We start from the raw sequence: 552500 nt of genomic DNA on the forward strand, positions 1-552500 counted from the left end.
ACACACACACACACCACATAAAACACACACACGCGCACACACAAACATCACACGGATAAACGTACATGTGCGTGCGCACACACACACACCCACACACACACACACACACACACACACACACACACACACACACACACACACACACACACACACACACACACACACACACACACATTTTAATTCTTTATTTGGATTGACAGATATACATTTATCATCCAAATAAATCCAATCCGTACAATCCAAATTTGGTTTAAAAGGAGTCCTATACAGCACTAGAATCTTCTGTTCATAAAGTCCTAAGGATAAAGGTGGCACCTGCGTTTCCATATGAAGAGGCTTACACAATCACACACACACACACACACACACACATACACACTCACACACACACACACACACACACACACATGAACCTCAACACCACAGCAGCGATTCTGAAAAATAATTTCAGCTTGTCATATTCAGTGTGAAGCAGAAACTCACTCCAACATGAGCTTGGCTAGAAGCTTCAGTTTAAATCTCCTTCCACACTCTCCGCGGTAGAGGAGGGATGTGTCAATCACGTTTGGGTGGATCAACTGGAGAAAAGAAGGACACTCACAGGATGACACAAGAAATTGTCATGTTTTTACTATTCACTACAAATCCTGATTTATTGGAATGGTTAAACTGTGCTGCTCATTGAAACTGTGATGTTTATTGCAAAATGTAGTCTTTTCATGAATGTTTTACAAAATAATGAACTACTAATGCTGCAAGAACTACTACCAACACCACTACTGGTACTGGACAAACAAAATGTCTGATTCTGTGTATTCGATGCATTAGCCTACTGTATGTCAGTCATTAAAACAAAACGATAATTGATATGGAAAACGTCCAGAAACAGGAACTGAAATATTTTTTCGAAGCAATTTTGATGCTTAAAAACATTTTTTTCCTTTAAATGTGGTATGAAAGCCCTCACCTGAAGGACTCTGAGGTCACAATCAAGGGAGTGGCCAACCAGGACTGCATCCTGCGGTAACAGTTGGATCAGTTTTGATTGGACGTCGCATAGGCGTGTGGTGATGGGCTGAAGCATATGTTTGGTGATCCCTGAGAACCTGGATGAGAAAGGGAAAATGGAAGAGAGGATAGGTTTTTAACCCTATCCAGACCGGATACCAACTTTGATGTCGTATAACTCCTGAATGACTAAAGCTATGACTACGAAACTTTGTGACTTTTCCTAAAATGAAGTTGGCTACAATGTGATACCAAAAAATTAGGTTTATCATTTTTGTTGTTGCCATGGCAATGGTTTTCTGACGGGTACGCCTGATCAAAAATCACAGATCTAAGTCTCATCATCATCACTTTTCATATTTTTTTACATTTTCATTAGCATCAGACACCCCTGTGACCATTTGAAGTGGGGTCAAAAGTGTCAAATGAGCATATACTGGGCCCATTTACAGAATTTTGTTCTGAAAAACCATCAAACCCACAAGACAAGAGCAAGACAAGACCTGGTCATGTAGTTGAGGATGGGGATATCTGGCTTGACGAGTTCGTCCATCATGCACTGGCCCTGTCCGTCCACCAAGGACACACGCGTCACCTCAAGCCCAGCCCTCGTGTAGCACTGTGATGCCACAAAAAATATGCAAACACATGAACACAACAGCACATGGTGTTTAGCAAGACACCACTGACAACAGTGTAAAAAAAAAAGATTTTCGGTAACACTTTAGAATAAGGTTCTTCTAATAAGCGCTGATAGTCACCAGTAAGCAGGTGGTAATACCCTTACAAGTGCCCGATAACATGCTTATTATTTTGTTAGCATGCTTATTACGTTGTTAATATCTGATGAGTAACTTTATTTGAGTAAAAGCATGAAAATCGGTACACATGGCAGCCATCTTGAAAATTCAGTTTTTTTGCGACGCCTCCATATCTAGTATTAGTCATCATATCAAGATGGATATGTGTACTGATTTAAATAATAAGACTAAAAAAATAAACCACTAAAAACACATAATAAGCAGCTTATAAGATGTTAACAAAGTTAATAAGCATGTTATTGGGCACTTGTAAGGGTATTACTACCTGCTTACTAGTGACTATAAACGCTTATTAGAAGAACTTTATTATAAAGTGTTACCAGATTTTCTCTTATTGCCTGAGACGGACTGCTTAGATTCGTGTTTCCTGCATTCGTGTAGCATCATTATAACGGCACACAAGACATGCAAATAATATGAACAAATAAGCCTTTCAGCGATGAGTAAAGTGTAGTGAAGTATAAGCTTGAAAACGAAAATCAAACCCACCATCTCACAGTCAATCCCATAGAGTGGGCTATTGTCAGTCACGGGACCATTCTTCTCAGTGCAGACAAATGATTTACAGCCAGGGGCACCTGCAAAGGGTAGATATTTAGATAAGACTCAATGGTTACACATTTACACATGTATAAATACCAAGAAGATTCAATAGTTACGCATTTACACATGTATAAATGTACAATAACAAAATGTGGTACATTAGATTGAACTCGTTGTCATTGTTCATGTATGTATACAACTTTCTCCCATGTTGTAAGTTAACAAAGGGTAACGACGCATGGCAGATATCAACAATGACATTTAAACGGATTACACCAAACTCACGATTAAAACCAAGCATAAACAATAACTGTAAAACAAGATATTAATGACATAAAAAAGTACACATTTTGTTTGCTATTTATTGTCTTCTTTTTTCATCGCTTATTTAAAAGCACGCTTTTTATTTCTTTACCTAGGAGGGGGAAGTTTTTCCTTGACATTTCATCTCTCGTAAGCACGTAAGCTGATAGTCCACGGGTCTCGCAACCGAACTTGCTAATCACAGGGTGCCACCGAAGATCATCTATGAGAATACAATACAGACGTTATCATAACAATGTTTAACAACAGCAGTAATAATGAATATTATACAATAGTTAGATCCGGTCAATTTATTTTGCGATATCTGATTGGATGAGACGCGTTCTACTGGCATTCTACGCGTCGGCGAGGAGGATGATGTCTAGGTGGACATCCTCCCCGGAGACTCATCACACCTAATAATCACTCAGCCGAACCACACCAGGGAGGATGTCAGTGCACATCATCCCTCCCACTCGGGTCATATGGCTTAAATAACCTGTATTTGTAGAGCACATGCAGTGTATAATACCAGGACATAATGACAACCCTATCATAATCCCAATCATCCTCATTGTCAAACAATAGATCTAGTTTAGGTTTACCATTAGCACTTTATTGCCACCCTGCTAACAAACACCTCCTACCACCTTGACAAGTCCCCGGAAAAGATGAAGATTTCCTGTTGTGAATGTTATTTCTTAAGTTTATTCACCAATAGTGTATAGCTTTGAGTGTTATGAAACTGCACAGTATAGTCTTTCCAACGATGATGGTTGTGTATCTCTGATTACCCCCACCAACAGCTCATGGGCTTCTCCACATAAATTATCAAAAAATGTGTTCATGTGCCTCAAACAGTTAAGACACTGCGTTGTTACCCCCGCAACCCAGGTTCAGTTCCAGCCTAAAGTCCTTGCCCAGTCCTCCCCCATCCCTCTCTCTCTCTTCCACTCGCTTCCTGTCTCCTCTCACACTGTCCTATCAAAAAAGGGTCCCAAAAGTCTCCCCCAAAAATTGCAACAAAAACAAACAAACAAACAAACAAAAAGCTAGCACATAACCATCACTTACTGTCCTTGAGGCGTGTTGGAGTCTTAGGGAGAGGAGTTGAAGAAGGCAGAGGTGTGCCTGAGGGCTCAGGGCCAGAGGGGGCAGCTGCAGTCCTTGATGACAACTTGGAGTTGAGAAGGAGAGTGGACACGTCCCCGTCGCAGGCCACGAGTGTACATCTCTGTTAACATAAAACACATGTACCTATAAATCATTCACTACACTTAAAACTTTTAAATAAACACACACACACACACACAAGTAAACACAAGGTTAATGCAGACAAGAATGGTTACGTTTTTTTTCTATATGAAGGAAAACTCTCGGAAGAGAGGAGTCTCCACAAGCTTCTTGAAAGTAGCTTAAAAAAATGAGCTTAGCTGTCAAGGAACCAAGAAATGCAAATGCATACCACTAGACAACAGACACTACCAACTAGGCAAGAAATGCACACCACAAACATGATGGTACTACGGAAAAGAAATATAAAAGAAGCACGGTGACGAGAATAATCCATCTTACTGTCTTGTACCTCCGCCGGAGGTTTTTGAATTGGGGGTAAAATCTATAGAAGTGGGCCAGAGTCACATCCTCCAGTACGGTGACATTGACACCAGACAGCTTCTGCTGGTGGTGCAGATGACTCCAGCTAGAGAGAGAGAGAGAGAGAGAGAGAGAGAGAGAGAGAGAGAGAGAGAGAGAGAGAGAGAGAGAGAGCGAGAGCATCAGGAGCACATCAGCCCAACTGAGATGTGCCTGTTGCGTTGCCCATAGGCTACTGACGGTGAGCAACCAGTTCAAGGACATATCAACAGGCAACTCCTCATCAACAAGTGAGATCAGTTAGCCACACACCAATAGACAGACAAAAACAAGCTCAGTTATCCAAGTGGTGACACCAAAGATTTTCTTAGTTCTCACAAAAGACCGCCTCTGGTTACACGTCAACATCAAATCAACATCAATACTAAGGACACAATTTAGTTCAGTCACCCATGAGTCAATGTGGCATGACTACCCGAATTAGACCTGTCATGCTCTAGAGATAAACACGACGTTTGTTACAGTGTTGAGCATCAACAATAACAAAAAATGAATATGCTTATTATTATAACAATGCTCTTACAACCAAAGACATTGAGTTGACACAGCCCACAGCGTGCCTGCACATAGGGTGAACTAAGTTATTTTATATAGACGACAGTAACCCAGGAAGGCTGACCTTGGTTGAGTGGTGACGCTTTTCCCAAAAGCCGCATACTGGAGTAAAGATGACAGGTCTGATAGGGAAATGGGTTCATGGAGACGTTCAAAACAGCGAGTAACACGTGGTGGACCCTGTTCAGAGAAGTTTATGGCAAGTTCAGTTAGACATAGTAATAGTCTGATAAAAAGCACCAACATCAATAGCAGGGCAACTTTACCTTGATTTTCAGAGAGTGGGTAGGCGACTCTGTCTTGCGTCTCTTCTCGGACTCTTCAGGATCTTGTGAAAGATCTCTCTTCTTTTTGTTGTTTTTACTGTCGCGCCCCATGACGGATTGAATGCTGTAGGTTATTGAGGAATGCAGCACTGAAGGATTTGGTCATTCATCACGTCTAGACCAAATGTCCAAAACTTGTATCCGATCTCACAGTTGGTATTATATCAATTTTCTGAGAGCCAGCATGATTACAACTCATGTTACAACCACACAGCTGATGTGCACACTCGACTCACTCTGACATGCCGCATCATCGACCTTTCTCTGACGATTGTTGTTCCTAGGAGACCATGCAGCCAGGCAGAAACTGAAGATGGCCGAATGATGATGTTGAGATTGATCGTCGTAATTTATCAGAATAAGGTTTTAATGGTTGTTTTCACCTAACGAACGTGTAAATGTATTTGGCTATTTGTAGACGTTTTTGAGCAGTTCTGCCCTGGAGTGCACCGGCGTTTAGATGTTAAAAATCTGTTTTTCTGTGACGATTACTTTGCCTCTCCCAGACCAATGTAAACACGCCCAGAGTAACGGATATGACGATTAAGCTGCTGTTTGAAAAAAACACCGCGAAGTGCTTGTTCGCCAGGCTCCTTCAGATCAGATGTTTTGTGTTAAGAAAAGAGCTATGTAACAATTGTGAAATACAGTGTCGTGGTAAAAACATTAAATGTATTTTAAACACCTTTTCAGAGCCGTTTAAGCTGTAAACAGCTTCTAGCGACCTTTGAGGATGTCGACAAAGAAACTCGCCAGGTTGGTTGGATGGTTCATTCCTGTGTTTTGATAGTAACTGGTAGCCGTAGAATTAGCTGTATTCTCGTGTGTGCTGTTGTTAAGATAATCCGTTTGCTATCCATTTTTCAGAGAACTTGGGATAATACGGAAGCGTAGACAGAGTAAAGAGTCTGGCCAAACAAAACGACCTGGATCAAGTAAGTTGTCGCCTCACCAGGGCATCTGACGAGGAATGTGTTCTAGATAAGTTCTTTGTAAATCCTCTGTGTGTCGAGTAAAAACCTGATTTATTGTGACTCGTCTTTTTGCAGAACAACACTTCTCCTACCTGATAATAATCGACTTTGAGTCTACTTGCTGGAGAGAGAAGAACAATTATGGACAAGAAATAAGTATGTGACCGATTGGTAGCTTATTTTCACAGGTCTGGTGTTGTGTAAATATCTGCATTTATTTTAGACCTACTCATCCTCTGGAATGTGTTGTGTGTTGTAGTTGAATTCCCAGCAGTTTTACTGAATACTTCAACTGGTGATGTAGAGTCTGAGTTCCACACGTATGTGCAACCGCAAGAGCACCCAGTTCTCTCTGAATTCTGCACTGAACTCACAGGAATCACTCAGGTACCGTTCCTTTAAATCCAGATCTCACTTCCTTGTCATGACATGCACACTGAAGATCTGTCACTCACTAATTCAAACCACCATGCCCCACATGCGCGATTGCACCAACACCATTCTGCATTTCTTTTAACTTTCCCCCCTAGTCATTTTCATAGGTGGAGGCTGTGAATATGTGATGTTGACATGTGACTTTCTGTACATGCCCCCTATTAAATGATCTGACTATGGTAATCATCTGACAATGATCTGACCATTCAAGTACGTTTTCCATGTTAATGTCCACAGACCCAGGTGGAGGCTGGGGTTCCACAGACCATGTACCTGTTACAGCAGTATGTGATCACACGTGTTACCAACATGATTATTTCACCTCAGCATGTTGTAATTTCCACAGGCCCAGGTGGAGGCTGGTGTTCCCCTGGGCATCTGCCTGTCCCGCTTCAGCCGCTGGCTGCAGGCCCTGCAGCAGGAGAGGGGGGTGGCCTTCCTCAGGGGGGGCAAAGCGCCACTAGCCACCGGCAGCCCCTGCGCCTTCGTCACCTGGTCAGGTAAGAGCTCCACTGGGGAAAGTCCCAAGGGGTTCTTTCTAATATGCGGGCTCCCTTGCTCTCTTGCATGCTTGTGGCCTCGCGGTGACTTCAATGATGACAGAAGTGTATTTCACTATCTCACAAACGCACAATTCTAATTTTATTTTTTTTTGTTTGCAATGGTATAGTGAAAGAGGAATAGAATAGTCCCCCAAAAGTTGTTGTGGCTAGGCTGGTTGCGGGGAAACGTTATTGTTTTCTCCACATCGGGGCATCGGCGGAACGCGAAGCTACAAGGAAGGTAGTCCGCATATGGGAAAGTCTCATTGTCATGTAAACACACAAAGCCAAACAAGCGTACATAACATGTAGCTTCCTAGGAAACTTGCACAAGGAAAGTCCCAAAAGTCTGGTGTGTGTGTGTGTGTGTGTGTGTGTGTGTGTGTGTGTGTGTGTGTGTGTGTGTGTGTGTGTGTGTGTGTGTGTGTGTGTGTGTGTGTGTGTGTGTGTGTGTGTGTGTGTGTGCGCGCCATGTAAAAAAAATGACATGGCACACACAAGAGCACACAATGAAAATCAAATTTTTGCCTCAACTATGTAATGGGTAGGCCAACAGGCATACCGTATGTTAAACTGTGAAGGACAAGGATCATGGGATGAGGAAATACAGTACTATACATACAGTGGCTATAAAAAATCTACATACCCCTTTTCAAATGCCAGGTTTTTGTGATTAAGACATTGCATTATGGATGCATATATTTATGCAACCATGCTGATTTAAGTTTTTTATTTTCTATATTTTCTCCTTTTAAAGTGTTCAATTGTTTATAGTTTATATTAAATGTTGGTAATGTGAAATGATTTGCCTTTCTGATTTTTTTAGTTCGTTTTACATCAGAAACGCAGACTTTTTATAATCACTGTATCTTCCTGCTACTTGCACCTCTGAGTAGATGCTGAGTCACATTTTGTCACCTTGCATTTATACATGTGAGAGTAATGACCATTTTTAATCCAATCCAATCTTCTCTTCTTTCTAGACTGGGATCTGGGAGTGTGTCTTCTGTATGAGTGCAAAAGGAAGCAGATCTGCAAACCAGAGGCTCTCAACAGCTGGATTGACCTGCGGGCGACCTACAAGGTACGTATGCAGCAAGACACACTATGGAATGTGTGTCTCTGTGACGGGAGGTCTTCTTGCACAGTCTGTCCCCTTCGGGGATGCAAACCTCGTCAACTACAACGGTCCGGCAATAGGAGCTCACAGTACGATACCGCTAGACTAAAGGACCAGTCCCTCAGCCCAACGGCATCGACACTGTATGAGGCTTTCGGGAGGGAGGTTTACTAACATTCCACGCCAACTCTGCTAGTTAGCCTCCGTTACACCTCCATTGGATTGAGAGAAAAAAACGCATTTGACTCAGGACGTTAGGGCTGCACAATATCAGGAAAAAAACGATACTCGATAACAGCATGCAATATCTCGATAACAATATTTAGAAATATAGCCAAGTGTTTTTCTTGTCACTAATTTGTGTGGGGGGCCTATGTGGGTGGCGTGGCTTTGGTTGTGGCGGGCTTCTTGCGCATTTGTTGACATCCAGCTAGTGATTGGACGGCACAGAACAGTTTACTTGTTATTAGAGATGCACAGGATCCAAGATCAGGTTCCGGATCCGGCAGGATAATAGGGTTTTTCACAGGATCCGGAAGGATCTTTAGCAGTGGATCCTAAAAGCAGTTGCCTAAAAATCAGGATCTGGTGCATCTCTAGCCTAGGTTTTTCAGTCAGTCTTTCACAACCCCAATTTCTGCATGGAGTGAAAGAACTTTGGAAGCGGCCAGTGCAGGCAGTGTGGCAGTAAACCAATGAGTTTTAAAAAAAGTTTGAGCCAAAGTAATAAAAAGGGCCCAGTGCGAGTAGGCTATGAGTTTCAACCCTTTCGTAGGATCCCGGTTCCGGATCCAGCAGGATCTTGAGCAGTGGATCCGGTATCCGGCAGGATCCTAAAAATCAGGATCCGGTGCATCTCTACTTGTTATCGATACATAAGTCATTTTCGCGATACACATGTTGGCACTCTTGATATTGCGTTTTTTATACATTTTCGATATATTGTGCAGCCCTTGAATGGAATGATGGATGAGTGGGAAGGAGAGTGAAATGAAGGCATCTAGTAGCTGTCAGCAGTGTGTCTGATCCAGTTATTTGCCTTTTGCAGTTATTCTACAGCAGGAAACCCAAGGGGCTGAATGGAGCACTGCAGGATCTGGGAATAGAGTTTGACGGACGAGAACATTCAGGTAGAGGGGGAATACCGACTATCAGTGCTGTTTAACACATTTTGTCCTCAGCCCTTTTTGGGTAAGGGTGCCATCTGCCTATCAAATCCTAAATATAGCACATACAAACATGAAATAAAATCTAGAATCTTCATTTTGCACTGGTATAGTGTTCATTCACCTCTAACATACCCACATCTTTAATAATAAAGCAGCTCAAATCTCAAGAACTTGAATGCAGCGTATATGTCGCTTCAGGACACAATGGGTTAAAACAATGAAGCATTGCTTTTAGTTTGTAAAACTCACTGTAAACTGTGTACGTGCGTGCGTGCGTACTTCATAAGTTAACATTTGGTGTGGGTGGGTGGGTGTAATGCACAAATGCTACTTCACAACCATTGTCAAAAGTCCTGATCACTGGAATGACTTCTGTGTGTGTATGTGTTTCTGAAGGTCTGGACGATGCGCGCAACACTGCTCGCCTGGCGTGGCGGATGATCACTGACGGCTGTTTCATGAAGATCACCAAGTCTCTGGATCGGGTGAGTGGGTTCCTCGCCGGTCTCCCCTCCTCCCCCCTTGACCCGCGAAGGTGAACAAAACACACATTCCGTTAATTACTCTGTGAAATACTTTTCTGCTGTCATATGTTGTCCTTTTTATGGCAAATATCCTCTTTTTTTCTTTCAAATGCCATTTTCTGTTAAATATTCTGTTTTCCAATCAGATGTTTTCCTTCTATTCTGTTTTATTATACCACCTTCTCAGTTGCCCTTTTTTATTTTATTCATCATCATTCTTATTTGTATTTTTACCAGGCACCGCTGAAGGCCAAGCCCTTGTTTCCAAACGGCTCCGTCCAGAAGGCTTCCAGTGACCAACAACAAGGGCCTGCAAGTAACATGGAGACAACAGACGGAGCGCCAGAGACTCTTACCGAGGGCAAAATCCCACAATCTACTGCCAAGCCTTCCCCTGACACCACCACCACGATTGCACACACCAGTCATAAAACTGCAATCACCAACTACCCACTGAACAACAATAACACCACCACCATGACCTACCCACTGAACACCAACGGCACCAACCATTCATCTACCATCAGCGTCATCACCAATCTGCCTACCTCCACGACCAGCACCAATAGCTATCGACTACCAACCACCACACACAATCCACTGCTCACAAACAACCGCAACTACCCAAACAGCATCAGCAGCAATCTACTTACCACCACTAGCACCACCAATAATTCCTTGACGACCACAACCGCCACCAACAACAACTGCCAGTTTCAGAGCCTGGTGACACCCAAGACTGTTCTGAATGGCTTATCCAGTCGTCGTCGCCATCTGTACGGCGCCAGCGGTGGTCTGATTGGATCTTTGACAAGACAATACTCTGCCATTGGTAGCAATAGAGGCAGGGGCCACAGCAGCCATCCATTTGTGCACACCAACACCACCAGCAGCCCTTCACCTCGTAGTGGAACCACCACTCCAGCAGGACTGGTTCTGGTGTCCACCGCCCTGGGCTCGCACACCGACCTGCAGCCCAAGCAGTTGAACTTTGACCTGGAGGCCTCGTCCTCATCCTGCGTGGCAGACTGGACGGATGGAGTGCTGCTGCCCGAGATCGAGGAGTCTGGTTCCTATGACGACGTGGTGCTAGAGGAGGAGTGTGACGCTGATTACGCCAGCAGTAGCTATGGCAACAACCACAGTAGCTATGGCAATGGCAGCAGTAGCTACGGAAGCAACAGTTGGCAGGTGACGGCCGGTCGCAGTGTTTCGTGGAGCGTGCCGGGAAGGATCATGCCATCGTCACGCGTGTATTCCGCCTGTGTGACTCCGACTCCCGAGATCCCAAAAGTCACGCCGGTGTCTATCACAAGCTCAAAATGGGTCACTGCTAGCGTGCACACGACATCCACCGTGAATCAGCCGCAAGCAGCAAGTGACGACGCCTGCTTCAAAAGGCCAAGGCCTGTCTCCGCTCCTTCTGGTGGTGTTAAGAATAGACCACTGTTGCGCCCATTTATTCACACAGCTACCACTACAAGTCCTGTAGTGTCCTCCATCCCTGTGCCTGCCACTCCCAGTTGTTCCTCTCTCTCTAAAACTACAACTCCCAGCAGTCTTTGCACAACTTCCTCTGGGCAGATGGCTCCCTGCATCTCCACCGCCGCAACCAACATTAGCAGTGTTTCTGCCACCAAGGGCAGCCTTCGCCAAACAGCGTCTGATATTTCAGCATCAAACCTTTCACGTCGTAGTATTGCCACGTCATGCAGTGCCGTCATAACGAATTGCTCAGTGAGTACAATTGCTGCCGTCTCGGCCTCCAACCACTCACGTGATGGCTCTGCAAATTCCAGCCTCCATTCTGTCAAAACAAGTTATACACTGAGTACTTCTGGCATCTCGACATCAAACCACTCACTTCATTCAACTTCCAGCAGCTCCACCACCACAAAGTATCCTTGTACAACTTCCGGCAACCCACTGCTGCAACAACAAAGTTTACTTCAACAAAACAAATCCTTCCACGGCCCTAATGTACAACAACAACAGCAGCATGCCTTGGAACTAAAAGCTCCCACCACCACAGGTCGCACCTTTAGCATATTCCAGGACGTCGAAGCGCACCTCTCCTCCACCACTTCCTCCAAGCGGTCATCAACTGGTGGTGGTGGTGTTGTTGTCTCCCCCTTCTCCACCCCTGCCACAGTCCTCTCCTCCAGGGTCAACAACCAATCGCAGCGAGGAGGTGGCGGTGCAGGTCTGAACCAATCACGAGCAGGAACGGGGCCGGGGCCAGGGCCAGCAGGGAAGGTGACGTCGCCGCTGTGTGGCTGCGGCAGGCGTGCAAAGCGGATGACTGTGGGCAACGGCGGCCCGAACCACGGTCGCGCGTTCTACTGCTGCCCCGTGCGGCGGTCGTCGGGCCCTGTTGATGGCAGCAACAACAAGAAGGGCAAAAGGGACGGGTGTGGCTTTTTCAAGTGGGAGTCCGCACTTTTGGTGTCTGTGACCCCTGGTTTGAGGAGGAAGACGCCTTTCTCGGGTGTTGCTGGTGATAGAACGCCACATTTTCTGTCTGGAAAGCTTCTTCGATAACTAGTGATAAATATCATCAGTGTCATCATCATTTTACCTGTACGGCAAGACTGGCTTCGATGTCAGAGAACAGAATGCTGTGGCGTTTCACAAGTAGAAATTCATGCTTTTTGGTGTCCTTGACTCCTGGTGGGGGATTTGGGTGCTGCGGGCAGTGATGGGAAAAATGTATTCATACAACAGTTCATATTCCATATGGCCTTGTTTTACTTGTCCAATTCAACCTGGTGATCATCGAACCAGACAATCACCTGGTTGAATTGGACTGCTAAAGCCAAGGCATTTGGAATATGTGGCAATTGTTTGTAAAACTAATAAATCCATTTCGCTGCCTGGGTGCAATGTCACATCTACTCTTTGCTAAGTCTAACTCCTGATGGTATCATTAAGACATGCTCTGGTGCTTGGCAAGCCCCTTCGCTGAGCTGAATGGCTGACGACCGTATTGTCGAATTGACTGTGATGTCAGAGATTAAGGTAGTGTAATGAGTTTTTCAAATAGGATTGATTTTTGTAACTCCTGGGGAGCGAAGAATGTGGCTAAGGTAGTTATCATTATAACTTAACCTTAAGGTATTGGTAAATATTCAAATACAAGAGCCTGGAGCCCTTTTTGCCTCAAAGAACATCTGTGGACCATTTATTGGCAGGTTTAAGTTAACATGGCCAGGTTTATTGCTTGACCATGTTTTTGTAATAACCCCCTGATGTTGTTATATTATGTATAAATGTTGTATATTATGTACGTGTTTTTCAGTCTTTGGATGTTTTGATAGAAAAATCTTATTTATTTTTCTCTCTGATATGATCAGATTTGAGAGAGAGAGAGAGAGAGAGAGGGAGAGAGAGAGAGAGAGAGAGAGAGAGAGAGAGAGAGAGAGAGAGAGAGAGAGAGAGAGAGAGAGAGAGAGAGAGAGAGAGAGAGAGAGAGAGAGAGAGAGAGAGAGAGAGAGAGAGAGGGAGAGAGAGAGAGAGAGATGATCTCACATGTCAAATTAACGTCAATGTATTTCTGTGACTGGTTGGACTTTTTAAAAAATGAATTGCAACATATTTTTTAATGTAAGTTTCTCAATGGGAAAAGAACAATAAACTTGATCATAATGTAAAACCTTGTGTTGTTTCATCACAGAAAAGGAAAATCAGAGGAAAATTACATACTTAATAGTATTAACCAGAGCCATCTAATAACAGAGTTACGTAACTCCCATAGACCTCTATGGTCCAATCTTTCCACAGCAATGGCGGCTCTCATGGAGCCTCACGGAGCGTTAACATGGAAATCCCCATTGACTTTAGTTCTATTAGAAGTTACTTAGTTCTAGGAGGTGGCCGTATAACACAGAAAATGTGGTAAAGGTACGGTAATGTAATTTGTTTGTACTTAATCTTTGCTTGGTATGTGATGGTTCTGTGTTAGTTTCCAACGAACAGAAGTTTACTGTTAAGAAACATTTTAATCTACGCGAATCACATCACCAACCGACTTCCTGGTCCCCGGTTTGCGCAACTCTTATTAGACGGCTCTGGTATTAACTATGCGTTTACTCTGGAAAAAGCATTATTATCTGTCCAAAGTACTTTATTTCCAAGTGTTTTGTCTTGTGTGAAGTGAAAGCCCAGCTGGGATACTCAAACTCCCATTCTCATTGTGACAGCACTCCCCAGCACACAAGTGAACACTGCACACAACGGAATTGCCATTATACCCCACCTGTTCAAGGGGGCAGCCCCAAATGGCGCCTGAAAGGCAGCAGTGCAGTGGTACGGTACCATGCTCAGGTTACCTCAGTCATGGAGGAGGATGGGAATTGTGTGTAGAGTTTTGACCTCACTAGTACTTTTTCCTAGTGTTTTGTCTTGAATTGTGTGTAGAGTTTTTATACTGGTGATAAATACGAGTTGGCAATATGCAAAAATATATATTTTTTATTGCAACAGGAAAGAATAGCGAGCGCTCTAGTCTTTTCTCCAGGTTGAAGGGGTGCATCTGGTTATTTCCTTTTAGAGCTTGACAGACTTTTGAACTGTATCCAAAGCACTCTCCTTTGAGTCAAGGTAGTTGAAGTATTAAAACCCTTTATTTTACATCAGAGTAAACATGTTAGAAACGCAGACCGGTTTCAGCCGTCTGGCCTTCATCAGGGCGTGGTTAGAAACTCAGGTACCTGGGTAACACAGGTAAGTAAACTTTCAGGTCACATGGGTCAGGTATAAACACATTCATATTACAATAATCACAAAAAAATGATAGAGGCATTGAAAGAGTGGTAAGAAAATGCTAAATAATAAAAATGTAATGAAATGAAATATAAAAAGCTGAATAGTAGGAAATACATGCCCTGATGAAAGCCAGACGGCTGAAACCGGTCGGCGTTTTTATCATGTTTACTCGATGTAAAATAAAGGGTTTTTAATACTTCAACTACCTTGACTCAAAGGAGAGTGCTTTTGATACAGTTCAAAAGTCTATATATATTTTTTATATTTTTGTAGAATCTTTCCAGAATGTTTGCGTCCATTCACAAATGTTATCTTTTTCATTAATACTAACCACCACCATTAGTTTCTCCACCAACAGACATTTATGGCTGCAAAATTTGTTCTTTGATCAAACCTAAATATTAGTTTATTAGTAAATATTAATGAAAAGATGAAATGTCGGAATGGGCAGCAGCAATACAGTACTTGCAATGAGCAACATACGTAGTTACAATGTGGCCTGGGAAATCCCATGTTACTTTGCACAATCCTTCTGATCATATCGCATTTGTCATATGGTCTGGTGTGAACCAGACAAGGTGAAATGCCTACTCTGGTTACAAGTTACAAACCTCTATCCCAGGGGTTCTCAACCTTTTCCAACTTGGGGCCCACTTTAAATTTTCACAAATGTTTGGGGCCCACCTCTGGCCCAATAAACAATAAAACTGTAAAAAAAAATAATACAGAAACACTCACAATTTATTTTAATTTTTATACAATTATTTAAGGCCCACTTGGATTACGCTCAGGGCCTGGCCCACAGTTTGAAAATCACTGCTCTACCCTTAACACAAAAATATGATGGTTAGGCGATTCTTGGTTGGGATCATACTGTAGATTTGCAGGTTCAAACCCTGTATCCGTAGAAAGAGTAGGCATGGTCATAGTCGTACCTTCAGCTAAGTGGTGATGTAATGTCCAGGTTAACCAAAAACCAATGGTTAGGCAGTTCTGGGGATCATAAGTTTGCAGGCTCATACCTTGTATCTGTAGGAAGAATAGGCATGGTGCAGGGGTTTCACTCACTAGGCTACCCCATGGATGCATTCTAATATGCGGACTCCCGTCCTCCCTTGCTCCCTTGGACCTTGCACACTTGTGGCCACGCAATGACGTCACTGACAACATAAGTGTATTTCAATCTCTCGCAAAAGCGCAATTCAAATGCCATTTTCTCATTTGCAATCAGTATATGGTGAATGAATAATAGTCCCCCAAAACTTGTTGTGGCTAGACAGGCAGCAGGAAAACTTTATTTTCTTTATGGAGGCGGGGCATCAGCGAAACGCAACTACGCCACAAGCACAGGTTGAGGACGGGAGTCTGCATATTGGAATCCACCCCACACCTTCAGATAACTGGCGATGTAATTTACAATGAAAGTTGAGATTACATAAAGAAATGGTTTTTTTTAATTGGATTAAAGATAAATGAACAATACAAAACCCAACAATCGACTTTCCTTCCATTTCTCTGTAATCGATCTCCATGAGATGAGTTGGCCAGGCTCCCTGTCCACTGTGCATGTGTGAGTGTCAGCTGCATCACCAGACCTTTTTTACAGGGACACATGCCTCTGTATTGATTTACTGTGCCTCGGTATGACCTTAAAACCTTGCTACCTTGGAATTTAGCTCAAGTCTAGCATACAGAGTAATCTACAGAATGTGCACAAAATAGCGCACATGCGCAACTTGCAATAATTTAATTAATTTACAAGCTTTTAAAAATAAATAACTGGAAAAAATTGTTTTTGTTGGCACGCGTCGCAAGCTTGCCTTATCTCTCGGTGCCCTACTGTGCCCCTGTATAGCATTAGGTCAGCTGACGCCCCTGGTGAGGGTGCAACATGGCATCATTGCAACTGCATAACATGCCGACTCGAATCATCATTCGCGTTTGTGCAGCAGGACTTTCCATATGTTAACTTGTGATTCACCATGCCCGATGACAGGTTACGGTTATTGGTCGTTTTGGTCAGGGCACAATTTTGCCATTTCCTTTGATTGTTCTGCTGTTGCTGGCAAAAGTAAAGCGGGAGAAAACATTGCTTTAATGACAGGTTAGGGTTGGTTTTGGCCCGAGGCACAGCAGATCATTTTCAGGTTTAACAACAGTAATTCACTGTCTGTGTCTGTGTGTGTGTTTGCCCAAAGAGTATATGGGTCAGTGATATTTCAGCAGTAGCACACGTCAGGGCTAGCCTGGGAAGTCCCACGCCGTCTTTAGTTCCACACAATCGTTCCGATCGAGGTCTGGTGGTAACAAGGCAACGTCAGGGCGGCGCAACGAAAGCATTGCCACTATTGTACGTGTTTTTTTGTTTGTTTTGCATATTCATTGCAGCATATCAACCTCCAATTACTAATTCATTTATGGGCATTAGATGATGTACCGCCACCTGACGTCTGAGCCCAAAAAAAAACATCTTTGACCCATAAGCATGAGGGCATAGATATGAAGACTAGATGGCGTGTTCAGTTTTTTCGTCAGGCCCAAACTCTTGGGCAGGTACATTGTGATTTTTAACCCCGCTAAGAAGGTTATTGATTCTTGGTCACGTTGTTTATTTTGACTGTTTATCAGCAGGATAGCTCAAAAAGTTATGAAGGGGTTTTGATGAAATGTTGTGGAGTTGTTGGAGATGACAAAAGGTGTGTAGTGCACACACGTGATAGTCAGTTCAAATCAGTGTGTCATCTTTACGATCTGTCATGATGCCAGGTTGCCCATTGTCATCCATTGAGGGCAGCAATATACCGGGTAAAAATGGCGCCGATCTCACTTGAGGCATTCCTTCACACAGGAGTCTATCTCGTGTTCATATCAATGGACTGAGTGTGTTTGGTGGTGCCGCTCTCCCCCAGAGTTGACAGAAACCCGGCAGGCAGACAAACGGGTGGACAGACAGACAGAGAGGGTCATAGCAATACCTAGCACAACCCCATCAGAGACACATCAGGCAAACATGTATCCTGCATATTTTCTGATATTTGACTTCATCTATTCATCTCAAGTTCATCGATTCATCTTCCATCTCCTTTACTGGTTGCGCTGTCCTCTGGTGCTCTTTGCCCCTCCCCATTTACTGGGGTGCTATTCACACCTGACCACTCGTGTTTTTTCAAAGCCCCAGCAGACTTAAAACTCTGCCTACACTGTTGACACGTGTAGAACTCAATGTTGTGCACATTTCTCTGGTGCGTCTGCAGAGCTTGTGGATAGGCGAATTTCTCCTCACAGACGGAGCACTGGTAGGGCTTCTCTCCAGTGTGAACTGTCTGGTGGGTCTTTAAAGTTTCCAGACAAGCAAAGGCAATTCCGCAGATAGAGCAAAGGTGATTCCGTTCCCCTGTGTGGCGACGTTTGTGGTAATTGAGATTACTCCAGGCAGTGAAACTCATGTCACAGTCCGAGCATTTGTACGGCTTCTCTCCCGTGTGACGCATAACATGCCTTTTCAGCTGCTGTTTATTCCTGAATGATTTGTCGCAGTGCGAACAGGGGAACGGCTTCATGCCAGAGTGCACCGTCTTGTGGTCATTCAGGGTACTTTTCAATCTGAAGCCCTTGCCGCAAAACGAACACAGGTAGGGTTTGTCATCGGAATGCGTTGTCTGGTGACCTTTCAGCTTGGCTATCGTAACAAATCGCTTAGGGCACTGGTCGCACGCGTGAGGCTTTTCCTTGCTATGTCTCATGGTGTGAATGTTAAATCTTCCCCGATGAAAGAACGATTTGGGGCATTCCGAGCACTGGTAGGGTTTTTGTCTCCTCGTATGCATAATTTTCTGGTGTTCGGCTAAATTGCCTTTTGTTTTAAAGGTTTTCCCACACTGCTCACAGATGTAGGGCTCTTCACCTGTGTGCTTTCTTTTGTGTATAGCCAATTGTGACGGTGAGGGAAATACTTTACCGCACACGTCACATGGTTGGGGAGTTTTTATTACTTTCGGTAGTTGTCCGTGAGATTTTCTTCTCTTGCCATGGCTCTGTAGTTTCTTCCTCTTCTCCTCAGGCCCAGAGGTGCACTCTTCATCCTCCTCCGCTTCAGCTTCTCCATCTGGACAAAAACATAACAATTGGTTTATAACAAGATGTCAAACACATTTTAGTTCAGGGGCCACATAAGGCCTATTTGATCTCAAGTGGGCTGGAACAGGAAAGTGCAGTAATTGTGAATTATCGTTCCTCATATGATTTAAATATACAGTAAATGAGCTGGGGATGTACTTTTCTTTTAACATTCTAAAAAAATACCTTTTCCTTTACAAGCCAGGGGGCAGAGCTAACCATTTGGTGGGCCGCATCTGGCCCCCGCGCCTTGTGTTTGACACCCCTGGTTTTCACATTTTAATTGTGTTAACTCTATTTTTTTTTAAATGTTTTAACTTTGATAGCACAAATCAGTGTTTACATAAAACATAGTTCTACTCTACTGTATGTCTACCAGTTTTTATTTAATTTAACATGCCGTGTGCACTCACTTGCTGGGTCATAATCACTGCCACCATTATCATCACATGGGCTGTGGTCATCGTTATCATCATCGGAAGATGGGTCGCCTCGAGTCGTCGCTCCTCTTTTGCCTCTGCTCCGGCTCTCCTTCACTCCCTCCGTTTGCACATGACTCCTCCGGTGGATGTATAAACCACTCGGAAATCTATAGCTGTTGCCACACTGATTGCAGACATATGGCTTTTCGCCAGTGTGTTTTCTTTTGTGTACAGCCAATAGGTACGTTTTTTTTTCTTTAGGCGGGGGCCCGTGATGTTTTTCTTGAGTAGAGTTTCCGCCTCTCTTGACTCCTCTGTTGTGTATCGTCTTCTCCTCATACTTGTGCTTAGCGATGCTCTTATCGGCTGCAGACAATATGTCCTCCTTTCTTCTTCTTCTAGTTTGCAAATGACTTTTCCGGTGGAGGTGTAAACCACTCGGATATCCATAGGCTTTGCCGCACTGATTGCAGATGTACGGCTTTTCGCCTGTGTGTTTTCTTTTGTGTACAGTCAATTGGTATGTTGTGGGAAACGCTTTCCTACACACGTCACATTCGTAACAAGGTTTTTTTTCTTTAGGCGGGGGCCCGTGATGTTTTTCTTGAGTAGAGTTTCCGCCTCTCTTTCCTCCTCTGCTGTGTATCGCCTTCTCCTCATACTTGGGCTCAGCGATGCTCTTTTCAGCTGCAGACAATATATTCTCCTCCGCTTCTTCATCTGGACAAAAACAAAACCAATCGAACGTCCTAGCATTAGTTCTGGCCAGGCCATGGTAGTCAAGAGCCGCTGCTCAGGGGACTCTGAACAGGGGGCCCTGAACAGAGCCATACCGCCCAATCTAATTCATAACTATTCCATAAAGAAATTGCATTCTGAATTTCTTGTCTTGTGTTTCTTAACTGTAATGGTCTAACAGAATAATATTTGGTTTTACATATGTCCATTATGTTTACACCAGTTATTGACATTAACCTTTTGTGTTGGGGTTTTGCACAAGTCAAAAGTCATTCAGCCAAGCTACATTTTTTTGTTCCTTAAAAGGTGCACTGTGTAATATATGTAATAATTATTCATATTTATAATGTTTTATTTCTGAAATTCATGCTTCACAATCACAAATACTAACTTTTTCACAAGTGCTTACCAGCACCATTAAATGAAATAATAAACACAAATAAACTCTTGCCTCTGCTCTGAAGTTTCTTGTTCTTCCCGTCAGGTTCAGCAACGCTCTTTTCCGCAGCAGACAACACGTCACATTCCTGAGGACTTTTTCCTTCAGCCAGTTGTCTGGGAGGTTTTCCTTGCTGTGTTTTTCCTCTGCTCTGTAGTCTCTTCTTCTTCTTCTCCTCCTTAGGCTCATCAATGAACTCTTTGGCTGCAGATAATATACAACATCACATTACATTTAGCATACGCTTTTAACCAAAGTGGCTTGCAAAGAGGACATTCAAGCAAGTACAGCGCGTGGGGTCAGAGTGTGGTGTGAGGTCAATACAGAGTGCAGCAGTATACAGTATTGTGTTCTTGTTTTTGCTTGTCTGTTAAAAAAAAAAAAAAACATTGCAATTTTTTCTAAGTAATTTTGTAACAGGTTGGACTGTTCGGGGTGGGTGCAATGACTGGGCCGGGACCATAGGGGAGCTGTGGCGCTGAGGGATAGGAAGTGCCCGGTCAGAAATGATGGCTTCCTTTAAAAACAGGAAGTTGGAGGTGCCGGGCCTCTTTGGTCTCCATTGTGAAGGGGGTAAGGTTGGTGGCGTGCAGCTTTATTTTCTTTTGAGTGCCTGTGTTGTGTGAAAGATATTGAGTGTGTTTATGTATTGAGACTGTGTAACTTACCTGGTTAACTTACCTTGGTGACTCACCTGACTCTCCTGTAGCTGGGTTCCGTTGGTGTTGTGTGAGTGCATGAGTGCAGTCTTAATGTGTGATTGAAGGTTTGTGTGTGTGTGTGTGTGTGTGTGTTTGATTCATTCTGTTTTGTTTGTCTCAGACAGGGTGGCCAACCTGTGCTGGGACACTGTGCGCCACCAATTACTCTAGCCAGCGGCCCAGTGAGATAGTTGTTATTGGTAATGTGTGTGTTGGTTTTATGCTTTTAGATATTATGTGTTAAACTTTAATAAAGATAATTATATTTAAAACATAGTCTATTTAATTAGTTGGGTTTTAAGCTTGTGCATCGTGGGCCACTGGCTGGGGTGAGGGGTTAGCTGCTCACCACAGTCTTATTTATTTAATGTTTGTTGGGGTTTTACTCTTAACAGTTTGCAGTGCCTTTAACCCTTTGCATGCTGATATATTGTGTGTCTTTAGTCATAGGATTTGTAGTGGTTATAGTATTGTAGTGTTTCCTGTTTGCATTGATACCCCTGTAGGTGAGCAGCTATTCCTCCGATCCTCCCATTTGTCTTCTGTGTCCCTTGTTTCAATAAACCCCCATATACATTTGATTTGTGTCTTTGGTCTTCTGTGGTGTCCACGACTTACTGGTGTCTGAACTTGTTACATCTTTGGCGTAGTCTGCAGCACCAGTAATTTTTTAAAGTCGTACACCATTGAAGATGTCTCAAAACGAAAATGAGGGAGTTGGGAGACCAAGAGCTTTGTCTATGCCATCTTTCTTTCCATACATGATGCCTTGTTCTAGATTCTCAGGGGGGAGAGGGGCAAATGACATTTCTTTTAAACAATGGAAAAGTGATTTGGAAATGTGGTTTCGAATGTGTGCTGTACCAGAAGAAAACCAAACTGATTGGGTTATTAACTGCTTAGATGGGGAAGCAAAGCGGGAGATAGCCATTTTACCTGACACTGACAAAGACACAGTAGCTAAAGTTTTCAAAAAGCTTAAAGATTTGTATGCTAGCCCTGCCTCTGCCTCAGTCACTCGCTCGCTCTTTTTCAATTGTAGGCAACACTCTGAAGAGGGTGTGAGAGGCTTTGCGCTCCGCCTACAGGAGTGTTGGCAAAAAATGATGGTGAAGGACGCTGCCAATATCCTGAACCCAGAGGTGCTGATGCGAGACCAGTTCATCTCTGGACTTTCGGATGAAGGGCTGAAGAGGGACCTGAGGCTAAAGGTAACATTGAATAATGACCTTAAATTTTCAGACGTGAAGACTGAGGCAGTGCTGCGTGCCGGGTTGGAGGAAGAGGGCCATGCCTATTGTGGAGCAGTGAGGAATGCCACACAAAAGCAACCTTGGGAGGACGATCTTAAGAAACTGAAAGTGGAACTGAAAGCAGAGCTGTCAAAGGAAGTCGAAGTCCAAGTGAACAATCTCCCCCAGACCCTCCTGCAGGGTATTAGAGAAGAGTTCCAGAAATCAAGACAGCAGGGGAGTTCCCAGAGCAATGGCTCGCTGCAGGCCCCCCAAAGGTCACGGAGCTATTCCCCAGCCCCGAGACACCAACGGGCAGGTCGACAGCCAAGGCCCCGTGAGTATGATGAACAAGGGCGCCCCATATGCTTTAACTGTGGAGCCCCTGGTCACATCGCCCGCAATTGCCCTAAGCAGAACCCACAGCCCACTTTAAACTAGTGCCCCCTGCTGTTGAGGATCAAACGGTAGGCCCACTTGTAAATGATCCACTACATGCACCTCCTAGGTCACAGGAAAAGTCATGCCCCACCCCTCACCAAGTAGTGTCTGCAGTAAACCCTACACATCTCAAACCAGTCTCTCATTCTGCTGTCACCCCTCCACCAACAAACCAGTCCCCCTCGACACTGCCCATGGCAAAACCTGACCCACCCCATACAAGTTCCCTGTCATTGCATGTAGCTAACTCCACAGCTGAAAATGCCCCTTCAAGCACAAGTCTGCCCTCTTGTGATCTTGTTGGGGAATGCCCCATGATACAGGTGTCCATGGATGGAGTTGCTGTCTCGTGCCTGCTGGATACTGGCTCCCAAGTATCCATGATGCGTCAGGACTGGTTTGAAGAGCATTTCGGAAAGAATGGTCAACGGCTAAAGGATCCAACCTCCTGGCTAAAGCTGAGAGCAGCCAATGGCAAAGAAATACCATATCTGGGGTATGTAACGCTTCAGGTGGACGTTGCTGGTGTAAGCCTAGAGAATGTGGGAGTAATCGTAGTCAAAAATTCATGTCTGACAGTGTCTGCACTAGTGGGGATGAATATCATCAAAGAAGTTTGGCAGATCTTGTTCCAGAACAGTGCCCCCTGTGATGTCAAAAGGCAACCACCATTGAACACCTTTGGAAAAGTCATGTGGCAGAAAGCTATGCACATCTGCCAAAAAGAACACCGCTTCACCTCACCAGAGGGGTTCGTGGGCTATGCCCGTCTGGCCAGTCGGCGCCCTGTAACAGTTCCAGGTAATCGTGAGGTGCTCTTGAACTGTAAAGCTCGAAAAGGACCTTGTGGTCGAAGTTACGAAGCTCTCATGGAGCCGCTGCCCACCAGAGACGGACTACTGGTGGCTCGCTCCCTGGTGAATGTGAACAATGGTCAAATGCAGGTGCGTGTCCGAAATATCAGTAATACACAAATGACCTTGTACCCATACCAAAGATTGGGAGAATTGGTGACATTAAATGTGTGTGAAGTGTTTGATGACTGTCCTGACTTGCAGTTGGTCCCCAATGAAGCCAGTGGGGTGCCAGTAAATGCAGTGGAAGCAGGTAGTGTGAACGCCAACCCACCACCTCAATTTGACCTAGAAGGGGTGCAATTGTCAGCTGAGCAAAAAGAAAAACTGGCCACACTGTTGACTACACATCAGTCTGTCTTTTCACAGCATGAGGAGGACTATGGCTGCACGGAGACCATCCTACATGAGATACCAACAGGGGATGCAGCCCCAATCAGACAGAGATATCGACAGATCCCTCCAAATCTGTACGGTGAGGTCAAGGCTTTGATTAAACGAATGTTGGATGCCGACATAATCAAACCCAGCTCAAGTCCATGGTCCTCTCCTATAGTCCTAGTACGGAAAAAGGATGGCTCCATTCGGTTTTGTGTAGACTATAGGCAGCTGAACCAAGTAACCCGAAAAGACTCATACCCCCTACCCCGGGTGGAAGAAGCACTAGCCAGCTTAAAGAAGGCCCGCTGGTACTCGACCCTTGATCTTGCGTCAGGTTACTGGCAAGTCAAAATGCACCAAAAAGATATGGACAAAACGGCTTTCACCACTCCTATGGGGCTATTTGAGTTCCAACGAATGCCATTCGGACTGTGCAATGCACCGGCAAGCTTCCAACGCCTAATGGAGAGCTGCTTGGGAGATCAAAACTATCAATCATTGTTGATTTACCTTGATGATGTGATTGTTTTTGCCCCAGACTTTAATAGCCACCTTGATCGCCTTGATTTTGTCTTCTCTCGCCTCTCCCAGCAGGGTCTAAAGTTGAAACCAGACAAATGCAAGCTCCTCCGAAGCAGTGTCCAGTATCTGGGTCACGTGGTATCTGATGCTGGAATAGCTCCAAACCCTGACAAGGTGGTGGCTGTTCAGGAATGGAAGGTACCAAAATCCACAACAGAGTTGCGAGCCTTCCTTGGCCTGGCTGGGTACTACCGCAGATTTGTTAAGGGGTTCTCACAAACAGCAGCACCACTGCATAAGCTACTGGAAGGGCACCCCACCAAGAAACCTAAGGCCAAAGCATCATGCCCCCCATGGAATTGGTCAGATGATTGTGAAGCAGCCTTTGAATCCCTAAAACAAGGCCTTGTGCAGGCACCACTCCTGGCATTTGCCGATTTCACATTACCCTTCCTGCTTTATACAGATGCAAGCCACAAAGGCTTAGGGGCTGTGCTCTCTCAAAAACAAGATGGACAGGAGAAGGTTATTGCTTATGCCAGTAGGGGTCTCCAGGGTGCAGAACGCAATGATGCGAATTATAGCTCTTTCAAATTGGAACTACTGGCTCTTAAGTGGGCAATCACTGAAAAGTTCCACGAGTACCTCCTTGGATCAGATTTCACTGTATACACTGACAACAATCCCCTTGCACATCTGGCCACAGCACGATTAGGGGCAGTGGAGCAACGGTGGGTGGCTCGGCTGGCCAGCTACAGATTCCAGGTCAAGCACCGCTCTGGCAAGTCAAATGTAAATGCTGATGTTCTGTCCCGTTACCCAGTAGGTGCTGCAGTGGTGCCAGAGGAAGACGATGGCATGGAAGTCCCCGGGTTCGAAGAGGTGACCGTTGAAGTGGTGCAAGCTTGCCTCTCAGGGTCCTGCTCAGCAGCCTCTACAGGACCAGTGTCAGACCAGCCACCGCCCGCTGGGGGCTCCAGAATAGGACAAGACTGGACAATGGAGAGGTGGGCAGAAATACAACAGCAAGATCCTGTAATCTCACGTGTATTGCATGTTTTCCAGACAAAGAGGCCTTTGCGGCGGGAGGAGCGAGAACGAGAGACCCCCAACGTGCTGAGGCTGTTGAAAGAGATGCCCCGTCTGCGGCTTCGAGAAGGGGTGCTGTATCGGTGCATTCAAGATCCAAACACCAACATGCTGCGCTACCAGCTCCTTCTCCCTCAAAGTCTCCAGAGGGAGGCATTCATCTGTTGCCATGACAAGATGGGACATTTTGGAACTGAAAAGACTCTGAAAACATTGCAGATAAACTACTATTGGCCACACATGGCTGCCGATGTCCAGAAATGGTACTCAGAATGCCCGCCATGCATCCTTAGGAAAAGACCTGGCACGTCAGCTGTTGGTTTGACCCCTATTGCTGCCTCCTACCCTCTCGAACTGGTCACCATGGACTTTCTGTCCCTCGAAGCAGCAGTGGGGGGCTTTCAAAACATCATGGTGCTGACTGACCACTTCACCAAGTTTGCCTGGGCAGCAGCCACCCGAGACCAAACAGCAGCCACCACAGTGAGAGTCATGTGGCAGCAGGTCATACAGTACTTTGGCTGTCCGTCCCGGTTCCACTCAGACCAGGGTCCAAATTTTGAGGCAGCAGTGGTGAAGCAGCTCTGTGAACTATACGGCTGTAAGAAGAGTCATACCACTCCTTACCATCCAGAGGGTAACGGCCTCACAGAACGTTTCAACCGGACCCTACTTGGAATGCTGGGAACTCTGGTGGATGAGAAGAAACAAAGGTGGGCCGACTACTTACCTGAAATGCTGCATGCCTATAATAACACTGTCCATAGCTCCACAGGGTATACCCCATCCTACCTCATGTTCGGCCGGCATGTCAGGACCCCCCTGGATGTGATGCTGGGGCACCCTGTGGATAAACAGAGTACCGTGGAGGAGTGGGTGAGAAGACACCATGAGTGCCTACACTACGCCTACCGGAGAGCGGGTGAGTTGACTGGCGGGGCAGGGCAGCATCAAAAGAAACAACACGACAATCAGGGTCTCCTTGGACCTTTAATGGTGGGAGAACGGGTGTTGGTTCGTAATGTTGGTCATAAGGGACATGGCAAACTTGCTAATTTTTGGAGTAGTATGCCCTACGTGGTGATTAAACAACCAAACCTTGACATACCTGTTTATGTTGTTAAGCCTGAAAAGGGGAGTGGGAAAGAAAGGGTTTTGCATAGGAAGTTGCTTCGGCCTTGTCCTCTGTCTTTACAGGCCCCTGGGGAAGAAACGGCGACGGTAGCAGATGGACCTGGACCCTCAACCCAAGCTGCAGACGTGGCTAGGCCCCCAACTCCTTGGCTGTTCCCACCAACCTGGTTCCTACCACCACTGACGACCTGCACTCCCGCTGCACGTCCGTCCACAGAGGACGGGACTGCCTCTGACGCTGAGGGGCCATGTCGGTCACTCCGTGCCACCAAAGGTGTCCCGCCAGAACGATACCGGGATGCTTGAGGTCTGCGTGAAAGCGGAGGGGGGTGTAACAGGTTGGACTGTTCGGGGTGGGTGCAATGACTGGGCCGGGACCATAGGGGAGCTGTGGCGCTGAGGGATAGGAAGTGCCGGGTCAGAAATGATGGCTTCCTTTAAAAACAGGAAGTTGGAGGTGCCGGGCCCACAGACATCATATATGAAGACTAGATACGTCATCGCGTATTTCAAGCACGTCCGCACAGGTCGGCCATATTAGAGCAGCCTAAACTCTCCACAGACCCTCCGTTACAGCTGAAGTAAAGTGAAGAGTTGAAACGTTGGGATACTTAAAAATGTATTCTGTTGCTTCGCTGAAATATTGACACGTGTTTATAAATGGTAGGGCTCCTTAAAACTTAAGTGTAGACTGGGGTAAAACGCCCAGGAGAGTAATAGGCCTATGCTTCCCACTTAACCTATTTGTCCAAAAAAATAGATAGACCTACAGCTAATACACATTTTAATAATTGCTGTGCATTACGTTGACGGCATGGATATATTCATTGCATCAAATCCGATCAAATTATAGACGACAGAGATGACGTACTGTAATGTAGCCTACAGCGCAACAGTCTATCTGGATGGCTTTAGCGTCACGACTCATTTTGAACACAAGGTGGAGCTGTCGAAACCAAAGTAGAATGTAGACTAAAGTGAACGTTTATTTGTTATTTTACTGAAAATATAAAAGATTACTTTGTGCATTTGTTTTTGGGGTCTATTTAATTACCTGAATAAGCCTACTGAATGATATTATACATGATTTTAGACCTATGAACATTATAATATAATGTAATATAATATAATAATAATGTGAATATGCATCCCTATGCAGTATCAACATATACTTTCGTTTGGAATTTTTTATACTGTGTAAAAAACCAACCCTTTCGAAAATCGAAATAAATTTGAGGGAATTATGACCATCTGAAGAGTATACAACACCAAAAACTCACTGCAACTGGTTGAGCCAGCAGGCTGCTATAACATGGCCGCCATGCGCGGACGTTCGGCTTGCATGACGGGAACGCGGACGACGCATCTAGTCTTCCTATATGATGTCTGTGGCCGGGCCTCTTTGGTCTCCATTGTGAAGGTGGTAAGGTTGGTGGCGTGCAGCTTTATTTTCTTTTGAGTGCCTGTGTTGTGTGAAAGATATTGAGTGTGTTTATGTATTGAGACTGTGTAACTTACCTGGTTAACTTACCTTGGTGACTCACCTGACTCTCCTGTAGCTGGGTTCCGTTGGTGTTGTGTGAGTGCATGAGTGCAGTCTTAATGTGTGATTGAAGGTTTGTGTGTGTGTGTGTGTGTGTGTGTGTGTGTTTGATTCATTCTGTTTTGTTTGTCTCAGACAGGGTGGCCAACCTGTGCTGGGACACTGTGCGCCACCAATTACTCTAGCCAGCGGCCCAGTGAGATAGTTGTTATTGGTAATGTGTGTGTTGGTTTTATGCTTTTAGATATTATGTGTTAAACTTTAATAAAGATAATTATATTTAAAACATAGTCTATTTAATTAGTTGGGTTTTAAGCTTGTGCATCGTGGGCCACTGGCTGGGGTGAGGGGTTAGCTGCTCACCACAGTCTTATTTATTTAATGTTTGTTGGGGTTTTACTCTTAACAGTTTGCAGTGCCTTTAACCCTTTGCATGCTGATATATTGTGTGTCTTTAGTCATAGGATTTGTAGTGGTTATAGTATTGTAGTGTTTCCTGTTTGCATTGATACCCCTGTAGGTGAGCAGCTATTCCTCCGATCCTCCCATTTGTCTTCTGTGTCCCTTGTTTCAATAAACCCCCATATACATTTGATTTGTGTCTTTGGTCTTCTGTGGTGTCCACGACTTACTGGTGTCTGAACTTGTTACAATTTTACATTTTTTTTTACTGCTTATGATTTTAATTGTGTTAACTTGTTAAAATTGCGTTGTGTTCAAATGTTTTAGCTTCGATAGAACAAATCAGTGTTTAATAACACAGTTCTACCAGAGATTCTTTAAGTATATAGAGATATGCCAACACAATAGGTTGCTATGGGCACCTAACATGACCAGGTTCCGGTCTGCCTAAAGGGGCGTGTCATAATGCTACTAGCATTGAATAGAACAGTCCTTAGGTCTGCCTAGGTCTGCCTAAAGGGGGATTTCCCCCCCTCCCCCTTGCAATAATAGAACCCGGAAACAATGGGCCAATGGAACCTCTCTCTCTCTACTCTCTCTGGTTCTACTGTATGTCTACCAGTGATGTTGTTTAACACCGCTGACCATTTTTTTTTTTACTTTGCGTGTGCACTCACTTGCTGGGTCATAGTCACTGTCATAAGGGTCGTCTTGAGTCGTAACTCCTCTCTTGCCTCTGCTCCGACTTTTCTTCTTCACTTCCTCGGTCTGCACATGACTTTTCCGGTGGAGGTGTAAACCACTCGGATATCCATAGGCTTTGCCGCACTGATTGCAGACGTACGGCTTTTCGCCTGTGTGTTTTCTTTTGTGTACAGCCATTTGGTATGTTGTGGGAAACGCTTTCCTACACACGTCACATTCGTAACAAGGTTTTTTTTCTTTAGGCGGGGGCCCGTGAAGTTTTTCTTGAGTGGAGTTTCCACCTCTCTTGCCTCCTCTGCTGTGTATCGTCTTCTCCTCATACTTGGGCTCAGCGATGCTCTTTTCAGCTGAAGACAATATGTCCTCCTCCACTTCTTCATCTGGACAAAACAAAACAATATTTGGTTTACATATTTCCATTGTGTTACTTACACCAAGGTTTGACATTAACTGTTGTGTGTTGGGGTTTTGCAGAGTCACTGGTCATTCATCCTACCCAAAGTTTTTGTCCCTTAAGGGTGCGCTGTAGTTTACCTCCCAAATGCATGTCCCCTAATCACAAATGTTAAATGTAATCACAAGTACTCATTATGACTGGGAAAATGGCACTTTTCATACATGAAAAGGTGGATCTTCTCCATGGCGGCCATTTTTTACACAGTGCACTTTTAAATATTCATTATAAAGTGTTCATTCTGAGGGCGGACGGTTACATTACATAGCTACTGTCTGGGGTGCTGTGTGGGTGTGGAAACTCAGGTTGGAGTTCGACTCGCAAGTGTTTATAAAGCTTTTTTGGGTAGTTATTCTAAAGTGTTACCAAATATATATTTGCCTTTAATATGACAGATTTTGAAGAATCGGTCAGGTCCCAACCCTACCCCATCTCTCTCACACCAGTTTCCTGCCCTCATTCTTCAAAATCTGTCATATTAAAGGCAAATATATTTGGTAACACTTTAGAATAACTACCCAAAAAAGCTATATAAACACTTTATTAACATTTAATAATAATTAACATTTAACAAGGCATGTACAATTGTTTGTAAATGAGTAAGAACCAAACTACGACTGCACAGTGGAATGGGAATCAACTTCTACTGTGTGAGTTTTATGTGACTTCATGCCCTCTGGTCTTTGGAGGAGAAACTTCCAGGACCGATGCGACTGCTGTGTCTGCTGTGTTAACATAGTATTTCTTGCCCATTTATAAACATTTGTAAACATTTTGTTGATAATTAGTTCACTATTTATAAGTTTCAAGTTTCAAGTTCAAGTTTCAAGTTTATTTAGCCATATCAACAGTATAAAAAATACAGTTGTTAGGAATGTTGCTTGGTGTGCTCACACAACAACACAAACAAAAGACACAAAACTGGGGAGGGGGGGGTATGAAAGAAAAACAGGGGGGTACACAAATAAATAAACAGGGAATGGCATACAAAACATTGGAGACATGGAAAAGTGCAATGGAATATTTAAAGTGCATGGTATGTACAGAAACAGTAGTAGCATTGTGCAAAGTAAAAAAGGAGGTAGGAAGGCCAGGTAGTGGAGTAGCTGTAAAGTGCTAGTGCGTATTTAAGTGTCGGATGGCTTGTGGGTAGCTACTGTCCCTAGATCGTGTGGTTTTGCTTGGGATACTGCGGTACCTTTTCCCTGAAGGCAATAGTGTGAATAAGTGGTGTGCTGGGTGCGTAGGGTCAGAGGTGATGTTATTGGCTTTCCTAGCAAGTCTGGTGTTGTAGAGTGAGGCTAAAGTGGGAAGACTGCGGCCAATGATTTTGGAGGCCCTGCGTACCACCCTCTCCAGATGTTGCTTTTCTTGGCTGGTGGAGCTATCATACCAGACCAAGATGGAGAAGGTGAGCACGCTTTCGATGGTGGCACTATAAAAGTGGATCATGCCTGCTTGGCTGACTCCAAATTTCCTCAGTTGTCGAAGGAAGTATAATCTTTGTTGGGCTTTTGAAATGATGAGACTGGTGTTCAGATTCCATGACAGGGACTGATGGATGGTGGTGCCTAGGAAACGGAAGGAGTCTACCCACTCCACTACCTGGCCATTAATGCAGATGGGGGTGTGTATAAAGCTGTGTATATGTAGTTATTCTTAACTGTTACCATATATGAAAAAAAAATTCTACTGTCACCAATAATGAGAGATTGAGTGTTACACTGAACATTATTTGACTTCACATGTATGTGAACTCACTTGTTGGATTGAAATCGCGGCCATCATCACCAACATCATCATCACCAACATCGTCATCTTCATGATATGGGTTGTCCTCAGTATCAATGCCATCACTGATGCCTTCCTGAGTCGAAGTCCTAACAACTCCACCAGTCTGGTCACTGATTGCTTCTTGCTCCTCAGTTGCAGCAATCCTAAAAACACCATCAGGCCCCAGCATTTTGCGGAAGTCTTGTAGCTTCACTGATAGCACAGGCAGTTTTTTCAGTTGCCGAGGTGACGACACCCGACCATCTCCTGGTGGATCGTCCTCAAGTTCCTGTGGTGAAAGTGTACCGAGTGTGCAATCTTCAGGAGACACTGGAACATCGTCTGCTGGGTCGTCCTTCAGTTGTTCTGGTGATGTCAGACAACTATCATTATCATCAGGAGGAGGAAATGGAACATCTGCCGAGCTGCCCTGCAGCTCCTGTGCCAGTGCAGCATCACCATCAGTAGGAGTTCTGTGATGCAACATCCTGTGATGTAAGATCCTGTGATCCTCTGTTGGGTCGTCTTCAGATGTACAGGACAGGAAGACGTTTGGTGGGATCCCAGAATTCTAAAAAATATAACAGAAGAATATGATACAAAACATATCAACTAATAATAAAGTTTAAAAAATTGCAATTGCAACTGAGGAGCACAATAAATTAAATATCCTTCTAAGAAAATAGAAAAGAATTATCGTTGAAATCTAGTGTTACATATGAATGACATGAAGCCTACCAGTACAGTGATGTCATTTCCTCTTCCACACTGACACAGCCAGCCACTCTGTCCACTCTGTCCATTCCTGTGGAGAGAGTCACGCTATCAATGACATTTCTTTTGGGTTTATACGTATGTCAAGTGGTACAATCACAGCTGATGCCCATTCATTAACTAGTAATTGGTGATTCATATACCGTATGCTTTTTAGATATTCCACTAAAATCAAACAAAAATAATTTAATTCATACAATGATGTTGTTAGATGGGGTTGCACCACCCTGACATGTGCTACTATTAAACGTCATTGAACAAATAACAGTGGAGACCGCTACAAGGTTAGTTTCAAATGCAGCATACAGATACAGCAACTAGTATAGTACCGCATGAAAAGAACAATTGAAGAGTTCAGATGCAAAACCCCCTAAGTGCCATATCAGAAAATAATCTTAATTCATTTTTATTTAATACAATGCTACCAAAATTGCATATTTTTAAATTTTATTTATGTAATATAACTATTTATATGTATTATCAAGTACATGAATGTAAACCAAACTAACAACGGGGTTCTCTAAAAATATAGAAGTGCAGGTCTTCAGAAATGGAGTTAGGGGGTTTTGCATCTGAACTCTTCAATTGCTGATCCCTAATCCCTTATCCTTAGTCAAGTATTCGTAGTACACAAATAAACATCTCAAGACAGGCGCGTGAGCAAATTTAAACACTGCAAACATGGAAGGCCCCCTTATGGGTCTGAGTTTCGGGTGGTGGATGTGAAGACTAGGATAGTGTCTGTGGGCTACTGACCGTCTGTGCTGCTCCAGCTGTTGCTGCAGTGTCTGCACCTCATCCCTCAGTGCTCTGATCACCTGTTTGGGGGAGATGAGATGATACCGGAAGTCAGGACTGGTGCGCAGAAGAACTAAAGGTCTAATTTTATGTGTGTACAATTTTGACTTTGTAAGCTTGTTCAATTCATCTTCATCTCCACATAATATACTATCAAAAGGTTTGACAAAATTGTCTATGACAGAGACGGACTGCCACGTATCCAAAAATACAGAAGAGCCAGATATTCAACCAATGATTCTTGAGGTACGTGATTTTCAAGTGGGCCTTGAAATCATTTAAAAAAAAAATCTAAATAGTGTGTGTGTGTGTGTGTGTGTGTGTGTGTGTGTGTGTGTGTGTGTGTGTGTGTGTGTGTGTGTGTGTGTGTGTGTGTGTGTGTGTGTGTGTGTGACAGAGCCTGGTTCCTCAGGTACAGGAACTTATTTATAATTTTTTATTGTCCTTAAATGTGTGTGTGTGTGTGTGTGTGTGCATATTTTTTCAGATCAGCAAACAGGTTTTACCTTGTTCGCCTCAGTGAGTTTGTTGTCCTTCTCCTCAAGTCTCTTCTGGAGATCTTCTACCTGCAGTCTCAGGGTCTGGCACGACCCTACTACACGATCCTGTGACTGCTCCAAATTAACTTCTTCCTCCTTTACCTTTAATAGTATAACTTCCATGTTTGTATGCTTGTCCTTTTAAACAAGCATACCAGACTATCCTGACATTCTTTCTTTCTTTTAAGACAGTAGGAATGACATGGGATGTGCGTAATTACGCACAACTTACATGTTTACAAGAAGGCGAGGAAGGCTCAGTGATTAAGCCGGCAGTGGGCTATGGGAATAATTCACAAAGCTGTATTTTGCTATGCACGATTAACGTGTCCCATAACATGAACCATGCATTTTATATTCCGAATGCCATGCTTCTAAATCTGTTTTCTGCACCGCACCATTACTCCAATGTTATTATTCTCGTTCCTACCCTAGCCTCAGCCTTTCTCCAATAAGTGTTTCAGTCATTGTACTAACACTCTCCGTGGCTACAGCTGCTTGCCATCGGCAAGCAATACGCAAGACCTACAATGCACATTCGCAACAATTATTTGGTTGCGATTGAAAGTCTGAAAGACACATATTGGGGAGAAAGCTGTGGCGAAAAACACTGTCTTGCGCTACCGATGCACAGCTACTGCCCCCATCTGGCTGGGAGCTGACACACATAACCGCATAGCCTACATGCAGGTAGTGCCTGGATTCACTATTCTTTTGCATATTAATGAGTAGCTGTTTCACTGGCCTGCTGGGCTCACTCATATTCCAGTGACAGTGAGCCTCAGTGGTTTTCAAAGTGGGGACCAGTGACCCCTGTGGGGTCGGTACCCCAGGTTAGCAGGAAAAATATAGCAAAATAAAATAAATCATTTAATAAATTGAATAACGTCAGAACAAAAAACCCCAAAAATAAGCTAAACTATCGTAGTGGAATCATTGTCTTCTTTACAATGTTTACATAATGTATTATGCTTTCTGTTGCACTTGAGTGGGTGTAAGGATACACCAACTTCGAGTTGTGAAAGCAGGTGCACAGAACACAAGAAGTGCTCAGACACAAGAAAACATGTCAGGGGTGCCTTGGCTGGAATGTACCAGTGTATGGGGGGCCTTGTCATGTTTAAGTTTGAACCTAGCTGCTCAACTCTCCTATAGAGCTTGAAAGTCCCGTCCCTTAGTTCCGCATTTCACGGGACCTAAGCTGACCATCTAACAACTTGTTAGAGAGTAAATATCTTCTGATCTCAGTCATTATATGCACTGGGCTAAAAAGATGCTGTTTAAGAGGCTAGATAAAGATTATGCAGAAGTATCAATGTTTTGTTCAGAGGCCGTCTGCATGAAAAATGTGAAGAAACATTGCTTTCTAAGAAGTTTTGGGGTTCGTATGAAAAATTGTGCAAAAATATCAGAAACAACATATATGGAGCTTGTGGCACAACTCGAAGGGGATCGAAATATAATTTAATACCTCCATTGGATTACATACTACGATTTTCGGCTAAAAACGCTGTTGAGGTCCCATGAAGTCGGGGTAAGTGACGTCACTTTCAAGCTCTATTAATTAGATGGTGGTACAGCCCCCAGGGGGCGTTAGGGAGACCTAAGAAGTGGAGGCAGAGATTAGTTCCCATTGGGGGGCATTAGACTATTCAGAGGTCAGGCAGGCGTTTGTTCATAAAAGATTGAGGACCACTGCTCCAGCTGCAAGAATACCGAACACTTCTGGTTCTCTATTACATCATCATATATTACATCACTGGCACAAAAATGGCACAAACATGAAGCAACAAGCATTTGCGTTCCAACCACCACAAAAAGTTTCAGAAAAAGGGGTTTTATTGACATCTGGAGTTCAAGGGGTTGATATGAACACAGATTTACGAGAAAAAAAAATCTTAATGACTACCAAATTACAGAACAAATGACAAAGTTACATGTAAGAAAAAATCCTTTATACCCCTGGAACGTTTCACTTTTCACTGTTTATATTGACATTTTCATGACCTTAAGGGAAATTTCTACAACCTCATGGTGGGTAAAAGTTGGCATACATTTAGGCCTGGATATGAAATGGTAATCCTGAAAATATGATGACCTCTGAAGCGCCAGACCCATGAGATGTTCCGATGTCTCCCAATGATGACGTACTGACATCACAGAAACCGCAGACATCCACACGCGAACCTTACCAATGTCCTTATTGCTTTGCAGGCATGCTGAGGCCCTTGTTGCATAACTTAAAGGAATAATTGACAACTTGAACTGAAGAGGAAGCTCGGTCATGACGCGTGATAAATGGACCAAACAGCGAAGGAAGGGAGGTGGTGGGTGTGAACAAGAAAGCAAATTTCTCACTGGAGACAGGTGGGCAGAGAATAAATGCTGGGTGGTTAATTAAGGGGCATTCCAACTTTCAGTGCACTGATATTACACAGAATGATGGCTGTGTGCAGAATGAGATTCAGGTGGGTGAATAGGTGTGCCCATCTTTCCGCGTTGAATTCCGATTTTTTGAAAAACGTGCATTAAAAGTGTACCCCCAACTACTGTGACACCAGTCAAGGTCTTAACCTAAATGACTTTTTTATAGAACGGTATATATAGCGGTATAGAACGTCTTTGAGCAGAGGACAAAAATAGGGCTTTTTCCTGAATGCTTATGTCTGGTGTGCCTTTTTAAATCCCAGGACATCTTGAATTCCATGGGGCAATCAGAAAGATTGTTTTGAAGACTGTTTTGAAAGATGCGTTTTCTGGTGAGCTCGTAAATTGCTTAAAACTTTGAATTCCTTGGGGCAATCCGAGCACTTGTATGGTGTTTCTTTTGAATGATGAATTCTATGATGCAGTTTTAAACTGCCTGAACTTATGAAAAAATTTTCACACAGGGAGCAGGCATAAGGCCTTTCACCTGTGTGAATTCTCTTGTGCTTGAGGAGATTTGACCTCTGGGAAATTAGCATACCACACACGTCACATTGAAAACCTCTACCTGTGTGCAGCCTTTTGTGAATGCGAAGAGTTTGCTTTGTGGCAAGGACTTTCCCACACACAATACAGGGAAACCTTTCCCTTTCAATATTAGCCATGCCGTTTGTCTGTTTTGAAAGATGCGTTTTCTGGTGAGCTCGTAGATTGCTTAAAACTTTGAATTCCTTGGGGCAATCCGAGCACTTGTATGGTGTTTCTTTTGAATGATGTATTATATGATGTTGTTTTAAGTTGCTTGAACATATGAACGTTTTTTCACACAAAGTGCAGCCATAAGGCTTTTCACCTGTGTGAATTCTCATGTGTTGGACGAGATTCGATGCAATTACCATGCCACACACATCACATTGAGAACCTGTACCAGTGTGCAGTCTTCTGTGCATGCGGAGAGTATGACTTCTGGAAAGAACTTTTCCACACACATCACAGGGAAACTTTTTCCTTTCAATATTAGGCACACCACCTGTCTGTCTTGAAATATGCATTTTCTGGTGACCTCGTAAATCGCTTGACGACCTGAATGTTTTGCCACACTGAGCGCATGCATAAGGCTTCTCCCCCGTGTGGCATCTCATGTGAAAAATCAAAGAATTTTTGTATTTAAACGTTCTGTCACACTGAGTGCAAGCATAAGGCATCTCTCCTGAATGTATTCTTTCATGTATGAGCAAAACCCTTTTCCTTGTGAACCTTTTGTCACACCGAGTACACACATACGGCCTCTCCCCTGTGTGTACAGTTAAATGTTCACGTAGACTTCCCATGCATCTAAATATTTTCCCACAGACATCACATTCATAGTGTTTTCTTCTTTCGGTTCCTTTTTTAGGCCTTCCAGGTTTCCCACGTGGGAGAGCTGTCTGGTACTGGATGACACCTCTTGATGACATTGAGGTTTGGCAGTGGATGTCCATTTGAGGCCTTTCTCCTGTGTGGGCACTGTGATTGTCATTGTATGGCTCAGATGTTGCATTGGCATGATCACCATCCTCCTTCTGAGGACTTCCAGTGTTGACAGAGTTACTGGGTGTGTTTTCATCACTGGGAAACTTTTTCCTCTCAATATTAGGCACACCACCTGTCTGTTTTGAAATATGCGTTTTCTGGTGAGATCGTAAATCGCTTGAAGACCTGAATGTTTTTCCACACTGAGTGCATGCATAAGGCTTCTCCCCTGTGTGGCATCTTATGTGAAGGATCAGAGAGTTTTTGTGTTTAAACGTTCTGTCACACTGAGTGCAAGCATAAGGCATCTCTCCTGAATGTATTCTTTCATGTATGAGCAAAACCCTTTTCCTTGTAAACCTTTTGTCACACTGAGTACACGCATACGGCCTCTCCCCTGTGTGTACAGTTACGTGTTCACGTAGACTTCTCATGCATCTAAATATTTTCCCACAGACATCACATTCATGGTATTCTTTTTTTTCAGTTCCTTTTTTTGGACCTTCAATGGGCTTTCCACGTTCCCTGTACTCGTGAGATTTGTCTAATTTTTGAGTTTTTGTCCTGATTCTCTTGCCTCCTCTGCTCTGCTTCCTCTGTTCCCCCTCTGACTCAGCGATGCCCTCTTCTGGTGGAGATAACACGTCTTTATTCTCAGAGCAGGGATAAAAACCGTCACCTGTACGAAAGACATAATTTTTTTTGACGTGTTACTGTGTAATCACTTAGCATCACATAATCACACCATCTAAAGTACATTTGTTTGTATCTTATCGAAACATGGTTCCAGTGATCCATATCCTTGGTCTGTTCATCTCTCTTGAGACCAAGATAAACAAATTTGCTTTAGATGGTGTCAAGCATGTGTGGTGGTAAACAAGTGAGTTTTACAAAAAAAGTGAATCCTCTCAATAGCCAAGCATGGTAGTGGGACTGACATGGTTTGGGGATGCATGAATGCTGTCAACATTGGCAATTTGAAATACACCTAAAAGAAACATGCATGTCAACATGCACTGTGACTACTGAAGCAGATCATGATATTCTCCATAGGATTGCATTCAAATCTCACACCAATCTATTTAAGACACGTGCACACTCAAAATGTAAAAGTTCAATGCAAAGAAAGATTGAAACACACACTGATGACCTCCCTTTTAATCCCTTTTCATTTCGAGACGATTCGAGCCAACACAGCCCCTTCTCTACCGGATTTTAATCTGGGGTGTATTCACTTTTGTGAGTACATGTTCAAACATTAATGGCTGTATTTAGTTTTTTTTCTGAGTGAACAAGACATTTAAGCGGTTAAATATGTTGATAAAAGGTCACTAATCATTGTGTCAAAGTGAAATTTCTGTAATGCTTTAATGATATACTCACAAATCTGCAAAAACTGTGAGGGGTGTACTCACTTTCGTGATATACTGTACATTTGAATAATTTCTTTAAAATGTGGCAACATGGAGCAGCAAGGACAAGCTGTGTGACCAACGGACCGTGGGACCAATGGGAACAAGTGGGAACATAGATGCACTTACGTTTTGGATCATAATCACTGTCGCCTTCATCATCTTCATAACAAAGAACGTCGCCATCGTCCTCATCCTCACCCTCTTCAGATTTCAGCTTTAAAACTCTGTCAGGCTCCAGCATTTCACGACAGTCTTCTAGCTTCACTGACAGCACAGGTAGTTTTAGCTCCTGTGATGATTTCATTCTAATGAGAGTACCATCAGCAAGGATCAGAGGAACATCTGCTGGGTCGTCCTCCAGTTCCTGTGGTGATGTCAGCGTGTCGTCATCAGGTGACATCGGAACATCTCCTGGATTGTCCTCAGCGGTACAGGACAGGAAGATGTTTGGCAGGATCCCGAAATCCTAAAATGTCGAAAAGCATTTTCAAGTTTTCAAGAAATAGATTACAAGAGTGTAAGCCTCCATAAATGTAGGCCTGATATAAACCAAGTCATACCTCAGTTTTAATAGCAAAGTTGGTTTCCAGTGGGTAAAATGGTGGAGGGTTCTGTGATGATGTAACATCCTGTGATGTAATATCCTGGTACTTATGTGACGTTCCTGCATGTGATGAAGTCTCTGGTTCAGTGGGATGACAGTCTAACAGGACAGTTGTTGTCTGCAAACACACGCACACACGCACACACGCGCACACGCGCACACGCGCACACACACACGCACACACACACACACACACACTTAAGGATAATGATAATGAAGTTCACACCTCTAAGGAACCAGACTCTGGCTGTGTCTCAAATCACGCACTTGTGCACTTCGGGCACTGTTTTTCAGTGCTTAGGGTGCTCACGCTGAAAATTTCAGTTGAGCCAGTGCACTGAAAGTGCCAGGATGATCCCCTAACAATGGCGGAAAAATGCAGTGCTTGACTGATGGACACTGCACGCACTAAACGGCGGCCATGTTGACAATGACACAGAGGAAATGTGGCATTCAGTTCAGTAGAAGAGTTTGGTCAACAGTCTCCTAATTCTGTAAGTAATGCTGATGGGACACCAACCTTTTCATGCCAACCAAAGTATTGTATGTGTGATTGTTGTCCTTTGGTGTGAAGGAAATGGAAATACAAGCACCAGACACTGTGCATTGTAAACAGTAGCCAACTTATATTTTGGCGAGCTAATGCCATGCTCAGCCATCACTTCCAGCGAGGGCACAGTGCATAGTGCTCAAATTTTTCCATGACACTAAGCACTAAAGACCTCAGTGCACTGTGTGCACTGTGCACTGGCTGTCAGTGCACTGACATAAGTGCGTGATTTGAGACATAGACTCTGTCTCACTGGGATGACAGGCTGATGAAACAATTCCTGTCTGCACACATGGCTGATGGCTGCACACGTATGGCCTGAACAAGAGCATAACAATTAACATTTCCCAAACAGCATGTTTAACCCACCTCCCTTAGTTTTCTTATGGTTGTTTGCTTCCCGACAAAGAGAAAGGAGTTCCCGTATTTATGGGTATTCAGAAAGTACTTGCATAGCTCTTGACCTGACTAGTTGCAATGCTGAAGGTGTTGCGTCACTAGGAGGGCGCGGCCTGGCTAGCACACATACCTTTTACCACATACAAATTTCCATCATGCGGAGTAATACACCTGCAATATTTCTAAAATTACAAGGTCATCTAGTCTCAGAGACTAACTAATGAGAACAGATTTACCTACATTACTCACATTTTTTTAAATCTTTTTGGTACCGCATGGTAATATTCCTTCCTTGTCACAATTGCGTACAGTGCCACAGTATGCTGAATCATATCATTCATCCTAAGACGGGGCGGGCATTTACTGTTAGGGGCAGAACCACTTGCAGAACACAGTTTGTCGTGTAGGTTTCGAAGTGTCCTCTTCATCTCATGTATGTTGGCAAAACTGAATGATAACTTAAAACAAGAATATGTGAACATAAGTGCGCAATAAGACACAAAAGATGAGAAGTCATCAGTGGCGCGACACTTCTATGAACTTAAGCATGATGTGAGTGACCTGAAATTCTGAACCGTGAAGACAGTAGCGATCCCAAGAAGGGTCATTTCACGTGAAATCAGACACTTTGGGACCCGACCGACCCGGATTTCAATCATACTTGGTGTGCCTTTTTAGTAGCAAGGTAGCACCCCAGAAATGCATTGGTTTGAATCTGACACTAATATTAATATAATATAAACAGACTAGGAAAGGTTCACATGTGAGGGTAGGACACTATACATTCAGCCTTGAATATATCAGTCAGTGTTAGTCACAAAAAGATGCCTGTGGTGTTGTTTGAAAGCTCTTTTCTGGCTCTACATATTACACAATCAGCTTGGAATACAACTCTCAGAATATGAATTATGATAAATTGAAAAATAAAAAAATTGAATATCTAAAAAAGCTATATTTTAAAATGGCCAGTTCCTTGTCCAAATGTAGCCGGCAATGTCATTAGCAACACCTTAAATGCTGGTGTTTGGTTCGTTATTCATTTCAGAGAGAATTTGACTCACAAATATGGCATCATACAGACCACTTACTAATAATATGGTAATACCATAGTAGCATCACATGACAAAACAAAAACAAAACGAAAATGGTCAGTGTCCATGGTCCCAGGTTTCAGAAACTAAGGCAGATGTCCATTTATACACACCAATGGCTACACTCTCATTTTGTACTCTACCAGTGCATTTGAAGCAGCAGCTGTGTCTTTTGTAGATAATGTATAAGTGCGTCCCGTTGCAGTTACAGGTTCCACTACCAGAAGCACATCTTGATGATCCATGACAAGTCTATCTGGTCTGGAGGGAAAAGTGAAGGATGGAGATGGTCCATGAGGATGCAGGAAGTTCAGTTTCACCTCTCCAGTGCTCGGCATACATTCCTCAACACATGCTAGCCACCAGTTGCCATCATATACAGCTACAACATACCCTTTGATGCTTGAAAATGTGACACATTCCTTTACTGAGCTCACTCTTTCAACTCTGCCTTCTCTGAATTGCCTTCTAAATATCGGCATCGGTTAGTATTGGTTATGGGCTTAAACTGCAATATTAATATCGGATATCGGTATCAGACGAAATATTTCACATCGTGCATCCCTGAGTTAAACCTACCAATGTTATATCATTTCCTCTTCCACACAGACACTGCTGGTCTCTCTGTCCAATTGCATCATCACAGTACTTCCTGTGGAAAAGTCACAAAAACAGCAGTAGGTGAAATGTTAGGACACACCACAAGCTAGTATTATTTTCACAGTTATTATGAACATATATTTTTTTAAACAAGTCACTTTTACAGCAAATTATGAACAAATCTGAAAAGCTCGGACTTGGAACGAGTAAACAGGGACGGACCCTAATGGGTTTGACTGTGGATGGTGGGGGTGAAGAGGTATGAGTGTCTCTACTGAGTCTGATGGTCTGTGCTGCTCCAGCTGTTGATGCAGTGTCTGCACCTCATCCCTCAGTGCTCTGATCACCTGTTGGGGGCGAAGAGACGGAACAGTGAGTCAGGACTGCAACTCAGGGGGGTACGTTCCAATATGCGACCTTGCTTCCTCCACTTGTGCTTGTAGCCTCATACCAGGAAGTAATATGTCATGATGACATCACTGACAACAGCATTATATTTCAATATCTTGTAAAAGCTCAATTGTAAAGTCTTTATCTCATTTGCAATTGGGATGGTGAACGAAAAACAATCCCCCAAAGTGACTAGGCTGACAGCTGGAAAACTGGGCCACAAGCACAAGTGGAGGAAGCAAGGTCGCATATTGGAAGGCACACAAGGTAACGGTCTACTTTTATGTCTGTGCACACAACTTTGATTAAGAAATATTTCAATGTTTACTATAGCACCACGTTTCAAACTGCTTACGTGCATGCTTCAATTCAAACAGGTTGACAGAACAGGACAGAATGTTTTTCAGATGAGCAGGCTACCTTGTTTGCATGGGCGAGTTTATTGTCCTTCTCCTCAAGTCTCCTCTGGAGATCTTCTACTTGCAGTCGCAGGGTCTGGCACAACTCTACTTCATCCTCTTGTGACTGCTGCCAATGTGCTTCCACCTCCTCTACCCTCAACTGTAACACGTCCACGTTTGTAAGCGGGTCCTTCAAAATGCAAACAAGTACATTAGTCTTCATTATGACTTTATACTGAGTGAGGATGTCCACGTTTGAATGCTGGTTCTTCAAAGTGCAAGCACGTTGGGAAATGCAAACAAGTTAGGCTACCCAATTCAGTCTTTGTTTGACTACAATGATTGACTACGCGCGTAATTACGCACAACTTTATAAGGTGTATTGCCATTACAAACACTGATGACGGAGGCTCAGAGATGAAGTAGTAGGCCTATTATTGGGCATGGTGTTTAGTGACTATGCACGACACAAAACATAAACTTACCATGTTTGCTGCATTAGTCTAAGTCCATTCTCTGCCCTGCACCATTAGCCATACTTCAATGTTGTGAAGTAGAACTCCATAGGCGCAGTCGGTGTCTTTCCTCCTTTCTCCACAAAGAGTTTCAGCCGTCGTTTTGGCACAGCCGAGCCTGCTGCCTGCGTCTAGGCTACAGCTACTTGCAAGTTGCAAAATAGTTTGAATTAGTAGCCTACTGATAAACCATGCACGGCACGAGATGCATAGGCCACATGCATTCAATGTGATTGAAGGAAAATAAATGAGAAAGCTTTCGCGAAACAGACCATGTACTACTGCATCATGCATGCCTATCCACTGCCCCCATGTGGCTGGGAGAAGACATACACAGGCTTCCTCATGTCTGAAGACCAATTAGGCTACATTTGTGAGTGATATTCAGTGGTGTAGTCTACTTTTTTGTGGTGGGTATACTGTATATTTGAGAATTTTTAGAAGTGGGTATACTGTACATATTTGTGCTATTCAAAATAATAGATGCATAGGGGCCAGGAACCCCCGGCCTCACCACTTGGGGGGGCTGCCAGTGGCTTTCGATTGCCAAACATCTTGTAGGGGCCCCATTCTACGATATTTCGTGGGCCCAACGCCTCTGACACATCTCCTGCCCCCCGTCCCAATACCAGTGCTCCGCCCCTGCTCAGGCTGCTTGGACACAAATTGGGATCTGATTATGCCCGGCTAGTTCGCCGAGGTGAGTGTGTCTGATGATCCAAGACCTGAAACACCCTGTGACCCTGGGTTCATCAGCACTGATATGTCCAAGCTACAGCACCAATGTTTTTTCTAATAACTTGTGTATAAACACTCACTGCCATATGGTATTACAAATGAGTCAGAATATTGTGTCAAAATCCCGGCCATTAAGCAAGCACATTGGATTGCGGTCAGGCTGTTTGGACTCAAGTTGGGGTCTGATTATCAGTGTTGAGCAGTAATGCATTACAAAGTAATGAATTACTGTAATGCATTACTTCATGCTGTAATGCAGTAATGTGAGGCGTTACAGGGCAAAAATCTGTAATATTTACTTAGTTACAATGCTAAATAACTTAAGTTACAATTGCATTACTATGACCTGGCTTTTAATGGTATACAGTGTGGTGGTGGGTCAGAAAGACGCTATTCCTGAACCTGGTAGTTTTTAGTCTGCATGATGCCTCATCCTAGATGGGAGGAGAAAAAGTCATGACTGAGCTTGATTTACTCTGTAATAAATTGCCAGTGGTGTAATGCCTTACATTTTAAATATAGTAATATTGTAGTGTAAGGGATCATTTTGAAAAGACAGTAACATGTCATCAGTAATGCATTACAGTTTTTGAGTAACTTCCCCAACACTGCTGATTATGCCCGGCGGGGTCGCCCAGGTAAGGGTGTCTGATGATCCAAGACCCGAAACACCCTGAGACCCCGGGTTCATCACTGAGGATGTGTCAAAGCTGCACCACCAAGGTGTTTCTAATAACTTGTGTATAATTCACAAACACTCACTGCCATATGGTATTACAAATGAGTCAGCATATGTGTCAAAAACAGCTTTTTTTTCATTCACCTTTGGGTAGGGTCAGTTATTTACAGTCTTAATTTCAATAATGATGTTTATCTTTCTTTCTCAAGCCAATTGACTGACAGTGTGGTCGAGTGTTAGATGCAGGAACGGCTTAGCTGGCCGCAATCTGATTCCTGCGATGCACTGTGTCCAAGTCATCTCACTACATCATAGTATATTGGCCAGCTGTGATACACATTTGTAATAACCATGGTGATGTGATACACGTAGATTAAAATATTTCTCAACAGCAATTTCTGTTCGCTGGAGACTAGACTTAGACTTCTTAATTGTCCATTAAACTTACATGAAATGGAAAATTTGCTTTGGTGGTGGCACAAGACACACAAGACAAACACACATTGCAGTCAACACAATAAAGAATAAATAAAAAATATATATCTATATATGCGTGGATAATAAGGGAAGGTAAAACCTGTGGAATAAATTAATCTCATTACTCTATCCATGTCACTCAGTTAAAATTAAAAAAAATATTTAAAATTGACCATATTACTGTTAAGAGGAGCACACAGAGCTTCTATGCTGAGTTACGAGTAACACAGAACCATTACAGACCAAACAAAGATTAAGTACAAACGAATTACATTTATCTTAACCACATTTTCTGTGTTTAACGGCCACCTCCTGGAACTAAGTAACTACTTCTCAAAAAAGTTTTAGAAATACCAAGGCACTCATCTTCTTTGTAATTAAAATGCCTTTATTTTGTTGGGCATAGCATGATTAAAATACTTCGACGCGTTTCGGCATGAAGCCTACGTCAGGAAGTGTGCAGTTTCTTCTGTGACAAACAGACATAGTTAAAAGACACCATGAGTGTAAGTAACTACTTCTATTGGAACTCAACTGAAAGTCAACGTTGATTTACACGTAAAACGCTCCATGAGAGCCGCCATTGGTGTAGAAAGATTGGACCATTGAGGTCTATGGGAGTGACGTAACTCTCTTATTACACGGCTCTGGTAATAACCACAGGGAACAGACATGGCTCCTGGGCCTGAGGTTGGCATCCCTGCCATACAGCAAGTGGGGGGCAATCGCTATTCCGACATGCCGCTATTCCGACACTTTTTAAGGGTTAGGGTTAGGGTTAAGGTTAGGGATGTCGGAATAGCGGCATGTAGGAATAGCGGCGGACGGTGGAAAACGTGTCGGTATTCCGACAATAGACATTAACGTCGGAATAGCGACATGTCGGAATAGCGCCACGTAACCCAGCAAGTACATTGGATTGTGGTAAGCACTGGCAGAGAACACCAAGAGAAGAACACAACCCTGACTGTGGGTTCAACACACGATAAAAATACCAGTGTTGTTAACGTACCTTAAATGTGCAATTAACAATTTTTGTATTCATTATGACTGGGACAATTGCACTTTTCACATATTGAAAAGTTTATCTTCTTAATGTTCATCATTTTGAATTTACAGAAACTGACATTTCAGCTGTAAAACTTACGGTACTTACTGTCATAGTAACTACAGTCTAGTTTATTACTTTGTAATATTCAAGGAAAGACCACATTTGGCAATAGGCATCCCATTTCCAGTGTACAGCATAGTTGCAATACCTGCTCTGGCCACATTCCCACATAGTGCACCTTAAAGATAACATCTGGTCTCATTTAAAAATACTAAATATTACTCTTCGGTCAGTGTGGCAATTAGTTTTTCTCAGCTAATTACACTCAGTAGCAGTAGAGTTGAATTACACTAGCCACCTTTTTTACACTGATTATTGACTCTGATGATTGAAACTGTATAGAGTATTTTGACACACTGCAGTGTTCCAAGTACTCTATCTTGACCTCTACCAGTTTAATTTGAAATATTGACACCCCATTGTTTAACTCTGCTGTAAGAATACGAACCGCTACTGCAACACAGATACTGCATCACTAGCACAAGCAGGCACTTGTTTGGTACAAAAGGACACATCACCAGTAAACATGAAGCATCAACAAGCACTTGTGTTCCCAGCACCATGTGGAGCTTCTGGAAAGGCTTTTATTAACAATTTCATTATCTTAAACCTTAAAAGATGATGAATTTTGTCGTACCAACCCCTTGAAGTTTGTTTTTTTTTAAATAATTTTTTTGGTCTTTATGACTTCATTTTTAGGAAGCGAGTGGGGAGAGAGAGACGGGAAAGGGCCGGCAAAGGACTCGGGCTGGGAATCGAACCCGATTCAGCCACAGCAAGGCCCAACCCCTTGAAGTTTAAGGGGTTGGTAAGACAGCAGATTTACAACAACACAAAAAACCTTAATGACTTACACATTTGAGCAGCCTACAAGTATCAGAGTGTCATTAAACAGATACAGTTTCTTGAATGTTTCACTTTTCACTGTTTACACTGTTTGCGACCCAATGCTTAATTACTCCCACTATCTTAGATACTACCATGAAAAATGTCTCAAAGAGCACACTAATGCACTTCAGGCATTGTGTTTGAATACGTAGGCCTCTCACATTGAATATTCAGTGAATTGAAAGTACCTGGATGCTGTCCTAATAACGATGACAAATGCAGTGACATGAACAATGGACACTGTGTGCACCAGGCTGTAACTACCATTAAGGACACAGAAGTCATGTCCTCTGTAACTTTTCAGAAATGTAAAATGTATCTATGATGAAAATCTATGAATGATCAACAGTGATACATTCAGTCTGTATATGCCACCCCCATTTATCCTCAAGGCAGTGATTTCATGATTATTACGCTCTGAAGTGGTATGAAAGCAGAGAGGACAAGAATACAGCTTTTGGCCGTGATCACATTGGACGCGGATTTTACAGTATCACCGTAGAAATACACCAGCGGCGATCTGAGCGAGTCGAGCGACGGAAGTAATTGACTTTGTATTGAGTTGCGCGACAAAAGCGATTCTGGAGACTAGAGCGATTTGCGCGACGAGCGCGAGAATTTGAAGTTGAAATCTTTTCAACGTTCTATGACGCGGTTCGGCGACAAGCTGCAACAGCCAATGACTGTATAGAGGTCAGTGACCACAGCCAATGGGAATTATTGAATGCTTTGCCTTCTGCCTGTACGGACATACTCTAGTCTCCTCAATCGCTCGTATCGCTTGCTGCTGCACTCTGTCGCTTGAATCGCATCGCCGCTGGTGTATTTCTGCGGTTAGGTGGATTGAGTTGTAAAAAGTTCAACTCGAGGCGGAAAATCCGCTCCACGTCAACTATCCGGATATCCAGATGTTCTATTACGACACTGTTACAGAAATTCAAATCAGATTCATGATCCAACTCCAGGAGAGTAAGAGAGCTCGTCTTATATCTAATTCACCTTGTACAAAGATCTATTTTGTACACCACCATATATTATGTTGTGAGTGACAGCTCAGCCATTACGGTGCCTGGTCACCGCATTCGAAGCTGTGCAGTGGATCTGTGCTCGGTCTGATCACTACTGATAAATCATCTGGACCCACATTGCGGATTGTAAGCAGAAATCAGTGTCCAGTGAAATTGCTGCCTTTCTCCTGTATATTTTCATTTTATGTTTCATGTATGACTTTTCATTTTCCTGATATATTGAATGCCATGGGGCACTTTTCGTTTAAATCATTGAAATATAATCGATTATAACAAACTTTTAACATGGCCACTTTTCTAGTTTAATCAGTTTATAATTCATATTCTAAACCACCTAATATCATTTTGCTAACATATTTAGACTGTACGTATTTAAGGAGATTATTTGACTGTGTATATGATGATTAATTAATTGGTTTATACATTTAAACAGATTACAAGTGGACCGCATGGCTATTGTCACCTCGGCCAACGTCTGAACCCAAATGACCTTTTTTATGACTTTTCAACTCGTGAGTGGTATGGAACGTCTTGGAGCAGAGAGGACAAGAAAAGGCCTTTTCTCCCGAATGTTTTTGTGTGACGTGCCTTTTTAAATCCTTGGTAATCTTGAATTCCATGGGGCAATTTGGGCACTTGTATGGCGTTTCTGTTGAATGATGACGTCTATGATGGATGTTTAAGGTGCCTGTGCATATGAAAGTTTTTTCACACACAGTGCAGGAATAAGGCCTTTCACCTGTGTGAATTCTCATGTGCTTGAGGAGATTTGACTGCTTGGAAATTAGCATACCACACATGTCACATTGAGTACCTGCACCTGTGTGCAGTCTTTTGTGAAGGACGAGATTTGGCCCTGAGGCTAGAACTTTACCACATACATCACAGGGAAACTTTTCCCTTTCAATATCAACATCTGTCGGTTCTGGGTGTTGTGTTTTCTGGTGAGCTTTTAAATTGGTCAAAACCCTGAATGTTTTTTCACACTTAGTACAGGTAAACGGCTTCTCTCCTGAATGTATTCTTTCATGTATGAGCAAAACGCCTTTCGTTTTGAACATTTTGTCACACTGAGTGCAAGCATATGGCCTGTCTTCTGAGTGACATTTTTCATGAGCGTGCAAATTCTCTTTCTTAATGAATGTTTTGCCACACTGAGCGCACGCATGTGGCTTTTCTCCTGAGTGTATTTTTAAGTGATTACGCAGACCGGTGGCATGTGCTAGTTTTTTCCCACACACATTACATACATAGTCTTTTCTTTTTTCAGTTCCTTTTATAAGCCTTCCAGGTTTCCCAAGTGGAAGAGCTGATTGGATCTGGAGATCACTTGATGATGTTGAGGTTTTGCCTGCATCCCGATCGCTTCTAGTGTTGGGTGAAACTGTGGATGCATTTTCATGTGGAGAGTCGGTGGGTGATGTGTTTTCATGTGGATCGTCAGTGGGGTGCTGGATGAGTCTACTTGACTGTGTAGAGGATTGGTCCACCTCTTGACAGCTTCCAATGTTGGTTTTCTGTGCATGATACGTTTTTTGGTGAGTTTTCAAATTGCTTGAAGTCGTGAATGTCTTTCCACACTGAGAGCAGGTATAAGGCTTCTCCCCTGTGTGGCTTTTTATGTGTCTGCGCAAACAAAAAATACGATTGAACGTTTTGTCACACTGAGTGCATGCATATGGCCTCACCTCTGTTTGCACTACTTTGGGAGAGAGAAACGTTTCTTTCATAGACCTTCCGGGTTTTCCAGGTAGAAGTCTCCCAGGTGGATGTTTCCCCAGGGTCTGGTGCTGGAGGAGACCACCCGATTGCATTGAGATATTGTCTACAGTCTGATCATTTCCATTGTCAGGTGAGGCAATGGATGCGTTTTCATGTGGGGAGTCAGTGGATAGTCTCTTGCCTCCTCTGCTCTGCATCCTCTGTTCCCCCTCAGGCTCGACGATGCCCTCTTCTGGTGGAAATAACACTTCTTTGTTCTCAGAGCGGAAATAGAACCCATCACCTGTACGAAAAACATACATTTTTGATCATGTTACTGTAATACAATTAAATAGCAGCGATTGGTTAAAAGAGTTGTTTTGTCCCCTCTGAAACAACTGAAAGATTGTTGAAGTCATGTCTATTGTTTACACTGCCAGTTTCCAGTTTCGTTAAAAAGTATTTTCCTGTTTGTTGACTAAGACCTCTTAGTTTGGTCATTAAAAGTTGAAAAATCTGTTTACTACTTTCATTCACTTTTGTTTCCTAAATGTGGAACCAAAAGACAAGTTTCAATACCCAGAAGAACCTGCACATTTCGGTCGGACGGAACATAATTTCAGTGCCCAGCCCTTGGTTCACCCTTTATTAACCACATTCATGGAATACTCCCCCTGTAGGTTAACTGGAGGCAGGCATACACTGTGCAATATTTTCATTATCATGGGCATTAAGCTCTTGCTCACACTGAACGAGGGAATTGCACGGTTTAAAAGTTCTCATCTCAAGCCCCCCACATTTGGGCTTGCATGCCCATGGGGACCCCGGTTCGAGTCCGGCCGGGGTCATTTCCCGATCCCACCCCAGCTCTCTGTCCCACTCACTTCCTTGTCACCATCTCAGACTGTCCTATCAAATAAAGGCATAAAAGCCCCTAAAATATATATATTTTAAAAAGTTCTCATCTCACGTCTCACATTCTCACATTGCCACCCCAGTCTACTCCCCTCCCTCCCAATTACATTTCAAATCTCTTTTCCTCCCATTTCCCCTGCATGTGCACTTACGTTTTGGATCATAATCACTGTCGTCATCATTATCCTGATAACATGGATCATTGCCATTGTCCTCATCGTCATTGTCTTCGTCACCTTCTTCGGATTCCATCTTTATAACTCTGTCAGGCCGCAACATTTCACGACGGTCTTGTAGCTTCACTGACCGCACAGGCCGCTTCAGCCGTCGTAGTGATTTCACTCTAATGAGTGTACCGTCACCGAGGATAAGAGGAATGTCTGCTGGGTCGTCCTCCACTCCCGCTGATGATGTCAGTGTGTCATCACCAGGAGACGTTGGAACATCTGCTGCGTCGTCCTCCACTTCCTGTGGTGACATTGGAACGTCTTCTGGGTCGTCCTCCGTTGTACAGGACAGGAAGGCATTTGGTTGGTCCCCACGACCCTAAAACAGCCGAAGCATTTTTAAGTTTTCTATAGACTAGACCAGGGGTTTCTCAATTAACGTCCCCGAGGGCCAGGCTTTCCAAATTCCTCCCAATAAAGGCCACAAAAGGCCTGCGGGCCGCTTGTTGAGTATGGGGGGACTAGACTCTATTGAAGACTCCAGTGGTTTCTCATTTTTTGAGATAGGAATTTGGGGTTTTCATGAGCTGTATGCCAAAATTATCAGTATTAAAACAATACAAGACCTGAAATATTTCAGTTGGTGTGCAATGAATCTAAAATATATGAAAGTTTATTTGTTATCATTACATTATGGGAAAAAATTAACTTTTACACAATATGCTATTTTTTTGTAAATAACAAATAACATGTAATGTTATGATATTATATCCTGTGATGTAATATCCTGGTCCTTATGTGATGTTCCTGCTTCTAAGGAAACAGGCTCTGGCTTACTGGGACGACAGTCTTGTCTGCAAACACGCACGCACGCACGCGCACACGCACACACGCACACACACACAGAACTGTAAGGACCATGATAATTAGGTTCCTGCATCTGCATCCGGGAAGAAGGGGTGTTATATCTCAATGGGACCTTCCTGGTTAAATAAAGGTCAAATGTTTTTTTGAAAAAAAATCTGAGGTACCAGGCTCTGGCTCACTGGGACGACAGTTCCTGTCTGCACACGTACAATTTTGTAGAATGTGGTTAAAAAATCCTATGAACACAATCCTCAACCTCGGGCATGAGAGGCACAGCAATATACTGCTGAGCTAAATGTTCAGCAGCTCACTGGGGTCATTGGCACTGCTCAGGGTTACAGCAGGCCTTAGGATCCCCCCCCGCTTGGGTACTTTTTTTTGCGAGGACAGAATAGTAAATCCACATGGAAAAAAAAACCTTGAAAAATGGTCCGAGACCCATGTTGTATTCATTGCAATTTTGTGAGACCAGAATGGAGAGACTGCCAAATAAACCTACCAATGTGATGTCATTTCCTCTTCCACACTGACACTGCTGGTCTCTCTGTCCAATTATGTCATCACGGTACTTCCTGTGGAGAGTCACAAAAACACAAGCAGCCGGAATGAACCTTGTTATTTTCAGAATTATTATGACTATACATTTTTAAACAGAAATGTTTTAAGCACTCATTTTGACTGCACTGTATGAACAAATCTGAAAAGCTCAGACTTGGAATGAGTGAACATGGAAGGACCCTGATGGGTCTGACTGTGGATGGTGGAGTGAAGAGGATGGAGTGTCTGTAGCCTACTGACCGTCTGTGCTGCTCCAGCTGTTGCTGCAGTGTCTGCACCTCATCCCTCAGTGCTCTGATCACCTGTTGGAGCGATGAGATGGGACAGGAAGTCAGGACTGCATCTCAGGGTACTCTACTTCTACTTGTGCATAGCTTATGCACATACATTTGGTGAAGAACATTTTTCATGTTTAACTATAGCTCCATGTTTCAATTCAGACACTGTGACAAAAAAGGACAGCATATTTTTCAGATAAGCAGACTTACCTTGTTCGCCTGAGTGAGTTTGTTGTCCTTCTCCTCAAGTCTCTTCTGGAGATCTTCTACCTGCAGTCTCAGGGTCTGGCACAACTCTACCTCATGATCCTGTGACTGCTGCAAATTAACTTCATTCTCCTCTGACCTCAATTGTAACACGTCCACGTTTGTATGCTGATCCTTCAAAGTGAATCACATTAGGAAATGGAACCAAGTTAGGCTACCCAGGCCTGTCAGTCTTTATTTGATTGAGCACGCACGTAAACACACAACTTTATAGCATGATGCCATCACATTCACAAAAGCAGGTTTGGGCAGTAATGCATTAAAATAGTAATTAATTACTGTAGTACATTACTTTTTGCGGTAAAACAGTAATGTAAGCCAGTGTTTCTCAACCTTTTTTAAAGGCGAGGCACCCTTTCAAAACGTGAACAATTTCAAGGCATTTTTATTTAATACAAAGCTATAAAAAATGGCATATTTTTGTATTGTATTTATGTAATATAACTATTTACATGTATTATCAAGTACATGAATGTAAACCAAACCAACAGCGGGGTTCTATAAAAATATAGAAGTGCAGGTCTTCAGAAATGGAGTTAGGGGGTTTTGCATCTGAACTCTTCAGTTCTTTTAACAAAAGAAACTAAAGTAATGCAAAAGTAGTGTGATGCCTTACATTTTACATATAGTAATATTGTAGTGTAAGGCATTATTTTGAAAAGACAGTAACATGTTATCAGTAATGCATTACAGTTTTTGAATAACTTGCACAACACTGCACAAAAGAGAGGGATGAAGGGTCGGTGGTAAGTGCTCTAGCCGTGCAAGGACGTGAAACACCCAGTGATTGGATACGCTTTGGTGAATTCCGCGGAGTATCCAATCACCAGGCGTTTCACGTCCTTGCAGGGCTAGAACACTTGACATTGCGAAACAGACAAAATATGAATAACCTTGTATGTGACTACGCACGTGTATTATATTTGCCACAAAACATAAACTTACCATGCTTGTAGCGTTAGGCTAATTCCATTCGCTGAGCTAGACCACAGCCTACTTCAATGTTGTCGAGTAGAATTATCTTCCCTCTGCCTTTCTCCACGACGTCTTTGGCCGTCGTATTGACACGGGCCACCGGAGTCCTGACTACAGATGCTTGAATATAGTTTGGTACCGATACAGAACATGCACAATGCACTAGAATTCATAACACTACATGCGATGCATACAAATGCAGGAGAGGGAAAGCTCTAGCGAAAAGGAGTGTAGTTCTAATGCTGGCTATGAACACCTACTGCCCTCATGTGGCTGGGAGATGACATACATTACACATACACAGGATACCTCAATAAGGTACAAGTCTGTTTTAATAGATGATATAGTTTCACAAACACTCATGTGGTATTACAAATGAGTCATATTGTCTTTAATAAAAAAGAAATAAAGAAAAAAATAAGATAAGAAAAGTTAAAAAAAAAACTTTATTTTCATCTGCCTTTGGTTAGGGTCAGTTACAGTCTTTCTATAATGATGTTCTCCTGCAAGCGATTGAATGACAGCTGTGTATGATGATGTCCTATAAAAATACCATTGATATGGTATTGGTATCGGTATAAGAGTCTTCGATGCAGTGGCAGAACAATTACACACAGGGCCCCAGGAAAAAAACACGGATAGGGGCCCATACGTCTGCCATGGTCATAATAGGGCCACCAACACCATTACAGGAGGACCCTGGGCCAAGGGGCAAATGGCCCCTGTACCAGAGTTTGGCATCCCTGACATACAGCAGAGAATCTGTAAGCTATGAGAATGAGCACTGGCTGGCGGTCAGGGGTAGTACTGGTGCTGGTTGGCTATTGCGGGCAAATTAAATATTGATATTCAATTCGAAGCTAGAACTAATAAGAACATGTTTGAGCATTGTTTAGAATTTTTGGCGCCATTGGCAGTAAACACCAAGAGAAGTTTGTCAGAGGACGTGCTCAACTTCTTGGAAAAAATGAATGTCTTTGGGTGTGCGATAAAAGGTATCAACTTACAGAAGAAAAATCCGCACTCACAAGCTACGTCTCATTATTTATTTATAGATTACCACCATGTCCATAAGCAAACCCGTTTTGGCTATCAAGCCTTCATTAGTGCGTGGTCCACCTCTCTCATACTTGTCACCACCATCAAATTCTAATTATGACTGAACTTACTGTATGTTGGGTATACTAGAAAATATTTCTTAATTTATAACTTTGTAAATATTCATGAAAAGATTAAATTGGACAATAAACATCCCAGCTTCAATGAGCAGCATATTTGCGATACCTGCTCTGGCCCAATCCTACATACATAACGGTTGGTCCAAAAAGAAATGTATATTATATTACTCTTTGGTCAGTAAGAAATTTCTTTTCTAAGTTAATTCTACCCAGTAAATGTGGAGTTGAATTACACTGATTCTTGACTGACACTAGACACTGGAGTAATGTGACTGTCTGCAGGGTTGTAGTACTCTTTCTGTATTTATAAAAGTTAAATCCGAACTATTGACACCTCATTGTTTAACACTCTGCAAACATACTGAATGCTATTGCATTGCTATTACATCACTAGCACAAGCAGGCACTTGTTTGGTACAAAAGGACACATCGCCACCAGTAAACATGAAGCATCAACAAGCACTCGTGTTCCCTGCACCATGAGGAGTTTCAAAAAAGGCTTTTATTGGCAATTCCTTCATCTTAAGCCTTACAGATTAGGATTTTTGTAGTACCAACCCCTTCAACTTTTAGGGGCTGATATGATAACAGATTTACAAAGAAGAAAAAAAACGTAATGACTTAGAAATCAAGAGTTACATGTGATTGAAAACTACTGCAAACAACATCCTTTATACAGTTTCTTGAATGTTTCACTTTTCACTTTTGCACAGTAAACGTTCAATTACTCCCACTATCTCAGATAGTACTCTGAAATAAAGGCAGGTAGGCCAGGCGAAGCGATGGAGTACAACCAGGGTTTCCCAAACTGTGGTGCGTGCATCCCTGGTGGTGCGCAGCCTGTCACAAGGTGCGTGAGCTGAATAGAGCAATGGTGGATTTGTGTGCTTTTTTTATCCAACATTAATAAATGTGGGGTAGTTTTAATTGTTTGGTGAATTGTATGCTGGGAGGATCCATCTGAAGCGTAATTTATAACTCCTAGACATGTCATGCAACTAGAGATGGGATTTATGGCTCTTTTTCGGGATCCCGATCTTAGTGACTCGTTCCTTTCAAAGAGCCGTTCAAAAAACTGGCTCTTTTGGCTCTTTTTTAAATTATTTATTCAGTGTTAAAGGATAGTTCCGGCGTAAAATGAAAGTTTCACCATCGCTTTCCCATGCCACATAATGTATCTAATTATGAGCCATTCCGGGCAATGCCGCGCCGTTATGGAGTTAGCTTATTTTAAGCTTTTAGGTGAAAAACGCAGCCAACGCATCACGGCGGGGCCAATTATAAACCTATTCTTTTCTGATGTTTCCCCGCTATAAACAACTTCAAAAACGCTACACACTTCATCACAAAGGTCTCGTCAATCAAACCGAGGCACAGAGAATGTCATCGGACCACACAATCTTTCACTGGCCAGTGTTTTCAGAGGTGTCTCACTGTTGCAACTCTCTGACCCGGATGCAGGCTACTCAATCAGGTGGCTAGGTAGGCTAAACATGGTCCGCGGTTCGCACCGGCTACGACCGTAAAATGAAAAGCTGGAACCCCGACCGTTTTCACCGACTGCCACTGTCTAAACCAGCCATATTACGGGAATGGCTAATAGCATTAGAAGTGGACGAAACTGGCGTAAAAACCCGGAGGGATCGCTACTACCGTGTGTGCAGGCAGCAGATTTGAAGAGTTGCATGGAGAGTACAGGTAGGCAGACTACTCTTACAAAGTAATTGCAACACGGTATAATATAATATGGATTCAACTTTGTAATAACACACCACTGGTGGTGTACTTACATCTGTAAGAGTACTTCTAGTACGACTTTATAAATTCCTCCAGCCCTCCTCCGTTGCGTAATGGTCCTTCTGACCTCGCGCGCCCTGGCATCCGGGTCAGAGAGTTGCAAGTTAGTGAGACACCTCTGAAAACACTGGCCAGTGAAAGATTGTGTGGTCCGATGACATTCTCTGTGCCTCGGTTTGATTGACGAGACCTTTGTGATGAAGTGTGTAGCGTTTTTGAAGTTGTTTATAGCGGGGAAACATCAGAAAAGAATAGGTTTATAATTGGCCCCGCCGTGATGCGTTGGCTGCGTTTTTCACCAAAAAGCTTAAAATTAGCTAACTCCATAACGGCGCGGCATTGCCCGGAATGGCTCATCATTAGATACATTATGTGGCATGGGAAAGCGATGGTGAAACTTTCATTTTACGCCGGAACTATCCTTTAAGAATGTAATATTTTGACTCCACCTCTAGGTAATTTTGTCCAAACAACTACTGATTATTCTCCTGCTTCTAAAGACCGTTTTTGCCTCTCTTTGAGGCAAACAATTGTGAGGTCACGTGCTTAAAATGAATGAGAAATGAACGAAATAACGGTCCAGTGGCTCCCCCAGCTGTGATCCGGTTCCCATCGTTCACTTCAGGGAGCCGTTCAAAAGAACCGGCTCGTTCTTGAACGACACACCTCTACATGCAACAAGTTCCATTGTAATGATGGCAGAAAAAAACGTCAGGTCAATTGGAAAAGAGGATTGTCCAAAATGTGAGGCTGTGCAACATGCGCTTAGGGCAGTGGTTCCCAACCTTTTTCTTCAGGGACCCATATTTTTCACCATTGTACGCTTTGGTGACCCAGTCACATGATACTCTGTTTCCTGCGAAAACTCGTTACTTATCATTTTATTCCTCAATTCGTCTTCAGTCAAATATAGAATAAATGTTTAATGTATCACTAACATGTTGTTGCTTCTGTGCATATTATATTAGTTTAAATGCTTTGTTATTTCTTCAACATGGGCTATACCGGTATATGGTATTAAAATGAAACCCCTTAAAATCAAGAGGGCTTCGCGACCCACTGTGGATCTTTGGTGACCCATAGGTTGGGAACCACTGGCTTAGGGGGTGCGCAAACCACATTGAAATGTAAAAGGGGGTACGCGCAGGGAAAAAAGTTTGGGAACCGCTACATCAGTGTTTCTCAACTGGTGGGTCGCAACCCAAAAGTGGGTCGCGGAGGGGTCATGGGTGGGTCGCGGAGCCTTGGTGTAAAAAAAAACGTAATTTAAAAAAAAAATTCCAACTTTTCCTGCAACAATTTACAACTTTTATTTTGATAGGCTAGTGAACTCTGTGTCATCTGTCGTCATAGATACAATCTGAATGTTTATGCGAGATCGAGTCTTGATTACATTTTGAGAATTGCATTGAATTGACTTGAACGCTAAAAAAATTGGGTCGCGACCGAATGAGAGTGGAAAATGATGGGTCCCAAGACTGTTCCAGTTGAGAACCACTGATCTAGATTACACTATCGTGATTGCCACGACCTTTTCATGACCTCAAGTGAATGTTCCATCAGCGTGTCTAAAATGACGAAATAAAAAATTCCAGTGCACTGAAAGTTTGTCTGCCCTAATAACGTTGCACGTAACAGACACAGTTTCTTGAATGATTTACAGCAAACCAATGCTCAATTGCTCCTACAATCTGAGACACTATTACCATGAAATATGTCTCAAATGGCACACTTGTGTAGCCTAGTGAGCCATCCTTCGTTCTTTCTCCAAAGGATTGGCTCCACTATGGTAGTCTGACCTTGCTCTTATGTGGAGTGTCCAGATCGGTGGGATTTTGATCCCCCCCACCCCCTCTAATCTAATCAGAAAACAGCCAAGAAGCGAATAAGTGCCCCACGTGGGGGAGAAAGAGGGAGGACACTCGAGACAATGACGAAAACGTCTGCGCCAATGGCTCTGGTCTGCGCTATGCTGTTGTTGAGTAACTGTCGGCATTGGGTGAGAGCTGTCCAATCATTTCAAATCATAACTGAGTGCAAACTTCCCGCTTCCTGCAACAGCGTAAGATCACACAACTTCCAGACCATAACACAAAATGAAATGGTAGTATTATGGGATGGTCAGGACCAGGCTAACACTTGTTCCCTTCAGACACTTTTGTCTCATCATCTTGAACACAGTGAAGCAAGAATTTCACTGAAACGTCAACTGCACTTAACACATTTTATAACCATCCAAATCCTCAATTAGTGAAATAAATGCAGGCCGTAACACGCCAGAACCAAGTAATAACAATGTACATCGCATCATGTGATATTTCTGGCAAAGTTTTTAGATTTGTGGCCAAGATGTGAGGTTTCGCCCACTAACTGAATTGAGAATGTAATCGCATCTCTTTTTCTTGCCACTCAATTTGCGGGGCATGCGCAAAAGTGGGCAAACAAGATTCTACAGGTGGCACTGAATATGCACCATGTGAACGATACAGCCGTCTCCAAAAGTATTGTCGCCTATCCATCTGTTTGGAATAACATCTAATAACCTGACTTTCAATTAATCACTTGGCTTCAGAAGTCACTCATGTGAAAGCTACAACCCTCCCGAATGAAAATATATGTACAAAAATAAATTTCATGCACCAAAGAAAGATTGACCCTTTGATGAACACAGACAGGGCAGATTTTCACAAGACAAAAGTTGTCGCCTATAGAACATAATGTGAAAATGAGCAGATAAGTCACATGAGCTATTTCGTGACTATTTCCGCTTTGAAGTGGAAAGAAAGGTATTGGAGCAGAGGCAACAAGAATACGACTTTCCTGCTGTATGTTTTCATTGTATGTATGACTTCTTAATTGTCTTGAACTGTTGAATGCCATGGAGCACTTTTCGTTTAAACTGTTGAAATATAATACAAAAAATGTTTACATGGGCACTTTTCTTGTTTAATAAGTTTTTAATTAACATCCAAACCACATAATATAAATCAATGAAAATATGTAGACCCTTTGTATACATTTAACAGATTATTTGAATGCTTACATGAGGCATTTTAACTGGTTGATACATTTAGTGGCCTAACAGTTAGGGAGTCAGTTTTCCAATATGTAAGGTTGTAAGCTTGAATTCCATAGCATCTACGGCTGAAGTGCCCTTGAGCAAGGCACCTAACCCCACATTGCTCCAGGGACTGTAACAAACACCATGTAATAACTGTAATCGCTTTGGATAAAAGCGTCAGCTAATGTTATGTATTTTAATCAGATTAAAAGTGTGCCGTGCGGCTATTGTCATCCTAATAAACACCCTAACCCAAGTGACTGATTTTAGGACTTTGCTCCAGAATGTTTTCGTCTGACATGCCTTTTTAATTGTGAGCCTGCTTTGAACGCCAGGGAGCACTCTGAGCATTTGTATGGTCTTTCATTTGTATGAACTCTATGATGCAGTATTAGGTCGGCTTTACGATGGAACGTTTTTTCACAAACAGTGCAGGCGTAAGGCCTTTCGCCAGTGTGAATTCTCTGGTGCTGCAGAAGATTCGACCGCTTGGTAATAAGTATACCACACACATCACATTGAATTCCTGTACCTGTGTGCAGTCTTTTGTGAAGGCAAAGATTTTCTCGTGAGGCAAGAACTTTTCCACACACATCACAGGGAAACTTCTCCCTTTCCCCACCACTTGTTGGATGTATTATCTCGTGACCTCGTAAGGTGCCTAAAGTCCTGAATGCTTTCCCACACTGAATGCAGACATAAGGCTTCTCCCCTGTGTGCACCGTTTTGTGAGAGCGCAAAGCAGATTTCTGTCTGAACGCTTTGCCACACTGAGTGCAAGCATATTTCCTCTCACCTGTGTGCACTGTTTTGTGATCGAGCAGAGTACATCTATATCTGAATGTTTTGTCACATTGAGTGCAAGCATATTTCCTCTCCCCTATGTGCACCGTTTTGTGAGCTAACAAATCACCTATCTGTTTGAACGTTTTGCTACATTGATTGCAAGGGTATGGCATATCTACAGAGTGTACTCTGAAGTGTACACGCAGACTTGCTGGGAACCTGAATGTCTTTCCACACACAGTGCAAACATAAGGCTTCACCCCTGTGTGAAATGGTTCATGTAGGCTCAAAGAAACTTTATGTCTGAATGTTTTGTCACACAGAGTACAAGCATACGGCCTCTCTCCTGTGTGTATTCTTGAGTGATTATGTAGACTTGCTCTGTGAGCTAGTATTTTCCCACACACATCACATTGATGGCCTTTTCCTTTTTCAGTTCCTTTTCTAGGCTTTCCACAACGTGGAAGTGTAAGAGCTGCCTGATGCTGGAGGAGACCACTTGATGGCGCTGAGGTTTTGTCTATATCCTGATGGCTTTTGGTGTTGGGTGAAACTGTGAATGCATTTTCATGTGGAAAGACGGCAGATGCATTTTCATGTGGATAGTCAATGGGGCGCTGGTTGAGACTACTTGCGTGTGTTGAGGTTTGACCCATCTCTTCACAGCTTCCAATGTTGGGGGATTCAGTGGATGGCCTATGCCGTGTATGAAGCATCATCTGGTGATCGTTTGAAGAGCTGAATGTTTTTCCACTTTTTCCAGTACAAGCATAAGGCCCCTTTTTGTGACCCAGCAGATTACTTATAGTTTTGAAAGCTTTATCACACAGAGTGCAAGCATATGGCCTCTCTCCCGTGTGTACTCTTAAGTGATTACGTAGACTTCCCCTGCTTGCTAGTGTTTTACCACAGACATCACATTCATGTTTTTTTCTTTTTTCAGTTCCTTTTATAGGCCTTCCAGGTTTTACAAGTGGAAGAGCTGTCTGGTACTGGAGATCATTTGATGGTACTGAGGTTGTGTCTAAATGCTGATTATTTCCATTGTTAACCGAGGCAATGGGTGTTTTTCTATGTGGAGAGTCAGTGGATAGTCTCTTGCATCCTCTGCTCTGCCTCTTCTGTTTCCCTCCAGGCTTGACGATGCTCTCTTCTGGTGGAGACAACACTTCTTTGCTTTTATTTCTGTTCTGAGGACAGTCACCTGTACGAAAAACATATACAGTATATTTTTGATCACGTTACTGTATTACTCACATAGCAGCAATTGAATAACACATTGAATACCAGCTGTATTTCAAGTCAAGTCAAGCTGACTTATTGTCAGTTTCTTCATATGCACAGGTCAATTGAAATTACGTTTTCTCTTTATGCCATGAAGGACATAGAAATACACAGCGCTGACATTTACACACTGACATCAAAATGCAAGACAGGACAAGTAACAGTGATGGTCCAATACCTGTAAAGTGATGAAGTAATAAATAATACTGAGCATTAACTATTTACAGAATTATGTCATAGAATACCACATTCTCCATCACTCCATGGACGTTTCAGAATGAAGTCCAGTTAGAGTGCTTCCTGAAACTGTCTAGTTTTTTAAGATGGTGCTCTTTGGTGACAGGCTTGGTTGATTTAAAAAAAAGTTTAGAAATACCAAGGCACTCATCTTCTTTGTAATTAAAATGCCTTTATATTGTTGGGCATAGCATGATTAAAATACTTCGACACGTTTCGGCATGAAGTTTTCGTCAGGAAGTGAGTTCCATGGACGTTGTTTGTAGAGTCTAAGCATATTATGTAGGGCTGGGACTCGATTAATTTTTTAAATCGAATTAATCTAATCGAATTGAAATTAATTAATCGAATTAATGGCATTTTAATCGCATTTAAATATCTGACTTGAGAACAGTGAAAAATGTTTTTTTCACATGGATTATGAATAATACAATAAATAAACTTAATCTAAAAATATTCATTTTTAAAAGAAGAGAGACGACTTCTCAATTTCAGCAGGCTGTTCACCACCAAGCATAGTACTGCCCTCCACTGGTCTAATCCAGAACCAAAAAGGAAAAGGAACTGGCCATTTTAAAATATAGCATTTTTAGATATTCAATTTTTAATTTTTCAATTTATCATAATTCATATTCTGAGAGTTGTTGTATTCCAAGCTGATTGTGTAATATGTGGAGCCAGAAAAGAGCTTTCAGACAACACCACAGACATCTTTTTGTGACTAACACTGACTGATATATTCAAGGCTGAATGTATAGTTGTATAGTGTCCTACCCTCACATGTGAACCTTTCCTAGTCTGTTTCTCCCTTAATATTAAAGTCAGATTCAAACCAATGCAGTCCTGAGGTGCTACCTTGCTACTAAAAAGGCACTCCAAGTATGATTGAAATCCGGGTCTGTCGGGTCCCAAAGTGTCTGATTTCACGTGAAATGACCCTAAAGTTATGTTAAGTTATGTACTGGAATAACTATACAATAAGTAGAATGTGGGGACATGGAGCAGCAGGAATATGCTGTCGGACCAATGGGCCTAAAAAATAATGTTAAAAGTCTTAATGATGTGGAACCAATGGACTGTGAGACCAATGGGCTGTGGGAACATAGACACGCTCCCGAATAAAAAGGTGTGTCCAAACTTTTAGCCTGTACTGTACATTACTGTACAGCATGTGCACTTACTTTTCGGGTCGTAATCACAGTCGTCCTCATCATCCTGATAACATAGGTCATCGCTGTCGCCATCATCACCGTCATCGCCACCCTCTTCGGATTCCATCTTAAAAACTCTGTCAGGCCCCAGCATTTCACGGCAGTCTTGTAGCTTCACTAACAGTGCAGGCAGTTTCAGTTGTTTCACTCTAATGAGTGTACCATCACCAAGAGCCAGCAGACAATCTGCTGGATCGTCCTCCATTTCCACTGATGATGTCAGTGTGTCATCACCAGGAGACATCGCAACGTCTTCTGGGTCGTCCTCTGTTGTACAGGACAGGAAGATGTTTGGAGGGATCCCGCTACCCTAAAAGGGCCAAAGCATTGTTAAGTTTTCAAGTAACAGACTGGATGATTATAAAGCTTAGACAGACTCAAAATACACCCCGCCATACCACAGGTTTAAGAGCCAAGTTGGTTTCCAGAAGGGAAAATTGTAGCGAGTTCTGTGACGCAACATCCTGTGATGCAACATCCTGGTCCTTGTGTGATGTTCCTGCATCTGATGAACCAGGTTCTGCCTCACAGGGGCGACAGTCTGACAGAACAGTCCTTGTCTGAGCGCGCACACACACACACACACACACACACACACACACACACACACACACACACACACACACACACACACACGGCTGTGACCCCCGGTTCTCTGAGGCTGATGAACGAGACATCTCACCATGGGTGATATTAAACGCCAGCTTTCAATCATGCCGCTAGGCCAATGAGCTGCACGACTCCGGGGCCAACCCCGGAGTATAAAACCGCCCTTGCCCTTACCCAAAGCTCATCTGAAGACAACCAACCGTCTGATCCCATGGGCAACAAGGGTTGTCTGGTAAAACGTTTTGTTCATCTTCCTCAGAGAAACAGGGTCACAGCTGTGACCTTTAGTTCGACCTCTGTCGGTCGACTCACCCTACATCTCACTATAGATGCGTTCCAATATGCGATCTTGCGTCCTCTACTTGTGCTTGTGGCCTCACCCCGCCTCCTGGCCCTGCCTCCGTGGAGAAAACAATTAAGTTTCCCTGCTGTCAGCCTAGCCAAAATAATTTTTGGGGGACTATTCTTCATTCACCATCCAGTTTGCAAATGGGAAAATGAGCTTTTGCGAGATATTGAAATATAACGCTGTTGTCAGTGATGCCATCACGACGCATTTCTTCCTGGTACGAGGCCACAAGCACAAGTGGAGGATGCAAGGTAGCATATTGGAACGCACTCTATGAGTGTATATAATACCTCCCGATTGCCATGCCAGAATTCAGGACAGGAGAGGGATCCACCCAGCCGGAGGCTTCTCCATTCCCGCGGAGACCATTGCTCGTTTACAAACCCCAATAGGAGGAGGTTGGATCAGGGGCCTTGGCCCTATGGCTGTACAACCTGACTGGCAGTGTATTCGGAGGGAGACGGGTAGCCCAAGGCTCCGAAGACCCTACACCAGGGGTGGGGAACCTATGTCTCGAGGGCCATTTGTGGCCCCTGAGGCAGCTGAATCCGGCCCCCCAGATAATTTTAATGTTATGCAGTTTCATATGAAATATGACATATTTTGTAAAGGAATTTTAGAAATTCCATTTGTAATACAATTAAGCTCATTCAGGGGACCTAGAGAAGGGGGATCTGTTGTAAAGGCCTAAAGTGCGGGGGGAAATCATGATTTGTGTTTGTAGTATGGCTCTTGGAGCAATTTGAAGTGGCCCTTCGAATGAAAAAGGTTCCCCACCACTTTTTACAGCATTTTGATTTTATTCACAGTTTACCGAGTGTCCTAACTTCATCGGAGTAGGGGTTTGTATTTGCATTTGCTCAGGCACAGAAAAAAAACTGAGTGAACATTATACTATTTATACTGACAGCAGGCCTTAGGATTGTTTTTTTGTCTGGGCATTTTTTTTGGCAGGGACAGCATGGCGTAAATAGCCACATTTAAAAAAAAAAAAAACAATGAAAATGGTCCAGGAGCCGTGTTGTATTCAGCACAATTTTGTGAGACCTGGGGCCTATACTACAAAGCTGGCTCAGGAGAAGTTAAGAGGTAAATCATCTGATAGAAGAGCCTGGAGTCCTCATTTTTTTTTTAAAAAAAGAAAAGCTCTTGTATTAGATGATTTACCGCTTAACTTAACCATAACTTATCCTGAACCAGCTTTGCAGTATAGGCCCCAAGCTGGAAGGACTGATAGTTAAACCTACCAATGTGATGCTATTTCCTATTCCACACTGACACTGCTGGTCTCTCTGTCCAATCATGTCATCACTGTACTTCCTGTGGAGAGAGTCACAATAACGGCAGTAGGTGAAATGTTAGGATTCACCAAAAACCAATATTTTCAGAGTTATTATCGATATACATTTTTAAACATGCCACTTTCACTGCAATGTACAAACAAATCTGAAAAGCTCTGACTTGGAACGAGTGAACATGGATGGATCCTACTGGATCTGACTTGTGGATGGTGGAGAGGATTGTGCGTCTGTACTCACCGTCTGTGCTGCTCCAGCTGTTGCTGCAGTGTCTGCACCTCATCCCTCAGTGCTCTGATCACCTGTTGGGGACGAAGAGACGGGACAGTCAGGACTGCAACTCAGTAACTGTCTACTTTTATGTGTGCACACAACTTTTATGGAAGAAATATTTCAATGTTTACTATAGCTTCAAATTCAAGGACAGCACATTTTTCAGATGAGCAGGTCTTACCTTGTTTGCCTGATTGAGTTTGTTGTCCTTCTCCTCAAGTCTCTTCTGGAGATCTTCTACCTGTAGTCTCAGGGTCTGGCAAAACTCTACTTCATGATCCTGTGACTGCTGCAAATGCGCTTCCTCCTCCTCTGTCCTCAGTTGTAACACGTCCATGTTTGTATGCTGGTCCTATAAAATGCATCCGAGTTACGTTGATGCTGGTCCTTCAAAGTGCAATTACATTAGGCATTGCAGCAGCCATGTTAGTCTAAGCAATTCTTTATTTGGATACAACCGTTGAAGACGCGCATAATTGCGCACAACTTTGTTGCATGTTTATTGCCATCGCCATCACAATGTGTGAGAGTGACGAAGGCTGCGTGATAGAATGGACACTGGGCTACTACTACATTAATAATTCCCCACGTTATATGTGAATGTGAATATGCACGTTTTTATACTTCTCAAAACATAAACTTACCATGCTTGTTGCAGCAGTTTACATTCACTGCGCTGCACTACTTCAACGGTGTTTGGTAGAATTCCATAGTGTCTGTGCAGAATTCTCTGTCCTCTGCCTTTCTCCACGAAGCCGTCTACCCTTCGTATTGACACGGTCTGCGTCCAGGCTACAGCTGCTTTGTTTGGTACCGATAAAGAACATGCAAAAGGCGCACGAATTCATAGCACTACATGCATACACGCTTTCGATGCGAAAAAGATGGTTTTGTGCTACCTATGTACACCTACTAGTCTGTCCCCATGTGGTTGGGAGAGGACATACACGGGCTTTCTCGAGTCTGTTTCAAGACCTACCGCAGTGATTCCCAACCTATGGGCCGGGGCCCACTGGTGGGCCCTGAAGGTATTCCAAGTGGGCCTTGAAATAATTTTCCAGAAATAATAATCATATTTTGGTGTGTGTTGTTGTTAATTTATTTGAGTTTTATTCTTAATTGGGTCAGAGGTGGGCCTTGAATATTTTTGACAATTTCAAGTGGGCCCCAAGTTGAAAAAGGTTGGGAACCCCTGCCGGTATTTACATTGTGAATGATACTAGGAAAGTACAATGCAATTATATAAATGCTGTGATTGACATTATATAACTTCACAAACACTCATGTGGTATTACAAATAAGTCAGCATATGCCTTTATCGTCATCTGCCTTTGGTTAGGGTCAGTTATTAACAGTCTTACTCTCTGATGATGTTCTCTCTTTCTCAAGCCAAAGGAATGACAGCTGTGTGTGATAACGTGCTACTAAAAAAAATCAATTGATATTGAGAGTCTGTCTAGGATGCAGTGGCAGAACAATTGCACACAGGGTCCCAGGGCAAAAACACTGAAAGGGCAACATACAGCTGCCATGGTCATAATAGGGCCACCAACACCATTGCAGGGGGGCCTTGGGCCCAGGGGCAAATGCGCTGCTCACCCCTCCTTATAGCTCCGCCCATGGTGAGAGATCTTACCCTGGCTAGGCTGGTCCCAATCCGATTCATCCTGATCAACACAGTGATGCACCATGTCCAAGTTAGGGTCCCCGACCAATATGTTTTTTTCAGGGCCGATACCGATATTTATGGAAATGGGAGGCCGATAACCGATATGTGCAACCGATATATAGAAATATTGTTCATAATAAAATGTAATGAAATATAAATTATTATTATTATATATACACATATATTTAGTTATAATAATGAACTCTCATGGACTCAAAGTGGGGAGAGCAGAATAGAAGATGCATTCAGAACGAAACGGCTGCAAAATTGGTTGTGAAAGTTATACAAACTTATCGGTGGAAATTTATTAAAAGTATGGCCGATACCGATATCCCAAAAATGCTAAATATCGGCCCGACATATCGGTGGGGCCGATATATTGGTCGTGCATTAGTCTAAGTCATCTTACTACGTAGCCTATGGGCTACAAATGTGATATTAAACATTTGTAATAACCACACAAGTCATACATGGCCCCTGGGCCTGAGGTTGGCATCCCTGACATACAGCAGGCACATTGCATTGTGGTAAGCACTGGCAGAGAACACCAATAGAAGAACACAACACTCACTGTGGGTTCCATCACCTAGGGAACCTTGGGGTCCTCAACAGACATTGTGGCATAGCTGCAAAAATACTAGTGCAAGAAGACTAGTGCAACACAAAATACATCACTTGCACAAGCAGGCACTTGTTTGGTACAAAAGGACTAGGCCTATAACAATATCGAACCAAACTGACGTACCGTATCGGAAAGACCTGTATCGAATCGAACAGTGCTGTATAAGGCTACTCTGTTCATGTTTTTATATTATGCTGCCACTACATGCTTTCCTGGTGAACCAGAAGCTATGTGTTGACGCCCAGGGGGCTGGGCTACACAAACCTTCTGGTGCACCTGTGATTCACTCTCCTCCTCCGTTTACGAAATAAACGGGGCAGCTCGACGAATCAGGATCGTAGGGAGGGATTTCAGTGGGTATGAAGTTTATCGAACGCAACACCCTCCCCCAGGGTAGTTCGGCTGTGCCCGCCCCCTCCCTGAATCACACCTCCCTGAATCACAACAGTAATGGCGGCGTGCGAGGAGTTATCATGCGTCGGGATGGAAGCAGCAATTTCAGCGGTGTTATCCAAAATACCTCAAGTTGATTTTCTAAAGGACTTTGATCTGTTGTGGTTCCCGACCTGGCGGCGCTGACGTGACGACACGTCCTACGTCACAAAGCTTCAACGTGAGTGGTCGAAGTGTCATGTCATTCATATGAGGTTGCTCCAACCGCGTGCAAGCATCTTTTGACTAAACCCCGCCTGCGGAGACGCGTGAAAGGGCAGTGTGCCAGTAGCCTGTTACTTACAGGCTACTGGTTCACCAGGAAAACTACATGCAGAGGCTCGTAGAAAACCCTGAGAGAGATTGCAAGAAAAAATAGGTGAAGAGGAGAAAAAGTGCTATTTCTTACACTGATGAAATCTCCGACCCAAAGTAGCAGGTTGAATGCGTTTCCTTTTTTTCGTTTGCATTTTGACAATATTTTGGTGAAATAAACAATGTGCTGAGGAAGAAAATGGTTTTCCATTTTGTTCCCATATACTGTACCGAAAATGTACCGAACCGTGATCCTAAAACCGAGGTATTTACCGACCCGTGAATTTTGTGTACCGTTACACCCCTAAAAAGGACACATCACCAGTAAACATGAAGCTTCAACAAGCACTTGTGGCTTCTAAGGCTTTTATTGATAATCTTATAATTAGGATTTTTGTCGTACCAACCCCTTCACTTTTAGGGACTAGTATGACAACAGATTTATAACAAAAAAACTTACAAATTAACAGTTGCATTGAAAGTTCCCGGAAAACCCCCACTATTTACAAAAACAAGACCTACAGATGATAAAAAGGTATTCTCAAAAGACCTAGGTATACTAATTTTAATGTTGTGTTATTCAGAAATCTGCCAAACATGAAACAATAAAGGACCTCTTGGATGTGGGGGTGAGGGAAGAATTTAGGATAGAAGTTTGCGAAAGTTGGTGAAAATAGTTGAAGAGGAAAAGTGGAAGTAGTGGAAGGTCAACTTTGAACAGTTTTGGATAGTTGTTTCAACAAGGTATCATGACAGGCATCACGGTACTTAATCATCATTTACATGTTATGTTTAACCCTGTGCAAGGACACTTAGTTTCATGTGCACTCCAGCAAGACAAAACCCCAAAAGCACACATCCAAAAGCACATTGGAATGGAGGTAAAATTGAAAAAAAAAACTGTTCTAAACTAGCAAGCAGATGTAAATTCCAGATGTAAATCCAATTGAAAATCTTGGGAGGGACTGTGAAATCTGAAGTAAAAGATATTAGTCCGAAAGACTGTAAATGCTCCCAGTAATTTATTTGCACAATAAATTATGCGCAAATAAATTACTGGGAGCATTAACAGTGTTGCATACTTCTATCATTTACTTCAGTTACTTTATTTTGTCCAGCAGCTGTGCAACTGAAGTGCGCGCATTCTCTACCTTCTTGGACTGTGAAATCTATCAATGGGAGGAAGAATCCTGTACATCTTCAAAAGTATGGGCATATTACATCTATAGGAAGAGTGGGGCTTCCAAGTAAAAGACCCTGGTGGTAAAAGTTGTGTATATTTAAATTTATTTCTGGATATATTGCACATTTTGCAAATAAAATGAAGGTGTGCCAATATTAGGCAGCGCTGTATATCCACCATGTGAACAATAGTCACTTGTATCACTTTGCACTAAAGGACATCTATACACAAAGATCAGGGTAGCATCATGCAAAGGTATATTTATTTCATTCATCGCGGCTGCAGGAAAACCATTTTCCTACTTGCAGAAGAGTCTGGTCACGTGACAGAACTACTCTTTGTCAAGTTGTCGTACCATGTAAAGTTGTCACACTAAAACGTGGGATATGACAGTGTTAAATAAAAAGCCTTTTCAGGATGCCAAGGTTTCATCAGGCCATCTGCATTATGAATTCTTAATACGTGAACTTTCACCTTTTTCAGGTACAGTGCACAGCAATGACTACAACCACTTGTTACTTTTCAATAGGGAGGTACTCATGATTGCTGTGCACTGTAAAGTAGCGTTGATGGGAATACAGCATCATACAGGGAATATAATATCATAGGAATACAGAGTGAATTGACAACTCAGATTTTGGAAGTCTAGCTAACAGTCAAATAACTCATTTTATGACTATTACGCTTTGAAGCGGTATGGATTATCTTGGAGCACAGAGGACAAGAACCGCAGATATACACCAGCGGCGATCTGAGCGAGGCGAGCAACGGAAGTAATTGACTTTGTATTGAGTCGCGCGACAAAAGCGATTCTGGAGACTAGAGCGATTTGCGAGACGAGCGCGACAGTTTGAAGTTGAAATATTTTCAACTTTCTATGACGCGGTTCGGCGACAAGCCGCGACAGCCAATGACTGTATAGAGGTCAGGTTGTAACGGACTGCCTCTGTCTCCTCTGGAGTGAGAGCGCAGCGTTACCGTTTTACGCACTACATCTCCCATGTCACCTTGCAGTCACCAATTATCCCCGTAGCCTATAAAGAGGCCAAGTTCAAATTCAATGGCGGCTGAGAGTTTGTGAGACAACTGCAGAGCGAGAGAGAGAACAACGCGGAGTGTGAACCTGGAAGATGTCCCTTTGAAGTATCGTTGACGTTCGTAACGGCAAAAGAGCCTTGTCTGTTCTAAGACTGTGACCAGGACGCATCGACAGAGTCGGACGTTGTCACGAAAGACTTGCGCAGACCAGGAGGTCTCACACAGCCAACAATCTTTGCTGTCTGTATCTCCAGACCAGGGCGAAGACTTCAGAACTCCAGGACGGTAAAAGGAATTCAATCTTCGTTCACCTGGCTCCACTATCCGTTCTCAAACCTCGCTACTGCTCAGCTCTCATCCGCTCAGACCCATCTCTCCCGTATGCACAAGCGCGCACACATTGCACACATTCACACACAAACATTTCATCAAGTAAGGACAATTTCTTTTGGGGGGTTTACTTTATTGTAATTTGAAAAATATTGTATTGTTTAATTCTATTTGAAGAGTGCACTAAAAATAACAAACGACTTTCTTGTGTGGAACTGAATTATTTCCAAGGTCATCACTGGTTATTTATTCATTGTGGGAGTGGTAACAGGTTAATCCGACGGCAGTGTTCGTGCTGCCTGGCGCCCAACTCAAAATAACTTTAAAAACTTAAAACATAGTCGGTTGCACCGTTACACAGTGACCACAGCCAATGGGAATGCTGGAATACTTTGCCTTCTGCCTGTACGGACATACTCTAGTCTCCTCAATCGCTCGTATCGCTTGATGCTGCACTCTGTCGCTTGAATCGCATCGTGCCTGGTCTATTCGCGCGGGAATAGGGCTATTCAGCAGTATGTTTGCGTCTGGCATGCCTTTTCAAATACCCGGGAGTCTTGAATTCCATTTGACAAGCAGAGCACTTGTATGGTCCTTCCGTTGCATAAACATGATGTTTCTGATGTCGTTCTAAACGGGGTTTATATCTGAACGTTTTTCCACACAAAGTGCAGGCATGAGGTTTTTCGCCTGTGTGAATTAGCTTGTGCCTGAGGAGACTCGATTGGTTGACAATTATCATACCACACACGTCACATTGACACCCTGTACCTGTGTGCATTCTTTTGTGAGCACTGAGACTTTCTTTTCGAAGAATTTTCCCGCACACATCACAGGCAGACTTATTGCTTTCAATATTAGGCATGCCATCTGCATTTTGTGCATGAAGCCTTTCCTGGTGAGCTCGTAGAGAGAATGAGGTCCTGAATGCCTTTCCACACTGAGTGCAGGGATAAGGTCTCTCCCCTGTGTGCAGCTTTTTGTGCATGGATAAGGCGGTTTTTTGTTTGAATGCCTTGTCACACTGAGTGCAGGCAAATGGCCTTTCACCTGTGTGTAGTCTCAAGTGGTTATCTAGACTCAATTTGCTTGATAGTATTTTCCCACATTCATGACATTCAAAGTTTTTTCTTTTTTCAGCATCAGATGGGTTTTCCTGTGTATGGTGTTTTTTCTGGTGAGCTCGTAAATTGCTTGAAGACCTAAATGTCATTCCACACTGAGCACAGGCATAAGGCTTCTCCCCTCTGTGCACGTTTTGGTGAGCAACAAAGGAAGACCTTTGTTTGAACGTTTTGTCACACTGAGTGCAAGTATATGGCCTTTCTCCTGTGTGTACTCTTAAGTGTTCACGTAGAGTTCCGATGTTTGCTAATATTTTCCCACACACAGCACATTCACATTCTTTTCTTTTTTCTGTACCAGATGGTTCTCCCTGTAATTGATTCAGTTGTCGTTGTGATTTCACTCTAATGAGTGTACCGTCAGCAAGGATCAAAGGAAAATCTACTGTCTCCTCCTCTTCATCTGATGATGTCAGTGTGTCATCACCAGGAGACGTTGGAACCTCTGCTGGGTCGTCCTCCACTTCCTGTGGTGACACCGGAACGTCTCCTGGGTCGTCCTCCGCCGCGGTATGGGACAGGAGGATGTTAGTTGGGATCCCGCTACCCTAAAACGGCCAAAGCATTTTTAAGTTTTTAAGTAATAGACTAGATCAGTAGTTCTCAAACTTTTTTAACCCCCCCACAATTCAAACTCATGACAATTAATAAAGCAATGTTGAAGAGGACTTTAAACGTATTGGCTTATTGGCGACACAGGAAATAATTTTCTTGTGGGAAAAAAAACAAAATCAGATGTCACACTAGATGATTATAAAGCTTAGGCAGACCTAAAATACAACCAGCCATACCTCAGGTTTAAGAGCAATGTTGGTTGCCAAAGGAGGACATAGTGGAGGGTTCTGTGATGCAATATCCTGTTCCTTATGTGATGTTCCTGCTTCTGAGGAACCAGACTCTGGCTCACTGGGACGACAGTCTGACAGGACAGTTCTTGTCTGTAAACACACAAACACGACTTTAAGGACAATAATATTTAAAGCTGCAAGTAGCCTTGACAGGTCCTTGCACCTAAGGTTTGAGGCAGGCATATCACCCTCATTGGCCTTTAAAAAAAAAAAGAAAAAAGACAGAGAGACCGCTTTACCAAGCTTCAGGCATGAAAGTGAAAGTATAGGGTCGGCCAACCCTGTCAAACAAACAATCTTCTCCAATGTGGTGATACTACCACATACTGACACTATAGAGTCTTAGTCTCCAAACAAAAGTATGTGGGGCTAATCCGGCCCGGGCATGGCAAACATTTGGCCCACCAGGGTGGTCAGAACAAATGAAAACATAGATGTGTGTAATTATCGATCTCTAAAACTTCAGTGGGTCATATCTCTCAAGAGCATTCACAGAGAGGTAGATGTCATGCTAACAGTCTCATAACAGACATTGACAAGAAGGGAACACCGGAAAACCAAAAATCTATTCTCTGTCCACATCTAACTTGTTTCTCATTGGGGTAGGGGTGTTGGTATGGCCCACAGCCTCACGCTGTACATAATTTGGCCCTTGGAGAAAAATAATGAGACCACTGCTATACCACCACACATACTTGACACAATCTAAAGCAAATTTGTTTATCTTGGTCTTTTCAGATCATACAACATGGTTCCAGTGATTCATATCCTTGATCTGTTCATCTCTCTTGAGACCAAGATAAACAAATTTGCTTTAGATGGTGTCAAACATGTGTGGTAGTAAACAAGTGAGTTTTTACAAAAAAGTTTATCCTCTCGATAGTCAAGCATGGTAGTGGTACTGACATGGTTTGGGGATGCATGAATGCGGTCAACATTGGAAATCTGATTTACACCTAATTTAAAGAAATATGCATGTCAACATGTACTGTGACTACTGATCATGAAGCAGACTTCCATAGGATTGCATTCAAATCTCACACCAATTTATTTAAGCCAGGTGCAGACTCAAAATGTAAAAGTTCAATGTAAAGAAAGGTTGAAATGCACATTGACGACCTCCCTTTTAATCCCTTTTCATTTCTAGACGATTCAAGCCAACATGGCCCCTTCTCTACCGGACTTTAATCTGGGGTGTACTCACTTTTGTGGGCAATGTTCAAACATTAATGGCTGTATTTAGATTTTTCTGAGTGAATAAGAAATTTAAGCTGTTATATAGTTGTTGAAAGGTCACTAATCCTTGCGTCAAAATGAAATTTCTTTAACCCTAAAGCGACCGACATGAGACACACACACACACACACACACACACACACACACACACACACACACACACACACACACACACACTCCTACAAGAATTTACATTCTCTCTCTGACACATTCAGTCACAACACACACTCACACAGGTGCAGTTTTCAAACACTAACATATTGACATAGACATACAACACGCACGCATGCACGCAGGGCTCACTGGGGTCATTGGCTTTGCTCACAGTGCATTTGATCAGGCACAGAAAAACCAGAGTAAACATTATACTATTTATACTGACAGCAGGCCACGACACCGGTCACGACAACATCAAGCGACAGAGAATCGCTGGACTGTGCAGCAAGAGCGATGCAAGCGATAGAAGTGTGCCCCTTAAAAGCAGAATGCAAGCATTCCAACGTTCCTATTGGCTGTCGACGAACCGCATCATAGCTAATTTGCTAAATATTCGCCCAAGTCCAACTACAAACTGTCGAATTGCTTTTGTCGCACAACTCAATACGCGACTCGTGTTGTATTCAACGCAATTTTGTGAGACCAGGGGCCTCATGTACAAAGAAGTGCGTGGATTTCCTACCAAGAAAGTGCGGGCGCGAAAATCTTGAAAGTTACTTACGGACAAAAATATCCGGATGTATCAATAAGTGCGTAACCAGTTTTTGCCGTGAAATCTTGCGCACATGCACGAGCACAAGCGGGCCCAAGTCTCCGCCTTGCCTCCTCCCTTAAATATTCTATATGAATATTCTAATTAGTATGAACAGACCCATTCACGTGCATTCATTGGTTGAAAGAACTGGAAAGGGAACGCGGGAAATCATGATGCGAGGTGAAGGCGCTGTTTCGGAGGTAGCCAATTTAAAAGGAAAAAGGCTGCGCGCAATAGCCTAACAAAATTACTTCGGCGTGTATAAAATCAGGCATTGGTAATACTTAAAGTGTTTATGAAACGAAAACAAACGGTCATTCCCATTAAAGCCTTGTTTTTTCTGATAGCATCGATGAGACTTTGAACCCAATCATCCTGGAGGAACTTGTGAAAATGGCAACTCAAAGTGTGAATTCTGTGAAATTTGGTGTGACTAATGAGCTGGGCTGTGACATCAAAGAGGGGAGTCCCTGGTTTGCTAGTATGGCGATGTGAGAAATGGACCCACATCTTATAAAGGAACCAAAATTCTGATACAAACATCAGCGTGTCGAAAAACCACACATCCAACCTCATGAGCAAAAAAAAACAGCAGCACAAATCTATTTCAGAGGCACTGATACATCTGCAGAAAGTGACATGTCTGACAGGTGAAAGGATGATTGTTGACATAGCCTGACAGTTCTTATGTTTATGGTTACGGTTGCTAAGGGCGCTTTGCCATGACCCAAAGATGACATGGCGTGTGTATTTGTTGACAAATGGGGGGCATTTTGATTCAATTGCGCGATATAGTGTGATGTGTCATGTAGGCTACATGCAAAAATATCATCAACTAGAGAAAAAACGGAGGTATTAGGCTGTTGGAAAAACACCCTATATAGCCTGAGTCCTCAGCATATTTTTAGTGTTTATCATTATTATTATTTTTTGTGCTCAAAGTCACAGGCGTTGCGTGTCCCTCAGCCTGACTCTGAGGACGAGGTGTGTCCAAACGTCAGCCACACATGCACCACAATACTAAAAACAAACAATCAACGCTTCAAAGTAGGCCTACGCTATGTGCATATGGGTCATTTCACGTGAAATCAGACACTTTGGGACCCGACCAACCCGGATTTCGATCATACTTGGTGTGCCTTTTCAGTAGCAAGGTAGCACCCCAGAACTGCATTGGTTTGAATCTGACACTAATATTAAAGGAGAATTCCGGCCAGTTTGGATTAATATCCCATCTTGGGTGGACCGAGGGAAAGGGATGAAAGGCAAAACCGCGAGAAATTTTCATGCCTGCTGCGCAAAGTTGTTCAATTGCGCTGTTTTCGGTTAAAACCTGACCCTTCGGGCACGTAATTGACCTGTTTTAAAGCTCCTAGCGTGCATTAAAACCCTTTTGAACGCTTTGGCCGTGGTGTGTGGGTCCATACAAGTCGATCTAGTGGTTCACATTTCCATTAGGTGGCATAGGTACGATACAACAGGAGTTTTCGAAAGTGGCGCACCTACCTCTTTCAGCTTCCGCCTTCCAACTACGTCCGCAAAATGGTTCGCCAAAGTGATACTTCATAGTAATCCATTTTATTTTTGTCCACCAAAGACGAGCCACAAGAAACATATTCACATGTTTTCATGCCCTGAGTTGTTATTGTCGCGCAGATTCACTTCTCTGTCACTGAACGCAGTGTAGTGACGTCACGGTGTCACATGACTCCTGGAAGGAACGCCATTCGCTCTTCCAGTTATTATACATAAGCGAGAAAGAGAGGCGCTGTCGTAATATACTGTTTGATATTTTTAGATGGATCCTCCGTTGGGGTAGTTCAATTGAAGAGTTTGGTGGCCATGGTTATCTTTTTCGAACCAGAATATTTGTTACAGATAAAGAATTATTCCTTCCAGGAGTCATGTGACACCGTGACGTCACTACACTGCGTTCAGTGACAGAGAAGTGAATCTGCGCGACAATAACAACTCAGGGCATGAAAACATGTGAATATGTTTCTTGTGGCTCGTCTTTGGTGGACAAAAATAAAATGGATTACTATGAAGTATCACTTTGGCGAACCATTTTGCGGACGTAGTTGGAAGGCGGAAGCTGAAAGAGGTAGGTGCGCCACTTTCGAAAACTCCTGTTGTATCGTACCTATGCCACCTAATGGAAATGTGAACCACTAGATCGACTTGTATGGACCCACACACCACGGCCAAAGCGTTCAAAAGGGTTTTAATGTACGCTAGGAGCTTTAAAACAGGTCAATTACGTGCCCGAAGGGTCAGGTTTTAACCGAAAACAGTGCAATTGAACAACTTTGCGCAGCAGGCATGAAAATTTCTCGCGGTTTTGCCTTTCATCCCTTTCCCTCGGTCCACCCAAGATGGGATATTAATCCAAACTGGCCGGAATTCTCCTTTAAGGGAGAAACAGACTAGGAAAGGTTCACATGTGAGGGTAGGACACTATACATTCAGCCTTGAATATATCAGTCAGTGTTAGTCACAAAAAGATGCCTGTGGTGTTGTTTGAAAGCTCTTTTCTGGCTCTACATATTACACAATCACCTTGGAATACAACTACTCTCAGAATATGAATTATGATAAATTGAAAAATTAAAAATTGAATATCTAAAAAACTTATATTTTAAAATGGCCAGTTCCTTGTCCAAACGTAGCCGGCAATGTCATGAGCAGCACCTAAAATGCTGGTGTTCGGTTTGTTATTCATTTCAGAGAGAATTTGACTCACAAATATGGCATCATACAGACCACTTACTAATAATATGGTAATACCATAGTAGCATCACATGACAAAACAAAAACAAAACAAAAATGGTCAGTGTCCATGGTCCCAGGTTTCAGAAACTAAGGCAGATGTCCATTTATACACACCAAATGATGATATGTGAATGTTTGAACATTCCTTCTCTGTGTATCTGTGCCATCTTCCCTTTACCGTACTTTAAAGAGATAATCAATGGCTACACTCTCATTTTGTACTCTACCAGTGCATTTGAAGCAGCAGCTGTGTCTTTTGTAGATAATGTATAAGTACGTCCCGTTGCAGTTACAGGTTCCACTACCAGAAGCACATCTTGATGATCCATGGCAAGTCTATCTGGTCTGAAGGGAAAAGTGAAGGATGGAGATGGTCCATGAGGATGCAGGAAGTTCAGTTTCACCTCTCCAGTGCTCGGCATACATTCCTCAACACATGCTAGCCACCAGTTGCCATCATATACAGCTACAACATACCCTTTGATGCTTGAAAATGTAACACATTCCTTTACTGAGCTCACTCTTTCAACTCTGCCTTCTCTGAATGCTGAAAATGGCCTAGCTTCCACTGTGTCCATTGACAATGGGCAGAAGCTGTGTAGTTTTTGAGTACCTGGAATAGTTCTTGCAGATTCCAACCTTTTCAACAGGTTCTCAGCTTCATGATGGTACATCTCTGTTGTGGCAAACTGGCAATGGATGTTCTTGACATTATCCTTGACTGACTCCCTTGAACCAGGAACGTTTTTAAAACTATAGTTTTGTAATTCAAGATGCTATTCAATCATTTCACTGGAACAACCAGTGCAGGCCACAATCCATCCATTTGTATGCTACTACCAAGATCAGTTGAAACTGGGAAACAAATCTGTTTTGTTGTTATTTCAGACTGCAACATTCATGATACAATTGCTGTACATCTGTTTCAGAAGCTCCTAATTCAGTTCCTCAGTGACACTTCATCAATGACAGAACGTCCAAAGAAGATCCTATATTTTTTCTGATGGCTGTGCTGCACAATATAAGAACCTTAAAAACACAACAAATTTGTGCCACCACGAGGCAGATTTTCACATACCTGCAGAGTGGCACTTTTTTGCCACATCACATGGCAAAGGTCCATGTGATGGCGTTGGAGGGACAGTTAAATGGCTTGCTGCACGAGCAAGTCTGCAACGTCCTATTGACAATTAAATTGTAACACCATACCAACTGTTTGAATTTGTCAAGGATAATGTCAAGGACATCCATTGCCAGTTTGCCACAACAGAGATGTACCATCATGAAGCTGAGAACCTGTTGAAAAGGTTGGAATCTGCAAGAACTATTCCAGGTACTCAAAAACTACACAGCTTCTGCCCATTGTCAATGGACACAGTGGAAGTTAGGCCATTTTCAGCATTCAGAGAAGGCAGAGTTGAAAGAGTGAGCTCAGTAAAGGAATGCGTTACATTTTCAAGCATCAAAGGGTATGTTGTAGCTGTATATGATGGCAACTGGTGGCTAGCATGTGCTGAGGAATGTATGCCGAGCACTGGAGAGGTGAAACTGAACTTCCTGCATCCTCATGGGCCATCTCCATCCTTCACTTTTCCCTTCAGACCAGATAGACTTGTCATGGATCATCAGGATGTGCTTCTGGTAGTGGAACCTGTAACTGCAACGGGACGTACTTATACATTATCTACAAAAGACACAGCTGCTGCTTCAAATGCACTGGTAGAGTACACAATGAGAGTGTAGCCATTGATTATCACTTTAAAGTACGGTAAAGGGAAGATGGCACAGGTACACAGAGAAGGAATGTTCAAACATTCACATATCATCATTTGGTGTGTATAAATGGACATCTGCCTTAGTTTCTGAAACCTGGGACCATGGACACTGACCATTTTTGTTTTGTTTTTGTTTTGTCATGTGATGCTACTATGGTATTACCATATCATTAGTAAGTGGTCTGTATGATGCCATATTTGTGAGTCAACTTCTCTCTGAAATGAATAACAAACCGAACACCAGCATTTTAGGTGCTGCTCATGACATTGCCGGCTACGTTTGGACAAGGAACTGGCCATTTTAAAATATAAGTTTTTTAGATATTCAATTTTTAATTTTTCAATTTATCATAATTCATATTCTGAGAGTAGTTGTATTCCAAGGTGATTGTGTAATATGTAGAGCCAGAAAAGAGCTTTCAAACAACACCACAGGCATCTTTTTGTGACTAACACTGACTGATATATTCAAGGCTGAATGTATAGTGTCCTACCCTCACATGTGAACCTTTCCTAGTCTGTTTCTCCCTTAATATTAGTGTCAGATTCAAACCAATGCAGTTCTGGGGTGCTACCTTGCTACTGAAAAGGCACACCAAGTATGATTGAAATCCGTGTCGGTCGGGTCCCAAAGTGTCTGATTTCACGTGAAATGACCCATATACGTTTATTCGCTAAGCAGTGTAGCCCAGTCTGTGAGTTGGCTGTCCTCGACCGAGAGCACCACGCTGATGCGCGGATATCCTCCCAAAACCAATATATTGACCAGTTGAATGGCAATCAACAAAAAGTGCATATTCCGAGAGCATTCGCAACGGTTTGGCATGTAATGTGCATTACCCTTTCCTGAAAACAACATACAAAGCAGATGGACAAGGTAAAACAGGGGCAGTTTCAGTCTGCACGCTGGCGATGTCAATTGTTGGAACTGCTTGAGGCAATAGCATTCTCTTCAGTCCAACCATGCCCGCGACCTCCACATTTGTGGTGAAGCACAAGGGGTGGAAATGTGCCGAGCACAACAGTGACCACAAGCTTGCTTCAAAACCACGCATTGGATCCACAGAGCCCTAGCTTGATTTAGCCTTCTCCTTGTTGGCCACAGTTCCATCATTCTTCACAGAAGGGAACTTGTGCAAAGAGATTCCTTCTGTCAAGTAGCCATTTTTGCAGCTGGCACCGTTCGGCCAAAGAAAGTAGATCTAACAAGAAGCGTCATTTTGTTTCTTTTCCGGTATCCACTTTATGTCGGGTGAACGCCCCTTTAGGAGACCTTCGGTTAGGAGACCTTCGGAGTCCTGAGGTTGAGAATCAATGAAGTCCCCTTAGCGCTGTAGATGGCGGTAGCACCCGTCGTGTGCAAACACCACGAAAAGAGAAGAAGAAGGAGGGACAACGCCCCCTTAGGAGACCGAATTTTGAGCACTCGCTTTTGCATTGAGTGGGCGTGTTTCGAGTCCTCTTTATTAAATATCCAACCTCTTTGGTTCAGCTCTCCAGCAACACACTGCTTGACACTGCGCTTTGTTTTGGTACTAGCTGCCATTGATCTGAACAAGGTGGAATGAGGTGAACTCACCCCTTCTATGTCACGCATATCATTTGCATAAAATTTGCATGTCACCAAAAAAACACTTTTTGGGAACGTTTTAACATGACTTTTAGGACAAAATATCACCCAGACAATATCCCATTTCATTCACAAGGCTTAGAACTTTCAGAATCTGTCCTGGAAATGGTCAAATTCCTTTACTTTGTTTTCGTTTCATAAACTCTTTAATGTGAGGACTGCAGAAAAAACTGTCATGTTATACTGCAGTACAATGCAGATTTCCCAACAATTCATATTTAAGGCATTACATCAAAACACATTGCGATGAGGCAGTCGCCAAGGCTTCCGAGAAATAAACATTTATGTCGGTTATAACTCTGAAAGATGACACATGTACTACAGAAAGGCTACGCCACGTGTATGAATAACTTGCAGCCAACTCAGTTAGCCTATAAAAATCACCTGTCAATTGATGGACTAATTTTACAGTAGCCCTATTAAAAGAGAAAGACAAGCGATGAGGACGTTCCCAACAAATGCGAGAAGACGCATCGCAGATCCAGAAAATAGGTTATTCAATTTTTAATAGTTGCCAAATAATGCTGTTGATGGGCAACCAATTTCGTTGTAATTCCAGGATAGTTTCATGAGTCAGCTTAATTTTAACCAGCTGCCTCAACAATAATATGGTTGAGGTGGTTTTCTTCATCTTTTTTTTTTTTTAATCACGCGCCTCAACATTAAAAATCCACGTTTACTGTAACTGGCTGCATCTCTGCAATATTTCCGACCGCGTACAACACGTAGTTGTGCTGCATGCCTCTGTGTGCCGCCAAAAAGACGCAAGGCACCACTTACGGCAACTTCCACGCTTACGGAAACTTCCACAGCAGCCCTGAAATTCGCGTGGAGATCCGCAGTTTTCTACGTCTAGTCTGTTTTAGTACATCTGACCGTGGCCGTGGAAAACAACTTAAGTAACTTTTTTGTCCGTAAGTGAGCTTCGTACATGAGGCCCCAGGCTGGAAGAAACGACTGATAGTTACACCTACCAATGTTATGCCATTTCCTCTTCCACACTGACACTGCTGGTCTCTCTTTCCAATTGCGTCATCACTGTACTTCCTGTGGAGAGAGTCACAATAATGGCAGAAGGTGAAATGTTAGGACACACCGCAAGCTAGTATTATTTCCATAGCTTTTATGAATATACCGTACATACATTTTCCAAGAAAAATGTTTCAAGCGTTTTTTTTTTTTACGTCAATGCATGAACAAATCGGCATGGGCGGACCTAGATAGGGGCCAGGGTGGGCCCTGTTGTGGCCCCTGTGCTGAACAGCCAATGAGTGCGTTCCAATATGCGACCTTGCCTCCTCCACTTGTGCTTGTGGCCTCGTACCAGGAAGTAATATGTCATGATGACATCACTGACAATAATAATTATAATAATAATAATAATAATTGTATTTGTATAGCACTGTGTCATACAAGGCATGTAACTCAAAGTGCTTAACAAATGGGAAAAAACATTGTTAGAGATAGATTTAAAAGGAGAGGTATAGAGGAGAGGCAGAAAAAGCAGGAAGGCAGAGGAAGAAGAGATAGACAGAGAATGTAGAGTCATAAGGTCAACGTAGGTTAGGACCAGGATTCTTAGATGTGTAAGGTCCATAGTGGCTGGGCCTATCATAAGTCATAGATAGTCACACAGAGATTGGGCGCTCAGGTGCGGCCCCTGGTGGCATCAGGGGTGAGGAAAAACTCCCTTTCACTTGATTCATAGTTTGTGAGGGGGAAAAAAAGCTCAGTGAGGTCTGAGAAAAAAGACCCCCTGTAGTCAGGAAGAAACCTCAGGCAGAGACCAGCGGCCACCTAGGGGAGCCCCCTGCCAGGGCTGGATTGCGAGTAGTAAGGGCGCTGCGGCGGCTGGGACACTATGACACCTTGGCAGCTAGGAGTTGGCAAGGATGAAGAGACAACAGCATTATATTTCAATATCTTGCAAAAGCTTGATTGTTAAGTCTTATCATTTGCAATTGGGATGGTGAATGAAAAACAGTCCCTCAAAAGTTGTTGTGGCTAGGCTGACAGCTGGGAAACTTTATCGGTTTCTCCACGGAAGAGGGGCCAGGAGGCGGGGCGAGGAAACAAGCACAAGTGGAGGAGGCAAGGCCGCATATTGGAATGCACCCAAATGACTGCGACATGGTATAAGTTTTTGTACAAACCCCAACTGCGGTGAAGTTGGGACACTTGGTAAAACTGTGAATAAAATCAATGAAAACTTTCAATCCGGTCATTAGATGGAGAATATTGTACAGACAACGTATTGACTGTTAAATCCGAGAAAAAAATATTGTTTTGGGGGACACATGTGCTCATAACTGCAACATGTTTCAAATGAGTTGGGACTTTTGAAGATGATGCAATAAACATCATAATCAGCTAAAATAACAAAAAGTAAAGTCTTCTTGCACCTGTTCGTCCCCCTCGGAGCTCGAATCTGCGACGTCATCAACTACATCGGTTCAGAAATGGGAGGCACAGCGCGATACCGCTGGACTAAAGGACCAGTTCCCCATCCCAACGGCATCGACACTGTATGAGGCTCAGGGAGGGAGGTTTACTAACGTTCTACGCCAACTCTGCTAGTTAGGCTTCGTTACAGAAGGTCTTCAATTATTGCTACATAAGGCCAATTTGCATGTTCTACTATGTTCTAACAGTTTAGCTTCACCATAGGGACAACCAGGTGATAAAATGACAGAGATCTCTCTCCTCTCTCCCATTGTAAGCACAATGAAAAGAAAGCACTACGGAACATAATGAAGAATACACCTACCATTTGAGCTGTTGAAATCATGTCCACGACAGGAATTAACATGGTTTTGATATTTAAAAAAATGGTCTCATCAGTTAACCCATTGACGCGGCGCCTAAGGCACCTGCAAAAAAGGGTCCTGAATGCCTGAGCCCTTGAAAAGCTGCCCTCAGCCTACAAAAACCTAAATATCTCAGCTTCTGACGCATATAAAAATGTGCACTGAGTTGCATTTAAACACTAAGACCCTCATCTTTCATTAGAATGTGTTCATTCATCTAAAACAAACAGATTTTTAATAAAGTTGTCTCAAATCTCATGAGCCTGAATGTTGCGTAATGCAGCTCCAGGCGCTAGGGCCAATGTTGCACAACGCAACATCAGGCATCAATGGGTTAATGTAATTAACTGTTAAGTGTTGTTCCTTGTTTTTTTTCTTCTTTCTTTTAAGTCTTCTTCAACATTAGCTTTACTGCCCCCATCCCAGCTCTTTTGAGACGTGTTGTTGTTTCATGTTCATTCTGAATTTTTGTCAGTTTTGACAGCGGATATGTTTTCTTTGTGCTGTTCTCGACATAATATCAGAATCAGATGTTTTGAAAGTGACAGTATTTTGTTATTGTTCACAATTTACCCACTATCCCAACTTCAGTGGAGTTGGGGTTTGTATGTAATATTCATGACATTAAAAATGTATCTCTTTTGGGAATTTATGTGCCCCACCTCGCCACCCCTCTGGTAATTTTGGTCCAGAAACGCCCCTGCAAATCGGAAAAGCTCAGATTTGGTACGAGTGAATATGGAAATACCCCAATGGGTCCGAGTGTGGGTATTGCATGTGAATGAAGAGGATAGTGTGTCTGTACTGACCGTCTGTGCTGCTCCAGTTGTTGCTGCAGTGTCTGCACCTCATCCCTCAGTGCTCTGATCACCTGTTGGGGACAATGAGATGGGACAGGAAGTCAGGACTGCATCTCAGAAAAACGTCCTACTCATACATGTGCAAACCTTTGGTGAAGAACTCTTTCAAAGTTTAGAATAGCATCATATTTAAATTCAGACACTGCAACAGAAAAAGACAGCATATTTTTCAGGTTAGCAAACATGGCTTACCTCGTTTGCCTGAGTGAGTTTGTTGTCTTTCTCCTCAAGTCTCTTCTGGAGATCTTCTACCTGTAGTCTCAGGGTCTGGCACAACTCAACTTCATGATCCTGTGACTGCTGCCAATAATTTTCCTCCTCTACCCTCAATTGTAACACGTCCACGTTTGTATGCGGGTCCTTCAAAGTGCAAGCACATTAGGAAATGCAACCAAGTTGGGCAACCCTGTCAGTCTTTAAATTTGGCTAAAATGATTGAGCATCAAGCGTGTAAACGCACAACTTTTGTGTTACCATCACATTCACAAGAGAGTGATGAAGGTTCAGTGCCAGGCTATGTGACTAGTGTGAAAACTTTAATATTTGTCACAAAACATGAACTTACCATATGTGTTGCTTTAGTCTAATTCCAAAAGTGTTGAGTAGAATTCCGCTTCCTTTATTCGCTTATTTGAAAGGGCCATGTAGTTCTAGGCCTGCCTCTACAACAAGACAGTTCTGACACCAGAGTTGCAAGAGCCAGAAAGCTAATTTGTTTACATCTGTGGTCCTCCCTGGGCACGACCACGGAGCAATGCAGTCTGTGTAGACTGCCTTTCTCCGCGCAAGCCGCCGTATTAACACGGACAACCGATACAGAACATGCACAGCACGCTATATTTCATAGCACTAGAACCTCCATGCTATTTGCAGTCAATGCGATTGAAGGAAAGTAAAGAGAAAGGCAGAGAGGTTTTCTGGATAGTTCTACACCGGCTGCCTGTGGGAAAAGGTCTGGCGGAAAAAGACGACGGTATAGTTCTAATGCTGCCTATGCACACCTGCTGCCCCCATGTGGTTGGGAGATGACATACACATACACAGGCTTCCTCGTGAAAGGCTTCCCACTTCAACCGATTGGCTGAAGACCAATCTTAGAAGGTAGGCCTACACCAGAGGTGGAAAGAGTACTAAAATATTGTACTCAAGTACAAGTACTGTTACTCTGTTCAAAATGTACTCAAGTACGAGTAAATTTACCACTCAAAAAATCTGAAAAGTAAAAAGCAATTAATTTAAAGGGACACTGTGAGATTTTTAGTTGTTTATTCCCAGAATTCATGCTGCCCATTCACTAATGTTACCTTTTTCATGAATAGCCGACTTACCACCACCAACACATTCTAAGTATTCATTTATGACTGGAAAAATTGCACTTTTCATACATGAAAAAGGGGATCCTCTCCATGGTCCGCCATTTTGAATTTCCAAAAATAGCCATTTTTAGCTGCAAAACTGATTGTACTTGGACCATCCTAGAAAATATTTGTTTTATTTGAGTGGGGAGAGAGAGAGAGAGAGAGAGGAAGGATCAGCAATAGACTTGGGTCGGACTCAAACCCGGGTCGCTGGCATAGCAACCCAGTGCCCTTCCGTTAGGGCAGGGCAGGGCCTTTTACCTTGATTTTTGACTCCACTGTAGAATAATATGACTCTCAGCAGTGTTATAAATACTCTCTCTAGATGTAAATTTACTCTGAAATATTGACAATGAATATTGATTGTTTGTAGAAGTTTGAGAAAAAGCTCAGTCACTCAATTTGTATTTGTATGATTTATTACCATGTAGAAAGCTGTGCACTCATCGTCTTGCTTTAGCACCTCATCTTCTGAAGTTAGAAAGCGTCATGATAAACAAATAAAAAAACAATATAAAATTTGTGGCTAGTAGAATAGCTGAATGTCTCAGGAAAACCACTAGCCACAATAGCCAGCAAGCAAAAAAGTTAATGTAAAGCCCTGCCACCTTATATGGCCCTTTACTCTTGTGGGAAGCTGTCCACGCTCCAGCATTCACCTCCAACGGTGTGTCCGGAGCTGTCCATGTGCTTGGTGCTGAAATCTGTGTGTGCTCCAAGTGACGCACGGAGAGATATATCCTGTGTCTATGAGAGGCTGGTGGAGCGAAGTCACCGATATTCAATTAAATATTTGCAATCACATATCAATATAGGCCTACTAAGCATGTTCATAAGCAACAACATGACAATGTGCACTGACTTTGCATCTCCACTCACTCAGGAATTGCTCATGACAGGCACAGCACAAACTTTCATTAACAGAGACCAACTGAAACCAACTCTTTCACGATCGCTGCGGCTTAAAATGATTAGGGAAGAGTCAATCACCAGGGCCGGCCCGAGGCATAAGCGTACTATGCGGTGTCTTAGGGCCCCCCAAGCCACAAATGGCCCCCGTGAGCAGCAAAGTTCCAGGAAGAAATTAATTGTCCTCTAGTTTCCCTAGCCATATTTTTTCTCATGTGCCATTTACTACGATGAATGCCAATCACTGTGCCTCAAGCCTATTCACACTGTTGTTATTGTTTATTACAGAGGGCTACATTAGGTGGAATGAAATACTCAGGAATTTATTTGACAATGTGTGTATTTGATTTTGAACATTGTGATTATAACGCCAAAAACATCATAAAAAAACAGGAAACGAGTGGGGAGAGAGAGAGAGAGAGAGAGGAAGGATCAGCAATAGACTTGGGTCGGACTCAAACCCGGGTCGCTGGCATAGCAACCCAGTGCCCTTCCGTTAGGGCAGGGCAGGGCCTTTTACCCTGATTCTTGACTCCACTGTAGAGTAATATGACACTCAGGAGTGTTGTAAATACTCTCTCTAGATGTAAATTTACTCTGAAATATTGACAACCAGCTGGGCTGGTGATCTGGCACACAGGGCATTTTCCAGGTGGGAAACTAGTCCAATGCAGGTTTCTTTTCTTAAGGGAGCTCTCAACTAATAGGGCTTTCAGGCTGACCAGAACGGAGCCGGTGCCGGCACCAGTTATGTCCGGCACTAAAGTGCTTACCTGCGAACCGCCCGTGTTCATACCGGGTTCTGAACTTTTCCCGCATGTGACTGTGTTACCTGGATGAACCTGCTGACGGCCACGGTGTTGTCATGCGGAGAAAACCTTAGTACTTTGCGGTTCGCATTGCGAACCAACTTTCCGGTTCGCGAACACTAAAATCTGTGGCGTGAACACAACGCCCGCTTCGCAATTAGGTGAAAAAAATATGAAATTAAATGACATTTTACTTACACACATACACAGCACAAGCTGTAGTTTGGTTTAGACTGATTTCTCAATAACTTTTTAGTAATTGTCATCCTTTTACTCAGGTCTCATTATTATACTAATTAATTTATGATCGAAATCGTGACTCTGTGACTTTGTCCCTTTGAGACTTGTTAAAGGGACACTGTGTGAGATTTTTAGTTGTTTATTTCAAGAATTCATGCTGCCCATTCACTAATGTTACCTTTTTCATGAATATTTACCACCACAATCAAATTCTAAGTATTCATTATGACTGGAAAAATTGCACTTTTCATACATGAAAAGGGGGATCTTCTCCATGGTCCGCCATTTTGAATTTCCAAAAATAGCCATTTTTAGCTGCAAAAATGACTGTACTTGGACCATACTAGGAAATATTTGTTTATTACTTAGTAAACTTTCATGTAAAGATCAAATTTGGGAATAGGCAGCCCAGTTTCAATGAGCAGCATATTTGCAGTACCTTTTTTGACCATTTCCTGCACAGTGTACCTTTAAGGACTTGAAAAAAAAAAGAGACTTTGAGTGCGTCTTAATATGTGACCTTGCCTCCTCCACTTGCGCTTGTCTCCTCGCCCCGCCTCCTGGCCCCTCCTCCGTGGAGAAAACGATAAAGTTTCCCAGCTGTCAGCCTAGCCACAACAACTTTTGAGGGACTGTTTTTCATTCACCATAACAATTGCAAACGAGAAAAAGACTCTACAATTGAGCTTTTGCAAGATATTGAAATATAATGCTGTTGTCAGTGATGTCATCATGACGAGAAGCGAGTGGAGGAGGCAAGGTCCCATATTAAGATGCACTCTTGGACTTGGCTGGGCTACGACTTGGACTTGACTTGGTCAGATGTGTCTTGACTTGTGACTTGACTCGGACTTGAGTGGAAAGACTTGAGACTTACTTGTGACTTGCACATTAGTGACTTGGTCCCACCTCTGGTGGCTAGTAATACTTTCAGTGTCACTATCCAATTTGGCTGACAGCTTATTCCTTTAGTATGACATATAGTAGCCTATACTGTTGTTTGACCCTTGCATATCAATTGTTCTTCAAGAAAAAGCGTAATAACTCAGTTTCTATTTGCTTGATATACAGTCAATCCAGAAAGTATTCACAGCGCTTCACTTTTTTCATATTTTATTATCTTACAGCCTTATTCCAAATGCTACAAATGAATCTCTGTTGTCAAAATCCTTTACAAATTATTCCATTATGACCACGTGAAAAACAAGTTGTCTTGACTGTTTTTTTATTTTTATAAATTTTCAAAACAAAGAAATCATTTTTACAAAAGTATTCACAGCCTTTGCTTAATACTTCGTACAACCACCTTTGGCAGCAACTACATTCATTTTTTCATTTCGAAATGAAAAGGGATTAAAAGGGAGGTCATCGGTGTGTGTTTCAACCTTTCAGTACATTGAAATTGTAAATTTTCAGTCTGCACCTGGCTAAAATAGATGGGTGTGAGTTTTGAATGAAATTCTATGGAGAGTATCATGGTCTGCCTCTGTAGTCACACAGTGCATGTTGACATGCATCCTTCTTTAGATGTAAATTCAGATTTCCAATGTTGACGGCATTCATACATCCCCAAAACGATGTCAGTCCCACTACCATGCTTGACAAGCCAGATGATGCACTTTTTTGGTAGAATTCACTTGTTTACCACCACACATGCTTAACACCATCTAAAGCAAATTTGTTTATCTTGGTCTGATCAGACCACACGACATGGTTACAGTGATCCATATCCTTGGTCTGTTCATCTCTCTTGAGAGCAAGATAAACAAATTTGCTTTAGATTAGCTGTTATTCACCGTCTACAGCCTTGGGGGGCCCACGCGGCTGCCTGCCTAGCCTGGCGACAAGATACGCCTCTGACCATCACCAGTAAACATGAAGCATCAACAAGCATTGTGCACCATAGAAGGCTTTTATTGACATCTGCTTTAGTTTAAGCCTTACAGATTAGGATATTTTTTGTCGTAACAACCCCTTGAACGTTAAGGGGTTGGTACAAGAACAGATTTACAGCAAAAAAAATCTTAACTTCGAAATTAAAGTAAAAAAAAAAAACAGAGTTGCATGTAACAGATAACGACAACATCTTTCATACAGTTTCTTCTTTTCGCTGTGAATATGTTTCACAGCAACCAAACGCTGAATTACACTACTATGAAAATCTCTCAAATGGCACGCCCTTGCTCTTTGAGCACTATGTTTGAGTACGTATAGGGCGCTCACACTGGATATAAAAACAAAAAAGTTAATGACTTACAAATTAAGAGTTGCATGTGACAGTTAACAACAGTAAAAAATCATCCTTTATACAGCTTCTTGAATGGTTCACTTTTCACGTTACACAGTGAACATTCAATTACTCCCACTACCTCAGATACTGCTCTGAAAATATAATGTGATTGACAGCTAGGTTAGGCAAAGCGACAAGAGTACACCACCATGATAGCCACGACTTTTTCATGACCTCAAGTTAATTTTCCATCAACCTCAAATGACTCAAATGACAAAAAAAGATCAGTGCACTGAAAGTCCCCAGATGCCAGCCTAATAATGGTGAAAAATGCCATGCGTGAACGATGGACACTGTGGGCACCAGGCTGTCACCTCCCTATTTGTCAGGTTCTTACATCCTACATTGTGAACAACAATCACTTGTGTCCCCTGCACTGAAGGACATCTGCTGTATCTTCACAAGGAGAGTTAAGTCAAGAGGCAAAAAACATCAGCGACTATTCCCCTCCAAACCATGGACTGTTAGAGAAATGTATGTCTGGAAGGAGCCTATGCTATCTTTTTACAAAGATAGAAAGACAAAGAAAACTTTCTTTCCTCTGGCCATCCGCATTATAAACTCTTAAGATATTATAACACATTCCCACCGTCCCAGGTGTACTAAACTTTGTATTAGTTTTTGCTGCTACTAAGTATTGTACCCGAAACACAATTTCGTTGCCTTTTTGACAATGACAATAAACTCTTGATTGAATGACTTGCCTTAAGCTCGGAAAGTCGAGAGCACATCTGTGAGAAAACCCCTTTTATCTCCGTCTGAATGGGGGAAAGCGCTTTTTTTAGCGAAACTAACCCTTGCTTTAAGTGGAATAACTTCGGAATGGAAGAAGCTAGCAACATACCGTTTTCACATATACACAGCTGAGAACAAGCCCTAATCTGTAGGTCTAAGACAAAACATTCGGTGGCTGTTCAGAAAATGGCGAAATTTGATGAAAAGTTTTGGAGTCAAGCGCAAAAATTCTAAACAACGCCTGGGAGTCTTCATGTTTTGGAAGACTAACTTTGGTTGTCACCGTCACCCCGACTGACGTCCTTACCTGAATGTTTGTTAATGACAATTTCGCTCTAAAGCTGTATTAAAAGGTCTTGGAGCAGATGACAATGTGGCTTTCCTGGTGTATTTTTTCATTTCATGTTTTATGTTTTACTTAATAATAGCCCTGAACTATTGAATGACATGGGGCACTTCTCGTTTAAACCGTTGAAATACATTATAACTGATTGAAAGAAACTGTTAACAGCGGTACTTTTCGTGTTTAATCGGTTCACAATTCCACCACCACCTAATATAACCACCTAATATAACCAGTTAAAATATTTACAACCTTTGTATGCATTTAAAAATATTATTAGACTGCTTAGGCATTTTTAATGAATGTACATTTAGTGGTGTAATGGTTAGAGAGATTGGTACGAATACAGCTTTTCTCTTGCCTGATTATCATAGACTTGAAATCGCGCCGAAGGTGCTGCGTCAGCAGGAGGGCGCAGCCTGGCTAGCTTTTCTCCTGAATGTTGTCGTCTGGCATGCTTTTTTAATTGTCCGGAATTCTTGAATGCAATAGGGCATTCTGGGCATTTGTATGGTCTTTTGTTTGTATGAACTGTATGATGGCGTGTTAAATCGCCTTTACGAGGGAACGTTTTGTCACAAAAAGTGCAGGCGAAAGGCCTTTCGCCTGTGTGAATTCTCCGGTGAGATTCAAGATTTGACCGCTTGGCAATTACCATACCACACACGTCACATTGACAACTTTCACCTGTGTGCAGTCTTTTGTGAATTTTGAGATTTTCTCGCGAGGCAAGAACTTTTCCACACACATCGCACGGAAACTTCTCCCTTTCCCCACCATCTGTTGGATGAGTTTTCTCGTGACCTATTAAATTGCTCAAAGTTCTGAATGCTTTCCCACACTGAGCGCAGACATAAGGCTTCTCCCCTGTGTGCCATCTCTGGTGTGCAAGCAAAGAAGCTTTCTGTTTGAACGTTTTGTCACACTGAGCGCAAGCATACGGGGTCTCTCTTGAGTGTGTTCTTTCATGATTGAGCAAAGCAGTTTTCAGTTTGAATGTTTTGTCACACTCAGTGCAGGCATGTGGCCTCTCTCCTGAGTGTACTGAATGTAAATGATCACGTAGACTTCCCCCATGCGCTAATATTTTGCCACATACAGGACATTCATAACTCTTTCTTTTTCCAGTTTTTGAGTTGGTTGTGGATGGCCTTTCCCCTGTATGATGCCTTTTCTGGTGAAATCGTAAACCGTTTGCAGAGCTGAATGTCTTTTCACACTGAGTGCAAGCATAAGGCTTTTCCCCTGTGTGTGCTGTTTTGTGATTGAGTAAAGACGACCTATGTTTGAACGTTTTGACACACAGAGTGCAAGCATACGGCCTTTCTCCCGAGTGCACTCTTAAGTGATCAGCTAGACTTGTGTTGGGTGCTAGTATTTTCCCACATACATCACATTTATGGCCTTTACTTTTGTCAGTTCCTTTTACAGGCCTTCTGGGTTTCCCAGGTGGACGTTTCCCAGGTGTCTGGAGCTGGAGTCTCTGCCTCCTCTGTTCCCCCTCAGGCTCGACGATGCCCTCTTCTGGTGGAGATGACACTTCTTTGTCCTCAGAGCAGAAATAAAAGCCGTCACCTGTACGAAATACATACATTTTTGATCAGGTTGCTGTATATTCATATAGCAATGATGGGTTGAAAAAGTTTGCTTCCCTCTGAAACAACTGAATGATGGTTGAAGTTATGGACATTCTAATAGACCCGTTCAGAGTCGACGTCCTCATGAATGCGTGCGCATCGTTGACTCAAACACACCAGAGATATTGTAAGGATATTACGAGAGACTCCACTTTTCTGGGTGGTACTGCACTCTAGGGGGAGTGCAGACTCCATTCAGAAAGAACGGGCTGCTGTGCTCAGAGCCTTATCTCGACAGCGGCCACTAGGAGAACTGCAGGCATGGGTGAAATCGGGAGTGGTGATTCTGTATGCAATACTGAGTGACAGTGCAGACACTAAAGAGAGAAAAACTGCCGTTCTGAAGCGTGTACGTTGATAAAAAATAGATATTACGAAAAGTACACTTGCTATGCTATTTTGAGAGGGAAGAGGCTGTTCCAGAAGCATAGGAGATGTTTGTTGTTACAAGAACAATACCCGTGTCCGTGGTGCCCACTGCATATCTGAGGTTAGCGCGAGCATCCGTTATCTTATTTCGGAAAAAACACCTGTCGAGTCTCTGTACAAGTGAACGGATCATGTACGGTTTTGAGGCAGCCGTGTGCACGCAGCCATATTACGTCATACCTGTTTACAAACTCTAAAGGGGTCTATATGCCGACTCCCGTTCTTCCTTGCTCACTTGCCTCCTTGTGGCCTCGCGATGACATCACCAACCACAGAATTGAATTTCAGTATATTGCAAAAGCACAATTCTAATGTCATTTAGGCTGACAGCAGGGAAACTTCATCGTTATCTCCCGATATGGCTGAGAGCAGGGAAACGTTATTGCTATCTACACAGAGGCTGGCCATCAGTGAAACGCGAGGCCACAAGCACAGACCGAGATCGGAGTCCGCATTTTGGAATCCACCCTATATCTGTTGTTTAAACTACCAGTCTCCAGTTTGGTTAAAAAGTATTTTCCTGGTTGTTGACTCAAGGTGCCGGTATGCTTGCTGCGAGTAGTAAATTACGTGCATCACCGCAAGCAACCGACAGCACATGCTTGCTTCAAAAGCAGTTGACCAAGACGCAAAATACTGGCGGTATCATCCAGGGGGCAGAGAGCACGCAGCATTGGGATGCGGAAATTGGGAACACAGATGGCAAGGAAAACAACACAACAAAAAGAGAGGCTCCCTGGTTAAGGAAAGAATACCGTTACTACTCCCGTATGTGCATGCTCCTTTTTAAAAGTGCAACAAGGAAGTATGATCACACAAATGTTTGAAATTTCGGACAAACTCAATGAGACGCTCTTAAAAGTTGCTGCTATTGTCGTTTTCATATCAAGCACACACGTGGAACTGCGCAGTCCCTATTACGATCGCCCCCAGCGAGTTTGAAGATATTGCACCTGACGCACGCATTTGGCTGCCGTGTCCAACGAAATTGACATTAAATACGCATGTTAACGCATGTTAATGAACGAATCGTGCACGCGCTCGCGTATCTTGCAGCAAGCATACCGGCACCTTAAGACGTCTTAGTTTGGTCATTGCCAGCCAGGTCAGTCAATCTGAATTGAACAGAAATGTCATCCAATAACTAACTAGAAGTGAAGAACTAAGACTTGAAGGCATTTAAAGCAGCACTATGTAGTAATAATGTAATTCTAATGTATTCATTGACTCAATTGACTCTCGCGACCACTTTCAGAGTCCGCGCGGACCCTCCATGTAACTTTTGACAGACCGACCCGGTCCAGGGGTGAGTTTCTCAAAAGAGAAGTTGTTAGCCTGTTAGCAACTTCGGTAGTTGCCAATGGGAAAATGCATTGAAAACAACAAAGTTGCTAGTGTAGTAAGCAACTTTGGTTTTCAGAAATTCACCCCAGTGTTGTGGAAAACACTTCGCTTTTACATATTCATATTTGTTCAATATTTGTTTATAGATTTTTCAGACTTTGTTAGATATCTTGCCAATTTTCCCAGAGAAAGACAGAGTTGCCTACTGTAATAACTACACATATCTCATATAGGCAGTTGGGCTCCTTCGATCACATCGTCTCCAATTACACAAATGTGCATGACCTGGACTGCTTAAATACAATAGTTTTTCCATGTTCATACTGTACATGGTGTTGGGACAATAAGCATAAAAGGGACGATGAGGCAAAAAAACGTGCTTGCCTAAAAATTCTGCGCACCCTGCGTATGCATGTACTTACTTTTTGGGTCGTTCTCACTGTACCCATCACTATCCTGATAAAACAGGTCATCGCCATAGTCATCATCATGACCATCGTCCCCCTCTTCGGATTCCATCTTCAAAACTCTGTCGGGCCGTTTCTGCTGTGATTTCACTGTACTGAGTGTACCATCAGCAAGGATCAGAGGAATGTCTGCTGGGTTGTCCTCCAGTTCCTGTGGTGATGTCAGCGTGTCGTCACCAGGTGACATTGGCACGTCTCCTGGGTTGTCCTCAGCGGTACAGGACAGGGAGATCCCACGAGCCTAAAATGAATTTTAAGTCGGCAAAAAGTTGCCAAACAGGAAGTGAGGTCATTACTTGGCAACCCTTCAGAATGTCTCATAATTCCCCACAAAAATTCAGGTCCCATGCTCACACCCTTTAACGCCGCCAACAGGTCAAAGTTTGAGGTGAACAGTATTCTATTTACACTGACAGCAGGCCCTTAGGATTTTCCTTTCATATGGGCATTTTGTCATGGACAGCATGCCGTAAATTGCCACATGTAAAAAATATATCACAAACATGAAAAATGGTTCAAGACTTATGCTGCATTCAGCACAATTTTGTGAGACCAGGCTGGAAGGACCGACAGGTAAACCCACCAATATTATGCCATCTTCTCTTCCACACCGACACTGTCTGATTGCGTCCTCACAGTACTTCCTATGGAGTGGGTCACAAAAACACAAGCAGGTGAAACAATAGGACACACTGTAAGCAGAGTTAGGTCACTTTCACAGGCTCAGGACCTCTTGAGACAGCTGATGACACTGCTCACGTGTCAACCGAGTTCTGGACTTTGGTGCTTGAACGGCACAGATACCGGAACAATCAGGAATCATGCCCGTTTTGTTTTGGTCCTCTTTTCTTTTTTTCACCACCACTTGAGCCTCGACAGCCACGACTAGGACTGCAAAATTAATCGAAAATAATTGAAAATCGTGATAAAATCATGAAATCAAAGTCGTGATTTCAATCTTGATTTAATCGCGGCAATAGTGACCTACCTTTGAGAGCGTCCTTGAAGCCAGAACATACTGACAGTCTGGTGATTCTGGCCAGAAATCTGTCCACCTAAGTTTCATGTTATTGCCTTTACACAATTATTACAATTCCTTTTATTTTGCTCATCCCGTGTATAATTCATTCATGGTTATATTTCATCTCGTTATAATTTTCAAAAAAATCTGCAAAAAAAAATCAATAATCAAAAAACCAAAATAATTGTGATTATGATTTTTTCCATAATCGTGCAGCCCTAGCCACGACATATCATTTTAGCTTGAGTAGGCTAAATAAATCAGTCAGAGACCACCAGCATTACTGACATATGTGCATCTGCAATTGAATGACATTAACTAGTGTTGTTGATAGTGGTTACAAGATGACATTTTTGCATTTATGATACTGTTTACATGCCAGTTGCATGCATGGGCGCCATGTTGATGATACGTGTGTCATCACACAAAACATTAGCTCGGGAACTCGTTATATATTTCCGCCTGAGATTAACCTAGAGAAATATCGATCTGACATTGCGTCACCAAATGTTCACGCCCACTTTCCCCGAATTTTAGGTCGGCGTTCTTGGGATTCTCGACATTTTGAACGAGCCATTAGTATGACAAAAAATGGTTTAAGAATGGTCATTTTGACTGCAATGTACAACTTTGAAAAGCTCAGTGTGGGTATTTGCATGAGACGAGGATGGAGTGTAGTACTCAGGGCTGCTGACAGCTTTGACTGGGTCTAGGACAAAGTCCTCTGGAAGGCCCCCTCACCCGATACATTCAATGTAATGAGGACTCAATTTTCCGCCCTCAATCTCCCTGGGCCCGAGACAACTGACCCCTGTGCCCCCCAAGGTCAGCTTCCCTGGTAGTACTGACCGTCTGTGCTGCTCCAGCTGTTGCTGCAGTGTCTGCACCTCATCCCTCAGTGCTCTGATCACCTGTTAGGGGCGATGGGATGGGACAGGAAGTCAGGACTGCAATTCAAGCCTAACAGCCTACTATTACGTATTTAAGTGCACACAACATTGATAAAGAAATCTTTCAATGTTTACTATAACACCGTATTTAAATTCAGACAGGGGTGACAAGAAGACAGCATATTTTTCAGATTAGCAAACAGGTGTCGTCTCACCTCGTTTGCCTGAGTGAGTTTGTTGTCCTTCTCTTCAAGTCTCTTCTGGAGATCTTCTACCTGTAGTTTCAGGGTCTGGCACAACTCAACCTCATGATCCAATGACTGCTGCAAATTAGCTTCCTTCTCCTCTGCCCTCTGTTGCAACTCGTCCACGTTTGTATGCTGGTCCTTTAAAGTGCAAATGCAACCAAGTTGAGCCACCCTGTTCTTTATTTACCTACAATGACTTAGCACGCGCTTAATTACGCACAACGTTTTGTCCATGTTTATTGCCATCACAATCGCTAAAGGCTCCGTGAAAAAGTAGACACTGAGCAATATATGGCTACTTCCCAACGTTGTAGGTGAGTGATATGCACGTTTTTACATTTGTCACAAAACATAAACTTACCATGCTTTTGTTGCATTAGTCTAATTTCATCCGCTGCGCTGCACCATCACTTCAATGTTGTTAGGAAAAATGCCACACAGTCTCTTTCGTCTTTAGCCGTCGTATTGACACGGCCTGCGCCCAGCCTACAGCTGCTTGCAATATAGTTTGGTACCTACCGATACAGAACATGCACGGCAAGCTAGAATTCACACCTTTTATGTATATTCAACGCAATTGAAGGAAAATAAAGAGAGAGCCACACAGACCTAAAATTCGGTGAAGAGAACGCTCCGGCGAAAAAGGACGGCGCCGTGCTGCCGATGCACATTTACTGCCCCCATGTGGCTGGGAGATGATACACATAGGCTACATAGAACTAATACATGTATCATTTCTATGCATAGGCTACACAGGCCTCCTCATGTGTGAAGACCATTTACATGGTCAATGATGATGTTAGTGTGTATATTTTGTTGTAAATTATATATAATGCAGGCTTAATGGACAGAGCGAGGGCCCGCTGTGAGCCAACTGAGATTGGATGCAGAGCGTTTCCAGAGACTGCACCGATCACTCTGAGTGCATTCCGATATGCAGACTCCCTTCCTCCACTTGTGCTTGTGGCCTCGGCCTGCCTCCGAGTAGAAAACATTAAAGTTTCCCCACTGTTAGACTAGCCACAACAACTTCTGGTGCACTGCTTTTCATCCACCATCCTGATTGCAAATGAGAAAATTATATAAGAATTGTGCTTTTGGCAGATATTTAATTCATTTTCTGTCATCAGTGACATCATCATGAGGTCACAAGCAAGCAAGTGAGCAGGGGAGGACGGGAGTCTGCATACTGGAACCCACCCTCAGGCTGCTTGGAATCAGGGGGCTCAAGAGAGGAAAGCCACCAAATAGTACATCTGTGAAGCAGCTGAGAAAGCCTCTCGGTGCCTGAGGATAAAAAGCTGCACCACCAAGGTGTTTCTCATTTCTAAAATATAATTTCACAAACACTCATTTGGTATTACAAATGAATTGGCTTATTGTGGCATGTCTTTATCAGAAATTGAAAACAGTTTTATTTTCATCTGCCTTTTCTTAGGGCCAGTTAGTGGTGCAGTCTACGTAGAATGCAGGTATACACAGTATATCCACGTCAAAATGTCAGGGATTTCAGTATACCCACCTATATTTGATTGATGCATTATTTAGAATAGCACAAATATATACAGTATACAAACCTCAAAAAATGCTCAAATACACAGTATTCCCACCACAATAAAGTGGACTACACCACTGTTATCCAGTTTCACTTTCAATAATAATGACAGTCTCTTCCTCAAGCCCATTGAATGGCAGCTGTGTATGATAATGTGCTATAACACTAGTGGTTTTCAAAGTGGGGTAGCCTGATTACAGTATCATCGACGTTCAAATCTCTTCCGAGACTTGGTCTGACCAAGAGCATAACAATTAACATTTCCCAAACGGCATGGTTGACCCGACTCCCTTGGTTTGCTTATGGTTGTTTGCTTACCGACAAAGTGGGAGGAGTTCCCGTATTTTCGGGAACTCAGAAAGTACTTGAATTGCTCTTGACCTGACTAGCGAGGGGGTACTAGGGGGGACGTGGCAGTTTGGCAGGAAAAGCATTGCAAAACAATTTTAAACAAAGCATAACAAAAAAATAAATAAATAAAATAACTAATGTACAGCGAAATAAACCAAAAATAAGCTTAGCAATATTACCATTAGTTAAGGCCCGCATTATAGGCCCTGCCGTGGCCAAACGGTAGGGCACTCGTCTACCATGCGGCTGACCCGTGTTCAATTCCCGGTCAGGGTCCTTTGCTGGCCCTTCCCCATCTCTCTCTCCCCACTCGCTTCCTCTCACCACCTTCACTTCACTATGTCTTATCATAAATAAAGTAAAAAAGACCAAAAAAAATAAATAAATAAAATCTATTGCATCTCTGAACATTACTACCATTATCGTCAAGTTATTTTATATACCCCAGTGGGCACTGCCTGACAGACATGGGCTACGTCTCAAATCACACACTTATGCACTTTGGGCACTTTGTTTCAGTGCCTAGGGCACTCGCGCTGAAAATTTCAGTTGAGCCAGTGCACTGAAAGTGCCAGGATGATCCCCTAACAATGGCGGAAAAATGCAGTGCTTGAATGATGGACACTGCACACACTAAACGGCGGCCATGTTGACAATGACACAGAGGAAATGTGGCATTTAGTTCAGTAGAAGAGTTTGGTCAACAGTCTCCTAATTCTGTAAGTAATGTTGATGGGACACCAACCTTTTCATGCAAACCAAAGTATTGTATGTGTGATTGTTGTCCTTTAGGGTGAAGGAAATGGAAATACAAGCACCAGACGCTGTGTATTGTAATCAGTGATATTTTGGCGAGCTAATGCCATGCTCAGCCGTCACTTCCAGCGAGGGCACAGTGCATTGTGCTCAAATTTGACCACAACATTATGCACTAAAGACCTCAGTGCACTGTGTGCACTGTGCACTGACTGTCAGTGCACTGATACAAGTGTGTGATTTGAGACATAGACATAGACTATGGTTGAAAGGGGATGCAAAGAGAAATAGTGTGGCATGCCGCATGACCCATGTAAGAGTTGCCTTGGCTGAAATATACTGGCATATGAGGGGCCTTGCCGTGGTTAAGTTAAGGATGGGAACCCCTGCTAGAGAAGATATTATTATTTTGAGAAAAGAGTGTGAGATGTTACACTGGCCTGGCTGGGCCCAATCATGTTCCTGTGATGCACCACATTTTGTGTTCAAGTGATGTTACTACAATGTACAGGGCCTATGGGCCAACTGTAATACATACAGGCCAGGCATGGCCCCTGGGCCTGAGGTTGGCATCCCTGACATACAGCAGGCACATTGGATTGTGGTAAGCACTGGCAGAGAACACCAAGAGAAGAACACAACATTGATTGTGTGTTCCATCAACGAGGGAACCCAGGGGTCCGTTTCTCGATTCTTGTTGTTGCTAACCGTCTTAAGACAATCTTAAAGGGCAACTCCTGCCAATTTCAATGTGCTGTTGTATTGCTCACGCTACCCTTGACATGTCAGTACCCGGTGATGCCGCATTTTTTGGCTCAGCCCTTTCCGAGACTTTTGTTTACATTTAAAAAAAAAACATTTTTATTTATTCCCAAAAACATCCAAAAGGTTATGCAACAACAGCAGACAGCTAGCAAACAGCCATACCTTTTGGGAAAATATTTGGAGTAGGCCTATGTTAATTTAAAAAGAAAATGTAAACAGAAGTTGCCCCCATTAGAATAACTCATATCTCAGAAAGGGCTGGGCCAAAAACTGCGGCGTCACCGGGTACTGACAAGTGAATGGTAGCGTGAGCAATACAACAGCACACTGAAATTGGCAGGAGTTGCCCTTTAAGACCGTCTTACCGTTCCGTTGGATTTAGTGGTGAGCGTCGCTGTCGAGAGAGAGTTGAGTCGCTCTTACGAAGGACGCTTTTGAGATACGGACCCCTGGATTCCTCATTACAAAATAAAAACTCAAAAATAGTGTTTTATATTTCAGTCAGTCAGTGTGACATTTTCTTTTTCTGAGTTAATTCCACTCAATAGTTGAAATTAAACAGAGTTGAAATTACATTGGCCACCTTTTTTGACACTGATTCTTTTGACTCCACTGTAGAATAATATGACTCTCAGCAGTGTTATAAATACATTCTCTAGATGTATACAACTAAGTTTACTCTGAAATATTGACACCCCATTTTTTATGCAGCTGCAAGAATACTGAACGCTAGCTCAACACAAATACATCTCTAGCATAAGCAGGCACTTGTTTGGTACAAAAGGACACATCACAAGTAAACATGAAGCATCAACAAGCACTCGTGTTCCCAGCACCATGTGGAATTTCAAAAAGACTTTTATTGAGTATTTGGTACAGCAACACATTTCCCAAGAAAAATGACACAAAATGAAAATAAAAGCACAAAATAAAAGTACAAATGACAGACAGAGTTGCATGCAACAGATAACGACTACAAATACATTCTATATACACTTTCGTGAATGTTTCAATTTTCACTGTTTACATGTTTCACAGAAACCCAGCGCAATTAGCCTACTCCCACTATCTTGGACACTACTCTTCATATGTGAGCTATAACCTTGCTGATAGCTTTGATGGAACGTTGAAGGCCTTGCTGCATAACTTACAGGAATACCGTGTGAATTGACGACTCGTGTTTTAGAAGGCTAACTTTGGTTGTCACTGTTGTCCCGACTGACAACGTTTGATATTAATGTTTTAAATTACTTTGATTCAAAACGTTTAATTCTTTCTTTCTTTAGCTATTGTTTTCTTTAGTCCTTTACTTTTATTTTTGTGACACACATTGTACTGCATCTATGCACGAAAGGCGCTATACAAATAAAATTGCCTTGCCTTGAATACTTACTTTATGACTTACTTCATGAATATCTGAAGTGCTATGGAACGTCTTGGAGCACAAGACACATACTCTGTATGTTTTTGTCTGTCATGACTTAATTGTCCTAAACTGTTTAATGACATGAGTCACTTGCCATTTCAACAAAAAATTAACAGTGTACAAGGGCACTTATATTGTTTAATCGGTTTCATATTCTGAATAAGTAAAGTAATAAAGTTAGTGTCAATACTAAGACCGTTTATATTTAAGGAGATTATTTGACTGCTTACACGAGGCATTCTTAATTGGTTTATACATTTAAACTGATTAAAAGTGGACCACACGGCCATTGTCACCTCGGCCAACGTTCTAACCCAAATGACTTTTTTTATGACAACTCCGCTCTGAAGCAGTATAGAACGTCTTGGGGCACAGAGGGCAAGCATATGGTTTTTCTCCTGTATGCTTTCGTCTGATGTGATTTTTTAATTCTCCTAAACTGTTCCAAGCCATGGGACAATCAGAGCATTTATATGGCCTTTCCTTTGTATGAAGTCTATGATGTAGTTTTAAAGTACCTTGATGTCTGAACGTTTTTTCACACAGAGTGCAGGCATAAGGCTTCTCTCCTGTGTGTCGTCTCTTGTGAACGATTAAACTACTCTTGTTTGAAAACACTCTCTCACATATATCACATTTCAAAGTAACTTTGTATCTTCTATATTCAAGGGATGGTCTTTCCTGTAAATGATGACTTCTCTGGTGATTTTGTAAGCTAGTTCTGTACATGAACGTTTTGTCACACTGAGTGCAGGCATATTGCCTTTCTCCTGTGTGTAATGTTAAGTGTATTCGTAGATTTCTGCTGTTTGCCAATATTATCCCACACACATCACATTTCCAGTTTTCTCTTTTTTCTGTACCAGATGGCTTTTCCTGTAAATGATTATGAAATTTCTGGTGACCTCGTAAAGCACTTGCAGACCTGAATGTTTTCCCACACTGAGTGCAGGAATAAGGCTTCTTTCCTGTGTGCCATGCTTTGTGAGTGAGAAAGGAACCTCTATACTTAAATGTTTTGTCACACAGCGTGCAAGAATATTGCCTCTTCCCTGAGTGGAAGTGATCATGTAGTGCATCACGCAAGTGACCGGTTCCTTTTTTAGGCCTTCCACGTTTTCTAAGTGGGAGAGCTATCTGTAAATGTCTGTCTTGTAAATGGCACCGTTTCTGGTGAATTCGCAAAGCATCTTTGGATCTGTACGTGTTTCCACACTGAGTGCAGGCATAAGGCTTCTCCCCTGTGTGCATTCTTTTGTGAATGATTAGATTTCTCTTTCTTGTAAACTCCTTCCCACATATATCACACTCACAAGGAACTTCATATGTTATTCCATTATCCCCTTCCTCTTCATCTGGATAGTCAGTAGATGTGTTTCCATGTGGATTGTCAATGGGGCGCTGATTGAGACTATTTGAGTGTGTTGAGGCTTGACCCACCTCTTGAGAGCTTCCAGTGTTGGGTGATTCAGTGGATGACCTTTGCTGTGTATGAAGCCTTTTCTGGTGCTGTCGTAAATTGCTTGAAGACCTGAATGCTTTGTCACACTGAGTGCAAGCATATGGCCTCTCCCCTGAGTGCAAGTCATCACGTAGCGTATCACACAAGTCATCAGCTACTTTTTTAGGCATTCCACGTTTCCTACGTGGCCTTGCACATTTCCCAAGTGGGAGAGTTGTCTGTAAATGTCCGTCTTGTAAATGGCGACTTTTCTGGTGACCTCGAAAAGAGCTTGAAGACCTGAATGCTTTTCCACACTGAGAGCAGACATAAGGCTTCTCTCCTGTGTGAATTCTTTTGTGAACAATTAGATTTCTCTTGTTTGCAAGCATTAGCCCACATACATCACATTCAAGAGGAACATATCTTCTTTTATTATTTCCTTTTTCCCCATATGTCCCATTTGGATGAACTGTCGGGTGTTGGATGAGGCCAGCTGGCTTTGCACCCGTTTTCAGTGAATGCAATTTCTCATGGTGGGTTCGACCACGTACATTTGTGAACGTTGCGTTGCAATGTTTGCAGGCATAAGGCCTTTCGCCTGAGTTCGCTTGGGCAGTGTGATTGTTTTTGCAGGGCTCAGGTGTTGCATTAGCATGATCATTACCCTCCACTTCCTGATGGCTTCCAGTGTTGCATGAGTCAGTGGATGTGCTTTCAGGTATAGAGGTAGTTGGTGCCTTTTCAGTGGGGTTCTGGTTAAGACTACTTGACTGTGTTGAGAATTTGCCAATCTCTTGACAGCTTCCAGTGTTGGGTGATTCCGTGGATGGCCTTTTCTGCGCGTGACACTTTTTCAGGTGATCTCTTAAGTTGCTTAGAAACCTGAATGTTTTCCCACACTGAGTGCAGGCATGATGCTTCTCTCCTATGTGCCATGCTTTGTGAGTGAGAAAGGAACCTCTATATTTAAACGTTTTGTCACACTGAGTGCAAGCATATGGCTTCCCTGAGTGTAAGTAATCACGTAGTGTATCACGCAAGTCATCATCTACTTTTTTAGGCCTTCCACGTTTCCTACGTGGGAGAGCTGTCTGTAAATGCTGACGTCTCTGGTGACGTCGTAAACTATTTGAAGCCCTGAATGTTTGTCCACACTCAGTGCAGCCATAAGGCTTCTCTCCTGTGTGCGTTCTTTTGTGAACAGCTAAGTTTGTCTTGTTTGAAAGCGTTCTACCACATACATCACATTCATAAGGAACACAATATTCCATAATATCCCATGTCCTACGTGGATGAACCGTCGGGTGTTGGATGAGGTCAGCTGCCTTTGCTTTGTAGGGCTCAGAGGTTGTATTAGCACGATCATCTTCCTCCTGAGGACTTGCAGTTTTGGCAGAGTTACTGGATGTGTTTTCATGCGGAGAGACAGTGGATGCATCATATGGAGCAGCAGTGGTGATGGGCTTTATTCTGGCATACCCTCCTTTGCGAACAGACAGCTTTTGGCTTGGATATGAAAATGTCTTTCCACATTTCCTGTACTTGTTGTGAGATTTGTCCAGAGTAGTTTTTGTCGTGATTCTCGTCCCTCCTCTGTTCTGTCTTCTCTGATCCCCCGCAGGCTCAGCGATGAGCTCTTCTGGTGGAGATAACACTTCTTTGTTCTCAGAGCAGGGAGAGAAGCCGTCACCTGTACGAAAAACATACATTTTTGATCATGTTACTGTATAATTTAGTGATCTCAACAATAATCGATTCGGTAATGCAATTCAATGCGGCAAGTTCCAGAATCGATGCAGCAATTTTTTTTAAGTTTCAATTACTTCCGTGGATATTTCAGGAGCAAATGAATGTTAAATTAAATAAAAGGACTTCAAAGCATTGAAAACTGCAAGACTGATACAGAAAACAGCCAATAAAATGTTGCTCAGTATCTGACTACTTGTATTGCCTCATCACGACTGATGAAAGATTTGCTTTGCTTTCAGTAGAAATGTAATGCACTGCAATGCATTGTAGAATTGAATTGAATCGAAACCTGCCAAATCGTAATCGAATCTAATCGTGAGGGCAGTGCCAATGCACACCACTAGTATAATCCCATAACCGCGATTGGTTAAAGAGTTTTTTTCCCCTCTGAAACAACTAGAGATGTCGTCCCAGGAATGATGGTAGAAGCAATAGGCTCATACGACTTAAGATTTTGTCGATCGATGGAGACAAAACACGTGAGCGAGAACTTGTTGTCACAATGTGGGTGTTATTAAATACAGTGCAAGTCGGCCACAAATATGAACGAGACGATGAGCTCGCACCAGTTTGGTCTACAAACACATCACGTGTGAGGTGTGGGGGGCAGGTGGAGAGGAGGAGCCGAAGTGGGGACCTGCGCAAATTTGTGTAGGGGTGTGAGACAAGACTCATATACACAAACGTGAGTGAGTTGTTGACCAACCAGTTCATGGGCGCGTGACCTCGGAGGCGGTCTGCAGGTGAGCGTTGAAGGGGATAAGCAACTGCAGAGGTTGCAAGATCTGACTGCATTCATCCCGCGATAGTTTGACACCATGTGACATGTCACCTCGTCGACACAACCATACCGAAATGTTGAAGTTTGACAGGAAATCTAACCATCATGCAACTTTTTGAGCCAGAATGCATTGCTGTCTAAATGCGCATGTAGCCGTTGCGGTGTCTCGAATAGGTTTATTGTCTATTGTTTTAGTTCCAGTTTGGTTTAAAACGTTTTCCTGGTTGTTGTTGATGAAGATGTCTTAGTTTGGTCAATGAAAAGTTGAAAAACAGGGCATCTGTTTATCACTTTTACTCAATGTTTTGGTTTATATAGGTATTTCTTTCATGGAAGAAAACATCTGGGTTGCACACGCAGCTGTAGCCTGGTTCACACCAGACGGTGTATGTCAGAGCCGTATATAGAGAGAGTCTGGCCAACTCGAATCATGGCGGCATTTTCGTTCCCCACAGCGAGGATTCTACAGTGTAACCCTATGGGCAGCATACCGTCAAAATCGCTGGATCTAAAATACAAATAAGGCTTCATATACCATCAAACTTGGGTTGTAGTATTATCAAGATCCCAACATATGAAAACAAACGTTAACAAGTTCGTTCGTATAGAAGGGGTTTGCTTAAAAGAGGGTTTTGTCGGCATAGTTTTGATGTGCTCAGCAGTGCATTCAAGCGTTGCCGAGTTGTTGTTGCCTAGGTAGCCTACAGCCAACGTCAAAAGTCGATATTTAAGTAATGTACATAAATAATATTCACAACGATGGTCAAGTTCATGTACAGGGACCCTGGTGATACTTGCGCCAAAGTTTCACGTTGTGTCGAGATTTAGTAGTTTAAAAATAACGATGTGCTCAGCAGTGCATAATCAGGATTGCAGGTCACTGTAGGATGAGTCTGGATGCTCGTAGCAGTCTGGATATTCATAGTATGAGACTGGACGTGAGTTTAAATCGCAGGGGGAAAAGACCTTATTAGCGCGACAGAAATAATAACTTGGTGGGCAAAGTTAGGCCTATGTTTTCACAGTATAGCATACTTACAGGTGGCAATTAAGATTTGACAAGCTAATTTCAAGTTATGACAGAAACATAACCCCATATGACTATTTATTTCTTTCAAAAGTAATTTTAACAAAAGTCGAAGGGGGAAAATACGTTTACCTCACACAACACGGAGAAATCTGCTGCTTTCCGGTTATTAATTCTGACCTTTAATCCATAAAGAGTTTATATCCATGCATGTCCCAAATCCTCCGTTTATGTGACGAGATAAACGATGCTGTTTGTTTCTCCTGACCCGGCCCTGCACTACAGCCATATGCACAACAGTTTGTCATAATAATAATGTTATAATATTATAGTGAAGCGTTGTTTTTTATATCTGATAATGCTCATTAATGGGAGCGTGGGGAACGAAAATGGCGTCCGTAAAACATGTGACCAGCCCAGAACCAATCAAAATAGCGAGATAGCTCGAACGTTCGACCCCATAGTTGTCCAGACTCTCTCTATATACGGCTCTGGTGTATGTGCAGCTTTGGCGCCCCCTGGCGGAGCAGAGCTACACACACTACCGTCTGGTACACAGCCATAGAGCACGCTCCGTCTCCAACCAGAAAATAGATGGAGCATTTATTTCTTAAATATAAACGGTAACTCACATTGAGGAGTCACAAGACAGATTAGAGACTATATTGACTCTTTAAAGATTAACAGGAAGGTTTGTGAAGGAATTTGTTGGTGAGGAGGCCGTGCAGAAGCAATACATTCTCAGCCTATTTTCTGGTTGGAGACGGAGCGTGTTCTATGGCTGTGTACCAGACGGTAGTGTGTGTAGCTCTGCTCCGCCAGGGGGCGCCAAAGCTACACACACACCGTCTGGTGTGAACCAGGCTAACGCAGCTGAGGGTGCCTCTGATTGTTACAGTCGCTCAAAAGATACCGCCCCGTGATTGTCTGCTTAGCTTGTTGCTCCTCCTCACAACATGATGCTTGTAAACGAGAAATGCAATGTATGAACAGGGGCCTGGGGCCTGTACTATGAACGGAGATCAACCTAACCAGAAGTAACCCAGGTAAACAGGGGTTGATTGGTGGTAACCTGTACTGGTAACCTGTACTACGATACTGATTTAGATGTTGATTTGTCTATCCCGAGATGCCTGAACTAGGGATGCAAATGATTAATCGACTTTAGATTAGTTGTCGAGCAAGAGGTTGCTCGATTAAAATGTATTAATCGCGATTAACCGCTAGAGGGCGCTAGAGACTGTTGAGTGGTTCTAGTTCTAGTCCTACTCAAATCCATGGTGCACAGATTTTATCTATTAAATCGTCATTGCAACTTCTAGAGTTCGTGTGGGTCTTTTGGAGATGTGTACTTGAATCTGTGATTATGCCAAGTCCAATGGTGTAAGTTGTTACTGCTTGAATTATGAGAAAAACGATCTTTCAAGACAGGCAAATGTCACTGCAAGCAGCATTTTACTGTAGGGTTAAGCTTGCTAGGTTAGCTTAGCGTGCTAACTAGCGAAATCACAAACGTAGTCATTTCAAATTGTGAGCTGTAATTTTAATCACTACGCCCTGTCAGATATCAAGACTAGTATTAGCTGAACTGGGCATGAATATATATGACCATGCATGAAGAGGAGCACCATCTGTTCAATTTCAGGTGAATCCATGTTAGCTATAAGTGTTGTTGTCATAGCTCCATTCATTCTCAATGGAGCCTGTAAGCTTATTAGCTCTCCTTTTTTTGTTCAGAAACGAACTTTGTTGACATTACTATCCATTATGGACAACAACACACTACCCAACATGTAGCATTTCTTTATTTTGAAGCGTATTAATTAAATTAAAATGCTTGTGGTTGGCTGACACATATGCAGACAAGTCCTGAGTCTGATCACGTTTCACTCAACGTTGTCTGTCATATAGGCAAGGCGACAGAGGGGCTACTATTTAACTCCTGGGTGAAAGCAATGCCTGCCCAAAGGTGGTGTGGACTAGATGCCATAGAAAACAGCTTTCTTTTCCTAATGCATAATTATAATTATATTATAATAATATAATACAACATCATACAATAAAATACAATATGGGCTTAATGCTCATAATATAATTCTCATAATATAATTTAATATAACAATATAATTTTTGAACTCAGTGTTTTAACTATTTAGCTGATATTTTAAAAGGCCCTATGAAATTCAGGTGAAAAAACGCTGCTTATCAATTAATCGAAAGTCGATCGATAACACTATCAACTAATGATTAATGAATTAATCGATAATTTGCATCCCTAGCCTGAACGGGACTAGAGTGCAGAGAGAATCATCTCAGATCCACTCCATCAAGCAATCTCTCTGCTCAGATACAAGCACTGCACATGCAAACTGAGACACAGTAGAGCGGACAGCATCTATCTCTACCAAAACGTTTTTAACAGCTTCTTCCCAGCTACAGTGAGGCTGATGGCAAAAAAGAACATTTGACCGATTTTGATTTTTTAAAATTCTTTTGGTCTCTCCAAACAGTTTAGTACTTGTATATTATATATGTAAAATATACCATGAACCATGAACCAAGACTACTTTAATTACTATAATCATTTGCAGCCAATTCTTCACATTTCAAACTTAAGTCCTGGAAGTGTGCTTGTGATTACTGCACAGTTCAATGATGTCGTTATGTTCTGAATCGGCGTGCCCTGGTGAGATGTAGGTGTTAATTTCACTGACGAGGTTCGTCGGAAGGGGCAGAAGAATTTTGGAATGTGTTCTAAGCCTTCACGCGGCGGAATGATCCTCACCAATCTGTTTCAAGGTTTCAGCACCAAATTTTTAGATCCGAACCACTGATCTAAATCATGGTCGTAGTGCAGGCTACCACCGGTCACCATCGGTCAAGATAGGCAGGTTTTGGCAATCCCGATTTACCACATTAACCCTGGGTTACTTCTGGGTAGGTAGAACTCTGTTCGTAGTGAAGGCGCCAGGTGGCTGACAGCCATAATTCAGAGAGCCAGTCTGGACTTCTCAAGATTGTACAGATTGGCAGTCTGCCTCTCCTTCCGGATTACATTTAAAATCGTTTTGTTTTTTTTTCATTTCCCTGTATGTGAACTTACTTTTCGGGTCATAATCACTGTCGTCTTCATCATCTTCATAAAAAAGATCATCGCCATCGTCCGCATCCTCACCCTCTTCGAATTCCATCTTTAAAACTCCGTCAGGCCCCAGCAGGTCACGGCAGTCTTGTAGCATCACCGAAAGCACAGGCAATTTCGGCACCTGCTGCGATTTCACTTTACTGAGTGTACGGTACCCAAGGGTCACAGGAGAATCTGCTGGGTCGTCCTCCAGATCTTGTGGTGGTGTCAGATTGTCGTCAACAGGCGACATCCAAAAGTTTGTTGGGTCGCCCTCAGCAGTACAGGACAGGACGACGTTTGGTGGCATCCCAAAATCCTAAAAACATCCAAAGTGTTTTTTAGATTTTCTTCTGCAAAGAAGTGCATGTCTTTCAAGATATACACTAAATCAGTGTTTCCCAACAGGAGTATGTGTACCACTAGGGGTATTTTTGATGTATTGAGCATAGTTACATTGGGATGGAGAAAGTGATATAGAACTTGACTGGGGGGTACGCATGGCACAATGAAAATGCTTAGGGAGTACACAAGACAAAAAAGGACGGGAAACACTGCAGGAAAGGACTACAAAGCTCAGACAGACCTGAAAATAATAAACAAAGTCATACCTCAATTTCAACCACACGGAAAAATGGTTCAGAGCTCTGTGATGTAACATCCTGTGATCTTGGCTCACTGGCACGACAGTCTGATGGAACACTTTCTGCCTGCACACATGGCTACACACATACCAAATAGAAGTTTACATCATGTTGAGAAGTTGACCATAAAATAAACATTAGATGAACATAAAAGCCAAGATATCTTATTTTGAGAATGTCATTTTGACAATTAGCCATATTGCACATGAAAAGCTGATCCTACATCAAGTCAGACAAAAAAGGTGTTTTGCCAAACACAAGAACTCAAACATTACATTTTGTATTCGTGTCTCACAGTTTTGCCTACTGGAGCTGACTTCCTACCTACTGACAAAATTGGTGCAAATCAAATTGTTGTTACTCCCATTCTCTCTACAGAAAGTCTTTTCAAATCCTGATCACAAATGGAGAGAATAACTTCTGAAAAGTTTTTTTTTGCAAGATATTTGTGAATAAATTGACTGCATTTATACATTTTATGAAAATATATCCATTTGAATTCATAGATATAGGTCTCTAGTTAAGTTGTTTTCTGTCTTGTCTGCTTTTCCTCTCTGTATTTCTGTCTGACTCTGCGTCTGTGGGTTTCCTGGCCATGCGATGCTGGCCCTTCCTGCTTTCCAAGTCAGAGGGACTTTTCCTACAATTGTCCTGGCAGATAGCCAGATGTTTCCAGGTTGACATGAAGATTGATAACTTTGAAAGATGACGTTAGCTTTTAGGACCAAATAAAAGCATGGCTACGTCTCGGGTGGAGTTGGGCTGCCATTTTCAATGTACCATCTGTAAGGGCAGATAACCCATCGTCGCTCGCAGATTTTAAATGCTACCTCTGTTTCTGTGTGTGTTCTTTCAGGTCAATTTGATAAGGTAATACAGTGAAATTGTTAAGGTGATATAGTAATTTTATTCAAGATATTGAATTTCAAAAAGATGTCATGACAGCGTTGCGATACAATGACGATAACATTGAGTCTCGCGTCATGAGGGTGGAGACCTGAGAAAAGGACGGGAGGAATAACGAATGATGTGCACCCCATGTGAACTTGACCTGGTTTTAGCAAACCACATTTATTACTTCGTAATTCATTTTTGGATTGGAACATCCATGCCCTGGAGCCCTTGGGTGGGAGCTCAGCTCTGGTTTGAAATGAGTGGACCAATCGTTTTCTGATAGTCAGAGTTTACTATATTTGGACGTAAAAACATTGTTTAAAAATGTTATAATATTTTAGTTTACAGAAAATCTACCTATACCTAAGAAATTGCACTGGTCTGTTGACGATATACTGTATATGAGTGCAACCCAAGTCAAATGTGCACACATTTTTGTCAATGTCAGACCAACCTCTGTCTTTTTGCACTGATTATGGTCTGACTGTGATCGAAACGTTCGATCACTTCCCTTGGGTTAGGAATTGTTTGTTTAACACAATTTAGTGAGAGCAGGTTGGAATGACTGACAGGTAACCTACCATTGTAGTGATGTCATTTCCTCTTCCATACTGAAATGGCCAGCCTCTCTGTCCATTCAGGTCACCATGGCACTTCCTGTGGAGTAAAGAGGTGGGTTAAAGTCCACACATCCAAAACCAAATAAGAAACAAAGGGGAAAAAAAAGAAATTGAAGTAACGTCTGCTTCAACCTGGATTTTTCGGCTCCCACATTTGTTTCATAACTTTTTGGGTGAACATCCTTTTTCAGACGTCACGAACAAACAGCTAAACTAGGCACACCTCTATAAACCTTCAAGAGGCAAGTAAAGACTATTCTCTTTTGTGACTATTTACTGCACCGATGCCTGAGCTGACCCAGTCCCAAGGTATACTAACAGGGTTCCCACTCTAATTCAGATATAAAATTCCATTATTTTCCATGACTTTCCAGACCCAAAAAACAAAATGTCCATGACCACTTCCGTAAAAAGAAATGATGTTAGAAATGTAAAAAGTGTCAAAACTGAAGATTATCTTCACCCCTAGAGCCGACCGAGCCACCGCCAGACTTAGGTGGGCTCATTGCAAAACCAAACCATCTCTGGCGAAGCAGAAACAACAGTTGTGTAGAAGCAAAATCTTTTTTGTTCGGTGTATAACATTAAGAAAATTCCATGATATTCCATGACTGTGCATGCAAAATGGTAAAATTCCATGACTGGAAAAACTTTTATGAAATTCCATGATATTCCAGAAATTCCATGACCCGTGGGAATCCTGCACTAATCGGCATGTGTGATTGTGTACTTTACATAAGCCTGTGTTGCAGTTATTATCTATTGCTTGCACAAAATTTGCAAAAATGCGCTCATAGTGTCAAAACTCTACACACAATTCCATAACACAGAACACCATTCACCTTAGTATCATATGCACTATGCACTAACTGCTATTAAAACATTGAAGTCTTCTGTCAAAACCTCACTTTCATGTCAAAATATACACATTTGCACCAAATGAGAACACAAATTAGATCAACATTAAAACGGGTGTCTGCTTTACACCATAGTCTTTCTTCCTTAACAGTATAATCAGTCTCACAGAATGTGAATTTTTACAAGATTTTTACAAGATTTCAACAGATATTATACAACAGCTGACATCTACATGATGTCATCAAAATTATATCATATTCAGTCAGTTTGCTCAAATGTTTGCTTGTTTGCCTTCTAAAAGTGACACAACGTCAACAAACAAGGCATGTTCACGATCATTACCTAGTATGTGATGATGAGTAAAGAGGCTATTCTAAGCTATCATCATGTCGTCTGTTCAATTTGGTGGCATGGCTCAGGCTAGGCATCACAGGAAGTCAGCCATACCCCATATTCTACTCTGCTGTGCCGTCGTGCAATTTGTTGCTTTGTTTGAGTGTAGCATATCAACATTTTTGTAAAGCTGTAAATAGCATAGAAGCAATCAAAATAAAAATGCAAAAAATCTGCAACTATATAGAGTATAGGCTATAACTTTTTATACCTGTCAGAATCGTAGAATAGTGCAGTAAATCTTGTCATACATCCTATGTTTTTTTTTTGTATTTTGAACAGATGCGTTTTCAAAATGACACTCTGAGATTTTACTTTTGAACTAAGTGGCTTGTGTATAAAATGGTGAGCAGGCAGCTGGACATGTGTGCTGCGTAAACAAAAAAGCATGGTATTTTAGTGTAAAGCTGCACTTTTGTTTAAGGTACAAAAACACTGTGAGTAAGTTATAGTACCAACAACTTAACAATATGCTACTTTGGCTTGAGCGTTGTTAAAGCAGTAGGCAAAAACTGTAATGTACTTAAAAAAAATGTCTGTATATACTTAGAAAAAAACGAACTAACCCTTCCTGAGCACTTTGTAACTGCAAGTGTTGTATGCTATTATGTCCTCAAATGTAAGTCGCTTTGTAAAAGCATCTGCCTAATGTAATGTAATGTAATGTAATTAAACATGGAAGTACCCTACTGGGTCTGACTGTGGATGGTGGAGTGAAGAGGATGGAGTGTCTGTAGCCTACTGACCGTCTGTGCTGCTCCAGCTGTTGCTGCAGAGTCTGCACCTCATACTTCAGTGCTCTGATCACCTGTTGGGGGCGATAAGAACGGGACAGGATCAATGTGGGGGGGAAAGCAGACAGACCAGACAGACAGATGTATAGGGGTGCATCCCAATATGTGTCCTTGCCTCCTCCACTTGCTTCTCGTCATGATGACATCACTGACAAAAAATTTCAATATCTTGCAAAAGCTCAATTGTAAAGTCTTTTTCTCATTTGCAATTGGAATGGTGAATGAAAAACAGTCCCTCAAAAGTTGTTGTGGCGAGGCTGACAGCTGGGAAACTTTATCGTTTTCTCCACAGAAGAGGGGCCAGGAGGCAGAACAAGGAGACAAGCACAAGTGGAGGAGGCAAGGTCACATATTGGGATGTACCCTAGGCCTACTGGACAATACAGCAGAAGTGGATTCCAATATGCGTCCTGCACCTGTGCTTATGGCCTCGCAATAACGTTTCCCCAATGTCAGCCTAACCACAACCAGTGTTGCCAGATTGGGCGGTTTCCTGCCCAATTGGGCTAGTTAGGATGGGCATGTGTCTGTAAAAAAGGCACTTTAGCGGGTACAATTTTTGGCCATAGAAATCAATAGAGTTTGTCAAATTGGGCGGTATTTAGTGCTTTCAGGCGGGTTTTGAGCATGTTTTGGTCTGGAAATCATCAGTCTCCTCTGGCAACCCTGGCGACAACAACTTCAGCGGAACTATTCTTCATTCACCATCTCATTTGCAAATGAGAACATTAGAATTCAATTGAGCTTTTGCGATGTTTTGCGACGTCATCACGAGGACACGAGGAGGCAAGTGAGCAAGGGAGGACGGGAGTCCGCACATTGGAATGCACCCTGCCCAGAACTGCAGCTCATGGCAGTCCTAGGACTGCAGCTGTGCCGCCATCATAAAGGCTCCCGCCATGTTTCGTTTCAGACAGTGTGGCAGAACAGCCTTTTGCAATTAGCAAACAGGTCTCACCTTGCTCGCCATAATGAGTTTGTTGTCCTTCTCCTCAAGTCTTTTCTGGAGATCTTCGACCTGTAGTCTCAGTGTCTGGAACAACTCAACTTCATGATCCTGTGACTGCTGCCAATGATCTTCCTCCTCCTTTACCCTCAGTAATAATACGTCCATGTTTGTATTGTCCTGTAAAATGCAAGCAAATTAGGTTAACCTGCTAATCTTCAACCCATTCATTGCAAAGACTAAAGGACGTGCTACGTACTTACAAACAACTTCATTAGCCCATATTGGTTTACTTTTTACCAGCACAAGATGGTGACGGAGGCTAAGTGGACACTAAATTGAATAATATCCAAAGTTGTGTACTATAACCGATTTATTGCATATTGCAAAATGTAATGAATTGTACCATGCTTGTTGTGTAGCCTATTCAAAAGTCCATGCTTGTTTTCCGTCGCGTTGGCCTCAGCTCACGTTCTTTGCTCAGCTGTGGTGTTTTTGCAATGCGAGAGTTTTTTTTCGCTCAAGTGTTCAAGTAGTGTTAGTTCTACAATGCACATCTGCTGCCCCCATGCGACTGGGAGCTGACACATCAATGTGTCCCCCAACCGCACGAGGGCAGTAGTTGTTAGCATAGAACCATCTATTTCGCTTCTTCATCGTGTTATCATTCGGTGTTTCCTCCTCAGACGTGTGTGAAATTTATTGCCTTTCCTCTTGTCATTAGATAACAATTTGTAAACGTTGCGGATATCTGTTTAAGTGTGATTTGCACATTTCGATAGGAGAGTAATTTCAATATAACGTTGAACGTGTAGAAAGCAACATCAGCTGGTTTCAAAGCACGTCAAGGATGAAACATTCATGTGACCCTCTGACACAGTCGAAACATGTCAGGTAAAGGATACAACTTTTAACATGTTAACTTTGAAACAAGTGAAAAACTTCCGACTTGATTAAACAGTTAGACATAATGAACATCATACATATCGGAGAAAACAGTTGTGGGGTCGGAGACTACAAATGGTTTCTGAACAAGTAAACAACTACACCTGTGTATTTTGACATTAGTGTTATTCGGAGTAGGTATGTTGCTAAATGGTCTTACCGAGCACTGCTTTATTGCCACTGTAATAATCTACGAAATAACCGTAGCCATGAATTGGCTTTGCAGCTAGCAACACAACAGAACCACTACCAGAGCTAGAACTTCTATGGCCACAACAGGCAAAAAAGTAGCCTAGATATTACTGAACAGCGCAGTTCGACAAAATCAACAATATCACACATTTATCATTAAGTTAATTACATTTGGTTGACATTCAGTAAGATGGCGGATTGAAAACATGGGCCTGGATTTATGTCGCCTAATTTAACGTTTAGCCAGAGACAGTCTATGATCTTTGGTAAAGCTGCTAATCTGGGTTTGACTTGCTTAGCACAACAGATATGACTCATTTTTCCATGTTCTACGCTTCATCATGCATGGAAGGTTGTTTAGTAATCTACGATCAGAGAGTCAGGCTAATCCCATTTACCGCTGTGTTCCTTTTTTCTGCGCGTAAACCACGGCTCAGGGCTGAAATGGTGCTCACTTCCTGCTCCGTTAGTGCCAGCAAGTGGCTTCTACAGCAGCGGGTGTAATATAGCCCATAGTTCTACCCTAAAATAGCTCTTATCTCGCACATTAACGTAATGTCAGTCAGAATTAGAGCCGCATAAGAGTCAGGCTTATCCCATCGACCACTGTGCTCTCCTTTTTTCCTACAGCACTTGGCTGCTCATTACGGTGCTCACTTCCTGCCCCTGTTAGTGCCAGGAGGCTAGTGCAAGTGGCTTCCCCTAGCAGGGTGTGAATAGAGCAGTGGTTCTTAACCTTTTTTTCTTAACGCACCCCCTTACCTGTGCCGAAGACAAGCCGCGCACCCCCAACCCAAACTTCTACATGTGTATACATACTAAAAATGATTTTAAGTGATTAATTGCAGAGATTCTTGCTTGGGACATAAATCAATACCTTAATTTCTTTAAATGGGGACCAAACATGTTAACATAATTTTGTCTTTAATTGGCCTAAATATAATGTTCCCAAGCAGAATTTTGGTCGCAACCTCAACACAATCAAAATCCTGCGCACCCGCTGAAATCTCTGGCGCACCCCCAGGGGTTGCCCGCACCCCAGGTTAAGAACCACTGGAATAGACCATATCCTACAATAGCTCTTATTTTTAAATTCTTATGAATTAATAATAAATTAGACAATTGCTAATGGGTAGATTTCCCTAGACACCAGATATACATGTAGTTGCTTCCTGAGAAAGTTGTTATTCTTTGTCTGTCACATAGCCTACAGCCCGACTACAGAATGGACTGACTGTAAATCCGATGATGCCTTTTGATTTTCAGAAGCGACTGAGCCGACATAATAGGAGCTTTCAGATACTTGAGACTTGACAGGATAGAGGCCTAGTGGCCTACACCAGAGATTCTTACTTTCCACTCTCTCCGCCTACACATCACAGCTGAGCTGACCGATTGTAAGTAAACTTGTTTTGTGCTATTCTCTCTAAATGGTAGCTCTATTCATGCTTTGAAGTACTACTTCTGATCAGGTTTTGCATTGTAGTCATTTTATGAAGAAAATAATGTTGGTAATTGTCAGAGAGATAATATTGATGTCTACTCCTTTTTGTAGTATGACACTTGTATGGATCATTTTGCCTTTGACACCAAAGAGGATTATTTAGAAATCACATTTCTCCACCTTTCTGAAGTACCTATTGGTAATAATTAGGTTTAATCAATTCTTAAATTAAGTGATACTTGTGATATTTCACAATTGGTCCGGCCCACTTCAGATCAAATTGGCGGTATCTGGTTATACAGCATGATCTCCAAAAATTCCGTGCTCCTGGACACGGATGTTAAAGACACGAAATCCGTGTCCAGGAGCACGGATTTTGCTAAAATTCCGTGCTCCTGGACACAGAATTGTTTTCTGTGCTCCTGGACACGGAATTGTTTTCCATGATGGGTACACGTAAGTGCTTTCTATAGGCTATTACCACAGCACTGTGTTAACTCAATCATTAGAAAATACATACCAAATACTAATCCTAAACAAAATAATGCTATAGCAATTTAAGTTGTGCCCTGACCAAAACATTCCCTTGTGGAAGTTGCCTTAAGGCGAAGAAACGAGCCGCACAACTTCTCACATTAAGACTCTGTGAGTCGCGTTTAATAACTTAATGTAACTGACTAAAAACATGGCGCCGCGCATGACAGAAAAGCCGGCAATATCAAACATCATCGGAATACTTAAAGGGACCGCAACAATAACAAGTATCACACAACAGTGAAGATGATGGACCACACAACATAACATTTAACAGAACATATAGAAAGTGAATTATGTCATTGGTGAGAGCACCACACATGCCCCCCCAGAATTCACACTATCAGAAACCTGAGAGAGAGAGAGAGAGAGAGAGAGAGAGAGAGAGAGAGAGAGAGAGAGAGAGAAACAAAAATTTGGTTATCAACGGCGTGGGGGACGGATCAAACGTCCAGTGCGGCTCCTCCGAATGAGAGAAGGCGGAACCGCCCCCTCTGTGGCTGTCTGCAAGGCACCCCTGCGGCGCGGCCGAGTGGCAGGAGGAACGAGAAGAGGGGGCCTAGTCAGAGGTCGTCCCCGTTTCGGGGGTTTCGCCAGCTCAACAGGCCGGGCCAGATCTAGGTGGGCAGGTTTAAGGCGGTCCACTGATACACACTCCTGCCTGCCTCCAATGTCTATCACAAAGTGCTTGTCCCCCGTTTCCACAACGCGGAAAGGGCCCTCGTAAGGCGGACGGAGAGGTCCGCGGTGGCTATCCACTCGGATAAAAACATAGTCAGCAGACTGAAGGCCGCTGGGGACGTGAGAGTTCGGCAAACAGTGGCGGGAGGTAGGAAGTGGAGCAAACAGCCTGGCATTGTCCAACAGGGTGGATCGCTGGAGTGTGGCTGACCAAGGGCTCGTGGTGTTGGGGACAAACTCCCCGGGGACCCGTAGCGGCTGGCCATAGACCAGTTCTGCGGAGGAGGCCTGGAGGTCTTCCTTAGGTGCAGTCCTGATGCCCAGCATGACCCATGGGAGCCTGTCAGCCCAGGAACAGTCCTTCAGGCTAGAACGCAGGGAGGCCTTCATCGACCTATGAAAACGTTCACAGAGGCCATTACTCTGGGGATGGTAGGCTGTGGTGCGGTGGAGTTTAACCCCCAAGCTCCCTGCGACGGCGTTCCAAAGCTCAGAGGTAAACTGAGCGCCTCGGTCAGATGAAATGTCCGATGGGGTGCCAAAACGTGACACCCAGGTGCCGATAAACGCCCGTGCCACATCAGCTGATGTTGTTGATGACAGTGGAACAGCCTCAGCCCACCTTGTGGTCCTGTCGACCATCGTGAGCACGTGAGTGTAACCTAGCGAGGGTGGAAGTGGGCCAACTAGGTCGATGTTGACGTGGTCGAAACGTCGTTCTGGCACCTGAAACTGTTCCAGTGGCGCTTTGGTGTGGCGGTGTACTTTGCCACGCTGGCACCCCATGCAGGTTCTCGCCCAGCCTCTCACGTCCTTTTTCAGTCCGCGCCACACAAACTTGGCTGACACCAACTTGACTGAGGCCTTGGTTCCTGGGTGTGAGAGGCCATGGATGGCGTCAAAAACAGGCCGCCTCCACTTCGCAGGTACCACAGGCCTAGGAGAGCCCAAGGAGATGTCACAGAGCAGAGTAGTGCCAGCCTCGTCGAATGTCACATCCTGTAGCTGTAGTCCAGTAGCAGACGAACGGAGAGCCTGCACTCCCGGGTCCGCGGCCTGCTCTGCTGCCATGCCGCTGTAGTCTAGGCCGAGGTGGACCGCCGCTGCAAGAGCACGGGAGAGGCAGTCAGCAACAGGGTTGTGCTTGCCAGAGAGGTGTGTAATGTCCGTGGTGAACTCGGAGATGTAAGTGAGCTGCCGCTGTTGTCTGCCAGACCATGGCTGAGTGACTTTGGACATGGCGAAAGTCAGTGGCTTGTGGTCCACAAAGACGGTGAACTGGCGTCCCTCCAGCAGTGAACGAAAGTGTCGGATGGCCAGGTACACGCCAAGTAGCTCCCGGTCGAAAGTGCTATACTTCTGTTCACAGGGACGCAACTGCCTGCTGAAAAAGGCGAGAGGCTGCCAAGCGTCACCCACCCATTGCTCGAAAACCGCACCGACTGCGTAGTCTGAGGCGTCTGTGGTCAGTGCGATCGGGACGGAGGAGGCGGGATGGGCCAACATGGCGGCCTTAGCCAGGGCTGATTTAGCGTCCGCAAAAGCCTTGTCTCTCTCCGGGCTCCAGTCCACAGTGTGTTTAGGCTTGCCGCCTTTCAGAGCCTCATACAAGGGTCGCATGGTTTGGGCGGCCCTGGGGAGAAAACGGTGGTAAAAGTTCACCATGCCCAGGAACTCCTGTAATGCTCTGATGGTGACTGGGCGTGGGAAAGCGGTGATGGCCTCCACTTTCGACGGAAGAGGAACGATCCCGTCCTTCGTGACTCTGTGCCCCAGAAAGTCTATGGTGGGCAGGCCGAACTCGCACTTGGCCGGATTGATGATGAGCCCGTGCTCGGTAAGCCGCTCAAACAGAGTGCGAAGGTGCGAAAGGTGCTCTGAAGGAGATGTGCTGGCCACCAGGATGTCGTCAAGGTACACGAAAACAAAAGGCAGATCCCGCAACACAGAGTCCATGAGCCGTTGGAAAGTTTGAGCGGCGTTTTTGAGCCCGAATGGTGTGCGCAGGAACTCAAACAAACCGAATGGCGTGATCACAGCTGTTTTTGGGATGTCGAGAGGGTGTACGGGCACCTGATGGTATCCTCTGATCAAGTCCACTTTGGAAAAAATGAGCTTGCCAGCCAGGTGTGCTGAAAAATCCTGGATGTGGGGCACTGGGTAGCGGTCGGGCGTTGTCGCGTCGTTGAGCCGTCGGTAGTCCCCGCAAGGACGCCAGCCCCCTCCAGGTTTGGGGACGAGGTGCAGGGGGGAGGCCCAAGGACTGTTGGAGCGTCGCACAATCCCCAGGCGCTCCATGGACTCGAACTCCGTCTTGGCTACGGCAAGCTTGTTTGGCTCGAGGCGTCGTGAGCGGGCGTATACAGGCGGGCCAGTAGTGTCGATGTGGTGCTCCACACCGTGCTTGGCCGTGGAAGAGGAGAAGGTGGGCTGAGTGAGTGCAGGGAACTCGGCGAGCAGGCGTTGGAAACTGTCGGTGACAGAGAGCAGGCTGGAGAGGTGTACTGCGCCAGAGTCGCTGAGCGCACAGGCATACGAACAGAAAGTGACGGCGTCGATCAAGCGCTGATTTTTAACGTCCACTAACAGTCCATATGCGCACAAAAAATCTGAACCCAAGAGGGGAACAGCAACCTTGGCCGTCACAAAGTCCCAGCTAAAGCGTTGCCCACCAAAACACAGTTCAACATGCCTAGTGCCATACGTACGGATAGGGCTTCCATTGGCGGCTTCCATGGGGGGGCCGTGGGTGTCTGCCACCACGTCCACCTGTGAAGCAGGCAGTAGACTCCGCTGTGCCCCAGTGTCGCAGAGGAATCGCCGGCCGGAGATGGAGTCGTGGATGAAGAGCAGCCTGCCGGCATGGCCGACGCTCACGGCCACTAGTGAGCGCCGGCCTTGGCTTTTCCCGTTCCACTGAAGCTGCATGGAGAACGGCATTGCTTGGCCTTGGAGCCAAACCTGGCATGGTAGTAGCACAAACCCGAAGACTGCTGCCGACGCGGGGCCGCTGCTGCGACGAGCATGTGATCATCCTCCAGAACCTCAGATACAGCATTAGCAGGGAGGAGAGCAGCTGCGCAGGGTTGTTGTTGACTAGCCAGGAAACACTTGTCAGCCTCAGCAGCCAGTTCTCTGCAATCCGTGCTGGCAGTGTTGGCCAAAGCAGATCTCACATGAGCAGGCAGCTGGCGCAGGAAAAGGTGGAGGAAAAGGAAATCTGGCTTGTTGTCGCCAAGCAGATCGAGCATTCGGTCCATTAGCTCTGAGGGCTTGCTATCGCCGAGCCCTTGAAGAGAGAAAAGCCTACTGGCCCTCTCAGTGTCAGACAGTTCGAACGTTTTCAGTAACTTTTCCTTCAGAGTTTCATATTTCCTCGTCAGAGGAGGACGTTTAAGAAGGCTCACCACTCTCGACGCCGTAGAACTTCCGAGGGCAGACACCACGTAGTAGTATTGCGTTTCGTCGGCGGTAATCTGACGCAAGGCAAACTGTGCCTCAGTCTGAGCGAACCAGGCTGAAGGAGATGATTCCCAGAACTCGGGGAGCTTGAGAGACACAGCGTTGGCGGTCATGTCGATCTGGATACGTCCAGTAAACAAACGTCGGGGGTCACCAGTGTGGAAGTTGCCTTAAGGCGAAGAAACGAGCCGCACAACTTCTCACATTAAGACTCTGTGAGTCGCGTTTAATAACTTAATGTAACTGACTAAAAACATGGCGCCGCGCATGACAGAAAAGCCGGCAATATCAAACGTCATCGGAACACTTAAAGGGACCGCAACAATAACAAGTATCACACAACAGTGAAGATGATGGACCACACAACATAACATTCAACAGAACATATAGAAAGTGAATTATGTCATTGGTGAGAGCACCACACCCTAACCTTAACCTGTCATTAAAGACATATTTTTGAGAAATACCTTTTCCAGTTGGTTGCTAGGCTATCAAACTCATATAATGAATGAAAGAAAACTAGCTGTGCCCAGACCAAAACAATCCCTAACCCTAACCTGTCAGTAAGAAATGTTTTTTTTTTTAGACAAAATATTTGAAATTAGAAAAATCCTGAGAAAACACAAGACTGTGGAAATAGCCTATAGAAAGCACTTCAAACAATTCCGTGTCCAGGAGCACGGAAAACAATTCCGTGTCCAGGAGCACGGAATTTTGGCAAAATCCGTGCTCCTGGACACGGATTTTGTGTCCTTAACATCCGTATCCAGGAGCAAGGAATTTTTGGAGATCATGTTGGGTCATAAAGTGTCTGCCAAATGCAATGTAATGTAATGTAATGTTATACGTGGCCCCTGAACTGAAAGGAGTCTGACACCCCTGATCTACATCAATCGGACTCAGGGCTTGACACTGGCACCTGCAACCGGCCAAATACTGGTAAAACTTGTCTCTGGCTAGTAATAATTTCAGTCATTAGCCAATTTGGCTGGCAGCTTATTCCTTGGTAGGACATACGCATCATACATGCCTATATTCTGATGTTTGCTCCTTGTGTATCAATTGTTTGTATTTAAGTTCAAGACAAAGCTCAGTAACTCAGTTTCTATTTGCTTGATTTACTTCCATGTTGAAAGCTATACACTCATCTTGCTGTAGCACCTCGTCTTTTGAGGTTAGACGTACACTATCATGATAAAGAGGGAAAAAAACAATATCAAATGTATGACTAGTGAAATACCTGAATGGCTAGTGACTCAGGAAAACCACTAGCCACATTGGCCAGTGGGTGCAAAAGTAAATGTCAAGCCCTGATCGGACTGTGTGTGGGCCCTGATGAATTAGTCACTCTTTACCTCCTGTACGACACCCCTCTGTCCTTGTTTTGTGTTTCAGTCCATCATGGTTAGCTGCACTGTGCATGGATGCCGTAACCGCTCTGAGACAGGGGCGCGGATGTACGGACTTCCCGCCAATCTTGAGAGGAGAAACAAATGGCTGCTCCGAGCACGCAGGAGTGATCTTGTTAAGAGGAAGAGCAACATCAACAACATCAAACTCTGTGAGGTATGCAAGACATCCTGGGCCAATGCTACACAGCTGTTTCAGGAGTAAGCCAGGTTAAATTAAGAGGTAAATCTCCTAATAGAAGAGCCTGGAGTCCTCATTTTCTGAAGAACATGAGGACTCCAGGCTCTTCTATTATATGACTTACCTCTTAACTTAACCTGATTTACTCCTGAAACAGCTTTGTAGTATAGGCTCCTGGGCTGTATATGTAAGGTTTTTTTTCCCCATCGTTACCCAATATGACTTGTAGCCAAACATACACTCATCACCAGTGAAAGTTGTGTGTAAAAAAAAAAAAGCTTTCACCGGTATTTTGTTGTTTGGCTGTGTTAATTTGGAGCCCTGCAAATAATGAAATTATTGAAAATAATGAAACTATTTTCATTGGCCGCACAGGACAAGACGGCATTCCTTGTATTTCCAAGGGTCCAAGTCCAGGGTGTATGCAGGGTTTTAAAAAGTATTAAAAGGTGATAAATTAAAAAGCCAAAATTGAATGGCCTTAAAAGTAGTACATTTGCCCAAAAGGTATTATTTTTTGAAAAACGAGGTATTGTTTTTTTTTAGTTGGACCATTTTGACCAAAAAAAAGGTTGATTCTGTATCTGAGGGCAGTCATGGGTACGCGGTTAGGGCGTCAAGTTGCCAACCTGCCAGGTTGGTGAGGGGTGTAATTAACCAGTGCTCTCCTCCATCCTCCTCCATGACTGAGGTACCCTGAGCATGGTACCGTCCCGCCGCACTGCTCCCTTTCGGGCGTCTTTTTGCAAAAAACGAAAGTGTAATGAAATGTTAAGGAGGTAGAAATGACAAAAAATGTCTTGTTAATACTCGCATCGGAGTGTTGTGATGGTTTTAAAAAATAATCTAAAGGTATTGAAAAAGGGTATTAAATGGTAGTAAATTTGACTTCAAGATTGGTGTATATACCCTGAAGTCAGTACCCTCCATCTTCTCAAATGGCTTGGGACCTCGTGATTACATTACATTACATTTCATTACATCACATAATATTTACCAGACGCTTTTATCAAAATTTTGATGCAATGCGTGGCAAGGCGCTTTATTCAATGTGTACGTTCCAATATGCGACCTTGCGTCCTCCACTTGTGCTTGTGGCCTTGAACCAGGAAGTAATATGTCATGATGACATCACTGACAACAGCATTATATTTCAGTATCTTGCAAAAGCACAATTCTAATGTCCTTTTCTCATTTGCAATTGGGATGGTGAATAAAGAATAGTCCCCCAAAAATTGTTTCGGTTAGGCTGACAGCTGGGAAACTTTATTGTTTCAGTGTTTCCCACAGAAATTTTGGAAACTATGGGGGCAGCCGGGATTTTTTTTGTCCGGGGGGGGGTGGGGGTGGGGGGGTCTTTTCGCAGGCCTTTTTTGGGGGGGGGTAATTCACGCAGTGTAAATGCAAAATGGCAAAACAATGACTACAGTATGACATTGGCGCATGGAGAAACTATAGGCCTAAGCCTACATTTCAGCCATTTATATTTTGAGAAATAAGGCTACATAATACACATGCAGGGGTCTATGTAATGAAAAAAATAATAAAACAGAATAGGAGCAGAGCAGCTAGCAGCTCAGTTAAGTAGGCCTAATGTTTCCAAATCTTGATTATTACTTAATCATCAACCCACCAACATCAATATATTGTAGGCTAGGCCTACATTTGTAAGATGTTGGAAAGAAAGTATCTTTACAGCAGTCCAATAGCCCAGAATGTTGAATTTATGATTAAAAGGATGAATCATTTCATTTGGATTTAAATGTTTTATAATAGGCTAGGCCTATGTAACAAATTTAAAAGACTAAAATATTGAGCTTAAATTAGGCCAATATGAATTAAAAGTATGCACTGTCACTTTAAGAGCTCGTGGAAATTTCAGATCTTGGGAAGCAAACATTTTTCTTACCGGACAGTCTGACTGACCTTCTGGCTAACTGGGTTTTATGGACATTCTTATCAGTAGGCTAGTATTTCGTTTAGGCATATTAGTTCATATGTTTTCAAGACATTTCCACTGCGCGAGAGATGTTGCCACTCGCAAAGCTATGACAGGCATCCATTGAAATCGGTCCAGATGCTCGACACCGTTATCTACATTCATATCAGATTCACGATAGAGCTCTAGGAGAGCTAGAACTTGTCTTCTATCCATTATACAGAGATGGATTTAGGCTTTTTGTGTAGGCTGATTAACACAACCGAACGCCGTAGGCTATATTAGGCTGCGAGTGACAGCTGTTAAGTTGTCTGGTCACCGTTTTAAAGATCAGCATTCGAAGCGTGGCGTATCCGCGCTCTGTCTGATCAAGCAGCTGGAGGCGCAATGCTGATTGTAAGCAGAAGTCCGCGTCTAGTGTGATCGCTTAAACTGCTGTAAGATAGATGTTTCATATCTAAAGAATATGTTTTATTTCGATTGGATGTTATAAAGCTACAATGACTGGACATTTCGGACAACAATCAACTTCCTCTCCACACAAATTTGCCGCCTTGTTTTACCTGCGCTGCATGGATTTGCTCTGCGCTGAGAACGTGAGAGCAGTGCGCAATTGCGCAGTCGCGCAGCTTAGAGGGAACATTGCCTGTCACCTAACTCATTACAACTGTAAAACAAAGCCTGGGGAGTGTCAGTAAACTCATCCCAACTGTCCCGGAAGGTTTTTTTTTTTTATTATTATTTATTGCTCCCAAACCCAAGTTAACTACAACAACTTGACAAGGCTTTTGATCCCTCCCTCTTTCAAGCACTTGTGGTTTTCTCTACAGGATGTATTTACTCCAGGAGGAAAATGCGAAGGAAATCGTAATTGAAATCGCTTTTAACAAACACGGAAATCGTAAAAAAATAAAAAAAATAAAAAAAAGTTTTTTTTTTACATTTTCGGAAACTATGGCGGCCAAATTTAAACTATGGCGGGCCGCCATAGTTTCCTCAATGTATGGGAAACACTGTGTTTTCTCCATGGAGAAGGGGCCAGGAGGCGGGGCGAGGCCACAAGCACAAGTGGAGAACGCAAAGTCACATATTGGAACGCACACAATATCTTGCTAAAGCAGGAAATGGTGATGAAAACTTGAGATGTTGATGAGAACGTTTCTACAAACCATAGACTCCACGGACTAATAAAGTAGAGGTCTGCTGTAGGGCTGTGATGATATTGGGTCAAACCGGGAAATCGCGATACTGTATCACGACGTAAGAAGCAGGATTGTGATACGCCTTTTCAAAGTTTTGCAATCCATCAGTCAAGAACACAACCATATGATTCGATGTGATAGTGCTTCCAAGCTTTAAATGAGATAGTTTTCAGAAAACATGGGGTTTATCGCAATACAAATAAAATCGTGAGTTGAGTGTATCGTTACAGTGTTCTGTGGCTCAACTGGCTATGGTGCAGCACAATATACCCTATCCAAAATAGAGGCACAAAATCTCGATAAAATGAACACTTTCTCATAATGTCTGCTAGCTTAGAAAGACTTAGTAAATAATTGATGAATGATGAACAATTGTTTTTTATTATTAACAACATTTTATTCATGCTTTACACAATATCTACAAATAATACGTTCAAGTTTTACAAACCTTTTAGCAGAGTATTTTATTCACTTACTAATTTGTAAATGTTTGATGAACATCAAATGTAATAACATAACAGTTCCCAGTAATTTGAAAACATTTGTTAATGTTTTGTGCATCATTTGTTTAAGAAAAGAGTAATACAGTTGCTTTTATTCTACAGGCACATTTTGACCCAAGCCAGTTTTGCTGGTCAAAAAAGGGCAGAATTCGACTGGTAGCTGATGCCGTACCCACCATCTTTACACATTGCCACTTTGACAAGAAGAGGAGGGAGCCGAGGCTTTGGCCTGCAACACTTCCTGCTTCTGATCATGCCACCTCCCGTGTAGACGAGGTACGTAAACATCGGCAGCCATGGTGTAGTGCAGTGGTTCCCAACCAGGGGTACGTGTACCACAAGGGGTACGCGAGCACACTGCAGGGGGTACTTGGAAAAATGTAATTTTAACAAATGCATGGAGCATAGTCATGCTGCAATAGAAAAAGTGATGTGAAACATGAGTTAGGGGGTACTCATGACGCAACAAAAAGGCTTAGAGGGTACATGACACAAAAAAGGTTGGGAAACACTGGTGTAGTGGTTATTGAGTTGGTCTCTACATCACAGGGTTGTAGTAATACAGTTATTGCTAAAATAAGAGGTGTGCTGTGACACAAGTGACTGTGGCGCCGCGCAATATATTCTGTCCAACAGAAACGCACAAAAAAATGTATTTAAAAAAAAAAGGTTGTTTTTACTCTACAGGCGCGTTTTGAGAGGAACCAGTTGAGCTCGGCTGTTCAGCAAGTTCGGCCGACGGATGATGCTATACCCACCATCTCTACACATCGCCCCGTGAAGAAAAAGAGGAAGGAGACGAGGCCTGCACCACCACCCGTTTCTGCTCCTGACATACCTGCCACCTCCTCTACAGACGAGGTACGTAAACACTGTTATCTGTTGTAGCTTCCAGACATTGCAGAAGTTTATTGAAACTAGTCGGGATATACCAAATCCAAGATTAAGATTCAGATTAGGCTGTGTTCGGCCTTGTTGACGGGATTTGGTTTTGGATTCGGATTCGGACAAATGTTAAGTAGTTGATTCGGTGTTCAGAACCTTAGAAATTCGGCGCATCCCTAATTTAAACATTATCTCCCTTCACAATGGAATTCTTCTCTGTTTACGAGGTCACCATTAAAGGGGCACAATGTAGGACTATGTAGGCCTAGTAAGTGCGGTGCCTGTACTACTGCTATACTAAATTACATACATGGTATTTTAAATTCAATGGCTAAGGAACACTGCATATGATTATAATTTTGAAAATCAACATGGGTCCGAGTGGGATTCGAACTCACAACCTCCATATCTGTAATCCAGCACCTTTGCCATTGACACTGAATGACATACATGGTATTTTAAGTTGACTAAGGAACACTGCATATGATATAATTTTGAAAATCAACATGGTTACGAGTGGGATTCGAACTCACAACCTCCATATCTGTAATCCAGCACCTTTGCCATTGATACTAAATGACATACATGGTATTTGAAGTTGGCTAAGGAACACTGCATATGATATAATTTTGAAAATTAACATGGGTCCGAGTAGGATTTGAACTCACAACCTCCATATCTGTAATCCAGCACCTTTGCCATTGACACTGAATGACATACATGGTATTTTAAATTGACTAAGGAACACTGCATATGATATAATTTTGAAAATCAACATGGGTCCGAGTGGGATTCGAACTCACAACCTCCATATCTCTAATCCAGCCCCTTTGCCATTGACACCAAATGACATACATGGTATTTTAAGTTGGCTAAGGAACACTGCATATGACATAATTTTGAAAATCAACATGGGACCGAGTGGGATTCGGACTCACAACCTCCATATCTGTAATCCAGCACCTTTGCCATTGATACTAAATGACATACATGGTATTTGAAGTTGGCTAAGGAACACTGCATATGATATAATTTTGAAAATCAACATGGGTCTGAGTGGGATTCAAACTCCCAACCTCCATATCTCTAATCCAGCATCTTCACCATTGGGCCAAGCAAAAGCATTCCAGCTAGACCATATCAGATTGCATTGAAGAGCTGAACAATAGACTTCTGGAACTGTAGTGCAGTTGCTCGTTAAGAATAGAATGTTGAGAGAAAGTGACAGTTGAGATGGAACCCTTTATTGGCAGCACCTGTTGTGATTGTCTGTATAGCAGTTAGTATGGTGCTCTAAGGCAGACTGCAGAATCAATAACAGTTTCTAGGTCTTAAGATTATCGTTGTAAAAAAACTAAAAAGAATTGGCACATGTCCTGTGCACAGATTGAAGTCATGAATGTGATCTCTCTAACAGTCTTTGAATGAAGTTTATAGGTTAAACGGTTCAGTCACAAATGGACCTCTTGTGGAACATGTGCTGACCTCTTGAAAAAGGCACTTCAAGAGTCAATGGGAAAAGCAATGGGGCCAGCCTTGCCGTTTTTACACACCTGCCATTTAAAAAGTAATGGGAGTTCGGACATGAAATTTTTGGGGACATCTGATAGAGCTCGCTAACAACTTGCAAGCCCGACATGAAATTTTCACAGTTTGGGGACATCTGATAGAGCTCGCTAACAACTTGCAAGCCCGCTTAACTAAACAGGACTTAGAGATTACTAGAATCGGGCCTTGCTCTGCAAGCCCGCTTAATAAAAGGTGTGCTGTGACACAAGTGGCTGTGGCGCCGCGCAATATATTCTGTCCAAAAGAAACACACAAAAAAATGTATTTTTAAAGAAAAGGTTGTTTTTACTCTACAGGCACGTTTTGAGAGGAACCAGTTGAGCTCGGCTGTTCAGCAAGTTCGGCCGACGGCTGATGCTTTACCCACCATCTCTACACATCGCCCCGTGAAGAAAAAGAGGAAGGAGACGAGGCCTGCACCACCACCTGTTTCTGCTCCTGACATACCTGCCACCTCCTCTACAGATGAGGTACGTAAACACTGTTATCTGTTGTAGCTTCCAGACATTGCAGAAGTTTATTGAAACTAGTCGGGATATACCAAATCCAAGATTCGGCCACAGACTTGGCTGTATTCAGCCTCGTTGACAGGATTCGGTTTTGAATTTAGATTCTGATTCGGACAAATCTTAAACAGTGGATTCGGTATTCAGAACCTTAAAAGTCAGGATTCAGTACATCCCTAATTGAAACATTATCTCCCTTAACAATGGAATTCTTTTCCGCTGACGAGGTCACCATTAAAGGGGCACAATGTAGGATTACGTAGTTAGCATGGTGCCCGTGGCATTCCTGTCTCAAAATCTACACACTCATGAAAAAAATCTAAATGCTGTTCAACTAAGCTAGCTGTGACAATGTTTTTCATCACAGAATGCCAACAGCTGACACAAATGTGAATTGCATCTGTGGTATGTAAAGTATTTTTTTCGTACGAGAAGTGTTTCCCACGACACTTGTTCGGTTGGCTCTGTCAAGAGTTACATTTGGGGTTCTCCGACAGTGGACTGTGAAAGTGGTCGCGAGAGTCATTGCTCACTTACTATTGACTCAAATAAGCATCGGCTGTCTCTAGACAGTGATAAATTAAACTTTTAATCCTACATATTGCCCCTTTTAATTTTGTTGAACCAGTCAAGCATCTAACTTGAACGCATGTAGAATCTTTATTTGGAATGCCGACGGTATCTAACCGCAGAAATACACCAGCGGCGATCTGAGCGAGTCGAGCGACGGAAGTAATTGACTTTGTATTGAGTCGAGAGACAAAAGCGATTCTGGAGACTAGAGCGATTTGCGCGACGAGCGCGACAATTTGAAGTTGAAATCTTTTCATTTTTCTATGACGCGGTTCGGCGACAAGCCGCGGCAGCCAATGACTGTATAGGGGTGGGAGACGTGACGCCTTGTTTTTTCGTAACATTGGTTAAAAACCTACAAAACTGTTATTTTCCTTTAAAAAACAAATGTCAATGAAAGAAGATGTGGTACATTATGTTTCAAATTAGTCTTAGATGAGAAGAAACATTTTTTGTTAAGATTTATGTAAAGGTTTATATGTCATATTTCCTGCGGTGTGACTGTAACATTAATGAAACAATATATAGTAATATATATATAAATTAACCAACAACATTTTGAATAATGTATGAAGCATTTGGCATGATTGCATAAATCTTAACTTTAGATTAAGATATGTGAATGTGGAAAAAACTCAAGACAGTAATATTAACTACAAGTTCAATTTCGTAACACAAATTGCGTCCTGTGGGGTGACATGTATGTCAATGTTTGTGAATGGGCAGCTGCAAGGCCAACTACAAGGGTCTTAAAGACTGGCTCCTAACCAGTCAGTACCTCAGTTATTGGAGAGTGCTGTGGAAGTTTAAGGTGACTCTTAACCTCTTAATATGTCTTCATATTGCAATCTTTCTGTCACGCAATGCTTAGGTTCATTTTATGGTGTCCTGTGGTGTGACTGCTCTTATAGGAGGAAAAAAAAGTTTTTTTTATTAATGAAAACACATATTAAGATTAAACACAGTATCATTATCAAGTTAGCATGAGCTCAGATGTCAGTCATGTATACAAAAGGATTAAAATGGCCAAATTGCAGTGAATTCCCTGTGGTGTGACTCCATTTTCCTGCGGTGTGACATGTCTATGCTATGTGTTGATGCAGGACACATTTTCCCAAAAATGGCAAAAATAAGGTGAAATTCCACAGACCACTAAGTGCTTTATTTTTTTCTATTTTTTTCCAATTTTTATCCATCATTTTTTCCAGGAATTTGAAAACCTTTTTTTTTTTTTTGCGTTACGCCCTTAAACGTCAACCACCCATAGAGGTCAGTGACCACAGCCAATAGGAATGCTTTAATGCTTTGCCCTCTGCCTGTACGGACATACTCTTGTCTCCTCAATCGCTCGTATCGCTTGCTGCTACACTCTGTCGCTTGAATCGCATCGCCGCTGGTGTATTTCTGCGGTTAGGGATAACGTTGTTGGAATCATGTGCCTGATCTACCGAAAATTCAATAATCACTCCGTCGACATTCGAAACGAAGCATCTAACTTGGTAACTGGTGCAGTTGGCATGATTCAAAAAACTTTACAGATATAGTACCCTGCCATAACGGGAGAAAAATGGGATAGCGGCCTTCGAGGTCAACCGGTTCAATAAAGTCAATGTCTTGGCTGTGGTTCAATTTGCTATAGCGCTGCACAATATACCCTGTTCAAAGTAAAGGCATAAAAGCACAAAGATATATTTTTTAGAAGAGTAATGGAAGTAATTTCACTCAACAGGCACATTTTGAGACGGGCCAGTTTAGCTGGACCAATGCTGACATAGCTCTGCTGACAGCGGATCCTATACCCACCATCTTTACACATCGCCCCGTGGACAATAAGAGAAAGGAGGCGAGGCTCTGGCCTGCAACATCACCCTTTCCTGCTCCTGACATACCTGCCACCTCCCTTGTAGACGAGGTGCGTAAACATTAGCAGCCATGGTGTAGTCAGAGAATCGTAAATGAGAGAGATATGAATCAGGGTGGTTCTTTTCCAGTATCCACTTTCTGTCGGGTGAACGCCCCTTTAGGAGACCTTTGGTTAGGAGGCCTTCAGAGTCCTGAGATTGAGAATAAATTGAGTCCCCTTAGCGCTGCAGATGGTGGTAGCTCATTTTTCGTGCAAACACCTCAAAAATAGAGGAAGAAGGAGGGGACAACGCCCCCTTAGGAGACCCAACTTGAGCACACTCTTGCATCGGGTGGGTGGGTTTTGAATCCTCTTTATTAATCCAACCTCTTTGCTTGTGCTCTTCAGGCACTATGTTTTACTGTGCAATTAATACGCCATACACACTGAAATAGGAGCACTGAAGTGCACAAGTGCACCATTTGAGATCCAGCAATATTGTCCAAGACTTTCAGATAATTTTGTGTACCTTTCTCCTTATTCGTAGTAACAAATTATCTTTTCATATTGCCATTCTCCAAGACAGAACTTAGGACAAGTGTAAGCTAAAAAAGAAATGCACCTGTCACAATGGTGTTTTTTTTTGTTTGCATGCCGCATTCATATGTAAACAGATTTTTAAAAAATCAGCATTTAGAAATATTCACATGCATGTAACCAGCACCTACGTTTGTGTCCATAGTAAAGACTGCCCAGTACCATAAAACTGTCACAAGTAGAACTCAAAAAGTAATGTTAATTTTCAAGCCTGGTGGGGTAATTCTTTGCACACAGGATGTGGAATGCAATACGCAAATCTTGAAGTCGAGGTTACAGGAGGAGGAAGGTGATTTGCAGCAGTCTCGGGATCATGAAGTAGAGTTGTGCCAGACCCTGAGACTGCAGGTAGAAGATCTCCAGAAGAGACTTGAGGAGAAGGACAACAAACTCATTCAGGCAAACAAGGTGAGACCTGCTTTGTTCATGTTCTGAATTCTCTGCTGAACGTGCCACAAACGTGTTGATGCTCACAAGCCCTTTCCTGTCAAGCAGTTTTCTAAAATAATTTACATTGATTGAAATGGAAAATGTTGTGTATTAATTTTTTTTTTTTACTTATTCTGAGCAGTAGTCCTGATTTCCTGTCTCGTCTCATTGCCCCCAACAGGTGATGAGAGCACTGATGGATGAGGTGCAGAAACTACGGCAACAGCTGGAGCAGCAGAGACGGTCAGTACAGACACTCAAACCTCTCCTCCTCCATCTCCACCATCCACAGTCAGGCCCATCTGGGTCCTTCCATGTTCACTCATTCCAAGTCTGAACTTTTCAGATTTGTTCATACATTGCAGTCAGAAGGAGCATTTCTGAGAATGTCTGTTTAAAAATATATAGTCATAATAATTGTGAAAATAATAGTTAATTCCACCTGCTTGTGTTTTTGTGACTCTCCACAGGAAGTACCGTGATGACGTAATTGAACAGAGAGACCAGCAGTGTCCGTGTGGAAGAGGAAATGACACCACATTGGTAGGTTTATCTTGCAGTCTTTCCAGCCTGATCTCACAAAATTGCACTGAATACAACATGGGTGTTGGACCATTTTTCCACGTTTGTGTTTTTTTTTTCATGTGGATATTTATACTACTGCTGTCTATTCAAAAAAGTGCCCAGATGGGGAAAAAATGAATCCTAAGGCCTACTGTAACCCTGAGCAGAGTCTAAGACCCCAGTGAGCCGGTCAAAACCTCATACAGTATCGGTCATACATACCTCATACAGTATTTAGAAGTATTGTGCTGTGCCTCTCATGCCCGAGGTTGAGGATTGTGTTCATAGGATTTTTTGACTGCATTCTACAGAATTCATATGGTAATTGTGTACGTGTGCAGACATCAACTGTTCCATCAGACTGTCGCCCCGGTGAGCCAGAGCTTGGTTCCTTAGATGCAGGAACAGATCACATGAGGACCAGGATATTGCATCGTAACATGATATTACATCATAACAGTACATGCTATTCATTATTTTTGAAAGATTATTTTTAATATATTTCAAATTTCATGTTTTAATTCTTAGATCCACTCTGCCAGGTAAGCTTTCGGACAAACAGAAAGCCTGTCTAGCTTTGCTTTTTAATATAAGAAAAAAGACGTTTTTTCCCAAGTAGAAAAACATGGCAGTTAAAAAGTGGGCCACTTGAAAACTGAATTGCTGACCCCTGTTACTGGTCTAAGCTTTATAATTCTCTTGTCTTTTGCTTGAAAAATTAAAAATGCTTTGGCCATTTTAGAGTAGTGGGTAGTGGGATTCCACCAAACAGGAGGGTGTTGTCCGGCTTTTGATTAGGTCCGGGGAGGCTTATATTCAAAAACGGTTGAGAAACCACTGGAGTCTTCAATAGAGTCTAGTCTATTGAAAACTTAAAAATGCTTTGCCTCTTTTAGGGTCGTCGGGTCCCACCAAACATCTTCCTGTCCTGTACAACGGAGGACGACCCAGAAGACGTTCCAATGTCACCACAGGAAGTGGAGGACGACGCAGCAGGTGTTCCAACGTCCAGACGGTCAGTACAGAAACTCAATCCTCTCCACCACCACCCACACACCCACTAGGGTCCCTTGTCCACCATCCACAATCAGGCCCATTTGGTCTGAAAAGGTGGATCTTTAGAGGTGAAATTTGCTGTACTTTGGTCTGACCATTAAATGATCCTTTACTACTGTATTGCTTTATTTATTCATTAAAATATTTAATTTGGGAATAGGCGGCATAGCGCAATCTCTGGCCACAATCCTACATACTCAGGCAGCCCTGGCCTAGTGGTTAGAGTGTTGGTCTTTCAATCTAGGGGTTGCAGGTTTGAATCCCCCCTGACCTCTCCCTACATCTCCATCCATGGCTGAAGTGCCCTTGAGCAATGCACCTAACCCCACATTGCTCCAGGGACTGTAACCAATACCCTGACAAATAATAATGGCATGTCGCTTTGAATAAATGAAAGTGTCAGCTAAGTGCAATGTAATGTCATGTAATAATACTCTAGCTGTATTTAATTATTTTTTGCGCAAATTATTATGCTTATCATCAACCGATAGTTTTTTTTACATTTTTTTCATTTTTAAATGTTCTGTTCCAAATGATTATGCAAAAAGAGTTTCAAAGCTTTTTAGTCTGCAATAGACCCGCCAATGCTTTCAATTTCACAGTCAAGGAAATCTTACGGGTCAAGTTGCATTTCTTAATTTGTGGCCATTTGAGAGCACACACACGCACACAACTTTGCAGATAAAGGCACAAGAAGAAATGTTTCTATCAGATAAATACTGTACATCAGATTAAGATAACATATGTGCTAAAATACAATTGCTAGTTCCTCAATGTGCCTTTATTTGCACAGACCCATATAGTATGTACTCTGAATCAGCTACAAATGCAGTAATGCAGCGTGAATTTTGAGATTTTTGCGATTGAAATAGATTTTACCACATGCCGATGCTACCAAATTCGCAAATAGTCTTTTTTTTAAACAAGAATTAAAACATATTTTTAAACTCCATTTGAGTAATAATTTCAGAACCAGTCATTATAAGGGTTGTATTTGTGTATATATATATATTTTTTTTTTTACAAAATGTTATTTTCATTGAAACATTCACTCAAAAACAATTGACTTGTTCTCTAATGGTCAATGACTTGGAAAAAAATGATGACTTCTATTTATATTGATTACTGACTATATAGATTAGGAACGCGGTGTACTCAAGTCACAAGTATTTGCTGCTTTTTTTTTGACTCCCTCACCAGGAAGTGCCTTGATGACACAAGTGGACGGGAGGGTCTGCTGTGTTGGGGTGCAAGAAATGACCTGATCCCATTGGTAAGGCTGCCTGTCAATCATTCACATTCAGCAATTGGGCAAGAGCTCAACACACTGATCAACACCTTGACAAACAATGGTCGCTGTTGCATGTGAGGAATGTTAAAGGTACACTGTGCAAGATTTTTAGTTGTTTATTTATTCCAGAATTCATGATACCCATTCACTAATGTTACCTTTTTCATGAATACTTACCACCACCATCAAATTATACGTATTCATTATGACTGGGAAAATTGCACTTTTCATACATTAAAAGGGGAATCTTCTCCATAGTCTGCCATTTTGAGTGTCCAGAACTATACATCTTAGCTGCAAAGATGACTGTACTTGGGCCATACTAGAAAATATTAGTTTACTACTTACTAAACTTTCATGAAAAGATCAAATTTGGCAATTGGCAACTCCGTTTCAATGAGCAGCATAGTTGCAGTACCTTTTTTGACCATTTCCTGCACAGTGTACCTTTTAAGGTTTCTAAACAGATGGTGGCGTTATTCAGTTAGCGTCTTAAATGTTCAGGTAATGTCTAAAATCACTCTGAATTTGGCCGAAGTTTGGGAATATTCCAGTTGCAGAATGCCGTTTCACACATGGCAATAGAATACTCCGGAACTAGTTTCAAACTGAACACTGACAATACTGTTTCAAACCCCCAGAATTACCTGTGCATGCAACTGCCATATCTAGTAACACCTTTGTGTATGATAAAGTTTAATAACACCTTTGTGTCGTCATGGTTGTATCTGCAGACAGGAAGTGTTCCATCAGACTGTCGTCTCAGTGAGCCAGAGTCTGGATCCTCAGATGCAGGAACATCACATAAGGATAATGTTGCATCACACAGTCCTCCACTACGATCTCCTCTGGGAACCAACATTGGTCTTGGAACTGAGGTAGGCCAAATTTAAAATAAATTGAAAAAGACGCACTTTACTATGTTTTTAAGTAGAACATTTCTTTGGCTTGGACTGAAGTATTGTTCAGTTAATATTAAGTTCAAAGTCTAATCTAGTCTATTTTATTTATTTATACTCTATACTGTATATACACACACTTATTTCTAATTCTAATAATCTTAACTTCTAATTTGATGTAATTTAGACATCAAATCCTGTCCACTGACTAAAGAAGAACATTAGCTTTGTGGCTATAATTAGCAAACTGTGACGACAACGTGGCTATCAGCAGTTTCATCTGGGTAACAGTCACGTGCGGAAAAAGTTCACAGCCCGGTATGAACACCGGCGGTTCGCAGAGAAGCACTTTAGTGCTGAACGTAACTGGTGCAGGCACCGGTTCCATTCTGGCCGACCTGAAAACCCTACATTTGGCTCAATTGTAAGTTGTGGACTGTCCCAGTCGAATAAACATTAAACTAAATTAAACTAGGGTAACCAGTTCTACAAGAAGTCTTCTTACCACGTAGACTTTCCATGTTGTCCGAGACATTTCTCTGTTTGTCTTTTCCATAGACAACATGTTTTCTTCACACCTTTTCTCCAATCACATAGAAGGGTGGTTGACGTTTTATGGCGTAACGCAAAAAAAAAGTTTTTCCAATTCCTGAAAAAGATAGAAAAAAATAAAGCACTTAGTGGTCCGTGGAATTTCGCCTTATTTTTGCCATTTTTGGGAAAATGTTTCCTGCATCAACACATTGCATAAGCATGTCACACCGCAGGAAAATAAAGTCACACCCTAAAAATTCACTGCATTATGGCCATTTTAATATTTTTGTATACATGACTGACATCTGAGCTCATGCTAACTTGATAATGATATTGTGTTTAATCTTAATATGTCTTTTCATTTTTCTTTTTAAACTTTTTTTCCTTCTATAAGAGCAGCCACATGATAGGACACCATAAAATGAACCTAAGCATTGTGTGATAGAAATATTGCAATGATAATACTTATTAAGAGGTTATAGTCACCTTAAACTTTCACAGCACTCTCCAATAACTGAGATACTGACTGGTTAGAAGCCAGTGTTTAAGACCCTTGTAGGTGGCCTTGCAGCTGCCCATTCACAAACATTGACATGCATGTCACCCCACAGGACACATTTTGTGTTCCGAAATTGAACTTGTAGTTAATATTACTGTCTTGCGTTTTTTTCACATTCACATATCTTAATATAAAGTTAATATTTATGCAGTCATGCCAAATGCTTCAAACATTATTCAAAATGTTGTTGGTTAATTTATATATATATTATATTCCAGGTTTCATTAATGTTACAGTCACACCGCAGGATATTTGACATATAAACCTTTACATGAATCTTAACAAAAATGTTTCTTCTCGTCTAAGACTAATATGAAACATAATGTTCCACTTCTTTCATTGACATTTGTTTTTTAAAGGAAAAATAACAGTTTTGTAGGTTTTTAACCAATGTTACGAAAAACAAGGCAGCCACCCAGAAACAAATACTGGCCTTTAGATAGTGGCTTACATCCTGTATCATACAAACGTTCTGGTGTAGTAGTGGAGAGGAAAGCTTTCCCTGTGTCTCAGCACTATGTTTCAGTGCGTAGGGTGCTCACGAGCATTTTGCTAAATTCAGTGCCCTGACAATGGACGAAAATGCAGTGCTTGAATGATGGATACTGCACGCACTTAACAGCCGCCATGTTGTCAATGAAACAGAAGAACTGTGGCGTTCAGTTGAGTAGAATGAGTACACTCAACAGTCTCCTAGTTCTGCTACTAATTGCTCAATGTCGGGTCTCTGGTGCAGTGTGTTAAAGAGCCCATGGTATCAAGTGAGTTAAAGGAGTGTGTGTGTGTGTGTGTGTGTGTGTGTGTGTGTGTGTGTGTGTGTTGTTTTTACAGACAAGAACTGCCTTGTCAGACTATCATGCCAGTGAGCCAGAGCCTGGTTCCTCAGATGCAGGAACGTCACATAAGGACCAGGATATTACATCACAGCACTCTCCACCATTTTCTCATCTGGAAACCAACGCTGATATTAAAACTGAGGTATGACTTTGTTCATTTAGTAAGGTCTGTCTGAGATTAATATTCCTCTTGTTTATAACTTGAAAAACATGTACTTGTTGCCTAAAGTCTTCTTTACACATGCTGTGGGGTATTCTAGGGTGGCGAGATCGCAATCTCCCCATCTTGTACCTCAGAGGACGACCCAGCAGATGTTCCAGACCTTCCAGATGTACCATCTCCCGGCGATGGTTCCATGACATCACCACAGGAGCCGAATCTGCCCGTGCCGTCCTTGAGGCTACTAGACTGCCGTGAAATGGTGGGACCTGATGGAATTTTTAAGGTTCAAATCGTAGAGGACCCCAGCGATGAGGGTGACCATGCCGACCCCCTACGTCATCAGGACGGTGACGGCGACCGTGACTGCAAGCAAGAAAGTAAGTCCATGTGCAAGGGGGATGAGCTTGTAGGTGTCGTAGTACTAGTGGCTGTTAACAGCATTAGTCGTATGCTGGATCTCCAACGATGCACTTGTGCACTTCAGTGTTCATGTTTCAGTGCGTAATGGCGTATTAATTACGCACTGAAACAAAGTGCCCGAAGTGCACAAGTGCACCTTCTGAGCAGGGCTTGACATTAACTTATTCACTTGCTGGCCATTGTGGCTAGTGGTTTTCCCAAGTCACTAGCCATTTGGCTATTCTACTAGCCACAAATTTGATATTGTTTCTTTTTTTCTTTGTCATGATGCTATACATTTAACATCAGAGGATGAGGTGCTACAGTAAAGCAAGAAGATGAGTGCACAGCTTTCTACATGGAGATAAATCACACAAATATAAACTAGTAATTGAGCTTTTTCTTAAGGGACAAAGTGCAGAATATAGGCTATTCTGATATGTCTTACCATAGAATAAGCTACCTGCCAAATTGGCTAGTGACACTGAAATTGTTACCAGCCACAGCCAAGTTTTACCAGCATTTGGCCGGTTGGCAGGTGCCAGTGTCAAGCCCTGCTTCTGAGATGTAGTTACACAGATGCATACTTGTCAACTTTGAGCTCCCAAAATCCGGGAAAATTCCCATATTTTAAGCCAAAATCCGGGAAATTTTCTAAAGGCCAAATTTTGACAGTCAACGGGATGACAGAGACAGATCGGACCACACGTTTTACAGCATGGAGAAATAATGCAATGAAAACAAAACAATGAAATGAGCGCAATGAGGTTCTTCTTGTTGTTTTGTCGCACAAGTTGTCTGTTCGTGCAAAACTTCGTGCTGGTACAGGAGGCTGTGATTAGGTTAATCGCATGATTCGCTGTTCCGAGGTTGTTAAATGCGTTGCATGAACTGACGGTTTCTGAGGAAAAGAGTGGGCGCACAAGCGCTACGGAGCTCGAGGTTGACAGCTCGTATTTTTAAGGAACTTCAATTCTTGGTGGTATCTGGCATACCGTCTTCTGGCAGGTAGCTTGATAAGCAAGACCCCCTGTCTCTGTCTTCAAGAGGGGGTGTGGCTCGTCGGACAGGGCCGTGGGTAGCCTATAAATAGCCTACTGGACCGACGGTGTTTTTTGATAATGTGAAAAATCCGGGATATTTCCGGGAAAAAATTCAAATCGGGAAGAAATCGGGAAATGAGTCAAAATTAGGGAGTTTCCCGTGAAATTAGGGATGGTTGACAGGTATGCACAGATGTAGTTACTAGGGCTGCACGATTATGGAAAAAATTATAACCACGATTATTTGTATAAAAATCTAAATCACAATTATTAATCACGATTTTTGAACAACAATAAAAAACTGATTTGTTTGCAGAATTTTATTTTAGCACCAGTCTGTCAACATTTCAGTCTTTGAGGACGGGTGAAGGCAGGTTTCTATTACCACGATTAAATCCCAATTTAAATCACGATTTCAATATCACGATTATATCACGGTTTTCGATTGATTTCGATGAACTGTGCACCCCTAGTAGTTACCCATATTGACCTGAATATTAGACAACCCTGAATAAATAGTTCGAATTACGTGGGAGCCAATGGGAGCCGTTTTATTTATGCGTCTGTTATTATTTATTTCATTAAAAAAAACACCTACTGTATGCCTAACCCCTTTTTAGGAAAAGGTACCCTCAGCCAATACAAAATAAACCTAAGCTAATAAACCTAAACATTTCAGCCTCCGAACCACATATACACATGAAATAAATTTGAATTGAAATGCTCAGACCCTCATCTTGCATCGAATGTGTCCATTGAAGACTAACATACCCATTTTAAAAAAAAACTAAAATCTCAAGAGACTGAATGCAGTGTCTATGTCGCTTCAGGTGCCTAGGTCATTTATACACAGCATCTGGCCTCTATGCGACACTTGTAAAGACAGTAATTAGGCATCTAGTTGTGGTTAACTCGTGATCTCTATTCTTAATATAAGTGTTACTGAAAATGTATATTGTTTTTTTTCCATTTTCAGAACCAAGCTTTGCTGAGCCTGTTGTTGGAGGAGAACAGAAGAAGCAGAGTGGGGACAAGAAACTCAAGAGAAAAACGACCCAGGGACTCAAGAAAAAAATGACCCAGGGACTCAAGAAAAAAATGACCCAGGGACTCCAGAGAAAAATGACCCAGGGACTCCAGAGAAAAACTGCTCAAGATTGCCAGTATTGGCCAAACTGCCAATTTGTCAAGCCTACCCACAAATCTCTCAATAGAGTGGACAGAATTATCACTCCGAGCAGTGTGTTGCAGTGCAGAGAATGTGAAGAGACATTCGCCTTTCCAAGGCAACTGTTCATTCACCAAAGCATGCATGCCAAGGAGAGGTACACCACTGACGCCACCCCACATGAGAACACATCCACCGACTCTCCCAACGCTGGATGTCTCAACACTGAACGCTTTCAGGTGGACCATGCTTATGCCAAGCCCTATGATGAAAACCACGACGCCGACACGGCCCATGTAGGAGAAAGTCCTCAATTAACTCTTCTCACATTCACTAAAGAGTCTCTGCATGGAAACGCATCCGCTGACTATCCTAAAACTGTGAGCCCTCAGGAAGTAGAGGACGTTAGTGCAAATGCAACGCCTGAGCCTTGTACTTTGTCCTTACTAGTGATACAACACTTGCATTCACAATCTCTGCCCAAACTGGAGAGACCTGTGGAGAAAAAGCCTCTCTATCAATGCGATGTGTGTGGGAAGATACTTGGTAATAAGCAAAATCTTACTATCCACAAAAAACGGAACACAGATGAACAGCCTGATGCCTGCAAACAGAAAAGGAAAAAGATTCTCCATCAGTGTGATGTGTGTGGGAAAATACTTAGCAAAAAGGGACGTCTTATTGCTCACAAACTTATGCATACAGGTGAAAGGCCTTATGGCTGCCAATACTGTGACAAAACGTTCAGGTATCGCTCAAGTCTCGACCAACACCAGTGGCAACATTCCACAACACCAGAGGCAAGACCCTGTTTTGAATGCGACTTGTGTGGGAAAAAGTTTGTAAACAAAGGAAGTCTCGTCATTCACAAAGGACTGCATGCTGATACAAGCCGTTTTGCCTGCAAATACTGTGACAAAACTTTTGCACTGCGTTCACTTCTGAGATCGCACATGAGTGTGCACACAGCTGAAAAGCGTCACGTCTGCACTCAGTGTGGCGCAGCGTTCACACAGTCAGGCAATCTTCGCGCGCATATGAGAACTCATTCGCAGGAAAGACCTTTCAAGTGTACAGTTTGCAACAAGGCGTACAGAACTAAGGCACACTTAAAAATACATTCAAGAAAGCATACGGGGGAAAGACCCTATTCCTGTTCTCATTGTCCCAGGAGCTTCCCCACTACAGGTCAGCGCCGTAAACATGAGGTTAGCCATTCAGATGAGAAACCATACTTGTGTCTGGTGTGTGGTCAGAGATGCAAAACGCGACAGAGTCTTCAAACTCACGAGTGGCTGCACACAGGAGAGAAGCCATTCTCCTGTACACACTGCAATAAGGCCTTCAGATTTAAATATCTGCTTGCAGAACACATTCGAATACACACTGGAGAAAAGCCCTACCAATGCTCAGACTGTGGGGAGAGATTTCACACCGTCACTAGACTCAAAGTCCACCAAGTTCATTACCACGAAAAGGTGCACTCCTGCCATGTTTGTGGGAAGGCTTTTCGATCTGAATCTGCACTGAAGGTCCACCAGAGAGTGCATACTGGAGAGAAAGCCTACCAGTGCTCCATCTGTGGGGAGAGATTCCGCTACGAGAAGCCCCTGCAGACGCACCAGAAAAAGGAGCACAATATGGATTCCCCCAAGTGTCAACAGAAGAGTCAGCAGAGAGTACGCACTGGAGTGAAACGCACAAATACACAATCTGTCGGGAAGAATCACAGAACACATTCGCACTTGAGTGACGTCCTTCAAATGCCTGGACTGTGAGGAGAGGTTTTTTCACTGTTTTTTCTCTTAAAGGTGCATTGCAGTAAATATTAGTTTATTATTCAGCATTAGCAATAGGCTGCACAGTTTCAATTAACAAAATAGTTGCAATACTTACTCTGGACACCAATCTACAAAGTGTAAGCTTACCTTTTTGATCATTACCAATTTCAACAGCAAGGCAATTTGTAGGCCAATCTCTTATACACTGTTTACACATACCTGTGCAAGTACAAAAAAAGACTTTTCTCTTCATTTGTACAAACGGATATTATTTATTCTGAAAATGATTTTCTAAAATCTGTGGCAAAAGTGGAGATTTTCTAAATGTATTAGCAAAGGAAGACAGAGACTTAAATGGCTCTCCCCTCGCTACGCTGCCACACACAAGTGCACCATGGGCCTAGCTCTATTCATGACAAATCTTTATGTGGAAACACTGATGTGTGTGAACAAGGTTTTTTTTTTTTTTGGGGGGGGGGGGGAGGGATGGAGGGAAGAAATGGTTTGTTTATCAAAATACCCTGCTACTGTATGTGTTGAATAAATAAATCATTTTCTGCCACAATAATGTGCAAAGCAACCTACCCTCGGTGGCCAGCTCCAGAGTAGGAGTGTAGGTGGACCACAGGGCAGGGACTCGTGCCTTCTATGGCATCTCTGACAGTATGACACTCCTGCACAAAGTCCAGACCACATTCTCTCACACACTCTACCCTGGGTCTGGGTCTGGCCGACATGGCAGAATGATACTCAAGATAATGACGTTTTTTCCTGTATTGATCAATATTGATTTTTTTATCTTTAAAGGGACACTGTGAGATTTTTAGTTGTTTATTTCCAGAATTCATGCTGCCCATTCACTAATGTTACCTTTTTCATGAATACTGACCACCACCATCAAATTTTAAGTATTCATTATGACTGGAAAAATTGCACTTTTCATACATGAAAAGGGGGCTCTTCTCCATGGTCCACCATTTTGAATTTCCAAAAATAGCCATTTTTAGCTGCAAAAATGACTGTACTTGGACCATTCTAGAAAATATGTGTTTATTACTTAGTAAACTTCCATGTAAATATCAAATTTGGCAATAGGCAGCCCAGTTTCAATGAGCAGCATACTTGCAGTACCTTTTTTGACCATTTCCTGCACAGTGTCCCTTTAAAATAAAAAAAAAAATAAAAAAAACACGGTCAGGCAATAGAAGCTCAAATCTAAATTGTCTTAAATTGTAATTGACAGTTTCAGAATAGAAGAGCACAGAATGTGGATCAGGAGACCACACTATTCACTCATACACAAAGTCTACCTACCTTGATTTACCTGCCACACTCACATTAATAATAATGAGGACGCACACACACACACACACACACACACACACACACACACACACACACACACACACACACACACACACACACACACACACACACACACACACACACACACACACACACACACACACACACACACTGAAGTGACAAAGAATGCAAAGAATGAGAACTAAGGATCTTAGTTGTACGAGCACAAAGATGAAACTGCCAAAAGACAACTGACAGGGATCGGACCTTTTTAAGTCCTTGCAGATGACTTTTCAACAGTTTAAACCATTTTTGGATGAGCAAATGTGTCTTTCTGTGAGAGCATAAGGAGAAGAAAAAAGTTCTGTTTTTTTTTTTAATTATTTTTTTTTGTACTGTAATACATATTGTTTGAATATGGTTCAATAAGTTCCAAAGGTTAAATAAATTCTTCATTCAGTTTATTATATTCCAGATGCCCGTCACATACTGTCACATAGTGTACACATACGGGAAAATGGTAAAGAACTTATAAGGATTATTTATTTTAAAAATATGTCATCCATGTACTGTATGGTTTACTCCTGATAGTGCCCTCTTTTGCTGTTTTCTCATACAGAATTATTTGGTGAAACAAGTATGAATAAAGTACTTAGACAGTAATTGGATCATACACACAATCTGTAAATGCCATGTACAATTTGTAGGCTACTTTAGTCATACTAATTTCACCTAATAAAAAGTTGTTAGTTTGTACAGAATATTTTTGAGTTTCCAAAGACAAATGTCAACACTGCTATTTTTTTAACATTACATTTCTTCACTTTGTATTAAATATAGGCTAATAGTATTGAAATTCCCAATTTAAATACAAAACAGTTTTTCTAGCAGGCCTATTGGTAAATAGTCAACTTGTTTTACGTATTTTTAAACTGTGCTTTTGCATATCCAATCTCTGCAAGACTTAATAATAGCCTAAGTAAAACGTATTAACATAATAACAAAGGCCTTTATATTTTGCTATAATATGAAGTAATAATATTTGACCTACCTTTTAGTTTGTGGCAAAAACATTAGTAGTAAGGTTTTTTTTTGTGTGTGTGTTTTTTTTTTTAACACAATATGAATTGACCTAGGCTAGTACTGATAGAAAACACGACAGATTTCATGTAAACAACCAATAATCAGTCTGAAAAATCTCCAAACCGCACGAGGGCAGTAGCCCTAGTTCTAGTTGTCATCCTACTTGGCTTGGCTTCTTCCTCAGACATCCCGTTTTTCTTCAGATGTGTTTGAAATATTTAGCTAAACTGGCTAAACTTTACCACAGCATGTCTTTCTTTAGAAAACATTTTGTAAACGTCACGGATTTCCCATTTTCTTTTGATATGCACGTTTAGGTATGCCATTAATTTCAATGTAATAACTAAAGGTGAACGTGGCAAAGGACAGTTGAGGATTCGGGGACTACACGCACGGCGGTAAGTGTATGATTGACCTGTGTGTAAACTACCATCCAGTCTGACATTTATTCTGAATAAAAAGCTGTAGCCTATCTCTGTGCCATAAGCTGCTAAATGGTCCACTTGATCGTGATTGGCATAATTAACGGTAGACATGCATTGTATGTGTCACCAAATGACCAATGTAGCCGAGGTCGTTCGAGAAGTTTTGCCATGTGCTAACAGTTGCACAGCAGAACCAACCATTGTCTCATTGAAACAAACGGTGGAAGGAGAAGACCTGCCCATTTTAGGATCCACATACAACAGTTATGGATTCACCTGTAGGCGTATGTAGTTAGCGCTAGCCTAACTATATGACGTTCAGATACAAAATCACTGCACTAGTGCAAGAGCTGGAGCTCAAACTAGAGTCGTACTCGTACCACAGAATGTTTAGCTACCTACTGCTGCAGTAGTTCAGCTGTCACGTGCATCTATTCACCTAGCTGTCTATTTACAGAATATCAACAAAAAAAGCTGTGTTTCTCGACTAGAAACTACTAAACCTGGTGCATGGGGAAGTCAAACCGTTAACCGTTAACCACTATTGGGGCGGTGGTAGCTCAGGTGGTAGAGGAGCAGTTCGGCAACCCAAAGGTTGCAGGTTCGAGCCCTGCTTGGCCTGACTCCATCGTTGTGTCCTTGAGCAAGGTACTTAACCCCAAGTTGCTCCTGGTGGCAGGGTGGTACCCTGTGTGGCAGCCACGGCCATCGGTGTGTGAATGGGTGAATGTGAGGCATACAATGTGAAGCGCTTTGAGTGCTCCAAGGAGTGGAAAAGCGCTATACAAATGCAGTCCAAATGCAGTCCATCATTAACCGTTAAAGATGCACAGTGTATTTGTTTAGTTCAAATTTGTCAGTAGGCAGCAGTTTCAATGAGCAGCATAAGTACCTACTCTGTCCACACCCCTACACAGTGGGCCTTTCTAAAGTCAAGAGGAGCTCCTCTGTAGCTAACCTAGGCCGATGCATGTTTTGGCTGTCTCTCTATGTATTGGCCATATAGCCATAGATTGCTGAAATGGCATTAAACGCAAACAATCAATCAATGAATCAATCAATCATCATGTTTTGGTTGTGTATCCCAGGATAGGCGTAATTGGTGTAACATTTTGGTACACCAGCTCTCATCCCAAATGGTGATACCTATAAGGGACTGCCAAGCCAAGGGATAAAACATTCAGTAACATTGATAATAATCAAGAAATGCTGTTTTCCTCTTTTTGCGGCCACATTTCCCAGATGTCACCAGCCCCTACCCACCCCACACCGCCACCAAATAACTTTGATCATGTGCACATTTTGGGTAGGCCTACTATGAATCAAGTACGCAATGCACATTGTTGGTAGCCTCGCACGCCATCCTACGTACTTCCGCCAAGACACTTGGCTCCACACTACGTCTGGTACCGGTCTTCTGTGGAGCGATGTTGACCGGTAGGATTTTCGCCGGTGTTCTGACAAACGGTTCTACATTGTAATTTTATCCTACGGTAGGATGTTCTGTCAGACATGTCTGTTAAACGGTCCTACATCGCCATAGATAGACGTCAGACATGTTTGTTCAACAACTTATAAGTTAAATCCTGATTTTTCCGAAAATGTCCTTCCTGCTTCCTGCAATCACGTCAGATCAAACAGAGTCCAGACCATGAATACGAAATGGAAATGGTAGTATTATGGGATGGTCAGGACCAGGCTACATTGTCGGTACTATGAATCAGTTATGAGTATGTAAATGTGTAGCCTGTTGAAACAGTCTGTGCGCGAGTGAGCGTCTTTACACAATGTCCTTGTGTTGTGTTGTGTTGTAGTTCTACCATGGTTAACTGTGTTGTCGTGGGGTGCAACAATCGCTCCGAGAGAGGAGTGCGGCTGTACCGATTTCCCAACGACCCTGTGAGGAAAAAGAGGTGGCTGGTCCAAGTGCGCAGGAGAGACCTTACAACTGCAAACTGCAAACACAACAAACTTTGTGAGGTATGCAAACCCCCCCCCCCCCATCACTTGCCAATATGGCTTGTGAGTTTTCTTCTCTACCAGCCAAATTGAACTTCGATCAGCATTTTGCTTTTTGACTGGTGTTGGGGCACGTATTGAGAAGGAGACAGCTGAGAAAGGGCAGTGTTTAGTTGCAATTCGGGGGCATCAGAGTGTTTTAATCCTAAGGGGTAGGATTATGATGATGTCAAGGGGGATGTTGGGAGGCTTACGATGAGGTGAAGAAGGGGTGTACTGTGGCTCAATTGGCTAGGTTGCCGCACTTTATACTCTATTCAAAGTAAAAGCACAAAAATATCTTCAAAAATAATTATAAAATTGCTTTTTATCTACAGGCACATTTTGAGACGAGCCAGTTTGCCTGGACCAAAACTGGCAAAGTTCGTCTGTCGGCAGATGCCATACCCACCATCTTTACGCATCCCCCCGTGGACAAGAGCTGGAAGGAGACGAGGAAGAGGAGGAGGAGGAGGAGGAAGATGAAGGATGTTGGGTCGCACACCTCTGGTCCTGCCACCTCCTCTGCAAACGAGGCATGTAAACAATGGCTGCCATGGTGAAGGGAAGTCACTTTAACCTCATTGGTGTTGTAGTCCAGGACAGTAGACACTACTGTCCTCCACTTGTGCTTGTGGCCTCGTACCAGGAAGTAATATGTCTTGATGACGACAGCATTATATTTCAATATCTCGCAAAAGCTCAATTGTAAAGTCATTTTCTCATTTGCAAATTGGATGGTGAATGATGAAAAGTCACATAAAAATTGTTTTGGCTAGGCTGACAGCGCGGAAACTTGTTTTCTCCACGAAGGAGGGGCCAGGAGGCAGGGCGAGGCCACAAGCACAAGTGGTGGACGCAAGGTCGCATATTGGAATGCACCCTAAGCCAGGGATGACTGGAGTACTCTGATACTTTTTTGTTATTCTTATTAGTGTGGTGCAAACATGATGAGTGATGTTTTAACGGAGTGCACGTCCACCCTCTTCGGAGTCGAGCCTTTTTTGTCCATATGCTGTGTTTATATGTAAACGGATTTAAAGCATAAGCATTTAAAAATGTCCACAAAAGTGTAAACAGCACCTTAATTTGTCTCCGTAGTAAAGACTGTACAAGACCTTTTTAAGTTCATTTTCAAGCCTGGCGGGGTAATTTGTTGCACACAGGATCCGGAATGGGATACGCAAATCTTGAAGTCGAGGTTACAGGAGGAGGAAGGTGATTTGCAGCAGTCACAGGATCATGAAGTAGAGTTGTGCCAGACCCTGAGACTACAGGTAGAAGATCTCCAGAAGAGACTTGAGGAGAAGGACAACAAACTCAATGAGGCGAACGAGGTGGGACTTGCTTTGTTCATCTTATGAGTTCGCTGCTGAACGTACCACGTTTGATAAACTTTAAACCATCCATTTCCTGTCGAGCAGTTTTCTAAAATAATCTCTTTCGTTTGAAATGGAATATGTAGAGTATTACGTATATATGTTTTCCAGATGTTTTCTTATTTTGAGAAGCAGTCCTGACCCTCCCTGTCCCATCTCATCACCCCCAACAGGTGATCAGAGCACTGAGGGATGAGGTGCAGACACTGCAGCAACGGCTGGAGCAGCACAGACGGTCAGTACAGACACTCAATCCGCTTCCTCTCCACCATCCACACTTTGAGCCATTACATACAAAATGTACTTTGGTCATATCAGTAAATAATGCATTTACTGATGTATATTTATTACTTACAAATATGATGTATGAAAAAAGCTAATTGGAAAAAAAAACGATCAAATGAACAGCACAGTTGCAATGCTCTGGCCACAGTCATATTCTATCTTTTTTTAGCAGCGTATTCAGTCTTCCAATTTATTGTGCATGCATACCATCAACATTTAGAGTACACATAGTTTTTCAATGAACCCAATGATACTTTTTTTGTGAACGGAAAGGGACATTCTGGGTTTTTACTTGTGTGTGAATTGTCCTTCCCTTAATTCAGATGTTTTGACATTAATGTAGAACTCACCTCTGGCACTTCAGTGTGATTTTGAGTTCTCTGGGAGAAATTAGGTTGTGCAATATCCACAAAACGCCATACGAGAGCCTTAAGGGTATTGACTCTGATTGCCAGAGCATTGCTTTGCAAGTGTTAAATCAGCCATCTAATATGTCCATTGTGATAAAGCAATGCTAATTCCTTTGCGTCATGACATCACCTGCGCGTCTCAGTTAACAATACATAATAACAGTCAAGCCCAGATGTTTGTTAAAAACTGGAACTTTTCGAAAATCCATTTCTCAAATCATCATTTTCACAACTTTGGTGACCCTAAAAGAGCCATCCAGCTCTCTGCCCATGACTCTGTACCAAATCATGTCTATGCCACCTCTTTGCTGATGTTGCAGCCTCATTAGGACATGATGGCCATTCATACATCCACAATTCAGTTTTGCTTAATAATTTTGAAACATTTTTAGAGTTTAGTGTATTTCTGTCTTTAAAAACGCCATCATCACTGAGTGATTCTCTCAAAACAATTGATTTGTTCTCTAGTAGTCGATGACTTGAAAGATATGATGACTGCAATTCATATTCATTATTTAGGAAAACATTGAAAAATGTCCTTTGCACACGCTGAGTGCGTTGCAATATGCGACCTTGCCTCCTCCACTTGCGCTTGTCTCCTCGTCCCGCCTCCTGGCCCCTCCTCCGTGGAGAAAACAATAAAGTTTCCCAGCTGTCAGCCTAGCCACAACAACTTTTGAGGGACTGTTCACCATCCCAATTGCAAATGAGAAAAATACTCTACAATTGAGCTTTTGCAAGATATTGAAATATAATGCTGTTGTCAGTGGTGTCATCATGACATATTACTTCCTGGTACGAGGAGAGAAGCAAGTGGAGGAGGCAAGTGGAGGAGACAAGGTTGCATATTGCAACGCACTCACTGTACATAAGTCAGAAGTATTTTCAGTGCATCCTCACGTTCCACCTGCTGCTCCCTTCACAGGTCTGGAGATTACTCCGCTGGAAGGGAAGGTCTGCTGTGTTGGGGTGCAAGAACAAACGACCTCCTTACATTGGTAAGGCTGCCTGTCAATCATTCACATTCAGTAATTTGGCAGGGGCTCAACACACTGATCAACACCTTTTTACAAAGAATACTCAGACATTTGTTCTAAATGCCATCAATATTCCATTTCAAAGCAGAATTCTCTATGCATGTAATTGTGCTTAGTGATGCTTATTTAGTAACTTTGTGTCATGGCTGTATCTGTGTATACCAAAGTCTTTACTAATACAGTATTTCCTAACAGTAATATCTGATTAGTAACACCTTTTTGTGTGTTAAAAGGTACCTGTGCAGCCATGCGTGCTGACGGGAACGGTTCCATCAGACTGTCGTCCCAGTGAGCCAGAGCCTGATTCATCATATGCAGGAGCAGGAACATCACATAAGGACCAGGATGTTACATCACAGAACCCTCCACTACGACCTCCTCTGGGAACCAGCATTGGTCATAGAACTGAGGTAGACCAATTTAAAAACCATCGATATTCTATGGTGTTTTTTATTTGAATATTCCTTTGGCTTAACTTGCACTTAATGAGGAATACTTCAGTCCAAATTTTATTCTAGATTTTAATTGCAGATCCGAAAGCTCTTATCTGATCAAGTGAAAGTGAAAGTGTGCGTGTGTGCGTGCGTTTGCGTGTGTGTGTGTTTTTATAGACAAGAACTGTCCTGTCAGACTGTCGTCCCAATGAACCAGAGCTTGGTTCCTCAGATGCAGGAGCATCACATAAGGACCAGGATGTTCCATCACAGGATGTTGGTCTTATAACTGAGGTAGGCCAAATCTTAATTTATAAATAAGATAAATATTTTGTTATACCCTTTTTAATTTGTGTATTTATTTAGCTTGGACTGAAATTGTCCTCAATTAATGCTACATGCAAATTCTATTTTAGAATTTAAAGATATCCTATGCAACTTTGACATAAACACACCGATGTAAACAACTTTATGGCAGCCTCTAGTGGTTATGCCGAAAATGCGCGTTGAACTAAATTAGACAGACATTGGCTTCGAGATTATGTGCGAAATAAAATTCTTCGTCTTCTGTAATTAGCCAGATTCCCTTACTTGCAATCAGCTCTCTCCACTTCTAAGGGGCTTTATCATATGTGCAATTCTCCGCCTTGCTTATGAGTTCGCTGCTTCGTCTATTCACTTCACACAACTGCAATCATGTTTGCACTTCCTTCAGACGGATATTATTTGATCCACTTGATCCCGGCAGATATCCCCGTCTTTATTTCACATTTCCAGTAACGATAAGCCTATAGTACCTGTACACTAGAAGAACGAGGAGACAAAAGGCTATTGCTTATTTTGTTGCAATAATAGAGCTCTTCAGCGTTGACGTCAACTTGTATGCGGCGTTTGGACTACCGGTTCCATGGCGATTTTTTACATTGCAAAACGCCATAGAGATTCAGGTTTGGCAAAAATATAAGTTGCACGCCAACAACGAACATTAGCGTGTCCCCGCATCCTTTTCTCATTAGTGGAACGGATCGTATCATCATGTTGGTGTATTCACATGTTAAATCATGACGATTATAATTCAATATTGCTAACCCCTTTCTGATCATTAAAACTTCTGAACTACATACTTTCCTTTGGTTGCCATGGGTACAACCGCACGTACATGACGTTAGATACAGGCGCCGCTTCTGTAGTCGCCAAAAGTTTCCGGGTTTAGCATATGGACGCAACATCGTATTTATGTCGAAGTTTGACACAAAATGATCAACCATGTCATACCTACAGCCTATTTTTAACACCCTCGACAGTTTGCGGGGGTTCGCTAAGCGCGTGCTTGCACTCGGAGCTTATTTGAAACTAGCCCCTATTCATTCCCTATGGAGGCCGGAAGCCGATACGAACCAGGAAGTCCTTAAATGCTAACATGAAAGACTACAATCTACTACATGCTTCCGCGTTACTGAAGAACTCAATAAAGATTTCAAAGTCGAGGTGACAAGACGCGTTTTTATCTTGTGTGGTGTTGAAAGTGAAAGTGGACACCCATAAGCCGGCTAGAGATCACGTTTGGTCTCCTCTTGATCGGCAACAACATATATTTTTAGCCTCGCTCGACTGATTGTGTCCTTTGACATCAAGTAAAATGTGCGCCATCAGATTTCAACTCGTATACATTTGTGTAGCTTTGTAAACTAAACGAGGTGGGCTTTGAGAATGCTAATGCATAAATCCCAGTGCAGTGAATGAATGATACAATCCACATCTTTGTCTTTTGGCATTCGGCTCATTCCTTTTTGAAGCCCTTTCCAATGTTCACACAAGCGATTTATTTGCCTGTCCAAACCTTTCATCTCAATTAAGTCGTGATTTATTTGCAGTCCCATTCGTTGTTTTCGCTGCATGCCAACGTGATATTTTACAATTAGCTAGCCAGTAGCCAGCTTTCAGCTTTCAGTTAGCAAACGAAGGGGATGAATGGGTCTTGTTCCGCGCTCATACAGCATAGAAATCTAGACGCTCCTAGCGGCCGCAAATTCCACAACAACAAAGGGCGCGGCGCCTGCAGGCAAAACTGCAAGTGCTGTTTCGGAGCAGAACCACTAGACGGTGATGGAAATATTGCAATTTTCGCCATAACAGGTCAGTCAAGCAAAACCTTGAGTTCCAAGCCATTTCATGACTATGAAAAAGTTGCATAGTGTTTCTTGCAGTCCAAAAGCTCTAACCAAGTGTGAAACAGAAGCTTAATTGTTAGTGTGTGTGCCTGTGTGTTTTTTTTTTGTTTTTTGTTTTTTTTTAACAGCCAGAGCCTGGTTCTTCAGATGCAGGAACGTCACATAAGGACCAGGATATTACATCACAGGATATTACATCACAGCACCCTCTTGAAACCAACACTGCTATTAAAACTGAGGTATGACTTCGTTCATTTTAGGTTTGTCCGAGCTTTATAATCCTATAGTTTATAGCTGGAAAAAAGTGTACTTGTTTCCTAAAAAAAATGCTGTGGGCATTCTAGGATGGCGAGATCCCAGTCTTCCTGTCGTGCACCTCGGAGGACGACCCAGCAGACGCTCCAGCGTCTCCTGATGATGCTGAGCTGACATCACCACGAGAGCCGAATCTGCCTGTGTCGTCAGTGAAGCTAGAAGACTGCAGCCAACTGCTGAATCTGCCTGTGCCGTCCTTGAGGCTACTAGATTGCCGTGAAATGGTTGGACCTGATGGAATTTTTAAGGTTCAAATCGTAGAAGACCCCAGCGATGAGGGTGACCATGGCGACAATCAACAGGACATCAGTCATCAGGATGGTGATGGTGAAGGCCCCAGCCCCAGCCATGGCTCAAACGGTAGGCCAATGCACTGTAATGCTGCGGACCGGGGTTCGATTCCAACCTAAGGTCATTTCCCGGTCCTCCCCTGTCTCTTTCACAAATTTTCTGTGCAACTCTTCACTACACTGTCCTAATAATGATCTTGGGAAAGCCCCCCCCAAATATATTTTTGAAAAGGTAATGATTACAACCCAGAACCCTGTGATTACAACCTAGAAAGTAAGTCCACCTACAGGGGTGATAAACAGCTACTAGTATGACGCCTATAATTTTAAGTGACACTCCAGAATTTGTAGACGTGTAGAGACACTTTTTTTGTTGATATTTCAAGCAGTCCTTGTAATTCCAGAGGTCGCTGGTGACACCGTGCGTTACCTCTATGATAAAAACTTCCACAAGACATCCGATTGACGAAATCAAACAATTATTCGCTCTATATTCATGAATAGCTTGTTCATTGCCAATAAGGCCTTTATTACTGGTAGAAAATGTGTGTTAAGGGCCTCCTATTAGGGTGTTATTATGATTATCTAACACTGTGCGGTCCGGTTCTCGATTCTGATTGGCTGATAGCTGTGGTCAGTGGATCGTAAACCTACACCTTTCACATTCTATGTGCGTCCAAGTTAGACCCAGCGCATCTACGTCGGTAATGAGAAAATGTTGCAGATGGGGACAGTAATTAGGCATGTAATAACATAGGACCCCTATTCTAAAGTAACTGAAAATGTATACTGTGTTTGTCATTCTCAGATCCGAGCTTTGCTGAGCCTGTAGGAGAACAGAAGAAGCAGAGCAGAGACAATAAACTCAAGAGAAAAATCACTCAGAGACTCAAGGGGAAAACGACTCAGGGACTCCAGAGAAAAACTACTCAGAAAGTCAAGGGAAAAACGACTCAGGGACTTCAGAGAAAAACTACTCAGAGCCAATCTCTCAAGTCTACTCGCAAATTTCACAATTGCAGAGAATGTGAAGAGACATTTACCTTTCCAAGCCAGCTGTTCATTCACCAAAGCATGCATGCCAAAGAGAGTCGCGCCACTACCGCTCCACATGAGAACACATCCACCGACTCTCCCAACGCTGGATGTCTCAACACTGAACGCTATCAGGTTGATCATACCTATGCAAAGCCCTACGATGAAAACCACAATGCTGACACGGCCCATGCAGGAGAAAGGCCTCAATTGACTGGTCCCACATCCACTGACGCACCCACTGACTCTCCTAAAACTTTGAGCCATCAGGAAGTAGATGCGATTCTAACGCCTGAGCCTTGCACCATGCCCTTACTGATACAACACTTGCATTCACAATCTATGCCTAAACGTGGGAGACCTGTCTTAGTCACTGATTACTCACCGCATGGAAACGCACCCACTGACCCGACACATAAAACCACATCCATTGACTCGTCCGACACTGGAAGCCATCAGAAGAAGGTAGATGACGTTAGTGTGACTGCAACGCCTGAACCCCGCAATGAAAGCCACACAGCACAAAGGTCTTGTGCTCCTCCTCAGTACTACTTTACGAAGTTTTGTGTGAATGCAACGCCTGAGCCTGGCCATGAAAACCACTCTGCTCACACAGTAGAAGGGTCTCATGTTTCTCCTCAGTACTTCTTCACTAAGTTTAAGCTGATCAAACTCCCACATTCACACCAGACACCGCAGCATAAGCAGGGGGTACCTGATGATGAAAGGGGTCCTTATCAATGCGATGTGTGTGGGAAAATACTGAACAGTAAGTACAGTCTTACTGCTCACAAACAACTGAACAGTGATGAAAAGCCTCACGCCTGCAAAAGAGAAAAGGTTACTCATCAATGTGATGTCTGTGGGAAAATACTTAGCAAAAAGGAAAGTCTTATTTCTCACAAACGCTTGCACACAGGTGAAAGGCCTTATGCCTGCAAACAATGTGACAGAGCGTTCAGACATCACAGTAATTTCATGAAGCATCAGATTACTCATTCAGCAACAAGGCCTCGTTTTGAATGTGACGTGTGTGGCAAACAGGTTTTAGCCAAAAAAAGTCTCATCATGCACAAAAGTCTTCATGCCGATACAAGGCATTATGCCTGCAAACACTGTGACAAAACTTTTGCACTCCACGCACTTCTGAAAATGCACATGAAGGGCCACACAGGTGAAAAGCGCCACGGCTGCACTCAGTGTGGGAAAGCGTTCGCGCAGGCAGGCCATCTTCGCGCGCATATGAGAACTCATTCGCAGGAAAAACCTCACAGGTGTTCAGTTTGTGACAAGGCGTTCAGTTTTCGGCGAGGATTAAAAGTACATTCAAGAATGCATACGGGGGAAAGACCCTATTCCTGTTCTCAGTGTCCCAGGAGCTTCCCCACTACAGGTCAGCGCCGTAAACATGAGGTTAGCCATTCAGATGAGAAACCATACTTGTGTCTGGTGTGTGGTCAGAGATACAAAACGAGACAGAGCCTTCAAACTCATGAGTGGCTGCACACAGGAGAGAAGCCATTGTCCTGTACACACTGCAATAAGGCCTTCAGATTTAAATATCTGCTTGCAGAACATATTCGAATACACACTGGAGAAAAGCCCTACCAATGCTCAGACTGTGGGGAGAGATTTCACACTGTCACTAGACTCAAAATCCACCAAGCTCATCACCACGAAAAGGTGAACTCCTGCCATGTTTGTGGGAAGGCTTATAGTTCTGTATATTCATTGAAGGTCCACCAGAGAGTGCATACTGGAGAGAGACCCTACCAGTGCTCCATCTGTGAGGAGAGATTCCGAAACCCCGTGCCTCTACAGACGCACCGGAGAAAAGTGCACAATATCGATTCCAACAACAGCCACCAGAGAGTTCACACTGGAGCAAAACAGGCAAATGTACCATCAGTGGGGAGGAATGCGCCCACCCAAAGACTGCAGCCGCAGCAGAAAAAAGAATAAAAAATCAAGACTTCCAACTAGGGTTGCAAAGTTTCCATAAAGTTTCTGAAAAATGTCCTTGGAAACTTTGATTTAAAATTTTCAAATTTGAATATTTGCATAGGACTTAATGGGAATTCACCGAAATGTCACTACATAACTTAATTTTAGCCCATCAGGTTGTCCTGTAAGGCATAGCACTAGCACAATAGCCATTTACATATCACATCTATTGTAACTGTACAGTGTAATTCATGATAAGCAGATCGAAACTGACCTCAAAGGGAAGAACAGATTGGCTGAAATATGTTGCTTTAGTACACTGTATATGTTGTCTGAGAAAAGTTACTTAAGAGGATTGCGAAATTCATGTAGGGGGTCTCAATGGCTCAGCAAAAAGTGTGCTATTAAGTGTGTACACATACTTGCCTCAGTGCAACCAGAGCACTTGGCACGATACTGGGGGCAGATGGCCAACAGGACTCTCATTAATGTTTTCCACCATTGCTTGATGCTATCACGACCTCAACATGGGTGTTCAGAAGATTACCCTTCACGGTTTTATCAATATTGCATTGTTCACGCACGTCTGTATACTTCTGCGTCAGATTATTCTACCACGTGCATAATGGACATAAAATATGCATGGCAATGTGTTAGTCGCAAAATGTGCCTGTGTCCGTATCCTACAGAGCCTAAGGAACAGAATGTTTTACGTTTTATGTATCATTTAAGTTCATTTAACCATTCACATAATCAGTTCATTTGTTTAAGAGTGTAGAGACACTGGAAAACCTGAAAGTCAAGTGAAATGCATAAACCAATTAAGATGCCTCATGTAAACAGTCAGATAATCTCCTTGAATATTCATTTATTGGGAAAAGGCATTTGATGCAGTATGGTACTGGAAACACAAATGATTGTCTGTGATGTATATAGTCTATTTGTTAATAAACAACAGATTGCTATTTGCTGTTATTGTCAGGCCCTACTTTTGTTTCATTGCCCTGACCAAACTTTTTTCTGTTAATTTATTTAGTTGTTATCTGTAGTGTTATATTGTTCAGAACTTTGCCATCTTCATCATTTTGATTGGGATATCTATTTTAGGGCACTCACTGTTTGGGGTTGCCCCTTGCATGGGTTGGGCAATATTGTGGTGTGCAGTGAGCGCTGTGTGTGGAGTCACAACGAAATTGGCCCAGGTGGGGTTTTAATCATTTCTTTGGGCTGCTTACATTTTTCCTTTTAAAGGATAACTTCAGTCAATTTGAACATGTAGTTGTAATGCAAACTACCCAGGACTTGTCAGTACCCGAGGTTTTTTTTTTCTTCTTCTTCAGCCTTTTCCGAGATCCTGGTCATTGTATTGGGGGCAGCGGTTTGTTTACTTAAAAAAAAAAAAAGCATCCAAAAGGTAATGCAACGCAACATCAGCAGACAACTTATTTCGGAAAGGGCTGAGCCTGAAAATGTGGCATCACCGGGTACTGACAAGTCAAGGGTAGCGTGAGCAATACAACAGCATATTGACATTGACTGAAGTGGTCCTTTAAAATTGGCAATATTGTAGCTCAAAAATATTTGGTAAGTAATTGTATGTTCATACTTGGATTTCACCATGAAAAAGTAGAAAGTAACAGCACCAATATTTTTCCAATTATCACCCAAAAACATGGTTGCATAACAGCATTAGCCTGGGTGCATTTGGTGAACAAACCACCTGTGGACATCACTATTGCAGACCACAAGTACCCACTTGGAGGTGACTTAGGCCATCAGGTAATTCACCATGACATGAAGTGTGTTAAAGCATTATGGCCAAAAAAGAAATACACAGGCCATGACAATGTGTATGATGACATGGTGACTGATGTTTAATACACAATAAAAAAAATAATCAATACATGTCACAATATTTACAGTTCAAATATATATAAATACAGGACTGATCATACTACAACACTGTTGATGTGAGGCTGGAAATTTGTCAGCATACTGACGACAAACCAGATCTTATCGATATGGCTAAGGCAAGAAGTAGGGATTCTGTCGGACACTATTTTACAGTTTTTCTTGATTGCTTACACACAATTTTCTGAATCAGTTCTCGAATTCTCAAAACTACACACAAATCTCCATACCTCACACACAGCGGGCAAAACTCCTCACTACTGCACGTCTGCACGTCTTGTCTCAAAGCAATGTACTCTCTTCTAAAAAAGGTCATTTTGCTCTCAAATGACACACAAGCAGTCATTTTAATACACTCTTATGTGAACCATTGAACTCTATTATGCACAAGGCAAAACTTTATACTCAACTTGACACACAGTAGACACTTATTTTCTTCACTGTTCTACTTACTAAAGAGGGTATTTTTCTGTTGTAAAATACGGAAATATTGTTTTTAGACTCGGAGTACACAGATGTGTGGCAAAAAATATATTTTACATATTTTTCTGACATTTAAAAAATATGCACTAATTTATTGTAAAATATTGGGTAACCACATGAAAGTGATCTTCTGTACAACATATTGTGGAGTTCAAAAACTAAACAAATGTGTTTTTCACTGCATCCACTCGTGTTTTCATCAATATCACATGCAATGTGTGTCCTTATGGGGTGATGATTTCAGATTGTAAACCGGTATGAAGAGAGTTTGCCCATGTGATGAGGAAGTGAACATAGTATGGCAGTTGATTTTAGTATTTTGAATGGCAGTGTGTTCAATACAACAACCAGGGATTTTCTTCATGAAAATTGTGTAATCTAGAGAATTTTGTGTAGTGGTTTGAAATGAGTGTGTTTTAAAACTGAAATGTGAGTGTAAAGAAGGAATTGTGCTTAGTGTTCAGTGACATTGGTTAGGGGAGTTGGGAAATTGGTGAGATGTTCCGAGAATTGTGTGTGAAGTACCAGAACTTGTGTGGAGGCAATCGAGAAAAACTGTAAACTCCTTTACCTTGGCAATGGCACGGTCAACATGAACTCTATGCCTGGCTACTTTTCTGGTAATTTCGACATCTGTATGTAGCATCTGCCTTTCTACTCTGGCAACTGGTGGTCTGTTGAGCCGGAGCCTGAGGTCCTTAACCTCCTTCTGTATGGAGAATCCTCTGTCTGCCATCAAACCATACCCCCTATGCTTCAGTACGGATCCTAAGCCTATCCGCATTGGTGACCCTTAACCGTGACATGGGGCAACACCCCTTTGGCGCCTTGTCCGGTCTTTGAAACCAGCATCAACCAATGTCATGCTCAAGGATTTGTTTGTTTGTTTACATTTACCCCGGCCAAATTATGTATGCAGCTGTACAGGTACCAGTACTGGTAATGAAATTCACTTCACATTAAAAATCAACAAAGATATAAATAATTGAGTAAATAAAAATACATTAAATAAATTTGGTTTATGCTAAGCAGCCGACTTCGAAGCCCTTGCGCTGAGATTGAAGGAGGCAAACAGGAAAGGCACCAGGGCATAAGGGACTAACCAAGGAACCAATGTCAGCACAGCGTTACAGTGCCATAGTCAAATGATGGGCCAGCTTGGCCTCACAGACATGCCTTGGTGTGAATATTTGTTATGTGCCACACTGCCACTGCCACGACGGCCAGCGTTTGCAGCACATTCACTTTAATGCAGAGAAGTGGGCTGCCATGAAAATGAAATTAGATTTGTTTTTCCTTCATGTTTTTCTCAACAACAGAGCCACGACACACACATACACGTGCAAATTTACCATGGCCACGTTGTTTCTCATGTTCTCTGATGTTGGTGTCGGTAGAACTTTGTTCCACAGTGTTTTGCTGGTCAGTGGAGTTTGCGCTCTCTCCTCGTACCCTGTAAACAATCAGTTAGATTTTCTGTTTAATTTTCATTTCAATGCAAGGCATGTTAGTGCAGGGGTAAGGTGTTTTTGTTGATGTTTTGAGCTGATTTGAGAATGATGACTGAGTATAATCATCAATCAAAAATGTATTGAGAAATAATCTCTGATTGAAGGCACTGAAATAGTGTGCAAATTCTGAAGGACAACAAACCTGAGTTCTTCAATCACTGTTATTCATTATTGTTGCAATGGTTACAGGAGAAAGGCTCATGAAATGGGATTCTCAACCTAATACAGAATATGACTGTGATAGTATGTTGCTGATGATACCTGTTTATTACGAATAGGATAGCAAACACACGAGGCATCCCACGAATGTTTTTGAATGTCATTCTAATTGAACTTTGACAAAAGTAAACAACATTACGTTGGTTGCTTCTTGCATGCACAATATGAAAGGAACAGTGACCTTTTAGCAGGTTGTTTTCGACGGCCACCTCGATTCTCCTTCCTAGACACAGGAACCGCTATAGTTCCAGCTGCGACTGGATTCGGGTTTTCACGTGTGGGTTCCCCGTCAACAAAATGTTTTCCACCCGAAATCTCAATGTTTCTCAATAAAAAAACCTGTATAATTAAACATTGAGATAAAATACCACATTTAAATTAATTCTATTTCAATGCTTTAATCCAAAGGTGATTTAAATATTCACACTCTTCACATGCCCATTTCACCTGGGTCTCTTGTCAGTTGAATTGTCGATTAATTGCGTTTGATGTTTTTTAATCGATTAACGCATTGATCGATTAAAGTCGATTAATCGTTTGCATCCCTATTGGACATACAGAGACATCAGCACCGAAAATGAAGTTACGACAGTTTTGATCAGGGGTCCCCAAACTTTTTTCTCTGGGGGCCACATTATCGTTCCTGACTGTGATCAGGGGCCGGGATCAATCATGTCGGCTGTATACTAGGCCACTGCCTGTTATAGTAAGTTATAGCACAAAATAGTTCATCATTACAAGTGATTTGCAAAAGAAGTGAGTACTTCACGTGTTTTTCAATTTGAAATACCACAAGTATTCCTTTTATTTTCTAATAACCATGTAAAAATAGCAAGGAAAGGTCAGAAAAATATGGTGATTGACAGTTGTGAGAGTGATACAATAGAAATGGTAGGCCTGTTTATATTACAGTGAGATGAGAAACTATAAAGACAAGAATATTCTGGTGATTCACACTAGGTTAGTGAAAATTAAACTGGAGGTCTGTTGATAAACAAAATAAAATATTTAAAAAGTATATTTTATCATTATTTTTTTCTGTGAGGATTGCTTCTTTGGGCCAGTTCAAATGGTGAGGTGCAGAGAGGTGGAGGGCCGGTCAAAGGGGCATGGCTGGCCGCATCCGGCCCCCGGGCCTTAGTTTGGGGACCCCTGGTTTTGATAAATGAGGCTAAACAGGTTAATTTCAGGTATGTATTATGGTCTACCAGGAAGGGGAGCCTTTTTCATTCTAGGGGCCACTTCAGAGCATGCTAAAATGCATGCAAGCTGTGACCGAAATTCAGCTGGTTTGCAGAAAGTAATGGCTTTCAAAGTGTTCCTTGGAGAAAATCTTACCATTTCAAATGAATATCATCTTGTTTCCTTGGCATATTGGGAAGTTTTTTTTTTTTTTTTTTTTTACTATTTCTCAATTCCTGCAAATGAATGCCAGGAATGACATTTGCTTAGAAATATGGAATGTCAGATTATAGGCTACAGTGAAACAAAAATGTAGACCTACTGTATAAATGTAACATGTTACTGTGAAATACAAGCCTGTAAATAGTAAAATGAGGGAAAAAATACATTTCGAAGATGTCACTTACTTTTTCTCATGTAGCCTATATGAGACAGACTGACAATAAGTTACATAGGCCTACTGTACATAATTCACTTCCAATTCAGTCATTGATCATTGCATTCTAGGACAAACCCTCTCAAAATAGTAAGCAAAAATAAAGATTGTTTCCACCAAGGTTCAAAAGCCTTTTATTCCTTTTGATTCCTCCCCTGTTTAAGGATTGCCGTCATCAGGGCTGTAGTACTCGAGTAAAGTTTTGGACTTGGACTTGTCTTGGACTCGGACACTGGTCTTGCCAAATAAAGCTCTTGGACTCGACCGGGTCTGTATTTTGTTTAGAACATTGGCTACCATAAATTCTAGAGTGGAGCTTGACATCCAATACCATACAAGTTTGTCTTCACATCCATGGCAAATGGGTTACCTTCAAACATCCGCTTTATTGATATTCATGCTTTTCATTGTGTAACACTGACCGACATGTGACTCGGACTTGACTTGGACTCGAATCTTTTTGGACTCTGTCTTGTCTCGGACTCGAATCTCTTTGGACTCAGACTTGTGTCGGACTTGACTATTTTGGTCTTGGACTTGTCTTGGACTCTACAAAGGTGGACTTGACTACAGCCCTGGCTGTCATCACAGATCTATCAAATAATACTTAAATGTGCTCTGCACGACAAATGACAACGGAACTGTAAAAACATATAAGGCAAAGGACCTAATTGCATTAAAAATGTGAATGTACGCCTTCATACAACATAACCATTCCATGAACTGTTTGTAACAGTAGGCCTACTTGCTTTGTGTAAGATTTTTTGTGTGTCTGTGTGCCCTCTTTTGAATACAATGACACTTCTACACACCTGAATGGATTTTTTTCCCTCATAGATATTATTAGTACATGACAAGAGCATATTCACCAGCAGTCTCTTTTAGTTACATGACCCCAGGAGGCAGTCTGGTGTGGGTGGGGGTGTGTGTCCATCTTCAGGGGGTGCCAAGCACGTAACAGCATCAGGAGTGCGTTTCTCAACAGTGTCGTTGCTACCTACGTTAGCAACTTATTTGGTTGCAATGCAATTTCCCATTTCCAACCTACTAAGTTGCTAACTAGTTAGCAACAACGGGTTTAAGAAACAGGGCCCTGAACTTTATACTGTATATACCACCAGTTTGGCAACTTTGGCATCGGGGGAGGCAATTATCTTGACACCTCTAATGCCCAATCAGCCCTCCCCCCAGCCCGCCCACACTTAACAACGACTCTGAAAATGACTCTGATGACCACTTTTCAGCAGGCTCACATTTCCCTCACTCACACACCCACACTCTCAGCATCACTCCACCCTGCTTCATGGACATGGACACCACATCCCGATCGCAAATCAGAACATGACATTAGAATGGCGCTTCTGTGAGATATTGAAATACACTTCTGTTGTCAGTGACGTCATCACGAGGTCACAGGTAGTGAGGACGGGAGTTAGGGGGTGCATCCCAATATGTGACCTTGCCTCCTCCACTTGTGCTTGTCTCCTCGTCCCGCCTCCTGGCCCCTCCTCCGTGGAGAAAACGATACAGTTTCCCAGCTGTCAGCCTCGCCACAACAACCTTTGAGGGAATGTTTTTCATTCACCATCCCAATTGCAAATGAGAAAAAGACTTTACAATTGAGTTTTTGCAAGATACTGAAATATAATGCTGTTGTCAGTGATGTCATCATGACGAGAAGCAAGTGGAGGAGGCAAGGTCGCATATTAAAACGCACTCAGGATGTTAGAAAGAATCCTCACACACAGCTCTAGCCATCACATTACCCATTCTCCTTCATGACTTAGGTGTCCTGAGCATGGTACCATCCCACCGCACTGCTCCCTCGGGGCGCCATTGAGAGCTGCCCCCTTGCACGGGTGATGCATAAATGCAATTTTGTTGTGTGCAGTATTCACTTGTGTGCTGTGGAGTGCTGTGTCACAATTACAATGGGAGTTGGAGTTTCCCCAATATTGGGCTTTCAACTTTTTTTTCACTTTTCACATGCCCCTCTAGTATTGGTCAGGGGGGGGGTCAAGTAGCCATCTCTGCTTGGTCTCGTTCCAGGAAGGGTCAGCCATGGTGGCCTAATTAAGGAGCAGAGGGTTGCAGGTTCGAATCCCACCCTTACCTCTCCTCCCTACACCTCCATACAGTATAATGCTTGAACTGCCCTTGAGAAAGATCCCAAACCCCATATTGCTCCAGGGACTGAAACATACACCCTGTAAACTAAATGTAGCGCGCTTTGGATAAAAGTGTCTGCTATGTGTAAGAATGTCTCGTAGGCCTTCATTGACTATTCTGCAAGTGAGTTTTGTTCAGGTGTGTTGCCAGCTGGATGTACTGTGTGAAACTGTTGTCACAATGTTCGCAGGCATAGGGCTTTTCGCCCGTGTGAAGCCTTTTGTGAGTGGCTAGATTCCCCCGGGTCGAAATGACTTTCCCGCACACGTCGCATTCGAAAGGGCCCCGTTCTCCTTTCCCGGTAAGCATCCTCCCACCGCCATCTTGCTGCTGCGGCTGCTCTCTGTGGAGTCTCTGGTGTTGTTTGAGGCCGCTCAATTGTTTGAAGGTTTTGTCGCAATGATTGCAGGCATAAGGCCTTTCGCCCGTGTGAATCCTTTTGTGAATGGCTAGGTTGCCCCGGCTTGAAATGATTTTCCCGCATATGTCACATTTACAAGGAGATGGAGGATAGCTATATGCCTTCGTAGTAGTAGTAGTAGTAGTAGTAGTAGTAGTAGTAGTAGTAGCGGGTGTTCCATTGGGCTCCGAGTGACAAGATTTCTGGTGCTGGATGAGACCCCCTACTTGTCTGAATGCTTTGTTGCAATGTTGGCAGGCATAGGGCCTTTCGTCTGTGTGCAGTCGTTTGTGAACACTTTGACTCTCTCGGGTGGCAAGAATCTTCCCACACACATCACATTCAAAACCGCGACTTTTTTTTCTGGCGTGTGCCCTTTGGTGATGAGAAAGCTGGCTTGGGAATGAGAACATCTTTCCGCACTCTGAACACTTGTGGTGTTTGCCGGACGTGGTTTTTCCCTTGGGTCGTCCTCTCCGTCGGCTCCTCGGTTCCTCGACCGGCGCGATGAGGCCCTCTTCCAGCACAGTGATGGTGGTGATGGGACTCTTTTTTCTGGCGTGTGCCCTTTGGTGATATGAAAGCTGGCTTGGGAATGAGAACATCTTTCCGCACTCTGAACACTTGTGGCGTTTGCCGGACGTGGTGTTTCCCTTGGGTCGTCCTCTCCGTGGGCTCCACGGTTCCTCGACCGGCGGGATGAGGCCCTCTTCCAGCACAGTGAGGATCTCTGAAGGGTCCGTGTAGTAGTAGACGCCGTCATCTTAACAACAAGAATAAAAAGATGTGCTTGATTACTTGGTGAAATTAGATACAGTTCAGTACACTACATTACATTACATTATATTATATTATATGGCAACTCACAATTCCCCCAGGGCAATGTACTGCAGACCCCTATGATCCAAGTAAATATACAATATGTGTACATGGGATATGTGTTTTAGCTGTTGGATATGGATACCATTATTTTCTTCAGAAAACAATGAAACGTCTTTACCTTATGGCTCTCGTTTGTGCGTATGCCATATTCTGGCACAAAACCTGCACAAAGTCATTTGGAATATATGGCGGGCGATTTGGAATTGGATTTGGATAATATGGCACAGAATTGTTAGCCTGGTTTTACTTGATTTTTGGATGGGAGTGAGCTCGGCTCTGGTTTGAAATGAGTGCACCAATCGCTGATAATTGACGTTTATGACGTATGTTATGTGCCCAGGTAAGGTGCATTTGCTTATTGTTCCAATTTGGCTGGCTGTCTGATGGACAGAGAAGCTTAATCAGACCGTTCATGAATTACAAAGTAATTCAAGATGAATGATCTGGCCTGTCAGGCTACTGGATCGTAGCTTCTGTATCCAGGTTGGTTACCCATTGCTGGCATTTAATGTAGTGTAGTGTAATGTAATGTGTATGTGCACAGATGCGTCTTCAGGCTCATTGGTCTAAGGCAGGGTTTCCCAAACTTTTTTCTCTGGGGGCCACATTATCGTTCCTGACTGTGATCAAGGGCCGGGATCAATCATATGGGCTGTGTACTAGGCCTGTTGATTAAAAAGTATATTTTATCATTAGTTCTTTCTGTGAGGATTGCNTCTTTGGGCCANTTCAAATGGTGAGGTGCAGAGAGGTGGAGGGCCGGTCAAAGGGGTATGGCGGGCGGCATCCGGCCCCCGGGCCTTAGTTTGGGAAACCCTGGTCTAAGGGGTTGTCCTATAAAGCCGGCGACCCGTCCTCCCCGGTCATCATCTTTCACCGTCCTCTCTCAACAAAGGTCAATAAGATAAAAAAAACTAATATATTTTTAAAAATCTATGCGAATGAAAATGAAAATTCTGTCATGTGCACTTACTTTCTGGGTGGTTGCCACAGTGGCTGTCATCACCCTGACGCCGTGCGTCGTCTCCGACTATCCCTTGGCAGTCTTGTAGCGTGACCGAGAGAACGGCGCGTCCCACCTCCTCCGGTGACGCCGGCTCAGCAGCATCACCACTAGGATTCTCATTTGGAACATCATCTGCAGGAGCAACGTCCCCCATTGTGACGTCAGCTGCTAGATTGTCTCCCATTGGGACAACAGCTGGGCAGCCCTCCGGTGCACAAGACAGGAAGACGCTTACTGGGATCTCGCTGCTCTAAAATGCACATTGGGGGGGCAAGAACACGCATTTTCAAAGGGCAGACTAAAATACCGATTAAGACCGGCTGCAACGTCTGTGCAACACAGGCTTTAGGACATAAGAGCATATTATGCGTATTTAATATCTTTAATAGAGTTCACAATTAATATTTTTTTCCAGACCAGTTTGGTCTTACTCGGTTAAATCAAATGCAAATGCAAAATACATATATGACGATTAAATAAACAAACACCCAAACAAAATCCTACCTCAGTTTTAATGACAATGTTTGTCTCTGGCTCATGGCTCAGGATAGGATTCTCTGATGCAACATCCTGTGATGATGATGATGGTGATGATGTAATATCCTGTGATGATGATGTAATATCCTGGGCCTGGTGCTGGTGCGCTGTTGCTGCCTCTGAGGGACCTAGCGAGGGTATGTAGTAGACCGCCACAGGAGGGTCTGCGTCGTCACTGGGCTGAATGTAGAAGACTGAACCCACTTCTGGCCCGCTGGGAAGCCATTCAGGCGGAACAGTTACAGTCTCAACACATGGCTCCACCACACCTGACTCCGTACACACCTTTGAAAAGACACAAAAGCCATGATTACATTGTGCTGTTTTAGCTAGCGGCTATAGCTGGACTCAATTGGTTCTAGGACATGTGCTGTATGCATTTGTCGAATGGTGCACTTGTGCACTTCAATGTTCATGTTTCAGTGTGTATGGCTAATTACATTACGCACTGAAAAACAGTGCCCGAAGTGCACAAGAGCTATCCTGGGAGAGAGCCGACTGGTAAAAGCTAAGAGGAATCCCTCTCCGTGGAGGGTGGAAGATGGTCTGATCTTACTCTGCCATTTAAATTCATTGGAGTTCCGAATTCAAATTAAAACCCATATTGGACTGCACACCTAGTGTAGTGTATGGTCTATGATGCGTGCTAGCTTGTCAATGTACGAGTTGCTTCGCCACAGTCAGAGAACAGCTGGAAACACAGGAGGATACATTTAATTTAATTATTTAATTGATCTAATTAAGTTAAATTTAATTATTTAACTAATTATAACCAAAATGATAAATAATTACATTATCAATCATTTACAATAATTTCGAGGAGGTAGAAAATGAACACATTTTCTGAAACGGTGGAATGCCAGTGCACATTAAAAGACATCAGGCGTAAAATAAAACTAAAAAGGAGAGGCCCAGTCTGTCCCACTGTGATGCACCTGCAAGCTGAGGGATGATGCGTACAGTTCCAATTCTACGGTCAAATAAAACTAGGCATACCTCAGTTTTAATGACAACGCTGGTTTCCGGAAGTAGACCCATCTGTGATGCAGAATCCTGCTCCTCATGAGAAGATCCTGCATCTGAGGAACCAGGCTCTGGCTCGCTGGGATGACAGTCTGATGGAACAGTTCCTGTCTGCACACACGGTTCCACAAATGCCGGAGCCTTTTAACAGACACAAAGGAGGTAGTAGCTGAGCCAATGAGGTTTTTAGAAGCACAAGTCAGGTGGTATAACCACAGCCAATGCTTATCAATTACTTAGTAATGGGTAATTAATGAACAATCAATGAATATGCTTCTCAGATAATCCAGTAAAACAAAGTGAATAATTGAATCTAAACAATAGTGGAATTCGCGATGGTTTCACCACCCAGACATCTGCAACTAAAAAAAATGTGTTACACTGATGTGAAATAGACAACATATCTGCGAGCGACGAGTAATATTATCAAGAACTAGAAATGCAGTCAGAGTGTAGCCCTCCGCCAAGGAAGCTGTTTGATAAAACATTTAATTATGCTACACCCTATTTCTATTATAAGTCTTAATGCCTTCTTTTAGTGGAATTAGAAACTGGAATGTCAAAATTCGCCATTCAATTTGCGGTTACTAGGTGCGTTGGTGAAGAATCTTCTTTAAAAAATCATGGTTCCGATTCGTGATCCGGATCACCACCAAAATGTAGTCACTTGTTCCTTTGATCATTTCCAACAACTCCACAAAGTTTCATCCAAATCTGTTCAGGAGTTTTTGAATAATCCTGCTGACAGACAGACAAAACAACACGACGAAAACACCATAGAGGTAGAAAATAACACTAGAGAGGACCCCGCCCCCTTTTTACGGCAATCTGTAGCAGCCATTATCTGTAGGTAGATCAGAGAAATGGAAATTAACGGAGAACGAGGCTCACCTCTGTCAAAAATGGCTTAATCATGTGAAAATGTCCATCAACACACTATACAAGGACAATAGTTGAAGTGTGTTGCCAACTATGTTCATAAAATATATTATTTGATTTTTAAATGTATTTTATCGACTCATATGATTTAAGTAAATATTTAGCCTGACATTTCAAATCTGGTCTTTGATTAAAGTGTTACTTCATATTTACACAGTTTTAGTCAATTTCTTGACAGGGGTGGGCGTGTTCTCCATTGACTTGCATTGCCTACACTACCTACGGAAGTTGTACGTGTACTGTACTGTAAACATTCGGGACATTCTAGTTCATGCCGACACCTTTGACCACTCCAAGGCGCCAAAAGACAGACTTGATGCTGCTGTGGGTTTTTTTCCTTGCCGTAACTGTACATCTTGTACCACCACAGGCAGCAAGAAGACCAGCAAATTCACGTGCCATGTGTCGGGCAAAGAATATAACATCAACAAATTCATCACCTGCAGCTCTTCTTCTGTGATCTACTTACCATCATGCCCCTGCGGCCTACAATACATCGGCAAGACCAACAGGCAACTGGGGGTCCGCATAAATGAACACAGGAGCGCCATCTCCAGGAATGACCCAAAGTCACCCATTGCCAGACATTTCTCCACAGCACCACACACCACGGCCCAACTGCAATTCATTGGGATTGACCGTGTGACCCCCAGCCGCAGAAACCGTGCTGTGGAATCCAAATTATTACAATGTGAAGCCAAATGGATTTTTTATATGCAAACATTGTCTCCCAAGGGCCTCAATGAGGATTTGGACTTGACCTGTTTCCTATAATTGTTTTTGCCCTTGTAACGGAGGCTAACTAGCACAGAGTTGGCGTGGAACGTTGGTAAACCTCCCTCCGATAGCCTCATACAGTCTCGTGCCGTTGGGCCGAGAGACTAGTCTCTTGGCCCAGCGGTATCGTACTGTGTCTCCCATTGCCGAACCGTTGTAGTTGACGAGGTCGCACGTTCGATCCCCGAGGGGGGTGAACAGGTGCAAGATGACCTCCGTCACAGTGGTGCCGTGACCCGGATGGGAGTGAGGTTTAAGGGGGAGAGTGTAACGGCGGCTAACTAGCACAGAGTTGGCGTGGAACGTTGGTAAACCTCCCTCCGATAGCCTCATACAGTCTCGTGCCGTTGGGCCGAGAGACTAGTCTCTTGGCCCAGCGGTATCGTACTGTGTCTCCCATTGCCGAACCGTTGTAGTTGACGAGGTCGCACGTTCGATCCCCGAGGGGGGTGAACAGGTGCAAGATGACCTCCGTCACACCTTGCTGAATCATGATTTTTTTAAAAAATATAGACACAGCATGATACAAAAGTCTAATCTGTTTTGCTGTGATTATGATTGAGCACATGATCTACTGTTTTTTAAACTATTATTAAATCACTGTCATCTCTGCCCATCATCGAATACGTGTCCTGATTGGCTATTCGTAACTGATTGCCTCCTGACTTCTGATGTCACTTCCTTTTTAAACCTCTGTGAATGTTTGTTCTGTTTTTTTTGCACTGAGGATGGGATCACCCGAAACGTTTGCACCTTTGTAAATACTGCACGGCATATTGTGAGATCATTAAAAACCCATTTTATTTGGGCATCTCTTTTCAAGTCTTTTTTGAGTGCGAGCTCCAGACTCTCTGACTTTGCATTACTCAATATTTCAAGCCAACGCACCACCACATAACTAAAGCCACATTGAAAGGCGCAGGGCCTCTTTTTGAATTTTTCAACTATGTTCATAAAATATATTATTTGATTTTTAAATGTATTTTATCGACTCATATGATTTAAGTAAATATTTAGCCTGACATTTCAAATCTGGTCTTTGATTAAAGTGTTACTTCATATTTACACAGTTTTAGTCAATTTCTTGACAGGGGTGGGCGTGTTCTCCATTGACTTGCATTGCCTACACTACCTACGGAAGTTGGGAAGCTCCAGCTGCCATTTCCCAGTGCTGTCACAAATTGCGGTGTCCTCTCTAGTGTTATTTTCTACCTCTATGGAAAACACACAACCTCCTTGGCGAAGGCAATTAGATCATACGGCTGTAAAATTGACATTATACTAGCTTTAATGTGAACACTTTAACATTTTATTTTGAACACCGTTATTGGCTACAGTGCACAGGTGAGGCTTATCGTACGGCATCAAGTAAAAAATAGCAAAGAAAAAAAAAAAAAAACACATAGGCAACAAGTATTCATTTTGGATGCTCACAGCTTTACTTGCTGGAGCAGAACTCTGTCCTTATCACTGAATATTACCCTGGGACCACCGCGGATGACACAGGGCCGGGGGGAAAAGTGCAGCACAATCCGTTAAGTGTGGCCGAGCCGTAAAGCATGCAGAGCCATTATTCAGTGCCTCGTGTGATCTCATCCAATGTAAAGTGAATGGGAAAGCATCGCTATGCTGCCCATGGATGCATGTGTCAGACTGGGGAGTGAATGGGTGCATTTGTAAAGGCACATGCAGAAGCCGTCTGTGCAGCGTGCATGCACAATGCAAACTTAAAATGCATGGAAATGGCGAAATGAGCATGCGCGTGGCGCAGACTGTTTCTGCATGTGACGTAATGAATGTGCCCAATGACTGTCAGGCAGCCTACCGACGCAGTGATGTCATTTCCTTTTCCACAGTGACACTGCCGGTCCCTCTGTCCAATCAAGTCATCGTACTCGCTGTGGAGAGAGTGACAAAAGAACTGATTTAACAGAATGTAATTTATGAACAAATCTTAACATTTGAACGTTGACTGTGAATGGTGGAAGACAGACCCTCATGGGTCCTAGTGTCGTATCGAAGGTGAAGTGGATTGTGTGTACTGACCGTCTGTGCTGCTCCAGCTGTTGCTGCAGTGTCTGCACCTCATCCCTCAGTGCGCTGATCACCTGTTGAGGACGATATGGGACAGGACTGCAACTCAGAATATCATTACTAAAGTCAAAAACTGCAGCCCAGTACCACATAGTAAGTCTAGTCATTCAGTAAATTAAGATACTGATGCAGCATCTGACTTTTCTTCTTGGACCACCTATATAATTACTTTTTTAACCCCCCTCAACTCTAAAGGCCTGCACAAAATGTCCATGACACACTACTTTGCACACAAATAGCAAATATAGAACTTTTAATATTAATCATTGCAATGCATAACTTTTTGCTGTAACACAGTAATGTAGAGGCTGTAGTTATAATGAAAGCAACTTAAGTTACAGTACATTTTTACTGTAACCTGACGTAATGGTGCCATGTGGTGGGTCAAAAAAAAAGCTATTCCTGAACCTGCTACTTTTTTGTCTACATGCTGCCGAAAGACCTGCTGGATGGGAGGCGAAACAGTCATGACTCGTGAGTTTGAATGCACTGTAAATTGCCAGATCCATACTTAGTTATTTTAGCAAGAAACGAAAGTAATGCCAAAGACGTGTACTGTAATGTAATGCCAGGAGTACTGTAACATGTAGTAGGCCAATCAGTAATGCGTTACAGCTTTGGACTAATTTATAACTTTCGCCCAACACTGGATTTAGAATACTGCTATTCAACTTCAGCACCTGTATTATGGGGGACACGAAAGGTAAGATAACTCTATTAACAGACAGATCACGCACCTTGTTCGCCTCAGTGAGTTTGTTGTCCTTCTCCTCAAGTCTCTTCTGGAGATCTTCTACCTGTAATCTCAGGGTCTGGCACAACTCTACTTGATGTTCCCTCGACTCCTGCAAATCAACGTCCTTCTCCACCAGCCTCAGCGTCATGTTGCATGCTTACCCAGAGAGGGTCTATGTAAACCCACTGTGGCTTACCCCTGGACCTGTAATATGTATCACACTGCCTTGTCAGTCTTCAAAAACAAGTAATTTCGAGAAGCTAAGCTTGTGCGTTGAGCAAGTAGCAGCTGTAAATTTAATCCATTCACGACGAGTTGTAGAAAGGGTAGTAGAACTAGCCTACCAAAGTTAATATGAAACATCCACTTGCCTTGCTTGTGGTCAACGTGTTTCTCTCTCTAGTCTCTTCTATCTTCTTAATCTGTACAACTGTGAAAGCTTGACCGTTGCATTCACAAATAAAGCGAATATACTCCTAGTTACAACTGTTTCGTGTGAAATAATAGCCTAACAGAAGTTACATTACATTCATTTGAAAATTATTTCGAGGTGAAAACAAACAGAGCTACAAACAAGCATTGAGAAGAAAACTGCCAAAGTAGCTCGGATAGCATTAGGCAATCCATCGCTGCTGCCCCCATGCGGCTTGGGGTTGACAGCACATCGCTATCCAGACTGCACCACTGCCCTTTTAGTCTTCCTAAAAATATGAGAGTTAATCTGTTTGGGAGGTTAAAACGTTGCCGTGACGTGAAACATGACACTTTCTTGGAAAGTGCATTACAATTACAAACGATTGCAGTAGATGGTTGGGTAATAAATGGTTGCAATCGGTGTGTGTGTGTGTGTGTGTGTGAGAGAGAGAGAGAGAGAGAGAGAGAGAGAGAGAGAGAGAGAGAGAGAGAGAGAGAGAGAGAGAGAGAGAGAGGGAGAGAGAGAGAGAGAGAGAGAGCGAGAGAGAGAGAGATAAATGCCTTGGCTAAATGTATGTAACAGTGAGCCATATGGCTACTTTATGTGTAAGTGTGTGTGTAATGTCTCATGGGCAATGTCTTTTTGTATTTATGTAGTGTATGCTTCTTGAAACCTTAATTTCCCCCTGGGATCAATAAATGATACTCTACTCTGTTGTTTACCAGTAGTGCTTTTGCAGTGTGGTCTGATATTTACAGAGTCTGACAAAAATGTATATATATATTTTCATCCAGTTACTGACACACAAAATTATTAAAAACATATACTTGAAACATATTCTATGGGCACATTTGATCAGATGATTAATGTCATCAAGAGAACACAGATCTAACTGTTGGAAATCCTCAGTAGCCGAAAGACAATTCTACAGACTGAAACACCATTCCATCACCAGCACTTTGAACAATCACTGTGGTTCTCACATCTGGGGTAATAACTTGTTAAAGGGACAACAGATAGCCCGTCACACATGCACCAATATGACATCAAGATATTTGTCTTTTATTTTCTAATTTATTTCGCGTTCTTATTTTCTTAAGGTTTTGTATATCTATATGTTTCTATCTTTTTATTTATACTATTTATTGCTGATTGTTGGAGACTGAGATTGCAGACTTTATTGCCCACTGATGGGATTAATTAAGTGTTCTGAATCTGAATCTGAATCACATCCCAAACATGAAGCAACAAGCATTTCTGTATCCAGCATTGTATGGAGTTTTATTCCTTTTATATATTTTACATATGTGGCCTAGCATGTCAAAAGAAAAAGAAAAATAGTGTGGAAAAAAACCCTGTAATGTAATGTACACAGGGTGCAGAAAGGTTTTTTGACCAGATCATCCATTTTATATTTAATCTCATACGCCAACATGTATGAACTTGAAATCCTATTGCATTAAAGCATTCCAAGTCATGCACATTTGTATCAGAGAGAGGGTGTGATCTAGCCTGGCAAGCCAGACTAAATGTGAGATGTGGATAGTTAGTCTGGCCCCGGTCGATGAGACATCGGAAGATTGTTGATGGGAACAACCCGTTGTTTTTCAAAACGTGTCTGGGCCTATTGGCCAACACTTTGTCGTCACACCCTCAAAACCCCGTCGCTTTTGCATCAAAAGATTCATAGCCGTGGCCTAATGGGTAAGGAGATGGGCTTTAGATCAGATGGTTGCAAGTTGAAATCCCACCCTTCCACTCCTTTCCTCACTCCATGGCTGTACTACCCACATTGCTCCAAGGACTGTAATCAAAACCCCGTAAATATCTGTAAGTCGCTTTGGATTAAAAAAAAGCATCAGCTAAGTGTAATGTAATGTAATGTAATGTAAAAACGAATCTCCTGCGTTGTGATTGGCCCGGCACTTTCAGGGCCTGGGGCATTGTCCGAGGCTAGACCCACTCGCAGGCTAAAATAATTTTGGCCGCTGCGGGTGGGGCTAGTTTACTAGGCTAGGTGTGATCTAAGGAGACCAATAGCCTATAGACAATTTAAAATTTGTTAGATCTATTTTATGACCCATTTCCCAGAGGTAAAAAAAAAGATGCCTAATAATTATTCACACCTGATATAGGGTATTGGGGTCCTTAGATCACACCCTCTCTCTCATACAAATGTGCATGACCTGGGGATCATTCCATCATTGGCGCTGAATTCAGCAGGAAATGTATGTTATGAAGTTTTCATTTCTATAACATGTCGCCATGCAAGACTTGAACCCAGCGTGACCACATATTAAGCAGCGTACCTGCCCACCGGGCCATTCGTCGTCTTCTCTGCGAAAGGAATTGTTCAAACTCATCTTATGATCATAAAGACAACATTTTTTTTTTTTAATGTGCTTATTATCAGAAATCTCCCGAAATGACAGACAATGGTAATTATTGTAGTTTTTACATGCATTATCACCCCATAGACTATTTAAATAAAGAGACTGGCTCGCTGTGGTTTTCCGACTTGAATTTGGAGTTTGGGTTAATGCTCTCCAGAACTGGGCTGGGCTGTAGCCACCTCCCCATTTACGGAGGTGCTATTCACACCATATGAACAGTCATGGGATTTCAAAGCTTTAGCAGATTTAAAACTCTGCCCACATTGTTGACACTTATGGGACTGCTCCATGTTGTGCACATTTTTCCTGTGTGACTGTCGAGCTTGTCGGTTGGGAAATCCCTCCCCACAGATGGTGCATAGATATGGTTTCTCTCCAGTGTGAAGTGTCTGATGGGTCCTCAGTGCGTCTCTGTAGCTGAAGGTCTTCCCGCAAACCGAGCAAAGGTAGGGCCTTTCACCCGTGTGTCGAACCTGATGACGTTTGAGCATGTCCCTTCGAGAAAAACGGAGATCGCACAGGGAGCATTTAAATGGTTTCTCTTCTGAGTGGATTGTAATGTGTTTTTTAAGTGTGCTTTTACATTGGAAAGTCTTCTCACAGTATGTACAAGAATATGGCTTCACTCCTGTGTGAATAGACTCATGAGAGTGAAGCGAGGCTTGATGCTTGAATATCAACCCACACACCAGACATAAGAAAGGTTTCTCCTGTGTGTGAGTAACTTCATGACTATTCCGTTCAGTTGTAGTATGGAAGGTCTTGGAGCACTTAGTACAAGCGTAGGGTTTTTCTCCTGTATGTCTTCTGACGTGTATTTTTAAGTGTGATGAGTGTGCGAATGCCTTGGGGCAGAGTGAACACTTGTAAGGTCTTTCCTGTGTATGATATCTTTGATGAAGAGTCAAACTCATATGATGTGTGAAGGTTTTCCCACACTGAGTGCAAGCAAAAGGCCTTTCACCTGTGTGCAGTTTTATGTGTTCACTGAGACTAGCCTTTTGTTGAAACGTTTTGTCACAATGTTTGCAGACATAAGACCTTTCTCTTGTGTGAATTCTTCTATGATTGACTAGACATGCCTGGGATGAAACTATTTTCCCACATAGGTCACATTCAAAGCAGTTTTCACTTTTTTCCTTCCCTTTTGTAGACTTTTTTCTTTTTACATCTGACTCCTGTGGATGAGCTTTGTGGTGTCGAATGAGACCACTTAAATTTACGAAGGTTTTGTCGCAATGTTTGCAGGCATGAGGCCTTTCACCTGTGTGCAGTCTTTTGTGAACTTTGAGGCTGTTTTGGGCAGAAAGAACTTTCCCACAGACATCACATTCAAAAGGCGATGTTTTATGCTGCTGTCTTTGGTGTGAATGCAGGTGTTTTATCAGTGAGAAAGTCTGATCACACTGGGGGCAAGCACGAGACTTTTCTCCTGCGTGTGCAGTGAGGCTCTCATTGCAGGGCTCAGGCGTTGCATTTGCACCATCTTCGTCCAGAAGAAGTCCAGTGTTGGGCGAGTCAGTAGATACATTTCCATGTGGAGAATCTGTGGACGTGTTTTCACATGGAGCAGCAGTGGATGGCTTTTTCCTGGCATGTACTCTTTGGTGAATAGACAGCTGGTTTGGAAATGAAAATGCCTTCCCACATTCTGAACACTTGTGACGGTTGGCGTACCGATAAGTCGTTTTTGCCTTGACGCTGCTGGCTCCTTTGCTCTGCCTCTTGTGTTCCCCCTTAGACTCAGTGAAGTCAGCATCTGAAAGAAAACACACACACATTTTTGGTTACCTCTTCAAGAAATGCTGTGATTTAAGCAAAAGCCCACCTGGGGAACTCCCGTTATCATTGTGACACAGCATTTCACATCACACAACAGAATTGCAGGCCTCATCCGCGCAAGGGGGCAGCCCCAAACAGTGTACAAAGGGAGCAGTTCGGCGGCACGGTACACTGCTCAGGGTACCTCAGTCATGGAAGAGGATGGGGGAGAGCACAGGTTAACCCATTGATGCCTGATGTTGCATTGCGCAACATTGGCCCTGGCGCCTGGAGGTGCATTATGCAACATTCAGGTTCATGAGATTTGAGACAACTTTATTAATAATCTCTGTTTGTTTGAGATGAATGAACACATTCTAATGAAAGATGGGGGTCTTAGCGTTTAAATGCAACTTGCATATATATTTGTATGTGGTTCAGAAGCAGAGATATTTAGGTTTATATAGGCTGAGGGCAGCTTTTCTTAAAAAGGGCTCAGGCATTCAGCACCCTTTTTTGCAGGTGCCTTAGGCGTCAATGGGTTAATTACTCCCCCCACCAACCTGGCGGGTCAAGATTTGAACTCGCAACCTTTGGGCTGCAAGTCTGACGCCCTAACTGTTTACCCATGACCACCCTATTTACCTCTGTAAAGTAGGTTATGGGTTTACCTTCATTGGTGAATTAGTCAATTTAAAGGAAGAGTATTTAGGAATGTGGCTAGAGTAGGCATTGCATCTATGCTGCCCATTTCCAAATGTGATCTTTTCATGAATATTGACTGAGTAATTAATTACTATTTACTAGTTTGAACAAAGCACAATTACATTTTGCAGCAAAATATGTCCATTACTGGAAATTCAAAATGATGGTGGACACAGAGAGATCTAACTTTAAAATACCGTATATGAAAAGGGCAATGCTCCCAGTCATAATGCATACTGCAAAACTGATGATGTTTTAAATATTCACGAAAAAGATAACACTTGTGAATGGGCAGCATTAATTGTGGAAATTAACTACAAAAAGTATTACATCCTCTACTTTTAAAACAGTGTTTTTCCAACCACAGGGCCCAGGACCCCACATTGGGTTGCCAATTTGTTTGAATAGATACAACTGACGCTATTAGCTACGGCTATGTATGCCAAATGATACACATTCGTAATGTCCGATAAACAGCCGTCGTCAATCGTAAACCACACAACCCTACATGATTTACAGGAGGCAGGTCTCCAGATCTTATCTCACTTGTGATTAGGTCTGGTGATAACCAAGCAAAGAATCTACAATTTTAACCTTACATGAATCTGTATGGGCTAAGCTTAATAGCCTGTGTAAAATTAAATAAATCCCTGCACAAGTGGCAAGACTTGTTCATGTAATGGACATCTACAGAGTTACCAAAAGTGGCACAAGTTGTGCAGATGTTTTCTTTGTCACAGAAAAAAAACAAAAACAAAATGCATATGGGGTCACCAAAAAATTGTGATCCCAGGCAGCGAGCCAACATTTAGGTCAGTATGGAATTAAGTATCTACCGGGGTTGAAGGCGACCAAACTTTTCCATCTGCCATCCCAGCAAATGTTTATATGGGGAGTTACCTAATTATAGTTGCAAAACAAAATAAAACTACATTGTGAGCATGTCATGGACTTCTCCAGGTTATACAGATTGCCACACCGCCATATTTTCTGATTTCCCCTGCATGTGGACCTACCTTTTGGGTCGTAATCGCTGTCATCATCGCTGTAATCATTGTCATCCTCATCGCTGAGATCCTCTTCAATGTTCATCATATAGACTCCATCAGGCCCCAGCATTGCACGGCAGTCTTGTAACTTGACTGACAGCACGGGCAGTTTCAGCTCCTGCTGTGATTTCACTGTACGGAGTGTGCCATCACCAGGAGACAGTGGAACGTCTGCTTGGTCATCCTCAAGTTGCTGTGATGATGTCAGCATGTCGCCCCCAAGAAACAGTGAAACGTCTGCAGGCTCGTCCTCCAGTTTCTGTAGTAATGTCAGCATGTCATCACCAGGAGACAGCGGAACATGTGCTGGGTCCTCCTCTATTTCCTGTGGCGATGTCAGCATGTCATCACCAGGAGACAGTGGAATGTTTGCTGGGTCGTCCTCAGCTGCGGTACAGGACAGGAAGACGTTTGATGGGATCCCACAACCCTGAAATGCCCAAAAGAGAATGTATAGAAAATACTTCAGTATTACAAATGCAATACACACACAGAAAACTCAGAAAACATTAGAAATGCACTCAGAGAGTGCAGACCTCCGCCAAGGAAGTTGTTTGATAGAACATTTGAGTATGTTACACCATCAGGGGGGCGGGGGGGATCAATCCGGTTGGAAAGGCAAGGCAAAGAAAGGCAAGTTTATTTATATAGCGCATTTCATACACAGGTGCAACTCAATGTGCTTCACAAAGTTAACAAATGTAAATGAAAGGAAACAGGGAAAAAAGAAGGAAATAAATTAGAGTCAAAAAAACATTTAAAACATTAAGATAAAACACAAGGTAAAAATAATAATAAAATAAAATAAAACAAATTAAATAAACATTAAAATAAAAATAATAATAATAAATTTAGGCTAGGGGAAAGCATCTGAGAACAGCTTTGTCTTGAGTCTAGATTTAAAGCTATCAATAGTGGGTGCATTTTTTACGAAAGGTCATGCAAATGGTGGTGCTGTAGTACGTCTGACTTGTTACTATTGGCAGTGTGTCTAGAACAGAGGTAGTGAACCTATTATACAGGGGACATGAGTGATGTTTAGTGTTTTTATCTGTATTTTCATTTTGTTTTTGACTACTGCTTTACTTTATTATTCTATTGTATATTGTTTAATTTTCATGTCAAGGACTACAGATGAAAACGTATGGCTAAATCTGGTGTAATGCATGGAATGGAAACATTTATGTTTTAATTGCATATGGTCCTAATAAACTTGATTGATTGATTTCTCAAAAGACGTTAGAGACGTTTTCTTTGGCCCCTGATATAATTTTAATCTTATGCATCTTGACATGAAATGTTACATGTTTTGTAAAGGAATCTTAGTTAGAAATATGCAATACAATAAAGTTGTACCTCAGGGGACCTAGAGAAGATGGGGTCTGTTTCAACAGCAGGCGTAAAATAAAACTTGTCATACCTCAGTTTTAATGCTGGTTTCTGGACGTTGGCTCTGCGATGATGCAACATCCTGTGATGTAATATCCTGCTCCTGATGTGACGTTCCTACATCTGAGGAACCAGGCTCTGGTTCACTGGGACGACAGTCTGATGGAACAGTTCCTGTCTGCACACACGGTTCCACACATGCCGGTTCCTTTTAACAGGCACAGGGGAGGTAGTAACTGGGTGAATGATATTTACAACCACAGCTAATGCCCATAAATTACTTACGTAATTAATGAATAAGCAATGAATAAGCTTCTTAGATAATCCAGTAAAAACAAATAGAGTCATTGAATCTAGCTATAATGTGAAAGCTTTAACATCTTATTTTGATAACACCGTTATTGGTCATAGTGCATGTATGAAGCTGATCCTACGGAATCAAGACAGAAAAAGAGCAACAAAAAAAAAGATTGTCAAACACATAGGCAACAAGTATTAATTTTGTCAGATCACGGCTTTGCTTGCAGAAGCAGACCTCCGTCCTAATCACTGAATGTTACCCTGGGACCACAGCGGACGACACAAGACAGGGCCAGGGGGAAAGTCCAACATAATCCATAACGAGTTAAACAGGTCTCATTGTTTATTCAACGCATTAAGGTCATGCCGTGCCGCAATTCGGTGCCTCATGTGATCTCATCCAAAGTGAAGTGAACAGGAAAGCTGCGCTATGCTGCCCATGAACATGTGTCTGACTGGGGAGTGAATGGGTGTATTCGTGACTGCGCATGAGCACTGCACAGACAAATTCTGCATGCGCTATGTGAAATGACAATGCACGGAAATGGCAAAATGCGCAAATTGATTCTGCATGTGCCATCATGAATGCGCCCAATGTATGACTGATGGCAGCCTACCGACACAGTGACGTCATTTCCTCTTCCACAGTGACACTGCCGGTTCGTCTGTCCAATTAAGTCATCGTACTTGCTGTGGAGAGAGTAGCAAAATAACAGATTTAACAGAATGTAAGGATACACTGTGAAAATAAAGAAGAATGTCTGCACACTGCTCCCGTGTTGCTTTTTTATTTTTCTCAAGTGAGCGCTTTCGAGCTTTCGCTCTTCATCAGCAGAAGTCTGATAAAGAGCGAAAGCTCGAAAGTGCTCACTTGAGAAAAATAAAAAAAGCCACACGGGAGCAGTGTGCAGACATTCTTCTTTATTTTTACAATATTTTGGCCTTTTGTCATGCACCTGCGTCTTGGATGTGCGCACCACTAACCTACTGAAGGATACACTGTGAAGACACACAGGGGTCCATTCCAATATCCAAACTCATGTCCTCTACTTGTGCAATGAAGCTTCTCAGCCGTTTGCCTAAGCACAACAACATTTGGGGGACTTTTCCCTATTCAACATCCTGATTGTCAAAGACAAAATTACTTTTAATTGTGCTTTTGCCCATGATGATGATTACAGTATGATGGAAGTACACTCCACCTCCAGTGTACTATTAAGAGATCCCATGGATACATGTACAATAAAAGCATGTCAGGTGGGGTTACAGTGTTTATTTTAACTGAGAGAGACTTAGGTGATGCACCCTTTTGGCTCTAATTTATGAACAAATCTGAACATTTCAGGCTTTTAAATTGACTGTGGATGGTGGAGGAAGGACCCGAGTGTGTGTGTGTAAATGAGTGTGGGTATTGGAGGTGGCGTGGATTGAGTGTCTGTACTGACCGTCTGTGCTGCTCCAGCTGTTGCTGCAGTGTCTGCACCTCATCCCTCAGTGCTCTGATCACCTGTTGGGGGTGATGAGATGGGACAGGAAATCAGGACTTCAAACCAAAATGTCCTTACTAAAACCTGTACTCAAAAACGAAATAAATGCTAAGTCTACTCATTCAGTAAACTAAATCAATATGCTGATGCAGCCTGTACAATGCAAGCAACTGAAGTAACTATCCATTTTACTGTAACCTGATTTAATGGTGTACAGTGTGGTGGATCAGAAAAAAGCTATTTTGTGTGCATGCTGCCGAAACACCTCCTGAATGGGAGGTGAAAGAGTCATGGGTTTCATGCAAGATCCTTATTTAGCTATTTTGGCAAGAGCAACTGTAGTAATGCAAAAGACGTGTTTATGCGAAACATTTTAAATATAGTAACACTGTAATGTAAGGGATTACTTTGAAAATACATGAATGCATTAGGCCCTAGGCCAACAGCTTTTGGCTAGCTTGCCCAACACTGGATTTAGAATACTGCACTGAACTTCAGCACTGGGGCGATCACTGGGTTCTGTGGGACACGCAACGTAAGATAACACATTGGAACAAAAGGGGATCATACCTTGTTTGCCTCAGTGAGTTTGTTGTCCTTCTTCTCAAGTCTCTTCTGGAGATGTTCTACCTGTAGTGTCAGAGTCTGGCACATCTCCACTTCATGATCCCTGGACTCCTGCAAATCAACGTCCTTCTCTAGCAACCTCAGCGTCATGTTGGATGCTTACTGCAGCTTGACCTGTAATAAAACCTTGCCCCGTCAGTCTTCAAAACAAAAGTGATTTCGAGAAGGACGTGCGTCGATAAAGTAGCAGCAGCTAGTTCTACAGTGTAATCCCTTCAAGACGAGTTACGTAGAAATGGAAAGCAGTAACAAAGATGAGATGTCAATTTACCTTGCTTATGATGTGATCAACGTTTCTCTCTTTCTATCTGCACAACTGTGAAAGGTCTCGAACGTTGCATTTACACAGCAAGTAAAGCGCGTAAACGCCCTGTTACAGCTGTCGCTTGCAGAAGAATAGCGTACAGAGGGCACATTGCATACATTTGAAAATTACCATAGCCCTTCTACTCTATAAACCCTCCGAAATTACTTCGAGATGGGAACAAACAAGCCTACAAACAAGCATTGAAAAGAAAACTCTGCCGAAGAAGCACGGATAGAATTACCCATCCATCGCTGTTGCCCCCATGCGGCTCGGGGATGACAGCACATTGCTATCCAGACTACCGGTAGCCTGATTATCATCGACTTTCAAATCTCTCTGCGACTGGGGCTACGTTCCAATATGCGGCCTTGAGTGAGTTTTAATATGCGACCTTGCCTCCTCCACTTGGTTCTCGTCATGATGACATCACTGACAGCAGCATTATATTTCAATATCTTGCAAAAACTCAATTGTAAAGTCTTTTTCTCATTTGCAATTGGGATGGTGAATGAAAAACAGTCCCTCAAAAGTTGTTGTGGCGAGGATGACAGCTGGGAAACTTTATCATTTTCTCCACGGAGGAGGGGCCAGGAGGCGGGACGAGGATACAAGCACAAGTGGAGGAGGCAAGGTCACATATTGGGATGCACTCCTTGTATGTTGTATCCTCCACTTGTGCTTGTGGCAAAGAACGTGGATCTAACAAGAAGCGTCATTTTATTTATTTTCCGGTATCCACTTTATGTCGTGTGAACCCCCCCTTTAGGAGACCTTCGGTTAGGAGACCTTCGGAGTCCTGAGGTTGAGAATAAATCAAGTCCCCTTAGCGCTGCAGATGGCGGTAGCGCACGACTTGAGCAAACACCTCAAAAAGAGAAGGAGGAGGGGACAACGCCCCCTTAGGAGACCCAACTTGAGCACACGCTTTTGCATTGAGTGAGCGTGTTTTGCGTTATCTTTCTCTTATTCAGTATTTTTGCTTGTGGTCTCGTAACAGGAAGTAATTCGTCGTGATGACATCATTGACAGCAGCATTATATTTCACAATCTCACAAGCTCTGTAAGCTCAATTGTAAAGTCCTTTTCTCATTTTCAAGCAGGGTGGTAAATGAAGAGTCCCGCAAAAATTGTTTTGGCTGGGCTGACAGCAGGAAAACTTGGGGCATCAGCAAACCGTGAGGCCACAAGCCCAAGTGGAGGATGGAAGGTTGCATATTGGACTGCACCCTGGGAGTGATTTCCAATATGCAGATTCCCTTCCTCCACTTGTGGAGAAAACAAAGTTTCCCCACCGTCAGCCTAGCCACAACAATTTTTATTGTATAGAAATATTTCTGTCTAATAAATGCATTAGTAAAATGGCTTAAAACACAAAGGTAGTGCCATCTTAAAAAGAGAAAATATTAAAATAGTTGTGAATTCAGCTAAAAAGAGGGAGTGACAGCAGCAGCACAGCATTGTCATAATCATCATCACCACCCCCACCATCATCATAGCTACCGCAGGGACTTGTTGTCATACAGTCCTTCTGCAGAGGAGATACAGTTTGGGTGGAAGAGTCTGCTGCTCAGTGGGTTCAGCAGGGCTGCCACTGTTCCAAGCAGCTGGTGGTTGATGTTGCCCAGGATTGATGACAGTTTTGTCATCACCCTCCTGTCTAGAACAGGTCTATACAGGGTGTCCCAAAAATGTTTATACACTTTGAATCGCTCTGAAGAAGACAGCACAAAAAAAAATTCTAATGTTTAATGTGTAATAGGATTGACAGACATAATTTTATTGTCGCATCACCACCTTTTGTGTCCAAAGTGTGGAAAGTGTTACGACGTGCAACAGTCTTTCAATCGATGAATGCAATTGAAAGCGAAGAATACACATAAAATACCAAGTGTGTGCCCTGGCCAGGGTATCTTGCAATAGCGCAGTAGTTTTCTTGTTTTGGAGACAGACAGACAGACAGACAGACACACACACTTTTCACATCCATTTGACCAGACATAAAAAATGTTATTAACCCAACGGTCTCGTATTCTATTCATTGACAGTTGGCACCCCTAGTTGTGTAGGACATTGAAATTATGAAATCAATGAAATTATTTCTGCATAAGACTATCAGTATTGCTTTCTACATATTCAACAGGTTTTTATATAAGATAAAGGGAAAGTACTAGGGCTGGGCGGTTTTGGAAAAAATTAGCATCACGGTTTTCTTGATGAAAATTGATATCACGGTTTTCTGCACGGTTTTTTGATATGCGACGATTTCCCCCCAAATCTTAATCTTTCTGAGGAAAAGACTGAAATTAAATGTTAAAATGAGATAAAATCATGAATTTAAATTAATCTTCATTTATATTTTATCATTTCAATAATATTTTCTATAATTTATAGTTTATATTTCCCTATCCAACAAAGTCTCAAATTAGAGAAAATGCAGCATTTCATAAAATAGCTTACAATCTTGACCAGGGTGCCAGAGATTTTTCAAGGAAGAAGGGTTAAATGATTATTAGCAGCTGTTTTGGGCTTTTTTCAAGACAGCCCAAAACAGCTTATTTCGTTCTGCACCTGGCAACACTAATTGCTTATTTGTCGTTCTACACCTGGCAACACATCCGGCGTGTTGCGCTGCCGCCGGACTAGCGAGTAAACTGCCCTACAAAGCAAAAAGGCAGTAACTGCATTGCTGTTCAAAGTGAGTTACGTACTATGACTTTAATGCCATATATATCAAAGTCTAAAGTTAAATAAAATGATTGACCTTCAAAAAAGGTGGTAATATAAAGTAACAAAACTGTCAAATGCCAATAATCTCCCCAAAAACACTTATACTGGATTGCGGTATCATTTTAAAGTCAACTGACTCAGTTTTGAGTTCTGCGCAGTTACCGCCTTTTTGCTTTGTAGGGCAGTGGGACAGAAACGAAACAGACTGAAGACAGACACGGAAAACAAACGGATTTACTTGACATTGTGTGCATATTGTCTTTGAATTAAAGTCCAAATCCAATGTAGAAGGTATTTTGTCCGGTAGTTTGTGTCATATTGCGATGTGTTTCGCTCCTATTTTGACCCCAAATCATTTCAAACAAATATATAATATGCAATGTAGCTATGTATCTTGTCTGCGCAATTGCATTTGAAAGCTAGGCTACTTTAGCTTATAAGCAGTCTTAACAGCAGTGCTGCACACACAGTTGGGATGGTAATTAAATAGAGTTAAGAATCAGATAACTGTTGTAGCCTGTTAACATAGCACCACATAGAATTGGCTTTTATTTAACTTTGTGAGATCAAAGGTAGGCTACATGAATTGAAATGTTTGTCATGATTCATCCATGCCATGTGTGTTCATCATGTTGCACTCTCACTAGCCTCTAGCGCGATTAGCCAATTATTTTATTAGTTCAATCAACATCTTACATTGTGGTGACATTCCCTAGTAGAACAGCAACAACAGTGGACTTCGCAGAGTTGAAATGAAGTGTCAGAGACTAGAAGAATCTTTGGAAGTGTGACACAGAGTATGAAGCTCACGCACATAACATAGTAGGCTTTAAACAACAACAACAAAACCGTCTCTCATCAAAAAGAGAACATTGTGTAGTGTAAACCGAGATCACGGTTTTTTAACGGTATACCGCCCAGCTCTAGAAAGTACTGAAAACTAATCCTCTGATTTTTTTTTTTTTTGCAATTAGCTTACTAGTGCGGCCCACTTGAGATCACATGGGTTGTATGAGGGCCCCTGAAAATGAGTTTGACACCCCTGTCTTATAAAGTACCACTATAACATTTATATTTCAGTCTCAAGTGACAGCTCAATCTTTCACCTTGCATCTCCAGAACTGGGCTGGGCTGTATCCACCTCCCCATTTACTGGGGTGCTATTCACACCATATGAACAGTCATGAGATTTCAAGGCTGGAGCAGATTTTAAAATCTGCCCACATTGTTGACACTTGTGGGACTGCTCCATGCTGTGCACATTTTTCCTGTGTGACTGTCGAGCTTGTCGGTTGGGAAATCCCTCCCCACAGATGGTGCATTGGTAGGGTTTCTCTCCAGTGTGAACTGTCTGGTGGGTCCTCAATGCGTCTCTGTAACCAAAAGTCATACCACACATAGAGCAAATGTAAGGCCTTTCACCCGTGTGTCTAACTTGGTGACGATTAAGGTTGGTCCTTTGGGAAAAACAGAGATCACAAAGAGAGCATTTAAATGGTTTTTCTCCTGAGTGGATTCTAATGTGTTTTTTAAGTGTGCTTTTACATTGGAAAGTCTTCTCACAGTATGTACAAGAATATGGCTTCACTCCTGTGTGAATAGACTCATGACGCTGAAGCTGAAATTTAACTTTGAATGTCAACCCACAGACCAGACATAAGAAAGGTTTCTCCTGTGTGTGAGTAAATTCATGTCTATTTCGTTCAGTTGAACAATGGAAGGTCTTGGAGCACTTAGTACAAGCGTAGGGTTTTTCTCCAGTGTGTCTTCTGACGTGTATGTTTAAGTGTGATGAATGTGCGAATGCCTTGGGGCAAAGTGAACACTTGTAAGGTCTTTCCTGTGTATGAAATCTTTGATGAAGAGTCAAACTCACATGATGTGTGAAGGTTTTCCCACACTGAGTGCAAGCAAAAGGCCTTTCACCTGTGTGCAGTTTTATGTGTTCACTGAGATGAGCCTTTTGCTGAAACGTTTTGTCACAATGTTTGCAGACATGAAACCTTTCTCTCGTGTGAATTCTTCTATGATTGACTAGACATGCCTGGGATGAAACTATTTTCCCACATAGGTCACATTCAAAGCAGGAGTTTTCACTTTTTTCCCTCCCTTTTGTTGACTTTTTTCTTTTTACATCTGACTCCTGTGGATGAGCTTTGTGGTGTCGAATGAGACCACTTAAATGTGCGAAGGTTTTGTCGCAATGTTTGCAAGCATGAGGCCTTTCACCTGTGTGCAGTCTTTTGTGAACTTTGAGGCTGTTTTGGGCAGAAAGAACTTTCCCACAGACATCACATTCAAAAGGCGATGTTTTATGCTGCCGTCTTTGGTGTGAATGCAGGTGTTTTATCAGTGAGAAAGTCTGATCACACTGGGGGCAAGCATGAGACTTTTCTCCTGCGTGTGCAGTGAGGCTTTCATTGCAGGGCTCAGGCGTTGCATTTGCACCATCTTCGTCCAGAAGAAGTCCAGTGTTGGGTGAGTCAGTAGATACATTTCCATGTGGAGAATCTGTGGATGTATTCTCAGGTGGAGAGTCAGTGGACATGTTTTCACATGGAGCAGCAGTGGATGGCTTTTTCCTGGCATGTACTCTTTGGTGAATAGACAGCTGGCTTGGAAATGAAAATGCCTTCCCACATTCTGAACACTTGTGACGGTTGGCGTACCGATAAGTCGTTTTTGCCTTGACGCTGCTGGCTCCTCTGCTCTGCCTCTTGTGTTCCCCCTTAGACTCAGTGAAGTCAGCATCTGAAAGAAAATACACAAACATTTTTGGTTACCTCTTCAAGAAATGCTGTGATTTAAGAAAAAGCCCACCTGGGGAACTCCCCTTATCATTGTGACACAGCATTTCACATCACACAACAGAACTGCAGGCCTCATCCGCGCAAGGGGGCAGCCCCAAACAGTGTACAAAGGGAGCAGTTCGGCGGCACGGTACACTGCTCAGGGTACCACGGTCATGGAGGAGGATGGGGGAGAGCACAGGTTAACTACTCCCCCCACTAACCTGGCGGGTCAAGAGTTGAGCTGGTAACCTTTGGGATACAAGTCTGATGCCCTAACTTTTCATCCATGACCACCCTACAGTGCCTTCAAAAAGTCTACACACCCCTCTTCAAATGTCAGGTTTTTGTGATGTAAAAAAATGTCAGAAAGACAAATACATTCACAGCTTTTTCCACCTTCAATCTAAACTATTAACCTGTACAATGCAATTGAGAAACAAGCATAAATCTTTAAATGGAAACAATAGAAAATAAAAAACTTCAATTAACATGGTTGCATAAATATACACACCCTTAAATTAATACTTAGTTGCAGCACCTTTGGCTTGTCTGGGCCATTCCAAAACCTCAATATTATTCTGGTGAAGCCATTCTTTTGTAGATTTAGGTGTGTGCTTGGAGAAATTGTCGTTCTGAAAGATTAGTTCCTCTGCATCTTCACCTTTAAACCAGGGGGCCGAAGATTTTGTGCCACTACCACGGCCCCTGTGGAAATTTTCATAATTCCCTCCTCCCTAATGAAGGGCCCCAGTTACAGCTGAAGAAAAACAGCACAAAATAACAATGCTGCCACCACCATACTTCACGTTAGGTATGGTGTTATTGCGGTGATGTTTTGTGCCAAAAATACTTTTTGGAATTATGTCCAAAATGTTCAACCTCAGTTTCACCTGACCATAACACATCTTCCCACATGCATTTGGGAGATTACAGAAGTTTTTTTTTGCAAAATTTACCTCACCAAGATTGAACTTTTTGGTCATAATTCAAAAGGGTATGTTTGGCGCAAAACATCACCGCAATAACACCATACCAAACATGAAGTATGGTGGTGGCAGCATTGTTCTTTTGTGCTGTTTTTCTTCAGCTGTGACTGGGGCCTTCATTAGGGAGGAGGGAATTATGAAAATTTCGACATGGGCCGTGGTAGTGGCACAAAACCGTCGCCCCCCTAGTAGAAAGGTGAAGATGCAGAGGAACTAATCTTTCAGAACGACAATTTCTCCAAGCACACGCCTAAATCTACAAAAGCATGGCTTCACTAGAATAAGATTGAGGTTTTGGAATAGCCCGGACAAGCCCAAAGGTGCTGCAACTAAGTATTAATTTAAGGGTGTGTATATTTATGCAACCATGTTAATTGAAGTTTTTTATTTTCTATTGTTTCCCTTTAAAGCTTTATGCTTGTTTCTCAATTGCATTGTACAGGTTAATAGTTTAGATTGAAGGTGGAAAAAGCTGTGAATTAATTTGTCTTTCTGACATTTTTTACATCACAAAAACCTGACATTTTAGGAGGGGTGTGTAGACTTTTTGAAGGCACTGTATTTACCTCCGCAAAGTAGGTGATGGGTTTACCTTCATTGGTGAAATAGTCAATTGAAAGGAAGAGTATTTAGGAATGTGGCCAGTGTAGGCATTGCATCTATGCTGCCCATTTCCAAATCCGATCTTTTCATGAATATTGACTGAGTAATTACTTACTATTTACTAGTTTGAACAAAGCACAATTACATTTTGCAGCAAAAGATGTTCATTACTGAAAATTAAAAATGGTGGACACAGAGATCACCTATTGGGTGTCCCATGATGCACTTGTTTATTTGAGACGTCTTTTCACTTGTGGTATGGTTACTCTGATGAAGGCCTAGTGCCGAAACGTCAGCACAAAAAGAAAAAGAAAAAAGTGGTGAATTGTGAAGAAGCAGTGTCGCGCTCTTCCTTGAGTTAAATGAGGACACAGAAATCTACCTTTAAAAACATGGAAAGTGCTATGCTAGTAGTCATAATGCATACTTCAAAACTGATGATGGTTTTAATATTCACGAAAAAGAGCACCTGTGAATGGGCAGCATGAATTGTGGAAATGAACTGCAAAAAGTATTACATCCTCAACTTAAAAAAAGACAGAATGTCTGAAGAAGGGTTCTACCCAAAACATCACGGAAAAATAAGAAATAATTGGGAGCATAAAATCCTGGTTGTAGCAGACTTTTCTCTCTTTTTTTTTCTGGCTGGTCCTGCTCCCAGGCCAGACGCTTGGATGTGCAAGCTTTTACCTTCAATGTTATCCTCTACTTTTAAAACAGTGTTTTTCAATCACAGAGCCCAGGACCATACATGGGGTTGCCTGGAAGGGTTGCTTGAAAAATGTGTAATTGTGAAATCAAAAATACTGATAAAACAATTTACTACATCTTACTGCAGATGGGTCTGTCGACAGGCCTATTCACGCTTTACAAAAAACACTCAACTACATCATAACAAAATTGCTAAGGCAATGCATAAAGTCTTAGGGGAGTGATTAAGACTTGGTCATTACCATTGTGATTGCAATAATGTTAAAACAGAGGCTTTGCATGAAGGGGTTAAAACACCACATACAATTGGCCGTGGACGTAACAAGATTACAATAAATCCAGAGTGCAGCTATTCTGTTGTGCTGAACAGGTCCACACGGAAACCTAAGTGACACAAGTTGCATAGATGTTTCGCTTGTCACAAAAAAAAAAACAGAAAACAAAATGCACATGGGCTCGCCAAAGAAAATGTGATCACAGGCAGCAAGCCAACATTTAGGTCAGCTGAATATGGAATTCAGTATCTACCGAGGTGGAAGTTAATAGTGACCATGCTTTTCCACCCCCCAAACAAATGTTTATGGTAGTAACACAAAATAAAAATGCATTGTGGGCACGTTGTGGACTTCTCCAGGTTATACTGACTTCCAGTCCTCCCCAGTCTACTCCTCTACTTCCTAATTAATTCAAAATCTTTTCCAATTTCCCCTGCATGTGGACCTACCTTTTGGGTCGTAATCGCTGTCATCATTATCTTGATAACCTTTGTAGCCATCGTTGTACTCCTCATCGCTGAGAACCTCTTCCATGTTCATCTTATAAACTCCATCAGGCCCCAGCATTGCACGGCAGTCTTGTAGCTTGACTGAGAGAACAGGCATTTGTAGGTCCTGCTTTGATTTCACTGTACTGAGTGTGCCATCACAAGGAGACAGTGGAACATCTGCTGGGTCCTCCTCTAGTTCCTGTGGTGATGTCAGCATGTCATCACCAGGAGACAGTGGAACATCTGCTGGGTCCTCCTCTAGTTCCTGTGGTGATGTCAGCGTGTCATCACCAGGAGACAGCGGAACATCTGCTGGGTCCTCCTCTAGTTCCTGTGGTGATGTCAGCGTGTCATCACCAGGAGACAGCGGAACATCTGCTGGGTCCTCCTCAGCAGTACAGGACAGGAAGACGTTTGGTGGGATCCTACAACCCTGAAATGCCCACAATGGTGTTAAAAGGGGATTTATAGAAAATCTTTCATTATCACCCCTGCCAAAAAGGTTATGTTTTCGGTTGCGTTGGTTTGTCTATCTGTCTGTGTCACCAGGATAACTCAAAGAGTTATGAGCAGATTTGGATGAAACTCTGTGGAGTTGCTGCTAATGACCCAAGGAAGAAGTGATTCAATTCTATAGACGGTGGGCTAGATTTCGTAGCTCCTTTAGAAAGCGAGTTTCGTTCTCACTCTCGAGTGGCAACTTGATTTTTCTAATATGACCTCCTGACAATATGTAAAGCAATATTCTGGCTGTTGCCACGCGGAAAAGTTGCACGTTGATATTAAAAAATAACGAAAATAAAAAAGACTGGGGGTGACGTCACACAATGCACAGTCAATGGGAAATCTCCGCCCCTCGAAGTTGAAAAGGGAATATTTATCCGCATATCGGGCTTTTTTCATAGGCAGATAATTCACCTAATCATTGAAACAACGTAGGCATTTTATTCCTGACCATTTTCCTTTTACTGGAAAAAATAACTCAGCTTGGATTTCTTTACTGACACGTAGTTTTTTGGTGAATTGATCTACCCCCGTCACCTCATTGCTCTATTGCTTTGAGGGAACAGACCTGTCCTCTTTTTGACATTTATCTCTCGTTGCCCAATGATGGTCAGACAGTCGAACACTAACAGCGAAAAAGAGCACTTCTGAAAGTTTGAGAAAAAATTTTTTTTTGCATGTACACAACAAGTGAGTCCACTTACCCCCCAACTTGTAACTTTTTGCCATGAAATCTGACGGTTCCGGGTAGCATGCACGCGCTAGCTGTATTCTGCCTCGTTGACTTTGCATTGACGTGACGTCACTCGGTCGGCTAGTTTTTGTTGTCATTTTTATAAATCAATGTGCAAGTTTTGAGGATGGCAACAGCCAAAATATTGATTAATGGGTTGTCAGGGGGTTATATAAGCAAAAATAAAGTTGCCACTCGTTAACACCAACGAACTGACAAGATATGAGACTGGGCCCACCACCTACTAGTGGTGATCCGGATTACAAAAAGGAATCAGGTTTTTTAAAAAAGATTCTTCACCATTGCTGGTCCACTTTAAGCGAGAGTTAGTTTGGGTAAGAAAATAGTGTTTTGTTTCCCTGGAAACGGGTACGAAGCGGTTTAGTAGAGTTTATGTTACGTATGTGCTGTTTAACTCGTTTTTGTGGGTTTTTTTTTAAAATGAATTTCGAATCTTGACATTCTAATGGACATTCTATGCTATTTTCATAATGTGTTTTTACGTGACATGGAAGTAAATGTGTTGGCAGTAATGCCAAAGAGGTAGGATATATAATGAGAGGAATCGAAACACGACCACTCAATGCAAAAGCGTGTGCTAAAAATGTGGTCACCTAAGGGGGCGTTGTCCCTCCTTCTTCTTCTCTTTTCGTGGTGTTTGTACAAGACGTGCACTACCGCCATCTACAGCGCCAAGGGGACTCCATTTATTCTCTACCTCAAGACTCCGAAGGTCTCCTGATCGAAGGTCTCCTAAAGGGGCGTTCACCCGACGTAAAGTGGATACCGGAAAAGAACCCGCCTGCTTTATCTCACTCTCATATACGATTCTCTGGTAATGCCTTCTGGGAATTGCTAAAGTAGGCTAGGCTAGCCCGGTAGTTAGCTAGTTTCCCACCGCTACGTCACACTATTTTTTTTCCCAAACTTAACTTCGCTTAAAGTGGGGATTGGTAAAAGCTAGGAACATGCAGTTTTCACTTATGGAAAGATGAGATTCTCAGCTTTTTCACAAGAGTCAAGACCTATAGTGTGACTTTATGTCTAACTCAAAATTTCCTGTGGCTGTTCGAAAAAATGTATTTTTCAATGGGTTTCAATGGCTCCAATCCCAGGTCGACCAGCAGCAGCAGATCAAAGAGATTTCAAGCGTGTGACGTCAAATGAAACCCAGGAATTGTTATGCTCTTGGTCAGACCAAGTCTCAAAGCTATTTGAAAGTCGATGATAATCAGGCTATCCACACAAATCTTTTTCAGAAGTTACAAATGTTGTAGAATAAGAGGTGGCCTATCCATGGACATACCTCTGTTTTGATGGTTTCCAGAGGAGAATGTGGTGAAGTATCATGTGTTGTGAAATCAGCATCCATTCCTGCATCTGAGGAACCAGGCTCTGGCTCACTGGGACGACAGTCTGATGGAACAGTTCCTGTCTGCACACACGGCTCCACACGTACCTTTTACCAAACACACAGAAGCTATTATTAGAAGTTGCTGTTTTAATTATAACATCTACCTGCCATCGAATTACAGGGGAGAAGATAATTCAGTAATAAACCAGGTTAAAGTGATACTGTCCCATTTTTGGAAATAAGATTATTTTACACCTCCCCTTTAGTTAAATAATAGTGTTTTACCGTTCTCCTATACTTTCAACTGTTCTCTGGATATGGCAGTGCAAATTTGACCTCCAAGCTAGCAGTTAACATTGAGTCCTATGAGACCAGTTAGCCGCCAGCTGGTCTCATAGGACTCAATGTTAACTGCTAGCTTGGAGGTCAAATTTGCACTGCCATATCCAGAGAACGGTTGAAAGTACAGGAGAACGATAAAACCCTATTATTTACCTCAATAGCAGGTGTAAAATAAGTTTATTTCCAAAACTGTGACAGTATCACTTTAAGTTAACCATGAAGTATAGGTAAATCATGTAATAGAAGAGCTTGGAATCTTAACTAAATGATGCCTGTAGGTATATCTATTAGCAGGCTTACCACTTCCTGTAGGTGAACTAACTTCAGATTCAAGATTCAAAGATTCAAAGATTCAAGATTCAAAAGTCTTTATTGTCTGATATGTTTCCATATTAGAAAATTGTATTTTGACTGAAGGCGTGTGTGTGTGTGTGTGTGTGTGTGTGTGTGTGTGTGTGTGTGTGTGTGTGTGTGTGTGTGTGTGTGTGTGTGTGTGTGTATCTTTGAGGAATGAGTGTTCTGAGTGTGTATAGCTATGGGGATGAATGATTTTTTTGCAGATAGCGTTCCTGGCCAAAAGCACTCTAAATCTTCTGCCAGAAGGAAGTAGATCAAAACAAGGATGGAGTGGGTGGGAGGGATCTAAGAGGATGGAGTTGGTCTTCCTTTCCGCTGCCTGGATATACAGATCCTCCAGTGCTTTCTGTTGTATTCCTATTAGCTTGCTTGCTTGCTTAGTTACCCTATTGCTTGTGTTGGTGAGGAAGCCGTACAAGGATGTAATGTTGCTGGTGATGATGGATTCCACCATGCATTTAACCATGTTCTTACTATACCCCCAGGTGAAAAATGGTTTGTACTGCTATAACCTGGTACAACTTACATCTCTCTTGACTGAACACAAGGATAATTCTTAGTTTGTACACCGTTGTTTTTTTGTTTGTTTGTTTGTTTGTTTAAAGGAATGAGCTCTGAATAAACAGGCAGCCTACCAGATTAGTGAGGTCATTTCCTCTTCCACATTGACAGTGCCAGTCTCTCTGTCCAATTATGCCATGGTACTTCCTGTGGAGGGAGTCACAATAACAGCATATGAAATGTTAGAACACTCTAAAACAAATACATGTTACTCTCAAGTAAAACAACTTGGTGATTATGTAGACCGGAAAAAGTATTCATCTCATTTACAATGTTATAGAATCCATGGAGACATACAGAAAACACTTTGCCTGATGAAGACCTGAAGGTCGAAACGTTGCTCGATTAAATCATAAATAGACAAGCAGTGTCGCGGACTTCTCTTTTCACTTGGATTTACTCTCATTGTCCTGCACCTGGCCCATTGGGTGGGATGTGCACACATCTACTTCTCTGGACATACAGAAAACACACAGCAGCTATGATGATAAAGAGGCACTGACGGCGCCTGTGAAACCGGTGAAAGCAACATTGTCACTGAAATTGCGGTGAGATCTATTCTAGATTTTGAACACACTTACTAAGGTGTATGCCAGACAGTGGATGGTAGATATGAGGAGGATCGAGTGTCTGTAGCCTACTGACCGTCTGTGCTGCTCCAGCTGTTGCTGCAGTGTCTGCACCTCATCCCTCAGTGCTCTGATCACCTGTTGGGGGCGAAGAGACGGGACAGGATGTTGGAATTAGCATATGCTGATCAGAATAACTAAAAAAGCATTAAAGTGAAATCCGAAAGACCAACTACGAAACTCCAACTCCCATTGTCATTGTGACACTGCACACTGCACATTTATGCCTCACCCGTGCAAAGGGGCAGCACCCAAAGGGACGTCCGAAAGGGAGCAGTGCGGCGGGATGGAACCATGCTCAGATTATCTCAGTCATGTAGGAGGATGGGGGAGAGCACTGGTTAATCCACCCCCCCCCCCCCCCCTGTAGTCTGTAGTCGAACCGGCAACCTTTGGCCTGCGAATCTGACGCCCTAACCCCTTACCCCGTGACCCACGGCGGCCCAATTGGGGCAACCTGGGGAAAACTATATAATACACTGCCTACATATTCCATTTCTGCTTATGCAATAAAAGTTAACCATGTTAAACAGCAATTTATTAAATAATAATAAAAAAGGACGCACCTTGTTTGCCTGAATGAGTTTGTTGTCCTTCTCTTCAAGTCTCTTCTGGAGATCTTCTACCTGTAGTCTCAGGGTCTGGCACAACTCTACTTCATGATCCTGTAACTGCTGCCAATTATCTTCCACCTCCTTTACCCTCAATTTGAACGCTTCCATGTTTGTATGGTGGTCCTTTCAATGCACAAAAATGAAGTTACCCTGTAAGTCTTTTAAAAAAAATAAAGGCAACTGCAATCAATGGGTGTAATCAATGTTACTGTGCGTAATTACGCACAACTCTGGATTTTGGGTCTGGAAAAAGTGTACTGCTTGAATGTAAGTTTGTAAGTAACTTCTCCTGTAAGTTTGACTTGAAGCCCCATAATTTATCACATTCCTTATCCTGTAAGCAAATTTGTCTGTCAGTCTTCAAAACGGATTATCTTTTCTTGAGTTCAACCAGATAGGCTACCGTTAATGTTCTGCTGCACGGTCTTTACTGCGGAAAGACTTTTTTTCAGCAGAGCTACCATCATGCGTAATTCAGGTACAGGCTTGGCTTTACCATTCTCTGCTACTCGCTCCGATGTAGGGTCAGAAAGAACACACATGTAGATTGTTTACATTTTCATAAACCATAAACGTACCTTGTAGTCTATCCCCAACCATGGAACTGCTTTCTGCACTATTGCAAATTCACATTTACTTTGGAATTACTCTCTTCTATTTTAATGTAGATATCAAATGTTTAGCAGCGGTGTTGTTATTTTCGAAAGACAGGCAAAGAAGAAACGTGTGATAGCTGTACCGAAGAAGCAAGGCAAGCTACCAATTACTGCCCTCGTGCGGTTAGGAGAGCACATGCTCAAATACCAAACTGCTATCTGAAATTGACTGGCCAGCCATGTAATATTCTGCATGAAGTATAGCCTGATAAACCAGACTAAATGTGGCTGTCTAATTTAGTCTGGCCTCGATGCATAATACATCCGAAGATTGTTGATGAGAACAAACTTCCCTCAAAACCCTGCCCACTTTGATTCAAAACACATCTTTGTGTTGTAATTGGTTTGCCAGATTCTTGGCATTCTGGCTTCATTGAATCATTATGCGAGGCCAGACCCACCCGTAGACAAAACATTTTGCCGTCCAGCGGGTGGCGCTGGTTCACCAGGCTACATGAAGTATCGTTCTTCAAGGCAGGGGGTAGGGCAGGCTGTGTGAAATTATTGAGGCAGGCTCGCAAAGGAATTGGCTACATCAGGCCTCATCATAATAAACAGCTTGTATAAGCATCACTTAAAGGTGCACTGTGTAATATTTTTTTTGTGATCTCATAGGCAAGTTGAAATAAATCATTTGTTATATTAGGCAGGGTATAGGTCTATGTGGAAATGTCTGTATTGCGGGTAGCAGGAAATTATGCATCTTTACTAATTAAACCATTGCGTATCAACATTATAGACACAACTTCCACATCGGACAGAGCCAGTGAGTTTTACATCACCTAATTCAAATGATCAAGATGTCAATTAAAAACAAAACACAAAAAACATAGATCAGGGATGGGCAACTGAAGGCCCGGGGGCTAGTAACCTGACTTTCAATTAATCACTTGGCTTCAAAAGTCACTCATATGAAAGCTACAACCCTCCCGAATAAAAATGTATGTACAAAAATAAATGCACCAAAGAAAGATTGACCCTTCATTGAACACAGACAGGGCAGATTTTCACATGACAAAAGTTTTGTCGCCTATCGCAGTGTTTCTCAACCTTTTTTTAGGTGAGGCACCCTTTCAATTCATGAAAAATCTCAAGGCACCCCAAACCAACAAGCCGTAACATGGCATCACATCCGATACCACACAAGCTTAGAAAAGTAACACATTTGGAGACGTCACACGACCTACATTCGAAGTTGCAGCTGACTGGGGCGACTTATATTTACTTTATTGTGCGTAAAAGATTCTTAAGACTAGCATTAACTTATCAATTTAGACAAATATGTATTGAATTACATAATCTATTTATCAGCCACGTTTCCGCGGCACCCCTGAGGGGGGCCCGCAGCACCCCAGGGTGCCCCGGCACCCCTGTTGAGAAACACTGGCCTATCGAACATAATGTGAAAACTAGACTGCCTGTGCAGTCGCCTTCGACTGCTTAAGGTATATCCCCGAAACGCGACGCTTCCAGTCCCCCATCATTCCTACCACTCCCGTCCACCATTTCGTAAACGTATATGATACATACAGACGTGACATGACGTGCATAGGCTTAAAACCAAACGACTATTGTGAAAATGAAGCAAAAAATGGGGCAAATGGTAATACTGTTTTAATGGTTCAGTGGATATACCACATTAGGTACAGTGTAATAACTAGTGTAACAATATTTAATACAATGTAATTTTTTTACTTACATCATGTGTTTGTGCGTAAGTGGTATTACATGGTATTGCATATTGTTACACTGGTATTACACTATATTACATGGTATTGCATACTGTTACACTCGTCATTACACTGTACCTGATATTACATATTGTTACACTGGTATTACACTAGTATTACATGGTATTAAATATTGTTACATTGGTTATTACACTGTACCTAATATGGTAGATTCACTGAAATGGTGACCCATTAAAATAAGGTGTTATCGGGCAAATCAATCCACCCAGTCAGAAGTTATGGGCCAAATGAAAATTCCGCCATTTTGAAAGTGTTGTCTTCCAAACTTTCATGAACTCAGTTCATGAACCTACCCTAGAGCATTCACACACCAAATCTGGGACAAATCCATCCACCCGGTCAGTAGCTATGGGCCAAAGAATAATTCGGCCATCTTGAATTCAGCCATCTTGAAAGTGTTGACCTCCCAACTCAAAGCAGTTCATGAACCTACCCTAGAGCATTCACACACCAAATCTGGGACAAATCCATCCACCCGGTCAGAAGTTATGGACCAAACAAAAATGTGGCCATCTTGAATTCAGCCATCTTGAAAGTGTTGACCTCCCAACTCGAAGCAGTTCATGAACCTACCCTAGAGCATTCACACACCAAATCTGGGACAAATCTATCCACCCGGTCAGAAGTTATGGACCAAACAAAAATTCGGCCATCTTGAATTCAGCCATCTTGAAAGTGTTGACCTCCAAACTTGAATCAGTTCATGAACCTGCCCTAGAGCATTCACCCAAAAAAATCTGGGAAAAATCCAAACATCCGTTGAAAAGTTATCGCGTTAACACGAAAGACCTTACGCGGCGGCGGCGGCGCACGCAAAACCATTACATCCCCGACGCTCCGCGTTTCGGGGATATAATGAGCAGATAAGTCACTTCAAAACACTTCAAATACGCAGATCGGGTGTCATACTTAATCACTGATTCACTCACACCTCTCCAGAAAATCAACTTTGGCCTTAGGTGTATGTTTAGGGTCATTGTAATCATGGAAAGCAACACAATGAAAATCAATGGAGTTCAATGAGAGATGGTGACATAGAGCAATACATGTCTAACTTCATGATGTAATCAATGATAAAAGCCCTCACACACCAGCAGCATGCATGCAGCTCCACATAAGAGCTGTATCCCTCCCATGTTTGACTTTAGGCACCATGTATTTTTTCCAAATTCTTCACCTTTAACACCAAAGAAGTCTCTCCCACTGTCCTGTCTCAAAAAAGCCAGCCAAGAGTATGTCAGGCCTAATTCTGACCAAGATGAAGGCTAATTGGACTATACTTTGAAGTAATGAGCCCAAGATCAATCTTTTTGGAACTGATAGCATCAAAGCTGTATGATAATGGAGATGAAGAATATGAAAAAAGAGAAATGGTGCCGAAAGTGAAACAGGGTACGGATAGAGCTCTTATGAGGAGCTGCATGCATGCTGCAGGTGTTTGAGGGCTTTTATCATTGATTAAATCATGAAGTTTAACATGTATTGCTCTACGAATAGCCAAGGATGGATTACTGCAAGGGCCTACCGGGCCCAGGCCCAGGGGCCCAAGAGTCCAGAGGGCCCTGAAGCCCAATCCTCTAAATTTCCATTCAAATGTTGTGTAAAATCACACTTTTAACAACTCTATTTTCACATATTTTCAGGGGGAAAGCACCTGAATGCAAACAACATAGGGTCTCTAACATCTGGAGGGGGCCATTTCTTGCTGTCTGGCCCAGGGGCCCATGGAGTCATGATCCGTCCCTGCGAATAGTCAATATGTCACCATCTCTCATTGATCTTCATTGTTTTTCATTGTGTTGCTTTCCATGATTACAATGACCCTAAACATACACCTAAGGCCAAAGTTGATTTTCTGGAGAGGTGAGAGTGATTCAGTGATTAAGTATGACACCCGATCTGCGTATTTGAAGTGTTTTGAAGTGACTTATCTGCTCATTTTCACATTATGTTCGATTAGGCGACAAAACTTTTGTCATGAATGTCTGCCCTGTCTGTGTTCAATAAAGGGTCAATCTGTCTTTGGTGCATGAAATTTATTTTTGTACATACATTTTCATTCGGGAGGGTTGTAGCTTTCATATGAGTGACTTCTGAAGCCAAGTGATGAATTGAAAGTCAGGTTATTAGATGTTATTCCAAACAGATGGATAGGCAACAACTCTTTTGGAGACGGGTGTATATTACAGGTAATTAGTCAGTGTGACCAAAATGACAATGTTACAACACATTAGCCTTATTCTCACGCAGACCCTCGTATATTTTCATCACATCTGCGTGAGAACCAGTAACGTCACATGCGGGAATAACCCCAAATAAACAAAACAGAAAAATAGAAAACAAGACAATATATAACATATCATGCAGACTATTATAATACATATGTACAAATAATAATTTCTGTCAGGAACAAAATGATCTCTACTCTTCAGTTCATTGCTACCCATTATGCACTTCCATTTTTCCTCTGACTAACTCCCGATGATCAATGCAAAAACATCTTCTACAGTACATGTACAGATTCTGGCCATATAATTAGAATATCATGAAAAAGTTGGTTTATTTCCATAATTTCATCAATAATGTTTAACTTTCATGGATTGTATAGATGCATTGCCTGCATTTTGAACTACTTCAATCATCCATTTGTTTATTTTTACATATTTTGGCCTTCCAGCTCCAAAAAAAACAAGAATTGAGGAATTCATATTAGAATATTGTAATAAAAAACATTTTTCTTCAGAATTTCAATTTTTCTGAAGAAAATGTTGATTTTATTACACTATTCCAATTGTGTGCCATTCAAAATATTGTGCCACCATTAACCAAAATCTCTTAAGATTTTACAAAGGTGTTGTGCTTTTTGCAAAAGCAGAGTAGGATTTTGAAACGTTGGGACGTTTGATGCACCCTAGCGAGCATGTTCATGTGACAAAAATGCTTTTTTCTTTTGCAACGCTGTATAGCATGACGTAACATGCAGAGTCATTGCATCACAACAAGGAATGCGCTACCATGAAATACAAATGCCTTTGCGTGATGCCAGTCTGCCCTTTCCACACTATTCGAGTGGAGACATACAGGGGGAAGGCTAAATAGGGCTATGATGACACTCAACACACGATTTGGTTCGTAGCATGATTTTTGACCTGCGGTTCGATACACACCACGATTTCTGAAAGGTATCTCATTTGAACCTTGGAAGCGCTATCACATTGTATTACATGGCTGCTTTCTGGACTAATGGATGACAAAAATTTAAACAGCACGATACAGTATTGTGACTCTGTGTATCACGATTTCTCGATTCGATACAATATCGTTACAGCCCTAGTGTTGAAGCAATTACTTCAGGTCATTTCTTCATCATACATCTCCATGTCTGGGATGTACCTCGCTGCTTCAATCGCCTCAATGTTTTGTGCTACTTCCACCCCCTCAATGCACTTCGCTGCTTCCACCCCCTCAATGCACTTTGCTGCTTCAACCCCCTCAATGCACTTCGCTGCTTCAACCCCCTTGTCGTTATTTACTGGAGTGCTAGTTGGACCCTTAAAACAGTCATGTTTTTTCAGTGCTCGATCTGATTTAAAGCTCTTCCCACACTCTCGACACTCATGGGAAAATATATTGTGTACTTTCTTCTCATGCCCCTGCAACTGCTGCAAGTATTTGAATTTCTCCCCACAGACGGAACACTGGTGAGGTTTTTCTCCAGTGTGAACTATCTGGTGGGTCCTCAGTATGTTAGGGTGACTGAAAGTCTTACCACAAAAAGAGCAAAGGTAAGGCTTCTCGCCAGTGTGTCGACGTAGGTGTTTTACAAGACCACATTTTTTGACGAAACTGGCGTCGCAGAGTGAACACTTATGACGCTTGTCTCCCTCATGTCTTCTTATGTGTATCTTTAGCTGGCAATTCTGTCTAAAAGCCTTGTTGCAGTACGTGCAGGTAAATGGCTTCAGATCAGAGTGCGTCGACTCGTGAACTTTAAGGGTAAGTTTCGTTTTGAATGTGTTCCCACACACCGAACACCCGAAAGGCTTCTCGTCTGTATGGACAATTTCATGAATTCTCCGATTCGATTTACTACTGAATCTCTTGGGGCACTGGCTACAAACAAATGGTTTCTCTCCTGAATGTACTGTTTTAACATGTCTCTTTAATTTTGATGAAGAGGAGAATTCCTTGTGGCAATCGGAGCACTTCTGCACTATGTCCTTGTTTTTTTTTACTTTCATAGGCTGTTCGCCCATCAACTGTGGATGGTGTTTGCGGTGTGCAATGAGTCCACCTAACTGCCTGAAAGTTTTGTCGCAAACTTTGCAGGCGTATGGCATTTCACCTGTGTGCAGTCTTTTGTGAACTTTGAGACATGTTTTAGTAGAAAGAATCTTGCCACAGACGTCACACTCTGCAGAGGGCTTTTGAGACATCGAGTCTTCGTCCTTTTCCTGTTGACTCTCAGTGTTGGGCGAGTCGGTGGACGCACTTTCATGTGGAGATTCAGCAGATGCGTTTTCACACGCAGCGGCACGTTTGTCATAGTGATACTCTTTGGACTTGGCTTCCTTGACTCTTCTGATTCCTCTGCTCGGCCTCTTCTGTTCCCTCGCAGGTGCAGGCTTATCAAAGCTAGGATCTGAGAATTAAAGAAAAAAAAACAGACAAAATCTTTTATTATTAGATGACATTATAATACACTTAGTCGACACTCCCCTCCGTATGCTCCACCCGCTGCATGTAGTGGCTTATCAAACGGTTCTTCTGTAATGACTGGAAATGATGAGCGCCGCACGACCAGCGGGTGGAGGATACGGAGGGGAAAGCACGCCGCTTCAAGTGCGGGCCAGAGGTGCCGACTGGGTCTATGGTAGGGCTGTAACGATACACTCAATGCACGATTCGGTTCGTGTCACGATGTTTGACCTACGGTTTGATACACCCCACGATTTTTAAAATATAATATTTTTTTAAAATGTATGATGAAGCTTGGGAGCACCATCACATTATGTCAAGTGGTTGTTTTCTGGACTGAATGGTAACAGAACTTTGAAAGGGCGTATCACAATACTGCCTTCTTGCATCACGATACAGTATCGTGACTCTGCGTATCACGATTTCTCGATTCGATACAATATCGTTACAGCCCTACTGATTACCAGTGTACTGTACGTCTGTCTCCTGGAATATTTTGCCCTAGTCTATGGGCAATGACACCGGCCTCAAGCCAAAAGCCAGTCACTTAAGAACAGTTTTCATGTTATAGCTATGTAATCAGCTACCACACACACTCTCACAGGAAAAAATGCTAAAAAAAAAATAGTCAAACAAATACAGTCCCCTCTAAAAGTATTGGAACAGCAAGGCTGTCATCATGGAAAGGCCTAGGTATGCATCAGAGATTGACATCAACTTTTTCACACACCAGCCACTGTGGCTTGTGGTTTTCCCGAGCCAATAGCCATTCAGTCTTTCTACATGCCACAATTACAAAAAAAAAATCATGACACACTGTACATCTAATCTCAGCAGATGGCTTTCTACATGGAAATAAAAAATAGAAACTATGTAACAGAGCTTTTTCTTGAACTTATGTCCGCACAAAGAATTAATACACAAGGGGCAAACAACAGCATATAGGCTGCTCTGATATGTCATACCAAGGAATAAGTAACGTGCCAAATGTGCTAGTAATATGACATGATTACCAGCCACAGCCCAGTTTAACCAGCACACACATACATACACACACACACACACACACACACACACACACACACACACACGAGCCCCATCTCACGCCTTTCGTAAAGTCTTCACGAAAATAATATATTAATTTTTGTGGTGCATTCACGTTATTGCCCGCCTCTCGTAAAGTCTTCACGAAAATAATAGATTAATTTTCACGCTGCCTATTCACTTGAATTGCCCCACTGCTGCTATGGTTATCCAAACGACTGCAGGGGCGGGGAGGGGGTGCTGACAGAACACTGCTGATACACTCGGGACTCAAGAATTCGACGCCCTTTCGGTACTTACGCCTTATGTCCCCTAAACCTAAACCTAACCCTAACCTTAACCCTACTTAACCCTAAACCTAACCCTAATCCTAACCTTAACCCTAACCTTAGCCCTAACCTTGACCCTAAACCTAACCTTAAATTGCTTGTTGGAAATGTTTGATTACCATGTGACGGTAGGCTACCGAAAGGGCATCAAACTAGTGGGTCGCTAGGCAACAGTCGGGCAATTCAAGTGAATAGGCAGCGTGAAAATTAATCTATTATTTTCGTGAAGACTTTACGAAAGGCGGGCAATAACGTGAATGCACCACGAAAATTAATATATTAATTTTAGTAATTACACACACACAACTAACTCAAAAGCAGACACTCATGCACACACACACATACAGTGAGGAGAATAAGTATTTGATCCCTTGCTAATTTTGTTGGTTTGCCCACTAATAAAGACATGATCAGTCTTTAATGTTAATGATATGTATTCTAATATGGAGAGACAGAATATCAAAAAGAAAATCCAGAAATTAACTCTTAAGAATATATAATAATTTATTTATATCTAATTGAGGGAAATAAGTATTTGATCCCCTGCCAACCATTAAGAGTTCTGATCCCGCAGATCAAATGGCACTTTCAATCAACTTGTCATCTGAATTGAACACACCTGTTAATAGTAACCTGCACAAAAGACACATTGAATCTGCAGAATCAGTCCATAAAATCAGTCAATCAATCAAACTAAACTCGCCAACATGGGACAGAACAAAAAGCCGTCAAATGCAGGATGTCAGGGACAAGATTTTAGAACTCAACAAGGCTGAAATGGGCTCCTGGATATTAAAGAGCAAACTGTTGGTTCATTTCTTCCCAATTTTAGGACATACAAAATGATCATCAATCATCAATCTGAGGCCTGTCTCTGGTTCCATACAAGATTTGACCGTGTGGGAATTTAATAACCAGAAAAAAAGGAGATAAAGCACCTTAAAACTGTATGGGAGGAGCTAGGAAATGATCTCAAGGCAGCTGGGACCTCAATCACTAAGAAAACTATTGGAAACACTTGATACCACAGCGGATTAAAATCTTGCAGTGCATGTATGGTACCCCGGCTTCAGAAGGAACCTATTCAGGCTCACCTGAGGTTTGCCAATGAACATCAAACTGGATTAGGATACGATTGGGAGGTGCTGGAATCTGATGACACCAAAATCAAACTGTTTGGCATTAACACAACTCAATGTGTTTGGAAGAAGAGAAATGCTGCCTATGATCCCAAGAACAACACCTTCTCCAACATCATAAATGAAAGTGGTAACATTTTGTTTTGAGGTTGTTTGTCTGGCCAAGACACAGGACAACTTCACATCGTCAAGAAATGGATGGAAGGAGACATGTAAACGTACAATGCTGCATGCCAACCTCTTTCCCACCACCACTAGACTGAAGGTGGGTCATGGATTGGCCTCCCAATATGATAATAATCCATAACATACAGCCCAAGCAACGAAGGAGTAGCTCAAGCAGAAGCATATTAAGGTCATGAAGTGGCCTAGACAGTTTCCAAACATTAACCCTATACTAATCCTGTGAAGGGAACAGAAGCTCCCATTTGGCAAGCTACAGTCATACAACTTAAGTGATTTAGAGATGATCTGCAAAGAAAAGCGGACAAAAATCCTTTCTAATATATCCACAAACATTGTCATTAACTGAAAGAAACATCTGACCTCTGTATGAGAAAACCAGGGCTTTGCCACCAAGTAATTTCGTCTTATTTGACTTGAGGGGTCAAATACTTATTATTACCTTCGCCAAGACAAAGTCGGCGAAGGGCGAAGGTTATGTTTTGACCGCTGTGTATTTTTATTTATTTGTTAATATGTTTGTTTGTTTGTTTGTTTGTACTAGGGATGGCGAAAATTGAAAACACTCTTAACCGGTTACCGAGACTCATTAACCGGTGGTTAACCGGTAATCTTAAATTTTAAAACGTCTGCGTGCCTGATATGCACAGCACTGATTTTTTTCATTTTTATTTTTCACATAAGCTTTTTTTTTGCTGCGCAGACATGACCTGCCATGTCCAGCCATTGTTGCCAGATGGAAAATGCTGAATTATCATACTAAAATCTCAAAATTATTGTTTTTTGGGAGGAAATTATTATTATAATTATTAATATTATTACATCTGGTTAACCGATAGCAGAAAATTTTAACCGGTTAAAGTTGAACCGGTCGATTACCGGTTAACCGGTTACTGGTTAACATCCCTAGTTTGTACTTCGTATAACTCAGACAGAACTGAGCCGATTTTTATGAAATTTAGTGGGATGATTGGTCATGACCCAAGGAACAATCGATTCGTTTTTGGGAGTGATTGGGTCAAAGGTCAAAGTCAAGGTCAAAAACTTAAATTGAGCCGATTTTTATGAAATTTAGTGGGATGATTGGTCATGACCCAAGGAACAATCGATTACTTTTTGGGAGTGATTGGGTCAAAGGTCAAAGGTCAAGGTCACGAAAAGGTCAAAAACGTACATTGAGCCGATTTATATGAAATTTACTGGGATGATTGGTCATGACCCAAGGAACAATCGATTACATTTTGGGAGTGATCGGGTCAAAGTTCAAGGTCAAAAACGTTTTTCTTTGCCAAGAACTATATGCCAGAACAACGTGTGCATGCGGAATTGAATAAGAGGTCAAGACTGGGCCAAATATGTAATATTACGATATTCCGGTCCGATTTAAATGAAACTAACACCAAAATTTGGAGAATGTTACACCCCACACTCTGAAGATGGCCAGAAAAAAATAAGTGGCGTAGGCGAAGGTTTGCGCTCTACCGAGTGCCCATTCTAGTTTTCCTCAATGGAATACAAATCAATTAAAATATATTCTTCAAAGTAATTTTCTGGACTTTCTTTTTGATATTCTGTCTCTCTATATTAGAATACATTTTATCATTAATATTATAGAATGATCATGTCCTTATTAGTGGGCAAACCAACAAAATCAGCAAGGGATCAAATACTTATACTCCTCACTGTATTGCAGCCGCTTCATGCCTGTAACTTGAATGTACTGGAAAATTAGCTACCTACCAACTAGTTGTAAATATTGCACATACAATTGCTTACTTTATATTTATTATTATTTCACAATGCTACGATCAATAAGTCAGAATCGTCAAAATAGGACATAACTGGAACTGCACAACAATACCTCTTCTTAATATATGGGTAGTTGACGTTCAAGGGTGTAGCGCAAAAAAAAAAAAAAAAAAGTTTTTCCAATTCCTGAAAAAAATGATGGAAAAAAATCGGAAAAAAATAGAAAAAAATAAAGCATTTAGTGGTTCGTGGAATTTCGCCTAATATTTGCCATTTTTGGGAAAATGTGTCCTGCATCAACCGTGTGTGTGTGTGCGTGTGTGTGCGTGTGTGTGGTTGACGTTTAAGGGCGTAACACACTTTAAAAAAAAAGAAGTTATTCCAATTCCTGAAAAAAATCGGGAAAAAAATAGAAAAATATAAAGCACTTAGTGGTTCGTGGAATTTCGCTTAATTTTTGCCATTTTTGGGAAAATGTGTCCTGCATCAACCGTGTGTGTGTGTGCGTGCGTGTGTGTGTGTGGTTGACGTTTAAGGGCGTAACACAATTTAAAAAAAAAAAAAAAAGTTATTCCAATTCCTGAAAAAATTATGGGGGAAAAAATAAAAAAATAAAGCACTTAGTGGTCCGTGGAATTTTGCCTAATTTTTTTGTCATTTTTGGGAAAATGTGTCCTGCATCAACACATTGCATAGGCATGTCACACCACAGGAAAATTAAGTTGCACCACAGGAAATTCACTGCATTATGGCCATTTTAATCCTTTTGTATACATGACTGACATCTGAGCTCATGCTATCTTGATAATGATATTGTGTTTAAGCTTAATATGCGTTTTCATTTATTTTAAAAAAAACCCTTTTTTCCTTCTATAAGAGCAGTCACACCACAGGACACTATAACATGAACCTAAGCATTGCGTGACAGAAACATTGCAATATGAAGACATATTAAGAGGTTAATAGTCACCTTAAACTTCCACAGCATTCTCCAAAAACTGAGGTACTGACTGGTTAGGAGCCAGTCTTTAAAGGGACAATGTGTGAGATTTTTAGTTGTTTATTTCCAGAATCCATGCAACCCATTCACTAATGTTACCTTTTTCATGAATACTTACCATCACCATAAAATTCTAAGTATTCATTATGACAGAAAAAAATGCACTTTTCTTACATGAAAAGGGGGATCTTCTCCATGGTCGGCCATTTTGAATTTCAAGAAATAGCCATTTATAGCTTAAAAATTGACTGTATTTAGGCCATGCTAGAAAATATTAGTTTATTACTTAGTTAACTTTCATGAAAAGATCAAATTTGGCAATAGGCAGCCCAGTTTCAATGAGCAGCATAGTTGCAGTACCCTTTTTGACCATTTCCTGCACAGTGTACCTTTAAAGGGGGTTTGCCACTATTTTGGGGCTTAATACAGTTAAAATCGCTGGCTGGGGTTTAGAAAGGTGGTATACAGGGCTCTAAATTAACACACGCCAACACGCCAAACACGGGTGAAAATTAATTTTGGCCGGTAGAAAAAAATGCCTACCCGCCCATTTGGCTAGTAGCGCCCGAGTAGCCTACAGTAAATTGTGAACGGTAAACGGCCGCTGGTAGGCCTATGACAACGATACGGCGAGATTTCCTACATTACCCATAAACACTCCCGTCATGACCCCACCCCACCGTCAGCTTTCCGAAGCAGCAGCCGCTCCATGCTGCTGTTGCGCGCGCCAGGAGAGAAAAGCATTTCAGAGCTCTTGTGCGCTCACACTATTTTGACAGCCAACTCTCCCCTGCTCCTGTCGCTTTCGCTCCACCACTTTTAACGTCACTATTAGGCCTACTGTTACTATTAGCATTCACCGACACCGACACACCTTGCTCTAACAGGCTGCCTTTTTAAGCTGCGAGGACCTGACCGAAGAGTTTCAATAACTGGAGTGTTGTGGAACGAAATTGCGACAAGGGCAGAGGAGGAGAACGGACTGTCAGAGTAGTGTGAGCGTAGCTGTCAGTTGTCGTCTGAAATGTTTTAAATCCTGGCGCAACTAAGTTGGAAATCCCACGCCAGCGGAAAGAAGGGCAGACATTATGCCCGTGCGAGAAGGCTACGTGCGCTACGTACGCTATGGAAGTAACAAAGGAAGCGAACTTTTCCGTGATATTATTTGCTTTTAGTTAAACACAGCGTAGGCTTCTTGTTATTTTGTTGCGCATGGTAGAGAAGAGCTCCTGGAGGAAATAATGGTGCCTATAGCATCATACTGTAGGCCACATAAACACACAATAGGCACACACGACATCATATCCATTTATTGCACAACGTGTGTGTGTGTGTGTGGACCTCTCCTCTCCTCCTCTTCGTTTCCTCTCATCTCTTCTCCTTCCTTTGAGTGTGAGGTTTTGTAGTGTTGTGTTTAAAGGTCTGTTGTGTGTGTGGCTTGTGTGATGTGATTCATTGTTTTCAGAGGTAAAAATAAGGTAAAAATAAAGCAGTTTAAAAAGTATAATGTGCTTATTACAGACCTAGTATGTAGGCCTATAGTGTTTATGTGTTGTGTAAATTTGAATAAAATGACCATAATAATAATAATAATAATAATAATAATAATATAAAAAAAACACAACTAGCCTAATGCATATAGCCTATTTTGGCAAGATTAAAAAATGGCTAGTTGAACTTCTGTTTGGCTGGTAAGAAAAAATGTCTACTAGCCAAATTGGCTGGTGGTGGAAAAAGTTAATTTAGAGCCCTGGTGGTAAAGTGTCTTATTTTTCATGTTAAGCGTTGTCTTGCTTTAAGACAAGATAAAAGAGGGAATATGTCGCTAAGCTAGTGAAAGTCAATGGATCCGTGTAGCATTGTAGCATGCTGGTGCAGGTAAAGAAAACCGACTTGACTTGACTTGATAAAACCGACTTGATCTAGCTGATTGGCAGGTGCCAGTGTCAAGCCCTGGTATGTATGGTGAAAGAATGGACCTGCACCGTATCTGAAAATTTAAATGGACTTCAGATTCTTATTTAACACTGGGTGGGTGGTATGTAGGCTACGGACAATTTTCACGTATCAAACATTATTTTACCAGGAAATAAATGCTGACATTCTGAACGCTTGTCTCATATTCATATTTTAGTCTCAAACTCAAAAGATGTCAGGTAAAAACAGAAATTGAAATGGAAATTCCGTTAGTTCTAGAGAAGAGTACAAAGAGCCACAATACACACAAAAACTAGCGCATTTGTAACTGAATCAAGTTTACCTTTTGGGTCAAAGTCACTGTCGTCATCCTGATAGCCTTTGTAGCCGTCATTGTAATCGTCATCGCTGATGTCCTCTACAGGTTGAATACTAAAAACTCCGTCAGGCCCCAGCAGTTCACGGCAGTCTATTAGCTTCACTGACAGTTCAGGCAGTTTCAGTTGCAGTGGTGATGTCAGTGCATAATCATCATCCTCAGCAGCAGGAGACGCTGGAAAATCTGCAGAGTCGTCCTCCAGTTCCTGTGGTGATGTCAATTCCTGTGGCGATGTCGGCGTGTCTGCTGGGTCGTCCCCAGACGTGCAGGACAGGAAGACGTTTGGTGGGATCTCACAACCCTGAAATGTTGAGACAGAACAGTTGCATTACGTTCAAATGAGGAGTACATTCACTTAAAATCCTTTTTTGCGTCAAGTGAAAACTCAGTTGGGCTGGTAGAAAACACAACTTCGTCACCACTGACTGGTGGTGAGTTTATGTTTGGCACATCAAAGTAGGTACATTCAACTTTGCACCACGTCTACAACTGCATTCAGACAGCAATGCATTCTGGACTGGACATGTTGCATGATGGTTAGAAATTTAGTCCGAATTACCAAATTTCAGTCATGCTGTAGAGAAGACGCAACGTGTATCATGATGTCAAACTCTCGCTGGGTTAATATGATTGCAGACGGGCCTCAAAAATCCTGCAGTTCCTTTTCCCCATTGATGCATCCATTGTCCCACACACCTAAAAAGTTTGCAATACTGCCCATACCGTGGCTGTAACGGTAGGTCAATTGTCTGCTACATCGGCGACCCGGGTTTGCCGATCCTCCCCCATCTCTCTCCCACTCGCTTCCTCACTCCATCTCAAATTGTCCTACTCAATAAAGGCGTAAAAGCCCCTAAAAGTATAATTTTTTTAACGTTTGCAACGCACCCCATATTAACTCCCCCTCCCCACCTGTTCCCCAACACCTCACATGTGATATTGTGCTACGCAAATCAGACTAGTGTGAGTGCAAATGGTGCAAATCTGGGGTCGACTTTTGATGTGCTGTGCTTAACACCATGCACGCTGTGAGGGCCAGTTCTCGCTGACAAACGTTGCACAAAGTTGAATGTATCTGTCAACATCTACTAATAATATTACTGGTGATTAAAAAAAAAAAAAACAATCAATTTAGAAACCTGATTATTAGGCTACTTATGCTATTAACTAAAATGATACTTCATTAAATTCCAGTCTCTACAGCTTACCAATGCAGTGATGTCCTTTCCTCTAGCACGCCGACCTTGCTGACGTCTCTGTCCAATTGCGTTGTCATCTTGGTTCGTCCTGTAGAAGGTGTCACAACAACAGCAGGTGGAATGTCAGGATGCACTAACTAATACGCCGTTTGTTACATGGCAGAGTCCCTTGATATCGGGACACCTCATCGGCCGTTATCATTTACATACAGTATGCATAGCAGGGTGATGGAACTTGTTGGGTGCGGTTTCATATTAGCAAGGTTCTTCACCAGGGCCGTAGGTGGAGTGAGCAGCCGTGAGAACACAGGGTATCTCTGTGTCTTGCGCAAGCAAGAGCTCATCTAAACTATAACAGTAACTTATTCTATTAAATCAAAAAGCAAGGCAAGTTATGTAGTGAATTGCATTGGATGTTCACAAGCTGGACTGTTGAATTAGTAAAGGTAACTGTAATACTCCACATAGTGAGCAATCTGCAATAGTACTTCATCTTCATCACACACACAAAGGCATGTTTGACTGTGGAAGGTGGATGCGAAGAGGGTTGAGTGTCTGTAGCCTACTGACCGTCTGTGCTGCTCCAGCTGTTGCTGCAGTGTCTGCACCTCATCCCTCAGTGCTCTGATCACCTGTTGGGGGCGAAGAGACGGGACAGGAAGGATCAGAACTGCTGCTCAGAACATCACTGGCAAGGGCCAATTTGGAAAATGGGGTGAATTCAGGTAAATTGGGCCACTTTTTTTGCATATTAGTGAATGGAAAAAGTGGTCCAATTTACCTGAATTCATATAATAAAGGCTGTTATACAATTATATTCCATTTTGAGAGGCAAACTGTATGTGCACCAAAACGTTGAGGTAAATGCGTTCATAAGCCATTTATAATACGGTCTCACCTTGTTCGCCTGAGAGAGTTTGTTGCCCTTGTCCTCAAGTCTCTTCTGGAGATTTTCTACCTGCAGTCTCAGAGTCTGGCATTGGCACACTTGTTCTTCATACTTAAATAACTGCTGAATCTGAACGTCTTTCCCCCGTAACCTTGACTTCAACATCCGCGTAGGCCTACTATATTCTGAATCCTGTAAGAAAATCATCATTATTCATTCTTGAAAAGTACTCATAGGCTATGTGTGGCTGTTTAAAGGGTTACATGTTACTGTTCTGTAGCCAAAGCTTCACGACATGAACTGTTCGAAACGAGTTGCACACGTATGCCATGGTCCATGGTATGCAAACTATAACTGTTCCCGGAGGAATCCTATATTGATTATGTACAGGGTTTCCTTTTCAGAACCCAAAAACTTACCATGCTTATGGACTATCCACGACCACACAACAGCTTTCTGCACTACTGCCTATCGTACTACCAGCAATTTCCCGAGCTCTTCCGTGAATGACTATCAAATGTTTAAGACGCAACATTTAGGTGGACATAATGAAACGAGTTGTGTTGTTGTTTTCAGAAGAGAATATACTGTATAAAGCCTAGTCAGAGCTTAAAACGTTTCAAAACAATTGCATCCTGTGTAAAACACATGCAATGGTATAATGGCGAAGAAGCCAAGTATGCTAACTGCTGCCCTCGTGCGGGGTGGAGTGCAACATTTGTTGTAGGCCTAGGCTATGCATCACGATAACGTTCATACATTTGTTATGAATAATGATAGGGCCTATGTGCCTATGTGCTCACTTTCTAAACCAACAATCCAAGTGTTATAGATAGGCCCTAATTGAAATGTCAACATTTTTAAAACCACCAACAATGATGAACCTAATAATAATAATAATAATAATATAATAACAACAATAATAATAAGTATCATTATTATTGTAATCATAAATCAATAATCAATAAGGGTCAATGCCCCTGAACTCAGAGGACTGTTTTTATCAGCAGGATAATGCATCATGCCACGCAGCAGAGCTTGGTCAAGGTGTAGATGGAGGACCACCAGATCAATACCCTGTCATGGCCAGCCCAATCTCCAGGCCTGAGTCCCATGGAACCCCCATGAAATGTGATCAGAAGGAAAAGAGCTGGTCACAAGCCATCAAACAAAACTCAGCAACTTGAATCTTTGCACCTGGGGTGGAATTAAATCAATCAAAAAACGATGTGAAAGATGAGTGGAGAGCATGCCAAGATGCATAACAGCTACGATTAAAATCCAGGGTTATTCTACCAAATATTGGTTTCAGTCTGAAGACTCTTCGTTAAAACATTACTATTATTTCTTTTAAAGTGAATATCTTGATTTCCTTGGATGTTTTTTGAGGTCTGAAAACATTGCATTTTTTGTGTTATTTTGATCATTTATACCGTTCTGCAAATAAATGCTCTAAATGACAATATTTTAATTCAAGATTCGGAGGTAATGTTGTCAGTAGTTTATACAAACAACTCCATAGAAGTTGGGACCCAAGGTATATTGTGAATAATAACAATATGGCCTACTGTCATTTTCAAAACATCTGATTCTTACATTATATGGAGAGGAGTTCAAAGAAAACATATCAGTGGTCTAAACTGACAAAAAAAATATTGTTTTGGGGCGTACTCATCAATATGAAAAAATAACATGCCTCAAAAGAAATGGGACGGGGGCAATAAAAGGAAGCAAATGTTGAAGAAGACTAAAAACAAAACAAAGGACAACACTTAACAGTTAATTGGTTGATATAAAAATGAGATCATGTTTATATATATATATATTTTTTTTAAAAACAGGGTTCATTCCCGTCTTGGACATGATTTCAACAGCTCAAATGGTAGGTGTATTCTTCATCATGTTTCGTAGTGCTTTCCTTTCTATAGTGCTTATAATGGGACAGTTCTTGACCACAAGCTGGCCATTTTATCACCTGGTTGTCCTTAGCTAAACTGTTAGGAAATAGTAGAAATGTAAATTGGTCTTATTATGTAGCAATAATTGAAGGCCTCCCTTCAAAATATAACCACCGACTCAAGTGTCTTCTCATGCTGTTTAAACCGGTTTGAAACTTCTCGAAAGTTTAGTTCTACATTTCTAGTCGAGTCTAGTTCTAGGACATGTAACATTTTTACTTGAAAATAGATAAATAAAGAGAATGCATTGTACTGTATGTCCCCCAAAACAATAAGCTTATTTGTTCTCCGTTTTGACAGTTAATTTGTCGTCTTTACACTATTCTCCATCTAATTACTGGATTGAATGTTTTAAAAATGCTAGTAATTTGATTTCATTCAGTTTACCAAGTATCCCAACTTTTAGGGATTGCAGAATGATACAGCAATGTTTATGTTACTGTAACACATGCCAGGAAGTTTTAAGACCTGAAAAAATTGTCATATCCATGGCTGTATATACCAGTACATGAACACAAAAAGGTTGCCTCAAAAATATGAAAAATAATCAAACTTTTTTTTTTTTAAATAGCAGGGAGGATGAACTGAACACACACAGTACCTTTCAACCATTCTATTTTGTAGGCCCTGCAGTCTGAATTAACTTTTCTTCTCATGGCTTTTGACTGCAAAATGTTCCATTTGCAATCAAATTTGCAATCAAAAGCATGGCCCGCGATGCTTTTGTCTGAAAATATTTGTCCCACATCAATCGCTGACCCCTTGCCTAGGGTGTTGTAATATACACTGACCGGCCACTTTATTAGGTACATCTTCCTTCCTAGTGCTGGTTTGGTACCCCCTGCCTTCAATAATACTCATAGAGGCTGTGGCATTGAAACAAAGTTCAATTGATACTATGGGGCCCACACAGAGCCAAGAAAATATTCCTACACCGAACATGAGCTTCCCCTCTCCCAAAGACAAGACATCGCCACTGGTGAAAATGAACACAAAGGAAAGAAGAACAGAGACGATTTTGTACTCGATTTCACAATTCACGATTTAATTTAGTCATATCGCCCACTACTACTTCAGGTCATTTCTTCACCATACATCTCCACGTCTGGAATGTAACTTGCTGCTAAAACCTCCTCAGTGTTTTGTGCTACTTCAACCCCCTCAATGCACTTTGCTGCTTCAATCACCTCAATGTCCTTCACTGCCTCAACCCCCTTGTCGTTATCTACTTGAGTCCTATTATGACCTTGAAAACAGCCATGCCCTTTTAGTCCTCGATCTGATTTAAAGCTCTTTCCACATACTTGACACGGGTAGGAAACAATATTGTGTACTTTCTTCTCATGCGCATACAAGGGCTGCAAGTAGGAGAATTTCTCTCCACAGACAGAACATTGATAGGGTTTCTCTCCAGTGTGAACTATCTGGTGGGTCTTCAGTATGTGAGCGTGATTGAAGGTCTTCCCGCAAATGGAGCAAAGGTAAGGCTTCTCGCCAGTGTGTCGACGTAGGTGTTTTACAAGACCACATTTTTTGACGAAACTGGCGTCGCAGAGTGAACACTTATGACGCTTGTCTCCCTCATGTCTTCTTATGTGTATCTTTAGCTGGCAATTCTGTCTAAAAGCCTTGTTGCAGTACGTGCAGGTAAATGGCTTCAGATCAGAGTGCGACAACTCGTGAACTTTAAGGGTAAGTTTCGTTTTGAATGTGTTCCCACACACCGAACACCCGAAAGGCTTCTCGTCTGTATGGACAGTTTCATGAATTCTCCGACTCGATTTACTACTGAATCTCTTGGGGCACTGGCTGCAAACAAATGGTTTCTCTCCTGAATGTACTGTTATAACATGTCTCTTTAATTTTGATGAAGAGGAGAATTCCTTGTGGCAAAGAGAGCACTTCTGCACTATGTCCTTTTTTTTAACTTTCATAGGCTGTTCGCCCATCAACTGTGGATGGCGTTTGCGGTGTGCGATGAGTCCACCTAACTGCCTGAAAGTTTTGTCGCAAACTTTGCAGGCGTATGGCATTTCACCTGTGTGCAGTCTTTTGTGAACTTTGAGACATGTTTTAGTAGCAAGAATCTTGCCACAGACATCACACTCCGCAGAAGGCTTTTGAGACGTCGAGTCTTCGTCCTTGTCCTGTTGACTCTCAGCGTTGGGCGAGTCGGTGGACGCACTTTCATGTGGAGATTCAGCAGATGCGTTTTCACACGCAGTGGCACGTTTGTCATAGTGATACTCTTTGGACTTGGCTTCCTTGACTCTTCTGATTCCTCTGCTCTGTCTCTTCAGTTCCCTCGCAGGTGCAGGCTTATCAAAGCTGGGATCTGAGAATTAAAGAAAAAAAAACATATAACACCTTTTATTATTAGATGACATTATAATACACTTAGTCGACACTCCCCTCCGTATGCTCCACCCGCTGCATGTAGTGGTTTATCAAACGGTTCTTCTGTAATGACTGGGAATGATGAGTGCCGCACGACCAGCGGTGGAGGATACGGAGGGGAAAACGTATGGGTATATTCTATACCCTCGGTTCTCTGAGGGAGATAAGTGAGACACAGACTTTGACTCTATGGGGTTTAGCGCCCTCGTGCGACCGCTCTTGAAGCCTTTTTAAAAACACGCCTATTGGCTGAGTTGAGCGGTCACTCATAGGCGCCCGCCTCCTATATAAACCGTGACAGCTACGATTCGACCGAAAGAGAACAAGCCGCTTCACGTGCGGGCCAGAGGTGCCGACTGGGTCTATGGGCAATGACACCGGCCTCAAGCCAAAAGCCACAGTCACTTAAGAGCAGTTTTCTTGTTATAGCAATGTAATCAGCTACCACACACACTCACACAGGAAAAAATGCTAAAAAAAATAGTCAAACAAATACAGTCCCCTCTAAAAGTATTGGAACAGCAAGGCTGTCATCATGGAAAGGCCTAGGTATGCATTAGAGATTGACATTAACTTTTTCACTCACCAGCCACTGTGGCTTGTGGTTTTCCCGATTCACTATCCATTCAGTCTTTCTACATGCCACATTAAACAAAACAAAATCATGACACACTGTACATCTAATCTCAGAAGATGGCTTTCTACATGGAAATAAAAAATAGAAACTATGTAACAGAGCTTTTTCTTGAACTTATGTCCGCACAAAAAATTAATACACAAGGGGCAAACAACAGCATATAGGCTGCTCTGATATGTCATACCAAGGAATAAGTAACATACCAAATTGGCTAGTAATATGAAATGATTACCAGCCACAGCCCAGTTTAACCAGCACACACACACACACACTGAACTAACTCAAAAGCAAGCACTCATGCACACACACACATATTGCAACTGCTTCATGCCTGTTACTTGAATGTACTGGAAAATTAGCTACCTACCAACTAGTTGTAAATATTGCACATACAATTGCTTACTTTACATTTATTATTATTTCACAATGCTACTATCACTAAGTCAGAATCGTCAAAATAGGACATAACTGGAACTGCACAACAATACCTCCTCTTAATATATCGGTAGTTGACGTTCAAGGGTGTGACGCGAAAAAAAAAGTTTTTCCAATTCCTGAAAAAAATGATGGGAAAAAAATCGGGAAAAAATAGAAAAAAATAAAGCACTTTGTGGTTCGTGGAATTTCACCTAATTTTTGGGAAAATGTGTCCTGCATCAACCATGTGTATGTGTGCGTGTGTGCGTGTGTGGGTGGTTGGCGTTTAAGGGCTTAACACAACAACAACAAAAAAAAGTTATTCCAATTACTGAAAAAATGATGGGAAAAAAAAGAAAAAAATAAAGCACTTAGTGGTCCGTGGAATTTTGCCTAATTTTTTGTCATTTTTGGGAAAATGGGTCCTGCATCAACACATTGCATAGGCATGTCACACCGCAGGAAAATGAAGTCGCACCACAGGAAATTCACTGCATTATGGCCATTTTAATCCTTTTGTATACATGACTGACATCTGAGCTCATGCTATCTTGGTAATGATATTGTGTTTAATCTTAATATGTGTTTTCATTTATTCTTCTATAAGAGCAGTCACACCACAGGACACCATAAAATGAACCTAAGCATTGTGAGACAGACACATTGCAATATGAAGACATATTAAGAGGTTAATAGTCACCTTAAACTTCCACAGCATTCTCCAATAACTGAGGTACTGACTGGTTAGGAGCCAGCCTTAAAAGGGACACTGTGCAGGAAATGGTCAAAAAAGGTACTGCAACTATGCTACTCATTGAAACTGGGCTGCATATTGCCAAATTTGATCTTTACATGAAAGTTTACTAAGTAATAAACAAATATTTTCTAGTATGGTCCAAGTAGAGTCATTTTTGCTGCTAAAAATGGCTATTTTTTAAAATTAAAAATGGCGGACCATGGAGAAGATCCCCTTTTCATGTATGAAAAATGCATTTTTTCCAGTCATAATGAATACTTAGAATTTGATGGAGGTAGTAAGTATTCATGAAAAAGGTAACATTAGTGAATGGGCAGCATGAATTCTGGAAATTAACAACTAAAAATCTCACACAGTGTCCCTTTAAGACCCTTGTAGTTGGCCTTGCAGCTGCCCGTTCACAAACATTTACATACATGTCACCCCACAGGACGCAATTTGTGTTACGAAATTGAACTTGTAGTTAATATTACTGTCTTGAGTTTTTTTTCACATTCACATATCTTAATATAATGTTAATATTTATGCAAATATGCCAAATGCTTCATACATTATTCAAAATGTTGTTGGTTAATTTATACTGTATATATATTATATTCCAGGTTTCATTAATGTTATTGACACACCGCAGGATATTTGACATATAAACCTTTACATAAATCTTAACAAAATTGTTTCTTCTCATCTAAGACTAATATGAAACATAATGTCCCACATCTTCTTTCATTGACATTTGTTTTTTAAAAGGAAAAATAACAGTTTTGTAGGTTTTTAACCAATGTTACGAAAAAACAAGGCGTCACGTCAATCACCCATATGTTCTATGTATGTCTGCTGTTGCCCAGTCTTGCACTTTATATGTCTGTAAGGGTATTGTATAGGTACTCTAGGTGTAATGTATGTGTACTGCCTATGCCTAATTGTCTATGTCCACACCTAAAGTCCATGTCTATGTCTGCATGGGAAAGTAAGAGAAGTAATTTTAATTCTTTGTATGACCAGTGCAGGTAAAGAAATTGACAATGAAACCGACTTGACTTGACTTAATAAAACCGACTTGATCTGGCTGGTTGGCAGGTGCCAGTGTCAAGCCCTGGTATGTATGGGGCACATAAGTCACGCCTTCTACTTCCTGGTTCATGGGGCAGAGGGAGTCAAAAAATGATTACTGGGCTTGAAAATGAGTGATTTTTGGATTTGTGGTGCATAGGTGGAGGTTCAAGGTTTGGATTGGTGTCAAAAAAACACTCATTTTCAAGCCCAGTAATTATTTTTTGACTCCCCCTGCCCCATGAACCAGGAAGTAGAGGGCGTGACTTAGGTGCCCCATGGAGAAAGAATGGACCTGCATCGTATCTGAAAATTTAAATGGACTTCAGATTCTTATTAAACACCGGGTGGTATGTACGGACAATTTTCACGTATCAAACATTATTTTACCAGGAAATAAATGCTGACATTCTGAACTCTTGTCTCATATTCATATTTTAGTCTCAAACCCAAAAGACGTCAGGTAACAACAGAAATTGAAATTCCGTTAGTTCTAGAGAAGAATACAAAGAGCCACAACACACACAAAAACTAGCGCATTTGTAACTGAATCAAGTTTACCTTTTGGGTCAAAGTCACTGTCGTCATCCTGATAACCTTTGTAGCCGTCATCGTAATCGTCATCGCTGATGTCCTCCATCGGTTGAATACTAAAAACTCCGTCAGGCCCCAGCAGTTCACGGCAGTCTTGTAGCTTCACTGACAGCACAGGCAGTTTCAGTTGCCGTGGTGATGTCAGTGCATAATCATCATCATCACAAGCAGGAGACGCTGGAAAATCTGCAGAGTCGTCCTCCAGTTCCTGTGGTGATGTCAGTTCCTGTGGTGATGTCGGCGTGTCTGTTGGGTCGTCTCCAGACGTACAGGACAGGAAGACGTTTGGTGGGATCTCGCAACCCTGAAATGTTCAGACACAACAGTTGCATTACGTTCAAGTGAGGAGTACATTCACTTAAAATCCTTTTTTGTGTCAAGTGAAAACTCAGTTTGGCTGGTAGAAAAGACAACTTCGTCACCACTGACTGGTGGTGAGTTTATGTTTGGCACATAAAAGTAGGTACATTCAACTTTTTGCACAACGTCTATATCTGCATTCAGACAGCAATGCATTCTGGACTGGACATGTTGCATGATAGTTAGAAATTTAGTCCGAATTACCAAATTTCAGTCATGCTGCAGAGAAGACACAACGTATATCATGATGTCAAACTCTCGCTGGATTAATATGATTGCAGACGGGCCTCACAAATCCTGCAGTTGCTTTTCCCCGTTGATGTACGTCTGTGTAGACGCGTTGTCCCACACACCTAAAAAGTTTGCAACACTGCCCCTACTGTGGCTGTAACGGTAGGTCAATTGCCTGCTACACCGGCGACCCGGGTTTGCCGATCCTCCCCCATCTCTCTCCCACTCGCTTCCTCACTCCATCTCAAATTGTCCTATCCAATAAAGGCGTAAAAAGGCCCTAAAAATATACATTTTTTTTTCGTTTGCAACGCACCCCACATTAACTCCCCCTCCCCACCTGTTCCCTAACACCTCACATGTGATATTGTGCTACGTAAATCAGACTAGTGTGAGTGCAAATGGTGCAAATCTGGGGTCGACTTTTGATGTGCTGTGCTTAACACCATCCACGCTGTGAGGGCCAGTTCTCGCTGACAGACGTTGCACAAAGTTGAATGCATCTGTCAACATCTACTAATAATATTGCTGGTGATTAAAAAAAACAATCAATTTAGAAACCCACCTGATTATTAGGCTACTTATGCTATTGCCAAGGTTTATTAAGGCATTAGTAAAATAAATTCCAGTCTCTCCAGCTTACCAATGCAGTAATGTCCTTTCCTCTAGCACGCCGACCTTGCTGACGTCTCTGTCCAATTGTGTCGTCATCTTGGTTCGTCCTGTAGAAGGTGTCACAACAACAGCAGGTGGAATGTCAGGATGCCCTGACTAATAAGCCGTTTGTTACATGGCAGAGTCCCTTGATATCGGGACACCTCATCGGTCGTTATTATTTACATACAGTATGCATAGAAGGGTGATGGAACTTGTTGGGTGCGGTTTCATATTAGCAAGGTTCTTCACCAGGGCCGTAGGTGGAGTGAGCAGCCGTGAGAACACAGGGTTTCTCTGTGTCTTGCACAAGAGCTCATCTAAACTATAACAGTAACTTATTCTATTAAATCAAAAAGCAAGGCAAGTTGTGTAGTGAATTGCATTGGATATATTCACAAGCTGAACTGTTGAATTAGTAAAGGTAACTGTAATATTCCACATAGTGAGCAATCTGCAAAAGTACTTCATCACACATACAAAGGCATCTTTGACTGTGGAAGGTGGATGTGAAGAGGATGGAGTGTCTGTAGGTCTACTGACCGTCTGTGCTGCTCCAGCTGTTGCTGCAGCGTCTGCACCTCATCCCTCAGTGCTCTGATCACCTGTTGGGGGCGAAGAGACAGGACAGGAAGGATCAGAACTGCAGCTCAGAACATCACTGGCAAGTGCCAATTTGGAAAATAGGGTGAATTCAGGTAAATTGGGCCACTTTTTTTTTTAGCATATTAGTGAATGGGAAAAGTGGTCCAATTTACCTGAATTCATATAATAAAGGCTGTTATACAATTCTATTCCATTTGTGCACCAAGACATTGAGGTAAATGCGTTCATTAGCCATTTATAATATGGTCTCACCTTGTTCGCCTGATAGAGTTTGTTGTCCTTGTCCTCAAGTCTCTTCTGGAGATTTTCTACCTGCAGTCTCAGAGTCTGGCATTGACACACTTGTTCTTCATACTTCACTAACTGCTGAATCTGAACGTCTTTTCCCCGTAACCGTGACTTCAAAACCCGCGTAGGCCTACTACATTCTGAATCCTGTAAGAAAATCACCCGTTATTCATTCTTGAAAATTCCTGACAGGCTATGTTACTGTTCTGTATAAAGCTAGCCTATACGGTCTTTACGTCATGAACTGTTCGAAACGAGTTGCACACGTATGCCATGGCCCATGGTATGCCAACTATAACTGTTCCCGGAGGAATCCTATATTGATTATGCACAGGTTTTCCTTTTCAGAACCTAAAAACTTACCATGCTTATGGACTATCCACGACCACACAACAGCTTTCTGCACTGTTGCCTGTCGTACGTTCACCAGCAATTTCCCTAGCTCTTCCGTGAATGACTATCAAATGTTTAAGACGCAACATTTAGGTGGAAATAATGAAACGAGTTGTGTTGTTTTCGGAAGAGAAGATACTGCCAAAAGCCTTGCCAGAGCTTAAAACGTTTCAAAACAAATGCATCCTGTGTGAAACACATGCAATGGCATAATGGCGAAGAAGCCAAGTATGCTAACTGCTGCCCTCGTGCGGGGTGGAGTGCAACATTTGTTGTAGGCCTATGTATCACGATGCCATTCATAAATCATGATAGGGCCTATGTGCTCACTTTCTAAACCAACCACCATTGAAATCAAGTGTTACAGATAGGCTATCCTAATTGAAATGTCAACATTTTTAAAACCACCAACAATGATGAACCTAATAATAATAATAATAATACTAATAATAAGAAGAATACTATAATAATAATAATCATAATAATAATTATTATTGTAATCATAAATCAATAATCAATAAGGGTCAATGTCCCTGAACTCAGAGGACTGTTTTTATCAGCAGGATAAATGCATCATGCCACGCAGCAGAGCTTGGTCAAGGTGTAGATGGAGGACCACCAGATCAATACCCCGTCATGGCCAGCCCAATCTCCAGGCCTGAGTCCCATGGAACCCCCATGAAATGTGATCAGAAGGAAAAGAGCTGGTCACAAGCCATCAAACAAAACTCAGCAACTTGAATCTTTGCACCTGGGGTGGAATTAAATCAATCAAAAAACGATGTGAAAGATGAGTGGAGAGCAGCTACGATTAAAATCCAGGGTTATTCTACCAAATATTGGTTTCAGTCTGAAGACTCTTCGTTAAAACATTACTATTATTTATTTTAAAGTGAATATCTTGATTTCCTTGGATGTTTTTTGAGGTCTGAAAACATTGCATTCTTTGTGTTATTTTGACCATTTATATACCGTTCTGCAAATAAATGCTCTAAATGACAATATTTTAATTCGAGATTCAGAGGTAATGTTGTCAGTAGTTTATACAAACAACTCCATAGAAGTTGGGACCCTAGGTATATTGTGAATAATAACAATATAGGCCTACTGTTATTTAAAAAACATCTGATTCTTACATTATAGGAAGGACAGTACAAAGAAAACATATCAGTTGTCAAAACTGACAAAAAAATATTGCTTTGGGAAATATTCATGAATATGAAAAAATAACATGCCTCAAAAGAAATGGGACGGGGGCAATAAAAGGAAGCAAAACAAAGGACAACACATAACAGTGTAATAATAAAACAGTGTTCATTCCCGTCTTGGACATGATTTCAACAGCTCAAATGGTAGGTGTATTCTTCATCATGTTTCGTGGTGCTTTCCTTTCTATAGTGCTTACAATAGGACAGGTCTTGACCACAAGCTGGCCATTTTATCACCTGCTTGTCCTTAGCTAAACTGTTAGGACATAGTAGAAATGTAAATTGGTCTTATTGTGTAGCAATAATTGAAGGCCTCCCTTCAAAATATAACCCCCGACTTGAGTGTCTTCTCATGCTGTTTAAACCGGTTTGAAACTTCTCGAAAGTTTAGTTCTACATTTCTAGTCGAGTCTAGTTCTAGACATGGCTGACTGGGCATTTTTACTTGAAAATAGACAAATAAAGAGAATGCATTAAATGAGAAGGTATGTCCGTACTTTTGGACTGTACTGTATTCCCCCCAAAACAATAATTATTTGTTCTCCGTTTAGACAGTTAATTTGTCGTCTTTACACTATTCTACACCTAATCACTGGATTGAATTTTTCAAAAATGATAGTAATTTGATTTCATTCACAGTTTACCAAGTATCCCAACTTCATCACAGTTGGGGTTTGCAGAATGATACAGCAATGTTAATTTTACTGTAACACATGCCAGGAAGTAGTAAAACCTGAAAAAGTGGTCATATCCATGGCTGTATATACCAGTATATGAACACAAAAAGGTTGCCTCAAAAATATGAAAAATAATCAAACTTTTTTTTTTTATATAGCAGGGAGGATGAACTGAACACATACAGTACCTTTCAACCATTCTATTTTGTAGGCCCTGCAGTCTGAATTAACTTTTCTTCTCATGGCTTTTGACTGCAAAATGTTCCATTTGCAATCAAATTTGCAATCAAAAGCATGGCCCGCGATGCTTTTGTCTGAAAATATTTGGCCCAGATCAATCGCTGACCCCTTGCCTAGGGTGTTGTAATATACACTCACCGGCCACTTTGTTAGGTACATCTTCCTTCCTAGTGCTGCTTTGGTACCACTTGCCTTCAGAAATGCCTTCAATAATACTCATATAGGCTGTTGCATTGAAACAAAGTTCAATTGATACTATGGGGCCCACACGGAGCCAAGAAAATCTTCCTACACCGAACATGAGCTTCCCCTCTCCCAAAGACAAGACATCGCCACTGGTGAAAATGAACACAAAGGAAAGAAGAACAGAGACGATTTTGTACTCGATTTCACAATTCACGATTTAATTTAGTCATATCGCCCACTACTACTTCAGGTCATTTCTTCACCATACATCTCCACGTCTGGGATGTAACTTGCTGCTAAAACCTCCTCAGTGTTTTGTGCTACTTCAACCCCCTCGATACACTTCGCTGCTTCAATCCCCTCAATGTCCTTCACTGCGTCAACCCCCTCGTCATTATTTACTTGAGTCCTATTCTGACCTTGAAAACAGCCATGCCCTTTTAGTCCTCGATCTGATTTAAAGCTCTTCCCACATACTTGACACGGGTAGGAAACAATATTGTGCACTTTCTTCTCATGCGCATACAAGGGCTGCAAGTAGGAGAATTTCTCTCCACAGACAGAACATTGATAGGGTTTCTCTCCAGTGTGAACTATCTGGTGGGTCTTCAGTATGTGAGCGTGATTGAAGGTCTTCCCGCAAATGGAGCAAAGGTAAGGCCTCTCGCCGGTGTGTCGACGTTGATGATTTTTGAGGTCACTGTGATTCACAAAACTGGCGTCGCAGAACGAACAATTGTGACGCTTATCTCCCACGTGCCTTCTTATATGCATCTTTAGCTGAAACTTCTGTCTAAAAGCCTTGTTGCAGTACGTGCAGGTAAACGGCTTCAGTCCCGAGTGTATCGACTCGTGATTTGTAAGGCAAAGTTTAGTTTTGAATGTCATCCTACACACCGGACACTCAAAAGGTTTCTCGTCTGTATGGGCGAAAATTTCGTGACTTTTCCGATTCGAATGACTGCCGAATCTCTTGGGGCAATGTCTACAAAGGTAGGGCTTCTCTCCTGAATGTATTCTAAAATGTTTTTCTAATTTTGATAAATATGGGAACTCCTTGGGGCAAAGTGAGCACTTGTGCACTACATCCTTTTTCTTTTTCACTTTGACAGGATTTTCACCAGTCTCCTGTGAATGCCGTTTCCGGTGTGAAAAGAGTCCACCTAACTGCCTGAAAGTTTTGTCGCAAACTTTGCAGGAGTATGGCATTTCACCTGTATGCAGTCTTTTGTGAACTTTGAGACAAGTTTTGGTAGAAAGAATCTTCCCACAGACGTCACATTCAAAAGAAGGCTGTTGACTCTCAGCGATGTTTGAGTCAGTGGATGCACTTTCATGTGTAGATTCAGTGGACACGTCATCAAATGCAGTGGCCATGGCAGTGATACGCTTTTTCTCTTTGGCGTGCACTCTTTGGTGACGAGCCAGCTGGTTTGGAAATCTAAATATCTTTTCGCATTCTGCACATGCAAAACGTTTGTCATAGAGATACTTTTTGGATTTGGCTTTGTTGACTTTCCCGACTCCTCTGCTCTGCCTCTTCTGTTCCCTCACAGCTGAAGTTTCACGATCTGCGAATTAAAAAAAACGTATAAAATCTTTGATTAATACATGACATTATAATAAATTTAGTTGACCCTTTATCCGAAGAAACACTTTAATTTACAGAGTATTGGTTGCAGTCGTTGGCCAGGAGCAATGTGGGGTTAGGCACCTTCCTCAAGGGCACTGGTACAAGGTAGAACTAAAAAAAATCATCAATTACTTTAGCATGATGTGAACATGGTTGTGCTAGCGTGCCTTTAAACTGTTTGCCCGTCACAGCTTTGTCATTAGCATTTCCCAATTCCCATCCTTTAAGCCGTTGGTTCCCAAACATTTTCAGCGGAGACCCCCTTTTGGATGTAAGAATATTTTCCTGATCCCCTCCACCCACCATAGTCTTAGCCTAGCAATGGATTTCTAGCAATATTAGCGGACAAAATAATAATGGAAAATCTAAATTGCAGATTTTTTTTGTCACTTAATATTACTAGGTTTTCCATTAATAGTTTGCCTGCTAATATTGCTAGAAATCCAGATGACAGCCAATGTATTGATCATAAACAAATTATGGCATTACGTTAGCTGTTAGCCGTCAACCTGTTCCCGTTTTTCATGCAATACCCCTTTTGTCCACGACCCCCCTTCAGCACCTCCACTCGGCCCCCTGTTAGGGAACCACTAGCCTCGCGAGCCATCCTACGTACTTCCGCCAAAGGATTGGCTCCACTACTGTAGTCTGGCCGTGCTTCTCTGTGGAGTGCTTGGAGCAGTAGAATTTTGATTGCAACGCCCCCCCAGAAAACAGCCAATAAGCCAATACGCCCCCCACGTGGGGACGAAAGGGGGAGAACGCTCGTGACAATGACGTACACATCTGCGCCAGAGCCATTGGTCTGCGCTATGTTGTTGTTGAGTAACTGCCAGCGATTGGGTGAGAGGTGTCCAATAATTTCAAACCATAACTGAGTGCAAACTTCTTGCTTCCTACAATCGCTTCAGCGCAAACAAATGCCAGACCATAAATACGAAATGAAATGGTAGTATTATGGGATGGTCAGGACCAGGCTAGGGAACCACTGCTTCAACCCAAGTTGTGAAAATAATTATAATAATCTGCAGCAAACACTGATTTTCTTTCTGTGTGAAACTGTGAGCTCTGTCTGTGTGAGGTCTTGCCAGTGAATTATGTGACATCTGTAGCAGAAGGAGACATCTCTCCCAAAGGGATGGGGAACCTATGTGTGGGTGGTTGACGTTTCAGCACCTCCACTCGGCCCCCTGTTAAGGTAAGGACACATAGGAGGCGAAGCCAGCGAAGCGAAGAGAGGCGAAATCCAACCGTCATCAGGTCGTCGCGGCGAATCAAATGGAATGGAACAGTTATGTTGTTGATTTGATTGGGCCGCGGCAGGCGAATTCGCTCCTCATTTGCATAACATTAAACTTTCTTTAATAATTTCGCTTCGCTTCGCCCCTGTTCGCTTGCTTTCGCTTGCCATCGCTTGCCTTCGCCTCTCTCATAGGAATGAATGGCAAAGTTCGCAAATTCGCGTGTATGTGTCCCTACCGTTAGGGAACCACTGCTTCAACCCAAGTTGTGAAAATCATTATAACTAATCTGCAGCAAAGACTGATTTTCTTTCTGTGTGAAACTGTGAGCTCTTTCTGTGTGAGCTCTTGCCAGTGAATTATGTGACATCTGTATCAGAAGGAGATATCTCCCCAAAGGGATGGGGAACCTATGTGTGGGTGGCTGACGTTTAAGGGCGTAACACAATTTTTTTTAAAAAGTTATTCCAATTCCTGAAAAAAATTGATGGAAAAATTTTGAAAAAAAGAAAGCATGGTCCGTGGAATTTCGCAAATTTTTTGCCATTTTTGGGAAAATGTGTCTGCATCAACACATTGCATAGGGGTCAAAGACGTGCAAAATGGCACTGTCATTCAGTGTAACGGATGCCTTCTGCTGACTGTAACTGTAAAAAACATGACTCTTTTTATTTATTTATTGTTACTGGGGATTCATGAAAGCCTCGGCTGTCATCCATTCACTTGAAACAATTTAAAAATCATGCTTTTTTGCAGTTACCGTCGGCAGAAGGTGTCCGTAACACTGAATGACAAAGACGTCTTTGACCCATAGGCATGTCACACCGCAGGAAAATGAAGTCACGCCACAGGAAATTCACTGCATTATGGCCATTTTAATCCTTTTGTATACATGACTGACATCTGAGCTCATGCTAACTTGATAATGATATTGTGTTTAATCTTAATATGTGTTTTCATTTATAAAAAACTGTTTTCCTGCTATAAGAGCAGTTAACATTGAGTCCTATGAGACCAATTAGCCGCCAGCTGTTCTCATAGGACTCAATGTTAACTGCTAGCTTGGAGGTAAAATTGGCACTGCCATACCCAGAGAACGGTTGAAAGTACAGGACAACGGTAAAACCGTAGTAGTTAACTCAAGGGGAAGTGTAAAATAAGCTTATTTCCAAAAATGGGACAGTATCACTTTTATATAAAGTTAATATTTATGCAATCATGCCAAATGCTTCATAAATTATTCAAAATGTTGTTGGTTAATTTTATTATCCTCTGACTGAATGGAGAGAGAGCTGTGGATTACAAAATCTCCATTCCACATCTTAAATAAGAGAAACCACTGTCATACAAAAGGGCAGAGTTTCCATTGCATCATTGTAAGACATTGCAGAGAAGCGCATGTAAAGCGCACTGAGAATGTTTGGCGTTATTGGGCATCCATGGCCGCTTCAAATATGCACAAACTCACAATGTCCATCATAGCGCTCCCTGTGACCCAAGTCAGCGTGGAGTGCGCATTTTCATCATTGAGGTTTATTCTCCGCTTCTCCGCTTAGGTCGTCCTCCTTGAATGACAAAATTCTGGAGGATATTCTTTTCATCCGCCTGAATAAACAGTTTGGAATGTAGGCCGACTCATTTGCACCTCCGTCTTTCTTGGATAATTAACGTCAGTTAGGCCTATGTGGAGTAATCAGCTGACAGGAACGAAATTAACCATTCCAGGAACAATTTCTTTTTTTTTCTATCCGGTTCGGGAACGTCAATCTATTGGTGGAACCCATAACCGGAAACGTTATAATTCCGTTTCTGTTCGGAACGGAACGTTTGGATAAAAATAACGGTTTAAAGCCCCGGTTAAAACTGATATTTTTCCTTTAAAAAAACAAATGTCAATGAAAGAAGATGTGGTACATTATGTTTCATATTAGTCTTAGATGAGAAGAAACATTTTTGTTAAGATTTATGTAAAGGTTTATGTCAAATATCCTGCGGTGTGACTGTAACATTAATGAAATATGGGTGGTTGACGTTTAAGGGCGTAACACACACAAAAAAAATCCAATTCCTGAAAAAAATGATGGAAAATATAAATTAACCAACAACATTTTGAATAATGTATGAAGCATTTGGCATGATTGCATAAATATTAACTTTATATTAAGATAAAGTGAATGTGAAAAAAACTCAAGACAGTAATATTAACTACAAGTTCAATTTCGTAACACAAATTGCCTCCTGTGGGGTGACATGTATGTCAATGTTTGTGAATGGGCAGCTGCAAGGCCAACTACAAGGGTCTTAAAGACTGGCTCCTAACCAGTCAGTACCTCAGTTATTGGAGAGTGCTGTGGAAGTTTAAGGTGACTATTAACCTCTTAATATGTCTTCATATTGCAATGTTTCTGTCACGCCATGCTTAGGTTCATTTTATGGTGTCCTGTGGTGTGACTGCTTTTATAGAGGGACAAAAAAGTTTTTTTTAATAAATGAAAACACATATCAAGATTAAAGACAATACAATGTAGCATGAGCTCAGATGTCAGTCATGCATACAAAAGGATTAAAATGGCCATAATGCAGTGAATTTCTAGCCTGGCGAGCCAGACCCGTACAGCAAAAAGCTGTAGCAAATTCAATTTGCGGTCGCTAGGGGCGTCTAGATTTCTAGGCTAGTGAATTTCCTGTGGTGTGACTTCATTTTCCTGCGGTGCGACATGCCTATGGAAAAAATAAGGCGAAATTCCACGGACCACTGAGTGCTTTATTATTTTTTTTAATCTTTCAACGATTTTCCATCATTTTTTTTTCAGGAATTGGATTTTTTTTTTTTGCGTTACGCCCTTAAACGTCAACCACCCATATATATATTATATTCCAGGTTTCATTAATGTTACAGTCACACCGCAGGATATTTGACATAACCTTTACAAAAATCTTAACAAAAATGTTACTTCTCATCTAAGACTAATATGAAACATATTTCTTTCATTGGCATTTGTTTTTTAAAGGAAAAATAATAGTTTTGTAGGTTTTTAACCAATGTTACGAAAAAACAAGGTGTCAGGTCAACCACCCATTTAGAGGGTTGTTTTGTCTGGCCCTCAATATAATTTTAATGTTATGCAGCTTCACATGAAATATGACATATTTTGTTAAGAAATCTTATAAATTACATTTGCAATACAATTATATTCAGGGGACCTACATAAGGTGGGGTCTATTTTAACGGTGGCCTAAAGTACAGGGGGAACTCCTGCAGGGGGAAGTGCAGGGGTTTCAAAAGTCCTTGGATGACCAATGCCCTGTGCCTAAGTAACCATAAGTCGGACATAATGTGTCAGCTAAGTTCAGGGCCAGAGTAGACCCCGTTTTCAGTCTGGAAGTTCATTCACATTTAGCTCACAATTCATTTTATTGAGTGGGCTTGTCACCAGCAAGCCCCACTCACTGTAATCCTAAAGTCCTGTTTATTATTATTATTATTATTGCTTGCTTGCTTGCTTATCTGACGCAAGTCTGGAAATTTGTGGAAATTTGAAAACGTAACTCCTCCTAACGCCTGATTTACATGGGCGCTTCCAAAGCGGTAGAAGCGTGGCGCAGACGACTTTGTTTCGAGCGTCGATGTTGCAAAAGGCACGTGAGCGAGAACTTGTCACGATGTGGGTGTTATATTAAATACAGCGCATTTAAAAGTCGGCCACAAATATGAACGAGACGATGAGCTCGCACCAGTTTGCTCTACTAACACACCATGTGTGAGGAGTGGGGGACAGGCAATGAGGAGGAGCTGAAGTGGGGACCTGCGCAAACTTGTGTAGAGGTGTGAGACAAGACCCATATACACATGTGAGTGAGTTGTTGACCAACCAGTTCATGGGCGCGTGACCTCGGAGGCAGTCCGCCGACGAGCGTTGAAGGGGATAAGCAACTGCAGAGGTTGCAAGATCTGACTGCAGCCGCATTCATCCCGCAATAGTTTTACACCATGTGACATGTAACCTCGTCAATGCAACGTCGACGAAATTTCGAAACGATGCTACGTCATCACGCGAGGCGAGCGAGCAGGTTGAGAGCGGGTGGAATTTACGTACATGTATCACAGCCGTAAGGCTTTGGTGAGAGTCAAAATTAAAACTCTAAAACAACCGGCTCGGTTTGGAGATTAAAACCTGGGCTTGTGTGTTAGTACCTCTTGTAGAATGTTCCTACACTAATAGATTAGAGTGTGAAAAACAAAGATTTTCAACCCAAAAAAACATGAACCCTTTCACCTATAAACTTGTTTGAAACTTTGATGCCCTTGAGCAAGGCACCTTACCTCACATTGCTCCAGGGATTGTAAAAGTCCCTTTGACATAATGAATCGGCTAAGTGTAATGTAATAGTGTGGACTGGAAGCAGACTATCCTTCTCTGGCTCTGGAAGTCAGCTGTACTGCGCAGGGGTGAATTTCTCAAAACCAAAGTTGCTTACTACATTAGCTACTTTGTTGTTTTCAATGCATTTTCCCATTGGCAACTACCGAAGTTGCTAACAGGCTAACAGCTTCTCTTTTGAGAAACTCACCCCAGGATTGGGGAGACAGCAGAGAGAGTCCCATGCTGGGTGTGGTTTAATAGGGAGGAGGAGGGCTGGAGTGGAGGCCTGACCTGGCCACCACTGCTGACCCGCCAGCTGGAGGTTTAGCGGTTAAGGGTTGAAACACCCAGTCTATTTGTAACTAAATTAAACTTACCTGTTGGGTCAAAGTCACTGTCGTCATCCTGACAACCTCTGAAGCCGTGATTGTAATCCTCATCGCTGATCTCCTCTACAGGTTGAATCTTAAAAACTCCGCCAGGCCCCAGCATTTTACGGCAGTCTTGTAGCTTCACTGACAGCACAGGCAGTTTCAGTTGCCGTGGTGATGTCAGTGCATCATCATCATCATAAGCAGGACACGCTGGAAAATCTGCCGAGTCATCCTCCAGTTCTTGTGATGATGTCAGTTCCTGTGGTGATGTTGGCGTGTCTGTTGGGTCGTCTCCAGAAGTGCAGGACAGGAAGACGTTTGGTGGGATCTCACAACCCTGAAATGTTCAAACGCCGTAATTGTAAGTTCAAGTGAGGAGTTTGCACAACTTAAAATCCTTTTTTTGTGTCTAGTGAAAACTTAGTTTGGCTGGCAAAAAAAGACAACTTACTAGCCACTTCGACTGGTGTTGAGATTATGTTTGGCTCATCAAATTAGGTGCATTCAACTTTTGCACAACATCTATATCTGCATTCCGGCAGCAATGTATTCTGGACTGAACATGTTGCATGTTGGTTAGAAATCTTGTCCGACTTCCCAAATTTTGGTCATGCTGCGATAGACACGTGTATCATGATGTCAAACTCTCGCAGGATGAATAGGATTGCAAATGGGCCTCACAACTCCTGTAGTTGCTAATCCACATTGAGCCCGTTTATATGAACATCAATAAACCGTTTGATTTATTGATTTATTTATTAATCAGTGTATTGCCGTTATCGGTTTGAGAAATCGGATTTGCACAGGAAGGTTTTTGGCTAATAAACTGATTTCTGAAGATGTATCCAGCATAATCGGGTTATTATCAGGTTATTGAAATTCTAGAAGGACAAGTAGCCAATCACAAGCCTTAAATTCTAGCTTCGCGTCACACACTTTAGTGGAACACAGGCAACCGACGGACTGCATATAAACAGCAAATAAACCGTTTACTCCAATAACCTGTTTATTCCAATAAGCCGATAATTGCGAATATATAAACGGGCTTATTGATGCTCATTGCAAAGGTCTGCATATCGCCTCCATGGTGGCGCACCCTTGAACTGATTGGCCAAAAGTTCAGACGCGTTGTCCTACACCCTAAAGTTTGCAACGCACCTGGCTTCAACTCCTCCTCCTCACCTGTCAGTAGTACTACATTTACTAAATTTTAAAATTAGTACTAAATTCCGGTCTCGTGACTGGATTTGACTGACAGGCAGCTTACCAATGCAGTGATGTCATTTCCTCTTGCACGCCGACCTTGCTGACGTCTCTGTCCAATTGTGTCGTCATCTCGGTACTTCCTGTGGAGGGAGTCACAATAACAACAGCCGGTGGAATGTCAGGATGCACTGATTAAGTCGTTTTTACATGGCAGAGTTCTAGATTCCACGTCCCATACATATGCATAGAAGGGTGATGGAACTTGTTTGGTGCGGTTTCACATAGAGCTCGAAAGTCCCGCCCCTTAGTTCCGCGTTTCACGGGACCTAAGCTGACCATCTAACAACGTGGTAGCGAGTAAATATCTTCTGATCTCAGTCATGATATGCGCTGGGCTACAAATATGCTGTTTAAGATGATAGATAAAGATTTTTCATGCAGAAGTATCAATGTTTTGTTCCGAGACCGTCGGCATGAAAAATGTGAAGAAACACAGCTTTTTCTAAAAAATGTGGGGGTTCGTACAAAAAATTAAGCAAAAATATCAGAAACAACATATATGGAGCTCGTGGCACAACTCGAAGGGGATCGAAATGCCATTTTAATACCGCAATTGGATTACATGCTACGATTTGGTTGAGGTCCCATGAAATCGGGGGAAGTGACGTCACTTTCGAGCTCTATTAGCAAGGTTCTTCACCTGGGCAGTTGGTGGAGTGACCATCCGTGAGAACACAGGGTTTCTCTGTGTCTTGCACAAATATGTCATGGTTTATAAGAGCTCATCTAAACTACAATAGTAACGTATTCTATTAAATCAAAAAGCAAGGCAAGTTGTATAGTGAATTGTATTGAATGTTAACAAGCTAGATTGTTGAATTAGTTAAGGTGACTGTAATATTCCACATAGTGAGCAATCTGCAAAAGTTCATGACACATACAATGGCATGTTTGACTGTGGAAGGTGGAGCTAAAGATGGTTGAGTGTCTGTAGCCTACTGACCGTCTGTGCTGCTCCAGCTGTTGCTGCAGTGTCTGCACCTCATCCCTCAGTGCTTTGATTACCTGTTGGAAGCGAAGAGATGGGACAGGAAGGGTCTGGGGTGCATTTCTGGAAACCATAGTTGCTAACTTTGTTGTTGGCAATGCAAATTCCCATTGACAACTACCCAAGTTGATAACGGCTAACAACTACGCTTTCAAGAAACGCACCAGAACACATCACTGGAAAGTTACTATCCAATGAAGGCTATTATACACTGTATAATATGTGATAATATAGCCTACAGATGTTCCATTTCCAACCAATAATACCAAAAATCATCGAGGGGCAAGCTAGGGTTGTAGGGTCGTGCACCACCAAAATATTTAAGCAAACGCGTTCATGGTCTCACCTTGTTCGCCTGAATGAGTTTGTTGTCCTTCTCCTCAAGTCTCTTCTGGAGATCTTCTACCTGCGGTCTCAGAGTCTGGCACTGGCATACTTGTTCTTCATACTCCAATATTTGGTGCAACTGAACTTCTTTTCCCTGTAACCCTGACTTCAAAACCCAAGCACTACATTCTGAATCCTGTAAGAAAATCACCAGTTATTCATTCTTGACAACGACTTATATGGCTGTTTTAAAGGGTTGTGTTACAGTGTTCTTCTGTAGCCAAAGATACGGTCTTTACGACATGAACTGTGACATGTTATGCCAACCATAACTGTTCCCGGAGTAATATATTCATATTATTATGCACATGATTTCCTTTTCAAAACCCATAAACTTACCATGCTAGTATCCACGATCATACAACAGCTTTCTGCAATGTTGCCTTGCCTATCGCACGTTCACTAGAAATTAGGCTACCCTGGCTCTTCCGTGAATTACAATCACATGTTTAAGACGGGACATTAACGTGGACATAATGAAACGAGACATTTTCGAAATATCTGCAATACCGAATCTAGAGCTTAGCTAAACATTTCAAAACAAAAATGCATACACCATAGGCCTACAATGAAAAGACATACAGTATAATGGCGAAGAAGCCAAGTTATGGTAACTGCTGCCCTCGTGCGGAGTGGAGAGCATGCGCACGAGGAAACGCCAACATCTGTATGCCTCTTTTACGACCACTAATTCTAAACTCACCAGAAATAAAAACCCTATTCATTTTCAATGGGGTTTCAATTCTGGTGAGTTAGATTAGAACATAGAGACTTGAGTAACTCAAGTCTCTGATTAGGATTAAACTGGTGAGTTGGCACCAAAACGTGGCATGGAAATGTATGTGGTGAAGAGTGAAGTGTGGGTCACCAGATCAAAACAAACAAAAACAGCTGACAGCAAAGTAACAAGGATGTCATGTGGAGCCAAATGTGGAGCTGCATGCATGCTGCTGGTGTGTGAGGGCTTTTATCATTGATTACATCATGAAGTTAAAAATGTATTGCTCTACGAATAGCAAATATGTCACCATCTCTCATTGAACTCCATTGATTTTCCTTGTGTTGCTTTCCATGATTACAATGACCCTAAACATACACCTAAGGCCAAAGTTGATTTTCTGGAGAGGTGTGAGTGAATCAGTGATTAAGTATGACACCCGATCTGCGTATTTGAAGTGTTTTGAAGTGACTTATCTGCTCATTTTCACATTATGTTCGATAGGCGACAAAACTTTTGTCTTGTGAAAATCTGCCCTGTCTGTGTTCATTAAAGGGTCAATCTTTCTTTGGTGCATGAAATTTATTTTTGTACATTCATTTTCATTCGAAAGGGTTGTAGCTTTCATATGAGTGACTTCTGAAGCCAAGTGATTAATAGAAAGTCAGGTTATTAGCTGTTATTCCAAACATATGGGTAGGCGCCAACTCTTTTGGAGGCGAGTGTACAAGCCATGAAAGTTAAATATCATTGATGTAATTATGGACATACATCAACTTTTTCATGATATTCTAACAAATTATATGGCCAGTATCTGTACATTAACATAAAAAAGGTCGCCTCAAACATGAAATAGTCTATTTTTTTGGGAGGATGAACTGAACACATACCTTTCAGCCATTCTATTTTGTAGGACCTTAGGACCTAGGACCTTGTTAACATAAACACTCACCACTCACCAGCCACTTTTATTAGGTACACCTTCCTAGTGCTGGTTTGGTTCCCCCCCCACCCCCCTTGAACTCAAAAATGCCTTATCTCCCAGGCTGGAGTAAATTAACACAAAGGAAAGAAGAACAGAGTGCAAGGCATCTCTCCCTTTTCACACTGTTTATTCAACTGGAGACTCACTACAGGGGGAGGGCTGCAATGTTGAAGCAATACTAAGTTCAGGTCATTTCTTCATCATACATCTCCATGTCTGGGATGTACCTTGCTGCTTCCACTGTCTCAATGTTCTGGGCTACTTCAGCCCCCTCAATGCACTTTGCTGCTTCAATTCCCTCAGTGCACTTTGCTGCACGAATCCCATTGTCATCATTCACTGGAGTGCTATTTGGACCTTTAATGCAGTCATGATATTTTAATCCTCGGTCTGATTTAAAGCTCTTCCCACACTCTCGACACTCGTGGGAAACAATTTTGTGCACTTTCTTCTCGTGTGCCTGCAGGGGCTGTGGGTAGGCGAATTTCTCCCCACAGATGGTGCACTGGTGGGGTTTTTCTCCAGTGTGAATTCTCTGGTGGGTCTTCAGTATGTGACCGTAACTGAAAGTCTTCCCACAAATAGAGCAAAGGTAAGGCCTCTCGCCTGTGTGTCGACGTAGGTGTGTTGTGAGATCACAGTTTTTGACGAAACTAGCGTCGCAGAACGAGCACTTGTGGGGCTTCTCTCCTGTGTGTCTTCTTATGTGTATCTTTAGCTTGGTTTTATGTGCAAAAGCCTTGTTGCAGTACGTGCAGGTAAATGGCTTCAGTCCAGAGTGCATTAACTCGTGAGATTTAAGGCAAGGTTTCGTTTTGAATGTCATGTTACACACCAGACACTCGAAAGGTTTCTCGTCTGTATGGGCGAATATTTCGTGACTTTTCCGACCAGAACCAGTGCTGAATCTCTTGGGGCACTGGCTACAAAGATAGGGTTTCTCTCCTGAATGTATTCTAAAATGTCTGTCTAAGAGTACTGAACTGTGGAATTCCTTGGGGCAAAGTGAGCACTTGAGCCCTACGCCCTTCTTTTTCTTTTTTTTCATGATGCCCTTTGCACGTGTCTTGACAGGCTTTTCAGCTGTCTTGATGGGTTTTTCACTTGTCTTTTCACCTGTCTCCTGTGGATGGTGTTTCCGGTGTGCAAGGAGTCCACCTAACTGCCTGAAAGTTTTGTCGCAAACTTTGCAGGCGTATGGCATTTCACCTGTGTGAAGTCTTTTGTGAACTTTGAGACTTGTTGTGGAAGCAAGAATCATGCCACAGACATCACACTCCCCAGAAGGCTTTTGAGACGTCGAGTCTTCGTCCTTTTCCTGTTGACACTCAGCGTTGGGCGAGTCGGTGGACGCACTTTCGTGTGGAGATTCAGCAGATGCGCTTTCACATGCAGTGGCACGCTTTTTCTCTTTGGCGTGCACTCTTTGGTGACGAGCCAGCCGGCTTGGAAATCTACATATCATTTCGCATTCTGTGCATGCGAAACGTTTGTCATAGTGATACTTTTTGGATTTGGCTTTCTTGACTTTCCCGACTCCTCTGCTCTGCCTCTTCTGTTCCCTCGCAGGTGCAGGCTCATCAAAGCTGGGATCTGCGAATTTACAAAAGACATGACATGGCATTATAATACATTTCTGTCATTTCACGTCAAATCAGACACTTTGGGACCCAACCGACACGGATTTCAATCATACTTGCTGTGCCTGTTTAGTAGCAAGGTAGCACGCCAGAACTGCATTTGTGTGAATCTGACACCAATATTAAGGGAGAAACAGACTAGCGAAGGTTTACATATGAGGCTAGGACACTATGCATTCAGCCTTGATTATATCAGTCAGTGTAAGTCACAAAAAGATGTCCGTGGTGTTATTTGAAAGCTCTTTTCTGGCTCTACAAATTACACAAACAGCATGGAATACAACAACCCACAGAATATGAATTATCATAAATTGAAAAATTAAAAATTGAATATCAAAAAACATAGTCTACAGTAAACATAGCCTGCAATGTCATGAACGACACCTGAAATGCTGGTGTTTGGTTCATTATTCATTTCAGAGATAATGGGACTCAAAAATATGGCATCATACAAATCACCTAGTAATAATATGGTAGTACCATAGTAATATCACATGACACCATGTCTATCGGAATATGTGAAGGATGGAGATGGTCCATGAGGATGCAGGAAGTTCAGTTTCACCTCTCCAGTGCTCGGCATACATTCCTCAACACATGCTAGCCACTAGTTGCCATCATACAGCTACAACATACCCTTTGATGCTTTAACATTTAGAACATTCATTTACTGAGCTTATTCTTTCAACCCTGCCTTCTCTGAATGCTTAAAATGGTCTAGCTTCCACTGTGTCCATTGACAATGGGCAGAAGCCGTGTAGTTTTTGAGTACCTGGAATAGGGACCGACGAGGGTGCAGGGCCCACCGGGAAAATGCCTGTTATGCCAGATGGCCAGTCCAGCCCTGTCCCTGACACTACTCTATTACTACTTCATTACAACTCATTTCAACCTTTATGTCCCATTATCTCTGAAATGAACAAAGAACCAAACACCCCATTTTCAGGTGTTGTTTATGACCTTACAGGCTATGTTTAGACAAGACACCAGCCATTTGACAATATAAGTTTTTCTGATATTATTTTGTTAATTTTTCAATGTATTCTAATTCATATTCTGAAGGTTGTTGTATTCCATGCTGTGTGTGTAATTTGTAGAGCCAGAAAAGAGCTTTCAAACAACACCTCAGACATCCTTTTGTGACTTACACTGACTGATATAATCAAGGCTGAATGCATAGTGTCCTACCCTCATATGTAAACCTTTGCTAGTCTGTTTCTCCCTTAATATTAGTGTCAGATTCACACAAATGCAGTTCTGGGGTGCTACCTTGCTAGCCTCGCGACGCCATCCTCTGTACTCCACCCAAAGATTTTGGCTCCGCACATCGTCTGGCAAAAGCCTCGAGCTCGGTTCTCTCAGTGTTTCGCCAATCAGCAAACAGTTGAGAGTGGTGACGTAGAACTCACCCACGAGCTCCGTTACTGATTGGTTAAGGTAACTATATTCACACTTTCGTTTTGTTATTTGTATGCTTTTGCGACGCTATAACGTAACAGGCATGCTAATAAAGCACAACATGGGTTTTAATTTGAGTTTGGAACTTCAATTAATTTAAATGATAGAGTAAGATCAGACCATCTCCCATCGTCCACGGAGACGGAATCCTCATGGCTTTTGCCAAGGAGTAAACAGTCGGCTATTCGCCCAGGCTACCTTGCTACTAAACAGTCACAGCAAGTATGATTGAAATCCATGTCGGTCGGGTCCCGAAGTGTCTGATTTCATGTGAAATGACCCATTTAGTTGACACTTTAACCAATACCCTGTAAATTACAGTATTGCTTCGGATATAGTCGTTGGCCTGGAGCAATTTGGGGTTAGGTGCCTTGCACAAGGGCACATTCATCCAGGTGCACCCAAGAGCCCTTGAGCAAGAGACCTACAGTAGTTCTAACTCCAACATATTTGTCTTGCAACTCAATTCAATTTAAAGGGGACTGTCCTTGTACAAAGAGTCATGAAAACACACAAACACTAGTGCATTTGTAACTAAATTAAACTTACCTGTTGGGTCAAAGTCACTGTCGTCGTCCTGATAACCTTTGTAGCCGTCATCGTTGTTGTCACCCTCATCGCTGACGTCCTCCATCAGTTGAATATTACAAATTTCGTCAGGCCCCAGCATTTCACGGCAGTCTTCTAGCTTCACTGACAGCACAGGCAGTTTCAGTTGCCGTGGTGATGTCAGTGCATCATCATCATCATAAGCAGGAGATGCTGGAAAATCCGCTGAGTCATCCTCCGGTTCCTGTGGTGATGTCAGTTCCTGTGGTGATGTCGGCGTGTCTGTTGGATCATCTCCAGACGTGCAGGACAGGAAGACGTTTGGTGGGATCTCACAACCCTAAAATGTTCAAACATAGTAATTGCATGCTCAAGTGAGAAGTTTGCACACTTTTTTTGTGTCTAGTGAAAACTCAGTTTGGCTGGTAGAAGGGACAGCTTACTAGTCACTTTGGCTGGTGTTGAGATTATGGTTGGCTCATCAGATTAGGTGCATTCAACTTTTTGCACAACGTCTATATCTGCATTCAGACAGCAATGCATTCTGGACTGAACATGTTGCATGATGGTTAGAAATATAGTCTGACTAACCAACTTGTATCATGATGTCAAACTTTTTTGCAGTTTCGCAAAGTTCTCGATTATTATTTTTTTCAACATCGATCGACACATGTTGGTCCCGAACGCACCTGCTGTGACTCTTGCAACAAGCATCAACTCCTGCAGTTGGTCATGCCCGTTGATGCTTGTTGCAAGAGTCACAGCAGGTGCATTCGAGACCAACATTACATGTATCGATCGATGTTGAAGAAAAATAATACTTTTCACGACGTGGGTGGTATTAAACAAAGCAAATTTGAAGTCGACTACAAATTTACGCAAGACGATGAATTTGCACCAGTTTGATCATCGTAGCACACCACGTGTGAGGTGTGGGGGGGGGGGCAGGTGGGGAGGAGGAGTTGAAGTGGGGTGCAGTGCAAACTTTTTAGGGGTGTGGGACAACACCTCTACACAGAGTGCAGTGAACTATTGACCAACCAGTTCAAGGGCTGGTGACCCTGGAGGCAGTATGCAGACCCTTGCAATCAGCATCAACAGGGATAAGCAACTGCAGGAGTTACGAGGGACGTCTGTAGTTGCACTGATCCCACGATAGTTTGGCATCATGTCACGTCGACGTCACAAAATTACTGAAATTTGGTAAATCGGACAATATTTCAAACAATCATGCAACATTTTCATCCAAAATGCATTGCAGTCTGCATGTGCATGCGGACATTGTATGAAATCGATCGGACCTAGCAAGTTCGAGCACTTTGTTGGTTGAAAGTCGAAAAGTCGAATGCACCTGTTAACATCTACTAGTCATATCGAGCGGTGGTGGGGAAAAAAAAGTCAACTTAGAAGCCTGATTATTAGGCTAATCATTTCAGTTATTGCCATGGTTTAGGAGAGGTCTCATGATTGGATTTGAGTGATAAGCAGCTTACCAATGCAGTGATGTCATTTACTCTTGCACGCCGACCTTGCTGACGTCTCTGTCCAATTTTGTCATCACGGTTGTTCCTGTGGAAGGAGTCACAATAACACCAGCAGGTGGAATGTCAGGATGCACTGACAGTGTTGTTTGTTACATGGCAGAGTTCTAGGTTCCATGCTCCATACATGATATGCATAGAGCAGCGGTTCCCAAACTTTTTCCCCCGCGCACCCCCTTGTACATTTCATTGTGGTTCGCGCACCCCCTTAGCGAATATTTTGGTGTGCTGATGGCCACGCAAGTATGGATTCACTGTGCATTCACTGCACATTATGCACAGTTTTGAATAATCCTCTTTTCCAATAGGCTTGGAGTTAAACTGCACTTCAAATGGACCCTTCCAGCATACAATTCACCGTACAATTAAAAACTACTTAAAGTTCATTGATGCTGTATAAAAACTCTCACCATTGCTCTATTCAGCTCGCGCACCCCCTTATGGCAGGCTGCGCACCCCCAGGGGTGCACGGACCACAGTTTGGGAAACCCTGGCATAGAGGGTTGATGGAACTTGTTTGGTACCATTTCACATCAAGGTTCGTCACCTGGGCCACAGGTGGAGTGAGCAATCGCTGGGAGTGGCCGTTAGAACACAGGGTAGAAGTAGAAATACTAAACGTAACTATAATATTCCTCTATACACCGTGAGCAATCTGCATAAGTACTTTAGTACAACGGCACATGGGTCATTTCATGTGAAATCAGGCACTTTGGGACCCGACCGACACAGATTTCAATCATACTTGCTGTGCCTGTTTAGTAGCAAAGTAGCACCCCAGAACTGCATTTGTGTGAATCTGACACCACACCAATATTAAGGGAGAAACAGACTGACGAAGGGTTACATATGAGGGTAGGACACTATGCATTCAGCCTTGATATCAGTCAGTGTAAGTCACACAAATATCTACAAATTACACAAACAGCATGGAACACAACAACCCTCAGAATATGAATTATCATAAATTGAAAAATTAAAAATTTAATATAAAAAACCCTATATTTTAAAATGGCCAGTTCCTTGTCTAAACATAGCCTGCAATGTTATGAACAACACCTGTTGTTTTTACGTAACATTGGTTAAAAACCTACAAAACTGTTATTTTTCCTCTTAAAAACAAATGTAAATGAAAAAAGATGTGGTACATTATGTTTCATAGGCAACTAGTCTTAGATGAGAAGAAACATTTCTGTTAAGATTAATGTAAAGGTTTGTCAAATGTCCTGCAAAGTGACGTCACGTCAACCACCCGTCTGCCAAATGCAATGTACAGCGCCGCCAGTTAGTATTGGCACCCCTTAATTTTATTTTCAAAATGTGCATTTTATCGAGAAATAAATGCAAATATAAACAACTTTTAGCAACAGGATCTTTTAATTGAAGGTCCAAAGATATTTAGAATAGCAAAGTATTTTTTTCCAAATGAATTTTGGAATTTCAAGCAAAAACATGAAAAAGGGCATGTCCATGAATATTGGCACCCCTCCTTAACAGATTGGTCTCACACCATTAGACAGCAAAGGCAGCCTCCAAAGGTTTTGGTATTCGTCTACGAGCTTCTTGCACTTCTCTAGTGGCATTTTGATGTGTGCATTTGGATGTGTGCTTTAGGTTTTTGTCTTGCTGAACATGATCTTCACCTCAAACCAAGTGTTCTTGCACATGGTTACACATTTTTCTGTAAATGATGATACCTGTGATGCCTGTCATGATACCTGTGATATGGTCAAAGCATCCAATACCTAATGCATCAATGGGGTGACATAATATTATAGATCTTACACCATGCTTGATTTTTGGTAGGGTGTCCTTTTCCTTAAAGACTTTCTGGCAAAATATGCAAACATGCTGTTTGTGTGCATCACTGGAAAGCTGTACTATTGCTTCATCTGACCTTAAAACATTCATAAAAGGGCTGTGTTTTCCCTGTATTCTCTTATACAGACTTCAGGTGTTCCCTTTTATGACTTTCATGAAGCAATGTGGTCTCAGTTTGCCTCCAACCAAAAACCAAAACTTTGTGTAGTGTTTAACATGTGATGCTTATTGGAAAGAACTTCCCAAAACAGTTCGAAGTTGACCTTCAGGTCTGTAGATGTTAGACCCTGTGGTTTGTCATTATTTGCACCGACTTCTACAGACTACTATCATAATTTCTTCCCTTAACCCCACATCCAAGGATGTTCTTTACAGCTCCCTGTTTGGCAAATATCTGAATAACACAAACAGTGTTGGAAATGGTATACTAGGGTCTTTTGAGATGACCTTTTTATTATTTGGAGGTCTTGTTTTTGCAAATAATTGTATTTCTGGTGTCCTCAGGCAGCCCATCTGTCTTCACATTTGTCAAAGACGCACAAGATGTAACAGGTTGCTATTTAAAACACAAATATAAAAAAAATCCTTGCCTAATTCATGTCCTATGGGCAAAAGCAATTTTTCAAAGGTGATTCCCATTTGTTATCTACCATATTTGAGTCAAATTAGGTTTCCACAATGGTATCCAGTAAAGGGTGCCAATACCAGTGGTTCCAGGAGGTTTAGCTTCTTCAATTTTTTCCCTCTCGTAGTTTAGTATTCCTTGCTGTTGATCATTTTTACATTTAGTATCAACCACAAGCTATCTATAGAAAAATCATGGTTGACCTTATTATTTGTTGTCTGGAGATATGTCTCATAATGTGCTTAAGCTTCAAGGGTGCCAATACTAACTGGCACCACTGTAATATCAAATGTAATATCAAATGTTTGACTGTGGACGATGGAGGTGAAGAGGATTGTGTCTGTGGGCTACTGACCGTCTGTGCTGCTCCAGCTGTTGCTGCAGTGTCTGCACCTCATCCCTCAGTGCTCTGATCACCTGATGGGGAGATGAGATGAGAGGAAGTCAGAACTGCTGCGAGGGCCAATCAGGAAAACTGTACAATGTAGACCATTATACATATTCTCTTTCTAACACATAGGTTTAAAAATCTGGAATCAACTGGAAATCTGTGCCAGATATCAGGGTTGTGCAGAACAACGTAGAAGCAAGTTTCGTTAATAAGCCATTTATAATAGTCTCACCTTGTTCGCCTCAGTGAGTTTGTTGTCCTTCTCCTCAATTCTTTTCTGGAGATCTTCTACCTGTCGTCTCAGGGTCTGGCATTGACACATTTGTTCTTCATACTCCAGCAGTGACTGCTGCTGCAAATTAACTTCATTTTCCTGTAACCTTGACTTGAAGATCCACGGATTACATTCCGAATCCTGTAAGAAAATCACCCACCATTCATTCTTGATTACTTATCTTCGGATAGGCCTACAGTGGGTCTGCCTAGGCCTACTGTCTTTACGGCATCAGCGGCTTGACTTGCCCATCCATGCTCTATGCGAAGTCATAATTTATAGATCGATCGATTATGCACAGGCAAACTTACCATGCTTATGAACTAAACACGACCACACAACAGCTTTCACGTTCACCTTTCTTTAGGAATTAGTCGCACTACCATGAATGATTATCAAAAACGCGAAAACATGGAAACCTGTGGATGTTTTCGGAGGACAAAATACAGCCAACTCCTTGTCAGAGCTTACAACATTTCAAAACAAATTCACCCTGGCTGTGTAACTGTAAAAGATACAATGGCATAATGGCGAAGAAGCCAAGTATGCTAATGCTGCCCTCGTGTGGAGTGGGGATCAAACACCAGCCTGCATATGAAAACATACCAGAGGCATGACAGGAGAAACTGGCATTCCTTTCTTTCGTTTTTGTTTTACTTTCACCACACATTTTCTCTGAGGTGGTAAAAATGTGACCACATACATTCATTTTGAAACACAGCAATGGGCATTGGAGGTTTAAACGTCAGGCTATAGGCCTACCTGGGATGATAATACAACAGCTGTACCTTTACATCATACAGCGGTAGCCTACATGTAAATCATAAAACAGAGCAGGCATTTTTGCCCTGTCTTATTAGTCACTTTGGATATCACTGGCTCCACAAACCAATTTTAATACCATATAAATGTTCAGAGTATTTATGACACATGAGTAATCCCCAGAGTATGTTGCCTTAACTATATGTAAACGCACATATATATATAAAATACTGGAAATGAATGGCCTCTTATGAGCAGCTGCTCTCCCTTCTCGAATAGGACATTTCTGCCTTCTGGAATGACTATGTGGGGTATTGCTAAAATCAGACTACTTGTAAATCACAAGACAGTTTAGTGATCATTCCAGTTGCAGAAATTGACAGAGGTCAGCAGTGGCTTCAGAGGAGCGGGGACGAGGTCAGGCAGGCCTACAGGGACCTGATGTGGCTGAGATGCTCAGGGAGGATGAGGATGCCATCATTAACATCAGTGTGTCATTTGATGGCACGTGGCAGAAGAGGGGCTGTACTCTCACTATGGGGTCAGCATATAAATTGATGTATTGACATCCTCACTGGGCTGGTAGTGGAGTTTGAGGTGCTCAGTACATACTGCCATGGCTGCACAGTGCACACTCAATGAGAGTGCTAGACGGGAGGGCAAGATCAGGCAGGAGGAGGAGCATCAACAGCTGGAGGGAGACCCATGACTTCGGGGTCTGGCAAGGCCATGGAGCAGGAGGCAGCTAAGAGTATATGGGCCAGATCAGTTTCTCAGCATCAGTTGCGCTACAATGAGATGCTGGCAGATGTCGACAGTGCGGTTGAAGGAGAGGATTGTGCACATCCCAGGGAAAGGTGCAGGACGAAGGCCAACTGTAGTTTTCAGAGTGAGAAGTCTGCACACTTAGAATCCTTTTTGTTGCATTTTATTTTTTCATGGCAGGATAACGTTTCAACCTCAACAGTCAACTCAACTTCGACCTCAACTTCAGGAGAATCTGAAGAAGACTGTTGAGGTCGAAACGTTATCCTGCCATGAAAAAATTGTGCTGACTTCTCACTCTGAAAACTACAGATGGGGACAGCACAGCATACAAGGAAGTGGTGGCACTTAATCCAAACCTTGGCAACGATGTAGCAAAGTTAGAGTGCATAAATCATGCCCACAAAAAGGATGGGAACAGGCTGCACTCAGGAAGATGAGAGCTGAGCGTAAGCTAGAGAGCAAAGGTCAAGGCAAGCTAACTGCAAAAAAATGAAAAGCACTACATTTTTTTATAGGGTAGCAATATTGAATAACTAAGGGTCACTGAATCAGATGGAGCCAGAAATATGGGCCGGTCTCCTTCACTGTAAGTCCAGTGACCAAAACCCAATGATCCTCCCCCGTCTCTCTGTCCCACTCCCTTCCTGTCTCCATCTCACACTGTCCTGTCAAAAATAAAAGCCCCTAAAAAACATTTTAAATAATAATAATAATAATAATAATAATAATAGGGCATAATAATTAACTGCCTACTAGTTAGGATAATGCAGAGATACATAAACATAGTGTTATTACCTGTTTATGACAAAGAAAGACACATCACAAATATTTTTGTTTCCATTACCAAAATGTAGGCCTCTCACAATCCTTTATTCCCTTCAATATTTCCAGCATTAAGTCTTAAGTAGTCAGTATGACCAAAATGGCAATGTTGTGTAACATGTGAAACAAGAGAGACCCAAAGATAGCAACCTGCCCTTTGACCTTTACATGAAAGTTTACTAAGTATTAAACAAATATTTTCTAGTATGGTCCAAGTACAGTCATTTTTGCAGCTAAAAATGGCTATTTTTGGAAATCCAAAATGGCGGACCATGGAGAAGATCCCTCTTTTCATGTATGAAAAGCACAATTTTTCCAGTCATAATGAATACTTAGAATTTGATGCTGGTGGTAAGTATTAGAGATGTACAGGATCCAAGATCCGGTTCCGGATCCGGCAGGATAATAGGGGTTTTTCAGACTATCCGGATCCGGTTCCAGGATCCAGGATCCGGTAGCCGAGGCTTTTAAGTCAAAATAGTTTGAGCCAACGTGATAAAAAGGGCCCACGTGTGTGAGTAGGCTATGTGTTTCAACCCTTTCGTAGGATCCGGTATCCGGTTCCGGATCCGGCAGGATCTTAAGCAGTAGATCCGGTATCCGGCAGGATCCTAAAAATCAGGATCCGGTGCATCTCTAGTAAGTATTCATGAAAAAGGTAACATTACTGAATGGGCAGCATGAATTCTGGAAATAAACAACTAAAAATCTCACACAGTGTCCCTTTAAAGCAATTTCTTCATCATACATCTCCATGTTTGGGATGTACCTTCCTGCTTCAATCTCCTCAATGTCCTGGGCTGCTTCAGCCCCCTCAATGCACTTTGCCGCTTCAATGACCCTCAGTGCACTTCGCTAAATCGGTCCCTTTGTCATCATTTGCTGGAGTGCTATTTGGACCTTTAATACAGTCATGATATTTTACTCCTCGATCTGATTTAAAGCTCTTCCCACACTCTCGACACTCGTGGGAAACGATATTGTGTACTTTCTTCTCGTGTGCCTGCAAGGGCTGTGGGTAGGCAAAACTCTCCCCACAGATGGTGCACTGGTGGGGTTTTTCTCCAGTGTGAATTCTCTGGTGGGTCCTCAGTATGTGAGCGTGACTGAAGGCCTTCCCACAAAAAGAGCAAAGGTAAGGCCTCTCGCCTGTGTGTCGACGGAGGTGTTTTGTGAGACCACAGCTTTTAACGAAACTGGCGCCGCAGACTGAGCACATGTGGGGCTTCTCTCCTGTGTGTCTTCTTATGTGTACCTTTAGCTGGTCAGGACGTCTAAAACCCTTGTTGCAGTACGTGCAGGTAAACTGCTTCAGTGCAGAGTGTGTCGACTCATGATTTTTAAGGATAAGTTTCGTTTTGAATGTCTTCTGACACACCAGACACTCGAAAGGTTTCTCGTCTGTATGGGCGTGAGTTTCGTGACTTTTCCGATTCGAATGACTGCTGAATCTCTTGGGGCAATGTCTACAAAGGTAGGGTTTCTTTCCTGAATGTACTATTCTAAAATGTTTTTCTAATTTTGATAAATATGAGAATTCCTTGGGGCAAAGCGAGCACTTGTGCGCTACGTCCTTTTTCTTTTTTACTTTGACAGGCTTTTCACCAGTCATCTGTGAATGGTGTTTTTGGTGTTGGATGAGTCCATTTAACTGCCTGAAAGTTTTGTCGCAAACTTTGCAGGCGTATGGCATTTCACCTGTGTGCAGTCTATTGTGAACTTTGAGACACGTTTTGGTAGAAAGAATCTTCCCACAGACGTCACATTCAAAAGAGGGCTGTTGACTCTCAGCGTTGGGTGAGTCGGTGGACGCACTTTCATGTGTATATTCAATGGATACGTCATCAAATGCAGTGGCCATGGCAGTGATACGCTTTTTCTCTTTGGCGTGCACTCTTTGGTGATGAGACAGCCGGCTTGGAAATCTAAATATCATTTCGCATTCTGTGCATGCAAAACGTTTGTCGTAGTGATACTTTTTGGCCTTGGCTTTGTTGACTTTCCCGACTCCTCTGCTCTGCCTCTTCTGTTCCCTCACAGCTGCAGGCTCAAGGCAAGGATCTGCGAATTAAATAAATAGCTGGTTACTGAAAGATTATACATAGCATGCATTTATTGTACGTTTCGCGTTTGTGCGTTACATAGGGTCGCATTCGGACGGGATTAGTATTATCTATGGTAGATTTTCCGGACCATCACAGTAGGTAAAATTCTCTGCAAAGTTTATCGACATTTTTACTGACATGGCGCGTTCGGACTTACAACTTACCTGCTGGGTCAAAGTCACTGTCGTCATCCTGATAACCTCTGTAGCCGTCATTGTAATCGTCATCGCTGATGTCCTCTACAGGTTGAATACTGAAAACTCCGTCAGGCCCCAGCAGTTCACGGCAGTCTAGTAGCTTCACTGACAGCACAGGCAGTTTCAGTTGCCGTCGTAATGTCAGTGCATCATCATCATCATAAGCAGGAGACGCTGGAAAATCTGCTGAGTCATCCTCCAGTTCCTGTGATGTCGGTGTGTCTGTTGAGGCGTTTGGTGGAATCTCACAACCCTGAAATGTTCAAACGCAGTAATTGCATGTTCAAGTGAGGAGTTTGCACACATAAAATACTTTTTTGTGTCTAGTGAAAACTCAGTTTGGCTGGCAGAAAAGACAACTTACTAGCCACTTTGACTGGTGTTGAGATTATGTTTGGCTCTTCAGATTAGGTGCATTCAACTTTGCTATATCTTTAATATTTGCTATATATTTGTCTATATCCGCATTCAGGCAGCAATGTATTCTGGACTGAACATGTTGCATGATGGTTAGAAATCTTGTCTGACTTTCCAAATTTTAGTCATGCTGTGATAAAAACGAAACGCGCATCATGATGTCAAACTCTCGTAGGATGAATATGATTGCAAATGGGCCTCACAACTCCTGCAGTTGCTTATCCCCATTGTTGCTCATTGCAAGGGTCTGCATACCGCCTCCGTGGTGACGCACCCCTGAACTGGTTGTCTAAAAGTTCACGGACGCGTTGTCCCACACCCTCAAGTTTGGCTTCAACTCCTCCTCCCCCCCTGTCCCCCCACACATCACATGTGATGTGCTGCGTAGATGAAACTGGTGTGAGATCATTGTCTTGTGCGAATTTGTGGTTGACTTTAAATACGCAGTGTCAGAACAGACAACATTTCTAACCATCAGGCAACATTTTCATCCAGAATGCATTTCTCAGACCTGCAAACTCGTCAAAGAAAAAAAGGTGACAGTCTCCAGCGGACCAACCCCCCACCACCCCCACAATAATTGTAATCGACGCAGCACAGCACCATGGCAAAGCAACGGGGCCGCCAGTGGGCCCATCTGAGACGCAACTTGGGCTTACATAGCCTACACCACACCAGTAAAAGATATGAGGCAAATACTTTATTTCACCAAATTCTCTTGCTCTTCAAAGCACTTTGAACTACCATAATCTATGAACTACACTCACTAGCCTCTTCATTAGGAACACCTCTCTAGTGCTGGGTTGGACCCCATTTTGCCTTCAGAACTGCCTGCACTGCCTACTCAGGTAGGCTGTGGCATTCCAACAAAGATAAATTGGTACTAATTGGCCCAAATAGTACCAAGAATCCTTATCCTATTATATCTCCAGTCTGAAACATTGATATAAGGCAGGGTTGACCCATGTTTTCATGTTGCTGACGCCAAATTCTGACCATTCCATCTGAGTGTTGCAGTAGATATCAAGACTCATCAGAGCAGGCAACATTTTTCCAATCTTCTAGTGTTCTTTAAGGTGACCCCCCCCCCACGACCAAAAAACCTCTCCGGTTCTACATGATTCATGTGAATGACCTAATTGGCCGGGGAAAAGGTGACTGTTTCCAAAAGGTTTGCAGGTATGATTGCTGTCTGCATGCACATGCAGACGTTGCACAAAATCGATCACACCTAGCAGGTTCTCCCTGATATACTTAACAGTGTCTGTTGAGGTTGCCTGCGGTCACATGCGCCCGTTAAAGGGACAGTTTGGTCAATTTCAACATGCAGTTGTAATGCTCACACTACCCTGGACTTGTCAGTGCCTGAGATTTTTTTTCTTCTTCTTCAGCCGTTTCCGAGATCCTGGTCATTGTAATGGGGGCAGCTCTTTGTTTACATTTCAAAAAACATTTTTATTTATTCCCAAAAACATCCAAAAGGTTATAAAACATCAGCAGAAAACTAGCAAACAGCAGTACCTTTTGGGAAAATATTTGGAGTTGGCCTATGTTTCATTTTTTAAAAATGTAAACAAACGCTGCCCCCATTAGAATTGCTCATATCTCGGAAAGGGCTGAGCCGAAAAATGTGGCATCACCAGGCACTGACAAGTCAAGGGTAGCGTGAGCAATACAACTGCATGTTGAAATTGACCAAACTGTCCCTTTAACATCTACTGGTCATATTGGATGGTGATGGAAAAAAAGTCAGCTTAGAAGCCTGATTGATTATTACTTATTTCTGCTATTGCCACGGTTTATAAAGGAATTAGTACTAAATTCCCGTCTCACTGACAGGCAGCTTACCAATGCAGTGATGTATTTTCCTCTTGCACGCTGACCTTGCTGACGTCTCTGTCCAATCGTGTCGTCATCTCGGTTCGTCCTGTAGAAAGTGTCACAACAACAGCAGGTGGAATGTCAGGATGCACTTACTAATAAGCCGTTTCTTACATAGCAGAGTTCTAGTTTCCACTTTCTCTACATATGCATATGGATGATGAAACTTGTTTTGCGCCATTTCACATTAGCAAGGTTCTTCACCTGAGTGAGCAGCCGTGAGAACACAGAGTATCTCTGTGTCTTGCACAAACACGCCATAGTTAATAACGTGTAAACTTAATAAAGTAACTTATTCTAGAAACAAATAAAAAAGCAAGGCAAGTTGTCTAGTAAATTGCATTTGAGGTTGACTGGCTGGATTATAATGTGGTTCTTAATTATTGGCAATAATACTATACATGGGTTCACCGTGTTTGTACAGCCGATATTGTGAGGAGGGGCAAGACACTGGCAGCCAACAGCGTGAGCTAATTTTTTTTGACTTGACAGCGGTTTCCAACAATCAGAGGTTGAGTTGTGCACAGTTAGTTTTGCGCAGTCAAGGGAAAACAGAAAAATAGAACCCATGTATGGCTTATTTTTGTTTATTTTAGTGTGCATTAATTACTCAATTATTTACTTCATTTTGCTATACCTTTACTGCCAACTTGCCACAACTTGTCCACGGCCCCCACTTTGAAAACCACTGGGATAGTGTGTCTGTACTGACCGTCTCTGTTGCTCCAGCCGTTGCTGCAGTGTCTGCACCTCATCCTTCAGTGCTCTGATCACCTGTTGGGGGCAAAGAGATGGGACAGGAAGTCAGGACTGCTGCTCAGAATAACTTAATATCACTGGTGAGGGCCAATCTGGAAAACTATACACAATGAATACTATTATACATATTCCACTTCTAACAAATACTACCTAAGGAGGGGTAAATTTGTACAATATAATCATGTAGGGTTGTGCATCAAACATAGAGGCAAACGCTTTCATAAACCACCTTATTCGCCTCAGTGAGTTTGTTGTCCTTCTCCTCAAGTCTTTTCTGGAGATCTTCTACCTGCAGTCTCAGGGTCTGGCATTGACACACTTGTTGTTCTTCATACTCCAGTAACTGCTGCAGATTAACCTCGTTTTCCTGTAACCTTGACTTGAAGAGCAGCGAATTACATTCCGAATCCTGTAAGAAAATCACCAGTCATTCATTCTTGATAGGCCTACTATTTTATCTTCGGCTACAGTTAAAAGGGTTTGAAGCCTAAACTACTGTCGACTCTTTACAGCATAAACTGTTCCGAGTTGCCCACGCCATCGATGGTATGCCAAGTATTAGTTTTGCAGAGGCAAATTGTTTTCGTTTTCAGTTCAGAACCCATAAACTTACCATGCTCAGGACTATCCACGAACACACAGCAGCTTTCTGCTACAGCCTATCCACGTTCAGCTTTCCTTTGAACCCCTCGCTCTTCCATGAATAATTACTATCAAATGTTTAAGATGCGATATTTACGTGGAAATAATGGAGCGTGTGGTTGTTTTCGACGAAGAAGATTCAGCCAAAACCCGATAAGAGTTTTTAAAAATTCAGAAACAAATGCATCCCGTGTAAAAGACGACATGCAAGGTGTCATGGCGAAGAAGCCAAATAGCTAACTGCTGCCCTCGTGCGGAGTGGGGTAGGCCCTACATACGCACGAGGAAAGAACACGCAGTGTTATCAAACAAAATTAAATTATTAAATTAACGTAGTTCTTCAAGAGTGGTCTGTGTAACAGCAGAAAATTAAAAATATATAGCACCCTATCTAGTCAAAATGTAGGCCTATTGAAAAGATAAAGAGGAAGAAGAGTAATTTCAAAGGCACGCTAATGTGGATAAACAGTGTTGGGCACGTAGGCCTAAGCTTACTCAAAAACGAACAGTGTTTCCACTACAACAATATATCTTACAAAATCCTTTATTCCTTTGATTCCTTCAATATTTACAACATTTAGGCTTCGGTATGATCAAAACAAAGTTATGCAACATGTGAAACAACAGATATCAAAGATAGCAAGGCCACCTGCCATAGATGCCAGCTGACGACACAAAAGAACAGTAGACGGGTATCTATAGGTCAAAATGGATCTGTCCAAATTGTGGGCACATAAAAGACAGAGTAGCCCAACAGCATGGATGAACAAAGTCAAGGTTGGTGTATGAAAGTAGGGAATCATTAAACAAGGGGTGAATTTCTATAATAATACACTGATTCTTGAGAAAGTGGCTAAAACAGGTTGTAATGTTGACAGAAAAAAACAAAGTGAATTACAAAATTATATGCTATATCCTCGTAGACTAAGGTCTTGGCTTTTCAGAAATGCACAAGGCCAATCTCCCCATTATGTCTTTTTCAGAAATCAGGATTTTCTCCGACCATAGCTTGTTTTTTGTCAACACCGTCAGACACAATTAAAAGTTATTAAAATTGTATTGATTTGGTTGCATATGTATCTGGAGCTTTAATTTTATTTTAATACTGTTTCATGTGTTCTAATTTTAAAATATGTACCGTCAAACGATGCTTACTTAACGCCTAAATAGAACAAACAATTTTTTGTAATTTCACAAATATTTGTGTAGGCTTAAATTGGCTATTACTTTGATAATTCAACAACTCCTAAGGAAAATGTTGTAAGCACATTCCTTTAAAATGTCCAAAACTCCTTCTTACGGTGGTGACTTAAGAACTGACGGTGGTGACAGCAAAATAAATAGCCCTCTCAAGTCAATGGCATCTTGCATAAACACTTTATTTTTGTGTGTGCACAGTATGAGCATGTGTTTTTTTCTTCATTAGTTAGATTATCTAGGAAGTAAGCCACTGGTTGTTGAAAATGTGGTAAAAACAGCTTTTAAGTTGTTCAAATCCAAAATATAGAGGTGTATTATCATAGATGTAGGTCTTGGCTGTGCAGTGAATGCATTGGCGAAGCTCCCCATGTTTAACATTTTTCATAAAATGGGCTCTTTCTTGTTTTGTCAACAGCGGCAGACAGAATTAGAAGTAAAACACATGTTTACTGTTTTAAAGTGAATTACTTTAACAATTCAACATAACTGTAGATACTTATTGTATGCATATTCTTAAAACATTTCAAAAACACGTAAAACATGTGTTTTTTGGTGAACTCCATCAGATGTCACCACCGTCAGGTTTTCTGACAAAAAAACCTCCAAATGCACCTCAGTGGTGGTTAGAGTATCATTTAGGATCACAATTATTACTAACATGCCTAGTAATGTTTCATTAACCAGCACAATTTAGTAAAATATGGAACAAGATGATGAGCAGAACAAAATCTGACGGTGGTGACATCTGACGGTGTGAGACAAAAAACACTCTTTTACATATTATGCATTGTTTGTTCACATTAGCCATTTCATTTTCGCTCTGTTTCTTGGGTGCCTCATACCTTTTCTGAAAAAAATGATATGTATTAACATTAATGTAATACAATACTATTAAAACCCCCGACGGTGTTGACAGTTTATGGTTGAGACAGTACCAGTGTCCAAACAAATTAACAAATTGAGGACAAAATAATAAACTTACAGGAGCTTCAGTGATGGTGAAGTATGCAGTAGAGCTAAAGGTTTGAAAAGGGGTCCTCAGTAATGAAAATTACCTTGTGCATACCTGATTTTATTGTCTTTTAGAAAAAATATGACGGTGGTGACCAATATGCTGGACACATTTTGAGCAATCAGTAAATAATAGTAAATATTGTTTTACATCCACTATGTGCACATCTGTAGAACCACTTTAATATGGTCTTCCACATCATGGTGATATTGTTCAATTCTGTTAGTGATTTTTGTATTTTAAGTCAATTGAAATGATGATGCCAGTCCTTGGGACAGGCGTTTTTACAGGGTGTGGATAGGTTTATAGCCATGAAAAGTAATACAATTACACTTAAATATTTCAAACAAAATTGTATTCGTGTAACAGACCCCTTGGCCATTACCTGGGTTCATTTTGTTTGTGAAAATTTAGTTGATTTTCAACAGAATTAATATTTTACTGCTGGGACATGTTTTTGCCAAACTTTCAAGAATCAGTGAATAATGAAAACATTATATAGTAGACCAATGACTCTTTCACTGATTCTAAACAAAATGATTAGGTGTGTGTACAGTATAGGCCAATATCTATACATGAATACAAAAACCGGTAGGCCTATGTCAGACCCCCAGGAATTCACGACTTCTCGATTTGCAACTTCCGCCAAAAACTACTTTCCATATCTATTTTGCTGCTTTCAGACCTCAGATGTATAGTTTAATCAGGTGTCAAAAGTAAAAGTAAAAGTAAAAAAAAAAAAACACAGTTCCCTTCCAACACAAGTAACTTATCTGAGTAACCAGTATACCTGTGTACTTGTCTTGTGATCAACTAACATTGCACTGGTTGGATAAAGTTTGTGGTGGGTCCTTGTTAGGTTTTCAGTGTTTTTCAGTAACAACACTATCTATCTCATTGGGTACAATGGTGTAAATGGTGTAACAGCTATTTAATGCCATGTGCTAGTGTTGCAATTACACCACAAAAGTAATTTTCCTTTTACTTTTGACACCTCTGAGTTTAATCATGCTCCCTCTCCCTCGCCGGTGGACAGCACAAAATCTCAACATAAGTTGAAATGTTTTTGAGTAGCGTTTTAGGGCCATGACTTCCCTTGTCGCACCAAACGGAATATCACTCACAAACATGTCAACACTGCCAATGTACTTGTGTTGTTAACAGATGCCTTCATAGCCTACTAATGGGTCATTTCACGTGAAATCAGACACTTTGGGAAATTGGGACCCGACCGAGACAGATTTCAATCATACTTGCTGTGCCTGTTTAGTAGCAAGGTAGCACCCCAGAACTGCATTTGTGTGAATATGACACCAATATTAAGGGAGATACAGACTAGCAAAGGTTTACATATTAGGGTAGGACAGTATACATTCAGCCTTGATTACATCAGCCAGTGTTAGTCACAAAAAGATGTCTGAGGTGTTGTTTGAAAGGTCTTTTCTGGCTCTACAAATTACACACACAGCATGGAATACAACAACCTTCAACAGCGTTTTCCCGGTGGGCCCTGCACCCTCGTCGGTCCCTATTCCAGGTACTGAAAAACTACACAGCTTCTGCCCATTGTCAATGGACACAGTGGAGGGTAAACCATTTTCAGCATTCATAGAAGGCAGGGTTGAAAGAATAATCTCAGTAAAAGGAATTTTCTAAATGTTCAAGCATCAAAAGGTATGTTGTAGCTGTATATGATGTCAACTAGTGGCTAGCATGTGTTGAGGAATGTATGCCGAGCACTGGAGAGGTGAAACTGAACTTTCTGCATCCTCATGGACCATCTCCATCCTTCACATATTCCGATAGACATGCTGTCATGTGATATTACTATGGTATTACCATATAGGTGATTTGTACGATGTCATATTTTTGAGTCCCATTATCTCTGAAATGAATTAAGAACCAAACACCAGCATTTCAGGTGTTCATGACATTGCAGACTATATTTAGACAAGGTCCACGCCATTTTAAAATATATATATTTTTTATATTATTTTTTTTATTTTTCAATATATGATACTTCATATTCTGAGGGTTGTTGTATGCCATGCTGTTTGTGTAATTTGTAGAGGCAGAAAAGGGCTTTCAAACAACACCACAGACATCCTTTTGTGACTTACACTGACTGATATAATCAAGGCTGAATGTATAGTATCCTACCCTCATATGTGAACCTTTCCTAGTCTGTTTCTCCCTTAATATTGGTGTCAGATTCACACAAATGCAGTTCTGGGCTGCTACCTTGCTACTAAACAGGCAAAGCAAGTATGATTGAAATCTGTGTCAGTCGGGTCCCAAAGTGTCTGATTTCACGTGAAATGACCCTAATAGCCAACTGACGATTCCATCTGTTAATTCAGTAAACATAGTTTTTTAAGACTATGGTCATCTCATGCAATAGCGCCGCTCAGTTAAATAACATGGTCTGAGCAATGACCACGGGTTACACTTATCCCGTGCGAATCTATGACAATAGTATAGCCTAATCACTTTCTGCGATATCCAGCATTTATGGATCACAAGTATGCCCCTCGAATTCCTGGAGGGACTTCAATATTTGTTTAAATGATGTAAGCTGACCATGGGCTTCCGCTCTTCCACAGACAAGACATCACCACTGATGGAAATGAACACAAAGAAAAGGAATCTGAACGCGATGCACATCTCCCTTTTCACACAATTCATTTGACTAGAGACGCACTGCAGGCGGAGGGCTGTAATATAGAGCTCGAAAGTGACGTCACTTCCCCCGATTTCATGGGACCTCAACGGCGTTTTTAGCCGAAAATCGTAGCATGTAATCCAATGGCGGTATTAAAATATTTCGATCCCCTTCGAGTTGTGCCACGACCTCCATATATGTTGTTTCTGATATTTTTGCTTAATTTTTCGTAGGAACCCCCAAACTTTTTAGAAAGCTGTGTTTCTTCACATTTTCCATGCCGACGGCCTCGGAACAAAACATTGATACTTCTGCATGAATAATATTTATCTAGCCTCTTAAACAGCATATTTGTAGCCCAGCGCATATCATGACTGAGATCAGAAGATATTTACTCTCTACCATGTTGTTAGATGGTCAGCTTAGGTCCCGTGAAACGCGGAACTAAGGGGCGGGACTTTCGAGCTCTATTGAAGCAGTTACTAAGTTCAGGTCATTTCTACATCATACATCTCCATGTCTGGGATGTACCTTGCTGCTTCAATCGCCTCAGTGTTCTGTGCTACTTCAACCGCCTCGATGTACCTTGCTGCTTCCCCCGCCTCAGTGTTATGTGCTGCCTCAACCTCCTCTATGCATCTTGCTGCTTCAACCTCCTCAATGTACCTTGCTGCTTCAACCTCCTCTATGCATCTTGCTGCTTCAACCTCCTCAATGCCCTTTGCTGCTTCAACACCCTCAATGCCCTTTTCCGCTTCCACCTCCTTGTTGCGTTCAGTGCTATTAGGACCTTGAGAACAGCTGTGCTTTTTTAATCCTTTAACTGATTTAAAGCTCTTCCCACACTCTTCACACTGGTGGGAAACGATATTGTGCACTTTCTTCTCGTGTGCATACAAGGGCTGCAAGTAGGAGAATCTCTCTCCACAGACAGTGCACTGGTGGGGTTTTTCTCCAGTGTGAACTATCTGGTGGGTCCTCAGTATATGAGGATGACTAAAAGTCTTCCCACAAATGGCACAGAGGTAAGGCTTCTCGCCTGTGTGTCGACGTAGATGATCTTTGAGCTCACAGTTTTTGACGAAAGCAGCATCGCAGAGCGAGCACTTGAAGGGCTTATATCCTGTGTGTCGTCTTATGTGTATCTTCAGCAACTGCTTCTGTCTGAAAGCCTTGTTGCAGAACGTGCAGGCAAACGGCTTCAATTCCGAGTGCGTCATCTCGTGATTTTTAAGGCTAAGTTTCGTTTTGAAGGCCTTCCCACACAACGGACACCCGAAAGGCCTCTCGTCCGAATGGGTGCTTTCGTGACTTTTCCGACACGAATGCGTGCTGAATCTCATGGGGCACTGGCTACAAATGTAGGGTTTATCATCTGAATGTACCATTTTAAAATGTTCTATTAAGTATGATGGATAGGGGAATTCCTTGGAGCAAAGTGAGCACTTGTGCTCTACGCCCTTCCTTTTCTTTTCTTCTATGACTTCCTTTGCACTTTTCTTGACAGGTTTTTCACTTCTCTGTTCACTCGTCAGATGCTGTTTCCGGTGTGCAATGAGTCCACCTAACTGCCTGAATGTTTTATCGCAAACTTTGCAGGCATACGGCATTTCACCTGTGTGCAGTCTTCTGTGAACTTGAAGACATTTTCTGCCAGCAAGAATCTTCCCACAGAAGTCACATGCAAAAGAACGCTTTTTAAAGTTAGCATCTTTGGGCAAACTTTCGTGCGTAGATTCAGTGGATGGGTTTTCACCTGCAGCGGTGGTGGCAGTGGCGCACTTTTTCTTTTCTTCTTTTAGGCGTGCTTTTTCTTCTTTTCGGCGAGCCTTGTCTATCTTTTTGGCGTGCGCTCTTTGGTGACGAGCCAGGCGGCTTGGAAAGGAAAAGGTCTCTCCACATTCTGTGCACGCGTAACGTTTCTCGTAGTGACGCTTTGGGGCCATGGATTTCTTGACTTTCTTGACTCCTCTGCTGGGCTCATACTCTTCCCCCGCAGAGACAGGCTCCTCAAAGCAGGAATCTGAGAATGAAAAGAGAAACAACACATTTCTTTTTTTACTATTACATGACATCTCAAGACACTTAGTTGAGACTAGTGTTGTCACAATACCAATATTTTGGTACCGGTACCTGTACCGACGTTTATTCCAGTACATTTCGGTAGTTAACAAAAAGAAAGTAGTATGCCGTGTCCATGTTTCCAATATTTCCCAGTACAAATCATGAAACGTCCTGCTACTATTACTGTCACAGGTAGAGTTAAGAGTTAGGAAAAAAATGATGCAACGTCGTGAATTTGACATTAAAGGAACAGTCCACCCATTTTTTGATTTTCACATGATTACAGTATTTCCAAGCATTATTCATAAATTTGCATATAATTTCCTTCTCAGTGTTTTTGAATTATATGGACATTCTACCTCACCAGAAAAAAAAAACCCGTTGAAAAAGAATGGGATGTTATGTCTGGTGAGGTACAATGTCCATACCACCAAAGCACCAAAACATGGCATGGAAATCTACGGGTATATTGAAGAGTGAAGTGTGGGTCACCAGACCAAACAAACAAAAACAGCTGACAGCAAAGCATCAAGGATATCTGGCCTTCCATAACTCCCATGCAATGCCCTGCCATTGACTTCAATGTTAAACGCAGCATTCCAGTGCAAAGAGTTTAGTAGCGAAGTACATGGAACATTGAAATGTAATTTAGAAAGTATCAAATTTCAACTGTTTTGATGTAATCCGAATTTCTTTCTTTTTTCCCCACATTTTCAGTTCTTTACAACACTACAAAACTGTTTTGCATAATAATTTGGAACAGAGCATTTTAAGTTTTTCATTAAAAAAAAAAATAAATAAAAAAAAAATGTTATCATTGGAAGGTTCATTCAAAAACATTTGAACCGTACTCTAATGGCTGATGACTTGAAAATGATGACTCATTTCTATTGATTATTTAGGGAAATCAGCGAAAATGTCATTTGCATAATGATTTGGAATGCGGTGCAGTGCTGTAAATAGATATAAAAAATAATCTTATTAATTACAGACTTTGTAATAAATTAAATCAATTTAGTCTGATTTAATAATTTGTATCATCCCCATATGGGATACCTATGCAATTGTGCGTAGGCCTATGCAGAGGAGAGCAGGGTTTAATAATAATAATAATAATAATAATAATAATAAAAAAAAACGGATGAACTTTAGAGACCGGATCACAAGGAAACTGGAAGGAATTGAATGATTATGAACTGGGACGACTGATTACCCAGCCTGATCTCCAAAAATTCCGTGCTCCTGGACACGGATGTTAAGGACACGAAATCTGTGTCCAGGAGCACAGATTTTGCCAAAATTCCGTGCTCCTGGACACGGAATTGTTTTCCGTGATGGGCACACGGAAGTGCTTTCTATAGGATATTACCACAGCACTGTGTTAACTCTATCATTAGAAAACACATACCAAATGCTAATCCTAAACAAAATAATGCTATAGCAATTTAAGTTGTGCCCTGACCAAAACATTCTCTAACCTTAACCTGTCATTACAGACATATTTTTGAGAAAAACCTTTTCCAGTTGGTTGCTAGGCTATCAAACTCATATAATGAATGCAAGAAAACTAGCTGTGCCCAGACCAAAACAATTTCTAACCCTAACCTGTCAGTAAGAAATGTTTTTTTTTTTTTGAGACAAAATATTTGAAATTAGAAAAATCCTGAGAAAACACAAGACTGTGGAAACATAGAGCTGTGGGAGTATAGAGAGCAATTCTGTGTGTCCATCACGGAAAATAATTCCGTGCCCAGGAGCACCTGCTCCTGGACACGGATTTTGTGTCCTTAACATCCGTGTCCAGGAGCACGGATTTTTTGGAGATCATGTGTGATTACCGTGTATTATGAAGATGATGTGTTTATTTCCCCCACAACTTCATCTCGCAAGGAGACGTGTGGCTTCTAAAACGTTTTCAAGGAATCGCCAGCATGCAAAATGCTTTTGCGCTAGTCTGTGTGGGTGAGAGAGACAGACAGTGGTCGTGTGTAAACACGCACTTGTTTAAAGGACCAGGGGTCCGTTTCTCGAATATTGTCGTTGCTAACCGTCTTAAGACCGTCTTAAGACCGTCTTACATTCCCTTGGATTTAGTGGTGAGCGTCGCTGTCGAGAGAGAGAGTTGAGTCGCTCGTACAAAGGACTTTGCTAACGACGATAGCAAAGGCACTTTCGAGAAACGGACCCCTGTTCAGTCATGCAGCAGCAATTTCAACATGCAGTTGTAATGCTCACACTACCCTGGACTTTTTTTCCTTCTTCTTCAACCTTTTCCAAGATCTTGGTCATTGTAATGGGGGCGGTTATACAATATCAGAAGACAACTAGCAAACAGCGTACCTTTTGGGAAAATATTTGGAGTAGGCATATGTTATTTTTTTTTAATGTAAACAAACGCTGCCCCCATTAGAATAGCTCATGTCTCGGAAAGGGCTTAGCCGAAAAATGTGGCATCACCGGGTACTGACAAGTCAAGGGTAGCGTGAGCAATACAACAGCATATTGAAATTGACTGAACTGGTCCTTTAAGGTTGAGCGTAGCGTCAGAGTAGGAAGAAGCCTTTAGGGACCGAATCACAAGAAAAGGGGGAAAGAATTAAATCATCATGAACTTGGATAACTGATTATTGTATATTTGGAAAAGGAAACCAACGCACAACAGAGGTTTCGAGGTGCAGGTTGCGGGTGTAAGATCACTTTTTGAGAGGATGATACTGCACACTCTTGTCCATTGTGCTGAATTTCACTTACAGTTTCAAAAAACTTGGGAAATGCCACACTGACCGAAACGTTGTTTCTGTAAATAAAATTCAGCACGATGGACAAGAGTGTGTGATATCTTCCTCTCAAAACACAACTGATTAGTGTGTAATGCATTATGAACATGATGTATCTGTCCATCTCTGAACGTACCTGATGGGTTAAAGTCACTGTCATCGTCCGGATAACCGTTGTAGCCATTATTGTAATCGTCATCGCTTATGTCCTCTATCGATTGAATAATATAAACTCCATTAGGCCCCAGCATTGCACGGCAGTCTTGTAGCTTCACTGACAGCAAAGGCAGTTTCAGTTGCCATGGTGATGTCAGTGCATCATCATCATCATCATCATAAGTGGGAGACGCTGGAAAATCTGCCGAGTCATCCTCCAGTTCCTGTGGTGATGTCGGCGTGTCTGTTGGGTCGTCCCCAGACGTGCAGGACAGGAAGATGTTTGGTGGGATCTCACAACCCTGAAATGTTGAGACACAACAGTTGCATTACGTTGTTTAGTTTATGTCTTCCAGTGAAACTAGTCCCGTCCGATTAGGGCTCTAGTCTCCTATAATGTTGGTGCGAGAGTCATGAAAATGCAGTTCTAGGGTTCTTCTTTGCCACTGAAAAGTCACACCAAGTTTAATCAAAAACCATGTCGGTCTGGCCCCAAAGTGTCTTGTGTGGATCAGTGAGTTCACATGGCCCAGCCCTGAGGAAGGTCAGTAGACCGAAAGCTTGGCAAATTAAAAGAACACTACAAGGATTTAGGTGTGTAGACATTTTTCTTTCATTTCTTGGATATGTTTGACATATTATCATCAGCATTCACTGACAACACCGGCAACATCAACAAGTCTTGTGAAATATTTCAGGAGGGATAGTCAGTACGCAAGAGCGCTGTAGTGACCCAAGTGACAGTACGCATTGCTTACTTTTTGCAGCGCATGCGTACCTGCGTACCAGTCATGTGCACCCCTGTCCACCACTATATGTCTGTATGTACATAGGTCGGTGTCCTCTGTCTGGCCTCTATCCATGACTGTGGGCTACTGGTCCCAGGTTCAATGCTCTGTTTCGTCTGATGGTGCATGAAATGCTCCACGTGCACGGCACATGTGCAATTGTCTTGTGACGTGACGTGTATGTCCTGTCTTAAACCAGTCTTGCTCAGGGGTGCAAAATGAATTTCAGTGAAAACTGACAAGAAAGTAAGAGGCAGCCTACCGATGTAGTGATGTCATTTCCTCGTGCACGCCGACCTTGCTGTCGTCTCTGTCCAATGGCGTTGTCATCTCTGTACTTCCTGTGGAAGGAGTCACAGTAGGAATGTTAAGATGCACTGCAAACAATTGTCTTGAATGTGTGTGTGTGTGTCAGGGCTTGACATTGGAACCTGTCAACCTTCCACAAATGCATAAAATTTGGTCATAGTAAATAAAAATATGTTCATTAGTAAATATTTTACTCTAGCTAGCCACATTACATACAGTATCTCAGTACCACATATCCTGTTTAGTATTTAACTTCAAGAGAGACAAAAGACAAAAAAATGTCAAATTCAGGACTATTTTCTTTGCCTGAGATCATTCAACGTAGTATGTTTATTACACAAATTTTCTCAGCCTACATGCATCATGGTTAAGAAAATACTGTGGCTAGAAGAAAAGCTGAATGGCTAGTGACTCTGGAAAACTACTAGTAGAGAGTTACTTGTGCACAATCCCTGGTGCTGAACAAAAAGATTACGATTTTTTTAAAAAAGTCGCACACTTCTTTGGATTTTTCCTTTTTGAAGTTATTTTTTCATCTTTTTATTCATTCATTCATCGGCAATGACTCTCGGTCTTCCTCAAAAATCTGGAAAACTTGGCCAGAGAGCAAAATGTTAAAGGGACAGTTTGGTCAATTTCAACATACAGTTGTATTGCTCACGCTACCCTTGACTTGTCAGTACCTGGTGATGCCACATTTTTCGGCTCGGCCCTTTCCGAGATATGAGCAATTCTAATGGGGGCAGCGTTTGTTTACATTTTTAAAAAATGAAACATAGGCCAACTCCAAATATTTTCCCAAAAGGTACTGCTGTTTGCTAGTTGTCTGCTGATGTTTTATAACCTTTTGGATGTTTTTGGGAATAAATAAAAATGTTTTTTTGAAATGTAAACAAAGAGCTGCCCCCATTACAATGACCAGGATCTCGGAAACGGCTGAAGAAGAAGAAAAAAAAACTCAGGCACTGACAAGTCCAGGGTAGTGTGAGCATTACAACTGCATGTTGAAATTGACCAAACTGTCCCTTTAATGTCAAGACCTGGGACGCATGCACGCAACTAATATCGGTAAAAGGTACTTAAGGTAAGACAGAAAAACTGAACAGAAAAAGTCTAAAGGTAAGAAAACAACAACAAAAAAAAAGAAAATAGAAAAATGTCTTATTAAAAAAAACACTCCAGTCAAATCCATCATGGATAAGCGGTTAGGGAGTCAGTCCTGATGGTTGCTGGTTTGTTATGCAAATTCAACAGGAGGAGACAGGTAAAATTGTAGATTTGATGCTGCATAATTTTGATGTTCCCTTCTTTTATTGAAAGCATAGTTAGATTTTTCCCCTTCCTACAGTTCCAGATGCCTTGGCTAAAAACCGTCTCCCAAATGTGCACATACAAAAACACACAGCAGACACTAGCCACACAAGCAAGCCTGTGACCACAGTGTTTTATCTGAAATTTCAAGAAATGTCATTACTTTTGGACACAAAGGCATGTCTGACTGTGGATGGTGGCGGTGAAAAGGATTGAGTCGTGTCTGTAGGTCTACTGACCATCTGTGCTGCTCCAGCTGTTGCTGCAGTGTCTGCACCTCATCCCTCAGTGCTCTGATCACCTGTTGGGGACAATGAGACGAGACAGGAAGTCACAAATGGTGCTCAGAATAACTACATAATTGAGGGGCAATCTGGAAAACTATAATGCAAATAGCCAAGTGAAATATCACAGAGGGTCAAATAGGAGACTATGCAATATTAAATTACTTTTTTTCAAATCATGTAGGGTTGTACATCAAAACTCAGACGTAAAAGCGTCCATAAGCCATTTATAATGGTCTTACCTCGTTCGCCTGAGTGAGTTTGTTGTCCTTCTCCTCAAGTCTCTTCTGGAGATCTTCTACCTGCAGTCTCAGGGTCTGGCATTGGCACACTTGTTCTTCGTACTCCAATAACTGCTGCAAATTAACTTCATCTTCTTGCAACTTTGATTTGAATAGCAGCGGATTACATTCCTGCAAGTAAACTACTTGTCATTCATTCTTGAACTTTACCTTTTTAAAAGTAGGCTATGACAGCTACCGGCATGCTAACTAGACTGGTTCAAAGGTTCTGTAGGCGACATAGGCGAGTACATTTAGGGTTTAACCCCAAACAAATTGATACAAAAGGTTTTTTTTATGGATTCTATTACTATTGGACCTGCTAAATGACATACTAAAAATCTAGTAAAATCTGACTTTGGGAAATGAGTTTTTTCAACATGGCTGCCATAGGCTTATTATAAGGGTCAAGAGACACTCCAGGTGAATAGGCCAAAAAAATTAGCTTGCCGATATCACCATGAAACTTAATCCGGTGATTACTCACATATTTGTGAGAAAAAAATGTATTGCAAGTTTTCTGAAATGTTATGTTTTAATATGGTAATTGGACTATATCTAATTAAATATGCATTAAATTTCAAAATGCAAAACCTCAAAATCTGAAAAAGCCAAGCTCAAAATGACTCTTTTATTTTGTTTCTAGTAAGCCAGAAGATATCTTCAGAAGAGATTATGGACATCTCTTTTTGTTTTGTAGTAAATCTAAAAATCTTTGTGCAGACACACCAGCTAGCATTTTTTTTTTCAAAAGATGATTATTTAACATCTCTCTTATAGTTTTATGTGTCTCAAGTTCTTCCAGACATTCTTTGAGTCTGGTGGTATCATTCTTAGCATGTATCAAGGGCAAGGTCAGCTGTCCTCAAATCATAGCCTCTCCACAGAGGTGTCCTAAGGGCTGGTGCTGGGACTCCTATTTGCCATGTACACCACATCACTGGGCCATGTTATCTGTTCTCACAGCTTCTCATACTACTGTTACACCGATGAAGCACAGTTACTTTGTGCCAGATGACTCCACGGTCACACACATTTCCGCTTGCCTCGCCCAAAAGTACTGCTGGTGATCCCAGCCAAAGATTTAGGTTGCCATGATATCGAGCTCAATATGGATTCTGCTACTGTTGCCTCAAATAAGGCCACAAGAAATCTAGGTGTCACTGTTGATGACCATCTATCATTCTCTGACCACATAGCCTCAGTTTCCCAGTCATGTCCTCTTTTTCATGCCATAATTGAATACAAGGCCCTGACCCTTGCCTATGAAGCTACAACAGGCCCTACTCTGGCTTACCCGAAAGCTATGCTAAAGCCCCATGTCCTTTCAGGACATTGTCTGTCTCCAGTACCAACCGTTTCACCTTGCCCTCTACTTACACATGTAGTGGCTCCTGTCTATTCAGTTCAGCTGCTGAAAGACCCAAAATACCTAGTGACACCATGATTCATCACTGATGATGTGCCCTGACAAACAGCACATGGATATTATCATAGCAGTAGTGTCTTTATCCACCCAAACAGCACTCCAAACAAACAGATCCTGACAACATGTTAGTTCATGCCAATGTAATTATCATGTAACCTTTATTTTTAAAAAACTTTGATCTTGAAAATGACACCTTTCCTGAAGTCAGATTTTCCTAGATTTTTAGTATGTTATTAAGGACACTTAGAGGTAACAAAATCAGTTGAAAAACCTTTTGTATCAATTTTTTTGGGGTTAGGTCTTTTTTTTGCATAGATGTACTCGCCTAACAGTTCGAGTCGCCCACACGTACTTGCATCAATCTGTGCTTGCACGACATAGATACAGACAACCCATGCTATTATCTATACTATTTTCAAAGCAATATATGCAGATTGATTTATGCACAGGCAAATTGTTTTCATTGTAAGAGTCAGAGCCCATAAACTCACCATTATGGACTATCCAGGACCACATAAGCTTTCTGCAATGTATCACGTTCACCTTTCTTTGGAAAGGACCCCCACTCCTCCAGGAATGACTATTAAAAGTTAAACACGCGACATTTACGTGCAGATACTGAAGATAGGTGATTGATTTGGAAAGGGGCAATCAAAACCAAAACATTAGGCAAAACATTTCAAATGCATCCTGTGAAAAATGCATCATGCCGTTAACGAAGAAGCCAGAACTACGAACTGCGCACATCTAGAGCTCTACTGCCCTCTGGCGGTTTGGGGAAGGCACTGACAGCATCATTGGTCAGAGCCAAGGAGGTGTTAGCCGGGGAGCCAAACTCTCAAAAGTGCTTTAAAATGGGAGGAACCTGACATGGCCTGCCATACTTTTTATTTGTGATTTTTTTGTTAGTTCTATCCCTTAGGACAAATAATTGGAGGGTCTGCTCGGGCGGAAATATCGCGAAAAAAAGTTGAGCCTATTTTAATGTATGTACCCTCAATTTTTCGACAGAAATTTCTGGAAAATGAAAAATGACCTGAAATCCTTGGTGGCTTGGGTAAGCTGTCAATAAAGGCTTTCCAGGTGCACAGGACAAACATGCTGACAACATTCAATAGACAACATATTCTTAAACCACATTTCAATAGGATTTTGACTCAATTGTATGCCTAAAAATTAGGCGGGTTTTTTTTTCACTTTTTGCTATATTTTCATCTTTACCTCATTGACTATCAAGTTTTTGTTCATGTTTTGACATCAAACAATATGCCATTCTTTTTATGAAGAAGTATAATGAAACCACAACAAACATTATGAAAATACAACCAAAATCAATGGATCTGTTGTATGTACCCTTCATTTTAAGAGAGACATTTCTGAAAAATGAAAAATGACCTGAAATCCTTGGTGGCTTGGGTAAGCTGTCAATAAAGGCTTTCCAGGTGCAAAGGACACATCTACTGATGATATCCAATAAAGAAAATATTGTTAAACCACATTTGTACATGATTTTGGCTCAATTGTATGACCTAAAATTAGGCGTTTTTTCACTTTTTCCGCTATATTTTCATAATTTCTTCATTGACAATCAAGTTTTTCTTCATGTTTTGACATCAAACAATGGGTGGGAGACGTGACGCCTTGTTTTTTCGTAACATTGGATAAAAACCTACAAAACTGTTATTTTCCTTTAAAAAACAAATGTCAATGAAAGAAGATGTGGTACATTATGTTTCATATTAGTCTTAGATGAGAAGAAACATTTTTGTTAAGATTTATGTAAAGGTTTATATGTCAAATTTCCTGCGGTGTGACTGTAACATTAATGAAACAATATATAATATAATATATATAAATTAACCAACAACATTTTGAATAATGTATGAAGCATTTGGCATGATTGCATAAATCTTAACTTTAGATTAAGATATGTGAATGTGGAAAAAACTCAAGGCAGTAATATTAACTACAAGTTCAATTTCGTAACACAAATTGCGTCCTGTGGGGTGACATGTATGTCAATGTTTGTGAATGGGCAGCTGCAAGGCCAACTACAAGGGTCTTAAAGACTGGCTCCTAACCAGTCAGTACCTCAGTTATTGGAGAGTGCTGTGGAAGTTTAAGGTGACTCTTAACCTCTTAATATGTCTTCATATTGCAATCTTTCTGTCACGCAATGCTTAGGTTCATTTTATGGTGTCCTGTGGTGTGACTGCTCTTATAGGAGGAAAAAAAAGTTGTTTTATTAATGAAAACACATATTAAGATTAAACACAATATCATTATCAAGTTAGCCTGAGCTCAGATGTCAGTCATGTATACAAAAGGATTAAAATGGCCATAATGCAGTGAATTCCCTGTGGTGTGACTCCATTTTCCTGCGGTGTGACATGCCTATGCTATGTGTTGATGCAGGACACATTTTCCCAAAAATGGCAAAAATAAGGTGAAATTCCACAGACCACTAAGTGCTTTATTTTTTTCAATTTTTTTCCAATTTTTATCCATCATTTTTTTCAGGAATTTGAAAAACTTTTTTTTTTTTTTGCGTTACGCCCTTAAACGTCAACCACCCCAATATGCCATTCTTTTTATTAAGCAGTATACTGATTCCACAGCAAAAAAAAATATAAAAAATACAACCAAAATCAATGGATCTGTGCGATTTCACCTCTAGTTGGTGATCAATAGGCCCGGAAACTCAATAGGATTTCCGGCTACAATCAAAATGCTGAAAAGCACACTGTATATTTAGCAATGACATACATCCCCTCACACACACACACACGCACACAAGTAATCTGGGGATTCTACAATAATTTGCATCCCAGGTGACACCCCCCACAACGTATGTACTACTACGTACAGTACATCACCCGTACACTCTGTACATACTTTGTGGATGTGACAGTGAGCTATTTTCACAGAAGGGGGAGACCGCAGAATTACACAACTACCATTCAACACCTTCTGCCATCTGCAGGCACAGTAACCCAGAGGAATGCCTAGGCTACTCTCAAAATTCTGAAAGATTAGAGGTGTGTCGTTCATGAACGAGCCGGTTCTTTTGAACGGCTCCCTGAAGTGAACGATGGGAACCGGATCACAGCTGGGGGAGCCACTCGACCGTTATTTCGTTCATTTCTCATTCATTTTAAGCACGTGACCTCGACCAGAGTAATTAAATTTGGGAAAAAACACAATTGTTTGCCTCAAATAGAGGCAAAAACGGTCTTTAGAAGCAGGAGAATAATCAGTTGTTGTTTGGACAAAATTACCTTGAGGAGGAGTCAAAATATTACATTCTTAACACTGAATAAATCATTTAAAAAAGAGCCAAAAGAGCCAGTTTTTTGAACGGCTCTTTGAAAGGAACGAGCCACTAAGAATCGGCTCCCGAAAAAGAGCCATAAATCCCATCTCTATGAAAGATACACTGTGTGTACTGTAGAGTAGAGTAGAGTAGAGTAGAGTAGAGAAACTTTATTGATCCCCAGGGGGAAATTCAGGTGTCAAGTAGCTACATAAAAACAAACACAGACACACACAGACACACAGACACACACACATATGAAGAGGTTCCAGATCTGGGCCAGCTCTGGCATCTCAGGCAGTCCAATCCCCAATAATGATGTCCTTCTTAGTGTCCTTCTGTATACTGTTAAACAGTTGAATGGCCCAAGGGACAAAGGACCTCCTTAGCCTGTCTGTCCTGCAGGTGAAAGCACGGAGTCTGTGACTGAACAGACTCAGTTGGTTAGTGAAGGTGGCGTTAAGGGGGTGAAGCTGATTGTCCATAATAGAGTCCAGTCTGCTCAGTGTTCTGCTCTCAGCTGTTGAGGTGAGTGACTGCAGCTCCATGCCCACCACTGACCCCGCCTTCCTCACCAGTCTGTCAAGGCGTGCAGCATCTCTCTTCCTAATGCTTCCACCCCAGCAAGTCACAGCGTAGAAGAGCACACTAGCCATGACAGACTGGTAGAACATAAGCAGAAGTTGGCTGCAGACATTGAAGGACCTCAGCCTTCTTAGGAAATAGAGCCTGCTTTGGCCTTTCCTGTAAAGTGCTTCAGAATTTGTGGACCAGTCCAGCTTATTGTCAAGGTGCACTCCTAAGTACTTGTAAGTACAGACAGTCTCCACATTCTCTCCCCCAATAGAAACAGGCACCAAGGGCGGGGTGGAGCGCCTGAAATCGATCACCATTTCCTTGGTTTTGGTGGTGTTCAGGTGCAGCTGATTGTTTTGGCACCATCCTACAAAGTCATCCACCAATCCCCTGTACTCCTCTTCCTGACCGTCTCTTATACACCCCACAATTGCAGTGTCATCTGAAAACTTCTGCATGTGACATGTCCCAGAATTGTAGCTGAAGTCATTGGTATACAGGGTGAAGAGCACGGGGGAGAGAACTGTTCCTTGTGGCGCTCCTGTGCTGCTAATCACTGTCTCCGATGTTATGTCACCCATCCTCACAAACTGGGGCCGCTCTGTGAGGTAATCAGTTATCCAGGTCACCAGGCTAGGCTGCACTCCAATCCGCACCAATTTCTCTCTCAGCAGCAGTGGTTGTATGGTGTTGAATGCGCTGGAGAAGTCAAAAAACATGATTCTCACAGCACAGCCACCCTTATCCAAGTGAGCATGTACCCTGTGAAGAAGATACAGGATAGCATCCTCCACTCCCACGTTCTCTTGGTAGGCGAACTGCAGAGGATCCAGTGCGTGGCGTACCTGGGGTTTGAGAAAGTTGCGCAGCAGCACTCGTTCAAAAGTTTTCATTAGGTGTGAGGTGAGGGCAACCGGTCTGTAATCATTAAGTTCTTTGGGGTGAGTTTTCTTTGGAACAGGTACCAGGCATGATGTTTTCCACAAGATAGGAACTTTGCTTTCTTGTAGACTCCTATTGAAAAGGTGATGAAGGGGCTCAGCTAATTCCTCAGCACATGTCTTTAGCAGTCTTGCACAGATGCCATCAGGGCCGGCCGCCTTGGACTTAAGTCTTTTCAGTGTCCCTCTAACTTGATCAGTGGTGATTGTCGGCTGTGGGAGTGCTGGGTTGGGGTAAGGGGGGAGTGGGAAAGGGGTGGGTGGTGTGTAAGTTGTTCCAAGACGCAGAAGTGAGGAGCAGGGGAGGGGGATAGAGGTAGTGGGGATTTGTGAGTCTGCTGTGTCCATTGGTGGGGGTACTGCTGCATTGTTGATGGTGGTGGGAGTGGTGACCATAGGCAGAGTAGGAGGGTGTGGGGATGAAGTGTCCCTGTTAGTGAGGCTGGGTGAAGTAGTAACGGGAGTGGGGGGTTGTGAGTGGGTGAGATGGGAGCCTGCTGAAGAGTGGTTGTCAAGTGTGGGCTGGGGGGATTCAGGGGCTATAGAGGTGACAAGGGAAATGCTGCCCTCTGTGCCAGAGTTTCCAAACCGGTTGTAAAAATGGTTTAAATCATTGGACATTGATAGATCACCCTCTGCCATACATCTCTTCTTTCCACACCCAGTGATTTTTTTAATCCCCTGCCATGCCTCTCTAGCATTGTCCTTCATTTTAATTTCCACCTTCTTCCCATATGCCACCTTGGCCTCCTTCAGTCTGCTTTTGAGTTCTCGCTGTACACTCCTCAGTTCAGTCAAGTTTCCTTCCTTAAAAAGCTTCTTTTTCTTATTGAGGAGTTGCTTGACATCTCTGGTTACCCAGGGTTTGTTGTTGGGGTAGCAGCGAATCGTTTTTGTTGGTACAACAATGTCCATGCAGAAGTTTATGTAATCAGTAGTACATGCTGTGGCCTCATCCAGGTCATCACTGCCCTGCAGTATACTCCAGTCAGTGGTCTCGAAACAGTCTCTTAGTGCCTCCTCAGTTTCTGGTGTCCATTCTCTGAAAGTGTGTGTGGTAACTGGTAGCCTTTGTACTTTTGGGATGTACAGAGGCTGTAAATGGATCAAATTGTGGTCAGAGAAACCCAGTGGGGGAAGGGGGGTGGCACTATATGCATCCTTCACGTTTGCATACAGGAGGTCAATGGTTTTATTTTTTCTTGTTGCACAGTCAACACACTGATGGAAGTTGGTGAGAGTGGAGTTGAGGGTAACGTGGTTAAAATCCCCAGTGATGGCAAAGAAAGCCTCGTTCTTTTTCTAACTTCGCTCGGTGTTTCACTATGGGATACGCTTGGGCGTGACCATCTATGGAAGCTCCAATGACATTACGTCTGTCAAAGACAGACAGTCGACGCAGTCGGGCTCCGCCCGCTTGGGGTGTCTACCCCCGTCGACACGCTGAGTCCAGCATTCTCGCTTTCTTCCCGTGAAGATCTACTACAAGCTCCTCGCACCTGCCAAGGCTGTGCTCGCTTAACCGTTCACAGACGGACCGTCCAGGACCCCGTCGCCGAACGCGACCGCGGCCGGTAAGTGCTATATTGTTTGCCTTCGTCAAGAAGTGCATTGAAGGTTTGCAGTTAAGTCAGCTTACTTTCCAACTCTAGTGAAGTGTCCGCGTTGTGGCGAACTTCAAGTTTAGCATGGCGGGCTACCTAACCCACCTAGCTACCTAACTTCAGCTAGCCTGATTTAGCTACCTCTACCTCCACCGAGCACTCGGGTGCCGGTGATAACTTATTAATGGTAAGCTACACCGTACAACAGGGAGCGAGAACGCCTTACTCGCTACTCTGTTTGACTATTTTCATCTGTTTTCTGTTTGTAACCCACCGCATGTAAACCCACTCGGCGGGAAACAAGTTGCTAGCTTCGATCTGTAGCTAAAAGTTTAGCATGGCGGGCTACCTAACCCACCTAGCTACCTAACTTCAGCTTAGCCTGATTTAGCTACCTCTACCTCCACCCAGCACTCGGGTGCCGGTGATAACTTATTAATGGTAAGCTACACCTTACAACAGGGAGCGAGAACGCCTCACTCGCTACTCTGTTTGACTATTTTAATCTGTTTTCTGTTGGTAACCCACCGCATGTAAACCCACTCGGCGGGAAACAAGTTGCTAGCTTCGCACGTGCGGCTAATCTGCTAACACTGGTGTTAACTGAAGTAATCACTTGTTATGACGAGTTCTTCGAGTAACACTACTCTCCTCTCTCTTTTATTCTGAAAGATGCTTCAGGCATTTCCCCCGCCATGGGGAAGAGTGAAAACAAAGAGTGAAGAGCCCGTTGCCTCCCGTGCCGGCGTCACGCAGCCAACCATGGCGGGCGGAGAATCCCAGGTCTGCATGGAACCCTACCATGCACATGCAACGGTTGCAGGCCGCCATACCTGCACCACTGCGTGGACAATACCAGAGGGAATTCGGGAGCGGAGGCTGAATGTGGTGATCGTCACTAACAGCCCCCATGCACAAGTCAGACTCTGTGGATACCATGCCACCCGAGGACGACCCCAGCTTAGGCTACCCCCTCTCACAGAGAGCAGGAGGATACCCAAGCATAAAGCACAATATCAGGGACATCACGTCGCTGCCCCCTCGACCCCAACAGGGTGGGCGACCTATCCTGCAGTAATCAAGGCCCCCCAGTGACCATGCTGACTCGGCGGCCCTCTGCTCAGGATGCAGGAGACAAGGAAAGGGACCAGCAACACTGCCCCCAACCCCCCTCCCTCCTCAAGTCCAACCTGGCCACCCCTCCCAGCAGTCCTGGCCTGTCTGAGAGATGGCCCCCTGTCACTGGAAGCCTCACAAGTATTCCAAATGTGCCCTAACCGACGGGCTGTGTCGACTATGTCCAACATCGCTCTCCCCTGCAAGAGAGACTGATAGGTGGGCGAGCCGGTCCGATTGCTCTCTGATGCTGTCACCAGGTCCAGACGGACACGGCAAAACAGACACTCAGGCATCATCTACACGCTGCACCAAGGGCCCGGCGCTGTGCTGGTGAAGATGAGGGAGACAAGGTCTCGGCAGGCAGAAGGATGATGCTCTCTGGGCGAGCCTGACACACAAGCCGCCCCCAGGCCCCAACCTCCCAGACAGGTCAACACTGCCAAGGTAGTCATCCTATGGAGAGAGAGGCCATAGCCTGCACCCTAAGGGCTAGAACGGTCAGAAGCTCAAGGTGCTTCAACCCAGAACAGAGGCCCAAACTGTCCAAACGGCCTACAGGACCCAGTGGCGGACCTGACAGCCCAGGCTCACTTGTTCCCACATCCTCGCCCACAGCGGAGAGGAAGATGGAGAAAAGGTTATGTCTTACAGGTGTTCAAAATCTGAAACTGCAGACAAAGTGTCACCAAGCACAAATCACACCCAATCTCAGTGTCCAGTAAATATACATTATTCGCACCTAGGCCGTGGGCCAAAGGCGAATCTGTTGATACAAAATAAACGCCAATGCTACACAGAGGGTAATTTCACCAAACTGTTCAGTATACCAAGGTGTTCAGTATACAAAGATCTTAATCTTCCTAGCAAGGGCCAGGAACGATTTGGTCAACACATAAGATGCACATAATGCATGAGAGCGGTCTCATCTCACTAAGGTGTTAAGTAGACTAAGGTCATTCGCACCAAGGCAGGGCCAAGGGCGAATTTTATTAACACAATATACACACATTGTGTCTCACCAGACTAAAGTGATAAGTAAACAAAGGTCATTCGCATCTAGGTAGGGGCCTAGTGCGAATTGTCTTAACACATAACAATGTTAACATGTTATAAACATGCACACTTTGCATCTCACCAGACTAAAGTGTTCAGTAAACAAGGGTCTTTCGCATCTGGGCAAGAGCCAAGGGCGAAATTGTTACTACATAACTTACACAAGTAATGCAGAGCAGTAGCCTCTGTCTCACCAGACTAAACTGCTCAGTAAACAATTATCATTTGCATCCAGGCAGGGGCCAAGGGTGAAATTGTTAACATTATGCACACAGGGGATACTATCACAGTAGTCTCAGCAGTTTTAAGGGAACAAATATCCCTCGCACCCAGGCGAGGGCAGATTTGGTAACACAAAAGTGTCTCCCCTTGCAGCCTAGGGGTAGCCTCAACAGACCAGTGTGCTTTAAAATAAATAAAGAATGCCATCCCCATCCAGGCCTTGGGCCAAGGACGGAGTTGTTATTGAGAAGTCACACACGAGGTGTACAAGTACAATGTACTGACACCAGAAATCTCTCAAAAATAAATACGGTACATAAATAAAGAAAAGGGGTGCACCACTGTCATAACACCACCAGGGCGCACCATTTCCCCTTTATTGGCAGCGGAGACATAGCAGAGATCTCTCCGGTGACGCCACTAGTGTACGTCACGGCTGCGTGGGTAACGTGACTAGCGTCATATAAGAGCGACAGGTCATGCTCATCCATGACGTACAGTACACAAACGCAACACTACTTTATTCCACTGTAAGTGGATAAAGAACTTCTGTTGATCACAAAACCACCTAGGTTCAGTGGAACACTAATTTAAGGTCAGTAGACTGAGTTCTCGAGTTACGAACGAAGAGATCCCTTCTTTTCTACTCTAAGGAGCCGTCAATGGGCTCTGTTCAACATACTGCGCGATCTCAGCTGGAAAGCGCATTTTACAGACCGCCTTATAAAAACAGGTATGCCACAATCGCATACATCTGACAACAAGGTGCTTTGTCAATCATATCATCGTCTCGATTTTGGGGTTGTCACAAGAGTTACAGCAGATGATCTTATCACAAGGCTGTAGCCTGTCTGAAATCAGAATGTGTATTATGAGTTTCGCCGCCACGGCAAAACATTCAGCATTCTCGCTGTCTCAACCGGCGATTGAGGACGGCGTTAGCCCCTCTGACAGGCTTGGGATCAGAATACTGTAATTAAGACATTTTCCCCTATTGCTCCCTCTCGAAGGAGTCAGCATTAGATTCCAGGACGGCGCTAAAGCATCGAGTGAATTTGTTTTCAACAAGTCACCGTTAGTAGGCTAGTAGTCAGACAAGGTCTAGACTACAGTTGGTGTAATGGCATCCGCTATTACGGTAGCGAGAGGTGTCTCTCTATGATGAAGGGCTTTTACAGTAAAGCTTACTGGCCACGTTGTTCATGCAGTGGTTTCACCATCGCACGTCCAGGGCGACCATATACATTAAGTGTTCTGGGCCCTGAAACATTTCCAAAACGATGTAGGTGGTTGAGGAAACTATTGCTGGGTCACAGTTTCTGTTAAGTGCAGAACAGGGCCAAGGGGAACATCCTCTCTACTCTCAAACATCGGCTTGTGTGGGGCAGGGGTTGGTGCAGGTTTTTGCTATCTCTACACCTTGTAAGGAAACACACAGTGCCCTCTATTCCTCCTTGGCATAAAAGATGCACTAGATTGCTATGGGCAAAACACCCTGCTCTATGCATTCACACCAATAAGCATAATAACCCCCACACTGGTCAGAGTCAGGCAACAGAGCCTGCTACTGATTTTGTTGGCCCAATTATGTCACCCTATGGGGTCACGATTGTGTAAGGGTGTTCGGAGGGCCCTCAGGGGCCCCACCTCTACTGAGAGATCCTCTCAGACAAGAAGCGATATTTATAATTCACACCTAGACAGGCTGGTCCGGTAGGCTCATTCTGTGAGAGGTAGAATTCAGACGCAGTCGCCCTCTCCCAGCAGTCACCGAGACTGTACTAGGGGCGACAGCAGCATACACACTTCATACTTGGTCATAAATGGCGTGTGTTCAAGGTATGGGGCACACGGAGACACTTCTCCCTAACGCCATGTTGTTCAGCTTCTTAGCTTCCTACGGGATCTTATACACAGGGTTAAAGTCTTTCCCAATGGGGCACCTAAGTCTCCACCCCTTCCGGGCGGCTTCTGGGGCTGGCAACAGAAAATCTTTTGACTGGGCTGTAATGGACTGATCAAAGCTATTTTCCGACCCACCTCGCATTTCCCCGTGGATCACACATATGCTGTGCCTCAGAATTAATAACAACCAATGGTGTGCTTGTTGACTTCACTTGGCAAGCGATTTTTGAGTTGTGAATGTGCAAAAATATGTAATTATTTGGACTACACAACAGACGTCGCATGTCCGACGTGCAGCCACTTAAGCCACGGTGCAGCGGTAGGGTTGGCTGTGCCTCGGTTCACGTCAGATATGCGAGGCGCAAGTGTAGTCTCCAACACAGTTTTGCACAAAAGCTAAAATAACGTTTCTTGCGTGCCGAAAATGAGTGGTCTTACGACGCAAATCCAAACCTTTCAAATTCACTGTCATCATATGTGAAATCCAGAGCACATGCCAAACGGGATGAGAATTTAGCTTGACTCGCTCCATTGACTCGCATTCAAAATTTTGCGAGCTCCTGCCCCATGTATCGGAAGTAGAAGGGCGTGACTTAGGTGCCCCATTGGAAAGTTTACCTTGCTGCATTTTCAGCCAGCCACTGAAGTTTTGAGTACAAGCCAGCAGGGTAGTACTCCTTAGAGACTTAGTTCTGGTTAAGTTGAGCTACACGCTCACCCCTCCAAATCACTGGTTTGAAGTTTAGCTTGTCAAGACTGTTCTAATACAGCATTAACCACCATGAAATGAGTGAGTGAACTAAAAGCCTTCCTTGTGAGGCCCTCTTGGTTTACAATCTGACTCTGATTTGAAGAAGGTGCGTCTTCTCCCCATTACAGATTTGTGCCCAGAGCAGGACTTTCTTTAGATGTCGGAGAAAGAACCTGGATGCCCCGCACCCTGCCCCCTCACTCAGAGGAGGGTCAGGAGCTCAACTATGTGTGTCCTGTTAAAGCTCTGTGACTATACAGAATTTAGCAGAGTTCAACTTTTTGTGGCGGCCACACACCATAAAGGACTACCACTGCCACGTCAGGGGTTGTCTCATTGGATTGTGAAAGCTACAGCGGTTGCCTATCAGAATAATGTCTCGCCGGCCCCTTAGGGACCTAAGAGCTTATGCATTAACAGGAATGGCCAATTCCAGGGCACTGTCCACGGGGTTGCCAATGGTAGGCCTGTGCAATGTAGCGAACAGGGCCCCAGGGTACACGTTCGCCCGCTTTCATGAGCTAGAGGTATCTGGCCGACACTTATCTCACGCTGTACTAGGTTCTGACTCCCCAGCAGCGATCTATACATTCTGACCGATGCTACTGTAATAAGGGCTTTACATAGCGTGCATTCCGGGAGTGGGCTATATCTCCCATAGTGAAACACCGAGCGAAGTTAGAAAAAGAACGTTAGGTTATGGCTATAACCCTCGGTTCTTTGATAACAGAGTGAGGTGTTTCACCTATTTTTCCCTCCTTGCACTAGTTGTTAGGTGGGGAAGAAACCGTTAAGAATGCTGGACTCAGCGTGTCGACGGGGGTAGACACCCCAAGCGGGCGGAGCCCGACTGCGTCGACTGTCTGTCTTTGACAGACGTAATGTCATTGGAGCTTCCATAGATGGTCACGCCCAAGCGTATCCCATAGTGAAACACCTCACTCTGTTATCAAAGAACCGAGGGTTATAGCCATAACCTAACGGTATGCTGTGTTTGTAGCCTCGCAACAGTTGTGTGAATGACGTCACATGCAGTCTCGGGCGCCGCTCTCGGGGGGACATATGGCTCGTTCAAAAAATCGAGAATCCCCAGAAAGCCGACCTAAAACCTCGGGAAAGTGGGAGTGAACATTTGGTGACGCAATGTCAGATCGATAATTATCGAGGTTGATCTCTGGCGGAAGTATAGAAGAACGAGTTCCCGAGCTTGTGGTTTGTGTGACGACACACGCATCATCAACATGGCGCCCATGCATGCAACTGACATGTAAACAGTATCATAAATGCTAAAATATCATCTTGTAATCACTATCAACAACACCAGTCAATGTCATTCAATTGCAGATGCACATATGTCAGTAATGCTGGTCTCTGGCTGTTTAATTTAGCTTACTTGTATGTCGTGGGTGTGGAGGCTCAAGGTGAGGTGAAAAAAAGAAAAGAGAACCAAAACAAAACACGCATGAATCCCGATTGTTCCGGGATCAGTGGCGTTCATGCGCCAAACTCCAGAACTCGATTGTCATGTGAGCAGTGTCGTCAGCTGTCTCGAGAGGTCCCGAGCTGGTGAAGGCAACAATAGACGCAGATTATTATACAGTGTGAAAATTCTCTTGGAGTGTAGTTGACGCTGATGGCCAGTAGCTCCACATCTTTACTACACACTGTTTCCTTCACCGTTACATGTCCGGGATGACAAAACTTGTGATTGATGTACATAATCAGTCCACCTCCTTTCTTTTTCCCTGAAAGTGCATTGTCTCTGTCAAGTCTAACTACGCTGAAGCCCGGTATGTCAACATTACAAGTGGGAGTGAGACTAGTTAGCCATGTTTCCGTGAAGCAAATTAGACTCGCTTCTCTAAACAGTTTTTGGTTTCTTACCAGGGCAGTCAGCTCGTCCGTTTTGTTGGTTAGCGAATTCACGTTTCCCATAATAATTGCTGGAACAGAGGGCTTATATCTCCATTTCTTCTCCCGTCGCTTGGCCTTGACTGCGACCCCTGCTCTGCATCCACGAAAGCTGAAAACTTCTTTTGGAATATCCACATGAACAGCGGCAGAATCAGCAAACTTCCGCAGATCCATCAGCTGGCTGCGCGAGTAAACAATGTTGCAGCGTCCATAGCAACGCACAGACTTCTCCATATCGGAATAAATAACTTCTTGTCCACGTTAAAAAATAAAAAAACGAATTAATAATGTACAGAAAAACAACAACTAAACGCTAATCTAAGAACTGGAAAATAAGTAATAAAACACAACACGAAAGACGACTAGAACAGACATAAAACAAGGAGCTACAAAACTTGCTGCCATTCTCGCTGGCGCATACGTCAAACTATAGTAAACTATAAAATATATATTACATATATATTATATATAGTATAAACTACATGTAGAGTACATACTATCAATCCTGAAGGAAATTAAAGTCTCTAGCAGCATAAATAAATAGATATGCAAAACATTATACATATTATTGCACAACGTATTTAACATGTAACACACATTTAGCCATACGGCATTTCACACAACCACACACATACTGTTCTGTAATACACATCATATACACACAGCACCTATACAGCAGTATGCCATGGAGATGAGGTTCTAGCGATTCAATGCCCATTCATTACCAGGAATAAGCTCACTTATAGCTTGAAAGTTGTGGGCCCTCATCTTCCAGAGGGTGGGGTAACCATAATAATGTGTATCAAATTCAGACAGGCAAAAAATGCATATGGTGCATATTATAAGGTCACACTCAATCTGCAATCTCTGGACTTTTTTCCATCTAGTGTTGCTTTAAGTTTTTACCAAGGTATTGTATGATGGTAGAATCTGAACACTATGTAAAGCCTTCTCCAACCAAACTCAAGAATCTGAATGAGAGATCTAAACTCTGAGGAGGCTAATACCAATTGTGTTCCCTGAACCAATAGGTGCAACAACTTGTTTCTAACTTCTTAAAACTTCTTTAAAGAAATGACCATATAAGGTCATATAAAATATGCTAGTCTGTTTGAGGGGTTACATAATTTCCATCAACAGTCACTGAAATACTTTGTATTTGGAAAGCTGAATCAATATGCAATTATATCAATGGATTAAAAAAAATACAGGCATATCTCAATATTAATCAGGCTCAAATTATAAAATCATGGTTCAGAAAGCATGAGCGATCATTGTTACACATGGATTGGCCACCACAGAGTCTAGACCTCAACCTCACTGAGAATCTTTGGGATATGCTGGAGAAGGTGTTACATAGTGTCCAGACTCTACCATCATCAATACAAGATATTGCATTGGTGAAAATTTGGTGAAAGTAAGTCCAGACATTGTATACATTTATTAAGACAATACAACACCAAATTTGTATCATAATTTAAGAAAAGGGTGGTCATACAACACAACAGTCTGTGTGTGAGACCTTTCCGATGCTGACGTTTTAGACCACACTGTGTACAACCCTTTCTAATATAGTGGAGGGGTGGTTCTCCTTATGTCAAACACCGTCTCCTTAGTTTTTATGGAATTCCGCTGCAGCTAGTTGGTCCGGCACCAAGTTATCCACCTATCGCCTGTACTCCCCATCCTACCCACCCTTGATACACCTCACAATTGCAGTGTCATTATGGAAACTTGCATGTGGTAGGTATAGCAAAAGCATGTGGTAGTGCTGTAGCAAAAGTAGGTGGTATAGGGTGAACAACACCAAGGATAACACCATTCCTTGTGGCACTCCAGTGCTGCTGACCACAGTTTGTGATGTAAGATCATTTAGTCTGATGTACTGGGGTCATTTATCCAGGTAACCAGAGCTGTATCCACCATCTGCAGAAGTTAGTCTCTCAGCAAAAGTGTCTGGATGTTTGAGGCACTACTAGAGAAATCAAAGAACATTATTCTCACTGTCTCCTTTGTCCAAGTGAGAATTTTCCCTATGTAGCAGTTACAGGATAACGTCCACAACTCTTACATTATCCTGATAAATAAACTGTATGGAATCCAGAGCATGGCAAACCTGGGTTTTCTTTCTGTTGAGCAGCAGTACCCACTCAAATGTTCTCATTATGTGAGAGCAGCTGGTCTGTAATCATTGTTGTGTTGCTTTTTGGGGACTGGTGTGAGAGAAGAGGTCTTCTACTGTAGGCACTATCTACAGGTGCCTTACCCGTTTGTAGACTCTTGTTGAAGATGTGTTGCAGTGCTCAGCAACCTCTTTTGCACAGGTTTTAAATAATGTTACAGGCTTAAGGACCAAAAGGGATACATGAAATACACAGTACACCAATACTTCATGTAACAGGGCGCACTGTCTGTCCAGTAAGGTGTGTCCCTCAGCAGTTCCCATACCCCCAATGACGTCACGGGACTCAGGTAGCCGCTCAGTGGCTAATCCGTAATTGGTGGCTATGCCATTGTTTTTATCAAATCAGATGAATTAGACCGGCTCGTTGGAGCCTTCCCGGTGTGCCGGTATTCGCGGTCTGATGATGCTCGGTGCCTTTGCTACTGGTGCAGCAAGGTATGTGTGATCACAGTTTTGTGTAGATGACCATAACCATCTAGAGATGTGTATTTAAACATATATTGTTCATTCTCAGGAGCCAGAGTTCCCGTGGCGTCTAACCCCAGTCTTGTGGCTTTCCCTCCCTCTCAGTGTTGTTGAGGTGAGCTTGTAAAGATCCTTTGTCCTATGCGTAGCTCGTGTAAACATTTGTCAACTATTTGTATGTAACATGTACTGATCTCTGTGTGTGTTCACCTAATTCCAGACACCTCAGAGTACGTCGAGGGTCTGTCTCTGTGGGCAGACTGCTTGCGGCAGCTGCTCACCGCTGTTTTGCCCATAGCCAAAATATTTTAGCCTTTCTGTTTTTGTTTGTTTGTTTGATTTTCTTTTACCTGTCCGCCGCTTCAGCTTGTCACATTGTTATTTTACGGGGTTTGGCTGTCACAGTTCTAGGCCTGTATGCTGCTCTAGTCGGGGCAGGGCCATACAGTAGACTTTTGAGTGTGTATTATTATACGGATTTATTCTGTGTGTAGTGGATATCCACACTGATTGTGCATTTAATCACTTACATAGCGTAGTGAGCCTATGAGCGTGTGTGTGTGACTGGTGTTTACCATAGGCCCTTGGTTTCGTGCACGAGTGGTGAACTAATTTATTCTCGACTAGTAAACCTGCCCGGCTAGCCTGGCTCGGTGACACCCTTTATCCTGTGGCAGCCAACCCCGTTCTTGAGCATTACTGTTTTTATCCCAGCGGCGCAGGGTTTTAACTGTTGACTTAAATTGTATTAATAAAGAAAAGATTGTTATTCCTTTAAACAAATGTCTCTTGTGCATTCTATCCGAACCTGTTGTGCCTTATTGGTTGAAATCAAAATATATTCTGGGGTGGCAGTCCCCCAGTGGCGTAGTCGTGCAATTACAAGTATCACTTTGATGGTTATTATTTTAGGAAAACTAACATCCAAACTTCCACTTTGCTACATTCACAACAGCATACTTTCATACAGTAGCCTACATACAGTACATATAAACAGGGAAGCTAATGAAAGCACTTATACCAGTGTTCCCAGCTCATAGACATGTTCCTAACAGAGCTATGACCTGGATCAACTAATTGCGCTATCAGTTTCAGCCATCAGGATGCAGGATGCACCACAGATATTTTGTGGCATTTGCTACTCCCAGCTCTTAGATAGATAGACAGGAGGGAATTTTAATCACAGTATCACACTCTTCCTAACTTTGTTATTAATGTCAAACTCTACCTCATAATCAGAACAGATATAAAGGAGCTGTTGGAGCTAACTCTTACTTGGAGATAGAATGGTACGGTTGGCTGCATATAGCAAGTGATTAGTCAACACCAACTATCACCAACTATAAAACTTGTTTGTCATACCTCATTTCATCCATATAAGCATTGAATAAGGCTGGAGATAAAATTTCCCCCGTCATACCCCGTTGATGACATTAAAACGTGTAGAGAGGATGTTTGCCCATTTAACATGCACATACACAAATTTGTACCAAACTACTGGGAACTCCCCCATGCAGATGTTTCAGCAGCTGCAGAACAGACCAATCAGTGGACTCAAAGCAGTATTTCAGCGCTTCTTCTGCTTTTGGTGTCCACATCCTGACAGTGCGTGTAATTGATAGTACTAATCTCTGGTAGAGGCATCCCAGGGATTTTCTGAGCTGTTGTCATCACATGCTGGAGTGCCTACTGGTCCTCTGATGGCACAGATGTGGAAGTTGACCAACAGTGGCTTCAGGATTTGGCAGCCCATCAGTTTCTTCTGGTAGAAGAGACATTGTTGGGCTTTGCTGACCACTGAGGCCATGTGAATACTCCAGGACACGTCCTCCAGGGATTTAAAGCTGCTGACCCTCTCCACCACTGTATGAGTCACCAGAGGGGTCTGTGACTTGTAATTGTCGTTACACCACGGCGGAAGATGTTTTGTCTTGTTCCTGTAGTATGTCTTGTCTTCATGCATAATTAGTGCGACAATGTGTCAGCAAATGAGGAGAAAGAGGCAGTTGTGGGTGGATAGGGTGTAGAGCAGAGGGCTTAGCACACACCCTTGAGGTGTGCTGGTGTTGATAACAAGAGGGAGCAGTTAGAGAGGAAATCCACAGTACATGATGGTTGTACAGTCTCAGATAGTGGGGTTTAGAACAAAGACTCTATGGCTGGATGGTGCTGGAGGCCAAACTGTGGTCCAAAAATGTGCATATGTGTTCCTCAGCTCCATGTTCTCCAGTAGTGTATGAAGCATGCTGGCGATGATGTCCTATGTATAACAGTCTGCCCTGTGTGCAAACTGCAATGGGTTATGTGATTCCTGAAAATATAGGCTTTCCAGGCTTTGTGTAGGCCCGCCTTTGCCCCCATCTGTGTAAATAGCTCACTGTGTCACATCCAGGAAGTAGGGCTATGTATGTGTAGGGTATGTACGAAGCATGTACAATATGCAGGGTGTCACCTGGGGTGGAGATCATTGTAGGATCCCCAGATTAGGTGTGTGTGTGTGTGTGTGTGTGTGTGTGTGTGTGTGTGTGTGTGTGTGTGTGTGTGTGTGTGTGTGTGTGTGTGTGTGTCATATTGCTCAGTATTCAGCATACATTTCAGCATTTTGATTGTAGGCGGAAATTCTATTGACTTTCTGGGCCTGTTGATCACCAACTAGAGTTGGAGTCCCCACAGATCCATTGAGTTTGGCTGTATTTTCATGGTTTTTGCTGGGGTATCACTATACTGCTTCATAAAAAGAATGGCATATTGTTTGATGTCAAAACATGAAGAAAAACTTGATTGCCAATGAAGAAATGATGAAAATATAGCAAAAAAGTGAAAAAACGACTAATTTTAGGTCATACAATTGAGCCAAAATCATGTACAAATGTGGTTTAACAATATTTTCTTTATTGGATATCATCAGTAGATGGGTCCTTTGCACCTGGAAAGCCTTTATTGACAGCTTACCCAAGCCACTAAGGATTTCAGGTCATTTTTCATTTTTCAGAAAATTCTCTCTAAAAATGAAGGGTACATACACTACAGTCATCGCAGATCCATTGATTTTGGTTGTATTTTCATAGGTTTTGTTGTGGTATCACTATACTTCGTAATAAAAAGAATGGCATATTGTTTAATGTCAAAACATGAAGAAAAACTTGATTGCCAATGAGGTAAAGATGAAAATATAGCAAAAAAGTGAAAAAACGCCTAATTTTTAAGCACAAAATTGAGTCAAAACCCTATTGAAATGTGGATTAAGAATATTTTTTCTATTGAATGTTGTCAGCATGTATGTCCTGTGCACCTGGAAAGCCTTTATTGACAGCTTACCCAAGCCACTAAGGATTTCAGGTCATTTTTCATTTTTCAGAAATTTCTCTCAAAAAATGAAGGGTACATACATTCAAATAGGCACAACTTTTTTTCGCGATATTTCCGCCCGAGCAGACCCTCCAATTATTTTTCCTAAGGGATAGAACTATCCAAAAAATCACAAATAAAAAGTATGGCAAGCCATGTCAGGTCCAACCCAATTTTGGGACTTTGGCTCCCCGGCTATGTAGCCTGGGCCAAAATCTTTGGGTGGAGTACAGAGGATGGCGTCGCGAGGCTAAAGCAGGTGTAATACAGTAAGGTCAGAGCACAAGTTCAGAGTCTACCGATCTACCGTAGCATACTACAACACTGACCCCAACAGTGTTGGCAGGGGGCATCTTGTCACTGGGCTAGGCAGGCAGTCGCTTGGGGTCTGTAGATGGTGAGTAACAGCTGAGACATTAAACTCAAGTAATGGAGATTTCTTGCAAATGTTCATTCTTTTGATGTTTCGCTTAGGGCCCCAACTTGCCCTAAAATCGCCTGCTCTGAGTGTTGGGCAAGTTACTCAAAAACTGTAATGCATTACTGATTATATGTTACTGTCTTTTCAAAATAATCCCTTACACTACAATATTACTATATTTAAAAATATAAGGCATTACACTACTTTTCCATTACTTTAGTTACTTTTGCCAAAAGAACTGTATGGCTCAAATAGGCCTGTGGATGTGGCAATTACAGTGTAAATCAAGCTCATGAATCATGACTTTTTCACCTCCCGTCCAGGAGGTGTTTTTTGCAGCATGCAGAGTAAAAACTACCAGGTTCAGGAATAGATCCTTTCTGACCCACCACACTGAAAACCAATACAATGCAGGTTATTGTAATGCATTTGTAACTCAAGTTATTGAACATTGTAACTAAGTAAATATTACGGCTTTTTCCCCCTGTAATGCTTTACATTACTGCATTACAGCAAAAAGTAATGCATTACAGTAGTTAATTACTTTTGTAATACATTACTGGCCAACACTGGACCCCAATGATACAGTATCAGGTCGGTGGTACAAAACAATCGCATTATAATGACCGATACCAATCCATAAAACTAGACTGCCTGTGCAGTCGCCTTCGACTGCTTAAGGTATATCCCCGAAACGCAACGCTTCCAGTCCCCCATCATTCCTACCACTCCCGTCCACCTTTTCATAAACGCATATGATAAATACAAAAATATATTTAATATCTATACATGCTGTAGATCAATGACGTTCATAGGCTTAAAACCAAATGACTCTTGTGAGAACGAAGCAAAAAACACAAATATGGGGCAAATGATAACACTGTTTTAATGTTTCACTATTACAGTGAATATACCACATTAGGTACAGTGTAATAACCATTGTAACAATATTTAATACCATGTAATACCAGTGTAACACCATGTACCAATTTTGTACTACATCATGTATTTTGTGTAAGTGGTATTACATGGTATTGCATATTGTTACTGTAGTATTACACTAGTAATACATGGTATTAAATATTGTACACTGGTTATTACACTGTACCTGGTATTGCATATTATTACACTGGTATTACACTAGTATTACATGGTATTAAATATTGTTACACTGTACCTAATATGGTAGATATACTGAAATGGTGAACTGTTAAAATAAGGTAGTACCGGGCAAATCAATCCACCCAGTCAGAAGTTATGGGTCAAATAAAAATTCCGCCATTTTGAAACTGTTGACCTCCAAACTCAAATCAGTTCATGAACCTACCCTAGAGCATTAACACACCAAATCTGGGACAAATCCATCCGACTGGTCAGAAGTTATGAGCCAAACAAAAATTCGGCCATCTTGAATTCAGCCATCTTGAAAGTGTTGGCCTCCAAACTCAAATAAGTTCATGAACCTACCCTAGAGCATTAACACACCAAATCTGGGAGAAATCCATCCACCCAGTCAGAAGTTATGGGCCAAACAAAAATTCGGCCATCTTGAATTCAGCCATCTTGAAAGTGTTGACCTGTGTGTTGAATCAGTTCATGAACCTGCCCTAGAGCATTCACCCAAAAAATCTGGGACAAATCCAAACATCCGTTCAAAAGTTATCGCGTTAACACGAAAGACCTTACGCGGCGGCGGCGCACGCAAAACCATTACATCCCTGACGCTCCGCGTTTCGGGGATATAAATAATAAGAGGTAGGCTATGCCAATAATGAAATGTACAGCATCAATGAATTGCTCTAGAATAATATGCTTGGTCTCTTAGCATAGGGAGTGCGTAGAAAAATTTGGTAGGCTACATTTACACCAAATTTCGGTAGCCTTCTAGATACTATTATTGGCTACCGGTAACCCAATACCCACAAAGATATTGTCATCTTTGCCAAGCCTCATAGATCAATAGTGATGTGCATGTATCTCCCTATTCAAAATCAAATGATCATTTTCAGCAATGCGATCCCAGATTCATTCATTGTCAAGTTCATATTCGAAACATACCATCACTGAATTAGCCACAATAATGTGTATTTATTTAGTGCATTTCTAAGTATAATTAAAAACAATTCTTAAACGACAAACATGACATAGGCCTACGTGACAAGCAATTTGCACAAGTATTTTACTCCTTTGATTTCCCTGATACTTGTATTTCCCTATTTTGGCCTGGAATGGAGTGAACATAAATTAATAAAACATTTACTTAACATATTAAGGAACTGGCACACACATAACCTGTAAAATATCAAATTAAAACTTCAGTAGGAAAAAGTGAAAAAAAGAATTTAACATTCATATTAATTCATATTCATATTAATAATGTAATAATATACCAATGAAAATAATATAGGCCTAGCAAAACGATGATATAAAAGAACTAGAAAAGTGCAGACCTCCACCAAGGAAGCTGGGTGATAGTCAAATGTTCTATGTTACACCCCAATTCTTTCAAATCTTCCGGCAATGGTGAAGAATATATTTTTTTTAATTCCTGGATCCAGATTGTGATGCAGATCACCCCCAAAATGTAATCACTTGTTCCTTTTGTCATTTCCAACAGCTAAACAAAATTTAATCAAAATCCGTTCACAATCGTTTTTGCATGTTTGTCTGTAACAAACATTGTAGTTACAATTGTACAGTTGTAATTTCAACAAAAAAACGTCTGGCAGTTTAGCGGAGGCTAATTAGCAGAGAGTTGGCGTGGAACCTTCCTCACGATAGCCTCATACAGTGTCGATGCAGTTGGGCTGAGGGACTGGTCCTTTAGCCTAGCGGTATCGTACTGTGCCTCCCATTTCCGAACCGATATACAGTGGTGCTCATATGTTTACATACCCCAGCAGAATATACGCTTTCTTGGCGATTTCTCACAAAATATGAAGGATTACACAAAACCTTTTTTTTCACTCATTGCTAGTGACTGGCTTAAGATATTTATTAGCAACCTTCTGTGTTTACTCTTTCAAAAGCATGATCACAACCCAAACTACCCAAATGACCCTGTTCAAAAGTTAACATACCCTAGTTTCTGATGCTGAATATGGCCCTGTTTAACATCAGGGACCGCTCTAAATGGTTTGTGGTAGTTGTGGATAAAGCTCTTAATGTTCTCAGATAACAAAACAGCACATTCTTCCTGAATGTTTCCTATAATGTCTTTGGGTGTCTTGCTGGAACCTCACATTTGAGGTTTCCCCTGAGTGGCTCAATGATGTTGAGATCAGGAGAGTGAGATGGTTGCTCAAAAACCTTAATTTTATTCTTTCTGAAGCTAATGACGGGTTGATTTGGCTTTCTGTATCATGTCTTCATCATACATCTCCACGTCTGGGATGTACCTTGCAGCTTCAACCTCCTCAATGTTTTGAGCTACTTTCTGCTTCCACCCCCGAAAAGTACTTTGCTGCTTGAACCTCCTTGTTGTTATTTAATTGAGTGCTATTCTGACCTTGAAAACAGCCATGCCCTTTTAATCCTCGATCTGATTTAAAACTCTTCCCACAAACTTGACACGGGTAGGGAACAATATTGTGCATCTTCTTCTCATGATCATACAAGGGCTGCAGGTAGGCAAATTTCTCTCCACAGACGGTGCACTGGTAGCGTTTCTCTCCAGTGTGAACGATCTGGTGGGTCCTCAGAATGTGAGCGTAACTGAAGCTCTTCCCACAAATGGCACAGAGGTAAGGCCTCTCGCCGGTGTGTCGACGTAGATGATCTTTGAGATCAGCCAAACTGACAAAACAGGCGTCGCAGAGCGAACACTTGTGGGGCTTCTCTCCCGTGTGTCTTCTTACGTGATAAAGAAGCTGCTTTTTAAGTCTGAAAGTCCTGTTGCAGTACGTGCAGACAATTGGCCTCAGTCCAGTGTGCGTCGTCTCGTGATTTTTAAGGATATATTTTGTTTTGAATGCCTTTCCACACACCGGACACTCAAAAGGTCTCGCATCCGAATGGAGGGCTTCGTGAGCTTTCAGACTGGAAGGTTTTGGGAAACTCTTGGGGCAGTGGCTACAAAGGAAGAGTTTCTCTCCTGAATGTACTGTTCTGAAATGTTTTTTTAAGCACGATGAACTGGAGAATTCCTTAGGGCACTGGCCACAAGAGAAGGCTTCATCTATTGAATGTACTGTTCTAAGATGTCTTTTTAAGTGTGATGAACGGGAGAATTCCTTGGCGCAAACGGAGCACTTGTGCACTCTGTCCTTTTTTTCTTTGATGGGCTTTTCACTGGTCACCTGTGAATGCTGTTTCTTGTGTTGGATGAGTCCACATAACAGCTTGAAAGTTTTGTCGCAAACTTTGCAGGTGTAAGGCATTTCACTTGTGTGCAGTCTTTCTTGAACTTTGATCTTCCCACAGACGTCAGTGTCAGCGTTGGGCGAGTCGGTTGACTGACTTTCGTGTGTAGATTCAGTGGATGCAATTTCACATGCAGCAACAGCAGCAGTATCAGTAATAGGTTTTTTTGTTTTGCCTTGTTGGTGACGAGCCAGTTGGCTTGGAAATGAAAATGTCTTTCCGCATTCTGTGCACACGTAACGTTTGTGATACTTTTTGGCCTTCGCTTTCTTGACTCTCATGACTCCTGTCTTCAGCTTCGTCTGATCCCTTGCAGGTTCAGGCTCCTCAAAGCTAGGATCTGAGAACATGAAAAACAAAACAAAAGACACAATATATTTTTGATTATTGCACGACATTACAATACACTTAGTTGACGGTTTTATCCACAGTCACAGGCAGCTAGATTAGATTATCCTTTATTGTCTCTTCGGCAGAGAAATTCAGAATGGACATGAGAACATAACATATCATTAACATCAGATCACCACAATAGACAAGACTTCAGGACCACAAAGAATCAAACAAAACATATAAACAGGGTAACAAACAACCATTATTAGTAAAGATGCACCGAAATGAAAATTTGTGGCCAAAACCGAATAATAATTTATCACTTGATCAATATGGTCAATATGTAAAAATAAACAAATGAATGATTGGAATAGTTCAAAAATGTGGGCAAAGCATCTACAAGCCATGAAAGTTAAACATTATTGATGGAATTATGAAAATAAATCAACTTTTTATCAACTAATTATATGGCCAGGACCTGTACACCTACAGTACCTGTGAAAATCAATGTAGGCCAAAAGGCTTACAAAAGTAGGCATCTGATCTAACGAACAAGATTTAAGTTGCATCATGCATAATTTTAGGTGAAAGTCCAGTCGCAGACCACATGCGCAAATCACACATCATGTCTTGGAACGTTGTGGGCTGACACAGTCAGCTCATCATTGCATAGCAACTATACAATCTGTCAATTCTGAACTACTTTGCTTTGTATAGCAGGGGAGGTAAACATCTTATGATGAAGGTAACTATTTAGATGTATGTATTCTGTTTTTTTTTTTGGCAACTGAACTATTGTATAAAAGCAATGTGACCCCTCGTGGTCGGGAAGATGTTGGCTAACATCCTCCCGGGTGTGACTGCCAATGTCACTCAGCCTTCAGTTTCGTGCCTATCTAAGAGACTTGAGAGAAGAGGCTTCACAGACGTCATCACCAAAGAACGTAGATTGGATAAGAAGTACCACTCAATGGAAAATACATTTAGCCTATTATTTAACTCAAGGGAAGGTGTAAAATAACCTTATTTCCAAAAATGGGACAGTATCCCTTTAAGTGTGACTTCTTCTATGAAGGTTTTTTTTTTCAGCTCTCTGGGACAGTAGCACAGCAAAGGCTTTCTATTGTGAGTTTGGCCAATCGTTTTGTCCACAACTGAAGCAAGAAACAGCACAAATTGAAGTGAATTCCATACATGTCAACAACTAACATTTCCCTTACACGCGGCACGCGATGTAAACGCAGTTAGCGATGATGCATGCGACTAGCGATTTGGACGAAGATCCTCGCATATCGGCGTGTCATAACGCATCGTTGCGCACATGTTCTGTTACTCACCCGATGTTACACGTGTGCACACATGAATCAACTGTAATACCCTTACGGTCACTTCCTAATGCTTTCCCCTCATTCTGTGTTACCGTGGGACTACTTATCTAACCAATACAGAGTCTATAGGATGTATTTACTCCGGGAGGAAAATGCGAAGGAAATTCAAAATCGTAATTCAACAAAAACGGATATCGTAAAAAAAAAAAAAAAAAAAAATTTTTTTTTTTTTTTTACATTTTCGTAAACTATGGCGGCCAAATTTAAACTATGGCGGGCCGCCATAGTTTCCTCAATGTATGGGAAACACTGGTTATAAAGCGTCTGCCAAACGTAATGTAATGCAATGCAATGTAATGTAATGAAACCCAAAAGTCTATAGTGAACAACAAAAAAAGGAAATTTATCTTGCAGTTCCAATACTTAAATACACAAATAGATACACAAATAGTGCATTTGTAACTAAATTAAACGTACCTGTTGGGTCAAAGTCACTGTCGTCGTCCTGATCGTCGTCCTCTACCGGTTGGACAATAAAAACTCCATTAGGCCCCAGCATTTCACGGCAGTCTTGTAGCTTCACTGACAGCAGAGGCAGTTTCAGTTGCTGTGGTGATGTCAGTGCATCATCATCGTCATCATCATCATCCTCAGCAGCAGGAGACGCTGGAAAATCTGCTGAGTCGTCCTCCGGTTCCTGTGGTGATGTCGGCGTGTCTGTTGGGTCATCTCCAGACGTGCAGGACAGGAAGACGTTTGGTGGGATCTCACAACCCTGAAATGTTCAAACACAATAATCAGATTACATTGAAGTGAGGGGTCCATACACTTAAAATCATTTTTTGTGTTTTATTCCATGCTAGATCTAGTGCAGTGTATTGTGTAGGTAGGACCGCAGAACTGAATTTGCATGAATGTGGGACTAATATTAAGGGAGGAATGGAGTAAAAAAGTTTTCATGAAGAAAATAACACACTTTATGATTATGTCACCCAAATTAAGTCACAAAGAGATGGTTTTGATGTTGTTTGAAAGCGTTTTCTGGCTCTACAAATTACGCGAACAATACTAAACATGTCAGTTATGAACTGAACAGAGCGATCTCACAACCCTAAAATGTTCAAACACAGTAATCAGATTACATTCAAGTGAGGAGTCCATACACTTAAAATCATTTTTGTGTTTTATTCCATGGCAAAGCTATGTTGACCATTGAGGTCTTCCTCAGATTTTCTACAAACTAGACTGTCTAGAGCAGGGGTGTCGAACTCAAATTGACCGAGGGCCAAAATCAAAATATGGAACGAAGTCGAGGGCCGAACTCAAGATTTATTTGTAATAAATGGACTAAAATCCTGCAGGTACGCACTTACTCATAGTTTAATTTCACACACACTGGCACATATTGTATTGCATAGGAGTGTGAGCTGTGTCATTGGCCTGGGCCTGCTCATACTTCTGAGAAACACCAAATTTCATGTTCAAGTCTTACATGTACACTGTACATTAATGATGTATGAGGACCAACTGTAATACACATTTGAAATGATCTCGCGGGCCAAATAAAGTGACTCTGTGGGCCAGATTTGGCCCCCGGGCCTGAGTTTGACACCCCTGGTCTAGAGTGATAGAAATCGGATTTTAACACACTAAATACCACGACTGTATTAGTACGATTTGTTTTTGTGGCCAGACCGACACAGATTTTTATATAACTTAGTGTTGTGTAGTGTAATGTGGTGTGGTGTGGTAAAACCACAGAACTGAATTTGCATGAATCTGCCAGAAATGGACTTTGAAAGCTATTTTCCTGACTCAAATCATGAGATATTAAAATATGATAACACCGGAGCAGCACAGATGTATTTCTTTGTGTTTTTATTCAAGTGCACAACATGACTAACGTTTCGATGGTTAGACCATCTTCATCAGAGATGTGATTAAAAAACTCTTATGCAGAGAAGCTTTTTGGATATATACGCTGAACTCACTCGAACCCTCTGGCCTCAATGAGGAGCTGAGTCTGTCTTGTTTTCTGTAATGTTAGAGCGATATACACCTAAAGTTATGATCCTGTACCTTAACTGGTGTTAATGGTCTACTCTTAAATCTGGTGGGCTATATGTTTATTTATTTATTTTTCAATTATAGGGCTTTTGGGATTCCTTTTTTGTTTCCTTCCTTTCATATGTAATTTTATTTATATTTGCATCTTTATATGTGCATTGTTTTTGTTTTTGTAAATAGCTTGTGGGTGTGGGCAACCTGAGTGAGACCTTGGGAGAAGGACCAATAGCCTAATGCCACGGTGCATAGGCCTACACCTGCTGAATCAGGGCCTCAGATAACTAGGCTCTTCTCTCCATTCCACTCATGGACTCTGATGAAGATGGTCTAACCATCGAAACGTTAGTCATGTTGTGCACTTGAATAAAAACACAAAGAAATACATCTGTGCTGCTCCGGTGTTGTCCTTCAAGTGAAGATTTCCTGCCTCTCTCCCGTCGATGCACCAGATGATAAAGCAGAAGCGCGAGGAACTACCCTTTTGATTAAAATATGATAAGTTGAAAATCAAAAGTTACAATGTCAGTACAACAACACCTGAAAGTATAGTGTCTGGTTCAGAGATTTCAGAGATAATTTGACATAAATGTTAAAATGGGTTGCAGTGAAGTAGTAATAGAGTTAGAGGGGGGGAGTATTAGGGGAGATTACCCCACCTGACATGTTGCCCCACCTGACATGTTGCCCCACCTGACACTCTGCCCAAATTAGCATAAGCATTTTGGATGGAGTGTCAGCCTACCAGCCTACCTGCAAAGGAAAAAATAATCTCTAATTTTACAGCTGGTTGAATAAGTAGAGAGGGGATGTGGTTCTTTGTATGACCAGTGCATGTAAAGAAATTGACAATAAAACCTACTTGACTTGACTTGACTTGTTCGCCAGGCTAACTGACAGGGCCTCGGGGATAATTTCTAGACCAACGCCGTTTTGTGATCATGTGAAAAATCTGGATATTTTGCAGCAAATAAGTTAAAAATAGGGAGTTGTCCCGTGACATTCGGGAGGGTTGACCAGTATGAGTGTGTCAGGTAGGGTACTCTTCACTAACAATACTCTATTACTACTTTATTACAACTCATTTCAACTTTTTTAAACCAATAAAGATTCATGCATTCATTCATTCATTAGTACCACAGTTTATAAAGGCGTTAGTACTACATCTTTGTCTCATTACTGAATGTGGATGACTGACAGGCATCTTACCAATGCAGTGATGTCATTTCCTCTTGCACGCCGACCTTGCTGACGTCTCTGTCCAATTGTGTCGTCATCTCTGTACTTCCTGTGGAGGGAGTCACAATAACAACAGCCGGTGAAATGTTAGGATGCGCTGAAAACCCTTGTGATGCATGTATGGGTGTGGGTGTGTGAGTGTGTGCGCTGCTCACAAACAAATAAGGTTAACATCAACATTTTGGGTTTGATTCCCAAACCCCACCAGGTCGGTGAGGGGAGTAATTAACTAGGGCTCTCCCCCATCCTCCTCCATGACTGAAGTACTCTGAGCATGGTACAGTGAGTAGCTCCGTTACTTGGGGGGCTTGCCCTCTTGCATTGGTGAGGCACAAATACAATTTTGTGGTGTGCATTGGGGAATGTGTCACAATTACAATCACAATTGAGATTTTCCCAGGTGGGCTTTCACAATACGGTGAAATTAGTCATCGTAGTTAGAAAGCAACTGGTAATGAATCCATGATACTTGAAATGCAAATTCAACAGGACATAGGTAGAAATGTAGTACAATTGTTTGTAGATTCTTAAAAGGGGCTCTAGGTAGGATTCAAAGTTCAATTAATCACCGTCCCGAGTCAGTCGATGCTTATTTGAGTAGGTAAACAATGACTCTTGCGACCACTTCCACGGTCCACTGTCAGAAAACCCCAAATGCAACTTTTGACAGAGCGGTCCCAACGAGTGTCGTGAGAAACACTTCTCTACACTACATACCGTATTCATATTTGTATCAACTGCTGGCATTCCGTGATGAAAAACATTCTCACAGCGAGTTTAATTAAACAGCATTTTTTGAGACAGACTTGCCACCGGCAGCCAGCAAATGACATCATCCTACATTGTGCCTCTTAACCTGACACGCTGATTTCATAGCAATCATTTGGTGTTGTATTGGATACTTTTTGTGTTCCTTTCATGTTTTTGGAACAGTGTAGTTACATAGAACAGATATTTTAGATGCCATGCACACATACAAAAAAGCATAAAATGGGTCAAGTGTTCAAAGACACGCACAGCACAAACAAGCCGATGACTGCAAGCTTTTCTCTGAAATTACAATAAATTTCATTCCACTTTTAAAGGTACACTGTGTAAGTTAATATTTATTGCAGTTTCTTTCAAGAATTCATGTTGCCCGCTCACAAGAATACCCTTTTCATAAATATTTAGCACCAGCATCATATTCTAAGTGTTCATTATGCCTCACATGAAAAGGTAGATCTTCTCCATGTCAACCAATTCCAGAAAAAAACTGCATTTTTAAGCTGCAAAATTGAATTTTCTTCGGTCATATTAGTATTTATTCCAAAAGGGTGTCGCGCCTTTGTGTTTGTAGCCGGGAGGGTGCGTTGGTTCCACAAAGTAATCCAATGAAGCAGCAAGGAGGAACTCGCACACCACTGATGCCGATGCATAGATTATTTTAATGCATAAGGAAAAATAAAGAAAGTGCTACCCAGTGAAGTGCAAAACGTTTTCGGTCCTTCAGACTGATGATGGTCTGAAGGACCGAAAACGTTTTGCACTTCACTGGGTAGCACTTTCTTTATTTTTCCTTATGCATTAAAATAATCTATGCATCGGCATCAGTGGTGTGCGAGTTCCTCCTTGCTGCTTCGGTCATATTAGCAAATATTGTTTCATTATTTAGTAAATGATTTATTGAAAGATCAAAATTGACAATAGACAGCTCATTTTCAATGAGCAGCACAGTTGCAATATCTACTCTGGCCTCCAGCTTACACAGAGCTAACTGAGCACCTTTAAAATAAACATGGACATCAAACTGACATGAAGCATTCCCCCCTTACAGTTCCAGATGCGTTGGCCAAAAAGCATCTCCCAAATGTGCAGATACAAAAAACACACCGCAGACACACAAGCAGTCTGTGTCTGACTGTGGATGGTGGAGAGGATTGAGTGTCTGTACTGACCGTCTGTGCTGCTCCAGCTGTTGCTGCAGTGTCTGCACCTCATCAATCAGTGCACTGATCTGCTGTTGGGGGCAATGAGACGGGACAGGAAGTCACAAAGGGTGCTTTTATTTTCACATTACATTGCACTGAGCTGACGCTTTCATTTCATTCAAAGCGACTTACAGTTATTTGGGCACTTCAGCCATGGATGGACGTGTAGGGAGAGGTCAGGGGGGATTCAAACCTGCAACCCCCAAGACTGAAAGACCAACTCTCTAACCACTACACCACGGCTGTCCGTTATTAGAACGAGTAAATATCACTGGTGAAGGGTTATCTGAGAACGATGCAATATATACAGTCATGGCCAAAAGTATTGGCACCCCTTTTCTTCCAGAAAATGATTGCAATCACAAATTCTTTGTTATTAATATCTTCATTTGTTTTTCTTGCAATGAAAAAACACAAAAGAGAATGAAAAAAGTCAAATGAATGATCATTTTACACAAAACTCCAAAAATGGGCCGTTTTGACACCCTCAGCCTAATACTTGGTAGCACAACCTTCAGACAAAATATCTGCGAACAGCCACTTGTGGGAACCATCAATGAGCTTCCTATAACACTCTGCAGGAATTTTAGACCATCCTTGAAGTGATTTGAAGGGTGCTTTCTCCAAACTGCCATTGTGAGACCCCTCCACAGGTTTTCTATGGGATTAGGGGGTGGACTCCTACATTATGCTGCAAAATGTGTTGATAGTCTTCAGACTTCATAATTCCATTCACATGGTCAAGCAGTCCAGTGCCAGAGGCAGCAAAGCAACCTCAAAACATCCAGGAACCTCTGCCATGTTTGACTGTACGGACCGTATTCTTTTCTTTGAAGGCCTCAGTGTTTTCCTGTTCATTCAAATGAATGCAGGAAAAAAGATGAGGCCTTCAAAGAAAATAACACGGTCCGTACAGTCAAACATGGCGGAGGTTCCCTGATGTTTTTAGGTTGCTTTGTTGCCTCTGGCACTGGACTGCTTGACCGTGTGCATTAAATTATGAAGTCTAAAGACTATCAACAAATTTTGTAGCATAATGTAGGAGTCCACCCCCTAATCCCATAGAAAACCTGTGGAGAGATCTCACAATGATAGTTTGGAGAAAGCACCCTTCAAATCACCTCAAGGATGGTCTAAAATTCCAGCAGAGCATTGTAAAAAACTCATCGATGGTTACCGCAAGTGATTGTTCGCAGATATTCTGTCTAAAGGTTGTGCTACCAAGTATTAGGCTGAGGGTGTCAATACTTTTGTCCCGCCCATTTTTTGAATTTTGTGGAAAATGATCATTCATTTGACTTGTTTTCATTCTCTTTTGTGTTTTTTTCATTGCAAGAAAAACAAATGAAGATATTAATAACAAAGAATTTGTGATAGCAATCATTTCTGGAAGAAATTGAGTATTTTCTAACAGAATTGAAGGGGTGCCAATACTTTTGGCCATGACTGTATTTTGTCCATGGTTTATTTTGAAACTTTTCATTTACATTGAGAAGATGCAATTGGAATACGATAGGCTATAACTTGGTATGAAAAATATAAACAAAAATAAAACATGAAATGCTATATTACAGTTGATCATCCAAACTTAGAGGAAACGTTCATGAGCCATTTATCAGAAGGGCCCACCTTGTTCGCCTCAGTGAGTTTGTTGTCCTTCTCCTCAAGTCTCTTCTGGAGATCTTCTACCTGCAGTCTCAGGGTCTGGCATTGGCACACTTGTTCTTCATACTCCAATAACTGCTGCAAATGAACTTCATCTTCTTGCAACTTTGATTTGAATAGCAGCGGATTACATTCCTGCAAGTAAACTACTTGTCATTCATTCTTGAACTTTACCTTTTTAAAAGTAGGCTATGACAGCTACCGGCATGCTAACTAGACTGGTTCAAAGGTTCTGTACCTTCTTTACGATAGGCGACAGTTCGAGTCGCCCACACGTACTTGCACCAATCTGTGCTTGCACGCCATAGATACAGACAACCCATGCTATTATCTATACTATATCTATACTATTTTAAAAGCAATATATGTAGATTGATTTATGCACAGGCAAATTGTTTTCATTGTAAGAGTCAGAGCCCATAAACTCACCATGCTTATGGACTATCCAGGACCACACAAGCTTTCTGCAATTTATCACGTTCACCTTTCTTTGGAAAGGACCCCCACTCGTCCAGGAATTACTATTAGAAGTTAAACACGCGACGTTTACGTGCAGATACTGAAGATAGGTGATTGATTTGGAAAGGGACAATCAAAACCAAAACATAAGGCAAAACATTTCAAATGCATCCTCTGAAAAATGCATCATGCTTTTAACGAAGAAGCCAGGACTACGAACTGCGCACATCTAGAGCTCTACCGCCCTCTGGCGGTTTGGGGAAGGCACTGACAGCATCATTGGTCAGAGCCAAGGAGGTGTAATACAGTAAGGTCAGAGCACAAGATCTACCGTAGCATACTACTTGTACAACACTCTGACCCCAACAGTGTTGGCAGGGGGCATCTTGTCACCAGGCTAGGCAGGCAGCCGCTTGGGGTCTGTAGATTGTGAGTAACAGCTAAGACATTAAACTCAAGTAATGGAGATTTCTTGCAAATGTTCATTCTTTTGATGTTTCGCTTAGGGCCCCAACTTGCCCTAAAATCGCCTGCTCTGAGTGTTGGGCAAGTTACTCAAAAACTGTAATGCATTACTGATTATATGTTACTGTCTTTTCAAAATAATTACACTACAATATTACTATATTTAAAAATATAAGACATTAAACTACTTTTGCATTACTTTAGTTACTTTCGCCAAAAGAACTGTAGGCCTATGGCTCAAATAGGCCTATGGATGTGGCAATTACAGTGTAAATCAAGCTCATGAATCATGACTTTTTCACCTCCCGTCCAGGTGTTTTTTGCAGCATGCAGAGTAAAAACTACCAGGTTCAGGAATAGATCCTTTCTGACCCACCACACTGAAAACCCATAAAATCCAGGTCATTGTAATGCATTTGTAACTCAAGTTATTGAACATTGTAACTAAGTAAATATTACGGCTTTTCCCCCCTGTAATGCTTTATTACTGCATTACAGCAAAAAGTAATGCATTACAGTAATTAATTACTTTTGTAATACATTACTGGCCAACACTGGACCCCAATGATACAGTATACAGGCCGGTGGTACAAAACAATCGCATTATAATGACCGATACCAATCCATAAAATAAAAGGTAGGCTATGCCAATAATGAAATGTACAGCATCAATGAATTGCTCTAGAATAATATGCTTGGTCTCTTAGCATAGGGAGTGCGTAGAAAAATTTGGTAGGCTATATTTACACCAAATTTCGGTAGCCTTCTAGATATTATTATTAGCTACCGGTAACCCAATACCCACAAAAATATTGTCATCTTTGCCAAGTCTCATAGATCAATAGTGATGTGCATGTATCTCCCTATTCAAAATCAAATGATCATTTTCAGCAATGCGATCCCAGATTCATTCATTGTCAAGTTCATATTCGAAACATACCATCACTGAATTAGCCACAATAATGTGTATTTATTTAGTGCATTTCTAAGTATAATTAAAAACAATTCTTAAACGACAAACATGACATAGGTATACGTGACAAACAATTTGCACAAGCATTTTACTCCTTTGATTCCCTATTTTGGCCTGGAATGGAGTGAACATAAATTCATAAAACATTTACTTAACACACATAACCTGTAAAATATCAAATTAAAACTTCAGTAGGAAAAAGTGAAAAAAAAAGAATTTAAACGCATTCATATTAATAATGTAATAATATACCAATGACAATAATATAGGCCTAGCAAAACGATGATATAAAAGAACTAGAAAAGTGCAGACCTCCACCAAAGAAGCTGGGTGATAGTTTTGTTACATGTCTATGTTACACCCCAATTCTTTCAAGTCTTCCGGCAATGGTGAAGAATATTTTTTAAAAATTCCTGGATCCTGATTCGCAGTGTCAGTGTGGCACTCAAGTTGCACTGAGGCTGACAGGAAGAGACTGCAGAGGGTGACCAAAACAGCACAAAAAAATCATAGGCTGCCCCCTGCCTCCCATACCCACCATCTACAACTCACGCTGCGTAAGTAGAGCCAGGAGTATCATTAAAGATCCCACACATCCTGGCTTTCATCTCTTCACACTATTGCCCTCTGGCAGGCGCTACAAGGCATTGCCAGCCAGAACCAATAGGATGAAGAACAGCTTCTTCCCCAAAGCTGTTACAACAATGAACACACACTTACTGGACAATGCTCATCTATAAAGGACTGTGCACTTCGTAGGGAAGCTAAAATCTCAGTATACTTTGTATACTGACAATAAAGGCTTTCTATTCTATTCTATTCTATTGTGATGCAGATCACCCCCAAAATGTAATCACTTGTTCCTTTTGTCATTTCCAACAGCTAAACAAAATTTAATCAAAATCCGTTCACAATCGTTTTGGCATGTTTGTCTGTCTGTCTGTTTGTCAGCAGGATATCTACAAACATTGTAGTTACAATTGTACAGTTGTAATTTCAACAACAAAAACGTCTGGCAGTTTAGCGTTACGTTTACGTTAGTAAACCTTCCTCACAATAGCCTCATACAGTGTCGATGCCGTTGAGCTGAGGGACTGGTCCTTTAGTCTAGCGGTATCGTACTGTGCCTCCCATTTCCAACCCGATATAGTTGATGAGGTCACAGGTTTGCGCCCTGAGGGGAACGAACAGGTGCAGGAAGACCTCTGTCACAGCAGCATCTTGGCTAAATTACATTTCACCTTGCGTAATTCACCCGGACAAATTGTAGCTAGTGACGAATCATGCATGGTTTTAAATTCAGCTGGGAGTGGACATGTTTCAGAATAAACAAAAAAGCTTTTTCACCAACATAATGCAAAAATAGGATGCCTACATGCCACATTTGCCATCCTTCGATTTCTTCGATAGTTCGATAGCCTATTCGACTGGAGACACATTACAAGGGGAGGGCTGTGTGTCATCATGCACACAGCCCTTCAGGTCATTTTAGGTCATTTCTTCATCATACATCTCCACATCTGGGATGTACCTTGCTGCTTCAACCTCCTCAATGTTTTGTCTTTCAATCTAGATCTTCCATAGAAAAAAATGAAAGCAAAAAAACAAGAAAAACACCCCAAAAACAGACCTTTTACTTGCAAGTTGTAACTAGCGATGGATTAAATGTAAACACAGTGAAATACAACGATGAAGAGAATTAAAGTGAAGACATTAACGCTAAATAATTAGACATCACTGTGATACTGATAGCAAACATCCTCACTGCAAGGCTATACGATTTCTCCACTTTGGCAGATTCTTGACGATTTTCGACTCAATTTCACGATACACGATTTAATATAGTCATATCGCCCACCCCTACACTTCAGGTCATTTCTTCATCATACATCTCCACGTCTGGGATGTACCTTGCTGCTTCAACCTCGTCATTGTTTTGAGCTACTTTAACCCCCTCGATGCACCTTTCTGCTTCCACCCCCGAAAAGTACTTTGCAGCTTGAACCTCCTTGTTGTTATTTAATTGAGTCCTATTCGGACCTTGAAAACAGCCGTGCCCTTTTAATCCTCGATCTGATTTAAAGTTCTTCCCACAAACTTGACACGGGTAGGAAACAATATTGTGCATCTTCTTCTCATGATCATACAAGGGCTGCAGGTAGGCAAATTTCTCTCCACAGACGGTGCACTGGTAGCGTTTCTCTCCAGTGTGAACGATCTGATGGGTCCTCAGAATGTGAGGTTGACTGAAGCTCTTCCCGCAAATGGCACAGAGGTAAGGCCTCTCGCCTGTGTGTCGACGTAGATGATCTTTTAGCTCAGCCAAACTGACAAAACAGCTGTCGCAGAACGAACACTTGTAGGGCTTCTCTCCCGTGTGTCTTCTTACGTGTAAAAGAAGCTGCTTTTTAAGTCTGAAAGTCTTGTTGCAGTACGTGCAGACAATCGGCTTCAGTCCAGTGTGCGTCGTCTCGTGATTTTTAAGGGTACATTTTGTTTTGAATGCCTTTCCACACACCGGACACTCAAAAGGTCTCGCATCCGAATGGAGGGCTTCGTGAGCTTTCAAACCCGAAGGATTTGGGAATCTCTTGGGGCACTGGCTACAAAGGAAGGGTTTCTCTCCTGAATGTACTGTTCTGAAATGTTTTTTTAAGCATGATGAACTGGAGAATTCCTTCGGGCACTGGCCACAAGCGAAGGCTTTATCTTTTGAATGTACTTGTCTAACATGTCTTTTTAATTTTGATGAACGGATGAATTCCTTGGCGCAAACGGAGCACTTGTGCACTCCTGTGTCCTTTTTTCTCTTTTTTTCTTTGATGGGCTTTTCACCTGTCATCTCTGAATGCTGTTTCTTGTGTTGGAGGAGTCCACATAACAGCTTGAAAGTTTTGTCACAAATTTTGCAGGTGTAAGGCATTTCATTTGTGTGCAGTCTTTTGTGAACTTTGATCTTCCCACAGACGTCAGTTTCAGCGTTGGGCGAGTCGGTTGACTGACTTTCGTGTGTAGTTTCAGTGGATGCATTTTTACATGCAGCAGCAGCAGCAGCAGCAGCAGTTTTGCCTAGTTGGTGACGAGCCAGTTTGCTTGGAAATGAAAATGTCTTTCCACATTCTGTGCATGCGTAACGTTTGTGATACTCTTTGGCCTTCGCTTTCTTGACTCTCCTGACTCTTGTCTTCAGCTTCGTCTGATCCCTTGCAGGTTCAGGCTCCTCAAAGCTAGGATCTGAGAACATGAAAAACAAACACAATATATTTTTGATTATTGCACGACATTACAATACACTTAGTTGACGCTTTTATCCACAGTCACAGGCAGTTAGATTAGATTATTCTCTTTGCAACTGCACTTGTTGTTCTGTATATCTCCTGTGCACTTTGTATTTGCTTGTGATGTTGGCTTGATTATGTCCTCTTTTGAAAGTAGTTTTGGTTATAAAGCGTCTGCCCAATGCAATGTAATGTCATAATGTAATTATCCTTTATTGTCTCTTCGGCAGAGAAATTCAGAATGGACATGAGAAAGTGTGATTCACAGTTAACATCAGATCACCACAATAGACAAGACTTCAGGACCACAAAGAATCAAACAAAACATATAAACAGGGTAACAAACAACCATTATTAGTAAAGATGCACCGAAATGAAAATTTGTGGCCAAAACCGAATAATAATTTATCACTTGATCAATATGGTCAATATGTAAAAATAAACAAATGAATGATTGGAATAGTTCAAAAATGTGGGCAAAGCATCTACAAGCCATGAAAGTTAAACATTATTGATGGAATTATGAAAATAAATCAACTTTTTATCAACTAATTATATGGCCAGGACCTGTACACCTACAGTACCTGTGAAAATCAATGTAGGCCAAAAGGCTTACAAAAGTAGGCATCTGATCTAACGAACAAGATTTAAGTTGCATCATGCATAATTTTAGGTGAAAGTCCAGTCGCAGACCACATGCGCAAATCACACATCATGTCTTGGAACGTTGTGGGCTGACACAGTCAGCTCATCATTGCATAGCAACTATACAATCTGTCAATTCTGAACTACTTTGCTTTGTATAGCAGGGGAGGTAAACATCTTATGATGAAGGTAACTATTTAGATAAATATTTGTTCGAAAATGTATTCTGGTATTTTTTTTTGGGCAACTGAACAATTGTATAAAAGCAATGTGACCCCTCGTGGTCGGGAAGATGTTGGCTAACATCCTCCCGGGTGTGACTGCCAATGTCACTCAGCCTTCAGTTTCGTGCCTATCTAAGAGACTTGAGAGAAGAGGCTTCACAGACGTCATCACCAAAGAACGTAGATTGGATAAGAAGTACCACTCATTGAAAAATACATTGCCCACGGTGTAGTACGAGGGCGTTGCTTAAATACCATAGAACTAATACATTTCTATGCTTAAAGACACGGTGCACGTGGTCAGTTGGTATGGCGCCATGATGGATAAAATTTGGACTCGGTCGAAAGAGGATATCCGGTTGTCAGTGTTCAGCTTTGGCCAAATTAACTGCAGCTGTTGGTCAGCAGTAATTGCGGGGGATAATTCAGGACAGCTGACAAACATTCACAGTTGCTACGTGTACATGATGTTTTTGAATCGGATCTAATAGATCGGAATTAAGTAGATCGGATAAAGAGTTATTTTGCGACATGTATACATGGCAATTTCACTTAAATGCGATTAAACGTCTGGGGAAAATAAAGCATTGCGATTGGACTGAGGACGCACGTGCTGAGTGAGCCAAATAAGGCGTGGGGGCGTGGTCGCCAAACCTCCGGGGAACTACTGGGACACAAGCTAATCTTCAGCCCGAAAATGAATTCCCTCAGTGGACTCAAGGCTGGTAAAATCCCCTTTGGGTCTGGTTCTTTCAAATGCTAGTTAGCACCCTCCTAGCTTAGAAAAACGAACTGGTGAAAGGGTGATGTGGAGTAACTTTGTTGTGCTTAATTACTTCGTGGGGCACTTTTACATCAATATATGGAAGCCACAACATTTATAGTCGCTTAGGGACTTTAAATTAAGCAAAACTTTCATGTGAAAATCAACAGGAAGTGCCGCCATCTTTTTCTCACTGACAAAGAGCACGGGCTCTTGGCGCCATCGTGTGGTCAACGAGCATGCGTGGAACGACCGGATTTATTGTAATTCTGATTAAAAGGTTACATGACAGAGGAACGTGTTTAATCGGATTTAAAAGAGGAATAAACCACCCACTTTAATCGGACTTAAGTTTAAATCGGAATAAACTTAAATCCTGTTCGGTAAGTGTTTACATGATGTTTTTAAAGTGGAATTAAGTTTTAATGAGATTTGAAGTGAGTTAAATCGGATTTAAATGCCTCATGTAAACGTACCAATGTCCTATGACCTGTTCCACACTCCAAACATGACGGTAGTGACATTGCACTTTCCAGTGCTTCCAATTTGACTGTAGAAGAAGAAACTTGGACTCCCCTCGCCATCATTCCGTACTACGCTCTAATGACGTATGTGATTCCTCTTCTCTCAAGTCTCTTTGGTCATCACAGCTATGGCTTGGCCGCGAGGGGAGTCATATGTCTTCTACGGCAGTGTTTCTCAACTGGTGGGTCACGACCCAAAAGTGGGTCACAGAGGGGTCATGGGTGGGTTGTGGAGCCTTGGTGTAAAAAAACCGTAATTCTAAAAAAAAAAAAATCCAACTTTTCCTGCAACAATTTACAACTTTTATTTTGATAGGCTAGTGAACTCTGTGACATCTGTCGTCATAGATACAATCTGAATGTTTATGCGAGATAGACAGCGTGCAACCAGTCATTCGAGTCTTGGTTACATTTTGAGAATTATATTGAATTGACTTGAATGCTAAAAAAATTGGGTCGCGACCGAATGAGAGTGGAAAATGGTGGGTCCCAAGACTGTTCCAGTTGAGAACCACTGTTCTACGGCCAGTACTTGAGGCCAAAGAAAGTCGACACAGAAGAACAATCTCTCGGGGGTAAATGCATTGGCCAAGGTGTAGTACGGGGGCGTGGCCTGAGGACACAAGTGGATGAAAAACTCCCTTGCGCATGGTCAGTGGGTACGACAAACGACTGGCTAACCCTAATCCTACCTGGTGCAAAATGAATGGGTGTCAATGGAGTTTTCTACCATTATAATTTTTGTGATTTTTAATATTTTTTTGTCCTGAATGATTAATATTTAATTCGAAGCTAGAAATAATAAGACCCCATTTGAGTAGCGTTTCGATTATTTCGCGCCACTAGATTATTATATACTGGGTCACAAAGCTCAATTTTTATGGGGCCAAACCCATAAACATTAGCGGGATGCTAGCGAGTACAGGTTGAAATCTTCTAACCTGCTGTAAAACTACACACCTGAACGATTTGTCAATACAGCCTATTGTTAAACAACAGTCATAGTGCTTACCAGGAATGTTTTGTTGATGATATTTGTGACTGGATATCGCAGTAGCAGTATATTTAGCATATGGCATATTCCCCTTTCCATTCCATACATTTTCCCACATGAAGGACTTACAGACGCTCGCCAACTAGTGGACACTCCATAGTTACTGCAGTATGCATGCAAAGCTAACTGGCTACAATAGAGCTCGAAAGTCCCGCCCCTTAGTTCCGCGTTTCACGGGACCTCAGTTGACCATCTAACAACATGGTAGCGAGTAAATATCTTCTGATCTCAGTCATGATATGCGCTGGGCTCCAAATATGCTGTTTAAGAGGATAGATAAAGATTATTCAAGCAGAAGTATCAATGTTTTGTTCCGAGGCCGTCGGCATGCAAAATGTGAAGAAACACAGCTTTCTAAAAAGTTTAGGGGTTCATACGAAAAATTAGGCAAAAATATCAGAAACAACATATATGGAGCTCGTGGCACAACTCGAAGGGGATCGAAATGCCATTTTAATACCGCCATTGGATTACATGCTACGATTTTCGGCTAAAAACGCCGTTGAGGTCCCATGAAATCGGGGGAAGTGACGTCACTTTCTAGCTCTATTGGAACCAATCAGTGTGAACGTTCTCCCTGTTGGAGATTCTCTGCCTGTTCCACACTCCGACCCTCGCGGAAGTGGCATTGCACTTAACTATGCTTCCAATACTGACCATAGAGGAAGAATTGGACTCCCCTCGCCATCATTCCGTACTACGCTCTGATGACGCACCTGTATGTAAGTGGGTCAAAGACGTCTTTGTCATTCAGTGTTACGGACACCTTCCGCCGACTGTAACTGCAAAAAAACATGATTTTTAAATTGTGTCAAGTGAGTGGATGACAGCCGAGGCTTTGTGAATTCCCTGTAACAATAGATAAATAAAAAGAGTAATGTTTTTTACAATTACAGTCAGCAGAAAGCATCCGTTACACTGAATGACAATGCCATTTTGCACGTCTTTGACCCAAGCGCTCTTGTCTCAAGCCTCTTTGCTTGAGGCATCAAAGTAAAGTGCAATGCCACTACCGCCAGGGTTGGAGTTTGAAACAGTGATAGGACGCCATGATTGCTTGTCTGCTGTCCTTAATTATCCCCTGTAATTACTGCGGACTGAGAGCTGCAGTTAATTTGGCCACACACCGAACACTGACAACCGGATATCCTCTTTCAGACTATTTTTGTAGAGTTTCCGGATTTTAGGGAGTCACCACTTTTAGCCATCACTTTTAGCCCCCCCCGCCCCGCCCTCCCCCTCATATTGCTAAAATAACTACTGACATCCTGAACTCTTGTCTCATATTCATGATTTAGTCTGAAACTGAAACAAAGCTCTCTTTTGAAAGTCGCTTTGGTTATAAAGCGTCTGCCAAACGTAATGTAATGCAATGTAATGAAACCCAAAAGTCCATAGTGAACAACAAAAACAGGAAATTTATCTTGCAGTTCCAATACTTAAATACACAAATAGGTACACAAATAGTTCATTTGTAACTAAATTAAACGTACCTGTTGGGTCAAAGTCACTGTCGTCGTCCTGATAACCTTTGTAGCCATCATCGTAATCCTCATCGCTGATGTCCTGATCGTCGTCCTCTACCGGTTGGATAACATAAACTCCGCCAGGCCCCAGCAGTTCACGGCAGTCTTGCAGCTTCACTGACAGCAGAGGCAGTTTCAGTTGCCGTGGTGATGTCAGTGCATCATCATCATCAGCAGCAGCATCATCATCATCCTCAGCATCATCATCCTCAGCAGCAGGAGACGCTGGAAAATCTGCTGAGTCGTCCTCCGGTTCCTGTGGTGATGTCAGTTCCTGTGGTGATGTTGGAGTGACTGTTGGGTCGTCTCCAGACGTACAGGACAGGAAGACGTTTGGTGGGATCTCACAACCCTAAAATGTTCAAACACAGTAATCAGATTACATTCAAGTGAGGAGTCCATACCCTTAAAATCATTTTTGTGTTTTATTCCATGGCAAAGCTATGTTGACCATTGAGGTCTTCCTCAGATTCTCTACAAACTAGACTGTCTAGAGTGATAGAAATCGGATTTTAACACATTAAATGCCACGACTGTATTAGTAAGATTTTTTTTGTGGCCAGACCGACACAGATTTTTATATAACTTAGTGTGGTGTAATGTGGTGTGTGGTGTGCTAAAACCACAGAACTGAATTTGCATGAATCTGCCAGAAATGGAGTAACAATTATAATTTTAATTAAGAGTATAGGACATTATCCATTCAGCCTTGATTATGTCAGCCAAATTAAGTCACAAGGAGATGATTTTGATATTGTTTGAAAGCTATTTGTCTGACTCAAATCGTGAGCTATTAAAATATTACAAGTTGAAAATCAAAAGTTACAATGTCAGTACAACAACACCTGAAAGTATAGTGTCTGGTTCAGAGATTTCGAAGATAATTTGACATAAATGTTAAAATGGGTTGCAGTGAAGTAGTAATAGAGTTAGAGGAGGGGAGTATTAGGGGAGATTAACCCACCTGACATGTTCAGGGGTGATAGTGAAAAAAAATCCTGAGCCTTAACTTTTTCCCCTGCTCTAACGACGACGACAAGATACTGCATAGTGACATAACGTAGGCCTATTTTGACACATTATGCAAACATTTAATAGCCTGTGTATGACCATTATTCAAGTCTGACAGCAGAAGACAACTCTGAACCTGTAACACTTTGAGATAAGAATAACCTAATGGCTAATTACTATCAATGTTTTTACTTTTGCAAACTCGGTCAAGCCTGAAATCAGGCATGGAGCCTGAATACTATCAGCCCTGCATGTTGCCCCACCTGACACTCTGCCCAAATTAGCATAAGCATTTTGGATGGAGTGTCAGCCTACCAGCCTTCCTACCAGCCTTCCTGCAAAGGAACAAATAATCTCTACTTTTGCAGCTGGTTGAATAAGTAGAGGGGATGTGGTTCGCCAGGCTAACTGACAGGGCCTCGGGGATAATTTCTAGACCAACGCCGTTTTGTGATCATGTGAAAAATCGGGATATTTTGCAGGAAATACAAAATTGGGAAGGCAGCAGGAAATAAGACAAGAATAGGGAGTTGTCCCGTGACATTCGGGAGGGTTGACCAGTATGAGTGTGTCAGGTAGAGTACTCTTCACTAACAATACTCTATTACTACTTTATTACAACTCATTTAAACTTTTTTAAACCAATAAAGATTCATGCATTCATTCATGCATTAGAACCACAGTTTATAAAGGCGTTAGTACTACATCTTTGTCTCATTACTGAATGTGGATGACTGACAGGCATCTTACCAATGCAGTGATGTCATTTCCTCTTGCACGCCGACCTTGCTGACGTCTCTGTCCAATTGTGTCGTCATCTCTGTACTTCCTGTGGAGGGAGTCACAATAACAACAGTCGGTGAAATGTTAGGATGCGCTTAAAACACGTGTGATGCATGTATGGGTGTGGGTGTGTGAGTGTGTGTGCTGCTCACAAGCAAATAATGTTAACATCAACATTTTGGGTTTGATTCCCGCACCCCACCAGGTCGGTGAGGGGAGTAATTAAAGGACCAGTTCAGTCAATTTCAATATGCTGTTGTATTGATAACGCTACCCTTGACTTGTCAGTACCCGGTGATACCACATTTTTCGGCCCAGCCCTTTCCAAGATATGAACTATTCTAATGAGGGCAGCGCTTTGTTTACATTTAAAAAAAAACATTTTTATTCATTCCCAAAAACATCCAAAAGGTTATACAACATCAGCAGACAACTAGCAAACAGCAGTACCTTTTGGGAAAATATTTGGAGTGGGCCTATGTTAAAAAAAAAAGTAAACAAACGCTGCCCACCATTAGAATAGCTCATATCTCGGAAAGGGCTGAGCCGAAAAATGTGGCATCACCGGGTACTGACAAGTCAAGGGTAGCGTGAGCAATACAACTGCATATTGAAATTGACTGAACTGGTCCTTTAACCAGGGCTCTCCCCCATCCTCCTCCAAGACTGAAGTACTCTGAGCATGGTACAGTGAGTAGCTCTGTTACTTGGGGGGCTTGCCCTCTTGCATTGGTGAGGCACAAATACAATTTTGTGGTGTGCATTGGGCAATGTGTCACAATTACAATCACAATTGAGATTTTCCCAGGTGGGCTTTCACAATACGGTGAAATTAGCCATCGTAGTTAGAAAGCAACTGGCAATGAATCCATGATACTTGAAATGCAAATTCAACAGGACACAGGTAGAAATGTAGTACAATTGTTTGTAGATTCTTAAAGGGGCTCTAGGTAGGATTCAAAGTTCAATTAATCACCGTCCTGAGTCAGTCGATGCTTATTTGAATAGGTAAACAATGACTCTTGCGACCACTTCCACGGTCCACTGTCAGAAAACCCCAAATGCAACTTTTGACAGAGCGGTCCCAACGAGTGTCGTGAGAAACACTTCTCTACACTACATACCGTATTCATATTTGTATCAACTGCTGGCATTCTGTGATGAAAAACATTCTCACAGCGAGTTTAATTAAACAGCATTTTTTCATGACTGTGTAAATTTTGAGACAGACTTGCCACCGGCAGCCAGCAAACGACATCATCCTAAATTGTGCCTTTTTAACCTGACACGCTGATTTCATAGCAATTATTTGGTGTTGTATTGGATACTTTTTGTGTTCCTTTCATGTTTTTGGAACAGTGTAGTTACATAGAACAGATATTTTAGATGCCATGCACACATACAAAAAAGCATAAAACGGGTCAAGTGTTCAAAGACACTCACAGCACAAACAAGCCGATGACTGCAAGCTTTTCTCTGAAATTACAATAAATTTAATTTCACTTTTAAAGGTACACTGTGTAAGTTAATATTTCTTGCAGTTTCTTTCAAGAATTCATGTTGCCCATTCACAAGAATACCTTTTTCATAAATATTTATATTAAGTGTTCATTATGCCTCACATGAAAAGGTAGATCTTCTCCATGTCAACCAATTCCAGAAAAAAACCTGCATTTTTTTAAGCTGCAAAACTTAATTTTCTTCGGTCATATTAGCAAATGAAGGGTTTATTTGCAAAACGGTGTATCTCCATATTGTAGAATGTTGGGAACATTTTTGTATTGGGCATTCCATTGAATTGCATTGCAAAATGTATTGTGTATAGGTTAAAAAAGTATGTTCTCAAAATATTTGAATGGTAAGAATTCACACATAGGTGATATCCCCTCTGAACAGTCATTTTCAATAATAAAATGCAAAAGTAAAAAAATGGAGATACACCGTTTTGCAAATAAACCCTTCAAATATTGTTTCATTATTTAGTAAATGATTTAGTGAGAGATCAAAATTGACAATAGACAGCTCATTTTCAATGAGCAGCACAGTTGCAATATCTACTCTGGCCTCCAGCTTACACAGAGCTAACTGAGCACCTTTAAAATAAACATGGACATCAAACTGACATGAAGCATTCCCCCCTTACAGTTCCAGATGCGTTGGCCAAAAAGCATCTCCCAAATATGCAGATACAAAAACACACCGCAGACACACAAGCAGTCTGTGTCTGACTGTGGATGGTGGAGAGGATTGAGTGTCTGTACTGACCGTCTGTGCTGCTCCAGCTGTTGCTGCAGTGTCTGCACCTCATCAATCAGTGCACTGATCTGCTGTTGGGGGCAATGAGACGGGACAGGAAGTCACAAATGGTGCTTTTATTTCTACATTGCATTGCACTAAGCTGACGCTTTCATTTCATTCAAAGCGACTTACAGTTATATCAGGGGGGATTCAAACCTGCAACCCCTAGACTGAAAGACCAACTCTCCAACCACTACAGTAGACCACGGCTGCCCGTTATTAGAATGAGTAAATATCACTGGTGAAGGGTAATCTGAGAACGATGCACTATATATTTTGTCCATGGTTTATTTTGAAACTTTACTTTTTACATTGAGAAGATGCAATTGGAATACAATATGCTATAGCTTGGTATGAAAAATATAAACAAAAATAAAACATGAAATGCTATATTACATCCAAACTTAGAGGAAACGTCCATGAGCCATTTATCAGAAGGGCCCACCTTGTTAGCCTCAGTGAGTTTGTTGTCCTTCTCCTCAAGTCTCTTCTGGAGATCTTCTACCTGCAGTCTCAGGGTCTGGCATTGGCACACTTGTTCTTCATACTCCAGTAACTGCTGCAAATGAACTTCATTTTCTTGCAACCTTGACTTGAAGAGCAGCGAATTACATTCCGAATCCTGCAAGTAAATAACCTATCATTCATTCTTGAAATTAACCAACTAGGCCTACTGCAGACTGGCTTTTAGACTGACAGTAGGCTAATATGCTAGCCTGGGCGAAAAGCCGAATGTTGACTGACCTGTTCAAAGGTCTCTTTACGATTGCGTAGGTTACACGCCAGAGATAGACCCTCTACTACTTTCAATGTAATATTTGTGGATTGATTATGCACAGTCAAATTGTTTTCATTGTCAGAACCCATACACTTACCATGCTTAAAGACTATCCACGACCACACAACTGCTTTCTGCAATGTATCACGTTCACCTTTAGAAATGACCCTGGTCTTCCATGAATGACTATCAAATGTTAACACGCGACGTTTACGCGCAGATAGTGATATGTGGTTCACTTTGAAAGGGACAACCAAAGCCAAAACATTACAACTCTAGGCAAAACATTTCAAATACATCCTATGCAAAATACATGCTTGCAATCACGTTGACGAAGAAGCCAAAACTACTGTACATCTACTGCCCTCTTGCGGTTTGGGGAAGACACACAGTGGTCAACTGACATCATCAGCAGCTGTAGAGGTTTACTAATCCAATAAATGACTGTACACACCAATTGCGTTTTGATGACCGGTATCATTCGATAAAATAAATATGTGCCAATACAATTTACAGCATCAATTAATTGTCCTGTACAATATTTAGGCATGATCTATTTGTGGGAACATAGTAGGGGCCTAAATGTGGCATCTAGGCATTCTAGGCAAATGTGGCATCTCTCTCTACTCTCTCTGCCTAGATGCCACATTTACGCCACTACCATGTTCCCACAAATAATAACATACAATAATAAAAACAAGAGCAAACCTAATAAACTATTAGGATACTGCAGAGAAACAAGCTGTGTTATAACATGTTTATGACAAAGACACACACACCACGTATTTGTGATTGTAGTACCAAGCCTTTATTAATTTCATACCTTCAATATTTCCAGCATTCAGGCCTAAGTAGACGGTATGACCAAAATGACAATGTTGTGTTACATGTGAAACAAGAGAGACCAAAGATAGCAAGCAGCCTGGCTCACCTAATGCTGCACATGGTGTTTGCGGTTACCAGAATGGTAATGACCGAGTCGTAGTGCATTACTAAAGGCCCTCTGACTGTCATGTCGTAGTGGAGTGGTAGTACTGTGGCAATTAACCTTTCAATGACTATTACAGCGTACCACTGGTGGTACGGTGTGCATTATGGGGCTATAAGGAACGGAACATAATGTTGTTTCGAACAGAACAGCTTCAGGGTGTGTGCAAATATATGACCAAAGAATGATATCTCTGAGGTGTTTAATTTTACGCAATCAATCAAACAAGTAACCCTCTGAATTTTCATTTGAAATTAATAGAAAATGTGATCATTTTAATGAAACATATGCCAATAAGTAGTAAGACCAGAAAAACTGCTAATTTCGAGGTGGCTATCATAAACTATCATAAGCTTCCCCTCTTCCCAAGATAAGCCATCACCATCGTGCTTATTTCACTGGAGATCCACCACAGGGGGAGGGCTGTAAGTAGGGGTGGGCGATATGACGATATAAATCGTGTATGGTGATATCAAGTACAAGATCGTCTCGAATCTTCCAAAGTGAATAAACCAGTGAGGATTTTAACTATCGGTATCAAAGTGATGTTTACTTGCTTGTGTTGTCTTCACTTTTATCCTTTACATTTGTGCACTTTTTGAGAGTGTCATCAGTGTCGTGTTAACATTGTATTAACTGCAAATTACAAATTGCAAGCATATCAAAATAGTTTTTTGTTGGTTTTATTTTATGGATAGAGGATTGTGATAAAAAAAATTGAAATCGAGATTTCATGTTAAAAAATTGTGATATGACATTTTTGCCATATCACCCAGCCCTAGCTGTAAGTATTTACTTCAGGTCATTTCTTCATCATACATCTCTATGTCTGGGATGTACCTTGCTGCTTCAACCTCCTCAATGTTCTGTGCTACTTCAACCCCCTCAATTCACTTTGCTGCTTCAATCCCCTCAACGTGCTTTGCTGCTTCAACCCCGTTGTCGTTATTTACTCGAGTGCTATTCTCACCTTGAAAACAGCCGTGCCCTTTTAGTCCTCGATCTGATTTAAAGTTCTTCCCACACTCTTGACACGGGTAGGAAACAATATTGTGCATCTTCTTCTCATGATCATACAAGGGCTGCAGGTAGGCAAATTTCTCTCCACAGACGGAACACTGGTGGCGCTTCTCTCCAGTGTGAACGATCTGATGGGTCCTCAGAATGTGAGCCCAACTGAAGCTCTTCCCGCAAATGGAGCAAACATAAGGCTTCTCACCAGTGTGTCGACGTAGATGATCTTTGAGCTCAGAGCTAATTACAAAACTGGCGTCGCAGAACGAACACTTGTGGCGCTTATCTCCCAGGTGTCTTCTTATGTGCACCTGTAGCTTGAATTTCTGTCTGAAACTCTTGTTGCAGTACGTGCAGGTAAACGGCTTCAGATCAGAGTGCGTCTTCTCGTGAGCTTTAAGAACGTATTTAGTTTTGAATGCCTTCCCACACACCGGACACTCAAAAGGTTTCTCATCCGTATGAAGGGCTTCGTGAACTTTCAGATTCGAAGAAGTTGGGAATCTCAAGGGGCACTGGCTACATAGGTAGGGTTTGTCTCCTGAATGTACTAATTTAAAATGTTTTTTTACAAGTGATGGAATAGGGAATTCCTTGGGGCAAAGTGAGCACTTGTGCATTACGTCCTTTTTCTTTCTGACTTTGACAGGCTTTTCACCCATCTCCTGTGGGTGCTGTTTCCGGTGTGCGATGAGTCCACCTGACTGCCTGAAAGTTTTGTTGCAAACTTTGCAGGCGTACGGCATTTCACCTGTGTGCAGTCTTTTGTGAACTTTGAGACTGGATGAGTCAGCAAGAATTTTGCCACAGACGTCACACTCCGCAGAAGGCTTTTGAGACGTCGAGTCTTTGTCCTTTTCCTGTTGACTCTCAGCGTTGGGCGAGTCGGTGGACGCACTTTCATGTGGAGATTCAGCAGTTGCATTTTCACATGTTTCCTTTTTGGCGTGCACTCTTCGGTGGTGACGAGCCAGCCCGCTTGGAAATGTAAATATCAATTCGCATTCTGTGCAGGCAAAACGTTTGTCGTACTTTTTGGCCTTGGCTTTCTTCTGTTCCCTCGCAGGTGCAGCCTCCTTGAAGTCAGGATCTGGGGGGGGGGCGGCATAAAACCATCTTTGCTTATTATATGACATTATAACACACTTAGTTGACACTTTAACCAAAGTGACATACAGTTATTTACAGGCTATTGGTTACAGTCCTTGGCCTGGCCTGGGGTTAGGTGCCGTGCTCATGGGCACTTCAGCCATGGATGGAGGTGTAAGGCTGGGATTCCAACCTGCAACCCAATGACCTTAAGAGCACCTCCCTAACCATTAGGGCAGGACTGCTCCCATTAGGCCATGGCTTCCCATCTGCTGTCAGAAATTCCCATATTTAACTGACGCATCTGAACGAGTAGACTACAGCAGCTACTATGTTTCTACACTTATCTAAAACTCTGACGTGAGTCTAGTCATTGGGGAGGAGTTAGCATCATGAGAATACGGTTCATTTGGAGTGCATTTACACAGTTTAAGCAGAGAGAGTAGATAGATAGATAGATAGATAGATAGATAGATAGATAGATAGATAGATAGATAGATAGATAGATAGATAGATTATTTATTTGTCCTTTCGGAAATTTGTTCTGAGGTTCCATTGGCCCATTGTTTCCTGGTTCTATTATGCCCCCCCTTAGGCAGACCTAGGCAGACCTAAGGACTGTTCTATTCATTGTAGGAGCATTATGACACGCCCCTTTAGGCAGACCGGAACCTGGTCGCGTTAGGTGCCCATAGAAACCTATTATGTTGGCATATCTCTATAGAATATCTCTGGTTTAAGTGTCAGAGCTTAGCTGAGACTGAAAAACCCAGACGCAGAGAGTAAAAACTCTCATTGCTCCATCCAATCCAATGAAACAGCTGGTCCTTATTCCCATGCCATAAGCTAATTACTACATCCCTTACCGGGCGAATAAACCAGCCGGGACACGATCAAGCGACAGAGAATCAATGGATTATTCTGCAAGAGCGATACGAGTGGTAGAAGCGACAGAGTGTGTCCGTTAAAAGCAGAATGCAAGCATTCCAGCATTCCCATTGGCTGTGGTGGCTCACGCAGAACCGCATCATAGCTCATTTGCATAATATTCACTCAAGTTCAACTACAAACTGTCGCTCCGTTTTATGTATGGAGAAAGAAAGGGACTGAATTTGCTCTGAAAATGTAAATTGACCACATATTCTTATTAACAACGGGTGGTATGTAGGGACATTTTTTACACATCAAACATTATTTTACCAGGAGATAAATGCTGACATTCTGAACTCTTGTCTCAGATTCATATTTTAGTCTCAAACCCAAAAGCTTTCAGCTAACAACAGAAAAAGGAAATTTGCCTTGAAATTCAATTAGTAAGATTAGAATGTACAAAGAGCCATAAAACACACAAACACCAGTGCATTTGTAACTAAATTAAACTTACCTGATGGGTCAAAGTCACTGTCGTCATCCTGATAACCTTTGTAGCCGTCATCATAATCATCCTCGTCGTCATCGTTGATCTCCTCCATCGGTTGAATAATATAAACTCCGTCAGGCCCCAGCAGTTCACGGCAGTCTTGTAGCTTCACTGACAGCAGAGGCAGTTTCAGTTGCTGTGGTGATGTCAGTGCGTTATCATCATCATCAGCATCATCATCCTCAGCTGCAGGAGACGCTGGAAAATCTGCTGAGTCATCCTCCGGTTCCTGTGGTGATGTCAGTTCCTGTGGTGATGTCGGCGTGTCTGTTGGGTCGTCTCCAGATGTGCAGGACAGGAAGACGTTTGGTGGGATCTCACAACCCTGAAATGTTCAAACACAATAATCAGATTACATTGAAGTGAGGGGTCCATACACTTAAAATCCTTTTTTGTGTTTTATTCCATGCTAGATCTAGTGCAGTGTATTGTGTAGGTAGGACAGCAGAACTGAATTTGCATGAATGTGGGACTAATATTAAGGGAGGAATGGAGTAAAAAAGTTTTCATCAAGAGAATAACACACTTTATGATTAGGTCACCCAAATTAAGTCACAAAGAGATGGTTTTGATGTTGTTTGAAAGCGTTTTCTGGCTCTACAAATTACGCAAACAATACTAAACACGACAGTTATGAATTTGTTATTAAAAAATTAAACCCTGAACATAAAAAAGATACAAGCCAAGGTCATAAACAACACCTGAAATTATGGTGTCTGGTTCAGAGGTTTCGGCGATAATTTGACATAAATGTTGAAATGAGTTGTAGTAAAGTAGGAATAGAGTTAGAGGAGGAGACACCTGACATGTTGCCCCACCTAACACTGTCCAAAATGGCAATAGCATTTTGGATGGAGTACTCTTCACTAACAATACTAATAACTACTTTATTACAACTCATTTCAACCCTTTTCAACCAATAAAGATTGATTGATTGATTGATTGATTGATTGATTGATTGATTGATTGATTGATTGATTGATTGATTGATTGATTCATTCATTCATTCAACGGTTCATAAAGGTGTCCGTGCTAATTTCTGCCTCATTACTAAATGTGGATGACCGACAGGCAGCTTACCGATGAAGTGATATCATTTCCTCTTGCACGCCGACCTTGCTGGCGTCTCTGTCCAATCGCGTCGTCATCTCTGTACTTCCTGTGGAGGCAGAAGCAGGTGGAATGTCGGGATGCACTGCAAACAATTGTGACGTATGTGTAAATGTGTGTGTGTATGTGTAAATGTGTGTGTGTGTGTGTGTGTGTGTGTGTGTGTGTGTGTGTGTGTGTGTGTGTGTGTGTGTGTGTGTGTGTGTGTACACTCCTCAGAAAAAAAAGGTTAACACCAAAGAAAGTGCATTGGATAAGGGGTATCAGTCAATGGAAAATGCATTGGCCACGGCAAAGAGAGTAAATTAGAGTACGATTCTTCAAGCCTGTGCATTTCCTGGATCCGTGTGATGTCATGTGAACACCCCTTTAGGAGACCTGCGGTTAGGAGACCTTTGGAGTCTTTAGGTTGAGAATGAATGGAGTTCCCTTGGCACTGTAAACGGCAGTAGCGCACATCTTTCACAAGTCGTCACCAAATGCCACAGAAAGAGAAGAAGGAGGGGACAACGCCCCCTTTGGAGACCAAACTTGAGCACACTCCTTTGCATTGGGTGGGCGGAGTTTGAATCCTCTTTCTCTAATGTACTCTCTTTGAAGCAGTATCACCCAATGGAAAATGTATTGACAACGGTGTACTATGAGTGCGTTGCTTAAATACCATAGAACTAATACATTTATATGCATAAAGACATGGTGTGCTGTGCATGGTCAGTGGGTGCGACGCCATGATGGATAACATGTACTCTGCAAATTCGGTCAAAAGAGGATATGCGGCTATCAGTGCTCAGTTCGTGGCCAAACTAACTGCAGCTATCGGTCAGCAGCAAAGAAACTCAACAGAAGAACAATCTCTTGGGGGGGAAATGCATTGGCCACGGTGTAGTACGGGGGCGTTGCCTGAGGACACGGATGGATGGAAAATTAACTCCCTTGCACATGGTGATTGGTCAGTGGGTGCGATTCCGTACTCCCTTGCACATGGTCAGTGGGGGCGACACCATGATGGATAATTTGTGGCCAAATTAACGGCAGCTGTTGGTCAGCAGTAATTGCTGGGGGTAATTAAGGACAGCTGACAAACATTCACGCTGTCCTATGACCTGTTCCACACTCCGATCCTCGCGGAAGTGTCATTGCATGCTTCCAGAGAAATTAGAACACAGGGAGAAGGCTCAGTCTCATTGGTTCCCATTGTAGCCAGTTAGCTTTGCATGCATTCTGCAGTAACGAGCGTAGGCCAGTCCTTCATGTGGGAAAATGTATGGAATGGAAAGGGGAACCCATGCTAAATACATTGCTACTGCCATTTCCAGTCACAAATATTATCAACAAAACATTCCTGGTAAGCACTATGACTGTTGTTTAACAATAGGCTGTATTGACAAATCGTTCAGGTGTGTAGTTTTACAGCTGGTTAGAAGATTTCAACCTGTACTCGCTAGCATCGTGCTAATGTTTATGGGTTTGGCCCCATAAAAATTGAGCTTTGTGACCCAGTATATAATAATCTAGTGGCGCAAAATAATCGAAACGCTACTCAAATGGGGTCTTATTATTTCTAGCTTCGAACTTAATATTAATATTTCAGGACAAAAAATTATAAAAAATCACAAAAATTATAATGGTAAAAAACTCCATTGACACCCATTCATTTTGCACTGTCCCGTGGTTAGGGTTAGCCAATTGTGGCTAACAGGAAGTTCCGTGAGTGAACAGCCCCTGGTGCTTCCAATACTGACCGTAGAAGAAGAATAACATTTCCGTACTCCCCTCGCCATCATTTCGTACTACGCTGTTATGACGTGAGTAAGCCCTCTTGTCTCAAGCCTCTTTGGTCAGCAGTAATTGCGGGGGATAATTAAGGACAGCTGACAAACATTCACAGTGTCAATGACCTATCCCACACTCCAAGCCTGCTTTTATCAAATATCTCTTATCTGGGCAGACCCTAGTTTGGCTTGGTTTGTTACTGGTTTCTTCCAAAACCGCCACAGTGGCCACTGCAATCAGTGGTAATACAAGTAAAGTGATATGTATAGATTTGTATTCAAGGTGCAAGAGTAAATTGCCAGTGAAAGAAATGTCCATGTAATTTCCTCCAGTGACCTTGAAAACATCTTTCACCATACCACTGGCATTTTACTCTTGCACCTTGAATACAGATCTATATCTATATTTCATTTTACTTGTACTACCACTAATTGTACTTCTGCTACTGTATGTGTGTGTGCGTGTGTGTATTTATTGTCAATCAGTTTGTCTTCTTATTGCACACACACTGTGTGTGTGTGTGTGTGTGTGTGTGTGTGTGTGTGTGTGTGTGTGTGTGTGTGTGTGTGTGTGTGTGTGTGTTACATGTCTATATCAGTATGTTAGTGTTTGACAACTGCACGTGTGTCTGTGTGTCTGTGTGTCTGTGTGTGTGTGTGTGTGTGTGTGTGTGTGTGTGTGTGTGTGTGTGTGTGTGAGTGAGTGAGTGAGTGAGAGAAAGACATGTATGAGTAGGTTAGCACCTTAGTGTATTATTTTGGACACGTACAAAGGTTTGACTGTGGATGGTGGAGAAGATTGTTTGTCTGTACTGACCGTCTGTGCTGCTCCAGCTGTTGCTGCAGTGTCTGCACCTCATCCCTCAGTGCTCTGATCACCTGTTGGGGGCGATGAGAAGAGACAGTAAGTCACACATCGTTAGAAGGGCTGTTGAAGGGCAATCTGAAGAACTAATGTATTACAGTAGAGCATACAAATTATCAGAAGGTCCCACCTTGTTTGCCTCACTGAGTTTGTTGTCCTTCTCCTCTAGTCTCTTCTGGAGATCTTCGACCTGTAGTCTCAGGGTCTGACATTGGCACACTTGTTCTTCATACTCCAGTAACTGCTGTTGCAAGTTAACTTCATTTTTTTGCAACCTTGACTTGAAGGGCAGCAAATTAAATTCCGAATCCTGCAAGTAAAATTGCCTGTCATTCATTCTTGAAAACTAACATTACTTTTTGAGCACGGTACTTTTCTATGCGACTTTTTGTTTAGTCTGACAGATATGCTGCCCGATTCAAAGGTTCTGTAGCCTACGGTCTTTACGATAGCCTACTGTTCGAGTAGCCCACTACATACGTACAGCGTACACGCAATATAGACCTGTTGTACTACTTTCAATGTAATATTAGATTGATTATGCACAGTCAAATTGTTTTCATTGTCAGACGCAGAACCCAAACTTACCATGCTTGTGGACTATCCACGACCACAACTGTTTGCTGCAATGTATCCCGTTCACCTTTCTTTAGAAATTACCCACGATCGTCCATAAATGACTACTAAATGTTCAAGACGCGACGTTTACGTGCCGATAGCGAAGAGATAGGTGGTTAATTTGGAAAAGGACGACCAAATCCAACACAATGCATCCCGTCAAAAATACATGCTATCATACAGTTGACGAAGAAGACAAAACTACTACGGTAACTGCACATCTACTGCCCTCTTGCGGTTTGGGGAAGACACTCGGACACGGAACTGGCCAGCATCAGCAGCTGTTCAGATTGCATTATGATGACCGAGTCTAGGCATATTTATCTATCTATCTGTATGCCAAAAATAAAATGCACAGCATCATTTAATTGTTCTATAGCACACAAATATGTTTGGTCTGTAAGTCTGGCACAGGAAGTGTGTAGGAATGTCTGGTTTGTTTGTAATAGGCCTACATTTTCACCCAGTTACAGTATAGGCCCTACCGGTGGCCTAGTACCCACAAACATGGAATTTTAGGTGTGGATGGTGGGGACATGTCCATACCACTTTTGAGATGAACCTCCTAACCAAAATATAATGGAAAGAGTAGTTGACCCAGGTAATTTAAATGTACCCACCACTTTCAAAGCCAAATATAGGCCTACACCGCCCACAAAGATAACCTATTTAGTAGGCTACTGTATGCTTATCACTTGATTGATGAGACTTTGCAATAATATCTCTGTGTCTCCCAATTCAAAATCAAATGGTCGATTTTCAGCATTGAGATTCCATGATTCAGTCAGGCATATTCGAAACATAGCCTGTTATCACCGAATTACACAATTTAGCCACAATAATGTGTGTGTACTTATTTTATCTTTAAGTATTCTTTAAAGGGGTATGCCACTATTTTGGGGCTTAATACAGTTAAAATCGTTGGCTGGGGTTTATAATGGTGGTAAAGTGTCTTATTTTTCATGTAAGCCATTGTCTTGCTTTAAGACAAGTTAAAAGAGGGAATATGTCGCTAAGCTAGTGAAAGTCAATGTATCCATGTAGCATGCTACAATGCTACACGGATGCATTGACTTTCACTAGCTTAGCGACATATTCCCTCTTTTAACTTGTCTTAAAGCAAGACAACGCTTAACATGAAAAATAAGACACTTTACCACCTTTATAAACCCCAGCCAACGATTTTAACTGTATTAAGCCCCAAAATAGTGGCATACCCCTTTAAGGACAAACATGTCATAGGCCTACATGACAAGCAATTTTCCCCAACACCCTCCTGAGTTTCTTTAAAGGAGCACTGTGTAGGATGGTGCTACTGCTACGCTACTGCATATTAGCAAATTTGATCTTTTAATGAATATTTAAATAATAAAACAATAGTCTTCCTGCCTTGTTTTTGTGGAGTTAGAAACTGGAATGTCAAAATTCGCCCCGTCACGCAATGGTGAACAGAAGATCCGGATCACCATCAGCATCTAATCACTGGTTCCTTTTGTCATTTCCAACAACTCCACAAAATTTCATCAAAATCCGTTATAACTTTTTGAGTTATTGTGCTGACAAACAGATAGATACACTAACAAACAGACAGACAGAAAAACAAACCAACACGGCCAAAAAGATAACCTCCTTGGCTGAGGTAACAAGATTATACCAACCCTACAAGGTGAGGGAAATGAAAACCTGTTTTTAATTCCTCTTTGAATTTAAAGCAAACCACTGTTGGGTCAGTTCTAATTTCAACAAAAAAAGCATCTGGCTTAATGGCTAAATGACATGTCATCATGCCTATTTCACCCGGGCAAACTAGTAGTGATGAACCATGATAGAAGTGCTGGGGTTTCAAAATAAACAAAAAAATGTTTATGCCTAGGATGCCTAGATACTAAATCTGCCTAGGATGCCTACATGCCACATTTAGGCCCCTACTATGTTCTCACAAATAACAACACAGACGCAAGAACAAGCCTAATAGGAACAATAATAATAATAAGCTTTTAACTAGTTAGGGTACAGCAGAGAAACAAACAGTGCTACAACATGTTTATGACAAAATGACAATGGGCGCTGGACATATGGACATTCTAACTCACCAGAAATAAAACCCCACTCATTTTCCATGGAGTTTTACCAAATATTCTCTATTCTAATTATTTCTGGTGAGTTGGAATATCCATACCACCAAAGCACCAAAACTTGGCATAGAAATCTGAAGAGTGAAGTATGGGTCACCAGATCAACAAACAAAAACAGCTGACAGCAAAGCATTAAGTATATCTAGGCTTTCCATAATCCATGAAAGTTAAACATTATTGATGGAATTATGGAAATAAATCAACTTTTTCATGATATTCCAATAATGTGGCCAGGAGCTCAATATACAGATAAAGAAAAAAATGAGCTACTACCTCAAAATGTTGGTGTTTCTACTTATTGGCATGTGCTTCACTAAAATAAACATTGTGTTTCATTCTATAAACCTCAGGCAACATTTCCTACGAATTTCGAAAGAAAATATTGTCATTTAGAGCACTTTATTTGCAGAAAAATATGCAATACATAAAGAAAAATATGCAATGTTTTCAGACCTTAAAAAATAATGGGAAAAAAATGTGATAACTAAATGAGGGACAAAATGAAAAAGGTAAAGCTCCCAGAGTCACTGGTATTGGCACCTTTCAGTGAATATTACTCTGAAAACCTAAATTGACTAAAATAAGTCACGAATGGAAATCACCTTTCATCGATTGCTTTTTTCCATAGGACATGAATTAGCTAAAGAATGATGATATTTCTTGTTTTAAAAAGCCATCTGTTACATCTTGTTTCTTTTTAGCAAAGATGAAGACAGAGGAGCTGGCCAGAAATACAATTATTTGCAATAACAAGACCTAGTTAAACTAATTTCAATGTTATGGTATGTTATTCAGAAATCTGGAAAACTTTTAAATAACCTCCTTGTATTTGAGGGTAAGGGAAAAATTTATGATAGAAGTCAGCGGAAGTTGGTGCAAATAGTGGGGGAAAAAACACCAGGTCTACCATCTACAGACCTGAAGGTCACCTCTGAACAGTTTTGGGTAGTTCTTTCAACAAGCACCACATACACACACTATTTTTTTTTAATTGACGTAAGACTATAATGAGCTTCCCCTCTTCCCAAGACAAGACATCACCACTGGTGAAAATGAACACAAAGGAAATAAGTCTGAATGCGATCTCTCTTTCTACGCTGTTTATTTGACTGGAGACACACTACAAGGGGGAGGGCTGTGTGTTAAAGCAATTACTTAATAATTTCTTCACCATAGATCTCCACGCCTGGGATGTACCTTGCTGTTTCCACCCTCTCAATGTTGTGTGCTACTTAAACCACCTCGGTGGACTTTGCTGTTTCAACCCCGTCAATGTACTTTTGTACTTCCACCCCCTCAATGTGCTTCGCTGCTTCAACCCCTTTGTCATTATTTACTTGAGTGCTATTATGACCTTGAAAACAGCTATGCCCTTTTAATCCTTGATCTGATTTAAAGCTCTTTCCACATACTTGACACGGGTAGGAAACAATATTGTGCACTTTCTTCTCATGATCATACAAGGGCTGCAAGTACGAGAATTTCTCCTCACAGACAGAACATTGATAGGGTTTTTCTCCAGTATGAATTATCTGGTGGGTCTTCAGTATGTGACGTCGATTGAAGCTCTTCCCACAAACAGAGCAAAGGTAAGGTCTCTCGCCAGTGTGTCGACGTAGATGATCTTTGAGTGAAGTGTTATTTACAAAACTGGCATCACAGAACGAGCACTTGTAGGGCTTCTCTCCAGTGTGTCTTCTTACGTGTATCAGAAGCTGCTTTTTAAGTCTGAAAGTCTTGTTGCAGTACGTGCAGACAATCGGCTTCAGTCCAGTGTGCGTTGTCTCATGATTTTTAAGGGTACATTTAGTTTTAAATGCCTTTCCACACACCGGACACTCAAAAGGTCTCTCATCCGAATGGAGGGCTTCGTGAACTTTCAGACTCGAACAAAATGGGAATCTCTTGGGGCATTGGCTACAAAGGAAGGGGTTGTCTCCTGAATGTACTGTTCTAAAATGTATCTCTAAACGTAATGAACTGGGAAATTCCTTGGGGCAAAGTGAGCACTTGTGCACTACGTCCTTTTTCTTTTTTCCTTCAACAGGCTTTTCACCTGTTTCCTGTGAATGTCTTCTTTTGTGAACTTTGAGACATTGTTTATTAGAAAGAATCTTCCCGCAGACGTCACATTCAAAAGAAGGCTTTTGAGATGTAGAGTCTTTGTCCTTTTCTTGTTGACTCTCAGCGTTGGGCGAGTTGGTGGACGCACTTTCGTGTGGAGATTCAGCAGGTACGTTTTCACATGCAGCGCCAGTAGTGCGCTTTTTCTTTTTGGCGTGCCTTCTTTGGTGAAGAGCCAGCCGGCTTGGAAATCTAAACATCTTTCCGCATTCTGTGCATGCAAAACGTTTGTCGTAGTGATACTTTTTGGCCTTGGCTTCATGGACTGCCTCGCCTTCTCTGCTCTGTCTCTTCAGTTCCCTCGCAGGTGCAGGCTCATCAAAGCTGGGATCTGAGAATTAAAAAAAAACATCATAAAACATCTTCGCTTTTTACATGACATTATAACCACTTACTGTAGTTGACACTTAATCCGAAGCGACATAGAGTAATTTACAGGGTATTGGTTACAGTCCTTGGCCTAGGTGTCTTGGCCATGGGCACTTTAGTCATGGATGGAGGTGTAAGGCTGGGATTTGAACCTGCAACCCTATGATCTTAAGAGCACTTCCCAACCCATTAGGACTGGACTGCCCCAATTAGGCCATGGTTTCCCGCACACTTTTGATTGTCTTGGGGTACAAGGTAGGACTAAAAATGTGATAAATTTCAGTACCCTCCCCAACCAGCCAAAGCTTAAAGGAGCCCTTCTGCCAATTTCAATATGCTGTTGTATTGCTCACGCTACCCTTGACTTGCCAGTACCTGGTGATGCTGATTTTTTTCGCTCAGCCCTTTCTGTGATATGAGCTATTCTGATGGGGGCAGCTTTTGTTTACATTTTTAAAAAAATTAACATAGGCCTAATATTTTCCCAAAAGGTATCGCTGTTTGCTAGCTGTCTGCTGATGTTTAATAACCTTTTGGATGTTTTTGGTAAGAAATAAAACTGTTTTCTTGAAATGTAAACAAACACCTGCCCCATTACAATGACCAGGATCTTGGAAAAGGCTGAAAAAAGAAAAGAAAGAAAGAAAGAAAAAAAAACTCACGTACTGACAAGTCCAGGGTAATGTGAGCATTACAACTGAATGTTGACTGAAGTTATCCTGTAATTAGTTAATTAGAGAATTACCTGCATTTAGAGCACTGGCAGAAGGAAAACCTTAGCAGGACTTTTGTGCCTTTCATGAGCTCTGGGAAGTAGATATTATCCAGCCTCTGCAACTCGAATATCAACTTCTACAAGTTCTCCAGTGGAAAATACTGCAAGTTTCATGTGTGCTTCCCATGTCTGCGTTTGTTATTTAACATAATTCCCAGAGCACATGAAAGCACCATTTTACTATGTGGTCTTAGTGTGGTGGTTGTTTAGTGGGCAGCCATGTCTCAATGGTTAGAGCGCTGGACTTTGAGCTACTGCAGGTTCAAATCCCACCCCAACTAGCACCTTCATCCAAGTGCATCCAAGGGCCCTTGAGCAAGGCACCTTACCTCACATTCCAGGGACTGTAACCAATACCCTGTATCTAAATAGCTGTAAGTCCCTTTGACATAATGAGTCAGCTAAGTGTAATGTAATAGTGTGGACTGGAGCCAGACTATCCTTCTCTGGCTCTGGAAGTCAGCTGTACTGCGCAGGACTGGGGAGACAGCAGAGAGCCCCATGCTAGGTGTGGTTTAAGAGGTAGGAGGGGGGCTGGAGTGGAGGCCTGGAGCTGATGGGCAGTGACCTGGTCACCACTGCTGACCCGCCAGCTGGAGGGTGTAGCGCAAGGGTGGGGAACCTATGTCTTGAGGGCCGTTTACGGCCCTTGAGGCTATTTTATTCAGTCCCCGGTATAAATTTAATGTTATACAGCTTCATATGAAATATGACATATTTTGTAAAGGAAGATTAGAAATTACATTAAGTTATAGTCAGGGGACCTAGAGAAGGTGGGTCTGTTTAAAGGTGTCTGCCTTCAATATAGGCCTAAATTGCATGGGTAAATCCTGATTTGTGTTCATAATAAGGCCCTCGGAGGACTTTTATGGCTTTTTCGAATGAAAAAAGGCTTGAAACAACCAGAGAAGGTTTGGATGCAGTGTGACATCATCAGCTTCAGGCCAAAAGCATAGCTGTACAAAGGTGTAGTGAACAAGTTTCTTGTTATTGCCAGGCAATCACCACGCACACACACACACGCACAAACACACACAAACAAACACACACACACACAACACAGACACACACAGACACAAGCACAGACGCAGAGAAAAAACAAATAGACAAACACATACACACCTTCAAAATTATTAATGTGTGGTATGTAGGGATATATTTTACACATCACACGTTATTTTACCAGGAGATAAAAGCTGAAATTCTGACCCCTTGTCTCATATTCATATTTCAGTCTGAAACCCAAAAGCCTCAGGAAACAACAGAAAAGGGAAATTTGGTGTTGCACCGATACCAATATCAGTATCGGACGGGGTCCAGATACTGCACTAAAATGATGGTATTGGTATTAGCAAGTACCAACAAATAGGGCTCCGATACCATTTACAGATGCTCGTATGACACTTGAACTTGAAGTTCTACTGCTTTGTTCAGTATTAATCTTTAGGCAGCAACCTGACAAAGCCATGATAGCATTAATGTTACATCCAAGTATTAGGCTATACAGTTCTTCAAATATACCTGTATACTGTATATACATTTCAAACAGAGTAGAATCGGTATGGTATCAGTATCGGCCGATACTGCACAGTTGGGTATCGGGTATCGGTATCCCGGGCCAAAAAAAGCTATGTGTATCGGTGCAACAGTAGTAAGAAGAGGAGAATACAAAGACCCACAATACACACAAACGGGTCATTTCACGTGAAATCAGACACTTTGGGACCCGACCGACCCGGATTTCAATCATACTTGGTGTGCCTTTTCAGTAGCAAGGTAGCACCCCAGAACTGCATTGGTTTGAATCTGACACTAATATTAAGGGAGAAACAGACTAGGAAAGGTTCACATGTGAGGGTAGGACACTATACATTCAGCCTTGAATATATCAGTCAGTGTTAGTCACAAAAAGATGCCTGTGGTGTTGTTTGAAAGCTCTTTTCTGGCTCTACATATTACACAATCACCTTGGAATACAACTACTCTCAGAATATGAATTATGATAAATTGAAAAATTAAAAATTGAATATCTAAAAAACTTATATTTTAAAATGGCCAGTTCCTTGTCCAAACGTAGCCGGCAATGTCATGAGCAGCACCTAAAATGCTGGTGTTCGGTTTGTTATTCATTTCAGAGAGAAGTTGACTCACAAATATGGCATCATACAGACCACTTACTAATAATATGGTAATACCATAGTAGCATCACATGACAAAACAAAAACAAAACAAAAATGGTCAGTGTCCATGGTCCCAGGTTTCAGAAACAAAGGCAGATGTCCATTTATACACACCAAATGATGATATGTGAATGTTTGAACATTCCTTCTCTGTGTACCTGTGCCATCTTCCCTTTACCGTACTTTAAAGAGATAATCAATGGCTACACTCTCATTTTGTACTCTACCAGTGCATTTGAAGCAGCAGCTGTGTCTTTTGTAGATAATGTATAAGTACGTCCCGTTGCAGTTACAGGTTCCACTACCAGAAGCACATCCTGATGATCCATGACAAGTCTATCTAGTCTGAAGGGAAAAGTGAAGGATGGAGATGGCCCATGAGGATGCAGGAAGTTCAGTTTCACCTCTCCAGTGCTCGGCATACATTCCTCAGCACATGCTAGCCACCAGTTGCCATCATATACAGCTACAACATACCCTTTGATGCTTGAAAATGTAACACATTCCTTTACTGAGCTCACTCTTTCAACTCTGCCTTCTCTGAATGCTCAAAATGGCCTAACTTCCACTGTGTCCATTGACAATGGGCAGAAGCTGTGTAGTTTTTGAGTACCTGTAATAGTTCTTGCAGAAAACCTTTTCAACAGGTTCTCAGCTTCATGATGATACATCTCTGTTGTGGCAAACTGGCAATGGATGTTCTTGACATTATCCTTGACAAATTCAAACCGTTGGTATGGCGTTACAATTTAATTGTCAATAGGACGTTGCAGACTTGCTCGTGCAGCAAGCCATTTAACTGTCCCTCCAACGCCATCACATGGACCTTTGCCATGTGATGTGGCAAAAAAGTGCCACTCTGCAGGTATGTGAAAATCTGCCTCGTGGTGGCACAAATTTGTTGTGTTTTTAAGGTTCTTATATTGTGCAGCACAGCCATCAGAAAAAATATAGGATCTTCTTTGGACGTTCTGTCATTGATGAAGTGTCACTGAGGAACTGAATTAGGAGCTTCTGAAATAGATGTACAGCAATTGTATCATGAATATTGCAGTCTGAAATAACAACAAAACAGATTTTTTTCAACTGATCTTGGTAGTAGCATACAAATGGATGGATTGTGGCCTGCACTGGTTGTTCCAGTGAAATGATTGAATAGCATCTTGAATTATAAAACGAAGGTTATGTATATAACCACGGTTCTATGAGTTCCGGATGACCGCCAGAGGCGGTGCTTTCAGCACTGAATATTCATCTTACGGATCAGCAGGTCGAGAATTAATATCAACAAAGTAACACGTGACCTGGGTGACGTCACCCGGTGACCCCCGTGTCAGGGGTTAAGACACCGGTGAACCCAGGAAGCGACGTCTTGGCAAATCTTCTCGAACACACTCCGAGTGACTGCCAAGCTCTGGCGGTCATCCGGAACTCATAGAACCGTGGTTATATACATAACCTTCGTTCTATTTCGTTCCTTCTGACCGCCAGAGGCGGTGCTTTCAGCACTGGATGACCAATACCAACAAAGTCATGAGGAGTGCCTACCCGTCGTCAGTACTACTGAGACGGCCTGAAGCCACCGCCAGCACCACAGTAACATGTGGGGCAATAGTAAGAAAACCAGGCAATGGTGCAGCCTGATGCCGAGGAGGCCGTGCCGTACACGTCCTAGCACGTACCAACGGCCACATGGAAGCCAGTGTAACCTGGCCCAAAGGATCCACGAGCTCCCTGAGTGAGAACCACAGGGGGCAGCAAGTAAGCAGTTAGCATAGCAGTTGACGGGGACACCTGTGCCACCCCGTAGCGGTACCATACCACCCGGTGCCACAAACGGGAGGAGCCACAATGGAAGAGGCGAACCACGGAAAAGGTCAACAACAGGGCACTGGACGCCCATAAGGAAGTTGCTCCCATGCCCATCAGACAAGTGTCGGCCTCTGAAAGCAGCCGCTGTAACAGGCCCAGAGAGGGCAAGGACTCAAGGCGGCGCACATGATAGATGAGCCGCCCGCTCCACACAAGACCGCAAGACAGGCCAGAGAGCGTCTGAGGGCAATCAGGATGGCCAGTCCCTACATTAGCCTTGGTCTCATTAGCCGCGCTTCAGCGGCCCGGGGCCATTTTTTGCCTGATCGGACTCATAGCCGACCCCAGGCACATTCAGGTACACGCCTTGTTTGTGAAACGTCAGTCGGGCACAGCCCACTTTCGCCCCAAATCACAGAAGGACAACAACAGAACAACGACAAAGAAGGAGAAGAAAATTGAGCAAACTCTGCTGGAGCAGGTCGCCGTTTGGCTTGTAGCCTACGGACAAAGACGACAAGAACTGCAAAGAAAATGGCTTGCCTTTCAAGAACAGTTTTATTACATGGCAAAGTTGTCGATTCAGAAGCTGTATGGGACGCAGCGCATGTTAAGAAGACAAAGACGCATGAAAATACGAGCAGCTCGACAACTGAGAGTGAACAGAAGGAGACGTGCGAACATGCCCAGTTAATCCCCCCAATCGCGCACAGAAGCATGAGCCCCGGACATAGCGAGACATGAATGTGCAGGTAATTGAATAAGTTACCATGTGAAAGGAGACCAAATCCCGGAGACATAGCACCTTCATCAGTTGCTATAGAAAATTATGAGCCCCGGACATACCCCCTCGTTGCGGCGTGCCACTTGTCTATTCATTCATGTTATTTCCATCCATTTGACATTAAAGCCCTTGTGTAAATTTCAAACTGTGTTTGGCGATCTGTCTGAAACGTGCGATATAGCCTACCAGACCTTCGGCGATAATAGCGCAAAAGCTAAATAAGCCGACATAAATGTCATGTGTGAGTATTTGTGAGACACTTTTTATTGGTGTCCAGTGGAAAGCATGCCAAATCACGATAATGGCACAAGAGTTGGCGGCTAAAAGCAGAAAAAAGCCGACATGACTTAGCTATGACATCCCAAGTTTAAGTGTAGAAAGCCAAACACCCCAAACTAATGCTTAACCATAATTTGCCCAGAATTTAGCGATAAGTCCCCCATGCAGCCACATTATTACACAGAGGTTGACCCCGCCTCCGAGCCTCGGCGGTGCTTGATGGCCCCGGATGGCCCATCGAATTCGACGGGCCAGGGAAAGCGGCCCTTAGCCCCACAACCTGGCCCGGCGGCCATCTTTAGCACCTAGCCCCCTTTTGATGAGATCACCGTCAGCCCCCTTTTGTCCGGGCCAGCCCGGGGCTGGCCCTGCAATGAGACCAAGGCTATTCATCCAAGGTACGGCCATCATCAGGGGGGGCACAGGTCGCAGGCAGTGTTGGACTGCCACCGCAGACCAACCGTCCAGGGCAGCAGCAGTGGGCACGACCGCACCGCGCAAGGGCAGCAGCAGTGGGCACGACCGCACCGCGCAAGGGCAGCAGCAGTGGGCATGACTCCACGGCGCAAGGGCAGAGTGGAACAGACGCGAGTTCCACCTCTAGGGTCGAAGGCGGACATGGTAGCCAGACGCAATGTAGAGCAGTCAGCGACAGTAGGACCTTGCAGGGGCCATAACGGCATATCCAACCCAAAGAGGCCTCAGCAAGCGGAGGCCAAGAGGGACAACGTGGGATGCCGAGGTCGGCATGCCCAACACCTGGAAGGGGCGGAGAGCAAGGAAGGAGAGCCTCCACTTCCAATGCCCGCAAGTACGCTGGTCATAAGCAGAAATCGACGCCTAGAGACACCAGGCCGGGGGTCTGCATGTCGAGAACAGGACAAAGCGCACCAGGTCGAGAACAACAGCGTGAGCGAAACAAAACCACATGCAGCATCGGCTGCACGGCCGGTGCGACACAAAAGCCGCGTCGTGGCTTGCCCAAAGCGGACGGACCAAAAGGGACATATAGGGGCCGCCGGAAGAGAGCAGACTGCTTCCAGCAAGGCCCCGGCAAGGGTGTCGCGCAAGCCAAACCAATCACCGTACCACGGCCAAGGTTTGTGTGACTCTGCCCCGGCACTCAGGCCAGACAGGCGAATGCCAGCAACCAGGAGTCAGAGAGAACTCACAGGGGGCGTCCCAAAACGGTCCATGGGGGCCGAGAGAAGGCCAACAAGACATGGGACATGCACGTCGTACGCAGCGCTGCATCATAGACCTCGCAGACGAGCTCATCTGCGACGTGTCTAAGTGGTCAGGGCAGTGCACCCCGCCAGATCAACGCCCTGACCGGCAAGGCAAGGAGGGCGGTCAGAAGTGGTTCAATACCCGGCAGGGCCATAGATGGAGGCCTCCTGCAGCCCGGCCAATGCCTGATCGTCGACCCATCGCGCACAGCGTCACGGTCAGCCAAACACCAGTAAAGGCCACATAGGGGCCATGGGTATAGACAGGCGGGACAGGCAGGGTAACCAGTAGTAGGTACAGCCACTGCAGCAGAGACGCGTAAACAGTCCAAGCGTCAACAAGCCGGGCCCAGCGGGAAAGGTGCGCGACACAGGGCGCAGATGCCCATGACAAGCCAACTGCGATGCTCCTGCAGCAGACAGCAGAGCATGAAGCTGAACCAGCCAGATGCAGAATCCACAGTCGTAGGGGCGTGTACGCCCACCGGTGCCCAGAGCACTCATGTGAGACCATCCATAGCGAGGCCAACAGAGCGAACAGTCGTAAGCCACCGAAAACTCGAAGGGAGAGCCCGGAGTGGGGTCACTCCCGTACAGTAGTAGCAGTCAGAGTGGCATCCTGACCCCCGGATATACCACACATGAAGTGGGGAAACATGAAGAACAATGGGAGAAGGAGCGGTAACGCTCCAACATACCAGTAGCAGCCGCAGCTGCAGTGGTGCCGGCACCAATGGCACTCTTAAGTAGCCCATGGCAAGTCCACGCACAGCCCAAGAGCTCGGGGGGACGACGTGCAGCAGTCGACCTACGCGCCACAGTCGAGGCCAGTGAAGGAAGCACCTGGGTCCTGTACCCAGGGCAGCAATGCCGACATACACGTGCACCGGTCACAGAGGCTTAAGCCCAACGGCACACTCCGCGAGCCAAGGGGCAAAAGAGTCCCAGGCTCAACCAGGTCAGGAGGACGACGACATGCCAGACGTACGACAGTGGGCAAAAGCGGACAACAGGACGCAGAGCATATCTTGCATACCGAAGCCACAGCAGAAGAGGCAAAGGCACCAACTGTAATCACAACGGTCCACGGTGAAGACGGCCAAGGCCAACAGACTCCAGACAGTCCCGCAGGAGTGCCAAAGAGCATAAAACAGGGTATGGTGTGAAACCACTCACCCAGAGCAGCAGCAGTCGTACAGGCGGAAACGCCAACGGTGCATGCAAGGAGCTGACTGGTGGAGACACCCACGGTCAGCCAAACCCAGGAGAACGACTAGAACCAGTCGTGAGGTAGGGAAAAGCAAGCTACACAGAGGGGCATGAAGCGGAGCAACACGCGCAACTGTAGTAGTCATGGCGGTTGAGGCGCTCCGGGCGTCCACAAGAAGCCAATGGATGAAACAGCCGACAGCAGGCGGTATCCAGGAGAGCGACAGACAGTCGCAGGACGCTGAATGGTAGAGACCAGCAGAGGAGCGGGGAGCACACATGCGGTCTCATGCAAGTCATGCAGCCATGCAAGAGAGCAAGTATGCAAGCATGCGAAGCAACCGAGCAAGCCATGTAAACCGGAATGGCAGGGTGCGTACGGCCCAGCGGCACGCCGTGGCAGCTGTAGTAGCCATGGCATCAACAAGCATGCCACAGGGTGGAGGCCACCTGTGGCCAGAAACCCACTCTGTAGCAGTAGCAGGTACGGCACTCACATGTAGCCATCGGGCGAAAAACACCCATGGCCAACTCACCCAGAAAGGGCCCAGTGCCAATGCAATGCAACAAGCAATGCAACTGGGCTGTGACGGTGTCACCTGAACAGAGGGCATGGTGCGGGCATCGGCGGCAGGCGACAGCTGTGGCGGCGGTGGGCGACAGTCGTGGCGGCGGTGGGCGACAGCTGTGGCGGCAGAGGGCGACAGCCGTGGCGGCAGAGGGCGACAGCCGTGGCGGCGGCGTGCGACCGTCCGGGTCGCTAGCAGGCAGGGCACATTTGAAAACACGGTCACCGTGTGTCAGAGGCTGCAGGTCGGCAAAACAGGGCCGACAACTCCACCAGTGGCCAGCGGAACTGTAGGCCGAGGGCCAAATCGCGTCAGCCCGGCCGTAAGTGCTCTCGCACGCAGACCTGAGCAAGCAGCACAGGCCACATCTGTCAACCTCAGCCGCAGGCATCTCAGCTCCAGGCAGGAGAGGCACCAGTCCCAGGGGCCTAGACGACAATGCATCAGTCAGGCAGGCAGGCACACAGGGCGAGGACACCCCAGTGGTAGCCGAGAGGGAAGCCAGCAGTCGGACAGTCAGGGCCGACAGGTAAACAAGGCAATACACACAGCAGGGCGAAGACACCCCAGTGGTAGCCGATGCAAGAGCTCCAGGCCAACTGGTGAGTACCACACAGAAGGGGCTGGGACATCCAATGGCAGCCAAGAAGAAACCCAGTAATCAGGCAAGACGAGGGTCCCGTGTCGGGAAGCGAACACTGCAACACACAGAAGGGAACAAACAAACAACACATACCCACAGGGCGAGGGCACCCCAATAGTAGGTAAAAAGTTGGCAGCAGGTAGGAGATGACACTACAATGTCCAGCAAATACTGCGAATATAAAACACAAGGGGCGAGGACGCCCCAAGTGTAGCCAACAGGAGCCAGCAGCCAGGCGGCAACACCAAGCTGACAAGCAAATAATAATGGACATTAACATTTTGGATTCGGCCTATTTTGGACACCAGATGGAAATTAGCCCTCGGGCTACAATCTGCCATATTTACATATATGTACATGTATGTATACGTACATTCATGTGCAATGTCCTGAAGAAATAAAGTAAAGTAAAGTACATTACATTGCAATGTAGTCGGTAGGCGCTGTACACCCAGTGACTCACAATAGAGGACATACCATAAGCACAGCCAATATCATGGGCAGACAGGAGTAGCACAGTGATAGAAATGCAAGGCAAATATACACTTCTGGGGCGAAGACACCCCAGGTGAAAACAGACAATAATAAACCTGTGAAGAACGGAACCCGGCAGGAATAACAACCGGGGTGAGCAGAGTGCAGCCAGAGAGAGAGAGAGATTGTATTGTAGATTGAATCTCTGGAGCAGCGTGACGCCAACGGTGCAAGGGCACAGCGAAACACACTGGCCCGTGGAGCAACCGTACAGACAGGCTACACTGTACAAACAATGAAGCCGTAACGTAAATACAGGCACGCGAACCCAAGTAACCGAGCTCGCGTCGAGTGTCACAACAATCGCCCAGTAATAGTAACATTCCGCGGCGAGAAACACCGCGAAAATAAATCGAAACAGTAAATGACAGTCCACTTACCCAAACGATGGCCAACATAGGCAGGCAGGCGTTAATACCTAATCCCAACTCGAAAGCGTATCACGCCACGAGACCGCTCGTCAAATCCAGTTGCGGGAAACACTACTGAAGATAACGCGGTAGCAGTTAATACATGATCAGAAAACGGCCTACCTTCCACGGGAAAGGACAAGTTATTAGCCTCCAGTCGGCGAGAACAGTGCCTCGAGCCAGGGGCTAGGCAGGCTAGGTAGCCTAGCCAGCCCTCCTCCACCGAGCGAATAACACTCAGTCGGAGTCGGACACATCGTAAATGTGAAAGAGATACTCAAAGGAAAAAGCGACCAACGCCGTTTCATGGGGGGTGGAAAACCCACAGCCCCAACCCTATGGGTGCGAAACGAACAAAGCGTCAGGTCAATCCCAAAATCTCAAACGATCAACTCGAAACCTGCAATCGAGAAGATGAAAGACGTCGCTTCCTGGGTTCACCGGTGTCTTAACCCCTGACACGGGGGTCACCGGGTGACGTCACCCAGGTCACGTGTTACTTTGTTGATATTAATTCTCGACCTGCTGATCCGTAAGATGAATATTCAGTGCTGAAAGCACCGCCTCTGGCGGTCAGAAGGAACGAAATAGAACTATAGTTTTAAAAACGTTCCTGGTTCAAGGGAGTCAGTCAAGGATAATGTCAAGAACATCCATTGCCAGTTTGCCACAACAGAGATGTACCATCATGAAGCTGAGAACCTGTTGAAAAGGTTTGAATCTGCAAGAACTATTCCAGGTACTCAAAAACTACACAGCTTCTGCCCATTGTCAATGGACACAGTGGAAGTTAGGCCATTTTCAGCATTCAGAGAAGGCAGAGTTGAAAGAGTGAGCTCAGTAAAGGAATGTGTTACATTTTCAAGCATCAAAGGGTATGTTGTAGCTGTATATGATGGCAACTGGTGGCTAGCATGTGCTGAGGAATGTATGCTGAGCACTGGAGAGGTGAAACTGAACTTCCTGCATCCTCATGGGCCATCTCCATCCTTCACTTTTCCCTTCAGACCAGATAGACTTGTCATGGATCATCAGGATGTGCTTCTGGTAGTGGAACCTGTAACTGCAACGGGACATACTTATACATTATCTACAAAAGGGTCATTTCACGTGAAATCAGACACTTTGGGACCCGACCGACCCGGATTTCAATCATACTTGGTGTGCCTTTTCAGTAGCAAGGTAGCACCCCAGAACTGCATTGGTTTGAATCTGACACTAATATTAAGGGAGAAACAGACTAGGAAAGGTTCACATGTGAGGGTAGGACACTATACATTCAGCCTTGAATATATCAGTCAGTGTTAGTCACAAAAAGATGCCTGTGGTGTTGTTTGAAAGCTCTTTTCTGGCTCTACATAGTACACAATCACCTTGGAATACAACTTGTTGGAGTAATTATACATAAGTTATCCACTTTGCACTTTGACTAACTCTTGGCCCAGGCTTAAGTCAGGGTGTGCGTATATTATGAATGTGTCATTGTTGTTCCTCTGTGCCTACAGGCCAGAGAGAGAGAGAGAGGGAAAGAGAGAGAGAGCAGGAATGTTTTTCAACTCCGCTCTCTGATTAGGCGAGGAGAAAAGGACAAGGTCACATTCAGTCTGTTTCAGCTAAATAACAAGATATTCTGCTAAGAAATATGCTACTGTGTAAACTGGTATTCTGCTAAGAAATATGCTACTGTGTAAACTGGTTTCAACTGGTTTAGCTAATTACCCCTCCCCTTAGACCAATTGAAACCGAAATTGTAACTAGGGCTTTCCTTCAATAAAACGTAAGGAGAAGGAGGCTGTTTTCAGAGTGATCTTGGACATTGTAACTGAAAGCAGTCTCCTGGTCACCCTCCTTGCAAGTGTTGAATTTAACTCAAGTTCTCTGTGACTCTTCTGTACAGGTTATTAGAGATAAATGTTGGTAGCTTAAACCTAACATTTAATTGGTCCTTTCGAACCGGATTCCAAGATACCTGACGATTCCAGCGTGCGAGTGAGATCCAGGAAGACTGTGGCCACAGCACTAAGACCCTTTGCGGGACTGGTCCCTCCCTCGCAGGCTGGGATCTGAGGGTTGACGGAATACCCCAAGAGAACAGAGAATTGTGAGTAGGTCTTTTATTCAAAAGGATTGAATGTGAAAGACGGTAAATAGAGAGTAAAACCCTGACAATTCTAGACTCTATCAGGTAAAATAGGAGGCCAGACTCCTCTGTGTTGTTGAACAAGTTAAAGACTGGACTACGTAAAGTAAAGGGAGAGCAGACTCCCCTAGTTTAGAAGAAACTAGTTAAAATCTGTGTTCTCCGCGTTGAGAAAAGTGTGGAAGTGTGTATGAAAGGAAATACATTTACCATTAGGTGATTGTGTTTCATTCCAATTCAACAAGAGTAAAGTAGTGAGCCCTTGTGGATGCTCGTATGCAAGAAGGTTCCACCTGAGAAGGTCGAAGAGAACCTTACCACAACGGTCGTTGATCGCTACCTTGTTGCAAAAACCCAGTGTTAGAATACTGCAGGTATTAAAGAACCACTGGGCCAAATTTTAGTTCAAAATGGGAACGGGGCAAAGCAAAAACAGAGAGAAGTTCTTGGAAGAACTATCGTGTAAAGACTGGAAAGTAGTACAAAAAAGAAGACCCTACGGCAATAGCACCTTTGTGTTATTGGATAAAGCGGTACGAATAGAAAAAGACTTGATAAATGCTTTGTATGTGGAGAAAAGGGTCACTGGGCAAGGCATTGCCCACAAACAAAAAAAAAATTTAGATCTGAAAACTCTGAAATTATAGCAAAACTAGTGTGAAAAAGCAAATGACAGCCATTTGGATTACTCACTGAGCAGTTAATGTCTCAGATACCATATAGTAATATGATATGTTTACTAACAACTGTGATCTCTGTTTGTCTGTCTGTGTGGGCCCTATTTGTTGTATGAATTGTCCTAGTGGGACACCCCACTGTGTGTGTGAGAGAGAGGTTGTATATGTGTCTGTGGAGTGTACGTGTGTATCTGTGGAGTGAGTGCCTATAATATGTCTGAGAGTGGAAGACATACTTTGGGTGTTTAGTGGAGGTACTAGGGATGGTACAAACCGCACCGAAAACCGAAATCGTACAATTCACACACCATACCGAACCGTGAAATGCAGTCCGTGGCAAACCGCAATTCATGTACTGCCCAGAAAAATATGTTAAGTAGAGATTCTAGGAGTATCTTACCCAGTCTCTCTGATTAATACATTAGTATATAAGACCAATCAGAGGATGACACAATTAAAATCACACCATTTTCACATTATAAGCCTATACAAACCATATGTAGGATATTTAGTGATAGGTCTGATTCTATTAGCCACTTGAAAGAGGGCATTTGAAAGGCTGATGAACGAGAACCGTGACCTTGATTCCGTGATATGAACCGCACCGTGAATTTTGTCAATCGTTCCACCCCTAGGAGGTACTCTATTGTGTTCAGAGTTAGCCGAAGCTTGTGAGTGCACATGTTGAAACAAAATTTTAAAAAAAGAAGGAGCCTTTTATTTTATTCTACAATTCAACTTTGAGGTCTAGAATTTTGTCATGATTTTGTTTTTCCACACATTCTTACCCATTTATTTTTGGAAGGAGAAAATGGGGTTGTGGAGTTATGTTTGTTTCTTTAGGCAACTGTTTTTAATTGATTGTTAATGTTTAATGCATTGTCTTAAGTGGGTCATTTCACGTGAAATCAGACACTTTGGGACCCGACCGACCCGGATTTCAATCATACTTGGTGTGCCTTTTCAGTAGCAAGGTAGCACCCCAGAACTGCATTGGTTTGAATCTGACACTAATATTAAGGGAGAAACAGACTAGGAAAGGTTCACATGTGAGGGTAGGACACTATACATTCAGCCTTGAATATATCAGTCAGTGTTAGTCACAAAAAGATGCCTGTGGTGTTGTTTGAAAGCTCTTTTCTGGCTCGACATAGTACACAATCACATTGGAATACAACTACTCTCAGAATATGAATTATGATAAATTGAAAAATTAAAAATTGAATATCTAAAAAACTCATATTTTAAAATGGCCAGTTCCTTGTCCAAACGTAGCCGGCAACGTCATGAGCAGCACCTTAAATGCTGGTGTTCGGTTTGTTATTCATTTCAGAGAGAAGTTGACTCACAAATATGGCATCATACAGACCACTTACTAATAATATGGTAATACCATAGTAGCATCACATGACAAAACAAAAACAAAACAAAAATGGTCAGTGTCCATGGTCCCAGGTTTCAGAAACTAAGGCAGATGTCCGTTTATACACACCAAATGATGATATGTGAATGTTTGAACATTCCTTCTCTGTGTACCTGTGTCATCTTCCCTTTACCGTACTTTAAAGAGATAATCAATGGCTACACTCTCATTTTGTACTCTACCAGTGCATTTGAAGCAGCAGCTGTGTCTTTTGTAGATAATGTATAAGTACGTCCCGTTGCAGTTACAGGTTCCACTACCAGAAGCACATCCTGATGATCCATGACAGTCTATCTGGTCTGAAGGGAAAAGTGAAGGATGGAGATGGCCCATGAGGATGCAGGAAGTTCAGTTTCACCTCTCCAGTGCTCGGCATACATTCCTCAGCACATGCTAGCCACCAGTTGCCATCATATACAGCTACAACATACCCTTTGATGCTTGAAAATGTAACACATTCCTTTACTGAGCTCACTCTTTCAACTCTGCCTTCTCTGAATGCTCAAAATGGCCTAACTTCCACTGTGTCCATTGACAATGGGCAGAAGCTGTGTAGTTTTTGAGTACCTGGAATAGTTCTTGCAGATTCAAACCTTTTCAACAGGTTCTCAGCTTCATGATGGTACATCTCTGTTGTGGCAAACTGGCAATGGATGTTCTTGACATTATCCTTGACAAATTCAAACAGTTGGTATGGCGTTATAATTTAATTGTCAATAGGACGTTGCAGACTTGCTCGTGCAGCAAGCCATTTAACTGTCCCTCCAACGCCATCACATGGACCTTTGCCATGTGATGTGGCAAAAAAGTGCCACTCTGCAGGTATGTGAAAATCTGCCTCGTGGTGGCACAAATTTGTTGTAATTTTAAGGTTCTTCTATTGTGCAGGAAGTCTGCAACGTGGGCAGTCATGGGTGAGCGGTTAGGGCGTCAGACTTGCATCCCAGAGGTTGCCGGTTCGACTCCCGACCCGCCAGGTTGGTGGGGGGAGTAATCAACCAGTGCCTTCCCCCATCCTCCTCCATGACTGAGGTACCCTGAGCATGGTACCGTCCCACCGCACTGCTCCCCATGGGGCGCCACTGAGGGCTGCCCCCTTGCACGGGTGAGGCATAAATGCAATTTCGTTGTGTGCAGTGTGCAGTGTTCACTTGTGTGCTGTGGAGTGCTGTGTCACAATGACAATGGGAGTTGGAGTTTCCCAATGGGCTTTCACTTTCACTTTCATATTATTAGTAAGTGGTCTGTATGATGTCATATTTGTGAGTCAAATTCTCTCTGAAATGAATAACAAACCGAACACCAGCATTTTAGGTGCTGCTCATGACATTGCCGGCTACGTTTGGACAAGGAACTGGCCATTTTAAAATATGAGTTTTTTAGATATTCAATTTTTAATTTTTCAATTTATCATAATTCATATTCTGAGAGTAGTTGTATTCCAAGGTGATTGTGTAATATGTAGAGCCAGAAAAGAGCTTTCAAACAACATCACAGGCATCTTTTTGTGACTAACACTGACTGATATATTCAAGGCTGAATGTATAGTGTCCTACCCTCACATGTGAACCTTTCCTAGTCTGTTTCTCCCTTAATATTAGTGTCAGATTCAAACCAATGCAGTTCTGGGGTGCTACCTTGCTACTGAAAAGGCACACCAAGTATGATCGAAATCCGGGTCGGTCGGGTCCCAAAGTGTCTGATTTCACGTGAAATGACCCAAAAGACACAGCTGTTGCTTCAAATGCACTGGTAGAGTACAAAATGAGAGTGTAGCCATTGATTATCTCTTTAAAGTACGGTAAAGGGAAGATGGCACAGGTACACAGAGAAGGAATGTTCAAACATTCACATATCATCATTTGGTGTGTATAAATGGACATCTGCCTTAGTTTCTGAAACCTGGGACCATGGACACTGACCATTTTTGTTTTGTTTTGTCATGTGATGCTACTATGGTATTACCATATTATTAGTAAGTGGTCTGTATGACGCCATATTTGTGAGTCAAATTCTCTCTGAAATGAATAACAAACCGAACACCAGCATTTTAGGTGCTGCTCATGACATTGCCGGCTACGTTTGGACAAGGAACTGGCCATTTTAAAATATAAGTTTTTTAGATATTCAATTTTTTATTTTTCAATTTATCATAATTCATATTCTGAGAGTAGTTGTATTCCAAGGTGATTGTGTAATATGTAGAGCCAGAAAAGAGCTTTCAAACAACACCACAGGCATCTTGTTGTGACTAACACTGACTGATATATTCAAGGCTGAATGTATAGTGTCCTACCCTCACATGTAAACCTTTCCTAGTCTGTTTCTCCCTTAATATTAGTGTCAGATTCAAACCAATGCAGTTCTGGGGTGCTACCTTGCTACTGAAAAGGCACACCAAGTATGATCGAAATCCGGGTCGGTCGGGTCCCAAAGTGTCTGATTTCACGTGAAATGACCCAAACACCAGTGCATTTGTAACTAAATGAAACTTACCTATTGGGTCAAAGTCACTGTCGTCATCCTGATAACCTTTGTAGCCGTCATCGTCATCGTTACTGCTGATGTCCTCCATCGGTTGAATATTAAAAACTCCATCAGGCCCCAGCAGTTCACGGCAGTCTTGTAGCTTCACTGACAGTTTCAGTTGCCGTGGTGATGTCAGTGCATCATCATCAGCAGCAGGAGATGCTGGAAAATCTGCTGCGTCGTCCTCCGGTTCCTGTGGTGATGTCAGTTCCTGTGGTGATGTCGGTGTGTCTGTTGGGTCGTCCCCAGACGTGCAGGACAGGAAGACGTTTGGTGGGATTTCACAACCCTAAAATGTTCAAACGTAATAATATGATAACATTCAAGTGAGGGGTCCATACACTGACATCTCTTTTTTTGTGTTTCATTTTTATCTCATGGCAAAACTATGTTTCAACCATTGAGGTCTTCTACAGATTCATTTTGGATAGAGTGAGTCCGGTGGGGTACTCATGTCAGATGAGGTACTCTTCACTTTATTACAATCTTTTTCAACCAGCAAAGATTAATGCCACAGTTCATGAAGGCCTAATTACTGAATGTGGATGACTGTCAGGCATCTTACCAATGCAGCAATGTCATTTCCTCTTGCACGCCGACCTTGCTGACGTCTCTGTCCAATTGTGTCGTCATCTCGGTACTTCCTGTGGAGGGAGTCACAATAACAACAGCAGGTGGAATCTCGGGGTGCACTAAACAATTGTAGCGTGTGTGTGTGCGTGAACATTAAGGTTAACATCAAAATAACAAGGCTCTGCCATGGCCTAACGGTAAAATGCCTGGGAAAATTGCACTTTTCATTCATAAAAAGGTGGACCTTCTGCATGTCTGCCAGTTTGAATGTCCAGAAACAGATATGTTAAGCTGCAAAGCATAGACCTACTTTCCTTTGGTCATACTAGCAAATATTAGTATATTGGCTAGTAAATATCCATGAAATATAGCATAGTTTCAATAACTACTCTTGCCACAATCTTTTGGACAAATACAAAGGCATGTCTAACTGTGGATGGTGGAGGTGAAGAGGATGTCTGTAGGCCTACTGACCGTCTGTGCTGCTCCAGCTGTTGCTGCAGTGTCTGCACCTCATCCCTCAGGGCTCTGATCACCTGTTGGGGGCGATGAGAAGAGACAGTAAGTCACACATCCTTAGAAGGGCTGTTGAAGGGCAATCTGAAGAACTAATGTATTACAGTAGAGCATACAAATTATCAGAAGGTCCCACCTTGTTTGCCTCACAGAGTTTGTAGTCCTTCTCCTCTAGTCTCTTCTGGAGATCTTCGACCTGTAGTCTCAGGGTCTGACATTGGCACACTTGTTCTTCATACTCCAGTAACTGCTGTTGCAAGTTAACTTCATTTTTTTGCAACCTTGACTTGAAGGGCAGCAAATTAAATTCCGAATCCTGCAAGTAAAATTGCCTGTCATTCATTCTTGAAAACTAACATTACTTTTTTGAGCAGAGTGCCTTTTTCTCTCTGACTCTTTATTAAGTCTGCAGGGTTCTGTCCCTCTTGCCTCTTTACTGCTCGAGTCGCCGTGCGTACACGCCAAAAACCCACTATTATACTATTTCGCCGACTCCGCGTAATATTGATTATGCGATCTGTTTCCATTATCAGAGCCCGTAAACTTACCATAATATTATGGGTTATCCACCACGACCACACAACCGCTTTCTGCCTATCGCACGTCCGCCTTTCTTTAGAAATGTTTGGCTACCCTCCCCTCTTCCAAGAATAACTATCAGATGTGACGCGACGTTTATGTCCAGACAGTTAGAGAAGTGTGGTTCTTTACAAAACATTGCAAAATATGTGAAGACTACATAGACGGTTTTTGACAGACCCTCTCTGTTGTGACAAAGCTGCACAGCAATGCCGTCCTTGACGAAGAAGCCAAAACTACTAACGGCACACCGACTGCCCCCTTGTGGTTTGGGGAAGACACACAATGGTCGGAACTGACAGCATCAGCACCTGTTCATCTGTTCAGAGCACTGGTTCAGAGTCTACCAATCCAGTAACCGTTCACAACAGTTGCATTATGATGACCGATACCAATACATAAAATACATATACCGGTAGGTATTATAATATAAAATGTGCAGCATCAGCGAATTGTCCAATACATACTCACTTTTCATTGCACCATACTCAAAAATAGGATAGGCTTACATAGGCCTAACTGTAGGTATAGGCCTACTTTGAAGGCCTACCCTACGTACTGTGATTATATTTATTTGCATACCCACAACACAAGGCTATTGTCATATTTTCCCCGTCTCATCAAGTGATGTGCATAGATCTCCCAATTCAAAATCAAATGATCAATTTTTCGTAATGAGATTGCATGATTCATAGTCGCTCAAACATCGCACAATGAAACATAACATCAGTGACTTATCCAGGATAATGTGTTTATTTAGTTTATCAGTCAGTATTATTTTAAACTATGCCATAGGCCTATAGCGCATGACAAACACCAACACCCTCCTGAGTTTCTTTGCAGCATTTTATTCCTTTCATTCCCCCAATATTTCCCTATTTTGGCCTGGAATGGAGTGAACATGAATCAACAAAACATTTAAAGGTACACTGTGCAAGATTTTTAGTTGTTTATTTTCAGAATTCATGCGACCCAGTCACTAATGTTACATTTTTCATGAATCCTTACCACCACTATCAAGTTCTAAGTATTCATTATGACTGGAAAAATTGCACTTTTCATACATGAAAAGGAGGATCTTCTCCATGGTCCGCCATTTTGAATTTCCAGAAATAGCCATTTTTAGCTACAAAAAAGACTGTACTTGGGCCATACTAGAAAATATTAGCTAATTACTGAGTAAACTTTCATGAAAAGATCAAATTTGGCAATAGGCAGCCCAGTTTCAATGAACAGCATAGTTGCAGTACCTTTTTTGACCATTTCCTGCACAGTGTTCCTTTAAGTAATATTTTAACTAACTGGCATAAACACAACTGATGAAACATAAATAGAACAAAAAAAACCCAACATTAGCCTACTTACAGATTTTGACAGCAAGTTGTTATGATTCAGTGGAAGCAGACTTCAGTATGAAGTAGCGTGAAGAACATCAATGTAATCAATGTGTAATAAACTAAACATGTTCATATCAATAATGGCTAATGGTATGCCAAGATCTCATTTTGATGGTTACTTATTGTTGATGTGGTGTGAATATGAATCCATATTAACAGTTAACATCAAGTCCGTTGAAAAAAGCTTCCACACTGCGCAGAAATGCGCCGCCATGAACGCGGCCACTGTCTCTTGATGCTATTTACACCTTAGGAACTGTCATGTGAAGCCAGAGTGGATTTTAACCTCTGCCGACATGCACATAGTTGACACTTGTGAAATTCAATATTGTGCATTAACAAATATCAAGCAATACATTTTATATTTAGGTCTCAGGTCATTAATTCACCTTGCATCTCCACTACTAGACTTCATGTGTCTCTTGCTGCTTCATCCACCTACCCATTTACTGGGATTCAATTGTATTTACACCTTGTGAACAGTTGTGTGATTTCAAGGCCCGAGCTGATTTAAAACTCTGCCCACACTGCTGACACGTGTGGGACTGCTCCATGTTGTGCTCTTTTTTCTGGTGTGTCCACAGGCCCTCTGGGTAGGAGAACTTTGCCTCACAGACAGTGCACTTGTAGGGTTTCTCTCCAGTGTGAACTATATGGTGTCTCCTTAGAGATGATGACCGAGCAAAGGTCTTTCCGCAGAGGGAGCAAACATGTGGCCGTTCCCCTGTGTGTCGAATTTGGTGTTTTTGGAGAGTGGACAAGCAAGCGAAACGCATCTCGCAGTAGGAGCACTTGTGGGGTCTCTCTCCCGTGTGACTCAAGGTGTGGGTTTTCAGATGCTGTTTAGTCCTGAATGTTTTGAGGCACTGCAGGCATGGAAAAGGTTTCTCGTCCGTGTGTGTTTTCTTGTGACTGTCGAGGCTATCCCGAAGCCTGAAAGTTTTTCCACAAAGTGAACACAGATAGGGCTTTTCGCCGGTGTGAGTCGTGATATGACTTGTGAGTAGCGTTTTGGTCCTGAAAGCTTTGTGGCAGTGCGTACAAGAAAACGGTTTCGTTCCCGAGTGTACCGACTCATGAGCTTGAAGGCAAGATTTCGTTTTGAACCTCGACCCACACAACTGACACAAGAAAGGCTTCTCGTCAGAGTGGCTTATTTTATGCGCTTTCAGTGCCTGGATAGTGCAGAAGGTCTTGGTGCACTGAGTACAAGAGTGAGGTTTTTCTCCCGTATGTCGTCTGAGGTGTATCCTTAATTTGGATGGCTGTGAGAAGGCTTTGGGGCAAAGTGAGCACTTGTACGGTCTTTCCTTTGTATGGACTTTCTGATGCTGTAGTAAGCCACTTGGATGGCTGAATGTTTTTCCACACTCAGCACAGGCATGCGGCCGTTCTCCCGTGTGTAGCATTTTGTGAAACTTGAGATTTGACCGACCAGAAATTATTTTCCCGCACACGTCACATTCGCAGGGTTTCCTTATATATGCTTTTTTGTGCCTTTTGCGCTTGAGCGAATTGGTCCGTGGGGGTTTTGTTTCAGCTTCAGTAGCAGATGACATTTCTTCTTCATCTGAGAAGCTGGATCCTCCTGAATGAAAAAAAACACACAGGGTAGAAAATAACTACTAGTGTTTCATTTATCCAGGTCATTTTTAACAACAGTTTTTTCTTACAAGCAGCGGGGCGGTTCAAAATCTGATGAAGTTTAACTTATGATTTGAACGTGTCTTTGTGGAAGAGAGGAAATGTCTTTGAACCTCTAATTCAGAGGTGGGAAACCTTTTTCATTTGAGGGGCCACTTGAAATTCCTCCAAGGGCCGTACTATGTAATATCTAAGATTCCCGGGGGCGGATAAAGCGGCCTGAAGGGCCATAAACAGCCCTCTAGACATAGGTTCCCCACCCCTGCTCTATTTTTTTTTAAATTGAAGTCATTTTACTGTAACTACCAGGATTTTACATTGGCATCTGTGAACAAGCCAAATGCTGGTAAATATGGCTTGTGTCACTAGCCACTTTAGCAGATACAGTTTATTCTTGGCAATGACATGCAGCATTTCAGTAGATTTTATTTCGTTGTTTGTCCCTGTTGTGCATCAATTGATAGTAGATAGATTCAAATAGCATACTCATTGTTTAATTGTCTGATTTAATTTTTTCATGTGGGAAGCAGGGCTGATGACAGATTTGGCTGTGCCTGGGAGTGAGTCATCGTGGCCCCTTACCAGGCACCATCCAGCCACAGGGAAATTGTTATGGTCACTGAAAGACATAACTACCATAGTACTACACACCACTATGGCAGTGCACAGGGCCTTTAGTAATACATTACGTCTTGGTCATTGTCATTCTGGTACAAGCTGATTTGTAACAGGGATAGTGTCTTACGGGGTTAAAGCTAGCAAATATTGGTTTATTATTAAGTAAATATTCATTAAAAGATCAAATTTAGTAATAGGCAGCACAGTTTCAATGAACAACCTAGTTGCAATACCCACTCTGGCCACCATGCTACACAGTGTGCACATTTAGGCATAGACTGTCATGGTAAAAAAGCGAGATAACCACAATCACAAGTTTGGATAGTGGGTCAATGAAATATTTTTGGTTCAACCACAGCTATTGCCAATACATAAATTAGTAATTAATGTACAGCAATAAATATACTTATTTGATAATCCACTAAAAACAATTTAAAAAATCCATACAATAGTGGCATTCGCTGTAGTTTCACTAACTGATGTGTGCTACTAGTAAAATGCCATTGACCCTAGTATAAAGTCAGAATGGCCAGTCACTCTGGGAAAACCACAAGCCACAGTTGTCAGTGAGTGAAAACGGTAATGGCAACTAGTGAATTACGTACTATTACTGCTCACAGCAATATCACAACTAGAATTTGTATGATTTCATTTCCCCTGCATGTGCACTTACTTGCACTTTCTGGGTCATAATCAACGTCGTCATCATTATCATCATCACTCTCATCCTCATCATAACGTAGGGAGTCATCATCATCATCATCATCATCGACATCACCCTCATCACTGATGATCACCGGCACAGGGTCCTGTGAGGCAAAATCCTGGTGCTTATGTGACATTCCTGCATCTGAGGAACCAGACTCACTGGGACGACAGTCTGATGGAACAGTTCCCGTGGCTTCACATGGTTCTGCATGTACCTTTTACCAAACAGAAAGGTTAGGAGTTACTAGTGGTGTGGATTGGCACTGCCCTCACGATCCGATTCGATCACGATTCGGGAGGTAGCGATTCGATTCGATTCGATTCTATGCGATCCGATTCAATTCTACTATGCATTGCAATGCATTACATTTCTACTGAAAGCAAAGCAAATGTTTAATCAATCATGATGAGGCAATACAAGTAGTCAGATTCTGAGCAACAATTTATTGGCTGTTTAATTTAACATTCATTTGCTCCCGAAAAATATCCATGGAAGTAATTTACTGTAAGTAATTAAGAATTTTGCCGGATCGATTCTGGAACTTGCCGGATCGATTCTGGATCGTCCATGCGAGATGAGATGAGATGATATGTTTTTATTCAATATCATAGCAGGTGAAGGAGACATACAGCGAATGTTTGATTTATATTGATATTGAAAAGGAGAAAGCCCTTAAAAGCTGCACGAAGCTGCTTAACAGTAGGGAAACCCAAGGAAAAGGAAAACACAGGAATAACCACAAAATAAAACAAAACAATACACACAAAACAAAAAGTCCCTTCCAAACCCCACCCAACCCCAACCCATGAGACCACAGGAGAAATCATGTACATGGTGTTTTTGTGAAATCATTGTGGCTTACTAAATATCTATAGTGAATCTAGTGGGTATATGTGAGTAATAATTTTCGTTTGAGTGTTTTTTTTTTAAACTTTCAAGGAGCTGCATTTTTTTAAGCTCTTGATCAAGCTGGTTCCATATTTGGAAGCCTCTACATGATATGCTATGGCTGGTACTTTTTAGTTTTCTTTTTTTTCAACAGAAAAGATTTCTGTCTCTTGTGTTATGTCTGTGGAGGGGATTGCAGATAGGTATCAGTTTTTGTAAGCAGGCATTTGATGGTTTGACGACTTGAAAAATGGTGCAGGCATTGAGAAATATATTAAGGTCCTCAAGCTTTAGGACATTTGCAGACTGGAATAGAGGACCTGATGGGTGTCTGTAGTGTGTCCAGAAAATGATGCGGATGACCTTCTTTTGTAGAGATTTTAATTTCTGTATATAAGTAGGAAATGTATTGCGCCGCATTGGATGGCATCACCAGATCGATTATTGTTGACACCACTAGGAGTTACTAGTAATTATTGCTTATTTCACCAGTTCGCCCTTGAGTGCTTGGTGTACAGTGAGCATGTTTGTCATATAGTGGCTAGCCTGGGCAGTTTGGGTAGGAGGTGGAGAAATTCCAGAGCTTCCGTGCCAGACACGTGGATGGGTAGGAGGGACTAAATCTCTGAAAGTGGGAGCAGGAAATGACAGCTGGCTTCCTCCCAAACTACAGCTATAAAAACACTACAAAGACTTTACACTGTAAGTTCCACTATGAGCTACTCAAGCAGAATGGACACCTGTGCTCTGGTTGCATGCTGGGTTTTAATCATGTAGGAGACTTCTTGTCTTCTGAATGTGAGTAAGAAACAGGTAGTTGTTGTTGCTGTCATTGTTGATATTACTCATAGTAGGTAGCCTACCGGTCTAGTGATGTCATTTGCTCTTCCAGATTGACATTGCTGGTCTTTCTGTCCAATTACATAGTCACGATACTTCCTGTAGAGGGAGTCACAAAAACAGCAGCAGGTGGAATGTTGGGACACACTGACAACAGCCTATTAATCGACTAAAATGTGTACTTGGCCAATTTCACAATGACAAGGCCCCCCATGTGCCAGTAGATACCAGCCAAGGCCCACCTTATGTACCAGCACTACATGGGCCATGCCGCACTATTTATTTCTGTGCACCCTCTTTCAAAACCAGTCTATAGTCTCCTTTCCATAGGGTTCTGCGTTCTGGTGCGGGCTTTACAAATATTCATGAGAGTCGGCGGGGGGCTAACGGTACTGGTTTGGCCCGCGTTTCCATCTAGCAGAGTTCGGTACAGTAGCCTAGGTACAGTTGAGCAGTCGCAGTCGCCCTGAGTGGGCACGTGAGTAATGACCAGGCTTTCACGCCATGGTAAATAACACAGGAAAATGAGTCCTCCTCCAAACGATACCAGTTACTCATTACCCATTAGTCTTGTGATTGCAGGTAATTGGATATTGAGGTTGGACTGTATTTTAGCCGTGGTAACTGTATAGCCTACTATAATTCCCTCCGTTGCATATTGCCAAAGTGCTTTTGCAATTCGGAAGCAAATAGGCTACTTGGATAGCAGACATTCCGTCATCCAAAACGACTTTCAGTGAGATGTTTACCATAGCCTACTTCCACAGCGTGAACACTTCTAATGGGCTCTGTCCTCTTGTTGATGTTTACCATACTTTCACAGCGTGCACACTTATAATGTAATGCGCTCTGTCCTCTTGTCGGCATATTCAGTTTTGGTCGCCCCGTTTCCCTTCTGTTGCAGCGCATCCAATTGAGTTATCAAACTACTTCCAATCCATTGCAGTTTTCATGCTCTTTTGCCATACTTATTAAAAGCATAAAGACAGTCGTGATTTGTAGAGGCTCGCGAATGAGGAAGCAATCCGTAAACCACACGGCCGGAAAAAAATACCTAAAGTTTATTAACACAGAACAAAAGCAACCTATCCTACGGAGACCTCGCGTATGAAAAGATGTGCAATGAAAAGGAATGAATTTAATGCTAGCCAACAGATTAGTGTGCATTGTGAATACTTTTTTGCATGGTGCGTGTTCATAGCCTACTGTATTTCTCCCGTGAAAGCGCGAGGAGGCATGGAGCTTCATGAAAAAAGCAACATTTTTTGTTTGTTTGTTTTTCAATCGGTCGATGAATGCCAGCAGCACAAAAATAATTCCTTGACAACTCCTTGGCCAGACTGGAGTTCCTTTAGAAAACATGATAATTGCTTGACCAATTTCCTAGTCTACTGAAAAACTGCCGACAGAAAAGCGATGTTGATTTTTAAAGTGCGTGGGTGGGGATAGGTGTTTGCACATGCCGGTAAATCCTAACACAGGCAACATGTAGCCTAGTGGAACTCAGCTCCGCACGCCTCGAACCACGTCTTTCGCGATTCTATAATCGCCCCTGTTTGAGCCCTGTTTGAGCTGATGATGGGTGTGTATGGGTGGAGTAAATGCAAAAAGAAAACGAAACCACGCCCCAGCAGTGCGCAGCCCCGTTCTAACAGGGCTAGTCGAAAAGGGGCTTCTGTCTGTGTGTCAGTATCCCACTGAGATGAGATTAGAGATGCAGAGATTATATTGTAATGCAGTTGTTTATGTCGGTATAAATGAAGTATAAAACTAGAAGCACTCAGAGAGCACAGACCTCCGCCAAGGAAACTGCTTGATACATTTCACTATGTTACACCCTAAGTCTTTCTGCCTTGTTTTTGTGGAGTTCTCGCAATTCAATTTCTGATCGCTAGGGGCCGTCTAGATGGTGAAAAATCTTTTGAAAAGTCCAGGTTCCGGTTCATGATCCAGATCACCACCAGAATTTAATCCCTTGTTCCTTAGGTCATTACTAACAATTCCACAAAGTTTCGTCCAAATCAGTTTATTCGGTTTTTTTTAGTTATCCTGCAGACAGAATCTTTAAAAAGTCCTGGTTTCCGGTTCGTGATCCGGATCACCACCAGAATTTAAATCACTTGTTCCTTGGGTCATCATCAGCAAACCCCACAAAGTTTCGTCCAAATCTGTTGATTGGTTTTTGAGTTATGCTGCTGACAGACAGACAAACAAACAGACAGACGGACAAACCAACGCGACCGAAAACATTGCCTCCTTGGCGGAGGTAACTATTTATTTTGTTTTACTACAGGCTACTTCCAATTTACTGCAGACCCTACAGTACCCCCTCGCTGCCCTAAAGGGGTTCCTGGCACCCATTTTGAAAACCACTGAACTAGTCTAGCTGCTTCATACAAGATCACCCACAAAAGGACAGCAAGACCAATTACAACGGCACACTGAACAAACATGGTCTCACTGTGAATGGTGGAGGAAGGACCTTAATAGATTTGATGGTAGATGGTGGATGTAGAGAGGATTGTGGGTCTGTACTGACCGTCTGTGCTGCTCCAGCTGTTGCTGCAGTGTCTGCACTTCATCCCTCAGTGCTCTGATCACCTGTTGGGGGAAGATGAGAAGGACCGGAATTCAGGACTGCCGCTCAGAATAACTAAAGTATGTGAACGCTGGCTGTTCAATTCTGGCCAAGGCAATTTCCCATCATTCATTCTATGAAATAAGTATCCTGGCTACAAATTAGCCATTTAAATGGGTGATTGAGGCTTAGGTTGCACATGCAGATATTTGTAAAAATAATAATAATAATAATGATTTGTTTGATTTATATAATCTGCTTGATTTATAAAATCAATTTACATATTTTAATCCCGTTCACAGGGCATGTGGATCAGCATGTGTGACAGGTGTTTTCAGGGTTTAAAAATGACCAGTTTTAGGGAGCTAGAACTCTGTTTACATGCGTAAACAGAAGGGCCAAAAGGATGCGCTTACAAAAATATCCATATGCGTGTAAAGAGGATCTAAATCCAGAGGGCTATACCGAGAAGCGGGTTCACCAGTAAACCATGGTTTGATGTAGAGGTAAGCTTAAACCATCTCATGGAGGAGCAGGGAGGCTTCATTTTTTTAACTAAATGATGCCTACAGGTCCATCTGTTGTCAGTTTTACCACGTCCTGTAGATTAACTAAACCTGGTTTATATATCGAGTTCTTGGTAAGGCCTATACCCGAATGATGGTCTATGAATGCTGTAGTCTCGTGTATATAAAATACTTACACTCTGATGTGTCAGAAAAAACCCTGATTGCAACAGAAATAGATAAATAAATAAAGAAACAAACCTGACAGAATTCCACTACACACAATTAATTACATTCATGCATTATCAAAATTCGTATCTGATAGCCAGCTATCCCAACTTCCTTTGCATTTCTACTGCTCATCACTTGTGACTACCATCGACTACTGATTGCAGTAATTTAATGCTTAAGCAGGAATTTCGTGGTCAAATTACAATGCAATATTTTTGCAGTTTCATACACCCTGCTGCTTGCACTGCCAAAAACTGCAGGCTTGTTGTTTTATGCAGAGTATAAACAGAGCACACCGCAGATAGTGTAGATTTAATTGTATTATTTGCTGTCACATACCCAATTTCAAATTAGAACGGCACCGGCTACTCCCATTTCAAAATATGAACAGTGTATCAAAAAAGCAAATGTATCACGCTCAACAAAGCAAAGCCTCACACCTTGTTCGCCTCAGTGAGTTTGTTGTCCTTCTCCTCAAGTCTCTTCTGGAGATCTGATACCTGTAATCTCAGAGTCTGGCACATCTCTGTTTCATAATCCCGTGACAGCTGCAAATCTTCTTGCTGTAACTTTATTTGTAAGGCGTTACATTCCGGATCCTGAAAGAAAATTATGCCGTCAGTCTCGAAAGAGATCACAGTTTTCTGAGAAAGCTGCTGTAGGCCTATAGAGTGTACGAGCTGTGTATGCTACATGTCCGAAAGTAGGCTATGACAGATTAGCCATGAAGCATACGGTGACGTGACGACATAGATATTTCCAAAGTTATGGCAGATAATGTAAGCTACAGTGAAAAAAAACACAAACTTACCATGCTCGCTGTCACAACCTATCCCGATATCAAAGCTGTTTTCGGGAGTGTGTCAAACCCCTTCCTTTTGAGATTCTTCTTCTATTAAAGCCAACGTTTGTCAGTCTTGTTAATCTGAGAGACAGGCCGATTTCTGTTTTCCCACACGAATGCAACATTTCAACACATAAATTATCATGCAGCAAGTATGTCTGGCTGCGGACTGAAGCGCCATATCCCTCTCTATATCCCTGTCGGCCATCTTGGCCCAGGCATCCCATCCATGTCCCTGTCGGCCATCTTGGCCCAGGCAGTCAATGCAATCATGTTGTACGGTTCAAAAAAACATACCCCTGTCGGCCATCTCGACTAAGAATCGTTAAAACTACCATGGGACATTTATTGATGCTTTTAACTGACGGGTATTGTATTGCAGAATTTTAAGAGTCTGTTAAAATCCACTAATCAGCAAAATAGGCCTACTTAAACATTAATATTTTACTTTTTTTGTTTAAATCATGACAAGTTTAGTGTACACAAGTCCTACAATGTACAGTCATTAAAATTCACGGCAAAGAACCTTAATTAATGAGTATTATTGTTGCACTTACCTTTGATTAATCACATAGGCTGTATGTTAAACAAAGATAACCCAAATATAAACATAAAATGCATCTTTCTTTGATTTAAACTTGTCATGATAAAAAGGCCGCCCAAACATCCACAACTCCCGATAGGCCTACTTCTAGCAGATATTACTGTTTAAAGACTTAGCCAAATGGAAAAGACAAGGGAAGGCCAAAGTAGCCTATGTTTTCAATTGGTTCAATTTAATCAAATTTGTTTATTAGACAAACACAGCTTCAAATCCACCGAAGACGGACCAGGACAATCAAACAAAATCAACACAAAAATAAACTTTTAATTAAAATATGAATAATTACATATGTGCAGACATTTAACTATGTGCACTCTCAGCCTCTGAAGCATCTTATTTGTTAAGATAAAAATGCCACCCAAACACAATACTAAATGAAAATAATTGAAGTATAAACGTGTACATAAATAAAACATTTACTACACATTTCCAGGAGTGGCTGCTATTCTGATATCATCCAGGAAGACCGTAATGGTGAGATTATAAAATAACATTTTCTCAACTGGAGTTGTGTTGGAGTGTGTGGGAGAGTCAAAGGAAATGTTGGGAGTGTGTGTGTGCGTGTGTGTGTTTGTTTGTGTATGAGTGTTAGCCATTATAAATTGAATACAAATCCACAGGCTCAACTAGCTTATTAGGTACTTATCTAAACACTGTTGCACTGAAATGCTGACAATATTTTGATAATAACAATTAATTCGCCTCCCATCTTTGTTTCAGTTGGCCAAGTGGTTGCTTACCGCAACACCACTACGTGTACGCAAGTTCATTGCACTGCCAGACACAGACCTTGATACCAAAACTTTAGGGAATGTGTGACTGTTAGGGTGGGCACACGTTGCCAGTACGGCTAGGTGTGTCCTTGCACTCCTTCGAGAAGTCCTCCATGTCCTCTTGTATTTCGAAGTCGAACACAAAGGGCTCCATGTCCACCTCCACTTCTCTACCCGTCCTTTTAACCCTTATTGGTCAGCAGTCACTGCACAGCCTGGTGGAGGTCCGTCAACAGCAGGAGCTCATTCTAAAACAAAACAATTCAGGAATCATGTGTGAATTGTAAAAACATACTGTGTCTCAGAGGGCACACTTGTGGACCTCAGGCACTAGGTTTCAGTGTGTATGGCAGATTGCAGGGACCTCAAACTCAGGCCCGGGGGGCAAATCTGGCCCGCTCAGTCCTTTTATTCGGCCCACAAGGTCATTTCAAATGTGCATTACAGTTGGCCCAAACACCATTAATGTATAGTATGAACATGAAATTTGGTGTCACAGGAATATAAGTGGGTACAGGCCAATGGAACAGTTCACACTAATATGCAGCACAATATGTGCAGTAGTGGAATGCATTGCCACTGCCCTTACAATTCGATTACGATTCAGGAGGGTAAAGTTTCGTTTCAAATCGATTCAGTCTGATTCTATGATGCATTGTAATGCATTACATTTCTACTGAAAGCAACGCACATTTTTATCGGTTATGAGGCAGTACAAGCACTGAACAACATTTTATTGGCTGCTCTGTGTCCTGTAATTCTCCAGTTTTCAATGCTTTGAAGTGCTTTAATTTAATGTAAAGTTCATTTACTCCAGAAATGCCCACGGAAGTAATTGAAACATTAAAAAATATGCTGCATCAATTTGAGCATTTGCTGAATAGATTATTGAATTGGCCTGCCCCGCTTTGCCTAATCGATTATTGTTGACATTACTAATGTGCAGGCACATTTGAAATGTCATATATGGGTAAAGAGTGTGTGTGAAATTTAAGTGCATACACACCGAATTTGGCCCTCAGGCAATTTGAGTTTGACACCCCTGGCATATTGGTTATGCATTGAAACATTGTTCTCGAAGTGTATAAGTGCGCCATCTGAGACACAGCGATACTGTATAACACGTCACACTCAACACACACACCACCTGGCCGCTAAACAAGCACACCAAGTTGTATTAAAATGTGTTGGTTGGGCCCCAAAGTGTCCCATTTCACGTGAAATTACCCAAAAACCATTATATTTTCTTTAAAATCACTTGAATGATTGTGGGTTGCACTCATGAAATATCAACTCATCTCTGTTTATGCTAATGGATATATTCTGCCATTGAGTTAGATATGTAATGTTTACCTTTAACCTCTTTCTTCTGAATATAATTAGGTAACATTTTTCAGGTGTTACTGCTTAAATCTTACATGACTGGTATGCATACTTTTTCAATACATTGATCACTTGGTTGCATTACTCCTTCATACTATGCAAATGCTGCAACTGATCACCTTGATCTTGTGATTGTTTTGTGTGAGGGCTGGGCAGAGTGGCAGGCTGGCTGTGGAGAGAGGATTAAAAAAAGAGAGAAAAAGTTAAAGACGCGATGGAAATGTCCAATCATCATTGTGACACAGCACACATTGAAATGGCATTAATGCTGCAGCCCAGTTGGTGCCTCAGGGGAGCATTGCAGCAGAATGGTACCATGAACAGGGTGGGAAATGGGGAGAATAATAATTGTTAATAATCATCCTCTCCAATTTGGCAGGTTGGGAATAGAACTGACAACATTCAGGGTACAAATCTGACTCTAACTTACCCATGACTATTTATCCTTTAGTCCAAGTAATTAAAGGACCAGTTTAGTCAATTTCAACATGCAGTTGTAATGCCCACACTACCCTGGAGGACTTGTCAGTACCTGAGGTTTTTTTTCTTCTTCATTGAAACGTCAAATAAGAAACACTACACACCTGGTCAGGCGCAAAAAGCACATCAGTGGGATTCGCAAGGCACTCTCGTCTAGTCCTGAAAAGGCAATGATACAAGAAAAGTATACAAGAAAATGCTTAAGACATACTCCAACAACAGTATATGTGCAGTAGTGGAATGCATTGGCACTACCCTTACAATTCGATTACGATTCAGGAGGTAACATTTCATTTCAAATCGATTCAGTCCGATTGTACGATGCATTACAATGCATTACATTTCTACTGAAAGCAACGCACATTTTTATCCGTCATGAGGCAGTACAAGCAGTCAGACACTGAACAACATTTTATTGGCTGCTGTGTGTCCTGCAATCCTCCAGTTTGCAATGCTTTGAAGTGCTTTAAATTAATGTAAAGTTAATTTACTCCGGAAATGCCCACGGAAGTAATTGAAACATTACAAAATATGCTGCATCAATTTGGGCATTTTCCCAATCGATTATTGTTGACATCACTAATGTGCAGGCACATTTGTAATGTCATATATGGGTAAAGAAGATGTATGAAATCGAAGTGCATACACACCGAATTTGGCCCTCAGGCAATGACTTTGACACCCCTGGCACCCCATATTGGTTATGCACTGAAACATTGTGCTCAAGGTGCATAGGTGCGCCATCTGAGACACAGCGATACTGTATAACACGTCACACTGAATTACTATTAATAAGTATAAGGGCCAAATGGAGTTTGGTATGCATACTTTTTCAATACATTGATCACTTGGTTGCATTACTCCCTCATACTATGCAAATGCTGCAACTGATCACCTTGATCTTGTGATGTATTTGGGTGAGGGCTGGGAAGGGTGGCAGGCTGGCTGCGGAGAGAGGATTAGAAAAAGAGAGAAAAAAATGTAAAGACACGATGGAAAAGTCCAATCGTCATTATGACACCGCACACATTGAAATGACATTAATGCTGCAGCCCAGTTGGTGCCCAAGGGGAGCATTGCAGCAGAATGGTACCATGCGCATGGTGGGGAATGGGGAGAGCACTTGTTAATAATCACCCTCTCCAATTTAGCTGTTAATCGAACTGACAACACTCAGGGTACAAATCTGACTCTAACTTACCCATGACTGTTTATCCTTTAGTCTAAGTAATTAAGAATTAAATAATCTTATTTGTGGTTAGGATGTGCATGGGGTTAAGAAAGAATGACATATATTTTATTTTATGGGTAAGCCCATCTTATTCAGGTGTTAGTCTCACACCAGAAGTGTGGACTGGATATGTTATGGGAATATACATGTTGTGCAGTTGGGTGGCATCTTTAGCATGGTAGTCATTTCACTTCATACATAAATAAATACATGCAGAATATAAAATAAAATAATTACCAGACAGTCTTACAAAGTTCCTCCACTGTATTACCAGGCAATGAATGAGGAATAATCATGTCAAGCCTCACTGCAGTGGTTTCTGTAAATAAATGTGTTAATAGATTTATACTGTGATGACAAGAAAATACTAGGAATGATAGGTTTGACATGACAACCTAAGACCAGGTTAGGCAGCATAAGCAAGGTTCTCTCATCACGTTTAAACGAGTGTCTCACATCACGAAAGAGTGAAGCTAGCCCTTCTCCCTCCCAGCGTGTTTATCAGATGGTGTATTTTTCATTTCATGCACTCTCGTCTACTCCTGAAAAAGCAATGATCCAAGGAAACGCTTGGACATACTCCAACAACAGTCAACAAAAAACGGAGCCACAAGTTGCTAATCAGCTTAGCTACCTCTTTAGCACTCTGTACAAATATGCATGACGGTTCTGTTGTATTAACGTGTCCGCATTATTAGTGCCCATATACTAAAAATGATCGAAAAACAGCCATTAGTGTTGATATGTGACATTTAAAGCACCGTTGAATGGCTATGATTTGTCGTTCACCCATGAGCTAGCTAGATTATTTAGCTTTCAAGGCCGACTTTCACTAGTTCTAATTCAAGTGCAATTGAGAACGACAGTTACCGACGATTAAACTATAATCTGCCCTTAACAAGTTTATCAGTCCCCAGCAGGTTGTTGTGCACCACGTACCAATAAATATCATAAAGTTTGTCAACTTACATGTCTTCACGTTCTCACAAGACGCCTTCTTTGAAATTTCTTCTCCAAACTCAAACTGATGGTTTTGCTGAGTAAGCATTCTTCAGATTTCTAGAGTGATTTACTTACTTTTTACGTGCCTAAAGATACGTTTAACAGCCAAAACAAGTTATTTATGTATACATTTTACAACCCCCTAGTCCCTATGTCTTTTTTCTGTAAAAATGTACTAATGCACCGGCGGCCGTGGTAATGTGACTATGGCCGACAGGGATATGAGCGCGGGCCGCGGGGGAGAGGGAGGAGGGGGGAGAGAGATATCCCGCTGCAGTCCGCAGCGAGACCCTACTCTCATGCAGAGAGCTGGAATGGCGAAGAAGCCAATGTAAATAAATAGTTGCTAGCTAACGGCGAATGCATTAACAACTGCTGCCCTCGTGCGGTTTGGGGACATTGGCCTACTCGATGGACTATTTTTGGTTGCACTTCAGGCAATTTGCATAGTTGGCAAATATATTGTTATGGTAATACTACAAGTTAGTGAATAGGCAAAGAAACTTGAATCTTAAAAAAACAAACAAACAAACAAAAAACATTTTATGCAATATTTTATTTTTCTTCTGTCAACATCAGTAATCAACTGAGAAAGTTTCATGTTGATATCTATGATTTAATTTTTCTAGTAGTAGTGTTTCCTTAACAACACATTTACTAATTATACAAACTGGCAACCAAGCTAAATCCCATTAATTTTGCCAACGGATAACATTTCTGCACTAAAACTAGGGTACTCATCAACATTTCTGGGTTCAACATAGGGGCCTATGGGGATCACTACTCGGCTAGGGCTTCCGCATCCATCAGTCTTTTGTAGCAAATGACAAACAAGTATGCTACATACAATCATTCATGTTCAAGCATTATGATTTACTCAAAAAACAGCATCTGTTTTTGGATAAAATGGCTGGTGTAACAATGGGTCTACACATAGCCAATTCAGTGTAGGCCTATTTTCATCTTCTTACACACTGCCCTACCACAAAAAATAAAGTGAACACCAAACCCAAAGCAATTCCCCTCCAGGTGAATCATACTTCTGTGATATCAGCTTGTCCAGTTGCTTGTAGTTTACTACATAACAGGCATACATCAACCTACTCATTTGATTGATTGTTTGGGGCTTGCAGTGACATATACTGTATGTATCATTTATATACAGGTATTGTTTTTGTTTTTGTTGGTCACCCATGCTCAATGGACTATGTCGTTTAGTTAGTCTGAGCAGCAGTCCTGTCTCATTGCGCAAAACCGGTGATCAGAGCACTACCAAATAGGGATGTCAACAATTAATCAATGAATTGACCTTGGTTAATTAAAATGTTTATCGATTTTGAAAAAATGTATTGCAAATAATTACCAGCTCTACTGGCGAGACGCCTATGTGAAATTACCATGACGAAGTGTGTGTGTTAAGGGAACTGAGAAGAATGAGAACATTTCATTCACCTTTGGATTAAAGAATACATCAATTACTTAGAATTTAAGATTTATCTCATTTTTAGATTAACATTGAGATTTGAGGGGGGGGATGCTAGTTATCAATGAATCGTAAGTCGATTGATAAGGTCAACTAACATCTTCTATCTACGAAAAGTGAATAGTGTTGAGGGCTTTAGAAGTTGATTTGAGAAAAAAAAGTTCAGAGGCAAAAACTGTGCTGACTCACTGCGATTTATTAACAACAGCAATAGTGGAAGAAAAACACTGGAAAATCCCCCCAGAAAAATGTAGGAAAAAACCCTGAAAAAAACAAACAACCAAACAAATTATACTCTACAAAAATGCTACAGAATATGCAGTATATACTGTACACGTACGTAAGGGATAACGGCCGACAAGGAAGGTGAACGGTTCCACAAAGTCAATGGTAAGGCGGCACAGTAGTCCACACACACACACAATATCTTTACATTTAAAAAATCACATTGGAGATACAAATGTTAAGATAAAGTGCATGTGGGTGTGGACGGCTGTGCGGGGTTATGAGGGTGGATGATTTAAAGGTTTTATAATGTAATTGCATTCATGTCTTGTATGGATAACTTGGACCCTGAGTCAGTTGAATAAGAAAGGGATAACGGCCAATGAGGTGACTGGTCCCAAAAAGTTAATGGCTCGGCGGCGGCTCTGAACTCTGGTGACGTGCACAGTTGCCTCCGCCAAGCCATTAACTTTGTCGAACCAGTCAACCTCGAAGGCCGTTATCCGTCTTATCTTCCATTAGGGTAGGGTACTTTTTAAAATATCTTATTGTCTGTAAAGTTGTAGGAACCATGCCAACTGCACCAAAATCTTGTGATCAAGATAGATGCATCGCCACACGGGCGTCTAACTTAATGCTTCTAGAATCTTCGTTCGGAATGCTGACGTAGTACGTAGTGATTCTTTAGTTTTCCATAGATGATGTGCATGGTTTCTACAGCATGTTCCCTTAGAGATACCGTCTGCATTCCAAAATTAAGATTCTATGCCTGTCTAACTTAGTCGCACGCTTGGCGCCTGATTGGTAGGGTTTTACCTAATGAGGTAAACCTAATGAGGTAGCTCGTGTTGTTAATGAAAAACACTAAAAACCTGACTGGAAACCACCACAAACTTGATCCCACCAGCATGGAGTCAGCTGATAGCAAGACAAGTACACAGGTCAGATTACTGACATAAGTTACACGTGTTGGAAGTTTCTTATTTTTACTTTTGACACATCTGCTTGTTATGTACTACTTGTGTTCAAATGACGGCAAAGGCAACTTTGTGTGTGTAGCAGCGCCGTAGTACAACAGATTAACTTGAAATTCATGTGATTAAAGCTGGATATCCTTACCATAGTTTTAATTTTAAGATGTGGAATTAAGTTGGATATGAGGTTTTGTCTCACTCCTGATGACCTGTAGCTTTGGCTGAGTCAGTGGGTGCATTTTCCAGTGGAATTTCAGTGGAATGCTGGGTGAGAATACTTTGTAAAGTCAAGGTCACCCCCTGACAGCTTCCAATGTTGGGTGAATCAGTGGATTGCCTTTGCTGCGAATGAACAATTTTTTTGTGGCACCATAAATTACCTAAAGTCCTAAATGCTCTTCCACACAGAGAGCAGGGATGGGGCTTTTCTCCTGTGTGAGTTCTTTTGTGAAGGAGCAGACCTTTTTTGCTTGCAAGAATTTTCCCACATACATCACATTCAGAAGGATCATAGTATTTTGATGTCGACCTTACAGGATTCCCTGAGTTCACCTGTGACCCTTCTCCTGTGTGGGCAGCGAATTGCCTTTGCTGTGAATGAACAACTTTTTTGTGGCTACATAAATTACCTAAAGTCCTGAATGCTCTTCCACACAGAGAGCATGGGTGGGGTTTTTCTCCTGTGTGCGTTCTTTTGTGAAGGATTAGACTTTTCTTGCCTGAAAGTATTTTCCCACATACATCACATTCATGGGGACCATGATATTTTGATTTAGACTTAACAGGATTCCTTGAGTTCATGCGTGACCCTTCAGGCATTTGGTGTGAATGAGCAGCTCGTTTGTGCCTCCATAAATGACTTGAAGTCCTAAATGTTTTGCCACAATCAGCACAGAGATAGGGCTTCTCTCCTGTGTGTGTTCTTTTGTGAAGCATTAGACTTCTCTTGCCTAAAAGTATTTGCCCACATACATCACATTCATGGGGACTATTGTAATTTGATGTCGACCTTACAGGATTCCTTGAGTTCACTTGTGACCCTTCTCTTGTGAGGGCAGTGGTTTGGCTTTGCTGTGAATGAGCAATGTTTTGGTGTCTACGTAAATTACCAAAAGTAGTGAATGCTCTTCCACACTGAGCGCAAGGATGTGGTCTCTCTCCTGTGTGTGTTCTTTTGTGAATGCGTAGACCGTCCCCGCTTGAAAGTATTTTCCCACATAAATCACATTCATGGGGACCATTGTGTTTTAATTTTGACCCTTCTCCTGCGTGAGCAGTGGAGTGCCTTTGCTGTGAATGAACAACTTTTTGGTGTCTACGTAAATGACTTGAAGTCCTGAATGCTCTTTCACACAGAGCGCAAGGATGGGGTCTCTCTCCTGTGTGTGTTCTTTTGTGATGGATTAAACTTGTCTTGCCGGAAAGTATTTTCCCACATACATCACATTCATGGGGACCTCTGTATTTTAATTTAGACCCTTCTCCTGCATAAGCAGTGGATTGCCTTTGCTGTGAATGCACTTTTTGGTGTCTATATAAATGACTAAAAGTCCTGAATGTTCTTTCACACAGTGCGCAAGGATGGGGTCTCTCTCCTGTGTGTATTCTTTTGTGAATGCGTAGACCTCTCTTGGCTGAAAGTATTTTCCCACATACATCACATTCATAGGGACCATTGTATTTTGATTTAGACCCTTCTCCTGCGTAAGCAGTGCATTGCCTTTGCTGTGAATGCACTTTTTGGTGTCTGCGTAGACTTTTCTTGCATGAAAGTATTTTCCCACATACATCACATTCATGGGGATCATTGTATTTTGATTTAGACTTCACAGCATTCATTGAGTTCACTTGTGATCCTTCTCTTGTGTGGGCAGTGTGGTTGTCATTGCAGGGCTCATCCACCTCCTGATTGGGTGACGCAGTGGGTAACTCAGGCTCAGCAGTGCTCTCTTCAGGTGAGGAATGAGGTTCTTTATTGATGCAGCAGAAGTCAAATCCGTCATCTGTATAGAAAAACATTTTAAAAATGTATTTCTCTGAAGGAAATTACCAAATGAAAATGGAATGTATACAATATCATTGATCTTGTTAGTGTGTTATAGTTAAAGTAATTATTAACCCCAAATAATGTAGCTGACACTGAAGATTCTCATTCATCCAGGTCCACTTAGTACAGTGGTTTTCATCATTTTTTGCCCTAACGCCCCCCTGACCTCCTCATCAGAGGCGATTCCTCTTTTAGCGCATTCAGGCCGACTGAGAACCGTGCTGGAGCCCGTTCCCGCACCTAATCGTGAACCGGCTGTCATGTTCACGCCACAGATATTGGCGTTCGCGAACCGGAAAGTTGGTTCGCAATGCGAACCGCAAAATACTAGGTTTTTCTCTGCGAACCGTGACGACAGCGTGGCCGTCAGCAGGTTCATCCGGGTAACAAAGTCACGTGCGGAAAAAGTTCAGAGCCCGGTATGAACACGGGCGGTTCGCAGACAAGCACTTTGGTGTCGAACGTAACTGGTGCGGGCACCGACACCGGCTCCGTTCTGGTCGGCCTGAAAGCCCTATTGGAGTACAAGGGAGGCGCCGCCTCCTGTCCAAAATCACGGAGAATAGTATGTAAACTAATGCTTTACACGACTTAATAACATTGCTATTTCAGACCCAGCTCGATAGAAAATGCATGTGCTCAACTTAGAGATGAAACCAATCTGTAATAAGATCCCGAGGCTCGCACGAGTTTTTTTTTTCCGCTCATGACAACGCAAGCGAGTCGAGTCTCAATGGACTTCAATGGCATGTGGGATTGTACGCTTTTTCAATGGCAAAATGCTAAACGGTCATTGGCTATTGCAGTGAATTTTTTTTTTTGAGACTGAGCCTCACTGGGAGTGAATGGAGAAGAGAGGAGGGGGGAGGGACCGGAGACTGGAGCTCCGACTTGTGATTGGGTGAACCCCGTGTCAGTAGGCTACAGTAGTTGATTTCATTTCGAAATGCGGATACAGCTATTCATTGCAGTGTACTCCAGTTTTGTGTACATATTCTTGTAAACCTAGTGTTGCGAATAAAGTCTTAATAGTGGCACGTCCTTATCCTTTTTAATCTCCCAATTCAAAAGTTGATGTTGCCTACTTTTCGTTAGGACTAGCTTGCAAGAAAGCTAGAGAGCTATGCAAAATGCCAAGCATTGTGGACTAAATTCTGGTGAATTCCAGTCGTCCTTATGAGGAGAAAATGAATATCAAGGAGCAGAGCAGAGCACTGCCTAATATTGACTTGGTAAAAAAGGTAGGGAAGAACAACCGTTTCTTTTGAGCTTTCGTGGTATCTGATCAACTGGTTAACTGCCAAGTCCTGTGAGTGGCGAGTCCTTGTTTCCTACTGTGTTGGCAATGTCTGGTAAATAATTCAAGATTTTGCGACCTCTAGTGGTAAGTTAAGCCGTGCACCCAGTAATGAACAAAGACAACGAAGGCAAACTCAATCACATCATTATGTGGCGGAGGTAGGCCTAATGATAATAATAATAATAATAATAATAATAATAATAATATTAATAATAATAAAACATTTCCCTATGAATAGGCTACAAGGGGGATAATGATTAACGATTAACAAATTTGTTTCAACAAGAGTCCTTTAGTGTGTGAGGCCATATGTGGCTCAGGACCAATGTAAGATGTGTCAACCATGAAAACATGGCTGAGCTAAAGTATATAACTTGTAGGTTATTAAACCTGTAGACATTTAGGACAATCTAAGAATCTAAGTAGTGTTTCAAAGAGAATAATGAATAGCCCCCCCCTTTTTGCATTCTGGACATATTGTAATTGAACAGCCTCCCCTGTTTGACAGACTACCAGCCACCACCATATACCTTGTTTCAGTGCATAGCCCTGCACTATGCACAGGATGCTTGCGAGCTCGCTAGGAATAAACTTTCGGGAGGCTCGGTGCATAGCCTATGGACAACAAGCGCATGCACAGGTGCTTTTGCCAGCTCCTTGGCTCATGCTGCACTGAAAAACACACGAAATAAACAGCTACATCGCATAGTCTTTACAAAGACTGGCACGGTTGGCAGGATTGCAATGAGGCTGGAAAAAGGTTGAGAATAACTGTACTAGATAGTGTGGGTGGCCAGGCTACCTCGAGAAGCGAAACTTTGTGTAGTGTTCCAAGGTGGCATAGGTGGGCAACTGTTCTCTTACTTTCATAGGAATTAATGGGGGATTTCACTTTGCCAATTTCCTTGCATGTGTCCCTGCTGTAAACGTCTTTCAAACTTCAAAAAGCTGTCCAGCTAAGTTTCTTACTACTTCAGGGTTTCCGCTACATTCAATTCACAGTGGCGGGCCGCCACGCCTTCGCTATGCCCCGCCACCCTTTCGGAAAAAATTCGGAGACCTGTCAGGGTTCTAGCAAGTGCAAACTTGCATTGGGCTACCGCTACGCTATGATTCAGGACCGGTTACAGAGTAACGGCGTCCTGTCTGTATTTATTTGTACAATTAAGACAGATCTATGCCAGTAAGCTATCCCTTCTACCAAACTTGACACGTTTTCGTGGATTTTGACTGTTTTTACTTTTTTGTCATCTCTGTGAGCTCTGCGTTAGATTTCAGCTTTATCTCAATGCTATAGAGGGTCGGAAATGGCACCTTGGGTGGCACGCGACAGCATGAGTTATGTCCAAAAGTAGCCTATTGTGTTTGCTAAAACTAAAAGCCATCACTGTAAAACTACTTCACAATTAAAAGCAAAGAACTAAGCCTACTTAATTTCCTGCATTTACTTAAGACCTGATGTAAAACAGGAGGAATTTTCTATCAAAGAAAGGAAATATTCCGCTTTTTAGTCATTGAGCTACTGCGTAAAGTTCTGTGATCTGCCATCAAGTTACGTGCGCTAAGAAACATCATCTAAGTCTGACCGAGAGTACTGTTAACCACACTTCGGATAGTTCCAAATGTCGAAGTTGTTATAAGCCTAAGCTCTCTGCATAGCTAAGCAATGATACTCTTGATTTATTATAACATAAAAGGGGAGAACCGCAACAAACAACGCATTGCGCTCAAAGTTTTAAGAAAGAACATCAGCGTGCTGCCTCAACGTTTAGGCTACGTTAAATGACATAATACATATGGGTCTTGATATGACAAAATGATGTCTATATGCTTCATAATCTTTGAAAATAACCGTTCAGTAAAGCGTGTTCACGCGTCCCGACTTTCCTGCTTAATTATATCCCCGAAACGCGGAGCGTCGGGGATGTAATGGTTTTGCGTGCGCCGCCGCGTTTTTGGGTGAATGCTCTAGGGCAGGTTCATGAACTGATTCGAGTTTGGAGGTCAACACTTTCAAGATGGCTGAATTCAAGATGGCCGAATTTTTGTTTGGCCCATAACTTCTGACTGGGTGGATGGATTTCTCCCAGATTTGGTGTGTTAGTGCTCTAGGGTAGGTTCATGAACTTATTCGAGTTTGGAGGCCAACACTTTCAAGATGGCTGAATTCAAGATGGCCGAATTTTTGTTTGGCTCATAACTTCTGACCAGTCGGATGGATTTGTCCCAGATTTGGTGTGTTAATGCTCTAGGGTAGGTTCATGAACTGATTTGAGTTTGGAGGTCAACAGTTTCAAAATGGCAGAATTTTTATTTGGCCCATAACTTCTGACTGGGTGGATTGATTTGCCCGGTACTACCTTATTTTAACAGTTCACCATTTCAGTGAATCTACCATATTAGGTACAGTGTAACAATATTTAATACCATGTAATACTAGTGTAACAATATGCAATACCAGGAACAGTGTAATAACCAGTGTACAATATTGAATACCATGTAATACTAGTGTAATACCAGTGTAACAATATGCAATACCATGTAATACCACTTACACAAAAATACATGATGTAGTACAAAATTGGTACATGGTGTTACATTGGTATTACATGGTATTAAATATTGTTACAATGGTTATTACACTGTACCTAATGTGGTATATTCACTGTAATAGTGAACCATTAAAACAGTGTTACCATTTGCCCCATTTTTTGCTTCATTTTCACAATAGTCATTTGGTTTTAAGCCTATGCACGTCATTGATCTATGTATAGATATTAAATATATTTCTTTAATATTTTGTATTTATCATATACGTTTATGAAAAGGTGGACGGGAGTGGTAGGAATGATGGGGGACTGGAAGCGTTGCGTTTCGGGGATATACCTTAAGCAGTCGAAGGCGACTGCACAGGCAGTCTAGTTCTGTTATAGCTTCTGCAGTGCAGACACGTGTCATCCAAAAAATCCTATTATTCCCCCTTTTGTCTGTGGCGTGCACAAAGCAAAGCGCTGTGTCTCTCAAAATCTGTTGTTTATTTAACATAAAACAACGCATAAAATAACGGCATCCTTGCACGTCCTTCCAGCGGTCTAGTAGCCTAGCTATTCTTGGGTTGCAGTTGACGAAATAGTGCTGCCCCTGGTGGCGATCTACAGCTGCTGGTGGACAACCCTGGCTTGGAGCCATTGAAACCCATTCAAAAGTACATTTTTTCGATGTTCGACAGAATATTTTTAATTAGACCTTACGACACACCATGGGTCTTGTTTAAAAGCTGAGAACCTCAGCTTTCCATACCTGAAAACGGTATTTTCCTAGCATCTACCAATCCGAAGGTAAGTGTGGGGTTACTTTTCTAAAGATAGCGTTTTGTTTCCTTGGAAACGGACGCAGTTTATGCGTGATGTGCTATTTACGCAGCGAACCTTAAACGGTGGTCAACACTGTGTTTTCCCCTCCCAAAATGCCTCAATTCACAATCGCCAAGTATCTCTCCCTACATGCCGGGTCCAACCGCTTGCAGTAGTCGCTCATTTCCATGTTTACGTTGTCAAGGAGCTTCCTGTCCACCATATATGAGTTACTGTATCATTGTGAGTAACACATAAACCGCGTCCGTTTCCAAGGAAACAAAACGCTATCTTTAGAAAAGTAACCCTGCACTTAAAGTGGACTACCTTCGGATTGGTCGGTGCTAGGAAAATACCGTTTTCAGGTATGGAAAGCTGAGGTTCTCAGCTTTTAAACAAGACCCATGGTGTGTCTTAAGGTCTAATTAAAAATATTCTGTCGAACATCGAAAAAATGTACTTTTGAATGGGTTTCAATGGCTCCAAGCCAGGGTTGTCCACCATTTCAAATTCGCGCGCTCCATTGGGCTTTTGGGCTGAACATCTACCATTGAATACACTGAAATATGAGAGACATACTACATTTCCACAGTCAACATGCAACATTTAAATGTAGGCTTAAAATAACTGGCTATGGTGTGATTTTGCTTAGGCTAGCCTATGTTAAATATCCAAATAGCCTATCCATTCATATTTTTCATTCATATCTTATTTTGTGCCTTTTTGTTTCATTAAACATCATTTGTAGGCCTCCTTAAAACTGTTGTAGGCCTACTGCAATATAAAGAAACCTGCTGTTTCAGTGCAGTAGCATATGACTGCATTATCATAAGGCCTACTGCAGTGTGTTTTTGTAGGTGTGAATTCAGTTATTCACAGGAAACATGTGATACGGTTACACTCCTGGGGAAAAAAAGTTTTCACAGAAGGGGAAGCATGGTCTTTGCATCTCTGGTTACATTATAGTTTGGGTCATAGGCAGCAGCCAGATCAACTGTAAGACTATTATAACACATTAGTGTGATACATCATTGGTTCCCAAACTGGGGGCCGGGCCCCCAGGGGGTCTCCTTGGCTGGCAGGGTCGTGCCACCACGCCTTCAAGAAAATCCTGGAGGAAACCCTGTACTTGATCTCACCATTACAACTGGCTCATGTTATATGGTGACAATGCCAAAACAAAGAAAATGTCAACACAAATAACATGATTACAACCAAACCGCCATTTACTTTTTTATTAACATGATGGTGATGGAAAATACAAACCACCCCAGCCCCTATAGAAGAACCTTTAAAAAATCTTAGCAGTTCACGAGTTACTCTGAACTCTGGGTGCTTGTCTCCTAACTGCTAAGTAGTCCGTCCTTCACCATGCATGTTTTAAACAGGGTAATTTCACGTGAAATCAGACACTATCAAAGCCACTATCAAAGTGATGAGCAGCACAGACAACTCGCCCGGCATCCCAAAACACGAGCATCGAGAATCATGGTTAATGGCATGCACAGAGCTTGGGTGTCTGATGTGGCAACGAAAAGTGGAATTAAAACCACAATGTCAGATGGATGTGCTGCGGTCAAGACGCTGTAAATGTATTAATCCAAGAGGGAAATTAAAGCTGGGCTTACACTGTGCGACTTTTGCCCCGATTTTGCCCTGATTTGGCACTCGCACGACTTTTTGAGATTCGGGCCGATTTCTTGCTCAATCGCAGGTCAATCGTGAGTCTCGCATCGTGCAGTGTACATGGGGTAACGACAAGCGATTTCGCCTCACGATCGTGCAATCGCAGGGTCGCAAGAAAATCAAAACGGTTTGAAATTCTGGTCGTGGCTCGTGCGTAAATCGCAGAGTTAAAGCAGTGCTACGACCCAATTTGACACTTCACATGCACAAATGAATAGGGTCGTGCGATTCGCTGTTGAGCGCGACCTCATCTCCACCTCAGGTGCGCATGTTCCCTCCTCTGCAGACCGGGGAAACATGCCTGTCGCGTCGTACGGTGGAAGCATTTCGGTCGCATCAGACTGTCGGCTCGTGTAGTGTGAGGACGTGAGTCGTGAGCTGTGAACTTTTAAACAGTGAAATTCCATCGTGCAGTGTGAGCAGAAGCTTAAAGGCCAACTTCCGATAAAACTCAGTTTTACTCACTCCTTTCGAAGATCGGACGGTCACCCCAAGTTAAACTCACTTGCAAGGCTCTCATAGCGGTGTGTCACCTCACCTGGTTGTGTTTCCCGGTGTTTCCCAATTTACATAAATAATGCAGAAAAATGAACGAATCATGAAAGCCTTTCTGTGTTGCGTCACGTCGAAAGAAGGCGTTGCCCACAAAGGTTTATATCGACCCATTTATCTAAAAACATGTCGAGTAATTTTTTTCTGCTTGTTTTCAAAACAAGCAACGTCCCGAAAATCTAGCATAGCTTAGCTATCGGCTGGTTGCTACTCTCAGGTACACACACAGCACAAAGCCTCATACATAAAGCCAGCTCACTCTGGTTGCTCCGTGCCTGCAGCTCGCCTAGGGGTCGCTGTCGAAAGAGCACAGCCCTGAATGGCGCCCCTATAGTGCAGTACCACCCGGGGAAGTGGCGACTCTGTTTCCCATTACATTCTCTCCAAGAACTGGAGGACTGAGCCAATCAGAGACGCGTTTCTTCGAGAGCAGGAGGAGTGAGCCAATCAGAGACGCATTTCCACGAGAAACACGGAACACTCTCTCGTTTCTCCACAAGCCACCTTGCCAGCTTGCAAAAACGTCTTGAAACAAAGCAACCAGAACGTTTTTTAAAACAGGACCAACGCGTAACACATTCAATAACAATGGGGAACACGGCAATATTAATTAAATGACGTTGAGAGGCCATCTTTAAGACCCACGAGTGAAAATATCGCACAGTGTATGCCCGGCTTAAGGGTGAATGCCACACGCAGATGTTGGCAGCTTAGCCTACATTAGGCCTACGCATCCCCTTGCGCGTCCGCAGACATGTTGTTTAATAGGCCTACTACAGTCTTACATAGGCTAATTATTTATATTAAAAAAAAATGCGGGTCGGGTTGGGCCGGGTTAAAAAATAGTATTGTATTCTTTTCGGACCGGGCGGGTTTGGTTGGCTGCATGATGGGTCGGGCTGGGGCGGGGCGGCCCGCGCATCACTAGCGCCTGGGTTTATTAGAAGGCCTTGCTCATTTGTGGTCGAGGCAAAATGTTACCATATTGCACTTTGGATGCGGAAGCTACGTATTCTCCACCTGCTCCTCTCAGTTGTGGTTGTAACAGCAACGAGTTTGCCGCATTGTTGTACGTATCGGTACTTTTCAAACACAGTATAGTACAGTTTTAAATCTGATTGTTGGAAGCCACTGTCCGTCAAAAAATAAGCTCACGTGGTTGGCTGCCAGTGTCTTGGCCCTCCTCATAACATCGTATTTACAAACACTGGGAACCCATGTAGGGCAACGACTATTACACTTGAAAAAACAACAACAACAAACAAAGAAAGAAAGAAACCCCTTTCATTTCTCCTGAATGTGGGACTTACTTCTTGGGTCGTAATCCCTGTCGTCGCACTCATCATCCTGATGACACAGGTCATCACCGTAGTCATCGTCTTCACCCTCATAGCTGATGTCCTCCATCGGTTTAATCTTAAAAACTCTGTCAGGCCCCAGCAGTTCACGGCAGTCTTGTAGCTTCACTAACATCACAGGCAGTTTCAGTTGCTGTGATGAGGTCAGTGCATCATCATCATCGTCATCATCATCATCCTCAGCAGCAGGAGACGCTGGAAAATCTGCCCAGTCGTCCTCCAGTTCCTGTGGCAATGTCAGTTCCTGTGGTGATGTCGGCGTGTCTGCTGGGTCGTCTCCAGAAGTGCAGGACAGAAAGACGTTTGGTGGGATCTCACAACCCTAAAGTGTTCAAACACAACAGTTGCATTACGTTCTAATTGAGGAGCCCATACACTTAAACTCCTTATTGGGGGTTTTATTCCATTGCAGAACTACATGGATCAATTTGGATATACAGTCCCAGGAAAAAGTTTGTACACCCTTTGAAATGTCTTACATTTTTGTCAAAATTGATCATAAAACATGGTCGGACCTTCCCGGAAATCTCAAGAAGGAACAATCAGAGTCTGCTTTAATTAATTCCACTCAAACATTTACATGTTATCATATTTTTATTGGTCATAAGGCCATAATATTCACAGGAGAGCAGGGCATAAGTAAGTACACCCTTGCATTAAGTAGGGTTTAACCCTCAGTTAGTTGCAATATCATCAACCAGACTTGTCCTGTAGTTGCAGATCAGATTAACAAAACAATCTGTTTGTATCTTGTCTCCCTCTTCTTTAGAGAACTGCCTCTCGTCAGCAAGGTTTGTGGGATGTCTGGAGTGCATAGCTTTCTTGACTTCATGCCATTTAATCTCAATTGTTTTTTGTCAGAGCTTTGACTGGGCTATTTCAGAATGTGTATTTCATTATTATGAAGCCATTCTAAAGTCGATTTGCTTCTAAAGTATGGTTTGTTGTCACATTTCAGGACCCATACTCTTGTGTGCTTCAACTGTGTGACAGACTTCCTCACGTTTTTTCTGTAAAATATCACAATAAACTTAAGTTCATTGTTCCACTGATAATAGCAAACTGTCAAGGGCCTGAGGCAGCAATGTAGCTGCATATAATGATGCTCCCGCTACCATACTCAGAAGAGGAGATGTAACCAAGAATAGCTAAAAAGGGGATTCATTCTGCCAATCTAAAATTAATGGGGTTTCTGTCTAAAAAAATATTGCTGCACCTTTGAGGTTTGCGAAAAAGTATGTATATGCTTCATAGAATTACTGCAAAATATTCTGTAGACTAACATTGAAACCAAAGTTGAATTGTTCAGGGGAACACACAATGTCATGTTTGGAGGAGAACTGGAGAACCACACCTTGACCAAAACATCATCTCTGCCTTTGAGTATGGTGGCGGGAGCATCATTATATGCGGCTACCTTGCTGCCTCAGGCCCTTTTGAGTTTGCTATCATCAGTGGAACAATGAACTCAGAAGTTTATCAAGATATTTTACAGAAAAAAAGTGAGGTAGTCTGTCACACAGTTGAAGCACACAAGAGGATGGGTGCTGAAATGTGACAACAACCCATACTTTAGAAGCAAATCGACTTTAGAATGGCTTCATAATAATGAAATACACATTCTGGAATAGCCACGTCAAAGCCCTGACAAATAAACAATTGAGATTATCAGGCATGAAGTCAAGAAAGCTATGCACTCCAGACATCCCACAAACCTTGCTGACGAGAGGCAGTTTTCTAAAGAAGAGGGAGACCAGATACATCCAGATTGTTTTGTTAATCTGATCTGCAACTACAGGAAGCATCTGGTTGAGGTTATTGTAACTTAGGGTTAAAACCTATTGAATGCAAGGGTGTACTTACTTATGCCTTGCTGTCCTGTGAATGTTTACATCTTATGGCCAATGAAAATATGAAAACTTGTAAATGTTTGGGTTGAATTAATTAAAGCAGACTCTGGTTGTTCCTTCTTGCGATTTCCGGGAAGATCAGACCATGTTTTATGACCAATTTTGACAGAAAGGTAAGAAATTTCAAAGGGTGTACAAACTTTTTCCTGGGACTGTATCTGAATACTGGAAGAAGTCATGCTGCCATATAGGGATGTAAATAAAATCGAAATGTATCGATGTATAGGAAGTATCGGCCGGCGATTTAATCGAATCGCATCGTATCGTGGGGCATTCTTAAGAATCGAAAAGAATCGAATCGCTGGCCCCTGTGCAATGCCCTAGCTCCATAACACAATAGTAGTGGAAAAGTAATAGGAAAAAATCGAATCGAACCGAATCGGATCGTATCGTGGGGAATTCTCAAGTATCGAAAAAAAAAATCGAATCCCTTATTTAAGAAATCGATACCGTATCGTATCGTCATGAAGGCTGTGATTTACACCCCTACTGCCATATGCTGATGAGAAAATGCCTTTGCCATTGGCTATCTGCCCCCTAGATAATACCTCCAGTATTGTGTGAAGTGCTCTAATGCCATGTTCAGACCAAGAGCAAACTACGCTGCCTGGTAGCGGAGGTAGCAGAAGAAGTTTCGCCTGAATTTGCTATATTCGCTCTGGACGCGGCATTGACATGTTAGATTTATCTAATCACATAACGGCCATAGCTCATAGGTCGTAGCTGATTACCATAAGATTAGCTGACTTTTTATCGTTAAAATTCGCTCTGGTCGCTCAGGAAGCTTCGCCCCTGGCAAATTCGCTCTGGTAGTGCTGGTCGCGCACCCTCCAAAGAGAAATAATGACTTCTGTCACTACGTTCGCTCCTGGTCTGAACACGACATAATCGTCCTGAAGTATGCACACTCTGTCGCACGCGGTTGCATGCATAATTGAAGGCACACAGCAAGCATGTCCCCCTTACCCAGCCTAATATCGACCAGCCATATTGGCTGGTGATGAGGGGAAAAAATATTTAGAAGCCTGACTATTACTTAATACTGCTATTGCCACGGTTTATAAACTTAAACTTGATTACAACGTATTTCAAACTTTCTCAACCAATAAAGATCCGTTCATGCATTCATTCATTCATTAGTGCCATGGTTTATAAAGAAGTTAGCACTAATTTCTTCCTCATTACTGAATGTAGATAACTGACCGGCAGCTTACCAATGCAGTGATGTCATTTTCTCTTGCACGCCGATCTTGCTGATGTCTCTGTCCAATTGTGTCGTCATCACGGTACTTGCTGTGGCTGTGGAGGGAGTCACCATAACAACAGCAGGTGGAATGTCACAATGAGCTGTTTGTTACATGGCAGGGTTCTAGATTCCACGTCCCATACATACAACATGCAAATAAGGTTGCTGGAACTTGGTCCAGGAAGACAGATGCTGAGGCACTCAAGGTTGCAATTTTTTTAACTTTTTTATTTGGCTACAATGCCTACGCGTTTCGGCCCTTATGGCCTTCTTCAGGGCGTACCCCTAAGGTTGCTGGAACTTCTTTAGCACGGTTTCACATTATGACATTAATTTACATTCAATTAGATTAGACCTGGCTGAAGCCATGGAATGAGATAGGGAGTGGAGAGTTCGGGTGGGATTGACCCTGATCTACATTCCCATCTCCTTAACCACTAAGGAGCCGTTTCCACGTAGCAGGATATTTTTTATATGTGGATATTTTTTCCTCCTGGTTACATTGGTTTTGGCCTTCCGTTTCCACATAGCAGATATTTAAAATCCAGATATATATAAAGCAGGCTTTAAAAATATCCTGTTTAGGGGGCTGAGACGCATTTGTTACAATGGAAGATTTATTTTTATCCACATGTTGCGTTTACACCTGAATAGGAGAAAGAAAATACCCTGCTAAAAACATATCCTGCTACGTGGAAACAGCACCTAAGACATGGCTGCCCACATCAGCAAGGTTCTTCACCTGGGGCGTAGGTGGAGTGAGCAGCCGCTAGGAGTGGCTGCGAGAACACGGTCTATCTCCGTTTCTGTTGACATGTGTATGATTGACTAATGTGTATTCTGTACCACTACTGTATCGGTTCCACGCCACAAGGGGGTGTTATTGATTTGACATGAGATGTATATGATTGGTGACGTCACACCCCCTATATAACTGAATGTTCTGGGATTGATCATTCTCTTGAGCAGTGTTGCCAGATTGGGCTGTTTCCTGCCCAATTGGGCTGCTTAGGATGGCCGTGTGCGGGTAAAAATGGCATTTATCAGAAAAACTTGCCCACTTTTAGCCATAGAAATCAATAGAATTGGGCGGGATTTTGTGCTTCTAGGCGGGTTTTGAACATTTTTTGGGCTGGAAATCATCAGCCTCATCTGGCAACCCTGCTCTTGAGTGCTCTTGAGTCATGGACCAACCGCTCCTGAGCAGTGTGTTTGATTATCATACTTAAAATAAATATGCCTTGAGGCTGAAGTGAGTTATTCGTCTACGACTACTTTCTGAAACCTGCACATTGTACTTCTGCTGTGGATGTTAGCGCTCCTGCTAACAGTTTCTTTTCGCAAACACGCCATATTGCACATATAACACAATCCACCCTCATCAAAACTATAACAGTAACTGATTTTATGAACTCAAAAGACAAGACAGGTTAGTCTTGTATAGGATATTGACAGGCTGGAATGTAGAAGTAGTAAAAGTAACTCCCTCAATACAGCGCAAACAATTTGCAAAACTACTTTCCACTATTACGACACCAAGCCTACAGTATAATGTCATGTCTGACTGTGGATGGTGGAGGTGAAGATTGAGTGTGTGTACCGTCTGTGCTGCTCCAGCTGTTGCTGCAGTGTCTGCACCTCATCCCTCAGTGCTCTGATCACCTGTTGGGTGGGTGAGATGGGAAGGAAACTCAGGATGGGTGCACAGAACAATGGTCTATTTTGTGTGCACAATTTTGTAGATTTTAATCTTACAAACCAAACACACTCATCAATGGGTCAGAATGGCTGCCAAACAGAACTTTCACCAGCATTTGGCCAATTGGCTGGTGTAAATTTAGAGCCCTCAATGTATTACATAGATATTAGGCCTGTAAAAAACATCGAGTGGCAAACTGTTTTTTCTTACCTTGTTTGCCTCAGTGAGTTTGTCGTCCTTCTCCTCAAGTCTTTTCTGTAGATCTTCTAAAACTAGTCTCAGAGTCTGGCATTTACACACTTGTTCTTCATACTCCAGTAACCGCTGCAAATGGACTACATTCGCCTGTAATATTGATTTGAAGCCCGGCGAATTACATTCCGGATCCTGTAAGAGAAATCATTCATTCATTCTCAAAAGCTAAGATAGCCCATTGGACAGACTATGTGCAGCTGTTTTTTGGTAAGATACCACCAGGTTATGCTACAGTTCTGGTTGTCTTTAGACATAAAAGTGTGTACGTGCGTGCCCACTATTCTGTTTCAAAAACAAAGTAATTCATAAATTGATTACGCAAAGGCAAATTGTTTGCATCATTTTCAGAACCCATGTACACTTACCATGCTTATTATCCACAACACAACTTCGCGTAGCCTGTCGCGCGTTCACCTTTCTTTGGAAATCGACCCTTGCTCTTCCAAGACTGACTATTATATTTTTAAGTAAGACGCAATGTTCACGTGCAGATGGTTAAGAGACGTGTGGTAGTTTTATAAAGAGTACAGCCAAATCCAGGGCTTTGCTAAACATTTTAAATGCATCTTGTGAAAAAACGCATGCAATTGGCGAAGAAGCAAAGTATGCCAAAAACTGCTGCCCTCGTGCGGAGTGGGGATTACAAACACGAGAAAGCGCAAACATTAGGCTCGTTCGTGACGACGCAGTAATATTTTTGCTAGGCAGTGGGCATGCGCACTTTGCCAGTTTGATGCATTCTGGCAGGGGGTGTTCCATAGGGGTAGAAAATAACACTAGAGGGGACATGGCAATCAAAGAAATTCGACAGAGAAGAACAATCTCTAGGGGGGAAATGCATTGGCCACGGTGTAGTACGGGAGCGTTGCCTGAGGACACGAAGCCTGAGGACACATGGAAAATTAACTCCCTTGAGCATGGTCATTGGTCAGTGGGTGCGATGGATACAATTTTCGTACTCCCTTGCACATGGTCAGTGGGGACGACACCATGATGGATAATTTATGGCCAATTAACGGCAGCTGTTGGTCAGCAGTAATTGCTGGGGGTAATTAGGGACAGCTGACAGACATTCACGCTGTCCTATGACCTGTTCCACAGGGAATAACATTTCCGTACTCCCCTCGCCATCATTTCCTACTACGCTGTTATGACGTGAGTAAGCCCTCTTGTCTCAAGCCTCTTTGATGGCAATTCACGACAGCACTGGGAAGTGGCACATGACGCCTCCCATTAGCCCCATACGACTTGTGTTGCTGTCGATCAACATTGACGAAGCACGTGAGCGAGAACTTGTTGTCACGATGTGGGTGCATTTAGAGTCGGCCAGAAATATGAACGAGACGATGAGCTCGCACCGGTTTGCTCTACTAACACACCACGTGTGAGGAGTGGGGGGACAGGCGGTGAGGAGGAGCTGAAGTGGGGACCTGCGCAAACTTGTGTAGAGGTGTGAGAGAAGACCCATATACACACGTGAGTGAGTTGTTGACCAACCAGTTCATGGGCGCGTGACCTCGGAGGCAGTCCGCCGACGAGCCTTGAAGGGGATAAGCAACTGCAGAGGTTGCAAGATCTGACTGCAGCCGCATTCATCCCGCGATAGTTTTAAACCATGTGACATGTCACCTCGTCAACGCAACGTCGACGAAATTTCGAAGTTTGACAGGAAATCTAACCGTCATGCAGCATTTTCATCCAGGATGCATTGCTGTCTGCATGTGCATGTCTGCGTTGATGTCATGTCGAATGTAAGTACATTCGACATGACATCAACGCAGACATGGATGACAATCTATCTGCGAGAGCCACGTTAGAACACGCCCACCTCTGTTAAAAATGGACCAAAACTGTGTGTTTATGAAGTAACCCATTAATCAAAGACCAGTTTTGAAATGTCAGGATAAATATCTACTTAAATCATATGAGTCGATAAAATACATCTAAAAATCGAATTATATTAAATCTGTACATATTTAGCAACACACTTCAACTATTGTCCTTGTAGAGTGTGTTGATGGACATTTTCACATTATTAAGCCATTTTTTGACAGCGGTGAGCCTCCTTCTCCATTCATTCCATTTATCAGACCTACCTACAGATAATGGCCGCCACAGATTGCCGTCAGAAGGGGGGGTGAACATTTGGTGACGCAATGTCAGATCGATAATTATCGAGGTTGATCTCAAGTGGAAGTATAGAACAACGAGTATGGCAAGCGGTTTTATCAATAGCTCGAATATCCACAATTGTCATTGTAGATATCAACAATGTCATTCTGGATAGTCGCAATTGCATTTTGGATAGTCGTGATAGCCATTGGAGATATCTAAAACATCATTTCGAATATTCAAAATGATAGTTATAGATATCTACAATTGTATTTTGACTAGGCGAAACTGAGTTACAGATACAGTGCCCTCCATAATTATTGGCACCCCTGGTTGAGATGTGTTAAAAGCCTTAAAATAAATTCAGTGTTTATTGCAGAAGAACACTGTCACACTGAAAATTGTAGGAAAATGTAGCCTTCAACTCAAATGAATTGTAAGAAAATAAAAAAATCCCTGACTAAAAAATAATTATTTTTCATTAAATCACCTGTTCCACAATTATTGGCACCCTTAACAATTCCCAGGAAATAAATATAATTGAGGCATTTCTGTCATTTCTACAGTAGTTTACAAAGTTTACCAGAGTATGTAGGAACATTTAATTAGTAATTCATCACTTCCTGTTTCCCTGGGGTATAAATATGACGTGACACCGAGGCCATTTCTCTTATCCACTCTTAAACATGGGAAAGACGAAGGAACACAGCATACAAGTGAGGCAGATGTGCGTCGACCTTCACAGGTCAGGCAGAGGCTACAAGAAGATTGCCACTCAACTGCAGCTGCCCATATCCACTGTGAGAGGAATAATTAAGAAATTCAAAACAACTGGAACAGTGGTAAACAAGCCTGGACGAGGACCCAAGTTTATTTTGCCACCACGCACAGTGAGGAGGATGGTAAGAGAAATCAAAAGATCTCCAAAGCTCACTGTTACAGAATTACAACAAATGGTAGCATCCTGGGGTCACAAAGTCTCCAAATCAACCATCAGGCGCTGTCTACACGCCAACAAGCTGTTTGGGAGGCATGCACGGAGAAAACCTTTCCTCACTCACAATCATAAACGCAAGCGTCTGGAGTTCGCCAAGCGGTATTGGGGCTTCAACTGGGACCGTGTGCTTTGGTCAGATGAGACCAAGATTGAGCTTTTTGGCAACAAACACTCTAAGTGGGTCTGGCGTATTACGAAAGATGCGCATGCTGAAAAGCACCTCATACCCACTGTGAAGTATAGGGGTGGGTCAGTGATGCTGTGGGGCTGTTTCGCTTCCAAAGGCCCTGGGAACCTTGTTAGGGTGCATGGCATCATGAATGCTTTGAAATACCAGGACATTTTAAATCAAAATCTGTTGCCCTCTGCCCGAAAGCTGAAGCTGGGTCGTCACTGGGTCTTTCAGCAAGACAATGACCCTAAACATATGGTCAAATCTACACAGAAATGGTTCACCAGACACAAAATCAAGCTCCTCCCATGGCCATCTCAGTCCCCTGACCTCAACCCCATTGAGAACCTGTGGGGTGAGCTGAAGAGGAGAGTACAGAGGAGAGGACCCAGGTCTCTGGATGATTTAGAGACATTCTGCAAAGAGGAATGGCTGAAGATCCCTCTTTCTGTCTTTTCCCATCTTGTGAAACATTATAGGAGAAGATTAGGTGTTGTTTTGTTGGCAAAAGGGGGTTGTACAAAATATTAACACCAGGGGTGCTAATAATTGTGACACACATTATTTGATGTCAAATAATTATTTCTTTATGTGGGATTTTTTCCCACTGAATAAATGCACTTGTATTGAAGGTTGGATTTTTCTCTTTTTTTCCATTAAGGTCCCATATTATTTAGAAAAAAAATAAAATAATTGGAAGCTAAAAAACACATCTCAACCAGGGGTGCCAATAATTATGGAGGGCACTGTATTTACAATGACGTCATTGAAAACGACATTCAACTCTGGCTGTGGCATTCCAACAAAGATAAATTGGTACTAATTGGCCCAAATTGAGCAGAAAACAATCTATATGCCATAATATCACCAGCCTGAAACTTTGATGTAAAGGCAGGGTTGACCCATATTTTCATGTTGTTGACGCCAAATTCTGTCCATTTCACCTGAGTGTTGCAGTTGATATCAAGACTCATCAACCTTCTAGTGTTGTTTATGGTGAGCCTGTCCAAATTGTTGCCTCATTTACCTGTTCTTAACTGACAGGAGTGGCACCAAATGTGGTTTTCTGCTGCTATAGCCCATTTGCCTCACGATTTGATGTCCTGTGTAATCGGGGATTCTCTTTACCTCGGTTATAATGAGTGGTTATTGGATTTAATGTTGTCTTTGGATCAGCTCAAATAAGTCTGGCCATTTTCCTCTGACCTCCACCATCAACAAGGCATTTTTGCCCACAGAATCGCTGCTCACTGCATTTTTTTCCTTTTCGTACCATTCTTTGTAGACCCTAGAGATGGTTGTGTGTGAATATCCCAATAGATCAGTATTTTCTGAAATACTCAAATCAAGCCCTTTCAGCTTTACAGCTATGCCATGTTCAAAGTCATTTAAATAACCTTTCTTCCCCATTATGATGCTCGGTTTGAACTGCATCAGATCATCTCAACCATGTCTACATGCAAAAATGCATTGAGTTGCCACAATGTGATTGGCTGATCAGAAATTTGCCTCACTGAGCAGTTGTAACAGGTGTTCCTAATGTAGTGGCCGGTGAGTGTATATGGCCAGAAGAACAGGAAAACAATTAATACGTAAAAGTAACAAGTAAAAAAGTAACAATCCCATCCTGAAAACTGATATATAAGTGTAATGATTTTTGCCTTTGTCTTTGGTGGATAACAAAATAATTTGGCTTGCTGGACCAGGACTTTTGGAGGGGACTGTAAATACACATAATGTCCAAGAACACAAAGAAAAGAATTCTGAGCATGATGCATCTCTCCTTTTTCACACGGTTTATTCGACTGGAGATGCAATTACATCAGGTCAATGTACGTTGCCGCTTCTACCTCTTCAATGCACTTTGCTGCTTCAATCCCCTCAATACATTTCACTGCTTCAACCCCCTTGTCATTATTTACTTGAGCGCTATTCTGACCTTGAAAACACCCGTGCCCTTTTAGTCCTCGATCTGATTTAAAGTTCTTCCCACACTCTTGACACGGGTAGGAAACAATATTGTGCACTCTCCTCTCATGATCATACAAGGGCTGCAAGTAGGAGAATTTCTCTCCACAGACGGTGCACTGGTGGCGCTTCTCTCCAGTGTGAACTATCTGGTGGGTCCTCAGAATGTGAGCGTAACTGAAGCTCTTCCCGCAAATGGAGCAACAGTAAGGCCTCTCTCCTGTATGTCGACGTAGATGCTCTTTGAGTGAACTGCTATTTACAAAACTGGCGTCACAGCGCGAGCACTTGTAAGGCTTCTCTCCCACATGTCTTCTTATGTGTATCTTTAGCGCTTTGTTAAGTCTGAACGTCTTGTTGCAGTAAGTGCAGGCAAATGGCTTCAGTCCCGAGTGCATCGACTCGTGACATTTAAGGCCAAGTTTCGTTTTGAATGTCATCTTACACACCAGACACTCGAAAGGTTTCTCATCAGTATGGAGGGCTTCATGAATTTTCAGATATGAACTACTGGCGAATGTCTTGGGGCACTGGCTACAAAGATAGGGTTTCTCTCCTGAATGTATTGTAAAATGTCTCTTTAAGCGTGCTGAACTAGGGAATTCCTTGGGGCAAAGTGAGCACTTGTGCACTACGTCCTTTTTGTTCTCTCTTGAATGTATTCTAAAATGTCTCTGTAAGCGTGATGAACTGGGGAATTCCTTGGGGCAAAGAGAGCACTTCTTCTTTTCTTTGATGACCTTTGCACTTGTCTTGACGGGCTTTTCAGCTGTTTTGATGGGTTTTTCACCTGTCTTTTCACCCATTAACTGTGGGTGGTGGTGCTGGTGTTTGATGAGTCCACCTAACTGCCTAAAAGTCTTGTCACAAACTTTGCAGGCGTATGGCATTTCACCTGTGTGCCGTCTTTTGTGAACTTTGAGGCTTGTTTTGGCAGTAAGAATCTTGCCACAGACATCACACTCAAAAGAGGGCTTTTGAGATTTAGCGTCACTGCCCTTTTCCGGTTGACTCTCAGCATTGGGTGAGTCGGTGGACGCACTTTCATGTGTAGATTCAGTGGATGCGTTTTCACATGTAGCTGCATTGGTGTCAGTAATGCTCTTTTTTTTACAAGTGCGCGATCTTTGGTGCTGAGCAAGCCAGCTTTGGAATTCAAATGTCTTTCCGCATTCTGTGCATGTGTAACGTTTGTCGTAGTGATACTTTTCAGGCTTGGCTTCATTGACTCTCTCGACTCCTCGGTTCTGCCTCTTCTGTTCCCTCGCAGGTGCAGGCTCGTCAAAGGTAGGATCTGAAAATAAAAAATAAAGAAAACAGAAGATATTTTTGATTATAACATGTAGGGCTGGGTAAAATAATCGATAATCGGTTGAATCGAATCGAATTTCACATAATCGATTCACAGGGCACAAAATCGGCAACAAAAAATTTGTTTTGTTCTTTTTCTTTTTGTTCTTTTTGTTTAATTTAAAGTCTATGGAATATACCCAGTAGGTATTAGTCAATTAGGCCTAGGCCTACTTATTACAAATTAGCAATCTGTTAACACTGTCAAGACACAGCCCTTTGACATTTTTATATAAAAATAGGCAACAGCATCTTTTGGGGGAAATCCTGGCACCAAGAAGGGAACGGATTGAATCGATTCGGAATGAATCAAATTGAATCGTGATTAATCGATTCAAAGTCCTAAGAATCGAAAGACAGGAACATGGCTGCGATACCCAGCTCTAATAACATGGTATTACGATACACTTAGTTGACACTTTTATCCAAAGTGACACGCAGCTATAAACAGGGTTGTGTTTGTTACAGTCCCTGGCCTGGAGCACTGTGGGGTTAGGTGCCTTGTTCAAGGGCACTTCAGCCATTGGATGGAGGTGTAAGGGGAGGTAAGGGTTACCATTAGCCCATGGCTTCCTGGCTGACACTTTTGCTTATCTTTTGAAGGGGTACACGGTAGGATAAAAAGTTCATCAATTACATTCCCGAGCAAGCCAATGCTTACACGTGTCATTAATAAGCAAACAGTCACTCCCCCAACCACTTTCGTAGTTTGCTCTCAGAAATTCCCACATGTAACTTGTGGTGGACGTACCCGAATGAGCACTACATGTTTACACTCAGCTGAAACTTTGTAGCGAGTCAAGCCATTGGGCAAGGCTTCGCAAGATATCAGTACGGTTGTGCTAGCGAGCCTTCAAACTGTTTGAACGCCAAGCGTTTCTTCTCCAGCTTTGTCATTAGCAGAGGTGGAAAAACCACCAAGGTGCTGAAAGTACAGTCAGGCTAAGGTTGTTATGCAACCATGTTTTTTTTAAAGATAACAAGACAAATATTGGTGCTCTTGTTTTCTACTTTTTATGCTGAAATCCAAGCATGAACATACAATTACTAACCAAATTTTTAAGAGCCATGATACTCACATGCATATTTTTGCAGAGTTTTTTCCTGTCAAAAGATTTAGAGTTGATCCAATAAAAATAAAAAAACATGCAAACCTAGTATTCATTTAACCCATTGTGTCCTGGAGACACATCTACGGGTTTTTCAGGATTTTGAGATTTTAGCTGTTTTATTAACTATGTGGGTATGGTAGAGCTGAATGAACACATTACAATGCAAGGGGAGGGTCTTGGCTTTTAAATGTAACTCATTTCATGTTTGTATGTGCTTCGGAGGCTGAGATATTTAAGATTTAATAGGAAGAGTGCACCCTTTCCCAAAAAGGGCTTAGGACAAAATGGGTTAATGTTTACCCCTTAATATTTTTTTCACTTCCCTGCATTAGAGGCCGGGAAGGTTTGTCAGAGCTTGGAGCAAGTCTTCTTTTCTTTCTTGACTAATCGTCACTGGATCTATAGATTAGTCGACAATTAAAATAGTCGTTAGTTGCAGCCCAAATGCAGATAGAAAGCAATATACAAGCAAGGAGAAGTTGGAACTTCTTATTCAGCAAGTTATATCTGATTTAGACAGTTACAGTATATAGGGGAAATTAACTGGGTTTAATTATTCAAGACCAGTAAAGGTTTTGGAGTAAATGAAGGGTAAATATAAGGTGCCAGGAAGACAGGTATTGACTCATATTAAGGGGTAAACATTACGGTAAATGAATACTTAAGACTTACATGTTTCTTATTGGATAAACTTTGAAAACATAACCATTTAAGTCATAGTTTATAAGTAGTTTCACGATGTGACAGCTCTTCATCACAGCCCATTTCTCCCAACTCTCACGCTCTCTGTCCCTCCCCAGTTAAAACCTATCTGGTCATTACTGCTGAGCCAGAAATACAGTACACACAAACACCAGTGCATTTATTTTGTAACTTAATTAAACTTACCTGTTGGGTCAAAGTCACTGTCGTCGTCGTCCTGATAACCTTTGTAGCCGCCATCGTCCTCATCATCCTCATCGCTGAGGACCTCCATCGGTTGAATATTAAAAACTCCGTCAGGCCCCAGCATTTCACGGCAGTCTTGTAGCTTCACTGACAGCACAGGCATTTTCAGTTGCCGTGGTGATGTCAGTGCATCATCATCCTCAGCAGCAGGAGACGCTGGAAAATCTGCTGAGTCGTCCTCTGGTTCCTGTGGTGATGTCGGCGTGTCTGTTGGATCATCTCCAGACGTACAGGACAGAAAGACGTTTGGTGGAATCTCACAACCCTAAAATGTTGAAACACATAATTGTATAACACTGACTGAAGTGTGGAGTCCATACATTTAAAATCCTTTTTTTGTTTTTTTATTTCATGGCAAGACTATGTTTCAACCATTGAGGTCTTCTACAGATTCTCTGCAAACAGACTGATTACGGTGACTAGAAATAAGATTTTAACACACTGAATGCGACGCCCGAATTATTACAAACCCCAACTCCGGTGAAGTTGGGACGTTTGATAAACAGTGAATAAAATCAAAATGTTATCATTTTCAAAACATTCAATCTATTCATTAGATGGAGAATAGTGAAAAGACAACATATTAAGTGTTAAAACCGAGAAAAAATATTGTTTTGGGGGACATATGCACTCATTTCTAATTTGATAAATCCAACACGTCTCAAATAAGTTGGGACGGGGATCAGTGAAATTTAGTAAACATCCAAATAAGATGAAACAACAAAGAAGAACACTGTTTTTTATACAAAATCATCTAATCGGTTAATGTATTTAACTGTTGTCTTTTGTTTTGTTTGTCCCCGTCCCCGTCCCAACTCTTTTGAGACGTGTTGGATTTATCAAATTAGAAATGAGTACATATGTCCCCCAAAACAATATTTAACACTTAACTCCCCCCCTCATTAGCTTATTAGCCTATTTGTTGTCTGTTATGCATGTTTTAACTACCTGCTACAAATCCAATTTCCCCTTTTGGGAACAAATAAACTTGAACTTGGTACTAAAATTCTGCCTCATTATTGAATGTGGATGACCAACAGGCAGCTTACCGATGCAGTGATGTGATTAACTCTTGCACGCCGACCTTGCTGACATCTCTGTCCAATAGCATCGTCATCTCTGTACTTCCTGTGGAGGGAGTCACAATAACAGAAGCAGGTGAAATTTCAGGATACACTGAAAACACTTGTGTGTGAACGTGTGTGTGTGTGTGTGTGTGTGTGTGTGTGTGTGTGTGTGTGTGTGTGTGTGTGTGTGTGTGTGTGTGTGTGTGTGTGTCCTCAGAAAAAATAGAAATGAACTCAGAGAGTGCAAGACACTGCCAAGGAAGCTGTTTGATAGAACATTTGTCTGTGTTACACTCTATTTTTTTATTTTTTAAGTCTTTCTGCCTTCTTTTTGTGGAGCTAGAAACTGGAATTTCAAAATTCGCCCTGTCCCGCAATTCAATGGTGAAGAATCTGTTAAAAACTCCTGGGTCCAGATCCGTGATCTGGATCACCACTAAAATGTAATCACTCTTTCCTTTGGTCATTTCCAAAACTTCCTCAAAATTTCACCCAAATCCGTTAATGACTTTTTGAGTTATCCTGCTGACAGACAAACAAACAAACAGACAGACAGACAGACAGACAGACCAATGTGAATGAAGACATAATCTCCTTGGCGGAGGTAGGGTTAACACCGAAATTACACTCCAAAGTCAATCATGGATAAGCGGTTAGGTTAGGGTGTCAGGCTTGTAGTCTGATGGTTGCTGGTTTGATTCCTGAACCTCACCAGGTCAGTGAGGGGAGTTACTAACAAGTAGAGATGCACCGGATCCTGATTTTTAGGATCCTGCCGGATACCGGATCCACTGCTTAAGATCCTGCCGGATCCGGAACCGGGTGCCGGATCCTACGAAAGGGTTGAAACACATGGCCTACTTACACATGTGGGCCCTTTTTATCACGTTGGCTCAAACTATTTTGACTGAAAAGCCTCGGCTACCGGATCCTGGATCCTGGAACCGGATCCGCATCCTGTGAAAAACCCTATTATCCTGCCGGATCCGGAACCGGATCTTGGATCCGGTGCATCTCTACTAACAAGTGCTCTGCTCTCCCCCATCCTCCTCCATGACTGAAGTATTCTGAGCATGGTACTGTCGATCCCTTATTTGGGTTTGGCACAAATGCAATTTTTGTTGCGTGCATTACAATGTGTGCTGTGTCATAATCACAATTGAGATTTTCCAAGGTGGGCTTTCACACGCACTGTGAAATCAGCCATTGCAGTTAGAAATTAACTGGCTGTGCATCCACGATACTTACTGTTGTGCAAATTGAACATGAGACGGCGGGTAGAAAGGTTAACCTGGTTCCTACCAGACCTCAGTGTGTGTGTGTGTAGCTCTGGAGCCTCCTGGTGGAATTCCAACTCACACAGAGGTCTGGGAGACTGTAGCCTGGGCAAATTGCACTTTTCATACATAAAAAGGAGATTGTCCGCCAGTTTGAATTTCTAGAAACAGATATTTGTTTTTACAAACCCCAACTCCGATGAAGTTGGGACTTTTGGTAAACAGTGAATAAAATCAAAATGCTATCATTTTCAAAACATTCAATCTATTCATTAGATGGAGAATAGTGAAAAGACAACATATTAAGTGTTAAAACCGAGAAAAAATATTGTTTTGGTGGACATATGTACTCATTTCTAATTTGAGAAATCCAACACGTCTCAAAAGAGTTGGGACGGGGATCAGTGAAATTTAGTAAACATCCAAATAAGATAAAACAACAAAGAAGAACATTTCAAAATGAATTGTACTGACGGACAATATAGGTGTCCAGGTATAAGATCATCACAGAGAGGCTGAGTCACTCAGAATTAAAGATGCAAAGGGAATAATTACCATAGTTATTACATACATTTTTGAATTCCCTTTGATTTACCACGATTGAGTGTATATAAGACATATTTTTGTTAATAAAATCATTGTATAGGTTCATGACATCATGAAATATATATTGGCTGTAGTCTCACTCTAATTCCTGGAGTGCTAGAGCTATTGAAAATTGACCATATTAAGAATGCTTAATGCATGAAAATGACACAGGGGTTTAACATTCTCCTAAGCACCTGAGCTCAATTGAAATAGACCCAGAAGACATGGGAAACTGTCCTTTGCTTACAGAAGTCAGCAGAAGTTGTAGAAGTCCATTCTTTTTGACAATAATAGAGCATTGCACATCCTGTGCTACAGTGAAAATGGACCATCCAACTTGTGTTAGTGCTAGCTTCAAAAGTCAGCCTCCATGATGGCATGTAGATGCAGTAGTGCATTGGTTAAGATGTTCTTACTCATCTGTAGAGTTAAATACAGTGCTGAATGGTATAAATGGGTTTTAAACAGCATGAAAAGCCACTCATGCATTATATTTTGAAGGGAGATCTTCGATTACTGCCACATATTAAGGTCAAATTGCATTCTCTACTATGTTTTAACAGTTTGGCTCCATCATAAGGACCAGCATGTGATAAAATGGTGGGTTTTTGGTCAAGACCTGTCACACTGTAAGCACTACAGAAAGGAAAACATTGCAAAACATGACAAGGAATACACCCACCATTTAAGCTGGTGAAATCATGTCCAAGATAGGAATTAACACTGTTTTTTATATAAAATCATCTCATCGGTTAATGTATTTCACTGTTAAGTGTTGTATTTTGTTTTTTTTTAGTCTTCCTCGACATTTGCTGCCATTTATTGTCCCCGTCCCAACTCTTTTTGAGACGTGTTGGATTTCTCAAATTAGAAATGAGTACATATGTCCCCCAAAACAATATTTTTTCTCGGTTTTAACACTTAATATGTTGTCTTTTCACTATTCTCCATCTAATGAATAGATTGAGTGTTTTGAAAATGATAGCATTTTGATTTTATTCACTGTTTACCAAACGTCCCAACTTCATCGGAGTTGGGGTTAGTACTTTCCTTTTGTCATACTAGTTAATATCAGTTTATTATTTAGTAAATATTCGTGAAATATCAAATTTGACAATACAGCTCAATTTCAATAAGCAGCACATTTGCAATATTTACTTGGCCACCAGCCTACAGAGCACCTTCAATGTATTATGTTGGACACCAAAGGCATGCCTGACAGTGGATGGTGGAGGTGAAGAGGATTGTGTGTACTGACCATGGCTCTAAATTAACACACGCCAACACGCCAAACACGGGTGAAAATTCATTTTGGCTAGTAGAAAAAAATACCTACCCGCCAATTTGGCTGGTAGCGTCGGAGTACAGTAAATTATGAACGTAAACCGCTGCTCTGACGAACGTTAGACGGCGAGATTTCCTACATTACCCATGGACACTAGCGTCACGACGTAGCCTCCCACCGTGGGCTTTCCAGTGCAGCGAGCGGCAACTCCATGCTGTTGCGCGCGCCAGGATTGAAAACATTTCAGACGACCAGCCTTCTGTCAGCTACGCTGCGCTCACACTATTCTGACAGGCAGCTCTCCTCCTAAGCTCTCGTCGCTTTCGCTACAACCTTTTTAAACGTCACTACTGCTATTATTACTATATGAACCTTGCTGCAACAGGCTGCATTTTTGAAGCCGCGAGGCCCTGACCGTTTCAATGACAGGACTAACGCAGATTATGCATAGAGCTACTTCTGTTCTGTAGGCTGTTTTGTGCGAGTGATGAGAATGTGGCGGGGGTTAGAGCAAGGTTCTGTGTGTTGGTGAATGCTAGCAGTAATTGTAACCGTAATAATAGTGACGTTAAAAAAATGAGTGGTTGTGGAACGAAATAGCGACAAGGGCAGAGGAGGAGAGCTGACTGTCAGAGTAGTGTGACCGTAGCTGTCAGTTCAGTTGTCTTCTGAAATGTCCCGAGTCCTGGCGCAACTAAGTTGGAAAGCCCATACCACGCCATCGGAAAGAAAAAAAAACAGCCAACGACGAAGCTGTGGAAGTAACAAAGGAAGCGAAGATTCCCGAGATATTATTTACTTTTAGTTAAAATAGGCTTCTTGTCATTTTGTTGCGCTCCTCCTCTCTCCTCTCCTTTTCCTTTCATCTCTTCTCCTTCCTTGGGGTGTGCGTATGTGAGGTTTTGAAGTGTTTGGCTGTGTGCTTGGTTACTGTATGTTAAAGGTCTGTTATGTGAGTGGGTTGTGTGATGTGATTCAGCTGTTTCCAGAGGAATTGAACAAAAACTAATCAAATTGATTAGGCCTAAGTAATGAAAGTAAAAAATAAAGCAGAAGTTAAAAAATAATGAAAAAATATATAGTGTAATATAATATGCTTATTATGTAGGCATATAGTAGCCTATGCAGGCCTATAGTGTATCTGTGTTGTAGAAATAGTTGAACAAAATGACCATAATTTAAACAAATAACTAGCCTAATGCATAGTTTATTTTGGCAAGATAAAAAAAATGGCTAGTTGAACTTCTGTTTGGCTGGTAAGAAAAAATGTCCACTAGCCAAATTGGCTGGTGGTGGAAAAAGTTAATTTAGAGCCCTGGTACTGACCGTATGTGCTGCTCCAGCTGTTGCTTCAGTGTCTGCACCTCATCCCTCAGTGCTCTGATCACCTGTTGGGGACAATGAGAAGGGACAGTAAGACACAAAAGGTGATTAGAATGACTAAATATCACTGGTGAGGCAACCTGGCATACTATACAACTAAATATCAAGGGACAAACTTCATAACTAGCCTACTATGGGTTCCCAGTGTTTTTAAACACGATGTTATGAGGAGGGGAAAGACAGTGGCAGGAACCACGTGAGCTATTTTTTGGCCGACAGCGGTTTCCAGAGGTTGAGTTGTACGCAGTCAGAGGGGAAAAACATAGAATCCATGTAGGCCTACCGGTATATTGAACTACAATTTCAAATCAGTTAAAGTGGTTACGCATTCAAAGTTAGAGGCAATCATGGCAACGCGTCAATAAGCCATTTACAGAGACGGTTTAGGTCGTTTCTTCCTTAAAAAAAATCTCTACCATTTAGGCTATCAGAAGGTCCCACCTTGTTCGACTCAGTGAGTTTGTTGTCTTTCTCCACAAGTCTCTTCTGGAGATCTTCTACCTGCAGTCTCAGGGTTTGACATTGGCACACTTGTTCTTCGTACTCCAGTAACTGCTGCAAATTCGCTTCATCTTCTTGCAACCTTGACTTGAAGAGCAGCGAATTACATTCCAAGTCCTGCAAGTACATCACCTGCAATTCATTCCTGAAAACTTTTACTTTTTGAGCAGAGTGCCTTTTTGTCTGCGACTCTGACATGCGAAAAGGTCCTGTAGCCTACGCTCGGTCTTTACGACATTCAAGTCGCAATAAAGGTAATTTAGACCCACCATTATAATTTCCAAATAAATTTGTAGATTTATTATGCACAGGCAAGTAGTTTTCATTGTCAGAACCCGTAAACTTACCATGCTTATGGACTACGACCACTCGACAGTTTTCGGCAATGTATTCGTTCACCTTCCTTTAGAAATTACCCTCGCTCTTCCATGAATGACTATGAAATGTGACGAGACGTTTACGTGCAGATAGTATGGAGACATGCGATTCACAGGCCAATATTTAATAGGTCTGAGGTCTGGTTGTTTTGAAAACATTGCAATACATCCTGTGAAAAAGTCCAGCCTGCAATGCGTTGGCGAAGAAGCCAAGCCAAAACAACTAACTTCACATTTACTGCCCTCTTGCGGTTTGGGGAAGACACACAACTGACGGCATCAGCATCTGTTCAGAGTCTATCAATTGAGTAGTAGAGGTAACTGTACACATGTTATGACAGATCCATTAAATCAATCCATAAAATAAAACTAGACTGCATTTCCGCAGATACTATTATGCTTGCGGCTAATGCTCACACACTTTTAGTATATATATATATAGGTGTAAATCAGATTTTCAATGTTGACAGCATTCATGCATCCCCAAACCATGTCAGTCCCACTACCATGCTTGACCAGCCAGATGATCAAAGCAAAATGTTATCAATGCAAGCAATGTTTATCTTTGTCTCTTCTTCAGACCACACAACATGGTCCCAGTGATCCATATCCTTGGTCGGTTCATCTCTTTTGAGACCAAGATAAACAAATTTGCTTTAGATGGTGTCAAGCATGTGTGGTGGTAGATCTAAACAAGTGAGGTTTACAAAAAAAGTTTATTATCTGGCTAGTCAACCATGGTAGTGGGACTAACGTGGAATGGGAATGCATGAAAGCTGTCAACATTGGAAATCTGAATTACACCTAAAAGAAACAAGCATGTCAACATGCACCGTGACTACTGAAGATCATGATACTCTTCGTAGGATGTCATTCAAATCTCACACCAATCTATTTCAGCCAAGTGCAGACTCAAAATGTAAAAGTTCAATGTAAAAAAAGGTTGAAACGCACACCGATGACTATTCGGGCCAACACGGCAAAAATGTGAGGGTTGTACTCACTTACGAGACATACTGTAAGTTGATTCAGGAAAAAATAAATCAGTGAGTCAACAGTTTTTGCCTCTGAACTTTTAACACAGCAACAGTGGAAGAAAAACACTTGAAAACCCCCCAAAGATAATTATTTTTTTTAAAAAACTACTTTAACAAGTTAACTTCTACAAAAATGCTACATACAGAATATGCAGTATATTGTACATGTACCGTATGTATGTGTATGCCAGGTAGTCAACATGCTAACAAACTACACAAAAGTACTGCATAGAGAGTATACAGTATGCGGTATGTAAAGGTAGTCTGAAATCAACTGAAGTAAAATGAGAAAGCTCAGTCAGTGGGAGCAACCTTTACCATGCCGAGCTTGACAAACAAAATGAACAAAAAAGAAAAGACACACACCAATTTTAACCTCTTCATACAGTCTATTCTTCACAAAATGGCCATCGCTATGTCCCTTGCCCTGTACACAAGAAGACATGCACAGATGCACATGAAAACGCATAATAATATATCCCTTTATGTTTCAGCACATATTAATATGGCGGAATTTGAACATAGCAACCACAGAAGTGGAGAAATCTGAAAACACCAGCGATGCAAATAAAAATAATAACAACAATGTAGTTTTTTAACGTCTCTCAAGGAGATGGGACTAGGAAATTGAAAAGAGGGGAGGGCAGGGGTTTAGGGGGGGACTTGAAATGCTTTTTGAACTCAGCCAGTGAGGGGGACTTGGCAGGGCAGATACTGTATGGAGGCAGTGTGTTCCAAAAGGTGGAGGCAGCAACACAGAAGGTTCCCTCACCAAAAGTCCATAGCCTGGAGCAGAGAATGACAAACTGGTTCTTGCCAAAGGATCACAGGGAACAGAGCAATTCTCAAGGAGATCTGAGAGGTAATGGGGAGTAAGACCATGGAATGATTTGTATGTGATTGGTAGGATTTTACATGAGGTACATAGGTAGATTGTGTGGTTACTGGTTTTGTGTCACTCCTGATGACCTGTAGCTTTGGGTGAGTCAGTGAATGTATTTTCTGGTGGATCAACAGGAGACTGCTGGGTGAGAATACTTTCTTAGTAAAGCCCAGTTCACCGCCTGAAAGCGTCCAATGTTGTGCGGGTCAGTGGATTGCATTTGCTGAGAATGAGCAACGTTTTGGTGGCTCCACAAATTACCCATAGTACTGAACGTTTTTCCACACAGAGAGAACGGATGGGGTCTAGACTTTTCTACTGCGTGAGCCAATCCATGAACAAAGTTGTGGTGGCTCCGCAATTTACCTATAGTCCTGAATGTTTTTCCACACAGAGAGCAGGGATGGGGGTTCTCTCCTGTGTGTGTTCTTTTGTGATGGATTAGACTGTTCTTGCATGAAAGTATCTTCCCACATACATCACATTCATGGTGGCTATTGTTTTTTAATTTAGACCTTTCTACTGTGAGTCAGTCCATGAACAACTTTTTGGTGGGTCCGTAGATTACCTAAAGCCCTGAATGACCATCCACAGACAGAGCAGGGATGGGGCTTTTCTCCTGTGTGTGTTCTTTTGTGAAGGATTAGACTTTTCTTGCATGAAAGAATTTTCCCACATACATCACATTCAGAAGGACGATAGTATTTTGATGTAGACCTTACAGGATTCTTTGAGATCGCTTCTGATTGCCTTTGCTGTGAATGAACAACTTTTTTGTGGATCCCTAAATTACTTGAAGTCCTAAATGCTCTTCCACACAGAAAGCATGGATACGGTTTCTCTCCTGTGTGTGTTCTTATGTGGCGGATTAGAGTTTTCTTGCATGAAAGTATTTTTCCACATATATCGCATTCATGGGGACTATTGTATTTTGATTTCGAGCGTTCAGGATTCCTTGAGTTCACTTGTGACCCTTCTCCTGTGTGGCCAGTGGATTGGCTTTGCTGTGAATGAGAAGCTCGTCTGTGCCTCCAATATTGACTTGAAGTCCTAAATGTTTTCCCACAATCAGCACAGAGATAGGGCTTCTCTCCTGTGTGTGTTCTCTTGTGAAGCATTAGACTTCTCTTGCCTGAGAGTAGTATTTTCCCACATACATTACATTCATGGCGACCATTGTATCTTAATTTGGGCCCTTCTGCTGTGTGATCAGTAGATTGGCAACGCTTTTGGTGGCTCCATAAATTACTAGAAGACCTGAATGCTCGTCCACACAGAGAGCAGAGATGGGGCTTCTCCCCTGTGTGTGTTCTTTCATGATGGATTAGACCGTTCTTGCTTGAAAGTATCTTCCCACATACAGCACATTCATAGGGACCATGGTCTTTTAATTTAGACCTTTCTACAGTGTCATGAGTCATTCCATGAACAACTTTTTGGTGCCTCCGTAAATTACCTACAGCCCTGAATGCCCTTCCACACACAGAGCAAGGATAGGGTTTCTCTCCTGTGTGTTTTCTTTTGTGAATCAGAAGACTTCTCTCGCATGAAAGAATTTGGCCACACACGTCACATTCATTAGGAACACGGTCTTTTCGTGACCCTTTTCCTGTGTGGCCAGTGGATTGCCCTTGCTGTGAATGAGCAACATTTTTGTGGCTCCATAAGTCACTTAAAGCCCTGAACATTTCTCCACACTGAGAGCAGGTGTAGGTTTTTTCTCCTGTGTGTGTTTGTTTGTGTGTCCATAATTGACTTGAAGTCCTATATGCTTTTCCACACTGGACACAGGCATGGGGTCTCTCTTCTCTGTGTGTTGTTTTGTGCCTCAATAAATTACTTGATTTATTGAATGCTTTTCCACACACAGAGCAAGAATACGGTTTCTCTCCTGTGTGTGTTATTTTGTGAATGCGTAGACCTCTCTTGCCTGAAAGTATTTTCCCACATACATCACATTCATGGGGACCATTGTATTTTGATTTAGACTTCACAGCATTCCTTGAGTTCACTTGTGATCCTTCTCTTGTGTGGGCAATCTGGTTGTCATTGCAGGGCTCATCCACCTCCTGATTGGGTGACTCCGGCTCAGCAGTGCCTTCATCTGAACAGAGAAATAAAAAAGACGTTTTCATTTCTATGTAGGAAATTACCAAATTAACATGGAATATATACAACCGCGGCAAAAAATTGAGAGACCACTTCAACATTTTCAGTTTTTCTGATTTTGCTATGGATAGGTACAGGGGTTGGACAAAATATCTGAGACACCTGTCATTTTAGTGTGGGAAGTTTCATGGCTCAAGTGGACCAACCTGTTGGCCAATCTTCATTAATTGCACGTTGCACCAGTAAAGTGAAGTGTGAAGGTTCAATTAGCAGGGTAAGAACACAGTTTTGCACAAAATTTTGCAATGCACACAACATAATGGGTGACGTATCAGAGCATCACTGTTGTCAATGATGTCACCATGACGTATTAGTTCCTGGTATGAGGCCACGAGCACAAGTGGAGGACGCAAGGTCGCATATTGGAACGCACTCTTTGTGTAGTCTCCAAGGTAGTATACTGTAGGTGGGCTACTGTTTGCTTGCTTCCTTAGGAATGAATGGGGGATTTCACCTTGCCAATATGCCTGCATATGTCCCTGCTGTAATGTCTTTCGAACTTCAAAAAGGAGTCCAACTAAACTCATGTAACTATTACAAGTAGTTATTTTGTTCATAGCAATGAATATTACACTTGAAATAAATAATAATTAAAAAACAATTTCTCCTGAATGCGGCACTTACTTTTTGGGTTATAATCACTGTCATCATCATCATCATCATCCTGATAACATAGGTCATCGCCATGGTCATCGTCATCACCCTCATCGCTGATGTCCTTTATCGGTTCAATCTTAAAAACTCTGTCAGGCCCGAGCATTTCACGACAGTCTTGTAGCTTCACTGACAGCACAGATTGTTTCCGTTGCCATGATGATGTGAGTTTGTCATCACCAGGAGACAGTGGACCATCTGCTGGGTCGTCCTCTAGTTCCTGTGGTGATGTCTGCGTCTCTGTTGGGTCGTCTCCAGACGTGCAGGACAGGAAGACATTTGGTGGGATCTCACAATCCTAAAATGTTAAAACACAACAGTTGGATAATGTCACTATGTCTTGTTGAACCTAAGTTTTCAATTGAGGAGCCCGTAAACTTAAACGAAAAATCGGTGGAATTTAAGGGCTGTTTTCTCACCGCACTGACTGAACTAGACGCTTTCCTCAAAGAATCCATCACGGATTACATCAATTTTTGCAACGATACGCTCATATCGTCCAAAACTGTTAAACAGTATCCCAATAACAAACCTTTTTTTTAACAAGGATATTAATGAATGTGAATGTGTATGTATATTTTGAAAGCACTTTGAGTCAACTTCATAGTTGTGATACTGCGCTAGAGAAATACTACTCATGTTGTTTTGTATTGTATATTGTATTGTATTGTACTGTCAAAGCGTGGTGCGCACACGCAATAGACTTGAATCGTCTATTCATGTATGTGTGCGCACCAATTTGAACCGTTAATTGTGTGTGGGCAACACGCTTTTGCATGTTTCCTCAACACCATGCAATGTTGAATTTATACGCAGTGTCATGAGTGGCACGATCACATGAGATCACCCAGCTTATGCATACATGCATGCCCCCCCCCCCACACACACACTTTTTCCAGACTCAGACATTACTCATCCAGGGGTGATAGTGAAAAAAAATCCTGAGCCTGAACTTTTTCCCCTGCTCTAACGACGACGACAAGATACTGCATAGTGACGTAACGTAGGCCTATTTTGACACATTATTCAAACATTTGCCATTAGCCTGTGTATGACCACTATTCAAGCCTGATAGTAGAAGAAAACCCTGAACCTGTTACACTTTCTGAGATAAGAATAACCTAATGGCTAATTATTATCAATGTTTTTATTTTTGCAAACTCTGTCAAGCCTGAAATAAGGCATGGAGCCTGAATACTATCAGCCCTGTGACTCATCATAAGTACCGGTGCACCAAATTAACACCTGTCAACTGACCTAATGCAAGTAAAAACTCAGTTTGACGGGCAGAAAAGACACTTATTAGCCACTTTGACAGGTGGTGAGCGAATGCTTAGCCATATTGGCTGGTGATGAAAAAATTCCAAAAGACAGAAGGCTAATTATTACAGTACTTATTATTACTGTTATTGCCACGGTTTATAAGGGCGTTAGTAGTACATTCCCAACTCATTACTGAATGTGGATTACTGACAGGCAATTTACCAATGCAGTGATGTCATTTCCTCTTTCATGCCGACCTTGCTGACGTCTCTGTCCAATTGTGTTGTCATCTCTGTACTTCCTGTGGAGGGAGTCACAATAGAGATCATAAGTGACGTCACATACTCTGCATTCACCGGACTTCAGGAAGTTTTTAGTGAAAAAATGTAGCATGCAATCCAAAGGCCGTATAAAAAGAGCCCCAGTTTGCTACCTCAGAAGGTCCAGGTTCATAACCTGATTTACATCATCTGGGCTGCGTTCGGCTACGTCACGCAGGGGCGGTATGCGAGAGCATATCAGATGGCAAGAGTCAGGTAACCAGGTTCAAGTCCCGGCTAGGCAACTCTACTCCCCTTTGCTACAAGGTGTCAGAATTGGAATGGCTACCGTGAGGCCATCGGAAGCGTACCCATTGTGTGTGAGTGGAAATTCTATGTGAGGTGCGAGGGACCCCAGTGTTGGACGAAGCATGATTGAGCTGAGTGAGGGACACGATGAGTATGTGAAGCCGCTTCCCGAAGGGGAAGGCAGTGAGATGGATTGACTATCGTTGGGGTTGTGTGTGTGTTCTGACTGTCACGCCAACAAGCCTGGCTCTTTGGTGTAGCAGTCAGAGACCCAGTTTACTATCTCAGGTTCCAGTTCCGGCAGGGCAACTCTACTCTCCTTCCTCGGAGTATTATTTTTGGACACATGCAAAGGCATGTCTGAGTGTGGATGGTAGAGATGAAGAGGATTGAGTGTCTGTACTGACCGTCTGTGCTGCTCCAGCTGTTGCTGCAGTGTCTGCACCTCATCCCTCAGTGCTCTGATCACCTGTTGGGGACAATGAGACGGGACAGGAAGTCAGGACTGTTGCTAAGAATGAGTTAATATCACTAGTGAGGGCCAATCTGGACAATAATATATTGCATAGATTGTATTGCAAGGCTAAAAATGGATGAATGTTCCATTTCTAGCCATACAATAAAATATCATCAAGGGGCATCTCCTGAGCTGAAGGAGATGCATGTAACCTGGGGTGAGGCACAGCATGCTGCGCAAGACAGGTCCAGGTGGAGGCAGATCGTTGAAGCCTTGTGTCCCATCAGGGACGAAGAGGATTAAGTAAGTAATCAAGGGGCAAACTGGATAACAAAATTAAATAAACTACAATGAAATCATGCAGGGCTGAGGATCAAAACCTAAGAGGCAAACAGGTTCATCAGCCATTTATAATAAAGTGTCTCACCTTGTTCGCCCTAGTAATTCTGTTGTCCTTCTCCTCAAGTCTCTTCTGGAGATCTTCTACCTGCAGTCTCAGGGTCTGGCATTGGCACACTTGTTCTTCATACTCCAGTAACTGCTGCAGATGAACTTCATTTTCCTGTAACCGTGAGCGTGACTTCAAAACCCGCGAATTCATTTCGGATCCTAAGCACAACACCCATCATTCATTCTTGAGAACTACCGACTGATCACAGAATACACAGTTAAGTTTTATTATTTTTCCAGTTTTACACTCGCCTGCGAATAGGTGCGAAAGGCCATAGACCTGGATCCACCATTCTGTTTTATTAGACTGATTAGAGGCAAATTGCTTTCATTCAGAACCCATAAACTTACCATGCTTAGCCTATGGACCATTCACGCTACTGCTTTCTGCAATGTATTCAGATCGCAAGTTCACCTTTCTTTAGAAATGACACCGGCTCTTCCATGAATGACCATCAACTGTTTCGCACGCAACGTTTACGGTGAAGATGGTGCAGAAATAAGGGGATCATTTCTTAAAAGAGCCAAAGCCTGACTGGAGCTCAGCAAAACAACGCAACCTGTAAAAAAGTAGACAGTACACAAACAGGTTTCGGTTTGTGGGAGACACGCAATCACAAGGGAGCTGTGACGCAATGACGTTGATGATGGCGAAGAAGCGAAAACTAAACCGCACCTCTACTGCCCTCTTGGGGTGGAAGATGAACAATTCTTGGAATTGGCAGCATCTGCATCTGTTCAAGATGTACCTTCCAATATGTGACCTTGCGTCCTTGTGCTTGTGACCTCGTACCAGGAAGTAATAAGTCATGATAACAGCACTGACAACAACATTATATTTCAATATCTCGCTAAATCTCAATTGGTAAGTAATTTTCTCATTTGCAAACTGGATGGTGAATGAAGAATAGAACCCCAAAAATGGTTGTGGCTAGGCTGACAGTGGGGACATCAGCAAAACTTGAGGCCTCAAACCCAAGTGGAGGATGCAAGGTCGCATATTGGAATGGACTATACATGTGGACAGGAGCACAGTATTGTAGTTTGATGCTATTCCTAATGGTTTTATGAGGTTTTATCTCATGCTCCATGTGAGCAGTCTAGTCCCACATATTTATAGTGATATATTTTATTTCTTAATGGTGTAAGCATTAGAGATAGAAAATGTTATAATAAATAGTTAAGACAGATAAGCTACAAATACTATGGTGTAAAAGTTATTGGAATGGCTTGTTTATCTATGTTGATTGAGATAAGGTTTCACCTGGCCTTAATGAACATGAACAAAGTCAAAACAAAGTCAAAGTCAAGTCAAAGTTTCATTTAAAATATTAGGCCTACCGGTACATTTAATTTACCCCACAAACACACTTTTACAAAGATTCAAAATTGGTTTGCCAGATTTATGTGTTTTCTGTGGTGTCACGTCTGAGTCTATTTGTCAGTTATTTCACGAATGTTTTCACACAAGATTGTTTTTGATAGAGGTTGAGCACCTGTGTTGTGAGGGGCGGTTCTAAGGGGTGGCAGGGGGTGGTATTTCCCCCCCCCCCCCAGAAATATGATTTGCCACCCCAATTAAGAGCCCTGATTGTGACCAATAGCCTTAATGCTTGACATCATTTCAGACATAGAACTTTAGGTTGCAGGGTTTCACTTTAATTCACTGTATCACATAAGTGTGTGTGTCGATTATATAGTGTTTATAATTTTCCCTAAGTGTAGGAGCATGCCCCCCTGAAATACACTTCGCCACCCCTAGAATAAATGTCTGGAACCGCCCCTGTGTGAGGCATGGTCTTGTCATATTGTCATTAAATGTATTTTACTTTTCTTTGAAAGAGATGATTTTTGTGAACCCTATGTTTTTATTTTTAATCTTTTTATAGTCATTGGAAAAATACTATATTCATAAATGTAAATGGGGAGGAAGAAAACCATCCTTTGTTGCTTTCAAAAACAAACTCAAATTTTATTTGACCTATTTATAAAGACTGGACAGCTGAAAAGCCGAAAGGACTATTGCGTTAATAGCTTATTTATAATTTATTTTCCTCTTTTGGCAAGTTGTTGCACTATACTCAATGTTTGTCTCATGTCTTGTTACAAAAAAAAGACATTATCAGAAAGCGAGTGGGGAGAGAGATACGGGGAAGGGCCGGCAAAGGACCCCGAAGCCGGGTCAGCCGCACAGCAGTTGAGTGCCCAACGGCTTGCACCATGGTAGGGCCGACTCAATGCACAGATAAGGACAAACATGGCATAAGCCTACATGGCAAGCAATTTTCTACAACACCTTCCTGTGGCCAAAGTAGCTACTGTATTGAACTACCGGTATGCTGCTCATTGAAACTGTGCTGCCTATTGTCAAATTTGAGGTTTTCATGAATATTTACTAAATAATAAACTTATGTTTACTAGTATGACCAAAGCACGTGTCGGTGAGGTTTTCGGCTAAAAATGTCCGTTTCTGGAAATGCAAAATGGCAGACATGGAGAAGATCCATCATTTCATGTAGGGCCAACGAAAAGTGTTATTTCCCAGTCATGGTTCAGACCCGGACCAAAAATGAGTTATGTTTAGGAAGTTGGGAGTGTGAGTCTTGGAGCCTGTGTGTGTGTGTGTGTGTGTGTGTGTCTGTGTCCCAGCAGTAGAGATGTGTCCGATGGAAATGGTGGTGCGTGGAGGGTCTGAGACGGACGGACGGACGGACGGACACACACACACACACACAATTTGACAAGAGATGCTTTTTGAAGCTAGCTAGAGTGTGGTAGAGCCTTAGTACAGCAGATTAACTTGACATTTGTGCACTTCATGATGAAAGCTGGATATTCTGACATGGAGTTAAATTGGATATGACCTCTGGTGACCTTGAGGTTAAAGGTCACCAATGACACTTTCCTATTACCATTCAATATTCAATATGAATACATTAAGAAACAAAACTACAACATGCAATATATTTGACTTTACAGCCATTTATTATTGCTTACATTTATAACTTTACTGATCATTTCAGCTCAGAGCTAAGGAGAACAACAACTTTTCAACAATTACATAAACCTTTCAATAACATGACAATAACCTACAATCTAAACTGTGTAGTATCTTCAAAGCTTTCAGTAAAGACAGGCTATACCTGCAAACATACCTTGAATGAACAAGCTGCTAAATATACAGTAATGAAAACATTTTCTTGCACTCATCGGACAGATGTATAGACCAACTGCAGGAGTTCAGGAGATTAAAGTTCACAAGTGAATGTCCCTCTGTATTCAGGTTTGGTCCACCTCTTGACCGCTTTCGGTGTTGGGTTAGTCAGTGGATGAACATTCCTGTGCGTCATGAACCTTCTGGTGAACTTGTACATCTAAATTGTCACACCTGGTGGAGGCATGAGGCCGTTCTCCTGGGTGAGCAGTTTGGTTCACATTGCGGGGCTCAGGTTTTGTGTCAGTGCTATCATCCTCCTCCACCTGATGACTTGCGGTGTTGGCTGGGTGAGTGGACGTGACTCCATCACCAGTGGATGCAAGATCATGTGGTGAGGCAGAACAAGGCTTTCCTCGCGTGTGATGCATTTTCTGATGAATTCGTAAACTGCTCGAGGAGCTGAATGTCCTTCCACATTGACCGCAGTCATGAAGCCCACCCGTTTGGACGGTGTGATTGTCATTGCGGGGCTCAGACGTTGCATTTGCACAATCACCCTTCTTTGCCTGGTGGCTTCCAGTGTTTGGCGACTCAGTGGGTTGGTTTTGCAGGTCATTTTGAACTTCCTGGTGAACTCGTACATTTAAATCACACTTGGTGGAAGCGTGAGGCTGTTCTCCTGTGGGGGCTGTGAAATTGTCGTTGCGGGGCTCAGGCGTTACATTTGCACGATTATTCTCCTCTGTCTGATGGCTTCCTGTGTTTGGTGACTCAGCGGTTTGAATTTGCGGGTCATGAACTTTCTGGAGAACTTGCAAACTGCTTGCAGATCCTAATGTCTGTCCACACGTCCCTTTGTGACGGTATAAATAAGCTCTACGGCTGAAAGTTTCGTCACACTGAGTACAAGCATATGGCCTCTCTCCTGTGTGTAATCTTAAATGATCAGCAAGAGATACCCTGTCTGCAAGTATTTTCCCACACACATCACATTCATTCACCAAGTATTTTCTTTTCTGTTTAGTTCCTTTTCTGTGAACTTTCTGTTGAACTTGTAAACTGTTTGAAGATCCTAATGTCTTCCCACACTTCCTTTTGTGTTTGCATAAGGAACTTCGATATCTGAAAGTTTTGTCACACTGGGTGCAAGCATATGTTCTTCCACACTCACTTTCGTGATTGTGTAAAGAACCGCTCTGGCGGAACGTTTGGTCACACCGAGCGCAAGCATATGGCTTCTCACCTGTGTGCAGACTTCTGTGAACATTTAGACATTCCTGGCTTGAAAGCATTTTCTCACACACATCACATTCAAACAGCTCATTTTTTCTCCCTTTTGTTCTTTTTCTAGGCCTTCTACGTTTATGTAGTGGGTGAGCGGTCTGGTGCTGTTTGAGACTACTTGATTGCATTGAGGTTTGGTCACGCTCTTGATGGCCTGTAGCTTTGGGTGAGTCAGGTGTATTTTCTGGTGGAGCAGTAGTGGAATGCTGGGTGAGAATACTTTGTAAAGTTCTGTTCACCTCCTGACGGCTTCCAGCGTTGGGAGAGTCAGTGGATTGCCTTTGCTGCGAATGATATTTTTTCATGTGGCCACAGAAATTACTTGAAAACCTAAATGTTTTTACACACACAGAGCAGGAATACGGTCTCTCTCCCGTGTGTGTTCTTATGTGATGGACAAGACCTCTCTTGTTTGCAAGCATTTTCCCACACACGTCACATTTATGGGGATCAAAGTATCTTGGCTGTGAATGAACAACGTGTTGGTGACGCCGTAAATTACCTATAGTCCTGAACATTTTTCCACACAGAGTGCAGGGATGGGGTCTCTCTCCTGTGTGTGTTCTTTTGTGAAGACGTAGACAGTTCTTGTTTGAAAGTATTTTCCCACATACATCACATTCACAGGAATCATAGTACTTTGATGTCGACCTTACAGGATTCCTTGAGTTCACTTGTGACCCTTCTCCTGTGAGGCCAGTGGAATGCTTTTGCTGTGAATGAGCAACTTTTTTATGCCTCCTTAAAGTACTCGCATGCAAATAGGCTTTCCCACACTGAGTACAGGAATGCGGTTTCTCTCCTGCGTGTGTTCTTTTGTGAAGGACTAAACTGCTCTTGCGTGTAACCAATTTCCCACATACATCACATTCATAGAGACCAAAGTATTTCAATTTAGACCCTTCTCCTGTGTGGCTTGCCTTTGCTGTGTGGCCAGTGGATTGCCTTTGCTGTGAATGAACAACTCTTTTGTGCCTCCATAAATGACTTTTAGTCAAGAATGCTCTTCCACACACAGAGCATGGATACGGTCTCTCTCCTGTGTGTGTTCTTTTGTGAACGATGAGAGAGGACTTGCCTGAAAGTATTTTCCCACATACATCACATTCATGGGGATCCTGGTAATTTGATTTAGACCTTACAGGTGACTCAGTGGATGTGTTGTCAAACGGAGACGCAGTGGTAATGGGCTTTTTTCTGGCACGCCCTTTTTGGTGAACAGACAGCCGGCTTGTAAATGAGAATGTCTTGCCACGTTCTGCACACTTGTAAGCTTTGACCCAAGCAGCTTTTGCCTTGATCTTCGACTCTCTCTGTCTCCTCTGTCCTCCCTCAGGCTCATCAGAGCCCTCTTCAGGTGTGGAATGAGTTTCTTTGTTCTGATGGCAGAAGCCAAATCTTTCACCTGAACAGAAAAACAAATGAGATAATTTATTTTTTCTGAAGCAAATTACAAAATGAATATGGAATATAATATTACTGATCAGTTAATTAGCTTTTAAAGTTAATTTAGAAACACTATTTGAGACACTTCTTGCTAGAGCTAAAAAGGCTTTATTAAACAATGGCTACAAATTCGATACATTTGAAACACGTAGGCATGTCGCCATAGTTTAATTAAGGCATTTTTACTTTAGTAAGGAGAACCTCAAATAGTGTTTTTATCTTTTCATGGCAGTTTGAACGCCCAAGTTTTTTGTGATGAGCACCCTTTTTTACAAATTGGATACATGATCCAGTGAAGCATTCTTTTTCTCTTTTTGTTCTATTTAAATTTAAATTAAGTTCAATTAACCCCAAATTATGCAACTACTAGTGTCTGTGAAGATTCTCATTCAATAAGGTCTTCATTGTCAAAAGAGCAACAAGATTTCCTTTCAAAGCTTCAAGACATGTTGTTCCCTCCACAGACTTCCCAAATGGGGGTTATGTTTTTCAAAAGTTTAGTTGCTAGTCATATGCTAAAAAAAATCAACTGTTCACTGGGGAAAGTTGATCATGGAGGGGTGCTGCTTCACTTCTTTCTCTTTAGCAGGTGCTCTTTGGCTCAAGGAAATAAAGTTGCTTAAAATTATGGTCAGACTTAGCTCCAGTTGGGGCTCTGGAGAAGACAGTAGTCGAAACGCGTCAGCCCGTTTAATTAAAGGCCTTTTAACTTCACCAGCAGTGTGCATTGGAATCTTTGGCAGACCTTATCAACAGCCACAACTGGAGCTAAGTCTGACCATAATTTTAAGAAACTTAGTTGCTAGTCACTTGGCAACTTGGGTAATTGCCAATGGGAAATTTGGGTAATTGCCAATGGGAAACAAAGTACAGGTGTGCTCATAAAAAATAGCAGTGTCTTCACATAGATGAGTAAATGTCAAAATTCTTCAAATAAATTGCACTTTAAAGGGGCATTCCACCGGTGGAGACATTAATATGTATTGAAAATAGAATGTAGTTGAATAGTAGCATAAATGTCTAATTTGGTGCCTTCTTGACCGAGGAAAGGAAACAACTTTTTAGCGCTTGTGGATTGGTGACAACAATCCCCATAATGCATTGCAATGCTCAAGTTCCACAGGCCACAGCCAGGCAGCTCTGCAAGTGGCTTACTGGAGCCTCAATGCTAGTGATATCAAAAGCTCTGGCACACTGATCTGTGATAGGTCTGTCTCTCTTACACTTTATCATACAATGGCGCAAAATGACGATTTTTACATCATTGTAGGAGGAAGTGTTAAAATACAGATTTCTCCTGTCTCAGGGGGAATTGAGAGATTGTTGCACGACCATTCAAAAGTATGACTGGGTGTCTAGCAATTGAAAGCCTCATGCAAATGGGTGGAGTGTCCCTTTAATGACCAAAATTGCTTTAGGGACACTGTACTGCACTGCACTGCACATTCTATTTAAAAGCAAAACAATTGGGAAAAGTAATTCAATTTCATAGTATTTCATAGAAAGTGGAGAAATGCCATGTTAAAAAAAATAGCAGTGTTCACATGTGTCTTTCGAAACTCAAAGACATTCAGACCCCGATGTTTGGACTAATGGGCTGTCAGACTAATGGACTGACCATGGACAGGAACAGGGACACATGACTGTGTGTGCTTTCCAATATGCGACCTTGCGTCCTCCACTTGTGCTTGTGGCCTCGTACCAGGAAGTAATAGGTCATGACGACATCACTGACAACAGCATTATATTTCAATATCTCACAAAAGCTCAATTGTAAAGCCATTTACTCATTTGCAAACTGGATGGTGAATGAAGAATAGTCCCCCCAAAATAGTTTTGGCTAGGCTGACAGCGGAGAAACTTATTTGTTTTCTCCACGGAGGATGGTCCAGGAGGCGGGGCGAGGCCACAAGCACAAGTGGAGGACGCAAGGTCGCATATTGGAATGCACCCCATGAATTGATTAAAGCAAGTTGAATCTGTTTCTGTGTCTCATATGGCACACTTGTGCAATTTACGTACCATGTTTCAATGCTCACATTGAAAATGTTGATAAATTTAGCGCACTGAAAGTGTGCGGATGCCGCTCTAACAACGGTCAAAAATGCAGCGCTTGAACGATGGACACTGCATGCACTAAACTCCCGTGTTGTTAAGGTAACGGAAGAAACATGGTGTTTAGTTAAATGGGAGAGTTTGGTCAACAGTCTATTAACTCTGTAAGCAATCTTGCTGAGACGCCAGGGTAATTTCACATGAAATCAGAAACTTTGGGGCCCGACGACACATATTTTAATAAAACCCCAGAACTGAATTTGCATAAATCTGGCACTAACTTAATATTAAGAGAGAAATGTGCTAGGTTTAATTAAGATGGTAGGACACTATCCAGTCATCCTTGATCCAGGCAGTCGATTTAAGTCATCAAGTATCAAAAACAAACAGGAAATCGGACTGCTTCTGGGTCTTCCCCTTTTTTCCTTTGTGCTTATCGGTGTAGGGGCTCTCAAACTTTTTCCAGGTAGAGAAAATCCAAGGCACTCTAGGTTATGATTTTTAAAAACTTTTTATATGGCTATCTATCGATACGCCCTGAATAAGGCCATAAGGGCCAAAATGTGCAGGCATTGTTGTAGCCATATAAAAAGTTTTAAAAAAATTGTAACCTGGAGTGCCTCTGATTAAGCTTACATCACAAAGATTTAAAGATTGCTTCCATAGGAATTAATAAATTAATTCACCAAGCCAATTTGCTGGTATGTGACCCTGATGTAAACGTCTTTCAAATGAACTTCAAAAAGCAGTCCAGTAAGTTGCTTACAACAAAAATAATTTCCCCATTTCCGGCTCTCTACCGGAGAACTGTGCTGCCACGAGAACACGGAAGTAGCGAGACGACCAATCACAGCACCTTTTCTCTGCGACCTTCGCAACCGTCTGACGTGTAGTCAGGATTTTCTTGAGGCGCGCGACGATGGTTGCAGAGCCTCTGCGCGGGGGGCGTGGTCGCGCACAGACAGTTGCACAGGCTCTGCAAAGTATAAATTGACCTTAATTCTGTTAAAAGCAACAACACTTACCTTTTGGATCATAATCACTGTCGTCCTCATCATCCTGATAGCATAGGTAATCTTCATCATCGTCGTCACCCTCATCGCTGATGTCCTCTTCGGTTTTAATCTTAAACACTCCGTCAGGCCCCAGCATTTCACGGCAGTCTTCTAGCTTCACTGACAGCATAGGTAGTTTCAGTTGCCGTGGTGATGTCAGATCAGCATCGTCACCAGGAGCCAGTGGAACATATGCTGGTTCATCCTCCGGTTCCTGAGGTGATGTCAGTTCCTGTGGTGATGTTAGTTCCTGTGGTGATGTCAGTGTACCATCACCAGGCGACACAAGTACACCTGCAGCATCGTCTTCCAAGGTACAGGATAAGATGTTTGGAGAGATCTCAACACCCTAAAAAAAAGCAACTGGAATTGATGAGTGATGTCTTTTACAAACGATGTTAAAGCTATAAACAAGATGATTCAAGTTAAAATCTGTTTTTAATACCAAGAGTGCAGACATCAGCTAAAATATTGATAAAAAGGGCTACCAGGGGTTCATACGAGTAAAAACGAAGTTACCAGATAGGATTTCTGGCCCACGGTCTAATTTTCAAGCTATAATCAAGAGGATTGCAGCGTGAAAATGTCCCCAAATGTAAATAAAATCAAGCTATACCTCAGTACAAAGAGCAGTGTTGATTTTCAGAGGACACGGTGGAGGACTCTGTGATGTCATTATATCCTGGTCCTCATGTGACACTTCTGTATCTGAGGAACCGGGCTCTGGCTCACTGGCATGACAGTCTGACATTGCTGTTCCGTTCCCCATGCATGGCTCCTCACGTACCTTTGATAAATTACAAACAACAAAATGTTGCAGAATAAAACCAGTGATTCCATAACTTTTTTTCTGCTAGCATCCCCTTGTAGACTTAATATTTTCTCAAGGGGCAAAACATTTTGAAAGAAGAATTCCTCTCCAGGACCCCCAATTTGGGAACCACAGTAATAAATAAGTCAGTCGGCTCAGCCCTGACTCCAACGGCTGGACACTGGACTGTTATGCCGGCGAAGCGGGTTAGATTCCGGCCCGGGTCATTTGTTGATCATTCCCCACCTCTCTCTCCCAACTCCCTTCCTGTCTCTTCTCCATTTTCCTATCTCAAAAAAGAATAATAAAGGCTTAAAAGACCCCGCAAAATATTAGTGTAAATAAGTTAGTCAAATCACTTGTACTTGGAGTCTCTTGAAATCTGCATTAACATGGCATACGTATTTGCCTTAAATGAGAAACTTCTTGAATATCTTCAACATTCTAGAATGTTGCACATTTTAATCCTTTGAGGAGTAAGGATTTTCCCACAGTTCTTCTAGAATTTTACTCGAACACTCTACAGCTTGCATATAAAGCCAGGCTCAAACTACACGACTAGCGATTGTGTGTCCGATTTTGGCGTCGGGGTGCACCGCACACTAGAAGAGAATCGCAACTGTCAATCTTGTCGCTGCTCGCAGCCACCGAGACAATGCCCGACGTTCTATTTCCAGTCGCAAATATCAAACACTGTTTGATTTCTACAATGTGCTTAGTTTCTGAAACCTGGGACCATGGAAACTGACCATTTTTGTTTTGTTTTTGTTTTGTCATGTGATGCTACCATGGTATTACCATATTATTAGTAAGTGGTCTGTATGATGCCATATTTGTGAGTCAAATTCTCTCTGAAATGAATAAAGAACCGAACACCAGCATTTGAGGTGTTGCTAATGACATTGCCGGCTACGTTTGGACAAGGAACTGGCCATTTTAAAATATAGTTTTTTTAGATATTCAATTTTTAATTTTTCAATTTATCATAATTCATATTCTAAGAGTTGTTGTATTCCAAGCTGATTGTGTAATATGTAGAGCCAGAAAAGAGTTTTCAAACAATACCACAGGCATCTTTTTGTGACAAACACTGACTGATATATTCAAGGCTGAATGTATAGTGTCCTACCCTAAAATGTGAACAAAAAAACAAAACAATAAGAAAACAAAGATCAGATTGTATGTTTTGATTTATATACTCTCAAAATCCCTTGCCTGCACATGCAAAAATATAAAATTCCATGATTTTCCACAACTGGAAAAGCTTCTGAAAATTTCATGAAGGCTCAGGAATTCCATGATCAGTGGGAACCCTAGTTTTGAACGATACATTATTACTGATTATTATATGGTGTGACGTCATCGGTCGAATGCTCCATTCATTTCAATGGGGCTCCCCAACGTTCTCACGTCTGATATTTGAGATAACGGACGGGTTGGTCTATATCAGACCGCTGTCAATGGCAACAAGACTTTTCACTGCTAAAGCGAATGTTTCATATCACTCCGCAGGGGGTCCGGTCTTTTGTCACTCTAATCAGCTGCTGTGATAGACAACACCTGTTGTCTAGGCTACCTGTTGCCTAGCGGTGTTCCACAACGGCACTGTTTTGTTTTGCGCAGCAACAATCTTTTGACATGAAAAATTATAATAAACTTAACATTTAATAAAGAAATGTCCCCGCCATGTGTGAATCATTTAAGTATATCCATATAATAAGCGGGTTAACGTTCGGCGAGTCGGGGTCTAAAGATTCTCTCTGTTGTGCTGCTATTCCACGGTAGCGACCTTCTCGCCGAATGTTAACCCTTACATGTAAATGAGTGGATTCCAATACGCGGACTCTCTCCTCGGTCTGTGCTTGTGGCCTCGCGTTTCGCTGAAACAATTAAGTTTCCCCGCTGTTGGCTCTGCCGTGGTCTAAAGGTAGGGCACTGGGTTACTACTCCATCCACCCAGGAAAATAGCGAGAAGTTGAAATACAATGCTGTTGTGGGTGACGTCCTCACGAGGTGGCAAGTGAGCAAGGGAGGACTGTAGTCCGTATACTGGAATCCACCCTCTGACTGACAGGCAGCCTACCAATGCAGTGATGTCATTTCCTCTTCCACACTGGCACTGCTGGTCTCTCTGTCCAATGGCGTCGTCATCTCTGTCCTTCCTGTGGAGGGAGTCACAATAACAACAGCAGGTGGAATGTCAGGATGCACTGACAAACTTAACATTTAAAGTGATAAGTGATGGAAATTAGCTTATTTTACACCTCCTCTTGAGTTAAATAATAGGGTTTTACCATTCTCCTGTACTTTCAACCATTCTCTGGGTATGGCTGTGTAAATTTTATCTCCAAGCTAGCAGTTAACATTGAGTCCTATGAGACCAGCAAAGTATAGGAGAACGGTAAAACCCTGATATTTAACTCATGGGGAGGTGTAAAATAAGCTCATTTCCAAAAATGGGACTGTAGCACTTTGACATTATGTTATAGATTCCATGCATACAAACAAAAAGCACACACAGCTACCATGAACACTAACAGACATGTGATTTCATGTGATTGCAACTTTCTTGCTGAAATTTAAAATGAGTTACATACATTTAATGTGTTATTATATAGATCACATGTACATAAACAAACTCATATCAGGCTAAACAAAGATGTTCAACGAGACTACTTGTTGGCCCATACACAGTGTGACTCAAGTTATTAATTTTTGAACAACAATATAGCAATAATAATAATTAGTGGTTAATTTGACTGTAATTCCTATTCAGCACTTGAGTGAACATGGAGGGACACCCATGGGTCTGATTATGGATGGTGAAGGAAGGACCTGTGTGTGTGTGTGTGTGTGTGTGTGTGTGTGTGTGTGTGTGTGTGTGTGTGTGTGTGTGTGTGTGTGTGTGTGTGTGTGTGTGTGTGTGTGTGAGTGAGAGTGAGAGTGTATGTGAGAGAGAGAGGTGGAGGTGAAGAGGTCTGTGTGTACTGACCGTCTGTGTTCCTCCAGCCGTTGCTGCAGTTTCTGCACCTCATCCCTCAGTGCTCTGATCACCTGTTGGGGGCAAAGAGATGGGACAGGAAGTCAGGACTGCTGCTCAGAATAACTAAATGCCAATGAAAAACCTGGCTTCAGGGAGGTTATTCAGGTATTGGGCAGCCATGCCACAATGGTTAAAGAGCTGGGCTTTAAACCAGAGGGTTGCAGGTGCGAATCCCACCCTCATACTCCCTACTGCCCACCATGGCTGAGGCGCCTTTGAGCAAGTCATCTAAGGCCTTACTGCTCCAGGGACTGTAACCAATACCCTTTAAATAATGCTTTGGATTAAAAAAACTGTAATGTATAATGTAATAATAACATAAAAGAGCCAGCTCAGTGCAGTGTAACAACAGTGTCAGCTACGTGCAATGTAATAATACTGTAATATTCAATTGAGGGCTAGACCAGTGTTTCCCAACCAGGGGTACGTGTACCACTAGGGGTACGCGGAAAAAATCAATTTTAACAAATATATGGAGCTTAGTTACATTGGGATGGAGAAAGTGATATAGAACTTGAATTGGGGGGTACTCATGGCACAATGAAAAGGCTTGGGGGTACACAAGACAAAAAAGGTTGGGAAACATTGGGCTAGACTACCGGTTACAGCATCGCAGTCACACAGCATAGGTCTCCCCCAGACCATACAGCCAGTTGCACACAGGAAACAGAGCGTTTTCTAAGATGAAATTTCCTGCATTCTAATCAATTTTAGGATGTCGAATGGATAATCCCACCAGACATTTCACTCCCTCTGATTTTGTATGTCACCTTATTAATTTATTTCTGCTATTTGTTTTATTGAGTTTGACACAAATTTCAAGTACTTCACAAAAAAACCCCCAAACATTTTCACAACCTTGAAAACACTTTTTGAAATGCAAGCGTTTTCAAGGAATTCCTCTGATGCCTCAGCAGGCTGGGCTGCACACAACAAAATTGCATTTATGCCTCACCCGTGCAAAGGGCAACCATTGGCGCCTCAAGGTAGCAGTGCGGCAGGACCACCATCATATGTGAAATCCGGAGCACATGCCAAACGGGATGAGGATTTAGCTTGACTCGCTCCATTAACTCCCATTCAAAATTTTGAGAGCTTCAGCCCCACGACTCGGAAGTAGAAGGGCGTGACTTAGGTGCCCCATGACAATGGGAGTTGGAGTTTCCCAATCTGGCTTTCACTTTCACTTTTTTTTTTTTTTTTTTTTACATCTGGCAACCCCGCTTGAGTGCCCCAAGTGGCTGCTGAAGGCCAGCCTGCTGACAAGATGCACCCAGAGGCGGATTTTCCATTAGGCAAACCTAGGCAATTGCCTGGGGCCACGACCAAATCTGTCCTCCATAGGGCCCCAATAACTGTCTCACCATTCATAGTGAACACACAAAAAAGTAGCCCTTGTCACATACATAGTATTCGAAGATTATATATGAGACAAAATATTTAAATAGTTTCAAAACACAGAATTTTCTTTCTAATTAGTTTTGAGGGCCCCATATTTATATTTTGCCTAGGGCCCCAAAATGGATCCGCCTCGATGCACCTTTTCTGTTTCACTTTTCATTATCATACTGTGCTATGTCCTATCCCATCTCAATTGAGCACGAGTTGCATGACATGTGCCCATTTCAAGTAAGTTGTTTTAGAAAACGGCATGACAAAAAGGGCTGACATCTGATATTTGAAAGTCAAATATGGCATGTTCAACAGTGAATTCCAAAGATACACAAAACATGCCCCACCTCGTTCGCCTGAATGAGTTTGTTGTCCTTCTCCTCAAGTCTCTTCTGGAGATCTTCTACCTGTAATCTCAGGGTCTGGCACAACTCTAGCTCTACTTCATCGTCCGATGAAAGCTGCAAATGCACTTCCTCCTCCTGCAAATCTAACGTGAAGATCTGCGAATTGTATTCCAGGTCCTGCAAGCAAATTACCACGTGAGGGTTGAAAACAAACGATTACTGCTACTACGAGTAGCCTAGCACTGAAGTCTACTAGTTCACGGCTGTGTGACAGGTTGATTACGGACACAATTAAGCTTAGACCTTGAGAGACTTGTTAACTTCACCAGAATATATACATATTGTATTTTTTCACTATGCAATGAAAGTCATTGTGATTGTGAAAGAAACATACCATGCTTGGTTAACTTCCGACCAACCTCACGACATCACACTGCCAACTGCTCTTAGCAGCGTATCGCACATCACGTTTGTTTACCACTCTCTGCTATGCACACGCATACGGTATGCACAAGTCTTTGAGAAAAAACAAAATATTCAGTCAGTCACAATACTGTTGCTTGCTTTCATAAAGTTCCCCACACGAAGACGAATGTTTGCAGCTCTGCAGAGGGGCGGAGGAGGAAGTCCACAACTAAAATCCTCGTGCGCGCTCCGAATTGTGTGTACTACCGTCCCCAAAACGCACGGGGGCAGCAGTTGTGCATAGTTCATTTAATAGTATCAATATTGGGCACTAACCTGTTCTGGCTTCGAAAAAATTAATTGAAGTGAATGGGACCGTAAAGTCCAGAGTAGCTGCGGGTTCAAAATTCTAGAGGACTACCGGAGAGCAGTCTGAGTTCCTCCCATCCTGGGGGTCGCGGCCGTCAAACGTTCACGGGCGGAGACGTCTTGCTTTTAAAAAAAAAAAAAAAAAAAAAACCTTGTAGGTTTGCATGTTTTTGTTACACCTGGTATTGTTCTAGTCCACTGGACCCCAGGCTATAAAACAATAATTGAAACAGGGAAAAGTCCATAAGCGCTCCTCCTGCTATGCTCTTCACGTGCCTGTGAATTCCTGCGCGTTGTTGATGGTGCGCAGAGAGCCTACATTAGTGCGAGACAGAGCCAGAGAGAAGAATGAATGACTGTGCGTAAAGTGAGTTCTAGTTTGGATAGCTTGTCTTGCGCAAAGTTACAACGTCTAGACTACTTGGAGCAGAACTATCTACACTCCTGCCATCTTTCAAGTAAAGTGGAATTCTGCCCAAATCAGACACCATTTCATGGGGAGAGAGGGGTAGGCTATCGATTTTGTTCAGCCATTGAGTTTTCAAGGAAGGCCATATCAAAAAAGCGATGCAGAAGGCTGTCAGTTGTCATGTTCTCATGTTTCCATCAGTTTCTCAACATCTTATTGCAGTATTGTGCTCTGCAAAGGGCCAATATTGTTCTACTTCCTTCATATTGGTGTGAATGTGAAATAGAAAACACTTCACCCACATGCAGCACACTGCACCCACATGCAGTGTTTTTTTAACGCAAAAATGAGTCCTGCGCAATGTGATTTTACACTATAATAATTGTACTCAGAACATAACAATGATTCTCATTGGCCATGCGTAAAATACTGCAACTCCTCCCCCAATAAACCTATGTCATCACCAAACCGCACGAGGGCAGCAGTGCTGCATGGTTTTAGCTTACATGCGCGTCCCTCCCCTCCCGCATTCCATGCAACTCGGAAATGGCACATTTCGCACGATTGTGTGTGAACGGCAAAGTTGCTGTCTGGCAGTGTTTGTAGTCAATCCCCACCGAACATTTCGTGAAAACAGCACGTCGACATGGCAGATAACATTTGATGATGAAGGTCCTGTAGGCTACGGATAGATAGAAGAAAGGAATATTGAAGGCGAAGGTACGATAGGCTCATGGTAAGTTCACACAATCACCAAACCTATAGCATGACATTATATTGTAGGATAGGCGCTCGACATCAACTGGATGTCTGAACAACATGACTGTAGGCCTACACGTTAAGATGACAGCTAAAACGCCAGTGGTGAGAAGAGATGGATTTGTTGACAAAGGATAGGGCTCTCCTCTCACACAAGGAAGTGACCTATTGTGCAGAACTGAGCTGTAGTCTTTTGTACATTTTGACCACAAGCACTGCAACGATCACAAGGCATTTCGTTGTAATTGGAAATCCTTCCAACCCTGTCCGCGATTACGTGGAGTGGCGACGGAATTCGAATGCAATCCAGCAGGCTTTCGTCACGGTCGGCCTGCCCTATTATGCATTTTGTGTCGTGGCACTCGTAGCCTACGCATAAGATGGCTGTGGCTGTGTCTTTCATTTCTAATTTCGATCCATTTTTTTGGAAGGCGTGTCCAGACATAGCCAGGGTAGAACTTATAGTCGGGGACCCAAAGTCCCAAAATTGGGTTGGACCTGACACGGCGCGTTATACTTTTTATTTGTGATTTTTTTGATAGTTCTATTCCTTTGGACAAATTATTGGAGGGTCTGCTCGGTCGGAAATATCGCGAAAAAAAAGTTGTGCCTATTTTAAGCATGTACCCTTCATTTTTCAAGATAAATTTCTGAAAATTGAAAAGTAACCTGAAATCCTTGGTGGCTTGGGTAAGCTGTCAAAAAAGGCTTTCCTAGTGCACAGGACACAACTACTGACTATATTCAATTAAGAAAATATTGTTAAACCACATTTGAACATGATTTTGTCTCAATTTTATGTCATAAAAATAGGCGTTTTTTCCCTTTTTTGCTATATTTTGGACTTTTCTTCATCTGCAATCAGGTTTTTTGTCAAGGTTTGACACCAAACAATATGCCATTCTTTTTATTAAGCACTATACTGATTCCACAGCAAAAACTATAAAAATACAACCAAAATCGATGGATCTGTGTGACTTGAACTCAAGTTTGTGATCAATAGGCCCAATAGAACTCAATAGAATTTCCCGGCTACAATCAAAATGCTGAAAAGCACACTGAATACTTCACAATATGACATACATCCTCAAGTGCACACACACACACACACATACACACACACACACAGACACAGACACACACACACACACACACAAAGTAATCTGGGGATCATACAATGATTTGCACCCCCCACAACGTACGTAGGCCTACTATAGTCTCTTTTCCATTGGGTTCCGCGTTCCGGTGCGGGCTTTATAAATATTCATGAAACTTGACGGGGGGTCGATGGTGCTGTCTCGCACGCATTTCCATACAACAGGGACTAGAACTGGGCCGTATGATCAGCTGCTGCAACTAGCCGCGACAACACCGTGTTTTCACGCCATGGTGAATCTAAGCCCTAATCTAAACAATAGGACCTATAGGCTATAGGACTAAATATAACCAGCGATCTCCTTCTCTTAGACCCATAGACATGTGTTTGGGCTTGTTCGAAAGCTGCGAATCTTAGCTTTTCACAGGTTTTTACGGAACGTGTTTATGTTCTTTAAATCCAAAGTTATTTAACTTTAAGCGGCCGCTGTTTCAAGTGAAAAAATAGCGCTTTCCAACCATTTTTTTTACCTCGTCATTTTGTTTTCGAACAGACAGCGATCTCCTTAACCTAGACCTACAGACATGTGTTAGGGCTTGTTCGAAAGCTGAGATTCTTAGCTTTTTACAGGTTTTTACGGCACGTGTTTATGTTCTTTAAATCCAATGTTATTTAACTTTAAGCGTCGCCACTTCAATTAAACAATGGCGTTGTTCTCCAGCCGGATAGAGAGGATTTTTGTCATGGCTGTGTTCGTTCCCTCGAATAAACCACAGTTGTCTTACATTCGAAATTTTCATTTTTACATTCAATTTGATAACAGCAAATTCGCCATCCCTCTGCAGGTTCGTATATGAAGATATGTGCAATGAAAAGGGCTACTTTAGTGTGCCCTATTTTGCATGGTGGTAAAAAAACGACTTCTCACAAGGAGGCGTGGAGCTTTGGAAATAGCGTGATTTTAAAATAATAGCCTAATAGGCTAATAATATAACTCCTTGGCCAAGGACTGGAGTTAGGCTACTTTAAAGAACATGATAATTGCTTGAGAAAATTTTCTCTGTCTACTGTAAAAACTGCCGACAGAAAAGCGATGTTGATTTTTAAAGTGCGTGGGTGGGGATAGGTGTTTGCACATGCCGGTAAATCCTAACACAGGCAACATGTAGCCTAGTGGAACTCAGCTCCGCACGCCTCGAACCACGTCTTTCGCGATTCTATAATCGCCCCTGTTTGTGAGCCCTGTTTATTTGAGCTGATGATGGGTGTGTATGGGTGGAGTAAATGCAAAAAAGAAAACAAAAAACCAAGCCCCAGCAGTGCGCAGCCCCGTTCTAACAGGGCTAGTCGAAAAGGGGCTTATGTACAGTACCGTACATCACCTGTATATACTTAACATACTTTGTGGATTTGACAGTGAGCTATTTTCACAGAAGGGGGAGATGGCAGACGTTAACAACTACCATTGGACACCCAGCGTACCTTCTGCCATCTGCAGGCACAGTAACCCAGAGGAAAGCCTAGAGACTACTCTCAAAATTGTGAAAAATACACTGTGTGGAGTACACATTGTTTTAATCCTGAAGGAAATTAAGGTATTGAGCAGCATACATAAATAGATATGAAAAACACAATACATATTATTGCACAACATATTTAACATATAACACACATTTAACTATAAGTCAGTTCACACAATCACACACATACTGTAATACACATCATATCGCACATACAGCAGTATGTCATGGAGATGAGGTTCTAGTGATAAAATGTCCATTCATTACCAGAAATAGCTTTACCTGATTCTTACCATCTGATATGCTTTCAGGCATGGGAACGCCCCCGTGTGACGTAGCCGAACGCAGCCAGATGATGTGAATCAGGTTAGAAATAGCTCACTTCTGGCTTGAAAGTTGTGGGTCCTCATCTTCCAGTCTTGGTATAGGAGAGGGTGGTGTTACATATTCAAGCAGGCACAAATGCATATGGTGCATACTATGAGGTCACACTCAATCTGCAATATCTGGACTTTTTCCATCCAGTGTTGCTTTAAGTTTTCACCAAGGTATTGTGTGATGGTAGAATTTGAACACTGTATTAAGCCTTCTCCAACCAAACTCAAGATTCTGAATGAGATTGAGATCTAAACTCTAATACCAATTATGTTCCCTGAACCAATAGGTGCAACAACTCGTTTTTAACTTCTTAAAACTTCTTTAAACAAAAGACCATATACAGGTCCTTCTCAAATAATTAGCATATTGTGTTAAAGTTCATTTTCCCCCCATAATGTAATGATAAAAAAATAAACTTTCATATGTTTTACATTCATTGCACACCAACTGAAATGTTTCAGGTCTTGTTTTGTTTTAATATTGATGATTTTGGCATACAGCTCATGAAAACCCAAAATTTCCATCTAAAAAAATTAGCATATCATGAAAAGGTTGTCTAAACAAGCTATTAACCTAATCATCTGAATTAACCAACTAACTCTAAACACTGGTAAAAGCTTCCTGAGGCTTTAAAAGTCTCAGCCTTGTTCATTACTCAAAACCGCAGTCATGGGTTAGACTGCTGACCTGACTGTGTTTAACATTGAAGTCAATGGCAGTGGCATTGCATGAGGGTTATGAAAGCCCAGATATCATTGATGCTTAGCTATCAGCTGTTTTTTGTTCTTTGATCTGGTGACCCACACTTCCCTCTTCATTATACTCCATAGATTTCCATACCAAGTTTTTGTATTTTTAAGAAAAATCGATTCTAATTTGCCAGACATGAAACCCCATTGAAAGTCAATGGAAAGTTCTGTCTGTCAAACTAGAATTGCTTTTTCTTAATATTACAGGTTTGAGGCCCAAAATACACAGTACATCAATATGTACTGTAAAATACACAGTATATCAATATTTCACTACAGCACACTTCATATACAGTACATACATATAAACAGGGAAGGCACTTATACCAGTGTTCCCAGTGTGCACAGACATGTCCCTCTTTGACCTGGATCAACTAATTGTGCTATCAGTTTGAAATAGGTTAACTTATGTAACTTTTGTAGTGCAGGGATGGAATAGCCAGCATAATGGCTTGGAAATATCACACTCTTCCCTGCTCATGTTGGCATCAGCCTCCAGTGTATCATTCAGGATGCAACACAGATATGTTGTGGTATTTGCTACCTAGCTGTTAGATAGATGGAAAGGAGGAAACTGTGTTACATTATCACACTCTTCCTATCATTATTATTAATGTCAGACTACCCCATAATCATAACAAATATAAAGGAGCTGTTGGAACCAACTGTTAATTGGAGATAGAATGGTATGGTTGGCTGCATATAACAAGTGATTAATCATCACCAACTATACCACCTGTTTGGAATACCTAGACAGGTAATCGATATAAGCATTAAATAAGGAGATAAAATTCCCCTCTGTCGTACCCTGTTGCTGACATTAAAACGTGTAGATAGGATGTTCGCCCATTTAACATGCACATGTTGGTTAGAGTACCAGTAGGCTAAAAGTTTTACCAAACTACTGGGAACTCCTCCATGCAGAGGTTGAGAGAGTCAGCAATGAAATGATCTCCTCCTACGTTTTCGCTGTACTGCAGAACAGAACATTCAGTGGACTCAAAGCAGTATCTCAGCGCTCCTTCTGCTTCTGGTGTCCACATCCTGACAGTGCGTGTGGTAGTAGATAGTACTAATCTCTGGTAGAAGAGACACTGAGATTCAGGTAGAAGGCACATAGTTGGGCCTTACTGACCACTGAGCCTATGTGAATACTCCAGGACAGGTCTTCAGCTGCAGTGTCCTCCAGGGATTTAAAGATGCTGACCACCTACGAGTCACCACTACATGGGTTTGTGATTGTTTTTGTGAAAGTCCACAATGATTCCCTTGTTGTTTTTAGGCTCCAGGACAGAGCTGTTGTTTTTACACCATGACTGCAGATGTTCTGTCTTGTTCCTGTAGTCTGTCTTGTCTTCATTCATAATTAGTGTGACATTATGTTAGCGAATGAGGAGAAAGAGGCAGTTGTGGGTGAACAGGGTGTAGAGTAGAGGGCTTAGCTAACGCCCTTGCAGTGTGCTGGTGTTGATAGCAAGAGGGAGCAGTTAGAGAGGAAATCCACAGTACATGATGGTTGGTCAGTGGGGTTTAGAACAAAGACTCTGAGGCTGGATGGTGCTGAAGGTTGAACTGTAATCCAAAATTGTGCATATGTGTTCCTCAGCTTCATGTTCTCCAGTAGTATGAAGCATACTGGTGATGGTGTCCTGTGTAGAGCAGTTTGCCCTGTATGCAAACTGAAATGGGTTATGTTATTCCTGAAAATATTGGCTTTCCAGAGGGTTACCATACTGCAGAGTGGCAGGTCTGTTAGGTGTTTAATGGTAGTTGTGTAGGCCTGCTTTTCCCCCTTCTGTGTAAGTAGCTCACTGCGTCACATCCAGGAAGTAGGCCTATGTATGTGTGGGGTATGTTCAGGTGTGCAGGGTGTCACCTGGGGTGAACATCATTGAAGGATCCCCAGATTGTGTGTGTGTGGGTGGGTGTGTGTGTGGGTGGGTATGTCATATTGCTCAGTATTCAGCATGCCTTTCAGCATTTTAATTGTAGCCTGAATTTCTATTGACTTTCTGGGCCTGTTGATCACCAACTAGAGTTCAAGTCCCCACAGATCCATTGATTTTGGTTGTATTTTCATAGTTTTTGCTGTGGTATCACTATACTGCGTACTAAAAAGAATGGCATATTGTCTGATGTCAAACCTTGGAGAAAAACTTGATTGCCAAAGAAGAAAAGTTGAAAATATAGCAAAAAAGTGAAAAAACGCCTAATTTTATGACATAAAATTGAGCCAAAATCATGTTCAAATGTGGTTTAACAATATTTTCTTTATTGAATATAGTCAGTAGTTGTGTCCTGTGTACCAGGCAAGCCTTTTTGGACAGCTTAACCAAACCACCAAGGATTTCAGGTCATTTTTCATTTTTCAGAAATTTCTCTCGAAAAATGAAGGGTACATACATTAAAATAGGCACAACTTTTTTTCCGCAATATTTCCGACCGAGCAGACCCTCTAATTATTTGTCCTAGGGGATAGAACTATCAAAAAAATTACAAAATAAAAGTATAACGCGCCGTGTCAGGTTCCTCCCATTTTAAAGCACTTTTGAGGGTTTGGGTCCCTGACTATTATGGCTACAATTCTATCAAAGCTCCTTCGTAGAGACCAAACCCTCATGTGTGCCCTGGAATATTCTCTCTCTCCCTTTCCTTCTCTCCCTCCAAGTTCTTGTGTCTATATCCATAAATGTTGGCCCTCTGTATATTATTGCATATTATTGCATGCTGATTATGAGATATTTTCCTGAAGTAAATGCTTCACTACATCTCCACTTGCCTAGCCTACCTCGGCCTGAAGTTGATGCAACGTGCAGGGCCGCTGACAGGCTGGGCCCAGAACAAAATCATTTCAAAACAAAGACCCCCCCACCACCAGAGCCATAAGTTGGCCAAACTCTTTACGTACGGCTCTGCCCACCACCACCCCGCCCTACCCCTACTGGCTTCCTTGGCCACATCCGTCATATTTGAACAAATCACACATGTCACTTATCTCACCTTTATTATGACAGGACAGTGAAGATGTGCCAGTAAAGTTGTGGAGGGAGGAGATGTAGTAGGCTAGGGCTGCATGACTCGAACTCAGTTTATTCGGTGCACAGATGCTTTATGCCATGGTGTGCCATAAATTATATCCTTCCTATACATCTATGCTTTATTAAGCACCCTTTGGTGACCTCTTATTTTATCATGTGAAGACTGTCCTTATGATCATTTGTAAAATCAAAGCAAGGGGCATGGTCAGAGATGCATTTCAGATTATTGGGGGTTCGAGGGTTCTCCCTAGGGAACATTTTTGAAAATGTAGTTGGTAAAAGTGCAATTTTAACACAATATGTGAAGAAGGGATGCCTGTTTAGAGGGGGATGATTTTTGACCATTTTCTTTGAGGGGGGTGATTTTAGACCATTTTCATTGTAGGGCCCCATCCCCCTACAATTCGAGCCCTGGGTGTGTCAAAAGAATAAATAAGGTCATGGTGTAAGTACAACACCAGCAGATGCTATAACATAGCTGTTACACAACTGCACCTAAAGAGGTAGACTGTGTTGTTACTGTGGGGAGGAAATAAAAAATCCCACCACAAACTTGATCCAACTAGTGCAGAATCATGTGATGATGGTGAGAGAGCTAGTGGTCTACTGGTTGATAAGGAAACTGTGGTGCCACATTACATTACATTACTGTAATTAATGTACTGTAATTAATTACATTGCACTTACAATCGAGGACATAATCATAGCCTACAACACTTGCAGATACAAAGTGCACTGGACATATACAGAACAATAAGTGCATGTGCCAACTAGGGTTATTATTATTATTTTTAAAGTACATTAGCACCTAGAGTTACTAGTACACACACGTACACGACATGCCACAGTCTACCACAGAAAGAATGAATTTATAATGAGTTGGTTTTAGCTGTCCGATTCAGACAGGTGAATGAAGGGTCGAATTATCATGTGGTTAAACTGGACAGATGAAACATGCTCATTCGGACTATGGGACACTGGCCCATCACTTATGAACCCATTTTTCCCATTACTGTTTGTAATATAATTAATTGTAATGTAATATAAAATGATTTATAACATTTTTTCCTTTCTTTTCCCCGGCAGATCATGGGCTCCTCTACGAAAGCCTGCATCAAATGCTTTCATGTGATGCCCTGCGCCACAAGGGTCTGTTTATTTATGTATTTATTTGTTTATCTGTTAAACCCCATTAGCTTGTGCCATAGTAGTTTGCTAGTCTTCCTTGGTTCCCAGTTGTGTTGATGTTTGGTGTTGTATTTATTTCACAATGCCTCTGCAAGTAAAGTCGTGGTCTTCAACGCTGCTGGAAAGCACTTTTGTTTGCAGGTTAGCACAGTTTTCCCGCCGTGTCAAGCAAGGGAAACAGTAAAATTGTGCCCAGAGTAACAGACCAAAGCCATTTCTAAACCTAACCTGTATGGTAAAAAAGCCGCACTCCCGGATCAGTTTCTTGCAGTTTTAATACTGGGTTAGGATGGCAGACAGACAGACGTTTCGGCCTAAGCCTGAAGGCTCTACTGAACCTAACCTGTCACAGGCCATTGTGTGGAGCACGAGTCAGCGTGCAAAGGCGTAGTGCAGAAATGCGATAGACGGCTCAAATCGGTGTGTTATCTCACTTACTTGTATGATGCCATGTTGCTGTAGCAGTCCGTGACATTTGGGACTGTAATTAAAATGTTAATCCAATCTTGTCACCCTGTAAAACAGGGGTGGGGTGGGAACCTTTTTCATTCGAAGGGCCACTTCAAATTCCTCCAAGGGCCGTAAAAGTCCTCAGAGGGCCGTACTATGAACACAAACCAAGATTTCCCCTTGCGCTTTAGGCCTAAATTGTAGGCAGCCACCTTTAAAACAGACCACGCCTTCTCTAGGTCCCCTGAATATAAGTTAATTGTATTGCAAATGTAATTTCTCAGATTCCTTTATAAAATATGTCATAAGTTATTTCATGTGAAGCTGCATAACATTAAAATAATATCGGGGGCCGGATAAAACGGCCTCAAGGGCCGCAAACGGCCCTCAAGACATAGGTTCCCCACCCCTGCTGTAAAAGGTGTGTCTGGCTTGTGTGGCTGTACAGCTCTACAAGCCGTGTCTGAAGCAGTATACATGCATTATGCCACAACACTCAGTAGAATGTGTCAGTCATATCAGTTTTTTAAGCCTGACCGTATACTCTGTGTGTGTTATACCGCATGTTTAATATGCTGTGCAATAATGTCTATGATGTATTGTAAGTTATACTATGTATATAATATATACAGTATATAATATGTTATTAATTAACATTTTAACCTGTAAAAGGTGTATATGGCTTGTGGGATTTTATAACTCTACAAGGTGTGTCTGAAGCAGTATATTATGCCATTATAATGTAATGTAAGAGTTCGTTCTGAATAAAAGAGCATAAAGTCAAACAAGTGTGTTGTCAACTTTTTCCTTTTGAAGTATTGCATACTCCTGCATTTATCAGCACCTAGAAGCTGTGCATGGATCTTTGAACTGTTATAATATAAAGTATATTTATATACAATATGTAATTAATGAACTTTTTAATCCAATATTGTCTTTGTGTAAAAGGTGTGCATGGCCTGTGGGACTCTGCAGCCCTACAAGGCCCGTCTGAAGCAGCGGATGGCCAGGCTGGACAGCAAGAAGGAGGAGTGGGCGGCCAAGCTGAAGAGGCACGGCAACGAGGCCACCGTGCTGGACGAGGTCAAACTTATGGTATGTACAGTACAATCAGAGAGAGTAGAGAGAGAGAGGTTCCATTGGCCCATTGTTTCCGGGTTCTATTATTGCAAGGGGTGGGGGGGGAAAGACCTAAGCAGACCTAAGGACTGTTCTATTCAATGCTAGGAGCATTATGACACGCTTCTTTAGGCAGACCGGAACCTGGTCATGTTAGGTGCCCATAGCAACCTATTACATTGGCATATCTCTATATACTGTACTTAAAGGGACAGTTTGGTCAATTTCAACATGCAGTTGTAATGCTGACACTACCCTGGACTTGTCAGTGCCTGAGATTTGTTTTTCTTCTTCTTCAGCCGTTTCCGAGATCCTGGTCATTGTAAAATAAAATAAAAAAAATAAAATAGACTAATGCACCCCAACTGGAACGTACCACCGCCCCCTTTCAGCTGTGTCTTCCTCAACTCTGTAGCGACCTGTTGAGAAACACTTATTATAGCATTATAGCACATTATCATACATAACTCATTCAATGCGCTAAAGAAAGAGAAAAGGAAGAGAAGAGAAAACATATATTGTTGAAAGTAACATAGGTAGTAGATAACTATCACCATTTGAACATATTTTTCTCCGTGTTTTTCTTTATTTTTGGGCTTGTGTTGCCTATTTTTTTAGGACAGTAAATTGTGACAGCAAGGTAGTGAGAAAGAGATGGGGGGGGGGGGGGGGGGTTTATTGCCTTTTTTGACAGGATAGTGAAGGTAGTGATAGGAAGTGAGTGGGCAGAGAGAGATGGGGAAGGGTTGGCAAAGGACCCGGGCCGGGAGTCGGAACCCAGGTCGGCCACATAGCAAACGAGTGCCCTACCATTTGCGCCACGGTAGGGGCTAAGGACATTGGAATTCTATGTATGAGATTGGGGACAATATTCAGATTCCATCAGAAGTGAATATAATCAGAGTTTGCCCTGATGAAGACTGGTTGCAGTCGAAAAACACTTAGGCATTATCCAGTAAAATAAAGGATTTTTAACGTTTTTTTTCTCTAAGATCAGTGTGCCTCTGGTCATTAAGACTACCACCTTCAACAATGAGCTTACTGCTCACATTTTGGAGATAGTCACAAGCTGAAATACTGAAATGATCAGAGTTTGTTTCCATGATTCCATGAAAAGATAAAAAAAGACTATTTGAGGCACTCCTTATTAAAGTTAAAAAGCCTGGCTACCTGCCTATGCGTTTCGACCCATTGTCTTCATAAGGGCATGCCAAACAATTACAGGTGAAAGGTATATCAGGTAAGGAGGTAGAGCTAGGTCACATGACACAGAAATCCCTGCCTCCCCCCAAACCACACAAGGTAAATGCAAACACACATTTATCAAAGTGTCTGCCCAAACCAAAACAAATAACAATTAAAAACAGTCTTCTTTTTTCTCTTTGTTTCTATGATGATGTTGTTGTCTTTTGCAGCTTGAGAAGTTGTCAGCCATTGGTTACAAGGCCCTGCTCCTGCTCCACAAGCCAAAGAAGAAGACGCTGGCCATGGCTCCCCGCTGCACACTAGACGAGGATGCCTCCGTTAAAGTCAACAGTCTGAAAAAGGTCTTTGAAGACATCTGCATGGGTGAGATTATGAAACTTTTTCTTTTACTTTTGTGTCTTTTTGTGGCTTTTGGTCTGTGAACCATGTGCTTGGCACAAGATGTTGGAAGCACGTTTAACACCTGAAAATTAGTTAGTTTTAGCTATCTGATTCATCCAGGTGAATGGCTAGTCTAGCACGAAGACTAAGCCTGAGCACCAATCAGAATTTTTTTCGGTGCCGGTTCCAGTACCTTCTTTATAATGTCGGTTCCTGACAGGGCCATTTTCGGTTCCTATTTTATAAACACTCGGGATGATGAACTTTTTCGAAATCATAACAGACCACCGAGCCTCCCTCATTATCCGGTTGAAGTCTCCGGGAAGTTAATCAGTTGTTTTAAATCGAGAACTATGATCTACAATCTAAATCCTATCCATTTCGTGCTGCACGTCTTTGTCTCTGGTGAAAGATGTTCTCCCAGCGATGGGAAGCTACATGAGAAATCAGAATGATGTGATGGGCAGTCTGAATCTCTGAACCCCTTAAAGTGATACTGTCCCATTTTTGGATATAAGCTTATTTTACACCTCCCCTTGAGTTAAAAAATAGGGTTTTACCGTTCTCCGGTACTTTCAACCGTTCTCGGGGTATGGCCGTGCAAATTTTACCTCCTTGCTAGCAGTTAACATTGAGTCCCATGAGACCAGCTCGCGGCTAACTGGTCTCATAGGACTCAATGTTAACTGTTAGCTTGGAGGTAAAATTTGCACGGCCATACCCCGAGAACGGTTGAAAGTACCGGAGAACGGTAAAACCCTATTATTTAACTCAAGGGCAGATAAGGTTATTTCCAAAAATGGGACAGTATCACTTTAAGACACTGTTATAAATTAGCTGTTGCCAGAATGGCAATGACCAACTTGTAAGGCATTACTGAAGGCCCTGTGCACTGTCGTAGTGATTTAGTACAATGGAAGTTACGGTTTTTTCAGTGACTATTAGAACATCCGAGTAGCGGGACGGTGTCTGGTAAGGTCTACAGATGTTTTTATTTTTATTTGTATGACTTTATTTGAGAGGACGGTGAGAGAAACAGGAGACAAGTGGGCAGAGAGAGATGGGGAAGGATCAGGAAAGGACCTGGTCTGGACTGGGTCGCCTGCATATGGTGCAGTGTCTTAGCGTGCTGCACTGCAGCAACCCCAAATGTAATGTAATGTAATGTAATGACCAGAGGGGTCGAAAGTAAAAGTAAAAGTACTTTGGTGGTGTAATTACAACACTATCACATGGCATTACATAGCTGTTACACCATTTACTCCACTGTACCTAATGAGATAGATAGACTGTGTTGTTACTGAAAAACACTGAAAACCTAACAAGGACCCTACACAAACTTGATCCAACCCCTGCAGAGTTAGCTGATCGTAAGACAAGTACACAGAGCTATTGGTTACTCAGATAAGTTACTTGTGGTTGAAGGAAACTGTTTCTTTTTTTTGCTTTTACTTTACTTTTGACACCTCTGGTAATCATGTAATGTACTGTCATACTCGAATTGACTGAGGGCCAAAATCAAAACAAAACCGCGGGCCGAACTCAACATTTATTTTGAAAATTGGACTAACATTATGCATACATGCACTTCATACTCATAGTTAAATTTCACACACACTCTTTCCCATCATATTTGGCAGTTCAAATGTATCTGCACATCCTGTGACACACCAAATCTCATCTTTAAGTCTTGTTACACTATACAATAATGGTGTATGTGGGCCAACTGCAATACACATTTGAAATTATCTCGCGGGCCGAATAAAATGGCTCCGCGGGCCAGATTTGGCCCCCGGGCCTGAGTTTGACATCCCTGATGTAATGTAATGTCATATAATCTACAGGTTGGGGAATGCCACAGCAGGGAGAGTACTGTGCTCCGGAGCGCCTCCAAGTGGAAAGCCTGGGGGAGGACGAGGAGATGGTGACCCACACCATACCTGAGGTCACCGCCATCAAGGTAGCAAGAATGTTCCATCTTTTTATATCTTTATTATTAATCAGACAGGACTGTGATGGGATAGGACGACTGCAAAAAGGGGGCGCAAAATCACCAGCAAAGTTTTGCTGTGTTTCAGCTACCATTGGTAGCATGCAAATATGGAGAAGATGTTTTGCTCATCCTTGAGGGGTGATTCACTTTGTTAAGAACAATAATGGTTTATATATGTATGTGTGGAAGTCATTAAGATCTGCAAGCCTGTCTATAGCCTCTTCCGAAACATTTGGATTTTGTACCGTTAATGGTTGTCTCTTGGGTCGAAAGGAAATAATCAAATGTGTCAGTCAAATTGACCAACTATATACGTAGTAACAGTAATAGGTGATTAGTAGCACCTTTTGTGCCTGGTAAAAGTTAAGTAATTAGTAATTCATAATATCTTTTATACCTTTTTTAATCTTTTTTAAAAGGTTCGTGTGGAGCCATGTGTGCAGAGGGGAACTGCTCCCCCAGACTGTCGTCGAAGTGAGCCAGAGCCTGGTTCTTCCGATGCAGTCTTAATGGACTCAGGTTTTACACCACATGATTCTTCACCAGAGCCTGGTTTCTCCGATGCGGGAACATCTGTCAAGGACCAGGATGTTACATCACAGGATGTGACATCACACAACACTCTGCTACGTCGCCCCATGCAAACCAACATCATTCAGGTGTGTGCCTTTGCTTAATTTTGCGGTGGGTATTGATCATATAATTAGCTTATACAGTACAGGGGTGTCAGAAGTAAAAGTAAAAAAGAAACACAGTTTCCTTCAAACACAAGTCATTTATCTGAGTAACCAGTAGACCTGTGTACTTGTCTTACGATCAGCTAACTCTGCACTGGTTGGATCAAGTTTTTGGTGGGTCCTTGTTAGGTTTTCATGTTTTTCAGTAACAACACAGCCTATCTATCTCATTAAGTACAATGGAGTAAATGGTGTAACAGCTACGTACTTTTGATACCTCTTATCAAGTTCAAGTTCAAGTTCAAGTCCATTGTTTGTATTTGTTTTTGATGTTGGGAGATATGCTAAAAAAAAATCCTATCAACTTTGTTGACATGGAAAATAAACTCTTGAACTTAACACCACAAATGTACTTTTACTTTTGACACCTCTGATACAGAATAGTATGTTCTTGTTTGCAAAAGAAAGCTCTCAGAATTAATATATATATATATATATATATATATATATATATATATATATATATATATATATATATAATAACAACTACTTTTGGGCATTTCAGGGTTATGGCATCCCACCAAACCTCTTCCTGTCTTGTACATCGGACGACGACCCAGCAGATGATGGACCAATGGGAGACGATCCAGCAGACGACACGCTGACATCATCAAAGGAACTGAAACTGCCTCTGCTGTCAGTGAAGCTACAAGACTGCCGCGACATGCTGGGACCTGACGAAGTTTTGAAGATGGAGCCCGAAGAGGTGGATATCATCGAGGACTATGACGGTGACGATTACCCATACCATGAGAATGAGGTTGATGATGAAGATTTCCTATATTATGAGGATGAGGATGACAACAATGACGACAGTGATTACGACCCAGAAGGTAAATGCACATGCAGGATGTACGAAAACATATGGTAACTCTTAAGAATAATGGTCCCTTAAAAAGCTTTATTAAACGTCTATTAATAATGCTTAATGACAGCTGTAAGTTGATTCTTACTAATTTACAAACATTTGTAAATATTTTGTTTATAATTACTTAAAATGGAGTGATATGGAGTGTAATGCAATTACCCATCGGCAACTACCCGAGTTGCTAATTGGCTAACAACTACGCTTTTGACAAACGCACCCCATAGTTCAAACCCAAGAGGTCTCTTTACGTAGAAAGCTAATCTTTGGAGGAGATAATAATGATGTGTCTTTTTGTTTCTACTTTAGATGAAAGATTCGACCTCTGGCCTGAAGACCAAGAAGTGTTACCTGAAGCTGAAGAGAAGCAGCAGTCTGTTCACCAAAGAGTGCGTGCCAGAAAGAAGCCCTTCGCTGCCACTCCACATGCGAAAAACACATCCACAGACTCTACACATGGAAACGTGTCATCCGACTCACCCAACACTAGAGACTATCAGGAGGAGGATGATGACGATGAAGACCATGCTAACGCAAAGCCTGAACCTACTACTAAAAAACACACTACGCTCACTGGAGGAAGACGCCGTGCTTCCACCAAGTCAAGGTCAAAGACAAGGTCAACGTCACATAAATGTGACGTGTGTGGCAAAGTGTTTTCCTCGCGGTCAATATTACGCGTTCACAGGAGGAAGCACACAGGTGAAACATACGCCTGTAAACAGTGCGACAGAACTTTTGTTTTGTATAAAGCTTTCGAACATCACCTGGCAACTCACACAATGGAAGAAAGGCCACACAAGTGCACGGCTTGCCCCAAGGCGTTTTTACAAGCGTGTCATTTGAGAGAGCACTTCAGGATACACACGGGAGAGAAGCCCTATTCTTGCAAGCAGTGCCCCATGTCCTTCCGCACCACTTCGCAGCTGCACTACCACACCCTAGATCATTCCGGCGAGGGCACGCCTTACTCGTGCGGGGAGTGCGACAAGAAGTTTAAGACAAAATCTCTGCTGTCTGCGCACGCTACGGTACACACGGGAGAGAAGCCGTTCCCTTGTACAGAGTGCGACAAGACCTTCAGACTTAAGTCGACGTTAAAAGCACACCTCAACACACACACACAAGAAAAGCCCTACAAGTGCCCCAATTGCGACCTCCGATTTGCCCAGAAATGCTACGTTCAGAAACACCAGGTGTGTATATTGTGCCTCTGGCAGCCATGTTGAATATAACCCATTTCCCAAAGTCAGATTTTGCTACATTTTGCAGGTCCAATAGTAATGGAATCCATGAAAAAACATTTTGTATCAATTTTTTGTGGTTAAACCTTATATGTACCCGGCCGCCTACAGATGATGCACACTGCACACCAAAGAGGTGCCCCACCTGCGGCAAAGCGTTAACCCATTGACGCCTAAGGCACCTGCAAAAAAGGGTGCTGAATGCCTGAGCCCTTTTTAAGACAAGCTGCCCTCAGCCTCATATAAACCTAAATATCTCAGCTTCTGAAGCACATAAAAATATGCACTAAGTTGCGTTTAAACGCTAAGACCCTCATCTTTCATTAGAATGTGTTCATTCATATCAAACAAACAGAGATTTTTAATAAAGTTGTCTCAAATCTCATGAGCCTGAATGTTGCGTAATGCAACTCCAGGCGTCAGGGCCAATGTTGCGCAACGCAACATCAGGCATCAATGGGTTAAAGAATACATTGCTGTATGAAGGAATGTTTAAGTCTGTTGTGGTTGCTCTTTGCATCTGCACTAGTTGTTCTGTATATTTCCTATGCACTTTGTATCTGCTAGTGATGTTGGCTATGATTATGTCCTCGTTTGAAAGTCGCTTTGGTTATAAAGCGTCTGCCAAAAATGCAATGTAATGTAATGTTATGTAAAAAGAAGGGAACTCTGAAACGTGGGTGGGTTGTTGTGTTTTTTTTTCCCTCTTCACCAGGTCGTGCACACAGAAGAGGCGCCCCACGTCTGCACCACGTGTGGCAAGGCGTTCCGCTTCGAGGACACGCTGCGTAAACACCGGCGACAGCAGCACTCGGGAGAGGGGGAGGACAACCGGCCGCTCTGCTTCATCTGCGGGAAGACGTTCGCTCGGCTGGACACCCTGAGGCACCATCAGATGGAGATCCACGCCGCGCAGAAACAGCCGCACCCTTGCCCCGTCTGTGGAAAGGTATTCAATTATAATATAATGAATACAGCCGTGGCAAAAATTGACAGACCACCTCGAAATTACCCCTTTTTCTGGTCTTACTACTTACTGGCATGTGTTTCGGTAAAATGATGAACATTGTTGTTATAATACTGACAACATTTCCTCTGAATTTTGGATGAAAATATTGCCATTTAGAGTATTTATTTGCAGAAAGTTTCGAGGTGGCCTCTCAATGTTTGCCGCAGCTGTACTGTATATACTGTAACAAAAAATATAATTTCTAGCAGTTGTCCAACAGTGATGTTAGCTGTCTACCCACCTCATGCAACATGGGACAACTGATGCTTCCACACGTTAAAAATCGTCTGCCAAATGCATTGTAATGTGACGTAATGTAATTTCATTCATTCATTCATTCAAAGGTGTTCGACTGCGCAAGCTACCTGCGCAAGCACCTGATGACCCACACGGGTGAGAAACGCTACCAGTGCACCGTCTGCGGGGAGAAATTCGCCTACAACCGGAGCCTGCAAAATCACCAGGCGAAAACGCACAACATGACGCAGGGGCAGCCCCACGCGGTCGAGAAACGCTACCAGTGCAGCGTCTGCGGCGAGAAATTCGCCTACAAGCGTAGCATGCAGGAGCACCAGGCGAAAATGCACGACAACATGGAGGGGCAGTCGCAGGACCACCAGGCGAGAGTGCACGACATGCGGCAGAATCACCAGGCGAAAGTGCACGACATGGGACAGAATCACCCAGCGAAAGTGCAAGACATGGGGCAGAATCACCAGGCGAAAGTGCACGACATGGGACAGAATCACCCAGCGAAAGTGCACGACATGGGACAGAATCACCCAGCGAAAGTGCAAGACATGGGGCAGAATCACCCGGCGAAAGCACAGAACATGGGGCTGTCCCGTAACGAGGGATGTCGACAGGTCGGGCAGAGTTCTACGCAAGTGACACAGAGCTCTGAATCTGCTCGGGATATAGAGCCACATGACTACGGCCGGGGCCTGCCGAGTCACCTGGCGAAAGTGCACGACTTGGGGCAGTCCAGCGACGTGAGGTGTCGGCAGTTTGGACAGAGTTCCACGCAAGTGGCACAGAGTTCTTTTAAATCCGCTCGGGATTTAGAATCGCATGGTGATTCACAAGGTGCAACAACAGCAATTAGGGATGGTGACCTGGACCTCTGTCAACTCTAGTGTGTGTGTGTGAGTGTGTGTGTGTGTGTTTGTGTGTTTGTGTGTGTGTGTGTGTGTGAGTGTGTGTGTGTGTGTTTGTGTGTTTGTGTGTGTGTTTGGCACCTCTAGAGACATTCCAAAACATTGCGAACGGACACACAGACAAACAGACATTGAATATTGAATTCCAATATTCAACAAGACAAGTTCCAACTATGCCGGCAGAGTTTTGACCCCATCATGCAGAGTCTATGTTATAACCTTACTATAAACAAAATAGCAAAGGACCATGTCTTAATGTGCCACTAAGAACTGTTGTCAATGTCATTGCAATGATGTTATAATGTGGATAAAGATCTACTTTCATCTTCATTTCTTCAATATTGCTGTGTTCACCATTATTATTGAATGCATTATGTCTTTTTTGTTTGAAAACAAAAAAAACATTCTGGTTGCTTTATTTCAAGTCGTCTTTGTAGGCTAGTAAAGTGGCTTGTGGAGTCGGACAAACAACAGGGTTTTCCGGTCTTTCTCATGTATATCCGAGGCTCCCTCCCCCTGCTCTGTGTGTATCCGTGAGTAACCAGTTGATAGCTAGGTTTATCAAGGTTTTGTGCCACCAGCCAACACTTGTTTTGAAAACTTGTGGAAAAAAAATACTCCACATGTTTTTTTGAAAAACAGCACATCTATGGGAGGGTATAAACCCAAGTGGTCAACGCCCACTTGGGAAGTAACGTAAGTGACGTCCCTTTCAGTTTCAATATCCAATCTCTTGTCCTTTCCTTGTGGCCTTTTGATGCAAGGCAAGACGTCATTGACAGTAGAACTTTTATTCAATATCGCAGAAGCACAATTCCTTTTATCATTTGTAATCGGGATGTTGAATGGAGAAAAAAAAAAAAAAAGTTGTAGTGCCCAGGCTGACAGCGGGGAAACTTGATTGTTTTTCTCCACTGTGGCAGGGCGTCAGCGAAGCACACATGCAAGGCCACATGCAAAAGGAGAGGGCAGTAAGGTTAAGATATTGATAGGGACCCAATGTGTAAATAAATAACATCCCAATGACTCAGGCACCATTTATACAGTACATAATCGAGTAAGTTATTTACCCAACGTTTGTGCCTTTGCTTTACATACAAACTGAGGTTTCTGCTCTGAAAAACAATCTTCCTAAAAAAGAATCTTCCTTGAAAAAGAAAAGGGGGGTTGGGGGTAAAAAAAAAACAAAAACTGCGGTTAGACGTTTGTTTATAAACAGAGACAAACAGACACTTGAAAGTCCGGCTTACTGTGCTCAGGCTTGAGAGTGTCTACAGGGGTCTGTACTACAAAGCTGGTTTCAGAATAAGTTAAGGTTAAGTTAAGAGGTAAATCATCTAATACAACAGCTTTTCTTAAAGGGACTCTGTGTGAGATTTTTAGTTGTTTATTTCCAGAATTCATGCTGCCCATTCACTAATGTTACCTTTTTCATGAATACTTACCACCATCATCAAATTCTAAGTATTCATTTTGACTGGAAAAATTACACTTTTCATACATGAAAAGGGAGATCTTCTCCATGGTTAGCCATTTTGAATTTCCAGAAATGACTGTACTTGGTCCATACTAGAAAATATTAGTTTATTACTTTGTAAACTATCATGTAAAGATCACATTTGGAAATAGGCAGCACAGTTTCAATGAGCAGCATAGTTGCAGTACATTTTTTGACCATTTCCTGCACAGTGTCCCTTTAAGAAAACGAGGACTCCAGGCTCTTCTATTAGATGATTTACCTCTTAACCTAAGCTTAAGTTATCCTGAACCAGCTTTGTAGTAAAGGCCCCAGTACTGTGGAATATCCCTGTCTGGAACCCATTCTGTTTGTGTTTGTGTTTGTTTGTTTGTTTGTTTGTTTGTTTTTATGAAAGACTGTTATATGATGACGTTCATATACTGGACATCAAGTATTGGTAGAGGTCCATTGGATGGTGGCCACAGTAGGTGTTGCAGCTATGCTGCTCATTAAGACTGCCAATTGCCATATTTGATGTTTGTTTTTTATTAGAAAGTAATGAACTGATATTTACTAGTATGACCAAATTTCAAGTAACTTTGCAGCTAAAAATGTGTATTTCTGGAAAATAAAAATGTACATGGGAAAGATTCACCTTTTCATGTATAAAAATAAAAAGTATAAAAAAAAATCTCAGTCACAATTACATCTGTATTTAGAATTTGATGGGGGGTGATCAGTATTTGTGAAAAAAAAAAACGTGGGAATTAACCACATGAATTCTGGAAATAAACGGCTACAAATATTACGCAGTGCACTTTCAAAGTAATCATGAGTCACCGCTCTTCTGTTGTGAAGGTGTTAGATTTCAGTTGAAACTTCTAAGAAAAGGGAAACAAATCATAAACTATTTCAAGCTGGTAGAAGTACGCCTATACCAGGAACTTATGACTCAACTCGCACAGTTTAAAGGCACACATCCAAATTCTACTGAAATGTAGGCTTACCTCAAGTAAACTGTTGTCTTCAAAGAAAATACTTTAGCATTATGTTAAATTCTCTCTTCCAAGTAAATTTGCGATTTGGGAGCAATTGTGATTATTGTACATCACCTGAAAGAGGAAAGGTTAAGGCTTAGCATGTTATGTCAGAGAGTTAGGAGAAAGATGGATTGTATCTCTTGGCATACAATATATTTTAAGTTCTTTAAGTATAGGTCTGTATTTGGGTCAGCAAAGCACGAGGCCACACACAATAGGAGCGGATGGTGGGTTAAGATATGAAAAAAAAAACAAGGTGTACACAGATACAGTACCATCCCAATGACTGAGTGAGTGAGGTGGATGAAGCATCACAAGACAGTACAGTCCAGTATTGTACGATGTCCCTGTGTAGAAGCCTTTTTGTTTGCTTAAAAAAAAATACTGCTAACTGTTTGCAGAGGTTCGTATTTGCATCAACTATTGTCAGTTCAGTGGCCACTGCTCAGCTGTTGTGAAGGTGCTGGATTCAGTTGAAACATAGGAAACTACATCCTTTGAAATGTCTTACATTTCTGTCAAAATTGGTCATAACATGGTCTGATCTTCCCCGAAATCACAAGAAGGAAAGAACACTGTCTGCTGTAAAGGTGCACTGTGTAAGATGGTGGCCAGAGTAGGTATTGCAACCATGCTGCAACCATTTGATCTTTTCATGAATATTTACGAAGTTTTGCAGCTAAAAATGCCCATTTCTGGAAATTCAAAATGGCGGACCATGGAGAAGAGCCACCTTTTCATATATGAATAGTGCAACTTTATAATAGTTTCATAACAATAAAATACACATTTTGTGGGCAGCCGTGGCCTAGTGGTTAGAGAGTTGGTCTTTCAATCTAGGGGTTGCAGGTTCAAATCCTCCCTGACATCTCCCTACATCTCCATCCATGGCCGAAGTGCCCCTGAGCAAGGCACCTAACCCCACATTGCTTCAAGGACTGTAACCAATACCCTGGAAAAGAATAACTGTAAGTCGCTTTGAATAAATGAAAGTGTCAGCTAAGTGCAATGTAATGTAATGTAATTTTGGAATAGCCAAGTCAAAGCCCTGACAAAAACCAACTGAAATGATGGCATGATCATATGGATATGGCAACTGCGATGATATGGCATGACCTCAAGAGAGATATTTTGTCCATCTTATCTGCAACTACAAGAAACATCTGGTTAAGATTATTACAGGAAGGTCAATACCTATTGAATGCAAGGGTATACTTACTAGCTGTGGCTTGCTGTCCTGTGAATGTTTACCTTGTATGGCCTCTTATGATAACATGCAAATGTTTTGGGTGGAATTAATTAAAGCAGACACAGTTTGTTCCTTCTTGAGATTTCGGGGTAGATCATGTTTTATGACCAATTTTGACAAAAATGTAAGAAATTCCAAAAGGTGTACAGACTTTTTCCTATGACTGCTCAGGCTTGAGAGTGTCTACAGGGGCCTGTACTACAAAGGTAAGGTAAGGTAAGGTAACTTTATTTGTACCCGAAGGTAGATTTGGTTGCAGGCAAAAGGTGGTTTCAGAATAAGTTAAGGTTAAGTCAAGGGCGTAGGTTTCGCTTGAGCTTTGGTAGGGACATCTTCACACATCCCACACACCCCTCCCCCCGCCAAAAAACAAAAAACAAACATAGATTCTTTATCTACATTAATCTGACTGGTATTATGAAATTAATCTAGGCTCATTCAATATGTGCACCCTACCGAAATAATGACTAGGGCCTATATGTAGGCAACACTGTTTCTTAAGCCAGGTGGCACATTACACCAGAGCTCATATCCTTTTCCAAAATGACCAGTGCTATACAGTAAGTGGTAGGCCTACATGTTAAACACAGATAGCCTATTTCTATCAAACATTTATTTAATAAAAATTGCTTCAACGACTAAGCATTTCTAATGGGCCTGGACAACATAACAATGGAGAGAGAGAGAGAGAGAGAGAGAGAGAGAGAGAGAGAGAGAGAGAGAGAGTCTATCAGTGACTTTAAAAGGGCAGCAGCTCCTTTAAAGACGTGGGCTGCTTTTGTGCTCTTTTCTGCAAAAGCAGTCAAGCTTCATCAAGACCGAGCCCATTTGTCCTGGAAGAATAAACAACCCATTTTAGCCAGAAAATATCTAAAACCTGACTTTTATTCTCAGAATGTCAGAGGAATCACAACTCGAAAGGAATTCCTTTTGCCAAACTTTTTACAACATGCACCACACGCGGCATGCGGCAACCATAGCCTTTCTACCTATAGCCGTCCCCCATGCTATTCGCCCCATTATACAAAATTTGGCCGCAGTTCAATGGATTTGCATTAGGGGCGCTGTTCAGACAGAGCAGATTGGGGTTCCCCTATTGGGCTGGGGCTAATCGCCCACAATAAGTCCTCCCTAGCAGCTGAAACCTGAACATATTACGGTCGTCTATGACTGCAAATTAAAAATTAAAATTAAAAACACAGTAACCTAGGAGTTATATCCGTCTAGTTTCTTACTGATTCGACATTTGTGAGTCAGTCTTCACTAGCTTCTAGCTAAGGAAATGACGACATCCAATTGGTGAATGGGGAACTAAACCGGATGCTAACGTCGGCGAGACATAGCCTAGCCACAAGCTAACACACAAACGTGAGGCCAACAACTCAGCCGATCGTGATGTACGCCACAAATAGACCAATCGACCTCATATTTAGACACTACAATGTTGATTTCTGCCTTCGATTTTCATCAGTTAGGAAATCTAGCGTCGGATTAACACATTTTTAAGGTAGTAAATCACCCGGGTAGAGAGCTCACGTGCAGCATTCTGGGTAATTGAGTTTCACGTTATACATGCACAAAATGCGTGTTTTTAAAAAAATGCAAAGAGTTTAAAAAATCAAACCAAATGCCATTTGGAAGGGCAATTTACACTTCCTTTAGGAAAAATAAAATGAAAACCGGTGACCTTCCATATCCGACACATCAGTTGCGTCTATTGTGGAGCTTCATAGGACCCCCATTCATTCTGACGGCTCTCCTCTGCTTGAACATCGCCGCCCCGTGGACAGTACCACCCGGAAGAAGCTGCCAGTTTGGCCTCTCCTCTATAAATCCTCTCTGCGGCAACCGACATGAGCAAGCATAAATCGCATTTAGCTATCGAGTAGTTTGACAGTCGGAATGTTTTGCAATTATCATGGCATGCATTGTGTGAGGTGCGTGGATAGCCACTAGGCTACAGCAACTAATTCAAACGGGAGCATCTCCAGCATCTTCCCATGACTTTCTCATTCATTCGTCATCCCCATGTTGTATCTGCCTAGGCTTAGGCTAATTGTTAGCTAAAGACCTTTAAAACTTAGGCTACTGTTGAGGTAGCATAACTGCTTATGCCAGTCGTCCTTTTCTTTTTTGGTGGCAACATTATCTCTGAGGCTCATAATAAATGTCAAATTCAGAAGGAGACATGTACGCTGTGAGTTTAATTCCATTAGGCCTACGAGACAGAGGCGTTCACTTTCAGCACTACCAACATGGACCTCTGCTTCCGCTGGCCGCCTGTTGCAGCCAATAGCGGCATGGGTCATCATTACTCACTAACTAGCTAATTTAAAATGTTTTTAAAATGAATGCTACCACTGCATAGTGTATCGAAATATTAAACTAATCAATGTAGATTTTCATTCAGTTATTTCGCTTTTTTTTTTCAATTAATAGGCTATGGCAAAAATTGGTTGGGACAAGCGGTGTAGTCTACTTTTCTGAAGTGGGTATACTGTATTCAAGCATTTTTTGAAGTGGGTATACTGTATATTTATGCTATTCTAAACAATGGATCAATCAATTTTAAGTGGGTATCAGGGCCGTCCTTAGGCCTATTTTAGGGGGGCTTTAGCCCCCTCTACATTAGTATTAGCCCCCCCTTTAACGATTTTGCAAAAAAAAAAAAAAAAAAAAAAAATTCAATACAATATGAAGAAGGTCGGATGACCGAAACAATGTATTAAAGTTTGTTGGTGGAATGGACAGTGTGCAGGATTTCTTTGCTCTTAAAATAATGAATTCATAGACAAAACCTTAGCAGGTGAGCTGAAAAAATTTCGGCGTGCGCTATGCTGCGCATTTTCTTCCTCTGAGGCTAAGCCCTCCCTGTCTCTCAAACCTAGTGACGGGCCTGGTGGGTATACTGAAGCCCCTAAAATTTAGAAGTGGGTATCCGTATACCTACATTCTACGTAGACTTCACCACTGGTCGGGACTATTTTATATCCCTTGAATATTGGTCGTGACATGTCACGACCGTCCCCACCCAAATCTACGCCCATGGGTTAAGTTAAGAGGTAAATCATCTAATACAAGAGCTTTTCTTAAAGGGACACTGTGTGAGATTTTTAGTTGTTTATTTCCAGAATTCATGCTGCCCATTCACTAATGTTACCTTTTTCATGAATACTTACCACCACCATCAAATTCTAAGTATTCATTATGACTGGAAAAATTACACTTTTCATACATGAAAAGGGGGATCTTCTCCATGGTCCGCCATTTTGAATTTCCAGAAATAGCCATTTTTAGCTGCAAAAATGACTGTACTTGGTCCATACTAGAAAATATTAGTTTATTACTTTGTAAACTATCATGTAAAGATCACATTTGGCAATAGGCAGCACAGTTTCAATGAGCAGCATAGTTGCAGTACCTTTTTTGACCATTTCCTGCACAGTGTCCCTTTAAGAAAACGAGGACTCTAGGCTCTTCTATTAGATGATTTACCTCTTAACCTAAGCTTAAGTTATCCTGAACCAGCTTTGTAGTATTAGGCCCCAGTACTGTGGAATATCCCTGTCTGGAACCCATTCTGTTTGTGTTTTTGTTTGTTTGTTTGTTTGTTTGTTTGTTTTTATGAAAGACTGTTATATGATGACGTTCATATACTGGACATCAAGTATTGGTAGAGGTCCATTGGATGGTGGCCACAGTAGGTGTTGCAGCTATGCTGCTCATTAAGACTGCCAATTGCCATATTTGATGTTTGTTTGTTTTTTATTACAAAATAATGAACTGATATTTACTAGTATGACCAAATTTCAAGTAACTTTGCAGCTAAAAATGTGTATTTCTGGAAAATAAAAATGTACATGGGAAAGATTCACCTTTTCATGTATAAAAATAGAAAGTATTAAAAAAATTCTCAGTCACAATTACATCTGTATTTAGAATTTGATGGGGGGTGATCAGTATTTGTGGAAAAAAAAATAACGTGGGAATTGACCACATGAATTCTGGAAATAAACGGCTACAAATATTACGCAGTGCACTTTCAAAGTAATCATGAGTCACCGCTCTTCTGTTGTGAAGGTGTTAGATTTCAGTTGAAACTTCTAAGAAAAGGGAAACAAATCATAAACTATTTCAAGCTGGTAGAAGTACGCCTATACCAGGAACTTATGACTCAACTCGCACAGTTTAAAGGCACACATCCAAATTCTACTGAAATGTAGGCCTACCTCATGTAAACTGTTGTCTTCAAAGAAAATACTTAAGCATTATGTTAAATTCTCTCTTCCAAGTAAATTTGCCATTTGGGAACAATTGTGATTATTCTACATCACCTGAAAGAGGAAAGGTTAAGGCTTAGCATGTTATGTCAGAGAGTTAGGAGAAAGATGGATTGTATCTCTTGGCATACAATATATTTTAAGTTCTGTAAGTATAGATCTGTATTTGGGTCAGCAAAGCACGAGGCCACACGCAATAGGAGCGGATGGTGGGTTAAGATATGGAAAAGAACCCAAGGTGTAAACAGATACAGTAGCACAGATACAGTAGACAGTACAGTCCAGTATTGTACGATGTCCCTGTGTAGAAGCCTTTTTGTTTGTTTAAAAAAAAAATACTGCTAACTGTTTGCAGAGGTTCGTATTTGCATCAACTATCGTCAGTTCAGTGGCCACTGCTCATCTGTTGTGAAGGTCCTGGATTCAGTTGAAACATAGGAAAATACATCCTTTGAAATTTCTTACATTTCTGTCAAAATTGGTCATAACATGGTCTGATCTTCCCCGAAATCACAAGAAGGAAAGAACACTGTCTGCTGTAAAGGTGCACTGTGTAAGATGGTGGCCAGAGTAGGTATTGCAACCATGCTGCAACCATTTGATCTTTTCATGAATATTTACGAAGTTTTGCAGCTAAAAATGCCCATTTCTGGACATTCAAAATGGTGGACCATGGAGAAGAGCCACCTTTTCATATATGAATAGTGCAACTTTATAATATAAAATACACATTTTGTGGGCAGCCATGGCCTAGTGGTTAGAGAGTTGGTCTTTCAATCTAGGGGTTGCAGGTTCAAATCCTCCCTGACATCTCCCCACATCTCCATCCATGGCTGAAGTGCCCCTGAGCAAGGCACCTAACCCCACATTGCTTCATGTACTGTAACCAATACCCTGGAAAAGAATAACTGTAAGTCGCTTTGAATAAATGAAAGCGTCAGCTAAGTGCAATGTAATGTATGTAATTTTGGAATAGCCAAGTCAAAGCCCTGACAAAAACCAACTGAAATGATATGGCATGATCATATGGATATGGCAACTGCGATGATATGGTATGACCTCAAGAGAGATATTTTGTCCATCTTATCTGCAACTACAAGAAACATCTGGTTAAGATTATTAAAGGTCAATACCTATTGAATGCAAGGGTGTACTTACTAGCTGTGGCTTGCTGTCCTGTGAATGTTTACCTTGTATGGCCTCTTATGATAACATGCAAATGTTTAGGTGGAATTAATTAAAGCAGACACATTTTGTTCCTTCTTGAGATTTCGGGGTAGATCAGACCATGTTTTATGACCAATTTTGACAAAAATGTAAGAAATTCCAAAAGGTGTACAGACTTTTTCCTATGACTGTACGTAGAAAAGCAGGGGGGGAATCATCTTTTGTTAAAATCTGTTTGAAAATATGCCAGGATTTTTTTTACTCCTCTCATTCAGAATCAAGGCACACACTCAATTACTGGAATGTTCTGAAATGTGTGTGTGTGTGTGTGTGTGTGTGTGTGTGTGTGTGTGTGTGTGCGTGTGCGTGTGCGTGTGCATGCGTGTTTGAAGGAGGGAGAGGAAGGGAGAGGAGATGCTTACTGTATGTGTGTATGCACAGAGCTGTTTTTCCCAATAGGCAGACTAGGCATTTGAATAGGGACCCAGCAAAAAATTTACCCACTGTAGGGATCCCCAACAGTCAGCCCTGCAGTAGTAAGTGACAGCGACAGCAAAAACAACTCAAGAGGGTCCAATGTTTGTATTTTGCCTTGGGCCCCCAAATGGGTTGATCCACCACTGTATGTGCATTGTGTTCTTGAGTGTGTGTGTGTGTGTGTGTGTGTGTGTGTGTGTGTGTGTGTGTGTGTGTGTGTGTGTGTGTGTGTGTGTGTGTGCGTGTATGCACGAGTGTCCGTGTGTTAGTGAGTGATTGACTGAGAGGATTCTTGCATGTATTGAATGTTCTTGGTGTAACGCAAGCATTCTTATCCTTATTGTGTGTGTGTGTGTGTGTGTGTGTGTGTGTGTGTGTGTGCGTGCACCACATATTTGTTAGGAAATCATTTCCTCATTTCCTGCCCAGTGAGGGTTTATCAACCTCAAACGGCTACGGGCTTCCTCTGTACATCGTGTTTCCTCACGGGCCCGGCATGAAGATGGATGCCGTCTCTGTCCACTCTGTGCTGAGCCTTCTCTTTATTTACCTCTCCTATCTCCTGGATGTCTCTGTGGCAGGTAAGAAGAAACTTTTTAAGTATATTTTAGTTTTGCTGATAGGACAGTCGCGTTAGTAACATGTTAGCCACTAACATGCACCTTCACACACACGCTAGATACTCTTGTGGGGTTCTTCTTTATTAATGTCAGACAGGCACTTTTGGTCCGGTGAGTTTTCTGCAGATTTCTTTATTATTACTGCTCCAGAGGAATTTGGAACAGGGCAACATCCTAGCGATAGAACACCATTCTCGCTGATCTCCCTAGGTAGGATGCACCCTGACCTGTGTCATCCCAGACCTTTATACTCTGGGCCCACACAGCCCCATGGCCCAGCCAGGCCCTTTACAGATGCAAATTAGCTTGACCACACCTCATCTGAGCTGACACTCAACACAGATTACAATGCTGACACACTGGAACGATATATACATAAAGTCACAGACATATATCTATATTCCTGCATATACATGTACATATAATAATCTGCATATGAATCATATAAGAATAAAAATATTACCACACTCTGACTCAAGGGGAAGTTTGGAGGCACTTTTCCTTCCTCTCGAAAGTATTGGGACACACACGCTACACTTTCTTGTGCACCGTTTAAGATGGTAGTAGAATTTTTTTAAAGGCTTTTGTGTCTTAATTACTTTTAGGACCGCCGAGAGCATGACGGGAAGGAAGTGAGAAAGAGGTGGGGCAGGGCTGGCAAAGGACATGTGGGAGGCTTAGTGTGCTGTGTCACAGCCTCCCTGTGGTAGTAGGAATTTGACATGGCCTAAACCAAGAACAAAGAATCATAGGTGTCAAAAGTAAAAGTAAAACAAAAGAAACACACTGCCCTTTCAACACTATTATAGTAACTTATAGTAACCAGTGGACCTATGTACTGGTTGGATCAAGTTTGTTGTGGGTCCTTGTTAAGTTTTTAGGTCTTCAGTTGCCGGATGTTTTGCAGATGTGCTGATGTTGTACTTGCTACATAAATTTACTTTCACTTTGACTTTTTTTATTTTTTTATTTACAGTTTTACACATATCACACAAACATCACACAAAGTGGACAGTGCTTGTCCACTAGACAAAGGAAGAATAAACAACAACAAAAACAAACAAACATAACATAAAAAAACAAAAAAAACAATTATTTCCTACCCACTTCACATAGAGGTCTACCCTATATGCTTAACTTAGGTTTGTAAGTTTTATTGTGTCTATGTATTTATGTACTAAGGACCATGTATACCTGACATCCAACTGCTTCAGGTGTTGTGTGTTTATACTTTCTTCTATCGTTAAAAAGTGTATTATCTGATCTAACCATTGTGAAAGAGTCGGTCCTGACTGCGATATCCAATTCATGAGTATGCATTTTCTGGCAAGGTGACATAATATTACAAAAACACATTTCTTTGCGTAAGGGAACACATTTCCCAACCCATAATTCAACAAATACAACCTAGGACAGAGATCAAAAGTACACTCACACATATCTTGGATTGCTTCATGAATCTTCTCCCAGAAAGAATAAACAACTTTGCAGTCCCAAAATAGATGCATAAATGTCCCCAGTTCAGTTCCACATTTCTTACACAAAGGAGAATTTACTTCATCAAATTTGTTAAGCTTAACTGGGGTTAGGTAATATTTGTAAAGAAATGTATAATTACTTTCCTTAATTTTAATATCTGTAGCCACGGGAGAGGTGAAATCTGTACACATTCTTAACCACTCTTTCTCACTGAAATTCTTTTTTAGATCAAGTTCCCAAATTGATTTCAAGGGCACAAAAGAGTTCTGTGATCTTTCAGATAACCTTTAAAAAAAAAAGAGATATCTTCCCCTTAATAGAGGAGGCCGAGGATATGAATTGTTCCGGTTCTGTAGGGCAAAATCTAAGTTGTCCCTTTTCTTGCAAATGGACCATGATGTGGCGGACCTGCAAGTACTTAAAAAAATCTGATCTAGGAATTTCATATTCTCTAGTGATGTCTGCAAATGATTTCACAGACTCAGAACCCTTGTCAAACATGTCTGAAAAAGTCTTCAGACCATTAAGTGTCCAGTTTCGAAAATTTGTTTGTGAGAGAGCTAAAAAGTCTGGGTTGAATGCAAAGGGAGAATTTACACTTATCAAACTATCTTTATCTAAGAACCGGTTACAGTCCTGCCATGCTTTCAGAGTAGCTTGTAGTGGAGGTAACTCTTCTACAGTTGTCGGGAGACGTAGAGTCTTAATGTAAAGTGTTGACATAATATCTAATGGATAACATGTTGATGATTCAAGTGATACCCAAAGAGTGCTAGTTTCTAATTTCCAACTTACAATATTTCTTACCTGGCAGGCCCAGTAATACCACTGAAAGTTAGGGAGTCTTAGCCCCCCTTTAACATAGGATTTAGATAAAGTAGCTAGCTTAACTCTTGGTGTTTTATTGTTCCATATAAATTTTGTTAAGGATTTATTAATTAGCTTAAAAAAAGAAGACGGGACATGACATGGTAACATAATAAACGCATAAATAAACCTAGGGAGTATACTCATTTTGACCACATTGATTTTACCAATGAGAGAGAATGGAAGAGTGGTCCAAGTCTGCAGCTTGTTTTGACAAACCTCCAACAAAAAGTTGTAGTTTGCCGTAAATAGTTTTTCTTAAGAAGGTGTTACTTGTATTCCAAGATATTTGAACCCATGTATTGACCAAGAAAAAGGGCATTCTTTTTATATCATCCTCTTTTATAATATTGAGCGGGCAAGCAATTGACTTCTGTAGATTTACCTTATAACCTGAAACTTCAGAAAATGTTTGAATATCCGCTAGTAGCTGAGGCAATGAAGACAAAGGGTCAGTTATAAACAATAGTGTATCATCAGCATAAAGTGAAATTGTATGATGGTGTGTATGTGCAGTAACTCCTTTTATCAGAGGGTTAGTTCTAATCTTCTCAGCAAATGGTTCTAATGCCATGACAAAAAGTAATGGAGAGAGAGGGCAGCCTTGCCTGGTGCCCCTTCCTAGTTGCAGAGGGGCTGACTCCACACTATTGGTATATACAGTAGCATTTGGAGAGTCATATATTGCTTTAATCCATGCAATGAAGTTCTGACCCAACTTACATTTTTCTAGTACTAAGAAAAGAAAATCAAATTCTAAGCGGTCAAATGCCTTTTCAGCATCAAGGGATACTAATAGTGAGGGTGTTTTGTCTTTATTTAGAAGATGTATAATGTTGAATAGCCGTCTGGTGTTGTCAGATGAGTGACGCCCTTTGATGAATCCAGTTTGATCTAGTTTAATTAATTTGGGCAAAACTGATTCTAGTCTTTTAGACAAAACTATTGTAATAATTTTATAGTCACAGTTAATCAAACTTATAGGCCTTTATGAGGAACAGCTCTGAGGGTCTTTATCCTCCTTTAATATCAGAGAGATTCTGGCTGTTTTCATAGAAGCTGGTAGAATGTTATCAGTATAAAAGCTATTAACCATTAACATAAAGATGGGTTTTAGTTGTGACCAAAATGTTTGGTAGAATTCTGCAGAAAAACCATCTGGGCCAGGAGACTTATTTGCTGACATTGATTTTATTGTGGCATATACCTCCTCCTCAGAGAAAGTATTATTTATCATTTGTTGGTCTAATACAGTGGTCTGTGGGAGGTCTAAATGTTCCAAGAATGCTTTTGCCTTAGAGGTTGAAATGTTATCTGCTTTATATAAGTTACTATAAAAACTGACAAATTCTTTATTTATTTCTAAAGGGTCATATACTAAGTCATTCTCAGTTTTGATAGCCATTATTGTTCTTCTAGCCTGTTCCTTTTTCAAGTAGTGTGCTAGGAATTTTCCTGGCTTGTTTCCAAATTAATTAATTTTTCCGTTTTAGAAACATGTTTTTTTGTTTGATGTAATTAGATTGGTCTAAGTTATAGTCTGCTCTTGCTTTAAATACGTTTTTCCAGTTTTCTTCTGATTGAATTTGCTTGTGTAGTGCTTCTCTGTATAACAGCTCTTCCTTTAAATCCTTTGTAGTTGCCTGCCTTTGCCTGTTTTTATATTAGGAATATGATATAATGTGTCCTCTCAAAGTTGCTTTTGCTGCATCCCATAATACATGAGGGGGTATGTCAGGTAGGCCTACATTATGCATAATAAAGTCTTCAATCCACTCTTCCATTTTCTTGCTGAACGTTCCATCTTCCAAAAGTGAGTTGTTAAACTTCCACATTTTAGATGTATGCACTTTTTGTAATGATATTTCCAAAGAAACCATAGCGTGGTCCGATATGGAGATTTCATGTATTTCACAAGAGGAAACTAGATTCAAACAATTCTTTGGGAGAAAAAAGTAATCTAACCGAGAATAAGTTTTATGTCTGTTAGAAAAAAATGTACATGTATAGTCCCTTTTTGTGGGATTTTTAACTCTCCATACATCTACTAATCCTGTTTCATGTGCCAAAGCATTCAATATTTTTGCTGATTTAGGATTAGACCCACGGGAATGAGAGGATTTGTCTAAGCATGAAAGAGTTAGGTTGTAGTCCCCCCCTATAAATCCCAATGTTGTGCAATGGGTGTTAAAAAGCGAAATCATATCAGAAATAAATGAAGGCGTGTCTATATTAGGAGCATATATATTAAGCAGTGTTAATTCCTTATTCCCAATTTTCCCTTTAACCAGAATATATCTTCCCTCTGTATCTACGATTTGTTCAATGAGTTCAAACGGTGTGTGTTTGTGAACCAGGATAGCCACTCCTCTGCTGTTTGATTTGAAGGATGAAGAAAATATTTGTCCAACCCAGTCCTTTTGCAGTTTAAGATGTTCTTCTGGTGTAAGATGGGTTTCTTGCAGTAGAGCTATTTCAACCTTTTCTTTTTTAAGTGCTGTGAGTATTTTGGTTCGTTTAACAGGATGTCCTATACCTTTAACATTCCATGTAATTAATTTTAATGGTATCATGATACCTTTTTATGAAGAAACCTTGAGAAAATACATAGGAAAACCTTCAAGCTGTGGTAGGCGGGATTAATAAAGACAAAAAATGAAACAAATACACAGTCAACACAAAAACACAAACATTCAAACACATTTAGATCGACAAAGTTCCATCTGCACCACCGGCTAATTTGGTGGCAACTTGTGGTGAGAGTTGTTAGTTCAGAATTTAGGGTCTCTGTAGCCATGTTCGTGCACATACCCTAAAAAAAGCAGCTTGAAACACCCCCTCCCCCTAAATTATCCAACTCTAATTAAGCAAATAATTTCCAGTCATGTCCAAAGTTGGTTATAGCTGTTAAGTAATTTCTATCAGACCGAACCATCCTTAAAGTTTTTTTGTTTTTTTTTAATATCTCAAAAGAGAAGGAGAGAAAGAGAAAGAAAGAGAGAGAGTAAAATAAATAGTCTGCAAAGTTCCCCGGTAGACTGCAAACTGGATCCACACTTGTCCATTTTAATACAAAATAACTTAGTTTAACGAAAATAAATCAACCCTCGTGTTAATGTTCACCATAGTAGCCATATACCTAGGTCTGTGCTTTCTTCATATCTATGCCAGTTCAATCGTTTTTACACTCATCTTCGTTCCCATAAACAAAACAAAAAACAAAAAAAAAGCTTGAACTTAAAGACCAGTCCCGTCCCGTCCCGTCCTCCCCCCCCCCCCTCCTTTTTTTTGTTTTGTTTTGCATACCATGAACAAAGTCCAGACAGCGCGTCATCTTCATCTCAGGTACACTCGGCTTTGTGCAGTCCCTTTTGCCGGGTCGAAATGTCAGTCCTACCTTGAGCTTTAAGCCAGAAAAAAAACGAAGGTTATGTATATAACCACGGTTCTATGAGTTCCGGATGACCGCCAGAGGCGGTGCTTTCAGCACTGAATATTCATCTTACGGATCAGCAGGTCGAGAATTAATATCAACAAAGTAACACGTGACCTGGGTGACGTCACCCGGTGACCCCCGTGTCAGGGGTTAAAACACCGGTGAACCCAGGAAGTGACCTCTTGGCAAATCTTCTCGAACACACTCCGAGTGACTGCCAAGCTCTGGCGGTCATCCGGAACTCATAGAACCGTGGTTATATACATAACCTTCGTTCTATTTCGTTCCTCCTGACCGCCAGAGGCGGTGCTTTCAGCACTGGATGACTAATACCAACAAAGTCATGAGGAGTGCCTACCCGTCGTCAGTACTACTGAGACGGCCTGAAGCCACCGCCAGCACCACAGTAACATGTGGGGAAACATCAAGAAAACCAGGCAATGGTGCAGCCTGATGCCGAGGAGGCCGTGCTGTATACGTCCTTGCACGTACCAACGGCCACATGGAAGCCAGTGTAACCTGGCCCAAAGGATCCACGAGCTCCCTGAGTGAGAAGCACAGGGGGCAGCAAGTAAGCAGTTAGCATAGCAGTTAACGGGGACACCTGTGCCATCCCGTAGCGGTACCATACCACCCGGTGCCACAAACGGGAGGAGACACAATGGAAGAGGCGAACCACGGAAAAGGTCAACAACAGGGCACTAGACGCCCACAAGGAAGTTGCTCCCAAGCCCATCAGACAAGTGTCGGCCCCTGAAAGCAGCTGCTGCAACAGGCCCAGAGAGGGCAAGGACTCAAGGCGGCATACATGGCACATGACAGATGAGCCGCCCGCTCCACGCAAGACCGGCCAGAGAGCGTCTGAGGGCAATCAGGATGGCCAGTCCCCACATTCATCCAAGGTACGGCCATCATCAGGGGGCCCACAGGTCGCAGGCAGTGTTGGACTGCCATCGCAGACCAACCGTCCAGGGCAGCAGCAGTGGGCACGACCGCACCGCGCAAGGGCAGCAGCAGTGGCATGACTCCACGGCGCAAAGGCAGAGCGGAACAGACACGAGTTCCACCTCCAGGGTCGAAGGCGGCCATGGTAGCCAGACGCAATGTAGAGCAGTCAGCGACAGTAGGACCAGGTAGGGGCCATAACGGCATATCCAACCCAAAGAGGCCTCAGCAAGCGGAGGCCAAGAGGGACAACGTGGGATGCCGAGGTCGGCATGCCCAACACCTGGAAGGGGCGGAGAGCAAGGAAGGAGAGCCTCCACTTCCAATGCCCGCAAGTACGCTGGTCATAAGCAGAAATCGACGCCTAGAGACACCAGGCCAGGGGTCTGCATGTCGAGAACAGGGCAAAGCGCACCAGGTCGAGAACAACAGCGTGAGCGAAACAAAACCACATGCAGCATCGGCCGCACGGCCGGGGCGACACAAAAGCCGCGTCGTGGCTTGCCCCAAGCGGACGGACCAAAAGGGACATATGGGGGCCGCCGGAAGAGAGCAGACGGCTTCCAGCAAGGCCCCGACAAGGGTGCGCAAGCCAAACCAATCACCGTACCACGGCCAAGGTCTGTGTGACTCTGCCCCGGCACTCAGGCCAGACAGGCGAATGCCAGCAACCAGGAGTCAAAGAGAACTCTCACAGGGGGCGTCCCAAAACGGTCCATGGGGGCCGAGAGAAGGCCAACAAGACATGGGACATCAAGAACCCAATGCACGTCGTACGCAACGCTGCATCATAGTCCTCGCAGACAAGCTCATCTGCGACGTGTCTAAGTGGCCAGGGCAGTGCGCCCCGCCAGTTTAACGCCCTGACCGGCGAGGCAAGGAGGGTGGTCAGAAGTGGTTCAATACCCGGCAAGGCCATAGATGGAGGCCTCCAGCAGCCCGGCCAATGCCTGATCGCCGACCCATCGCGCACAGCGTCACGGTCAGCCAAACACCAGTAAAGGCCACATAGGGGCCATGGGTATAGACAGGCGGGACAGGCAGGGTAACCAGTAGTAGGTACAGCCACTGCATCAGAGACGCGTAAACAGTCCAAGCGGCAACAAGTCGGGCCCAGCGGGAAAGGGGCGCGACACAGGGCGCAAACGCCCATGACAAGCCAACTGCGATGCCCCTACAGCAGACGGCAGAGCATGAAGCTGAACCAGCCAGATACAGAATCCACAGTCGTAGGGGCGTGTACGCCTACCGGCGCCCAGAGCACTCATGTGAGACCATCCATAGCAAGGCCAACAGAGCGAACAGTCGTAAGACACCGAAAACTCGAAGGGAGAGCCCGGAGTGGGGTCACTCCCGTACAGTAGTAGCAGTCAGAGTGGCATCCTGACCCCCGGACATACCACACATGAAGTGGGGAAACATGAAGAGCAATGGGAGAAGGAGCGGTAACGCTCCAACATACCAGTAGCAGCCGCAGCTGCAGTGGTGCGGGCGCCAATGGCACTCTTAAGTAGCCCATGGCGAGTCCACGCATAGCCCAAGAGCTCGGGGGGACGACGTGCAGCAGTCGACCTACGCGCCACAGTCGAGGACAATGAAGGAAGCACCTGGGTCCTGTACCCAGGGCAGCAATGCCGACATACACGTGCACCAGTCACGGAGGCCTAAGCCCAACGGCACACTCCGCGAGCCAAGGGGCAAAAAAGTCCCAGGCTCCACCAGGTCAGGAGGACGACGACATGCCAGACGTACGACAGTGGGCAAAAGCGGACAACAGGACGCAGAGCATAACTTGCATACCGAAGACACAGCAGAAGAGGCGAAGGCACCAACTGCAATCACAACCGTCCACGGTGAAGCCTGCCAAGGCCAACAGACTCCAGACAGTCCCGCAGGAGTGCCAAAGAGCATAAAGCAGGGTATGGTGTGAAACCACTCACCCAGAGCAGCAGCAGTCGTACAGGCGGAAACGCCAACGGTGCATGCAAGGAGCTGACTGGTGGAGACACCCACGGTCAGCCAAACCCAGTCGTGAGGTAGGGAAGAGCAAGCTACACAGAGGGGCATGAAGCGGAGCAACACGCGCAACTGTAGCAGCCATTGCGGTTGAGGTGCCCCGGGCGTCCACAAGAAGCCGACGGATGAAACAGCCGACAGCAGGCGGCATCCAGAAGAGCGACAGACAGTCGCAGGACGCTGAATGGTAGAGAACAGCAGAGGAGCGGGGAGCACACATGCGGTCTCATGCAAGTCATGCAGCCATGCAAGAGAGCAAGTATGCAAGCATGCGAAGCAACCGAGCAAGCCATGTAAACCGGAATGGCAGGGTGCGTATGGCCCAGCGGCACGCCGTGGCAGCTGTAGTAGCCGTGGCATCAACAAGCATGCCACAGGGTGGAGGTCACCTGTGGCCAGAAACCCACTCTGGAGCAGTAGCAGGTATGGCACTCACATGTAGCCATCGGGCGAAAAACACCCATGGCCAACCAACCCAGAAAGGGGCCAGTGCCAATGCAATGCAACAAGCAATGCAACTGGGCTGTGACGGTGTCACCCGAACAGAGGGCATAGTGCGGGCATCGGCGGCAGGCGACAGCTGTGGTGGCGGTGGTCGACAGTCGTGGCGGCAGAGGGCGACAGCCGTGGCGGCGGTGGGCGACAGCTGTGGCGGCAGAGGGCGACAGCCGTGGCAGCAGAGGGCGACAGCTGTGGCGGCGGCGTGCGACCGTCCGGGTCGCTAGCAGGCAGGGCACATGTGAAAACACTGTCAACGTGTGTCAGAGGCTGCAGGTCGGCAAAACAGGGCCGACAACTCCACCAGGCCAGTCGACAACTTGTCCACCCCCGAGGGCAAGGAGTCTGGGCACATCCGCGATACCTCCAGGAAGCGTGAGGTCACCCCATTGGGCCTGCTTGGCCTCGCTGCAGCAGCCGGCGTCATCTACAGCCCCCCATGGCCAGCGGAACTGTAGGCCGAGGGCCAAATCGCGTCAGCCCGGCAGTAAGTGCTCTCGCACGCAGACCTGAGCAAGCAGCACAGGCCACATCTGTCAACCTCAGCCGCAGGCGTCCCAGCTCCAGGTAGGAGGGGCGACACCAGTCTCAGGGGCCTAGAGGGCAACGCATCAGTCAGGCAGGCAGTCACATAGGGCGAGGACACCCCAGTGGTAGCCGAGAGGGAAGCCAGCAGTCGGACAGTCAGGGCCGACAGGTAAACAAGGCAATACACACAGCAGGGCGAAGACACCCCAGTGGTAGCCGATGCAAGTCAGTAACCAGGCGAGGCAAGAGCTCCAGGCCAACTGGTGAATACCACACAGAAGGGGCTGGGACATCCAATGGCAGCCAAGAAGAAACCCAGTAATCAGGCAAGACGAGGGTCCCGTGTCAGGAAGCGAACACTGCAACACACAGAAGGGAACAAACAAGCAATACATACCCACAGGGCGAGGGCACCCCAGTAGTAGGTAAAAAGTTGGCAGCAGGTAGGAGATGACACTACAATGTCCAGCAAATATAAAACACAAGGGGCGAGGACGCCCCAAGTGTAGCCAACAGGAGCCAGCAGCCAGGCGGCAACACCAAGCTGACAAGCATATAACAATGGACATTAACATTTTGGATTAGGCCTATGTTGGACACCAGATGGAATTTAGCCATTGGGCTACAATCTGGCATATTTACATACATGTACATGTAAGTATATGTTCATTAATGTGCAATGTCCTGAAGAAATAAAGTAAAGTAAAGTACATTACATTGCAATGCAGTCGGTAGGCGCTGTACACCCAGCGACTCACAATAGAGGACATACCATAAGCACAGCCAATATCATGGGCAGACAGGAGTAGCACAGTGATAGAAATGCAAGGCAAATATACACTTCTGGGGCGAAGACACCCCAGGTGAAAACAGACAATAATCAACCAGTGAAGAAATAACACAACCGGGCAGGAATAACAACCGGGGTGAGCAGAGTGCAGCCAGAGAGAGTAGAGAGAGATTGTATTGTAGATTGAATCTCTGGAGCAGCGTGACGCCAACGGTGCAAGGGTACAGCGAACCACACTGGCCCGTGGAGCAACCGTACAGACAGGCTACACTGTACAAACAATGAAGCCGTAACGTAAATACAGGCACGCGAACACAAGTAACCGAGCTCGCGTCGAGTGTCACAATAATCGCCCAGTAATAGTAACATTCCGCGGCGAGAAACACCGCGAAAATAAATCGAAACAGTAAATGACAGTCCACTTACCCAAACGATGGCCAACATAGGCAGGCAGGCGTTAATACCTAATCCCAACTCGAAAGCGCATCACGCCACGAGACCGCTCGTCAAATCCAGTTGCGGGAAACACTACTGAAGATAACGCGGTAGCAGTTAATACATGATCAGAAAATGGCCTACCTTCCACGGGAAAGGACAAGTTATTAGCCTCCAGTCGGCGAGAACAGTGTCTCGAGCCAGGGGCTAGGCAGGCTAGGTAGCCTAGCCAGCCCTCCTCCACCGAGCGGATAACACTCAGTCGGACACATCGTAAATGTGAAAGAGATACTCAAAGGAAAACGCGACCAACGCCGTTTCATGGGGGGTGGAAAACCCACAGCCCCAACCCTATGGGTGCGAAACGAACAAAGCGTCAGGTCAATCCCAAAATCTCAAACGATTAACTCGACACCTGCAATCGAGAAGATGAAAGAGAGGTCACTTCCTGGGTTCACCGGTGTTTTAACCCCTGACACGGGGGTCACCGGGTGACGTCACCCAGGTCACGTGTTACTTTGTTGATATTAATTCTCTACCTGCTGATCCGTAAGATGAATATTCAGTGCTGAAAGCACCGCCTCTGGCGGTTAGGAGGAACGAAATAGAACAATAATAATAAAAAAGATAACAAAGGTTCTCTGAAGCCGCCCACTGGAGCAAGACCTTTCCCTTTTCAATATAATCATAAGCAGAGTAGGACAAAACAGAAAAAGAGAAGGCACGTTTCCTTAGACTGCACATTAATGTTCATCGTTGCAAGTTTCAAGTTCATCCAGCTTTGTTATTCCAGCAGACCATAGTCAATGACGACATGCGTGAAGAGAGAGAGAGAGAGAGATAGAGAGAGAGATAGAGAGGTCCCCATTTGCTCCATTACGCAGCCTACCGTAATCCGTAGGCCTATCCAAGCTGCGCATCTTCATATCTGAAGGTGAATTCGGCCTCACGGCGTAATCCAGTTTATTCGGCTTTGTAAAGTCCCTTTTCTTCTAAAGCGTGAGTCGCTGCCCCTGGGTTAGGGAAGGTTTTAGTGGAATCATCCTCGTGGAAAATCTTCAGTTTCGCAGGCGGCACGATATGCGATTTGATCCCCTGGTCCTTTAGTTGTCTCCTGATTGGCTTATACATGGCTCTCTGCTTCCTCACCTTGGTTGTGAAATCATGCTCGAAGTAAATCCTTGTATTTTCAAACATCACCTTCTTCTTTGTCCATGCAGCCTGCATGACACGCATTTTCATGTCGTTGTTGAGGAAAGCAATGATGATCGGACGGTCGAAGTTTTCTCGCTCTTGATAAGTGCGATGCGCACGAAGTATGTTCAGTTCATCATGTACTCCGAGTTCTTTAATCAACTTTGTGAGAAATCCCACCATGTCCTTCCCCTCACTTCCTTCAGCGATATTGTAGATGCACATGTTATTTTGCCTCGACTTGCTTTCCAAGTACTCTGTTTGTTCAATAAGTTCATCAATTCGAGACTTCATCCATTCCATAGTTTGTTGATTATTGGCTCCAGCATCATCCAAATCGCTCACCCGACTTTCCAAGTGCTCAACGCGCGTTGTAGTTGCGTTCACCTTCTCGTTCAGATCAGCTGTTTGTTGCATAATCTTCTGAATGTCGCGTTCAGTCTCTCGACAAAAATCTTTCAATTCCATTTTCAGCACTTGAAACTCTTGACATAAGGACTCTTTTAACTCAGCAAAAAGTTTATGCATTTCACCCTGGGCGGCCATGCTGCGGCTTTCGTCTTCCCCCGTGTGTTTCTTGGTTGGTTTCTTTTTCTTTGGTTGGAGTTTGTGGAAATCTTTATTTATCCCGGAGCGCAGATTCATTACTTAGTTATCTTGCTTAAACATTTTCTTTACAGTATCATTTTAAACGAGATTTAGATCTTATTTCAGGGGAGGTAACGCGGGCTTATTCAAACTGCTGCCATGTCACCGGAACTCCGTCATCCTCCTCACCGGAACTCTCACTTTCACTTTTGACACCTCTGCCATTTTCTACTCTCTCTGTGTGGTCTTGTGGGTGGGCGAGTGAGTGAGTAAGTCAGTGAACAAGTGAGTGAACAAAGCAGAGGCGTCAGAAGTAAAAGTACAAGGACATGGTCTAAGACAACACCAGTATATGCTATTACATAGGCCTACACATAGGTGCCCAAACTTTCTCATGGCACTGTACATTATTATTACATACACTTAGCTGACATATTTATCCAAAGTGACTTACAAACATTACAGGGTATTGGCTACAGTACAATCCCTGGAGCAGTATAGGTATAAAATTTCTTGCTCAAGGGCACAACAGCCGTGCAGGGAGGAAGGGACTGGTCAGGGTGTGGATTGAATCTGCAACGCTGTGATCTACACCTACAGTCACCTACAGTTTGGGCAGCCGTGGCCTAACAGTTAGGGAGTTGGTCTTTCAATCTGAGGGTTGTAGGTTCGAATTCCACCTGACCTCTCCCTACACCTGCATTAGGGCTGGTGGCCCCAGTAGACTTCATCCAAATGTCAAGATATTTTACACAGTGTGTTTTTACTGGGTGTAGAACATTTTTACTATATAGGGCCAAGGCAATATTTTTTCATAGGGGGCATTTGATGCACCCTAACCTTCATCCATGGCTGAAGTGCCCTTGAGCAAGGCACCTAACCTCACTACCCTGAAAAATGGTAAATGTAAGTCGCTCTGAATAAAAGCGTCTTCGAACCGGTTCAAGGAACGAAAACCGAAAACGGGAACGAACGGAATTTTACGCAATTTTATGAGGAGCAGAAACAGAAACGAAAACGAAATGGTCTTCAACTGTTCCTGAACAGAAACGTTATTCTGAAATCCACAAAACCGGTTAATAACGGTTTATTTCGTTCTCTATATATTTTATAATATCTCACAAAAGCATACCCTGAAGCATACATTGAAGTGTTTGTGCTGTAGAGTTAAACAGGAAATTGGAGATATTTGTCAGCAACAGACCAGCTACACCATATCTACACCATGCAAGGTTAGGAATTATAGTGCAAGATCTCCATATGGATAAAACTTACAGCCAGGTAAGGAGTTATAGCCCATCTGAGGAGGGATAGCCTATCTGAATGTTTTTGGATGCCGCCTGTGATTTAGCCTATTATTTTTGGGGATAGAGTAGCTACTGTGTACATCAATGGCAAATACTAATGGGTACGCCTATTCTAGGTATAAAGGTTCAGTCCATAAAAATAGACTTGATAGGCCCGCAAAACACTTCCGGGAACGATAAGAACGAACGATATTTTGCGTTCCGAACCGGTTCAGGAACGAAATTTTGGTGGCGGAACGAATTCAGGAACGAAAACGTTAAAGTGTTTATGAAACGAAAACAAACGGTCATTCCCATTAAAGCCTTGTTTTTTCTGATAGCATCGATGAGACTTTGAACCCAATCATCCTGGAGGAACTTGTGAAAATGGCAACTCAAAGTGTGAATTCTGTGAAATTTGGTGTGACTAATGAGCTGGGCTGTGACATCAAAGAGGAGAGTCCCTGGTTTGCTAGTATGGCGATCTGAGAAAACAACACACATTTGATGGACCCACATCTTATAAAGGAACCAAAATTCTGATACAAACATCAGCGTGTCGAAAAACCACACATCCAACCTCATGAGAAAAAAAAAACAGCAGCACAAATCTATTTCAGAGGCACTGATACATCTGCAGAAAGTGACATGTCTGACAGGCGAAGTGACGATTGTTGACCTAGCCTGACAGTTTGTTTTTTCTTATGGTTACGGTTGCTAAGGGCGCTTTGCCATGACCCAAAGATGACATGGCGTGTGTATTTGTTGACAAATGGGGGGCATTTTGATTCAATTGCGTGATATAGTGTGATTGAAATGCATGTACATGCAAAAATATTATCAACTAGAGAAAAAACGGAGGTAATAGGCTGTTGGAGCAGCCCCGAAATCCTAAAAAAGAAGAAGAGAGAAAAAAAGTAGGCCTACTCTATATGCATCTCCGTTTATTCGCTAAGCAGTAGCCCAGTCTGAGTTGGCTGTCCTCGACCGAGAGCACCACGGAGGCTGAAGCGCGGATATCCCAAAACCAATTTATTGACCAGTTGAATGGCAATCAACAAAAAGTGCATATCCCGAGAGCATTTGCACCGGTTTGGCATGTAATGTGCATTACCCTTTCCTGAAAACAACATACAAAGCAGATGGACAAGGTAAAACGTAGCCTAAAGCAAAGCAGTGCACGAGCAGTTACAGGGGCAGTTTCAGTCTGCATGCCGGCGATGTCAATTGTTGGAACTGCTTGAGACAATAGCATTCTCTTCAGTCCAACCATGCCCGTGATCTCCACATTTGTGGTGAAGCACGAGGGGTGGAAATGTGCCGAGCACAACAGTGACCATGAGCTTGCTTCAAAACCACGCCGGTGTGGCAGCTTTTGTGATATGCACCGGAATTCTCATCCACATGTACATCTGCTTGTACGAGGCTATGGCAAGCGATGTGGGACAAATATATGGCAGGAAGCGAATGTCAACATAAACAGATGTAGCAAAGTGGGCTTTGACGTTCCTTTTTCATTTGCGGTGCGTGCGTCATCACGTCACACCGACCTATCAGCTGATCTCACAGCTGATTTCATTCCAGCTGAGACGCCGGCTTTTGGCACGCTAGGAGGAATAGCTGTCGGTCAACGGGCTTTCCTTTGTCCATCCAAACGTGCATTCTGGTCTACTCTTTGCACTCCGATCTGTTGCCAAATTCAACTTGGCGTGACACGCTCTCCGCCTCGTACAAGTGTATCTACCGGACCCACCACCAGGGGGGAAGAGGACCTCCCTCTGGGATTACCTGCACCTGTTAACAGAAAAGAAAAGGGTAAATAAGGGGGTAATCAAGGGCCTGCCACTTGCCCAGCAAATAAAGACAAACAAAAGAGGACCTCCCTCTGGGATTACCTGCACCTGTTAACAGAAAAGAAAAGGGTAAATAAGGGGGTAATCAAGGGCCTGCCACTTGCCCAGCAAATAAAGACAAACAAAATGAAATAAACTGAGTTGCAGGGCCCACCAGCAAAATCTAACTCGCCACAGAAAGAGATTGCTACAGGCGAGAGCAGGACTGATGGGAATTAGTAAGTTACCATCAGGCCAGGGGCATTGGTTTAGGCTACAAGCCGTGCACATTCAGTAGTTACAGAAACAAAAACAAAATAACTCAAATTGAAGTTCCCAACTCAAGTCAAAAGAAAATAATCAAACAGAAGAAAGAAACATCCCTCAAAGAAAATGTACAAAATAAACAATTGACTCGTGCTCTCACCACGACATAACAGAACACTCATTCACACAGACTACATTCACGCACACACTGAACTCGGCCACATGCGCCACCTGCGCAAGGTAACTTATGCTGGGCTGCTGAATGCTTTCGGGGTAATAGCCCTCGGATGACCGGACACTGCAACGCGTCGGTCCGAAGCACGTATCGAGGGGGGACAAAACAGCAGCAATTCAGAGCGAACCGGGAGTCTGCAGCTACACCAAGGCGCCTACAAATACAGAGGGCAATGCGATGTAACTGGACTATAGTACCAATTTTACAACGTGATGAAAGTTTGAAGCGGTATACTCACGTTCCACAACAGCAGAGGAGGAGAGGAGGAAGACAATAAAGGCCGACGAGTCAGAGGAAACTCAAACCCACGCTACAACAAAATACATCATCGGTTAGACCCGAGTCAAACAAATCAAAACTTTAGCGAACGTGTGGCGTCATTTGGGTGGCCTACCTGAGCCAGAAGGAGAGAGCTCTCGGAGCTTTGGTAGATGAACAGGGTAGCCAACAAACGGCGTAGTCTATTTAGTAAGAAAAACTGTGAAATTTAGAGTTTAAAACTCTCCTGTCCTTACCACTTGGTTACACAGAGATTACACAATCTTCGATATGGTCAGAAAATGTTTTGGGGCTGTCATTTATGTTATGCCTACACTTTGGAATTAGATCAGAGTCTTGTTGTTACACAGGCATATTTGATTTAGCCCAACTGTACCCTATACTTAACTTTACTCAGTCTATCCTACAAGCAGATAGCCTACAGGGCGGATGAGAATCCGGTGCATATCACAAAAGCTGCCACACCGGTGCCTGCGTACGAATTGGATCCACAGAGCCCTTGTTTTAGCCTTCTCCACAGTTGGCCACAGTTCCATCATTCTTCATAGAAGGGAACTTGTGCAAAGATATTCCTTCTATCAAGTAGCCATTTTTGCGGGGTCAGCCCAATGTTCCCACGGCCCATTGGTCCCACATTGCTAAGACTTTTGCGTTTTTTTCAAAATTAGGCCCAATGGTCCCACAGCCCATTGGTCCCACATCACTAAGATTTTTTAATTTAATTTTAGGTCCGTTGGTCCCACAGTCCATTGGTCCCACATCACAAACAGTTCAATGGGCTGTGGGACCAAGGGACCCACTAGTTTGACGCCCTCTCTGTACTTCACATGGTAATCAAACATTTCAAACAAGCGATTTAAGGTTAGTGTTAGGTTTAGGTTTAGGTTTAGGGTTAGGGTTAGGGTTAGGGTTAGGTTTAGGGTTAGGGTTAGGTTTAGAGTTGTATGACGTAAGCGGTAAGTACCGAAAGGGCGTCGAACTAGTGAGTCCCGTGGGACCAATGGGCCTAAAAATTCAAATAAAAAAGCAATGTGGGACCAATGGGCTGTGGGAACAATGGACTGTGGGACCAATGGGCTGTGGGACCAATGGGCCTAAATAATGAAAAAAAGTCTTAGTGACGTGGGACCAATGGGCTGTGGGACCAATGGGTTGTGGGACCAATGGGCTGTGGGACCAGTGGGCCGTGGGACCAATGGGCTGTGGGACCAATGGGGCGTGGGAACATAGGTACGCTCCCATTTTTGCAGCTGGCACCGTTCGGCCCTCCAGCAACACATTAGGTGCATTCGACATGTGTCAACGCATGCATGCGCATTTAGACAGCAATGCACCCTGGATGGAAAATGCTGCATGACGGTTAGATTTCCTGTCAAACTTCGAAATTTCGTCGACGTTGCGTTGACGAGGTGACATGTCACATGGTGTAAAACTATCGCGGGATGAATGCGGCTGCAGTCAGATCTTGCAACCTCTGCAGTTGCTTATCCCCTTCAACGCTCGTCGGCGGACTGCCTCCGAGGTCACGCGCCCATGAACTGGTTGGTCAACAACTCACTCACGTGTGTATATGGGTCTTGTCTCACACCTCTAAACAAGTTTGCGCAGGTCCCCACTTCAGCTCCTCCTCACTGCCTGTCTCCCCACTCCTCACACGTGGTGTGTTAGTAGAGCAAACCGGTGCGAGCTCATCGTCTCGTTCATATTTGTGGCCGACTGCAAATGCGCTGTATTTAATAACACCCACATCGTGACAACAAGTTCTCGCTGACGTGCCTTGCGCAACGTCGACGCTCGCAACAAAGTCGTATGCGCTTACTGCTTGACACTGCGCTTTGGTTTGATACTAGCCGCCATTGATCTGAACAAGGTGGAATGAGGTGAACTCCCCCCTTTTATGTCACGCATAATATTTGCATAAAATTTGCATGTCACCAAAAAAAACGAACATAACACTTTTTGGGAACGTTTTAACATGACTTTTAGGACAAAATATCACCCAGACAATATCCCATTTTATTCACAAGGCTTAGAACTTTCAGAATCTGTCCCGGAAATGGTCAAATTCCTTTACTTTGTTTTCGTTTCATAAACACTTTAAACAAAGGCCTACCTGAACCGTTCGGAACGGAACGATTGAAAAATAATTTCGTTTTCAAGCCCTGCAGCTAAATGAAATGTAAAGTAATGTAATAATGTCCAACTCTAACCATTTCGCCACGGCTACCCATGAACGGGCTGTGCACACCCATTGAGGTCACAGAGGTGTGAATCCGGCCTATCTATTCCAAAAACATGGCTAAGTGATACAGATAAGTTACTGTAAGTGATAAACCTTATTAACAGGATGAGGTAAACCCAATAGATATCCCACAGGTGTCATTAGGACTCCATCTCTCTCTCTCTCTCTCTCTTTCCCTCTCATACACACACACACACACACACACACACACACACACACAGCTGTCACCATCGTCACTGTCCTGTGACAGCAAAAAATAAAATAAAATAAAATAAATGGTCTTTCTCAGATAACGGCACTGAGGTGAATCTGATTGTTGAGCCCTAGATTGGTTGTGAAGTACAGTAATCTGTGTGTGTGTGTGTGTAGTGCGTGTGTGTGTCGCCGTCCTTATAGGGGGCTAAGGATGGTTGGCTTCACGAAAGCAAAGGCACAGCAAATAGCCTAATATTGCTCAATATCCTCCATTATTGGTAGTCGTCATATTTGGAGAAGGAGGTGTCGTTTGTACCCTTAAAACTGCTATTTTCAGACCCACATTGGATTCTGACTTAGAATCATTGTATCTGTAACATTTATGTCCATATGTACATATTATGAATTGCGGACATAAATAAAGTAGTTAAAATGTGTGTGTGTGTGTGTGTGTGTGTGTGTGTGTATGTGTGTGTGTCCGACCAGAACAGGGGTCCGTTTCTCGATTCTTGTCGTTGCTAACCGTCTTAAGACCGTCTTACCATTCCCTTGGATTCAGTGGTGAGCGTCGCTGTCGAGAGAGAGTTGAGTCGCTCTTACGAAGGATGTTGCTACCGTCGTTAGCAAAGACGCTTTCGAGATACGGACCCCAGAGCCGGTGCCGGTGCCCACACCAGTTACGTTCGGCACTAAAGTACTTGTCTGCGAACCACCCCTGTTCATACCGGGCTCTGAACTTTTTCCGCACAAGACTGTGTTACTCGGATGAACCTGCTGACGGCCACGTTGTTGTCATGGTTCGTGGAGAAAAAACGAGTATTTTGTGTTAATATCTGTGGCATGAACACAACGGCTGGTTTGCGATAAGGTGCGGGAACGGGCACCGGCACGGTTCTCAGTCGGCCTGAATACGCTGTCAGAGGCAATCACCTGGGGCCCCAACAAAATAATCCTTTTAGGGGGGCCCTGTAGGGCAGTGGTTCTTAACCTGGGGTGCGGGCACCCCCTGGGATTGCGCCAGAGATTTCAGGGGGTGCGCAGAATTTTATTTATGTTGAGGTTGTGACCAAAATTCTGCTTCCAAACAGGCCAAATCAAGACCAAATTAAAACACGTTTTGGACCTAATGTAAAGTCATTACAGTATTGATTAATGTCTAAAGCAAGAAACATTGTAATTATTCACTTAAATCATTTTTTAATGCGTATACTTGTCACCAGCAGGGGGTGCAATTGATACAAGGAATCCCAGTTACACACACCAAACACGGGAGTCGAGGACAAGGTCAAAGATACACTTTATTTTTTAAAACAATACTAAAACAATGGTGTAGGCTTGGCATTCAGGGTATCCCCAGGACATTAGTTAAATTACACCTCAGGGCCAGGTAAATACACAGCAAATCCCACCCCCACACTTAGGGCAACGTTTAGACACTGCAAAGGTAAAGGGCACACAACCACGGCACAAAAAGTGTGCAAATCACTCTAGACTAGAATAGTGCTACTTAACACAGCAACGGTGCACGGCCCCCTCGATGCCTATTTCCCCAATATTCCCAGGCCTACCCACTATCCAACCCACACTTTAAAACAGCCTAAAAATGCATGCATGAAAAATAAGAAAAGTAAATGTCCGTTGGCCGGGCTCCTCCCGGCCAAAAAAAACAAAACAAAACAAGAGTGTCTCTGGACCAGTCTCTCACCCCACCCCAGCGCACAAGAGTCTCACAAGAGTCTCACCCGCCCCCAACCACGTTAGGGGGCCAGCAGGAGAGGATCCAAGGGACCCTCCAGGAACAAGTGGCAGTCAGCAGCTCGCATTCAGTCACACGGCGACGGGGCACCCGTACGGTCAGGTCGGGCTGTCCACGTCCGTCTCCGGCACACGGTCGGGCTGAGTCGTGCGTGCAGTGGTTCTCCCTCTGGTTCCAGTCGCACCTTTCGACCTGGTAAAGTGGGCACCACCGTCAGGCAAATAAACACCTTCAAATAACAAACAAAGAAGCCAACTCTCACTTCCCTGTTAGAGTTTGGTGATCGGCGTTGGTGCCCCTCCGATCCATCACTGGCCCCCGGTCCTTCCGTCTGTCCGTCTTGCCGCCGCCGGTGCTGTCTTACAGTAGAGCAGGAACCCTTGCTTTTTATCCCCAACCACAGCTGCAGCCCATAGCCAGAGCAGCCAATCAGCAGCCCAGCTCCACATTGTCCACACCTGAGCTCGTTATGGGTTGTTAGCAGTTCAATCACAGTGGGGAGAAAAGTGCTGAGCACAAGCAGAGTCAACGAGCTCAGCAATTAGTCCAATCTCAGTTCATTCACAAGTAAAAGCAGTTCCCACTTCCCAAATACAAAAATATCCCCACACAAAACACACAAGGTAAACCCGCGACATACACGTGTAGACGTTTGGGTTGGGGGTGCGCGGCTTGTCTTGTCTGGGCACAGGTTAGAGCAGTGGTTCCCAACCTTTTTCTTAAGGGACCCATGTTTTTAAGCTTTGGTGACCCAACCACGCGAGTGCGGTACAGAGTGAGAGAATTCATGCATAAGCCTTTGCGATGTTTTAAGTGTCAGAAGTTTGGCCACGCTGCCAAGGCTTGTAAAGGAGTTCAAACGTGTGCGAAATGTGGGGGTGCGCATGAATATGGGAAGTGTGGAGTGGGGACGTCACCTAAATGCTGTAATTGTGGAGGGGCGCATAGCGCTGCGTTTTGGGGATGTGAAGTTATGAGACGGGAGACGATTATCCACAACGTGAAAGTGAAAGATAAAGTGTCCTATGCTGAAGCTGCTAGGAGATTGGGTCTCTCTAGGCGCGATGGTAGACCTATTGTGAATGGGGAAGCAACTGCAGTCGTGGATAAAGAGGTGAGGCGTGCACCTGTTAAAGTACAGGAATACAGCTGGAAGGAGAAAAGAGACCTGGTAATATTTATTGCAGGGGTGATCAATGCAACAGCGGAAGTGAGGTCTAAGACTGAGAGAATTCAAATTATAATGAAAGCAGCGACTCAGCACCTGGGTATGGTTGGTTTAAAGTGGGAAGAGGTGAGAGATGGGCTATGTGTGGTACCATCCAGCCAAGATAGCGGATGATTATTCTTCAATGGAACGCAAGGAGTTTGCTGGCGAATGGACAGGAATTTTAAAAAGTTTGTGAATGATATGTGTGTGAAACCAGACGTGATTTGTATCCAAGAAACGTGGCTTCAGCCAAGGTTTGATTTTGTTTTGTTTAATTATGTTGCTGTTAGGAGGGACAGAGTGGGAGGGAGTGGTGGGGGTTGTGCTACCTTTGTAAAGCAAGGAATACCATATAGGGCTCTGGGTGTAGGACAGGAGCAGGAATATGTGGTGGTGGAAGTCTGGGTGGATTCAAGGAGTCTAGTAATTATTAATTATTACAACCCTTGTAAACGTTTAGTCCTCACTGATTTGGAGAACATAGAAGGACAGGATGGGAGGAATGTGTTGTGGGCTGGGGATTTTAATGCACACAGTTCATTATGGGGAGGAGAAAGTACTGATAGCAATGGTCAGACCATAGAAGATCTGCTGAGTGAGAAGAATTTAGTTTGCTTAAATGATGGCAAGGGAACTAGATTTGATGTTAAAACAGGGCGTGAGTCAGCTCTGGCTCTTACGCTCTCTTCAACTAGGTTGGCCCCTTTATGTTCCTGGGATGTACATGATAGTGGTATAGGGAGTGATCATTACCCTGTTGTCTGTACAATAGATATTGATGTCAGACTGCGCTCAGGAGTGAGATCAGGAAGGTGGGTCTTTCAGAAGGCAGACTGGGAGAGGTTTAGTGACGTTAGTGACCTGTTCCTCAGGTCAGTTCCAAACACAGGTAGTGTTGAGGAAAATGAAGAAGAGGTGCGACGGAGGATTTATAGGGCTGCGATGGAAGCTATCCCTAAAAGCTCAGGAAAACTGTATAGGGTTGCAGTCCCATGGTGGAACGAGGAATGCGAGGCGGCTGTGAAAGTTAGAAACAGGGCCTTTAGGAAGTTGAAGCATTCACATAATTTTCAGCATTTTATTGATTATAAGCAGGCCCATGCAATGGTCAGGAGGGTCATTAGGCAAAGGAAAAGGGCTTACTGGAGGGATTACTGTAGCTCCATAGGAAGTACTGTGGAAATAAATGATGTGTGGAGTATGATTAGAAAAATGGAAGGTAACAGGAGAGAGTGGAATTATCCCATTCTATCAGATGGTGGTCAGCTGGCAGTCACTGATGTGGAAAAGGCGGAAATGATTGTGACAACCTTGAGTAAGGTCCATAGTACTGATAATCTCACAGAGGAGGAAAGGCGGGGAAGGGAGGAGACTATGCAGGAATTTGGTGGGATTATTCAAAAGAAGAACAAATCAGAGGATACATTTAATGTCCCTTTCACTTTGTTAGAATTAAAGAATGCTTTGGAATCATGTAGAAAGTCAGCCCCTGGACAGGACGAAATGTCTTACCAAATGTTGTCTCATTTGAGTGATGAGGGTTTGCAGGTACTCTTGGCTCTGTATAATAGGGTGTGGGACGAGGGTCTCATTCCTGCAGGGTGGAAAGAAGCTGTCATAGTGCCCATCAGAAAGCCAGGGAAAGATGCAAGTAAACCTGTAAATTACCGCCCAATTGCATTAACTTCACAGATGGGTAAACTAATGGAGAAGCTAGTCAATGGTAGGCTGATGCACTTTGTTGAGGAAAAGGGGTTGCTGACGAGATTTCAGAGTGGCTTTAGGAAGGGGCGAAATACAATTGACTCCATTATATGTCTTGAACATGAAATCAGGAAAGCCCAGGTTAATAAAGAAACTGTTGTAGCAGTGTTCTTGGATGTTGAAAAGGCGTATGACATGCTTTGGGTGGAGGGACTTTTGATTAAGTTGCACCTGCTGGGAGTTGGAGGAAATATTTTTAATTGGGTGATGGAGTTTTTGAAGAACAGGAGTATTCAAGTGAAGATTGGGGCGGACATATCGCGAAAATGTGCAGTAGAGAATGGAACGCCGCAAGGCAGTGTGGTCAGCCCCTTACTCTTCAACATAATGATCAATGATGTTTTTTCCACTGTACAACCTGATATTGGTCAATCTCTGTTTGCGGATGATGGTGCTTTATGGAAGAGGGGTAAAAATGTGAGTTATACTGTGAAAAAGGTTCAGGAGGCTTTGACCCTTGTGGAGGACTGGGGAAGGAGGTGGGGTTTTAGGTTCTCTGTTGAAAAGACAAAATCAGTGTTTTTTACGAGAAAGAGAATCTGTGAAGACAGTGACCTATATCTATATGGCCGTCCAGTGGAAAAGGTCTCCTCTTTTAAGTTCCTGGGAGTAATTTTTTATGTCAAGCTTACATGGCGGGCTCATGTGTCAAGGGTGGTGGATAAATGCAAGAATGTCTTGAATCTGATGAGGTGTCTGACTGGGAGGGAGTGGGGGGCAGATTTGGCCTCTCTTAAGCTGATATACATATACCTAATAAGGGCAAGGATTGACTATGGGAGCCTGGTGTATGCTTCTGCGTCAAATACAGTACTGGCTAGACTGGATGTCCTTCAAGCAGCGGCATTGAGATTGTGAGGTCTTCTCCAGTTTGTTCCTTGCAAGTTTTGACGGGAGAAATGCCTCTGAGCTTGAGGAGACGACAACTGCAGGCGAATTATTGGGTTAATTTGATGGGTCAGCGTCAAGATCACCCTGTCATAAGAGTGACTGAGCCAAGCTGGGAGAAGGAGGTGGCAGCTATAAATAGTTTTGGATGGACCGCTGAAGGTGTAGCCAGGGACTTGAATGTCCTGCAGAGGACCTTTTGTCCAACAGTACTGTGGCCCCCTATTCCTCTGTGGCAGCTGGAGGTTCCAAGTATTGACTTGTCTTTGTTGAAAATAAAGGAGCAAGATCCTGATGTAGACCTGAGATCAATGTTTTGTTGTCACGTGGCTGATACATATTCTGACTGTCTCTTGCTATTTACTGATGGGTCCAAGGACCAAGACACAGGGGTTACTGGGGCTGCGTTTGTTGCCCAGGGAATGGACGTGCAGGAAATGCAGAGGACTTCTGACATGCTGAGTGTTTTTACTGTGGATGCCATTCTAATGGCTGTTAAGTGGACTGAGCAATTACAGAATAAAAAGGTATTAATATGCAGCGACTCTGTGTCAGCAGTCAGGAGTCTTGGGAAGGGTATTTCCAAGGGGAGACAAGACATGGTATACGATATCCTTATGGCAATTAGAGATGTGGGAAGATGTGGGGTGAGTGTGTCTTTTTTATGGGTTCCTGCTCATGTTGGTATCCAGCTGAATGAAGATGCAGATAAGTTGGCAAAGGCTGCAGCGCAACGAGAAACTATAGATGCCAATATTTCCATGTCAAAGTCAGAAGGAAAGAGTCTGGTATGGAGGGAGTCCCTTATGTGTTGGCAACATCTTTGGGAAAGTAATGTAAAAGGCAGGCATTTGTTTTCAATTCATGGTAGTGTCGCTGAATCAGTTGCGGTTTTCAGTAGTGGAAATCGCAAGGATGGTGTGATCATTGCTAGATTGTTGCTGGGCCATACATGTTTGAATGGGACGTTATTTATTTTAGGGAAACATCAGGATGGCTTATGTGCTTGCCAGCAGGTGGAGACAGTTCACCATGTGTTGTTAGCCTGTTTGAATTATGACCGTCAGAGAAGAGAGTTGATAAATTCTTTAAAACAGAATGGACTAAAGCAGGTGTCTCTACAAAATGTGTTGACTGTGGGGATAGGCAAGGGCAGACGACACATGATCAAATTCCTGCGCGATACAGGATTGTACCATAGGATTTAGGACTTAGGTCATTAGCCACTTCAGATCTCTAGGTGGCAGCAGTGCAACATTTTGGATGCCGGCTGCCGTTAAAACTCATAGAAGAAGAAGAAGAAGAAGACCCCCTGTGGATCTTTGGCGACCCATAAGCGGGGTCCCGACCCATAGGTTGGGAACCAATGGCTTAGAGGGTGCTTTAAGAAAAAAGGTTGAGAACCACTGCTGTAGGGGGCCCCAACAGTCATCCCAGCCATGGTAAATGCAGAATTCAAGAGGATAGGGCCCACAAATAGGTAGAACCGTTGCTGTGTTCACTCTTGACTCTTTTTCCCTCTTTTTTTCAGATGGCTGTGCTGTGCCGACCATCAAGCCCCCTCATCTGGTTGTGGAGTACAGAGGCCCAGCCTCGGCCATCTGCACCACTAACCAATCTGTGGACAATATGAACTGGGAGGCAAATGCTGGGGTGAGCAGGAAGATTGACGAGCAGAGCATGGTCTGGAGTGTCTCCAGCATTCCGTGGGCAGTTGGAAATGGAGTACAATGCTACACAGAAACTGATATTCAGCAGTGTGTGCAGCATCTACCCATCACCATTTACAGTGAGTGAATATGGGTCACACTTTATTTTACTATCCATATGTCACATTGTAAAGCACAGGTTCACTATTTAGCTCATTTAGCCTCTTCTCTGACTTGTATGCAGTGCAGTGCAGTACAGTGGTCCCCACCGATTTATTTTTGATGTTTGCTGCTGTCTGCACTGCAGCAAATCAGGATTTAGGTGTAGATTGGCTGTCCATGGGCTTGAATGGGACGGCATGCTCCTGGAGACCTGGGTTCAAGGCCAGCAGTTTACCAAACTTAGCCCATAGCCAATTGTGTCAGTTGTCTTCAAGCAAATTGCAAACTTCCATTTGTCGAGTAATATGCATTGCGTCATCATCTTTCCACCCCTCTCTGCTCTCAGATTGCCTCCCTATACCTCAGGTTAGCGCTTTGAGACGAGCTTCCATGCTGCCTTTCAGATTGGAACGATTGTGCAAAGCAGCATGGGATTTCCCAGGCTACCCAAACAGCCCAATTGGGAAGGAAACCGCCCAATCTGGCAACCCTGGCCCTGTACGGTCCCTGTTGTTGGTATAAGCAACCAACAAAGGATGGGAGGCATCCATTGCAACAGTGAATACAAAATTGAGGGTTCCACAAAAAAAAAAAAACCCTCAGCTGGTTCATGGGGGAACCAAAGGTCAACTGAAGAACCAAACAAGTTATTGGAAGAACTCAGAGATTCCTGAGAGAACCCTTAGGGATTCTTCTGCAGTGGTAATTGAAGGGCTCAATACATAACTTTTAGGGGTACTTTGGTTTGCCACTGTGGAGGAACTTGTTTAACACCACACATGCTTGGAACCATCTAAAGCAAATTTGTTTATCTGGGTCTCTTCAGACCACACAACATGCTTCCAGTGATCCATATCCTTGGTCTTTTCATCTCCCTTGAGACCAAGATAAACAAATTTGCTTTAGATGGTGTCAAGCATGTGCGGTGGTAAACAAGTGAGTTTTACAAAAACGTTTATCATCTCGATAGTCAAGCACGATAGTGGGACTGGCATGGTTTGGGGATGCCGTCAACATTGGAAATCTGAATTACTCCTTAAAAAACATGCACTGTGACTACTGAAGCAAATCATGATACTCTCCACAGGATTTCATTCAAATCTCATTTGGGCTCGTGAACCACATCACCCAGGCCCACTGGAGGAGAATCGTGACTAGCTCACATTAGCCTACGGCTCTATCCCAAAACCTGCACTGACAACGCTCATACTGAGTGATACTGTACTGTGCGTCTGTTTTTTTCCATTACAGAAATCCCTGAAAAAAAAATAGTGGCTAGTAGAATAGCTAGCTCGGGAAAACCACTAGCCACAGTGGCCAGCAAGCGAAAAGTTAATGTCAAGCCCTGCTGATACTGTACTGTGCGTCTGTTTTTTTTCCATGACAGAAATCCCTGGCAGTGTGATCGTTCTCAGCACAGTTCTGGCCAAATCCTAAACAATGCTGATAATACTGTACTGTGTGTCTCTCTGTGTCCTCTTACAGAAATTCCTGACAGCGTAATCCTTTCCCGTAACGAGAGTGGTCCACTGAAGGAGAACCGCGAGTACACCTTGAGGTGTGAGGTTGAGAGCGTAGCTCCGGTCGAAAACCTTCATATCATCTGGTACCGGGGAGACACTGTGATGGCAACGTCAACCAACCAGAGCCTTTTCTCCACTGTGGCTATGGGTTTCGGCCCAGATGATAAATCCCAAGATGTCACGGCTAGTTTGACCATCACAGCCTCCAGGAAGCACCCCAACGCTACATACAGCTGCGCAGCCAGGCTGAACCTGAATGCAACTGTAGAGTCAAGCTGTAACAATGAGACGTGCACCTACACAACCGAGGCCATTGACGACACCAAGTCCAACGATATGCAGCTGAAAGTATGGTGTAAGTGTCTCCAAATGCATATTACAAAGACAAATTAAATCAAGTCTGCTGTGTTGTGATTGTCCAGCCAGTTTCAGGGCCTGGGGCATTGTCCGAGGCTAGACCCACTCGCAGCAAAACATAATTTTGTCTGCTGGCAGATGGGGTTAGTTTACTAGACTATATCTCTACAATTCCACCTGTTTTTGTTCTACAGCTAACTCTACTGTTATTTCACTGTACCCTTTTGTAATAATGTTATGCTGAAACTAGATTGTGAAGTGTGGATAGTGTTACCACAGTTAAGTTCTATGTCTTGTTTTGTCTCCCTCCACAACGTCAAGACAAACCCAGAATGCTGAACGTCACCGGCAATGTGACCGCCAAGGCGGGCGACAAGCTGATGTTAGCATGTCGTGCTAATGCTAACCCCACACCGTCCTATCAGTGGAAGCACAACGGAGCGGCCCTGGCCAATCAGAAAAGCAATACCCTGCAGCTGGATGCGATTGGAGAAGCCAATGGGGGTGTCTATGAGTGCACGGCCACAAACACACAGGGAGAAGGCTCGGCTCGGATCACTGTTACTGTGGAAACCCAGGGTGAGGGAGCACGTGCACAATCTTGATTTGACCACTAGGGACATCATTCTGGTAACAAAAAATAATTTTATCCCTGTGTTTTATCAACGGGTAATTAGCTACGTACTAGAGATGGGATTTATGGCTCTTTTTCGGGATCCGGATCTTAGTGGCTCGTTCCTTTCACAGAGCCGTTAAAAAAACTGTCTCTTTTGGCTCTTTTTTAAATGATTTATTCAGTGTTAAGAATGTAATATTTTGACTCCTCCTCAAGGTAATTTTGTCCAAACAACAACGGATTATTCTCCTGCTTCTAAAGACCGTTTTTGCCTCTATTTGAGGCAAACAATTGTGTTTTTTCCCAAATGTAATTACTCTGGTCGAGGTCACGTGCTTAAAATGAATGAGAAATGAACGAAATAACGGTCGAGTGGCTCCTCCAGCTGTGATCCGGTTCCCATCGTTCACTTCAGGGAGCCGTTCAAAAGAACCGGCTCGTTCATGAACAACACACCTCTACTACGTACATTATACCAAATACAAATAAAGTTACATTACATTGATATTACCTGATATTACATTACACTGCATTTCATTTATGTTATAGTGCGTTCATGTGGTCTCGTAATTATCGTAAATACCAAACGCGACATTCGAAGCACACATGAACGCCACCGCTTCTGGTATTTACCACTGGACAACTCGTAGAAAATTTTAAGAAACGAGTTTACGAGATGATGACGCACACAACCGCTGGCTCTACTCTCGCCATGGCAACCGCTAAGTTGAAATACTCAAAAACCGGCATTCAGTATGTTTAGACAGTCATGGTAAATGACAGTGTCAGAAAATATACAGAATTTTTACCTTTGACTTCCTAATTCATTTGCTTGCAGTAGCTGATGAACAACAGTCTATAATCGTTTTAGTAAAAAGTCTCACTCTGGTTCGCCATCTTTAATTTGTAAACAACATCAAAACAGCACATGAATGCAACGCACTTGTAAATACCACTTCGCAACTAGATAATATCTACTTCAGAAGACCACATGAATGCACCATTAGACTTAGCAGAGCTGAGCTGTGCTGCTAGCAGGTGCACACTCTAAAAAGAGCTGGGTTATTACTTTGACTAAACCCCTGGGTCAATTGCTTTTCTATGAAAAATGGGTTAAATATAACCCATATTGGGTCATTTTCCGTACCCATTACCTGGGTTATTCGCTAAACCCACATCAGCACCCAGGCCCTGGGTCATTTCAACCCTGTAATCTAAGTTATCTTGTCAAGATATTTGAATTTTGAATTTTACCGCCGGTCGCCATTGCCAAAACGGCTACCAGTAGACTACCAACGTCCAGAAGAAAGGACACCGGATGGCTTATGAAAGCATTGTTTCGGTAAGTGTGCGCCTTTTATTACATATAAACTTGCCATATTGCTTTTGCGGTGTAAATGTGCGTCAGCTGTGAGTTCCTGTTTGTGGCAAGTAATGCTATAGGCCTATTAAGGAACATTTCATAGAAAGCTATAGGCCTACCCATTTCGAGTAATAGGAGGAAACGGTAACTAATCTTTTAAGGGGAGCAGATGAAAAGCACTTTGTCTTAACTGCAGCGGTTTGCTGTCCTGTGGTGGATTTGGGAATATATTAGCTACATTTCATTGGAAATTAGTATGTTCGTCCAGGTTCTGTCAACGGTGGTTAGTTAGCTAATAACCAAGACACTACGGTACGGTAAGGTCATAATGTTAGCCCTTCTGGGATTCATTTGGTTGCTATTTCGCATAGCTGATAACGGATGGTTGGCTGTCAGTGGTTGGGCAGATTCTTTTTAGGTAAAGAGGGCTGTGTTAGTATAGGTGGTGGGCCCAGTCTCATATCTCGTCAGTTCGTTGGTGTTAACGAGTGGCAACTTTATTTTTGCTTATATAACCCCCTGACAACCCAATAATCAATATTTTGGCTGTTGCCATCCTCAAAACTTGAACATTGATTTATAAAAATGACAACAAAAAATAGCCGACCGAGTGACGTCACGTCAATGCAAAGTCAACGAGGCAGAATACAGCTAACGCGTGCATGCTACCCGGAACCGTCAGATTTCATGGCAAAAAGTTACAAGTTGGGGGGTAAGTGGGCTCACTTGTTGTGTACATGCAAAAAAAAAAAAATTCTCAAACTTTCAGAAGTGCTCTTTTTCGCTGTTAGTGTTCGACTGTCTGACCATCATTGGGCAACGAGAGATAAATGTCAAAAAGAGGACAGGTCTGTTCCCTCAAAGCAATAGAGCAATGAGGTGACGGGGGTAGATCAATTCGCCAAAAACTACGTGTCAATAAAGAAATGCAAGCTGTGTTATTTTTTCCAGTAACAGGAAAATGGTCAGGAATGAAATGCCTACGTTGTTTCAATGATTAGGTGAATTATCTGCCTATGAAAAAAGCCTAATATGCAGATAAATATTCCCTTTTCAACTTTGAGGGGCGGAGACTTCCCATTGACTGTGCATTGTGTGACGTCACCCCCAGTCTTTTTTATTTTCGTTATTTTTTAATATCAACGTGCAACTTTTCAGCGTGGCAACAACCAGAATATTGCTCATTACATACATATTGTCAGGAGGTCATATTAGAAAAATCAAGTTGCCACTCGAGAGTGAGAACGAAACTCGTTTTCTAAAGGAGCTACGAAATCTAGCCCACCGTCTATGTTTATTACTCGACGATAAATTGAGGTTCAGTACACAGTGAGGCAATATACTTTCTATACGGGCTGTGATACTACTAGCCTAACGCAGGAAGCAACTGACACAAATCTGAGAAATTAGCTAACTATCTACAGTCCCAGGAAAAAGTTTGTACACCCTTTTAAATTTCTTACCTTTCTGTCAAAATTGGTCATAAAACATGGTCTGATCTTCCCGGAAATCACAGGAAGGAACAACCAGAGTCTGCTTTAACTAATTCAACCCAAACATTTACAAGTTTTCATATTTTCATTGGCCATAAGATGTAAACATTCACAGGACAGCAAGGCATAAGTAAGTACACCCTTGCATTCAATAGGTTTTAACCCTAAGTTAGTCGCAATAACCTCAAACAGATGTTTCCTGTAGTTGCAGATCAGATTAACAAAACAATCTGGATGTATCTGGTCTCCCTGTTCTTTAGAAAACTGCCTCTCGTCAGCAAAGTTTGTGGGATGTCTGGAGTGCATAGCTTTCTTGACTTCATGCCATATAATCTCAATTGTTTTTTTGTCAGGGCTTTGACTGGGCTATTTCAGAGTGTGTATTTCATTATTATGAAGCCATTCTAAAGTCAATTTGCTTCTAAAGTAAGGGTCGTTGTCACATTTCAGCACCCATCCTCTTGTGTGCTTCAACTGTGTGACAGACAACCTCACTTTTTTCTGTAAAATATCTCGATAAACTTCTGAGTTCATTGTTCCACTGATAATAGCAAACTGAAAAGGGCCTGAGGCAGCAAGGTAGCCGCATATAATGATGCTCCCGCCACCATACTCAAAGGTGGAGATGATGTTTTGGTGAAGGTGTGGTTCTCAAGTTCTCCTCCAAACATGACATTGTGTGTTCCCCTGAACAATTCAACTTTGGTTTCAACGTTGGTCTACAGATTATTTTGCAGTAATTCTATGAAGCATATAAATGCTTTTTCGCAAACCTCAAAGGTGCAGCAATATTTTTTTGGACAGAAACCCCATTAATTTTAGATTGGTAGAATGAATCCCATTTTAGCTATTCTTGGTTACATCTCCTTTTCTGAGTATGGTGTCGGGAGCATCATTATATGCGGCTACCTTGCTGCCTCAGGCCCTTGACACTCTGCTATTATCAGTGGAACAATGAACTCAAGTTTATTGTGATATTTTACAGAAAAAACATGAAGAAGTCTGCCACACAGTTGAAGCACACAAGAGTATGGGTCCTGAAATGTGACAACAACCCGTACTTTAGAAGGAAATCGACTTTAGAATGGCTTCATAATAATGAAATACACATTCTGAAATAGCCCAGTCAAAGCCCTGACAAAAAACAATTGAGATTATATGGCATGAAGTCAAGAAAGCTATGCACTCCAGACATCCCACAAACCTTGCTGATGAGAGGCAGTTCTCTTAAGCAGAGGGAGACAAGATACAAACAGATTGTTTTGTTAATCTGATCTGCAACTACAGGACAAGTCTGGTTGATGATATTGCAACTAACTGAGGGTTAAAACCTACTTAATGCAAGGGTGTACTTACTTACTTATGCCCTGCTCTCCTGTGAATGTTATGGCCTTATGACCAATAAAAATATGAGAACATGTAAATGTTTGGGTGGAATTAATTAAAGCAGACTCTGATTGTTCCTTCTTGAGATTTCCGGGAAGATCAGACCATGTTTTATGATCAATTTTGACAGAAATGTAAGAAATTTCAAAGGGTGTACAAACTTTTTCCTGGGACTGTATATAGCCGCTACCTGGCTCCACTCAACCTAGAATTCCGTTCATAACGACAGCATTTTCGTTTGGGGGCCGCAAGCTGGCATCTGAAGACTGTCTTCAGTTTCCACAAGTGTCATGTTAGTTCTACATACTGTAGGGGAGTCGACGGGCTTTCTTCTTTTTCTGTGTCAACTAGAACTAGTTTTATGAGAGCAAGTGCTTGTGTTGTGTTGTGTTGTGTGACTTCTCCTGACTCCTGCGATGTTCTTCCGAGCTCACTGCGAGGACTTGCACCTTTCACAAGTCCGAACTCTGATAAAGGCAGAGCGAGGGATAGCTTGCGCATGAAATATTACCAGTATGTTAGGTGTGGTAAGTCGCATCATGTGTTTGGGCAGCTTGCCTGCGCAAGAAAATTTTGTCGCGACAATTGTTTATTGTTTGTGTGTCAACTGGCGTTTCTTATACTGCGATCCTGTGGTCCTGAGCTAGAATTTTGAACCCGCAGCTACTCTGGACTTTACGGTCCCATTCACTTCAATTCATTTTTTCGAAGCCAGAACAGGTTTTACAGATTTCGGACAGTGCCGACGCCGCTGTTGTCGTGCGAGGAAAACAACAATTGTGTCGGACGCTACACATGGTCATGGAACGACATGCGTAACAAGAATGATACACCTTGTGTCATTTCGAAGATAATTAAAGAAAACCTTTTTCACAATGGGACTTCTCATAGACATGTTTTTGCATGTCTCTCATCTCTTTGCATGTTAACTGTGCAATCACCGTAACAAGTTTACAAGGTGCACGGCGCACAGCTGTATATGCATACAAAAAAAGAAAAACATTTCACGATGTAAATGTGGAAATAATTCACATCAAAGTAAAGTGTTATTACATATGCCACCATGGTAATCAATATGTGTGTAAGAACAATTGAAAAAAACAAATTGGTCAGTTTGTCAAACAGGACACAAAAGATATGCCCCATAATACACAGTATGCATCACACTGTGCTTTTGAATGATATGAAGGACAAATACTGACGGCACAAATGTCTCTTCCCTCAATAACGCCTATGTCATGTCACTCAAGCAACTTTATCTTCATTAGCTAATGTGGCCACAAGGGGGCGATATTGTACGCTGACACGCTGAGACATTCGGAATCTTACAACTCAATTCAAACCATAGGCATAACCTTAGAAAGGTTAGGCCTATAATATAATAGGCTATAGATAGCCTACCATAGTCTAGTCATGAATTAGCTGGCAAACAATGTCTGTTGTTTCTATTGCAATGGGATCGCGACATTACAGAACTTTACAATGTCCCATCTCATCTGTCTCTTTCATATTCATAGGTTGAGAATTGACAAACAAATCATAACATTTTACTGCGTGTTTTATAGGTGCCCATATGCTTCAAGTTTGTCGTTAGAGCGCAACGACGGTCTGCGAGAACAGATGTGACGATGTGGAAACCCTTTCATTACATCTTTTGCCTTCGTATGATAGCTACAAGACATTCCGCCGTAATTGTGTTGTTTTGAAGACAATTTAATAAAACCTTATTACAGTGAGATGTCATTTGCATCTTTGGACATGTCTCCAATCTTTTTGCATGTTAACTGTGCCATCACCATTTCGTTTTTAATTAGGCTACAATGTGCATAATAATGTAGGCACAATGTAGGCCTACATAATGAAGGAACTTTTTTACATTGGTGTGCTTAAAGTAAGGAACTTTGAAGTTTACAGTTCGTACCACACATGTAATGACTAGGGCAAATGGAAAATGCAATTTCTCAAAGCAGACACTGTGGATATGCAGCATAATAGACTACAGTATGCATCGCCATATGCCCCTGAATGATACGCTGAAGAAGTACTGAAGGCACAATAGGTTACCTATTCAGCGAACTGAATAAGCCTAATAATTTAGGCCTATATCAGGAGTGAGGTAACATAGGCCTACGTGTATTCAAGGGGAATATTAAGAGGCCTTGAACCCACAATCTGCAGAATGGAAGGCATGGCTGCAACCAAGCTATGCATAGCTTCAAATATGGTGTTTGACCACATATCTCGTCGTTCTGCACTTCATCACTTCATAGGCCTACCTCAGGAAACAAGGATGTAATGATGCTGGAATAATACATTCCATAGCCTATGGTTTATGTAGACCTGTGCCCACATGGTAGGCATATGTGTAGTAAGTGGAACTTTAGATGTTAGTTTTTCCCAAAATAATAATCATCAAACTGATACTTGTAATTGCACGACTACGCCACTGGGGGACTTCCACCCCAGAGTATATTTTGATTTCAACCAATAAGGCACAACAGGTTCGGATAGAATGCACAAGAGACGTACCTTTGTTTAAAGAAATAACAATATTTTCTTTATTAATACAATTTAAGTCAACAGTTAAAACCCTGCGCCGCTGGGATAAAAACAGTAATGTTCATTAGAACGGGGTTGGCTGCCACAGGATAAAAGGGGTTCACCGAGCTAGGCCAGCCGGGCAGGCTTACTAGTTGAGAATAAATTAGTTCACCACTCGTGCACGAAACCAAGGGCCTATGGTAAACACCAGTCACACACACTCATAGGCTCACTACGCTATGTAAGTGATTAAATGACAATAAGTGTGGATCTCCACTACACACAGAATAAATCCGTAGAATAATACACAGTCAAACTACTAGTCTACTGTATGGCCCTGCCCGACTAGAGCAGCGTACATAGGCCTAGAACTGTGACAGCCAAACCCCGTACAATGACAAAATGACAAGCTAAAGCGGTTTCGCTAAGGGCAAAACAGCGGTGAGCAGCTGCCGCAAGCAGTCTGCCCACAGAGACCCTCGACGTACTCTGAGGTGTCTGGAATCAGGTGAACACACACACACACACACGGATCAGTACATGTTACATAGTAGACAAATGTTTTAAACATGAGCTACGCATATGACAAAGGATATTTACAAGCTCACCTCCACAACACTCAGAGGGGGGAAAGCCACAAGACTGGGGTTAGACGCCACGGGAACTCTGGCTCCTGAGAATGAACAATATATGTTTAAATACACATCTCTAGATGGTTGCAGTCATCTAGACAAAACTGTGATTACACATACCTTGCTGCACCAGTAGCAAAGGCACCGAGCATCATCAGCGAATACCGGCACACCGGGAAGGCTCCAACGAGCCGGTCTAATTCATCTGATTTTATAAAAACAATGGCATAGCCACCAATTACGGATTAGCCACTGAGCGGCTACCTGAGTCCCGTGACGTCATTGGGGTATGGGGACTGCTGAGGGACACACCTTACTGGACAGACAGTGCGCCCTGTTACATATGAATTACACCGTCAATTCAATTCATTTTTTGGAGGGAGAACAGGTTGCACACAAACGGACGGTGCCCACGCCGCTGTTGCTGTGCGAGGAAAACAAATAGTCTCGGATGCTAAACATGACCATTAAATGGCTTGCTGAACAAGAATGATATTTCCTGCATCATTTCGAAGATAATTAAAGAAATCCTTATTACAATGGGCTTTGTCATTCATTCATCGTGTCATCTCTCCACCTTTGCCTATGTTCATCGTGCCACTACCCTGACATGACAATAGGTAGCCTACATCTGTTCTCGCAGACCGTCGTTGCGCTGACAGACTTGAAGCATATGGGCACCTGTAAAACACGCAGTAAAATGTTATGATTCGTTTGTCAATTCTCAACCTATGAATATGAAAGAGACAGATGAGATGGGACATTGTAAAGTTCTTCAATGTCGCGATCCCATTGCAATAGAAACAACAGACATTGTTTGCCAGCTAATTCATGACTAGACTATGGTAGGCTATCTATAGCCTATTATATTATAGGCCTAACCTTTCTAAGGTTATGCCTATTGTTTGAATTGAGTTGTAAGATTCCGAATGTCTCAGCGTGTCAGCGTACAATATCGCCCCCTTGTGGCCACATTAGCTAATGAAGATAAAGTTGCTTGAGTGACATGACATAGGCGTTATTGAGGACAGAGACATTTGTGCCGTCAGTATTTGTCCTTCATATCATTCAAAAGCACGGTGTGATGCATACTGTGTATTATGGTGCATATCTTTTGTGTCCTGTTTGACAAACTGATCAATTTGTTTTTTTCACTTGTTCTTACACACATATTGATTACCATGGTGGCATATGTAATAACACTTTACTTTGATGTGAATTATTTCCACATTTACATCGTGAAATGTTTTTCTTTTTTTGTATGCATATACAGCTGTGCGCCATGCACCTTGTAAACTTGTTACGGTGATTGCATAAGTTAACATGCAAAGAGATGAGAGACATGCAAAAACATGTCTATGAGAAGTCCCATTGTGAAAAAGGTTTTCTTTAATTATCTTCGAAATGACACAAGGTGTATCATTCTTGTTACGCATGTCGTTCCATGACCATGTGTAGCGTCCGACACAATTGTTGTTTTCCTCGCACGACAACAGCGGCGTCGGCACTGTCCGAAATCTGTAAAACCTGTTCTGGCTTCGAAAAAATGAATTGAAGTGAATGGGACCGTAAAGTCCAGAGTAGCTGCGGGTTCAAAATTCTAGCTCAGGACCACAGGATCGCAGTGTTTCTTATCTCGTATGGGCTTTGATTGCTTGGTTGGAGTCGTAGCTCTATACTACGTAGCTGTTTGATAAATGCGGATGAAGGCTACGCGTGGAAAACATGTTTACATTCACCAGTCGTTGTGTTCCAAAATTACTGAAATGCGGAGGGAATAGTTATCCAATTTCTTTCATTCACGGGCAGGGATGTGTTGCTTTGTTGACGCTATAGGGAAGTTTCCTGGTTTAAAGAAATTTGTGGCAATACTCATGAACGGCCATCCGGGTACTTTGCTCTTCAATTTGCGTTACGCCCCTTTATGGGTGAAAACAAACCGAATGTCTCATTGACTTACATGCTACATCGGCTAGCCTAAATGAACACATTCCATGCTTCAGCCACGGCTGTTTGGCTATATTATTTCAACAGCCGGCAACACAACACGTTTTCGGCATGTGGCGCGTGAACAATTCTAGTCTACAGGTCCGTATCTTTCGTTTATTAAACCCCAACATCACCAATTGACTTGCATGGGTTGTTTTCCCCCACAAATGGGCGTAACGCACATGGAAAATGTCACGCCGTTCATGAGTATTGGGAGGGAAAGTAATCTCATCGCCCCCTGCTGGCAACGTTCCAAGCCCCTGCAACAAATGAATGGGTTTTTTCTTTGAAAAATTACATCTCGACCCTGCCGACGAAGTAGAAGTAGTGGCAGTCATATTATAGGCATGTTGGCCCGTTTTATCGAATCAGGTGGTAAAATGTTCGGTTTTTCACTGATCTGAACTGATTTTAATCTTTAAAAAGCTAATACAGAACTACACTGACTGGCATGTGTGACGTGTTTACTCCATGTAATTAGCATAGCCAAATTAGCATAGCCAAACATGAGCCAGAGAGGTGGTTACTCGTCACCACAGAAGCCATCATATCTACTAGAGAAGTTAAAACCAAACCAAAATGATCGCGTGTATATATGTTTAATAAGAAGACAATGTGGAACTCACAGGATTACAAGAATGTGAAGATATGCGAAGAACTTGCGTTCATTCGCGTTCATTTGTTTCTCTGTGTTGTCAATGAGGCGCGAAGCACAGCATGCTGGGAGCTGTAGTCCGTTTCCGACCAGATTGGCACAATTTCTATTTTTCTTAAAAGGGCAAAAAATGGCTTAAGATTTTCACAGGTAGTAGTTCATCCTATTGTGTACGCTGAAAAATGTGTCTGGTGTTATAGTTCCTAGTCATATCTTTTTGGGATTTTTTTAAAAACTCGTCTATGGGAGTTTCAATAGGGTCGCCCTGGTGTTTGGAACGTAACCGCTAGGATCGCTGTTTTCCACTTTCCCTCCCAATAGGCAACAGCTACTTCAACAAGCTTTGCATGAAATCGTGCGTGTGTAACTTAGTTCTAGTGTGAGTGTGTGACATTGTACTCTGTGCAGTATTTACGAAGAGACTGGTTGGTTTATATTTTTGTTTATGTAAATGAAAAATGTAAAGTTGTGTGTAGTAGTGAGACAAAAGCCTTTCATACATTTATTTAAGGTTGTCTGTTGTCTGTTTGAGGTGTGTCTGCAAAGCTCTGAAACGTTTTGTCTTTTTTTATTTCTTCTGCTCTGGATAAGGTGGACTTCTCTCCTCTGACCCGTTACCAAGACAGCTGGGTGTGTAGGAAACTGGAACTAAGTCACTGAAGAAGTAAACCGCTGAAAATTTGGATTGTCTGAGAGATGTAAGTCAGTGATTTCAGGATAAATGTGTATCAACTGTATTGTAGGCCTTTTACTTGAACTATAAAATCACAACAACTGCTTATTTTTCAGCTGTAGGACACAAGTAAAAGGAGAAAAATGCTGCTCAGCTGGGTCGGCGTCGGCCACACTACTTATTCAAGAAGCCCTTGGATATCATCTACATGTATGAAGTAAGTTTTTAATGTCATGCACAACAGCAGGCGTGAATGCGCTCGCACACACACACACACACACACACAAACAATGAGAGCTGGCCTGATATGGGGCACCTAAGTCACGCCCTTCTACTTCCGATCCATGGGGCAGGAGCTCGCAATTTTTTGAATGCGAGTTAATGGAGCGAATCAAGCTAAATCCTCATCCCGTTTGGCATGTGCTCCGGATTTCACATATGATGACAGTGAATTTGAAAGGTTTGGATTTGCGTCGTAAGACCACTCATTTTCGGCACGCAAGAAACGTTATTTTAGCTTTTGTGCAAAACTGTGTTGGAGACTACACTTGCGCCTCGCATATCTGACGTGAACCGAGGCACAGCCAACCCTACCGCTGCACCGTGGCTTAAGTGGCTGCACGTCGGACATGCGACGTCTGTTGTGTAGTCCAAATAATTACATATTTTTGCACACTCACAACTCAAAAATCGCTTGCCAAGTGAAGTCAACAAGCACACCATTGGTTGTTATTAATTCTGAGGCACAGCATATGTGTGATCGACGGGGAAATGCGAGGTGGGTCGGAAAATAGCTTTGATCAGTCCATTACAGCCCAGTCAAAAGTTTTTCCGTTGCCAGCCCCAGAAGCCGCCCGGAAGGGGTGGAGACTTAGGTGCCCCATTGTTCTTTGATGCTGTGAATGTGTATGGAATGCCTACTGTCTGGTGTCACTTCAGACAATTTTGCTACGGTTTACTGTATGTTCTGTCTATCTGTCTGCCAAACTCTCAAACTTGTTGTCTGTCTTTTTGTCTTCCTCTTTGGGCACCGGCAGGCACAGTCATTCCGGTAGTTCGTTCCTCGATGGACGTGATGACCTGGCACCAAAACCGCTTAATGTGTATGGAGCTGTGCAGCGAGGGAAGAACGCGGCACTGAAATGTGAGTGTATGATCCAAGAATTGTAAACATATATATATGAAGAGTTCAGATGCAAAACCCCCTAAGTGCCTTTTCAGAAAATAATCTTAATTCATTTTTATTTAATACACAGCCATCAAAATTGCATATTTTTCTATTTCATGTATGTAATATAACTATTTATATGTATAATCAAGTACATAAATGTAAACCAAACCAACAACAGGGTTCTCTAAAAATATAGAAGTGCAGGTCTTCAGAAATGGAGTTAGGGGGTTTTGCATCTGAACTCTTCATATATATATATATATATATATATATATATATATATATATATTTCACAGTAAAATCCCAATTACTCATAGTTATTCATTCTTTTTCTGCTGTAGGACACAAATGAAAGAAGAGGACTTCTGCTCTGCTGGGTCTGTGACACTACTTATCCGAGAAGTCCTCAAACATCAGGATGTAGGAAGTAAGCTCTTTTTATGTCATGCATAAGAGCCCATGCGTGCACACACACACACACACACCACACATATGCTCATACACACATGCACACACACACACACGCGTACAAAACATGCGCAGGCACACCCCACTCTACACCACACACAGATAAACACACACAACCTTAAAGGGACACTGTGTGAGATTTTTAGTTGTTTATTTCCAGAATTCATGCTGCCCATTCACTAATGTTACCTTTTGCATGAATACTTACCACCACCATCAAATTCTAAGCATTCATTATGACTTGAAAAATTGCACTTTTCATACATGAAAAGGGGGATCTTCTCCATGGTCCGCCATTTTGAATTTCCAAAAATAGCCATTTTTAGCTGCAAAAATGACTCTACTTGGACCATGCTAGAAAATATTTGTTTATTACTTAGTAAACTTTCATGCAAAGATCACATTTGGCAATAGGCAGCCCAGTTTCAATGAGCAGCATAGTTGCAGTACCTTTTTTGACCATTTCCTGCACAGTGTCCCTTTAAAGGAAAATCCCTACTAGTTTCAACATCCAATTATATTGTTCTCACTACCACTGGCTTGTCAGGACCCAACAACGCAGTTCAGGATAAATGTGTATGTCAACTGTATTGTAGGCCTATTACTTTAACAATAAAATCACAATAACTGCTTATGTTTTTGGACTTTGGTTGTAGGACACAAGTAAAAGGAGAAGAATGCTGCTCAGCTGGGTCGGCGGCCACACTACTTATTCAAGAAGCTCTTGGATATCATCGGCATGTATGAAGTAAGTTTTTTATATCAATGCACAACAGCAGGCGTTAATGCACACACACTCACACACACACAATGAGGGCTGGCCTGATATTGTTCTTTGGTTCTGTGAATGTGTATGGAATGCCTACTGTGTGGTGTCACTTCAGACAATTTTGCTACGGTTTACTGTATGTTCTGTCTATTTGTTTGACAAACTCTCAAACTTTTTGTCTTTCTTTTTGTCTTCCACTTCGGGCACCGGTAGGCACAGTCATTCTGGTGCAGTCAAGTCAGAAATAACATTTTATATATTAGCCAGTGTGTGTGTGTGTGTGTGTGTGTGTGTGTGTGTATACAGTATATATATATATATATATTACATTACATTATTACATTACATTGCATTTGGCAGACGCTTTATAACCAAAGCGACTTTCAAAAGAGGACATAATCAAGCCAACATCACAAGCAAATACAAATATCCAATGATATACAGAACAATATAATTTACCTAAACCATATTTATGATGACTGAGATGGAAAAAGCCATGTCTTGGCCTAATCATTTACACTTTTCTTTTGTTTTGCTTTTTCAAGACTTGTGGTGAGATGCCAAGAGCTGCTATGAGGGATATGCAACCTGCAGCTTCACCGTGCTTTTGGGATATCATCTACTACGTGAACCTTAATATCTACAAGCCAGCTACTTTAAATCCTTGAAAGGGTAGTGATGTCAATCAAACCAGATCACGAGACAAGGTCCTGAGGTACAAACTGTCAATCCAAATGTTGCGACATCCCTGTCAGTTCTTTTGGACTGGATACATGCTGTGTTTGAAATGTATTATTCGGATAACCACCCATCAGGCATCACTCTTCTCCGTGAAGTGTGCCACTGCACACGGTGCCAAGGTACTTTTCGAAGAAGGTAACAATGTTCTTGTGGCGCCTAATGGTGCAAGGTTTAACATTGATGTGTGTGACAGAATGTATTACTTGCCGACCGAATGTGATGAAAGTGATGTGTGCAATGTTAGCCATGATATCCAAACCTGGCATGAGATAATGGGGCATTGTAATTACGATGACATACTGAACCTGCAAGATGTTACAGTAGGCATACACATTAAAGGTGCAAAGCGTAAGCCTGACAAGGAATGTCATGTATGCATAGAAGGGAAGTTTACTCAGTCGAGAAACAGAAATGCAACTGAAAAGGTGAAAACACCACTTGAGCTGGTGAATACTGATCTAGCTGGTCCAGTGACCAATGGTTCCATTGATGGGTACAAGTACATGCAATCATTCACTGATGTGTGCACAGGAGTAGTTTTCACATACTTTCTGAAAGCGAAGAGTGATGCCGTACAGGCTACTGAAAAATTCCTGGCAGATGTAGCGCCTTATGGCGACGTGAAATGCATCCGGTCAGACAACGGGACCGAGTACACAAGCAGAGAGTTTAAGACACTCCTGCGAAAGAACAAAATCAGACACGAGACGTCCTGTCCTTACTCCCCACACCAGAACGGCATAGCTGAGAGGGAAGGGCGTACTCTCTTTGAAATGGCAAGGTGTAAACTGATTGACAGCAACTTACCTAAGAGTTTATGGCATTATGCCGTTCAGGAAGCTGCATACACCAGAAACAGATGCTTTAACAAGCACATTGGCACAACACCGTACACAGCACTGACAGGGAAGAAGTGTGATCTAGCCCAGATGCACAAATTCTGGTCCAAGTGTTATGCGTACAAACAAGACAAGGGTAAACTAGATCCCAGGTGTGAGAAGGGGCTCTTTGTAGGGCACGACAAGGGCAGTCCCGCCTATCTAGTTTACTACCCCACCAAGGGAAAAGTGCAGAAGCACAGACTGGTTAAGTTTATTTCTAAAACCACATGTGACAATGAGACTCAGACGCAGGACTTAGAATTTTACCCTATTGTACACACTAACAAGACAAACATACCACAGCCCAGTGCTCAGAGCACAGACACCCAGACTGACAGTCCACAATCCCCAGAGGATGATGGTGAGGAGCACCACATGGTGACACCACAGGCCCCAAGCAGTGGGAGGTACCCCACTAGAGCGTGTAAGCCCCCGAGTTACCTCAGTGCTTACTCTACTCAGGAAGACAGTGATGGTGATGATGATAGCACACTCACCAGTGTCGACTATTGTTACCGAGCAGTGTGTGGCGTGCCACTGACCTTTAAGCAGGCTATGGCATCACCACAAGCAGGTAAATGGAAGAGGGCAATGGACGAGGAAATGCAGTCACTAGAGGAGAACCAAACCTTTACCCTGACCAAATTGCCAGAGGGCAGAAAGACAGTGGGAGGTAGGTGGGTGTACTCAATTAAAGAGGGTGGTGACGGACGTGAGCAGTACAAGGCCAGATTTGTGGCGAAGGGGTATAGCCAGAGAGAGGGGATCGACTATGGTGAGACATTCTCCCCCACGGCAAACATGACGAGTGTGCGTGTACTCATGCAAAAGACAGCACAAGACAACTTAGTTCTACACCAAATGGACGTAAAGACGGCATACTTGCACGCACCCATTGACCGAGACATTTACATGGAGCAACCTGACGGTTATGAAAAAGTAGGAAACAACCTAGTGTGTAAACTGCAAAAGTCAATCTATGGTTTAAAACAGTCGGGGCGCAACTGGAATGAGATGCTGCACAAATGTTTGATTAATGATGACTTTAGACAGAATCCAGCAGACCATTGTGTATACACAAAAGAGTCAGAGCAGGCAGGGAAGGTCATAATTGTCATTTGGGTGGATGATCTTATCATCGCAGCAAGCAACACGAGAAGCCTAGAGCAGGCTCTCCAACAGGTTTAAGATGAAGGACCTAGGCAGATTAAAACACTTCCTAGGCATAGACTTCAGTCAGACTGATGAATGTGTAACCATGTCACAACAGAGATGGGAAGATGACACTTGTTTATTGTCCTACAGATGAAATGGTAGCAGATGCTATGACCAAGCCTGTCTCAAAGGTGAAATTACAGAAATTTACAGGACAGGAGTCATGTTTGGTAGTAGTGCCTGACATGTTGTAAATATGTTAAGTACTGTGTGTACTATATAAAAAGTTTTTGATTTAATTCTGTGTATATTCTGATTGTTAAAAGCTGTACAGGATACTAGTCACTCATAAGTGGGAGTGTTGACTTATGTATGTATGATTGACTGTGAATGTATTCTGTACTGTACTTGTTCCACACCACAAGGGGGTGTTATTGATTTGATAAGAGACTGATATGATTGGTGACGTCACACCCCCTATATAAAGGAATGTTCTATGCTTGATCACTCTCTTGAGTGCCCTTGAGCCATGACCCAACCGCTCCTGAGCAGTGTGTTTATTATTCATACTTAAAATAAATATGCCTTGAGGCTGACGTGAGTTATTCGTCTTCGACTCTTTCTGAAACCTGCACATTGGACTTCTCCTGGAGATTTGTAGCGCTCCTGCTAACAAATACCCAATATTGGGTTAAAGTATGAACCCAACAAAGAAGTCAATATGACCCAATAATGTGGTAGTAGGTCTGACCCATGTAATGGGTTCTTTTTAACACAGCAATTTGGTCAGAATGACCCATTTAGTTGGTTTAGAGGAATGACCCAATCTGAGGGTTAAAATATTTTAACCCAGATAAAAGGTAGGCCCAATACTGAACCAGGGCCTGGGTCAGAAAATAACCCAATTTGGGTTGTTTTTGACCCAGCCTTTTTAATACACACACACACACACACAGTCTCCATTGAGCAATGTGTGGGGTTAGATACCATGCTCAAGGGTCAAGGGCACATCAACATCCATGGGTGAGCGGGCAGCAAAAAAATTGGATCTTTATTTACTTTTGTCTACGGAAACCATAACTCAAAAATATGTCCGGTTGAATGAAATCAAACAAAATAATACAGCCCTCTAAGAATTTGATTGTATCTTTCAGAAAGTGGTACTACACTGCCCTCTATTGTTCAACAAATGGAACTACTCTGCCCCCTGTTGCCAACATCCTTTGCAAGACCAGAGGGTCATTCCAGGAACCAGGCCCAGTAAACCTGGGAGGTAGGAACACGGTTAAGAGATAAACCAGGCACAGTTAACCTACAGGGATTGGTAAACCTGCTAATAGATATACATGCAGGCATTACAGTCTGAAACGACTGTCGCTTTTTGCTTCTTAAAAAAAGATAATATTTGAGAATTTTTTGAGAAAGTTTGAGTTAAGTTTAATAAAGTTTTTTACACACACACACACACACACACACACACACACACACACACACACACACACACACACACACACACACACACACACACACACACGTACGTAGGGTGCATTCAGCTAAATTGGGTCACTTTTTTGGCAAATTCAGAAAGACTGATGAAATCTGAGGAAGAACATCAATACATTACCCAACCTAAAGTTCCATTTCATGACAAAAAACAAGATGATCCATGTACAAATTATACATTTTTACAAGTTTTAGTGACAGGTGTGTCATCCTGGATGAAAAAAATGCATTCAGGTAAAATGGGCCACCTATTCAGGTAAAATGGGCCACCTATTCATTCCAATGGTAAAACTAAGAATTGCACAACAGAAAAACAAAATTAGTGATGATTTTAATATTCCTCCATTTTTTTTGTTTTCAACACATCTGTTTCCAAAAAGATATCACAACTTCATGAAAAGAGCTCCCCTGACACCTTCATCTTCAATAATAGTCACATTGTTTTTGTAGAAAATATGAATGGTAATTCCCATAGAAAAAACGGCCCCAATTACCGGAAAGGAGCAGCCCACTTTACCTTAACATGTTCAGCCAAAATGGGCGAATGGGATTTTTGACATTTTTAGGTATTTAAAGTTGCCAATGTTGCCACAACTATGTTTTCCAGATTAAAGGCACACATTCAAATCTAAAAACATACCCGCTTTTCCACTTTTGATCACATCTGAAAACAGTATCATCCTTATTTTATCTAGACGATTTCTTATTTTGGCAAGACTGAAAATTCACTTTCTTCTGTCTGTCTCCATATGAGGGTTCCCCCTGCCCATCAAAAAGGTGTTATGCAATTCAAATGACTTGTAACAGATAGAGTAGTAATGTTGCAACAATTTCAGTACATTTGTGGTGGTTGGTCTGTAGAATTAAAAGAAATGAGACACCCAATGCTTATCTGGCCCAATTTAGCTGATGGTCCAATTTACCTGAACACACCCTATATATATTATAATGTTAGAACAAAAAAAAAAAAAGTACAAGAGTATCAATATCAATAACTGTTCATGACATTCGGGAATTCAGAGAGGACAATTGATTAAATGAAAATTGATGAGTGATAATTACATTAACATGTAATGGTAATTGACATTGAAACAAACAATTCTCTCCGGGCAGGTCATGAAAAATCCCATGTTGCTCTTTGTTACTGGGGCTGCTGGCGGCGCCTCCTCCAAAGGCAAACTGCTGCGATCACCAGCGCCAGGACACAGACCACTGTCCATGTTCCAATCACCACAGCATCTCCTGAAGGACAGATACAAAAGGAGAGAGGGATATAGTAGATATAATAAGGATTTGCTATAATCTGCAGCGTGAGCACGCCGGCCGGTTCACGATTACGTGCGGGAACGGGCATCGGCACGGTTCTCAGTTGGCCTGTGTGTGGCTTATGCACTTCATACTTATGCATCTCATAAGTTGTTCACACCTACTATATGGCTATATGTAGAAAGCTCATTTCAAAACATCTCTGTTAGGGATGGCTAAAAAAAATATCAGCATTTAGAACTATCTAGGCCTACATGTAATAAGCACCTCAATGCAATGTCATGCCAGGTCATAAACGTGAAGTGGAAAAACCGCACTCAAAAGCTCAGCCTTATTATCATTTATTCAATCACCGTCTCCACAGTCAACTCATCACAGCACTAAGCCATCTTCAATGTGTAATACGAACAAAGGAATGAGTGCATCTTATTAGTGAGGGTGTAAGGTCACAGGTTACAGCTGATTCACATGATGACAGTTGGGCTGCACCCGTGGGGGTCTGCCCATTGGTCAGACAGCCCATTAGTCAGACACTAATGGTTAAGGTTAGGAATTATTTGGTTTGGGCATAGTTTGAATTTTTCAGTTAACTTAAAAGTGAATATTTACAAAATTATGCCACTAAAAATATTGTGTACTGACAGACCTTAAAGGGACACTGTGCAGGAAATGGTCAAAAAAGGTACTGCAACTATGCTTCTCATTGAAACTGGGTTGGCCATCACCAAATTTGATATTTACATGAAAGTTTACTAAGTAATAAACAAATATTTTCTAGTAAGGTCCAAGTAGAGTCATTTTTGCAGCTAAAAATTGCTATTTTTGGAAATTCAAAATGGCGGACCATGGAGAAGATCCCCCTTTTCATGTATGAAAAGTACAGTTTTTCCAATCATAATGAATACTAAGAATTTGATGGTGGTGGTAAGTATTCATGAAAAAGGTAACATTAGTAAATGGGCAGCATGAATTATTTAAATAAACAACTAAAAATCTCACTCAGTGTCCCTTTAATGATGGTTAATGACGGTTAGGGTTAGGAATTGTTTTGGTTTGGTCATAATACGTGTTTGGTCGGTAATGGGCTGTCGGACGAATGGAATGTAACCCCCGTCAGGAGTCACAACTCACCATAGTTTTCCACAGTCACAATCACAGTCATTCTAGCTGAGTCTTGTCCCTGAGTGTTTGTGGCCATACACTCGTAGACGCCCCCGTTGGTTACGTTGATGGAGTAAATCTCCAGTGTATCACTCTTCTGATTGGACAGCACTGTTCTGTTATGCCTCCATTGATAGAAGGGTGTGGGGTTAGCATTAGCGTGGCATGCTAACGTTAGCGTGTTGCCCGCCTTGATGATCACATTGCCGGTGATGTTCAGCATTCTGGGTTTGTCTTGATGGGGTGGAGGGAGACACAGAACGATATTACATTGTAGTTACACAAAAGGAAATGTGGTGATTTTCAGATTAAAAAATGGGCGCTATATGAAAGGTGTAGTAACATGGCAGGAACCCTTAGTTGTCCAATTGATATCTTGATATCAATGGCCTCACTGGCCCCACTTGCAGTAAACTTAGGGTGCAGTTCTTGAGAACATCACTGCTATCTATACACAGGGCTGGACTGGGCATCTGACATCCCGGGCATTTACCGATGGGCCCTGCACCCTTGTGGGCCCCTTTCAGAAATGTAAAACAAATAAGTAAAACGTTTTTTTTTTTTTAAACATTTCTGAAAATAGGGACCCACGAGGGTGCGGGGTCCACCGGTGATTCAGTTCAGCACCGCTAATTATGAGGGGCCCCTTTTAGCCAAAAGTGCCCGGGCCCTATTTCTCTACCAGTCCAACCCTGTCTATACTATATTTCAAAAGTCGTTGCACCAACAGGCCGAATGCACTAGTGTGCAATACATACGCTAAAACATGACAGCCTCCCCCTTTACAGATATGGGGTCCTGATTTATTGTAGGCTACGACAAGTAGCTTACTGTGTGTGCCTAACCACAACAGGCTGCAAGTACACTAGTCCCGGCAGCATATTTATTTAATCATAGATTCTGATAGTGCAGATTCTATGCTTTACAGTGATAACCTTACACAAGGCAATCTGGTGATATGTCATGAACTAGTGGCCTTTTGAATGTGATCAATTCTTAAAGTAGAATTCAGCTCCTCATGTTTCTCTTGCCCACAGAAAAGACATAAAGCGATCCCTTTTCAAGACAAAATGCTTTCAGATAGACCAATACTGTTTTCTGATGAATTGATTAGTTTCTTGAAGACCACAACTTGCAGATTCTGCAAATAAATATGAAAATCACAAAATCAAGGAAAAAGACGTGTTTATTTGCAATTTTCACTCGTGTCTGCTTGTGGCCTGTTTTCTAGTGGCTAGTCACATATAGAGCCATTTCATAGATGTGGGTAGAGCCTGTCCACTAAAATCTCAAAATACAGAAGAATGGCCGGTAAATGTAGAAGCACAGGAGTACTTTATAACTTTTATCCTGTGGCCTCTTACTGCAGATGGACCATCGACGGGCCTATTCACTCTTTACTGAAAACACTCAACCTACCACATCATAACACCATTGCTTTGACAACGCAAATGCCCTAAGACACCCACCAAGACTTTTTGGTGACAATAGGGTTATACCAGAGGCTCTGCTCTAAGGGGTTAAAAAATGTCAACTCACAGTAGACGTCCACCATCATCTTGGCAGTCTGATTACTCCCAATGCCGTTGCCAACACTGCAGCTATACTCCCCTGAGTGGTCCACAGATACCGACTCTATGCGGAGTTTACCGCTGTTCTCCTTCTCCAGAGTGCTGCTGTTGCGTGTCCAATTGTATGTGGGGATGGGCTTGGCCTCTGCATAGCAGCATATTTCCAGTGCGTTGCCCATCCCTACGCTTACATTACCACTGTGGTTCAGGCCTATGGGGCCATCTAAAGAAATACAGTAGGAGAGTGTTAGAGCATTGTTTTATTATTTTTTTATTATTATTATTAGGTCATGGGTTGAAGTATTAATAGAGTTGTTTATTTTTTATATTTGTAGCTTATTTGTCTGGGACAATGCAGTGTCCCTGCATTATTATTATTTGTATAATAAATATCAGTGGTCCAAGAATTGACCTGCTCCTATGTTCACTTTCCCACTGTGGTTCAGACATGTACATGATAGCCTGATTATCATCGACTTTCAAATCTCTTGGAGACTTGGTCTGACCTAGAGCATAACAATGCACGTTTCCCAAATGGCCTGATTAACTCGCCTCCCTCGGTTTGCTACTGGTCGAGGCCAGAAAAGGCTGTGCCAAAGTTTAAATCAAACATTTTCTTAGTCACAATAGAATGTATCTGCTCAAACCACGTCACTGTCTTAAACACGCTTATACCCAGCGCCGTTGAAGCTGCTAAAAGTTGATTGGTTCCCGACAAAGTGGGTGGAGTTCCCGACTTTTCCGGAGATCAGAAACGATATTTACATTGCTCTTGGTCTGATTAGAAGCAACGCAAAAAAAATAAAATAAAAATAGGTGAGGACATGGCTTAGCTAACAGCTTGAGGCTGTCTAGGATAGAAACTCACGAGGTCAGATGTATGGCCGGAAAATTCACTTTTAAATCTGCACACAATCAACGAAGAGACATGCGACACAGTGTCAGTGACAGTGTGTATGTTTTTGAGATTTTGGTCAAGGGAGACAGAATGCGAACTTAATCTACGGGGCTGTTTATGGTCCGTGTATCATCCGATCATTCAATTATTCCATTCAATCTGGCAAACGGAAAACGAAATAACGACTCCATATTTTGTTTTCCCGTTTTTCCATATGGGCAAAAAATGGGAAGTTATGTTGATTTCCCTTTCCCCAACTCAAAACAGAACAAGTAATAAACGAGAAAAACAAAACAAAATAACAACTCTAATTTACGATTATTGATCCCATTTCCCGCGGTGCTTTTCTATTGCTCGCATAAGTAAGACACAATAGTGCACAAGTTGCTACCAAACGCGCTGCTTTACGCATTTCCCCGAGGCCTATAATCAGCCTTCTGATGTTCCTACTTCACAGAACATCTTTCTGTCCTACTGGTAGCCCCTTATGTCGGTGCCTGTGGGTGGTAAAGATAGCCTAACTCCTTTACGCACTGTAGGCTACTGTGTCCGGTCCAGTATGTCTACCCCATATACTAGCCTATAGGTTAATAATTGTGAGTGACTATCTAATGGGCTAAGGCTCCTTCCACTAGATCATTTTATTATTACAGGTGGAATTAAGTTTTGACAATTGGTGCGTGAATCGGAAGAAACTTTTCTTCAACTGTTGTGGTAGGCTACCGTATACTGATAGCCTATTCCTGGGAACTGCCAGCGAGGTCTACTCCACGGTTTAGGCGTATCTGGTTGCTATTTCTGCATGCCACATCAGCATTAGGCTACTACTTAAGCTAGGCTACTGTAGGCGAACATTTGTGAAAGGTGTTAGACGTCTCCATCCGACCGACCTCTAGGCTACCTATCTGTTAGAACACCATGGGACACCTCCCTGGTTTTGGATGCGTTACGCATGGCCCCATTTAAACGTGGGCCTGAAGTGTCTTTCCATTAAGATGATAGGCTACTGTCCCTCGCTCTGACCACTAACCTACCCTCCCAAGCGAGTCGGGTGAGTTAGGCCTACATGTTACATGTGCTGTCTGTCAACCCAGACTGCGCGCAATTTGCCCCAAATGGCACCATGGTCAACTTGTATCTCGCGTTTGTGCCCGAGGTCACACACGGACTGACGTGCCGTGAGAGACAGAGTGCAGCCTGTAATACACGCCATTATCTAAACTCTCTTCCTCGATTTGCGCTTGTGGAATGGCCCTTCGCAGACACTTCCCTGGAGAAAACTGTTTCCACCCTGCCAGCCAAGGCAGAACAATATTGGTGGACATTTCTTCATTCAACATCCCAATTGAAATGACGCCTTGTGACATCACGAGGCTCTAGCGCCTCCACGAGACCATGGGAAGGCTAATGTACCGTGAAGAATAAAGAAAACAAATAAACGAAAATTACTGTTGAAATTTCGTTTTGGTTTCCCTGTTTATGATTTGTTCTGTTTTAGGTTGAAAAACGAAAACAAACATCAATCCCCAATGTTTTGCTCATACTAAAAAACAGGAAAACGAAATATTGCATCATTTTTTTGTTTTTCCGTTTGCCGAATTGAATGGAATAATTGAATGATCGGATGATACACGGACCGTTTATACATACCCAGGTATTTTGGTAAACGCAGACCTTTCCATTCGTTTGTGGAGGTTTTCCCTCTATAAACGAGGCTTAAAAAAAAACTCCAGCAAGTGGAGATTTTTTTAAAAATCTGGTTAGCTCTTGTATATAAACAGAGATTAACGGAGACTTGAATGGCACTCTCCTTACCGTGCCTTTGTTTATCAAAATACCCGGGTATGGGGCAACCACACTCTGTGCTCGCTCGCCAGACGCCAGCGCCCTTAGGTGAACTGCAGCCAAATTCTGTAAAACAGCGGCTGTTTGTAGACCGCCTGTGGGATGTATGAATTGACAATATTACAGATCCCAACATTAAGGCACTTACACAGTATATGCTAAAAAAAATCAACTGTTCACTGGGGAATGTTGATCATGGAGGAGTGCTGCTTCACTTTTGTCTCTTTAGCAGGTGCTCTTTGGCTCAAGGAGATAAAGTTTCTTAAATTATGGTCAGACTTAGCTCCAGTTGTGGCTGTTGATAAGGTCTACCAAAGATTCCAAGGCACACTGCTGGTGAAGTTTAAAAGCCTTTAATTAAACGTTTAATTAAAGACTTTTTAACTTCACCAGCAGTGTGCCTTGGAATCTTTGGTAGACCTTATCCAGGGATGCCGGCAAGGGGGGGCAAAGGGGTCAGTTGTCCCGGGCCCTGGAGATAGGGGGCCCATAATTGGGTCCTCATTACATTGAATGTATTGGGTGAGGGGGCCCATTCAGATGACTTTGTCCTGGGCCCAGCCAAAGCTGTCAGCGGCCCTGGCTGTAGTAGTAGTAGTGGTAGTAGTGGTAGCAATAATAGTAGTAGTAGTGGTGGTCAGGGCTGTAGTGGAGGGTAAACGCACGTAAACGGAATTTAGGAAATAGCGTTTACCCACCTCTAAATAGCGTTTACCCACCTCTAAATAGAGTTTACGCAGCTCTTAATGGCAATTACGCACGTCAATGTTCCCTGCGCCTTGTGATCTGCCATTCGAATAATCCAAAATAAATGTGGTGTCATTTAAAAAATATTGTTGAACATACTTAACGCTTTAGTAGGAATCATTTTCATCTGCTCTGTATTCGGGTATGTGACCTTCCAATCAGTGCCTTTTGACTGCAGCGGAGAGAACCAATCAGGATCCAGGGAATATGTAAACACATTCACGTTGTGTAGTTGCCTGCCTAACTGTTCAAAGTTAATCATCATGGATATTAGTATTAGGAGATATTTGAAGAGACCATCCAGTGCTTCCTCTTGCGCAGATGCCAGCAAAAGGCCTCAAGTACAAAGTAAAACTGACAGAGATCAATATACGTGAGTCGTTAAATGTGCTTTATACATAGGCTAACTGTCTTTCAACAGTAGGCTATGTAGCAAGCTGCTGGTACTGTATTGGTTAGATAATTAGTCCCAGGGTAACACAGAATGAGGGGAAAGCATTAGGCACTGTGGGGTATTGCCGTTGGTTCATGTGTGCAAACATGTAACATCGGGTGAGTGACAGAACATGTGCGCAACGATGCGTTATGACGCGGCGAGATGCGAAGATCTTCGTCCAAATCGCTAATCGCATGCATCATCGCTAACTGTGTTTACATCGCGTGCGGCGTGTAAGGGAAATGTTAGTAGTTGACATATGGAATTCACTTCAATTTGTGCTGTTTCTTGCTCCAGTTGTGGAAAAAACGATTGGCCAAACTCAGCAATAGAAAGCCTTTGCTGTGCTACTGTCCTAGAGAGCTGAAAATAACCTCACTCTTAACAGTGGTGTTAACCAATCCAATGAGAGCTCTCTCTCTCTCTCTCTCTCTCTCTCTCTCTCTCTCTCATAGTAGATTGAACTTAACTAGCCTACTATTTACCCATAAGAAATGGTGAACTTCTGAGCCCTTTTTAATTTGTACCACTGAAGGCATTTGATAATGCTTCATCATATTTTAGAAATAGGGCCTATGTGCCTACATATTCCTTTTATATACCAAATGTTGATCATTTTGAAATTGTTTCAGCTGTTTAGGACTTGTTTAGGACTGAAATTACGTCGGCATACTATCAGTGCTGCAAACACATAGGCTATTCAACACACTTTAAAAACACACTGAAAAGATACGGCCATAGTAGCCTACTAAAAACATTTTGTTCATAATAATGCTGATTAATAAATGGTGATCTTAAATTTTCATACTGACATCCTTAGATTTGACTTGGTAGACCACGGCCGACCATCAACTTCAAAAGTAGATCTCGGTTAAAAAAAGGTTGGGCTGACACCCCTGAAATAGTAGATGAAGAAACAGGTAGTGCGAGAGGAGACACACACACACACACACACACACACACACACACAGACACACACACACACACACACACCATATCTACTGTAGATAGTTCTTACTCTACACATACTTTTCTTTACTGTTGAAACACACTACACTACTTTGTTGACTGTCATTGATTTAATATGACTTTAACTGATAACGTCATGGAATATGGTCAGGACAGCAATAGGCCTACAGATTCGCGACACCTTGCGTTGCTTTGTGCTGTGTCGCGTCGTGTCGTGTCGCGTCGCGTCGCGTCACGGTCTGTCTGATCAAAAAATTCATAGTTTACCCACCTCTAATTTGACCACTACAGCCCTGGTGGTGGTAGTAGTAGTAGTAGCAGTAGTAGCAGCAGCAGCAGCAGAGGAAGGTATTCAGTTGTATAGGTAGCCTAGTTAGTTAGCAGTAGTTTAAGTAGTGGCTATCAAAGTCATAACAATAATACTAGACTTGCGGTGGTCGTGGTAGTTGTAGAATAATAATAATGAGAAGAAACCAGCTCACTATATAATTATTCCGCATTTTTTACTTGTAATTCCTTTTGATTGTAGAGTACGTATTTCTTACTGAACATTTTCTTTTTAACACATTGAACTTTTGAAGGACCTACACAGTACTTCCAGCAGGATGCTGTTGGACCTTGTGACAGGGATGGGTTTAGACGTATTCAGGTCCAGTCTGGCGGCACAGCTGTAGATAGCCCCATGGTCCAGTCTCAAAGCTGTGATGGTCAAAATATTCCTAACAACAAAACAAAAACCAAATGAGATGAGTAAAAAAAGGAAGAAATAAAAAAGGAAGAAAAGAAACATTTGCTTTGGCCAAGCATTTGTTCGTCCCTCTTGTTTTATTTAATTATTTATTTTTAATTCTGTGAGTTCATGTTGCATCTGTAGCATACCTGAAAGTGTCGTCTCCAGACTGGTATCCTCGGATAGAGTACGGCGGGATACGCCACTGTGCGAACATCTGGCCTCCCCTGAACCACAAGACGGTGACATTGCGCACGGGCGCCACACCCTCCGCCTCGCACTCCAGGTTATACCTCTCCCCCTCCAGAAGGGGGCCTGTGTGCTGCTGGACCCGAATCGTCACACTTTGGGGAATTTCTATGAAGGACAAAGAAGACGAAATGGAATTCATACAGTTATAATTTCTATGAAGGACAAAGAAGACAAAATGGATTCATACAGTTATAATCCAGCGCCAAATGACCTTGTTTTACCTGTTCAATTTGACCAGGCAATCATTCAACCAGCCAATCACTTGGCTGCATTGGGCACGTGAAACCAAGTCATTTGGAATATGTGGAACTAGATTGTAACTAATGAATCCATTTTGCCCATCAGTGAAAGACACACACTGTATGTAAGACAATTAGCCTTTGTCCATGTGACATTAGGCATATTCGACTCAATGCATTTGAAGGAGGAAAAGTAGCATCCATCGACATAGTCATAAACTTACACTGCACTGATTTCTCGGGAAACAGGTAGTCATTTTCCTGCTTCGCTTAACCCATTTTAGCCTGATGCTGTGTATAAGCTGCATTGACCTGCAGGTAGGTGCCTGGAGCTGGATGGATGCAGCATTCAGGCTCTTGAGATTTGAGGGTTTTTTTTTCATTAAAAATAAGGGTATCTAAGAGCTGGATGAACACATTCTAATGCAATGAGGTTCTTAGCTTTCAAGTTTCATGTTTTTATGTGCTTTGGATGATGAGATATTAAGTACTCTGACATATTTGGCCCTATACTTTTACCATTGTTAGCATATATTGTTGTCTACGCATGTCTAACCTGGTTCTCACAGACACACACACAATGCGTGTGTGTACACAAACTACCGTCTGGTAGCACTGCCGTTAACATGCTCTTCTCGAGTCAGAAAATGAATGGTGCATTTATTGCAACTGACCACCAACAAATTCCTCCAAAAACGTTTTCTGTTCATCTCTAAAGAATCAATATAGTCAAGAATCTGTCCTGTGACTCATCAATAGTAGCTGCCGTTGATATTTAAAGGCCAATTTCCGATAATAAAAAAAAACAAAACAGTTTTACTCACTCCTTTTAAACATCGGACGGTTACCCCAAGTTGAACTCACATGCAAGGCTTCATAGTGGTGCGTCACCTCGCCTGGCTGTGTTCCCCCGTGTTTCCCAATTGACATAAACAATGCAGAGCCACGGGCGAATCACGAAAGCCTTTCTGTGTTGCGTCACATCGAAAGAAGGCGATGCCTATAAGGGTTTATGTCGACCCATTTTTCTAAAAACATGTTGAGTAATTTTTTTCTGCTTGTTTTCAAAACAAGCAGCGTCTGGTGGCCCGAAACCTAGCTCCGCTCCACCTTTAATTCATAGCTCGGAATTATGACACTGTTTATGTAATTCATGATTTATTTTCCTACGGGGGGCCTATCGCAGCCTGTAGCCTAGGGGACCCGGGCCATTTTAATCCGGCCCTGCCTGTACTATGAAAAAATAAATCTAATGTCATATTGAAAATAAAACATCAGCTCACTGTAAATAGTGATGGGCAGGTGTGTTGAGCACTCGCCGTGCTCCTCAGAGGCAGTGAAGCAGCTCACTCCAGATTCCAGTCTCCAGTCTGTAACTCTGTCTGCTACCCACGTCAGGCTCTGGACATCATACTCCGTCATGGCGCCCTCTGCAGGCGTCTTCCAGCCCATGACGCCTATATTACATCACATTTTAGCACATTCAAGGCTATAAGTCATTAGTCATGCATACATTCCATTACATTTGTACAGATGCTTTTATCCAAAGCGACTTACAGTCGAGGACATAATCATACTGTAGCATTAGCAAATACAAAGTGGAAACAGGAAATATAGGCCTACATAACAATGAGTGAGTATGTCGATTTTTTGTGTGATTTGAAGTACATTAGCACAGGGTTGAGTGAGTAAACACACACACACACACACACACACACACACACACACACACACACACACACACACACACACACACACACACACAAACACACACACAAACACACAGTACACACACAGAACATTCTCCTCAGAGTCTTTCCCGGGTCCAGGCCAGCTTCAGTGTCAATGGGTTAACATTGAGTCACGGCTGCTTTACTTGCCTATCGGCTTGGGAACGCTGCATGTTGCTGAGGCGAATTCTCCATATTGGACCACCAGACGTGGGGCACGATGACCTGCTTCAGCCCAACACAGAGATCCTCATCTGTCGGAAAAAAACATTGTGGGCCTACATGACATGACGATATACTGTAGGCTACATTGTATCTAGCAGAAGCTTTCATCCAAAGCAACTTATGGTGAATTCAGGTAAATTGTGTCACCTTTTTTTTTTTTTTTGCATATAAGTGAATGGCCCAAAATGTCCCAATTTACCTGAATTCACCATATACTGTATAAGCGCAAGTACAGAATGTGTGTGTGTGTGTGTGTGTGTGTGTGTGTGTGTGTGTGTGTGTGTGTGTGTGTGTGTGTGTGTGTGAGGGGGGGGGAGTATCTACACTTAACTGGAGGGTATTGTGACGGACTGCACAAACACACAATTCAAATCAAATCATATGTGGTTCTCTTATAGCCTCATTGTGCAGATGAGCATGCTGGCAGACACACACGCACGCACACACGCACACGCACACACACACCTTATTGCTATTTAATATATGAACACGTTTTGATTTGACTTGATACGATTTGATGACTTTTGTAACTTTGACTTCTTTTGCGGACCTGTTCACACAGATAAACCTACAACCAAATTAGCCAAGCCAATAGCACAGAAAGTGCTTCGCACTCAGTTCACAATTTGTAACACACTTAGAATTAGGCCTATACAAAACTCATTTATGCATAACTGTGAACACAACTCACTGCTTTGCACACACTTTCCACTAGACTTCAATAACTCCTCGAAATGACATGCTTTTTCAACAGAGCACCCAAGAGGCAAAGTGTGTTTTTATTTTTTACTGTCTCTGTCTAGTTGCAGCAATGTGTGCTAGTAATGTGATTTGTGTGTTAACGATTTGGTACAAAAACACTTCATTTTACAGCTGTGTGTAGAGTTAAGCAAGCCATGTTGGCTCATTCAGGGGAGCAACATGACATGGAGACCACACAAAATTCAAAGCTGAAGGTTATTTAAAAAAACAACAACAAAAAAAGAATGACAATGAACAAACAATGAATAAACAAGGGTGTCTATAGGGGAATGAATGAGTGTATGCAAGTGAATGATGTATGCTGTGTGTGTGTCAGCAGGCCCGCCGACAGGGGGGGACAACCGGGCTTTTTGTCCCGGGCCCTGGACTAGGGCGGGCCCATAACTGGGCCCCCATGACGTTGGGATTAATTATTATATGGTCACTTCAAATGTGTTGATTTAGGGAAGTAGGGTGACCAGATGTTCCGAAAAATTCGGGACAGTCCCGAATTAAGCGTTTGTCCCGAATCCCGAATCTGACTTACCTGACTCTTGCCATCTGATATTCTCTCGCATACCATCTGACTGTGCATGTCCCGAAATTTAGACTTACCTAATAATAACGTTTTAACCAAACTATCAAACTATTTGCTGCTGTCGCCTGTGCCCCAGAGAGGCTTGCGCAGCCCCAAATGTGTGAAGTGGCTGCGTGCCCCTTGCCTGATTATCATAGACTTGCAATCGAGATTCGAAGGTGTTGCGTCACTAGGAGGGCGCAGCCTGTAAAGTTGCTGCTGCTGAGATAACATCTGTATTTCACTGTGTCACGCTGCTCTTTTGTCAGTCTGTGACTGGTTTTACCAAAGATTCTTTTAATTGTAACATAATGGACCGTCTCTAGTTTTACACCGTTCTGTCAGCGCGCATCCTTGCAACATTAGGCTATTGTTTATTTTTGACGTTCCAAGTCCATTTCACACCGCGGCAATTCAATTTTGGCAACAGTTATGATAGACAAGCCACGCACAACATCGGCTGTGCTACAGATTCACCCCATAGCCAACTCCGAGGCTAAGATAGACTTCACCAGCAATAGGCAAGGCCTAGCCTACAGTACCAATGTGCTACTACGAATCCAATCTCCACCGCAAGAAACAAGTCACTTCTTACCTGACAAGATGCACAATTTTGGTGACATTCCCTTCTCCCGTCGCACTTTAAATTCACCTAATTCCTTGCTTAGTTGGTCCGTTTATGATCACCAAAGTGATGAGACTTCTCTTCACAACAAGTTAGCTCCTCCAATGGGTTTAAGACCGTGTATGTATGTTGATTCATGCCCAAGCCAACATATCGCTGTTAAACCACTTTTATTACTACCTATTAGGGCCCCAGCAAAAATGTAGGCCTACCCACTGTAGGGCCCCCCAACAGTCAGCCCTACAGTAGTAAGTGACAGCGACAGCAAAAACAACTCAAGAGGGTCCAATGTTTGTATTATGCCTTGGGCCCCCAAATGGGTTGATCCACCACTGTATGTGCATTGTGTTCTTGTGTTCTTGAGTGTTTGTGTGTGTATGTGTGTGTGTGTGTGTGTGTGTGTGTGTGTGTGTGTGTGTGTGTGTGTGTGTGTGTGTGTGTGTGTGTGTGTGTGTGTGTAAATAATAAAATAAATAAATAAATAAAATAAATGGTCTTTCTCAGATAACGACACAGAGGTGAATCTGCTTTTTGAGCCCCTGGATTGGTTGTGAAGTACAGTACACAGTGTGTGTGTGTGTGTGTGTGTGTGTGTGTGTGTGTGTGTGTGTGTTTGTGTGTGTGTGTGTGTGTACGTGTGTACGTGTGTACGTGTGTATGTGTGTATGTCACAGGGGTGACTTGGATCAGTGGGGGAGGGGACCAAAAAAAATAACAACTTTGTCTCCAACGGACATTTTTAGGTGACGGACCAGCCAACAGGATTGTTTTTAATGCACTGTGATTGACTATGGGTTACAGGTGTGGAGAAGGACTGACGTTGATTGCGATTGGAGCAGAGGGGTTGGGGAAACGCTTTTTAATCCGCAGGTGTGCAGAGATGGGGAAGGAACGCCGGGGGGAAGAGGACGCAGCGAGAGGTGGCGAGCGAGCACCAGAGGGGGAGACGGCCGCAGATGGGCAAAGCAGCTGCCGGACGGAGGGCATGCCATGCCGGTAGCCGGCCGGAGCCAGGATGGAGGCGGAACCGTATCGAAGAGGTCCTAAGGATCTGGACCTGGCCACCTGCAGGGATACCTAGGGAGCGCGACCTCGGCGCAGGAGTGGATGCCACGACGCAACTGAAAGTTAAGTGATTGTAATTCCGTAGCCTGGACTCATGTGTTTATACTGTGGCACTTCAAGATGAAGCTCAACCCTCCTTCCTGGACGGGCAAGCTGCGCCTGGCCCTAGCTCTCCTCCTCACTCTCCCTTGCTCGCTCGCTCTTGCTTCTCTCCCTCCCACGACTGGGCCCTCACATTAAGACTCTTTTACAAACCGCCATAAGCGGAGCTCACCGATGTTCCACCAGCGCGGATGGCTGGTCTTTTGATTTGCTATGTCGTGGTGTGCCGCACTTCTGTGTGAACAAACTCTTCACTTAGGTCCTATTTGCTGTGCCAACGGGTTGCTGTGTAGCGTGTGCAACTGGGGATTATTAACTGGGAAGCGTCCGCACTGGCTGTCTAATAGTGACTCTGCATTTTGGTGATAATACAACAACTTTTGAGGCCCGCCCACTGATAATGACTCTTATCTGCTCCTCAGCCTGACTGTGGCGAAGCGATGGCTCTACCCCCGCCATGGAGAGACTGTCGCTCCTGATGAGCCACTTGGATAAGGACTTGCTGAACTATGGGGAGCGGGTGGGATCGTGAATTGAAGGACTAAGAAGAGACTGGTGAACTATGGGGAGAACATGGGATTTGGGGTCAAGTTTAATAAATACAACAATCCTGTTTAAAACCCAATTTTTGTGTCTTGGTCTGCTTGGTGGTGTACAGTCAACTCCTCAGGGTAATGGTTGGTAAACGGGGGTGCCGCTTGTAAACGCGTGCGCCCCCTACCTGTGACATCTACGAGTGTCCGTGTGTTAGTGAGTGATTGACTGAGAGGATTCTTGCATGTGTTGAATGTTCGTGGTGTAACGCAAGCATTCTTATCCTTATTGTGTGTGTGCGTGTGCGTGCGCCACATATTTGTTAGGAAATGAATGAATGAAGCGTCATTTCCTGCCCAGTGAGGGTGTGTCAGCCTCAAACGGCTACGGACTTCCTCTGTACATCGTGTTTCCTCACGGGCCCGGCATGAAGATGGATGCCGTCTCTGTCCACTCTGTGCTGAGCCTTCTTTTTATTTACCTCTCCTTTCTCCTGGATGTCTCTGTGGCAGGTAAGAAGAAACTTTTAAAGTATATTTTAGTTTTGCTGATAGGACAGTCGCGTTAGTAACACGTTAGCCACTAACATGTGCCTTCACACACACTCTAGATACTCTGACTCAAGGGGAAGTTTGGAGGATATTTAAGCAGTTTTCCTTCCTCTCGAAAGTATTGGGACACACACTACACTTTCTTGTGCACCGTTTAAGATGGTAGTAGAATTTTTTTAAAGGCTTTTGTGTCTTAATTACTTTTAGGACCGTCGAGAGCATGACAGGAAGGAAGTGAGAAAGAGGTGGGGCATGGCTGGCAAAGGACCCAGGCCAAGGGGGAGCTGTGGCGCAGCGCGCTAAGCCCCCCACACTTGGGCTTGCATGCCCATGGGGACCCCGGTTCGAGTCCTGCCCCATCTCTCTCCACACTCACTTCCTGTCACACCTTCACTGTCCTATCCAAAATAAAGGTCCAAAAAGCCATAAAAATATCTTTTAAAAAAAAGGACCCAGCCCAGACTCGAACCTGGGTCTCCATGAGCATGCATGCCCATATGTGGTAGGCTTAGTGCGCTGCGTCACAGCCTCCCTGTGGTAGTAGGAATTTGACATGGCCTAAACCAAGAACAAAGAATCATAGGTGTCAAAAGTAAAAGTTAAAAAAAAGAAACACACTGCCCTTCCAACACTATTATAGTAACTTATAGGAACCAGTGGACCTATGTACTGGTTGGATCTACTGTAAGTTTGTGGTGGGTCCTTGTTAAGTTTTTAGGTCTTCAGTTGCCAGGTGTTTTGCAGTGCTGATGTTGTACTTGCTACATAAATTTACTATCACTTTCACTTTTGACACCTCTGCCATTTTCTACTCTCTCTTTGTGGTCTTGTGGGTGGGCGAGTGAGTGAGTAAGTCAGTGAACAAGTGAGTGAACAAGGCAGAGGCGTCAAAAGTGAAAGTACAAGGAAATTCATGGTCTAAGACAACACCAGTATATGATATTACATAGGCCTACACCAGTGGCGGCTGGTAGTCTGTCAAACAGGGGAGGCTGTGCAATTACAATATGTCCAGAACGCAAAAAAAAACGGGTGGGGGGGGTCAATTTTGACACACATCTTACATTGGTCCTGAGCCACATATGGCCTCACACACTAAAGGACTCTTGTTGAAACAAATGTGTTAATCATTAACCATTATCCCCCTAAAAGCCTATTCATAGGGAATTTTTTTTTTTTTTTAATTATTATTATTATTATTATCATCAGGCCTACCTCCGCCACATAATGATGTGATTGAGTTTGCCTTCGTTGTCTTTGTTCATTACTGGGTGCACGGCTTAACTTACCACTAGAGGTCGCAAAATCTTTAATTATTTACCAGACATTGCCAACACAGTAGGAAACACTCGCCACTCACGGGACTTGGCAGTTAACCAGTTGGTCAGACACCACACCACGAAAGCTCAAAAGAAACGGTTGTTCTTCCCTACCTTTTTCACCAAGTCAATATTAGGCAGTGCTCTGCTCTGCTCCTTGATATTCATTTTCTCCTCATAAGGACGACTGGAATTCGCCAGAATTTAATCCACAATGCTTGGCATTTTGCATAGCTCTCTAGCTTTCTTGCAAGCTAGCCCTAACGAAAAGTAGGCAACTTCAACTTTTGAATTGGGAGATTAAAAAGGATAAGGACGTGCCACTATTAAGACTTTATTCGCAACACTAGGTTTACAAGAATATGTACACAAAACTGGAGTACACCGCAATGAATAGCTTCCCCACAGGTTACCACGACGAAACTTCTCAGTCAAATTAATAACATATCCGCATTTCGAAATGAAATCAACTACTGTAGCCTACTGACACGGGGTTCACCCAATCACAAGTCGGAGCTCCAGTCTCCGGTCCCTCCCCCCTCCTCTCTCTTCTCCATTCACTCCCAGTGAGGCTCAGTCTCAAAATCAAAAAAATTTAACGGCAATAGCCAATGACCGTTTAGCATTTTTCCATTGAAAAAGCATACAATCCCACATGCCATTGAAGTCCATTGAGACTCGACTCGCTTGCGTTGTCTTGAGCGGAAAAAAACTCGTGCGAGCCTCGGGATCGTATTACAGAATGGTTTCATCTCTAAGTTGAGCACATGCATTTTCTATGGAGCTGGGTCTGAAATAGCATGTTATTAAGTCGTGTAAAGCATTAGTTTACATACTCTTCTCCGTGATTTTGGACAGGAGGCGGCGCCTCCCTTGTACTCAAGGAGGAATCGCCTCTGGTGCCCAAACTTATGGCACTGTACATTATTATTACATACACTTACATACACATACTACATACACATATTTATCCAAAGTGACTTACGAACATTACAGGGTATTGGCTGCAGTACAATCCCTGGAGCAGTATATTTATAAAATGCCTTGCTCAAGGGCACAACAGCCACAACAGTCAGGGTGTGGATTGAATCTGCAACGCTGTGATCTACACCACCTACAGTATGGGCAGCCGTGGCCTAACGGTTAGGGAGTAAATGTAAGTCGCTCTGAATAAAAGTGTCAGCTAAATGAAATGTAATGTAATGTAATAATGTCCAACTCCAACCATTTCACCACGGCTACCCATGAACGGGCTGTGCACACCCATTGAGGTCACAGAGGTGTGAATCTATTCCAAAAACATGGCAAAGTGATACGTCACTGATTCTTGAGAAAGCGGCTAAAACATGTCTCAGCAATAAACTGCCAATTCTGTTGAAAATAAACTACATTTTCATGAACAAAATGAATCCAGGTAAAGACCCAGGGGTCTGTTACACAAATGTACAGTCGTTTGAAATATTTAAGTGAAATTTTATTACTTTTCATGGCTATAAACCTGCCCACACCCTGTAAAAGCAGCTGTCCCAAGGACAGACATCATCATTTCAATTGACTTAAAATGTAAAAATCACTGATATTATTGAATAATATCACCATGATGTGAAAGTCCATATTGAAGTGGTTCTGCAGATATGCACATAGTGTGTGTAAAGCAATATTTACTACTATTTTCTGATTGCTCAAAGTGTGTCCAGCATATTAGTCACCACCATCAGATTTTTTCTAAAAGACAATACAATCAGGTATGCACAAGGTCATTGTCATTACTTAGGACCCCTTTTCAAACCTTTAGCTCTACTGAATACTTCACCATCTCTTAAGCTCCTGTAAGTTTACGAATTTCTCCTCAATTTGTTAATTTGTTTGGACACTGGTACTGTCCCAACCATAAACTGTCAACACCGTCAGGGGTTTTAATAGTATTATGTTACATTAATGTTAATTATATATACTTTTTCAGAAGCGGCATTAAGCCCCTAAGAAACAGAATTAAAACGAAGTGGCTAATGTGAGCAAAAAATGCATAATATGTAAAAGAGTGTTTTTTTCTCTCACACCGTCAGATGTCACCACCGTCAGATTTTGTTCCGCTCATCATCTTGTTCCATATTTTACTAATTTGTGCTGGTTAATGAAACATTACCAGACATGTTAGTAATAATTGTGACCTAAACTTATACTCCAGCCTCCACTGAGGTGCATTTGGAGGGTTTTTTGTCACAAAACCTGACGGTGGTGACATCTGATGTAGTTCACAAAAAAGCATGTGTTTTACATGTTTTTGACAAGTTTTAAGAATATGCTTCCAATGAGTATCTACAATTATGTTGAATTGTAAAAGTAATTAACTTAAATACAGTAAACATATTTTTTTACTTCTAATTCTGTCTGACGCTGGTGACAAAACCAAGAAAGAGCCCATTTTATGAAAAATGTAAAACATGGGGAACTTGGACAATACATTCACTGCACAGCCAAGACCTTCATCTATGATAATACACCTCTATATTTTGGATTTGAACAACTTAAACCCTGTTTATGCCACATTTTCAATAATCTAGGCCTTCTTCATGGAGTATCTAACAAATGAAGTAAAAACACATGCACAAACATACCAACATGATCTCCAAAAATTCCATGCTTCTGGACACGGATGTTAAGGACACAAAATCCGTGTCCAGGAGCACGGATTTTGCCAAAATTCCGTGCTCCTGGACAAGGAATTGTTTTCCGTGCTCCTGGACACGGAATTGTTTGAAGTGCTTTCCATAGGCTATTTCCACAGTCTTGTGTTTTCTCAGGATTTTTCTAATTTCAAATATTTTGTCTCAAAAAAAACATTTCTTACTGACAGGTTAGGGTTAGGTATTGTTTTGGTCTGGGCACAGCTAGTTTTCTTTCATTCATTATATGAGTTTGATAGCCTAGCAACCAACTGGAAAAGGTATTTCTCAAAAATATGTCTTTAATGACAGGTTAAGGTTAGGGAATGTTTTGGTCAGGGCACAACATAAATTTCTATAGCATTATTTTGTTTAGGATTAGCATTTGGTATGTATTTTCTAATGATAGAGTTAACACAGTGCTGTGGTAATAGCCTATAGAAAGCACTTCCGTGTGCCCATCACGGAAAACAATTCCGTGTCCAGGAGCACGGAATTTTTGAAGATCAGGCTGAACATACTGTGCACACACAAAAATAAAGTGTTTATGCTAGATGTCATTGACTTGAGAGGGCTATTTATTTTGCTAAATGTAAGTAATAATTAGGTCACTTTCACCACCTTCAGATTACTGTCACCACCGTCAATTCTTAAGTCACCACCGTAAGAAGGAGTAATAGCAAATTTAAGCCTACACGAATATTTGTGAAATTACAAAAAAATGTTTGACCTATTTAGGCATTAAGTAAGCATTGTCTGACAGCACATATTTTTGAATTAGAACGCATGAAGCAGTATTAAAATAGAATGAAAGGGATTTTTCAACATTTAAAGGCATATGTGTGAACCAAAAAACACACACAATCACTTAAAAACTCCAGATACTCTAATTTTATTTCCAAAAATTTGCCATACAGATTAATACATATGCAACCAAATCAATACAATTTTTATTGCTTTTAATTGTGTCTGACGGTGTTGACAAAAAACAAGGTATGATCGGAGAAAAACCTGATTTCTGAAAAAAAATCTAAATGGGGAGATTGGCCTTGTGCATTTATGAAAAGCCAAGACCTTTGTCTACGAGGATATACCATATTATTTTGTAATTCACTTCGTTTTTTTCTTTCAAGATTACAACCTGTTTTAGCCACTTTCTCAATAATCAGTGACAGATAAGTTACTGTAAGTGATAAACCTTAGTATCAGGATGAGGTAAACCCAATAGATATCCCACAGGTGTCATAAGGACTCAATCTCTCTCTCTCTCTCTCTCTCACTCAATCTCTCTCTCTCTCTCTCTCTCACTCAATCTCTCTCTCTCTCTCTCTCTCTCTCTCTCACTCAATCTCTCTCTCACTCAATCTCTCACTCAATCTCTCTCTCACTCAATCTCTCTCTCACTCAATCTCTCTCTCTCTCTCTCTCTCACTCAATCTCTCTCTCTCTCTCTCTCTCTCTCTCACTCAATCTCTCTCTCACTCAATCTCTCTCTCACTCAATCTCTCACTCAATCTCTCTCTCACTCAAGCTCACTCAATCTCTCTCTCACTCAATCTCACTCAATCTCTCTCTCTCACTCAATCTCTCTCTCTCTCTCTCTCTCTTTCTCTCTCTCTCTCTCTCTCTCTCTCTCTCTCTCTCTCATACACACACACACACAGCTGTCATCATCGTCACTGCTGTGACAGCAAAAAGTAAAATAAAATAAAATAAAATACAGTAATCTGTGTGTGTGTGTATGTGTCGCCGCCCTAGGGGGCTAAGGATGGTTGGCTTCACGAAAGCAAAGGCACAGCAAATAGCCTAATATTGCTCAATATCCTCCATTATTGGTAGTCGTCATATTTGGAGAAGGAGGTGTCGTTTGTACCCTTAAAACTGCTATTTTCAGACCCACATTGGATTCTGACTTCATTGTATCTGTAACATTTATGTCATGTACATATTATGAAATGCGGACATAAATAAAGTAGTTAAAATGTGTGTGTGTGTGTGTATGTGTGTGTGTGTGTGTGTGTGTGTGTGTGTGTGTGTGTGTGTGTGTGTGTGTGTGTGTGTGTGTGCGTGTGTGTGTGTGCGTGTGTGTGTGTCCGACCAGAACAGAGCCGGTGCCGGTGCCCACACCAGTTACGTTCGGCACTAAAGTACTTGTCTGCGAACCACCCCTGTTCTTACCGGGCTCTGAACTTTTTCCACACGAGACTGTGTTACTCGGATGAACCTGCTGACGGCCACGTTGTTGTCATGGTTCGTGGAGAAAAAACAAGTATTTTGCGTTAATATCTGTGGCATGAACACAACGGCTGGTTTGTGATTAGGTGCGGGAACGGGCACCGGCACGGTTCTCAGTCGGCCTGAATACGCTGTCAGAGGCAATCACCTGGGGCCCCAACAAAATAATCCTTTTAGGGGGGCCCTGTAGGGCAGTGGTTCTTAACCTGGGGTGCGGGCACCCCCTGGGGTTGCGCCAGAGATTTCAGGGGGTGCGCAGAATTTTATTTGTGTTGAGGTTGTAACCAAAATTCTGCTTCCAAACATTATAAGTAGACCAAATCAAGACCAAATTAAAACACGTTTTGGACCTAATGTAAAGTCATTACAGTATTGATTAATGTCTAAAGCAAGAAACATCGTAATTATTCACTTAAATCATTTTTTAATGTGTATACATGTGTAGACGTTTGGGTTGGGGGTGCGCGGCTTGTCTTGGGCACAGGTTAGAGGGTGCTTTACACCACGTTCCACATTATTATGCAACTGACATTTTTCGCTGTTTCCCCAAATAATCAATGCAAATGACAGTCGTCATAATTTTCAAGTCATCCGCCATTAGAGTACAATTAAAACGTTTTTGAATGAACCTTCCAATGATAACGGTATTTTTTAAGTAATAAAAAACTTAAAATGCTCTGTTCCACATTATTACGCAAAGTAGTTTTGTAGTGTTGTAATCCAAATTTCTTTCTTTGTTTCCCATTTACATCAACACAGTTGGATTTTTATACCTTCTAAATTACATTTCAATGTTCAATACTTGATGATAACCTCTTTGTCTTAGTAACTGGAATGCTGCCTTTAACATTGAAGTCAATGGCAGGGCATTGCATGGGAGTTATGGAAGCCCAGATATCCTTGATGCTTTGCTCTCAACTGTTTTTGTTTGTTTGGTCTGGTGACCCACACTTCACTCTTCAATATACCCATAGATTTCCATGCCACGTTTGGGTGCTTTGGTGGTATCGACATTTTAACTCACCAGACATAAAACCCCATTGAAAATGAATGGGATGTTATGTCTGGTGAGTTAGAATGTCATCATCTCCAAAGCACCTAAACGTGGCATGGAAATCTACGGGTATATTGAAGAGTGAAGTGTGGGTCACCCGACCAAACAAACAAAAACAGCTGAGATCAAAGCAGCAAGGATATCTGGGCTTCCATAACTACCATGCAATTCCATCACTTCAATATTAAATGCAGCATTCCAGTTACAGCTTATAGCAAAGTTTTGAACATTGAAATGTATTGAAGGTACCAAATGCCAACTGTTTTGATGTAAATGGGAAAAAAAGAAAGAAATTTGGATTACAACACTACAAAACTGTTTTGCGTAATTAATTGGAACAGAGCATTTTGGGCTTTTTAAGTTTTTTATTATTTTAAAAAATACCGATGTCATTGGAAGGTTCATTCAAAAACGTTTAAAATTGTACTCTAATGGCTGATGACTTGAAAAATAAGACGACTGTCATTTCTATTGATTATTTGGGAAAACGGCAAAAAATGTCATTTGCGTAATAATGTGGAACGCGGTGTAAGAAAAAGGTTGAGAACCACTGCTGTAGGGGGCCCCAACAGTCATCCCAGCCATGGTAAATGCAGAATTCAAGAGGACAGGGCCCACAAATAGGTAGAACCGCTGCTGTGTTCACTGTTGACTCTTTTTCCCTCTTTTTTTTCAGATGACTGTCCTGTGTCATTAATGCCGACCATCGAGCCCCCTCATCTGGTTGTGGAGTACAGAGGCCCAGCCTCGGCCATCTGCACCACTAACCAATCTGTGGATGATATGAACTGGGAGGCAAGTGATGGGGTGAAGAGGAAGATTGACGAGCAGAGCATGGTCTGGAGTGTCTCTAGCATTCTGTGGTCACTTGGAAATGGAGTACAATGCTACACCAACAGTGATGCTGGGCAGTGTCTGCAGCATCTACCCATCACCATTTACAGTGAGTGAACCCTGGTCCCCCTTTGTTTTACTGTCCATGTTACATTTTAAAGGAGAGGTTCACTATTTCGCACATTTAGCCTCTCTGGCTTGTCTGTAGTACAGTGGTCCTCCACACTGTTTTTTATGTTCGCTGTTATCTGCACTGCAGCCAATGGATTTGAGTTTAGAATGGCTGTCTATCATGGGAATGTCAAATTCTGTCCTTAAAACTTTCCAGAGGGGTGCAGTGGCGCCAAAGATTTATATTTAATTTAATTAGCCGTCTCTGGTGGCGCAGCGCGCTGAATGCTTGCATGCTCATGGGAACGTCTCCTGGCCTGGTGGGGGATCAGTGACAGGGACGTCTCCCTGTCATCCCCTGCAGCTGAAAGATGTTGTTCCCTGCAACTGTTGTCTGGGGGTTAGGTGTTATTCCCCCAGGTTCTGTCCTTCTTCCGCAGCCAGAGCCAAAAGCTCCCTTTCTCCGCCTCCCCCGCCAGTTCCTTTGTTGCCTTCCTTAGCCTTCCTCCGGTGACTCCCACGTCCTTCAGGAGGCGTATGGTCGAATAAAGGGTCAGGCTGAACACAATATTTGGGTTGTTTGAAAGGGACGGGAAACTACAGATTGATTTCAAGTCTCCCATAGAAATTCATGGGGAATGGCGCTTCCTTGTTCCTCCCAAAGATTGTCTCATGTCCCACCCCCAGCCGTAGCTTCAGTTATAAATCGAATGTACGGTGTCCCCTTCATTCCTATAAAGTGATCAACACTCATACTGTAGTGTACTGTGTGTCTGTTGTGTCTATTACAGAAACTCCTGACAGTGTAACAGCTGAGCTCGTGAACAATCCAGGCGGTCCCTTGCTTGAGGGTCATCAGTACACCCTGGAGTGTAAGGTCAAGAGTGTTGCCCCAGTCCGAAACCTCTCCGTCATCTTGCAGAAAGAAGACCAGGTGGTGGCACAGACAAGCTACACACAGTTCTCCTCCTCTGTTGAGGGGGAAGAATCCGAAGACGTCAATGTTACAGCTACGTTCCCCATCACGGCTTCCATGGACGACAATGCTGCAGGCTACCGCTGTGCCGCCAAACTGGACCTGTTGGACGCAATTGAACCCATTCCTGACTCCGTGTCCAATATTACCCAGCTGGAAGTACTCTGTAAGTCCACCATCATCTGTAAATTCAAGGTCAATTCTTATTATTAAATGGCTTGTGTTCATTCTGTAGAATGCATGGTTGGAGCTCCCCCAATGTTTGCAGGTCTGATATTTCCGAATAACAGACCTGTGAAGTCAATATCAGACTGCTGCCAATGACAACAGACTTTTGGCCACTAACTACTGTTTCGTATCACTCCGCTCGAAATCAGCTGATGTTGCTGAGCAGCTCAATTTTGTGTTCTATGACGGTAACCCAAATTTGGAAGTTGTACAATTTTTCTAGCCTGATGAGCCAGACTAAATGTGAGGTTTATATGAATATTTAGTCTGGGCCTGATCAATGAGACATCGGAAGATTGTTGATGGGAACAACCCGTTGTTTTTCAAACTGTGTCTGTGCCTGTTGGCCAACGCTTTGCCGTCACTCCCTCAAAACCCTGTTCGCATTGCATGCAAAGATTCAAGACAAATTAAATCAAGTCTGCTGCGTTGTGATTGCCCAGCCAGTTTCAGGGCCTGGGGCATTGTCCGAGGCTAGACCCACTCGCAGGCAAAACATAATTTTGTCTGCTGGCAGATGGGGTTAGTTTACTAGACTACCATATTTCTACAATTCCACCTGTTTTTTGTTCTACAGCTAACTCTACTGTGATTTTAAAGTTATTTCACTGTACCCTTTTGTAATAATGTTATGCTGAAACTAGATTGTGAAGTGTGGATAGTGTTACCACAGTTAAGTTCTATGTCTTGTTTTGTCTCCCTCCACCACGTCAAGACGAACCCAGAATGCTGAACGTCACCGGCAATGTGACCGTCAAGGCGGGCGACAAGCTGATGTTAGCATGTCGTGCTAATGCTAACCCCGCACCGTCCTATCAGTGGAAGCACAACGGAGCGGCCCTGGCCAATCAGAAAAGCAATACCCTGCAGCTGGATGCGATTGGAGAAGCCAATGGGGGTGTCTATGAGTGCACGGCCACAAACACACAGGGAGAAGTCTCGGCTCGGATGACTGTGACTGTGAAAATCCAGGGTGAGTGAGCGCATGCACAATCTTGATTTGACCACTAGGGACAACATTCTGGTAACAAAAAATAATTTTATCCCTGTGTTTTATCAATTGGTAATTAGCTACGTACATTATACCACATACAAATAAAGTGACATTACATTGATATTACCTGATATTACTCGGTGTTATACTGCATTTCATTTATGTTAGACTTAGCAGAGCTGAGCTGTGCTGCTAGCAGGTGTTATTTTCAAATCTCAAGTTACTCCAGAGTTGTTCTGTCAGATTTGGATCTTTGAAGGGTCACAGTTCTCATATCGAGGTCACCTTTAATAATCCTCTGATTTTTTTGTAATCCCCTGACTTAACACGTATTCTTTATATGTCTGTCTGTATTCTCCCCTGACCTCATCTCTCTCTCTCTCTCTCTCCCTCTCTCTCTCTCTCTCTCTCTCTCTCTCTCTCTCTCTCTCTCTCTCTCTCTCTCTCTCTCTCTCTCTCTCTCTCTCTCTGTATCTGCCCCTCAGGTAGTACAGGGGGGATCATAGCAGCGGTGCTGATCTGCATTATGGTATTGGGGATTGTAGCCTTTTGCATTTGGAAGAAGTACGGTAAACAATAGGGTGCATCAAATGCAGGGCTGCGCACCGCTTTCACTGGGCTGGGGACAAAATCATCTGAAAGGGCTCCCCCTCTCCATACTCTGTCTTGACTACTGACCTGCGTTGAAAAGACTGACTTCCCCTCAGGGTTTCACTTCCACACGTTTTAATTCATTTTGAGCAATGTGTAAGAAAAGGCACTGTGAAGAGTCATCAGCCATTATCAGGGGCGCCGCCAGGAATTTTGGGCCCTATGAAAGATTATAATTTTGGACCTACTGCAGATAGCTTAGGCCTACTCAACGTTTTCCTTTTCCTTTCTTTGCGCCTACTCCATGTGGTTAGTATTGTTACATGGGTCCGCGACGCAATTCCATTGCATTCACAGAGCTTATTGGTAGTCGGTGTCTGTCAGGTAACCATAGGCTGTGCAATGCGCAGATCATCCAAAATGCTTTAGTGATGGGCCGGCAATATCTAACCTGCAGCTGTCTCGTCAAATCGCTGTTCATTTTCTGGATCCAAGTTTTCTGTCGGACTTAAACCGAACGTGAACAGATTGACGAGTTTGAAATGGTGCGCTGTCTATCAGCACCACGATGACATTAGCTAATTTAGACGTCCGATAAGCATTAATTTCGTGCCAAGGGTAAAACTCTTAGTGATATTATGAGAACAAAACAATCTCTTGTCCTAGCCATTAGGCTTCTTCGTGTTGTTGCATTGTTGTGTGAGGGATAGGCCCTAATTGTAAAATAGGCACGGCCAGTGGTGTAGTCTACTTTTTTATGGTGGGTATACTGTATATTTTAGCATTTTTTGAAGTGGGTATACTGTATTTTGTGCTATTCAAAACAATGGATCAATCAATTTGAAGTGGGTATACTGAAATCCCTAGGCCTACTCCGTATACCCGCATTCTAGACTACACCACTGGGCACCGCTTGTAAAAAGCACCGCTCTCCTGCGCAAACATGATACTTCAATGGATGATGGATGGCAGCATCCCCAACGTAGGCTGCAAGTTGTTTGTCAAATCTGCGTTAATTTCCAGCACATTAGTTTCAACTGATGCTGTCGGTTGCTTTCACATTTGCCCACCACTCTGTGGTTAAGATTTCACTTAATCCCCACGAGGCTCATAGTTTATCACGGACGTTCATCCACTTTTTCCGTTTGTGCGCGGTGACAATAAAGGTGGAGTTTTTAAATAGGCCTAGGAAATGTGCTAACGTGCTCTCTTGGAGGCTAATCCAAGGATTCTTACCATTTGATAGCGTTTGAAAACGCAATGTCATTGAGTGAGCATACCTTCTTTCTTGGAGAAAATTTCAGTGACCAGTTGCCTGCCTCTTCTGGTCCTCTCCTCTTTCTCCCGTCTTTCCTCAAGTTTTTGCCAACCTGCCTTCACTGTCACCACCAGCTCAACATCATGTGATTAGCACATAGATTGTACATTACTAACATTCTATGGGTTAGCCCACGCCTGAGACCTCAGTCGGTCTGTACACCTGCTGCCAGCATTTTTCGGATGCTGTCCGATTCAACGCCTCGCGCGCCAGATTGGACAGTATGAGTTAGATCTTTTATTGACATGTGGCATATCATGTGACATGTCAGTGACATGCGGAAGTGGCATGTCAGTGACATGCAGTGACAGAAGTGGCATGTCACATAGAACTAATAATATGCCACGGAATAGTACGTAGGCTACCGGAATAATACGGACCTCGTATTAAAAACAACTCTGGTGTTACTGTTAGCCACTACAACATAGGATTTTCAACAGTAAAAACTTTAAGTCCAACTACTATAATAACTAGCCTACGGAATGACAATACGGACCTCTTAAAAAAAAGATATATATGTAACTAGCAACAGTAAAACCTAGTCCAACTTTAAGTTACAACTTAACATAATTCAGTTTTTAGTTTGCCCTGTGTGTAGCCTAATTTCATTTATGACCCTGTTTCAGATGTGATGTGACATGTTCGCGGGAAAAGCTAGTCTTGCTGAACTTCAATGTGTTTTCTGCATAGTAACAGTAGCCTAATTTTAAAAAAAAAAAAAACGTAAATACTCTGGTGTTTGCGTCTTTGATTGGTGGGTGGCAGCCCCAGCTTTGATGTTCCTAATGATCATTGGCTGTTCCACTGTTGTGGTAACTTTTTACAATAAATAACACCACCTGAGCGGCCATCCCTCATTCATAAACTCTGGAGGACAAAGATAAGATAAAGCAAGGTAAGTCAGCTGTTGTCATATAGCATAAACTATTGTGATACAAGTTAAGGCCTAATCACAGGTTATGCCTAATACTATATATTTGTGTCGATCTCTAGATTTCTGAAGAAAACCCCCTGCGATTCTGGGGGAAGGGTAAATGTCAATATAATAAAGAACTGACGAAAACGTTATGGGAATCAACAGTTGTGTGTTTAATAAGTTTATTTCCAATTACTATTTCTTTGTAATTATACATTTCTTTAAAAAAAAAAAGCAAGAATATATTATTAATATTTTATTATCCCATCCGCGGACCGAGGGCCGTTCTGCGTTGGAATCAGTACGACCTTTCCCCCCCTAGCGGCGCCCCTGGCCATTATTACTGTATTAAGGCTTCAGAAGGGAGGTTTACTAACAATCCACGCCACACGGCCTCCGTTAGCCATGTAGTCTACCCGAAAACATGGGAGGTACTGTCAGCGGGGGGTGGCTGAATTGTCTGTATTCGTAATCTGACACAACCCCCCCTACTTTGCCATTCATTTGAATGAGACACCGCCGAGGTGAAAAACACGCTCCAGTTCTATTTTCCAAATGCAGCGCGGAGCGGAGCCGGCTCCCGCGCCGCTGACGCCCGACTACCGCCGGTTGGTGTGGAAGCACAGATATGTTTCCAAAGTATTTTCACCAACGCTGGTAAAAAAAACGCTTCCGTCCCGCGACGCTCCACTGCCTTGATGTGTAAGTGGCCTAAAGAGACCTTTAGCTTACCCACACAACGCGGCCATCTCCTGCCTTGGCCTGTTCACCGACCAGCGCAAGCGATTGGTAATAGTAGTTCATTTGTAGTTCACAAGTAGGAAAATGTCCCGTGGCCTCTCTCCCGAGACCGCGTCCTCGTTCTCGATAAAGATCCTTTCACATGCTTGATAGTCCACCGCGCAGTTGTCACTCACACCTCTGAAATGATTTGCCCCCCCACCCCCAACATCAGACTCGCCCCCACTACCTCTACTTTTAAATCTAGACTAAAAACGCCTTTTTATACCTTAGTCTTTGCTTCTTAGTTCTTACCTTTATGCCCTTTAACACCTTTAACAAATATTTTTTACTTTATTATTATTTATTTTATTTTTATTTTTTGCTTACTGCTCTTATGGTACAAAAATGTTTTATTGTGCTGCTAAAATTGTTTTGATTTTGAACTGTTTTGATTAACATTTTAGTTGGACGCTGTACAGCCCTTTGGTCAGATTACACTGTTTTTGAATGTGCTTTATAAATAAAACGTACTTACTTACTTACCTACACCACGGCTTCCCGTGTGATTTATTGAGCTTCATCTCCTGCACCTCACAGGGGCTGACCCCGAAAAACAACACCCTCCCATTCCCAGGGTTGAATGAGGTGGGTTTGTGGCTAGGGCTGGGTAAAATAATCGATTTAATCGATAATCGATCGATTTAATCTAAAATTCACATATTCGATTTACAGGGCACAAAATCGATTTTTTTGGGGTTCTTTTTCTTTTTGTACTTTTTGTTTAATTTAGGTCTATATGGAAAATACCCAGTAAGTATTAAGTCAATTAGGCCCAGGCCTACTTATTACAAACTAGCAATCTGTTAACACTATCAAGCCACAGCCCTTTGACATTTTTATATAAAAATAGGCAACAGCATGTCTTGGGGGAAATCCTGGCACCAAGAAGGGAACGGATTGAATCGATTCGGAATGAATCGAATCAAATCGAATTGAATTGTGATTAATCAATTCAAAGCCCCAAGAATCGGAATCGAATCAATACAGGATCATGGCTGCGATACCCAGCCCTATTTGTGGCAGTGTGCTGTAATTATCTGAGGTACTAACCTGTCCTTGACCCCTCCCTTTGTAACAACTCAGAGATTGCAGACTTCCGCCAAGGAAGCTGTTTGATTTCACTATGTCACACCCTTTTTAAAAAACAAAAAACAAAAAGAAGTCTGTCGCATACACTGTATGGCGGATTGAGGTTGGATGTGCGTGTGCGTGTGCGTGTGCGTGTGCGTGTGCGTGTGCGCGCGTGCATGTGTGTGTGTGTGTGTGTGTGTGTGTGTGTGTGTGTGTGTGTCTGTGTGTGTGTGTGTGTGAGTGTGCGCGTGTGTGTGAAAGTGTGCGTGAGTGTGTATGCATGGGGCTGGCAGATGTTAATTTCTTTATTGAAATATCTTTCAGATATAGTTTTAGTGAAATACGCCAACTTCTCTTGAAGTGAGACTTTCAATGACAGAGGGCAGCATGTGTAGTTTTTTTTCTTCATAATTTTGACTTATTGGGATTTCCTTGGTTAAATACTTGATTAAGTTCAACACACTGTGCATCCATAAAGTGTTTTGCGTGTCAGTGCAGTGCCACCATTGATTGTAGAATAGATGGATGCTTGTCATGCAGTTCTATTATACAATCAATGGGTGCCACTGATATCATGTAGGGGCATAGAGGAGCAGCATACAGTGTGATAGTCATACCCTGTCTCTACATAGAGGAGCAGCATACCGTGTGGTAGCCAGGCTGCGCCCTCCTAGTGACGCAACACCTTCGGCGAATCGAATCGTGATTGCAAGTCTACGTATGAAAATCAGGCAAAAAGTGTGGTCGTCATGCCTTGTTTCTACATAGAGGATGCCAAAAGCATCATACAGTTTGGTAGTCATGCCAACAGCATCATACAGTTTGGTAGTCATGCCTTGTCTCTAGAGGAGCATTATGGTAGGCCTAGTCATGCCTTGTTTCTAGCATTGGCTGCTGAAACATGACATTAGGACTAAAATATCATCTTTACAACAACAAGTCTAAACTCTCTCTCTCTCTCTCTCTCTCTCTCTCTCTCTCTCTCTCTCTCTCTCTCTCTCTCTCTCTCTCTCTACACACAGACACACACACACACACACACACACACACACACACACACACACACACACACACACACACACACACACACACACACACACACACACACACACACACACACACACACACACACACACACACACACACATGCCCATGTCACATGGTTTGTAAATATCAGTTTATTATTTGGTGAATATTCCTGAAAAGATCAAATTTGGCTATAGGCAACAGATTAAATGAGCAACATAGTGGCAGTACCTATTACATTCATAATCAGATTTATGTTTAGTTTTACAGACACAAAATTAACTTGTGACTAATACATATTACCAATGAGCTCTACTATGAGCGTTCTGTGTTCTATTCATCCATGGTAAGAGCCAGGCTGAGGCCTGTAAGGATCCACTGTAAGGATCCAGACTACAACATTTCACTGGTAGCATAGGATCCTGTAAGAGGTGTTTGAGGTGTAAAAACGCAAATAATGGAAACACTCTCTGGGTGAACGTGTAGGCTACCGGTATGTGAAAGTGAGTAAGTGTGTGTTATTGTTAGGGTTAGAGAACCACTAGGTGGAGTCTCTGCTACACAGTATTCACCACTCACACACCCCACTCCCCATCGAGATGATGGTTGAGGGGCAAAAACACTTAAATGATATGAAATATTGGTAGTCGTCTATCTGCCTGTGCACATACTTCAGTCTTTACAACATTCTACTTTACATTCTATTTTGAAATCCCCATGTTGATCTGAAGTGGGCGCCTTTGATCTAGGGCTGTCCAAAACAATTATTTTTCTCCCGATTAATCTATCAACTATTTTTTTCGAATAGTCGATTAGTCAAACGACTATTTTTTCAAGTAAAAGAAAGAAAAAAGAAAGAAACCGTTAAAATTAGGTCCCTGAGCTCACAATGAGCTTTAAATCATGATAGCTTATTTACTCCGAGATACAACGTCCAATTCATACGTGTTGGGCAATTTTAGGTTTCAATAAAATTACAAAGCATTAGTAAAGTAAGTAAAAAAGCATTGAATTAAATGAAACAATTAGTCGACTATGAAAATTCTTGTCGACTAAGTTTTATAGTCGATTAGTCACGATTAGTCGATTAATAGTCCCAGCCTTACTTTGATCACAGATGCAGAGTATGAGCTGCTCGTTAGCTGCTACAAAGCCACGGCCACGACAACACAGGTATCCATTATATGGTACCTACTTACGGGTGTCCATGATTGTGCTTCCAGGTATCCACAGGACCATAGCCACTGTGGTGCCCCCTATATGAAAAATATACAGTGGTGCTCATATGTTTACATACCCCAGCAGAATATACGCTTTCTTGTCGATTTCTCTCAAAATATGAAGGATTACACAAAACCTTTTTTTTCACTCATTGCTAGTGACTGGCTTAAGATATTTATTAGCAGTATTCTGTGTTTACTCTTTCAAAAGCATGATCACAACCCAAACTACCCAAATGACCCTGTTCAAAAGTTTACATACCCTAGTTTCTGATGCTGAATATGGCCCTGTTTAACATCAGGGACCGCTCCAAATTGTTTGTGATAGTTGTGGATAAGGCTCTTAATGTTCTCTGATGACAAAACAGCACATTCTTCCTGGCAGAATGGTTATTTCCTATAATACCTTTGGGTGTCTTGCTGGAACCTCACATTTGAGGTTTCCCCTGAGTGGCTCGATGATGTTGTGATCAGAAGAGTGAGACGGTCGCACAAAAACTTTTATTCTTTCTGAATGTTATGATGGGTTGATTTGGCTTTCTGCGCTGAAATATTGTCATGTTGGCATTTCCAAACAATGGATCATGTGCAGATTCAAGGCTGATGAGTGTCAAGTTTCCTCCAGTATTTTTCACGTTTTCACATTTATTCATCATTCTGTGAGTATGGACCAAAAGTGTAGTGCATTTGTAACTCAAATGTCCCCATGACATCAGTGGTCCATAACCATGTTTCACAGAAGGGATAGTGTAACTTTCATCATAGGCTCCGTTGGCTGTTCTCCAAATGGTACTGTTAATAGTGGCTTAAAAAAGTTCCATATTGATCTAATTTTTCCAAATGACTTTGTCACATGCAGAATGATGCTTCTCACTATGCTATTTGGTGTATCATATGCAAAATAATATGTTTGCATTTTTGTAGTAATGGCTTTCTCCTGGCAACCCCCAACAGCCCATCTTTCATCAAGTGCCTCTTTCCTGTACAGTTTAAAACATTTTTTCATGTTGTCCTACATTTCACCTGAAGTTATTTTTTTGGTTGTCCTATGCCTCCTGAACAATTTCCCTAGCAATGATCATTGCAATGCAATGATTCCCTTGCCCATTGGCTTGATTCCAAACAAACCCCTCATATTGAATTTCTGAATTGAAATTCCAACAGTGCCAACATGACAATATTTTGACACAGAAAGCCAAATCAACCCATCATTAGCTTCAGAAAGAATAAAATGAAGGTTTTTGAGCGACCATACTCTCATGATCTCAACATCATTGAGCCACTCAGGGGAAACCTCAAATGTGAGGTTCCAGCAAGACACCCAAAGGTATTATAGGAAACAACCATTCTGCCAGGAAGAATGTGTTGTTTTGAAATCTGAGAACATTAAGAGCCTTATCCACAACTATCACAAACAACTTAGAGCGGTCCTTGATGTTAATCAGGGCCATATTCAGCATCAGAAACTAGGGTATGTAAACTTTTGAACAGGGTCATTTGGGTAGTTTGGGTTGTGATCATGCTTTTGAAAGAGTAAACACAGAATATTGCTAATAAATATCTTAAGCCAGTCACTAGCAATGAGTGAAAAAAAAGGTTTGGTGTAATCTGTCATATTTCGTGAGAAATCGCAGAGAAAGCGTATATTCTGCTGGGGTATGTAAACATATGAGCAACACAGTATGTAAAGTTTGTGCGAAAAGCCGTGAAAGCCCAACTGGGAAATTGTCATTATGACACAGCACTCCACAGCACACAAGTGTTCACTGCAAACTGCACACAACGAAATTGCATTTATACCTCACCCGTGCAAGGGGGCAGCACCCAATGGCGCCCCAAGGGAGCAGTGCGACGGGACAGTATCATGTTCAGGGTACCTTAGTCATGGAGGAGGAAGGGGGAGAGCACTGGTTAATTACTCTCCCCACCAACCGGGCAGATCGGGAGTCGAACTGGCAATCTTTGGGATACAAGTCTGACGTCCTAACCGCTTGACTGCCCTGTCATGTGGTGCCCCCTAACTGGCTGTAAATGTTTGGTGCCCCTGGGCACTGTGCCACTGTCCCTTATGGAAAATCTGGCCCCGGGTATCCATCATTATTACCTATACACTTAACTGATGCTTTAATTCAAAGCCCTTGAGTGCTTGGTGTACAATATGCGGGAGTGGCATGCTGACTGGCTTCCGTCCTGGGATGTTTAAGGCGGAGATCATGCGGGATGAGATCCGCTTCCACCCCCATTAGGAGTGTAGCTGGGTGCTCTAGTGCAGTGTTTCTCAACCGGGGTGCCGGGGCACCCTGGGGTGCCGCAGTCCCCCCTCAGGGGTGCCGCGGAAACGTGGCTGATAAATAAATTACATAATATAATACATATTTGTCTAAATTAATAAATGAATGCTTAGTCAGTGGAATCTTTCATCTGCCATTTACGCACAATAAAGTAAATTTAGGTCACCCCAGTAAGTTGCAACTTCGAACATAGGTTGTGTGACATCTCCAAATGTGTTACTTTTCCAAGCTGATACCGGATGCGATGCAATATTACGGCTTGTTGGTTTGGGTTCCTTGACATTTTTCATGAATTGAAAGGGTGCCTCGCCAAATAAAAGGTTGAAAAACACTGCTCTAGTGAATGGAGGAGTAGGGTGAGGTGGTGGGAAAATCCAGAAAAGCAAAGAAAGCTCCCGCACACTGTTCACATTTGCACATTGCAATTGAATTGCTTGAAGAAGGTGAGTAGACCGAAACGTTGCATTAAACCATGCAAATGTGAACAGTGTGCGGGAGATTTCTTTGCTTTAACATTGGTGACCTAGGGGTTCCACTCCTACGCACCTGACCAAGGAGGTGTGCAAGAATTCTTCACTTACAAAGAGACAATTGCAATTTGTTGCCCCTTTGCCCTCAACAAAGTGCTACAGTGCACAGTGATACTGTCCGATACTACTAACAAATAATAAGTATAATAATTATAAATGTCCTCATTGTTATTTGTACTAGCCTAGGCCTGCTAACTGTTATTGGTGTTGTTGTTGCAAGTGGTTTTTAAAATACTCCTGTGTAAACTGTGGGTTCCTCTTTCACTCTATTATGCTGAGCTACTTTGAAAACATGCAGTAAGCAACTGCCACAAATAACTTGTGTGTGTGTGCGTGTGCGTGCGCGTGTGTGCGTGTGCGTGTGTGTGTGAGAGAGAGGATGTTGGTGTGTATGGTTGTATCTGTAACCCAAGTGTTCTTATCCTCTGTGTGTGTGTGTGTGTGTGTGTGTGTGTGTGTGTGTGTGTGTGTGTGTGTGTGTGTGTGTGTGTGTGTGTGTGTGTGTGTGTGTGTGTGTGTGTGTGTGTGTGTGTGTGTGTGTGTGTGTGTGTGTGTGTGTGTGTGTGCACGACCATGTGTGTGTGTGTGTGCGTGCGCGTGTGTGTGTGTGTGACAGACGCAATGTACGTAAGTGTTGTCATCCTGCGTCGCTTTGTGCGCACCATTTTTCATAACTGTTACTTCCAATCTAAGAGGTTACATCTGACAGGAACTTCTCAAAATATCCTCAGTGCGTGCGTTAACAACACAATATGAACATGGACCCCCTCTCTTTCCCCAGGCTGGTGCTGTTCTGTGTCCTTTTTGTATGCCTCCTGGACTTCTCTGTAACAGGTAAGATGAAACATTCACTGTTTCTAAGAAGAGGAAAACTATTATTATTATTATTATTATTATTATTACTATTATTATTATTAATAATAATAATAATAATAATAATAATAATAATAATAATAATGATGATAATAATGATGATGATAGAGGTACACTAATGGACCCTTGTAAAAAAAAACTTCATTAAAACGTGACTTACATTTATTAATTAACTAATCATAAGCAAAATATTGAGATTCATTTTGTAAATGATATACTACACTATCCAAACCAAAGAATTCACTCCTGTTGCTGTGTCTCTTAACAAACAGTAGTATTCCTTACTCATTTACAAACATTTGTAAATGTTTTCTTAACATTTATTAGTTCATTATTCATATTAAGGTGAAATAAAGGGCCCGTTATGGTTAAGTGTTAATAAAAGGTAATGCTCCTCATCTGTTCACTATCTGGTGCGTCACGGAGGGGAACTGAGTTCACAGTAAGAAAGAGAGTCACTGGAGCAGTTGGTCTTTTTATTAAGAGCAATGCAAGAAGACCAGGGGTGCCAAAATCATTATCTGGGACTATGTTGTGGGCAAAGCTCCATTTACAAATGTACCGAAATTGTGCATGCATTGTGCACTTAATACTTAAAGCTTGACAAAGTTCACAAGCACTCCGAGTGCTTGTGAACTTTGTCAAGCTTTAAGTATTAAGTGCACAATTTCAAATGTGCCTGTTACATAGTAACTGTAGGGTGTAGGTATATGTAGGCTATATGAACTACTACTGTACTCACTACTAATCAACTTGTAAACTGTTACACTGGCCTATACTCATAGTAAATCCTGTGACAAACAACAGTTTGTTTTCAAGTCATTATAGGGCCCACTGTATGTGTATGTGGGCCAACTGCGATACACATTTGAAATGATCTTGCGGGTCAACTAAAATGGGTCTTGAATGAAAAGCACAAATTCTTTTCCAATATACGAGTTATTCCAGTGATTCTCCTTTTCACAGGAATCGTTTCATATTTCAAAAAAAGAGTTAAAAACCCCAACAATATTTACCTCTCTCTCTCTCTCGCGCTCGCTCTCGCTCTCTCTCTCTCTCTCTCTCTCTCTCTCTCTCTCTCTCTCTCTCTCTCTCTCTCTCTCTTGGGTTTGTATTCTCTTTGCTCAGGTGCTGGTTAATGACTGCTCCTAAAGTTGCTTGTTTGAAGGTGCATTATGTAGCCTAATATTTTTAGTTGGTTATTTCCAGAATGCATACTGCCCATTCACAAATGTTTCATGAATACTTACCACCACCAGGAAATTGTAATTGTTCTAAGTGCACTTTTCATAAAAAAGAAAAGGGGGATCCTCTCCATTGTCTGCCATTTTGAATGTCCAGAAGTAGACATTTTTGGCTACAAAAATTATACTGTACTTTGGTCATACTAGTAACGATTAGTTTATTATTTTGTAGCCTAAATATTCATGAGAACATTAAATCTGGCAGTAGACTGCACAGTTTCGCTGAGCAGCATAGATGCAATGCCTACTCTGGCCACCATCCTAGTGCACCTATAAAAAAGAAATGAAAGACTGATTTGTTTTCAATTGCCTTTGACTAATTTGTGCTTGATGACTTTAGATGTTTTATAGCTAAATGAGTAATACCGTGGATGTCTTAGGGTTCTTCTTTGTGGACGCATTATGCCTCTATGGAAGTTTTATGGTTTTATGGATTTTGTTTTGTTTAATGGATGGATATTTCTTTAAAGCACATTGAATGACGACTGCGTATGATAATATGCTATATAAATAAATTACTAAACTGAATGATTCATTCATTAGACAAATATCCCTTCTCCGTAGTCTTCTGTGTAATGTGATCCAGAGCCCCTCATTCTGAATAATTGGTTTTGCTATTGCCTGCGCGTGAGAGCCTTGACCCCTCTACTGTCCATGATGTGTGTGTGTGTGTGTGTGTGTGTGTGTGTGAGAGAGAGAGAGAGAGAGAGAGAGAGAGAGAGAGAGAGAGAGAGAGAGAGAGAGAGAGAGAGAGAGAGAGAGAGAGAGAGAGAGATGGCCTCCACCCTGGTCGCTGTGTGTGTGTGTGTGTGTTCGTCCATGAACTTGTTGATAACCTGTTGTTGTTCTGTGGGTGCTGTATGTGTAGGCCTATCTGTAGTAAATTGGAAACATAGATGGTGTGTGTGTGTGTGTGTGTGTGTGTGTGTGTGTGTGTGTGTGTGTGTGTGTGTGTGTGTGTGTGTCCACTTTCTCACGTGAACCCCAGACAACTGGCGCCATACGGTAGCCTCGAGAGCTGGTGTAGATGGGAATGTGAAAATGTGTATGTGTGTGTTTGTGTAGGCTATGTGTATGTGTATTTTAAAAGCGCTTTGAGTGAAGGGTTATTTTACATTAGCCTACATTAGCTGGCGGCTAACTGGTCTCATAGGACTCAATGTTAACTGCTAGCTTGGAGGTGCCATACCCCGCCATACCCCGAGAACGGTTGAAAGTATAGGAGGACGGTAAAACCCTATTATTTAACTAAAGGGGAGGTGTATAATACGTTTATTTTGAAAAAATGGGACAGTATCACTTTAAGACTTTGACTGACATGTTTGAAGCATTCTAAATGTACAGTATGCAGTAGGCCTAGGGCTACAGCACGCAGTATTTGACCTCAGTATTTGAAAATGTCTGGTTACGGCCCTGATCACGATAATAAACTAATGTCCCGTTGCAAACCAAAGAAATTTGATATCTACATCAGTCATCTTACCTAATAGGCGAGTAAATCTATGGGAAAAAAAACCCACCCAACCCCAAAAATGTTGAAAAAAACCCATTTCCCAAAGTCAGATTTTACTAGATTTTGAGTATGTCATTTAGCATGTCCAATAGTAATAGAATCCATGAAAAAATCTTTTATATCAATTTTTTTGGGGTTAAACCTTACTTTTACTTGCCTATAAGCTGAAGGTTCCTACCACAAGGACGAGACCTCTAACAAACTTCAGCTCGAGGAAGTTTTGAAATTACATTAATAAATAGTGGCAAGCGGACTTAATGTGATTATGACATTCTTCAAGTTTGATGAAAACAGTGTTGGCAGGAGTGAAAAACAACATGCATCAGGACTTGTAGAGAAATATGTCCAAACTTCTCGTAGGGCCTACCCAAGTATGGTTTGTGGTTACCATGGGTATGGTCAGTGACATTCGATACAAATCTCATTTGTGTAGTCCGCCAGTTTGCATGCTTTAGCTGCATGTTGATAGCAGCATTGTATTTATTATATACAATTTTAGTATATATTTGACTCAAATGATCAAGCCTGTCATCCCTAAAGTTTATTTTTAACATCCTCCATATGCGGGGGTTCGCTAATCGCGTGTCTTCACTCTCACATTATTTGAGACAGGTCCGAGAAACAACATTCATTTTTCCATAGAGATTCGCACCTTAGGAACCATCATGCTGTTAAATGCTAACTAGCAAAACTATATGCCTTCCGGTTACTTGCGAACTCTGGGCTGAAGTCACCTTATTCAGCTGTATTGTGTGAGGGAACTGCTGGAAATGTTACGCTATTTTGTATCCCATTTCTTGAAACCATCGTTGCTGACCAGTTAGCAACTTACTAAGTTTCCAATGGGAAATTGCATTACAATTAAGTTGCTAACTTAGTTAGTAACGATGTTGTCGAGAAACGCAGCCCTGATCTCAAAGCCTTTTGTCCCCTCCTGTGAAATGATCTCTCTCTATTCTCAAGTGTATCACACGCTATATTGTCACATGGCCACAAATCACCGGTCTATAATCTATAACGTTCGCCGAGCCGTCACGATAAAGCCCCGTTTTTTGTGGTTGGGCCACTCTTCCGCGGCCGATGCATTTGAATGGGCTGTCCGACTCGTGGTTGATTTACGATTGATGGCCCAATTCCGAGAGAAAACTGATTAGGTTAAGATTATTAGTGAAGGGATGGGCCCTACATTAGCATGTAGGCTATGCCCTGTCACACTGTGAAGTAAAATAAATTAAGTTGGACAGTGTGTTTTCCAATGCAATGTTCGCTTCTCTCCGTGAAATCACCTGGAGGCTTGACAGGTCCATCAATCGTAAATCAACCACGAGTGGGACAGCCAAGTCAAATGCATTGGCCGCGGAAGAGTGGCCCAACCACGAAAAACGGGGCTATATCGTGACGGCACCACTACCGTTATAGATTAATTTAATTTTGTGGACACACGACGCATCCCGTGCGATAGAGCTCCCTATCTGGATCTTTCTTTCACAGATGACTGCGGTGAGCTGAATCCGGTTGTCGAGCCCCCTCATCTCGTTGTGAGGTATGGAGACCCGACCTCAGCAGTCTGCACTGCTCCCCTGCCTGTGGACTCCATGGGATGGGAGGCACCAGGGGCGGGTCCTAAGCAAGAGGGCACACAGCAGATTGTCTGGAATTTGACCAGCGTTACTGACTCTTTTGCTCTAATATGTTACACAAAGAGTGAAGATAGGTCATGTGAGCGAGAAGTACCTGTCACCGTTTACGGTAAGTGAATCTGTTCTGTGCAGTCTTGAAGCTCTGGCGAATCACTGCCAGGGGCCAGTTAATAAAAAGGCATATTATTTACTCCTAGTTTACAACAAGAAAAATAACATATTGTAATAAACCTTGAGTGTCAGTCGGAGAACAGAGTAGGCAGACCTTTAATGATCCTTTATGTATTACAAAATTCATAAAAAGCCTGTCACGGGGTGGGGGCGGCCAAGCCCCAGTAACCAACAACTCATGAAATAGCAGCACACCACTACAAACACAGTGTACACGGCCAACGAATGGCAGACTATTAGGCTACTAATTCACACTGTAAAAATACAGGCTTTGACATTCGAAGGGCAGCATAGCCTAGGCATAACCCAGTTTCCCCCATAGGCACTGCACACTTTGGTTTACACTCATAGGACGTGGATATCACACTACAAACCCACAGTAGCTCTAGTACTAAATTCGAATGCTGGCACACATCAAACCCAATACATTCCCCACAAGGGCACACACTTTGAACATGCAAAATCCCCATTAAAGTAGGCCTAGGCTACTGAATTTGAATGTCTGCCCCCCTCAAACCGCACACGTTTCCCACCAAAGCACAGCACACTAGAAACATCAACATCACCTTTAAGGCTATAAAATGCTCTTTGGTTACTCGACCCACCCCGCCCGTACACAGAGCTATAATTAAAACTCACTACACACACACACACATTCATACACAAAGTGGATTAAAATTTAGGTGATGTTGAGCAAGACCCTCCCATTGGGTCTAGGTAATGGCACCGGATGCCGAACAGAGCACGCCGGAGACTACTGGGATGTGCAGGAAACCAGAAAGCCCTGCTGGAAAGTGAAACCGTCGAGTTCACACTCCTATAGTTCCCGGCCCTACTCACCTCGCACCCCACTGACTAGCTTCACCATCGGCAGCCCTAGTCGGCTACGAACGGCACCCGCCCCCCAACCGTGAGCGTAGCTTGGCGTGAAGGCACACGCTACAGCTTCCACTCCTAGCAGCCCGGCCCTCTCTCACACTGCCCGCTGTCTGTCTTCGCCGACAGTAGCCCTAAGCGACTACGAACGGCAACCACCCCCCAACCGCGAGTGCGACTCGACGTTGAAAGCGTTCCACTCCTTCCCAGCTCCCAAACGCCACCATCACCTGTAATGAGCCACAGCGCCTTCCAATTAGCCCACAGGTGTAGACCATTAAGTAATTAACAGGAACCAACTGCTATCCTTGATCCCTCCCCGCTCCACAACCAAATACCCAACCCATCAGCATAACATAAACAATCATTACACTCCCCCCACCCATCAGGTAGACTCGCCCGGAGTCGCAATCACATTTCATAGTTCCAAACATAGTCACTTATTACAATATATCCAAAGAGCTATGACATAAATGACATCCTATTCACACTGTATACTGTCTGTGTGTCTTATTTCAGTATCTCCCAAAAGTGTGACGGCTACAGTTGTAAACCACACTAAACCACTGATAGAGGGTCAACAGTACCACCTGGGCTGTTCCGTGGAGAGTGTGGCCCCAGTCCAGGACCTCACTATCATCTGGTACAGAGGAGACCAGGCGGTGGGACAGTCAGATTACACACGGTTCTCCTTTATCGACATAGACCATGCCAATGTCTTTGATAATTTGACCATCACGGCTTCGAGACTGGACCGTGGGGCTATCTACAGCTGTGCCGCCAGACTGGACCTGAATACGTCTAAACCCATCCCTGTCACAAGGTCCAACAGCATCCAGCTGGAAGTACTGTGTAAGTGCCTTAATGTTGGGATCTGTAATATTGTCAATTCATACATCCCACAGGCGGTCTACAAACAGTTGCCTCGCTTGCTGTTTTACAGAATTTGGCTGCAGTTCACCTAGGGGCGCTGGTGAGCGAGCACAGAGTGTGGTTGCCCCATACCCAGGTATTTTGATAAACAAAGGCATGGTCAGGAGAGTGCCATTCAAGTCTCCGTTAATCTCTGTTTATAAAGAAGAGCTAACCAGAGTTTTTTAAAAATCTCCACTTGCTGTAGTTTTTGTGAAGCCTCGTTTATAGAGGGAAAACCTCAACAAACGAATGGAAAAGTCTGCGTTTACCAAAATACCTGGGTATGTATAAACAGCCCCGTAGATTAAGTTTGCGTTCTGTCTCCTTTGACCAAAATCTCAAAAACATACACACTGACACTGTGTCACATGTCTCTTCGTTGATTGTTTTGCAGATTTAAAAGTGATTTTTCTGGCCCTACATCTTCCCTCATGAATTACAAACCCCAACTCCGATGAAGTTGGGACGTTTGGTAAACAGTGCATAAAATCAAAATGCTATCATTTTCAAAACATTCAATCTATTCATTAGATACAGAATAGTGAAAAGACAACATATTAAGTGTTAAAACCGAGAAAAAATATTGTTTTGGGGGACATATGTACTCATTTCTAATTTGATAAATCCAACACGTCTCAAAAGAGTTGGGACGGGAATCAGTGAAATTTAGTAAACATCCAAATAAGATAAAACAACAAAGAAGAACATTTCAAAATGAATTGTACTGACGGACAATATAGGTGTCCAGGTATAAGATCATCACAGAGAGGCTGAGTCACTCAGAATTAAAGATGCAAAGGGAATAATTACCATAGTTATTACATGCATTTTTGAATTCACTTTGATTTACCACGATTGAGTGTATATAAGACATATTTTTGTTAATAAAATCATTGTATAGGTTCATGACATCATGAAATATATATTGGCTGTAGTCTCACTCTAGCACTCCAGGAATTAGAGCTATTGAAAATTTACCATATTAAGAATGCTTAATGCATGAAAATGATACAGGGGTGTAACATTCTCCTAAGCACCTGAGCTCACTTGAAATAGACCCAGAAGACATGGGAAACTGTCCTTTGTTTACAGAAGTCAGTAGAAGTTGTAGAAGTCCATTCTTTTTGACAATAATAGAGCATTGCACATCCTGTGCTACAGTGAAAATGGACCATCCAACTTGTGTTAGTGCTAGCTTCAAAAGTCAGCCTCCATGATGGAATGCGGGTGCAGTAGTGCATTGGTTAAGATGTTCTCACTCATCTGTAGAGTTAAATACAGTGCTGGATGGTATAAATGGGTGTTAAACAGCATGAAAAGCCACTCATGCATCATATTTTGAAGGGAGATCTTCGATCACTGCCACATAGTAAGGTCAAATTGGATTCTCTACTATGTTTTAACAGTTTGGCTCCATCATAAGGACCAGCAGGTGATAAAACGGTGGGTTTTTGGTCAAGAGCTGTCACACTGTAAGCACTACAGAAAGGAAAACATTGCAAAAGATGACAAGGAATACACCCACCATTTACGCTGGTGAAATCATGTCCAAGATTGGAATTAACACTGTTTTTTATATAAAATCATCTCATCGGTTAATGTATTTAACGGTTAAGTGTTGAATTTTGTTTTATTGTTAGTCTTCCTCGACATATGCTGCCATTTATTGTCCCCGTCCCAACTCTTTTGAGACGTGATGGATTTATCAAATTAGAAATTAATACATATTGCCCCCAAAACAATATTTTTTCTTGGTTTTAACACTTAATATGTTGTCTTTTCACTATTCTCCATCTAATGAATAGATTGAATGTTTTGAAAATGGTAGCATTTTGATTTTTTTCACTGTTTACCAAACGTCCCAACTTCATCGGAGTTGGGGTTTGTACTATAGACAGCCTCAAGCTGTTAGCTAAGCCATGTCCTCCTAGTGACAACACCTATTTTTATTTTTTATTTTTTGCGTTGCTTCTAATCAGGCCAAGACCAATGTCGTTTCTGATCTCCGGAAAAGTCGGGAACTCCACCTACTTTGTCGGGAACCAATCAACTTTTAGCAGTTTCAACGGCAATAAAATGTTTGATTTAAACTTTGGCACAGCTTTTTCTGACCTCGACCAGTAGCAAACTGAGGGAGGCGAGTTAATCAGGCCATTTGGGAAACGTGCATTGTTATGCTCTAGGTCAGACCAAGTCTGCAAGAGATTTGAAAGTCGATGATAATCAGGCTATCATGTACTTGTCTGAACCACAGTGGAAAAGTGATATATATATATATATATATATATATATATATATATATATATATATATATATATATAAACAACTCTATTAATACTTCAATCAACTAACACTCTCCTACTGTATTTCTTTAGATGGCCCCATAGGCCTGAACCACAGTGGTAATGTGAACGTAGGGGTGGGCAACGCACTGGAACTATTCTGCTATGCAGAGGCCAACCCCATCCCCACATACAATTGGACACGCAACAGCATCACTCTGGAGAAGGAGAACAGCGGTAAACTCTGCATAGAGTCGGTATCTGTGGACCACTCAGGGGAGTATAGCTGCAGTGTTGGCAACGGCATTGGGAGTAATCAGACTGCCAAGATGATGGTGGACGTCTACTGTGAGTTGACATTTTTTAACCCCTAAGAGCAGAGCCTCTGGTATAACCCTATTGTACCAAAAAGTCTTGGTGGGTGTCTTAAAGTGATACGGTCCCATTTTTGGAAATAAGCTTATTTTACACCTTCCCTTGAGTTAAATAATAGGGTTTTACCATTCTCCTGTACTTTCAACCGTTCTCTGGGTAGGGCGGTGCAAAGGTTACCTCCAAGCTAGCAGTTAACATTGAGTCCTATGAGACCAGTTAGCCGCCAGCTGGTCTCATAGGACTCAATGTTAACTGCTAGCTTGGAGGTAGAATTTGCACTGCCATACCCAGAGAACGGTTGAAAGTATAGGAGAACGGTAAAACCCTATTATTTAACTCAAGGGAAGGTGTAAAATAAGCTTATTTCCGAAAATGGGACAGTATCACTTTAAGGCATTTGCGTTGTCAAAGCAATGGTGTTATGATGTGGTAGGTTGAGTGTTTTCAGTGAAGAGTGAATAGGCCCGTCGATGGTCCATCTGCAGTAAGAGGCCACAAGATAGAAGGTATAAAGTACTCCTGTGCTTCTACATTTACCGGCCAATCTTCTGTATTTTGAGTTTTTAGTGGACAGGCTCTACCCACATCTATGAAATGGCTCTATATGTGACTAGAAAACAGGCCACAAGCAGACCCGAGTGAAACAGAGAAAATTGCAAATAAACACGTCTTTTTCCTTGATTTTGTGATTTGCAAGTTGTGGTCTTAAAGAAGCTGATCAATTCATCAGAAAACAGTATTGGTCTATATAAAAGCATTTTGTCTTTAAAAGGGATAGCTTTATGTCTTTTCTGTGGGCAAGAGAAACATGAGGAGCTGAATTCTACTTTAAGAATTGAACACATTCAAAAGGCCACTAGTTCATGACATATCACCAGATTGCCTTGTGTAAGGTTATCACTGTAAAGCATAGAATCTGCACATCAGAATCTATGGTTAAATAAATATGCTGCCGGGCCTAGTGTACTTGCGGCCTGTTGTGGCTAGGCACATACAGTAAGCTACTTGTCGTAGCCTACAATAAATCAGGACCCCATATCTGTAAAGGGGGAGGCTGTCATGTTTTAGCGTATGTATTGCACGCTAGTGCATTCGGCCTGTTGGTGCGACGACTTTTGAAATTAACGCATGCTTCTCAGACACAACGGTAAAGCGCTTTCATGCACTTTTGACACACAACAAGGTTTGCACCGTTTTCCCGCCATATCGGCGATTTTCTTTTGCCACAGCGCATTTCTGTTGCTAAACGCAAATAAACTTTGCTGTGCCCTAACCAAAACCATTCCTAAACTTAACCTGTCAGTAAAGCAAATGTTTCTGCTGCTTTACTTTTGCCAAGAAGTGCGACATTTGGCGAATTTCTAGCTAAATTGTCCGAACCAAAACCATCCCTAAACCTAACCTGTCACAGGGCGTTGTGGAGCACGCCTTAACTTGCAAAGGCCTATTGGACACATGCGATAGTCGGTTCAAATCAGTGTGTCATCTATACGTGAAAGTAAAGTAAAGTGGTGTTGCTAAGTTGCTGAAGTATAGACAGGGCTGTACTGGTGGAGAAATAGGGCCCGGGCACTTTTGGCTAAAAGGGGCCCCTCATAATTAGCGGTGCTGAACTGAATCACCGGTGGACCCCGCACCCTCGTGAGCCCCTATTTTCAGAAATGTAAAAAAAAAACCTTTTTTACTTATTTGTTTTATATATTTCTGAAAATAGGGGCCCATGAGGGTACAGGGCCCATCGGTAAATGCCCGGGATGTCAGATGCCCAGTCCAGCCCTGTGTATGTTCTCAAGAACTGCACCCTGAGTTTACTGCCAGTGGGGCCAGTGAGGCCATTGATTTCAAGATATCAATTGGACAACTAAGGGTTCCTGCCATGTTACTACACCTTTTTATCTGAAAATCACCACATTTCCTTTTGTGTAACTACAATGTAATATCGTTCTGTGTCTCCCTCCACCCCATCAAGACAAACCCAGAATGCTGAACATCACCGGCAATGTGACCACCAAGGCGGGCAACACGCTAACGTTAGCATGCCACGCTAATGCTAACCCCACACCCTTCTATCAATGGAGGCATAACGGCACAGTGCTGTCCAATCAGAAGAGTGATACACTGGAGATTTACTCCATGAACGTAACCAACGGGGGCGTCTACGAGTGTATGGCCACAAACACTCAGGGACAAGACTCAGCTAGAATGACTGTGATTGTGACTGTGGAAAACTATGGTGAGTTGTGACTCCTGACGGGGGTTACATTCCATTCGTCCGACAGCCCATTAGTCCGACCAAACACGTATTATGACCAAACCAAAACAATGCCTAACCCTAACCGTCATTAATCATCATTAAGGTCTGTCAGTACACAATATTTTTGGTGGCATAATTTTGTAAATATTCACTTTTAAAGGATAGTTCCGGCGTAAAATGAAAAAACGGGTCAGACTAGAGAGTTGCAACAGTGAGACACCTCTGAAAACACTGGCCAGTGAAAGACTGTGTGGTCCGATGATCTTCTCTGTGCCTTGGTGTGATTGACGAGACCTTTGTGATGAAGTGTGTAGCGTTTTTGAGGTTGTTTATAGCGGGGAAACATCAGAAAATAATATTTACAAATGGGCCCCGCCATGATGTATTGGCTGCGTTATTCGCCAAAAAGCTTAAAATAAGCTAACTCCATAACGGCGCGGTATTTCCCGGAATGGCTCATCATAAGATACATTTTGGGGTGTGGGAAATTGATGGTGAAACTTTCATTTTACGCCGGAACTATCCTTTAAGTTAACTGAAAATTTAAAACTATGCCCAAACCAAATAATTCCTAACCTTAAAGGAACAGACCACCCTTTTTTGATTTTTACACATTTGCAGTATTTCCCGGCATTATTCATGAATGTGCATATCATTTTCGCCTCAGTGTTTTCAGCACTTAGATTTATCAGATCAGAATTATTAGCATAGCTTAGCATAATCACTGGAAGTAACTGGTAACTTTAGCATCAAGCCACAAGTGATCACTAGACGGAATTAAATTGCAGTTTTACAATCTGGTGAATTTTACATTCATTTTAAAGTGGTTTAGAAGTACATTTGATGATGTTTTAATTTGTACCATAGACTTGCATTGCTATGCTTAATTTGGTTATACTGTTAGACGAGGCAATGCAAACACATAGACGAAAATGATATGCACATTCATGAATACTGCTTGGAAATACTGCAAATATGTGAAAATCAAAAAAGGGTGGTCTGTTCCTTTAACCATTAGTGTCTGACTTATGGGCTGTCTGACTTGTGGGCTGTCTGACCAATGGGCAGACCCCCACGGGTGCAGCCCAACTGTCATCATGTGAATCAGCTGTAACCTGTGACCTTACACCCTCACTAATAAGATGCACTCATTCCTTTGTTCATATTACACATTGATGATGGCTTAGTGCTGTGATGAGTTTACTGTGGACATGGTGATTGAATAAATGATAATGAGGCTGAGCTTGTGAGTGCAGTTTTTCCACTTCACGTTTATGACCTGGAATTGCATTGCATTGAGGTGCTTATTACATGTAGGCCTACGCAGATAGTTCTAAATGCTGATATTTTTTTTAGCCATCCCTAACAGGGATGTTTTTAAATCCAGAGTTTTGAAATGAGCGCTCTACATATAGCCATATAGTAGGTGTAAACTTATGAGATGCATAAGTATGAAGTGCATAAGCCACACACAGGCCAACTGAGAATCGTGCCGGTGCCCGTTCCCGCACCACGTAATCGTGAACCGGCCGGCGTGCTCACGCTGCAGATTATAGCGTTCACAAATCCTCATTATATCTACTATATCCATCCCTCTCTCCTTTTGTATCTGTCCTTCAGGAGATGCTGTGGTGATTGGAACATGGACAGTGGTCTGTGTCCTGGCGCTGGTGATCGCAGCAGTTTGCCTTTGGAGGAGGCGCCGCCAGCAGCCCCAGTAACAAAGAGCAACATGGGATTTTTCTTGACCTGCCCGGAAAGAATTGTTTGTTTCAATGTCGATTACCATTACATGTTAATGTAATTATCACTCATCAATTTTCATTTAATCAATTGTCCTCTCTGAATTCCTGAATGTCATGAACAGTTATTGATATTGATACTCTTGTATTTTTGTTTGTTTTTTTGTTCTAACATCATAATATATATTTCAGATGATCAGTTCAGATAAATTTCACCATCAGCTAAATTGGGCCGGATACGTATTGGGTGTCTCATTTCTTTTAATTTTACAGACCAACCACCACAAATGTGCTGAGATTGTTGCAACATTAGTACTCTATCTGTTACAAGTCATTTGAATTGCATAACACTTTTTTGATGGGCAGGGGGAACCCTCATATGGAGACTGACAGAAGAAAGTGAATTTTCAGTCTTGCCAAAATAAGAAATCGTCTAGATAAAATAAGGATGATACTGTTTTCAGATGTGATAAAAAAGTGGAAAAAATGGGTATGCTTTTAGATTTGAATGTGTGCCTTTAATCTGGAAAAACATAGTTGTGGAAACATTGGCAACTTTAAAATTTCAAAAATCCCATCGGCCCATTTTGGCTGTACATGTTAAGGTAAAGTGGGCTGCCCCTTTCAGGTAATTGGGGCCGTTTTTTCTATGGGAATTACCATTCAGATTTTCTACAAAAACAATGTGACTATTATTGAAGATGGAGGTGTCAGATGAGCTCTTTTAATGAAGTTGTGATATCTTTTTGGAAACAGATGTGTTGAAAACAAAAAAATGGAGGAATATTAAAATCATCACTAATTTTGTTTTTCTTTTGTGCAATTCTTAGTTTTACCATTGGAATGAATAGGTGGCCCATTTTACCTGAATAGGTGGCCCATTTTACCTGAATGCATTTTTTCCATCCAGGATGACACACCTGTCACTAAAACTTGTAAAAATGTATAATTTGTACATTAATCATCTTGTTTTATGTCATGAAATGAAGATTATGTGTCACTTTTCGCAATCAAACTTAAGTTTGGGTAATGTATTGATGTTCCTCAGATTTCATCAGTCTTTCTGAATTTGCCAAAAAGTGGCCCAATTTAGCTGAATGCACCCTACGTACGTACGTGTGTGTGTGTGTGTGTGTGTGTGTGTGTGTGTGTGTGTGTGTGTGTGTGTGTGTGTGTGTGTGTGTGTGTGTGTGTGTGTGTGTGTGTGTGTGTGTGTGTGTGTGTGTGTGTGTAAAAAACTGTATTAAACTTAACTCAAACTTTCTCGAAAAATTCTCAAATATTATCTTTTTTTTTAAGAAGCAAAAAGCAGACTGTAATGTTTCGTTTCAGACTGTAATGCCTGCATGTATACCAGAGACGGTCTTATACGAGACGAATCACTCATGAAACCTTCCATAGGAATGAACGAGAGCATTTGGCTACGCGAACATGGCGTTTGCCGGCTTCACTCCCACCTGTCCGGTAACGAGAGCCAATTGCTTGCTGAGCTGCGCTGTCACTTATCCAATCATCTCGACGCCTCGACGCAAGTGCAAACGTAAACCTTTACGACTGCTCGTAC

The 552500-nt window shown here is 42.4% G+C and overlaps 30 protein-coding genes and 1 long non-coding RNA gene across 41 annotated transcripts in view; 7 read left to right on the forward strand and 24 right to left on the reverse strand.

Moving 5' to 3' along the window:
• The window catches only part of LOC134449686 (RNA exonuclease 5-like), a 14590-nt gene extending 9103 nt beyond the window's left edge, over positions 1 to 5487 (reverse strand). Inside the window, exons 1-9 of the mRNA XM_063199775.1 lie at positions 5153 to 5487; positions 4951 to 5066; positions 4251 to 4377; positions 3750 to 3909; positions 2788 to 2898; positions 2319 to 2407; positions 1512 to 1627; positions 968 to 1106; positions 484 to 578 (exon numbers count right to left, since the gene is read on the reverse strand). Coding sequence (XP_063055845.1) covers positions 484 to 578; positions 968 to 1106; positions 1512 to 1627; positions 2319 to 2407; positions 2788 to 2898; positions 3750 to 3909; positions 4251 to 4377; positions 4951 to 5066; positions 5153 to 5263 — 1064 coding nt within the window. The 5' untranslated portion in view covers positions 5264 to 5487. The remainder of the gene's footprint in view (positions 1 to 483; positions 579 to 967; positions 1107 to 1511; positions 1628 to 2318; positions 2408 to 2787; positions 2899 to 3749; positions 3910 to 4250; positions 4378 to 4950; positions 5067 to 5152) is intronic.
• A 290-nt stretch (positions 5488 to 5777) lies between these two features.
• eri2 (ERI1 exoribonuclease family member 2) lies at positions 5778 to 12840 on the forward strand. The gene is made up of 9 exons (XM_063211143.1): positions 5778 to 5968; positions 6080 to 6147; positions 6262 to 6342; positions 6446 to 6573; positions 6968 to 7121; positions 8147 to 8247; positions 9332 to 9413; positions 9849 to 9937; positions 10214 to 12840. Exons 1-9 carry the CDS (start codon positions 5946 to 5948, stop codon positions 12515 to 12517), a joined length of 3030 nt encoding a protein of 1009 aa, XP_063067213.1. The 5' UTR covers positions 5778 to 5945; the 3' UTR covers positions 12518 to 12840.
• A 34569-nt stretch (positions 12841 to 47409) lies between these two features.
• LOC134445228 (zinc finger protein 271-like) lies at positions 47410 to 54545 on the reverse strand. The gene is made up of 7 exons (XM_063194307.1): positions 54321 to 54545; positions 53319 to 53489; positions 53071 to 53132; positions 52772 to 52844; positions 51391 to 51784; positions 50311 to 50627; positions 47410 to 50139 (listed from the first exon to the last, which is right to left on the reverse strand). Exons 1-7 carry the CDS (start codon positions 54321 to 54323, stop codon positions 49057 to 49059), a joined length of 2103 nt encoding a protein of 700 aa, XP_063050377.1. The 5' UTR covers positions 54324 to 54545; the 3' UTR covers positions 47410 to 49056.
• Positions 54546 to 59970: 5425 nt separating this feature from the next.
• Positions 59971 to 67318, reverse strand: LOC134449666 (zinc finger protein 595-like). Of its 2 annotated transcripts, XM_063199740.1 has the most exons (7): positions 67078 to 67318; positions 66615 to 66785; positions 66401 to 66462; positions 66110 to 66182; positions 64303 to 64464; positions 63875 to 64214; positions 59971 to 62376 (listed from the first exon to the last, which is right to left on the reverse strand). In XM_063199740.1, exons 1-7 carry the CDS (start codon positions 67078 to 67080, stop codon positions 60653 to 60655), a joined length of 2535 nt encoding a protein of 844 aa, XP_063055810.1. In that variant the 5' UTR covers positions 67081 to 67318; the 3' UTR covers positions 59971 to 60652. The 2 variants fall into 2 exon arrangements, with proteins under 2 accessions (XP_063055810.1, XP_063055820.1); XM_063199750.1 differs by lacking the exon at positions 64303 to 64464.
• A 4485-nt stretch (positions 67319 to 71803) lies between these two features.
• On the reverse strand, positions 71804 to 86762 carry LOC134449678 (gastrula zinc finger protein XlCGF57.1-like). The gene is made up of 6 exons (XM_063199761.1): positions 86391 to 86762; positions 86018 to 86185; positions 85775 to 85836; positions 83133 to 83205; positions 73938 to 74084; positions 71804 to 73694 (listed from the first exon to the last, which is right to left on the reverse strand). Exons 1-6 carry the CDS (start codon positions 86391 to 86393, stop codon positions 72528 to 72530), a joined length of 1620 nt encoding a protein of 539 aa, XP_063055831.1. The 5' UTR covers positions 86394 to 86762; the 3' UTR covers positions 71804 to 72527.
• A 4275-nt stretch (positions 86763 to 91037) lies between these two features.
• On the reverse strand, positions 91038 to 99200 carry LOC134449699 (zinc finger protein 883-like). The gene is made up of 7 exons (XM_063199800.1): positions 99155 to 99200; positions 98907 to 99060; positions 98513 to 98683; positions 98257 to 98318; positions 96970 to 97030; positions 96342 to 96627; positions 91038 to 94084 (listed from the first exon to the last, which is right to left on the reverse strand). The coding sequence occupies exons 2-7, from the start codon at positions 98907 to 98909 to the stop codon at positions 92835 to 92837; spliced, it is 1833 nt and encodes a 610-aa protein (XP_063055870.1). The 5' UTR covers positions 98910 to 99060; positions 99155 to 99200; the 3' UTR covers positions 91038 to 92834.
• Positions 99201 to 102795: 3595 nt separating this feature from the next.
• Positions 102796 to 117180, reverse strand: LOC134449723 (zinc finger protein 62 homolog). The gene is made up of 7 exons (XM_063199836.1): positions 117079 to 117180; positions 116685 to 116852; positions 115679 to 115740; positions 113643 to 113718; positions 112135 to 112245; positions 111503 to 111842; positions 102796 to 106532 (listed from the first exon to the last, which is right to left on the reverse strand). Exons 1-7 carry the CDS (start codon positions 117079 to 117081, stop codon positions 103708 to 103710), a joined length of 3585 nt encoding a protein of 1194 aa, XP_063055906.1. The 5' UTR covers positions 117082 to 117180; the 3' UTR covers positions 102796 to 103707.
• Positions 117181 to 117356: 176 nt separating this feature from the next.
• Positions 117357 to 146326, forward strand: LOC134449706 (zinc finger protein 836-like). The gene is made up of 15 exons (XM_063199813.1): positions 117357 to 117566; positions 119076 to 119206; positions 125326 to 125496; positions 129267 to 129440; positions 129852 to 130025; positions 134427 to 134609; positions 135375 to 135545; positions 135748 to 135809; positions 136037 to 136109; positions 137027 to 137145; positions 138387 to 138459; positions 139212 to 139355; positions 141301 to 141447; positions 141566 to 141845; positions 143887 to 146326. Exons 3-15 carry the CDS (start codon positions 125332 to 125334, stop codon positions 145854 to 145856), a joined length of 3735 nt encoding a protein of 1244 aa, XP_063055883.1. The 5' UTR covers positions 117357 to 117566; positions 119076 to 119206; positions 125326 to 125331; the 3' UTR covers positions 145857 to 146326.
• Positions 146327 to 148441: 2115 nt separating this feature from the next.
• LOC134449713 (zinc finger protein 62 homolog) lies at positions 148442 to 160940 on the forward strand. Its single transcript, XM_063199825.1, has 11 exons — positions 148442 to 148645; positions 150487 to 150652; positions 151009 to 151206; positions 151837 to 152007; positions 152223 to 152284; positions 153670 to 153742; positions 154015 to 154191; positions 154393 to 154509; positions 156515 to 156625; positions 156731 to 157061; positions 157800 to 160940. Exons 2-11 carry the CDS (start codon positions 150494 to 150496, stop codon positions 159986 to 159988), a joined length of 3588 nt encoding a protein of 1195 aa, XP_063055895.1. The 5' UTR covers positions 148442 to 148645; positions 150487 to 150493; the 3' UTR covers positions 159989 to 160940.
• A 5138-nt stretch (positions 160941 to 166078) lies between these two features.
• On the reverse strand, positions 166079 to 173143 carry LOC134456885 (zinc finger protein 665-like). The gene is made up of 5 exons (XM_063208504.1): positions 173138 to 173143; positions 171703 to 171870; positions 170674 to 170991; positions 170137 to 170419; positions 166079 to 169044 (listed from the first exon to the last, which is right to left on the reverse strand). The coding sequence occupies exons 1-5, from the start codon at positions 173141 to 173143 to the stop codon at positions 167987 to 167989; spliced, it is 1833 nt and encodes a 610-aa protein (XP_063064574.1). The 3' UTR covers positions 166079 to 167986.
• Positions 173144 to 177950: 4807 nt separating this feature from the next.
• On the reverse strand, positions 177951 to 186945 carry LOC134449734 (oocyte zinc finger protein XlCOF6-like). 2 transcript variants are annotated; one of them, XM_063199846.1, is made up of 7 exons: positions 186673 to 186945; positions 186345 to 186515; positions 185733 to 185794; positions 184905 to 184977; positions 184019 to 184195; positions 182566 to 183028; positions 177951 to 180842 (listed from the first exon to the last, which is right to left on the reverse strand). In XM_063199846.1, the coding sequence occupies exons 2-7, from the start codon at positions 186489 to 186491 to the stop codon at positions 179227 to 179229; spliced, it is 2538 nt and encodes an 845-aa protein (XP_063055916.1). In that variant the 5' UTR covers positions 186492 to 186515; positions 186673 to 186945; the 3' UTR covers positions 177951 to 179226. The 2 variants fall into 2 exon arrangements, with proteins under 2 accessions (XP_063055916.1, XP_063055923.1); XM_063199853.1 differs by lacking the exon at positions 184019 to 184195 and having other exon boundaries at positions 186345 to 186855.
• A 2686-nt stretch (positions 186946 to 189631) lies between these two features.
• Positions 189632 to 200541, reverse strand: LOC134458791 (zinc finger protein 883-like). 5 transcript variants are annotated; one of them, XM_063211427.1, is made up of 7 exons: positions 200340 to 200541; positions 199790 to 199851; positions 199219 to 199291; positions 197837 to 197989; positions 195252 to 195726; positions 192105 to 192186; positions 189632 to 190808 (listed from the first exon to the last, which is right to left on the reverse strand). In XM_063211427.1, exons 1-7 carry the CDS (start codon positions 200493 to 200495, stop codon positions 190538 to 190540), a joined length of 1272 nt encoding a protein of 423 aa, XP_063067497.1. In that variant the 5' UTR covers positions 200496 to 200541; the 3' UTR covers positions 189632 to 190537. The 5 variants fall into 5 exon arrangements, with proteins under 5 accessions (XP_063067497.1, XP_063067295.1, XP_063067347.1 ...); XM_063211327.1 differs by having other exon boundaries at positions 190510 to 190808; positions 191312 to 192186; XM_063211377.1 differs by having other exon boundaries at positions 190779 to 190892; positions 191312 to 192186.
• Positions 200542 to 204830: 4289 nt separating this feature from the next.
• LOC134449837 (zinc finger protein 2-like) lies at positions 204831 to 353014 on the reverse strand. Of its 4 annotated transcripts, none has more exons than XM_063199963.1 (6): positions 352748 to 353014; positions 352336 to 352515; positions 352158 to 352219; positions 351676 to 351754; positions 351078 to 351399; positions 204831 to 207436 (listed from the first exon to the last, which is right to left on the reverse strand). In XM_063199963.1, exons 1-6 carry the CDS (start codon positions 352748 to 352750, stop codon positions 206145 to 206147), a joined length of 1938 nt encoding a protein of 645 aa, XP_063056033.1. In that variant the 5' UTR covers positions 352751 to 353014; the 3' UTR covers positions 204831 to 206144. The 4 variants fall into 4 exon arrangements, with proteins under 4 accessions (XP_063056033.1, XP_063056026.1, XP_063056018.1 ...); XM_063199956.1 differs by lacking the exons at positions 351078 to 351399; positions 351676 to 351754; positions 352158 to 352219; positions 352336 to 352515; positions 352748 to 353014 and adding exons at positions 215197 to 215533; positions 216441 to 216519; positions 217002 to 217063; positions 217330 to 217512; positions 217740 to 218135; XM_063199948.1 differs by lacking the exon at positions 352748 to 353014 and having other exon boundaries at positions 352336 to 352614.
• Positions 220303 to 240850, reverse strand: LOC134449821 (zinc finger protein ZFP2-like). Of its 2 annotated transcripts, none has more exons than XM_063199937.1 (6): positions 240566 to 240850; positions 240186 to 240362; positions 239795 to 239856; positions 238853 to 238931; positions 225098 to 225434; positions 220303 to 221613 (listed from the first exon to the last, which is right to left on the reverse strand). In XM_063199937.1, the coding sequence occupies exons 1-6, from the start codon at positions 240584 to 240586 to the stop codon at positions 220352 to 220354; spliced, it is 1938 nt and encodes a 645-aa protein (XP_063056007.1). In that variant the 5' UTR covers positions 240587 to 240850; the 3' UTR covers positions 220303 to 220351. The 2 variants fall into 2 exon arrangements, with proteins under 2 accessions (XP_063056007.1, XP_063056000.1); XM_063199930.1 differs by lacking the exons at positions 220303 to 221613; positions 225098 to 225434 and adding exons at positions 230171 to 231544; positions 237589 to 237922 and having other exon boundaries at positions 240566 to 240836.
• On the reverse strand, positions 242040 to 250746 carry LOC134459263 (zinc finger protein ZFP2-like). The gene is made up of 6 exons (XM_063211600.1): positions 250540 to 250746; positions 250187 to 250369; positions 249919 to 249980; positions 247070 to 247145; positions 245577 to 245916; positions 242040 to 243522 (listed from the first exon to the last, which is right to left on the reverse strand). Exons 1-6 carry the CDS (start codon positions 250540 to 250542, stop codon positions 242114 to 242116), a joined length of 2073 nt encoding a protein of 690 aa, XP_063067670.1. The 5' UTR covers positions 250543 to 250746; the 3' UTR covers positions 242040 to 242113.
• Positions 252526 to 258805, reverse strand: LOC134445238 (zinc finger protein 260-like). The gene is made up of 6 exons (XM_063194317.1): positions 258553 to 258805; positions 258169 to 258348; positions 257893 to 257954; positions 257148 to 257226; positions 254850 to 255135; positions 252526 to 254641 (listed from the first exon to the last, which is right to left on the reverse strand). The coding sequence occupies exons 1-6, from the start codon at positions 258553 to 258555 to the stop codon at positions 253413 to 253415; spliced, it is 1839 nt and encodes a 612-aa protein (XP_063050387.1). The 5' UTR covers positions 258556 to 258805; the 3' UTR covers positions 252526 to 253412.
• On the reverse strand, positions 263724 to 271371 carry LOC134445249 (oocyte zinc finger protein XlCOF6-like). The gene is made up of 5 exons (XM_063194328.1): positions 271351 to 271371; positions 271100 to 271161; positions 269503 to 269581; positions 268433 to 268754; positions 263724 to 265478 (listed from the first exon to the last, which is right to left on the reverse strand). Exons 1-5 carry the CDS (start codon positions 271369 to 271371, stop codon positions 263944 to 263946), a joined length of 2019 nt encoding a protein of 672 aa, XP_063050398.1. The 3' UTR covers positions 263724 to 263943.
• LOC134449780 (zinc finger protein ZFP2-like) lies at positions 294963 to 306256 on the reverse strand. The gene is made up of 6 exons (XM_063199891.1): positions 306062 to 306256; positions 305597 to 305767; positions 303935 to 303996; positions 301968 to 302046; positions 299172 to 299469; positions 294963 to 297373 (listed from the first exon to the last, which is right to left on the reverse strand). Exons 1-6 carry the CDS (start codon positions 306062 to 306064, stop codon positions 296088 to 296090), a joined length of 1899 nt encoding a protein of 632 aa, XP_063055961.1. The 5' UTR covers positions 306065 to 306256; the 3' UTR covers positions 294963 to 296087.
• Positions 307690 to 320711, reverse strand: LOC134449759 (zinc finger protein ZFP2-like). Its single transcript, XM_063199870.1, has 6 exons — positions 320511 to 320711; positions 320081 to 320257; positions 319603 to 319664; positions 317305 to 317383; positions 315511 to 315895; positions 307690 to 310763 (listed from the first exon to the last, which is right to left on the reverse strand). The coding sequence occupies exons 1-6, from the start codon at positions 320511 to 320513 to the stop codon at positions 309397 to 309399; spliced, it is 2073 nt and encodes a 690-aa protein (XP_063055940.1). The 5' UTR covers positions 320514 to 320711; the 3' UTR covers positions 307690 to 309396.
• LOC134449769 (zinc finger protein ZFP2-like) lies at positions 321144 to 329515 on the reverse strand. The gene is made up of 6 exons (XM_063199881.1): positions 329260 to 329515; positions 328802 to 328981; positions 328624 to 328685; positions 326005 to 326083; positions 324889 to 325249; positions 321144 to 323505 (listed from the first exon to the last, which is right to left on the reverse strand). Exons 1-6 carry the CDS (start codon positions 329260 to 329262, stop codon positions 322292 to 322294), a joined length of 1899 nt encoding a protein of 632 aa, XP_063055951.1. The 5' UTR covers positions 329263 to 329515; the 3' UTR covers positions 321144 to 322291.
• A 490-nt stretch (positions 353015 to 353504) lies between the features above and the next one.
• LOC134459351 (gastrula zinc finger protein XlCGF57.1-like) lies at positions 353505 to 363176 on the reverse strand. Its single transcript, XM_063211714.1, has 6 exons — positions 363001 to 363176; positions 362630 to 362788; positions 361414 to 361475; positions 358898 to 358973; positions 357111 to 357360; positions 353505 to 355763 (listed from the first exon to the last, which is right to left on the reverse strand). The coding sequence occupies exons 1-6, from the start codon at positions 363001 to 363003 to the stop codon at positions 354622 to 354624; spliced, it is 1692 nt and encodes a 563-aa protein (XP_063067784.1). The 5' UTR covers positions 363004 to 363176; the 3' UTR covers positions 353505 to 354621.
• A 1337-nt stretch (positions 363177 to 364513) lies between these two features.
• Positions 364514 to 368749, reverse strand: LOC134459430 (uncharacterized). The gene is made up of 6 exons (XR_010036853.1): positions 368474 to 368749; positions 367742 to 367823; positions 367169 to 367218; positions 366378 to 366432; positions 365913 to 365962; positions 364514 to 364658 (listed from the first exon to the last, which is right to left on the reverse strand). It is a non-coding gene; the product is annotated as an uncharacterized LOC134459430 (long non-coding RNA).
• A 1416-nt stretch (positions 368750 to 370165) lies between these two features.
• On the reverse strand, positions 370166 to 387199 carry LOC134449790 (zinc finger protein 271-like). The gene is made up of 6 exons (XM_063199900.1): positions 386960 to 387199; positions 386550 to 386726; positions 386241 to 386302; positions 384609 to 384693; positions 381437 to 381806; positions 370166 to 373191 (listed from the first exon to the last, which is right to left on the reverse strand). Exons 1-6 carry the CDS (start codon positions 386960 to 386962, stop codon positions 371384 to 371386), a joined length of 2505 nt encoding a protein of 834 aa, XP_063055970.1. The 5' UTR covers positions 386963 to 387199; the 3' UTR covers positions 370166 to 371383.
• A 4454-nt stretch (positions 387200 to 391653) lies between these two features.
• Positions 391654 to 402009, reverse strand: LOC134449800 (zinc finger protein ZFP2-like). Its single transcript, XM_063199910.1, has 6 exons — positions 401702 to 402009; positions 401295 to 401471; positions 400797 to 400858; positions 396303 to 396381; positions 395194 to 395518; positions 391654 to 393137 (listed from the first exon to the last, which is right to left on the reverse strand). The coding sequence occupies exons 1-6, from the start codon at positions 401702 to 401704 to the stop codon at positions 391693 to 391695; spliced, it is 2091 nt and encodes a 696-aa protein (XP_063055980.1). The 5' UTR covers positions 401705 to 402009; the 3' UTR covers positions 391654 to 391692.
• A 524-nt stretch (positions 402010 to 402533) lies between these two features.
• LOC134456889 (zinc finger protein 345-like) lies at positions 402534 to 409364 on the reverse strand. Its single transcript, XM_063208517.1, has 5 exons — positions 409191 to 409364; positions 408714 to 408775; positions 407960 to 408038; positions 406445 to 406772; positions 402534 to 405755 (listed from the first exon to the last, which is right to left on the reverse strand). The coding sequence occupies exons 1-5, from the start codon at positions 409362 to 409364 to the stop codon at positions 404161 to 404163; spliced, it is 2238 nt and encodes a 745-aa protein (XP_063064587.1). The 3' UTR covers positions 402534 to 404160.
• A 2811-nt stretch (positions 409365 to 412175) lies between these two features.
• On the reverse strand, positions 412176 to 424491 carry LOC134449810 (zinc finger protein 585A-like). Its single transcript, XM_063199921.1, has 7 exons — positions 424198 to 424491; positions 423804 to 423980; positions 422014 to 422075; positions 421105 to 421183; positions 418827 to 418997; positions 418181 to 418559; positions 412176 to 415059 (listed from the first exon to the last, which is right to left on the reverse strand). Exons 1-7 carry the CDS (start codon positions 424198 to 424200, stop codon positions 412532 to 412534), a joined length of 3399 nt encoding a protein of 1132 aa, XP_063055991.1. The 5' UTR covers positions 424201 to 424491; the 3' UTR covers positions 412176 to 412531.
• A 1042-nt stretch (positions 424492 to 425533) lies between these two features.
• LOC134456898 (zinc finger protein 227-like) lies at positions 425534 to 443854 on the forward strand. Its single transcript, XM_063208529.1, has 10 exons — positions 425534 to 425706; positions 433613 to 433675; positions 435113 to 435259; positions 436699 to 436852; positions 438715 to 438830; positions 439283 to 439522; positions 440106 to 440433; positions 440775 to 441661; positions 442425 to 442658; positions 443063 to 443854. Exons 2-10 carry the CDS (start codon positions 433616 to 433618, stop codon positions 443852 to 443854), a joined length of 2958 nt encoding a protein of 985 aa, XP_063064599.1. The 5' UTR covers positions 425534 to 425706; positions 433613 to 433615.
• A 35683-nt stretch (positions 443855 to 479537) lies between these two features.
• LOC134456903 (hemicentin-2-like) lies at positions 479538 to 500392 on the forward strand. Its single transcript, XM_063208543.1, has 5 exons — positions 479538 to 479544; positions 480429 to 480686; positions 482194 to 482586; positions 482910 to 483167; positions 500276 to 500392. Exons 1-5 carry the CDS (start codon positions 479538 to 479540, stop codon positions 500383 to 500385), a joined length of 1026 nt encoding a protein of 341 aa, XP_063064613.1. The 3' UTR covers positions 500386 to 500392.
• Positions 500393 to 501748: 1356 nt separating this feature from the next.
• On the reverse strand, positions 501749 to 503629 carry LOC134459488 (limbic system-associated membrane protein-like). Its single transcript, XM_063211884.1, has 2 exons — positions 503022 to 503629; positions 501749 to 501866 (listed from the first exon to the last, which is right to left on the reverse strand). The coding sequence occupies exons 1-2, from the start codon at positions 503272 to 503274 to the stop codon at positions 501766 to 501768; spliced, it is 354 nt and encodes a 117-aa protein (XP_063067954.1). The 5' UTR covers positions 503275 to 503629; the 3' UTR covers positions 501749 to 501765.
• Positions 503630 to 516748: 13119 nt separating this feature from the next.
• On the forward strand, positions 516749 to 527384 carry LOC134459587 (hemicentin-2-like). The gene is made up of 4 exons (XM_063211970.1): positions 516749 to 516849; positions 524839 to 525105; positions 525899 to 526249; positions 527027 to 527384. Exons 1-4 carry the CDS (start codon positions 516765 to 516767, stop codon positions 527290 to 527292), a joined length of 969 nt encoding a protein of 322 aa, XP_063068040.1. The 5' UTR covers positions 516749 to 516764; the 3' UTR covers positions 527293 to 527384.
• Positions 527385 to 543178: 15794 nt separating this feature from the next.
• On the forward strand, positions 543179 to 551406 carry LOC134456916 (B-cell receptor CD22-like). The gene is made up of 5 exons (XM_063208569.1): positions 543179 to 543371; positions 543888 to 544220; positions 546659 to 546913; positions 548910 to 549173; positions 550815 to 551406. Exons 1-5 carry the CDS (start codon positions 543179 to 543181, stop codon positions 550913 to 550915), a joined length of 1146 nt encoding a protein of 381 aa, XP_063064639.1. The 3' UTR covers positions 550916 to 551406.
• Positions 551407 to 552500: the final 1094 nt, after the last annotated feature.

Source organism: Engraulis encrasicolus, chromosome 1, assembly GCF_034702125.1.
Source record: "Engraulis encrasicolus isolate BLACKSEA-1 chromosome 1, IST_EnEncr_1.0, whole genome shotgun sequence".
Taxonomy (NCBI): Eukaryota; Metazoa; Chordata; class Actinopteri; order Clupeiformes; family Engraulidae; genus Engraulis; species Engraulis encrasicolus.

Coding starts and splice junctions, on each gene's coding strand:
- LOC134449780 (XM_063199891.1), bottom strand. Junction 302,047..303,934: donor CAGCTGGAGCAGCACAGACG/GTCAGTACAGAC, acceptor CTCCCTCCACAG/GAAGTACAGAGATGACGACA. Junction 299,470..301,967: donor GAAATGACATCACTGCATTG/GTAAGATGCCTG, acceptor TGAACATTTCAG/GGTTGTGAGATCCCACCAAA.
- LOC134449821 (XM_063199930.1), bottom strand. CDS start 240,586: ATGATCGTGGATACTAGCATG. Junction 240,363..240,565: donor TGATCGTGGATACTAGCATG/GTAAGTTTATGG, acceptor ATTTTCTTACAG/GATTCAGAATGTAGTGCTTG. Junction 237,923..238,852: donor GAAATGACATCACTGCATTG/GTAAGCTGCCTG, acceptor TGAACATTTCAG/GGTTGTGAGATCCCACCAAA.
- LOC134459587 (XM_063211970.1), top strand. CDS start 516,765: ATGAAGATGGATGCCGTCTCTGTCCACTCTGTGCTGAGCCTTCTTTTT. Junction 516,850..524,838: donor CCTGGATGTCTCTGTGGCAG/GTAAGAAGAAAC, acceptor CTTTTTTTTCAG/ATGACTGTCCTGTGTCATTA. Junction 525,106..525,898: donor TCTACCCATCACCATTTACA/GTGAGTGAACCC, acceptor TGTCTATTACAG/AAACTCCTGACAGTGTAACA.
- LOC134449706 (XM_063199813.1), top strand. CDS start 125,332: ATGGTTAGCTGCACTGTGCATGGATGCCGTAACCGCTCTGAGACAGGG. Junction 135,546..135,747: donor AACTCATTCAGGCAAACAAG/GTGAGACCTGCT, acceptor TGCCCCCAACAG/GTGATGAGAGCACTGATGGA. Junction 135,810..136,036: donor CAGCTGGAGCAGCAGAGACG/GTCAGTACAGAC, acceptor GACTCTCCACAG/GAAGTACCGTGATGACGTAA.
- LOC134456903 (XM_063208543.1), top strand. Junction 480,687..482,193: donor TCTACCCATCACCATTTACA/GTGAGTGAATAT, acceptor GTCCTCTTACAG/AAATTCCTGACAGCGTAATC. Junction 483,168..500,275: donor TGTTACTGTGGAAACCCAGG/GTGAGGGAGCAC, acceptor TGTATCTTTCAG/AAAGTGGTACTACACTGCCC.
- LOC134456916 (XM_063208569.1), top strand. CDS start 543,179: ATGTTGAGCAAGACCCTCCCATTGGGTCTAGGTAATGGCACCGGATGC. Junction 543,372..543,887: donor CTTCACCATCGGCAGCCCTA/GTCGGCTACGAA, acceptor GTCTTATTTCAG/TATCTCCCAAAAGTGTGACG. Junction 549,174..550,814: donor TGTGACTGTGGAAAACTATG/GTGAGTTGTGAC, acceptor TCTGTCCTTCAG/GAGATGCTGTGGTGATTGGA.
- LOC134456898 (XM_063208529.1), top strand. CDS start 433,616: ATGGGCTCCTCTACGAAAGCCTGCATCAAATGCTTTCATGTGATGCCC. Junction 436,853..438,714: donor CTTTGAAGACATCTGCATGG/GTGAGATTATGA, acceptor TATAATCTACAG/GTTGGGGAATGCCACAGCAG. Junction 439,523..440,105: donor TGCAAACCAACATCATTCAG/GTGTGTGCCTTT, acceptor TGGGCATTTCAG/GGTTATGGCATCCCACCAAA.
- eri2 (XM_063211143.1), top strand. CDS start 5,946: ATGTCGACAAAGAAACTCGCCAG. Junction 6,148..6,261: donor AACAAAACGACCTGGATCAA/GTAAGTTGTCGC, acceptor GTCTTTTTGCAG/AACAACACTTCTCCTACCTG. Junction 7,122..8,146: donor CGCCTTCGTCACCTGGTCAG/GTAAGAGCTCCA, acceptor TCTTCTTTCTAG/ACTGGGATCTGGGAGTGTGT.
- LOC134456885 (XM_063208504.1), bottom strand. Junction 170,420..170,673: donor ACATTGTCATTAAAACTGAG/GTAGGATTTTGT, acceptor TGTGCATTTTAG/AGCAGCGAGATCCCAGTAAG. Junction 169,045..170,136: donor CTGTGGCAACCACCCAGAAA/GTAAGTGCACAT, acceptor CTTGTTGTTAAG/ATGACGGCGTCTACTACTAC.
- LOC134449723 (XM_063199836.1), bottom strand. Junction 112,246..113,642: donor GAAATGACATCACTACAATG/GTAGGTTACCTG, acceptor GTATGTGTGTAG/CCATGTGTGCAGGCAGAAAG. Junction 111,843..112,134: donor TCCGTGTGGTTGAAATTGAG/GTATGACTTTGT, acceptor GGATGTTTTTAG/GATTTTGGGATGCCACCAAA.
- LOC134449713 (XM_063199825.1), top strand. CDS start 150,494: ATGGTTAACTGTGTTGTCGTGGGGTGCAACAATCGCTCCGAGAGAGGA. Junction 150,653..151,008: donor AACACAACAAACTTTGTGAG/GTATGCAAACCC, acceptor TTTTATCTACAG/GCACATTTTGAGACGAGCCA. Junction 152,008..152,222: donor AACTCAATGAGGCGAACGAG/GTGGGACTTGCT, acceptor CACCCCCAACAG/GTGATCAGAGCACTGAGGGA.
- LOC134449837 (XM_063199948.1), bottom strand. CDS start 352,542: ATGAATGACAGGCAATTTTACTTGCAGGATTCGGAATTTAATTTGCTG. Junction 351,755..352,157: donor CAGCTGGAGCAGCACAGACG/GTCAGTAGGCCT, acceptor CTCCCTCCACAG/GAAGTACCGAGATGACGACA. Junction 351,400..351,675: donor GAAATGACATTGCTGCATTG/GTAAGATGCCTG, acceptor TGAACATTTTAG/GGTTGTGAAATCCCACCAAA.
- LOC134459488 (XM_063211884.1), bottom strand. CDS start 503,274: ATGCTGAACATCACCGGCAATGTGATCATCAAGGCGGGCAACACGCTA. Junction 501,867..503,021: donor TGTGACTGTGGAAAACTATG/GTGAGTTGTGAC, acceptor TCTGTCCTTCAG/GAGATGCTGTGGTGATTGGA.
- LOC134445249 (XM_063194328.1), bottom strand. CDS start 271,371: ATGGCTTATGGACGCTTTTAC. Junction 271,162..271,350: donor TGGCTTATGGACGCTTTTAC/GTCTGAGTTTTG, acceptor TGTCCCCAACAG/GTGATCAGAGCACTGAGGGA. Junction 268,755..269,502: donor GAAATGACATCACTACATCG/GTAGGCTGCCTC, acceptor TCAACATTTCAG/GGTTGTGAGATCCCACCAAA.
- LOC134456889 (XM_063208517.1), bottom strand. CDS start 409,364: ATGAATTCGCGGGTTTTGAAGTCACGCTCACGGTTACAGGAAAATGAA. Junction 408,776..409,190: donor GAATTACTAGGGCGAACAAG/GTGAGACACTTT, acceptor TGTCCCCAACAG/GTGATCAGAGCACTGAGGGA. Junction 405,756..406,444: donor CAGTGATTATAACCCAAAAA/GTAAGTGCCGCA, acceptor TTCTCTGTTCAG/ATGAAGGCACTGCTGAGCCG.
- LOC134449769 (XM_063199881.1), bottom strand. Junction 325,250..326,004: donor GAAATGATATCACTTCATCG/GTAAGCTGCCTG, acceptor TGAACATTTCAG/GGTTGTGAGATCCCACCAAA. Junction 323,506..324,888: donor CAGTGACTTTGACCCATCAG/GTAAGTTTAATT, acceptor CCCCCCCCCCAG/ATCCTGACTTCAAGGAGGCT.
- LOC134459263 (XM_063211600.1), bottom strand. Junction 247,146..249,918: donor CAGCTGGAGCAGCACAGACG/GTCAGTAGCCCA, acceptor CTCCTTCCACAG/GAACAACCGTGATGACAAAA. Junction 243,523..245,576: donor CAGTGACTTTGACCCAACAG/GTAAGTTTAATT, acceptor GTAAATTCGCAG/ATCCCAGCTTTGATGAGCCT.
- LOC134449790 (XM_063199900.1), bottom strand. Junction 384,694..386,240: donor CAGCTGGAGCAGCACAGACG/GTACACACACTC, acceptor CTCCCTCCACAG/CCACAGCAAGTACCGTGATG. Junction 373,192..381,436: donor CAGGGATTACGACCCAAGAA/GTAAGTCCCACA, acceptor TTTTCTATACAG/ATGACGGATTTGACTTCTGC.
- LOC134459351 (XM_063211714.1), bottom strand. Junction 361,476..362,629: donor AACTCACTGAGGCGAACAAG/GTGTGAGGCTTT, acceptor TTCCCCCAACAG/GTGATCAGAGCACTGAGGGA. Junction 355,764..357,110: donor TTATGACCCAGAAAGTGCAA/GTAAGTGCACAT, acceptor TTTTTCATTCAG/GAGGATCCAGCTTCTCAGAT.
- LOC134449810 (XM_063199921.1), bottom strand. Junction 422,076..423,803: donor AACTCATTCAGGCGAACGAG/GTGGGGCATGTT, acceptor TGCCCCCAACAG/GTGATCAGAGCACTGAGGGA. Junction 418,998..421,104: donor GAAATGACATCACTGCATTG/GTAGGCTGCCTG, acceptor AATTTATCAAAG/GTACGTGAGGAGCCATGCAT.
- LOC134449678 (XM_063199761.1), bottom strand. Junction 85,837..86,017: donor AACTCACTCAGGCAAACGAG/GTAAGCCATGTT, acceptor TGTCCCCAACAG/GTGATCAGAGCACTGAGGGA. Junction 73,695..73,937: donor ACATTGCTCTTAAACCTGAG/GTATGGCTGGTT, acceptor TGGCCGTTTTAG/GGTAGCGGGATCCCAACTAA.
- LOC134445238 (XM_063194317.1), bottom strand. Junction 257,955..258,168: donor AACTCACTGAGGCGAATAAG/GTGGTTTATGAA, acceptor TGCCCCCAACAG/GTGATCAGAGCACTGAAGGA. Junction 254,642..254,849: donor CAGTGACTTTGACCCAGCAG/GTAAGTTGTAAG, acceptor TTTAATTCGCAG/ATCCTTGCCTTGAGCCTGCA.
- LOC134458791 (XM_063211225.1), bottom strand. CDS start 200,495: ATGGAAGCGTTCAAATTGAGGGTAAAGGAGGTGGAAGATAATTGGCAG. Junction 199,292..199,789: donor CAGCTGGAGCAGCACAGACG/GTCAGTAGGCTA, acceptor CTCCCTCCACAG/GAAGTACCATGGCATAATTG. Junction 197,990..199,218: donor GAAATGACCTCACTAATCTG/GTAGGCTGCCTG, acceptor GTTTGGTAAAAG/GTACGTGTGGAGCCGTGTGT.
- LOC134449759 (XM_063199870.1), bottom strand. Junction 319,665..320,080: donor AACTCACTGAGGCTAACAAG/GTGGGCCCTTCT, acceptor TGCCCCCAACAG/CAGATCAGTGCACTGATTGA. Junction 315,896..317,304: donor GAAATGACATCACTGCATTG/GTAAGATGCCTG, acceptor TGAACATTTTAG/GGTTGTGAGATCCCACCAAA.
- LOC134449734 (XM_063199846.1), bottom strand. CDS start 186,491: ATGACGCTGAGGTTGCTAGAGAAGGACGTTGATTTGCAGGAGTCCAGG. Junction 184,196..184,904: donor GAAATGACGTCACTGTGTCG/GTAGGCTGCCAT, acceptor GCCTGTTAAAAG/GAACCGGCATGTGTGGAACC. Junction 180,843..182,565: donor CAGCGATTACGACCCAAAAG/GTAGGTCCACAT, acceptor GTTTTCTTTCAG/ATGCTGACTTCACTGAGTCT.
- LOC134449699 (XM_063199800.1), bottom strand. Junction 97,031..98,256: donor CAGCTGGAGCAGCACAGACG/GTCAGTACTACC, acceptor CCCACTCCATAG/GAAGTACTGTGAGGACGCAA. Junction 96,628..96,969: donor GAGAAGATGGCATAATATTG/GTGGGTTTACCT, acceptor AATTCATTTTAG/GCTCGTGGGATCTCCCTGTC.
- LOC134449800 (XM_063199910.1), bottom strand. Junction 395,519..396,302: donor TTAATCACATCACTGCATCG/GTAAGCTGCCTG, acceptor TCAACATTTTAG/GGTTGTGAGATTCCACCAAA. Junction 393,138..395,193: donor CAGTGACTTTGACCCAACAG/GTAAGTTTAATT, acceptor TTTTATTTTCAG/ATCCTACCTTTGACGAGCCT.
- LOC134449666 (XM_063199740.1), bottom strand. Junction 64,215..64,302: donor ACTTGGCTCTTAAACCTGTG/GTATGGCGGGGT, acceptor TGGCCCTTTTAG/GGTAGCGGGATCCCTCCAAA. Junction 62,377..63,874: donor CTGTGATTACGACCCGAAAA/GTAAGTGCACAT, acceptor TTTTTCGTACAG/GTGACTGTCCTCAGAACAGA.
- LOC134445228 (XM_063194307.1), bottom strand. Junction 53,133..53,318: donor AACTCACTCAGGCGAACAAG/GTAAGTCTGCTT, acceptor TCGCTCCAACAG/GTGATCAGAGCACTGAGGGA. Junction 50,628..51,390: donor CAGTGATTATGATCCAAAAC/GTAAGTGCACAT, acceptor TTTTTCGTACAG/GTGATGGGTTCTATTTCCGC.